Source organism: Lycorma delicatula, chromosome 7 (assembly GCF_047948215.1).
Source record: "Lycorma delicatula isolate Av1 chromosome 7, ASM4794821v1, whole genome shotgun sequence".
NCBI lineage: Eukaryota > Metazoa > Arthropoda > Insecta > Hemiptera > Fulgoridae > Lycorma > Lycorma delicatula.
Window position 1 is genome coordinate 84,380,407 of NC_134461.1, and position 488,838 is coordinate 84,869,244.

At 29.5% G+C, this 488,838-nt stretch overlaps 7 protein-coding genes and 1 long non-coding RNA gene across 15 annotated transcripts in view; 5 read left to right on the forward strand and 3 right to left on the reverse strand.

Annotated features, from left to right (window-relative positions):
- The first annotated feature begins 86,840 nt into the window (after window positions 1–86,840).
- Window positions 86,841–168,085, forward strand: LOC142327683 (protein FAM91A1). 2 transcript variants are annotated; one of them, XM_075370921.1, is made up of 18 exons: window positions 86,841–87,045; window positions 88,988–89,072; window positions 91,742–91,957; window positions 110,926–111,107; window positions 113,925–114,025; window positions 118,666–118,825; window positions 122,938–123,080; window positions 126,660–126,885; window positions 131,205–131,291; window positions 132,120–132,310; window positions 134,543–134,706; window positions 141,141–141,289; window positions 144,485–144,611; window positions 149,870–150,139; window positions 159,813–159,945; window positions 163,859–164,113; window positions 164,639–164,708; window positions 166,395–168,085. In XM_075370921.1, exons 1-18 carry the CDS (start codon window positions 86,974–86,976, stop codon window positions 166,524–166,526), a joined length of 2,763 nt encoding a protein of 920 aa, XP_075227036.1. In that variant the 5' UTR covers window positions 86,841–86,973; the 3' UTR covers window positions 166,527–168,085. The 2 variants fall into 2 exon arrangements, with proteins under 2 accessions (XP_075227036.1, XP_075227037.1); XM_075370922.1 differs by having other exon boundaries at window positions 149,873–150,139.
- A 17,021-nt stretch (window positions 168,086–185,106) lies between these two features.
- Msh6 (DNA mismatch repair protein Msh6) lies at window positions 185,107–253,705 on the forward strand. The gene is made up of 23 exons (XM_075370645.1): window positions 185,107–185,610; window positions 187,610–187,720; window positions 188,032–188,126; window positions 188,315–188,461; window positions 194,865–195,029; window positions 199,822–199,956; window positions 201,694–201,829; window positions 202,852–202,991; window positions 206,424–206,561; window positions 208,629–208,824; window positions 209,654–209,856; window positions 216,425–216,537; window positions 217,467–217,622; window positions 226,967–227,124; window positions 230,126–230,235; window positions 231,963–232,118; window positions 236,803–236,937; window positions 238,717–238,808; window positions 238,965–239,106; window positions 240,103–240,282; window positions 245,181–245,358; window positions 246,874–247,025; window positions 248,500–253,705. The coding sequence occupies exons 1-23, from the start codon at window positions 185,289–185,291 to the stop codon at window positions 248,764–248,766; spliced, it is 3,627 nt and encodes a 1,208-aa protein (XP_075226760.1). The 5' UTR covers window positions 185,107–185,288; the 3' UTR covers window positions 248,767–253,705.
- A 7,523-nt stretch (window positions 253,706–261,228) lies between these two features.
- Vav (Vav guanine nucleotide exchange factor) lies at window positions 261,229–323,862 on the forward strand. Its single transcript, XM_075371294.1, has 18 exons — window positions 261,229–261,600; window positions 266,728–266,903; window positions 272,397–272,462; window positions 282,091–282,229; window positions 294,236–294,409; window positions 294,830–295,033; window positions 296,356–296,475; window positions 298,753–298,869; window positions 299,465–299,580; window positions 300,159–300,207; window positions 305,255–305,457; window positions 307,990–308,107; window positions 310,005–310,181; window positions 310,686–310,753; window positions 311,409–311,540; window positions 315,154–315,303; window positions 318,749–318,917; window positions 323,676–323,862. The coding sequence occupies exons 1-18, from the start codon at window positions 261,391–261,393 to the stop codon at window positions 323,739–323,741; spliced, it is 2,454 nt and encodes an 817-aa protein (XP_075227409.1). The 5' UTR covers window positions 261,229–261,390; the 3' UTR covers window positions 323,742–323,862.
- A 38,430-nt stretch (window positions 323,863–362,292) lies between these two features.
- Window positions 362,293–368,283, reverse strand: Coa8 (Cytochrome c oxidase assembly factor 8). The gene is made up of 3 exons (XM_075370829.1): window positions 368,011–368,283; window positions 365,934–366,149; window positions 362,293–362,630 (listed from the first exon to the last, which is right to left on the reverse strand). The coding sequence occupies exons 1-3, from the start codon at window positions 368,083–368,085 to the stop codon at window positions 362,394–362,396; spliced, it is 528 nt and encodes a 175-aa protein (XP_075226944.1). The 5' UTR covers window positions 368,086–368,283; the 3' UTR covers window positions 362,293–362,393.
- A 2,439-nt stretch (window positions 368,284–370,722) lies between these two features.
- LOC142328421 (uncharacterized) lies at window positions 370,723–408,456 on the reverse strand. Of its 2 annotated transcripts, XM_075372141.1 has the most exons (5): window positions 407,851–408,456; window positions 400,372–400,419; window positions 393,863–393,953; window positions 389,755–389,873; window positions 370,723–383,212 (listed from the first exon to the last, which is right to left on the reverse strand). In XM_075372141.1, exons 1-5 carry the CDS (start codon window positions 407,999–408,001, stop codon window positions 383,076–383,078), a joined length of 546 nt encoding a protein of 181 aa, XP_075228256.1. In that variant the 5' UTR covers window positions 408,002–408,456; the 3' UTR covers window positions 370,723–383,075. The 2 variants fall into 2 exon arrangements, with proteins under 2 accessions (XP_075228256.1, XP_075228257.1); XM_075372142.1 differs by lacking the exon at window positions 400,372–400,419.
- Window positions 408,457–429,927: 21,471 nt separating this feature from the next.
- On the reverse strand, window positions 429,928–468,257 carry LOC142328449 (lymphotoxin beta receptor inhibitor). Of its 6 annotated transcripts, XM_075372232.1 has the most exons (7): window positions 468,130–468,203; window positions 467,591–467,721; window positions 465,258–465,379; window positions 461,930–462,192; window positions 456,586–456,734; window positions 449,408–449,612; window positions 445,825–445,963 (listed from the first exon to the last, which is right to left on the reverse strand). In XM_075372232.1, the coding sequence occupies exons 3-6, from the start codon at window positions 465,366–465,368 to the stop codon at window positions 449,428–449,430; spliced, it is 708 nt and encodes a 235-aa protein (XP_075228347.1). In that variant the 5' UTR covers window positions 465,369–465,379; window positions 467,591–467,721; window positions 468,130–468,203; the 3' UTR covers window positions 445,825–445,963; window positions 449,408–449,427. The 6 variants fall into 6 exon arrangements, with proteins under 6 accessions (XP_075228348.1, XP_075228349.1, XP_075228347.1 ...); XM_075372230.1 differs by lacking the exon at window positions 467,591–467,721 and having other exon boundaries at window positions 468,130–468,257; XM_075372228.1 differs by lacking the exons at window positions 467,591–467,721; window positions 468,130–468,203 and adding an exon at window positions 467,178–467,202.
- A 688-nt stretch (window positions 468,258–468,945) lies between these two features.
- The window catches only part of LOC142327898 (uncharacterized), a 47,967-nt gene continuing 28,074 nt past the window's right edge, over window positions 468,946–488,838 (forward strand). The window contains exon 1 of the long non-coding RNA XR_012757118.1: window positions 468,946–469,276. This is a non-coding gene — a long non-coding RNA (uncharacterized LOC142327898). The remainder of the gene's footprint in view (window positions 469,277–488,838) is intronic.
- On the forward strand, window positions 469,270–471,493 carry Ipk1 (Inositol phosphate kinase 1). The gene has a single exon (XM_075371253.1). It carries the CDS (start codon window positions 469,412–469,414, stop codon window positions 471,269–471,271), a length of 1,860 nt encoding a protein of 619 aa, XP_075227368.1. The 5' UTR covers window positions 469,270–469,411; the 3' UTR covers window positions 471,272–471,493.

Here is a 488,838-nt window from a genome sequence, read left to right on the forward strand (position 1 = left end):
TTGTAAAACTTTCCTGTCACGGGGCTTTTTTTCTGATAAATACGACTACAGCAGCTGTACGTCAATGCTACACTAGCGTTACTTTGATGAGAAGGGGTACTAAATGACGCAGTGTACCCACTTAGCCACTAGTTTATTTAAAGCATTTTTTGTGGTGGGGGGTGCGAGATTTGCAAAAGCTTTTTTATGGAAATATTGTTATTTTTTAATTGTTAACAAATGTTCCTAAGAAAAATAAGATCTTAAGCAGGCGAAATCTCGAGATACTGAGGGTGACGTTGCTCTACAGCCTCAGCCCTTTTAAGTTGAGCTACAACCTTTTAAGTTGAAATTTAATGGCATCAGTGCCCCATATATAGAACTAATCTGACCTAATTTGTTCAAAATCGGTCGAGTAGTTCTGAAGATAAAAGGTGATTTAGACGACGATACCGAACATGCTGGTATGCATGTACATACCAACATCCGGTTTTTGGGTTCCTTAGGTGTCAAGACGTAAAGATCCGATGAAAATCGAAAAATTCCCAGTTTGGACCGATTTCCATACTTTCCCTTCTAAAGCTATAGTTCTGCTATAGCGCTAGTCGGAAAGTAAAGATAAACAAAAGAAATCCACCACTCCGCCGATATCCGTGATTGGGTGGTAGCGTTTTGGCCTTTCATCTGGAGGTCTTGGGTTCGAATCCCGGTCAGTGGCATTTTTCATAAGATCCAAATTTCCATCTTCACATTACCACATAATATAAGCTTCTTTGTAAAATTCTGTGGATTCTTCAGTAAATAAATAATAAAAAATATTAATTTATAAATAAAATATACTTACGAAACACTAATACAAGTACTTTTAATTAGGATTTTAAAAAGTAATACAAAAAAAATAATTATAATTAACTGTTACTGTTCTACAGTAGGTAGTCGTCGAATTAATAGAAATATCGACTGATAGATCTTTTAACTTTTTATTGAAAGGTTGAATACGAAGTGTTATGGAGACGGTTTGGCAGAATCATAAGTCTGCCTACAATGTAACCAGTTAAAGCGGAGCGCCATTTTGTTGATTTGATTTGTAATATTTTGAATGTATTATTAACTATGATCGTCTTGAAAGAAATTCGAGGAGCGGCTGAAATTTAATGCACACAACTTTTTATTGAAAGGTTGAATACGAAGTGTTATGGAGACGGTTTGGCAGAATCATAAGTCTGCCTACAATGTAACCAGTTAAAGCGGAGCGCCATTTTGTTGATTTGATTTGTAATATTTTGAATGTATTATTAACTATGATCGTCTTGAAAGAAATTCGAGGAGCGGCTGAAATTTAATGCACACTGGAAAGTAACGGGAATACGAATTGCCGAACAAAGCGACAGGTGCTGCTACCTTGTTGTTTGATTCGCATATTACTAACATTCTGAAATTCGTTGACCTACCCCTCTCGGTTGTTGTCAGTCGCCTCAACACATTCGGCTAAAACAACGTGCTTTGAATGAATTTTTAACAGCTGAAAAAAATGTACGCTAGTGACATTCATTGTCGAATGAGTAGCTGTTTTTCGATCGTGTAATCTATTTCATTCTGTGTCCCCTTATATTTCTGTTCCAGTAAACAGAATTGTACTTCTTTAGTTTGAAGTACTTACTTTCAAAATAAATATTTACGAAATGAATATGGACAGGTTCGCCTTATTAATAGACATTATAGCTAAGACATTGACTGAGATATAATTTTTTTTTTTTCTATACTAAGATATTAATTTCCATAAAATTAAAAAAATAGACCTTTTTAAAAAAGATGTTATTTTGGTATACATTATAAGATACATGCTGAAAATTGTGAGAGGATAAAAATAAATATACTGTAGGTAAAAGAAGCAATAACTAACGACCAGGAATTTTATTTAGATATCTAATTTATAAATGGTGTACAAATAATTAATGGGACAGAAACTTGCGTAACATCGGCCTACATAGGAAAAAAATTAAATTATGAACAAATTTGGTAAACTCAAAAATTGCGATTGGGCAAGATTGATGGAGAACATCGTAGTACATGGATGAAAAAATCTGAATTTTGAATACAATCAAATTCGTATGTATGTACCTACAAAAGATATATTGTAGATTAATTACGTATATACTTTCTAAATCTTCTAAAATATCAAACTATTTCGAATACATGGCTTACATCAGATATCAGATTACCAGCATATTCTTTATCTCCAAGACTCTGGCAAAAAATAAACAGTCAAGTTGGATTATTGTAGCTGATGTGATTTATAACCCAAATCTGCCAATTTCGAAGTAGAGAGTTCTAAGATTCAAATCTTAGTAAAGGCAGTTACTTTTATACGTATTTTAATACTAGATCGTGGATACCGGTGTTCTTTGGTGGTTGGGTTTCAATTAACCACACATCTCAAGAATGGTCGACCTGAGAAGACACTTCATTTACATTCATACATATCCTCATTCATCCTTTGAAGTAATACCTTACAGTGGTTCCGAAGACTAAACAAAAGAGAGGTATGTGCCAAATTGGTCTGCGCACACCTACAGAAGCTATAACAGTCATCATTCTAGTTGGCATGCTATCTTTCAGTATTCTGTCTGAGAAATGGAGGGGTATGAGAGAATTTGAAATATTATTTAAATGCGGTATTTTCACTACAAAGTCCATGATTCAGATAATTTTGTTCATCCTATTAGGAGTGCGAAACTTAAAGAACTTATTTTTTGAGGCTGCTGCAAAACTTAGGAACAAAAAACAGGGCAATGATAGATTCCTATTTATCAAAATTTACAAGGAGAACTCTTGGTAAAAGCTATCCGACTGTATGAGCAAATTCTACAAGATATAGTGGCGTACATGAGTGGTACGTTAAATTCGACATTAGTAATAGTTCTAACATTTTTGGAGACATTCCAAAAAAGATCCTTAATTTTTTTCTAAATTGATTGTTTCAACTTATTTTCTTTAACGCTGAATAATTTTAAACTTTATTACCTTATTAACCCTTGATATTAAAAATTAATTTTGTAAAATGATCTAAAAAATTACTAGCATTTTGGTGTTTTTTTTTAATATATTATGACAAAAATATCTTAACGCATAACTGATTTTTATGTTGATCTTTTATCGACCGGAATGAAATTCTGTTTTAACTAGTATTTTGGCATTTCTTTTATATAGCAGTTATGGCCCGACGTGTTTTCCTTATTGTAATGAAGTTTATCAATAAAGTTCCTTGCTATTAGATGGAATGACGTATATGTATTGATATTTCATAAAATATAAAATATTCCGTTTCAGAAGAGCAACCAACTTTTGGAAAGAATGTCACCTGTGGTTAAATCACCATCCAGAGGATTATTTTTTACATACTGTTTGTAAATATCGAAAAAATTTTCTACTTTATTAGATTGTTGCGTGTTCGCGGCTCGAACAGCTTATTAAGAGACTAACAACTAAGAATGTTTATATAGATAAATTTATTAGTCAAAGAATAAATAAAATAAAATAAATAATTGACAATAATAATTGTAATAAACAACAACAATAATTATAATAATAATACCAACAGGAGTAACAATAATTTGTTATTTGTTTATATGCTTTGTTTGTGCAACAGAAGAGTTACACAAAACCTTTGTATGTTGCACAATATCACATAAAATCACAAAAGAACAGCTACAAGTCAACAACCCACATATAAATTAAAAATATAATATTCAAAACAATAATAATAATAATAGTAACAATTATACAGTCAAATACAAAAAAATAATAATTAGAACTTTAAAAACGGTAGCTATGGAGTGATAATTAAAGCACATAGATGAAAACATAAAAAACACAACATTACTAATACATTCCAAATAAAACAAGTTATAAGCAATAATCCTTAAAAAAAAACCAATAATTTTAAAATCATGAAAGTGAGCATTACACCAAGGACAATAATCCATCGCAACGTAATCCTCTCAAATTTTTAATGAAGATTGTCTCATCTTCCCAAAAGCTTACCTTGTCCTGGAACTCTACTGCAACACTGGTACACCGCTCAATCGGAGACACGGTGGAACCAACCGGCGTCACAAATTGCCTAAAAGACCTCACTGACCTGGCCTGGTTCCGCAAGACAACATGGTTACGCGTCGGAAGTTTATTGTGCAGAGCTTTATAAAAGAAAACCAAGTCAAAGTACTTTCTTCTATCAGATAACCTGGAAAGGTCTAATCGCCTCAGCCTCAACATATCCTCTCTACTAGCGCCAACAAAACAATCTCCAAACTTAAAACGCATCCAGTTCAAGAACCTATTCTGAACACCCTCAACCAGATCAGAGTCAAAAACTCGTGTACTATTCCACACCACGGTCGAGTACTCCAAGCGACTCCTCACCAAAGATTTGTACAGCAGGTTACAAGTGGAAATATTGTTAAACCGTCCACAAATCCAAAGGACAAGACCAAGGTCCCGGCGTGCTTTATTGACAATCCGAGCAACATATTCGTGAAAATACAACTTCGTGTCAAATAAAATCCCGAGGTCCTCAACCAATGTCTCAGCGACAATAGCGTGCGTACCAATCCAATAGCTGAAAACAGAGCTCGACGACTTACGAGACAAAGTCAAATGTTTGGTCTTACGAAAATTCAAGGGCATACAATTGCGGTCAGCCCACTCAACAACCTTGTTAATATTCAATTGTAGCAACAGGTTATCCATACTATTCCTGATCGGACAATATATTTTGACGTCATCCGCAAACATCTGAAAATTGCACGTCAAAAGATCCCCGATATCATTTATAAAAATAGTAAAAAGAAGGGGACCCAAAACAGAGCCTTGGGGCACTCCAGACTTAGCCAAGAAGGATTCCTCAGATATCTGTCCACCAAAACGCACCGAAAAACGCCTGTCACGTTTATTATTATTATTATTATTATTATTATTATTTATAATAATTATTTATATTATTATTATTTATAATAATAATAGTGAATAAATTACATCCATAATAGTATCTCAAATAAGGTACAATTATTTTTTCAGATTGTTAAATCATAAAAATTAAAACACAGTCCTATTGACTAAAAACATAATGACAGCTAACTAATATTAACACCTAATATTTCATTAACAAGATAAGATTAGATAAGTCTAAAGTTCATACAATAAAACTATCCTACACTTTATGAATGAATTTAATACTGTCATTATCACTACTGTCTACCAAAAACTCACCGAACAACTTCCTGCGTTCCCCACTGTCCACACTGGAATGCTTGCGACATACTCTTCATTCGTTACTACTTGCTTACTGATAACGTCATCACACAATCGCCTCGAACAGGCCTCGCAGCACCCGCTTAACAACTACTCACTGTCCCACTGGTCCCTGTAGTATTTATATCCCCTGGCCTACAGAACCAGCACGCGACTTAACTGTTGAAGCGTGATTATCTCATCGTCCGCGCCCTTATGTTTTCCCATAAATTCCTATTCCGGCCCGGTTACCCTTCTCGTTGAGCAACAGCTGTTGGTGTGCCATTGTCAGTACTTCAAAGAACAGACCGTTAAACGGAACTGTTATTTTGAGAAAATGATCCCTTTTATTTCCTTTCTGGATGATAGTCCCTTTCATTATTATTTTCTCTTACTTTCTTCTTAATTGAAAGGAATCCGTTACCCAGGTTCGTTATACTGGTCCTGTTGCAGTAGTTATAAAGTTAACAAATTTGAAAAAAACAATTTAAATGGGGTATAATTAAAGCACTGTATCTCCTCACAAATATTAGTCAATGATGTCTGGTGTCCCTAGAAATAATCCTTATGTTATTGACACCATACAGCAAGATTAATTTTGGCACTGATTAATTAAACTTTTTGCAGTCAATTATGATCTTCAGTCTCGATTTGCACTTTATTTTAATTTTTACTATTAATTTAATCTCTTTATTGAGCTCTTGTAATTTGCTTTTTGTTTAAATTCAGGACAAAATAGGTGATACGTTTTCTTCACAGATCTACTAGCAAAATTAGTGTAAAAAAAATTTGTGTTTTTCAGAATTACTTTTCTTTTGTCAATCAATCAAGTTCTTAAAGGTGTTCCCTTGCTGAAATAGTGATGCCTCTTTCCGTCACTGGAATCTTGTATGGCGGACAGAAACATGAGCTGCCAAAAAGAGCGATGATTAATGTTAGAAATGATGTTTGGTTTGATGACAGACGGATGGAATAGTCAATTTAGTGTTATTTAAGAGAAAACAAATGAGAAATACAAAGAAGTGTGGTTTGAGAGAGTTAGTCGAGCGTAGTATCACGGCATATATCATAAATTAGTTTAAATTTAGATTTGATCATCTAAATATATATGATTTTTAAACATCAGAAATTTTATTAATACTGTGTTCAGAGCATGAGGTAGGCGCTGCTCTTAGTAGGGAGGCCGAAAGACACGTAGGCTTCCTTTGTAACGCTTAAAAGTACATTTTCTAGGTTCATGTTGGGTTCTCCAAATATTAGGATCTTCTGGTTCGAAGTGAATTAGTAGTTAAGGATATAATTTGTGTATTGAATGGAGAAGACCGGACTTAAATCGGTTAATTATGTCCGCGATGCAACAAAATTTGTAGTTTTGTTGTTATTGAAATTAATATGGAATAGATCAAGCATTTTAACTTCACACACACACAATTCGATTTTTAGGTTGTTGTTTTCTAGTACAGTCTCAGCAATATATCTACCTCTCAAGGAATCCTGTAATAAAAACTTACAAGTGTAGCAATCTCTTTTGGGTTACGTAACTTTTATGAATACATTGTATTAATATGAATCGCTCAAGTTAATCAAATAATTTCTTACAGAATAAAGTATATTTTTGTATGTACATTTCTAAGTTATATGAGGAAAAATAATAATGTTATTTCTTTTTTCTCTTTCCATTTACACCTTGTTTCTACCTCTTTTTCTATTATGTAAGTATAAGTATGCATACATGAATAATGTCTGCTGGACAATCCTTATTGCACGCGTACTCTGAGAGGTTGACCTCTGTTATTAAAAAAAAAAAAATAATGTTTATACAAAACCAGAAAAATAGTTACAATTTCTCTTTTGAGAAATTGTAATTATCAAAATTATTCTCTTGAGTTTTAAACAGATTGTTACTAAAAATAAATACAATTTCTTTTTAAAATCATAAATATAATCTTTCCTTTATTTTACTTTTTACACTCCTACCTATTTACTCATATATAAATCAAGGTTCGCGCGCTCACATGCACCATGATATTAAAAGAGAATTATTTTTAGAGGTGATAATATTTATACATCCTCTGATAATATTTGTACCTCTGTGCATATTAATCGGAATACGTTAAAATTTTAACTTTATAAAATTGCATATTAGTTTTTCGTGTATGCAGTAATTTTAAATTGTAATAACTTTCTACCGAATCTCAATACGGTTATTAAATTTAACCTATACCGACTAGTAAACTTGATATACTCCGAAAGTATTAATGTCGATTATGACATTACATAAACTAAACCAAAACCATTATAATATCCATCTTCCACATTTTATCTTGTTGCACCACATTTTAACGCAGTTCCGCCACTCACCTGTCGTTACCTCAGCGATACAGTTTTCAAGTAAAGCCTTTACATGCACTTATTTATAAGTTTTTTTATTCCGAGCTACAAATCCTTTTACTTGACTCCACACTAATTTATTGGATTCAGATTGCACTGGTATGGTGAAAGCAGTATTAGTGTATTAACATTTGCTTCAACCGTATTATTGATTACATATTTATTAAAGTTTTGCTATTGTTTTTTTTAAATTCTTCAACATTTTAAAATGTAGAATCGAATGGGATATGTTTTTCCCTCAGCCACGATACTATATCCGTTTTTAGCCGTGCTGTATTGGGAGTTTTACTAATTTTACACTACAGTATGTTGCATTAACCATAACAATAATACAATTCGGTGGAATTAATTTCATAATCGTATTAAACCAGTTTGTTAAAAAATTACCACTCATATCTTTGTGTAATCACCCTTTTTATTGGATCCGAAATCTAATATTACACTGCTAACAAATCCATCTGCATTCCCTACCTGACCTACAATCACCCGTTTTCTTTTGTTACTGAAAATTTTATACAGGTACTTAAACTAAACAAGAAAACCTATTTAGGTATCTTAATGAAAGTGTCACAGCAAACTTTATCGACTGAATGACCTTCGTTCAGCCAAGTTTTATACTGATAAAAAATATTGCTTCCCATTTTTCTCAATCCTTTAATTTGTTTCAAATATTTCCTTCGCCAAATTTTACGTCATCTTTATCAATTATAAAACTATAAAACTATTTCTACGTTTTCCTGCAAGTTTGAAACCCATTGATAAAAGAAGTTTATGTAAACTGCCCCGATAAATTTTCGGTAAAACCGGATCACTTTTAACAGCTAAAAGTACTTTATCGAGTGTGGGCGATTCACTTTAAAAAAAGGAACCCGTGGTCTTTGGATCTGACAGCATTTTTATTGAAATCATCAAATTGGCTTACTTTGGATTTTGGACGTTTTATTTTCTTTTTTGGCGTGTTTACTACCCCAGTTCGCGATCTCTCAATACTTGAAATGGATGCACCCGTGAATTCAGATGTAAGCGCTTCTGTACTTTAATTTCTAAATTAGGACATTTTCACGAAATTTATTGATAACATTAAGAATTATCGTCTTTTCCCCTACTTTCCTAATATTTTACCTTTTCTGTGTTTAACTATAAATCTAACCCCGAAGAGGAAGAACCCTTCCTGACAGTTGTGGTTGCCACTCCACCCCCTCCATACCTAGCCAATAGGGGCTTTATCGGGGGTCCTCTTCAAACACTTCAGCAACATCTTCCAGTCTCAATCGCCTCAGTCAGGATGCCAACGATGCGAATGCCACAAATAACATTCCCATCATTGTACTACACTAACGTAATTAAACCTAGCCGATAGTCTTAAGGAAGACCATACCGATTGAGCTGAATTACCCTACCTACCCGAAAACGGTAAAAAGGGACGAGCCCAACTCGCAACACCGATTGACAATTAACAAAAACGAACCCTAATTAAAAACAAAACAAAACATAAAGAAAATAAAATAAAAACTCTAACACTAGACTCTACAACAGACAAACCAAAACCACAGACCAAAAATAAAAATATACATACACCTAAACATAAACAAAATCTAATACAAAAACAAAAGCCAAATACATAAACAAACTGTGAGAAGAACACTAACCAAAAACTAACACACGAAGGGAAATATAGACACTGATGCACCTTGCGTCTCCCATTGTCTCATCTTACGGTCACGGAGGATTTCGTGTATACTTACACAGATTTAAAAGAAGAGACCTCCCAAATTGTGTGTACTGCGGTCAAGAGGACACTCCCTGCCACATCTTTTTTTAATGTGCACGTTGGAAGGATCTAAAAGCAAGATATAACATACAAGAGATTGCCCCGGAAACTACAACAACAAAGTATACGCTGAGAGGTAAAGAGGAATGGCTGACAATAGAGAGATTCGTAGCTGAGATTATACGAGCAAAGGAAATGGATTCAAGAACTGGGAGACGTTACTTTAAGAAAAAAAAACACATAACGACTGAGACCAGGGCCCGGAAACGGCATAGCTGGGCCCGGTGACCCTGGCCATAGCGGTTAGAGGGTAAGTCAAGATGAATATAAGGAAAAGATCCGGAACCGGTGAACCGATTTGCCATGCTGGACGTACTGCCGGTAGGCGGGGAGGCTCATTATAGTCGGAAAGACACTCTCCTGGGCTGAGTAATACTTGATTGTTGAGTCGTCCAGGGGAACAGGAGAACAAACACAAAAAAAATTATATATAAATTTATAAATATTAAAAAAAGGCTGGCGTGGGCCCGCCGCGAAACTATTACATGGTTTATGTTTCATTATAGGTGATTTTATTAAATGTTTTAGCCAATTGTAACTAAATAAAGTTCTTGAATTTAGCGTACTTACAAAAACAAAAACATTTACAACGAAAAGCTTCAAAATCCTGATCATTTTCAGCTGTTTCTTGAGTTGTGATTTTTTAACACAGCTCTAACTACAATGTTTTCCTTTTTTATCTCCAAAACACAAATATAATTTTAGATAAATCGTTCTTATCAAAAGGTATATATAAATCGTTCGAACGAATGAATCGTTCGAGAAGTATAATTCGTTTGAACGAATGAATCGTTCGTCCGATTCGTGTGCTGCGGTCAGCCGCCCGTTGCACCACTATTGGTCTGCTCTGCGCCAGTAGCAGCTAAAAATAATGAATAAAAATATGAGCACATACAATTAACAAACCAGCGCACCATATTGTTTTATTGGAGAGATTTATTCTTAATTACGCTGATAAAATATTAAGATATTGAACATAAAAATATTTTTCTGGTTTAATTAGAGACTCATGAATAATGTTTTTTTTTCACCAGGAATCTCATCTTTCCTTTACTGTTTTACTACATAATGCTGATTCGTAGCTCAGCTGTTTTATTCTGTATACTCTAACTGCATTCCTAACAAAAGAGGTATTACTTTTAAATCTTTAGACACGTTCCAACTATGATTTTTATAATTTCGTTTTTCAGTTCAGTTTCTAATAACACACATTTCTTTCATATTAATTCCATAAGACTCGTACAGAAGGATCCTTATTACTATTGTGAAGCAGAACTTTTAATCTATATTTGGAGAAATTGATGAAAAAACACCACCCTTCAGGTTCACGAACTTGTCCTAATTGTAATATAAGCTTATCAATAATTGTAAGTATACTAAATAATTTTCTTCATCATAATATTGAATGAAATCTTTCTGTCGCTTCGATAGCCTTTTCTTTTTTAAATAACTCAACCTTGCAATCTTGAGCCTAAAAGTTCACTTGGTTTTTTTTTTTAATAAGTTTAAATCTTTTACCTTAGTTATTTAGCTCACCTTGTGATATAAGATCTGGTTCACTGGATTGTAATTCAAAGTCTAAATCATTTCTTCTTTAATATTCGCTTTTTCATCACTGTTTTCACGAAACAAGTTTTCAAGATCCTCGGAAAGCTGAAATGGATTAACTGTAAGGTATAAGCCTGAGTTCAGCTTGCAATGAAAGATAGATTACAGTGAGTTTAGGGTCTTTAGAAATTCCAGACGCATTAGTTAAATAACAATGACGATCGATTAAGTGATCTTTTAGTTCATATCAAAACATAGACAGACCAAATGGCGAGGCCTTTCGTATGGTTTTTAGCCAACCTCCTAAGTTGACCGCAAAGTAACTATCTATTTATTATATGAGGAGCCAATCTTCTTCTTATTCTGATCACCGAGCTTTTAGTCAAAGATCAGTTTATAAGTTTTTTTAAAATGAAAATTGCAATGTTTTTCTTATATGATTTTATTATAGTGAACTCAACATAAACGTATAAAAAACTGTGCGAATCACTCACTTATGAGTTATGAAACTTCACTGTTCACTCACTTAATATAGTTTTCATATTGACTGAAGAGATTATACTGTTGAAAGCAGTAGGCTATCATCAAAGCCAAAAAGCTTTTTGTTGTTTTCAGTTGTACAGACATGATGAATCTTCTAAATGAACGCTTCAGTAGAAAGATATGTCATGATATGTGATGTTTATGTGTGGTACGACTTAAGTTTTTATTTCACGGTTAATAATTGATAAAACAATTTTCAAAATTTAAATTTTGTAATTTTTAAAAACGTAGGGTGTTCTAAAATTCTGACTTCTTTAAAATTATGAATTAAAAAAAAATTGATTTTATGTATGTCATAAATTGTATTTATTAGGGTCATTCCATAATTGAAAAGAAGTAGGCATGCTCTAGAAGCTACTGAAAAGGCAGAGAAGGTAATACGATACATATTCGGGATTCTGCCAAATTGTAGAGGACCAGGTCAACAACGAAGGAAACTACTGACAGGAGTGGCCACGCTCTTGTATGGTGCTGAAGTCTGGGCAGATGTTGTTGTATACGGACCACTAATTGCTGCCGAAAAGAAACTATCAATTTGGATATTATGAAGCAGTTGATAGGGGTGTGGCAGGAGAGATAGATCCACAGTGCGAAAGGCAGGTGGACATATAGATTAATTGGGAACGTTGGTGGATGGGTCCGGAGAATTCATGGTTCGATAAATTTCAATTTAACCCAGCTTCTGTCGGGCCATGAGGGCTTTAGAGCCTATTTGTTTAGATTTGGACTCGATTATACGGATAGTTGCCCTGTTTGTGGAACTGAAGAGACCTTGTCTTTTTCCGGTGTCGCCGTTTTGAACTAGAGCGTGGTGAAATCTTGGACACGTTGGGCAGGAGGGATATGTTCTTACCTGAAGACTTAAGCAGATTATGTTAGCGAAAGAAGAGAACTGGAACGCAGTGGCGAGATTTGCCAAAGTAGTTGTAGACAAACTGTGTGTCGCTGAAGAAGGCCGAAGGGGGGATATGAGCCGAAGGGTTGCTGTGCGGTTCACAGAGCTGCGGTCGAGTGTCTAGGGGGGCCCCGACCTTGTGGGGGGCGACTGGATGCAATGAAGCCATGGTCACTCCGCTGGCACTGACCTGTAGGTAAGTTCCCCTCTTCTGAAGCTTAGACTGTGGACGTCATGGTAAGTTCTGTGTCAGTACGTGGTAAGTAGTGAGAATGTGCATGATGTTGGCTGTGTGTGTGAGCGTAATTGTGTTGTGTTGTGTCTTAGTGTTGCTTATATTTTGTATCTTTGTGTTGAGTATGTGATTGTATTTGTGTTCCTTAATTCCGGTGTCCGATTGTGTGAGCGGGCGATTCCCCCTTCCTGAAATAATGGTGCATAAGTGGTTTCCAGGAGGGGTGGATAGCCAAGGATGGAGGTTTAGTCGGTAGTGCGCAGAACACATACGCACGTAATAATATCTTGCGGAACCTGTTAGCGGGCTTATTTTTTAGATTGTATAATAACTTATCATGAAACTTGGATTTATTATTTTGGGCCGGAATCCAAAGGTCAGAAAATGGAATAAAATCATCCCATTTCGTCCCTCAAGAAAGAAAATTCAAACCTACGCGCCAGTCGATAAAGTGATGCTAACAATGTTTTGGAAGTGTAGAGGCCCATATTTGTTGGAATTATTTAAAAGAACTTATAATCGACAGTGAATAATATAAAAATTTCACTTTCTTTATTTTATATAAAGTTTTCACTTTATTTTCTAATAAAGAAAGTGAAATGTGCAATAAAGAGGAACGTCTCGGTTCTCTCTCAAAAGTAAAATTCTTCTACATGGTAACTCCCGTTCCCATACCGCTCAAAATACGGGAAGATATTCAAAAGGCAGTTTAGGAGGTGTTGCTACACCAGCAAGATCGGTAATTTACAGTACCGACATGCATCAACAGATCTTTTTTGTTTGGTCTTCTCAAAGAGTTATTACGAGGCATAATTTCGGCATTAATGAGCAGATCAAAAGGGCAATTCAAGAATAGCTCAGACTACGAGGTGGATATTTCTTTACTAGTGGAATAAGAAAGCTCAAAGAAAAATGAAACAGTTACCTAAATATAGCCAAAGATTGGTTGAAAAGTAGCGTTAGTTTAATTTTCATAAGTGACAGCTCAGGTATAGGTACTGTGGAACTGCAGCAGCCCCTATTCCACTTGATATTATCAATAACATTTAATATAATGATTCCTTTTTTCTTTAATTCTTTCTTTATACTTGTACAATATATAATCCTTATGCTTTATGTCAGTAGAAATCCTTCAGATTATGAAAAAGATACAAAAAAAGTATGGAACTGTGCAGCGCCCAGTTCCATACAAAGATTTTTGTATCCATACAGCGGCGTGGTTTTTGGCTGTTGTGCGCATGCGAAGATAGAAAGCTGCACACGAGGCTGCGTGGGAGAGACATCACTGTCGCTTCCGCAGTTTCGACCCTGGCGTACTGGTGGAAGGTAGATTTTTTTTTATTCCGCGTCTGTATGGAACGTTGCTAGTTCATCCCCTTTTCTAGTTTAGTCAATAGAAGGAATATGAAAAAGGTTGTTTTTTCAGTAGTCATCAGAATATGAATTTCAGATAAATTATCCCCTTAATTATACTTTTAATACTTCATACATTTTAAGATAAAGTTATTTAATCAAAATTAACCCAAATTTTTTTTACTGAACATTTTGATCTTATTCGTAATTGTACTCTAAATATTTCATAATTATACGACTAATATTTAAAACAGGAGTGTACTCGTAAATTTCCCAGTACCGGAATGTTGGATTTTGTATTACATCGGCCGCAAGAATACGGTCCACAACCACAGGCTACATGATAATGTCATAAAAAATGTACATTCATTTCTATGTCCACATCGATAAGAATCAATCTTTTTCGTGTTAAATTTGTAACTTTTTTGTGAATTGTATTTTTATTGACTTATTTGTCGCTTACTTTCTTTTCCTGTTTAGCCTCCGGAACCACTGTAAGTTATTACTTCAGAGGATGAATGAGAATGATATGTTTGAATGTACATGAAGTGCAGTCTTGCACAGTCTCGGGTCGATCATTCCTGAGGTGTGTAGTTAATTGAAACCCAACCATCAAAGAACACCGGTATCTACGATCTAGTATTCAAATCCGTATAAACGTAACTGCCTTTACTAGGATTTGAACCTTACAACTCTTGACTTCAAAATCAGTTGATTTGCGATGACGAGTTAACCACTAAACTAGCCCGGTGGGCTTTTACTGGTCGCCTACAAATATCCAAAAGCAAAAGACCATTTTCATACGACCTGATTTTTATCATTTGAAGTATATGTTTTGTGTTAAAATAAAACATAGCCAGACTTAAGTTAAAAAAAAAATTATTTGAAAGAACAATTTTTTATTTCTTCTAAAAAGCAGTACTGAAACAGAGTTCCGGCACCAGTGAATTCCTGTTTAAAAACCGTATGGCAGATTTGAAAGAAAAAACTATCAACCCTTTTCCGGTATTTTTCCAAAGCATTCCCAGAAATCGCTATTTCATCAAAACGTTTCATTGTGGAATGAAATTTAAAAAATATAGTTTAAAATTTTTTAAATTGTTGAAAGATGTTTGTTAACAATTTCAGTCACTGATATACAATGAACTATCCATTGTTAATAGAATCTATTATACATAATGAAGATGTTTTTCGTACAATAATTTGAATTTATAAAGCTTTAAATATTAATTGAATAATTTAAATTGAACATTTTCTTAATCCAATCACGATGTTCAAGTTTTACTTGTTTGTATTTCGTTATTTTACGTATACTTTCTCGTGAGTAAGGTATTTTCTCGCGCCGGCCTTCGTGGTGCAAGTGGTAGCGTCCGCCTTTAATCCGAATATTCCAGGTTCGAATCCCGGTTAGGCATGGCATTTTCACACTCGCTACAAATCATTCATCTCATCCTCTGAAACCATACCACCTAATAGTGGTTTCGTAGGTTAAACAAAACAAAACAAAAAATTAATAACTGAAAATGCATATTTATTTTTCATAATTTGTTTAGCATAATTCGATTTTTATTTATCATATTTTTACGCTTATAAAATATTTGTAAAAGTTTTTTAAATGAATTTCTTTTAGTAATTCTACCATCATTTTTTTATTAACGATTTTTTGTTGATTGTCTAAAGCTACTAATTTTGTATTCTTCTTAATAATCGCTAATAGATTTATTTTTGTACATAAAGAATTTTTCTTTAACGGTGTTGTAATTCTAATTTTATCAAGAATTATGATGTATTAATTCCTAAGCACGTGTTAATAAATTTAAAAAAAATTAATTCATATATAAAATTATCTACATAATCATTGTAATAAAATATATTCAGTGTTTTATCATTTGTATATGCAATGGAGTTCATATAAAACATTCTGTCGCAAGTACGTCAAATTTCCGGTTTTAGATAAGAAAGAAAGGATGTTGCACAGCTATAATGATTTTTGAAAATAATATTACTTTCGGTGTGTTTTTTTAAATTTAATTATATTAGAATCATGTGTTCTTTAACAATACTGCAAGGTACAGTGTATTCTTCCAATAAATATAATACTTCCATATTCGTTTTTTTTTGTACCTCCTTTTCATACTTGTTGAACTGTGACTGCATCAACTGCCCAAATTGAAGACAATCTATGTGATGTAGAGTGTACATTAAATGCATTAATTAATAATTGTTTCAGTTCTAAATAATCAGTACTGTCGGTATTCCGTGATATTATCCATGATATTAAATTGATCATTATTAATTATTATTATTATTATTTTTATTTTTATTTTTTTTTATTTATTTATTTTTTTTTTTTTAATATTTTTTTTTATTTTTTATTTTTTTTAAATTTTTTTTTTATTTTTTATTTTTTATTTTTAAAAATTTTTTTTTCATTTTTTATTTTTTAATTTTTTTTTATATTTTTTAAATTTTTATTTAAAAAAAAATTTTTTTTTCAATTTTTTTTTATTTCTCTTCAAATTAATAAGTTATCCAGTTTAGAATTTAATATATCTATTTTGACTTTTAAATCTTTATTGTTTTTCGCCTGGCTTTTATAAAGTTCTGCAATTTTTTTTAATTCAATCAAATCTGCTTCAATATCATCTTCTGACTGGTCGTCAGGAATTTCTTCGTTAGATGTGACATTTGGTTTTTCTAACTTTATGTTAGAAAATATACAAGGAAAACACCTTTTCCACATGATTATAATCAAAGAACAACAAATGTACCTTTATTGTGTAACGTGTATGAAGTTAATAAAATAATAATAGAAAATAAATTCAAACTTAAAATGTTGCTGAGCAACAGCATTTATTTAAAATGTTGCTGAGCAACATTTTAAATTAATAAAAATAAATCTAATTTATTAATTATTAGCAAATTCTTTATACGTAGCTTGTGGATAAATTCATTAAATATATTTTGAAAATTAGTATATATCAGTATTAAAAATATGTTAAAAATATATCAAATATTAAAATATAAAAGTTAACCGATGAAACGCTAATATATTTTTGCTTAATTTCGCAATTATGAAGAAGAATCTGCTACTGACGTAGAAGTATGTACACTCAGTTTGAGGTAATATAAAAATAAAATTACCCATCAAATTTCAAAGAAAACTAGATTACCTTTTAAATTATTTAATGTTGTTAGATGATATTAAATTATTCTCTTTTTCTAATTTTCTAAGTTCATGGTGAAAACGACAAAAGATACCATTTTTTTTTTTTTAGTTTTTATTGTGAACCTTGACTCCATCATTTGTTACTAAAAAACCAATAGACTGATAGCGTTCCAAGTTTTATACAATTAGCTAATTCTCTTATTTTATAACTTATGAAATCTCAGGCGTTTTTGAATTGTTATTCAAACAACGCACTTTGATAGTGTTACTCATAATTTGTGTAATTTTGGAGCCGGCTCAGTTAAAAATATTTTTTTTTGTCTTCAGTCATTTGACTGGTTTGATGCAGCTCTCCAAGATTCCCTATCTAGTGCTAGTCGTTTCATTTCAGTATACCCTCTACATCCTACATCCCTAAAAATTTGTTTTACATATTCCACACGTGGCCTGCCTACACAATTTTTTCCTTCTACCTGTCCTTCCAATATTAAAGCGACTATTCCAGGATGCCTTAGTATGTGGCCTATAAGTCTGTCTCTTCTTTTAACTATATTTTTCCAAATGCTCCTTTCTTCATCTATTTGCCGCAATACCTCTTCATTTGTCACTTTATCCGCCCATCTGATTTTTAACATTCTCCTACAGCACCATATTTCAAAAGCTTCTAATCTTTTCTTCTCAGATACTCTGATCGTCCAAGTTTCACTTCCATATAAAGCGACACTCCAAACATACACTTTCAAAAATCTTTTCCTGACATTTAAATTAATTTTTGATGTAAACAAATTATATTTCTTACTGAAGGCTCGTTTAGCTTGTGCTATTCGGCATTTTATATCGTTCCTGCTTCGTCCATCTTTAGTAATTCTACTTCCCAAATAACAAAATTCTTCTACCTCCATAATATTTTCTCCTCCTATTTTCACATTCAGTGGTCCATCTTTGTTATTTCTACTACATTTCATTAATTTTGTTTTGTTCTTGTTTATTTTCATGCGATTGTTCTTGCGTAGGACTTCATCTATGCCGTTCATTGTTTCTTCTAAATCCTTTTTACTCTCGGCTAGAATTACTATATCATCAGCAAATCGTAGCATCTTTATCTTTTCACCTTGTACTGTTACTCCGAATCTAAATTGTTCTTTAACATCATTAACTGCTAGTTCCATGTAAAGATTAAAAAGTAATGGAGATAGGGAACATCCTTGTCGGACTCCATTTCTTATTACAGCTTCTTTCTTATGTTCTTCAATTATTACTGTTGCTGTTTGGTTCCTGTACATGTTAGCAATTGTTCTTCTATCTCTGTATTTGAACCCTAATTTTTTTAAAATGCTGAACATTTTATTCCAGTCTACGTTATTGAAAGCCTTTTCTAGGTCTATAAACGCTAAGTATGTTTGTTTGTTTTTCTTTAATCTTCCTTCTACTATTAATCTGAGGCCTAAAATTGCTTCCCTTGGCCCTATACTTTTCCTGAAACCAAATTGGTCTTCTCCTAACACTTCTTCGACTCTCCTCTCAATTCTTCTGCATAGAATTCTAGTTAAGATTTTTGATGCATAACTAGTTAAACTAATTTTTCTGTAATCTTCACATTTATCTGCCCCTGCTTTCTTTGGTATCATGACTTTAACACTTTTTTTGAAGTCTGATGGATTGAAGTCTGATGGAAATTCCCCTTTTTCATAAATATTACACACCAGTTTGTATAATCTATCAGTCGCTTCCTCACCTACACTGCGCAGTAATTCTACAGGTATTCTGTCTATTCCAGGAGCCTTTCTGCCATTTAAATCTTTTAATGCTCTCTTAAGTTCAGATCTCAGTATTGTTTCTCCCATTTCATCCTCCTCAATTTCCTCTTCTTCCTCTATAACACCATTTTCTAATTCATTTCCTCCGTATAACTCTTCTATATTCCACCCATCTATCGACTTTACCTAAAATAAATTTTAACTTTTTTAGTTAAAATTTATCCAAAACGATTAAAACTTCAAAACTGATTTTTTGGACACCAATCCCTTCCCTTCATACCAAATCACATATTAGATTATTGCGAAACTAAAGTACTATAGCGAAACTAGCTCGCACCTGGCTCGCGAAAATCTGATTTTGGTATCAAACGTGATATTTTAAATTTGAATTTGAATCATTGCGAAACCAGCTCGTACTTGGCAATAATAGTAAAAATCTAATTTGAGCTACAAACTTGATGTTTTGGACCATTGGAAAATGAGCTCGCAAAAATCCAATTTTGGCTTTCTAACATGTCACGCTTCAAGTTACAACAAAATCGTAACCAAAAGCCTAGTTTTTTGTCTCTAACTCCGGTTCCTGCGAACCGATTCTTTTAAAAATCAATAGAGTTCTATTCCCAATAGGTTTCACATCACCCCACCAAGTTTCGTCAAAATCGTTTAAGATTTGCGTCCGATAGAACGGACGAAATTATCTTACACATATATATACATATTTATATAAACATTGCAGAATCGTGTTCAGGAGGCTCCAAAACGTAAAGAAAAGTTGGTCCCTCCTTCCTCCGACTATCTCTAAGAAAATTTGATCGGGTGCAGTAGCGATTTCTACAAATTCTTTGGAAATCCGTTAGAAGGTTTTTTGTTCATCGGATTTGGACAAAAGTTTCTTTCTTAAATAAAACAAGCGTTTTTCAGTAATTAAGAAGACAAATAACGAACGATTATTTTTCAATGATAATCAGTGGCAGCTCGTAGCTAAAATTAGTGGAAGTGCTGCTCCAGAAAATTTTTTTCTGGGCCTTTTCAAGGTCATGGTTAAAAAATACAATAGTCCAATATGCTTAATTTAGATTTCTATGTACACAGAAATAAATGCATAGTTATTTTTTACCAACTCTCTTTCACCCTTCCAACGTGTTTCTGAATAGAATTGGCATAGTTATTTTTTACCAACTCTCTTTCACCCTTCCAACGTGTTTCTGGATAGAATTGGCAAACAAAGATCCCTTGCTATAGATAATTTATAGATTAAAAAGTGATCGTCAGTCAATTGAAGATGATCCGCAACCAGGAAGGCCTTCGACTTCAACTGATGACATCCACGTTCAGAAAATCAACGATCTGTTACATGCAAATGGCTGACTGATTGCCAGAGAGCTTACAGAAAAAGTTAGCATCTCGATTATACCATTTTGATTGAAAAATTGAATGAACATCGAATTGCAGCAAAGTTTGTTCTCATTTGATGACCGAACAGCATAAAGAACTTCAAGTGGACGTTTGTTGGCAACTCCTTGAATAAGCCAATGACGATGAAACGTTCATAATGAGGCAATAGCTGGGTTTACGGCTACGACATTGAGACAAAAGTTGAATCATCACAATACATTGGCAAAGGATCTTTACATCTCAAGAAAGAACGTCATTCTCGATCCAATGTCGAAGTGATGCCCTCTATTTTTTCGATTTTAATTGAATTACGCATTTTGATTTCTTGCCTCAAGGTGAAACAGTGAACGATGCATATTATCAAGGCTTATTATAACGGGTGAAAAAATCCGCAAAAAGAGACCAGAGTTGCAGGAAGACAACTCATGGTTCCTTCACCACGACAATGCGTTCTCACACTCAGCTTTGTGAATTTGTCAGTTTTGTGCCAAAAATAAGATGACTGCTTTCCCTCAGCCTCCCTAATCGCAAGATCTGGCTCCTTGCGATTTTTGTCTTATTTTCGAAATTTAAATCAGTGATAAAAGGACGCCAATCAATAAGACTATTGAGGACATTAAAGCAAATTCGTCACGAACTTTAAAGGCCATTTCAAATAAAGCCATGCAGGACTACTTCGCGAATTGGAAATACCGCTGGGAAAAGTGTGTGAATAGAGGAGGGGAGTAGTTTGAAAAGGACAAAAACCAGTAGTCTGTAAAATTATTAATAAAAATTAAAAAAATTAAATTAGGTTACTTTCTGAACAGATCTCGTAACTACTGTTGCAGAAACATTAAAAATACTTTTATTTAAGTTGGCTAATGACTGTTATCGTTGATGCGACTATAAACTAACGACGAGAAAAAATTAAAAAGAGAAATATACCTGGTAAAGTTAAAAGTAAAGCAATTAGTGGAAAAATTAATTTTATAAATAAATGATTATAAAATGTTTCTGTGAGTACACCTAACCTAAAATACAACAGCTGTTAAGATGGAGGTCATGGTTTGACTATAACAACAAAGTGCTTTTTGTGCAAATTAGTGAACTGAATTGAACATCTTGTTTTGAAATTTTATATCGTGGTGTATAATAATTTATGAATAATATAAATTCAAAGTAAGTTAAAAAAGTAGTCAAAGGGGGATATTTTATTTGATTTTTTTCTGTAGACTAATTCTGGTAGTGAAATAAAATTGCTTAGGTTAGAGAAAAAAATTCATCCTTGATTTTTTACTGTTTATAAAGTGACAGCTTCAGACGTAACGGTAATGATATATCCATAACCGGTATGATTTATGTGCATTATTTTTTAATATATTAAAAAAAACGATACTACAAATGAGTGAAAACAGTAATTTGCTCTGAAGATTATATACAATGAAAATGTAAATTTTGTTGTTTTTTTTAATGAGAAAAAAGTAGGACAGATTAACATCATTATTCATATATTTATTTTCTGATAGAAAGTAAAATAATGATGATGAGTAAAATAAATGACGAAGTAATTAAGAAATAAAAAGAAAGAAAGGATCTATTTAAAATAAAAATTTACGAAAATTTAAAAACAAATTGTCTTAAAAATTAAAGTAATATAATTGATACATTCAATTAAAATCAATCGTTAGGCAAACGATTTTAATTGAACAAAAAAAAAGTAATAAAGTATAGAAGGATTAAACAGAAAATATTTTAAGCGATTCATCAGACATAAGGTGAAGAAAGTATAGCAAATTAAGGCCGATATTTGTTTTCCGGTAATACTCGTAATCATTAATTTTATACAAACAAAACAAGCATACGCATACAAAAAACTATTTATTGGTTTATATAAAGGAATGTTTGTACAATAATTCATTAGCTTGCCCCTCAAACATAAATTTAAGAAAATTTGATATACAGATAGACATAAAATATTCAGCGCATTTTTGAGGTTAATAAAAAATGGAAAAAAAATATATAGCGAGCGTTGATTTTTTTCAGTTATTATTTGTTTGTACTAGAGTTACTGATGACCTTCAATGAACGCGCCGACACGATGTAACGACAGAGAGGCATCGTCATTTATGTAATGGCTACCGTGCAGGAGAAAGCAATGTGCATACTATGGCTTCATGAAAGCGGATGTGTTATCAGTGTTCGTAGACGTTTCCGTTTAGACTACGGTTGTTATCCTTTCAATGAATACTATTAAAAGTTTGTATCAGCAGTTTAAGGATACGGAAAAGGCAGTACACAAGAACGGACTGCTGGCAGCCACCAGTATCCCAGGAAGTTGTGGATCGAATATTCAGAGAAGCTGGAGTAAATCGACTCATCGTGCAAGTTTTAATCTGGAAATAACGCATTCGACAATCGCGAATGTTCTACACAAGCGCCTAAACCTTAAATGCTTACAAAATTCAGTCGCCGCATGACGATAAATCAACCTGTTAAAATTTTGCCGTGGACATTCTTGATAAAGTGAACAAAGATAATGGGTTTTTAGAAAAAGTAATCTTCTCTGCCAAAGCTGCCTTCCATGTTTCTCGTCACGTTAATCCACATAATTGTCGGATTTGGACTAGAGAGAACCCTTATGCCTTATTCGATAAACACAACGTGATAGCCCGAAAATTAACGTTTGGGGTGCGTTGACTGCTTATAAAGTGACCAATAGTTGGCTAGTTATCTAGATATATTACAGAAGCATGCAGTATCGCAAATTGAGCATTGGCAATCCAACATTTGTTTCCATTAAAATTTACCATCACACTGGAATTTACATGTTTGGACTAGCTACAAGAACAACTTCCTCAGCGTTGGATCGATTGTGGTGGGCCGATTGCGTGGCCACCTCAATCCCCTGACGTTATGCCATTTGATTTTTATCTTTGAGGGTTTGTCAAAGGCAGGGTGTATGCAACGAAGGTTGTCAACATCAGTGAACTAAAGATAAGAATCAAAAGTGAAATTAATGGAATAACTTAGGATACTCTTTATAATGTTGGTGTGAAAATGAATATTGTCTAGAGATTGTACATGCCACAAAAGGTGCTCGTATGGAACTTGTTTGAAGTTAATAAGTGTTGTAAACAAAATTGTTTGAAATACCATGTTTAGAAATGTAAGTACATTGCTATGCTATTTTTTTTATTAACACTTAAAATGTGCTGAATAATTTATAATGACCTTTATATCTATGCATTTTTTTTTTGTCTTCAGTCATTTGACTGTCTTGATAGCTCTCCAAGATTCTCTATCAAGTGCTTGTTGTTTCATTTCAGTATACCCCCTACATCCTAGATCCCTAACAATTTGTTTTACATATTCTAAACATTGCCTGCCTGCACAAATATTTTTTTCCTTCTACCTGTCACTCCAATATTATGGCGACTATTCCAGGATGCCTATAAGTCGGTCTCTTCTTTTAACTATTATTTTTCCAAATGCTTCTTTCTTCATCAATTTGCCACAACATCTCTTCATTTGTCACTTTATCCACCCATCTGATTTTTAACATTTTTCTGTAGCACCACATTTCAAAAGCTTCTAATCTTTTCTTCTCAGGTACTCTGATTGTCCAAGTTTCACTTCCATATAAAGCTACCCTCCAAGCATATACTTTCAAAAATCTTTTCCTGATGTTTAAATTAATTTTTGATGTAAACAAATTATATCTCTGACTGAAGGCTCATTTTGCCTGTGCTATTCTACATTTTATATCGCTCCTGCTTTGTCCTTCTTTAGTAATTATACTTCCCAAATAACAAAATTCTTCTACCTCCATCATCTTTTTTCTTCCCATTTTTACATTCAGTGGTCCATCTTTGTTATCTCTACTAAATTGCCTTACTTTCATTTTGTACTTGTTTACTGTCATGTAGTAGTTCTTGCATAGGACTTCATCCCGTTCATTGTATCTTCTAAATTTTTTTACTCTCAGCTAGAATTAAAATATAATCAGCAAATCATAGCATCTTTATCTTTTCACCTTGTACTGTTACTCCAGATCTTAATTTTTCTTTAAAATCATTAACTGCTAGTTTTATGTAAAGATTAAAAAGTAACGGTGATAGGGAACATCCTTGTCGGACTCCCTTTTTTATTATGGCTTCTTTCTTATGTTCTTCAATTATTAGTGTTGTTTCGTTCCTGTAAATGTCTATCTCTATACTTTAACCCTAATTTTTTTTAAATTCTGAACATTTTATTCCAGTATACGTTATCAAATGCCTTTTCTAGGTTTAAATGAGCCACCGCCATGGTGGGTATTAATGGTTAGGTTAGTATGTTGGTGTGCTTTTCTTTAATCTTCTTTCTACTATTAATCTAAATGCTAAAATTGTTTCCCTTTTCCTGAAACCAAATTGGTCTTCTCCTAACACTTCTTCCACTCTCCTCTCAATTCTTCTGTACAGAATTCTAGTTAAGATTTTTGTTGCATGACCAGTTAAGCTAATTGTTCTGTATTCTTCGCATTTCTCTGCTCCTGCTTTCTTTGGTATCATGACTGTAACACTGTTTTTGAAGTCTGACGGAACTTCCCCTTTTTCGTAAATATTACACACCAGTTTGTATAATCGATCAATTGCTTCCTCACCTGCATTGCGCAGTAATTTTGCTGGTATTCCGTCTATTCCACAAGCCTTTCTACCATTCAAATCTTTTAATGCTCTCTCAAACTCAGATCTCAGTATTGTTTCTTCCCTTTCATCCTCTTTGACTTCCTCTTCTTCCAACACCATTATAACACCATTTTCTAATTCATTTCCTCTGTATATACATTCCACCCACCTATCAACTTTTCCTTTTGTACTATAAATAGGTGTACCATCTTTGTTAAACACATTATTAGATTTTAATTTATGTACCCCAAAATTTTCCTTAACTTTCCTGTATGCTCAGTCTATTTTACCAATGTTCATTTCTCTTTCCACTTCAGAACACTTTTCTTTAACCCACTCTTCTTTCGCTAGTCTGCACTTCCCGTTTATAGTTTTTCTTTACATTTTTCATCACTATCATTCTTATATTTTCTACGATCATCCATGAGCTGCAATATATCCCCTGAAATCCAAGGTTTTCTTCCAGTACTCTTTGTTCTGCCTAAATTCACTTCTGCTGATTTAAGAATTTCCTTTTTAACATTCTCCCATTCTTTTACTACATTTTGTACCTTATCCTGTTTACTCAGACCTCTTGCAATGTCCTTCTCAAAAATCTTCTTTACCTCCTCTTCCTCAAGCTTCTCTAAATTCCACAGATTCATCTGACACCTTTATGGTTGCTATGGTTGCTATCAATTTCTGCTCCAGGATAAGCTTTGCAGTCGATGAGTTGATTTCTAAATCTTTGCTTAACCATGATATAATCTATCTGATACCTTGCAGTATTACCTGGCTGTCCATCGAGACATTTTTTCAACTAATCTTCATTAGATAAACTTTGAAATATTTGTTTTTAAATTTTTCTGTTTTACTGGAAAATTTGAGCGTCATTATTTGCAACACAGCTGTGATATACAATTTTTCTTTTAAATTATAAAAAATGTATGTTTTAAAATACAGTTATCAATCTTATATCAAATGTCTCAGAAAATATTGGGGGAAAAACTGAGAAAAAATTCCAAAAAACAAGTTTTTTGACCCTCTACCGCTTATGACTGCCAATTGTTATTTATCAGTATTATTCTCACAAACATGAGAATAAACAGTGAGACATCCAAGGGATGCAGCCTCCTGGCTAGATAGGAAGGGCTTGCTTTTTTTACCCTGACCAGCTAATATTTCATATAAAACTAGATCTGTAAATATTTTGTTTGTCGATTATTCTTAAATAGAAATTTATTTATTTTTTAATTTATTTAAAACCAGATTAAGATTTTAAATTAAAATTTAAAAATTTTGTAAACTAGTAATGTATTAGTTGGTTTCAAATGTTCTGATAACCTTCAAATTTATTTCTTCAAATTTATTTTTAATTCATTATAAAAATTTCTTGCTGTTAGATATATAAATTTGACTCTAATTACTTCATTCTGAATTATTTTTCCTTTTTCAACCTCCCTAAAAAAAATGCTGGCAAAGTACTGAATGACTTCCTGGCTACGACAGTCATACAAAACCTTGCTTTTTTATTTATTAAAAGAAAAGATTTTTTTTATTTTAAGAAATGGGGTTGATTTTTTGAAATCCTTTTTTTTATTATTTATATATGCATTATAAGTAACAAATTTATTTTAATAAAGTTATTTCTAAAATGCCTATAGAAAGGATCAAAATTGTTTTTTTCATAGCATCCCCCACCCTCTTAACTAATTTTGAAAAGAATTAATATGATCAGTGGCCCTTGTATAGAAATATTTGAGTTAGATTTGAAGAAAATCAGTTATGTCAATCCTGAGATATAAGGCCAAGAGCAATGCGACAAGCACATTTACACATACATACAAATGTGTTTTTTGTTTGTCTTCATGAACTGGTTGGACCCTAAAATATAAGATTTGCAAAAAACCTGATACCTCACTTTTGACATGACCACTATACTTTCCTTAGATATAGTTATTTTGCTATACTTAGATTATTAGCTATTCACAAAAAGTAAAAGAAATGATCTCTAAATTCTAACTGTTCATATATTTTTCTTTTGTATGTTCAAGCTTTAATAAAAGAACTGAACACAAATGTGTTGGGAAGTTTGTTAACTTTCCAACAACCTAATAAACTGCAGATCTTTTGTTGCTTTATTTCTTCTTGTAATTTCATTATTCTTCAGGTGAAATTTTTTTCAGTTCATTCTCTAAAAACCTTGTTATGACCATTGAGTTTTGATAAAAGCGACGCTTATATGAGCAGCGGTTTTTCATTAAAAAAATCATACCGTAAAATAATACTTTTTAAAGTCTTTTAATTTTCTGAGTCAGCAGAAAGTTGAAACGCTTGTAAGGTATTGAAAATTTTTAATTTGAAATCATCTTCTAAAATTCAAAATCTAATATAGTTTTGAAAAAATATTAGTTATGTATTTATGTACGTTGCAACCTGTTTAAGTAGTGAACAATAAGCAGTGGCCCAAGGACCTAGTGTAATGAGGCTATGTGTGACATGTAAATGAGGTGTAGTTTTGTATACTATTCCTGAGATGCGTGGTTAATTGAACCTCAATCATAAAAGTACACTGGTATCCATTACCCAGTATAAAAGCAACTAACTTTTACTATGATTTGAAGTTCGAACCTTTGACTTCATAAATCAACTATTAAACAATTGATTTGTGATGATGAGTTAACTCCTACTAGATCAACTTGGTGGGCACATTATATATATATATATATATATATGAAGCTTACAAAGAAGCTTGTGTGGGAATATGAATATGGAAGAGCTTATAGGGTATGAAAAATGCCATGCCTGACCGTGAACCCAGGACTGTGAATGAAAGATTGAGAGCTACCACTTGTCACAGGGATTGTGTACTAAAATAATAGTTCCCAAATTATTAATAATTTATTGGTAAATTTTTATTTTGATCAGTATATAATATAAAAATAAATAGATCACATCTAGACATGAATAAAAAAGGGAATTGTTCTAGTATTTTCTGGATGGATATCAGAGCAGTGTAATGCAATACATAAATATAAGTAATATATATATAATGCAATACATATATAATATATATTTATTATAAATATAATAAATATAAGTGGTTAGTTAAAATTCCATGTTTATATCACATAATGTATAAACACATGAAATGACAATAAAGTATATAAATGAAGATACAAAATGTATAAAATAACTAAAACTCAGATTCATAAGGAAAGCTATGCATTTTTAGGTTTTAAAGATGTTTTTTTCTAATTCTGATGTAAAGAACTCACTATAATGAATGATCTTACCAATTTATAATTTTAAAGTATTTTCTTTTTTTTTTTTAGAAACAATCTTGTTTTGTCGATGAATAATATTAATTCAAAAATTTTATAAAAATCCAGATTTTTCTGCTTTTTTGTTCAATATGTATATGTAAATAATTTTTTTAATACTTTCTGAATTGTGATTTATTTTGTAGGTCTTCTTTTGCCCTTCACATATTAATCAATACTGCCCATTGTGGCACCATCTCTGTTTTGGCCTTCCATTATCACCCCATTCCCTGGGTAAGACATGAGAACATTCTGGCTAAGACCAGCAAATGTTCTTTTACAGTTTCACATAGCTGAAGTTTATATTTCTTCTTTTTTTTTTCATTGATGGGAAATATCTGAAACTCTAGCCAAACAGTGTACCCCTTTACCGATCAGAGGAATTTCATTTCTGCTATCTGTTTAGGTCATTCATCATTCTTTCTATTCACCCAAGCTTTGCTATCATACATAATAGTCGGAACACCCACTGTTTTATAGAACTGGTATCTTACCCTTACCTTGTTTTATAGCATCCTATGAATTAATCTACAAATTAAATTAAATCTTACACTTTTATTCTTAATATCCAAATTATCTTTACAGGAAATATTGCATCCCAAGTAAGTAACGTTAATAAAACTTTTTCACATTATTTATTATAATTTTTGTTCTTACTGGGTATTTCCTTACCCATGAGTTTTGGTTAATTTTAGCAGTAGATATCATCAAATTATATTCATTCATCTTTGTTACAAGCATAATCATTTCTCTCTATAAATTATCTTCACTATCTTGAAATAAAATCATATCATCCCCATAAAGTATTCCACTTGGGTCTTCCTCTTCACTCAGTCTAATTCGTAAACTTATTTTATTGTTATTTTTTATATTTATGAGTAGTAATTTCGTTTACATGGATATTATTTGATGGGTTTATATTTAAAAGATATATATATATATATATAGGCTTAAATCAAATCTGTTTTAAAATTGTGTAATTTTCTAGGTTGCTCTGACGAAGATTTTTAAGATAGTTTCCAAGAAAATGCAGGGGAAGTTCCTTTTTTTATCCGTGTAGTAGCACCTCAATTCATTCCTGGTATGATCTATAAATGTTTTATTAATTAGTGATAAGAATGAAAGATTAATTTTTTTATTTATTACCAAACAACCTTTTACATCTTCCCAATTATAGCTGCAAATAGTTGATTTATTTCTCCAGAAACAACAGGCTGAAGCCCAACTTTCTTCTTTTGATGGACAAAAACTTTCTTAATGACAGATGAATTTCTTTTAATTGTTTAGGATGCCAAGATTGAAACCCAACACTTTTGAATGAAGGTAAACATGCTACTTCCAGTAAGGAAGGTGAGAAAAATAAATTTGTAATTGTTACAAAACAAAATTTGTTAGTAAACAAAAAAAAACAACAAAATGAAAAGAAAACATTTTTATTTTATTTTCAGAGTAAGATCAGAATAAAAAAAAAGGTGTATTTAATAATGGAAGATTAGAAAATTAACGCACATTTTAAATTAATGAAGAATTTAATCCTATCAAGTCAATCAAATGATTTTGATCATTTTAGATCAGTTGGATCCTTAAAGGATATCTGATAGTCTAAAATTTATAAACCAATCTAATAACAGCCGTTTAGGTAGGCTGCCTTTTTTGATAATTCTGTTTACATATTTTACTTGTATAAACATAGGTAATGTATATTTGTTTTAATAAACATATACGTTAATTTAATGCTTTTTTTTACAAAAAGAAATTATTTTCAAATCCTTTCTTTCCTTTATCATAAAGGACATTCTCAATATTATTGTTTACTTTTCTTTATTCTGATCTTTATCATCCTTAAAGTATTAGCATGCCATACTTCCTTCTAACTCAAAATTAATAACTCAGGTTACTTTAAATTTTGGTCTACCATCCTGGTTCATCTTTTCACAAAATTAAACCAGCAAAACTTTTCTCTTTAAATTTCAAGTATATTTAATATCATTAATATCATTTACAAATTCTTATCAATACAAAATAGTCACACCCTTTCATAAAGAAACAACCCCATCAATACAAAAGTGATAGTGAAGTAATAACTTCTCACAAGCTTTTTACAAACACATAAAGAACACTTAAAATCACTTCACCCTACCACTGAATCCATTTCACAAACAACCATTAGCCACACTTCAACAACATGAAAATTTTGTTTATAAATAACAAATAATACAAAGTTTACATATTTCAGTAACTTGAAATATACTACATAACAAATATACAGACATTGTACTTGAACAAACACAGTTTAGGTCACACATACTCTTCTAATGTATGACAGGCAATAAAGTTCTTTCAAAACCTGATTTGACACCAGTGCCAAATCCAATAATGCGACAACATCCAGCATTCACAGTGGCTGTATCTGAAAAAGGTTAACAGAGTAAAAGTGCTAGATCAGAAAAACTTACTCTGTTTAAATAACTGGCCGTACCAATCAATTATTGATTTTTCTTAAAAACTTTTCTTGCAACCCATCTGTTTTTCAATATTTCCCTGTAATAATACATTTAAAAAAGAAAAAAAGACAAGATATAATACTTTACTGGCATCATTCGTTATTTATTGTTATTTAATGGAAGAATGATACATGAAAAAGTTTATGTAAGATTTCTTTTTTGGGGGTAGGGGTAAATTATGATGAAATTTTATTGTATTTATTATTAAAAGTTTAATTATACCAAAATGCTTTAAAAGATTTTAAAAATTAATATTTTTTAACTCTGATTAGCTCCCTCACCCCAGTCCACCTTTTTTAAGTAAAAAAAAAATTAGGAAGAATCCTACCGATGGCCTGTTTTACACCATAAATACACACAGGTAGAATTTACAAATATTTGGAGTAAAAATGTAAAACTGACAGAACCAGAATGGAGTCACTGAAACATGGATTTAATAAGATTAATTGTTAATTCTATATTGTTTCTAACGATTATCAAAATGCATGTATGTTGGCATATATTGTATGTATAAATATGTATCGTATGTGCACGTTAATGTGTAGACAAAAGGAAATAATTTTTTATAGTCTAGAAGTAATATAGGTTGTTTATGTATGTAGCAGAACCAAGCAAACAGATTGTTATAACATAAAAAAAAATCTATTAAAGAAAATATATGACGTCAGTTGTTTTCAATTTTATGTATCTAAGTAATAAAACAAGTTTTTTATTTATTGTTTTCTTTTTTTTAATTCTTGACAAAATAAAACAATAGATTGCAGTTTACAAGTTTTTTAATTATCCAGTAAAATAACTGTTTGATCTAAAATTGTATTAAAAGAAATAAAAGTACCTTATAATTAATTTTAATAATGAATTTACTAATACATTATTATATTATGATTGTATTATTAAAAAGATATCACTAATCAACATTTTTTTTTTGTGTATCTAAAATTTTACATCGTAATTTAACTACTTATGGGGTGCTGAATTCAAAATTATCAAAATTTGTGTAATATGTCACGTATTTTTAGATACATTCAATCTAGTTAGCAATAAATGCATAATCACTGTGATACCAATATTTTAAAAAATTATTGTTTATGTGTATTCATTTAAAAATTAGGTACCTACATGGAATAGCTTTACATTTATATTGGATTTTAAAATTTATTTTAAAATTTACCAAACTATTTTTAAAAACCCTCCTTGCTATTCCATATCCAAAATCCAAAAAACGTAGATATGTTATATTTTCAAACTGTCCAAAAAGGTCTGTAATGTATTTGAGTGTATGTATGTTTGTTTCACCATAACACCTCAATTACCTAAACAATTTAGATTATTATGCCACGTTGAAATCCTTATGTTACCGGCAGTGTCATAGCCTAAATAAACATTTTTGTATGAATCTAAAATAATAGAACTAAGTTAAATAAAATAATATTAGATAAGTTAAAAAAATTTCTGTTCATTAATAATGGACTTCCCGTGGGACTGCATGTGAGGCTAGAGTGGTGAGTTATGCGAGCATCTTGTGCAAGGCTAGACCAATCATCACTATCAACTGGTAACAAATGGGGTGCCCCTGGGATGCCGTTTTGGGAGGTGCAATGAGGTGCTCTTATAATATCTCTGCAAACAATCGTCTGATTTTTCAAAATTCAAACTGATATTTGTTAGTAGGTTGAAGGCTAACTGTTGTGTGCATCAGGTATACACCCTTGACTTAACAGATCACAGTTATTCAAAAATGTTATATCTTTGAAACCAATCTTCCAATTTTCAAAATTCAAAGGGGGAAGTTTGCTAGTGTAATATAAAATCACAATAGAACCAAACTAGAACAAAATGAGCAATGTTTGTCAGAAATATACTTTTTTCAGCAGTCGTGTTTTTTAATTTTTAATAGTTATCTCTTGTTTAAAATAATATCTAATATTTTACAATCTGCTAGTCAACAAATACTGATTAAGAAATGAGAAAATAATTCTGGAAAATATTTATATGATGTGTTTAACAACAATGTAACATGGATAACAATATAGAAATCCTAAAAGACAAAAACTATACCTTTACTTTCCTGGCATTAAAGCTCTAGAAATATGTTTCCACAAGGAAAGTAAGGTAATCAGTCAAAAAATGAAGTACGAGTTTTCTTGCATTTCTTGACATTTCATGACCCAGGGCCCCAAAGAACAAAAAAAGTGGGAGGTAATACTCATACATAAGTACTTGTGATGGCGTATTTGAAACTTAATAATTTTTTATTAAGTTAATGAATTTTGATCAAATTTTCTGTACTCATATACAAGGGAAAATTTATTGGTAAAATTTTGGAGTCAATATCTCCAAGGGGGTAGTGCAGATAGTGTTTTGGGGTCAGTTTTCTCACATTGTTCCCATTTTAATTACAATGTTTTTTATTTATTTACACATTTAACATTTATTTTTTATTTACCCATGCAATAACATGCATGCATATTTATCTTAACATTAAAAAAAAAATTTTGTCCAAAATTCCCCCTTCAACAAAAAAAAAGCTACCTTTTAATTTATTGCACAACTTTTAAACAATTTTATTTTAAGTTTTCCTGGGCATAGTAATCATGCTAGTAATCCAAAAAAATACTTTGTAGGCAATAATAGGGTGAGGGAGCTAATCAGAGTTAAAAAATATTAATTTTTAAAATCTTTTAAAGCATTTTGGTATAATTAAACTTTTAATAATAAATACAATAAAATTTCATCATAATTTACCCCTACCCCCAAAAAAGAAATCTTACATAAACTTTTTCATGTATCATTCTTCCATTAAATAACAATAAATAACGAATGATGCCAGTAAAGTATTATATCTTGTCTTTTTTTCTTTTTTAAATGTATTATTACAGGGAAATATTGAAAAACAGATGGGTTGCAAGAAAAGTTTTTAAGAAAAATCAATAATTGATTGGTACGGCCAGTTATTTAAACAGAGTAAGTTTTTCTGATCTAGCACTTTTACTCTGTTAACCTTTTTCAGATACAGCCACTGTGAATGCTGGATGTTGTCGCATTATTGGATTTGGCACTGGTGTCAAATCAGGTTTTGAAAGAACTTTATTGCCTGTCATACATTAGAAGAGTATGTGTGACCTAAACTGTGTTTGTTCAAGTACAATGTCTGTATATTTGTTATGTAGTATATTTCAAGTTACTGAAATATGTAAACTTTGTATTATTTGTTATTTATAAACAAAATTTTCATGTTGTTGAAGTGTGGCTAATGGTTGTTTGTGAAATGGATTCAGTGGTAGGGTGAAGTGATTTTAAGTGTTCTTTATGTGTTTGTAAAAAGCTTGTGAGAAGTTATTACTTCACTATCACTTTTGTATTGATGGGGTTGTTTCTTTATGAAAGGGTGTGACTATTTTGTATTGATAAGAATTTGTAAAGGATATTAATGATATTAAATATACTTGAAATTTAAAGAGAAAAGTTTTGCTGGTTTAATTTTGTGAAAAGATGAACCAGGATGGTAGACCAAAATTTAAAGTAACCTGAGTTATTAATTTTGAGTTAGAAGGAAGTATGGCATGCTAATACTTTAAGGATGATAAAGATCAGAATAAAGAAAAGTAAACAATAATATTGAGAATGTCCTTTATGATAAAGGAAAGAAAGGTTTTGAAAATAATTTCTTTTTGTAAAAAAAAGCATTAAATTAACGTATATGTTTATTAAAACAAATATACATTACCTATGTTTATACAAGTAAAATATGTAAACAGAATTATCAAAAAAGGCAGCCTACCTAAACGGCTGTTATTAGATTGGTTTATAAATTTTAGACTATCAGATATCCTTTAAGGATCCAACTGATCTAAAATGATCAAAATCATTTGATTGACTTGATAGGATTAAATTCTTCATTAATTTAAAATGTGCGTTAATTTTCTAATCTTCCATTATTAAATACACCTTTTTTTTTATTCTGATCTTACTCTGAAAATAAAATAAAAATGTTTTCTTTTCATTTTGTTGTTTTTTTTTGTTTACTAACAAATTTTGTTTTGTAACAATTACAAATTTATTTTTCTCACCTTCCTTACTGGAAGTAGCATGTTTACCTTCATTCAAAAGTGTTGGGTTTCAATCTTGGCATCCTAAACAATTAAAAGAAATTCATCTGTCATTAAGAAAGTTTTTGTCCATCAAAAGAAGAAAGTTGGGCTTCAGCCTGTTGTTTCTGGAGAAATAAATCAACTATTTGCAGCTATAATTGGGAAGATGTAAAAGGTTGTTTGGTAATAAATAAAAAAATTAATCTTTCATTCTTATCACTAATTAATAAAACATTTATAGATCATACCAGGAATGAATTGAGGTGCTACTACACGGATAAAAAAAGGAACTTCCCCTGCATTTTCTTGGAAACTATCTTAAAAATCTTCGTCAGAGCAACCTAGAAAATTACACAATTTTAAAACAGATTTGATTTAAGCCTATATATATATATATATATCTTTTAAATATAAACCCATCAAATAATATCCATGTAAACGAAATTACTACTCATAAATATAAAAAATAACAATAAAATAAGTTTACGAATTAGACTGAGTGAAGAGGAAGACCCAAGTGGAATACTTTATGGGGATGATATGATTTTATTTCAAGATAGTGAAGATAATTTATAGAGAGAAATGATTATGCTTGTAACAAAGATGAATGAATATAATTTGATGATATCTACTGCTAAAATTAACCAAAACTCATGGGTAAGGAAATACCCAGTAAGAACAAAAATTATAATAAATAATGTGAAAAAGTTTTATTAACGTTACTTACTTGGGATGCAATATTTCCTGTAAAGATAATTTGGATATTAAGAATAAAAGTGTAAGATTTAATTTAATTTGTAGATTAATTCATAGGATGCTATAAAACAAGGTAAGGGTAAGATACCAGTTCTATAAAACAGTGGGTGTTCCGACTATTATGTATGATAGCAAAGCTTGGGTGAATAGAAAGAATGATGAATGACCTAAACAGATAGCAGAAATGAAATTCCTCTGATCGGTAAAGGGGTACACTGTTTGGCTAGAGTTTCAGATATTTCCCATCAATGAAAAAAAAAAGAAGAAATATAAACTTCAGCTATGTGAAACTGTAAAAGAACATTTGCTGGTCTTAGCCAGAATGTTCTCATGTCTTACCCAGGGAATGGGGTGATAATGGAAGGCCAAAACAGAGATGGTGCCACAATGGGCAGTATTGATTAATATGTGAAGGGCAAAAGAAGACCTACAAAATAAATCACAATTCAGAAAGTATTAAAAAAATTATTTACATATACATATTGAACAAAAAAGCAGAAAAATCTGGATTTTTATAAAATTTTTGAATTAATATTATTCATCGACAAAACAAGATTGTTTCTAAAAAAAAAAAAGAAAATACTTTAAAATTATAAATTGGTAAGATCATTCATTATAGTGAGTTCTTTACATCAGAATTAGAAAAAAACATCTTTAAAACCTAAAAATGCATAGCTTTCCTTATGAATGTGAGTTTTAGTTATTTTATACATTTTGTATCTTCATTTATATACTTTAAATGTATAAATTTATAATAAACACATTTCATGTGTTTATACATTATGTGATATAAACATGGAATTTTAACTAACCACTTATATTTATTATATTTATAATAAATATATATTATATATGTATTGCATTATATATATATTACTTATATTTATGTATTGCATTACACTGCTCTGATATCCATCCAGAAAATACTAGAACAATTCCCTTTTTTATTCATGTCTAGATGTGATCTATTTATTTTTATATTATATACTGATCAAAATAAAAATTTACCAATAAATTATTAATAATTTGGGAACTATTATTTTAGTACACAATCCCTGTGACAAGTGGTAGCTCTCAATCTTTCATTCACAGTCCTGGGTTCACGGTCAGGCATGGCATTTTTCATACCCTATAAGCTCTTCCATATTCATATTCCCACACAAGCTTCTTTGTAAGCTTCATATATATATATATATATATATAATGTGCCCACCAAGTTGATCTAGTAGGAGTTAACTCATCATCACAAATCAATTGTTTAATAGTTGATTTATGAAGTCAAAGGTTCGAACTTCAAATCATAGTAAAAGTTAGTTGCTTTTATACTGGGTAATGGATACCAGTGTACTTTTATGATTGAGGTTCAATTAACCACGCATCTCAGGAATAGTATACAAAACTACACCTCATTTACATGTCACACATAGCCTCATTACACTAGGTCCTTGGGCCACTGCTTATTGTTCACTACTTAAACAGGTTGCAACGTACATAAATACATAACTAATATTTTTTCAAAACTATATTAGATTTTGAATTTTAGAAGATGATTTCAAATTAAAAATTTTCAATACCTTACAAGCGTTTCAACTTTCTGCTGACTCAGAAAATTAAAAGACTTTAAAAAGTATTATTTTACGGTATGATTTTTTTAATGAAAAACCGCTGCTCATATAAGCGTCGCTTTTATCAAAACTCAATGGTCATAACAAGGTTTTTAGAGAATGAACTGAAAAAAATTTCACCTGAAGAATAATGAAATTACAAGAAGAAATAAAGCAACAAAAGATCTGCAGTTTATTAGGTTGTTGGAAAGTTAACAAACTTCCCAACACATTTGTGTTCAGTTCTTTTATTAAAGCTTGAACATACAAAAGAAAAATATATGAACAGTTAGAATTTAGAGATCATTTCTTTTACTTTTTGTGAATAGCTAATAATCTAAGTATAGCAAAATAACTATATCTAAGGAAAGTATAGTGGTCATGTCAAAAGTGAGGTATCAGGTTTTTTGCAAATCTTATATTTTAGGGTCCAACCAGTTCATGAAGACAAACAAAAAACACATTTGTATGTATGTGTAAATGTGCTTGTCGCATTGCTCTTGGCCTTATATCTCAGGATTGACATAACTGATTTTCTTCAAATCTAACTCAAATATTTCTATACAAGGGCCACTGATCATATTAATTCTTTTCAAAATTAGTTAAGAGGGTGGGGGATGCTATGAAAAAAACAATTTTGATCCTTTCTATAGGCATTTTAGAAATAACTTTATTAAAATAAATTTGTTACTTATAATGCATATATAAATAATAAAAAAAAGGATTTCAAAAAATCAACCCCATTTCTTAAAATAAAAAAAATCTTTTCTTTTAATAAATAAAAAAGCAAGGTTTTGTATGACTGTCGTAGCCAGGAAGTCATTCAGTACTTTGCCAGCATTTTTTTTAGGGAGGTTGAAAAAGGAAAAATAATTCAGAATGAAGTAATTAGAGTCAAATTTATATATCTAACAGCAAGAAATTTTTATAATGAATTAAAAATAAATTTGAAGAAATAAATTTGAAGGTTATCAGAACATTTGAAACCAACTAATACATTACTAGTTTACAAAATTTTTAAATTTTAATTTAAAATCTTAATCTGGTTTTAAATAAATTAAAAAATAAATAAATTTCTATTTAAGAATAATCGACAAACAAAATATTTACAGATCTAGTTTTATATGAAATATTAGCTGGTCAGGGTAAAAAAAGCAAGCCCTTCCTATCTAGCCAGGAGGCTGCATCCCTTGGATGTCTCACTGTTTATTCTCATGTTTGTGAGAATAATACTGATAATACAATTGGCAGTCATAAGCGGTAGAGGGTCAAAAAACTTGTTTTTTGGAATTTTTTCTCAGTTTTTCCCCCAATATTTTCTGAGACATTTGATATAAGATTCATAACTGTATTTTAAAACATACATTTTTTATAATTTAAAAGAAAAATTGTATATCACAGCTGTGTTGCAAATAATGACGCTCAAATTTTCCAGTAAAACAGAAAAATTTAAAAACAAATATTTCAAAGTTTATCTAATGAAGATTAGTTGAAAAAATGTCTCGATGGACAGACACAATGATTCTCACAACCACATAATTTGAAACCGGTTGTGAAAAAATATTTTTGTGGGAAAGGAAACACTTGAGTTTGGAGTACATGATGTAGTGTCAACATTTAATAATGGAAACATTAGAAGTTCTGCAGCATCTTGAAATCAATCTGGTTCTTAATTACGTAAAACGTTTAATAAAGATTGATGAGAAATGGGTAACGAAGAGAAGGGTAAATCTCATATAGTGCTTGCTTAGTAGGGTGTATGAGGAGTGAAGTAATTTCCTATTGCCTTTCAATTGAGCTGACTATCTGTGTTGCTTATCAAAATGCTAAGTACACCGAGGTACATGTGATATTCAACTCTATAAGTGAAACTTCTCTTTGTATCATCACTTGTTTATTAATTTTTAAATCCCGTTTTCCTAAAATCACATTTTTCTATATTTATGACTACGAAGATAACAACTTGAATTTTTTTTGTCATTATTCTATATGTATATATCTTTTAATATATGTATATATCCTTCGTACAAGTGACCTAAAAAAATACTAATCTGATCAAAGTTTAAAATTTTTTCATGTATCCTTATTTTTTCTTAATATAAGTACAAATAACTAATGCCAGAAAAATATAACAACTTCATGTTACCTTTTTTTGTGTTTTGTGTTTTTTACATTTAAGGTTTTAGAAAACCTTAAATGTCATAAGTCATTCCTGAAACTTCATCTTAACAAAAAAATCTCATATAGTGCTTGCTTAGTAGGGTGTATGAGGAGTGAAGTAATTTCCTATTGCCTTTCAATTGAGCTGACTATCTGTGTTGCTTATCAAAATGCTAAGTACACCGAGGTACATGTGATATTCAACTCTATAAGTGAAACTTCTCTTTGTATCATCACCAACAATTCCTCTTTTACTTTAAGAACTTTTTAAGCATCATATTTGTTAGAAAACAACTTGGAAGATACTGTAGATGTACTGCTCCCAGTAGAGCTCCCAGCTTTACTGCTCATCTGCTCCCAGCTGATCTACTGCTTTTTGTAGTAGAAAAATGTATTAAATATACTGGTTATGCCGATGGTTTAGGTTGTTCTTGAAAGACAGTGCACTTGTAACAAACCCACCGGTCTAGTGGTGAATTCATCATTACAAATCAGCTGATTTCAAAGTTCTAAGGTTCAAATCTTAGTAAAGGCAACTAGTAAAGTAACTACTTTTATATGGATTTGAATGCTAGATTGTGGAAACCAGTGTTGTTGATCTGAAACTGCACAAGACTACACTTCATTCATACATATCATTTTCATTCATCCTCTGAAGTAATACGTTGTGCTGGTTCCAGAGGCTAAACACAAAAAAGGAGGTTAGAGAGGGTAGGTAAGAAGAATAGTTAAATTCTTCAATGTTATACATCTAACACTACATAGCTAAAGTTAATGAAATTTATTTAATCTGTCTCACTGTAGTACACCTTTTACCATTTTCGGCTCATTTAATAGCATTTAGATTAAATAACTTGTCTGTGAAATTATAATTATAGTCAACTGCTCAAAGATACTGTGTAAGAGATAAGAGAAGGTACAGAAAACATAAAAGCATAAATTTTCCAAGATTTAGAAGGCTTAAGAAATGATGATTTTGTAGGTTGGTATTTCACAAATTTTATATTTATTTTTCTGCCAAAAATAAACGTCAGAGTAAATTAAACTAGAAAATTCATTAGAAGTTTGTGAACTTATTTTTTTAAAATAGAAAACAATTATTTACGTAAAAATTAACATTTAATGTTGATACTTCTCATTCAGTTGAACTTAAAAAAATGACATTTGTCTTTTACATAAGTTTTATTGTTTAATTTGCTTTGGATTAATTGAAAATAATTTTTGCTTTGAATGAGACAGTGGAAACAAATTTTACCCCTGTTATCCCAGTTTAACCTTCAAATTCAAGATAGAGAGTGTAGGCTCATTGAATCTTTAAAAACCAAGAGTCTAAATATTTTTTGTAAAAAAAGGCATCACACTAGAACTTATGATCACACTATTATACTTATAGGAAGTATAATGGTTAGATATTATCAAAATTAGTATATAATTGTTTTAATTTAAATGAATAAAATTTAACAATATGAATTACTTATGTTTTATGATCTAAATCAGAGATCCAGAACATAATAGCTAGTATTAATCGAAAAAATTGCTAGATTTCCAATGGCTTCCCAATAATGTATGTTTTTTTTTTTATTCATTTTATGAGAATATAATGGTGTAAAAAAAACAACATAATTTTAACACTAGTGTGACTATTCTGACATTTTTGTTCTTGACATGCACATAAAGTTCTAACACCAGAGTTCAAATCTGTTATTTAACAGAACAGCTTGTAATGTAAAGTGTGAATATTTTGGAAAAAATATTTGGCTGCCCTTACCAATGTGGATCGTATTTAAATTCACAATATAATCAAATTTAAACGTGTGACAATACCAAAAAAAATTACAATATTTAATATTGTTAATCAGCTATACTGTAAATGGCATGTACATAGCAGTGCAGTTCAATTAGTTACTATAATTAACAGTTAAAATTTTACAGACAGCTTTATTAAATACTCTCCCATTATCGTAGTATTCTTTCCAACTATTCTGATTACAAATTCAGCCAATAGTATATTTTTATGACAGTTTCATCTGCTTGACAGAGGGGAAAAGTCCATAATCATATTTGCTATATCTATTTTGATTTCATTCTAATTACATGAACAAAATATCCAAAATTATTAACATTAATACAAATTAATTGCATTTAATAATAAACCAATAAGTAGAAAATTCATTAGAAGTTTGTGAACTTTCTTTTTTAAGTAGAAAATATAATTATTTATTAAAAATTAACATTTTGCAATTGAACTTAAAAAATAAGCTTTGTCTTGTACATAAGTTTTATTCTTAAATTTGCTGTGGATTAGTAGAAAAATATTTTTGCTTTGAATTTATTGTCTTAGCTTGATCTTAAAATTTTATTCATGGGGACATTGAGTCAGAATTACACTTTCTTCTTGAGCCATACTATAATTAACAATGTTAGAAAATTTAAATATCAAATTATTTTTTTTACAAATGTCAATCCTTTTAATGGGTCGGCAATATCACAGTTCCTGTTTGTTATAAACTCATTCCTAATCTTGAGAACATCAATACTTTTAATAATTGTTCCTTTATTACTTCCATAGGAAATGTTAAGTTTTTTTTTCACTTCAGTCACTTCTCTAAATAATTGTCAAATAATAATTTTTTCCAGCCAACTGCCTGTCTGGATACTGCATATTATAAGAAAATAATATGCATTACAATATTACGTAGGAATAAAAAGTTATTGAACACTTTATTTGATAAAATTAAGAATAACTGATATCATTTTGAGGGGGAAAACATGTAAAGTCCAAATATTCTGATCTTCTGTTGTTACTGCCATCTGGTGGCTTTAACAACGAACAAGCATTAGCAACGAACAACATTTACTATAAAAGCCAGTTGTCTGTGTTTATGTTTCACATAGTGCTTTCAATATCAAACTGTTACACTGTTACCTCTACTTCTATCCAGAGATAGTTTAGAAGAAAGGTTCAGATGCGATTACCTTTTTTGTTAATCATTTCATTCACAATTTTTTACCTGAAAATATTACTGAATTAAAGGTTTTCTGTGATTCCTGTTGCTGGCAAAACAAAAACAACAGTATTGAGGTTACTTCACCACATTGTTCACAATGAACACATTACATATTGAAAAAATTGATGGAGTTCCTGTAAGAGAATATTCATACTAGTATGAAAAAACTGTGGACCAATCAATAGTAATCATGAAACACAGATACCGGATGACCGAATAGATCATGTTTCTTCTTGCAAAATTAAACCTTCATTTAATGTTATTTTGGTTAAGCAACCTCTGAACTGGACAAACATTTTAGATGGATGACACAGGAAGAAGCTTCAATTTCAAGCTTCAGGAAAGTTAGAGTTGTTCAAGTTAGAGAAAATCATACAGCATTATTGGACTACAAGCTTGCCTTCAGCGGACCATGGATTGCACCACCATTCATTATTAAAATAAAAAATTAGAGAGATTTATTTTAGGTACATTGTATTAATTGTAAGAGTAAAGTAAAATTATATAAAAAGAATGAAATTATAAAAAGTTTATAAATAAATTATATATTTATAATTTTGTTTTTTGTTTTTGTTTTTTGTTTTCTAAGACATTTTGAATGCTTTTTGTTTACTAAGTGCCGTTTTTTGTTTTCTAAGACATTTTGAATGCTTAAAAGCATTCATGCTTTTAAGGTCAGGACCTGGTGATAATTCTGAATTTTTATTGCATTGGCGAACAGTTCTCCTTAGATAATGCGAAGGGACACGTTATTTATTTCTCTGTTAGAGATAATGAAGGTAGTCCTTAGACCATCGTTTCCAGATGGATTGGACGAATTTCTGGAGTAAATGCCAACGACCTAGGTGGTTAATTTCTTTGTAATCGGGTTCAGGTAAAGACACAAGTGGACAACCAATAAGAAAATGTCCAGGCGATAGTGGTCTGGGTTCCTGTGATCTGTAGAGACAGTAAAAATGGGATGAGAATTAAAGACAGGCTTCAACCTGTGTATACAGGTAAATAAATAAACCTTAAACCTTAAATAAACCTGCGTATACAATTATTTTCAAGTCGTTCAAAATATTCTTGACAGAACGGAAGTTGGAACCATTATGGAAAAAGATATGGGTAGGAATACCTCTTTGTGAAATAAATCTTGATTTTTGCTATGAATTACTGCAGTCAATTTCTTTCTGCCTTCGTTTGAAACATCTGAGCACTTAAATTAGCCCATTCAGTTTTACAATCAGTAATATTTCTTTCACTAATTCTGCCAATTTTTTTATACTAAAATATAATTCAAATTTTAGTGTTTCTACGTTTTATGTCTGCAAAGAATTTTCGACAACGAGCACAGTCATATAACACCTTCGTTTGACACCTTCAGTTCATGAATTTCTGTTTTTAAATTTTCTAAAACTGTTTTTTCGAAGTTGTTAATTCTGTTGGAGTATTTATTAGTTTCGTCTTCAATGTTTTAGTTTCGAACGCTTTCTAAATAATTTATTTCGAGGGATGACAACATAAATGTTTTCGTGTTTCGTAGCACATCACTTCGGGAAAGGACATTTTTTCACGTATTTTTCTTCATGTTTTTTAAGTTTGCAGCCTGCCGGTTTTTTCCCTCCTTTGGTCCACGTGCTAAATACGTACTGATCAAGTGATCGATCTTTTTCGATTGCGCAATATTTTTTTAAACGTAAGTCTTGTTTACCCTTTTATTTGAATGATAAGGGTTTATGCCAAAATTTTATACTCTTCCAAAGAAAGTAAAAATCGTTTACCTATTGGTTCGAGTACGACTTTTCATCCCTAACCCATGAAGATGTCAAAAGTATGGCCGTACTACAACATCTTGTTCAACAACTACAATCTGCGCTCAACATGCCAAAGTTCACAACCACAAGAACGGCCAGGAAGAAGAAAAATGTGCAGAAAAACTGTGAAGGAACACATTCAGCCCGTTCACTAGATTGCCCAACTTTTAAAAAAAAGAAGGCAATTCTCTAAGTCTGGATGTTTCCGGAGGCTAAACAGAAAAAGAAGAAATGCTACTTTTCAAACATTTTTTTCACTCCTTTACAAATGAGATAGAGCGAAGTTTGTTTTTAACGTCTACTCTTTTGTTTTTTTAAACCATTCTTTGCAGTTGATATTCCTTAAAAAAAATTACTTTTCGTGGAATTCTTTCCAAACCCAGTTTTTCAAACCTTGTTTTTTTGTACTACGTATTTCTTTCTTTCTTATTCACCCATATTCATTTTTTAAAGGATTACTTTCAATTTCCTTGATACATCTTTGATCCTTATACTTAATAATGTAGAGTGATAAAAAAACCATCTATAACTTAGTTTTCGTAACTTTAAGAAAATTACCCATCAATACCCACACTACTAATATTCCATGTTCAAAAGTTCGATATTTATCGCTGAAGTTTTTTAAAATTTTTAACAAAATGTGTCTTACAATTAAAGCCTTTAATAATTTTAGAAGGATTTCGCTCAATTTTTAAATAAAAACATTGATTATAAAGTTTATATAGTTGTGATATTTAAGTTTTAATGATGGTAGATAATAAAACAAGCCGATGATACCTATATGTCTTTAATATCAGTTTCTTTCTAAAATAAATTGGTTAGCATGCTAACCAATATATTTTATAAGAAAATAATAGGTCCTATTTTTTTCGAGTACACCATTAATGCAGAACGATATCAGGATATTTTTATTTCAGTTCATCGCAATCTTGGAAGAGGAAGACAGACACTGCTGGCTACAACAGACGTGCGACATCGCACTACGCAGGTTCAACTTCTGATTTCGTTGAGGAATTCTTTGGTAATCATGTTATCGGTCGAGGCTTGTGGCCACCAAGATCTCCAGATTTGATTGCGGCGGATTTTTTTCTATGGGGTTACCTCAAAGAAAAACCCTACAGCAACAAACCACGAACACTTGAACAATTGAAAGTCAATATTGAACAAGTTGTATTAAATATCAAACTTTGAAAAAAGTTTGCATCTCCCGATCTAGAATACTTAGTAGTGAAAAGAAAAATCGAAAATTGGGCTTTTCCGTAGCCGGCTGTTTGTGGTTTTTTTATAATTGGTTACTATCTGAACCGTAAATTATTATCCACCTAAATTGGATGGATAATTTTCACTCAACAACTTATTAGTTTGTAACACGCCTTCTATTATGGCACTTAATCTGATTCGTGCTCTTTGGTTACATCATCTCCTTTTGTACCTGATTGTTAAATATTAATAAAGGGTTGCTGCATCACTTTGTGTTTCAGAGGTCAAAGAAATTAAATTACTTGTTTTTTTTTAAAGACTGCTCATTCCATAGCTATTTCGCTATGGAATGAGCGAATAAAGTTTTTGCAGCGTATGAAAAATCTGACAACAAAGTTGTTATTCTTTCCTGGCATTTCTTACTTATTATTATATAGTGGAAAAATAATGATTCATGAAAAAAATTTTGAAAATTCAAAAAATTTTCAAATTTCAAAAAATTTGGTTAAAATAGTAAATAAATAAAAATATTTTTAAATTTTTAGGAAAGTGGGAAAATTTGGGGGCAACCTTTTTTTTTAAACAAGATATACAGTGATACAAGATACACTTAAAATTTGTATGTAAAATTAAACTGACCTCAAAGAAACTATTTATAGAAATATTGATTCCAAAATTGTATCCTCAAATTGCTCCATTTATAAGAGTATGTACTCGTAAAAATCATCAAAATAGGTTTATCCAGTCAAAAGTTGTTAAGCATATAACATGCCAATACATACATACAAACATCCCCCATTTTTTTTAGGGGGGGGTCCCTGGGTCAAAAAAAAGAAATACCAAGAAATTTAAAAAAACGCATACCTCATTTTTTGACTGATTATCATTATTTCCTTCTTGCAGCGTACCTCTATGATGCCAGGATAATAAAAATTCCATATCGTATGGATTTTTATAGGATGCCGTCCCTGACCTAGGCTCGAACCCAGAACCTCTGGTTAAAGGCAGAGCTGTTACCACTTCTCCATGGTAATATAGTCTGCTTTTTCTGTTTAGCCTACAGAACGGCCGTTAGGTATTGTGCAATCTCAGGTCGACCATTCCTGAGATGTGTGGTTTATTGATACCCAACCGCCAAAGGACACGATCTAATATTCAGATCCATTTAAAAAACATAGTAATATACTAAAATGAAGTAAATATTTTTGTTGTAAATCTTTGAATCGATATATGGAATTTAAAGTATTATAAAATAAGCTACAATCGAATAAGCTTCATATTTGCTTGAATGCCTAACATGTTAAACAGTATATGCTGTATCATTAGCATCTTATTAACAAATAAGATGCTAATAAGATTCAGCCTAACATGAACGTTTGATCAATAAATTTATTGGACTTAAATTGTTGTATTTATAATTACACATACGGCTCAGTTCTGTTTTCACTTTGAACACATGATTTCTTTGTTAATTTAATTATATACGGTAGGCCCACTCTATTTGTTTTGTTTTTATTAAAAACAAATCTTTTTTGATTAAAATGTTGAACAAATACATGAATTATTTATTTACTTACAGATTGAAAAAATATTTACATTTTCTTCTCAACGATATAATTTTGTTGTTCATCAGGTGTGTAATGACATGCTGTGTATTGTAATTGTTAATTAACTATAATATAGAAATATTTGTTTAATTAAAATATTTTCCCTGTTTATTTTACTGTTAAACGAAATAAATTGATTTAACAAATAAATTGCTTTATTAATTTAGTTTTTACGTTATCTGTTTGACTTAACTCTGTTGGATCTGCCCACACTCTCTAAAGAGAAATTAATTTATACGTAAAAAACTGTATGAATAACCTGCATATAATTTTTATTATGCCCAAATTTCCTAAAATAAGAAATGAACACAGTGAAAGTAATTTCATGGTCTTGTAACTGGTTTGTTTGTGATTAATCTGAATGTAAACAATTTGCCTTTTTTGTAGAAATTGTGTATTCCCTAGATTAATTTTTACATTTAATAGATTTTCATTATATTGAAAAGTTAGTTATTTTTCTGTAATAATTTGAAACTTAAAATAAGTTTTATATATATATTAGCTGGCCTGTCTAGTCAGAACCTGGGCCCTCGAAGCTCAGGTCATTCAGGCGAATCCCGGAGTCAACTCAGGGGCTCCTCGAGGAGACCAAAGGGCCACAAAGAGCTCGGTTCACTCGCCATTCCCAATTTGCCAGGGGGACCGGTGCTCTGGACTTCTGCAGAACTTGCTTCGGTTGTCATTCTGATCTACCCGCTGGACCTTCGTACTTACATTATCCTCATGGCTATGATAATACTAATAAATAGTATGATAATAATACTGATTATAGTATTCAGGTTTTATAGAAACCTGAAAAAGAAACTGAATTATAAAAGACAGAATAATAGTAACTGTGATGATTAAAGTAAACACCTTTGATGATAAAAAGTTCATAACTTATTTCTTTGCTGTGGAGACAGAATTATAATAATGAAGTAAAAGGAATAATCCTTTTTTCATAATATCTTTATTTTATAATATCACCCTCCTTAGGGGTGAAGAAATAATGAATATTTTTATTATCTTAACTTTCTACGGAGCTAGGGCCTCAGTTTGTGGCTTGAAACCTTCTATGGTATAAGAATATATCCTGAAAATTTGAAACCAGTCGATTGGTTTGTTTTTCGAAATGAAATAATCTAAATACCTTCTCAGTTACGTCAAGAAACATGGGCAAAAATATGGTTGCTGAATAAATTTGTTTATCCTGAATAAACAAAAACCTTCTTTGCCTTTACATAATACTACAGATAAATTTAATGTACGTTAAAGATATGCTCCTAGAAAATCTTTTCACAGCTATGATGTGTAATTGCTTTCTTAGATGGCACCACTGCATTTACATTTGATATGTAAATGTAGTGTTAATTGCAAATTTTGCAGTTAAATTTGCATACTTGTTTTCAAAGTGATAGAATATCTTTCTTTCCTAGAAATTCTTTAAATAAATTCATCTCCTTCAATCACATAATTTTAACCCTGCATATTGTCTAGAAAGTATGGTTTCTTGAAATCTTCAGTCAGCACTGAAGAAGTTGCTGATAATAAGCTCAGAAAGATTTGTGGATAAAATGTTCTATTAATTTTAAAGTTATGATTTCATGCTATCAAATTATTTTATGTTTGAATAAAATGTCTTAAGAACTTAAAGGCATATTTTCTTCGTAATATGTCAAAAATAAGTGTGGTATATCTTTTCTTGAGAATTATGTGAAGAGAAAAATAAAGTATTTATTACACATATATGTAGTATGTGTAAGGAAGGATTAAAAAGTGTTATATCATAACCATTTCAGCTTCAGATTGAACCTTCTGTTCAGGTATTGAATAGGAAACAGAATCCATGGACAAGCCCATAGATAGAATTTTTCTTGCTAAATCACACATTTACCAAAAGTTCAGTATCTCAAAAGGACCTTGGATCCCTTAGTTGTATCCAATGAATACTTAGCCTAAAACCACACAACCCCGAGAAAAAGTGATGTAGGATAATGGAAAGAAACATATAGTCAGATCGAAATAGTGTACTCATGCAGGACTATTAGATGAGACTGTTAGAATAAATGCTTGAATTACTGTTAGAATTTGTAAACAACTTTATTAATGTAATCACTAACCATAAGACATTTTATTAACAGTGAAATTATTTATCCTTTTTTTCACTTGTTACATAACATTACCAATTTAACTACAATTTATTAAATATATTACATATGATGAATTTATTACATATTCAACAAAGATAAACAAGCTCACCCAAAAGAATTCTTCATGTAGTAGCCTCATCATATTTCACAGTTGTTAAATTTCATTGTAGAAGATTATTTTTTAACAGTCATAGGGGCCCCTCAATATCAGTCATTACCAAATACCTGACCTTCGTCTATAAGTTGGTAAATTTTGTTACCGTTTTAGATAACTGATATAAACTGGCATGAACTGGTATGAGAATTCAAGTATAATTGAGGATAGAAAAAGTCAGTCTTAATGGATTTCACAAATCGTAGCCAACAGTCAAGAAAACCTGCATTCACAAACAATTGAGTTGATGTTATTGGCAAGTTTTCTGAAAACCTAGAAATTTTTTTTGGTGATTTCTATTACTGTGGATCTAGTTCATGTGGTTTATTCTGATGTATAAAGGCAAAGTATGATATGGAGAGATATTGCACCAGAAAAATGATAGCAATGTAATAATGATACAATATTGTTTATATTATCATTGAAGATAACTGGAATAATTGTAAAATCACAATAATACTGCATGAACCTAATCATTGAGCTCTGCATAACTAGGAAAACTTTTTATATGATAATTTAATTACACTTCATTAGTGGTTAGCATGCTAACTTATAGATCATTTGGTCAGGTACGATTCCCTGTATGAGTCTGACATTTTTCATTCGTCAATGACATCGTTTCATTCGTCATTACATCTTTCTAGTTGAAATAGTATATCCGAGATTGTATAGTAAAAATAAATAAATATAATAAAAAAAAATAAATGGATAAAATACAATCTAGTACTCCTACGCGCTAAATACTTGCCTTCCTAATACTATAACTATATCATATACAAATTTATACATTCTTGTTTAAGATTTTATAAATCCACTATTCGCTTTGAAAAACAAAATTGTAGCATAGATTTTTTTCAATTTTTTAATTTGGCAAGTGTGTGTATATCCTGTGTATATCTGTGTGTATATCCTTACTACTAAATTTAATGGCTGCAGATATTATTTAAACAAATAAAATAATTTTAAAATATTGAATTACTATTTATCATTAAAATATTTTTATTTTTGTATTCAGAGTATGAAATGAGATGTATCGGTTGGCTTTAGACGAACAAATAAAAAAGAAACTCATATGTATGTGATTGCGACCACAAAAAAAACCATATATTTTACAACTCTTGGGTGAAAGTCAACAAAAACGTTTGATTAGAAAGAGAAAGAGAATGAAAAGGAAAGCCGACAACTACAGCAGTGCGTTCGTTATATTTGTACGCCAACAGAAAGAGGATGATACGCAAGTTTAGTGTAATGTAAGATTTTTTTATACGAAAAAATGTCATGTCCAATAACTTTAGCTTTTGCAGTAGTGTTGCTACATTTTTTTTTTTATATAGTGAAACACTGTACTAAGATAAAAATTGTTTGATAGTACTAAGATAAAAATTTATTTATTTTCTAGATTATTAATTATTACTGTTATTTATTTTATAATTAAAAATTAACTTTCGGATTAATGCATACATTTTTTTCTAATTTGCATCAACTTTTAAGCTCATTAGCGATTGCGCTGGTGTTGATTCAATTTATATTTTCCAGACCTTAGCCAAGGTATAGGTGGCGGTTTTTTTAAGTATAAAATGGGCAATTATTATTATTTTTACTTTTTTGACATCACAACTTCAGAGCTGTGCTGCAAGAAGGAAAATAATAATTATGGTAATCAAGCAAAAAATGGGGGAAAGGGTTTTTTCATTTCTTGACTTTCATGACCCAGAATAAATAACCAGTACCAGGAAGGTATACAACTTTGTTATTAGTTTTTTCATTTCACAAATTTTTGATTCAAAAGTAAAAAAATCTCAAAATAAATAATTTAGAATTAAATTATAGAATCCATTTAATGACATTAACTTTAACCTTATTGAACTGTTATTCTTGATCGTAGTTATGCGATTGTTTCTTAATCAAACAGATTTTCTTCCGTTATCGGGAATATTAAAATGTTATCCTTAATATGAAATTCGATGGTTTATAATTACTTTCTTTTATAATAGCTGATACATAACTTTGCTTTATTCATGTTTAGTTTTGTACAGGTGCGGTAGTACGACGTACTTGTTTGCACACGGCAAGAAAGTTAACTAGGAAGAGAATGCAGAATGTACTTTCAGCAATCTACATCGGGAAAGGATGTGACTATATGACCACCAAATGATTATGTCGTAAGTGAACGGTTCGATCGTTGGCGATGTAATAGAAAGACTGGTTTGACTGGTTTCCTATTTAGTGCCATTCGTTTCATTTCGACATACCGCCTACATCCTATATCCCTGACAATTTGTTTTATTTACATATTTCAAACATTGCCTGTCCGCAAAATTGTTCCATCTACCTGTCCCTCCAATATCAAAGCGACTATTCTAGGATGCCGTAATATGTGACCAATGTCTGTCTCTTTTTAAACTATATTTTTCCAAATGCTTCTTTCTTCATCGAGTTGCCACAACACCTCTTTATTTGTCACTTTATCCACCCACCTGATTTTTAACATTCTCCTGTATCACAATATTTCAAAAGCTTCTAATCTTCTCTTCTCAGGTACTGCAATCGTCCAAGTTTAATTTCCATATAAAGCTGCACTCCAAACATATAGTTTCAAAAATGTTTTCCTGACGTTTAAATTAATTTTTGATGTAAGCAAATTATATTTCTGACAACCTACAGAACGGAAACCAGTTTACGTAAGAAGACATGGCTGGAGAATGGTAAGTTACGTTCGATTAGATCGCATTATTTATTTATTATTAGTATAAGGGACACGCCAAAACTAAATAGTGCGTCGATTAACTCAACATAGCCATGGGAAAGATCACAAATTGAAAGATATCTACCGGAGGTTTATGGTTTTTTCTTAATTATTAACCCGATCAGGAACAGTCGGTCTAGATGCAAAGTAGAAATCGTCAATTGGTCGAAATTACCTTACTCAGCGGCTGTTCGGAGTTGTTTGCATATAAATGAGTGAGTGTTTCTTGTTCGCTGTGCCAGATTGGTAACCCACCGGGTTGGTCTAGTGATGAACTCGTCATCACAAATCAGTTGATTACAAAGTCGAGAGTTCAAATCCTAGTAAAGACAGTTACTTTTATACGGATTTGAATACTAGATCGTGGTTACGGGTATTCTTTAGTGGTTGGGTTTCAATTAACATCTCAGGAACGGTGGACCTGAGATTGCACTAGACTACACTTCATTCACTGAAATGAGGTACTTTCACTACAAAGTCAGTTACGGGTGCGTTACTGAAAAGACTTAATTTTTTTTAGGCTGCTGCAAAACTTAGGAACAAAAAAATTTACAGACAACTCTTCACAAATGCTAACCGTCTGTATGAGCAAATTCTACAAGATATAGTGGCGTACATCCCTACTAACTAGTGCCGTACATGAGTGATACGTTGAGTTAGACAAGAAGGTAGGTAGGTATGTATGTATGTAGGTAGGTAGGTAGGTAGTTAATTAGTTAATTGTGGTAATAGTAATAGTTTTAACATTTTTGGGGACATTCCAAAAAAGACCCTTAATTTTTTCTAAACTGATTGTTTCAGCCTATTTTCTTTAACATTGAATAATTTAAACTTTATTACCTTATTAACCCTTGATATAAAAAATTTATTTGTAAAATTATCTAAAAATTACAAGCATTTTAGTGTTGTTTTAAAAATATATTTGACAAAAATATCTTAACGCATAACTGATTTTTATGTTGATCTTTTATCGAGCGAAATGAAATTCTGTTTTAACTAGCATTTTGTCATTTCGTTTACGTAGCAGTTACGACTCGACGTATTAAATTAATCAAATATATGTATCGATATTTCATAAAATACTCCGCTTCAGAAGAGCAATCAGCTTTTGGGAAAGTCAAGTTTGTGGATGTACTGTAGTAACACGTATTGAGCACTGGTCTGCATTCTTGGTTAATTTTGATTGTTTTTTTTTGTTTTTTTTTTTTACTGGTTTGTGTATTACGGAATTGTTGGCGGATTATTACTGGACACGTGTGTGAAAGTTTAAGAATTTTGGTTGACGGATTGATTAGTTATTGTGATTTTTGTCAAAAAGTGTTTTATTCTTACATAAGGAACAGTGTATAAGAGGATACCATAACCTCGTAATTTAGTAAAATTTTTCTAAAATTTTAGTAAATTACCTGTCTCTTCTTGAGGCAGGTCAGTTGTTTGTGACGTCAGTTGTTTACATCTAAAATTGGACTTATAAAATTTCGTGGATTCTGCCTGGTGAGTAGCGAAAAATTTCTAGTCTCTCCCTCTCATGTTCTTGAAGAATTCATTTGTGGAACATCGCCTTGGTTTCTTCCTAACTAATTTTTCTTCATATATATTTATTAAGAATTGATTATGGCACAACAGAGATGCCAAATTAATTTTTTTCTTCTTTGTCCAAACTAGTTTAAAAGAGATATAGTTCTTCTAGAACTTTTAAGTTACATTTTAATACCAACGTAGCTTCTATTCGTTAGTTTTCTCCAGACACGCATTCTGTTGCCTCAAATGTCTCAACTTCTATTTTCCCTAGGTTCCACGTCTCACGCCTGCACGTTAATACACTCTCCAGTTTCCTAACCTCCAAACTTTTATGATTATTCGTTAGTAAATTATTTCTATTTTTGAACTGGGAAAGTTCAGCAATATTACAATTATTTATAAAATACTAAAGTGTAAATTTTAGTAACGTTCATCTGTATTCGTTCTTCGTTTATTTTATACAAAAACTAGCCCAGGTGGACCTTTGCTGTGCTCATGGCGTGAGAATATTACTGATAAATAATGATTAAATCCTGAAAAGCTCTTTTCCTCCAACATTTCCCTCTTTCTTGATTAGAAGCTCTGATACGCACCCGCTGTAGACGAACATATCCCTTTTGATTTCTCTGTCCTTAACCCTAGAATACCCTGTATCTCGGGAACGGGTCATAGTAGACAACTGAAAATTATTTTAAATTATTTTTACGTGGAAAAATTAAATTAAAAACAGTATTAGGTCCAAAAGGAAAAATTCACGACTTCATCCCCCAAGTTGGATAGGGCCTCGGTCTATGGGATAAAACCTTAATTGAGGCAACACAAATGTATCCTGAAAATTTGAAGGCTTTAAATAGGTCGTTGGTTCTCACGTAATTCTGTTGCAAAAGGACACAACCGCATTTATATATTAATATGTCAAACCCTGGTTGTCATTACCTACGGCTTAGTTTTAATTTACAGGTCTAACCGGGATCAATATTTTTTTATTAACTTTTAAATGATATTCATACATAAATCTATATTACTGTAATAATTTATTATGTTTCAGAGTCTAGAATAAGCGGGTTGGTCTAGTAGTGAGTGAACTCGTCATCGCAAATCAGCTGACTTCGAAGTCGAGAGTTCTAAGGTTCAAATCATAGTAAAGTCAGTTATTTTTATACGGATTTGAGTACTAGATCGTGGATACCGGTATTCTTTGATAGTTGGGTTTCAATTAATCACAGATCTCAGAAATGGTCGAACTGAGACTGTACAAGACTACACTTCATTCATACATATCATCTTCATTCATTTTCTGAAGTAGTGCCTTATGCTAAACAGAAAATAAAAGAAGTAACCATATAGTGCAAGCGAAGCTGCGACGAAGAGCTAATTAACATATATATAATTATCTTAATAGTTTTTTCTATATATCACATTTAAAGTGCATTTTTGGCAAATAATGAATGAAAACGAAAACTTTTAACCATATCTCGTAGAATCTTGTGTTTTTAATTTTCAGATATTGGTCCCAGATTTGGATCTTTGAAAATATATTTTTAGTATGTTTTATTTGCTAGGAATGAATTTTACTGAAAATGTTTAATTTACGGAAACAAATTAAGAGCAATATTTTTTATCAACTTTTATGTCAATCTTAATGTTACATAACATCAAGAGGAAAGTTATTTTTTGATTTATAAGTTTTAAAGAAAGTAAAACTGTTAAACTTCTTTATATTGGCAAAATAGAAAACGTTTTCTGTGTCTTTCTAAATTTATGAATGATTGCTTGGTTAAAAGGAGCGGAAAGAGAATTTTAAGAATAATCTGTAAATAATTTTTAGAATAACAAGTAACATTGTCTAAGAAACACCTGTGTACGAGAAGGTCCACCATTCTTGAAAAAGGTACCGTGACGTGAAATGTGCTGCATCCTTCATTTCATGACGAAACGTATAATGACTCTGGCGCACATAATTGTAGCTAAAGCCCACCATTCATTTCTTTTTGTGATAATTTTTCTTTTTAATCCACGTATAAATGGTTTTCGAACAATTTTCCTGTTATGCTTTCCTGCAAATATAATTAACGCATCACTACGACAGATCTGCTACATTTCATTATAATTGACATCAATCAATTTTGTAAATACAAACAAAATATGAGATTCGAAAGGAAGAAATATTGATACCACGATACAAAATTTAGACCCATGTACCCACACATTGGTCTAAATTTTGTATGTACCTACACATATACACGTGTACTGCTTGGATACAAACGGAAGTGACCACTTGATGATTTATGAATAACCTGCCAATATCGTAAAAGTTAGAAATCTGAACCTTGACAGATACGAATAGTATGTTGAATAGTATGAACAATGATAATAAATGGCTTTATTGAATAACATACAGTCACCTCAATGAGATTGCAAAAAATAATGGATTCAAATTGTCACCAGAGAAAACATGCTGTGCACGCTTCTGTAGGAAGAGAAATCCTCATCATAGTCATGTTTTGATCATTGATGACGATTCAATATAAAGATAATGTGCGCTTTTTAAGCCTATTTTTAGATAAATCCTTAATAAGAATGTATCCTGCAAATTTCAAAGTAATCGGTCGGTTGGTTGTCGCGTGATGCGATAACAAACAGACAAACGTTACTGTATATTTATTTCATTTTCTAGAACTGCACATAAAAACTGATGAAATTCTAAATTAGAATTTCTTAATGAAATGCATGCAAAAGTAGAATTAGGCAATGAAATTTATAATTTCAAAATCTAACGTTTTTTTCTAAACAAAAACATTTTATGACTAACAATTTATTAATTTTTTTTTAAGTTAATTTTTTTATTAATTTCTTTACCGTGCAATGTGTATATTATGTTGTGTATATGTATATGTGTATATATTATGTTTCAATGTTACTGTTTTTATATTTATAGTATTTTGAATTGCAAGCTGCTTAACGTATTGTGAATTACTGGTGAAATTTGACAAACTGTTTTCAATATTTAAAAAAAGTCTTCTGGTAGTAGCGGCTTTGTAATTTATTGAGACGATTATTTTGTTTAGAAACAAATAATGAAGAAATAATATGTACAAGCTCAATAAACATGTCAGAAGAAGTAAGTTGTAAACCGACAACAAGTTATGAGGATAACTCCTTTGGTTCTAGTGATGCTGAATTATTAGAATCACAGGAAATGTTAAGTGGTATTGTTAGTGAAGATGAGGAATAAACTTCTGTGCAGAAGTTGCTGTAGCAGAACAATGCGTAGAAAGCTATAAACTTGAATTATCAGAGTACGAAAGAATAAATACTGAGCTAAAAACAGACGTAACATAACGTTTCTAAACGTAAGTCTACCAAATGATGCAAAAAGAGAAGAAATAGAACAACAAATAAATGATTCGAATTTTAAATTCTTAAAATCAATAGAAAATTGTGAAAAACATAAACAAAAAGTAGACATATAACAAATCTGTAAAATTTTATAATTCTTGTGATGAAACCAAAAGAAACAAATTTAATAAAAATTAGTTTCCTACCTGTTAACAAAGGTTTACAAAGTAACATTAAAATACTGGAACAATTTGTAAAAGCTAAAGAAGAAAAGAAGAGTTCGCAAAAACAGCAGCAATGCAAAAAGGTGAATCTGTTATTCAGATTGAAATTCAGTTGGCCAAAATAAGGAAAAATTATGAAAATAAAATAAATAAAGAGGTTGAAAAGCGGCTGGAACAATTGTAAACGAAATAGAAATAAATAAATGTAATAAAATTAAATATCATTCCAAATTCAAAACAAGAAAAAAGAAGGCATGAAATTTTGAATTAATGTACAGGTATAGTAATTATATGGCCATTCTAGGTTTTTATTTTAAATTTAATAATTTTTTTACACAGAGTATTTTATTTTACTTTTTCGTAAAAACTAAATATACTCTGTACTGTTACAGTACGAGTTTTGGTAGCAATCCAGCCTCTTATACGATCCTAGAGGCTTTCTTCTCCGATCGAGTGGATTTGTAGTCGATACCGTATTCAATATTCTAAAGCATATAATTCTTGGAATTTTAATATTTTATTTTATGCTCTTTCAGTACGTTAGGCAAAGTAGTTAATCTACTACAATAGTCTTCCTTTTCATCGAAATTGCAAATACAAATTTAGAAAAGCAATCTTTTAAGAGTACCTTCAAAGTATATAAATACATATACTGTCATTACTCTCAACTGTCGTATGTTTACATATTAGAAAGAATGAAATAATAATATGTCAAATACTTATAATAAAGGGTTACAGCAGGGCTGTAAAACATTTATTACAGTGGCTTTAAGTGTAATTAATATAGTGACACATACAGACTATAAGTCTTTTGTTGCCGCAATAAATAACTGCAACAAATGACAAATGAATAGATCCACTATTCTATTTTATTTTCTAACTATTCAGTTTTTTTGTTTTATCAGTATTTTTTATTTTAACTATTTTATCTTTGTAATATGAATATTTTATAAGACACTTTTAAACCCATCTTCATTTAAACATCACATTGTCGTTATTTTTTTTGTGCCACTGTTTTTAATTTGCTTTTATTGTTTCTTTTACCAATATTTCGAAAATCTGTTTCAATTAATTAAATAAATGTTTTATGGCTTTGATGTTAATAATAACCCGTCGGGGTTATTACCCTTAAAATTTAGTAAAAGATTTAAATTATTATTTATTTGGAATAGTTTTTCTTCCAGTTTTAGTTCACCTTTGACCCTCTCATAATCTCTTTCTCATCTATTAACTTATATATTTTTGTTTTACGTTTGTCTTTTTTCTTATGTACAACGTTTACGCCTCTTTTTCAGCATTTTTATAAAAATAAACGTGGTGTTTCTTACTAGTAATGTACCATTATCGCTCGTGTTTGGGCAACAATAATCATACAGATAATTAACCCATATAAACACCAAAAAATAATTAACACAGTAATAATGTCTGTATCATATATTTATCTGAAAGAAAGCTTATAAATTGGAACTCAGCCTTATTTCACATAACTTTTTTTTTTTTAATTTAGTGTTTATTTTTTAATTTGAGAATTTTTTCATCTGTTGATCATATTTCATTAGTTTTAATTTACAAAAGTTTATACTGTTAAACCTTTACTAAAATTAATCGTTTACCAGACCGGGCCTAATTTTCTATAATTTTGAGTAGTCACAGTTGTCTATAATTTTTAACCAGGATACTGAAGTAAAATTTTGAGAATCATTGATTTAACCTAATCAAGGGTTACACTCGTTTTAAATCTGAGTCGTTCAAGTAATAATAAATTACAACTACATTTAAATTTTTTCGTCAAAATTTATTAATGTTTTTCACATTATTTTTTTTCGCTTTTAGCCGATAATAATCTTTGTGGTTTTTTTATTAAAATAAAATTAATTAAAACATATTCTACTACAATTTACATATTCCAGAAATTATTAATATGCAATTCCAATTTATTTTTACATTATATTTGTTACAACGAAATATGTATATACAAAATTAAATAATTTTTTCTTTTAAAATTAACAGTGGAAATATATAAAAATATATTGTTAATGTATATGCCCAATTTTGGGTCAGTCTATCCTATAACAATACTCTGTCCGCCGTAGGTTTTCAATAAACTTTTGTCGGGAAGGGATAACGTTCTCAATACATATTTAAAATGCTTTGATTTCTAACACTCTTGGTAACTTCAAATAAGCTTAAGGTCTCCCAGTAATGTATTTTAAAAAGCAGATAAAGTTTAAATACTAAAGGGCAGATGAAATAAAAATTCAGTAATACAACTGTCTGCTATACTTATGCAAATAAATATTCTTTTAAGTACATTAATGAATTTTATCATTTTAAGTATAAAACAGCTTAACCATTTACGGCTCACGCACAAAGATGATGGTTCTGAACGTTACTGATGACTATTCTGATGGTTTTAAGTGTTGTTATTGTAACAGAATAGATCTAGAGAATGTTGTATAACGGTTCATATTGTTATAGTTCATCGTTCAGAACCATCATCTTTGTGCGTGAGCCGTAAATGGTTAAGCTGTTTTATACTTAAAATGATAAAATTCATGCAGTTTTAATGTACTTAAAAGAATATTTATTTGCATAAGTATAGCAGACAGTTGTATTACTGAATTTTTATTTCATCTGCCCTTTAGTATTTAAACTTATTTGAAGTTACCAAGAATGTTAGAAATCAAAGCATTTTAAATATATATTGAGAACGTTATCCCTTCCCGACAAAAGTTTATTGAAAACCTACGGCGGACAGAGACATGAAATCGCAAAAAGAGCGGGTGAATATTGTTAGAAGTGATGTTTGATTCGATTACTTGGGCACAGTATCACGGCATATATCATAAATTAGTTTAAATTCAAATTTAATCATCTAAATATATATGATTATTAAAAATCAGAAATTTTTTTATTAATACGCTTTCAGAGCATGAGGTAGGCTGCTGCTCTTAAACAGTTTGCCGAATAGAGCGGTCGAAAGACACGTAGGCTTCCTTTGTAATGCTTAAAAGTACATCTAGATTCGTGTTGGGTTCTCCAAATATTAGGATCTTCTGGTTCGAAATGAATTAGTAGTTTAGGATATAATTTGGAGAAGACCGGACTTAAATCGGTTAAGTATGTCCAGGATACAGCAACATTTGGCGGGCAGTGGGATCGAGAAATTTATAATTTTAATTACGAAAAGCCAATTTTTTTTGTTCTTCCTTTGGTTATTATGTAAAATGAATCTGTATTACTTTTTCCTTGAAGTCAACCGGAGAAACGGATGCGCGGTCATGCCCGAAGGTATTCATTATAATTCTGTTTTATGTCAATAAGCAAACAATTATAATTTATAATTATAATTATAATTTTTTTACGTTACATCATTTTTTTTACAGGAAAATAAAAAATTAAATGAAAAAAGAAAGGTGAGGTGCATCTAATATAATTAGCGTGACAAATGAAAAATCATGATGATAAGAGAGACTATTAGAAAAATAACTCAAAATTAAATTAAAAAAACTTTTTATTTTTTATATATTTTTTTCATTTCTTTTTTTATTATTTACTTATTTTATATTTATTTTTATATATTAAATAAAAATAAAAATGCCAAAATAGTATGTTATTTTAACACCTCAACATTTTTAACACCATTTTAATTTTAACCCCATTTTAATTTTAACCCCTCTACATAAATAATGTACTACGATGAAAAACTTTATGTACTTCAACAGTCAAACCTCCGGCAGATACATACAGTGAGTGTATGATACAATACATGAGTGTTAGAAATTTTGAGAAAATCGAAATATTTGAATTAAACTATGCGAATCATTAAATAATAATATTTAATTATTTTTTGTGGTTACTTTTGTTGCTATTGAAGTAACTTCACTATGCACGCGCGCGCGCACACACACACACACACACACACACACAAAATTTGATTTTTAGATTAATACTTTCAGATAATATAAATAAAAAAATGGGTGATGAGACATCCAAAAACGTGGAGAGATTATAGGCAAGAATAAAAAAATATTTATTTTACAATTCGATAATCGATTCGGCAGTGGATGTATGTAGTACTCTTATTCTATAACCACTAATTTTTCTTTTCAATTTCTATATATTCTTATGCAGTTAATGTTTCTATAAAAATAAACTGGTTCAACCAAACTTCGTCGCGAAATCACGTACCAAAATATCAACACCAACTTTTTGAGGTAAAAATGAAACCTCAAAAATGAAACCATGCTTAATCTCAACAGACAGTCAAAAATTGGAATACGCCTTATAAAATGATAGGTTTGAACTAATTAAGCATTGAGGTCGTCAGTTCGAGTTCTTGCACTTCCTCGTTTTATTGTACTTGACTATTGTAGACTATTGTAGCCTTGTGAACAACACTCACCAAAAGTCAATCTATTGCGAGAGTTTCCGAGTGAGAACGTAGTGACAGATGATTGTAGTACAATCTGTCAATTCTTACGGATGACCACTACGTTACAACGTTTAAGGTCAGCTACATTTCCTGTTAACTAAAAATAGTTGATTTATTATTTGTACTGCATTATGAATTCATTTTGGCACTTGAATAAAACCGAATGATTAAATAATTTTCCACAATAAATCCACCCTTGGATTGCGATAACAGCATGTTTGTTGTACCATTTCGAATCTATTGACATACGTGATCTATATTATTTTACTTTTTTTAGTACAGTCTCAGCAATATATCTATATACCGCTCAAGGAATCCAGTAAAAAAAATACAAGTGTAACATCTCTTTCGGTTGCGTAACTTTTATGAATATGTTGTATTAATATGAATCGCTTCAAGTTAAATTAAAACTCAACTCAATCTTAGAGAATAAAGTATAATTTAATATGTACATTTAAAATTTTTTTTTTGTCTTAGTCATTTGACAGGTTTGATGCAGCTCTCCAAGATTTTATATCTATTGCTAGTCGTTTCATTTCGGTATACCCCCTACATCCTACATCACTAACAATTTGTTTTACATATTCCAAACGTTGCCTGCCTGCACAATTTTTTCCTTCTACCTGTCCCTCCAATATTAAAGCCAGGGTGCCTTAATATGTGGCCTATAAGTCTGTCTCTTCTTTTAGCTATATTTTTCCAAATGCTTCTTTCTTCATCTATTTGCCGCAACACCTCTTCATTTGTCACTTTATCCACCCATATGATTTTTAACATTCTCCTATAGCACCACATTTCAAAAGCTTCTAATCTTTTCTTCTCAGACACTCCGATCGTCCAAGTTTCACATCCATATAAAGCTACCCTTCAAACATATACTTTCAAAAATCTTTTCCTGATGTTTAAATTAATTTTTGATGTAAACAAATTATATCTCTGACTGAAGGCTCATTTTGCCTGTGCTATTCTACATTTTATATCGCTCCTGCTTTGTCCTTCTTTAGTAATTATACTTCCCAAATAACAAAATTCTTCTACCTCTATCATCTTTTTTCTTCCCATTTCTACATTCAGTGGTCCATCTTTGTTATCTCTACTAAATTGCCTTACTTTCATTTTGTACTTGTTTACTGTCATGTGGTAGTTCTTGCATAGGACTTCATGCCGTTCATTGTATCGTCTAAATTTTTTATACTCTCAGCTAGAATTACAATATAATCACCAAATCATAGCATCTTTATCTTTTCACCTTGTACTGTTACTCCGGATCTAAATTTTTCTTTAAAATCATTAACTGCTAGTTTTATGTAAAGATTAAAAAGTAACGGTGATAGGGAACATCCTTGTCGGACTCCCTTTTTTATTATGGCTTCTTTCTTATGTTCTTCAATTATTAGTGTTGTTGTTTGGTTCCTGTAAATGTTAGAGATTGTTCTTCTATCTCTATACTTTAACCCTAATTTTTTTTAAATTCTGAACATTTTATTCCAGTATACGTTATCAAATGCCTTTTCTAGGTTTAAATGAGCCACCGCCATGGTGGGTATTAATGGTTAGGTTACTATGTTGGTGTGCTTTTCTTTAATCTTCTTTCTACTATTAATCTAAATGCTAAAATTGTTTCCCTTTTCCTGAAACCAAATTGGTCTTCTCCTAACACTTCTTCCACTCTCCTCTCAATTCTTCTGTACAGAATTCTAGTTAAGATTTTTGTTGCATGACCAGTTAAGCTAATTGTTCTGTATTCTTCGCATTTCTCTGCTCCTGCTTTCTTTGGTATCATGACTATAACACTCTTTTTGAAGTCTGACGGAACTTCCCCTTTTTCGTAAATATTACACACCAGTTTGTATAATCGATCAATTGCTTCCTCACCTGCATTGCGCAGTAATTTTGCTGGTATTCCATCTATTCCACAAGCCTTTCTACCATTCAAATCTTTTAATGCTCTCTCAAACTCAGATCTCAGTATTGTTTCTTCCCTTTCATCCTCTTTGACTTCCTCTTCTTCCTAACACCATTATAACACCATTTTCTAATTCATTTCCTCTGTATATACATTCCACCCACCTATCAACTTTTCCTTTTGTACTATAAATAGGTGTACCATCTTTATTTAACACATTATTAGATTTTAATTTATGTACCCCAAAATTTTCCTTAACTTTCCTGTATGCTCCATCTATTTTACCAATGTTCATTTCTCTTTCCACTTCAGAACACTTTTCTTTAACCCACTCTTCTTTCGCTAGTCTGCACTTCCCGTTTATAGTTTTTCTTTACATTTTTCATCACTATCATTCTTATATTTTCTACGATCATCCATGAGCTGCAATATATCCCCTGAAATCCAAGGTTTTTTTCCAGTACTCTTTGTTCTGCCTAAATTCACTTCTGCTGATTTAAGAATTTCCTTTTTAACATTCTCCCATTCTTTTACTACATTTTGTACCTTATCGTGTTTACTCAGGCCTCTTGCAATGTCCTCCTCAAAAATCTTCTTTACCTCCTCTTCCTTTCTCTAAATTCCACAGATTCATCTGACACCTTTTCTTCAGTTTTTTAAACCCCAATATACATTTCATTATCACTAAATTATGGTTGCTATCAATTTCTGCTCCAGGATAAGCTTTGCAGTCGATGAGTTGATTTCTAAATCTTTGCTTAACCATGATATAATCTATCTGATACCTTGCAGTATTACCTGGCTTTTTTCATGTGTATATTCTTCTATTATGATTTTTAAACTGGCTGTTAGCAATTACTAAATTATACTTTGTGCAAAACTCTATAAGTCGGTTTCCTCTTTCATTCCATTTGCCCAGCCCATATTCACCCACTATATTTCCTTCCTTGCCTTTTCCAATGCTTGCATTCCAATCTCCAACTATTATTAAATTTTCATCCCCTCTTATGTGTCTAATCGCTTTGTCAATTTTTTTTATACCCACTCATCATTATCATGAACATAGTTTTATATCTGGGAAAAACAAAGGACTATTGCCATTACAGAATATTTCACAGATTAAAGATGGTAGTTGTTTTAATGGTAACAAATGAATTATGTTCCTTGCCAATATTCAACTTTAGTGTGGCCAAACCGTTGCTTAATTTTAATTCAGAAATCACTGCAGTATTTGTAATTAAGTTTTCTATAAAAAAAGCCTACTTTGTTTGTCTTTTTCAAAATCTCTGTACCTTTAAAGTTGCGAAGATGTACAGTGTATATTCCTTTAGAATTGCCCTTTACATTCAAAGGTTTTTTTGATGATAATAAATAAGTCACAAGGACAGATGCTTCAAGTGGCTGAACTCCAGTTGGATAGTCAAGAGTCAATGCATTTCCCTTAGGCAACTGTATGTGGCTTGCTCCAGAGTTTCCTGTGGGAACAATCTGTATATGTGTATGTATATATATATATATTCCCAAGAGAAAAGATGAGAATATTGTATACATTATTAGACTGTAATAAGTTTAATACTAGTATCGTTCTTATCTAAAGGTATATATAAATCGTTCGAACGAATGAATCGTTCAAGAAGTATAATTCTTTTGAACGAATGAATAGTTCGTGCGATTCGTGCGCTGCGGTCAGCCCGTTGCAACACCATTGGTCTGCTCTGCGCCAGTAGCAGCTAAAAATAAAGAAAAAAATATGAGCACATACAATTAACAAACCAACGCACCATCTTGTTTTATTGGAGAGATTTATTCTTAATTACGCTGATAAAATATTAAAATATTGAACATAAAAATATTTTTCTGGTTTAATTAGAGACTCATGAATAATGCTTTTTTTTCACCAGGAATCTCATCTTTCCTTTACTGTTTTACTACATAATGCTGATTCGTAGCTCAGCTGTTTTATTTTGTATACTCTAACTGCATTCCTAACAAAAGAGGTATTACTTTTAAATCTTTAGACACATTCCAACTATGATTTTTATAATTTCGTTTTAATTTCCTCTGAATCATGAGACCTTGCCGTTGGTGAGGGGGCTTGAGTGCTCAGGGATACAGAGTAGCTGGACCGAAGGTGCAACCATATCGGAGAGGTATCTGTTGAGAGCCAGACTAAGGAATGATTCCTGAAAGAGGGCAGCAGCTCTTTCAGTAGTTGTTAGGGGCGTGAGTCAGGACGACTTAAACGGCCGTATCAACATCACTCAGTCCTCTGAGTACTGCGCAGCTGAAAGCAATGGAAAACTATAGCTGCTTTTTTTCCAAGAAAATGTGGCTCTCTGCATTTTCACATAGCAATAATGGAGGCGCCTTCCTTGGTAAAATATTCCGGAGGTAAAATAGTCCCCCGTTCGGATCTCCGGGTGGGGACTACTAAGGAAAGGGTCACCAGAAAATTAAAAAATAACATTCTACGAGTCGGAGCGTGGAATGTTAGAAGCTTGAAAAAGGTTGGTAGGCTAGAAAATTTAAAAAGGGAAATGGGTAGGACAAATGTGGATATAGTAGGAATTAGTGAGGTTCGTTGGGAAGAGGAAGGCGACTTTTGGTCAGGTGATTTTAGAGTAATTAACTCAGCGTCAAATAATGGGCAGGCAGGAGTAGGTTTCGTGATGAACAAGAAGATAGGGAGGAGAGTGGAGTATTTCAAAACGCATAGCGATAGAATCATTGTAATAAGGATAAAATCAAAACCTAAACCGGCAACGATTGTTAACGTCTATATGCCTACAAGCGCCCATGATGATGATGAGGTAGAGTGTGTGTACGAAGAGATTGATGAAGCAATTAAACACGTAAAAGGAGATGAAAATTTAATAATAGTTGGAGATTGGAATGCAAGCATTGGAAAAGGCAAGGAAGGAAATATAGTGGGTGAATTCGGGCTGGGCAAAAGGAATGAAAGAGGGGACCGACTTATAGAATTTTGCACGAAGTATAATTTAGTAATTGCCAACACCCAATTTAAAAATCATAATAGAAGAATATACACTTGGAAAAAGCCAGGCGATACTGGAAGGTATCAGATAGATTATATCATGGTTAAGCAAAGATTTAGAAATCAACTCGTTGACTGCAAAACTTACCCTGGAGCAGACATTGATAGCGACCATAATTTGGTGATAATGAAATGTAGATTGGGGTTTAAAAACCTGAAGGAAAGGTGTCAGATGAATCGGTGGAATTTAGAGAAGCTTGAGGAAGAGGAGGTAAAGAAGATTTTTGAGGAGGACATCGCAAGAGGTCTGAGTAAAAAAGATAAGGTAGAAAATGTAGAAGAAGAATGGGAGAATGTTAAAAAGGAAATTCTTAAATCAGCAGAAGCAAACTTAGGCGGAATAAAGAGAACCGGTAAAACCTTGGGTTTCAGACGATATATTGCAGCTGATGGATGAACGTAGAAAATATAAGAATGCTAGTGATGAAGAAAGTAAAAGGAACTATCGGCAATTAAGAAATGCTATAAACAGGAAGTGCAAACTGGCGAAAGAAGAATGGATTAAAGAAAAGTGTTCAGAAGTGGAAAGAGAAATGAACATTGGTAAAATAGACGGAGCATACAGGAAAGTTAAGGAAAATTTTGGGGTACATAAATTAAAATCTAATAATGTGTTAAACAAAGATGGTACACCAATATATAATACGAAAGGTAAAGTCGATAGATGGGTGGAATATATTGAAGAGTTATACGGAGGAAATGAATTAGAAAATGGTGTTATAGAGGAAGAACAGGAAGTTGAGGAGGATGAAATGAGAGAAACAATACTGAGATCTGAATTTAAGAGAGCATTAAAAGATTTAAATGGCAGAAAGGCTCGTGGAATAGATGGAATACCTGTAGAATTACTGCGCAGTGCAGGTGAGGAAGCGATTGATAGATTATACAAACTGGTGTGTAATATTTATGAAAATGGGGAATTTCCATCAGACTTCAAAAAATGATACCAAAGAAAGCAGGGGCAGATAAATGTGAAGAATACAGAACAATTAGTTTAACTAGTCATGCATCAAAAATCCTAACTAGAATTATATACCGAAGAATTGAGAGGAGAGTGGAAGAAGTGTTAGGAGAAGACCAATTTGGTTTCAGGAAAAATATAGGGACAAGGGAAGCAATTTTAGGCCTCAGATTAATATTAGAAGGAAGATTAAAGAAAAACAAACCAACATACTTGGCGTTTATAAACCTAGAAAAGGCTTTCGATAATGTAGACTGGAATAAAATGTTCAGCATTTTAAAAAAATTAGGGTTCAAATACAGAGATAGAAGAACAATTGCTAACATGTACAGGAACCAAACAGCAACAATAACAATTGAAGAACATAAGAAAGAAGCCCTAATAAGAAAGGGAGTCCGACAAGGATGTTCCCTATCTCCGTTACTTTTTAATCTTTACATGGAACTAGCAGTTAATGATGTTAAAGAACAATTTAGATTCGGAGTAACAGTACAAGGTGAAAAGATAAAGATGCTACGATTTGCTGATATAGTAATTCTAGCCGAGAGTAAAAAGGATTTAGAAGAAACAATGAACGGCATAGATGAAGTCCTACGCAAGAACTATCGAATGAAAATAAACAAGAACAAAACAAAAATAATGAAATGTAGTAGAAATAACAAAGATGGACCGCTGAATTTGAAAATAGGAGGAGTAAAGATTATGGAGGTAGAAGAATTTTGTTATTTGGGAAGTAAAATTACTAAAGATGGACGAAGCAGGAGCGATATAAAATGCCGAATAGCACAAGCTAAACGAGCCTTCAGTAAGAAATATAATTTGTTTACATCATAAATTAATTTAAATGTCAGGAAAAGATTTTTGAAAGTGTATGTTTGGAGTGTCGCTTTATATGGAAGTGAAACTTGGACAATCGGAGTATCTGAGAAGAAAAGATTAGAAGCTTTTGAAATGTGGTGCTATAGGAGAATGTTAAAAATCAGATGGGTGGATAAAGTGACAAATGAAGAGGTAAGAAAGAAGCATTTGGAAAAATATAGTTAAAAGAAGAGACAGACTTATAGGCCACATACTAAGGCATCCTGGAATAGTCGCTTTAATATTGGATGGACAGGTAGAAATTGTGTAGGCAGGCCACGTTTGGAATATGTAAAACAAATTGTTAGGGATGTAGGATGTAGAGGGTATACTGAAATGAAACGACTAGCACAGGGAATCTTGGAGAGCTGCATCAAACCAGTCAAATGACTGAGGACAAAAAAAAATTGTTTAAAATTTTTTAAATTGTTGAAAGATGTTTGTTAACAATTACAGTCACTCATATATAATGAACTATCCATTGTTAATAGAATCTATGATAGATAATGAAAACGTTTTTCGTACAAGCTTTAAATATTAATTGAATAATTTAAATTGAACATTTTCTTAATCCAATCACGATGTTCAAATTTTACTTGTTTGTATTTCGTTACTTATTTTACGTATACTTTCTCGGGAGTAAGGTATTTTCTCGCGCCGGCCTCCGTGGTGCAAGTGGTAGCGTCCGCCTTTAATACGGAGATTCCGGGTTCGAATCCCGGTTAGGCATGGCATTTTCACACTCGCTACAAATCATACATCTCATCCTCTGAAACGATACCACCTAATGGTGGTTTCGTAGGTTAAACAAAACAAACAAAAATTAATTTGTTGTTATTTAGCTATTTCTTTTAGTAATTCTACCATCATTTTTTTATAAACGATTTTTTGTTGATTGTCTAAGTTACTAATTTTTTATTTTTCTTAATAATCGCTAATAGATTTATTTTTGTACATAAAGCTCTTAAGCGACTTTAATGTTAGATGTCTTAAAAATTGTTCTTAAAAATTAGAATTACAACACCGTTAAAGAACAATTTTTAGTACATCTAATTTTATCAAGAATTATGATGTATTAATTCCTAAGCACGTGTATCTACATAATCATTGTAATAAAATACATTCAGTGTTTTATCAATTGTGTTTGCAATGGAGTTCATATAAAACATTGTCGCAAGTACGTCAGAAGAATGAATTTCCGGTTTTAACTAAGAAAGAAAGGATGTTGCACTGCTATAATGATTTTTGAAAATAATATTACTTTCGGTGTTTTTTTTTTTTTTTTATTTATATTAGAATCATCTGTTCTTTAACAATACTGCAAGGTACTGTGTATTGTTCCAATAAATATTATACTTCAGTTAAATATTATACTACAGTTTTATTTTAAATCTTTATTTAAAAATAAAACTGGATATATTAAATTCTAAATTATATATATATATATATATATATATATATATATATATATATAATATATATACGATATTGAATTGGATTTGATTTAGAATATATATATATATATATTTTTTTTTATTAAATTCTAAATTATATATATATATATATATATATATATATATATAATATATAAACGATATTGAATTATATTTGATTTAGAATATATATATATATATATTTTTTTTTAATTTAGAATTTAATATATCCAGTTTTATTTTTAAATAAAGATTTAAAAATAAAATTGTAGTATAATATTTAACTGAAGTATAATATTTATTGGAACAATACACAGTACCTTGCAGTATTGTTAAAGAACACATGATTCTAATATAAATAAAAAAAAAAAAATTCAATATCGTCAGGAAATTGAATTGGATTTGAACTGGTCGTCAGGAATTTCTTATTAACTTCATACGCGTTAATGTATACTGTACACGGTATATAATGCGTATGAAGTTAATAAAATAATAATAGAAAATAAATTCAAACTTAAAATGTTGCTGAGCAACATTTATTTAAACTGTAAAAACTTTTACAGCCTCCATAATCTTTTCTCTTCTTATTTTCACATTCAGTGGTCCATCTTCATTATTTCTACTACATTTCATTACTTTCGTTTTGTTCTTGTTTATTTTCATGCGTTGTTTATTTTAAATTAGGTGGGGAAAATAATGATGTTATTTATTTTCTCTCTTTCCACTTACACCTTGTTTCTATCTTTTTTCTATTATGTAAGTATGCATATATCTGCAATAATATCTGATGGACAAGTCCTGCACGCGTACTCTCTGAGAAATTGACCTCTGTTATTAAAAAAAAATGTTTATACCAAACCAGAAAAATAATTATTTATTTTTTCAAACAGATCGCTGCTAAAGAAAAACACAATTTCTTTTTAAAAAGAAATCCTTTTTTTAATTTTTATAATCCTACGTATTTACTCTGATATAAATCAAGGTTCACGCGCGCCATGTACCTTGATATTAAACTGTAATATCCAATTAAAGTTAAATAAATAATGCGAGTATTATTTTTAGAGGTGATAATATTTGCACATACTTACCTGTGTAGTCGATTTTAATGTAAAGTAGTTTATAATAAAATTGAGATTGCCTTTCAAAATAAGGGACACAAATTATGTTCAGCTTCAGCTTATGTTCAGGTCCCCATTACTACGTTATGAGATTACATAACCTGAACCAAAACCATACTAATATCCATCTTCCACATTCTGTCTTCTTTCAGCACATTTTAACCTCATCGACACAGTTTTCAAGTAAAGCCTTTACATCCACTTAAGTTTTTTTTTATTCCAAACTACAAATCCTTTTACTTGAATTCACACTAGTTTTATTGGATTCAGATTGCAGTGTTATGGTGGAAGCCGTAATAATGTATTTACATTTTCTTCAGCCATATCTTAAATTACATATTTGTTAAATATTTGCTATTTTTTTTAAATTCTTCAACCTTTAAAAATGTAGAATCAAATGAGATTTGTTTTTTTCCCTCAGTCACAATACTATATCCGCTTTTAGCCAAGATGTATTGGGGATTTTTTCTAATTTTACAGAGCAGTATGGTGCATTAAGTATAACAATAACATGCTTTGGCGTAATTAATTTCATAATCGAATTAAACCAGTTTAAAAAAAATTACCACTCATATCTTTGTGTAATCACCCTTTTTGTTGGATTCGATAATTAATACTGCACGGTTAAGAAATCCATCTGCATTCCATACATGACTTACAATCAACCGTTTTCTTTTGTTACTGCCAATTTTATACCGGTACTTAAACTAGACAGAAAAGTCTGTATGGATGTCTTAATGGAAGTGTCACAGCAAACTTTATCGACTGAATGACCTTCGTTCAACCAAGTTTCATACAGATAAAAAATATTGCTTCCCATTTTTCTAAATTCTTTAATTTGTTTCAAATATTTCCTTCACCAAATTTTTACGTCGTCTCTATCAATGGTGAAACTATTTCTACTTTTTCGTGCAAATTTGAAACCCATTGATAAAAGAAGTTTACGCAAAACAACCCCAAACAATTTTCGGTAAATCCGAATCACTTTTAACAGCTAAAAGTACTTTATTGAGTGTAGGCGATTCATTTTTAAGAAAGAAACCCGTGTACTTTGGATCTGACAGCATTTTTATTGAAATCGCTAAATTGGCCTAAAACGGGTTATGAACGTTTTTTTTTCTTTTTTGACGTGTATACTACCCCGGCTCGCGATCTTTCAGTATTTGAAATGGATACACCCGAGAAGCGCTATTACACGTTAAGCGCTATTACAGTTTAATTTCTAAAGTAGGGTATTTTTCACGAAATTTATTTCATTAAGAACTATCGTCTTTTCCGCCACTTCCTAATATATTACATTTTCTGTGTTTAAGTATACATTCTGATCCCGAAGGGAAAGAACCCGCCTTTGTGGTTGCGGTCGCCACTCCACCCCCTCTGTATCTAGGCCTTTAGGGGCTTTAATGGAGGTCCTCTTCAACACTTCAGCAACAGACATCTTCCAGTCTCGATCGCCTCAAGATAACCAAATTATTATATTTACTTAAATAGTCAGCAAATCTTCCATGACCGGAGAGGTGGTGGGAGTTATAATATTCCACCTCCACCACATGCTCTCACCCCAACCATGGACAACACCAGTTTGCGTATCAAGCGGCGCGTCCAGGCGCCTGTCTGCGCAGAGTCCCATATTTCTTGCCATTCTCGGACTAAACGTTGGCCAGCCCCTTCTTTGTCCATTACTTCTTAAATACGCTTTCGTTGAGGGCCAGTAGCTGGATTGGTGCGACCTCCGCTAGGACTCCCACTGCCGTGGTAGAGACCGTCCTATACGCTGTAGTCATTTTCAAGTTGGCTCTTCTTTAGAGTGCGTTTCACTTTCTCACATTTTTCTGACTATTGAAACGAAAAACCACGCGGGGACCGCATAAAGAACCACCGATGTCGCCGCAGACAGCAACAGCCTCCGCTTTGCTGCCAGCGGTCCCCATGTGCCACCCATCAGCCATCCCAGGAAGTTGATTACTTTCTCTCCCTTATCCGAAATTTCCTGAAGGTGCTGCCATACACCTAAGTATTTCACAAATGGCATCATTTCTGCTTGGTGACCCTCTACCAAGAAGTTGAATCGTCAAATTCTGCACCGTCCAACTACTGCAAGCACCTGGGTCTCAAGATGGACGTCAAGTGGACAGAAATGAAGACGGTGATATTACAATAATTTGGATGCTATTTCAAAAAAAAGGAAGAAAAATCAGAAATAAATGGAAAAGTTATATGAAAAAACATAACATAAATCCGAATGCGGTACCAATTTTTACAAGGACATCTACAATACCACTAAATAACAATAAATGCAAGAAGAAAGCATTTTCCACTTGCATCTGCATGTGCAGTTACAATACATAAATCACAAGGAGGCACTTTTGATGAAATTGTTTATGAATATGACAAGAACCATTCTTTAGAATTAGTATGTGTAGCTTTGTCAAGAGTTACCTCTATAGAACGGTTATATATTGTAACAAAAGATAATAACCCAATATTTTATCATGGAAGAAATTCAACAAGAGGAATTCAAAAGGCTTGCATTGAATCCACTAATAACAATCAGTAAAACATTAAGTGATTTCCTTATGCAAAGAAGAGGTTTATCTATATTGTTAATTTACTGTCAAAGTTTATGAGCACATGCACAAGATCTTAATGACTATTGTTCAACAATCAAATGTACTAATATTATCAGAAACTCATATGAATAACGAACAACCTATAGATATTCCTAATTTTAATTGCATTATCAAATTAAAAAGATCACAAGTTTCAGCTGCTGGAGTGACTATTTATCATAATGCACAAGACACTACACATATAATGAGTTCTCATATGGACATTCATCTAAGACAAACATCAAATTTTGGCTTCAATGTATCTGAAATTTGAGAAATATGCGCAGCGCATCGCAAAGATTCCAATGAACAAATAATTTTGATAATAGCCGTATATATTTCACCAAGAAATACTGTTCAACAAATTAAACAATTTTTACATACAAATTTGCTTATATATACTGAAGAAGAATCAAAATTACTAAATAATGTAAATAGAAGAGAAATTAATAATGTAAAATAATATATTGTAAAATAATAATATAATGTAATAACATGTTATAAAAAAATAATACAATTCATTATTAAAATTAAAATGTTTCCAAGATTTATTTAATAAAGAAAATAAATTTAATTTTTATTGTCAAATTATTTAATTAAACATTACTTCATATTATAAAAAACATTTAATAAGGTGTCTAGTATGTCATTCAAAATAAATAACCAAATGCATTGAAATCAGTAATAGAATAAAATATCATTATTAACCAATGATCGGTAATGATTGTTTGAAGTTTTCACTTCTGTCGGCCAGTCCCACAACTGCCACATTTTTTTCATTACTACTTTTTAGTCTCCAAGTTCTGCTGGCAGCAAAACTACTTTTTTTTTTGTTCTTTTTTGAAACTTTTTAATGCTTTTTTTTCAATTTTAAGGTAATTTTGATCTTTGTAATCTACACAGGGAAAATGCGCATTTCTCACTTATGATTGAAGAGGAGTAATACGTTTTATTTACTAGCTCATAAGATTATGAATCAGAGTAATGTTGAATATAACAATTATATGAAATTTGAATTTCCGCCTCAGCCATAGAAAAAAAATACTTTCGTTCAATTTAATCAACTGAAACGACAATATCACAAACATGGATAATTCCATCACTAAGAAAATATGCACGTAAACGAGGTTACATAAGTTCAAGGGGCACTTTTTTTCACTTAGCAATTTATGGTCATCTTAGCAACTTTTGAAAATGTTGCTAAAATGTGTTATCAGGAGCAAACCTGTATGCAAAATTTCAGAGCGAATGGAAAAGCAGAAGCGCTTCAAAATTCAACTGAAAGGTTCTGTACCATGAAGCGAGTTAATATAAGAGTGGTAAAAGTAAATCTGCTTGCTCACCTAAGTAAAAATATTATAATAGTAGACTTATTCCAGATTGCAGTGTTCAAGATTTCCTGTCAACTTTACTTAAATATGTCAACCCACTACTCTATTCTTCTTGATAATAAATTTAAATAAATATTTAAAATATAATTTTTGTATGGTTGCTATGTAAATTAACTTTATAAGTTTTATTGTTACATTAATAATAAATATTCATTTTATTTTACTTTTTTGTTTCTAATTGGGTAAATGTGGAACATTACTTTTTGCTTACTTATAAAGTACAATTTCCATTTATAATATGTACAGTCTCAACATCATTATGAAAAATTTCTGTACTAAAATCATTCATAAAGTTTCTGAATTTCTCTTTTACAGTTTTATTTAAAAGCAAATTTTATTGTAGTAATTTCACAATAAAAGAAAAATTAAACCTTCCGGCAGTTATGTTTCAAGCCACTTCCAGTATTATCATATTCATCTTCTAATAAGGGTTGGTTTTTAGAGGATAGTCACTTAAGTCATCAGACTAATTGTCAATCGCCTCAGGAAATTTAAGTTCCTGAAATCATTTATAGAAACCACTATTTGTCAGATAATAAATACCGTGTTTACACTGAACTTTTACTTTGTGTACGGATTTTTTTTCGTTTTAGTCTTAAACAGCAAAAGTAATTTTTTATAAATAAAACTGTTTCAGAAACGTCAGCACGAAGTAATAAATTTTAACAACAAAACATTTTCGTTCATTATTATTTTCATAGTAATCATTTCACTGACTGCATATTTCATATTATATTGAATATACTTTATAATCAGTGTATATGAAGAAAACAGCAGGTTGTCCTATATCCAGAATTAACTGGCTAAAATTTAGTAAATTTTATTAAAATTTCATCTGATAATCATTTCGTCAAAAAAATTATAAATAAATATATATATATATATATATATATATATATATTTTAACCAAAGGCTATAACTGCAATAATTTCCTCTTATATCAAAATGAGCTAATAAATGATTTATCAAAACTCTTCATTTTTTAATTGATTATTTCATTCATGATTATTTCATTCTGAAAAAAGGGGGAGACTAACCAAAATATGTTGTCTTTAGAACTGACAATAGGAAGTTTATACTTGGTCAGTTTATTTAACTTACAGTGAAGAATACTTTTCTGAATTTTCAGATAATTATGTTCATTATAACTCGTAAAATAGGGGTTGGAGTGAAAAAACAGTTCCCGACAAGAATAAATTTATTTCATGTGTTACTCTAAAGATAAAAACTCAGAAGAAATACCAAAATAAAGAGTCTAATGCCTTGTGTACACAAAAAATACATCTTGTAGAATTTTTGTTACAAATTTTTCAATTTTTAAACAAAAAATCATCCCCATTTTAATTTCAATTTCCTCTCATAATTATGTATACAAAAGGATTATCACATGCATGCACATGCATCTAGACAGATATTTTCTGTACAATGTAAAAAAAAAAAAAAACAATTCATGTAGTTATCTCAGTTACAAATAAAGTTATTATTTTTCTAGTTTTAACGAAACAGAGAAATTAAAGTTTTCAGAAAACAGAGATTAAAGATTGCAATATACCATAGCACCTGCCGATTATATCGCACGGTTTTAGCACTGTCATGAACTTCACAATGGCGTAACATGTAGGACGAAATATTAACTAAATAGAATAGAACACGTGGTTTAAAATGGTAAAATATTCATTTTTCATTCGTGAGATACAAGCTATTGAATTTCGTATTTTACACGGATAAAATACAAAATATTGCCAAGCAAACAGGCTTATATTTTATTTAATTAAAATGTTTGTGATCAACGGAGAAATAAATAATTACACAGCTAAAAAGAGCACATTCCATAGAATAAAAATCACTACAAAAAAAACTCTATAATTTTTTTTTCTGTATCAAAGGTAGACTTCCCCCTGAGAAAATTAAAATTAAACCGCTAAATACGTAGTATATATATGAAGTTATCAGTATTCACTCTACTGGTTTGATGCTATTCATCATTTTTTTCTATTCTTCGCCAATTTTGTAATCCTATAATTGATGGTATAATATTAATGGTATTTTAAGGTATAAGGTATACCTTATACCTTTAATTATATATATTTCATTACATTTCAATGTTTGTTTTGCTCTTCTGAGTTTGGTTTTTGCGTGTTTCTCTTCAACTTAATTAAACTGTGATATCGTATTATATTGCCGTTAAATCTAGCTTGTCTCTTAAGCTGATCCTGCAACAACTTCTCATACGTCTTAAGATTTCTTCATTTTAAATTTTTATCTACCGGTCGGATTTTCACCATCCTTCTGTAATACCAAATTTCATAGCCTTCTATTATTTCCTTGATGTTTGTCCTATTGTCTAGTTTATATTTTTCTCAGGTAGCCTACTACAATCTAAATAAGACTTTTCACGAATCTTACCATACTTGGTTTTGCTTGAAATATCTTATTTCTTTTGCTTTTAATGTTTATTTTATTTCATACATTCTTTGTAATTTTATTACGTAAGTTACAAAACTTAATCGCTTGTTTCTTTGTAAATTGTGTTCCCTATCTTATGAGTAAAATTAACTCCTCATTACACATTACCTTTTATCACTTTCGTTTTGGTTTTATTTGTATTCAAAGTAAATTTCTTAGCGAAAAAATACATTTATTTATTAATTTTTTTTTAATTTTTACAAAAAGAATAATAAATCAGTGAACGATAAAATTTTCTCTTATTGGATATTTACTTCAAATTCCAAAATCTTTTTTCTTCCAAATCTTCTTGATCACAGCACCCGGTCTGAAGTCGGTAGGACGTACCCACCCGGTAGGGTTTCTCTAGCGAAGAGTAACACAACTACATTTTACTTAAAGGAGAAAATTAATTATTTTAACATATATTAGTAAATTTACTTAATTTTAGTGGTTTAAATGTTAAATTTCAATAATCAATGTATTTTTTAATAGCAATTTGTTATTTTAACTAAAAATTTATTGATATTCTAATGAGTTTTAAATCTTAGATTGTACCTTCTCAAATGTTAAGTTAAGTAGTATTTTTTAGGGTTGAACGAAAATGTGTGTTCTTAAGTGACTTCGACAGGATACTTCCGGGTTGGTACAGCCTACCGGGTATGTCCTACCCACCCGGAATTACCTATAAAGACTATTTGTCTTCTGCCCACTTTGGGCAAACTATAAGAGAAATTATTAGCTGAGAGAATCTGGTCCGAATTAAATACGACGGGGGGGGGGGGGTCTTTCGGCAGCCCAATATGGATTTATAAAGGACAGATCCACTGTGATCTAACTTCATCCACTCTCTTCGTAGAGTGGTGAATTGGATAGAGACGAGCAGGGTAGGCACCAGGAGGACCAGAAAGATTCTCTTGATGATCCTCCTGGATACCCGCAATGCTTTTAATAGCACTCCTTGGGAGGTGATGAAAGAATTGCATGACAGAAATATCAGTTCATATCTGAGAGTGACTATAAGAGATTTCCTCTTTGACAGAGAACTACTCGTGATGACTGAGGAGGATGAAGTTAGGATCCAGATGAGAGGGGCGTGCAGCAGGGATCTGTTCCGATATGTGTTGACGATATAGTCGGGTCCGGCTCATCCTCCGCCAACGATTTGAGGCAGGCAAGATGGGGTATTAAATCAAAATGTACAGACCGAGTCCCGGTTCCTGGAGGGGGCCCAGGAACGATATATGGCTAACCTCGCATCTGACGATTAGAGGCAGGCAAATGCGGAACAGAAATAAATTAAGAAGTAAAATATCCAACCGGCGGGCTGATCTGCCGTTCCGGATATTATGCCGGCGGGCAGGAAGTCTCGTTTGAGTTACAAGGACACTCATCTCAGCTGAGTCATGCTTAACTGCAGATCCAACCCAGGCGAGTAGGGGAGAAAAAAAGAATTACCTCCTGTGGACTTAAATTGAGAATTAGCAGCCAGTGTAACAGATTTACACATGACAAATGTTAGACAACGATTTCTTACAACTGAAAAAGCTCATCAGCCAGCTGAAAAGCAATGTGCAAAAAAAGGCTCGTATGGGCCAAAGCTCATACTAACTAAACCAAAGAAAAGAAAAATGTTATGTTTTAAGACCGAGTCATATTTATATGTTCAGGGATAAACGGTTCCATATGTTAAAAAATCATCAAATGAAAATAAATCACTGGCTCATATCCAACAATCAGTTAAAAATTCCCAGAATAGTATTTTGGGGTTGTTTCACATTTGAAGGTCTTATTTTATTACTTCCAGCAAATTGTATGTTGAAAAGTTATGAATATTTCAAGATTCTGAAGGAAATCGTTGGGACACAACTTCAAAACAAATTCCTACAAAGCAATGGAATGTTCCAACATGATTTGGCATCCCACCATACTGCCAAAAATGTGGAAAAATTTCTCAATAAATGAAACATTAAAGCAGCCCGTGGCCAGGCAACTTTCCACAACTAAACCCGATTGAAAATCTTTGGACAATTGTCAAAAACAACTCTCAAAAATGAATTACACTAGATAAATTTACTTATTAAAGCTTGGCTTTATTACAAAATTGACTCCTGGTGGATTCGCTTAATTGCGAATCCGCCTCGGGAGGGGAATTGTTGAGGCAGGATGTTTAGTCGGTAGGACACACGCACACATACGCGCTTCTAATAACATCTTGCGGAACCTGTTAACGAGTCCGACACTTCGACTGTAAATGAGATTCCTCCGACTCTCCAAAACAAAACAAAAAAGTTCTTTATGATGTTAGTTAGTTATACAACTTTCAAAATCATTTATATATCTATTTTATTAAACAGAATTAGGTTGATAATTTATGATCTACAAGTTTTCATGCGACGTAGAAGTAATTGAAAAATTATGAAAGTAAAAGAAAAGTTTAATTAAGCATTAATGTGATAAACAAATTAATTTTAAGGCTAATAATAAATATATCTATTATACATAATCGAATGTTCCATTGTAGAGGTTTGAAACATAAAGAAGAGAATTCCAAAAAATAAGGAAAAATTAGAAGAACTGCTGTACACAGAAGTTGAAAATTTTTGTTCTTAAATGTCACTGCTATCGGGTGGGTACTTCCTATCAAGTACCTCTTTCCGGGTGTTGTGATCAAGAAGACAGCATCCGGGAAGCACGCCCTTGGTCTATTCCATGTGATGAAACTCCCGGCATGCAATTTTTGAGTTTGGGGACGGCGTTACGCGCTGTCCCTGCATATAAAAGCAAACTATAGAAACCTGCATTTATTAACAAGATATAAAAAATCAATCACCTCAAAACACATACACAAAACTGAGAAAAACTAAAAAGAGTTAGAGTTAGCATAAATGAGCGTAAAGTAGTGCCGCTGTCATACGTATCGAATATAACCAATGTTTCAATCTTTAAAAATTAACATTTTCCTCATCCCCAGAAGAATCGTAGCGTCACGTCAGCGTACTAAAATAAAATGTCAATTCTGATTTTTCTCTTAAAATAAAAAGTTCTGTAATTTTACTTATTAATTAACTGAAATTAAACCATCTTTAATTAATTAATATTCCATTACAAGTCATAATGAACGGGCACGAATATAAAGCTACAAGAGATTTTTGATTTTTGATTGAAAAGCGGATAATAAGAAACTATATTTTACGAAAATTTAATAAATTGTGTTGGTGTTTAGGTAGAGAAATTGCAAAGTAGCAGAATAAACAAGTAAACTATTCAAGTAGAAAATAAATTTATTGGTGTATAACCAAATAAAATAATTAGAAAGGAAATTCTTCATATTTGTGTAAACGGTCAGCGCGTTGAGGTAGAAAAACTTACGACTATAAGAAAGCAAAAAGGAAAGAAATAAACGCGGTGTTACAGGACGAAGATGAAAATCCACAAATTATAAAGGATGAAGTTTTAAGAAGTGAAATTTACAGCAGAATCTTGTACAGTTCTATAAGCTCCGTGCCCGAATTAAGACGACCAGTTTTAATTAATTTGATAACAGCATGATGTAGAGAATAAAACCGATAGAGGAAGACTAGTTCGGATAATATAAAATGAATAACTGAGAACGTAGGATGTAGTAAAATATGGAGCGTGTACCAAAAAATATGACTCGATTTCAAATAAACATATTTCATAACAAAAATGTGTTACAATTACAAGACGATTGTGATAGACGAGGGTCTATCACAAACACCAATTTATTCCATTAATTTGAATGTACGGTTTGTCAGGATACATGCATCAAAACTTTACTTTCTTTGAAGTTGAATGAATTTTTGTACTCTAATTTGGTAATTTGATTATATAAGGATATTTAAATTTGATTTTATAAGGATATTTAACAAATTTCCAAACCGGATTTAGGGATGGGGAATATTTAGTATTACTAAACAGTTGGTTATATACATATCCGATCTTTGGGTGGATTTTTAACCTACTCTATCAGTGGTGCAAAGGAGTTTTCTTATTTTTACTTTCCCACCTAGCGCTACAGCAGAGCTATAGTTATAAAAGGGAAAGTATGGTAATCGGTCCAATTTGGGCAAATGCATTTTCAAAGGTTCTTTACGTTTTGATATCTAAGGAATCCAAAAACCCGGATGGAAATTTTCCGGATGTAGGTGTATGTGTTTGATGTCGCAACCTAAATCACCTTATATCTCCAGAACTACTCGACAAATTTTTACCAAAATTGGTTAGATTACTTCTATACGTAGGACATTGATGTCATTAAATTTTCAACTTAAAGGTCAAGGGAATGAGGCAGTAGAGCAAGGGCGGTCTTATTTTTCTTAGGCACATTTGTTAATAATTAAAAAATATTAAAAACATTTTTGCAAAATTGTACCTCCACTTCAAAAATGCTCTAAATAAACTAGTGGCTAAGTGGGTATATTGCGTCATTAGTATCCCCTCTCACCACAAGGTGCGCTAGTGTAGCACTGACGTACAACTGCTATAGTCGTCCGCTATGTTGTGACGTCAGAGGTAACCAGTAGAATTAAATAAATTAATATTTCAAGTGTAAAAAAGTATTTTAAAGTGGCCGGTAAATACCGTTACACCCGCGAAATGAACGATATGTGCGCGCGGTTCAGTTAGAATCATTTAATTAAATAAACAAAAAAATATTATATTTAAATAAAATGACAAATATTTTAAATTTCGTTGTGTGTGTAAACCGTGGATTAGGAAAAAGCCCCGTGGCGGAAAAGTCCTGTTTTACTCTGATGCATATACGTTACGAATATTTAAACTGCATTATGAATAGAGAGATGCTATTCATTTTTCTGGAAGGTTCAAGGGAAACCGTGGTAAAGCCTATTATGAGAGAAAAAGTTTCATATATATATATATATATATATATATGAAACTTTTCTCTTTCTCTCTCTCTCTCTCTCTCTCTATATATATATATATATATATATATATATATACATACATATATATAGTGCAAGTGCGTGTCTGTGTATAGTGAAGTTAGTATGTTCGCATCTATTCTATATTAACTTTAATAACAATAAAACTACATTAGTACAGTTCAAAAAATAACCACAACAATATAAAATTAAATATTATTTAATGATTCACATAATTTAATTTTTACATTTAACACAGTTTAACATTAGTTTATTCAGATATTTCGAGTTGCTCAGAATTTTCTAATACTCATTTTTCACTGTACGAGGCTGTTGACTAGGATCGTGTTACAGGTGATGAAAATTAAATCCACCTAATGTAAGTACTCCAAATGCCAAATGCACATTCAGTGTTGCTTTTTTATTAAATTGAATTAATAAATTTTGAAATATCTGCAGGAGGTTTGACTTTGACTCTTGGCTGTGGTGCCCATGTATTTTAAAAATCAAATTTTTACAAATATATTTTGAAATGTTTGCAGGAGTTGACCGTTGACACTTGGTTGTTGAAGTGTACATACATAAAGAAAGATGTTATAACATTTTTGGATCATGTTGGCTGTTGTCTGTTGATGACTCTTGGCTGTTGGAAGTGTACATGACATTTTTTAATCGTTTTACAAACCATAAATTCCAGATTTCCAATTTTTTTTTTTTTTTACTAATAATTTACGTTGAGGTGTTAAAAATATTGAGGTTTTAAAATGAGAGATTATTTTGACTTTTCTTTGATTTTATTGTTGATCGTTTTTTTTTCTTTAATAAATGTAAATAAATAATAAAAAATAAAATAAATTAAAAAAAATAATTAAAAATAAAGAAAATTTAAAAGAAAAAAAAAATAAAAAATAATAAAAGAAAAAAAATATAAAAAAAAAGATTTTTTTAAAATTAATTTTGTAATAGTCTCATCAATATAATTTCACATTTGTCATGCACATTTTATTAAATGCACCTAACATCTTTCTTTTTATCATTTAATTTTTATTACAATTTCTTACAAGATCTTACAAGGGGAAAGTACATCGGTTCAAATCCGACTTCATTCCCTTTTTTTTAATTTAAATATATTTATTTATTAATAATTATCAACCTGCGATTGAAAAAAATAATGAAAAAAAAATCAGAAGTTATTAGTGAAATAGAATTTTATATACTTTTCATTTTAATTCAAAAATCTTTATAGAGGTTAATAGTTTTTAATAAATCAACATATTTAAATTAAAAAAAAAGTTAAAAAAAAATATATATGTATGTGAAGTATACGTTTATGGAGTCAGATTCAAACTGATGTGTACATGGTTATAGATCCGACATGTTCTCACTTACACCACATAACTATTTGAGTGACATGAAACAAAATTTAATACATAAATAATATAAAGTGCTGACATGGACACCACAAAAAAATGGGGTGCAATGTCCTGTCCACCACAATGCAATTGTGTAACTGTCCAGTTTATTAAAGAATTGGAGAACCATATCTCACTTTCAAATAAAATAAGTTCAAATGAAGTGTAACAAAAAATGTGTATATTTAATTTAACAGGCGTATAAGGAAGTCATGTGGTGTCCACATCAGATTTTTTTTTATCTACTCGATAGGATATTTAATCATACCTACATGAACTATATAATATAGTAGCTGACCTGCAATGGGGACCAGCATTGCCAGATTTGAATATATATATATATATATATATATATATATATAGATTAAATGAATATAAATTAAAGTTTGATAAAATATTAAAAAACTGAACATTACAGAACTTCAAAAAAAATTTAACGTTTCCCTTCTTCTGTCTTCCCTTTTCCCATCTCTTCTTCTCTTTTTCCCTTTCTTCCTATTTTCCTTTTTCCATTTTTTGCAAAAAATATTTCATTTCACATAACTAATGTATATTCTGAATATGAACCAAATCAGACTGTAAATACAAGTTTCCAAATATCTCGACCCCAGCGCCACCTAGCAGGTTCAAACTAGTCCAGAAACTTTCACAGCTGTGCACACAACTCACCAAACTTTCATTGCAACTGGATGAATGATATAGGAACACATAAGGGACAAACAAATATATGTAAGATAAATATATGTATACAATATATATATGTAAGATTTTTACATAGTAAAAATCTTACTTAGTAAAAAATCACAAGGAAATGATGAATAATATATTAAACCTAAAAATCCATTTTTCATTCCAATTAAGAATCACACACTTTGGTTTATGTCATTATTCAAGATGGCACTGTTCATGCTAGCAAATTACCAGTTGCAGCATTGGGAAATTGCATACTGAACTGATGATCATGAGGCAGTAAAACTGGTTAGATGTTATTTTAACGTAATATTGTTCCCTACAACTATGAGAAAGAAAACAACTGTTTTAAATAGGAAACATTCAGTCAGAAAAGAAAAACCTTCCTGGAAGGACTCACAGTAGGACTGATGCAGCAACATCAGCAAGGATTGTGGAAGTGTACACTAACAACCCAAAGAAATCCATTTGTCAAGGTGCACGTGTGCTTGACTTGAGTCAGTCCATTGTGCCTCTTGTTTTGATACATGAAAACTAACATCCTTTCAAAACAGTTTGTGTCCATAAACTAAATGATGAGATTCTGACAGTTGGTTGGAACTGTGTGATTATATTTTAAGAGACTGTGCAAGTAATGAACTTTTGTTTTGTAAATTGCACTTTTCTGAAGGTATGTCCCACATAAATGAAAATGTTTTTCAACAAAATTATCATTATTGTTCTACAGAAAATCCTTGAATTACTGAAGAAACACATTCAAAACACAGATCTGTTACAGTCTGAACAGCGATTGGATAAGAAGAATTGTTAGGAATTCAAATCTTGGTGGAGACTATTAAAGATGATTTGATATACTTCATGAATTTATGTACCAGAGATGCAGAGTAATGAACACAAACATCCTTATTCTAACAGGATGGTGCATCCCCTTGCTATCCCAATGCAGCAAGAAAATTTTGGATTTTAATTGTGTTTGGGAAGGAAAGGAGTAACAGAATAATCAGCCTGATCTCACAGTCTGTGACTATTGGTTGTGGGGTTATTTCAAAGAAAAGGTTTACACCTGAAAACCATGAGATATTGCCATGCGAGGAAAGCAGTTGAAGAAGAAATTTGACATTTCAGAGGTCATGCATCAAAAAGAATGAGTGACTTTTCAAAGCATTGCAGGTTATGCTTGGATGTAAACAGCGAGCAATAAGAGCTAATAAAATGAGTCTGGTTGATATTGTTCTTCAGTTTGAAGAACAATATCAGTTTGAAGAACAAACTATATTACCTTTGTGCTCAATACTATCATTCCACAATGCACTCAAATGTATAGCCATATTTTTGATTAAAAAAATATACTCTATAAAAAATAAATACTAATAAACAAACAACAGATTTAATAAACTATTACCAAAAAAATGTAGCTATATTTATGAAGGAAAACAAAAACCCGAAAACTTAAAAAATTATGCCACTAATGGTTAACAATCCCAGTTGAAAGCAAAACGTTAGCTCACAATTTGGTCTATATCAATTAAGATTTTCATCTGAATTAGGTGGATTTTAACAAACCCACCGGGTTGGTCTAGTGGTGAACGCGTCTTCCCAAATCAGCTGATTTGGAAGTCGAGAGTTCCAGCGTTCAAGTCCTAGTAAAGCCAGCTATTTTTACACGGACTTGAATACTAGATCGTGGATACCGGTGTTCTTTGGTGGTTGGGTTTCAATTAACCACACAACTCAGGAATGGTCGAACTGAGAATGTACAAGACTACACTTCATTTACACTCATACATATCATCCTCATTCATCCTCTGAAGTACTATCTAAACGGTAGTTACCGGAGGCTAAACAGGAAAAAAAAAAAAATAGGTGGATTTTAACAGTCTTTATTGAACCAAATAAGCCTAAATTTGGTTGGCTATAAACAAAACAATCTGGTAAGCTAATATTTTGTTTTCTATTTTTTTTTTCTTAAATACTGGTTTTTCCTGCCGAATATATGTTAATTTATTATTTTTTTTAACCTCCAGGATCATCGTTAGGTATTGCTTCAGAGGATGAGATGAATGATTTCTAGCGTGGTGAAAATGCCATGTCTGACCGGGATTCGAACCCGGGACCTTCGAATGAAAGAGCTAGACGCTACCACTCGCGCCACGGAAGCCGGCCAATTTTGATAGTTTACTGCATTCCAAGAATACTTGTTTGATTAGAAATAAAGTTATAACATTTATTACTTAAACACTTTTAAGTTCTTTGCATAGTTGATTTGAAACAACGAAATGTGAGGGACAAAAACAGTTTTCATAGTTCACTTCCTTGCTTGTGTGTTTGTGAATGAAACATTAGAATTGTCACACTTTAAAAAGTATAACTTAGGCTTACGCATGCGTAATAGATTTTTACCTTGAACTTACAGCTGTTCAAATCTTGTGGTTGTATAGCTGAGTTCGTGTCGCTCTGTATGTTGCAAAGTTGTTTTGTTTAGGTTAGGAACCTGAATGTTTTCTTCTCGGTTTTGTTATTTACTAAAGTTTACAATAATTAATTTGAGCAATTCTTTGTTAATAAAATTGCTGAAATGAATAACGATGTGGAATATCATATTAGACAAAATATACCTTGGTCTAAGTTGCCTACAAATATAAAACAGGTACGATTTTGTTGTTTTTTTTATTGCGAATATTATATTTAAGCAGAATGTAAACTTACTAAATTATGATCGTGAATTTAATGTTTTGAAATTATTATATTTGAGAACATTATTTTAAAAATAACATTTCATCATATTCAATTGAGAAGTAGCAATTTTAAGACTTAATTTATTATTCTTTCCTGTTAAATGTTACTATTGTAAGTTATTTATTTCGTCGAAGAACCGCTTGTAGAAATGTCATTTTCTTCCAAAGTAGTTCTAGATTTTTTTTTTAATATAGATTAAACATATTTAAGTCAAATTTACTGTTAATATTGCTTCTGTGTTTATTACAATAGTCTTAAAATTTTAAAAAGAAAATTGTTTACATATCAAATGAAGTAACATGTACAAATTTAAAACGTGTAACATATCTTACTGTAATCACACCTTATTCTTTGATTATGTACATTATGGTTACATAATAACTTTTTCAGGTTTTTCATGTGATATTATTCATTCTCAATAAATTCCAAAGCATATTATTTATCAATATTTTCTTAATTTTTTTTGTATTTCAGAAGAGTTTAGGACTTTATCTGAGAGGCATTTCAAGTATTAAAAGACTTATTGTGTAGTGGGAGAAAAAATCTCATGATTGGTCTTCCTCATCAGATCACGTAGAGTACACTGATAGTGCTACCCATAGCATGCTTAGCATGTGAACCTAGGAAGGTTTGATGTGCACTTACTTAACCAAACATTGGGTTGGATATGAATAAAGGGATAATGAAATAGAATAGTTTACATGCTGAAAAGCTATAAATAACCCTTAATTTTACCCAAAGGATAAAAAATTGCCCACTCTTCTTCACTTCTTTACCTAGAATGAGATCAGCATTTTACTGGTCCATGATTTCATTTGGTTATCCACAATAAAAATTTGCTTATCCAGTATTTAAAAATTCCATGAATACAGGTACAAAGTTCATAAAGGAACAGTCTTATTGACCTCCAGAATTCTGTGTTTAAAACTAAATTATAAAACATTTAGCCATAATCCCAACTGCAAGGTTTCTTGACAAGTGAAAACATTTTTTTTTGTCAAACTAGCAACCAGCATTTTAATTACTGCTCAGATCGCATTGTATTGCAGTTTACTTAAACATTTTGAAAATATTTGTAATGCTATCTTTTGATTTTTTATTAATATAAAAATTTATACAAGATATTATCCAGTAGGTGTTGGAAATTATTTTTATCATAAAGGGAGAATGACAGGTTTAGAAATAAAATCTGTCAAAACTTCTTCGTGAATAAGTTAGTGAGCTTGTTGTGGGTGTTCTAGTAATGAACAATAATCAGATATTATTCTGAAGGACTAAAGTATTCTTATCATTGTACTGAAAATTCTTCCGAATTACAGAACCACAGTTCACCATAAATTAGGTTTGTGTGTAAAAGAATCTACATTTTGTGTGCATTTGAAGTCCTGAATTTTGTACTGTGATATGGTTTTGATAACTTAACCAGTGAAAATTATATGTTGGTATTGAATTTTTAAACATTTTTTATCTATTTAATTATCTTTTGTACTCATAGATCATGCTAAACTCAGTGCTATAGACAAAAAAATTCAGTATGATTTACAAACTGTGTACCTTGATTCATTTCTAAATTAAAACCAATTCTGGAATATGATGTGAGAGGAAAGCTGCAAGATTAACACTATTTGATAGGGAAAAGAGGTTGTAAGATGTATTTAATTATGACGAGAACATTTTTATATTGAAATTTTTTTAAATATGTTGCAGATATTCATGAACTGTTAATAGAATGAATTGACAGGTAGAATTTTTTTATGTAAAAACTTTATTTAATAAATTTTTTATTTGAAAAGTTGATAAATTATGTTTATTATTTTTCCTCCTTTTAACCTCTTTTATTGTTTTGATTACAGAGCCTTGGTAATTCTCAAAAAGAATATGAAAAAAATATTGTTAGTTTTAGCATAAAAAATCAAGTACGATTTCGTGGTAATATTGGTAAGTACCTTCTTCCTATGATTACAGATTTTGTATTTATATACAGCTCAATTTAATAAGCAGGGATTAAATTTGTTAAACGTTTATCTAATATTAATGTAGTTTGGGGGAGTATTATTATGAACGCAGAAGCTACATGATCTTATGCGTTATTTAATAAAATAAAATAGATTTACTCTTGCCCTCATGATTGTAAATTATCTATGAATTCCGGTGCTATTTTACACTATTTTCTATTTCAAATTACAACTGATCAGTACTGTAGTAAGATATATTTGTCGTCAATACTGGACTGTAAATAGATATTCATAAAATATAATATGTTTATAAAATATAGACATTATATACATATGTTATGTTGTGTGTTATATATATGTTCATAAAATATATAATGTTTAATTTTAATTCTGTGAGTTGGAAGGTATTAAAATGTGATACAATAGAGTTGTGAAGCCTATTGGTAAAAAAAAAATGTGTGTTTGCAGGTAACAAATTCGTAATAATTGTAAGTCATGCGACATGAATTGCATGTCATGCCTAAAAACGACATAGATATTCTTAAGAATAACCAACATTAGCTGGCTGTGGAAAATTAGGCTTGAAATAATTTTACTTGTTTTTTTCACTAAATGGAATTTAATGTTGCGAAACAGTACATTAATCTCAACAAAATTCAAGTTATATTCAGATTTTTAATTGATACTGACATTCTATTCATCAGAGAAACTGGAAAAGAACATTTCTCTTAGAAAAAGTAGCTCTGACTAGTGATATAATTCAATAGAAGCCTTTGTCATTATGAAGTACTTGATGCCATTTATACTTCAAGTGCTTATGTCACAGTCATAAGAAAGATTAAGGCAAGTAATGTAAAACTACAAATTAATATACATCATACCTTTTCTGTTGAGAAATAGTGCATTACTTACTCTATTTCAAGTCAGTAGAGGAAAATGTAAAAATTACAACAGTACAGATGTTTATTAATTTATTGTTTTGCAGTTTGTAAGGTTTCTTGTTATTTGTTTATAGTGAAATACTTAAATTCAGTGTTTTCTCAATTTTACTGTATTACAGTTATTGTTTTATATGATAGGAGTGTTTCTGCCACATTGCTGTAACCATTTGAATTTTTATGGTTCTTAATTATTTTGTTACTTTTCAAAATACATCTTTAAAAGTATATTGAAAGTCATAGTAGGAAAAATATAGCATTATTATTAAACAAAATTTAGAAATTAATATTTTGGGTTGTTTATTCTGAGATAAAAAAAATTACTGCTCTAAACTTATTTATTTTGACCTACATAGCCCCCTGTCCTGATACTTCATAGCTGTGTTTAATCTATTACATTGTAATTGACATAGTGTAAGTTATTGTAATTGTATTTTTTATAAAAAAATTTGAGAACTATTGAAATGACCAATTCTATAGCGAAAATTAGCGCAGTATATAGCTGTGAAATGGCACTTAAGGTGTTACTTTTATTTTAATTGAAAATAATTTTGTATTGTTTAGCTAATGGCTATGATAGTTATCAGAATAATGGTGTATTGCTTGCAGTTCCTACCATAATCAAAACCTCAGGGAAAAAAATTATTTACAGCTCTACAGAATTTGGATATATGTGTATCTTTATCTTTTGTATTAATTTTTTCTTAGATATATCAAATTTATATTGAAGATTGAACTATTATTATATATATTATATTATAACTATAGAATTTACTATTTTATTATGTATTAATAATTAATACTTTTTTAAATCATGTTTTTCTGAAGCACCAGAATTTAAAAGTTTGTTATCATTATGTAAATAATATTATTCTGTAATGAATTTTTAAATAGCTTGTATATAAGTATGTGCTCAAAATAATTTTCAGTAGCACCAACTGGATTGTGAATTATTTTGTAGTAATTTTTTTATATTTAATATATCTACTTTAACATTATTTTGTATGTTTTTATTTAAATAATTAATATGAATTTTAAACATATATCTTTTTTATCTTATAATTTGTTTTTATATTTATAATTTATCTTAGATTGACATGATCTCTATAATGTCCTTATGCACCGATCATAATAAAGATTTATTTACTTATTGTGTAGTTAATAAAAATAAAACAAATTTGGTAAAATTTTAAAAATATTTTTGTGCTTCTTAGTGCTGTATATCAGTAAAACATTTGTAATAGGAAGACATAAAGGAAAAAAGAAGCATTAGTATTAAGATAAGATTGTTTGAAAGGAAGAGAAGTTGAGACTAAAGTTAGTTATATGGAGATGTCTTTGTCAAAATCTTTTTGTTTGGCGAGCCATATATTAAGGCAGTCAGAGTTAGTTAATTTAGTAAGTGTAATTGAAAATAAACTAAAAGAAAGTAAAAAAAATGTAAAATCAAATAATTTATGATCAGGATTTAGGAATTTTGTTGATTTCAATAAAAAAGTAGTCCAGAATATAAACGAGAAGAAAATCCTTCCAACTCAAAAAACCCATTAATTATTGAATCGTAGCAAAGGAATCATTAAGAAGAAACTGAACAAATATAAACATAATAATTATACTGTACTTATAACTTTTCTTAATATGTGTTATTGAGTCATTTATTTATTTTTTGTAAGTTGGTGTATTTATAAATGTATGATCAAATAATTTTTTTCAGTACGTCAAGTAAGAAAGGATACAACAGAACGTCGTTACTATGAAGAGATGTTAAATTATAGTAAAGCAAATTTATTACTTTATCCATATCATCTGAGTGATGTTATCGTAAAAGGTTTACGAGTTACACCTTTCCAATACTATACTAGTATATTGGAATCTATTATGGAGCAAGAACGTAGTTATGATTCACTTCCAAATTTTACTGCCGCTGATTGTAAGTAATTTTTTTTTTTTCATTTATTAAATTCATTATAATAAATGTAATGTATGACTATTTTTGTACATCTACTTTATTAGTGGTTAGGTAACTTAATTTGGTAATTTCCTATGCAGAACTGCCAGTAAAAATATTTCTCAAGAGGGAGATAAGAAGTATTTGTTTTGGATAGGAAAAGATATAATTCAAAATGTAATTGATTTCTATTTTTTTTTATTCTTGTTACATTTTTTTAATTCGTTTGCATGACGATGATGATTATCATTTATTAATAACATTTTGACAATTTATATATATATATATATATATATTTTATTTATGTGTAATTTATAAATTGGTGTATAAAATTAAAAGATTATTAAAAAATTAAAAGTTGCCCAATTGATATGGAACAAAGAGTTTTCTTTCATTTACTTTACTAGATTACAGTGCTACATGTTATTTTTATTTTTATACATTTAATAATATAAAGTTTTATTATTTTAACTGAAACAATTAATGAATTTTAACAAATTCAGATTGACAGGTGAGGAAGGTGATCAACACTCTTATCTCTGGCGCCTGCTTTATAAAGCAGCCTCCAGCTTAGCTTTAGCTTTATAAAGCCTGCCCAGAAAATAACCAAATTTTATTTTTTTAATCTTTATTATTAATTTCACAGATTATTGGTCCTTGTACCCTTCAGAGTACTTATTCACACACTCCCCTATTCACACACTTTTCCCAGTGGTGTTTCAACAGTCCTCGTAGCTGTATTTGAATTGGTCTTTAAGGTCCATGATGAATTTGCTTTAATGTTATCCTTTTATCACTGATTTTAATTTTGAAAATAAAAAAAAATTGCTTGGAGCCAGGTCTTGCAAGTAGGAAGGCTGAGGGAGGATAGTCATCTGATATTTGACACAAAACTGATGAATTTACAAAGCTGAGTATGCAGGCACATTGTTGTGATGAAGGATCCATGTGTTGTCTCACCACAACTCTGGTCTCTTTTTGCAGATTTTTTCACATAACCATTGTAAAACTCCTTGATGTTATGCATGGTTCACGTTTCACCTTGAATTCAAAAAGAATTCAAAATGCATGATTCTATTAAAAAAAAAACAGAGAGCATCACTTTGACATTGGATCAAGACTGACACGCTTTCTTGGGGCATGAAGATCCTTTTTGCAATCCATTGTGATAATTAAACTTTTGTCTTAATGGCATAGCTTTAAACCCAGCTTTGGTCTCCCATTATGATTCTTTGCATGAATGTTTCATTGTCATCAACCTGTTCAAGAAGTTGCCAATAAATGTCCACTTGGGTTCTTTCTGCAATTCAGTCATCAAACGAGGAATAAACTTTGTTACAACACAATGCATATTCAATTTTTCAGGCTAAATGTCATAGCATGATCCATTTGAAATGCAAACCTCTTCTGCAAGTTCTCTGACAGTCAGTCGGCGATTTGCATGCACCAGATCATTGATTTTCTGAACAGAGGTGTCATCAGTTAAATTCGAAGGCCTTTGTGGGCCTCAGAGGGTCATGACGACCTCTTTTAAATCGTGAAAACCATTTGTATTATTGTGTACAACCTAGTGCATCATCTTCCTAAACTTGTTCCAAAATTTGAAACGTTTCTGTGAAAGCTTTCTCAGTTTCATGTAAAATTTTATGTTGTATCATTGCTTCTGAAAATCACACATAAAAATCACTACTAACTTAAACACATTGCTCTCAAATAACTATAACAAGAAAACTAAATGAGATATCAACATTCCAAGAATATGTGATTACAGAGGAGGTTATGTGGAATAGAATGTTACCAACTGCACATCACTAAACATCTCTGTTGGTACTTAATTAAAAATGTTCGGTTATTTTCTGAATAAACCTCTTATTTAGTATATAAAAATTTTCTTCAGGTTACTTTTTAATTTCTATTAACTTATATTAATTCAGAATAATTATAGAAAAACACAACCAGTGTAAAAATCTAGCATTGATTTTCCCCAGTTATTTTTATTGTAATTTTCATTTCTTCATTCAGAATACTATATAAATCCTATAATAAATTTATTTACAGACGAACAAAACTAATTTAGACTGAATTGATGTGTCTGTATTGAATGCCTAATTTTTTAGCTATTGAAATGGTAACAGTTGGTGATTTTTTTTATGTATATTGCATCATTTAGTAAGTTCTGATTAATTTATTTTTTTAAGTTTCAACTTAAACATTGGATTATTATCAAAATTGTTTATACTGATTTGTACTGTTACATATTACATACTTTTTTATAGTTCTTTATTTGTTTTCTGCCCTATGGTTTAAAAATAAAAAATTATTTGAATTCATTTCTAATCTGTTTTATTTTACATCCAACATAAAAGAAACACAAAAAGATGTGATTGTAATTGGGTAAGTTACTGTTATAGAAGAATAAACAAATTACTTGCTCTAAGGGTGACAAAGGAAAAACAGCAAAATAAATGGGTAATTTTAAATATTTCATAATTTGTTTATTTATTTATGCATTTAAAAAAAAAAAACTGAATTGCCAATATAAACTATTGCAAAAATAACTATCTTAAAGCATTCTTATTTCTGAATAGTACATCTGAAGGTGCCTCATTTTAATACTGACATCCTTCAGTCATATTTTTATGTTTCCAATCACAATATTTACTAATCTACAGCAATTGTGGTAAGTTCATACCAAAGACTTTCTTTAAGTTCTTCAATGTTTTTAATACTGGGGTGGCAGTCATTGAGATTGTCTTACTCTTCAAATAGTTCCACAAGAAAAAAATTGCAAGTTATGAGAACTGGCAATTTCACAGTTCAAGGTGTTTCACTTTGTTTGAGAATAACTTGATTTAGGAAAGATCATTTAACTGCGTTCATTAAATTGCCTTGCCGTATGATGTTTCTGAATCAGAATTAATTTCAGGTTTCTTATTATCTGAGTGAGACAAAGCTCTTTAAACAACCAAATATATTATGAACTGGTTATGAACTGGAATCTAAAGCTGTTGTATACCATGTGTGATCTTAATACTGTACAGTGGATCTTCTTGGAGAATTTTATTAAGATTATTTAATGCACAATACTGAAAGTTTTTTATTCATACACCTATATAAATGGAAGTGTAATTCGTTAATTTCATTCACATCACTGTAATGTGGAAATTCATCATCACTCATTAGTTTATTGTGAATTACATCTTCATTAATTTTTATAAGAATCAAAAATTGGCATCAGAATTGTAATGCAATTAATTCAATCAGTGCCATTTAATATCTGCACTATTTGCACTTTATATTGATGCTCATGTAAATCCATAATGAATCCTTTCAACACTGTCTAGGGTTTGACAGCAGTAGTGAAACTGACCGACTATTTGATGCTCAACAGCATTGCAGCTCATATGTCATCTATATTTTCTGGTGAACATATATTCCTTTGTTTACTGGAAGGTATCTTGTTTCTCAAGACAGTTTCTTCAGTATTGTGCAAATAATTTTTATGTCCTGGTCATTTTACTGAAGTGGAATTGAAACAAGCATTATGCAGCTGTAAAACTATCATCATTTTCGTAGAATGCTTTAAACATAAATTCATGCTGTTCACCTGTCCAAAGATCCATCATTATTAATTGGTGTAAAAGGAAGAATCTATTGTTACTAAATGTAACTGGAAAAGTACAATTTCTATAATATGAGGTACATTCATAAAGTAACAGCCGTTCTATCATTACAAAAAAATTAACATGTGAGAAAGGTTTGTACTTACAGTCTTAGTTTACTACATATCTACTTCACTTTTCCACGTAATCACTATTCAGTTCTAAGCTCTTTTCATAACACTGCACCAGTTTCTTTAACCGCTCTGCATAGAAGTTCACCGCCTGGGAATAGAACCAGTTGACAATGGCAGTCTTGAGTTCCTTGTTGTTTTCAAACCGTTGTCCACGAAGTCACTTTTTCAAATGCAAGAAGAGGGAAGTATTCACTAGGTGTAAGGTCAGCACTATTTGGAGGGTGGTCAAAAATTTCTAACAAAAATCTTGAATCTTCTTCTTGGTTAAAGCAGCGGTGTGAAGATGCGCATGTCATGAAGGAGGATTATGCCAGATAACATTTCCCGCATCATTGATTTTGGATCGCACATCTCAGTTTGGTGAGCATTTCGCAGTACACATCAGCTTAATTGTTGATCCACGTTCCATGAAGTCAACCAAAATTACGCCCTTTTCATCCCAAAAAACAGTAAGCAACATTTTTTAACTCAAGGACGGAGATTGCTTAAATTTTTTCGGTTTTGGGGAACTTGAATGGCACCACTGCATTGACTGTTGTTTTGATTCTTCATTGGTGTAAGATATTCACATCTCCTCACTTGTAACAATGTGGGAAAACAAATCATCTCCATCTTGTTGATAGCAGTCCAAAAATGCTCATTCACACATTCTTTGCTCTTTGTGTTGTTTGGTGAGCATTTTTGGTGCCCACCTTGCACACAGTTTGTGATATCAGAGCTTTTCTGTGACAGTCTTGTAGATAGAGGTGCATCCAACATGCAGAAATTCATCAGCCAAGCACTAATCATCAATCGCCGATCACATTGCAGTTTTCGGTTCTCTTGTCAATGGTTTCATTGGTTTGAATACTGGGCCTGCCTCTTTGCTCTTCGTTATACAGATTTGTGCAGCGATTTTTAAAGTCTCAACACCATTGTCAGACCTTTCCTTCACTCATTACTGTAGGTCCATGCACTAGGCACAACTCCCGATGAATTTTAGCAGCTGAAGATCCTTTTGCACACAAAAATTGACTCACAGCGTGCACTTCATAACTGGCAGGAGAAATGATTGTAGTGGACATTGTGATCTGCATTCACTGGCAGGCAAACGACTGTTAAATCAAAACAACAGCAGTGGCTTCATAAATAGCCGATAAGTGGCCCTGCTGTGTGAAACTGTGTTCAGACCCTGTAATATTTAAATATAAGCCACCAGCCCTTACTTTATGAATATGCGTCATAGCTTGTTTCAATAACTTCCCAAGAAAAATATTGGTTCTGTCCGTTAATTGATTAAAAATATTCTATTGACAAAAATTCTTTTTATGTTTAAACATTTAATGACATTTGAGTGTGGAAGTAGAATGGAAAAAAATGGGATGTACCTCTCCCCTGGTATACTTAATAGCATAAGCTTAATAAGAGCCAAGACTAAATGAATCTGAGTAATAAACAAAAAAAAAAAACAGCTGTTCAGTAGGTGATAGCAGCTAACAGGGAGACTCATTTATATATTAGGTGATATTCAAGTAATGAAACAGCTTTATACTGCATACCTAAGAGGTATTTGGAGGCAGAAAGAAATGGATTCTACATAGTTAAAAAATAATCTTCATTACGGTAGTTTTTTTTACCACCATCTTGGATCCGCCATATTGAATCAAACTTATTTTTTTTTTAAATAGGAAGGTGGACATGTGATACATGATTTTGGTTTAAAATTTTACAAGTAAAACAATGGTGAAACCTGTGTTTCTGTTTTCCATTGTCAGTTGTAAGCATTCAAAGTTGTAATGAGGGAAAAATCATTTTAACAATAAAACGAGGTAAAATGCACTGCATGAACAGTTTTATTGCATTTTACATTCATAATGTATATAATAATGAACTTTAAACAGTGTTTAATATTAATAATAATAAATTATAACTATAATTAACAGAACAATAAATTAAATGGCTTTATCAAGTGATATTTACTTTAAATATTACATTATTTATTTAAAAATTTTAAATAAATGTTTTCAGTCATAAATTACTAATGAAATAAATTGTGAAAGCATACCATTCTACAATTAATGTTCCCAAATAATCAAATGAAATTTATTTTTAGTTATTGGTTCTCTATTTGTAAAGTTATTATTAAATAGATTACATACCTCTTGTAAAGGCTGAACTCTGCCGCCGTACCCGTATATCATCAGCAGAGTTATTCTCTTGGTTTCACTTAAAGAAGGCATTGTTATTTGAAGATTTAATCTTTGATAAAACTAAATAAAAACGAGAAAACTAATAATAAAACTTTCACCAAAAAACTAACTAGATCTACCACTTAGTTTATACTAGCACTATCAAATTTTACCATTACAAGTATCTTGAATTAAAAAGATGAAATGAAGAGTTAAGTTGCGTTGTTTGAGTGTAATATAAACTGCATTGTTGTAAATTAACAGTTGATTTACTCAATTAAATTTGTAATATAATTTTTAAGTCTGTATTTCCAGCTGATTTGTTTCATTTACGATTAGTAACAAATATCAGCTAATATTAACACTGGAAGCTATTTTTATTTAGAAAATAATATCAGTTTATATAGCTGTTTAATTTATTGTTGTGTTGTTAATTATTAGTTATTGTTTATTATTATCATCAACATTATAGCGCTGTTTAAAGTTTGTTATTATATACATTATGAATTTAAAATGCAATAAAACTTTTTGTGTAGCTCATTTTATTGCTAACACGATTTTTCTGTCATTGCAAATTTGAATGGTTGTAACTTGATAATGAAGGCATTAACAGAAAAATTGGTTTCACCATTATTTTTCTTGTAAAATTTTAAATTGAAGTCATGTGTCATATGTCCACCTTCCTATTTAGAAAAAATAAATTTGATTTAATAAGGTGGATCCAAGATGGCGGACAAAAATTAAAATTGGTTGTTTCATACTTAAATATCATCCAGTGTAATTAATACAGAGTGATTCAAAGAAACGGGAAATTTTGAAAGTTGTGTTGGTAGCCGTGGGCGATTGGTACCACTTGATAAGTGGTGCCAGCCTCTCTAACCTAACCTGCCATTTAGTTGTCATGGATCCTTGGAGTGGTGTGCAACATGCATTTGTTATCAAAGCGTTTTACAAAAACAATGACAGTGAGCAGGGAGCGCGTAGAGAATTTCACCGTCATTTTAATCTGGGACGGCACGATCGTGTTCCATCAGCACATGCAATTAAAACATGGATATCTAATTTTGAGGAAACTGGTTCGGCAATGAAAAAGAAACCTCCAGGCCGTGAGCGAACCGTCCGTACACCACAAAATGTTCAAGCGTTACAAGATGCTGTCACACGAAGTCCACATCGGTCAATCCGTCGTCTCTCAGCATCTTTACAATTGCATAGTTCAAGTGTTCGAAGAATGTTAGTGAAGGACTTGCAATACCATCCATACAAGTTACAGATCGTCCAGGAACTGAAACCGAACAATGCAGTTGTGCGAGCACAATTCTGTAATGTAATGCTTCAGAAGATAAATCATAACGAAGAGTTTGTTCACGAACTGTGGATGTCAGACGAAGCGCATTTCCACCTCAGTGGATTTGTTAACAAGCAAAATTTCAGATACTGGGCACAAGAAAATCCTACGCAGCTACACCAGCGTCCGTTGCACAGCCAGAAAGTGACCGTGTGGTGTGCTATGTCATCTTACGGTGTTATAGGCCCTTATTTTTTTGAGGATGACAACGGTCTTGCGATTACAGTGACGTCGGCTCGTTACGTAGCTATGCTCGAAACCTTTGTTGTGGAACAACAAAAGAGATTTCCACCGATTCTTAACACTGCCTGGTTTCAACAAAACGGAGCAACGTCACATACTGCACAAATATCGATGGCAGCTGTACGCCGATTGTTTGGACAACGTGTGATTTCACGAAATTGTGACATTAGATGGCCTCCCAGATCGCCTGATCTCTCAGCTTGCGATTACTTTTTGTGGGGTCACCTTAATAGCAAAGTGTTCCACAGTAGACCTGCTACAACGGAAGAACTGAAGGCAAAGATACGAGAAGCAATTGCAGAAATTCCAGTTGAGATGTTACGTCAAACCATGAACAATTTAACGAAGAGATTTCGTGAGTGTTTACGTAGAAGAGGAGGTCACCTGCAAGATGTCATCTTTACAAAATAAACTAAAATGTATGTATCCTAAAATGGGAACATTTGTACAATTACATGAAATAAAATTAATTTTCTAAAAAAATTTTTCATTAACGTTATTTAATTTTAAAAATTTCCCGTTTCTTTGAATCACTCTGTACTTACATTTCTTTATTTTACTTTAAAGTTTACTCTGATAAACTATCTATTTATCAGGTGACTGATTATTTTTATTATGGTATAGTAATAATTATTTTTTATACGTATTTTATTGTTCACTTCCGTAGTGTTATTTTATTATTAAATAAATGATAAATATTTTATTTTGATTATTTTTATGTATTGTTATTTTAAGGATGGCATAAAAAATTAAATTTTTTCAGTTGTTAATTTGGAATTTTCTCTTTTATTATGTTTAAAGAATTATGTAATTATTTTTTATATTGTAGAATTAAGTGAACAAAAAATTATAAGTTACTTATTGGTGAACTTTAAAAAAAGGTTAAAATCTGCTATTATAGTAATAATTACAGAAGTCTTGGCCTGTTGTTTTACAATTATTTTACATAATTGAATCAGTTTAGTTCAAAGATTAATAGTGTTTCTCAAACTATATGTCAACATAATCATCATCATCATCATTATTCTGTCACTATAGCAGGATTTGGCATGTAGTTATCCTACAAGCTAAAAAATAAAAAGTTCATACTTTATATTTCTTGATTCATTTGTGATTTTATTTGATACTTATATTATGTGTCTGTTACTTTCTATATTATTTGTTGACTTGATTACTTTCTCGGTCTTCTCTTTCTTCTATTGTATATCTTATAATGCTACACAGTTAGCATTTCTCTCTCAATATCTTATTTAATTTCTCTTTCCATTGTTGATATTTTTTAATATTTGCATCACATCCCTAATTACTTTTTTGAGCTTCTACATTTTTTAATAGACTTTTGAAGAATCATAATTTAATTTTCTCCATTCTTCTCCATATTACCTTAATCCTTTTTCCTGATTATTATTATTTTTCACTGTGTAGTGCCTTATTCCTAATGAAGCAATTTATCATTTTCTTCCTTAATTTCATTATTTACATGTGTGATTTTTTTATCTTACCTTTACTTTATTAAAATATAAAAACTGATTTATCCTTCTTCTCAGCTACCTAAAATCACTTGTTTATTTTAATAATTTTTTACCTTTGCAATCAATGTGTAAGGCATGCAAAATGCAAAATGTAAAAAATGATTGATTGCAAAGTTTATAAGCCAGAACTCAGCAGGTACACAATATTGAATGAAATGAAATTAAATGGCTTCAGCCATTAGCATTTAATCTTTAATTCACATCTTTTTAATTTTCAAGATGTTACTTTCTGAGATCATCAGGTGTTGCAGAATAATCAGGTTGTGTTTTAGGAAGAATTAATTAAGATAATAGGAAAGCTGTTACTGAAAAATAGTTCCCAATATATAATTAGGATATACAGGGATTGGTTGGCAAAGAAAATTCCCAGACTAGTCCTCGGGCAGCTCATTAAGGTATTTAGCCTAATTCCAATGTAAAAAGCCTATTGATGTCAGAATGAAAGCAGGAGATTGAAGACCAGGGCCTTGCATCTTGCAGGTCAGGTGGGATGAATCCCCCACAGGTCGCTACACGCATGATATATTTCCTATAGTGTCTGATTCATAGTGTGTGATTGGATGGGTCTCCCCCAATCGGTGTATCACATAGTTTCTCTCCGGACATGGTGCCTTTCGGGCGAGTTTAGCTAGATTTCGTTTGGTGGATTCAAGTCAATGCCCGGATTGTGGAACTGATGATACAGTGGACCACGTCCTCTATGCCTGTGTCCAATATGAGGTCAAACATTCATGAGCTGTTACAGAACTTGAGAGAAAACATTCCTTTCTGGATCTCTGTATTAACTGGATGATGCATGAGGAGTGGTCTGTAGTGGTTTGTTTTCTTCACGTCCTTGCAGTGTAGAATCCCAGGGGGGGGGCTAGGATTCCAGTCTAAGCATTGGAATGGTTGGAGGTAGACGCATTGGCTTTGTGCCATGGTTATATTGGTGTTGTTTGTGATTCAATTTGGGGCTCCTGCTGGTGGGGGCAGCCACACTGCCAGGGTATAGTAGCCCGTTCAATTGGCAGCGGTCCTGGATGTGATTTGGAAATGCCGCATGAGACTCCATGATGGGACTGGGTGGGGGTGTGGGCCAGACTCTTGCATGGACCGGAATGAAGTTACGTTCTCCTTGTTAGGTAATCCAAATTGGTCGACTTATTTGGGTGCAGGTCTGAATTTCTATGTTGCGTAAAATATAATTTTGATTGCTATGAGTGTAGCACTGATTTAACTTTAAACTCATTTATTTTCTTAGGCATTCACAGTCACGAATAGTGCTGTCAAATCTGGACTAGGCACGGGGTTCGTGCTTCTGCGTTTTCGGTCACTTAGTTTGAGGATATCATGTGAGGCTGGATGTGAAGATGTCCGTTTGAGGCCTACATGAAGGCGAAATTTGATTTGTATTTTACTGTTGCAAATGTCTGCCGAGGCATTTACATTGGTGGCATCCCGACTGAGGCCTGGCTGGCTGATGACTGTGAGTTTATTAAGGTCCTTATTGCATACAAAGGATACACAAGACACTAAATTTTCCCCATACTCACATGAATGTATCAAGTGAACATAATGTACTACTAAATAAGTAGTTGTAGAGAATTGCACTTTCTAAGTATTTTACTCTTTTATCTCCCACACTGCAGACTCACCAGGGATTCACTGTAAATCACTAAATAATGATAAAGATTTTAGTTATTTTATGTACTACATAAAATAATTTTGTACTCAAAATTTCAACAGTAAAGTTGGCATATTATAAAAATATTCACAAATATTACAAGTTACGTTCTTCCAATGTTGACATGTCTTGAAGGTATTAATTGATATTCTGAGTCAGTAATAGCCTGTTATTTGTGCATACATTTCAAAGAAGTAAACAAAGAAAGTTTCTTTTTTGGGGAAGTTCTTCTATTGGCTGATATAGTTGATTTTTGCATGTTGATCAATGCAAACAATATTTTTTGGCATCAATCCAGTAATTCTTAAAGAAATATTCCACAAGAAATAAAAAGTTTAATAATGCTATTGGATCAAATGATATTTAATTATAATAAAAATATGAGCAGCACAGTTTTAACAGATAAAGTATGTGAACAGCCATATGATTAATATAGAAAGAAACTGATTTACTTGGCTTGTAGATGTTTCATTACAAAATTAGTAGATTTAAAAAAAAATAATAATGAACACAGTTGAAATTTTACATTCTTGATTCAATTTACTAGAAAAAAATAAGACAAACCAGGTCAAACTAGAAAACAACTGATTATCTGCAGATAATTTGATACAATCAAATTGGAAATTTTGTAATCCTTATGCCAGTTAAGTTAAAATAGCAATGTCCTGCAGAAAATCATTTTTCATGAGGTCACTGTATGTACATAATATGTGACATGTTACTCTGTGTTGTATTTTTCTGACAGTATTACTTTAAGTAATTAAAAAATATACAAAATTATCCATGCATTTTGTTTCATAATATAAGCTGACTGTTCCAGAGAAAATATTTTTTACACTTTACATAATTTATTATAATATTTTAAATATTCTAAAAGGGGAAGACAACATGATGTAACAAAAGTAGGAACTTTTTTTTAATTTAGTTAGTTAAATTACAAAGAATGAACATTCAGGTATGAAAGACTGAACAAGCAAGGGTAGCTTTCATACAAAGAAGTTGCTGCTAACATCAGCAGACTTTTTTGCATGAAATCTCAAACTCATAGTCCTATGAGTTAGGAAATTTAAAAAAATATTTCTATAAAATTTTGTGATTAATACTGGTACATCATGTACAATAGGAAAAACAGAAAAGAAAAGAATTGAGACTTTTAAAATGCAATGTTACAGGAGGATGATAAACTTTGGTCTTAGATAAATAAGAGATGAAAGAAATTTGTAGTAGAATCTTATCAGGATGGACTAGGCGGGTGGGCTATATAAAATAGATAATTTAGGACATAGGATTTAGTAAATATACTGAAGTTGAAAAAGATTAGCAGAGAACAGAAAGATATGGAGTATAGGATCAAACCCTTGACTGATGACCATAAATAAAAATTATAATATTGTTCAAAAATTTAAATTATTTTATTAGTTATTTTTAATGCTCTTGATAGTAAACATTTAGCATAAATTTTTAGTTTAGACAAGATACTGATAATTGTTACTATACCATATAAAAAAAATTATCAGTATTTTTCTCAAAAAAGTTTGTTTTTTACCATTTAACATGCTGCAGCAGTAAAAATGAAAACTACTATAAAAAAATTACCAAAAATAATTTTCATTTTACTGGTTAAGAACATCGTAAGAAACATCTCCTTATTCATCTCAAGAATGGAAACTAAGCTTTCTAGGCAGTGTTTTTCAGTCATTACCATTTTATTTTCATTCCACATTTTCGCCTCATTTTAAGAATCTACAGAGAAGTTTCAGATGTTGCAGAACTGTTGGGTTTTAAATGATTATGGAATAAATACAATAATAACTATTCCACATTTATTCTTACTCTGTTTGTATTTTTATTCAATTATTTATTGCATTTTAGACATTCATGTCCACCGAGCTAGTCTAGTGGTTAACTTGTCATTGCAAATCAGTTGTTTAACAGCTGATTTTCAAAGTCAAAGGTTCTGAGGTTCAAATCCTAGTAAATATTAGTTGTTTTTATTTGGATTTGAATACTAAACAGAAGATACCTTTGTACTTTGGTTGTTGGGGCTCAATTAACCAGATGTCTCAGGAATGGCTGGTCTAAGTCTGTACAAGACTACATCTTATTTACATGTCATCCTCATCTAATTGGGTCATGGAGGGTTGCTTATTGCTCACTAGTTAAACAAATTGCAAGGAGCATATTAGGATAAATTTTAGACATTCAATTTTAGACGTTTATATTTATTTTCTATAGTGTTCCTAATTTCTAATGTAAATTGCTCATTCTAATTAATTTGTCTTCATATTAACAACTTCATAGTACCAGTAAATCAGAAGAACATATTTTATCCTTCTACACAATATTATTTAAATTAATGTAACATCTGTTTACTTTTTTGATTAATTTTAATTTACTGAATATATGATTTAGTATTCTATGAGTTTATACAACTTTTTTTTTTATCTTGGAGAGGGGGTAAGCTCTGCCAATAACCGACCGTCTGTTAAAATGGTAGTATTGGGCTTTTGCTTAACACAGCATGTCCCAATGCCCACCTTTTGGCATTACTCAGAGGCATGTTGCACTCACCATTGGACTTCAGGCTAGATCAAGGAGTCCTAGACACCTCTTAACAGTAGTTGACCAACCCTGAGGACACCTAACCACCACCTTTTGTCCAAGCTATCCCCTTGGTCCTCCTACCCAACAGCAGTAACTTTTCCATTTGTAGTCCTTCTCCACACTTTACTATTCTTGCATATTCACTTGTAGGCCTGTTCTGAACCAGTTAGCCCACAATCTCCATCTAATCTTGTTGCATAACGTAAACAACATCACCATCTCCAGGCTGCCATATTCCTCGCCATTCGGCCTATCTGCCAGCCATCTCGGACACACAAAAAATGTATTTCCAACTGTATCTTCGTTTCCATAAAATCTAAATTCAGCTGAGAGCCTTCTTCTCCCATCAAACAGGTGAGTTAACTGTTGAAAGCTCCATGACCCGTAAGCCACTGGGTCATCCAAAAGTCTACCTCTCCAGGACTTATTCTATCCAACTGTTAATGTTTGGAATGAGCAAGTATGCCCATCTGCCAATGGTAGCTCACCGCCACCTGCCTTTCCATCTCCTAAGCAAAATCTTATCTCTAACTTACTCATTCCCTCACTCCTGTCTGATCTTTCCAGGATCAGAAAATTCATTGGTGGAATAACTACTATGACCAATAGAGCTTCTAAGGAAACCGTGTGGTATGCTCCCTTACCACTTGAAGTGCTATCCTTCTCTGTAGCTCTGCCTACAACATAGTATTTCCATCGCCCTCTTCCAGACCAGCACGACTCAAGAAATAGCAGATGCAATTAATTTCCTCTTCAAAGTTGTAGTACCACCCACATTTGCCATCAACCATATTATGGCTAAAGCTGTTCTTTATGCTTTCTCTACAGTTTTGTCCACGTTAACTGTGAATTTCCTATTTCTGACCTGCCATACTCCAAGGTTTTTCCCTTTTTAGGATGGATAGATTTCCAGGTCCACAACCTTAATATTAAACTACGGTAACCTTCTCTACCTGTCATCTGGATTACTACTTTCTGCAGCCCAACTGTAGTTCTTTTCCTAAAAACTTCTCTCTAGCCATCTCAACTGATGCATTCACTTTTGTCACTACCTCCTATATACCTCTTTTTGACATAACCAGGGCTGGATTATCTGCAAATGTGATAGGCTCCACTTCCTCCAACCAATTAAAATTCAGCACTCCATCATACGCCAAATTCTAAGGTATGGATCCCAAAACAGAACCTTGTAGAACACCATGTTCCAGCTACCTCCTCACCCTCTGCACTTGCAAAACGTTGCCTCCTATAAAATATTCCTGCAGCAATCTTATCAAATAAAAACTAACTCTCCTCTTCTCTAATGCTTCTATGATCGTCTTCCAAGATACACTATTAAATATGTTCTTAACATATAAGAGTATCACCACAGGTAACATCTTTCTGTGCCTGGTTCCACTAATGGCTGTATTCACTATGTTTATTAATTTCTTTATCACATCAGTGGTGGGCCTCCCTTCCCTAAATCCAAACTGTTGATTCAAGAGTCCATCACTACACTCAATTTCCCTGTTCATTCTTCTACATAGCATTCTCTCCACAAGAATGTTGATAAGGCAAATTGGCCTGTAATCCAAGGAATCATCAGTCCTTCTTCCTCCTTTTTTTAGTAATACTAATCGAACACCCTTTCATTCTTTAATACATACTTCTAACAAAACAGTATTCATAAAATCCAGTAACATCAGCAGCGCAACTTCAGTAACCAACCTGACCACTCCATTGGTAAGCCATCTGTTCCTGAGCTTTTTCCCCAGCTTCAGTCTTGCCATTGTGTATAGCACCTCCTCCATTGTAAACCTGGATACATTGTCCGCAACTACTTCTCTCCAACTAACAACATTATCATACGGAAAGAGAACCTCAAGAGTTTATAAAATTTACTGTAGTATAACTGTTACACGGACGAAATGATTCCGGAACCGATTTAAACTTTCTCCATACTTAAAATCTCAATTAAAAAAAATCGGTTTGCGCCTCCACGTTGGTTCGTCTGGATAACCAGTTAGAAACTTGGAGATTTCTACTGGTGAACTAAATCGGAATCACCTCTCTGGATCACATCCAGAGTTGTAACTCGGGAATTTATTCCCACCCAAGGCTGACTTGCCTTTGAAAGTCAAATATGGAAGGTCTTTTAAGAAAAAATCCACCGTCTGGTAAATACCAGAGAAGGCTGCACTCGGATCCGGTGGGCAGCTGCTTAAAAGATAACAATGAATCGGAGCGTTTGGAAACACCCAAAAACAACACAACTTCAAAATTGAGGATAAGACACAAGCAAATAAACTACATTGCCACTCACAACATTAATTCTCTAACTCAACCCGGCAAACTAAAAACTCTAACAGACATAATGGACAAACAAAATATCCTAATCGCAGGACTTCAAGAAATGAGAAACACCGATCGAGAGCCGTTTGAATCTCAGGGTTACAGAATTTACAAAGGAATCCCCGGGAAACGTGTGATGAAGAATTGCCCACAGTTCGGAACAGGATTTGCAATCAATCTTAAAATAATTGACTCAGTCGTAGAATTTAAGTCTTACTCCCCCAGGATTTCAACCTTAACCCTAAAATCAGCCAATAAATTCTACACCATAATAAATGTCCATGCTCCCACCAATGACAAAAACAGTCTTAAAAAAGATAGAGAAGAGATGGACAAATTCTGGGAACTTCTTGACCAAACTGCAAACAACATAAATAAGACCCACACGAAGATTTTAATAGGAAACTTTAATGCCCAACTTGGTAAAGAACGAAGATATCGTGATATTATCGGAAAATGGCCTGCCCATTTTAAACTAACAAGAACGGCCAAAGACTTGTCGAATTTTGCAGAAACCATAATATGATCTCAAAATCCACCTATTTTATGAGAAAACCAAACAAATTGAAGACTTGGAAACACCCAGATTGGAAAAAAGGAGAATGGCAACTGGATCATGTTTGCATGGACCGGAATTATCACAAGGAGATTTATAATGTAAAAGTCTTGAGAGGAACAGATACTAGATCGGACCATTACTTAATTAAAGTTAAAATAAAATTCACCCCGCATAAAAAGAAAAAATCCCAACCTAAAAACAAAAGAGCTTATGATCCACATAAATTAATAATTTTTGGTCAGGCTCTTCAAAGATATGAACCACCCACCCTTATGCTGAGAGGAAAAAAAGGAAATATGGCCCACACCAATAAAGAAAATGCTGAAATTTTGGCAGAAACCTTCAATAGACTTCTCAACTGTGACGACCCCCCAGAGCTTTTTGAGATTGACACTGAAACTCCAGTTAAAACTTCACCAGTAAATATCAACCCGCCAACAATTCAAGAAGTTCTCGCAGCCTTAAATGAAATAAAAAACTACAAAGCAAGCGGATTAGACCAGCTTTTCGCAGAACTCTGGAAACACTCCTCAGTTTATTCAGTCAAAACTTCCCTACATCTATGCCTCGTGAAAATATGGAACGAAGAAAAACTTCCAGAACACTGGACCACAGCCCTCATCCATCCATTACATAAAAAAGGGGATAAAACTAATCCTGAAAACTACAGAGGCATATCTCTCCTGGATTGCACATACAAAATCCTGTCGAGAATCATATACAACCGATGCAAAGACCAACTTGAACTGGAACTTGGGGAATACCAAGGGGGATTTAGGCCATGGAGAGGTTGCCCGGAGCAAATAATATCCCTAAAACTTATGATGGACTTATATAAAAGACGGAAAAAACAACTAATAATCACCTTCGTCGACTTTAAAAGGGCCTATGATTGTATACACCGACCATCCATGCTGAATATTCTGAGAAACCTGGGCCTTCACCCTAAACTCGTAAACATGATAAAATTAACTTTAACCAATACCCAGTCCAGAGTGAAATTCAGAGGTGAACTCTCTCAACCCTTCTACATAAAAACTGGATTGAGGCAAGGAGACGGCCTCTCACCACTCCTTTTTAACTGCGCCCTTGAATTTGTCATGAGAAAATGGTATGAAATAAATCCCAAAAATATAAAAATGGGTACTAAGAAAAACTCCATCACACTAAATTGCCTAGGATTTGCAGATGACCTCGCTCTTTTAGCAAATAATATTCAAGAAGCCAAAACACAAATCATGAGCCTTCAAAACCTAGCACAAAAGATAGGGCTTCATATCTCTTTCGAAAAAACTGAACTAATGGCCATAGATCCTCTGGTAATAGAGCACATTACGGTAAACAATCAGAAAATGAAAATAGTAAAACAATTTAAATATCTAGGGGAAATAATAACTTATAATTTAAATGAAAAAGTGACATGGCAAAACAGGTCAAATAAAATGATTAAATCCCAAAAATTAACTTGGTCAACATATAACAAAAAATGCCTTTCTGCTAAAACAAAACTTAAACATTATAAAACTGTAGTACAGCCAGAAGTCACCTACGGAAGCGAGACCCTTTTCAAAATCACTCAGAAAAACCGAATTGAAAAAATTCTGAAAATAGAGAGGAGAATTGTCAGAACGTGTATCAATAAAAAACACCAAAAAGAAGGCCAATGGTGGATTGTGCCAAATGAGGTGGTGTATCGAGAAATAGAGCCTGTTACTGATACTATGCGGAAAAAAAGAATCTCTTTCTTCGGTCATCTCATAAGGACACCGCAAACAAGACTGTCAAGAAATATCATTGAAAAGCTCTGGTTCCAAAAGCTAGAAGTAGGATGGATCAAAGAAATTAGAGAAGATATGAAAGAATTGGGAATTTCCCTGACTGACCTACAGAATAAAACTGGAAAAATTACAAAGCTAAAAGATAAAAGCATTAGATTTAAACAAAAGACAGACAAACGACAAAATACAACGAAGAGGGTGTTTACGGATGAAGAAAAGAAAGCAAGATATGAACGGATGAAGAAATACTGGGCAGCTCGAAAGAGTAAAATAGCACGCTTTTCTCAGAAAAGATCCAACTAAAATTGACTTAAGTGGTCCCATGTTGGCCGTAAAAGCATAATAATAATATAATAACTGTTACACATCCAGAATTCTTTCAAATAAATCTGATACATCAGTAATCATTGTGTTAATACTACAACTTAAATCTTGTAAAATTTATTTTCCTTAACCTGGATATACCTGAATATTGAAATACAGATAGAATACGTGTAACTGAAGCAGCCTTTAGTCAGTAATTAAAAGAAAACAACAAATTTAAATATTATTGCATGTAGATTCTTTGCTTTTGTTGATATTTTTAGTGAATAATGACCACAGCAGTATAAACTACATAAAAGTAAAACAATTGTTGAAATTATAAAAAGCTGTGGAAGATCACTGAATATTTCTAATTGATTTGAATAATGAAGAACTTATTAGACCTTTTTATCGTGTGAAAGATAATATCACTCATAATTCCATCTTTACAATATCCATACTGTCAATGAAACATTGTATTTCCCTACCGTTAAAACATTCAAATAGTGAAGACTGTTTACTAAAGCACCACTAAAGAGTGATGTGTGATTGATGTGTATTTAAAAATGAAATGATTTACTTTTTAAATATACAGAATTGTCTTTTTCTTATTTTACAGGTTTACGATTGTTGGGTATTGGTCGTAATGAATATATTGAGTTGATGAATCAATGTAGATCAAGTCAGAAATTATTTAGACGCAGAAATTTTAAAGATCTTTTGCCAGCTAAACCTGTAAACATTAATATTGATCCATGGTGGATTATAGATGTGGGTTGTATAACTGAAGCTGATATGAAGGTAATTTGTATATTTATCTTTTTGTATTTGATGTTTTTTTATGTTACATAGCTTGTCTGAAATCCATGTATTCTGTAGCATTGATTTGATTCTTTATCAGTTAAATGTTGTCAGTTATTACATAAATAAAGCATATGAACCTCTACAGTTGTATAAGCAGCATAGTGAATTAGGTGACTTATTTCTTTTCTTTTGTTCTAAGTTTTCATGAAGTATTACATAAAGAAGTGAAAGTTTGTTTCTGTTGTATATTTTTAGAGATTAAAAAACAATTTTTGATTATTTAAAAGCACGTCTCTTTCTTAGTGGCTTAGGCTATTTAATAATTATGTCACTCATCTCTTCTCCAGGTTTTACTTCATTGACACCTCTTTCTGATAATATGCTTGTATTAAATAATTTATATATAAACAATTAAAGTCTATTTTTTGGTTTTACTTTACCGTCGTTAGCTGCCTGACATACAGATGTGTCAGCCTGTGGCCATTTTTCTATACCAGTTACTCAGTTGTCTTAATTTTTCTTAATGTGCTTCAGTTTTTCTGGATGTATTTTTTGATTAACATGTTCTACTGTACTATATTAAATTTTCACTTTTTCTTGAAGTTCATACATCATTTTTATGTATTTATTTAGCAGTATCTGACCATTTACTATTTAGATAGTGGAAGTTTTTCCCTTAATCATTACATGCTGATAACAGTTTAGCTTTCAAAAGTTTTGGTTTTAGGGGACATCCTACTCCAACTCCTACATTATTAATTTCCAGTCTAATCTGAGCATAAGCCTGTTTGATGGTACGTGAATGTATTTGCGTCATTTTTTCTTATAAGTTCTTATAACTAGGTTTTTTGAATTACATTTTATTATTATAGCTTTTGTCAATATTTTATTGAAGCTTTTCATAGTCTGAAACAGTTTGGTATTCAGTTACTCATATTTCCCAGGCAGTGATAATCCCTTGGTTGTTGGCGTTAAAAAACTATTGTTGTACATTGTTATTGTCATCTGATGACAATACAACAAATGTTTTGGTTTTGTACCTTTTAATTTTTTTATGCCTTTTTTTAAAAATAAACAATCAGAATGTCTTTGTGTATGTTCATTTAAACTGAACAACCACTGGACTGATCTGAATGAATTTACCAATGTATTTATTGTACTTTGAAGATGGTTTTAAACATAAATTTATTCAAATATCTACAATAGCGAGTAAATTGTAAAGCTTAAACAGAGGTGTGTTTTATTACATCATTTTTCATGCAGTAGTTTGAGTTATTGATAACATTCTGTAAGAAATAGTTATTTGGCTCTTAATAGTGAAATTTATAAAAAAAGATAGAATTTTATTTATTTTTAAATCAAAATCAGGTTAAGTGTTCTCATAGTGTCAGTAATTTAATTAAAAATTTTATTGTTCCATGATTTTCATCAGTAGAGCAAGTAGTTAACTTTTTTCCAAGCACTGTATACTGTACATATGATTAAAGGCACATTGATAAATAATTTTTAAAATTTATATTGTCTTTATATTCCATTTAAAATTAAAGCAAAAGAACTTTTATTTTAATGGCTTTATTTATTTCAGTTTGTGGTCATTATCATAATTTATGTCTAACTGGTAGTATGTGATTACCCATTTTTGGTTTGCTTGGCATTTCTCCCGCCACCACCCCAATCGGTCGCCCTAAAGCATACAACCAAATGTCTGTGCCAGAAACGGCTATTGAGCCTCAAACAGTTTAGCGACCAGTATCCTAAATAGCTCCTAGAGCTTACCTAACAGAGTGAGCGGACTAAGCGCGTTGCCTTATACCACCGGCTTATGTGTCCCAACTGCTCACTTGTCATATATTTGCTAAAATGGTTAGGCGCACCCCATCAACTACTAAAAATATATATGACATTCATAAATTAAAATTTATTTTGTTGGGACAGCAATTCGCTGCCACACCTAGGTCCCTGAATGCCAGCAAGTACCTGTCCACTATATTAAAGCACTTGGACCCATAATTGGCTGGTGGTCAGCCATATAAAAATAAAAGAGACTTAAATGTTGGTAAAAAGACCCGGATGAATTTTGGACAAGTATACACTTAAGACAGTATAAATAACAAATTTGGCTGATGATGCAGTAGGGGACTGCAAAAACATTACTATAAGGTAAAATAGAATTTTTTAAGTTTTGTTAAAAAAGGTGTTTTTGTTCATAGGTAATCCCATTATCAGATAAGAACCCCCACATTTTGTATAAAAAAATATTGTTTGTTAAAAATATTAATATTATTATATTAAAAATATACATAAAATTTGTATTTTTGTTATTTTAGTAATCATTAAGATATTTTGTCAGCCTTATAATTATTTTTGAGAAATCAGCTTTAATTTGCATAAATTGTGTCTACGATTATCATGGTAAAAAAAGTATGTTTAATTTTGCTGTTTTTTAAATTAATTTATGTTTAACATTTTTGAGGGATGATTAGTTCACTACTTTTCTTTAAAGCTTGTAAATTACTATGTAGCATGGACATTTTTAAGTGTGTGAAAAATATCAAGCCTGGCCAGGAACTTTTCAAATAAAAGGCAAGTTTTCCTGTTTCATGAAAGTGAATGTTAGAAGTGGTACTTCCTTTTTTATAGTATTAAAAAAACATGACTTCCTTGTTTTACAAGTTATGTAGAAAACCTACAATTATTTTGATGAAATAAAAGAAAAGAAAATTTTACTCAAAACATATATATAGATATATTTATGATTATAATAAAATATACAATTTTATTACATCTATTTATTGCATATAATTTTTTTATCAGCTTGTTTCAGCTGCTGAAAAGGAAATTATTGATAGAATTATTGATCATGGCCAACAAAAAGCTGGAGATTTGGACTGCAATGTTGTACAGAGCTTATATAAGTATGTTTCGTATGTAATAATTTATTATATATTTAAATCTATAAATCTGATCTTTTTGTGTAAATATAGGAATGTAATAATAATTAGTAGTGTAATAATTTGTCTGCTTTCTGGTTTTTTCTTTTATAACTATTATGTTTAAGGGTGGATATAGTCATGATGCACCTTAGCCTAGAAAGCTTTCTACGGGTGGAAATGTATATACCCACATCTTTATGAATTAATGAATTGTGAGAATTTTTAAGAATTTTCCCAACTACTAAAGTTGAGAAACACTAGAGTTAGCACTTTTATGGTTGAAAAAGATTGCTCAGATAGAAACTTGCAGTCTGGGACTTCTCCAAGTACATTTGTGTCCTATTAGATATTGAATTTTTGCATTCTTGTCTTAAGATTTTTTTTTTTTTTTTGCCACACTGCTAGCATTTGTGACAGTACCATCAATACACGATGCATTCAAATATGATTTCCTGTCTAATGCTGCCTGTGATTTTCACTTTCATTTTATCTCTTGGGAACCAAATATTTCCCTCAGCTATTTGTTCATCTGTGCTGTGATGAGTTTGATACTTTTCACATTTTTCAATTTCTTGGCTAACTCAATCAAAGTAGGATTGTTCTCCACAAAGAGCGTTTGTCTTTTTGATCAAAAAATTGATAATTCTTCAGATAAGAGCACTGTAGACTGATTGCCATCCTTCATATAAAAAGGATTGGTGTTAAAACTGCTTGATATTTAACCCTGCATGGATTCTCACAGTTCATGATCACCTGTATCAGTAAAATTCAAGGGACTAGCCATATTTGTTTGATACATTTACAAACAATCATACTCATCAATAAATTCTTATGTATATGATAAAATTACAAGGGCATGCAAATGCCTTTGTATGCAAATGTAAACAAGACTTTATTTTTCAAAAAGTTTTTATTTGGTGTAATCAAATAGCCATGCATACATAATTTTTCAATGTAATCTTCTTTGGAAATGCATTTTTCTCAGCAGATTTGGAGGTTTTTCATCTCGGCATTGTAAAATGAAGAGGGTTGTGTCAGGAGCCAATTGTGCAAAAAGGCCGCATCATCCCTCCTAGTGCTTCTTTAAGCAGCCCAAAGAGATGAAAATTGCAGGGTGATAGGTGAGGGCTATAGGGAGGATGGTCAAGTGGAGTTCATCTCATTTCCTCTAACTTTCTGCAAGTTAGAGCTGCAGTATGGGGCCAAGCGTTTCATGGAGGAGAATAACATCTCGAATCGGTTGGTCACGTCTTTTGGAACAATAAGCAACCTTTACTTCATTCAAAAACTCACAGTAATAAGCAACATTTATTGTGTGACAATCATGAAAGAGATCAATGTGCAAAACACCTCACCAATCGCAAAACAATTGCAAGCACCTTGTTAGCTGACAGCCAAGTCTTGGCTTTCACAGGGGCTGACTCCCCCTTCCTCCACCACTCCATGCTGGCTTGTTTGGATTCAGGTGTGCAATAATGGACCCAAGTTTAGTTACAGCTGACAATTCAATTCAAAAATCGATTCCCTTCTGAAAACCATGTTGAAAGCTCCTGACAGACTTGCAAACATCTCAGCTTGTGTTCTGCTGTCAAAAGGTGAGAGACCCACCTGGCACACACTTTACGGAACCGTAGGTCTTTTGTCATGATTGTGTTTGACAACTTTCATACTTATTCCATTCTGTGATCCAATTTCGGAAACTGTCAGATGTCGATTGCCCTCAATAAGGTCACAAATCATGCGAATATTCTCCGTAATGCTGCTCCAAGGACAGAGATCATGTTCCACATTTTCAACCTGTTTACATTCTTTCTTGAATTCCTTATGCCAGACAAATACACGAGCCCTTGACACCTGTTGCCCTGACATCGTCAGTGCTACTACCAGACACTGCCTGGTCTTCCCATTCCTGACATCCCCACCAATGCACTCTAGAAGCAGCCGCCTGCTCTCGTCAAACTTACACAGTCAGAATGAAAAATCTTGTTTATATTTGATCCACTCTTATATGATATAGTACCTTACCTATCACAATTTTTTTGCACTGTATTATATTTACTACATTTTTGTCTTACAGCTAAATGATGTTAAATTATTATGTGTGTAATTTATGTTAGTACGAACTAACAAAAATTTTTAACTGCTGATTACATGCAAAAAAAATTGATATATTTATCATGCATTGTCTCTATATAATTTTTTTTTGTAAACATTAATTAGACTTGGTAAGAAGCTGTATTTTGTTTCCTTTTTTTAATTTTAATTCATCTAAACTATTATTTTTTAGCATTAAAACTTTAAAACATTTTTTGTTTTCATTTATTTATTTTTATTTTAAAATCTGAATATCAAAACTAAAAAAAAATTAATTAAGAAATTAATTATGTATAGCTTGTCCAAGCCAAATTAGAATAGATCTGATGAACAGCATAGCTGTATATCTTGCTGCCTAACAAGCACGGGTTTATAATATGATTCGATTAAAGACAGTATGTTTACAGTACAACTATTGTTCATTCCAATCAATAAACAAATTCACATCTTATATTTATTAGTTACTTAATCCTAAGTTTATATATCATTAAATTAATAATTTATTTCTTTATTAGATACTGAAATATGTATGTTGTGAAATATTATGCAGACTAATTGGCTGTTACTGATTAGTGTTTAGACCAAAGTATATTTATTTATAGTTTTATAACTGTATATAATATTCAAGCCAAACAAGCCCAAGATTGATTTCTACTGTTTATGCTACACTCTGCCCTTTGTTCTGGGAGTGGTGAACAACCTTACACTAGCGTAGGCAATGAGTAATACATAATAAAAATTTTTTTGTTCAGGTTTGTGTAAATAATAACCAAATGTGTCATTCTAAACATTCAAATGAAATATTAAATCTCTATTTATTCAAATCATTCCTGATTCATTCAGAGACTAACTTGTTTTTTTAAATGATTCATTCTAATTTATACTGTATTTGCAGTTGCATATGATATATATATATTACAAACAATAATATCAATCACATGATTTTTGGCGGGCAGTTATATTAAGACTCAGGTTTCTCTTTAAAATTGAAATATCTTTAAATAGATTTTCACTTTTTTGTTGCTCTTTATAAATTCTCACTTTTTTGTTACTCTTATTTAATGAATTTTTCTAATGTGGTTGGTCAGTCTAGTACCAGTCATCAGAGACTCAACAAGTATTAAAATTTGTCCAGTTAATTTTGTGTGTCTAGAGAGTAAAGATATTGTCTGATTATAGTGTTCTTTGAGTTTCAGTTCTTGAAAGTAGTTGAAGTCTTAAGTGAAATTTTAAAAGTAATTTATTCACATTAAATTGGTAAATTTTTGTTGGCTCTATTGTTATGGTAATGAAGTGATTTTATTATTTTGCATATTATGTCCAATTTATGTGGAAGAGATATTCATCACCAAGGGAAAGAAATTATACACAACGTTTAATTACATGACTGGAGAAGCTGCAGTTGGAATGTTTGTTAGTGACCCCAAAAAATTTGTAGAACGTGTTGCATGTGCCACAGGGAGTCTCAAAAGAACAACAGTTTATCGAATTACTGGTGAAATAGCTTTGGAAAAAAATTCAGTCTCCTTGCTAAGGAATAAAACACAAAAAGGAAGTTACAGACCCGGACAGTTTTTATCGGAATGATGTATGACAAAGTGTTAAAATTTTACTTAACTGAGGGCTGCTTGCCTTCTCTAAGGAAACTTACCACAAAACTAAAAAGTTATGGGATATTTAATGGGCAAAAGAGTAGTCGACACTCTTGTTAAGCATAGACTTCAAATCTAAGAGAATCAGAAATACCAGGGCAATTCTTTTTGAAAAACATAATTAATATTCACTACAAACGGTTTGTTTATTTGAATAAAGTTGAAAAATATTGAGTTGAAGGAAGACCAATCACCTCGTCAATGAGACTTATATTTTAAGTTCTCATTGCTATCAGAAATGTTGGCAACCTTCAAATGCGTCTTGTTTCTATTAACATTTTGACTTTGAGATTTGTTACATTTATTGCTTGTGTTAACTGCTTGTTTATCTTTATCATATTCTTTCATTTTGGTTTTTATCCATTATGAGATTCCATTGTCAAATTATTAATTTGGATTCTTAATATTTAATTATCAATCTATTTATAATTTTTATTAGATTTTACCTCTGAACTTTTTTTTTCTTAATTGCTTACATATATTCATTTTGTACTTATTTTTGTTATTTTTAATTTATACTTTCAAATCAAATGTAATATTATTATTAAATAGTCCCTGGAATTAAATTGTAAATGATAATATTTTAAGAGCAGAAAACTTCTCTAACATTTTATTTTACTTATATATTTATAAAGTAATATCAGTTGGGCACCCTGTTACAGGTAGCAGTGTTTTGTTTTTTTTTTAATGATGAACATTGTAACAGTGTAAAATTCCAAGCCTGACAAGAATAGATCTTGGAATTGTAAAGTTAGATTTCTATTTAATTAGATTATGAGAAATTATGATTTTGGAATCACAGGTTTTGTTATTTTGTTATTAGAAAGTTTATTATTATTATTATTATATTATATCATATCTTTTACTTACTTTTAGGAAAGGGTTAATATACTTAGAAGTACCTGTTGAAGAAGGCGATCATATAATTGTTCCACCATTGGAGGGATTTGTTATGAATAGAGTTTTAGGTGATTATTTTGAAACCCTACTTTATAAAATATTTGTGTCTATTGATGAGCACACTTCAGTTGGTGAGGTAAGTTTTTTTTTTTTAATCACTTTCAGTTTTTAATGATATGGGACTGAACTCATTTATATTCTATCAATATAATAATTATTTTCTGAATAATAGTATTTATATTTCTTATTAATTATATATAACTATTTTATAGATTTTTGGCTTGATTACATTTTTTTCATACAACCCTATTTTAAGTTATATATTTATGGTTTTGAAATCCGATTCCTCATCCATTTCATATACAATGGTATATTCTGTAAAGTATATGTATGTGATTCCTTGTAAATTCTCTTTGGTAATGGTTTATGGCCCCTTCCAAGCAAAATTTTAGTGACAGGAGAGTCAGACAGTAGATACATATTAAAGCAGCAAAGGTGACACAGACACCCGTGTGTTATAAAACACAATTTTATTAGACCAAAAATTTATTATGTGAAAAAAACATTCTTATGTTTAAATAAAAACTTTGTAAAAATAATGAAATAAATTTTGGTTGGATTCAGCTCATCGCTAAATTCTACTAGATATTAATGAATTATAATGCACTTAAGAAAATTTTATTCAATCTGGAGGAACTTTCAGGAATTGTTCATAAATTTTAACAGTTTTATAGATACATACCAATTTTTTTTGTAATGACCTTTTTTTTTGAATGTACAAAAGCAGTTTAAAAAGAAAATTGTTAACTATTAATGCAAATAAAATTGATTCTTGTATTCTTCTTTCTCTTTGTATAGAATAGCAAAGTATAGAAAAGTGGCCATTATAGTTCCATTTATCGTAATTGTTAATTGGTTTATTAAGAAATTGACATTCCCAAAGCCTGTTCAAAAACCATATCTTTCTCCAATTAGAATCGGAAAAAAAATTAATTTTGAATATTGGTGTAAAATGGGAATTTCTTAATTCTAATTTTTACTATTGAAGTAAGTAGAAAAATATGAATTTTAGATTAATTTTATTGAAATTGGGTTTTTCTGTGTGTTGACAACAAAAAAAACGTTAAATCATGAAATAATGAATTATCTTTATTTATTTAGTATTGTAAATTGTGAGTTTAAAACTATTAATTATTATTGAGAATTTAATTTGACTCTGTATTTGGAAGTAAGTTTAATCTATTTTGAATAAATAAATATTTATATATTTATCAGATTGCATCTTAATAGCAAAATATATAATTATAAATCACTTTTATACTTACTATTTGTTGTTTAATTATGCTTGACATTTGGAGACACATTCATGGTGATCATTACTCCATCATATAATTAAAATATATAACAATAAAAAAGATTATTATTTATTTAGTATTAAATAATAAGAGAGTTGTACATCCACTCTTAGTCGTAATTAAAACTACTGTACTGAATATACTCTTTTGATATTAATGCTGCAATCTGTGCGTCAAATTAAGAATAATTTATTAGATCCATTTCAAAACATATTATTTTTAAATACACTTTAAATGGTCACATTAAGAAAAACATAAATAATTTTCAAATATTGATAATATGTCATGTAATTAAAATTACTCATACACTCAAAAAAACATGTACATAATAAAAAAAAATCAAACTAAGATATTATAAATGGACAATTAAGATTTGACATCAATTGACATTGAAAATCTGCTTAGAAATACATTTATAAAGTTTATTTAAAAACAGTATTTATTGAAATGGATGGTATTAAATTATTAATTCCTAATTTGATTGCAGCATTAATGATAGCTGAATAATCATTACATAAATTTTAATGGAAGGTTGGCACGGCTATCACTTATTGTGTTTAAAAAATAACTTAATTTATTATTATTTTTTAATGTTGTGTATTTTAATTATCATTTGGTTAAATAGTGATCAACAGGAAAGCACTTATGGTGTCAAGATTAATTTAGCAGCAAATAGTGTGATTAGTACTGATTTATACCTGAACTTGCTGGAAGCTTAGCTTATTATCTTCAAACCCATTAACATGAAATATGCAGGTGGCCTAAATTTGGGAAGCAAGCAGTCGGCCTATAGGACTGGGGTAGAAAGTGATTGCTATGCTGCTCTCAAGGCTTAACTGGCAGTGCATGATCTAGTAAATCCTTATGTTGCATCATTTATAATTATTGTGTTATTTTTTTACTGTATTCATGGTATACTTGATGCCCTTGAACATTTTACCTTCTTGGAAATTCTGAATTCTGAAAGAATTTGTACAAGCACTGCATACTACACTATTGAAATATGAATGGTGTTTAATGCCAAATCAGAATTATACAAATTAAACAACAGTTGTCTTAAAACTACATTGGGCAAACTGGATAAAAAAAAAACCACAACAAAGAATATTACGTACTATATCAAAGTCATACTTTGCAAATTATTTTATAGTACTTATTCATTCAGATGTTAACTTCATTTAAATTTTACACATAACACATAAAATTCACAAACCCCCTGATTCACTTGAAAATAAGAAATTTACAACACATTAATTTGAAAAAAATTTTCAAACTAGCTGAAAAGTACAACTCGGATTAAATGTGCTATTTTACCTTTTGAGAGACAGATTTTCTAACCATTAACATCAATATCATCTGCAACAACTCTAAGGAAGAAACTGCATTTTAATTTTGCAAAGATCATCAGGAAGCATAATTGTTATGCTTAAAGTATTTAGAAAGAGTGAGTTTTGTTAAATTTATTATTTTATATAAGTTTAAATCACCTTTTCTTACACTGACTTACTGGACTATAGGAAAAATTAATTTTTATTATTTATTGTTTGTTAAAAAAAACTTAAAATATAAGTTATGTTATTAATTAATTAATTCTGTAAATGCAAAAAATTGAACATGTGGTATTCTATAACTACTGTAAACAAGTATACTCTTTCCAATCTGTTATATTTAGTTGATTATTTTTACAAATTGTTCCTTATGTCATAGTTGCTGATAGTCACAGTGTGCTACTAGCAGGTATTAAGCAAGTACTAATCGAGTGACTTGTTATTTTAACTTTTTGAGTGCAGTATATAGACTTGCCAAAAAGTCAGAATGATTGTTATTCTAACCATTATTGTACAGCGCCTCAGGCAACAGATCTGGAGTCTTTACCACTCCAGATCAACAACTGTAAAAGTGCATGTTTGCACAGACATGACAGTGTGACTAATAAAAAGATCTAGAGTACACAAGAAACCGTAGAAGATGCTTAGTATATAGGAATGCAGCTATTTTGCTGCTTAAAGGTTGGTACTGATAATTCCGGTCATACTTCTGATTCCAGACGCCTTGCAAATCAAAATGGTTGTTTTTAAAATAGTTAACATGTAAAACTTCTGGCCTGGCTTGGCTGTTGACAGCACCAGTAGTGCACTAACCAAATGATTGTTTATGGATGAAAACTTTTAAATTTGATGCCAGCCTACCTCAGCCATTACTGCTGACTGACCCAGCAGCGATAAGTTTACTAAATTTTAAATATTAGTGATCCTGAAAAAAGGCCATTATTATTCAAGGTGCCTCTTGTAAACTCTGACACTTATTTTTACTAATAGTTGTTAAAAGATAATATGCTTCTATTTTATTTGTTAGGGGCTCATTCTTTCTACTTTAAACAGTATAATGTTTAATTATATGTTAGTTAGTAATCATTTATTATATATTTGCCTTTTTATTTTTAGTTATATTGAACTGTGATTATTTAAATTCTTAATTTTTTTAATTAAGTGTTATTTAATTTTATCAGTTTACATATCGGTTGTAAGTTTCATCCATCACTGTCAGCCTGTAGATGGTAATAGTTTTCTAAGATATCTTTCAGTTTCAGTTTAAGATATATTTCAATTTTATAAATTTTACTTGGTGTTAAATAACTTTAGTAATGATGGAATTTATAGTTTATTTTTATAAAGTTACTAGATGGAAATGCAATGAAATTACACCAAGAAAGAAAACTCAGCAGAGATGGAGTTACAGAAAATTTCAACAGGGCAATTAAAATGGCTAATTTTTGTTAGTTTGTAGCCATATAGCTAATTTTTGTTAGCCATACAAATGGCTAATTTGTATCTTAGTTTTAAGGTAAAAAAGTTATGATAAATATACTGAATCGACTTTTATTTGCTTTCAGCTTGCAAATGTTTTAATGACTGACATTCAAGCAGTACAAAATGCTGTATCATTATATTGTAGATTAGGTTTTGCTAAAAAGAAAATTTTAGATTTAGAAAGTCAAATTTGGCATCCGTCTTGGAGTCCAGCAAGAGCCAGAATGTAAGTTATAATTAAATTAGACTTTGTTCCTCAAGAAAATTAAGTACGTGTAAAAATGTATATATTATGAATACTTATAACAACTATTTAGAGTAGTATTTTAGTCCTTTGACCCATCTCACTATTGATTCCCAATCATTGCTGTAGTAAACAACTAAAAAGTAGTACAATTATTAATGCAATAATAATGCCTAATGTAAGAAAAATAAATTTAAAAAAATATAAGAACTGAAGAAAAAAGGGAGAAATAATTGCGTCTGATCATTTCTGTATGTGTTCATATAATGAAAATTTTCAGTATGATTTGACTTCCAGGTTTCAAAATGTAATCTTTGGCTGCAGTGTTTTATTCTACTTCAAAATTGAAGAAGTTGTACACAAATAACACTGTTAGTATTAGATTGATAATTAGAGACCGAATTATATGCAACATAAAATGCTTGAAATATGCATGAAGAATGCTTAAAATATGCATGAAAAGTGTAAAAATATGCAACTTTTAATTATAAAAAAATAGTAATTTTTAGTTTTTTTTATTTCAAAATCAGCATACATTAGTAATTAGTTGAATAACAGATTGATAATTAACAATTATTCAACATCTTGTTACTTTTGTAAATGTAAACAATCTGGTACTGTTCCAAATGTTCTGTAGTAAGATTGTGTCTTCGATCACTCAAAATATTTTTATAAGTGGAAAAGGATCATTCCAGATCCACTGAGGTAACTGGGCAGTATTTGAATTTGGGTGCCGTCCCATTAATAAAACTATCATTTTACACAAAAGTTCAAAGCCTGGGTTATTGTTCAAAATGTTTTCAAATTTTTCTTTAAGTTTACATGGGAATACCTCTGGCAGTGTGAAGTTCATTTGGCGGATTTTGTTCATTAACTGAATAAATTCAGTCAATGCCAAACCTTGAGTTTCAAGCGTTTTAATACTCACAGGTATGTGGAAAAAATGAGTGCTAATCCAGCTATGTTTTTTTTTATACAAGAATCGTTAAATGCTTCCTTGGACTGACAAACTGCCATAGCCTCTGCACTATCAAAGTCGTTTACTACACTTTTGATGGCCTCAAAATGTTTATTGTAAAACAGTACAGCTTCAATCTGTGTTCCCTATTGAGTTACCTCTGGTTCAGGAGGTAAAGACACATTTGGCAGTTTTTCTTTATAGGCCTTATTGCAAGCAGGTTCCTTAAAAAACACTTTATTTGTTGATGAAATCTGTTTATTTACATTCCTAAACATCGATCATACTTCTTGAGCGAATCAATTTACTCCGTAAACAAAGCATGTCAGATGAATCAAATTGGGATAAAATATTTGGGGGGGCTTTGGTTGCCTTGATTATATAGGGAGCAGCATCTGATAGAAATATAAACAAACACTCTTTTCATCTGCAGAAGATTCAGGAAATATTTTTTTAATACATTAATTCACAAATCTGGCGATCATAGAATTTGTCTTTTCAAGGTCTTTGTAGACCACCAGATAGGAAAAAGAGGGCTCTAGTTTTAATGCACCGACAATTAAATTTGCAATGTAATGGCCACAATTGTCAGTAGTTTCATCAGCTGAAATCCAAATAATGCTATCCTTGAGTTCATTGCGTATTTCTTCCAGAACATGTAGGTAAATTGTTGGTATGTAATCTTTACACAATGTTGATTCATCTGCTGGTATATTTTGATTCAAGCCATATTTTTGCAGAAAATCTTTGAAGGTAGGATTTGTAAGTTTGTGAAGAGGAATATTACTTGTAAGGAGTGCTTCACATAAATCCATGCTAAAGTAACTTTTTTGTTTACCTTTGGAAGTGAAACCACTGCTACTTGCCACTTTTATAAGTGTTCTCATGGGCCTTTCTTTTGCAATCCTGAAATATGAAGATGACTTGTTCATCTATGTTGACATGCTCATTTATTTGAAACTTTTTGTGCACAAAATATTTTTCTCATAAACTCGACAATATAAAACATTTCCATCATATGTAAATGTTCCAGGATAGTCAGCTATCTATGAAGAGGCATTTTTTTTTCGGTAAGCATGGTACACATTAAACCTTGCTCAAATAAATAAAAAACTAAACTAATGCAATGAGCACATCAACAATAACTTGCATAATTTAATTTCCTAGGGGGTGGAATGCTTCAGTAGGCGTGCGTGATGCAGAACGGTATTGTCCGTCTTTGTCTTGTGTGAGTCTGTGTTTTATTTGTCCTCATAATAATATTATTCTACCAAAACCATAGACGCACAGCTGCTAAGTGCTCTCTAAGAGCCATGCGGCTAATAGGTTTGGCCGGCTTCAACGTAAGATTTCATTTATTTACCGAAAAATATTGTAAATATAGCAAAAATATGCATATCACTAGAATTTAAGGAAAATATGCAATAACCGGTGAGAATGGGCTTAATATGCAAATGCATATAATCTGGTCTCTATTGATAATGAAAGAAAAAGGAAAAATTTGGGAAATAATTTTTCAAAAACTGTTTAATTTTTATTTATTGGATTCTTAATTTTCAAGTTAACTATGAAAAAAGAGCATAAAATAATTTTTCCTGGAGGGACTGAAAAATTCTGTAATTTAAAATGTTATAATTCAGTTAATTTTTTTATTGAAAACAGCAAAAAGAAAATGTATTTCCTTTAATTAAGCTTTATAAAAAAGGTAATTTGTATCTGAGCACTTTTTTTTATACAAAATGATACATGGAATAATGTAATTAATATTGATAATTGTTATAACGTGTGTTTCAAAAAGGACGCAACCCTAAGATTAAGAAGGTAGAAGTTACGCAAAGGTAAATTTTATTCTCTCTACATGACAGTTGACACTACTGTACTTGAGGTTAGCAGCTTGTAACAGTTGAAATGTCCTCCTTATGCACTAGTGCTATATTGTGTTAACTATGTTGTTTTCCAAGGACAAATGTGTGTTTATTATTAGACCTATTGCACGTATAAATCTTATGAACAAGTGAAAAATGAGTTTCAGATCGCTCAGAAAGTTATATTCACACGCTGGGTTTTCACTATCTACAGATTTCAGGGCTACTAAAAAAATTGAAATTGCATGCTTATCGCATTAGTGTCATTTAAGAACTGAAAGAAGTAGGCCATGGAAAATGTTTGCAGTATTGTGGTTGGTTTCGTACTCTTGTTGATGACAATTGAAATTTTTTGATCGTACATACTGTCAAGTAAAAGAAAAAAAAGAATGTATCATATTTATTTTTGTTAATTTTGTATTGCTATTTGTTATTGTATATTAAATATATCTTTGTCATTGTGAGCAACTGTTTGATGGTTAGCCTTTAAAATTATTTATAAAGAAATTTTTATATTATATAGTATTACTAAAATGAATAAGTATAATTGTAAGAGAATAAAAATATAAATTTCTCCTTTTTTCTTTTTATCGTATAAAAACAAATGATATTAAAACCTTGTCTTTACATTTTTTTTAAAATTATCTCTTTTTCCTGAGTTTTCAATATGGAAAAATTAATGTAAAAGTAATTGCAAGATTTATTCCTGTATAAAATTATGTTTTTGTTTGTTCTAAGGAGCCTTAGTCCTATATCAGATGAACCATTACTACTGGAATTAAATGCTGCTTTAGCCGAAGCAGGAATAACAAGCGATGATCAAAGTATTTCAGCTGCTGTTACAACACCGAGTGAATCTGATGATGTTTCAGATCAGTCAGCTCCATTAACAAAAAATAAACGTATCGCATTCATATTTGATTCTACTTTGACGGCATTTCTAATGATGGGTAATTTATCTCCGGTAAGCTTTTTTTTTTTCCTCAACCTTGTTAAACACCCCCAACATCCCCAGCCTCCGCCGTTAGGCTATGCGCAGGAATGTCGGAGTGTCATGGCAGTCGACTGCCCCCCTGACTTGAATCTCCGGTAAGCTGTAACTACACTCATGTACTCTTTGTCATTAGTAATTTATCTATGCAAAGCTTAGTAAAAATCACATTATATCTTTTCAAAATACCTATTTAATGTATTGTTCAAAATACATTGTGAACAAATGAGCTCCCTCCATTATGTCATTCACTATATTCACACATATACATATCCAGTGAAAACATTTTAATAATACATCTGATATCATAGTTGTCTATAAAGTGAATGCTTTTTTATACTTGTTTATTATTTTCTTTGTTCTATCCCAGTCTTTTAACCACATTTTTCTTTAATTTGTTTTTGGTAAAGCAAATCTCAAGTTTTGAATAAAGAATAAAATCATAAATTAAACAATAAAATCAAGATGAATTCATTAATTGAAAATTAGGATTGTTTTTGATAGTAGACGTTTAAAAGTCAGAAAGTAGGCAAACAAGTAAATTTACCTCAAGCTAATTCTCTGATTCTTCATTGAAGAATTTCATGTAACACTCATTTTTAAAAATACAGTGACACTTAACTGTCTGCATAAAATATGTTATTTGGTGAACATATACATTTAAAATTAACTAAAATATATATTTGTATGAGATGCTAATAATAACATTCTCATGAATGTATACTGTGTGTATTTTTAGTAGTGAGAAATCATTACTTGCCTAAACTCAGCTTCTAAAGCAGATCTCCCATTAATCCTGTGAAACTTTCTTCAAAATGAAATTCATTTATATGTAAACCAGATATATCTCATAAGGAAGATGAAAAAAACCTTCTACGTATGTTGGTGGTTTTAAGTTAGTTTTTGAATCTTTTAGTCTAACAAATATTTCAGTGCTAGAAATATGCATCATTCTTGTAGACAAATTTTAACAACAGATTATTCATAAGAATGTAATTTAGAAATAAAAAAAATGATGATAAAGTAAAATTACTTTACATTCAAAAACAAATATTACTTAAAATCTGATGACCTTCATATAAGTTTTATTAACAGCAGCCTCATATGAAAATAGCTCATATGTTTAAAAGAAATGGTAGGATACACTGTAGCTTTAAGGAACAAAAAATTATTACACATACTATATTCAGCAAAAAAACAAACTTTAGTTGTATGCAAATTAAAAATTGCTTTAAGTCTTAAATTCAGTACCAAGAGATCACAGCTTCAAAAATGCATATAGTGCTCATAAAAGCATTCCATACAATCAGGATTTGCCAGCCCACCTCACAGAAAAAAAATAAAAAATGTACTTATTTTAACAATTATATAGATCATGTCCAGTCACTTGAAACATAATGAAATATTTAAAAAACATGTAACTAAATGCAATCTACTAAATGAATAGACAAAGCTTAAAGAAAATTCAATTTTTAAATACAACATACACCCTTTTTACTACAACTTAAGTATCTCATTCCAAAAAAATTACTTATAATTTCAGTTGAAACAACATTGCTCAACTTCTGTTGTGCAGTAGCCACAAATATGTAGAATCATCAGCAGATTACTTTACTGAAGCAATTTGAGACATTAGTAAAAAAAAAAGAAAATTATCATCTTGGATAATAAAAATACTGTTGGTTTCATTTCATTGATTAACAGTTGTTTATCCTGTAAAGTGTATTTTGGTCATTTTCTTTTATCTAAGTAAATTATTTACAAATAATACTTTTTTATCTTCATTTTTAAAATTGTATATATCAAATGATATACACAGGGTGATATTTAGGTATGGAAACAACTTTATACGGATATCTGAGAGGTATTTGGAGGCAAAAATAAATGGGGTTCTACATAGTTCAAAAATATCTGCATTAGTTTTTGTCCACCATCTTGGATCTGCCACATTGATTCAAACTTTAATTTTTTTTAAATAGGAAGGTGGATATATGACACATGATTTTGATTTAAGATTTTACAAGAAAAACAATTTTGAAACCTGTTTTTCTGTTAATGTCTTCATTATTGAGTTATAAGTATTCAAAGTTGCAATGATGGAAAAATCGTGTTAACAATAAAATGAGGTAAAATGCACTGCATGATCAATTTTATTGCATTTTACATTCACAGTGTATACCATAACAAAATTTAAACAGTGCTACAATATTGATAATAATAATCAATAACTAATAATTAACAACATATTAACTACAAAAAAAAATGGTTATTTCATATTATTTTGTAAATAAAAATTAACTTCCAGTATTAATACCAGCTGATATTTGTTACTTATTGTAAATGAAACAAATCAGCTGGAAATATTTACTTAAAAAATGTATTACAAATTTAGTTGAGTAAATCAGCTGTTAATTTACAACAGTGCATTTTGTATTACGTTGAAACAATTCAACATATTAACTCCTCATTTCATCTTTTTACTTCATCATACTTGTAATGGTAAAATTTGACAGTGCTAGTAAAATTAAGCTGTAGACTTAGTGGTTCTAATTTGTTTATTGATGAAAGTTTTATTATTAGTTTCCTCTTTTATTTATTTAGTTTTATTAAATATTAAATCTTCAAATAACAATACCTTCTTTAAGTGAAACCGAAAGAGTAATTTTGTTGATGATATATGGGTATGGTGACAGATTTCGGCCTTTACAAGAGGTTTGTGATTTATTTAATAGATTTTCAAACAGAGAACCAATAGGTAAATTGACTGTGATCAAAACGTAGAGCTATTGAAGAAACCGATACTGTAAAGAATCATCCTGCCAAGAACTGCCACAAGTGATGCAAAGTCATTAGATGTATTGCAGACATTTCTTGAAGACTCATTCTCATTCTTCAATTTGGAAAGCTGTTGTCCAACATGACATAAGTTATTTTTCAGTTCAAAAAATTCTTAAAACAAATAAAATTCACCCTTATAAGCTACACCTTGTGCAAGAACTTTCAGAAGATGATTTTGACTACAGAGTTATTATTGTGATATTATAATGAAAAAATAGACAGATGCAAATTTCTCTTATTCAATAATATTTACTGATGAAGCGATTTTTCTGTTAAATAGCCATGTGAATAAGCAAAACTGTCAATATTGGAGCAATAATAATCCAAGATGAATGTGGGAAGCTCATATACAGCACCCTCAGAAAGTGAACATTTGGGCACAAATCATTGATTATTGTATTGTAGGGTGTTTTATTTTAGATGATAGTCTTACAGGAGACACTTACTGCAGCTTGTTAGCTGATAGGATTTTACCAAATATCTGAGAAAATGTTGGACAAGAATTAAATAATAACTTATGATTTCATCAAAGGTGGGGCACCACCTCATTATTATCTATGAGCACAACAAATCTTAAATGAACTATTTCCAAATCACCGGATAGGTTGTACAGGAGCATAGAATGACCTGCCAGGTCCCCAGACCTGTCTCCACTGAATTACTTTTTTGGGAGTACCTGATACATAACGTTTACAAAACAAAACCTGCATACATGACAAATTGAGAAGAAGAATAATTGAAAAATCTACTTCTGTATCACCAGACATGATACAAGTTATAAATGAATATTACTTGTGGTTAGCACACTGCCAAGCTATAGAAAGGAAGCATTTTGAATATTTATTGTAGAATACTATGCTTTCAAAATTTATTTCATTAGTAAGTTACAATCAAAAACATTATTTAAAATTTTAAAATATTGTAATGTTTAAAGTAAATAATATCAATTGTTATAGGCGTTTAATTTGTTGCTGTGGTTGTTAATTATTAGTTGTTTATTATTATAAATATTATAGCATTTTTTTAAAGTTTGTTATTGTATGCAATATGCATTATGAATGTAAAATGCAATAAAATTGTTCATGCAGTGCGTTTTACCTCGTTTTATTGTTAACACAATTTTTCCACATTGCAACTTTGAATGATTATAACTCGATTACAAAGGCATCAACAGAAAAACAATGTCACCATTGTATTTCTTTCAAAAGTTTAAATCGAAATCATGTGTCATTCCTTGCTAACAAAAAAATTAAGTTTGATATTCAGTACGGCAGACAAAAATTAAAAACCCACCATAATGAGATTTTTTTGAACTATGTAGAACCCCATTTCTTTCTGCCTCCAAATACCTTTCAGATATGCTGTATAAAGCTGTTTCCATACTTAAATATCACTCTTTATAAATGCACCTGTATAAATTAAAAATTATAAATGTATTTATTTATTTTTCACAGGGGTTAAAAAGCCATGCAGTTACTATGTTTGAAGTTGGTAAATTATCGGATGAACTTATTGATAGCTTCTTATGTGAACTTGAAAAGGTACAATTGTTAATTTTTTATATCTTTATTTTTGTGTCTTAACTGTTAGTGTGTAATAATGTATTACCTCGTCCACTTGTGTATTTTACCTGCTTTCATTTTACTCTTTATACTTTTATTGTGTTGGGTTTACCTTATTTATTATTTATTTTTTGAATTAACTGAACAGTTTTGGAATTGGTGTACAAAGCTATTTAAACCTAATGAGAAATTAATTAAGCACAAGAAATAAGTTGAAAGTTAATTTTAGAAATTGAAAGACCAGATATGTATGTGTTATTGTATGCATAAATATTTTATCAAATATGTTTTATTTTGTTGATGAGGCTAGGATGCCCAATCTTATCCAATAGGATTAGCCTTTAGGCTTATTGTCCAGTCAGCTAGGAAAAAGAGTTCCTGAGTTGATCCTTAGGCAGTCTCCTACCATATCCAAAACTGCATTGGTTCTTCAGGTTCCAGTATCAAGTAAAACATGCAGGAGAACCTAGTAGGGTCTGTCCTTGACCAATATCCACATTACTAATAATGGGAAAGAAGGGATCTCAAGAATAAGGAGAAGAGGTAGATGCTGAAAAAGGGCAGGCTACCATCAGGATAATTTATTTTCTTGTCCTGGACCCTATCAAATATCTTAATTACAGACTGATTGAATGAATGTTAAAAAAAGAATCAGTTAAAATAAAAAGAATTTTTTTTGAGATGTCACATCATCCACCAGCAAAAAAATTATTCTGTTGTAAATAATTTAAAAAAAAGGTATTTAAATAAAAATTGTTATTAAAAATAAAATTATCTCTCGCATTGTTTTTTTTTTTTTTGTTTTAGGTTAGCACAACAAGAGATGATAGTGAAGGTGAAGTTAGACGCTACTTTGAACATGCTTTAATATTACGCTCAACTGTTATGAAGTTAAGATATAATAGTAACAGTAACTGTGGTCTTGATTTGATTAGGTGTGAAAGTCTTCAATCACTTGATAATGACACTTGTACTAGGTTACTGAATAAAAATTATGGGTATGTATATTCATCATCATTCTTATACACTTTTGGCAGCTAAAAGAGTCAGTTTTCCCAATTACAGAAAACTTTTAATAAAAAAACTTAAAATTTTCTTTTTGTTTATTACTTCTTTATTACACATCAGAGAAAGAATTCAATATCTTCTTTTTCTGCTATTAGGTATTCATGACACCATTTAACCACTGAATTACAGAATTTTTCCTGTAAAATTTTTCCCAGTTTATAGAACCATCTGGTTTTTCTATTGGCAGCTTGAGGCAGTTCAAGTCTTTGGATTTGAAGAAGATACAATGTTTTTTGAAAATTTTTCAAAATTGAAAATTGTACAGTGTCAAATCATATGAATTTGGTGGCCTTTCAATATTCCTCACTGTCCTATCTATTCAAAAAAGATTTTGAAAGATAAATGTGGTTTTTCTGGCAGAGGTGAGCTTGAATTTTGTCACTACTTCCTAGATTTTTGATAGGGTGAAATAATACCCATGTTTCATCTCAAGTTATTATAGTCTATAAAAACTTGTCTAAATCTTTTATCACTGCATAGATTGTGACAACAGCCAATCTGTTCTCTTTGTGTTTAGGATACAAAAGACAGGAAATCCACATAGTACTTACTTTGCTGAATTTTAAATAATTTTGTGGTATTTTTTAATACATTCAATAATTTAAAGTTTTTCTGGATTTCCTTTATAAATTTTTATTATTCTTCAATCAGTTTTTAACTTTGATCTGCCTTCTTTGATTGAGATTTTTTTTGCAAGCTTGTGGTTCATTTTCAGCTCTCTCCCAACACTCTTGGAATCACTTTCACTGTTCATATCCTCTAGACTGAAAGACAGTCATCCTCAAACTGATTTTTAAACTCATATAAAGAGAAAGATATCCCCTTCATGTGTCAAAAGTTTAATAAATTATTCACTAAGAAACATAATTGTTCTACCAGTTGCTCAGACATCTTGATTACTGCAGAAGGGAAAGAAAAAGCAGCAAACTCTGCTTATGACAATTTAAATCTTCCTTATATATTTCCTGTTTGTACACGTAATATTTTATTACATTGACCTAAAGCAGTATTAGTAAGTAATGTTTTTAAAATGCGAGAGTCATTCAATAATTAAAGAGACGAATTTAAAAAAAATGATATTTATTCAATGACAGTGATTATAATTTTATTTCTCAACAAAATCTCAACTCCCGCCTTTCTTGTGCTTTTTTATTCCATTAGTAATGATTGTTCTTTGAGAGGACCAAACAAAAAACCTGATTGTGCAAAATTGGGACTGTAGATGGCTGTAACAGTACATCCTAACTCAACTTTTGAATAGCTTCAAACAGAAAAATTATTCTTTTGAGAGAGAACCAGGAAATTTCCTCCTTATTGAAGGTGTGACTTATTTTCTGACACTTTATTTGTCACAATGTTACTTATTGTTGATTGTAACTTACTCTTCCAAGTAATCGCAATAAATTGGTACTTCGTAGTCCCAAAACATTGTTAGCCTCACTTTATCAGCTGATGCGTAGGTTTTGAACTTTTTACTGGTGGACAAACTTGGATGTTCCATGGTGTGATGTTTGGATTTCAGCACAAAATGATGAATCCAAGTTTTATGTGATCTAAAAGTAGCATTCTCTTTCACTAAAAGTTCTTGTTTAAATCTCTTATAAATATGAATTCAGATGTGTGTGTAATTTTGAGTTAATTGTCTTGGAACCCATTTTGCAGTAATTGATATTATCACAGATGATGGAATGAACTGAGCCAATATACTATAAATTTCAGTAAAGTTTTATGCAACTCTCCTTGTGAATAAGATCATTAATGTGATTTTTCAAAGTGTCAATTGAAATTTCTGCAGTCTTTTGCTAAAATACACTTTTCACTGAACTATTTTAATGTTTGCAAGTGACTTTTGGATCACAAATATTTTGATTTTTTAAAGGTTTCACACTCGAAAAATAAAAATCTTATCGCAAGATGGTGTTCTTCTATAGTACATATTTCAAACAGAGCCTACATTTTGAAATAAACAAAAGAGGTTTTTAATGATGAAAATTCTTTTTGAACAATTTTTTTCAATATCCAACTTGAATATCAAACATTTATTCAGATTATTGTATTAAGTAGTTTTCTGCTATTTGTCTGTAATTATTGAACAACCCTCAAAGTAATGGAAAATTGATAGCTTTCTCTTATTTAGTTCTAACACTTTTTTTATCTTTCAGTTTACTGGTAACAATGGCTCCACTCAGTAAAGAAGTAAGATCAATAAAATGTGATTGTTTACCACACCTTGGACCAGCAACACCAGAAGTCAATTCAATTTGGTTTAAATTGTTCCTTTATCATAAGACTGGAAGTGGCCCACCTTCTTTATTACTTACTAGAGGTAAATAAGTATATTTCTTACTCATTATAAGGCAGTCACATTCATCAGTAACCAGTACTGTTTCCTTAGTCCTGAATGAAATGCTGACTCTATGCACCTAAGCTGCTTCCAACATTGTTTATTTTTAGTAATCTAGTATGATTTCAGCAATATAAATATATCACTTTGTTATGACAATACATTTAATTCTCATCTCTAAATAAAAGATTCAGTACTATATCAGATTGGATAGTAATAAAGAAAATACACTCAAATTTATCTAATGATCATTTTATCTTCATGAGCTCAGTTTAGTATGATTAACAAAATTTTTTTAATTGTCAAGTTACCTAATAATGCAATGCATTCAAAATATTTTGTAATAAAAATATATGTCGTCACTTTAGATAAAATTAAATATGAACCATTATTTTACAATTTAAAGATTTGATTATGGCTTGATCACTCAATGACACAGTTCATTTATTGTTGTGTATTAATAACTATTGTTTTATTCATATAAATTTGCAATATTATTATTACTTTTAAAAAAATTTAACCATAAATTTTAGAAATGATGTGTATATTTTAAAGAACATTTCTGTCATTTTGTGAACATTTTTTTTATACCTAATTCAGTTAGCTTATAAAGTTGAAGTAAACAAACTGCACATATGAGTTCAGGCAGCCCATTCATAAGCATCTCCTGTAAATTCATATAAAACTACGCGTTTGTTTAATATTCAGTAACCATGTGCAATTATATATATATATATTGTACATTATATGTACAATATATATATAATTATATATATATTGTATATATAATTGTACATATATTTTAAATTTAAATAGCATTTTTATCTGAGTGTTTTTAAGAGTTATGAAATTGTCAATTGTCCATAAACAGTAAAAGTTCACTAATATCTTAGATTAAATTTCTGTGATAAATAAATAATAAATTTAATTCAGTTTTTGTCACCTGATTGTGAGAAGTCCATAGTGCTGTTAGTATTTAGAAACACAATGAGAGACTCAATTTTGTTTTCTGTTATATTATTCAATTCCCAATAATTTGGTTCAAAATGTTTTATATACAGTTTTTCCATTCCTGCTGGCCCATTTTGTAGATTGCTTTTAAGCATAAATTTTTAACATTTAGATATTTTAAAAGTCATATTTCTGATGCTCTTTAACTTTTGATTTGTCCCCAAATTAACTCAATTGGATTGAGTTTACAATGATAGGAAGGTAATCGAAACACAGTTTTACCCATGGATCTTGCTAACTCATCAATTTTATACACATAAAAATTACTTTTAATGCGCAAAACCGTTTGCGATGATTGGACCTAGGTTCATCCTCTTCAAAAATCACTCCTTTTGAACTAAGCCACATTTTGATAACATTCTTTTTCCAAAACACGGCTGGAATTTTTTCCTTTTTACATGAATGATAAGGGGGAATGATAAGGGTTATTGTCCACGACAATAACTAATCTTCCAGAATAGGTAACACAAACCATTTCTCAAAAAACTTGCTGTTCATCTTATTATGATAGTCTCCTGTAGATTTAGATTTAAAACTCCAGAGACCACCATGTCAAACCCACTATCACTGCTGATATATGTAAGTATGAGACACCTACCTTTATCCAATGGAGCCTTATTACTGGTTGATAAGCCACACTGAAAGGGTTCTTTTGATGAATTTACAGCTTCGTCTTTTACAAACAAAACTTTTTGTTGGCCTTCATTGACCCAAGTTTCATCCATATAATATATTCTATGACCTTCTTGCCTCATTTTCTTTATTTCAGTGAGGTAATGTTTTTGCCATGTAATGATATCATTATTGTAAGTTGAAGCACCTTCCCGGTCCTGTTTTTTTGTATATAAAATTCATAATTGTTAAAAATATATAAAAAGCTATTCTTCGAAAATCTAGTAGACCATTATCATCTTTTACAGCTCATAACACTTTGTCTGTTGTAAGCAGTTTGTTTTGAAATTAAAATTCTTGCCCTTTTTTATGAATCGTGTTTTTATCAAAATCTTCAAATTTTTCTTCAACTGACCTATTAAGTTTTGTTTTATTGGAGAACGTAATTCATTAACAGATTAATACTCACAAATCACTTTTTACACTGAAACAGCACAACTTCCACTTTTGTTAGCAGTTTTATTAATGACATCCAAAATCAATGCCATTGGATTATTCAGTAATTTACTCTTATAAGCATTTAAAATAATGTATTTTTCCTCAGACTGAAGAGCTTTTTTCTTGGCTTTTTATTCAGAGGAATACACTACACTCACGTTCCAATAAACTTATAAAGATTGCATTATACAAGTATTAACTTTAAATAACATTAGAGTAAATAATAACAGAAACATAAATTGAATACAAGAACAAAAGAGTGATCATATGAAAAGATCAAGGGTTTTAATAAAACTGAGAAGACATAATATTGTATAAACCTTTGAGTATATGACTACTATGTGACTAATTATACAGTGACTGGTGTTGTACATAGATATGGCTGCATTGTGAATTGGTACTGATACACAGGACGTGACTCAGCAGAATCATGACTAACTCACACAAGCGCAATGTTTGTTTATTCTTCATTCTTTAAGCTAATTGAATACAGTATTATTATTTATCTATGCAGATAGGTTTATTAATTTCTAAATGAATATCTACTTAAAATGCTAATTTAAAAAATTATTTAACATCAGTTTTCCATAAGAATTTTTTTATCAAATTAGGCCTTAGCCATTGTCATTTACCTTTATTTCACATTACTCAATTTCCCTGATGCTACTTCTGGCATGTACCTGACAGCACCAGGTACATACCAGAATTATATACTGAATTATCAGGTAGTGTACCTAACAACCTGAATTATCAGGTTGTTAGAGGTGCCTGATAGACATCTTCTTATTCAGGACCTGCAAGGATTTATTATAAAATATTACAACTTCAATTAATTTTTATAAATCCTTCTTCATTTTACATGCAAGTAAAAGTGTTTAAAATATTCTTATATAAGATCTGTGATATTAATTTGTAGTTTATCTACATGATTGTTTGAAACAATCAGAATAAATGTCTTTAAAAAAATTTAACAGCAACTTTCATTGGTTTTGAAATTAGTTACAATATAGTTAAAACATTTAGTCAGGTTAGATTCATTTAAAAACTACTTCCCTGATTCAATATTTAACTACAAAAAGTATATAATATATTAGATTCTGTTACAGAAGTTTATAAAGCTGAAAAAATAAAAAATTTTCTATGTTAAAATTTGTAAGTTGCTAACAAATATACATTATTATTTAAAAATATTTCTGATTTTTAAGGATTTCCTGTTTTTATAGTTTAAAAATATATTACACACTATGAAACTGCAGGTAGGTATTGGTATTAGTTATTTAAAAAGTGTATTTTTTATGTTTAAAACATCTTCTGATTTATTGGTATATAGCTTCTTTATTTTTCCTTCTTTTTTAGGTAGATTTCATAAGAAAGCTACCTATTGTAATGAGTACCATGATTCGACTTCTGGGAAATTTTGACATATCTTCGCGTTTCACATTCCCCAGATCCCAAAACCACAGTCAGCTCAAAAGTTTATATATATATTTTTTTTTTCACTTTCTTGTGGATACGATAACTGCCGTAATTTTGCACCAATCACTTTCAAATTGTTCCTTAAAGATAATTCGTCCCAAAATCTCAGTCTCGAGTTCATTAACAGCCAAAATTGGATCGTGGGGCTGTAAATGGGGGGTTTCTTGAAAAAAAACAGAATATTGCTTTAACTTTCTTATTAAGTAAAATATCAAATTTGTTTAAGTTCCTATTATTCTTTGGAAAAGGGCCTAAAACTTATCTTAGTAAAGGTTTTTGATATCACCGACCATTGGCCCAGGGGGTGAAAATGTGGGGTTTTGAATACAAAAAAAATCATGCTTCCCTTAATAAGTACAGTATCGAATTGGTTTAAAGTGGTCGTTAGTCCTCTAAACATTACCTAAAACGTTTGAAACAATTTTTAATATGACCAATCCTTATGGCAGGAATGACCAAAATATTGCTGGAATTGTAAGAAGATGGGACTTGTCATATGCTAAATTTATGAAACTTTTTTTCACTTGTAACCATTGTCGTATTGAGTAAATTTGATGTTTTTCTTAACTCTAAGGTTGAAATCTTTTTTATCCCCCACTTAGCACCGGCGAAATCTACCTCCACCTTGTGGCATGCTGAAAAGGATTTTTTTTTTTTAAATTTAAAAATCTTTTAATTACTAAAAAATTGTTCTTATTGTATTATTTACTTCCAGAATTAATAGAAAAAATTATTTTTAACAATTTTTTTAAAGTTCAATTTATTCAAAGATTAAATTTGTTTTACTTACATTAATGTAGATGAAATAGTTTGAAATCTTAAAATAATTCAAATTTTTGGCAAAAAATGTCTCTCTGCTCTTTACTTTTTAATTTCATTCTTTAACTAAAGTAATTTGTATGAAGCAGAGGATAGGAGCCTTTGAAAATCTGATAGAATATAATTTGAAAAGAGTAGGTTTTAAAATCATAATTTTTGTTCTCACAAAATATATGAATGGCACCTTAGAACTATAAACTATAACTATTTAAAACTTTATTTTATTTATATTATATGTCATTTCATGATATAATATTATTTTTTATTATTATTATTATTATTATTATTATTATTATTATTATTATTATTATTATTATTATTATTATTATTATTATTATTATTATCTATTATTTATTTAATTTCATTTTATTATATAATTTTTGTGTTATATTATATACTTATTTTATTTGTATATCCTTTTTTATTGACAGCCTTTCATTTTTTCATTGAATTGAGAAGTAGATTGATTAGACAGAATATTTAATTAGCTTCATGTTGTATATTTCACATTTTAGCATAATTTTTTTTTAATAAAAATATTGTAATGTAATTAATTACAGTTTTTCTTTTATTTGTTGTGAAGAATTGAATCTCTAAATGTTTGATGGCACTTTTTATTCCTGAAGGTGGCTTTCACTTTGTTTAAGAGCTAGTAGTGAAACCATTTACAGTGCAAGCTTTGAATTGTTTCATGGAGAAAATCAAAATGAAAAACATTTTCACAGAGAAAATCAATGAGCAATATCTTTTCAGTCCCAGTAGGCTGGTTGTGAGGACTTATCCAGTTGATGGATGCATTTTCACCTTTACAGGGCAAGGCTCTTCACTCCTATGCCACTTCACACCCGCCAATTTCAACTCAGAAGTATAATGATGTACGTATGTCTCATCACATGTTACTATATGATGCAAAAAATTATTCTCTTGTCACTGAATTTGATTTTCCTGTCGGAGCTGTCTGTAATTTTATTTCTGATCTTGGAACCCACCTGGCATAGATTTTGTGGAAATTAGATTCTTTTTTACAATGGAATAAGCATTTCCATGACCAATATCCACTTCCAAAGCATTTCATCAATCATAAGCTGCTGTTCATATTCAGTCTGGTCACAAATTGTTTAGATTTTATCATCTATTACACTTGAATGTCTACTATGACTAATTTTTTACAGCTTCATGCCCTATTTTAATTTTCTGGCCCAGTTGTAAATTTAGGCATATGACATTGTCATAACCCCAAACTCTGTTCCGCAGTTAAATCAAAATTTCTGAGAGTTTGATGCCCTCATTCATGAGAAACTTCATGGTAACAGTATGCAACCGACAGTGGAATCTATTGCTCTTACATGATGCTACTGAACAGAGAGAAATTAATTTTGAGGAGGTGGAGCTTCTATTCTCTTCTCATACCTCCACTCTTCAGCAGCCCACTTTAGTTCATACATGAGTCATAAAGGTAAAAGTCCAGTTTGTATTTGACTGACTCTCATAGTTTGCATTTAATTAAGTTTAAGTTTAGTAAGGAAAGGCTGTCAGTAGACTCTATGAAGCTCTGAACCTTGGTTGTTTTTATATAAATCTGTGAGAATGTTGCTTGTTTTGTATATTTCAGGTTGAAAATGAAAATTTAATATTTTTTATGTAACAGAATACAAATGTAATTTGTTGTACATTATTGAAATTATATCTCATATGATGTTTATTGACATGAGAATAGATAAGTTACAAGAGAGAAGGTAAATGAACTAAATGATGATTCAGCTTTGTTATACTTAGACATGGCAATTATTGTTCTTACTTTGCATCCTTCAATTTAATTAACTTCTGCTTTTGAAATATCCTTTTATAGACCATTTAGTTTTATGGGGATGCCATCTTGATAAAAAATTGAAGACTATGATGATTTTACACCAAACACACCTGTTTGTGTAAATAGTTGTGTAAATTGGACAGTTGACTGTATTATGTTCACTAAATAGATTTTATTTTGTTATTTACAGGTACTCGTGTTCGAAAGCTTCCAAGAATATTAAGGTCATGTGATAAAGTACTTGTTACGTTATGGGGACATGACCCTACTGTCATTCCTTTATCTAATCTTATATTCGCTCTTAATGATGCATTGGTTCATTCTCCTGTTTTAGCTCAGGTAAATTGTTATTCTGCATCATTTTTGTAGTATATCTTTATACACTATTACATAATAGTAATTTACAAATATATCATGCCATAGATTAATATATTTATTGTTTCTTTGTTGTGTAAATATAGTATCATCCAGAGTACTAAACTAATTACCTTGGGTATAGTTGTTGGTATATTTCTCTGATGAGTTATCGTATGCTTCCAGTTTTGGTAAGATAAGATACCTGTTATTTATTTTTAGAAAATTAAAATCTGTATTAAAACTGGAACATTTAATGTTACAACTTAATGTGTTTTTTTCTGCTTAACTACTTTTTATATAATAATACAGTGTAATCATTTTATTATGCACAACATGGTACTATACACTATAATTCCACTATGGGCTATAACACAGAGATGCTTACATTTGATTTGATTCATGGAATGTAGTTGTGCACAACTGGTAATGTCTTACAGCAAGTGTTGGAAATGTCCACCATTTTCATGGAAGGCAGGTCCAAATCCTTTGCAACATATTTTTTGACACCCTTCGTAGGACATCAGGGCTAATGGAATTCATCTCTGCATCAATGGCTCGCTCCAGGTCTTGTATAATACATGGATTTGCTTGATATACATATTCTTTTAAAAAACCCCAGAGAAAGAAGTCTGGTGACAATAAGTCAGGAAAACAAGGGGGCCATAGACCTTTTAAGATCATGCAATCAGCAAACATTTCTTCCAAAAATTCCATGGTGTTTTTGGATGTATGGCACGTTGTCCCATCTTGTTGCAGGTAACAGTAGCATTCAGGCTGGAGAATAGCTATTCTCCAGTCTGATGAACAAACAGATTGCATAATTATATCCTGGTATGTCAAACTGTCAAGGGTTTTGTAAAAAAATTATGCCTACTGTTGGTCATCAAGAAATTACACACCAAACTCCTACCTTTTGTAAGTATAGTGACAGTTCATGTAAGATGTGTGGATTTTGTGTTGACCAGTATCTTCTGTTGTTCTGACTATTGATCACTAAAAACACATCATCCAGTATGCCCATTCCATTATTTTCCACCTGGTTGATAAACCATTGGTAGTACCTTATTCTTTTAATAGTATATAGGGGTTTCAGTTCCTGTACCAAATGTATTCAGTGTGTATGTAAACTTAATTTCTTTATGGCCTTTTGTGCACTCTCATACGATATTCCTGTCAGCGATTATACTATATGCTAACTTTTCCTTGGAAACTTTTAGGTAATGCACATAATGCTCTTGCACGGTAATTTTCTTCCATTTTCTTTTTCAATTCTATCAATACTAAAGCATGCCTATTCTTCTTATTGTGAGCAACACTCCCAGTCTCTCAAATGCAACTGATCTTTCATGTTACTGTTAATTTGTTTGATACAAGTGCACCTGGAAACCTAACATGAAATTACTCTTTAACTTGGTCATATGACTTGCTTCTGAAGTACATCTTGACAATAAACACCCACTGTTCTATTGAAAATGACATGATTATTCACAAGGAACATGCCACACCACACCACACCACACATTCTGTTATCACAAAGACTATGTGCTCCATATGCACAAAAACAATTATTACACGCTGATGCCACCTATACCATTAGGTTAGCTAACTATGTAGACAGCACCTAGACAAACATCAACTAACTTTCAGAAATTGCTAAAACGTGGTTACTCAATGTCATTGTGCTCAAGACAAATGATGTGCACTATAAAATGATCGCACTGTAGTTAGGAAGGGTCTTATGACAATCTAAAGAAATCTTTAGGTCACTTCAACGAAACTGTTAAAAAATATATTTTTGTGTAAAAGATTTCATTAAATTAAAGGGAAATACAAGGGTGAATCAAATATAAACAGTAATTTTTTTTATAACTTTATTGATTAATAATATACACAGTTCATACCTTCATCATTTCTCTATATAGTCTCCTGCATGATCTACACACTTTTGCCAACAATTTGGAAGCTTGAACATTCCTTTTTCATGGAGTTTTTTTAAGTTTTATTTGAAAAAATGAATATATCAAGGAGTGTGTGTGCTTCTTGATGTCTTCATTATTTTGAATCTTCCCCTCCAAGCAATTCTTTCAAGGGTACAAACAAAAAATAGTCACAGGGGGACAAGTGTGGACTATTGGGCATACTCCGTCTTTTGTTTCGGTAGGTGGTTTTTGTTGACTTAGCAGCTGCCAATTGTAAGCCGCATTCACTGTTCGTTGATTGTGGAGAAAATCAATGAGTAAAACTCCCCTTGAGTAAAAAAAAATTGTTGCAACAGCTTTTCCGCCTGACAAACGGGTTTTGACCCTCATTGGGTACCCCTCATCCTTCCTTCGCCACTCCTTATTTGCCATTTTTGACCCCAGAGTATAATGATGGACCCATATCTCATCATGTGTTACGATGCGCCTCAAAAAAAATTCCCTTCTTGCTGAAATCAATTCAGAAGTCTCTCACAGATCTCCAATCTGACCTGTTTTTGATTTTCATTCAACAACTTCGAAACCCATCGAGCACTAATTTTTTTTAAACCCAAGATCAGTGATAAAGGATTGAGCACTACCACAGCTGATATCCTCTTCTGACACAACTTCTTCAACAGTGAACTGTCAATCACCTTCGATAAGTTCTTGGTGGGCTGACCAGGCCTGCTGCTCTGACAAGGATGTTGGCATCCATCAGGAGGTCCCATGTTGAGTTGGCCAGGGAACTTCTTTTTTCTTCTTCCATTTTTTCTTCTGCTTCTTCTCCAGGCAGTGACAAATTAAAAATCATTCTGGTGTTTGCTCTTTATTGGAGCCTGTGAGTGGTGGGGCCACAACGCCACTGTGGTGGAAGAGCTGCTGCACAGCTACTAGTTGGAGTGATGCTTATGCAGGCACATTTGTATACTATACTCCTGCTGACATCTGAGCTACTAGCATTGCATTCACCAATATGAAGCTCAGCATGTATATGGCAACAATATATATATAGACATCATTATATCATTGCAATATATTTGTTCATATGTTAGATAATGAATTCAGTTACTTTTAAACATGTTAATTGTTAAACTGATTTATAAAGAACCTTGAATTTATTCCATGTAATATTTCTTTTCACAATTGTACATTTGAAAGTGTGCATTCAGTTTTTTAAACATGTTAAGATACTAATATACTGTTACATTTATTTCAGGCATATGGTGTTAATAAAGGTGCTGATAGTAAATTAGTTACATTCCCTTTTACCTCTTTAAATATTGCCAACAATGATCATATCAATGATAGTGATAGTAAATCAACTATTACATCTTTATCTCAAGGTAAATATATTTTTTGTTTATGGTGATTTTGAAAATATTTTATCTTAAAGGATGAATGAATTATTATGGTTATTTATTCTGCTGCATAGAAAACTTAGCTTAATATTGTTTTTAAGCTTGCTCTTCTTTATTTGATGAAATATTTTTCTTCATATTTCCTATTTTACTAGATACATTTTAAAAAGTATTGACATTTAGAAACCAAGAATATGAGTTACCAGCTTACTCACTAACAATGCATACAATCACAGGGAATGAGTCAGCAAACCTATTGCTCTGCCTTTTATACTGATGGTGTTTTTTTTTGCCTGAGCAGATGTTGCATGGTTCATGGATAGTGAAAGAGAACTCTATATATGTGTTCTCATACACTTTGTGATGACCTCTTGAATTATCATCCTGGTAACAACCTTTATATCTACCAACATTGACTAATGTCTTTCTATCTCCTCAGTGTTCAGTCACAAAAATCAGTAATCTTTTTAAAATAGCAGAGTATAGTTTTAATAAATAAAAGTTCAGGTATTTCGTAGTTAAGTCTTTTTTGGATTACAGTATGATATAACTTAAAATATTGCTGCAGTAGAAAGTTGCAAATTATTGTACTTGACTTTCCCAAGTTTCTGTGACAGTTATAATTAACCTCTATATGGGCATCTTTATCTAGACATTATTCAATATCAAATAGCTTGCAAAAAAACGAGTACCATTGATTAGAGATTTCTAGCAATAGTAGCAGGAATTCTGACCTTGAATGTATCAATAATTGTCACTAAAAATGCATACACAGTATTTTTTTATAGCTCAAAAAGGAGAAATTTATAGTTTGGCAACTTTTTAAAAAATCCTTGAGCACATTAGTTTCAGTTACATGAGGTCTCACATTTTTCCTAGGTGGTATTCAACCACCCTATTTTTTCTGTTTTATATATATATATATATAACATATGTAAATAAATTATGAATGTCTATTTTATGGTGTAAAGATGTGCATTTACAACCATCCATGTATCTACATCATAACATATGTTAAATATATTATTTCTGATGCACAAGTTTTCGTCATTTTTATCGTTACCATTCATTTAGATATAAATGATACAGATTAGATGGTCTTTTCCAACAAGAAGGTCATAAAAAACAAGATGTAGGTGCAAATACAAATGTAGATACATCATGATAAAAAAAAATGAAAAAAAAACAGTATGCTATTCATAATAGGACATCACTTAAAGTCAACAAAACTTTATATGTGTGAAATCTATCTTTATGAACAATAATTAAATGTGACCTGATGTTTGCAATCTAAACAACATAAAAATAAAAGAAGGGCAAAAAAGGGCAGTAGGAAAAGACTACTTATTCATTTTAATAGACAACTTTGTTATGGCATATACAGTATGTTTGTAAAGTAACTGTACACCTGTCAGACACTAGTATGACAATTGACAACAATGACTTTCCTTATGTTAGTAGTTCGAAATAATCCCCATGAACATTCATGTGTATCTGCACATCTTTCTTCTTGTTCTTGGAGATTAACAGGTTGTTCATGTGGAATGTTCTTGGTAAAATCACGAATATCAGTTGAGAAGTTCCTGAAGGTGTGGGGGTTTTCTCAGTTTATATTACTATTTGCATTACCCAAGAAATAAAAACCCAGCAGTGTTGAATCCAAACATTATTAATTTCATCTCGGTTTGCTCTTCCATGAACTGGTAAATGATTTACAATAACGAGCTGAATTTATTGTTTTTATTAAGAATATTGGGCCAACTATTCTTCTCCGGGACATTACAGTCCACCACACCTTCTGGTCATAGAGGAATTTCATGTATGACATGCAGGTTGCTGGCAGACCATAAATGTGATTTCTTTGCGTATAAATACCCTGATAATTGGAACCATGCCTTAACAGTGCATAAAATATTGTCAGAATTGTCCACTAGAAACTGTTGAAACCATTCATATTCTTGAATTCACTTTCTACAGCCTGTGGCCGATAACTTTTAAACTATTTTCACTTTATATCAGATGAGATTGAGCTACTTATAAACTGCCTAGTGTGCAGTTGCAGCACCGATGTTTTTCTGTCATGCCAACTTTTACATGGACTTGTTGAGTACTGATGTCTACCACTTCACTCACACCAATCACATCTCTCTAAATTTCTTGATTAGAACTCGCACACTATATTGATTAGTACTGGTTACTTGGAAATCTAATAGAAAATTGGTCTTCCACTGTCTGTGTGCACTCACCTTGTTCATGGAAGATATATTGAACAAAAATTATTCATTGTTCTAAAGTTAACACTTGCGAGTGCATATGTAAAAGTATGATCTTAATCATTCAGGGCCAACACACACACAATAAACAATAAAAACCAGCCACACCTTCTTGTCTCAAGGTCACCAGCCTGACTTGTGGACACAATCCACACACAATACAAGATTATCAACCTTTGCAGAAAACATTACTTGCAGCGCACAGAATATAATCTCTCAATATATAATCACTTTTATATAGATATACTATTATTTTTCAAATGTACTATTATTGCTGTGTAATGACTACTTTCAAAAACATAATTAGGGTCGTTGAAAACAATTATTAATAAGATTTGATAATTGGTTTTGATTACCATTTTATAAACAGTCTGATCTTGTGTCTGTACATTATAACAAGTTTCTAGTAAAGACAAAAATTAGTTCTTAATCTTAATAAATCATGCAGCCATTTATTAAACTGATAAATGTTCAGTTATTTATTTTTATGCGAAATAATTACAGAGAGATTTTTTTGAAGAAATGTGTTAAAGTGATAACTCCTTTATTATTACAGATGTAAGCTTTGCTTAATTATAAATTTATTAATATAAAAGCCTATGTATGTATTACAGCCTGTTATTGAGCAATTTACAACTGTTTATTAATTCTGTACATTACCTAGAGCTCATCTATTTTTTTTTTTATTCATTCAATTTTAACAATCTTTACTTCCTTCCTCAGATACGGTTTTTCATTACTCAGAGCAGTTTCCTTTATTTTTCTGTCCATTACTGTTGTTCATAACCACTGTTTTTTAATTGATAATGTGGTGCAAGGTACAATTATAATTGCAAAAATGAAATGATGGTTAACTGTTCAAAATAAATATAATATGTATAAGCTTATATATATTTAGTCGATCTAAACAGTGATGTGACAAAATACTAAATGATCCCCTCTCTTCTTTCATTCCCTCCATTGATAAATAATCTATGCGTGATACTAACATGGGGATCACAGTCTCCAAGCATTTGTAGAGATCAAGGATTTTTTGTAAGACAATCTGTTCTAATGAAAGTATGTCATCTAACCTTTGTGCTAGTAAGCATTCAACGAGGTAATTCAGACATCCTTCTTCAGAGCAGTGAAGCTATATTATACTGAAAGTCACTTCTGTGTAATAATGTTCCTAATAAAGAACTACATCAATTGCAGTGTATTTAGATACACAGATTTTGTGACATTACAATTAGCAAAGAAGAATAGCCCAATGATTTTGTTATACCATATGTTTACCTTTGTGTTAACCCTCACATCCTCAAAACAATCCTAGTATCCAGAATGGACTTGCCTTAATTAATCATTATCCTTATCAGTTTGGGTCAAAATCTCTACTGTAAAGTCATAATGTTAGATATCACCTGATACATTGACTGTACAATTTCTACCTTGCATTAATATAATGACAACAGTCTAATTAAAATTTGTGGTCTGTTATACAGAATATTTATAAATCATACGTAAAGGAACAAATAGATTACTTTGGATTGTTGAGCAAATGTGGCCTGCATTTTTCACTAAATAATTGTGGACAATTTGCATTCCTGCCTCTTGAATTTATTTGCTAATTGTTTGCTTTTTACGAGGGATATCTCTAAAGTAAAGACTGCTGGGAAATTTCTCTCCTTAAGGTTGGCGAACCTGAGTCATTCATAGACATGCTAGTAATGCAGTCACTGTATTATTCTCTATAAGTTGTCACATTGTAGTTTCTTTGATTATGTGTGAGTTATTACGTTATAAAATGAACAGGAAAATTGATGTTGTTGTCAACTGTGAAATATGTTAGTCATCTGTTTTTTAAACCATCAAAACGTTAAGCTGGCTGAAATTCATAGCCAGTTCGTTGCTGTATATGGTGATAATGTAATGAATGAAATAAATGTGTGAAAGATCAGAAATAACAGAAATAATTAATTTGCATGATGAAGAATGTTTGGGGAGGCTCTCAGTAATCACCGAAGACTTGTTGAAATATGTTGATGAAATCAGAAAAGGTCATCGCTCAACGATTTCCTGATGTTTCAAGAGCTGTTATTGATCGCATTGTTCATGACCATTTAGGCTTGAGAAAGGTTTGTGCAAGTTGGGTGCCGCACGACTTAACAGAACATCACAAAAAAATCCGAATGGGATCTGCTTCGGAATTTTTGATGCACTATACATAAAAAGGTGATGAGTTGCTAAATTCAGTTGTTACTGGCAATGAAACATGGATTTTGTATTACACACCAGAAAGACAGCAGTCAAGTGAATAGTGCCATCCTCAATCACCAACAAAGGTCAAGCTAAAGCCCTTTGCAAAGCATGTCATATGACAGAACAGACAAATTTTTCTGAATTTGAAAAGATTATGGTTGAATGCAACACTTCTCTTTCATATTAGCTCTGTGCTCTGCTCAAAATATAAATTAACTATACATGCAGTTTATGTAGAAAAGAAAATTAAAAACTGAACAGAAAAATGTTTTAATCAGTAATAAAAAGGTATAATATTTCCATCTTACTTTAAGACAGACCACAATAAATCAGAGGACAGGTAATAATGCAATAATTCATTGATTGCAAGAATCATAGCAATTAATGTTGTCTTTCCACAATATAAAGCTGCATATCAGCAAATTCTGCCTTACCACATTTCATTTCTCAATTTACGTAAGTTAGGGCCACTGTAATCAAAGGGTGCTGCATTATGTAATTTGATATATTCATACTTTGATATTGTATCCATCTGTTTTGTGTTCCAATCTTGGTTCTGATTTAATAATAATAACATTTAATTTTTATTATAAGACATACCAGAATTTGGAAGAGCATAATGTAAAAAAAATATTGTGCACTTATTTTTAAAAAAGTAGTTTTACATTTTTGTTTTTGATTTTTTTTTTAACTAATGAAGATATTTAAAGTTACTGCTGAATGTTGCAGAAGAATTAGCATGGAATTCTCATTCAGCTATTAAGAGATTAGGTGAAGTAGTGGATTTAAAACATAATTGTGGATATGTCACTATGGTAAGATTAAAGAAAACATTACTATCAACTATACGTCCTGGTGTTGTGGAACCTTTATGGTCAACTGATCAGCAGCCACCCACTACTACAAGTGTTGATAAAGTTAAACAATTCCTCGATGGGTCGTCTTCCATTTCAATAATTAATACTGAGAGTAATAGTAACAATACATCATGGACACAAGGTAATTAATTTATATATTTTATTTACTCTTTAAAAAACTTTACTGTGGAAACCCCGTTTCAGGTGTAATTCAGTGGGTAATTGCCTGTTTCAGGGGGTTTAGAGGGGTAGTTGACTGGATGTTGTTAATTTGTGTATAGTAAATGAGATTATCTTACAGCCTAAATAGAAAGTTTAAACATTGTTTAGAGTAATTTATTTCAACAAAAATAAAAGGAAAACCGGATTGCAAATATATTACTGTAAATGTTAAAATTAATCTATTATTGAATGATCAACACAAATGAAATAATGTTATGTACAGCTAATCTTATTTAATAGGGCTATAACAATATTGATAGTAATGTCTGCAATATATACGAGGTGTGATAAAAAATACGATGAATGAATTTTTATAGCGGCAACTGCCGACGCTACATCCATATCCTGTAATTTGTCCAATAGCGTGATCAACTGAGGCAGGCAGGGACAAGTTGTAACACGTTCGAGCTTGCCAGTCAGCTGCCAGAGCCGCTAGAGTGAGGTTGTGTTTATCGTGTCTGTCGCGCAACATGGATTTTGAAAATCATGTATCAATTTGCACGGAGTTGAAGGGTCGTCTTCATGGCCAAAATTGTAACTAGAGATGAAAGTTGGGTCTATGGCTATGACCCTGATACCAAAATGCAGAGTTTCCAATGGAAAGCCTGTTCATCTCCTTGCCCTAAAAAGGCACGTCAGTCCAAATCCAACATCAAAGTCATGCTCATTGTTTTTTTTTGATAGTGAGGGCATAGTGCGATCAGAGTTCGTTCCAAGGGGAACAACTGTAAACTCTGAATTTTATAAGGGTGTACTGTAACGTTTGCGAAACGACGTACGAAGAAAGCGACCAGAAAAATGGACCAATGGCGTCCTTCGACAACGCGCCGTGTCACACCTCACTTCTCATTCGCGAGTTTTTGGCTGAAAAAAGTGTTCCTATCTGTCCACATCCACCATACTCACCGGATTTAGCACCATGCGACTTTTGGCCCTGCCCAAAAATTAAAACTGTGCTTAAAGGAAAACGTTTTGACACCATTGCTGACATTGAGAGGGCCACGACCGAGCAGCTGAAAGCCCTTCCAAAAGACGCCTTCCAGAAATGCCTCCAGTCCTGGAGTCAACGTTGGGATAAGTGCATTGCTAGCCAAGGACAGTACTTGAAGGAGATTAAATCGAATTCTATGTAACCTTATTACTTTTTTTAATAAAAAATTATTCACCGTATTTTTTGATCACACCTCATATATATATATATATATATATATATATATATATATATTTATTTATTTATTTATTTATTGTGTTTGTGCGAAAAACGTTAGAATTAAAAACAAATTTCAGACTAATTATGAAATGGCGATATCCAATGTCATTCCTCAAATTCCTTGATATAGACCCAGCTAATGTTTGTAGAAAACGTTCAGTTTTGAATCATTTTTCCCCCTCTGCAATACCCAGATTCTACTCAATATTGCTCATATAAGGATAAAATCAAAACCTAAACCGGCAACGATTGTTAACGTCTATATGCCTACAAGCGCCCATGATGATGATGAGGTAGAATGTGTATATGAAGAGATTGATCAAGCAATTAAACACGTAAAAGGAGATGAAAATTTAATAATAGTTGGAGATTGGAATGCAAGCATTGGAAAAGGCAAGGAAGGAAATATAGTGGGTGAATACGGACTGGGCAAAAGGAATGAAAGAGGGGACCGACTTATAGAGTTTTGCACGAAGTATAATTTAGTAATTGCCAACACCCAATTTAAAAATCATAATAGAAGAATATACACTTGGAAAAAGCCAGGCGATACTGCAAGGTATCAGATAGATTATATCATGGTTAAGCAAAGATTTAGAAATCAACTCGTTGACTGCAAAACTTACCCTGGAGCAGACATTGATAGCGACCATAATTTGGTGATAATGAAATGTAGATTGGGGTTTAAAAACCTGAAGAAAAGGTGTCAGATGAATCAGTGGAATTTAGAGAAGCTTGAGGAAGAGGAGGTAAAGAAGATTTTTGAGGAGGACATCGCAAGAGGTCTGAGTAAAAAAGATAACGTAGAAAATGTAGAAGAAGAATGGGAGAATGTTAAAAAGGAAATTCTTAAATCAGCAGAAGTAAACTTAGGCGAAATAAAGAGAACTGGTAGAAAACCTTGGGTTTCAGACGATATATTGCAGCTAATGGATGAACGTATAAAATATAAGAATGCTAGTGATGAAGAAAGTAAAAGGAACTATCGGCAATTAAGAAATGCTATAAACAGGAAGTGCAAACTGGCGAAAGAAGAGTGGATTAAAGAAAAGTGTTCAGAAGTGGAAACTGAAATGAACATTGGTAAAATAGACGGAGCATACAGGAAAGTTAAGGAAAATTTTGGGGTACATAAATTAAAATCTAATAATGTGTTAAACAAAGATGGTACACCAATATATGATACGAAAGGTAAAGTTGATAGATGGGTGGAATATATTGAAGAGTTATACGGAGGAAATGAATTAGAAAATGGTGTTATAGAGGAAGAATAGGAAGTTGAGGAGGATGAAAAGGGAGAAACAATACTGAGATCTGAATTTAAGAGAGCATTAAAAGATTTAAGTGGCAGAAAGGCTCCTGGAATAGAGGGAATACCTGTAGAATTACTGCACAGTGCAGGTGAGGAAGCGATTGACAGATTATACAAACTGGTGTGTAATATTTATGAAAAAGGGGAATTTCCGTCAGACTTCAAAAAAAGTGATAGTAATGATACCAAAGAAAGCAGGGGCAGATAAATGTGAAGAATACAGAACAATTAGTTTAACTAGTCATGCATCAAAAATCTTAACTAGAATTCTATACATTCTATAATAATTCTATAAAAGAATTGAGAGGAGAGTGGAGGAAGTGTTAGGAGAAGACCAATTTGGTTTCAGGAAAAGTATAGGGACAAAGGAAGCAATTTCAGGCCTCAGATTAATAGTAGAAGGAAGATTAAAGAAAAACAAACCAACATACTTGGAGTTTATAGACCTAGAAAAGGCATTCGATAACGTAGACTGGAATAAAATGTTCAGCATTTTAAAAAAATTAGGGTTCAAATACAGAGATAGAAGAACAATTGCTAACATGTACAGGAACCAAACAGCAACAGTAATAATTGAAGAACATAAGAAAGAAGCCAAGAAAGGGAGTCCGACAAGGATGTTCCCTATCTCCGTTACTTTTTAATCTTTACATGGAACTAGCAGTTAATGATGTTAAAGAACAATTTAGATTCGGAGTAACAGTACAAGGTGAAAAGATAAAGATGCTATGATTTGCTGATGATATAGTAATTCTAGCCGAAATTAAAAAGGATTTAGAAGAAACAATGAACGGCATAGATGAAGTCCTACGCAAGAACAATCGCATGAAAATAAACAAGAACAAAACAAAAGTAATGAAATGTAGTAGAAATAACAAAGATGGACCACTGAATGTGAAAATAGGAGGAGAAAAGATTATGGTTATGGAGGTAGAAGAATTTTGTTATTTGGGAAGTAGAATTACTAAAGATGGACGAAGCAGGAACGATATAAAATGCCGAATAGCACAAGCGAAACGAGCCTTCAGTAAGAAATATAATTTGTTTACATCAAAAATTAATTTAAATGTCAGAAAAAGATTTTTGAAAGTATATGTTTGGAGTGTCGCTTTATATGGAAGTGAAACTTGGATGATCGGAGTATCTGAGAAGAAAAGATTAGAAGCTTTTAAAATGTGGTGCTATAGGAGAATGTTAAAAATCAGATGGGTGGATAAAGTGACAAATGAAGAGGTATTGTGGCAAATAGATGAAGAAAGGAGCATTTGGAAAAATATAGTTAAAAGAAGAGAGACTTATAGGCCACATACTAAGGCATCCTGGAATAGTCGCTTTAATATTGGAAGGACGGTTAGAAGGAAAAAATTGTGTAGGCAGGCCACATGTGGAATATGTAAAACAAATTGTTAGGGATATAGGATGTAGAGGGTATACTGAAATGAAACGACTAGCACTAGATAGGGAATCTTGGAGAGCTGCATCAAACCAGTCAAATGACTGAAGACAAAAAAAAAAAAATTTTTAACTGAGCCGGCTCCAAAATTACACAAATTATGAGTAACACTATCAAAGTGCGTTGTTCGAATAACAATTCAAAAACGCCTGAGATTTCATAAGTTATAAAATAAGAGAATTAGCTAATTGTATAAAACTTGGAACGCTATCAGTCTATTGGTTTTTTAGTAACAAATGATCAAGTCAAGGTTCACAATAAAAACTAAAAAAAAAAAATGGTATCTTTTGTCGTTTTCACCATGAACTTAGAAAATTAGAAAAAGAGAATAATTTAATATCATCTAACAACATTAAATAATTTAAAAGGTAATCTAGTTTTCTTTGAAATTTGATGGGTAATTTTATTTTTATATTACCTCAAACTGAGTGTACATACTTCTACGTCAGTAGCAGATTCTTCATAATTGCGAAATTAAGCAAAAATATATTAGCGTTTCATCGGTTAACTTTACATATTTTTAATATTGATATATACTAATTTTCAAAATATATTTAATGAATTTATCCACAAGCTACGTATAAAGAATTTGCTAATAATTAATAAATTAGATTTATTTTTATTAATTTAAAATGTTGCTCAGCAACATTTTAAATAAATGTTGTTGCTCAGCAACATTTTAAGTTTGAATTTATTTTCTATTATTATTTTATTAACTTCATACACGTTACACAATAAAGGTACATTTGTTGTTCTTTGATTATAATCATGTGGAAAAGGTGTTTTCCTTGTATATTTTCTAGCATAAAGTTAGAAAAACCAAATGTCACATCTAACGAAGAAATTCCTGACGACCAGTCAGAAGATGATATTGAAGCAGATTTGATTGAATTAAAAAAAATTGCAGAACTTTATAAAAGCCAGGCGAAAAACAATAAAGATTTAAAAGTCAAAATAGATATATTAAATTCTAAACTGGATAACTTATTAATTTGAAGAGAAATAAAAAAAATTATTGAAAAAAAAAATTTTTTTTAAATAAAAATTTAAAAAATATAAAAAAAAATTAAAAAATAAAAAATGAAAAAAAAATTTTAAAAAATAAAAAATAAAAAAAAATTTAAAAAAATAAAAAATAAAAAAAAATTTTAAAAAATAAAAAATAAAAAAAAATATTAAAAAAAAAATAAATAAAAAAAAAAAAAATAAAAATAAAAATAATAATAATAATAATTAATAATGATCAATTTAATATCATGGATAATATCACGGAATACCGACAGTACTGATTATTTAGAACTGAAACAATTATTAATTAATGCATTTAATGTACACTCTACATCACATAGATTGTCTTCAATTTGGGCAGTTGATGCAGTCACAGTTCAACAAGTATGAAAAGGAGGTACAAAAAAAACGAATATGGAAGTATTATATTTATTGGAAGAATACACTGTACCTTGCAGTATTGTTAAAGAACACATGATTCTAATATAATTAAATTTAAAAAAACACACCGAAAGTAATATTTTCAAAAATCATTATAGCTGTGAAACATCCTTTCTTATCTAAAACCGGAAATTTGACGTACTTGCGACAGAATGTTTTATATGAACTCCATTGCATACACAAATGATAAAACACTGAATATATTTTATTACAATGATTATGTAGATAATTTTATATATGAATTAATTTTTTTTAAATTTATTAACACGTGCTTAGGAATTAATACATCATAATTCTTGATAAAATTAGAATTACAACACCGTTAAAGAAAAATGTTTAAGACATCTAACATTAAAGTTGCTTAAAGTCTTTATGTACAAAAATAAATCTATTAGCGATTATTAAGAAAAATACAAAATTAGTAACTTTAGACAATCAACAAAAAATCGTTAATAAAAAAATGATGGTAGAATTACTAAAAGAGATTTATTTAAAAAACATTTACAAATATTTTATAAGCGTAAAAATATGATAAATAAAAATCAAATTATGATAAACAAATTATGAAAAATAAATATCCATTTTCAGTTATTAATTTTTTGTTTTGTTTTGTTTAACCTACGAAACCACTATTAGGTGGTATCGTTTCAGAGGATGAGATGAATGATTTGTAGCGAGTGTGAAAATGCGATGCCTAACCGGGATTCGAACCCGGAATCTCCGGATTAAAGGCGGACGCTACCACTTGCACCACGAAAGCCGGCGCGAGAAAATACCTTACTCTCGAGAAACTATACATAAAATAACGAAATACAAACAAGTAAAATTTGAACATCGTGATTGGATTAAGAAAATGTTCAATTTAAATTATTCAATTAATATTTAAAGCTTTTTATAAATTCAAATTATTGTACGAAAAACATTTTCATTATCTATCATAATACTATTCTATTAACAATGGATAGTTCATTGTATATCAGTGACTGAAATTGTTAACAAACATCTTTCAACAATTTAAAAAATTTTAAACTATATTTTTTTAAATTTCATTCCACAATGAAACGTTTTGATGAAATAGCGATTTCTGGGAATGCTTTGGAAAAATACCGGAAAAGGGTTGATAGTTTTTTATTTCAAATCTGCCATACGGTTTTTAAACAGGAATTAGTTAAAAGATGAGACAGACTTATAGGCCACATACTAAGGCATCCTGGAATAGTCGCTTTAATATTGGAAGGACAGGTAGAAGGGAAAAATTGTGTAGGCAGGCCACGTTTGGAATATGTAAAACAAATTGTTGGGGATGTAGGATGTAGAGGGTATACTGAAATGAAACGACTAGCACTAGATAGGAAATCTTGGAGAGCTGCATCAAACCAGTCAAATGACTGAAGACAAAAAAAAAAATTGCTGATGTAGTCAATTAAGAATCATATCTATTTGATATTTCATTAACAAAAAATGTCTGTGGTGACACTAATTTAAAAAGCAGTTATTATGAAGTCTTTTATCATAAAAATTGACAATCAAATGCTACAAATATCAGGTGCATTTTGGAGGGAAAACGCTGCAAGATCTCTCACAACCTTCAACCTGCAGAAACACATTGGAAAATAGTCTTAAGTGTACCATTTTATTTTCTCTTGCCCCTTTTGCCTATAATCAAGAATAAATGACAGAGATGATTAATAATAGAGAAGATTCAAAAAATGCGAAAAGTCACTTGGCATTGGTAGAATCACTAGGATTGATATTTAGATCAGTCAACTAAGCATAAAGTTGAAGAAAAGGAAGAGCAGAAAACACTACCACAACTAATGTTAAGTGCACTTGCAATCTCTCTAATTTTAATGCACCGGTTACTCAAGATCATTTCATTCACGCGTTCTGCGTTACCCATCATGTTTGCAGTTGAAAGACGCCCACACGCAGTTTGTCACCCACATTTGTTCTTCTATTTCTGAACATTTGGCACCATTTTGTGATCATGAGGCATAACATTGCATTCTAACCATACATTAACAATTTGGCAATGAATTTCACAACAATTGTAATTTTTTGCCCACAAAAATCGGATTACTGAACGTACTTCTACGCTGGATGAAACCTCTAGAAGACATGCCATATTGACAACAACAATACACATGTACTGAATGTCATACAGAATTGCTGTTGGTGCTGGGAGAGCATGAAGACAATAACACAACCAGTGCTGTCACCACAAGACATTAATGTATCCCTTTCAGTTAAAGAACACGGCAAGAGTGTAGCTTATTTTTTTATCCATCTATCTGTGTGTGTGTGTGTGTGTGTGTGTGTGTGTGTGTGTGTATATATATATATATATATGTTGTTTTACTCTCAGCTTGTATAAAAAGTCTCCAGATGTCATTTGAGAGAGTCCTGTATGCTTAAGAAATCTACTGTACAGTCCTACTCTACAAGGCCACTTCATTTGCATTCATACATATCAACCTCATTCATACTTTAAAGTAATACTGTACAGTGGTTCCAGAGGCTAAACAGAAAAAGAGAAAAGAGAAAAAAGAGCCCTGTATGCTTCCTCTGTAGCATTTGGAATTAAATTCAATTAAATTTGTTTGCATTGTGAACTTCCAAGTGAGATGCCATACAATCTTGTGAAACTATATTAATCATAAATCAGCAAGGTAATTTTTTTAGTATTGGTTGGAGAAAGTTGTTCAGTATAGTAGCAGTATACTTATATGTTACTGTTGCTGTTCTGCCTTTGTTGTCTTCAAAAAAAAAATCCCATTGATCTGATTGTCATGAAACTTGGTAAGTTGTGAGCACGCTCATGAAGATTTCTTAATTAATTTCAACCCGCTAGGTGATGCTGGGGTTGAAATATTTAGAAAAATTGTGTTTATGGACTGAATTGGCTCATATTAAGAATATATATTAGTTAAATGAAAAGAAAAATTTTTGCAAAATCTATACCAGTAGATGGCGCCAGTGTCGAAATATTTACAAAACAAACAAACAAATATACAAACAGACTTTCTTCTTCTATATGTATATATATATAAAAGGCAATGTTCGTATGTGTGCCCGCTATAGACTAAAAAACTACTGGACTGATTTACGTGTGGGAAAAAGGGGATATAGAAAAAAGAAAAAGGGAAAAGTGAAAGGTTAAATTTTGTGAAGTTCCATAATGTTCAGTTTTTAATGGTTTATCAAACTTTCAATTATGTTCATTTAGTATATATATTTATATATATATATACTCAAATCTAGTAATAGCGAAGCATTGCCGAGTCTGCTAGTATCATATAAATGAATGAAAATGCAAATCATTGTGTAACATCCAACTGATACTCCTATCTAATGTGTATAACATTATCTATCAGAACACTGTGGGCTGTGCTGTACAATCACTCACTTTTTCCACATTCCTTGATGTGCAGACCGATCGCAGCAGCCAGGATTCTCTGACAACACACAAGCAGTTCATCTAAACATGTTTACCCAATTTAAATACATATTGTTACATTAGCTGCATCACCATTTAAAAAAAAACACTGGCAAATACACAATGCTCACTTGACCAATACACAATGGTGAGTAAATGCTTGGATTACTACTATATGAACCAAAAGAGATAACAACACGTCATCCATCCATTGGTATTTGTTTTCATCACCAGTTTTAAATCATTTAATTAATTAGCCATCTATTATGTCCTCACAAAATGTAGATCATTTACTTTAACAATGGTTGAATGTCTACTCTGGATGTCCAATGTAGTGGACAGATTAAAGAATTAATTTTAAATTTTGCTTAAATATTCATCTTTTGATTAATTAAAAATGGATGTTCATTTTTACTTCTTGAAATACACGTACTGAGAATTAAATCGGATATGCTATATGCTATCTGTAGTGTGCTGTAACATCAATACAACATATATTTACAGAAGGAAAAAGTTGTACACTTGGCCAAACATCATTTATGATCATATTACTTCAGCTGAGCAATCTCTGTGTAGACCAGAAAAATAGACAACAGAAAAGATTATATTTTGATTTTTTTTTCACATTAATGCTACAGAAAAGAGAACTTATATATTGTATTGATAGAATCACCAACATTTTTTAGCATCAGTGATTTCTGTTTATCATTTTTTTCTTTTTTTTCATTTGTAGGTATTGAAAGCCCTGTTAATGGAATTACAAACCAGGAGAGTGCTGAAATATTGGAACAGGAGTTAGATTGTTTAACAGAAACTGTACCTCATGTACATAGTGAAGATAATGTCAATGATAATTCACCAATTAGGTATCATTTTATTATTCTGATTTATTGGAGGTTTTTATTAGTTATAAAAATCATTAGTTTAAAATTAGTTATCCAAAATTTTACAAAATAATTTAAAAAGAAATTCCCTATTAAAGAACATACATACCTGTATTGGAATATACACAGACTCCGATATATCAGTTACTGTGAAAGTTCTGATTATTTCTTTCATTATAAAAATTTACAATAAAGGTCCTGATTACTTCTTTCATTATGCATATTTTTGATTTTAATTTTTTTTTATTGATAGAAATAGAAATAACATTGAAAATTATATTATTCTGTAAGTAATAAGCAATTATAGACTACCCTAACTCACAAAAGTTTTACTTTTATGAATCTTTATAAATTTTGCTTTTTAATAAAATAAATTACTTAAAATATTTTAAAATTATTGTTATTACTTATCGATAAGATGTTATCATAGTGTTCACATATCATCACATTCACATCATCAACTGTTCACAATCCTTATCAGTGGTTTGTGATTGTGGCACAGAACTTCAAACAATGGTTCACATTACATAGAAAAAATGGCACCCATTTCATAAATATTGTTTGGCATTATAGATTTTCTCATTTTAAATATAACATAAATTTATTTGCTAACAAACCTCCTATTGATGTAACTGTCTTTTATTTAGTTGTAATTAATGTATTTTATTTAATATTGATATTTCAATTCATAATTATTGATTTTGGCATTTATAGAGTACAGATGGCATGTACAAGAAAGTGTTTAAAAGATAACCATATCCCAAAAATAGGATTTGTTTAATTAAGCAAATAGGATATTTACTTAATTATTTATTCTTCAAACCTATTTCTGCATTTGAGATTTTTTTCTCTAAACATGGTGCCATGGCAGCAGTATAATGGAGAATCATTTAATTGATGATGGTTGATTATTTTTAAAAACTGTAAATTTGTTTAAATATAAGTGTTTCTCTGATTTTTCTGAACGAATATTTGTTACAACAGGAAATTAATTTTTAAAGTTTTAAAAATTACTTTATTTTTTTTAAGTTTTTTGTGACTATAATGTAGAATTAAGTGTTGTGAGGTGTGGTTGATTTTTTTTCAATTTTTAACTTTTTTGTAATCATTCTAGAACATTATGTTCATTATTATACAGAATGATTCAGGAGGAAAGAAAATAATTTGGGAACTGATTCTAGAATTTGAAATAAAGAAACACATGTCTGAAAATGCTTTATTATTGAGTTAGGCTGGTGAAAAATCTTGCCTGGATTTCAGTTCTCCTAGTGAAATGAAGTCAAATTGAAAGTTTTATATAAAGGGTATGGTTTATTATGTTTTTGACATGAATAATCAAATAAAAATATCTCAGCTGTATCTCCTGTAGTTCTCATGATATCCAGCATAAAATAAAAAATTTGATGATGAAAAATATGTTTTTTTTTTGAGGTTGAACTACAACTTTATTAAATGACTAATTAATGTATAAATATTATCAAAACTGGTAGAAAGTCTAATTCTGAGAAAACTGATGTAATGAATTATATGAAAAACAAAAAAAAAAATCATCTTTTATATAAAAAAAAATACTCATGTTTATACTGTATTAATTTATAAAACGTTCAGAAATTCCACCATTGACATCAATGCAATTTTCAACTGATTTCCTTACATTTTCTATCACCAACATAATGATATATTTGTGTTCCTTATTGGGAGTGCAGAATTTAGAATGCAACCAATCAGTTCATCATATGTGTCTCCCTCGCATTTCATCCATCCTCATAAATAGTAATCTAAGGGAGTAAGTTCTGGTGATCTAGATGGCCAATTTACCCAGCCCTCTACATCCAATCCATTTACCAGTAAATTTTCCATCTAAGAATTTTCTTACTTCATTCATGAGATTTGTTGGTGCTCGATTAAGTTGATATTACATTTCAGTTCATTTCATCCGTGAGGAATTTACAAGTACTGTAAGATATTCATTGTTTAAAAGTTCCACATAATGTTTCCCTGTGACATGTTCTAGTATGAAAGAGCCTAGTAACTGGTTGATCATACCTCTCCAAACATTCACAAGAAATTATTGTTAGAAATTTGATTCAACTATAACATGTGGGTTTTCTTCAGACCACTGATGTGTATTCCGTGTGTTGTTTATGCCATTACAGCTAAAAGTAGCTTCATCAAAAAGCATTATGACCAGAATTAAGTGGTAATTGCTCTGACTGCAGAACCCAATGACAAAATTGCAGTCGTCTGGCATGGTCAGTAATCTGGAGGTATTGAAATATTGAATATTCTGAACATTATAAGTACACAGTCTGTGAGCATGCAACATGCTCCATACTGTACTTTGTGAAATGTTGAGTCTTGTAGAAATTCTTCGCTTGCTCGTAATAGTACTAAGCTGTACCAGCTAAAGAATGTTTTCCTTTCATCACCAAGTATCGGTTGACATTCAGATGAAACTAAGTGCTGGGAAGTTTACCATTCTCACAAAAATGATAAAAATTCTACAAGATACTTTACGATTTAGAACTACTCATCTAGGATACCTAATGTCTGTATTCTTCCATAATTGGAATGCTTCTGTTACAAATGTCATGTCATATACAAAAATCATATCAGCATACTCTGCATGAGTGGAAGAGACATTTTTCAAAATGGACTTTAATTTTTTTAATTTAAATTTAATGGAAAAATGTTGGTACAGTTTAGAGAATAACAAACACAAAAACTTTACATAACTTAATTCTCAAAAATAATTAAAGAAATCAAAATTGTCTCAACATCAAGTAAACCACTTAACATTTATTATTAATTTATAATAATTTTATGACAGCAATGAGTAATATTCAAATTAATTAGATGAAAAGTTTACAGGTAAATGGATTGAATGTATAGGGCAATAAATTGAGCACCTAAATCACCGGACCTTTCTCCCTTAGATTACTCTTTATGGGGATTGATGAAATGCAAGGCATACGAGCAAAAAGTAGACACACATGATGATCACTTGAATTTTCAATGCTGCTGTCCTCATGAAAAATGTGAAGATATCATTAAGTCAGCAACTGAAAATGTAAGGAAACCAGTTGAAAAGTACACTGATGTCAATGGTGGAATTTTCGAACAGTTAATATAAATTAATACAGTATAAACCAGAATGAGTATTATTTTTTAAAGAAGATTGAAAGTGTTTCAATTTTTCAAAGGTCTAAATTTATTGTACTAAAAACAGCTATTTTTAATTTTTACAAATTCATAACATTTTTTCTATTAAGTCTTGCTCTGTTTTGTTTTTAATAATAAAAGCTGTTTTTTTTTGTTTTTCATATACTTTATTACATCATTTTTTCATAATTAAATTCTCTACAAGTTCTGATATAAAACTTATGTATTCATCAGTCATTTAACAAAGTTATTGTATCTAAAACCCAAAAAAATAATGTTTTTCATCACCAAATATTTTTGTTTTACATTGGATATCATGCAAACAACAGGAGATGCAGTTCTGGGATCTGTTTTATTTGGTTTTTCAGGTGAAAAACATATTATACCATCAAGTTTACCTCTTATGTAACGCCTTAAAAGTTTCATTCTGACCTCATTTCACTGGGGGAACTGAAATCCTGGGAAAATTTTTCACCAGCCATAACATGATAACATAATGAATATAACATATGAATATATGTTTGTATGAACCTTTTTCTTATTTCAAAGCTCTAGAATCATTTCTCAAATTATTTCCCTTTCCTCCTGAAAAAAAAAAGTAAATATATATATTTTTTTTCTTCGTGAACTAATTTGTACTTATTTTTTACTTTTAAAGGTTAAAAAAAGCAAATAGAACCATTCACATAGTAGAAGTGTTTGGTCTTTTTTAACTTAGTTTTTATTTTTACAGAGAACAAAATGAAGAATGGATGAAACAGTCATCTGATGCAGCAACTGATGTCGAAAATTCACACATACCTTTATCAAATAATAAAAATGTTAGCGATGAAAAAGAAAGAGAAGCTAATTTTAGAATGTTGTTAGATGTAAATAATTTATCAGATTGGGTGCTATTAGACTGTTCTTTTGGTTTACCATTATTTGATGCTGATGTTAATGGTAGAATATGTGATACTATTGTCAATCAACTTGCTAATAAGAATAGGTATGTAATTTTCTTGTATATTGTACGAGTATTAAAATTTTTACTACTGCAATGTTTTATTCTATTGCATATGAATGAATAGAGCTTTTGCTTCAAAGGTTAAAAAATAGGTTGATATTAATTCATAAACATGAATTGTGTGTGTGTGTGTGTGTGTGTGTGTGTGTGTGTGTGTGTGTGTGTGTGTGTGTGTGTGTGTGTGTGTGTGTGTGTGTGTGTGTGTGTGTGTGTGTGTGTGTGTGTGTGTGTGTGTGTGTGTGTGTGTGTGTGTGTGTGTGTGTGTGTGTGTGTGTGTGTGTGTGTGTGTGTGTGTGTGTGTGTGTGTGTGTGTGTGTGTGTGTGTGTGTGTGTGTGTGTGTGTGTGTGTGTGTGCGTGTGCGTGTGTGCGTGCGTGCGTGTGTGTGTGTGTGTGTGTGTGCGCGCGTGAATGTCCATGGCATTCTTGAATGCACACAGTGAGTTTTCTTAAAGATTATTTATTTAATAATATTTACTAAATAAGCTTTCTACTATTCTTTATTTCAGCTTGGAACAGTTGACAATTTCAAATCAAAATCTGGGAGAAAACTTAGAAGAGTTCATAGATAATTATCAGGTATTTCTATAGTTAATATTTATTTTCATTAATAATTTTTGTTTTGAGTATCTATTAATTAATTTTTCAAGTAGCTCATTAATTTTGCTCAGGTGCTCCTCATAATTGTATAATGCTCTTGAATTATTATTCCATGAAAAACCTTTATAGGATTCTAGATTATTTTTGTTATGTCTTGGTAGGATATCCATCAGTTCATTTTTTTTTTTTTTAGTTATATCAAATTTTACATGCCCTAATTTTGTTCATTACAATTTTTTTTTTTTTTTGTTACAGAAAGCTCTTTAGTTCCAAAGAGTACTTTGGAAATTTTTCCTTTTAGAAAATTGTAAGGTCTTGCTAAAGTTTTTATAGATTTTGTAGACTTTTAACCCTCTTAGAACTTCATCCACATAGGTGTGGTTGTCTCTTGCTATAGCCCTTAATATCTAAGTTGCATCTATATAATTTCCTTTTCACTATTTCAAATGCAGTGTCTTTCTGACAGATGCCCACTATAGTACGTAAGTTAGTATTTTTCTTGGTCAAATTTATTTTCAAAGTCCTACTATTTATTTAATCAATATGATACAGTTGTAATTACTTATTTCTTAGATAGTGTAATTTTTTATTTTCCTGTTCATGTTGATGGGAGTATAATTTATTTTTATTACAAATTTATCTTTAAAAAATATTAGTGTATCTTTGCTTGTTTTAAAAATCTGTAGGCTGTATAAATAATTTTTTATTGTGATTTATAAGTCAGAGCAAAATAATAATAAAAAATGAAATTACTTTTTTTACATGAGTTCATAACTAAAGCAGTTTAGTAATGAATAATAAAAAGTTATTGTATATTTCTATGTATGAGACTATCCTTTATTTTTACCCAATAAAAATTACTGTATTCAGCTACAGTAGAAGGTAGAAGGTTGTTATAATGTGTAATGTATACACTGTCAAAAGTTGGATTATGTATTTGTTGAATTATATTTCAATGTTATAAAATTATTCTTTACAATACTTAATGTATAATTAATTATAAATCTTATAAAGATAGATGATAGGTAATTTTTTCATTATGTGTTTTATGGCAAGTACATAATATACAATATATAAATTCATCCAATAATTAAATTAAGCTTTTTCAGCCAAACTTATCAAACATCAAAGTTCTGCACATAGTATTATTTATTAAACTTTAGAAAATGCATAGTATTTTTAATTTTTTTGGATGAAAATTGCAGGGTTTTAAATTTATTCATATAAGTTCAGTTATTTATGATTCACTACTAAATGTTCTAAATTGTTGCTTCTGGTAAAATTCCTTTTATACGCACAGAGACACTTCCTGTTACACAGAAACTCAGCATGGTGTTGAACAGTTAAGTTTCGTTGGCTTATTTTAATGTATACAGAGCAAGAAAACATTTAGGGAAAAAAACTGTTCTTTCTCTATAATGAATTTTTTTAATTTTCAGGAATATTTGTTATAAAAACTGACTAAAGTAATAATTTTCTGCTTTAATCAATCAAACCATCTTCTCAGAAATGTTAATGTAACATTTTTTTTTTTTTTAATTTTATAAATATAAGAAGTCTCATTTAATAAATTTTTATTTTGAAAGTTGTATGTTACTTTGAATTAATATTCATAAATTATTATTTATGAATTAGTCATTATGTATGAATATTATCTGATTACAGGATTTGAACAAACGGTATGTAGTTAGATCATCATCGTTTCTATCTTCACCCTCACAACAAAGAATAGTAGCATGGCCAGCTACAAATTTAATGTTTGTTGATGGTCAGCTTAAAGAATGGAATAAAAAATGATGATAAAAATAAAATATATTTTGTACTTCATTTTGTGGCTATATTACATATGTCGATTAATTCACTTTCATTGCTCTACACAATCAATTATAGTACATATTTATGTAAAATATGTAATAAAAAAATGAAATGTTTGAAACCTGATCTTGGACAATTAGCTATGGTAACCATTTATTTTCAATGAAGAATGAAGAAAGTATGTTACATCCATGGTGGTACCATTTTTAGATGGTCGTATAGCATTACATTGTTTAGCCAGTCTCCCATCTATTGCAGGTGAAGGCTGAAATTGAAAGTTATGATATTAATTTGTTTGCTGTTGTTATATCATTCAATGATTTTCAAAGTAATAATGGAATAGTACGTTTACATTATACTCTATATCTAGATACATCCTACAATACTTATCAAATACATTCATCAAATGTTTTTTTTAACAATTCCATGATCAGATATTGTCGTTTCAGTAACATATATTGTTGAAGACTGGTAGAATATTGGTTGATAACAATCATTTAGAGTTGCAGACATTCAGTACTTTATCTTTGAAAATTTATGTCAAAAAATTCACTATGTGTCATACATTTCCTCAGTATGATTAGCCCTGATGGTTGAGAACTTATCCTTGTAATCTTATTGGTAAGAAAAGATTGAAAAGTATAAAATCCACTGAAATTTTTCAGTCTTAGAATGCTCACTTTTTTAGTATTTTCTTTATACTTTTTTTTATATTTATTCATAATATTACTTACTCATTATAAAATCAGCTTGAAAATAACTGGATTATACATTTATGATTGCAGATGAATTAACATCAGTCTAGCTGTGAATTATTCAACATTCCAGTGCTAGTTTTATCAACATTGTTTTTTCTATTTCAAATGGTTTAGATTTTATTCATTTTATTTTATATACCACAAAATATATGTTCAAAGAATATTTTCTTGCAAAATTTTAATGTAATAGATGAAATTAAAATTCAGATAGCCATTTATACCTCATTTATAGCATCAGTTGAAATCTTCCAAGAATGCATAGACAAATACACATCTGATTTTTTGAGTAGAAAAATATTAAAATTGAATTAAGAATACTTTTATTCTACTTAACTATTTTCTAATTTCACACTTTCTTTTTGCCCACCTCATGTTCAAAAGACGTCTTTGAATTCATAACTTGTTCCCCCCAACAAAGGGCAAAATCTGGTTATGATACCAAAGAAAACAAGTTAAACATTGATTTAAATGAGCTTAAATGAATTAATTGACTTTCCTTAATACCAAAAACATTCTTGTTGCCATAGTTACAGGTTTAAGATTAAGCTTCTTGCACATTATTATATGTACTAAACACTTAATTTGATGCACTTAATATTTATAAATAATATTAACTATATTATTATTTTATAACAAAACGTATTTATATAGTTATAATAATATTAATAATTGTGGTAGTAAATATATTATGTAAAGTAAGAATTGTATATATACACATTGATAAATGAATATATACATAGACTTATTTGTAGATTAAATTGTTACTAATATTTTATTATAAAATAAATATTATTTACATGTACATATGTATAAATATTTATATGTCATAATGGATTTAACTATTAGAATAATTCTAAAGAAAAATATATAATAGTATTATTATTCCTATTGTCTTGTCAATTCTGTTTTTAAATATTGTTTTTGAAAGATTTGAATTGAAAATTTAAGTATTTTTATGATTTTTTTTTAATGTTATTAAACATTTAGAAACATGTAGAATATTTTGATAAATAGACCTTTGTAAAAGTTGGGTTTTCATACAAACATATTGTTTTCTTTATTTTCATGTTAAATACAATTTAAGTAGTAGACTTCTGGGGAATACAAATCATAAATATTTTTTCACCGATTTATTAATTATGTTTAATTACAATTAGTTTTATGTTATGTATTTGTTGAAAATATCTGTTTTAATTTTATCTTTGAAAGAATAATTACTTAAAAAATTTCAGATACTCTTCTACTTGAGAGAATTGAGATTAAATAGTAGATTCACTTTTCTCTGCCTTTTACCATAGTCTACACTGTTACTGTATGTTTCTCTCTAGCTGTTTTTTTATTGATCTGGGTAACCCCCTTTACCTTACTCTTGGCCCCTTTCCTTCTTTTAATTTCAAATACTTGTCCGGTATCTTCCAGTTGCAGATTTTTATATATCAAAACATTGTAGGAAATTACTAAAATTTAACTCTGAATATAATCTAACCAGTGATTTCTGCTATCTGAATTTTGTCTGGAATTCTTATCCAGTTATTTTTCTTTTTTTTCCTTTTAAGTTGTTCTTATATCATTATTTAAAATCTGGGGTCGTGTTTTTGTGCTAATTATTGATCATAAAAATTAGTCTTGCTTTATTTAACTTGAAATTTATTTAAGTTGAAACTTTAATCGAAAGAATTAAATTTTTACATGTGCCAGTAATAAATTGATATTTAATACCAATTGTACTGGTTTGGTTATAATGTATCCAACCCAATTTTCATTTGATGCTTTTTTTTTGACATGAAACATGTTTAAAATCATATCGAAACATATGGGTACCAGAACAGAAATTTGTAGCATAACGAAAATATTGTCCTGCCATAATAACTCCTTAACTATTAGTTTCAAAGGCATAAATGTAGAGTCATTTCATAACTTATATGGTCAGCTTGCCAATATGACTTTGAGTTTGTATCACTAGTGAGCGGATTAGTATGGAGGAGGCACTGCAGGTCAGCCAAAACTGGCTCTCTCACTCATTTCCATTCAGTGTAGGTCATGATTTAGATGTGATAGTGCAGCGATTTGTGTGTTCGTGAGTTTGTCAAGATAGATCGATTTAAGTAATAGTAAGTGTATTTTGGACAATATTTATATGTAAAAAATTAAAGTAAACATGTAAAAAAGTATAAAAATTCAATATGTCAGCCTCAGATCGTGCAAAAGCCAGACGGAAATATAAATTATGCATATCGTTGGAAAGGGAGAGCTTATGGGTCACACATAGGTACTCCAGTGTCCAGTGCCAAGCGAGCAAGACTGTTTCGATGGATCGCAAAGCTGGCATGGCACTAGCGATGTGAGCACCTCTACCGTTGCTAATGGACATAACGAGTGAAGATAACACCCATACATCTGTCAAAGACATCCCCAGGCTGATGGATATCAGCATCAGCCGAATTGCGATGCAGGACCATTGGCGTGCAGCGGACAAATGCTTCAAAACGGTATTTGAAAACAGTACGATTGGTCTATCTTGCAGCGTTTGTGATCAACTTTGGTTCGACATAGATTTAAAGCAGGTGAAAGCAAACAAAACGCTCCAAGTCTGTAATGTTTCACATTAAACCAACAGCCGTGAGCCCCAAGAGTCCCACCCGATTTTTTACTGAGATGGATCATGTGATAAGATGCTATCAGGTGTGTCAAAACTGTCTATAGACATTTCATGCACATAAAAACTTTGAAATTTTAGTATAAAATTGCTCAACACTTCTGAGGAAACGGACATACAAATCCTGAATCACTTTCAATTTTAAATTTTAAATTCTTTAGTGTGTGCATGTGCATGCATATGTGCTTATACATGTGGGTGTGTGCCAGTGTGATTATTGAACTCTTTAGACATACACACTTACTTACCTTTAGTCCAGATACGTCAAATACATGAATGACCAAACTTGGTACAAAAAAAAATCCACTCATTTATTGTTATTATTCAGCTCTTAAAAATGATTTATTAGTTCTCTTTGTTTATTTCAGTTACCAGCACAATCGTAACAGATTTTACTGAAATGAACAACAAAATAATTGCTTTAGTTGAGATTATTAAGGTTCAGATTGATGTATTTACAATTTTGTGTTTTGAAATTTTATGTTTTCTGCAACATTAATTTCTAATATTATTGTTAGTATTTGTTATTAATTATAAATTGTCTTGTTATTGTTAGACTTTCATCAGTGATATTCATTCATTTTCATTGTACGAGAAGTTATCTCTAAAGTAAAGACCATTTCATTGTAAAAATATTTACACTGAAAACTTTGTAAATATTTTTTTATTTCTCTTAAACTACTTATGCTACTTCTTGCAATTTTTTATATAATCACCACATGAATTAATACATTTATCATACATAGCAATATACCAGTTTCAATATAACCTCCCCATAATCTTCTGTTGCCAATCCATTTAGCCACTGATTAACAGTATTTTTAAGTTCATCGTCACCCGCAAATTACTTTCCGCTCAAAAATTCTTTCAATTTCCCAAACAAATTGTAATCAAAAGGAGCTAAATCCGGACTATATGGTGGATGATTGTAAATTTCCCATCCAAATGTTCTCGATAAATCATGTGTCAGACCTGTAACATGTGGAAGCATGCATTATCATGCAGCAGGACGATGCCATCGGTCAGCCGCCCCAGTCGTTGGAATGGCACGCCGTTACTTACATAGAGTTTTGCAGTAGGCTTGTGCATTTATAGTCATTCCATGTGGCATGAAATCAATCAGCAGTATGTCAAACCAATCCTAAAAGACTGTGGCCATCTTTTGCATCCAAATGGTTGTGGTTTGACCTTTGTTGGTCTGGTTGGTGATTCAGGATGACGCCATTGACTTGACTGCCATTTTCTCTCTAGCGTGTAATGAAAAATCCATGTTTCATCGCCAGTAACAATAAAATTAAGGAACTCTGTCTAGGACCCCCTAGACAGAGTTACCTAGTCATTAAGGAACTCTTTTTCTGGTAGGACCTTCCCAAATGTTCATCACACACATTAATTCTGTTATTTCTAAACCTTTCACACCATTTTCATTTGTTTCTTTCATTCATTACATTATTACCGTACACAGCAACCAACTACCTCTGAATTTCAGCCAGCTTAATATTTTGATGGTTTAAAAATGTATGACTCCACGTACTTCACAATCGGCGGCAACATTAATTTTCCTATTCATTTTATAATGTAATAACTCGCACATAATCAAAGATACTACAATTCGACAACTTACAGAAAACAGTCCAATGTGTACATTACTAGCCTGGCCATGAATGACACAGGTTTGCTAACCTTAAGGAGAGAAATTTCCAGCGGTCTTTACTTTAGAGATATCCCTCTTATATAATGGCAGTTATCAGCATGCATGGTTAAACATAAACACACTCCCAAATTCACATATGTTCTATCTATATATTCCATTGTAAATGTTAATTTTTTCTTTTAGCTATTAGCACAATATCTGAAAAAGAAAAGAATTGTTCAAATGATGAATAACTTATTGAACAGTAGTTTCTTAGGTCACTCTATCATGACTTTTTAACACTGTGGGAATGAGAAGTAACTAAACATTTATGTTTCAATGTTTATTGTTGTTTATTTTATTTAAAATAGTTATTGAATTTCACATCCTGCCTTATAATTTTATTATATTCATTGAGATATATTGCATACTCTTTGCAAGATTCATGCAGCATATTTCTTTACATTTGATAGTACATAAATAAAATGTTTATTTCATATCATATTTGTAATTTCTTACCACAATTGAGTATGTTTAATATAGAAAAACATTAAAAAAAATGAGTGATATTTATGCATGAACTTGGTGACAACTTTTTTTTTATTTTAGGTGAATTATGTTGTTTCTAATAATTTTAATTAATCTTTGTAATTAAAAGAAAGTTTTCATTGTGTGGAAACATGTGATATGTATCATTAAAACAAAACTGTTCACTCGGCAAAATGGAACTAATTCACAGCTTGTTTGTAATTTAACCTTTCTCATGAAGACTCTTTACTTTGTCATTTAGTTCATCGTTATTAGTTTCCAATGCTCTAACACAGATTCTTAGCTTGTTTACGTGTAGGTGATGGTACTCCAGATGATTCAAGTGACATGAATTATTCATACATGCTCTGTTTTAATTTCTGAAATAATTCAGTACACTTGATTTAATTTCTCCAATATGTAAGTTTTTATTTTAATTCATTTATCATGAATTTTGAAGAAGAGAAGTTTACTCAGGAAAATCTTAACTGGCACATTTTTCAATTCCCTATTATTTTAAGTTTTCTTTGTCCTAAAATATTTCAGTGGTAATGATAAACGCAATTAGTTTTCTTTAGCAGTTTGTTTGTTTTTTAGTTCACCTGGAAGTGTCAGTCTTCTCAAGAAATCACACTTCATTAAGTTTTTATATTGATCATATCCATAATAAACTTATATCCGTTAATTTGAAAAAGATATACATTTGAATTTTCTGCAGACTGTAGTTTTCAATATGACTGACTGTAATTGTATTATCATAATTGTTCAGCATCTATTTTTTTACTGATAAATAAAAGAAAGCAAATACAATTCAGTCAGCATCCATCGCAGAATTATTTTTTCACTTTTTTATTATATTTTAGTTATTATTTTTATTATGTATGTATTTTAAGAAATGAAATTCTACTTCGTAACTAATACATTCCAGTTTTTATCAATATTTTCTGATATTTACTTGTAGAATAAAATGCATTTTGACTGATTTTAACTAATTTGACTATTATTGTATATTATTTTATTCAAATATATCTTATTTATTTGTTTATATATTTATTTATTATTCTCGTAAATTCAGTCTCCAGTTACAGTTACTATCCCAATTTTTTTATGGTAAAATAGATTTATGTTATTTTAGTCCAATATCTTATTAACAGAAGAAATAAAAGTTCACTAAAGGTGTCAGTCTTTTTCCATTAATATTCAATATATATGCAGCAAGCTAAAAGTCAATTTCCCCTACACGTACATTTAAATTACATAACAGGTGAGAAATTCTGGTTTTGCTGACTATGATAATCAACTGGTATGATTCCAATTAAAATGTTATTATGTTAATTTCTATGTGGTTTGAAAAAATGAGGCTTAAATACGTATAGCAAGAAAAAATTTGTATATATAATGGATAAATTTTTATCCATGTTTCTTGTATAACTAAGAATTTATTTCATCTTGAAAAAATAATGTTAAAAAGATAATGCTTCAATGTGTGCATATGTAGTAGGCTCTTCACTGGGTGGTGAACATGTAGTGCTTCAGGCAACAACTAAATTCAGTCGACTTAATCACAAGAGCATTGCTGCCGATACCTGTTAATTATTGAATATTAAACAATTTTAATTCATTCTTTGATATACATATAGTAGTTAGGTTAATGTAGTTGTATTTGATTTATCTGGTAATATGATATATTGGTTTTGTGATAGGCGATCAATATTTTATTATTCAAATCTATTTATCTATCTATTCTGGCGGTATTTGTTGAGTTCTTTTACTAAAATCATGCTGAAATGAAGAGAAATAATATTGGTAGAAAATCTACAGATGTGAGGTGAATGTCTACATCGCATTTACATGAGATTATGGAAGAATGTGAGGCTTGATTTTCTCAAATGAGATCATCTATGTCTTCACAACATGCTTTTGACATTACACCAAATGAACAATTACGATTAATTCAACAAAGCAAAATTTTTTTTTCTAACAATGTACGTCTAGTTATACAATATAGGAAAGCCACTTTAAAATTCAGATCTGCATTTGAATATGATACTCGTTTGGATTATATTAAAAGTAAGATTTACAAATTGTTGCAATGGTTAAAATATGTAATCATTCTTTTGCGAAAAAATAGAAAGATGAAACACCGTTCTGATGGGAAAGTTTCACTTCCTGCATTAATGAGCTGCCAGAACCTCTCAAGAGTTTAGTTTTAGAATCTTATCCTTAGTCAAAAAATGTTCTCAATAATGTTAGACAATACAACACTTTATTTCAGATGACTTGTTTCGGTACTAAACAAATTATAGAGGGAATTTTATGCATACATTTAAAATTCAAGGTCAAGTTTACCATCGCATAAGAAGTTTATTCCCAGCACCTGGTGTCGATCACAAATTTTTACAAATTTACTTCCTTTCTGATGCTGCTCAAACTGCTCTTCATACTAATAATACCACTTAGGAACTAATAATACCACTTCAGCAAGTTTTGCTGGAACATATTAATTTGATCAGAGAGTTTAAATGCAATCTTGACAGCAAACCTTTAGGTAATGTAGAAGATTTTAAATTAATAATTCACGCTGATCATTTACCTTTTAATCAGTATAGGGGTCACTATAATGTTCCAACTAATGAAGTTTCTGTTTTAATGGTCAATGAAGATAAAGGACCTAGAAATACAATCTTACATTGTCGTGATGGTCAAATGTAACGTGTGTCTGAGCTTCATCGCCCTTATGATCCTTTACAACTTCCCCTTATGTTTTCAAAGGGTGAAGAAAGTTATTATGTAATTATACCGCTAAATAATAATGAACAAAATAAAACAGTTTTCTGCTTTTCATTTTATGCTTGTCAACTTATGGCTCAAGATAACTGACAATTTTTTATATTATTACAGAAACTTATTTAATCACTATTGTGTTGACATGGTGGCCAAAATTATCACTGAAAGAAGCCTTTACTTGTAATAACCAAAAAAAATTACTTGCTGATGATTACATTCATCTTTGAGATGCTGTGCAACAAGACACCAATGTTAATGCTAATAACTGGGTCAAAGTGTCATACTTCCCTCATCTTTAACTGGTTTATCAAACTGTATGCATGATAAATCTGAAAATGCTATTACATACATGCGTAAACATGGGCGTTTAGATTCATTTATAACTTTTATATAACTCTGAATAGCCAGAAATAAAAAACTAATTATTCAAAAATCTACTGATAGATGCAATATTATATCCAGAGTTTTTCATTTGAAAATGAAAAAACTCGTAGACCTTATTAACAAAAAAAAATATTTTTTACAATCGGCTACACGCTAAATGTCAAGAGGCAAAAACGAGGCTTACCTCATTGTCAGATATTAGTATGGTTGTTAATTAAAATATGACCTGATGAAATTGATCTTAACATACCTGCTGAATTCCTTGATAGAAATGTTGACCCATTACTATATGACATCGTTTATAAACTTATGTGTCATGAACCATGTGGTAATGTAAATAGGTCATCACCATGCATGATTAATGTTCAAAAAAGGATCCTCGAATTTACATTTGCAACACCCAAACTGCAGATGAAGGTTACCTGACTTATCACAGTAGAAGTCCAGAGCACGAAGGTCATACAACAACTTTAAACATGCAAGATAAAATAATTGATATTGATAATAAATGGGTTGTCCCACATTGTCCACTATTGTCATGTTGCTTAAATGCCCACATAAATGTTGAATTTTGCAACTCCATGCAAGCGATTTGATATATTACCAAAGGTTCATATCAAGCAAGGTTTTTGGTTCAAAATGAAAGATGAATTGAATCAGTACATTATTGGCAGGTATGTACATACATCTGAGGTCAATTGGCGATTTTTTGTTTCCAATACAACTACGTTATCCCACTATTGTTCACTTAGCGGTTCACTTAGAAAACTATCAATTTATTTATTTCACTGAACAAAATCTCCAACGAGTCTTTGAAAGTCCACAGAAGACCCACTCTTATTACTTTTTTTGAGCTTTGTCAGTCCGATGACTTCGCTAAGACACTATTATATCCTGAAGTTCCTAGATACTGTACCTATAATAATAACAACTTTAGCAGAAGAAAGCACGAAACTAACATCGAAGGATTCCTGGAATCAAAAAGGATGCTGCTCTGAGTAGAGTATATACAATTCACCCAAACCAAAGTGAATCCTTTCATCTGCATATGTTCAATAACATACGCAGATGAAATGATGTGTTACCAATGCTAACACATCATAAGCTATTAATGCTTGTGATACAGTGTTAAGACTTTCTTTCGACATCGATGAACAGAAAGAATTTGTAAGTATTAATCTTTCTAAATCAGTATCAGATCAATGTCAAGTGTTTGATGATATTAATGACAGTATTGCTAGCAACAACCCTAAGATTTTTTTTCTTAGATGCTCCTGGAGGCATTGGGAAAACTTTCTTATTCAAACCGCTTCTCACTCAACTAATAATGTTGCAATTGGTATAGCATCATCAGGAGTAGCTGCTACAATTATAAATGGTGGGAGAACTATACATTCCACTTTTAAGTTACCGTTAAATGTTGCATGTGGGCAAGAATCTGTTTGTTCTATTCATAAAAATGGTTCATTTGGACAAGTTTTGCAAGATACTTAACTTAAAGAGTGGGATAAATGCACAATGATTCATCAAGCTCATATTGAAGCCATTGATTGACTCCTTTGAGATTTTAAATCGTGCAGTAAATTAAAGGGTGTTATAACTTTCATGTTTGCTGGAGACATGTTCTCTGGTAAAAATTGCCTGTCATGAGAGGAACTACAGCTGATGTTGTTCAGGCATGCCTTAAATCATCACCCGTATGGAAATTTGTTCATGTTATTAACTTATGAACTAATATGAGAGTTCATCTTGGGGTGGCAATGCTAACTTTCCCTTACAACCACTAAACACTGGAAATGGAACTCTTCCTCACAATGATGTTTACATTTCTATCAATGGAAACATCGTTATTGTTGTATATAATGGATGATCTTATTTTCACTTTTTATCGAGAAATTAGTAAGCTTTAATAAAACCATACGAGTGACTTAGCAAAAAATCTATCATAACTCCTCAAAATATTTCTGCATTTTAAATTAATAATATGATTTTAGAAAAAGTTGAAGGGCAGAGCAAGGAGTATCAATCTGTAGATTCTGTAATCAATACTGAAAATGCAGTCCTATATCCTCCAACATTTTTTAATTCTCTATTCCTGCAGGTTTTCCAGCTCATAGTCTCAGTCTTAAAATAAGAGTTACAATTATTTTACTATGAAACCTTAACCCTCCCTCCAAGGTTAAGTAATGGCATGAGGTTACAGATAAAAACTATGCAAAATCACATCATTGAGGCTACTATTTTGAGAGGTCCAGCTGCAAGAGAGCTTGTTTGTGTTCTTATACCCCACATCACAATGATCCCAACAGACTTACCATTTTGATTCAAGAGGCTGCACTTCTCTATAAAACTTTAGTTTGCTAAAACACTTAATAAAGCACAAGGTCAGACATTCAAACACATTGGTATTGATTTATGATCAGACTGTTTTTCTCATGGACAGTTATGTTGAACTTTCCAGAACTGGTAATTCGGAAGGTCAATACATTCTGCTACCAGAAAATTAAAACTTCACAAAAAGATATCTTATATCTGGAATTTAATACTGTTAGAAAATGAGTTGGCTGCATTATAATCTCGGGTGAAACCAAGAAGGGATATATATATATATATATATATATATATATATGTTTTTTAAAGTAATAATTTTAATAACTACTCCTCTGTATCAGTACAAATTAATTTATATTTAATAGATCAACCCTAAGTATAGAACAATTGAAATAGAATGACTTACCTTATTTCATTATACAAAAAACACTTTCACGAATTTGATTCACGTCATCAGCTACATACATTATATATATATATATATATTACAAAACCATCAAAAACTTGTAATCCATGACAACATACAGTCCATTCAATTATAATTTTATGTTAAAAATATTTTTAAATCTAATTAAATTTAACTTATACTTTAAAACCATACAAAAATTTTAAATTATAATCCCAGCAAGAGATAAAAAAAAAGTATAAAATTTTAAAAATATATAAAAAATTGTTTAAAATTACAAAGATCAATTAATTAAAATTAAACAAGTCAAAATTAATTGTAAAAATGTAATTAAAACAAAGTAAAAATGCATAATTAAAAATAAATAAAACAAAAACTTAAGCAAAACACATGAAATAGCTAGCACATGACTTTACTTTGCTTAAGTTTTTGTTTTATTTTAAAATTTTTAATAATATATTTTTATCTTTTTTTAATTTTAATTAATTGATCTTTGTAATTTTTAAAAATTTTTTATATTTTTAAATTTTATGTTTTTTATCTCTTGTTGGGATATAATTTTAAATTTTTAATTTAAATAAAAGGTTTAAAATTTTTGTATGGTTTTAAACTATAAGTTAAATTAAATTTAAAAACTAAAAAAAAATTTAATAAGTTTTAAAAATATTATTGAATGGGAAGAGTATATTGTCACGGATTACAAGTTTTTGATGGTTTTAATATATATATATATATATATATATATATATATATATATATATATATATAAAAATCAACACCCAGCAAAAACTACTGAAGATAAATTTATGAAAATTTGTGTAAATTTTCTACTTATGATGTAAGTGCATATGAAGAAAATCCAGTATGAAATTTTAAGTTTAATGGGTTAAAATGGAGAACAATGAAATTTTTTTTTTTTAATTTCTCGGTAACAAACATAGATATCTCCTTAATTTTTGGTGTGTATAATGTTCGTATGAAAATCTAAAAACTGATTTCTACATTTTTTGAAGTTCAGAGATTAAATGGATTGATTTTTTTAAACCCAACAATTTTTTTTTTTTTTTAATTGCTTGGTAACAAATGAAGATATCAACTTGATTTTTGGTGTGAGTCATTTTTATGTGAATATCTAAAGACAAGTTTTTAGATTTTTGGAAATTGGACTGAAAGGAGTGAAGAAAGGTAAAAGAATTTTGAACAATTATTACAAAATTTCCCCATACCCGACTATACTAAACAAGACATTCAGTTGATTTGGACTTGCAAATATTTTTTAGATAATTACCTAAAAACCATTTTTGGTTTTTTTCTATTTTCAATTTTTTAAGGAATGAGATTGTGCAGTGTGGTGTTTTAACCAACACAGCCACTGCTACTGTTATTGTATGTGTAATGCAACTGGCTGTACCTGCCTACTTGACTAAAAAACATAAATTTAAAAATAATTGACCGTGATGGGAAACCCACGTAACCATATGGAGCAGGTGAAGTGGCGACAGGAAGCTAGTAACAATTTATCTTATCCTGATGATATACTTCTACTGACAGACCATTTAAAAGATTTACAGTATCCATTTGAACACTTGAAATAGTAGTAAATGTGTTTCAGACTAAATCTCAAAAAGAGAAAATTAATGATGCCAAAAATTACAAACATTGACACTATTTCAAGAGTTTTTCAGCTCATAAATTGAGAGCCAGGTTATACAGATATTTATATATGGATTACTGTAATTGGTGATTAAAAGGATCTGAACTTTTTACAAACCATAAAAAGTAATCTTTACAGCTTTGACTCATCTCACTGCTTCTTTCAAAGAACTTTATTACCGTGCAGTAGAACTGACTTTCATGTGTGTGCATTATTTGCCTTGTTTGTATTTTTCTTAGTGACAGGATTTACTAAAAGCCACTCATTAAGGAATATACAGAATTTCCCTTCTGTGTAATTTCACCTGTTGCTAATTGTTTAAGAACCATTTGGTAAAACGGATGCCAGATATAAATACAGTCAAAATGAGCTAACCATTCTATTATGCTTCAAAATGAATCAGCACATTAAATAGACAGCTACTGTACTGTGATTGTGTTTAAAGCTTGTTGTTAGGTAGTGTATCATTGATAAATAAATATTAGCATTCATACTAAACTGATGATAGATACAAAATTTGCCAATAAATTGTAGTAATGTAAAAGCATTGGTAATGTAAAAGCTCTGGAGCAAGTTAGCTTTTGGTCAGTGTCAGATTTACATATAAGCTGCACAAGCTATAGCTAGGGCCTCCACAAAAAATTGTCCAAGTGAGTAAGTGTCATATATACTTAAATGTACTACAGCATTATTTGTCTCTATGCCACACATCTGGGACATCCTGCACTCTTCACCCAATTTTTTTTTAGCATTATATGCATTTTACATGTATCATTTTATATGTAACTAATAAAAATTTTGAATTCTTAAAAATGTCATGCATTATATTATTTTTAAGGGTATGATTATAGTTACATTAAATATTCTGCCCACAGTTGCAAGATGTCAACCACAAGTTATAAAAGTGGAGTTCAAAAGAGGAAGAAGAAGCAAAGAGCTAAAGAAGAGCTTAGCAAGTTAACAAAATTAGAAAGTTTCTTAACAAAGATAGATAAGACACCTTATGGTCCCAAAGCCTCTGCCATAGTGAGTCGGTCACGGGAGGATATTCATTCTATTCCTGATACAGAACCTGGTACATCTGGTTGTATAGAATCTTTTTCAACAAATGAAGCAATAAATATTAATATTTACAAACTAGAGAGTAGTACAAGTACAGAAGATTCAGCGCATCAAAGAACAAACAGAATGATATTGAGTTATGGGGTGATTTAAGTAAATATGACATTTTATACTGGGTAGAAAAAGGTTTGGCAGTGTCAACACTCAAATGACTCATTTGAAAAATCAAAAAAGCTTTTTGCAAACCAAAACAATTATTACTCAAAAAGCTTGTTCTATCCCAAATGAGCTAAGGGTGTGAAAAATATTGCAAAGAATGGTTAGTATATTCACCAGCAACTGGTCGTGTATACTGTTTCGTGTTTAAACTCTTTTCAAATTTTTCTACATCATTATTATCATCAGATAGATTTTGTGATTGGTGAGACACCTATTTAGAAAACTCTGTAGATCATAAACCAGCTTCACTAACATATTTTATAAAAAAATGTGGCTCAACAACTGACTGCCAACTAACAGAACAGATAAATAATAAATGGCAAAAATGGAATAATAAACTGGAAAAATGTTCTTGAACAATTTGTGGCAGTCATAATTACTATGGCAGAGCATGGTTTACCTTTCAGAGGAGATGAGGAAGCATTTGGTTCTCCTCACAATGGCAAAGTGTCACATCTTATCCTTCTAAACCATGTGATGAATTTATCAAAATTATGGCATATAAAGTAAGAGAATCAATCTTGGATGATTTAAGAACTGCAGGGTATTTAAGTGTATCTGTAGGTTTCACTCCAGACCAGTCCCATATTGATCAACTCACTGTTATTATGAGGTATGTTTCACCACCTCACAAATGAATGCAAAATAGATTTTACTAAGTGTCAAGACCAATCAAATAATGGTGCTGCCAATTTGTCTGGCAAATACAAGGGTATGCAAGAAATAATATTGAAGATTAATAAGTATGATTAATAACTATGTATATTCCACGTGCTGTTCATTCCTTGAATCTTGTTGGTAGAGCAGCAGTTGACTGTTGCTCAGATGCAGTAAACTTTTTTGGAATTGTACAATAAATGTGTAATTTCTTTTTATCATCTACATATAGATGAGCAGTACTGTTGTTACTCTTCAAAAGTTCCAAAGTCTTTGTTAAAGACTAGATGGTAATCACATTCAATGGCCACAAGTGGAAATAATACTTGTTAATTATGATGGAATAATTTCTGCATTGCATCAGCTACATATTGATACTGCAGAGAAAGGCAAAACAAGAAATCAAGCCATAAACATTTTGAATAAAATGGAGGAGTTTGAATTAATGGTAATGTTTTATTTAAGGAGTTACTTACTGGATGAATTTCACAAGACTAGTCAATCACTACAGACCCCCAAATTAGTCTAGATGTATGTAAGAAATTGTATGCTTCACTTTTGGATTATTTTAAAGGTTCCAGGGACATTTTTGATCATTTTGAAGAACAAGCAAAGGAAAAATTGCCTGATGATTTCAAGAAAAGCAGATCTAGAAGGCATATCAATAATGATGAAGATGATGCTTTAGAGAACCTTGAGTCAAGAGACAAGTTCAGAATCAAAACATTTGTACCTGTGATGGATGCATTAGAGTCAAGTCTGGCACAGAGGGTCTCAGTATACAATGATCCTGCAAAAAATTTTCAATGTTGACAAAATATTAGAAGCTACAGAAGAAGAGATTATGGAGTTAGTGCTTTGTGCCAAACATATCCTGAAGATTGGACATGAATATTGTAGAACAAGCATTTTCTTCAATATGTTAGAAACAGTCAAGTCCATGGTTCACTGGAACATGATAATCTGACATATCAGAATAGGGTAGTATTTAGCAATCGTGTCCAATCAGCATTTCCTAATGTAGAAGCAATTTTGAGATTGTTTCTTAGTATGATGGTTGCAAATTGCTCTGGAGAAAGATCTTTTTCTCAGCAGAAGACAGAAAATGAATTTAGAACAACTCATGATAAATTATGTTTCCACATCTGTATAGAAAGTGATAAACTATGCAGTTTATCATTTGATGATGTCATCCCTGACATTGCTCTGGCAAAGGCAAGAAAGAAAATATTTAGTTTAATATAATTCCTTAATCCTTTTAACATGTCTAAAGAGATTAGATAATAAATGTTTGTAATTTGTATTCTTTAAAAGAACGTTTTTTCTTTTTACCAAAGTTTGCATTATTAAGTTTGTTATGAATAAAAATGATTTTGAGTTAAAGATCTTTATTTTACTAGCAATATACATCTTAATTGTATTTCAATTTAACCCTCTAGATATCTGAAAATCATATTTGTCCAGACATATCTGGACTTATGAAGGGCCCCATATCTCAAATAGTTTACAGCCTCATCAAGTCTAAATCCGGCCCTGTCCTTGGTAAGGATTTTTAAAAAAACTGTAGTTAGGATCATGGTTCATCTATATTTCTTAATTGAATGTTAGATGATGCTGAGAAACTAAGATTTACTATTGAGATTGACTGTAATCACAACTAGCCCAGCATTACCGCTGACAACATTGCTAAATCAATTTTGCATGTGCGATCATTACAGTTTAGGGGCATGTATAGACACACATGGCCTATCATTGTGGGAAAGATTGAGTGATAGAAATATTACAATATACAAAATAGTAACTACATTTCAAGTAAAGATCAGCCCTTTCTTTCTTTCAGAATTCAACTCTGAAATATATAGTTCCAATAGCTCAACTTTTTCAAACTAGCAAACGCCAAATCACAGTAGCTCTGAAAGAGTTACTATCAACATTTGGAAATCTTCAATTTCAACATGAATAACATAGTTGTACAAATGATTTCTGCAAGTAGCAACTAATTATTTTAAGTTGTGTAGAAAACTGTAAACAAATTCAGTATTTTTCCAGGTCTACTGAACCGATCGGAATTTCTAGTAAATGGGCTTTGTAGTAAATATGTGGTTGGTATTTGATATACCGACCACATCGGTTTATTAAATTATTACTTTTTACTGAAATACTGTAAAATAGATCATTACTTGCGTAAAAAAAATTGTACATGCTTATTTCTTTAAGTTTGGCATCCCTCATCGATATTTGATGGTTCGCGCAGTTTCCGTAATGGAATGTTTTTAGCTTACAATAATAACCTTTTTCATAAGTTAATTAATTCATGATAAGTTATTCTATCATGATAAAGTAATTTAATTAAACTATTACCTATTAAAATTTTCTGAGGATACATTTTGTTTAATTTAATTCTATTGTTATTGTATTATTTTTAAACTCTATTTTACTATTAAAATGTAAATAAGCGTTTCAAGATATTGATTTTATTTTAAGGTTTCATTTTTTAAGAAAAACTGAATATAAATATTGCAATAATTTATTGAATTATCAAATAAGTATAACATAAGTAGAAAAGTATATAACAAGCATTGAAAAAATAAAACTAGTGATAAAAGAGAATTTATCTAGAACAGCAAAGGAAAAGTCGAGTACGATAAGTAATGACAGCTTTATTATTAGAAGAAAGAAACGAACTTGTAAGATTTATCTATTTAACATTTTATTAATGATCGAATAATGAATAGCTCCGAGGCCAATCGTGTAATGGAATGGAATGCAAAAGTGGCGGGAGTTTCACAAATTCTCCCTTCGAATTGCAGAACCTGGACAGTGTCCCTTGCTGCTGTATGATTCTGTATTCGGGCGTTTTTAAGGGTTTATTTTAATGACGGGTCTAAGTTTCAAGTTTTGTTATATTTTACGGACGGATTTATGATTAGCATTCCATATTCGTTTGGACCACCGCCAATCGTGAATTACTTTCAAGAATATACCTTTAAAAGGAGTAAAATATCCCAACACTATAATTGAGCAAGACGGTATAATTTTCAATGCCCATTATTATTTTGGTCATGTGGTGCATTTTCCTCGTTAACTTTTCAATCTGTTGTTGCTAATGAAAAATGCAAATAATAATTCAAGAAGACTTTTATTTTACAAAATATTGATAAATATTTGTTTTAATTGTTTAATGTTTTATTGTAACAAATTTCTATTAAAATTCAAATATAGATTTTAAAAAAACTCGTAATAATCTTTATTTAAAATAAGAAACTTAATTTTTTCATTTTATATTTTTATGATTATATAATTATAAATAAATAAATCGATATATTTATTATTTGTTTTAATTTTTAAAAATATTAATTTTTAATATTGAAATATTTTATATCTAATAAGAATTTTTAGATAACTGTTTTTCTTTAGCATTTCTTTCTGAATTGGCGGTTTGGCGGGAGGGTGAAAGCGCTCGCGTACATTGGAAATGTCGTTTTGAGGTTGTGTCTTTGTGTCTGCTAAGTTTGTTAAGAGATTAGTTTTGATGTTTCTTATCCTTACGGTTATTTCTTGTGAATGACAGTTATTTTATTATCTATTTATTTGTATGATATATAATCTTTAACATAAATACTTCTGTTTAAACATTTTTATTTTGTCATAATTTGTTAATATATCGAAATGTCCAACACACTTCTTAATTATTTTACTAAATCACCTAGTGTTAATAGTAATAAAAATTCAATTAGTGAACCAAAAACTCCTAAAGGAAATTCTAAATCTGCTTCAAAGTCAAGTGCAAAGAAACAAAAGGATTTAGACAGTTCTACTCCTAAAGCGAAAAAACCTAAAACAGACGAGACTCCTAAAGCGAAAAAACCTAAAACAGACGAGACTCCTAAAGCGAAAAAACCTAAAATAGACGAGACGCCTAAAAGTAGCAAAAAGAAAGACAGTAAAGAAAATGAAACTCCAAATGGAATGGAAGACAGCCCTGACAGAGGTAGTATCCTTCATTTTTAGCTGATAGTAATATCGTGTGAAATCATTTTAAATTAAGAGAATAAATGATTTATGTATTCATTGAACAGCATGATTAAACTTGATAATACATTGAACATTTTTATGTGATTTCCTTTCTTGTGAGTGTCCCGTTCAGTCGTTTAACAATTAGATTTTACTAAAATCGTGTGATTTTAGTAAAATCACTGACAACAGAAAAAATACATTACTGTAACATTTCACCTGATTTAATTCTAGTTTGCTAGTATTTTTAGTAAAAGAGGTTACTGTATATTTTTGAAATTATAATGAAATATAAACTTTTCAACTCTAGAATATACAAATAAAGTGAACGTCCATGCTATGTACTATATTAGACACATTCACATATTGGCAAGTTCAAAAAGAGACCATACCAAGAATCAGAACTGATGTATCAGATTGCCTTATGGCAGCAGGAAGAATGTTTAAAAACAGACTTCAAACATTAAAATTACAGTAAACACCAAATTATAAACAAATTCTTATTTTTATGTGATGCAAAATCCAAGAACTCAACATATTTGAACAGTTTAAATTGTGAACACCAAGTTTCACAAACAGGTTTTGAATAAAAAAGAAAACCTGTACCAATTATATTGCTCCCCTACTTAAAAGTAGGGATTCTTTATCTTTTTAAACTTGCTGTCATTAGCAACTCTGCCTTTGGTAACTACTGGCTTTACCTGATAACCATGTAAACTATAAAAATTATTGGGCTACCACCAGAAAGAAAATGGAGTCAGAGTTGACTCCTTTACCAGATTACACCATGAGTCTCTGAAGATACTTTCTGTTCTCTGAGTCTGTAAAGGCCCAGAGACTTTATAGTCCCTGAAGTTTCTATTACAAAAATGAAGGACCTAACAAGGTCTATAGAAAGAGGAAAGAGTGATGAGTAAGAAAATACATCCTTGTTGGATCTGTGATATAAAACAACTTGAAGGAAAACACTCTTCTTGAAATCCTTTCTCAAAGAAAACAAATCCTCTTTCTGGGAGCAGGTGTTCTCATTCCACCCACAATCCTCAGATCACCCCAATCTCCCTTTTACCCGATAATAGCAGAGAGCAAGTCATTCTGATTAATGGTTTTGCATTGACCAGCTTAAATAAATATTATCAAAATCTGTTTAAAGAAATAGTAACACAAAGTTTCTTTTCCCCCAGGAATTAAAGAGTTACCCAGCTTTGAGATAACATCTAAATATAAGAAAAATAATGCTTTTATGGCTTATGTTCACCCAAAACTTTAATAGATCTGTAAAGTAATTTACCATATACTATAGTTTTTATATTTATACAATCATAGTTTTAAAAATTAATTGGATCTCTAATGTAGCATCTTGAATGTAATGATTCAGCAGTTGATGTGAAGTAGGTACTCAAATATTAGTCTACAGTCAGGTCTGAGTAATAGTGGTAATCTAGGTAAAGATGTTCAAATCACATGTTCACATTTTTCACAGTTTATTAGTATTTTGGATAATAATGAAATAGATCTAACCGAAATAACCGAACAGTAGAATAAAATTTTGTTTATGCATGTAAAAATGGAATGATTTTAAATGAAGATAAAATTTTTATTAAATTTAAAATAAACATAATATATTGTATAATTTTTTAATTAATTTGTTTACTTGAGTGACGAACAATAAAAATGTTTTTAATGAATATGTTGTAAGATTGTGCTGCATACTAAGCTTACATGAAGCACTTTATACTTGTTCTGATGTATGGTTGAGATTATTGCCTGTTTTAATTGAAATTCTTTTTTACATTGTAAGAAAAAGTTAATATTTTCCTTTTGTGGTGTATTTTTACTTTTCGTATTAACACAAGAATTTGTATCCTGTCTGCTAGAAATTTTTAAATTTACTTCTAAAAGTAAAATGAAGTTAAATCATAGAAATAATGAATCAAATTTTATATACAGGTTATTTTTATTTTTGTTTATTTTAGATCAGTCAGTTGATGATTATGAATCAGATCCAGATGGCTCTGGAAAGAAAAGAAAAAGAGTTTTAATTTTGGAAAGTGATGGCTCAGAAGATGAATATATTCCAGAATCAGGTATAATAAATTATAAAGAAATTAAGCTCTTAAAAACTATTTTAAAGGGATTATCAGTGAACATTTTGTATACAGTGGTTTCTTCTATACTGACATTATTCTTCAACTGTTTACAATGTCATGAAATGCATATGCATTTTTTATTATAATACTGACTGTTTTGTATGCATAAATTATGTAATTTTAAACATGAGATTTTGATGCTTTAAAATACAATTTAATTTTATTATTCCAATTACAAGCTAAATATTGAACTTTTAAAGAAACATTTGTTCAACAAAAAACTTTTTAGATTATTTTTACAATTTCAGATCAAGGTGAGAGTTCAGAAAGTGAAGAAAGTGTTGTTGAGAGTACAGAACCTGAAAGCAATATGGATACTGAGGATGAGCCTACACCAAAGAAGGTTTGTTTTGTCTTTCTTCCTAACCATCTTTATTAAAATATATACACGTCTTTTAATGTATTTAAAATTTAAAAAATGTGTTATTTTTTATAGTCATTAGCAATTGAGATTTTCATTTGTAGTTTGTAAATAAATGACTTTTTTTTACATTTTTACTATTGTATTTTAATTATTTGTTATTGTTGTAGGATAGAAATAGAAAGACTAGTTCAAATTCTAAAATGTCATCATCTAGAAATACAAAGAAAGTTGCAAAGAAACTGGAAGGTAGTTTTGCTATTCCAGCCAAACCTAAAATACAGTCTTCACAAGAATCTAATGTAATTGGGACTGAGGTAAGAAATGTTTTATTATTTTTATCACATTTCTTTTAAGGTTTCAGCTGGCAAAGTAAGTCATCAAAATACGTCAGCTGAATAGAAACTTCATCTGCTTTTGCTTAACATATAATATACAGGAAATGGTTTATGTTGTTTAAACATAGATTGTATTTTCTCCCTACTTTCTGTTGTTAATTTTTAAAATACTATTGCTTGAGACATCCATGTTTTATTTATAATTATTTAGCAGCAACAAGTTATTAATTATGTATAGATTATAGTTACTAATTAATGTGAACAGCATGTAGTGAAACTGCATCCACCATTATGTTAAATTTATGCAGTGTGTGGGAAAATGATTTATTTTTAATGTGCTTTATGTGTAGGTATTGTATCCTTATTTCACAACCTTAGTTCCAGTTATGCAACTCACAGATTTTCCAGGTGTCTAGATGTTGCTGGCCTTCATGGCACTAGTGGTAGTGTCTCGGCCTTTCATAGGGTTCGAATCCCAGTCAGGCATGGCATTTTTGCACATGTACAAATTATTCATGAAGCAGTACCTAATGGAGGTTAAACAAAAAAAAGTGTTACTTAACCGTCAGGTTGTCAGGGATACAGTTTATTATCTTTTTAAGGAATTTTTATTACAAAAAAATAGTACTATTTTAAACCGTATTGAATACCTGCTGTGCTCATTAGTCATTAAAAGATGCCAACAAGGTGCAGTGAACTGTCCAGAACAGCATTGTAGTGATCTAACAGAATCTTTATATTGAATGTATTTTTGGCCACTGGACCATTGTCTGCTTGGGATGCTACTACCTAAGATGATCCAGGTTTTGTGGATCCAGTTTATAATTTTTTATCCAAATATAAGAGTGAGCCTTAGGTATTCAGGACCAACTAGATTAATCTTCTCAGTTAATATTTTTATTTCAAAAATATATTAAAAAATGTGCAATAAAAATTTCTTGATCCTACTTTTGATTAGGTTATTAGTTAAGATGAATATTAAAGCTAACCTTGATTTTTCATGCCCATGGCGGACTGTCCAATTGGATATCAGCACTTGATAACCATAAATCATGTGGCTTTTTGTACATCTGAACCTATAGTTTGAAGGTTTTGCTCATTCAAAACGTAGTAGATAGAGAAACTAATTTATAAGAAACAGCTTTTAAGCCGAACGAAGGTTTATTTCAACTTATGGTTTCCTTGATGTGGAACATATCATATTTAAATTCCAAATACCTGTCACACACCATGCTAAAATTTCCTTACCTGCATTCAGTTGCCATAATTATTTGTTAAAATCCTACTTTTCTATGGCTTTGGTATTTGAATTAATAATTACATCAATAATTTTAGTTTGATTTTTGATTTAATAAAATGCATTTGTGGTCAATTCAGTCCTTGTAGTTCTGCCCACTAGTCTAGTGGTTAACTTGTCAACACAAGTCAGCTGATTTTGAAGTCGAAAGTTCAAAGGTTCAAATCCTAGTAAAGGCAGTTACTTTTATATAGATTTGAATACTACATCATGGATATCGGTGTTCTTTGGTGGTTGGGTTTCGATTAACTATATATTTCAGGAATGATCGACTTGAGACTGTACAAGATTACACATACATTTACATTCATACACATCATAACAGATGTTATAATGTATTTTAAAAATAACACGTCATTAGCAGTTGAGATTTTCATTTCTAGTTTTGTAAGTAAATGGCTTTCTTAATTTTTTTAGTAGGGCATTTTAATTACTATTTTATTTTGTAGGATAGGAAAAGAAAGTCTAGTCAGTTTTGTTACCTAACCTCTAATTGTTTTTTTTTGTAGTTAATATTATTGAAATATTTATAAGCTTTCATTTTATTTTGAACAAAATGACACCTCATTTGTAAAAATCCATTGACAAAAACAGTTGAGTTATCACAGACAATTAACTTGGCAGTATGCTTGCGCACCATAATACAAAGCTGATAATTTTTTGACTGCTAAATGTAATAAAAATTATTAATAATAAATAATATAGTAAAAAATTGATCAGCTTGCATTACGGTTTTACTTTATTTTGTTCAAAATAAAATGCTTAATAAATTTTATAATAAGTAAAAATGTGATAGAACAAATAATTACAAAGATATTGAAGATTAAAAAATTTAGGTGGCTGCCATTTTGAAGGTGATCTCAAAATTGTTTAATTTGTAAAAGACACTAGTCTTAGATTTGCCAAATTTAATTGAAGTAGGTTTATCCGTTCTTGAAAAACAATTGTTTTTGTTGAAAATCAAAATGGTGTCCAGAAGGAAAACAAAGCAAAATAGTACTTATGTTAATATGAAATTTTTGCTTATTTTGGTGACCTGAAGTTTGAGGAATATGTTCTGAAACATTTCATTTATGAGTTATAATTTTTAACAGTAATTTACAAGTAAGTGTGATAATATTTGTTAAAAAATTTGTTGATGGATTGTTAAATGTCTTGTTATTTCAATAGTTTGATGAAGAAATAAATGAAGAATAGTTTGATGTATATTCATTTCTTCCTAATGTGTACATTGCAACTAGTGAACAATAAGAAACCGCTCCCCGTGGCCCAATTAAATGAGGATGTATGGCCTGTAAATGAGGTGTAATCTTGTATGGACCCAACCCAACCATTCATGAGATATGTGATTAATTAAACCCCAGCCACCAAAGTACATGGGTATCCATTGCCTAGTATTCAGATCCATATAAAAGCAACTAATTTTTACTAGAATTTGAACCTTAGAACCTTCAACGTTAGAAATCAACTGTTAAACTACTGATTTTTGGTGATAAGTTAACCACTTGACCAGCCTGGCGGGCTAGTTTTTAATGAATTTTTTTTTCTTAATTTTTACCTTTGTGGCAGTTGTAGGTTTTGCACATACTGTAGGTTTCCCTTGCTTGTACTTGAAAATCAATTCTCACAAATTTCTAAATCTGTTTTGCTTTTTTGCCCTAATCTGTATCCTATTTTAATACAGTGCACCCTCAATTTACATGTAATTTTTTTTATCTGATTTTGGTTATACGTGTTTGAATAACTTAGGAAAATTATTTCTGAATACACAATAGGTTTCACTTATATGCGATAACATGATTATTATCATACTTTGTAAAACAATTTAAAATACTGCAGTACAGTTCATATTCCGATTACCAGATTAAGTATCCACACATTTATCAGTACAATTTATCCTGTACTAACAGGAAATGCCTATGAGTCATTGTAATGACTCAGTGTAATGAACACTGCTTTCACAATCATTGTTCATTCACAGTTTATGTTAGCCTGCATGTGTCTGAGTACAAAAACAATGCGTTAAATACATCTCATTACTGTTATTGAGTTTTAGTGTGTTTTGCAGCCACGTTCATAGGACTATTTTTTTTTTTGTACCTGTTCCTTTATGTACTGTGATCAAAAATAAGTACTGTGTTAAAACCTCAGAAACAATAAAAAAGGTTTTATTCTTATTAGAAAAGAATAAAATTCTAAATTGCCTAGATAATAAATATATTGTGGCGTATGTAGGTAGAAAGTTTAACTTAAATGAATCATCTGTGTGTACAATATGGCTTAATAAAGTCAAATTCACCAAAGTATCGCAGCCAGTGTACCGGTCTGTGCCTAGGTTGTTTTGTACATGTGAAATCCAATATTGGAGAAAGTTGAAAAATTGTTAGTTACATGGATTGAAGACCAAACTCAAAAGCTTACACCATTAAGTTCAGCTTTAATTTGAGAAAAGACTATGCGGCTTTATCGCAGAATGTTCAGTGAAACAGGTAATAAGTATGAAATTTTGACCAATAGTTCATCCAGTTTCATTTTTAACGCTAGTAAGGGCTGATTCGAGAGATTTAAAAAATACACCATTTGCACAATGTGAAACTTCAAGGTGAAGAAGCTTCTACAGATTTCAAAGCTGCTGAACAATACCCCACAATTTTTAAACATCATAAAGGAGAAAGGCTATATACTGGAACAGGTTTTCAATGCAGGTGTATATTGAAAAAAATGCCAAAGCGTACATTTCTTTTTAAAGAACAGAAAACCGCATCGAGTAATAAAGCAGCACAGGATCTTTTTACGTTGTTGTTGTGCTTGAATGCGCCTGGAAACTGCTTGATGAAGCCATTGTTAGTTATAAATCCTTGAATCCTCGTGTATTAAAAAACACAAAAATAACTTTCTGGTTTTCTGGCGAGCTAATAAATATGCTTGGGTGACTGCTGATATTTATTTGGATTGGTTTAATAACTGTTTTAAACCAGAGGTTAAAATTTACTTAGCCTCCAAAAATCTTGCATAAAAAGTTTTGCTTGTTCTAGATAACTGCACTAGTTCTAGCTCACCAGAGGTACTACTGAAAGAAGCTGATGAAAATATCCAAGTTGAGTTTCTCCTGTCCAACAGCACACCCTTGTAACCCCTTGACGGGTGTGTAAATGCAGCTTTCAAGCACTACGTTCATCAAACATTTAAAAAATCTTTTGATGACATGGAATAGGATAAATCTTTAACTTTGAGCAAATGCTGGAAAAATACACAATTACTAATTACATTGCAAACATAAAAAAATCTTTAGACAGGTTATAACAGAAAACATTAAACACCTGCTGAAGAAGCTTTGGCCTAAAGCAGTAAAGGTCTGGTTGAAGAGAGGATGTAATGAAGCCATAGATGATAGAGACAAAATAAATAAAGATGTAGAGGATACTTGTAACGAAATAGTCAACATTGCCAGACAGTTACCAGGAGAAGGATTTTTAGACATACAGGAACAAGATATAAATGAACTTATACAGAATGAAGAATTAAGTGATTCAAAACTTATGGTAATGATAGAAAATGAAATCATACAAGTGATGAAAATGAAGAAGAGAAAATTTTAATAAAAAATAAACAGTTGACTTTAACAAATTTAGACAAATTTGTAAAAAGATGGAGGAATTATAAGATTTTATAATTGCCGAAGATCCAGTTGTGGAGCATAGTTTGCGGTTTCAGTGGAAACTAGGAAATATAGTTGCACCAAACAAGGAAGAACAGACTCTTACTGAACAGTCCACCAATACTAGCTTTTTAATGTTAAGTGAAAATAAAACTAAATGATAAATGATAATAAATGTTAAATGATGTTAGTGGAAATAATCTACATACAGTACCTATTTTTTCTTTTGAAGTACATTGTACTGTAATATCATCAAAGTAATACAATGATACTGTAATAATAAAGTAGTAAAATAAAGAACAGTTCTTTTGAGTACAGTAATTTACATATATCATTTACTGTATAACTTAAAAAGAACCTGACCTATATTTCTGCATTAAATGTGAGTCTCAATATATGTGATTTCATTTTACGCAGAAATTTTCCAGAACGTAACACCTGTGTAAATTGAGGGTGCACTATACTTTTATCATATTTGTTATCATTATTCCAATTTACTAATTATTTTTATTGCTTTGTTTATTCATTTTGTAGATATTCGTAATAAGTAAATTGTTTTACAGTATGAAAGGGTAGGAAATATAATTTTATTTAAATTTTGATTGTCCAAATGATAGATTCATTTATCTTTTTAATGAAATAATATATTTATATACAAAAACATAAAATTGCTATCCAGAATTCATTTCTGACTCACTACTGATGAACTGATGTATTTGTGAATAATTTATATGTTGTATAACAACGTGTTTTGAAAATGTCGTAATTTTTAAAAGACATGCTTGATAGAGCTTGTAATAATAATAAGACAGATTGGAGAAGAGAAGTTATGGTATATTGAGAAGCAATGATGGAAGTTTTTAAAAAACTATGTTGATTGCTGAGGTTTATATTACAACAGCGGCTACAATTAAGAGCAGTGTTAATTTTATACTCTATTGAGGATAACAACTGCAGAAAAAAACCAGTATTAGGTAAAAAAAGCATGTATTTAAGGATGTAAGATATAATAAATATTGTGCTATTTCATCTCTTCCTATTTCCAGGCTTTTCTGGTTTTAAGTTGATTACCATATATCAATCTTCTCAAAAAAACATATTTTTTCTTTTACTATTACTTTTAAAGACCTTTCTTATAACTTCTGTCATTATCATTCTCTTCAAATTCTAAGTCATTATCTTTCCTAAATCTGTTAAGTATTCTATTCACACCCATCTGCCCTGTTTTTTCAATTTGATTCTGACTTGTTTTCCTCTTTGTACTTGAGAAATTTAATTTCTGTTGCCTGCAGTTTACTTTATTCCTGTTACTTTATCTTCCAGCTTCCAGTGCACATGTAAAAGTATTAGTGATATGTATTTGTAAAATTTTTGCATGTTTAAAATTTATCTCTGTTTTATCTATTTAAAATTTTTTTTTACTACAGGCACAGGGAATACAAGAAAGTCGAACTGATAGCTGGCCCCATTTAAAATTTGATTTTCTGAAGCCAGATAAAATTCGTGATATTAAAAATAGAAAGCAAAATGACCCTGATTATGATCCTAGGACTTTAAGAATACCTGAAGATTTTAAAAAGAATCTCACTCCTGTAAGTGTTATTTTTTTTAATAATATTTTACAATTAGGTGTATCATTTTTTATTTTTGCTGATGCAGCAGTAATGGATTCCTGTAAATAAATTCTTAAAATGAATATGTTAACTATACTTTAATAATAATAATGTCTCCCATTTGTTTGTATGATGATAAAATAAGCCAGATTTGATAATTGTTAATGGGTCTTGAAAGATTTGTGTCTAAGGTATTGAATATCTTCTACTTCATTTAAATTTGGGGGAAGCAGATTAACATTGTTATTATAGTGATCTAACTATCGAATGACAAACTGTGCATACACTGTACTTCTGACTAATGATTATTTCTTAATCTGTGAACATTATTATACTATTGCCAACATGACAGGAATTAATTGAGAGTCTCAGTATATATTGATTGAAGTGCAAGGAAAGTTTGTAGTTAAAAATGTTTTATCATCGACAAATAAAGCATTATGGTTTGTTGACAGTGTTTTACAGTTCTAAAAAGGTAATATAATAATATACAAAATAGAATTAATTAATTATATTTGCGTAATACTTAGTAATATAAATGTTGTTTTTACTAAAAACAAAAAAATTGATAAAGAATCTTGTCCAGATGCTACATTTTGAATTTTTGTGACTGATGATGGTTTTTGGTGATATTCCATTGCTACCATTTTCCTTGGGAAGTGATATTGTTGTTTCTGATCATTAGTTACAATTGAAAAGAAATTTATCTCCTTTCTGATAACAATTCAAAGGTAGTTGCTAACATACAGCTTTTTGATTTTTGTTTCCTGGACAAGTTTTTCACCAACCACCAAACTAATTTTTCATTAACCAGGTCAATTATTAATATGATCATCCTTTCTTCTGATGTTCTGATCTTAACTGCAATATGTTTTCAGTAATACAAACATCTTATTTAATCGATTGACTAATAAGAATTTTGTATTTTGAATCTGTTATGGAAATTAGTCTTCCCTGCAAGATTTGTCTGATATTTCTGTTTGATCAAGTTCACATTAATGAATTCTCATTATTCATTGACATTATACATTTTGTCAACAGCTCCTTTGCTATAAAAACTTGAGAAAAGTAATGAATTTCAATTGAAGTAATATTTTCAACCCTAAAAGTTTTGAGTACTGCACATTTTAATTTTGTTGGTATGGTGTAGGTACTCTGCCCCATTTCAAAGCTTATTGTTATTCATGAACAAAAGACAGTCTCATATGTTTATTACAAAGGAATATAATTATGTAGAGACATTTGGATTAATCTTATTTGTGGGGGTTTCATTACATTTCATTCTACCCTTATATGATAAATAAGTGGAAGTTAAAAGAAATGTTTAAAACTATCACATAGAAAAAATAATTAAAAACTTATTCATACTATCAAATCAGAAATCTACTGTGATATAAAGTATAATAAATTGTAATGTAGAAGCTGCTAATATTTAATTTTTTAATATGAAATTTGTTTATGCATCATTTTGGTACTGGTTTTACAAATTAAAATTTCCACCTATGATATAAAGAACATTAAACAGCCATGAGATATGATATATTGAATCAAATTAATTATAAAAATCACATAAAGAAAGAATCTAATAAATGTGAGACAATTGAAAATATGAAATTTAAAATCAGTGATTTTAAATCAGTATAATATAGGGAAGATATTCTTCCCTTTTTATCTCAATTTTTGCTTTTATTTAATAAGAACATGTTTTCAGAGTTATCTTCATAAGTTCCTTACTTTGTAACAAAGTATATTTATTAAAAAATTACAATAACATTAAAATTGAAATATGTGATAATATTTGATAACTAGAAATTATCAAATACATGTGTATCACAGTTTCGTATAAGAATCAAATCATTTTACCAGTTAAATTTAAGATATCATGATAAAGACTGCATGCTTACTTTAATAAAACTGTCTTCCTTACTTTGAAAGTTTGAATTAATTGTTTTTAATTATACTGGCTGAAATTGATGGTTTTAAAATTAAAACATTTTGTGCAGAAGGTTAATCTTCTGAAAATCGTTTTAATGGTAAGCATAAAATACTTTAGCAGTGTGCGGTTAGAAATACTTCTTACTTTTATTTTTTTACCTTGGCCAATCAACAGGCCACATGGATGTGTTTTTTTTTTCATATTTCTATATTTGTAAAGCATTGTTTTGAAACTATTTTTTAATGACATAAGAAAAGGAGGAGATTCCCAATTCTACCAGTTTGTATTTTATTTAACCTTTTCAAGACTGGCTTCGCACTTCTGCAATTGCAATAAACTGTCTGCAAAGACTACGGTCGTGTAAACTTGTTTTAGAAGTTTATCATTTGAGTACTATCTTCGTGTTAATGTGACTGATACAGTTCTTTTACCTGCAAGTGCTGCACTTTATTGGCTTTAAAATAAACTTTTGTACTATCTGTTCACTAAACAGTGCACTAAATAAACTGTGCACTATCTGGTTGCAGCTAAGAGCTGGAAATAGAAAGAATAAAATCGTGTTACCAGTGTTCTAAAACTAGGTTGTGTAAGTTTTGTTAAACTCTATTAGTAAACAGCTGATTGTCACATTTGTGTCCAGGATTTAATATTTCTTCTCATTAAAACTTTAATAATGCCTGAAATTACTGAACATATAGTGAATGAAAAAAACACACGTTAAACCCATGCGTCTGAATAAACTAGTCTTGTTCATTCAAATTTACAATGTTGGAAACTAACCGACATCAATGAACTGTATACATTTTTTAGTTTGACCATGATGCTTTTGTTAAGAAATAAGATAAATTCTATAAGTGTTCTGGTCAGCATACAGGTTATAACATTTCCCAATGTTTTCCAAAACTGTCTAGAGACAAATATTTGAATACTCTTAGTATGCTTCATTTTGCCAGTAATAAAGATCAACCACCTGGCTTCTGACTTTTCAAAATTCAAGAATTATTAGATAAATTAAAAAAAACATTTCTCAGATATGTTTTATCCTTTTAGTCCTTAGTTTTATTCAAAGGAAAACTTAATTTTGTTTATATTTATAATAAAAATTGTGTTTTAAAAATTCTTAATAAAAAAAGTTATAAATGAATTAAAGAAACCTTCATTCCTAGTGATTGTGAAGTGATAATCATACAGAGAATGACTACATAAGGATGAGTAACTTCAATAAAATAACCTAGTCTGAGCATGAACTAGGATTTACAGTATGTTAGTTCTGAAAAGATTTAAAAAAATGTATATTGCCTTGCTGAATGGATCAATTTGGATTACTCTTTTTGTATTTTGTAGAGAAAGTTCTCTTGGTAGTTTTGCTGTAAGTTGTTTCATTTGACACTTCCATATACAATATGAAGGAATTTTTTTATGTTTCCTTAAGATAAGATTTTTTAATAAATTAATATGAGAGAATTACTTGTAAAAATAAGATTACAAAATTGGTACACATTCTCACTTTTCAGGAGACTTAGCTTATCTGACTGCCTGCTATTGGTAGTAGTTTCCTTGTTTTACACTTCTCTGTATTAATTTTCTTATTTTTATCAAGATTTCACATGAAATTCATCAGATTAAACTATTTTCATCTTGTATATCTTGTGAATAACTTCTTTTTCTGTAAGAAGCATTTGTCTATAAAAATTAAGTTAATACATAATTTAAATAAAAATTAAAAATAAAGTAAATAATACTAACTTTGAAGAAAAAAAGTATAGAAAACACTGCTCAGAGATTAAAAAAAATAACACTTTTTAAATTTTCTAAATTTAAGCTTGTTAAGTTACTTCCAAACTAAGAGTTGTAAGTGATAATTAATCTGTTGTCTGCTTTAAAAGTAAAATTCTACCAAAAAAAAAATTTAGTTTATTATTTCATTTAGAATGAAATGTTTTATTGTTTAATGATTAGTTAAAAAGTAGAATAACAACTATTTTCCTTTTGAAATGCTTGTTTATATAAATTCAATTATGCAAAATAATATGTTTCTATTGTTGATTACAGTTGAAAATAAAAAGTGTTATTTGTGTTTTTTAATTGGAAATATTTATATTTTAATAATGATTAATATAACCTAAACAAAAGCGATAATGATAGTGTTTTTGTATGTATATAAAACTAATTCAGTCTATAAACCCAATTTAGTAATTGTTTATTACTAAATGAAATGTAATGTGTGCAACATGTAATTTTTATTGAATTCAGTTTTTTATAACTTTGTTAGTATTCATCAGAATTTTATTCAGTCATATCAGATTACTCACTTAACTGTTTTCTTTAAATTTGTTTATGCAACTTAAAAATAAACCAGAAGAAAGTGTTTACATTATAAGTTACGTGGCTTGTATGTTGTGTATGAGAAAATATTTGTCATGGTAGTTGATTGGTTTTATCTGAAAAGTCAAGCATTCATTCTAAATTTTTTGACACACTTAACACCCATTTATAAAGGACAATAGATTGTTCAAATTTTTTGAATGAAAACTGGTGGAGAGGTATGCATCTGTTTAACCAACATCATACAAATTTATTGAATGGCTTTTGATCTACAGCACAGTATACAACCTTTATTGTGTACAAATTGTTGTAGTAGGGTTAATTAATGGAAAATAATAAGATGGGTTGTAAAGATTTCTTCATTTACAAACAAATCTCATATGTGACTCAGGAGACTTCACTTTAACAATAATGTATGATTAATAATAAATTTGTAATCTATTACTTAGTGTTTCTCCATAATCTTTTTTTTTTCTTTATTCTGAATATTGAATTTATTTATTATTTCAGGCACATAAACAATGGTGGGATATGAAAGCAACATATTTTGATTGTGTTTTATTTTTTAAAGTTGGTAAATTTTATGAATTATTCCACATGGATGCAGTAATTGGTGTTAATGAGTTAAATCTCACATATATGAAGGTAATCTATTGGTTAATTCTTTTCAATTTATGTACAAGAAACTTTCTTTTTTTTAATATTTATTTATGTATTATATAGTTTTTTTTTAAATTCCATTTTATATTACTAATTAAGTTTTATAATTTAGAGGCAGCATGAGGAAAAAAGATTCATCTGATTCCAAAAAATTGTATTTTTTAAGGAAATGAACAGTGAATGTCCTTGCAGTAAATTGTAAAATACATGTTTGAATGCAAAATTTTATTTACAATTTTCATAAATGCTCAGTATGGCACTCTCCAAATGCATAAATCTATGCGATAGTTAAACTCGTCCTATACTTGAGTGATCATGTTGGGTGTTACTACAGCCTCTGCTGTTGTTGAGTGGTTTTGGAGTTCATCCACATGTGCTGGAAGAGGATTATTGTAAATAGAGTCCTTCACAAACCCCCACAAAAAAAATCACAGACAGCGAGACTGGTGACCATAGTGGCCAGTGATGAAATACCAAATCAGCAAGCATCTTATGGCTGATCCATTGTTGTGGAAATTCCTTGTTTCCTTGTTAAGAAACGTTTGAACTTGCAGATGACAGTGTAGGATGTTCCATCCTTCTAGAAAATGAAATTCATCACAATCTGCTTGTAACTGCTGGAAAAGACAATCTTGCAATATTTCCACATATGGTATTCTCCTAAAACTGTTCTCTAAAAAAAAATTGCAAGGACCATAAACCTTTACTTGGAAAATTGCACAGAAAACATTGATAATCTTTCAAGCTTGACTGTTGTATGCAGCAGTTCTGATCCCCATATCCTCATGTTGTGGTAGTTCACCTTTTCAGTTAGATAAAACATGGCCCTCTAAGATTGAATATTAAGCGCAGTAGAAAAGCATAATATTCCTTCTTGACAAGGATGAGTTCGCAAAACTACATATTGTTTATCACCTCTATGGAGGTCTTAACACCAGTTGAATCAGTTGTACGGTTTGAGTAGCAAACGTCACTGCAAAATACATCAGGTAGTCGTATAAGGAATGATTAGCTTTTGGCTGGCATGATGAGATAACTTTCCTGATTTACATGCAAAACTTTCACATGCACTCAACATTTTTATCCAACTTACAGGGGTGACCTGCAGATTTCTATTTACACAAACATTATGTTTCTTGAAACTGTAAGGTTCCAATGTAAAATGTTCTAAGCAGCTGGAGGTGGAATAACGGGATACTGTCGAAAATCAGAACAGCTGTGCAGTGCACAGCTGTTCTGGACTCATAATTGTTGAAGTGGAGAACACAGAGCACTTTCTGTTGCAGGGTCGCTATTTTGGCACAGGTTGAAGAGAGCATTCACGAGGGAAGTAGTTGGTGGCAACCAAGTAAAACTCTAGAATTCCCTTATATGTTATAGATTTGTTAGGTAGTGGTGAACAGATGAGTTAAAGCCTTTTGAAATTAGATGAATATTTTTAACACTGTATAATTAACACTGTATGTTTAACCAAGGTAAGAAGAAGCTTTCAGTTCATGTGTGTTTGTGTGTTATTTTCACTTCTGATTTATCTTAAGCAACGAATTGTTTTAGTTGAAGAATATTACTAATTTTTTTTTTTTTAGTCATTGAAAGCTTATGTAAAAGAAATATTGTACTTAATTAATTTATGTTAACTCACTTTAAATAGACATTTACCATGTTAATCGACTATAATTAATGCTTTGTGAGAATTTTATTTTTTATGATAAATTGTTACAGGGGGATTTTGCACACTCTGGTTTTCCAGAAATTGCTTATGGTAGATTTGCAACAACTTTAGTAGAGAAAGGTTATAAAGTAGCTCGCATTGAACAAACTGAAACTCCAGATATGATGGAAAAACGGTGTAAAACAAGTAATATATTTATTTTCTTTGTTTTATTAATGGGTAGATTATCATTATACTACATTTTACCTATATGTTACTAGTGACTGAGTTGAGTCTAAATAATTTCAAATGTTACAACTTTAATTCATAGGTAATTATGTTAAGAAGAAATATTTTTCCAGGGAATAGCAAGCTCAGTGAAAAATTAATTACTAGTTATGTAGCTATATTTTTTATTCAGATAACTGAATATGTTTTACACTGCCTTTTGTCATTATTCTCTTCCATATCATCTGTGATACATCAGCAATCTATTCTCCTTTGTTCCTTCACAGTACCACATTTTCTTTCTGTAATCTCCTAGCACTACTTCCTGGTTACTTGCGTTACTGTCATTCATATTCTATTCTAGTAGTTTATTTTTTAAGGATTAAATTTTATTATACTGGTTAGAACCGGTCAGGTGGAGATTTTGATTATTAAAAGCCATGTCATATGCTAGCTAAGCTTTGGCTTTCCACTTAGACTCCTTACCGTGAAGTTCAGTCTGAAATAAGATGTGCTACGAGCTAAGTTAGGTATTATGTACTGAAGTAGTATAAAGATTATTTAAGTATGCAAAGATCATCTTCAGTACAATATAATGGATTGTTTGAGTGGTTTAGCATGAACTACATATTCTCAAAAAAGTGGTACTTTTTAAGCTAATATCTTTGATGACACAGCTTTCTTTTTAAGTATTTCAGAGATTTTTCATCATGTTGTAATCTAAAACCTACATTCTTATTACAAATATTTGTTTAGGATTAATAAAAATGTTGGTCAAAGAAATATATTTCAGAGTATGAAGTTTATGGGAACTTTATATTACGGTACTGCTAAAAGTACTACTGCTACGGTACTGCTAAAAGGTGTCATTAAGTATTTCTTAATGACACCTTTTTACGGAATAATAATTCTATAAATTGATTATATTTCAAAATATAGCTTATCACTTTATATTTTTATTACATATTAATATGTGTAACTAAATTATTTTATTATTTCAGTGGGGAAGGTGACAAAGTTTGATAAAGTGGTAAAAAGGGAGATTTGTCAAATTACGAGTAAAGGTACAAGAATATACAGTGTGGTTGATGGTGGAAATAGCCAAGCCGAAGCCCAGTTTCTTCTTGCTATCTGCGAAAAAGTTTGTATTTATATTTATCTTTCATTGATTTTAATTAGAAGAGACTAATTCTTTTACTGATAGAAATCTTTCCTCCCTCTGCATAAAAATTGTCAGGAGTTTTCAAAGCAAATTTACACAAAAAAGAATTTGCTGTTTACATACGAGTTAGTTACCACAGTGAATTTATTTGAAAGTAATGTTGGTAATAAGTTATATTAAATTAAATTTTCATTTAAAATATAAAAAAAATCATAGATCAGCGAAAACTGATCAGTGATTTTGTACTTTCTCATTAGTAATCTAAAAAAATAAGGTTAAGTAAATAAAGAAAAAAAGGTTAAAGGTAAAATAAGGTTTAAGTAAAAAAAGAAATTCATTGGGCCTTAGGAAATGAAATTGAGTTTACACATCCTTTAAAACATAAGTCTTAAGTAAAATAAGGTTAATAAGTCTTAAGTAATAAGGTTTAAGTAAAAAAAGAAATTCATTGGGCCTTAGGAAATGAAATTGAATTTACATATCCTTTAAAACATAAGTCTTTTCCACGTACTGTAAGAATAAATGAGTGTTCTAAAACAAAAAATTTATTAGCTCTTTTGGGGTATTCCACATCAATATTACAACGATAGAGAGATATCTATGTATTTATATATACTGATAAGTTGATGCCCAATTGTAGTTATTAATTGTAAAAGTTCATAAAGCTTAGTTGATGAACACACATATACAATTGTGAATGCATGTACAGTATGCTTGTGAATGTATGTAATGCATGTGCAGTTCGTTTCCCTTTATTATCTATCAACGATATTTTTATTTTTATATATTTTTTGTAGTTTACTTTGATTTCTTTATTATAACAAAAAGGAAAATTAGGAAGAAAGGGTTTTTTTTTTAATGTAATGTTCTGTCCCAACCTTATCATCTTTTCACTGTCTGATAACCAAGCTTCATTGGCACTATGGTCGTCACTGGTTTTGCTACATTGTTAGCTACTGCAAACATTCCAGTTTTCATGTCAACATTGTGTTTGTAGCATTGCTTCCAATATTTAGCCGGCAGCTCAGACAATTTTATCTGTTATTTTTTTTATTATCTCTTACTAATATAAACATTTTCTAATTCAATCCGTCATATTTTCACCTAAATCAGCTCAGTTGGGTTGAATTCAGGATCATATGGTGCCAGTTTTAATACATTGTCATCAAAATTCTCCAATATTCTGTTGAAGTAGTACTCTTCATAGTAGGAATTATTTAATTGCTCTATTTTATATAGTTAACTTATCGCATTATACCATAACATACCTGCTCAGGATAGAATTCTCTGCTTTGGAATCATTCTGGCAATTCTTGATTTCTGCCACTGAATTTGATGGCTTCTGTAATTGTAAGTTATGATAGTGAGTATTGTCAATTATCTAAGCTGAATGAGGTAAAAGGATTTTTATTAAATTGCCATCCATTTTTCTCAGCATTCATGTTGTGGTTTCTTGCTTTTGACCTAATTTAAAAATCAAAAGTTTATTTGGATTTCTCCTGTAGCACTGCTTGTGTTAACCAACATCAGCTTTGATCATTTGGATATGGGATTTTTATAGCCATTAATAGTGTCCAATCATTATTTTTTATGTTTGTTGAGTAATGTATGACTTGTCTGAAAAAATAATTGATATTCTTTCTTGTCTGTAAATTTTCATTTGTTTTAAATAATTTACTTTTTTAAAACATATTGTGTTTCTCCCAACATTTTTGTATTTTCCATCTTCCACCTAAAACTCATGTTCCTCAAAATTTCCCATAAAATTTCTTGGATGCAATTTGCATGTGTTCTATTTTTAAAAGCAATAATAACTTCTTTAATGTTGGTAATGTTTTATGCTATATATAAATGTTGTATACAATATTTCTTAATGAAATTTTTTTTTAAGTTTCAATTTTTTAACTTTCTTCTTCAGAAATAAAGATTATTTTAAAAGGTTATTTAGTTGTACTGAAATGTTCATTTTCTCCAAGTTTACTTGATTGTGTTATAACTTCACACACACTGTATGGGTAGACATGGTGCTAAGGTCAGGTATACTAGTTTGAATTTCAAAACAAACAATTCTGGATTTTCTTCAGTTATTTTGTTGTAAATGCTTATTATTACACATTTGTTTTGATTTTTTAAAGTCATTTCTCATCCTAATGTGAAATTAGATGTTTGCTGAGGCATTGCGAAGGTAAATGTGATGAGAAGATAGTATAAAACAAAAAATGGTTAGTGATGAATATTGAAAAATACTGCACATAAAATGTGGAAATGAAGAATGAGTTCTGAAAAGCACTGGTTATAAAACTTGAAAATGCTGTTTGTAAAACCTGTGGAAACAAAGAATGCAATATGAATACAGTATAAATGACTGGCTTCTTGTTACCACTATATCCTGTTGTGATTCATTATCCCTTATACTGTACTATTTCATTATTTCTGGTAGAACTATTGCACATCTGTATTCATGCCTTCTAAACTTTGATGAGCAGTGCTTATGATAGATGAGAAATGAATTTTGTAGTGGGTGAAAAATGTAAGCCTGATTTGGATTTGAATCCTGAATTTTAAATGAAGTTTTAGAGGTTAGAAGAGTGGTATTTTGGACTTTTCTATAGCAAACGGTTTAGTGTATTTTTTAATTTTTTTTATGAAATTCTCCATATCTGCAGTTAATCATATACTTATATTTATGGAAGTAAGATTAAGAAGCATTACAATTATTGCAAGTAATATTATTTTTATAAATTCCAAGAAATTACTTATTAAAAATTTGGTATTTAATAATACTTTGTTTTTATAACATTGATTTTTTCCATTTTATGCTTTGTTTCTTTCACATTTAGTTTTTTGATAGAGATATATACTTCTTCAGATTGTTTATTTAGAATTAAATTGAAAACATTACTTAAGGAGTTAAAATTATAGAGGGATATGTTTACCATTACAGTCACTAATATAAAATTTTATATTATACCTCTTTAATTTGGATGTATTAAATGTTTTGGTTTTAATTCTATGTCAAACTTTCTGATAAAGCAAAACTGTGAAAATACTAAGGGATGGAAGAAGAAACAAAGCAGTAAATGGAAAAATACATTTTTTATATAATTATTATATTTTTCAGCTTGGATTTATTATTAAATTACTTATTAAAATAAAATTACCAGTTCAACATTGAATTTAGTCTGATGTTAAAAGCCACAGTACCAGCAGGAAAAGTATTCAGTCAATTATATTGAAATAGTTCCTTGTACTTTTCTACATTATTTTAGTAGTAAGGTATTTGGTTTTTACAATAATAGTAATTGTTTTGTATGATTGGAGATTTATTAGAATGTTGCTCTGAACACTGTTGACTGTATAATGTATTTTATTTTAGACATATTGCACTTTATTTATTTTTTGTGATCACAGAAATTTGATAATGGAAGTTCAGCATATGGTGTTTGCTTTATCGATACAAGTATTGGAATTTTTCATGTGGGTCAGTTCATTGATGATAAACAATGTTCAAGATTACGTACTTTGGTTGCTCATTATCCTCCAGCTCAGGTAAATAAATATTATAAAAAATCTTATATGGACACCATACGGCTTCTTTGTGTGCCTATTAAATTACATATTCACATTTTTTTTAAATGTAAAGTACACAAAATTTTATTTCATTAATAACTTAAATCAATATATTTAAATTAAAAAAAAAAGACGATGAAGTCTAATTTGAATAATGTGCCTTCCCCTTGTAAGATCCAAATATTTCATTAATTAAAATTTTGTTTGGCTATAACTCTGGAACCAATGAAAATAAGTACCACTTATGATATATCGTTAAAAAGCTCTCATGATGGCTTATTACTGCAGTTAAGAAAGAGTCCAAAAATCAATTTTTTTTTGGATTTTGTGCTTTTTTTGGACACTTTTGATAGCAGTCAAAAGGGGTGGTGCAGAATTAGATGTTACAACAGTCCTAAATCCAAAATTTCAACATCCTATGGCTAATTGTTTTTGAGTTGTGTGAGATAAGTATGTATGTACAGACGTCATGCTGAAACTAGTCAAAATGGGTACGGAGAAAAATGGATATTTTCATTGAAATATGAAAACCAAAGTTTTTTACGACCACAATACTTCCTTTATTTCGTACAAGGAAGTAAAATTACTACATCTCAGTGTAACAACTGTTGAGAAATTTGTCAAAATTACAATTACTATTGTAAATTATTTAAATTGTTAAATATTAAACTGCTGACTTTCTAATTAATGGAACTTTTTTATACAAAGCATTTATGGAACTAATAATTGGCTTTTGTGGAGTTTCCACTACTACTGTTATCAACAATGTCCTGTCTTAAAAACCAGAAAACCCTGTAAGTATGCAATCAAACAAATCATTTCTTCTGTGCTGTGTTTGTTCATCTAACTGATTTCTTTTAAATTTTGTGAATTTGTGAATGCTAACTAAGATAATTCAGAATGCTAATAAAACGCACACTGATAATTCAGCAACCTAGGTGTGCACCTAATCAGACTGCAGTGATAGCACAAAAAATAACATTGGACAGACTGCATTATATTTAGGCCACAGGTAGGAAGAATACTTACAGATACTATACGTAACAGATTTATGCAAATCATCTCATGAAGACAGGATATTTATACAAAGAAATTGGCCACGTTATACCAAATTTGATGCATAGCATGTAAAAAACAAGATTATAACACACTTGAATAATGCCATTTACAAGTACAAAAAATTTAATAAAAATATCATATTAAATGAACAAACAAAACATAGGTAAAATGTATTATACAATTACATAATTAAGAGGTCTTTCGTAATATTTTTAACATGGACCTCTAAAAAATAGTAAACTAGTTTATGCTTATTGTCTGGGAATTTCTTTGAAAAATAAAGTTGACTGAATATCTCACTACTACATAGAGAAGTGTTTTCATATGTTTTCAATAACTGGAAAAACTACTGATCCAATCATTATGAAATTTTAACTGTTTTCTTTTGTATGACTCCCAGAATGTTTACCAGAGTAAAAACCTTACAAGTATGTCTACTATATAATTCATAAAAAAATAGTACAAATAACCTAGAACTTCTTTTATCTCATTGTGTGTATCAATAAACATTGTCTATCAGTTGTCATTGAGTGTAAAAAATCCATTTGTATGATTATCATAATATACATAACAACAAATTAGTTTGATAATAAAATTAAAGGGAAGTTCAATGGACAACTATTCAAATATTTAACAACTGAAAAATTGCTAGTCATCCAAATTAATCTATTTTGACCAGTAAGTTGCAACTTGTAAGTTTAACTTTGAGTACAACATCCCACACATAATTAGTAAAAAATTATGTGAACTTTAAAAAGATTTTAAAGTTCTACACGCATGCATTGCAGATGAAGCCACAACATGGGATGCCAGTAGTAAATATAATTAATTAAATTTAATTATAATCTGACTTTAAGTATATTAAATGAAGTTAAAAGCAGTTTAGTGTTTTGAAAGCTAATTATTTAATAATTTTAAATAATTGCAGGTTTTATTGTTTATTTTTTTGTCTGACATCTCTTTGTATTTTGGATTTTTATGTTTCAGATATTATATGAAAGAGGTCAGATATCAAAGAAAACTCAACAAGTATTAAATGTAACATTATCAGCTGTATTAAAAGATGCTTTAATACCAGATACAGAGTTTTGGGGATCAAGTAAAACATTATTACAATTAGTAGAAAACACTTACTTTGATAAAGATTCAATGCCTGAACCACTTAAAATATTTCTTGGTGAAGGTATTTATGTTTAAATTTCATTATTTTGTTAACGTTTAGACACTATTTTTTATCAATTAATTATGTTATTTTTTTATTTAGTTAGTTTTAATAGGAACTGCAAGATCATAGAAGACCCAAAAGTCAATTTAATTTAAGTTCTTTGTTTAAAATAAAATACATCTCTTTTACAATTTGGATTTTCCCAGAGTTGCAAATAGTAGAATGTATGGATTCCTCTAGATCTTTTATTAAAAGAGTTTTCTTTATGAAAATTTGTATTGTTGACATATCCCTCCTATTCTGAGTTTTTGTTAAACCCAATTCCCAGTGTTTTAATGGCATCCCTTATCTTCTCATTCTTAATGTTACATTTAATATTCTCATCTCACTTCATTTTCTTGGGCTCCTGTTTTACTGTATCATCAAAATTAATTACCAGTAGTTATCAGATAATTGAAATTTAATATGACATACAATGATTTACTTTATACTGTTAGATTTTAACAATAAATTATCACATTACTGTATTTAAAAAAAAAAATTCATAGACTGTCTTTAATTTTATTCCATAACGCATATTTAATGTAATATTTTGATTTCACCGAAGTTGTTGGCATGCTTAGTTATCAGAATTTTACTGCACTTAAGTAATAAGTCAAATTTTAACTTGTTTCACATATTAGATTGTGTCTGTACCTATGCTCTTTCTGAAACTGCCCGGTCATAAGTGTATTTTCCAATTCACATTTTATTTTTATCTTAACTGTCATAGAAAGTTTTCAGTTCATTTATTTAATTTACTTTAATATTACTTATGTATTGTTTACATTTGTTAATTTTTTTAAAGGTGATTCTTTGGGATTAACGGCTAATGAAGATGGTGAACTTGCTGTTAGATCTTTAGGTGCTGTAACTTGGTATTTAAAAAGATGCCAATTGGACCATCAGTTATTGTCTATGAAAAAATTCTCTGTTTATTTACCGGTCGATAGCGAAGGAAATAAAATTGATCATACCACAGTAAAATCAGCAGTAACTGCTAGGCATATGGTGAGTACAAAGATATTGTGAAACAATGAAAATTAGTGCAAGTACTTTCATCTATGTAATACTACATGTATAATGAAAAGAGAGATATAGATTATTCTTAAAAAATGAAAAACTTGATTGTTTACATGTTGTATCGCGTGGTGGTAGTTATTTTGCTAAAATCATGTTATTTCACTGGAATACTCTTTATAAATGTTTCAGTAAACAACTGAGTAGTTCCATAATTTAAGTAAACAAAAATTTATTGTTAGTACTACACCAGGTGATAAAAATTTTAATTTAAGTAAACAAAGTAGCAGTTGTGTTTAATCTGGAAAATAACAAAACATTATAACCCATATTTCCCCTGTTATTATAGACAATATTGCTTTTTTTTTTCAGCATACAGGATGTATTTAATTTATTGCTTTACTCTCTCTGTGTCAGGCTTTCTCATGGCTATGATGCATATAAAACACCTGAGATATAACAGGCACCAATCAAAGTTACTTTTACTTAGAGTAATGATGCTCTATGAAGCCCTCCCCAAGCTGATTAAAGTGAAGATTACAGTACTAAATTTGGCATACTGATTTGCAAGATTATGTTTGGCTTATGTGATGAAGACAACTGAAATTCAGTTCACTCTTTACTTTGCTTAGTAAGCCTGGCATGTGGTGCTTGTTATCTTGAGAACAGTTATGTCAGATTAAAGAGTGATTTATATTTCTTGTTAGATTGCTTATATGTTTATTGCACCATTAAATAACTTAGTATTTGTTAAAAATTTATCCAAACTCAATTTTAATGATTTAAATTAATTACTTTAAAGAGACTGAAAATGACTATAATTAAACAAAAAAATAATAAAATGAAGAGTGAAAAGTGAAAAGTAACAGCAATGTAGCCACAAACAACTAAAATTTCTAAGTTTAAATTAATACACCTCAAAATCAGTAAATTATCTAATGAGATAATTGTTTATATCAATAGAGTGAAAAATCCTATAAAAGTTTAACTCAAAGAACTGCTTATTCCATTACAAACAGTATAGTGAAACAGTGTTTCAACCAATGACAATGGTATACATAGATAACAAAGCATGAATCGTGTCAAACCATTTTAAAGGGAATACAATTTTTTTCTTTTTTTTATTGCTTATTGCAAAATATTAAATTTTTTATCATATTTCCCTTAAAAATAGGAAATTGTTGGTATGATAATTCTCTGTTTTTTGTGTTTTTTTTTTTTACTCAACTTAATTTTTAGTACCTAGCTATTATGAATTTTTTAGAATAGGAAAGAAATTCTTTTTATTTTTCACAACTCAGTCCTAAATTAAATTGAAAGGAGCAAATCCATTGACCAAAATCTATTACATTACTATTTCAAGAGAAGGTGACACAAGATAAGACTATTAAATAATCGAATGAATCTTTTTATTAATAAATTCATTGGTGTTTTTACTAAGCAAAGAAATCAATAAACATTATAAATGGTTAAACACTGGATGAATGTTTAATGAACCATTCATCTCTTTCAATATTGATCTAATGAACCTGAAAGGCTAATAATTTTAAGTGTTTTTGATATGTATTTTTTTTATTTTAAATTACCTCAACTGATGTTAAAAGCTATTCTGTATATTGTCAAAATGCAAGAGGGATTAAGACAAAGTAAATGATTTTTTGTTTAATTTATTTCTACTAATTGTGGTTGTTTTGTTTTAATAGAGATGTGATTGGAAGAAGTATTTTTAGTAATGGTAATGTTAGTGTATTTAGATGTGATCATTGTTATACTGTCTCACTAATGAGTTGTGGTGGTAGGCTATTGATAGCATGTAATCCAGAGTTATCAAAGCAGTTAGTGTAGTTTAGATCTGTTTTAAGATATGAGCTATAAAAGTTAAAATAAAATTTACCTGTAACTTTAGTTTCTACGTCACTGTAGTACACATACCTCCAATTGCAAGCTTAAATGATTACTGGAAATTTCTGATGATGTTAATGTTATTTCTTCTGATAATCTAATTTTGGGTGAATTTAATTTAAATGAAGTTAACAGTATTAACTTAAATTTTGTTCACTAAGATTCCATTCCAAATGCGGACTAATATACTAGTAAAAACTGAACATGAATTATTTCTTGAAGTTAGTTATCATCTTTTGCTACTATAGTTGAACTCAAGTTAATAATAATGAATTCACTTTAAAAATTGTACCAGATAATCATATCTTAATTTTAAGTAGGTTAATTTTTATTTGCTAGATTATATATTAAGGAGTACATATTGGAGTAGTTTGTACAATTATACAGATTCTGATGATGCATTTAATTGTTACTGTATATTGTACTGACCACTTGTGGTTGTATACCATTATTAAAGCCAAGTACCCACTTTTATTTAGTTGGAGCAATTATACAAAACATTAAATAGAAAATTAAAGCTGCTTGAAAAAAACATGATTCTTGGTATTATTTGAAAACATTTAGGGACATAAGGTCTGTTCTTAAGTATAATGTTATATTTCCATGCATGATTTGTAGCAGGATGTTCATAGTAATGTAAAACAGTTTGGAATTTTGTTAACAGCAAAAATAATTCTAAAACTGAATAATCTGAGTTTTGAAAAAAGTACAAGATTCCTAGTAGTCTTTTCCAAGGATTTTAAAATGATTATTTTTCTGCCATGTTGATTTCCATTCCTGATGCAAATCATGACTTTGATAGTACAAAGAAAAATCTACATTGTCCAGCAGATTCAGATTTAGAATAACATTGTAACTAGAGATGATATTAAGAGTGGTGGTTAGATCCTTAAAATCTAAGGAATCAATTGTGACCTCATTATTAAAGGATATATGGAATTCTTGTTGGATTATCTTCTGTTTTAATTAAATCTACTGCTGAAAGTATAAATATTTCCTTCAAAATGGAAAAAAATTGTGGTTAATCAAAGTATCTAAGTTAGGAAAATTGAGAGAGATTTGAAACTATGTGTCCATTTCATTAACTAATTATTCAAACGTGTGATTTATAGAATGATTTTAATAGTTTTAAGTGCCTTTGTGCTCCTTTCTTCCATGGATTTTTGCTCGATCATTCCTCTGTAACAAATCTTCATCTTTTTAGGTGTGATGTGTTATATGAATGGACAGTAATTCTTTTACAAATACTGCCTTTCTTGATTTTAAAAAGCACTTGACAGGAATATCACAATGCCCTGCTAAAAAAGGTTATAATTGGTTGGGTTTTCAGACATAACTTTCAAAAGTTATTTGAAAGGGCGCATCTTATGTCTTTAAAAAATGGATTATTTAAACCATTTATTAGCAGTTTGGGAGTTTTGAAGAAGAGAAACTTCGATCCTCTACTTTTTTGATATTTATTAACGATAAACACTCAAAATTAACTCAGTGTCAAATAATGGGCAGGCAGGAGTAGGTTTCATAACCCACCGGGTTGGTCTAGTGGTTAACGCGTCTTCCCAAATCAGCTGATTTGGAAGTCGAGAGTTACAGCGTTCAAGTCCTAGTAAAGCCAGTTCTTTTTACATGGATTTGAATACTAGATCGTGTATACCGGTGTTCTTTTGTGGTTGGGTTTCAATTAACCACACATCTCAGGAATGGTCGAACTGAGAATGTACAAGACTACACTTCACTTACACTCATACACTCATTCATCCTCTGAAGAATTATCTAAACGGCAGTTACCGGAGGCTAAACAGAAAAAGAAAGAAAGGAGTAGGTTTCATGATGAACAAGAAGATAGGGAGGAGAGTGGAGTATTTCAAGATGCATAGCGATAGAATCATTGTAATAAGGATAAAATCAAAACCTAAACCGACAACGATTGTTAACGTCTATATGCCTACAAGCACCCATGATGATGATGAGGTAGAGTGTGTATACGAAGAGATTGATGAAGCAATTAAACACGTAAAAGGAGATGAAAATTTAATAATAATTTGAGATTGGAATGCAAGCATTGGAAAAGGCAAGGAAGGAAATATAGTGGGTGAATACGGGCTGGGCAAAAGGAATGAAAGAGGGGACCGACTTATAGAGTTTTGCACGAAGTATAATTTAGTAATTGCCAACACCCAATTTAAAAATCATAATAGAAGAATATACACTTGGAAAAAGCCAGGCGATACTGCAAGGTATCAGATAGATTATATCATGGTTAAGCAAAGATTTAGAAATCAACTCGTTGACTGCAAAACTTACCCTTGAGCAGACATTGATAGCGACCATAATTTGGTGATAATGAAATGTAGATTGGGGTTTAAAAACCTGAAGGAAAGGTGTCAGATGAATCGGTGGAATTTAGAGAAGCTTGAGGAAGAGGAGGTAAAGAAGATTTTTGAGGAGGACATCGCAAGAGGTCTGAGTAAAAAAGATAACGTAGAAAATGTAGAAGAAGAATGGGAGAATGTTAAAAAGGAAATTCTTAAATCAGCAGAAGCAAACTTAGGCGGAATAAAGAGAACTGGTAGAAAACCTTGGGTTTCAGACGATATATTGCAGCTGATGGATGAACGTAGAAAATATAAGAATGCTAGTGATGAAGAAAGTAAAAGGAACTATCGGCAATTAAGAAATGCTATAAACAGGAAGTGCAAACTGGCGAAAGAAGAGTGGATTAAAGGAAAGTGTTCAGAAGTGGAAAGAGAAATGAACATTGGTAAAATAGACGGAGCATACAGGAAAGTTAAGGAAAATTTTGGGGTACATAAATTAAAATCTAATAATGTGTTAAACAAAGATGGTACACCAATATATAATACGAAAGGTAAAGTCGATAGATGGGTGGAATATATTGAAGAGTTATACGGAGGAAATGAATTAGTAAACGGTGTTATAGAGGAAGAAGAGGAAGTTGAGGAGGATGAAATGGGAGAAACAATACTGAGATCTGAATTTAAGAGAGCATTAAAAGATTTAAATGGCAGAAAGGCTCCTGGAATAGACGGAATACCTGTAGAATTACTGCGCAGTGCAGGTGAGGAAGCGATTGAGAGGTTATACAAACTGATGTGTAATATTTATGAAAAAGGGGAATTTCCGTCAGACTTCAAAAAAAGTGTTATAGTCATGATACCAAAGAAAGCAGGGGCAGATAAATGTGAAGAATACAGAACAAGTAGTTTAACTAGTCATGCATCAAAAATCTTAATTAGAATTCTATACAGAAGAATTGAGAGGAGAGTGGAAGAAGTGTTAGTAGAAGACCAATTTTGTTTCAGGAAAAGTATAGGGACAAGGGAAGCAATTTTAGGCCTCAGATTGATAGTGGAAGGAGGATTAAAGAAAAACAAACCAACATAGTTGGAGTTTATAGACCTAGAAAAGGCATTCGATAACGTAGACTGGAATAAAATGTTCAGCATTTTTAAAAAATTAGGGTTCAAATACAGAGGTAGAAGAACAATTGCTAACATGTACAGGAATCAAACAGCAATAGTAACAATTGACGAACATAAGAAAGAAGCCGTAATAAGAAAGGGAGTCCGACAACGATGTTCCCTATCTCTGTTACTTTTTAATCTTTACATGAAACTAGCAGTTAATGATGTTAAAGAACAATTTAGATTCGGAGTAACAGTACAAGGTGAAAAGATAAAGATGCTACGATTTGTTGATGATATAGTAATTCTAGCCGAGAGTAAAAAGGATTTAGAAGAAACAATGAACGGCATAGATGAAGTCTTACGCAAGAACTATCGCATGAAAATAAACAAGAACAAAACAAAAGAAATAACAAAGAAGGACCACTGAATGTGAAAATAGGAGGAGAAAAGATTATGGAGGTAGAAGAATTTTGTTATTTGGGAAGTAGAATTACTGAAGATGGACGAAGCAGGAACGATATAAAATGCCGAATAGCACAAACTAAACGAGCCTTCAGTAAGAAATATAATTTGTTTACATCAAAAATTAATTTAAATGTCAGGAAAAGATTTTTGAAAGTGTATGTTTGGAGTGTCGCTTTATATGGAAGTGAAACTTGGACAATCGGAGTATCTGAGAAGAAAAGATTAGAAGCTTTTGAAATGTGGTGCTGTAGGAGAATGTTAAAAATCAGATGGGTGGATAAAGTAACAAATGAAGAGGTATTGCGGCAAATAGATGAAGAAAGAAGCATTTGGAAAAATATAGTTAAAAGAAGAGACAGACTTATAGGCCACATACTAAGGCATCCTGGAATAGTTGCTTTAATATTGGAAGGACAGGTAGAAGGGAAAAATTGTGTAGGCAGGCCACGTTTGGAATATGAAAAACAAATTGTTAGGGATGTAGGATGTAGAGGGTATACTGAAATGAAACGACTAGCACTAGATAGGGAATCTTGGAGAGCTGCATCAAACCAGTCAAATGACTGAGGACAAAAAAAAACCCTCATATGTTAATGTTTATTTCCCAAAAATATCTAAAATGTTCTAAAAATATCAAAATATCTAAATGTTTATTTCCCATTAATTTTATTTTCTCCATTGTTTTACTGGTATAATGAAATCAGATTTGCATTTCATTGGTAGTATTATTACATGCCCTGATTTAATTTCATTAATATTTACAGGTATTGGATGCTGTTACATTAAGGAATCTTCATGTTCTTGAAAATTCATCAGGTGGTGTTGAAGGCACTTTATTGCATAAACTTGATAACTGCTGTACTGCATTTGGAAAGAGGTAAATATTAAATACATCCATTTAATAAATATGCAGTGATTCACAAAAAATATAATAAACTTTCAGGGCATGTTCTACTGGTGTAAATAAAGAAGAAAGTTCAAGTAACCATTTGGAAACTATTTGTTAGTAAGTGTTGGCTGTGAAAGATTTCAGCCTGTCTTCTGTGATAAAATTAAGCCATATTGTAATTCTTGGAACCCAAATTAACAGGTGCATATAAGGGAAGTATATAAGGGGTTTTTACATAAAATATGACCTGAAAAATTGAGAAAAAATAGGTCTCAGGAATAAATTCAGTATTAAAAATGTTTCTTGAAAGTGAAGAACATAATTTGTCTAGGTTATGAAAATATATCATCAGATAAAAGAGATAAAGAACTGAGACGGAAAAATTTCAGTCTCCATAGTAGAGCAGTAGTGTCTCAGTTTTATATCTGGAAGGTCCTGGGTTCAAATTGTGAACAGGCATGGCATGTCTCATGTGTTACAAATTTTCCATTCCACATTCCCACGTACAAGTTCAAGCTTATATGGTGAATCTATTAAAAATAAAAAAAAACTGTTTGGTGGAAAAAAGAATCTTTAATATTGACAATGCATACAACTAATATTAATTTTTTATAATTTCTTGATAAAATGTTCTTTACCTAGTTTTTACTGTATTTCAGTGGTTTTCATTTAAATAATATTCGAAGCAGTTTTGTTCTCTTGTATGTTGTTACATTTTTTTTGTCATATTTTAGAATTATTTTATATATAGTTTTGACTATGTACATTCAGTAAAAAAAAAATTAGTATTTTGCTCTAATGTAATTTGTGTTTCTTAAAATGTATTAAATCATTTGTTATAAAAATTAACTAAACTTTTTTGTTATTATTGTATGTTTAGTAACTTTATATTATATATAACTATTTTTGTTATACAGGTTATTATATCAGTGGATGTGTAGCCCATTATATAATGTTAAAAGTATAATTAGTCGTCAGGAAGTTGTATCAACTTTAATTCAGAATTCACATGTAGTTGATGAAGTAAAACCATTATTAACACAGTTGCCTGATTTAGAAAGACTGTTATCAAGGTTGGTGAAATAATTTTTTTTTCAAGTTTTTGTGGTAAAACATTATTATAATACTACTAAAGAGACTATTTGAAATTTGTAAAATAAATGGAACTGCATGTACCAGAGTTAGCTGAAGTAAGATCCTTATTTTCGTCCGTTTAAATATTATAGTAAACATAAAAGTTTTATAAAGTACTAGATTTTGTATTAAATTAACATAATAAAATAATTTAATGTTTTATTAAATTTCTAAGCATTAAATAGAATTATGGGGAAATGAATATCTTAGTCATTTTGTTAGAAAAAATGTTTATTTAGATTACATGTACTCAGTTATAAATTTCAACTTCAAATTGTAAATTTTTATTTGTTTTGAGTCAGGTATCATGTTTAATGGTTTGACTCCATTTTTATTATTATAATATTCTTTGTTCATTTGCTGGCACTTAGCCAGAATGTTAAGTTCAAGTTACATTATATAAACACAGAACATAAACAGGTATTACATTTTTGACATCAGATACAGGTTGCAAATAAATATGAAACCTTAAAACAATTAAATATTGCTTAAAATATAAATTCAGTCAGCAGTCTGACATGAGCTGTAAGCACTCATAAAATGAGTAAAAGCTATTATTTTATAAGCCAGTTATATTTTGTTTTAAACTTATCAAACTTGAGCTAAGCAAGTTAAAAAAAATTATTCCATTTCCAATTATTTTTTCCTACATAGAGGAAATTAAGTGATGGATGAACTGCACACTTGAATCTTGAGTTAAGGGTGTAGATGTTCAGAAGGGATATTTTCCTGACTTGCTTTTTTGTAAAATGGAGTATATATACAAGATCTTTCTTTTCTGTTTAGCCTTCGGAACCCCCCCCCCCCCTTAAGGTATTACTTCAGAGAATGATATGTATGAATGAAGTGTAGTCTTGCACACTTTCAGGTCAACTATTTTTTAAATGTGTGGTTAATTGAAACCCAGCTACCAAAGAACACCATTATCCACGATATATACAAGATCTATACAAAACTTATTGACCTTTTTATTTTAAAATAAAAATATCTTGCTTGTTCAATTCAATTTTTAGCTATTACCTCCTTCCAAGTGTGATTCTCATGATGTAGTACACTAAACCCTGCACTTATCCCACTGTTAAAAATTTATGGAGGTATTGTTTTAGTGATTTTCAGCTTTGTCATTTCATCTTTTTAAATTTCCTTTTGCCTCATAAAGACATTTATGTGGTATTTTCAGTTCGAGGAAATATCATAATTCACATTGGGAAGAAATAAAGAAGATATGCGACTAACAAACTTGGAGGGTCTGTATGTGTGTGGTTAAAAAAAAAGATTTTGCACTAGATATAAGGAATGATCCGGGGTATTTCATGATGGAGTGTCTAATTGTCATTTATTACCATAGATCTGGTGTTTTGCTTCCAACAGAATCACTAAGTGGATAAAAACCTTGTTTATAATAGTATTTATTAATGTTTAACCTTCTGGATATTCATAATGTACAAGTCTTCTATATTTATTTATTATGCTTTTACGGCCAACATGGGACCACTTAAGTCAATTTTAGTTGGATCTTTTCTGAGAAAAGCGTGTTATTTTACTCTTCCGAGCTGCCCAGTATTTCTTCATCCGTTCAGATCTTGCTTTCTTTTCTTCATCCGTAAACACCCTCTTCGTTGTATTTTGTCGTTTGTCTGTCTTTTGTTTAAATCTAATGCTTTTATCTTTTAGCTTTGTAATTTTTCCAGTTTTATTCTGTAGGTCAGTCAGGGAAATTCCCAATTCTTTCATATCTTCTCTAATTTCTTTGATCCATCCTACTTCTAGCTTTTGGAACCAGAGCTTTTCAATGATATTTCTTGACAGTCTTGTTTGCGGTGTCCTTATGAGATGACCAAAGAAAGAGATTCTTTTTTTCCGCATAGTATCAGTAACAGGCTCTATTTCTCGATACACCACCTCATTTGGCACAATCCACCATTGGCCTTCTTTTTGGTGTTTTTTATTGATACACGTTCTGACAATTCTCCTCTCTATTTTCAGAATTTTTTCAATTCGGTTTTTCTGAGTGATTTTGAAAAGGGTCTCGCTTCCGTAGGTGACTTCTGGCTGTACTACAGTTTTATAATGTTTAAGTTTTGTTTTAGCAGAAAGGCATTTTTTGTTATATGTTGACCAAGTTAATTTTTGGGATTTAATCATTTTATTTGTCTTGTTTTGCCATGTCACTTTTTCATTTAAATTATAAGTTATTATTTCCCCTAGATATTTAAATTGTTTTACTATTTTCATTTTCTGATTGTTTACCGTAATGTGCTCTATTACCAGAGGATCTATGGCCATTAGTTCAGTTTTTTCGAAAGAGATATATGAAGCCCTATCTTTTGTGCTAGGTTTTGAAGGCTCATGATTTGTGTTTTGGCTTCTTGAATATTATTTGCTAAAAGAGCGAGGTCATCTGCAAATCCTAGGCAATTTAGTGTGATGGAGTTTTTCTTAGTACCCATTTTTATATTTTTGGGATTTATTTCATACCATTTTCTCATGACAAATTCAAGGGCGCAGTTAAAAAGGAGTGGTGAGAGGCCGTCTCCTTGCCTCAATCCAGTTTTTATGTAGAAGGGTTGAGAGAGTTCAGCTCTGAATTTCACTCTGGACTGGGTATTGGTTGAAGTTAATTTTATCACGTTTACGAGTTTAGGGTGAAGGCCCAGGTTTTTCAGAATATTCAGCATGGATGGTCGGTGTATACAATCATAGGCCCTTTTAAAGTCGATGAAGGTGATTATTAGTTGTTTTTTCCGTCTTTTATATAAGTCCATCATAAGTGTTAGGGATATTATTTGCTCCGGGCAACCTCTCCATGGCCTAAATCCCCCTTGGTATTCCCCAAGTTCCAGTTCAAGTTGGTCTTTGCATCGGTTGTATATGATTCTCGACAGGATTTTGTATGTGCAATCCAGAAGAGATATGCCTCTGTAGTTTTCCGGATTAGTTTTATCCCCTTTTTTATGTAATGGATGAATGAGGGCTGTGGTCCAGTGTTCTGGAAGTTTTTCTTCGTTCCATATTTTCACGAGGCATAGATGTAGGGAAGTTTTGACTGAATAAACTGATGAGTGTTTCCAGAGTTCTGCGAAAAGCTGGTCTTCTCCGCTTGCTTTGTAGTTTTTTATTTCATTTAAGGCTGCGAGAACTTCTTGAATTGTTAGCGGGTTGATATTTACTGGTGAAGTTTTAACTGGAGTTTCAGTGTCAATCTCAAAAAGCTCTGGGGGGTCGTCACAGTTGAGGAGTCTATTGAAGGTTTCTGCCAAAATTTCAGCATTTTCTTTATTGGTGTGGGCCATATTTCCTTTTTTTCCTCTCAGCATAAGGGTGGGTGGTTCATATCTTTGAAGAGCCTGACCAAAAATTTTATAATAGTCTCGGAAGTTAGTTTTCTTGGAACTTTCTTCTATTTGCTGAATCAAGTTTTTGTGGGCTTGTCGTTTGGTTCCTCTTATAATTTTCTGAGTTATTTTCCTTTGTTTGGTGAATTCATGGTTAGATTCTTCAGTTTTCTGGGTTTGGTGGTTGATCCAAGCCCGGTGTCGGTCTTTGACTGCTTTGTCACATTCTTCATTCCACCATTGGTGTTTTTTTCTTGGGTTTATAGGGGCTAGTTCTTCAGCTATTTCTTTCAGTTGGGATGTCAGTTCTTTTAAATTATTAGTTAATTTGATTTTTTTTGTTGTTTCTTCAAAGATGGCATTGTTTATTAATTTATGTGGATCATAAGCTCTTTTGTTTTTAGGTTGGGATTTTTTCTTTTTATGCGGGGTGAATTTTATTTTAACTTTAATTAAGTAATGGTCCGATCCAGTATCTGTTCCTCTCAAGACTTTTACATTATAAATCTCCTTGTGATAATTCCGGTCCATGCAAACATGATTGAGTTGCCATTCCCCTTTTTTCCAATCTGGGTGTTTCCAAGTCTTCAATTTGTTTGGTTTTCTCATAAAATAGGTGGATTTTGAGATCATATTATGGTTTCTGCAAAATTCTACAAGTCTTTGGCCGTTCTTGTTAGTTTTCTTTTGGGCAGGCCATTTTCCGATAATATCACGATATCTTCGTTTTTACCAAGTTGGGCATTAAAGTCCCCTATTAAAATCTTGGTGTGGGTCTTATTTATGTTGTTTGCAGTTTGGTCAAGAAGTTCCCAGAATTTGTCCATCTCTTCTCTATCTTTTTTAAGATTGTTTTTATCATTGGTGGGAGCATGGACATTTATTATGGTGTAGAATTTATTGACTGATTTTAGGGTTAAGGTTGAAATCCTGGGGGAGTAAGACTTAAATTCTACGACTGAATCAATTATTTTAAGATTGATTGCAAATCCTGTTCCAAACTGTGGGCAATTCTTCATCACACGTTTCCCGGGGATTCCTTTGTAAATTCTGTAACCCTGAGATTCAAACGGCTCTCGATCGGTGTTTCTCATTTCTTGAAGTCCTGCGATTAGGATATTTTGTTTGTCCATTATGTCTGTTAGAGTTTTTAATTTGCCGGGTTGAGTTAGAGAATTAATGTTGTAAGTGGCAATGTTGTTTATTTGCTTGTGTCTTATCCTCAATTTTGAAGTTGTGTTGTTTTTGGGTGTTTCCAAATGCTCCGATTCATTGTTATCTTTTAAGCAGCTGCCCACCGGATCCGAGTGCAGCCTTCTCTGGTATTTACCAGACGGTGGATTTTTTCTTAAAAGACCTTCCATATTTGACTTTCAAAGGCAAGTCAGCCTTGGGTGGGAATAAATTCCCGAGTTACAACTCTGGATGTGATCCAGAGAAGTGTTCAAGTCTTCTATAATAATAATAAAATCATCAGTTTTAATCCACTCTTAAGCTTTTTGTTTTCTTTACCTTAGGAAAGTTTGATGATATCCATTGGGATGTCTGAGCCTTAATCTATGGTCATAACCCTCATATGTAAGTTTCATCACCAATTTTTATGTTCTTAAGAAAGTAAGATTGGCTATTGTCACAGTCTAACACACCCTATCCAGTATAGTGTGAAGCTCTTTTATCTCAGTTGAGAGCAGCAAGTTGTAGGATTCAACTTGCATAAACTCAATTCTCATGTTAAAATAACACTAGTTGAATTTTTGCCGATATATCATCATCAGCAACTTCATAGATAGTCAACTGATATTTTTTCATGATAAGATTATAAATATTTCAGTAATTTCAACATCTTATTTTGGTAAATGTTTAATGATTTTTTACATCTCTAACTCCTTTAATATCATCACTGAAAGGTTATTCTATTTTACCTATTGTTTCAGCTATTTTATGAGCTGTTGTCAAAACTTGATATATCGTTCAGCATGTTTTATTATGAAGGAAGTTATAAAACGTGAAGATAAAATTATATATAAAGATATAAAAACAATGAAGAAAAAATTTAACGAGTGTGTCGGTACATAGACATACTACAGAAGCAAATTTTTTACGCAATATTATGTGAATTATTAATGGTGCAAAATAATGTATATGCAAATACACAAATTATAATTTTTTTTTTTTTAATAAATATAAACTAATAATGAAATACACATGTAAAAAATATTTATATACATAAAATGTAGAAAAATTGTAATGTAGAATTGAATGTTAATCATCGGATTCTGTCACAGTAATTATTGGTTTGTGGTAACTGATTGATACAGATTTTGAGACTATTTTAAGTATCTTGAAAAAAACAGCATGAAAGTTTATGCCATGTTTTGTTGTAGCTTGCACCTATTGACTATTTGTCGATAAATTAAATATTTAAAAAACTGTTTTAGGTGCTTTTGATTTTTTGTTAACAAGATTGACATTGAAGTCACCAGACAAAATAAATGGTAATTCGTGATATTTGTACCCCATCCATTGAACAATTCATTCGTTATACTCTGCTAGTACTCTCTTAAGGAACATATTTATTATTTCATCACTTTTTTTAATTTAGTTAAATGCATACAATTACCATAACCAATTTAATGCCGTTTTCCAATTGGCATGTAGCTGAACAAAAATCTCCAATATTAGAAGTTTTTAGAACTTATTTCACTTGTAATTGTCTTTGTCTGTAATCAAATTTTGAGATTATCACATTTGTAATGTCATTTTTGTTTTTTATATAATGCAACTCCTGCAGCATGATTTTATTCTCTTTTAAATTTAGCAATGCAATTGAAATGTGTCTAGATGCAATAGTATCTATACATAACACGTGGTAGGCATATTGAGGGAATCAGCCAGCGCATGATGCTCATTTTTCCTCAGTTGACTCCCCATGTTGAATACTGCGTTAAGAAGCTTCACTTCATAAATATAAAATTTATGAAAATTTACAAATTTTATGGAATTTATGAAAGATTGCAGAACAATGACTGACTTTCCTGACATGGAAAAAAAATTTTCATGTACAAAAAGTTCAACTAAAAGGAACTTACCTCATGACCACAGCTTCTTCAGAAGAAAAAAGTTGAATAATTTTTTGAAAGACCTTATATGAATCAACACAATTAATTTATTAAATTAGGATGTAAAGTTTCCTTTACTCCTTGTTCAATATAATTCTGTGTTATTTTGTACATTAAAATATTTTGCATGGGGTGACTTTCATAGAATGTATATTACATAAATTAGATAGATAATGAAATGAATATTATAATAAAACGATAATTCATGGTCAAAGGAATGATAAAATGGGAAAAATGACAAATTACAGAATTATTAACTTTGTATATACATCCAATTATTGTAATAAAAAAGGTAATGGTAATACATCCTAATTAAAATCTTCCAGAAATCAAAATTTGCTGCAATTATTTTTACACTAATGTAGTAGACAGTGTGTGTTTCATAACCTTTTTCTATCTGATGAATACCAAGTCTGCGCAATAAATTAAAAAAATTTAAACCTGTTGCAAAAAAATTAAAAAGAACGAAACCATAATGCATTTAACACAATAACAAAAAAGAAAAAAGAATTGTTCATAGATTTATGTTTAGGTTTACATATTTTTTATTCATCCGTTTTTGTTTATTAGAGAAGACAATTATTCTTTATCTGAAAAGATTCTTTTCCTTTTCTGTAAAAAGGACATAAATTTGTTACATTACTATTTTTACCATTTTGGCTTCTTTTTTCCTGTATATATTCAATTCATCTTGTTTACATTATTTCCTAATCAAAATTTTTTTTCCGTTATGAGGGTGGGCTAAGAAGTTACTGGCTTGACATAAAGATGGCATCAGCAGGTTTAATTTCTTATTGGTATTCTGTCGTATCAGCCTTCACTAGGTTTTATACCAAATTTCAGGTTAGTAGCTCTATTAGTCTAGGTCTACAGCCTTTTGAAAAAGATGCCTTTGTTATTTTCATGAAAATGGAGGAATTGGAAAAACATGTGATTATAAAATACTTCTATATGAATGGTTTAATGCACAAGAAATATATTCAACACTAAAACTTTCTTCATCATATTCAGTGATAAAACAGTGGGTTTCTGAATTCAAATAAGGTCACAAAAGTACTGATGATGACCCATACTCCAGGTGCTCTTATCATTTCAGGTCACAACTCCTGAAATGATAGAGAAAATCCATATAAACGTGCTGGGTGACAGCAGATTAAAAGCACGTGAGATAGTTGAGATTGATAAAATGTCAAATGAATGTGTAGGCAATATTTTATATTATTATTTGGGCATGGAGAAGCTCTACACAAGGTGAATGCCATGTTTACTAACGCTTGAGCAAAAGTTGCAATGGAAAATTGTTTCAACTGAAAATTTGGTATTGTACAAGTAGAACCCCAGTGAATTATTGTGTCGATTCATAACTGTGGATGAGCGTTGGGTCCACCACTACATTTCTGAAAGTAAACAATCAAAACAATGGACAGAACCAGGTGAACCAACCCCAAAGAAGGCAAAAACAGCTTTGTCAGCCAATAAGGTTATGGCGACTGTTTACTGGGATAAAAATTATCTTTATTGATTACCCTGAAAAGGGTAAAACAATGACAATGCATCAGGTCATTCGTCAATCATCAGAATGGCTAAAATCAGTGAACTGAAGTTTCAGTTACTTTCCCTACTAACTTATTCACCAGATTTAGCATCCAATGATTATCACCTATTTACTAACCTCAAAAATTAACTTGGTGGATAACAATTTAAGCTCAACGATGAAGTCATTGATGCTATAAAGGTTGCTTTGAGGAGCTCAATGAATTGTATTATAAAGTTGGTTTAACTACATTAGAGCACTATTATTAAAAGTGTATTAGTCTTGTGGAGATTATTTTGAAAAATAAAAGCAAAAAATCCAAAAAACTGTTGTTTTCTTTGTCATGTCAGAAACTTTTCAGCCGAATGTAGTTTCTTCAAAAAATAAGACTATTTTATACATAAGTAAGTAATGATTTGTTCTTTACTCAAAAATTTCTTTTCAACTTATGTATTGTTTCTCTCCTCCATTCTATTGAGTTTTTGTCTGACTTGTTTTCAATCCCAGAATAATCTGATGTGAAACAATTGTTTCCATAAACCTACATGTGTTTAAAAACAGATAAGATAATTTTATCAAATGTTGTGTTAGAACATTACTTTGTTATGTAATGTCTGTTATTGGTGAAATAGCTGGTGTTATTGGTGAATGGTATAATTGCAAAGAAATTATGTACAAAAACTCATTAATCAGCTGGAATTAGCTTCTTTTTTCATTTTTATGTACAGGTATGGTTAAAAAAAATTCAGATGGGTGGGTGACAGTTAACAAGTGATAAATTAGAGAGGTCTTACTGTATTTGAAATGCATCATTGAAATTTAACTATAATAATAAGTAAATACTACGGAATTTATTGGTTTTTACTTAAAAATAAAATCTCAACATTTCTCGTTTTTGAGTTGATTGAATGTTGAAATTCACCATAGTTATTTAAAAAGTACTTGAAAAACTACAATACAACAGTTTTTAGAAGTTTTTGAGTAAGTAGCAGAGAATTCATTTTATTTTTCAAGGACTTTTGTACTAAACATGTACAAAGAAAACTTCTTTTAAATATTGAGCTTTACATACTAATAGTTTGTGATCTTCCTATACTCTAAAAGCCAATTGGTCAACACAGCTTTTATTGGAAGATTCCAAATCACAGAAATGTGCTCCTAGTCATACTCTTTTAAAAATAAGCCTGTAATGTCTTGTTTTTTTAAAATAACAGTATTAATAGGAGGTAAGTTCTTAAACTTTTTGACTATTATTTATATATCTTTCTAACATAATATATATTGGTTAATTTCAGAATTTATGCCCAGAGCACATTTGGTTTAGAACCATCACATCCTGAAAATAGAGCAATTATGTTTGAAGAAAAAACTTATTCTAAAAAACGTATTGTTGAATTTACTAATGTACTAAGTGGTTATCAGAATGCTCAAAAAATTGCTGAAATTTTGCAAGGTATTTTGTTTTAATTCTTCATTATTAATTAATTTCTATGATGTTATTAAAGAAATAAGTATTTATTTTGCCTGCTGTTATTGTCAGAGATTATATTTTATGATATTAATGTGCATAAATAAGGAACTGTTTATTTCATTTTTTTTTATGTAAAATTCATTAAGCAAAATATTTTTGAATTATTTTTCAGTTACTACTTTTATAAAGACGATTAATTATTTTTCCCAATTTTTTCTATATAGTGTTATAATAATCTTAACCTTTTAACATATTAGATTTTATTTTGTTAAATATATGTTATAGTGAATTGAAAAGTATACTAAACTTCTTGATATTTTTCATTTATTTAAAAATATTTTTAAAATTAAATGGAAAATTCTACCCAAATTTGTAATTGAAGCTACTACAATTTATTTTTGTAACTTCAATGTCGTTAATATTTTTATCTTGCACTAATATATGAGGGATATCTCTAAAGTAAAGACCACTGGGAAATTTCTCTCCTTAAGGTGGACAAACCTGTGTTGTCATACATGGCCATGTTAGTATTGTACACACTGCATTGTTGTTTGTAAGTTGTCGCATTGCAGTATCTTTGATTGCGTGTGAGTTATGTTATAGAATGAATAGGAAAATCGATGTTGACACCGACTGTGAAATACATGGAGTCATCCATTTTTTAAACCATCGTTAAGCTGGCTGAAATTCATAGGCAGTTACTTGCTGTGTCTGGTTATAATGTAATGAATTAAAGAAATTCTGAAAATGGTGTGAAAGGTTTATAAATGACAGAATTAATGTGCATGATGAAGAAAGTTCGGGGAGGCTCTCGATAATCACTGAGGGACTTGTTGAAATGCATCAATGAAATCAGAAAAGATCATCACTCAACAATTTCTGACCTGGCCCTTCTTTTTCCAGATATTTCAAGAGCTGTTATTGGTTGCATTGTTCATGACCATTTAGACTTCAGAAAGGTTTGTGCATGTTGGGTGCCGCATGTCTTTAATGGAACGTCACAAAAAAATTCAAATAGGATCTGCTTTGGAATTTTTGATGTGCTACACAGAAAAAGGTGATGAATTCCTTAATTCAATTGTTAATGCCAGTGAAACATAGATTTTGTATTACATGTCAGAGAGAAAATGGCAGTCAAGTGAATGGTGTCATCTTCAGTCACCGACCAGACCAACAAAGGTCAAGCCACCACAGCCATTTGGATGCAGACAGATGGCCACAGTCTTTTGGGATTGGTTTGACATACTGCTAATTGATTTCATGCCATGTGGAATGACTATAAATACAGAAGTCTACTGCAAAATTGTATGTAAGTTATGGTGCGGCATTCAAAATGGTGATGTGGGCAGCTGACCAACGGCATCGTCCTGCTGCATGATAATGCACATCCACATGTTGTGGATCCGACACGTGATTTACTGAGAATATTTGGATGGGAAATTTATGAACACCCACCATATAGTCCAGACATAGCTCCTGATTACCATTTGTTTGGAAAATTAAAAGAATTCCTGAGTGGTAAGCAATTTGTGGGTGACGATGAACTTAAAAACGCTGTTAATTGGTGGTTAAATGGACTGGCGGCAGAAGAATACGATGAGGGTATATTGAAGCTGCTGTATCACTATGATAAATATCTTAATTCATGTGATAATTATATAGAGCAGTAGTATAATGTATGTAGTTAAAGAGAAATAAAAAATATTTATAAAGTTTTCAGAATAAATTTTTTTACCATGAAATGGTTTTTACTTTAGATATAACCTCTCGTTAAATGTTCACATACATAACCTGTTTTATTGAAATTAGATTCATTGTTTGTAATAAGGAAGATTTTTATATAATGCCTCAAAAAAACCTTCTGTGTTTTCTATTAATTCTTTTTCTAATAACTGTGTTGTTTAGAATTGATAGTAAGATCTGTTGATAGCAGGTTACACTAATTGTGGTTTACTTTCTGAACTTAAAGTACACTTAATAAAGCAAAAAATAATTATAAATATATGAGCATATTATAATCATAGGTCATTGCTGCTAAGTTGTATATAGTATACGAGTACCCTGGACATTAGGATTAAATTAAAGTCTTAATAATAATATTTGAAGATGTAAATGTAAAGATATAATTTATTATATTTAAAGTTTTGATTCAACTTTTAACCTCTTGTAGCTTATATATTATTTGATGATGTAATTGTTAAAAATATCTTAATTTATTTACCAATAATATAATATAAATTATGTTTTAATTTACTAATAGTTAAGAAGTTATTGTTTAATCTTGTTATTTAATGATAATGATGAGGATTTATTTTAGTTATTTGTTGTTTGATGGAAGTTTTATTTAATGGTTTGAATTTATTACTTTTATCACAGTAATTATCTTTCTTAGAAGGAAAAGGAACTTGCTACAACCTAATAACTCTTAATCATATTCTAATGCAGACTAGCTTTTCTGTTAATAGTTGATAATAGCACTGATTAGTTCAAATCTATCTTTAACAACTCCTTTTTGTGTCCAAGATGTATTTGAAAATATATCAAGAATTGCCATAAGTTGATAAGATTTGCTCTGCTTGTTATGTATGACATTATGAATCACTAATTTCTTTGGCATTCCTTGAAGTGTATTTTCCAGTACAGGTAAAAAATTAACGAAGATACAGTATAAAGATTAACCAGTTTTGCCTATTTATTTTACTATTATGACTGACTTGTTTCTATACATATTAAACAAGGAAGATTAGCCTAATCAAATGCCAGACACTTATCAACAGTCAAACTGAAGATTGATTTATCACTGCGCTAACTGACTATTTTTTTAATTGTTTATTTTCAACATACTTCTGGTTAAATTTCTTTCTACTCTACAACAGCCTATCAATGTAGAAGATTGTTTTTATAGTGTAGTAGACCATAAGGAAGTTAAAAGTTACTATTTTTAACTGTAAGGTAGTATAAAAGAAAAACCTTTTTTTTCCAGATTCTGGAATTTGCAATGAATGTGATCTTTTACGTCAATGTTGTCACTTTCCTGATAGTTCTAATCCTGGACAGTTCCCTGATTTAAGTAGTCATTTAACATTTTTTAAGGTAAAGTAACTGTTTATTTATTTTTACATATATAGTTTTCATGTAATTGAGTGCGCCAAGATAAAACTTTACTGATAAGTAATTTAACTGGGTTATAATGTAATTATAAATTAATTTTTCAACATATTTCTGTTATATTTATCTAATTTTTTATTTAATAAATTTAAGCCTAACTGCTTGGTCCACATACATTTCTAAAAATCTGAAAAAGTTTTTACTTTTTTTTTAAATCAGAGAATTTATTTTGTTTTGAATTTTAAAATTTATACTTCTCTTAAAAGAGCACAAAATATAGTTTATTTAATGAATTTTTATAGTTATTGATATAACAATAAAATAATCTTCTACTTTAATGATTTCATATAATGAGTATTCATTTTTCCCCCACACTAATGCTATAAAAGCATCTTAGGTAAGATTGTAAACTGTGATAGAGGGGTCTTGCCATTGGTGATGCTCTCGTAAATGTTTTGTGGAATACCAGTCTGGTATTTCATGCTGGAAAGGGGGAAAGCTCACACAGTTCTTAGCCAGGTGCACAGTGCTGTCTTCTTTTGGCTATGCTGCAGGTACAGGACCATCTTAGGTGATACTACCAATGTAGTGGCTGGACTTGCACCCCTCCACCTCTTCATTTAGGGGAGAGAGGCTACATACAAACTGATCGCAGGCCTTACAGATAGTTGGAATGCAAGGAATTGGGGTACGAGTTGACTCAGTTCTTGACAAGTTACAGTTTCTTCAAAATATATCTGTGCATGTGGGCATTGAGATCCTCCGAGTGATTACTGTGGAGGGAAGGACACTGCAGAACATGTGGTGTTCAAGTGCAACCAGTTCTTGCAGCAATGGGAAACGTGCCAAAGGGTATGGCACATGGTGTCAAAGATATTGTCTGAATTATTTGCACAAAGATAGAAGTACAGGAGTGAAAATTCCCCCCTGTTTTTTCTTTGGATTTGTGTTGTTTGTATTCAAAGCAGGTCTAGTCCCAAGACATAAAAATTAAAAGAAAAAAGTCTCAAGAAAGAATACCATCCTGGAAATTGAAGAATGTGAAGTAAGGATGAAATACTAACAGCCAAGGCCACACTTAGCAACTAGTTCCCATTGATCACCTGCGTTAAAAAAATACTGGGTGTCATTCATATTGTTGCCATTTTTAGAGGCTAATAACCATAGCAGTCAAAACACTATTAGTAATATTAGAAACTTATAGAAAAATAGAAAATTGCAATATAAATGCAGTAAACTCAACCTGAGTATATAATGTCAATTTCTACAGCCTTTTTTTTTTTTTTTTAATGAAAATATCTTCTTTATATATAAATGGGAAAATGCCTGTATGATTGTATTTTCTGCTTCAAAGTCAGGAACTGCTTGGAGAATCTGAATAATCTTTCAATATTGTATTTATTTAATTTTGAGGAATTTTAAAATAAATTCAACATACTGGGATGAACATCAACATCACATCTATTTCTGAATGAATACAGTAATTAAAAAACATTACTTTTGTTTATTTGTATTGTAAACAATGATTTAATTAATGTGCTTGTTGTTTTATGATAACAATTATCCTATATGATTTCTGTAATCACTTTAGTTTTGAAAACATTATTTAATGAGAGGAAGTAAATTATTACAAATTTAAAAAAGTTTAGTTCTATTATTCTTGTGATGTGAGTTTTGATTTAAAAAAAATTATATTAAACACTTTTTTCTAGAATGCATTTGATCATGATGAGGCCCTTAAAGAAGGTCGTATTATACCTAGTGCTGGTGTTGATGCAGAATATGACTGTGCTGTTGAAGCACTCAAAGAAATTGAAGTCGAATTGAAAAAATATCTTCAGGAGCAGTGCACTTATTTTTGTGCAAAGGTAATAGTGATATTACTCTGATATTTTACTAGTTTTTATAGTAAAATAGTACTATTGATGTTAGTTATTATTAGTAGTTAATTATTTGTGCTTAATTTTGAACATCTTTGTATGTAATTTAATATTAAAGTAAGTAATTGTGAAATTTGTGTATGAATGTACAACTATGGGAGTCAGCTCCTATTTATGAGTTACAGTTTCTTGGTATCTTTTAATCAAAATCTTTTAATCTTCCGTTGTAAAATAAAACTTGTCAAAATTATACTTTTGGCAAATCATGTCATTCTTTCCGTCATTCTCAATTCTTGGAGATTGGCTGTAAAAACTTAATTTGGAATTTTTCAAGTGACTAATTGATTTTAACCATTTTTATAATTTAATTAGATTATTTTCTCTTTTAAATTTATTTCCTCTTCATCATATTGTAGTTGTAGAGATCTGTCTAGTTCTTTTAGAGAGTATGTAAACATTTTAGATCAAAATTTTTCATGTAAGGAAATTTTGACACTGATGAAATTTTTTAAAGTCTTAGCTATCCAGTGTCGATAAATGAGTTTAGAAAAATATCAGATATCATTTTGGTTTTAATTTCATCAAAATCAGATTTTCTGTTTTCTAGATTTGGAATGTTCCATCATTTCTTTTGAAAAAAGAACTCTTGTGTATTTATTGTTCTCTAAATAGTTTAAACTTATTAAAATTCTATAGACTATCAATTTGACGGATCTCTTTTTATTAAAATTTTAGTCTTAACTAACATTACTTTGCACGAAATACAGTAATGTTAGTTAAAATTAAATTTTGGCCAACAACCAAAAATATCGCTGAGTGGAAATTTGCCAGGACATTTTGGAAATGTGTAAAAACGATCCTCAATTTTTGGACAGTGTTGTCACGGGTGATGAAACATGGATGTTCCAGTACAATTCCGAAATGAAGAGGCAAAGTGCCAATTGGCACACCTCTGCATCCCCTTACCGCAAGAAGGCTTGAATGAGCAAATCAAAGATCAAGACCATGCTCATTGTGTTTTTTGGCATCAGGGGATCATCCACCATGAGTTTGTATCTCCCAGCATAACTGTTAACTCTAAATTTTTACATAGAAGTGCCCAAGAGACTGAGAGCAAGGATCTGGTGTGTCAGACCAGACATCAGCGGCGATTGAAAACTTCACCGCCAGCCCATGCTGCCTTTCCCATGACCTGGCCAAATCCCCGTTTGAAGTTCCTCCTGAAAGGTCATCATTACAGAACAATTGTCGGCATAAAAGCAGCTTGTGAAATAGCTTTAAACGCACTTCCTGAACAGGCCTTCCAGGATGCCTTTGCAGAGTGGAAATCCTGTTAGCATCGTCAAGATGTATCTATGCAGGAGGACTATATTTTGAAAAATCTTAATGTATTATGTAAATAAATGTTTTTTTATCATACTTGTAGACTTGGTGACATTACTTTCTGGACAGACCTTGTATATGGTTAACTTGAAAAATCGACTGTCCTTATATCACCATTATTGAATTTGTATGTATAATTGATTTAGATTTAAGTCATTTAAGCTTTTTTTATATTTCTTTATTGTGATATTAATATGAAAAACGTGTTCATGAAAACAAAATTTATTAACTTTGTGTTCAGTTTTATGTTACACTATTAGAAAAAGAGAAGAAAATGGAATTAAAAGATCATTATACTACTTTTTCATTCAGATTTCAGAAAGGAGACCATTCTCTTTTGGAAGTAGTGTGTCAAATCTTTTTTTAAAAAAAGGACAATCCTAATAGTATCAATAATACGATGCATAAAGAAAATTTCTCTGAAAATCACCTATGAAAACTTTTCAGACATACAAATGAAACTTTTAACATGCATTTTTATTCTCTAAATATGAGGTGTGTTTTTACCTTAAGATCCATTATAAAATTAAAAAAATATGAGCAGACTTTATTATTTATGCATAAAGCTTCATCTTATTTACTACTTTTCTAAACGGCTGCCTTTAACATCATTGTCAAATTTTATGATGCAAGCCACTGTTTAAGGTGAAGAAAAAAATAATAATTGTTAGGAGCTAAGTCAGGGCTGTAAGAAAGGTGATTGAAGATTTTACTACAAAATCTTTCCAAATACCTCACTATCTGACTGCTGTGTGTGGCTGGGTATTGTTATGTAAAAACAAAATCTTGCAGGATAGCATCCCACATTGTTTATTTGTTTTTTTTTATAGCTTTTCAGAGATTTTTTAATGTTTTGCAATATATATGATTTCATAGTAGTTCACTACTATGATCTATGATCACTAAATTTATCATGCAGACATCCTTTTTATCCCAAAAAATAGTACTCCGAAAAATATAAGTTTCTTTACCGAACGGTCTTCTTTGAACTTCTTCATTTTGTACGATGAGTGTTGCTTTCACATCGACTGCTGCTTTGTCCCGACGCTTGAATAAGAAATCTAGCTTTCATTCCCAATAGCAGTGTGATTAAATAATTCATCACCTTAATTTTTGTAACACCACAAAAGTTTGTGTGCAGCAGCAAGACATTTTTCCTTGTGTGTGTTTGTTAACATCTTCAGCACCCATCTCTGCCATACAATTTTTTATATCCAAATTTTTCATTCAGAACTTTATAAGTCAATGGTCGTGAAACATCAAAGACAATTCTGACAGTGAAGCACCAGTTTTTTTTAAATTTTTTGTCAACTTTTTCACTCAAGTCATCCCGTTATCACTGATGGCTGGCTGCTACATTCTTCATAATATTTTTTTTTCTTTTCACAAAATGAATGGAAAACTGTCTTATTTAAGTGATATTTATACTATTCAGCCTGTAAATGTCACAATTTTTTGGGCTTCTCATCATACTTCACACTTGACAGGATCACGAATTGTAGCATTCATTATAAATAGATGAATATAAACAACTAAAAAATTATTAAACTGTTGTTGCTAACAGCTGCCTATTGATTGAAATAATTGAGTTACACAAAAACCATCTGTTTATATTATGTTCATAGGCAGCAAATTCAAAACAGACCTTCCTTTAAAAACACACCTCATAAATATGCATACGGTTTCCTTCCACCCATGAACTAATGGGTTTCCAGTTCATCTGTTAGTAAAGCTTCCTCTTCCTCCATCCTTTACTTTTAATTTTTTTCCCCTGAATTTGTACTATGGAAATTAGTTCAACTGTATGCATATGGCACTGTATACTCTGCTGGGAAAGCTGTGTTGAATCAGCTGATTGCTTGATATAGTGGTGAATATTAGGCTTGTCCAGGGAATGCAATTTCTATCTGAGTTGCATGAAAAGTCCAACTAATGGCATTGTGCATTTCCGGTTACATGAGGTCTCATATTCCTGCAATTAAAGATAATAAACTTTTGCCTTGCCTATAATAGAATTGTGCAGATGTGTGTTGCTACTTCAAGATAAACTTCCCAAGTATAACTGGGTTTACAACCTGTTTTGAAGTGACATAGTCTGAAATAGTATCTGACTTGTAATGATATTAAACATTTACCCAATCAGTCATAAAAATTAATATAGATTATTAGTATGGATGGTTTTTAAAGAAACATCCCCCCCCCGCGCACGTGCGATTACATTGATAATCATTGAATATGATTATCTATAGATACTGATGTACTTGGGTTGTATATTTCATTTACCCTATCAGTAAAGGTAGAATAATTACTTATGAAGTGCTGTAAACGGGAAGAAATAAAAAAAAATTGGTTTTCTTTTGTTAAATTGTTATCATTAACATATGTGACGTTTACTGGTTTTGAATACTCACCACCATCCCTCCAAAAAGAAAGAATACTTGTAAAGGTTTGATAATGTGGTAGGCAAAAATAATGATTAATTTCAATTTCTTTCCAAAAAAAAAAACTTAAAATATTTTTATTAAAATTTTGAAAGGGGAGTTTTTATCTGAAGTGGTAATTTTTTAATATTTTTCTAAAGCAACAGAGTATTAAAATAAAAAAAAATCTGTAATAGAATAACCACAAATAACTATCTACAATAATACATTTTATATCATCAGAAATCCAATTCTGTTAAGGAAAAAGTTTTTCTTAGTAAAATAAATAAGCCATGACTTTTCAAGAAGACATTTCTTTAGGATGCTGGTACAGATTTACAAATTTTACTTAAAATGGGTTAATTCCAGCTATATGTAGGTGGTTGTTAATGTTGTAAGTTAGAAATACTTAGCTTAAGATCAACTTTACCCACCGGGTTGGTGTAGTAGTGAACGCATCTTCCCAAATCAGTTGATTTGGAAGTCGAGAGTTCCAGCGTACAAGTCCTAGTAAAGTCAGATATCTTTACACAGATTTGAATACTAGATCGTGGATACGGGTGTTCTTTGGTGTTTGGGTTTCAATTAACCACACGTCTCAGGAATGGTCGAACTGAGACTGTACAAGATTACACTTCATTTACACTCATACATATCATCCTCACTCATCATCTGAAGTATTATCTGAATGGTAATTACCAGAGGCTAAACAGGAAAAAGAAAGCTTAAGATCAACTATGACAGGGCTTTCAGGCTGTTGTAATTTATAATCTTGAAATTTGAAGTGAAAAAATAATTATTAAAATTTTTATATTATGCCGGTTAATTAAAAAAAATATTTCTTTATCTTGCTTATTTCTGTTATACAGGTTACTTTTGTGGGTACTGATAAGAAACGCTACCAATTAGAGGTACCTGATTCAGCATGTAAAAGGGCTGGTAGTGAATATGAAATTCAAGGACAAAGGAAAGGTTATAAGCGATTTTGGACTCCCAAATGCAAAGTAATATTAATTATTGTTATTTTCTCACTTTATATTATGATAATTTTCCAATAAAAATTTTGAAGCTTGTTCATTACAATTTTATACAATATATTTACTTAAAACATTTTGTTAGTGAACTGGTTAATAATCATGGCTCAACAAGGCTATCATTAGTTTCTTAATGGCATTAAATTAAAAAAAAGGAAACATTTTCTACATATTGTTTATTTATTACTTGTAAGATTTATTTACTTGTATTACTGTAAGAATTTATAATTTTTTTTATCTATATTTTTATGTTTGATGGTTACTGACAGCTGCATATCTATAAATAATGAAAGTAATAATAAATATTATTATGATAGCTCTGTTGTTATTATTATTATTATTAATTTTTATTATAAAATTGTGAAGTTAAAAACAAAACTACTCATCAATAAATTATTAAAAATTTAAAAAAAATCTATCAGAATTAATTAAATGATTCTAATGTATAATTTAATCATAGGCTTATTAATCTGTGACCATAGTATTCAACCCACCAATCATGAAATCAGATGTAATTCATTTTTGAATGATAGGAGTGTGCAGTGTAAAATAGATTGGCAAGTATGTGAAGTACATAGTGAAAGATTAATCAGTAATAGCATGACTAGGAAATGGGTCTGATCTTTAATGAAGGATGAATGCCCACCAACCTGAAAGTTGTCATCTTTGTTGAATAATGATTTAAAGTGTAATCAGCAAAAAATGTTTGCATGACATGTTTTCCAATTACTGTGCTATGGAGAAAGCGGGTGCACATTATTGCCAAGAATACTTATAGATTGTAAAATCTCATCATGTTATTTGGATGAAATCTAATTACTTTCAATATTCCATTATAATTATTTTATTTGATGCTTTGACTTGTCATCTAGAAACTTGAACCTGCTATACCTTACACCTTAAGAAGTTCTTCAGTGGTCAGTATTTTGATGATGATGATAAAATGCAAAATTAATTTAGAGAGTGGCTAATGATGAAGACTGATATCTATTTCTATAACAGTCAAGCTTGCGCTTTACTTTAATAATGATAGAGAATGTGGAAGAGTAGTTAAATATGGTAGTACTTCATGAACAAAAAAAAATGCTTAGTTAAATTACAGATTTTTATGTTTTTTTTGTTTTTTTTTATACAATAGTTCATGAAAGCTTACTTTCTTGACAGCTCGCTTATTTTTTTTGGGAATTTAATGATATATTCAAGTACATTGAGTTTTTGTTATAATGTATGATCTCTCTCTTGATTGTTATATTGTTTCTCTGGTATACTGGCTGTAGTAGTAAGGCTCAAATGAATTTTGTAATTGTTTAAAACCCGTTTTGACTATTGAAATGATTCCAAGGAAATTGATCTGCATTTATTACATTTCTAATTCCGAGAATTTCTTTAAAAATGCACAAACTTTTTTTGCCACAACAGGTTTGTACTTATAGAAGGAACTCCTGTTGATTTGTCAAATTGCTGCTATCTATATGCTTTCCTATACATCCTACTGACAGAAATCAATAGAAGGACTGCATATTGATATTCTAAGAATATTTTCATTTGCTTTTCAAAGAAGAGATTATTTGTTCATAGTTATTATTATTTGTCAATTAAAATTTTTGTAAGAGTGCACAATACGGATATTCTTTAATGAATTATTGTCACTTCATATGTAATGTAACAGGTAATATAAGTTATTTTAATGTCCACATATTCTGTATGTGTTTTACTAATTTTTGTTTTAAAATTTGTATTTTATTTCAGGATTTATTAGAAAGACAAATTGCAGCTGAGGATTTGAAAACTAGTGTATTACAAGATTTAAGACGAAGAATATTTTCACGTTTTAGCGAAAGGTAATTGTGGCTTTTTGTTATTTATACTGTACATAGAATATTGATTAAAAAGGCGTTAGATGTTGCATAAAACTAATACTTACCAATTTAATTTTTTCATATGTTGATAAAATCAAGTTTATTTGAATTTTATTTATTTTTTATTATATATTTCAGGACGGATGATTGGCGTGCAGCTGTACAATGTTTATCTGTAATTGACGTTTTAATAAGTATGTCTGATTATTCGAAAAGTCAAGATGGTGATACTTGTGTTCCTAAATTTGAATATCTTGATGATAATAATGAGAATGTTTTGGTAAGTTATCCAGTTTAGTTTTCAGTCAGGATTGTTTTTCAAGATGATCTTAAAATAATATCTGTTACATCAATAATTGCAGTTTCTAAATTAAAAGTATCTTAAAGTAATTTTTTTTACTTCTGGGACCACCATTAGTTATTGCTTCAGAGGATGAGATTGAAATGAAAATTTTTGTAGCATGTAAAAATACCATGCCTGATCGGGATTATTTTTTCAGTACTTGATTATTTAGCCATCAGGCTTGTGAATTTTTTCTTATCAATCACATATTTAACATGTACTACATTCATGTACTATTATTTAAATTTCTAACCGCATCAGAACCATTTTTTTATAAAGTTTAAACATGACTAATTGATTTTTAACTCATGTTGAATTAAAACTTTATTGTTCAAGCATGTTAGAATTACAAACTAAGAATTAAGAAAAAGAGCTTTAGAAGTGAATCATATGTACAGTCAAAACACTATGTAAACAAAAGTTTATAAAAGAAAATCAATTTATCACTAGATGACTGTCTGTTCGAGAGTTGCACTGTGTATAATATCCAGATTATCATCACAAGAACAGTTTTACTTCAATGGATATTTGTACTGACTAATATACAGAAAGGTTAGAATATATTACTAGGAAGGTTAATATATGTATTTTAAAATTTTACCTGTGTTATAATCACATTTCTAAATTTTTTTAATGGTTTTTTATATAAATAAATCATAAGATCTTTTTATTATATGTGAATTTTTTTGTCAAAATAATCTTTGTCAAAAAATTAGAACTGAGACGTTTTTATAATAAAAAATGAATAATAAACAAGAAATATGTTCTGCATAAGTTGTCACTAGTTGACTCGCTTCATAATTAAACATGAATGTCCTTACATTAAAAGAAGTAATGACATCGTTCACTAAAGTTTTAATTTTTTTTTATAACATTTATGTTGTTTGTACATTTTACTGTTTGACTAATAAGTATTTTTTTATTTGATTAAAGGCTGTTGTCAGTGTAGAATCAGGGAGATATCCTTGTTCAACTGGTGATGAAGTGTTTATTCCAAATGATACAGTAATTGGTGCGGAAGATTCTAGTTTAGTATTAGTAACTGGACCTAATATGGGTGGTAAATCAACTTTAATGCGACAGCTGGGATTAATTGTTATTTTAGCTCAAATGGTAAATTTCTTTATCTAACTTTTATCAGTCTTTCTTTTTTGTTAGCAGTCTGTCACTCGTGTGGTTTTCTTTCACACATTTGTCTTATTATTGCTTTGATGAAATTTTTTAACATTACTTACAAGAAATATACCTTTTATATATAGCCTATATATATATATAATTGTAACCAGAGGCCAGTGATTGGTGGATTTGAAGAAACTCCCCTGGATCTAGGCCTCTAGTCGCCAGGTGAGGGAAACGCCAGGCACAACTAGGCCGTTCCCAGCTTCCATCACCCAGCAATCAGGACTCGGTCCTTTGTACTTTGCCTCTAACGGGGACACCCCTGGAGGGATGGCCCTGCTGGGACTCAGTCTTTTAGTTCAGGGGCTCGAGAGTCTCCGCACTTCATCACCACCGTCCACCCACTTTTGTATTATTTAACAAAAAAGAATATTTTGTATTCTTAATAACAGAATAAAGTTTTGAAGAATACTGATTTGTTAAAATGCTACTGATCAGAAATCCATTTTTGTGATGTTGTAAAAATAAATTTACACCAGAAACTTTTTTCTCACAAAGATATATTAACAAAACTAGGTTTTGTTATTTTAATTTAACTTAGGCACGTTCTGTAATTAATCAGTCTGATAACAAACATTCAGTTAAATATGATATCTTAAATGTTACTGTCAAATTAGGTGAAAAGAAAACTATAAAATTATTTAATCTGATGTACCAAATAGAAAAATTCTAGAACATTTTGTTCATTTACTAAAAATGTTGAATTGTTATATCATTTTACTTGATTATTTTCTTATTCTTATTTTTAGATACCCATTTTATTTCTTTGTAAATTTCACTTAACCCTTGCCGGTTTTTGATGAGATAATCTGTCATTTAGTTCATATGTTGAAGTTGATGATTCAGTATTTATAAAATAGCTTTTTTTAAATTATTAGTGATAAGTCGTAATTTAATGATAACTTAACCAGCTACCTAATACAATTTTGATTTAAAAATCCTTATAAAACTCACCCAAACTGAGATTTCAATGAGTAGCCTACATCTTTTTTCAAGAATTCATTTTTATTTTGGTTTATTTTAAACACTATCGAAGAAAAAATAAATTGTAGCAAAATTTTAATTATTCTTCAGTGAAACAGCCTTTTTTTGTACCAGTGAAAGTAAGTTTATTATTTTTCAGATACCTTATTTATTTTAAATTTTAATGCCAATGACCTTTGATATCTATGCTTCATTTTTTCAATTTTGATGGAGGTAATGTACCCAAAATGCTACAAGTAGCATCCAATTCAATATTGTTATGTGAGACAATTTGTTGCTCTTGGTCTTTGCATTTATATGGGTTTTTGTCCTGCTGAGAAAAAATACTTTTGATACAGTTAACACAAAGATACTTTCCAAGAACTAAATCTAAATTTGGAAAAATTTGTTCCTAAAGAGCTTGCTCTAATGTTATTTGTCTTAAGTTTTTCTTAACTGTATTTTTATGAATTCTCAAAGGGTCACAACAGAACTGTCCCATACAGTTAACTGAATTTTGACAAAAACTCTTTTTCATGATATTTACAAACAACTCTAGTGGCGTCAGAATTAATGCATAAAAAAATAAGTTGGTGTTCATCACTAAATTCACAAATTTTAATGGGTTCTTTTGGCACTGTACCATAAACGTTTTATGACACTCTTCATTCACATAAATTCTTATAGAACATTGTACTTCCATTGTTTTATGTGAAATTACTTGAAAATAATGTAAAAATTTAAGTAATTTTAAAATTTGCAAATATAATATTATTAAGTTAAACTTATTTATTTAATAAATACTTCCAAACACAGGATGAAGTTTGAGACATTCGGTAAAGATGTGAATAGGTCACTGACTAATATCACATTGACCATCTGTAAATGCAACACTAAATGATACAACAAGCATAAATGAGCATGTTGCAACATGAATTTTCCTGACGACTGGAAATTATTTCAAGCGCCTGTTTAGTGTTAATTACATTAACGCTGCAGTTTAGTGGCTCAAAAAAGTCTATTTCAACTATAGTAATAAGTATAAAAATATTAAAGTGCCAAGAAGACAAAGTGATTTTTGAGAAGTTATAACTTTTTATTAGTACAATACCCAAGAAACCTTTTTGCTTGTCATAAACATCTCCAAAAACACTGTAAGTCGTGCACATTTGAGATTTTTATCACCAGCCCCATCATAAAAGATTCATAAACATTTAGGGGTAAGTATATCACCATTAATGTTACTTATGGTAAAACTACTAACATATACCTACATATAAAAAAATAATTCAAACTGTGTATGCCATCCCTGCCTCTTGAAAAAAGTTACCAAAAGTGAAATTTTTTACAGTTTTTCATGTTCAACTTTATTGGTAATTTTCTCATAGTAAGAAGAGAGATAGGTAAATAAATCACAGGACCAATCTTTTACCTTGAGAAAATATGAATAAATTGCTTTTTGTTTCATCCTTCTAGGACCAATAATTTTTTAGTTCTGATTTTCTCTGTAAACCCTTATAATCACAAAACCAGGTGTGCACACCATAACAAAAATGGCCGCCACAGGTAAACTGCTTAAATAAAAAATTAAAAGAAAAATAGATAGTTTTATGGTCCTGAGACATGTAGGAAACAAGTTGGTAAGTTTCAGTTTTCTTTGAATTGGTCAAGCAAAACTACCATTGGTCACTTCAAATGGATTGACCCATATATGTTAACTGATTTTTAAAAATTTTATTTACATCTAATAGTTAATTGTATTTTTTAAAACCAACCCATCTAAATTCATCACAGCCTTTTTGGTAGTTTTTTGTATTCCAATGTCAAGGTAAGTATTTTACCTTGTCAAAAGGTAATTATTTTTAAGCATTGCTTTGTTAGGCCTTTATATAACCAAATTCTACTAAAACAACCATTTACCATAATTTTTATTACATTAAAAGTATTGGATCCAATTGAATTATATTTTTAATACAAAGAAACTATTATTCAGTAACTGAATATAAGACTTGTCAGAATTTGCAATTTTTAATGAAATTATTTAATACAGAAATTTAGTTAATAAGCATTATTAATTAAATTTAATTAATTATTTTATAAATGAATTGGCAGTCCAAAAAAAAAAGAAAAGAAAAAAGTAATAAACTTATAATTCTGTGGACTTAAGAGAATCCAGGAAAATAGCAAATCAATCATTATCTCATTTATTAAATTACAGATATTTTTAAGAGTTTTGCCTGTCTATCAATTGAAAATCAATCTCTGATTGAAAGCAAATTCGGATTTTTTTTTAGATAATTTTATTTTGTTTAATTTTAATTGCTTATAATACAAATATATAAGCCTTTCAGTAGCAAGAAAATTAATTGTATGAGTTCTTATACTTAGTTCTTAAATACTGTTTTTTGTCCTGAAATAGTCTGCCATAAGAGAGAATAGGGTTTAGTTATCATGCATGCTAAATTTATTTTCATTGAATAAATCAGTACAGTGGGGGCAGGAGCTAAATGGCAAAGGAGAAGACCATAATTCACCACCTTTTATAAATTTTGAGTTTCTAGGTCATGCAATCAGATATTCCTGAGTAAAAGTAGTAAAGATAATGTTTTCATATATTAACATCTATATGAAATTCAACAAGAACTTACTTATCTGGCACTATACCAGAATGTGATAAGGGCAATTGCCACATTTATGGCTAGAGTTTGCATCATCCACATTGTTACTGGCCAGAACCTCCTCCGATTTCACTTAAAGGATTCCTTGGGTTGTGGAGGCTACAGCAAGGATGAATCACTAGAGCACATTCTGTTCAGGTGTTTTGCAGCTAACAGTCCACAAGAAGCTCTTGAAATCCACATTACAGAGTGGATTTAAATCCACTTAACAAAATTCTGAAAAATAATTGTGAATACTCGCAGCTGCAATATGTGATGGAATTTGAGCCATCAGTGATAATTGATTCTGGATGTTCACTTAGAAGTTTTAAGTGTAAAATATTAAGGTGTCATGTTATTTCAATCTGTTGTTTTCTTATTTTTATGTACCTGCCTTATTATTATATAAGCCTTACTAAAAAATATTATGTATGTAGTTTCAAAAGCTATGTAGACATTTTATTTTTTCTGAATTTACATGAGTGTTTTCAGTTAAACTAAATTGCTTCTAACATTAAACAAAAATTGATACAGAAAAAGCCTTTTTCAAATTAGAATTGATTGTTAGATAGTTTGCTAAACCAAAAAATATATTTCATCAATCTACAGAGTAAACATACACTGTACAAGATTCATATTTCTCTTGCTACCGATTGTTATCAGACAAGATTCTATTTAGTTTAAATTAATGTGAGTGTGCAAGCCATAATGAAATTCGTCATGATCATCTGAATTGAGATAGGTCTCGTGGACCCATTTCTTCTCTGTTCCCAACTAAACTTTTAATTCTTGATAGCTTTCACATAAAAAAATTAAAAGTTATAAACAAATTATATCATTGATTTCTTCCTTTTTTTTAATGTATATTTTTATGAAAAAAAGTATGTGTATATAAAACATTAAAATTGTTAACTGACTTAAAAATGTGAGTTTTAACTTTGCTTTTATAAAGTTTTGGAAGCATCTTCCTGACATACTTTTGAATGCACATATTGTTACATTTTTTTTACAACTTGTTTAGTGATGTGGTAAGTATGTTGGCATTAAGTCAATTGGTCTGAGTTTTTAATTTCCAGCATATGTAACTATTTTCATATCAACTATGTATTTTACATGTTTTGTAATTAATTTTTATAAAACATAGTTTACATTGCTTTGATTGTTTCAAAATATTGTTGATTAATTGGGTATTAATATGTTAATTTTTTTTAGGGTTGCCATGTTCCTGCTACTTCTGTATTTCTTAATCCAGTAGATAGAATATTCACAAGATTAGGTGCTAATGATGATATAATGTCTGGTGAAAGTACATTCTTTATGGAATTATCTGAAACATCAGCTATATTGAAACACGCTACTAAACATTCACTTGTTTTAATTGATGAACTTGGTAAAGTACTACTGCATTTTAATACAGAATGTTTATAAAAGAACTTCTTGGTTTCAAGTATTATCTAAACACCAATTTATTTAAAATATTACTTACATGAGTATATATTCTGAAAGGGTAAATTTTGAAGTTTTTTCTGGTATTTAATACACTTTGATATGTGCGCTTTTCGTTACCCTGCACAAGTCCAGATGGTAATCCAGGTCTTCCCACATACTCGCCACCATGTTGGTGTAATGGTTGCTACTGCTGCAATAATCCTCTTCCATATGTGGTTGATGTCACAGATTTTTTCTGAATAAGCAATGTTTTTCTCTTGCCCCTACAAAAAGAAATCTGATGGGGTCATGTCTGAGCTCCTTGGTGGCCGTGTGATCGGCCTTCCTCTTCTAATCCACCGGTTTCGAAACTGAATGTTTAATGCAATATAAACACGGTTGCTGTAATGTGGCCGAGTGCTGTCTAACTATAGAAAATTAATTATTTTTCTTAGTATTGTCAATCTGTGGAAAGATGTAAAGTTTGATTATATCACAGAAAAATCTCCATTAATTGTGCTTTCTACAAAAATGAACATGCCCCCAATACGGTCATTCATCAGTTCATACCTAACATTGACTTTGGGATAGTCACGCTGATGTTTGATAATTTCATGCAGTGGCTCTGATCCCCAAATCCTGTTTATTAATGTGAAATATCGCCTCGTTTGAAAACTTGACATTTTTCAAGTAGTCCTCATTTTTATCAGTGTTATTAAGCATTAAAGCTGCAAACTCCATTCTTTACACTATGTTGTTGGGTTTGATTTTATGAAAAATTTGTACCTTATATGCACATAGTTTAAGCCCCTTATGTACATAATTTACTTTTATACACTGTAGATATAGGTATTCCTAATTCTAAACTATGCCTTGTTAATGATTTTTCAGGCTATACATACAAGAGCTAGGATCTGTTCCATATTCTGTTTAGATATGGACTCCTGCCTGGTGACTTCTGTAATACACTGCCTATTTCCTTAAACTGATTAAACCACTGGAGTATTGTTTTATTCGTAGGTGTGGCACTGCCATATTCACATCAATAATTATGCTGAACTGTGATAACTGATCTTGTTTCAATGAATCTAATCATGCACTGAACTTTCTGCTGCAGCATCTTCATGACTGAGACAGATTTCTGATTGCATCTGCAGTGAAGGTCACACAGTGGTGTCAACTGTGATGAAAAACTTAATAACATAACGAACATAAATATGAAAACTGGATGCTTTTAACCAATTCCATTATTTGATTACAATTTTTTGGAAACAAGGAGTTCTTTTATAAACACCCAGTATATATAAAAATTGTTTTATTAAAAATAAAAAAACGTTATAAATTGATTTATTTTTTAGTTATCAACATTTTTCTGTTTTAAGTTTTTTAAATGCTTTTTTGTATTGTGATTATGTTGAGAATGAATACTTTTAAACGAATATGTTTAAAAATGAAAATTTTGTTTTTATGATTTCAGGTCGTGGAACTTCAACATATGATGGAACTGCTATTGCAGCATCAGTTTTGAGAGAATTAACTACTATGAAATGTAGAACATTATTCTCAACTCATTATCATTCCTTGGTTGAAGATTTTAAACATTTTAAAGCTGTTAAACTTGGACATATGGTAAGCAGTACTTTTTATTTTTATATTTTGTTTTTTTTAACAGAAAAAGAGATTTTATATTCATTTTCTTACTAAAATTTAACTCTTTGCAGCATAATTAACTACTTTTAAACAGAGATTTATAAATAGTAAACCAACTATTAGTAACCTAGCTTACAAATATGAGTAGTAACTTATGGGAAGAAATAGTCTTAAAATTATGTAGTTGTAATTGCAATTTGAGTATAATATTTTTAATTTTGAAAGTGTTAAATAAATACACATCTACTTTTAATTGTTCAATGATTTTAATATTTATATATTACTCAACTGTTAAAGCAAACAAACAGATAAACCTGTAAGCATTTTGATTGCTGAGTAGATAGTTTGTTATTGTTCAATTTTTATCAGTATTAGCCCATCACAGTTGACATAATATAATCCTGTTCAAGCCAATCATGTACACATTTCTGGGCTGCTAGCAGTCCCAAATTTTCTTATATAATGAAAAAATAATTTCAGTTGTTAAATTTTTCATGGAAATGCTGTCTGTTTCGTGATATAAAAATATTTCAAAAATATTTTACTTATTTTATAAGTAATATATCATACCAGATTTTATAAAAAAAAATTTTTGATTATCTTATTGAAGCAAAAAAAATCTCTTGTCAGTAACCCATTCCCTCGCACCCTTTTGTCTGTATCAAAGTCAGACCAATATTGTACATCCACATGTTGCGGGTCCAACATGTGATTTACTGAGGACATTTGTATGGGAAATTTACGATCACCCAGCATATAGTCCAACTTAGCTTCTTCTCATTACCATTGTTTGGGAAATTGAAAGAATTTTTGAGTGGTAAGCAATTCGCAGGTGAAAATGAACTTAAAAATGCTGTTAATCAGTGGCTGTAAATGGACTGGTGGCAGAAGAATACGATGAGGGTATATTGAAGCTGGTGTGTCACTACGATAAATGTGGTGATTATACAGAGAAGTAGTATAAGGTATGTAGTTTAAGAGAAATAAAAAATATTTATAAAGTTTTCAGAATAATTTTTTTTTACAATGAAATGATCTTTACTTTAGAGATAATCTCCTCATTATAGAGTGAAATATAGTTTGTCATTTTTATATTTATAAATATTTTAAATAAAAACAAAACAATTTTAAAATGCACACCAAGAAGTGTAAAATAATGTTTCTCAATTCTTTTAATTTTGTTTTTTGAGGCTACAATAAATTGAATACCCAAAATTTTTCACAAAACTCACTATTTTTAAGGCAATATTTATAAACAAATTGATCAAACAAAAAAAGTTCTGCATTTCTAATTGCAGAAATGGTAGCGATTATCGTGTGGGTTTGTTTTTTTTATTTATTTATTTTTTGTTTATACTGATGTGAAATTAAATAATGAAAGAATTAATTGCCTCTTTATTAATTGTTTTCTTTCTTTTCATTTTTTATTTATTTATGTATATTTTTGTTTCAGTCATGTATGGCTGAAACTGATGAAGAAGTCGAAGGTAATAATCAAGAAATGGTCACATTTCTGTATAAATTTGCAGAAGGTGCATGTCCAAAATCATATGGATTTAACGCAGCTCGTCTTGCTGGTGTACCAAATAACATAATAAAACTTGGACAACAGCGTGCCAAACAACTTGAACATGAATCTCACCAGCGTAAATTGTTTAAACTATTATTTGGTCAACAACAGCAATTGAAATTACGGGAAAAACTGGTTGAAATTTTATAAATAATAATTAGTATATTATTCAGTTCCTCTTATTTCACACTATTGTTATTACTTATGTATTAGCATCGCAGTTGCTTTCAGCTGTTTGTACCTGATTTTATAAAATGGTTTCATTAAGTTTTAATGATTATAATTACCATATATGCTTGTAAGATATTCTCATATTTCTATACCCTATGTTTTATTGTTATTCTGAGTTATTGTCATTTTACATTAGTTTTGTTTTAGTATTAAATGAATGTACATTCATAGTAACAAAATTAAATAAATGAATATATGTAATGTATGAGTCTTATATTAACTGATGTTAAATAAGACTGAACAAGCTTTACTCATATTGCTGAAAGTTATAAATAATCTCATGTACGTTTAACATAAAATAGACATTTGTGTATTTCAACTCTTTAACTTTCAAAGTTGGTGCACTTGTTTTCAGTGAAAAGTGATGACAGATCGTATGAGGATTAACTTAATTGTATTTTTTAATCACATTTTGCCAAACCAATTATTCTCATTATATATAGTGGAAGTTTAAATAGCTGTCAACTTCATGTTGCGTATTGTGTTTTGCAACTATGATACAATAGTTGAAAATATTATTTTTTTACATTGATGAAGTTCACTAGTTGGTTGATGTATGTAAACAGTAGACATGGTATCATAAATTATTATAGATATTTAATTGCTTTTGTTAAATTTTAATTCAGAATTATAAATATAAAACAATAAAATAAGATTTTTTCTTGCTAATTGCAATCATAGTGTTAACGATTCAGAATATAAATGCATTGTTAAATGACTACTTGCAACACAGTGAAAGAGGGTTAGGGAAATAAATCGATCAGCTCCAGCTAAAAGTAAGTTAATCATTATTAATTTTGAAACATAACTTTGTATAAAGAATAACAAAAAAGATTAAAATTATCATTAAAGCATTTGATGATTAACGTTCCAGAAAAATCCAATCCTGGAGAGTAACAAAAGGATGTAAAACTTGGCACTATCAGTTGTATGAAAGAACTCTTACTTCTTTTCACTGTGCATATATAAAAGTTTAAAGTTTCATAATAGTTTACAAAGTTTTACTGATTTTGTAATTCTCTATGTCAAGCAAAATGAGGACAAAAAATAATAATACATTAAAACTAGGCAAATTCATAAGGATGCAATTTTGATGAAAAGTAAGTCATTCTTTATTAAGTCAAAAAAAATGCATTGAGCAACAATATTGCATAGCTTTTAACCCTGCGGTACACACGTTTGTCCGTGTTACATAAGTAATTGAGTTTTAAGTAGAAGAGTATTTACTTACTACTTACTTAGAGAATTTTAAGTCTTAAGTTACTGCCAGTTTATCAATTTGTTCACGCTATTTTCCAGTTTGTAAAATGTAACAACCGGAGTAAACATAAAAATCTGTTCAAACTCATCACAGCATGAAGTAAAATCATGCTGCTACCCAGCCCACAGTTCATGAACATCAGCACACTGGATTTTGTTGTTGAAATTAAGAAAAGGGCTCCTAATAAAGCACTATCAGTAAACTTGCAATCTCTTTCTCGTCTATAAGCCTCAGTGTTGATGGCCTTTATCTGAGTGTATTTATTTGTATATTCAACAGTTTTGTCAATATATTCAGGAGAAATAAATTTCAAAAATGTAGCCTTTTTTAGTTTTTAACATTTCTGCTATTTCGAGTAGGCCCAGGAAATACCTTAACGACATTTTTATTTTCTGTTTTTGATGGAAGAGCCACGTGATTATTTACTCATATAGTTTCTAGATCTTTACCTAAAAATAACTGGAAATTTTGCTTACTCTCCTCTTTAGGAGGTTGATTATTTTCCTCTTCTACCAGTAATTGCTCAGTGTTGCTATTATAATTGTGTTCTTCAATCACTTGCAGTAGCAGAGTCGGGATCATTTCTGTCATCAAAAACTTCTTGCTTTTCTTCATCTAACTCATTCAGAATGCGATTGATATCATAATCTGTGCAATAACGATGATCTTGATTCTGTTAAAAAGAATGGAAGTAAATAACAATCTTGAAAAAAGGATTAGAATGAAAACAAGAAGGAATAAAAACAACACAGGAATAATAAATCAACAGAAAAAACTCTCGAACAAGTAAAATTCACAGCCATAATGAAGGAATAGAGAATAATATTTAAAGAAATGAAACTATTAAATTTTAGAGATAGATAGGAATTAACAAATTAATATAAGAAAATAAGGAAAGAGAATGTAGGCACTAGGTAAAAACAAGATGGAATTTTATTTACATGACTGCTTGTTTAGTTGTGTAAACACTGCTGGTCAGGAGTGCATAGATCACATTCACTTACTTCGCTTCCGTCTTGACAATTTCATTCCTCACAGCTTGTGTTCTAGTCCATTATGATGGCTAATCACATAACTAATGAATAACATAGGTCCAAAAGACAAGTGCATAAAACCTAAAACCTATTTATATCATTTTAACTAATATGTGGTGTAAATACCGCGTACGCATGCACTGCAGGATTAAACAAGATGTAACTTTATGTCAATACAGGCAATACATAAAATTATATTTCATGTTTCTGTGTTTAGCTTTTTTTATTTCTTGAAGAGTGAGATGCTCCGTGTAGTGGACAGCTTTAGTCGTACCTCAGCCATCCCTGCCAGTATTTAGCCTATTGCCATAACAGTAGTCATATTTTTTGTTAGAACTTTTTAAATTTTAATCTGTATAGAATCTTTTTAAATAGCTCCTTTGGCCTATAACCAAATTTATCCCTGAAATTAACCAAATATAAGAAAAATAAGTATTTATCGTGTATGGGTATTAACAGTATTTCAAATTAATAATCACAACAGTTGATTCAGAAGTCACATTTAAAAATGTTTCTTTCTTATTAAATACTTTTCCTGTTTAAAGGTTTAAAAAAGATACAAATGTTAATTAGTAGCCAAAATTTAATATCTTCTGCTATATTAACTTTATTTTGGTAGTCTATCTATTAAACTTTCTACCTGAAAAAAAAGTAAAAGTCGTGTAATGGAAACAAAATTTCTAATTTACACAAAACTACAAAAAATTATTAGTTAATATTTTAGGAGAGATAAGGAGGTTTAGTTTTATTCCTTCGGGGTACTAGGATGCTGCTGTCTCCAATATTATGTATGGTCCTCCATATCACACCAAGAATGTGTTGGCTGTAAAGTTTACAGCCTACATTGTAGAACTGAAAATAGGGAAGAAAAGCTCAATGTATTTAAAAAGATGTGGATAGTGAGAGCAGACAATTTACCCTGAGAGAAATGCGGTATGAGATGAACAACCTCTCCCAGAGGAGAACTTTGAATTAGGGGTTTTCTCTCTAGAGTGCCTACTCTACTGCCGTAATCTCTTAATGAGAATGATTTTTGCCCAGATGGGAATAGCATGTTGTTGATCAACAATTTTGCATCACTGAATTTGCTTAGGACGTGGAATTATGCAAATAAAATGTGAGTTATCTGTTAGATTTTTTTCACTGAAGGTTTATTTAGTAATAAAAAATCTCAATTTTATTTACCTATCCATTCTGTCCATCCATCAAGTCCTGTATTTAAAAAAGAGATATTTTAATTATTTATTATTTTTGTATATTAACCACACCTTACTTTTTATTGTAGCTAGTAAATTTGTTATTCTATAATTATCTAATAATTAATTGAATGAATGGATCTCTCTGAAATGATTATAACTTTCCAACATAGATTCATCCAAATGGACCTAAGAAGAGCCTATCACATTTATGATTCAATTCTGTAATTTAGCAGATTTGTTTATATAACTGCATTACCAAGTTCTAAATTACATTCGGTGAAAACTTTAACTATAGAAATAGTACATTTTTGAATAGATGTATATTTAAGATAAAAATAAAAAACACCGTGATTGGTATAGAATTGATAAATTGTAATATAATTTAATCGGTTTTTCTTTCTTTTTTTGAAGGGAGAGACAAATAACCACCACTTAATATTTTTACCTGATTAGCCAAAAAAAAGAGCATGTTAACTATTTTCTCATAATTGTTTTCTTATTGAAATTCAAAAATGTATGTAATCAAATTTTGAGACAGAACTTATTCATCCTCTGAAGTAATACCTTACGGTGGTTCCATAGGCTTAACAGAAAAAAGAAGACTATTAAAAACATTTAATAACAAAAAATGGAAGTAAAGCAGAGAGAATAAAATAATAATAAAACACATTTTAGAAAGAAATAGATGTAAAAAATTGATATTAACCATTTGAAGCGGGAATGTTGAGAGTTCTGTCTTATTCTTTAGACATACAAGGAAAGTTGTAAGATTTAATTTGCCAAGTTATGAAAATGCAGAAGATAGTGATTTGTTAATTTTCAAGTAGAAACAAAACTTTAAGTGGCATTCAGATAGTGAAAGTACAAATTTTTATTACTAAGATATTTTTGTAAACCTTAAATGCAGTCAATATGAAAAATAAATATTATATCTTTATAAATCATAATGAACATTTAAAGTATTTTATTTTCTGTTTGCTGTTATGTAGAGTTTGTTTTTCCAGATGTTTGTATATTTACTAATGCAGTATTACATGTTTACTCCTGAGAATACTACTTTTGTTAAAAGGAAACATAAAAAAAATTATACAAATATTTGTTGATTGTTGCATTAATTGATGTTTTTAGATCAGTTGATTTTTTTTTACTTTGTGTTAAAATTATGGACTTAAAAAAATATATTTTTATGAATCACATTATTGAATGTTACATATAAGACATAGGCAAGTAGTAGACATCCTAAATATTAACAGAAATTATGAACAACTGTATTTTTAAACAAAATTATGACAAATAATAATAAAGGGGTATTTTAAATAAATAAGAAATTTTATTTAGTTATTAAGTTACAGTTGTATACATTCATTTAATTATTGTTTATAAAGATTTTGAGTTTTTAAATTTTTTTTCATATTTATTTAAACTTCTATTCACCATTGTTCTATACGGAATTATAGCAATATCAGAATCAATCTTTAGCATTCAAATTGTATGCAAAAAGTAACTAATTGACTATTAACAGAAAAAAAAAATTAAAAATGTTTATTTTATCAGCCATACCTTTAACTTCTTAGACAGTTTTCATTTTTATAGACACATTTATCATAACAATATTCCATTTTCATAGAATATAGCCACCTTGGAAAGGAAGCTCTTCAAATGAAAAGCAGATAAAAATCACTAAGAACTAAATTGTAGATCCATTTGTTCCCAGTAAGATATGAGTTATTAGGTTTGTGCAGCATCCAAGCACTATTATAAAGCAATGCAATGCCACAAATAAAGATGCTCTCTGTAGTTCTAAATCACTTAACACAGAAAATTTTCAGAAAAGACCACCAGGCAAGGGACAAAATCATGAGCCATTTGTTCTGAAGTTTTGAGTTCTGGTCAATGCATGTACCAAATCATCATTGATCAAGGATTATATAATCTATGCGATTACATTTTTATCCTGAAAGTTGCCATTAAAGTTTGATGAAGCACGATAAGATCTCTCATATTTTCATTTAATGTTGTACATCATCTAATCTAATTTACTTTTTACATTGAATATGGTGAAAATTATTTTAAAAAATAATCTCTGCTAATGAATTAATCTGTTTAGATTTACAATGGATATCGAACTTAAAATTTCTTGTCTATTAATATCAGTTTAAGCAGCTCAGGAAATTCTGATTTTCTCATATGTTTAAACCATGATTGAATTAAATTTTGTGTTTTGATAAATCTATTTTTCTCTGGCTGTTTATCTAAAAATAAACTTAGCTTTTACAATAATTAATATATTTTGCTTTTTTTATTATTGCCCAGGTGACTTTTTTTTTAATACATTTGCCCTATCTCCAGTAAGGATATATCTCACTTTATGTTTATGTTCATTATTGGCATCACCTGTGTGCATATGTGTCATTGATGGTTTAAGCATTAGTTTTCCATGCAGAAGATTGATAGTGCACGATTCAGCTGAACCAGTTATAGTTTAACACTAATAACTAACCAGCCACCATTTTTTTTTGGGGTTCATCTAGATATCATAATTCATTTATTTTCAAGTTTCAGGTATACTAAAATTACACGAGCAAGGGATGCGGTGTTTACAGACTCTGAATCAAATTTGCACAAGATGTCTGGAGATTTCCAGTGTCACAAATTTATAAAAAAAAAAAATAATAATCACTAACTTTTACTTTGTTAGGTTTTATTTGTTTAACTTATAAACTTATCCAGAATACCATAAGTTATTAACTCTTTTAATCAACAGTCCTTCTTAATGGGGGTTCTTTCTTATAAGTCAGCGTATTGCACAGAAATAATTATAAAATTGTTTTAATAATTGTAAAATTGTTGAGGGAATAAAATTGTTTTTTATACAAAAAGGTTAGAATTTGATTATCTATTGCTCATTTTTGAGGGAGAGATACTGAGACCCAGTTTTACCAAAATGGTACTTAGTCTATTAGGTTTATGTACAACTATTAGTCAGGAATCGGAGTCCTCAAGATGATCTTTTTTTTTTTAAAGCAGCCATCATACTAGTTAAAACTGTTATCCTGGCTTTATCTTAATCAGGCTTTTATACATATTTCAATAAAATGAAAAAAATGTCTAATCTTTATTAGATAGTTGGTTATGTTATTCAGATTTTATTAGTAGATTTCATAAGAAAGCTACCTATTGTAATGGGCACCATGATTTAACTTCCGAAAAATTTTGACATATCTTCGTGTTTCATATCTCCCAGACCCTAAAATCACTGTCAGCTCAAAAGTTTACATATGTATATTTATATATTTTACTTTCGTGGACATAATAACCACCATAATTTTGTACCAATCACTTTCAAATTTTTCCCTAAAAATAACTCCACCCAAAATCTCAGTTGAGTTTGTTAACAACCAAAATCGGAACATGGGAACATATAAAAAGTTGTAAAACATTGTCATGAAATAATTCATCTTATTAGTCATTTTTTATGTTTGCTAATGTACACATTGCAATCGGTTAAACTAGTGAACAATAAGAGACTGCCGCATGACCGGATGAGATGAGGATGATATGTATGACATGTCAACGAGTTGTAGTCTTGTACATACTCTGACTGACCATTCCTGAGATATGTGGTTAATTGAACCCCCAACCACTGAATTAGACTGATATCCACTGTCTAGTATTCAATCCATATAAAAGCAATTAGCTTTTATTAGGATTCGACTTTGAAAATCAGCTGCTAAGCAACTGATTGTAACGACGTATTTTATTTAGGAAATTGGAGAAAATAAAGCAAAAAATTATTGAAAAAGCAGGGATCAGAGGCATTAAGAAAATTGAAAGAGAATATGAAGAAACAGTTAAGGAAAGCATTGGATGAAAATGAAAAATCTGTAACAAGAAAATCAATTTTAAACTTGCATGGAATTTTCATTTGAGTATCGAGAGATTACAAGAAAGTATATAATGTTAACTATTCATCAGTTTTATATATATTTGATAATTAAAACTTAAAATATCTCGCACTAAAGATTCTAACTCGTGGACATATGAAGGGATGAATTTGTAGACATCCTTTTTCATACAGTGGCGTCCAAGGGGACAGTGTGGCACCTTTCGTGCCTGACCAGCTTTAACTTTAAATTATACTTAGGATGCCTCTGGATCTACTTGTTGAATTAAAAATGTTCATGGGTTTGAGCTGGAATAGAGACAGCTATCACAGGATTAGAAATGTATAACTGTAGCACTGAACTATATTGGCATTTTGACTACACACAGTCTAACTGCTCTTCATGAATGCATTTTTTGTGTTCAATAATCTGTAATGTTAATTTTTTGGACTTTGTGACAACAATTTAAATAATAAAAAATGTAAATTTATTACCCATTTAAAAAAAATTCATATAAGCATTATCAAAAAATTATGTTATTGATTCTTTTATTATTTCATATACGCATTATCAAAAAATTATGTTATTGATTCTTTTATTATTTGGCACTGTATACATTTGTTATTATAATTCTAACTTTAAGGTTCACTCTGTGTTGACAGTTGTGGAGTATGCTTGAGATAGTTTCTTTTCTATCGCTTTTGGAGGATGTCATTGTTACTTATTTGGCATGAAATACATTATCAAGTTAAAAATATCCTTAATAGTATTTCAAACTCTTTACCATTTTTAATCCTTTATCTTAAGTTAAAGATTATATATAATTCAGCTATCATTTGTGTATCTTTTGAAAAAAATTAAAAATCTAAATCTTTTGAAAATATTACACTTAAAATTTAGTATGCTTGGACAGTTCTGAGTGCAATAATAATTATGAGACAGAAAACAACTAAAATGTGAAACTATGTAGCCTTCAAAACAAAAGCTAAATCATTCAAAATCACCAAACATCATAGTTTTTTGCCAAGATCGGCAAAAAGAGTGAATTTTTCAAAACCTGTGGAATCACATTTCTGATTTCAGATGCAGCAGAATTCCCAAAAAATACATAACATAATTTGTTACGGTCAATTGTGCATTCAAGAGATCTACATCCAGAAGTACATGGATATGATAGAGTGTTGTCTTGTGGAACCTTTTTCAGTTCACTGACTTTTAACATATAAGACTGTAGAGCTATTGCTCTCAACTCAACTAAAACTGATGAGAGGTCTGAGTTGATATTTTCGATGATTTCTGTTGTTTGAAGGATTTTTAATACCATTAGAATTGGAATATCGAGGACTTGCAGTCTCGACTGACTATTATAGCTGATATGAGTGGGCATTTCAAATGCCTAATCGACATGTAGATCATTAAATAACGTGGTTGAAGCTAGACAACAACATTTAAAACTATTGAACTTGGGCAAAGATAGGCAGAATTATGAATTTCAGAGATTTTAAAATTAATTTTTTTACAATTTAAACAAATTTTAATACAGGTTTTCTGCAGAAAATGAAAATAAGAATATAATACAATCATTCTGGGTGATGGTCATATGTTCATTTTTCTAGTGCAAAAAGGAAATTTTTAGGAAACGCTAAAGTATATTAAATAAAGAATTAAAAGATATAACCTGAAAAAAATAGCTAGAATTAAAGTTATTAGCCAAGATATTGACAGATAGCTGTTAAAATTACAATAGCAATTAGCTGGTTTTACAACTCTACTACAAATCTCTAAATGTAGGTAAACTAAACTTATCAGCGTACAATTTTTTTTCATTTAAATTTAATTATAAAATAATGTAATGATATTCTATTATTTTATAAGTTTTGTGGTTATATTACTTCCCTGAAGATTATTCAGATGCTTTAGATACTCAAGAGTAATATCTTGTATAATATCAATTGTAAATTCTACATTGAAATAAAAATATTAAAGATGTTGGGAGTTCAAGTTGCCCATCAACTTGAAATATTATGAATACTTGACAATTAACCCATAAGGTATCTAGGTCTTCACTGAATTCAGTTGTAGGCGCTGTCAGTTGGTACTCTGTGCTTTAATATTCTAGCTGAACACAGGTCTGTTCTAATAAATCCTCTAAATGTGTACTTTCAGTGCATTATACATCTGGACAGGGATCTGAGTTGTGCTGCTAGTGAGGCACACATGTGAATCTATTCTCTCTACTGTCTGTCCTATAAAGTAGTTGTGAAGGGCCAATATTTTATCTGGTTTAAGGTGAGAACAGTATCACTTCTATTTGAGGTCCTCAGCAAAATGGCATTATTCTGCTGTGCTGTTGGTGACTCTGCTGGCATTCCACAAAAGCATTTTCAGCATCTCCCTAATTGTAACATGTGAATGAGAAGAGGCTTGCTTTCCAAGTTGTCAAAAGAAACTCTGTCATTTGTTTGCCATGTGAAAAAAGAATGATTTTCTTACTACTCATTATTTTACTGTAAGCGAACTTATAAACTTTTCATTCTCTCAATTTAAACACTTGTAAAACTACTATTGTCTTACAAAGACAAAAATAATAAACTTATTGATTATCATAACAATTATTTGTTCCTCTTAGACAAAAATGATAATCTTTTTAGGGAAGATTACAAGGAAAATCTAAAAATGATTGAGGTATGGTGAGTCACTTACCAAATAAAATTCTAGTTTTTACACAATTTTGGATTATGAATTTCAACTTGATCCAGGTTTACTCTTTTATTTATAGTTCAAAGAGAAAACTTTTGGTATTTTGTAGAATGTTGCAATTTTTGTGAAAGATTTTATTTGTATCCTTCAATTCAAATTATATTTAGCCCTCAGGAGTTTGTAATTAAAAACAATTTCCTTCCCTTGATATTCTTTTGGAAATGTCAAATTTCACCTTCTAGAAATTCAGAAGAGAATTTGTTATAAATGAATCAATTAAAACTTTCTGTAGATTTATTGTGCACCTTTAGTGCAACATTTTAGAAGTGAGTGAAAAAATTATTTTATTACAGTACTAGTACTTGCCCACTGGGCTGTCTAGTAGTAAACTTATCATTGCAAATAACTCACTTGTTTAACAGCTGATTTTTAAAGCAAAGGTTTTCAGCTTCAAATCCTAGTAAGGTTAGTTGCTTTTATATGGATTTGAATACTAGACAATAGACAGGTAAGCTTTGGTGGTTGGGGTTTAATTAACCATAATCTCGGATGGTTGACTTTTCTTTTTCTGTTTAGCCTACAGAACCACTATTAGGAATTACTTCAGAGAATGAAATGTATGATTGTAAATGAAGTCTAGTCTCGGGTTGACTGTTCCTGAGATGTGTGGTTAATTGAAACCCAACCACCAAAGAACACCAGTATTCATGATCTAGTATTCAAATTCGTATAAAAGTAAACTTTTACTAGGATTTGAACCTTAGAACTCTCAATTTCAAAATCAGCTGATTTGCAATGATGAGTTCACAACTAGACCAACCCAGTGGGTTAGGAATAGTTGACCCGAGTCTGTTCAAGACTACACTTAATTTACATCATATTCATCTCATTGGGTGGGAGAGGAATTGTTTATTGTTCACTAGTTGAACATGTTGCAACATACATATTAGGAAAAAAAAATTACACTACCTTATTTCATAAAGTAAACATAACTGCTTGATTTTGAATTCCCAACACTTGGTCTCTGCAAGGGACCATTTCTATTTATTTTAGTAAATGAACCATTTAGAGGTAGTAAATCAGAATAATATTGTTTTACTTTTTCTATTTATTATGTCTGGCATAACTCTTTAAACATGACACAAATGTTTAAATATATATATTCCATTATTATTTCTTTATTTTTAATTTGTACATAAAATTTTAGTTGATGCCTTATCAATTTTTTCACATAGACAAAGTTACATCTATGATTTAATACAATCTTATCTTTAAGGAACTATAGGCCCTATTTCAGCCGCTGAGAGATGAATTTTTGTAGTTTGTGAAAAATACCGAGCCTGCCTGACGGATTTGAAATCTGGGATAAAATAATTACAATTTTTTAATAGTTATACGATTTATATTTTTTTATACATTAACGTTGTAATTTTTTTATGGTTTTCTTGATAATTTCCAGAAAAATGTTGCAGAATATTTTTATTTAATTAAGCGTGCGGTAGTACACGTAACTTCGCTAAGATGTGATGTATAGTGTATAATTACGCAAAGATCTAAATGAATTTTTTATTATAATGTAATTTCACATTTAGTCATAACTGTACTTAGCTATTTGGAAACCTTGTAATGAGTAACTTTTCCTTTAAATAAGATACATTTTTTTAATACTCGAGTTATCACCAACGTTTTAGTTTTATTATTAAAGCTATGACCAAGGTAAAAGTTATAATTCATTTAATGTCAAAAATTGTTAATTTTTATTATCATACATATAATTCTATTAATGATACATAATGCCAATATTAAAAACGACGATAATAAGCCCTAAACTGAACGAAAGCTTACAACGTGTAGTATCAGAAAATGTAAAGTAGTTTTAATAGTTCATTTGAAATTGTGTAATACCAACATTGCGTTAACGAAAACAACGCCTAATTTTTATGAAATGGTAAACCCCAAAGATATATTTATTCAGTATTTTAATGATCTTATTTTATTAAAAATGAATAATATTATTTCTGTTGGTTATAATCTTACATTTAATAACAAGACTAAATTACATTCTTTGTAATTATATTTTTTAAATATAATTTTAAGCTTAATTAACCGGATGAGTTTTTTTTGTACTTTGGCATTATTCGATATATGATTTATATAAAAACCTTTATTTTAGTATTTTTTATTATGTTTTGAAAATTAATGCCTTTATTTAGGTTTTTGCAATACAGTTTGTATTTCATTCATTTGTTCCATTCATTTATTTCATTCATTCCGCTAACATCAGTAGTAAGGATTATTAAAAAGGCAGTGGAAGGTCTTTGATGAGATTGTGAAGTAGTGAGGTTCTGTTGCATTTAGTAGCGCTAATGTAAACTCATTAATGACTTTATTTATGATTTCAAATTAGAAGTTTTGTGTGAACGAGTATTGTAATAGATGTTAACTTTTAATATTAACTAAAAAATATGGCGAACGAGCTTTGGAAGGAGTGCGTTGCTTGGTTAACAAGGTGCAATGTTCTGAGACCTGATCACACAGCGAACTGGCCTGAAGCGACAATATCTGATTTAGCTTATACTTTGAGAGATGGTGTTCTTTTATGTAATTTATTAAATACACTGGATCCAGGCTCTATTGACATGAAGGATGTGAATCAAAAACCCCAAATGGCACAAGTACGTTGTAATTATTTGTATTATTTTTGTTAAACATTTATTTGTTTTAGTTAGTTTGTAACTTTGCATTTGTAGTGTGACGACGAAACACTTATTTTACTTTGTCATTATTCATGGGTTGAATTGGAGTTAATTTTGGGTTTTATGATTTATTTTTGAAGATGGTTTACTAAACAGAGATTTTGAGTGATTTAATGTTTACATGTTTAAACGATGATTATATTTTCCCATGACAGTCTTTTGACGTTAAATTATAAATTTCCCTTAAAATTATGTAGTAAACGACATTAAATTGAAAAAATGGGCTTTAAATTAGACTTAAATTGCTTATTATTAGCAATTTTTCTTTGATTCAATATTTTGATTTAAAATTTTTTGTATTAACATTGTTATAAATTTATTTACTGGTTGCCTTACCATTACTACATTACAGTTCTGTTGTAAATGTTACATTTTATTAAATTTGTGTGTACTTTAATGAGTATTGAATGAAGTAACCGCTTAATAATAGTTATGTCGACATGATTCAAAATATAAAAGCTTATGATGACTTAACTTGTGAAATATGTAAGACTAAAAAAGTTGAGGCTATAATCATGTTATCATGTAGATTAAAAAATGTTTTCTCTTGTAGCTGTATCTAATCACAAGGTCCGAAAAGTACAAATCAAATGACAAGTCTGGTTTTGAGTATACATGCTATGTTTGACTGAAAATAGGTTGTGACTCTATGAAGGTTATCCTGTGATTTGCAAAGAAGTTATGCAAACAATGAAAATTTTTATATTTTTTTTAAGGATTCTGATTACTGAGATAATGTTTTTTTTCTACTTGAAAGAGGATGATTGGTTGTTAAACACCTTACTTCCAAACTTTTTCTCTTGCCAAAAAGAATTCCATTTCTTCTTAGCTAAGTTGTTTGTGGTAAATTTAAAACAGATTGTACAAATTTCCACGAAGTATATTAGAGGAAAAACCTTTTGCTGTAAAAATAATTTCCTTTATAGAGTATAAAAAAATTGTTAAAATCGAAATGCAGTTCATATTTTAAAGCTTTTTGCAATACTAAAGTATTATTAAAATCGTTACTTTATAGGACCAAAAGATTGTCACAACTAACATTATATTGAAGCAGATTAAATCTGTCAAAAAGTATAGATTATCAGTACTCTAAAATTTTACATGGTCAACATGTGTAGTACATAAGTTATTTCTCCCCTGTTTTTTTAGTAGATTGCTGCTTTGTATAGGCTGTTATTTCTCCAGGTGGATAATCTCATTTATTTTTAAGTATGGAAGTTTACTTGATGTTTATTACTCTTCTTTGATTATTATACTTTTAAATCTGTTATTTGTGAAAGTTTCATTAATTTTATTTGGCAGATGAACCACAGCTGACATAAAATAGCTTAAAGTTAAATAACTTTTTAATATTTTCCATAAAAGTAACCTATAACACCACTTGTAATTTACAAATTTCCAGTTTAATTTTGTACAGATACATAACATTTTTAACTCTGCTTTTCTAATTGTGTGAAAAAAATTTCTTGTCATAATTACAATTTTTGTATATTTTAATTTTATCAATTCCATAATCAGTGGAGTTGATGGTTTATAGTACATGTTAATATGGTGTTCTATATTTATTAATTTTGCCATTGCATTAAAGATCAGAATAAATCACAAGTATGATTCATTTACATTGTAGATTCAGTTCCTATTTTATTTTATATGTATGTACATTTTTTGTTTACTCCAAATTTTACTTATTTGATTGTATGAGTGTAAGACAAAAAATATGAAATTCAGTTTTTACAAGAGTATAGTATTTTGCAAAAGAGTGTGGTAGTTTTATTTTCAAAACCCCTGAAGATATGCCTGTGATTGTGATATTGTCAACTGATTTACAAGATTGATGGATGTGCAGTAAAGGTGGATGCTATGAATTCAAAAAGTTATGGGAACATATATATATATTTCTCGCTGATTTAAAATTGCCATTTCAGAATATTTTTTTGATGTTTTATTATAGGCTAAAGGACTGAGTCTACATTAAAATTGCAAAGAAGGAATAAGAAATCAACAATTACATGAGGGCCCAATTGCAACTGATGCAAAAAAGTTTGCTTGTACAAAATTGGCCATACCTTACTACAGTTTTTAGTATTCGGAATACTAAAAACCTATTTTTTAATACAAGTACCATTTTAAAATGAGCTTCAGAGTTCTGTGGATACGTGCTGATTTCTTTCATACATCATCAGCTTAACTTATTACAGCTACCATTATGAAAGAAGCAGTTTTTATTTTATACTAATTTAATGTTTAAAACATTTGAAAGATCTACTAACTGTGAAATGTAGTCAGATATATGCTTTTTTTAAATGAAGAAATGTAAAATCAACATTAATTAATTGGCAGATTTTTGTAGTATGAGTGTGAACAATGAACGATGATAATTGTGGAAAATGAGGCTACAATGAGTGGCCGTTTATCATTAATAAGATTTGCTACAGCAACTTTGCGAACTAACAATTTATTGTTTTGCCATTTTCTTGTCACATTCCACAACTGTTCATGAATTTCAACTGTTCTTTATGAAACTGTGACATCACTAAAGTATCAGAAGAATGTTTACAGTAATACTGAGCCATACATTGTTGTCCAACCCTCTAGAGCCTAACATTTGAATAGGAATAAATGGATCATCCTCCTTTAGCCCAGTTATACTTGGTTCCAAGTGACTTTAGTTTGTTCTTGTATTTGAAATGATTCCTTTTGCTGATTATGCTGTGAGTATGATGGGTACTCACTGCTCACTCACTGCTGTGAGTATGATGGGTAATGTGTCAAAAATGTTACTATGCAATATCTTCATTTTCTAATAGGCAGCATTCTTTGTGAAAACACAATTAGAAATTAGTTCTTTATTACAATAAATGCCACAGTATTGGTGGAGATTTAAATTGACAAGTAGTTTTAGGTTTCTCTTGCAATAATAGAATTGTTTAATAATAAATTATCTGTATTTTTTGTTTAATCATCTAATGGTACATACTTTTTGAAGATACCTTATTTGTTAGACGTATAGTTACATAAAATGAAGAAAAGTGTTTTTTAAAAATACATTACCTTCTTTTATGTTTCAGTCAGACTGTCCTTGAATAAGGTAATTAAAGAGTAGAAATTTATTTAAAATTGTTTTATATATTTAAAGTAATATGAAGTGTATAAGAATTTGTAAACCTCTGCTATCATTTTATAAATAGGTTTCAGTGGTTTAGTTGCTTTTAAATTGAAAGAAACAACAGGCTATAACTTATTTATAGTTAGATGTTTAAATTTTGATATTGTTAGATACTTAAATTTTATGGTATGTTAAAGGATGGCAAGCCTTATTGAGATTCAAACCCAGAACCTAGGTGAAACATTTATTTATACAATTTCCTCAACATCTAATGATTATGATTGTTTAACAATTAGAATTGCTGTCTAGTTCAAATTTTTAAGTAAAATGGTTTTTGACAATGTTCTTACTTTATAATAATGATTACAATCTTTTTTTTTTACTCATATAAAAATGTTCATACGTATCTTATGTAACAAACTGTATTTACTGTAATAAAAGTTGTATCTTTTATGTCAACTGAAGTTGCTGCATTATAATGTATTATTTTTACACAATAATTAGTAATAATTCAAAGTAATTGATGCTATTAATAATTACAGACTGTTAAAAGAAACATCCATACTTTATTCATTTTTATAGTATCAGCTTGACCTAGTGAGTGTTATCATTAGTTACTAATTACATGGAAACCATAGATAGAAATCCTTAGCTTGAGTGATAAGGTAGTTGTCATTTCCTTTCTGTCATCAAAACCAAAAGTGCTTGTAGTATAGTTTAATTGTTCCGTAAACCAAACAAGGACATGTGCTATAGTATCTACTGTTAGTTGCAGTCTTAAGTGTTGAATTACAGTGTATTTGAATAAAATTTTGTTGTTCAAATAGAAAAAAAATTATGGCCTTTCAGTTTACAAAAATAATCATAAAAAAAGTAGTATTTATTGACCACTAACATATTAAGAACAAGTGGTATCGGTTTTAATAAAGTGATAAATTACCTAATAGTATAGTATTACCATTAATCAAGCTTGTATTACCCAAAGATGTTACAAGAATTCTTGACCACGCTTTATGCCTGGAAATTTTTCTTCAGGGTATTTGGATTAAATCCAATTACCAAAATCGTATTTTATGAAAATACCCTGATTATTCCCGGTGTTTAAAATTACATTTTTGGTTTAGTATGGTTATAACATTTTTTAAAATGATTGTGTTGATAATGTAATTCTTTTCGTAGTAAAATGTCTGTTGGCTTTTGCTTATATGGGATGTGTCTCAGGGGCCCAACTTGCTGGTAGTCTTTATTCTCACCACAAAGGTTACAGTCCCTTTTATATAAAAAATAGATGTCTTCATATTTGTTATTATACACTACAACACAAACACAGTTAATACATAACAATAAATACTTTATTTGCACACATGTCCTCATGGTGTGATGACATGTAAAAACTGTAATGCAAGGTATGTTTGTGATATTGATGGTTAGCTAGTTGTGTATAGTGAGTTGTACGATATTATTTAGAACTTGAGTGTACTAATTTGTAAGCCAGTTGTATACTTACCATATACCTGTGGTGCTGAAATATTTATTTCATTGATGTTCAGAACGAAGTTTTTGTTCAAAATATTACACTTTGGTAATTGTTAGTCCATACAGAACTACTGATGATGTGTGAAAAGACCTTATTCATACTTGCATTTTAATGGTGATAGGTAGAAAATATTGTGATTGTTGTATAGTTTTTCAGTGTAGAAAAGTGCAAGAAGGACGATTCTTAATAAAAATATGTTGCCATTTATAAGGTTATTGAAGCAGCTGTAGAACTCTTTTAAGGTCATCAAGAAAAAATAGTGTCTGTTGACTATTATGAATTCAACAAATGACTCCTTGATGAGGTTTGGGCTTTGGAAAATCTCTGTAATTTTGTAGATTTAAACAATTTATTTTATTATGGTTAGGTATTTATATAATATTCTGCTGTTTTTCTTTTTCAGTTTTTGTGTCTTAGAAATATTAAAACGTTTCTTCAAGCATGTCATGAGGTTTATGGTCTAAAAGAAAGTGATTTATTTGAACCTTCCATGTTGTTTGATTTATCTGATTTTTATAGAGTTTTATATACATTATCAAAATTATCAAATTGTTTTAAAGTACAAGCAAAAAATATTATGTAAGTAATCTTATGTTCTTTTTTAATTTAACTCTCTCTACCTCTCTTTGTGGTGTGTGTTTGTGTGTGAAATATTACACAATCAATTACTACTGAAGGTAGCTTTTCAGTACATTTAAGGTGTATTTCTAAAAGTTAACTACAAATACAACTGCACTATTAAGTCTATTGGCTTGATTTTAAATAATTGTGCTCGAAAGAAATCATAATTATAGTTAATAATGTATATATATATATATATACACACACACACACACACATACTACATAGTGTGTGAGTTTGTGTATGTGCATGCATTGCAAGGTCATGTGTGTAATTTATTATTGTATTTCTATTCCTTTTTTATTTTTTTCTTTGTCAGTTAAAATTAATTAACGCTGGTTAATATATAATGTGGATTTTTATTACATAACATTATTGTTTGCATTTATGAAAGTATATATATTTCTTAATCTGGAGTATTATATAATTATTACAGCGATTTTATTATGATAAAATTTATGTTTTTACTTTTGATAGATTATTACAGAAGATTTTAAATCAGTAAAAAATTTATGTTTTTTTTTTATCATTAAGGTTCCTAGATCATGTAACAGTATGTAGCAGTAATTTTATATAGTCAGTTTTCAGTGTAACTGTTTTATTGTAATTTATACTTGTATGTATTTTATCTTGGGATAGTAATTTCCCAGATGAACTGTAGTTTGGCTATTGATCTTGTCTACTCTCAGTGATCTGCCATTAATTTTAAACATTAACCTTTGGTATTGCTGTGGTTATTATATCTATTATTTTTGTGTTTATCTAGGAATGGTAGTTATTAGGATTTTTAGTAATTAAAATTCAATTATTAGAAACTTGCAATAAAAGCTGTGGTATTAAGATTGTATTGCACATTTGAAAAGCAGTAAAATATATTTAACAGTACAGTAGTCTCCCTGTTAACCGACATATTTTGGACCAACAGGTAGTAGGTTAAGTCAAAAAGTCTGTTAAACCAAAGAATTTTTTTTTATGAATAAGAGATAGTATAGGTGGTACTTGTTGTACAGTAATTCTGTAACAATAGCATGGCATTTTTCATACACTACAAAAATCTCATCTCCATATCCCACGGACAAACTTCAAGCTTATGTGGTGAGATCATCAAGGAAAAAAATGAAGGCCCTATATCAGATATACTTTTGCATATAATTAACCCTATTAAAACGAAAAGATAAAGTATGATGGATACCTACCCCTTGATCCATAGGTTGGATCAAGGGTGTTACATCAGGTGCTAGAAACTGACCCCTAATTTTGTTTTCTGCAAGCTCGTTGAAAGAAGGATGATGCGAAGCATTGTCTAGGAATAGCATAAATTTTTTTCAGGTAAATTTAATTTTTTTAGTAGTCATTTTGTTTTAGGAATGAATTCATGATGAAACCATTCTTTAAATAAGAAAGCACTCATCCGTGCATTTTTTTGTGCTATATAATACACCGGTAACATCTTTTCATTAGTGGTTTTCAGCGCTCTTGGATTTTCAGACTTTCCTACTCAATTTCTGTTTAGCCTCTGGAACCATCATAAGATATTACTTCAGAGGATGATATGTAAGTACAAATGAATTGTGCAGTCTCAGGTTGACCATTGCAGAGGTGTATGGTTAATTGAAGCGCAACCACCAAAGATTGTGGATACTATCCACAATCTAGAATTAAAATCCATATAAAAGTAACTGCCTTTATTGAGATTTGAACCTTAGAACTCAACTTGAAATCAGCTGATTTACGATGACAGGTTTACCATTAGACCAACTTGGTGAGTTAGACTTTCCTACTAGAAAAAGTGGAAGTTTATGAGTCCCACTTGCATTACAACAGACAGCAGCTATTGATATTCAGTCTTTTGATTTTTTATGTCCTGGAGCTGCGTGTTCATCCCAAACAGCCATCGTTTTATTTGGCAGCAACTTATATACAAGCCTTGTCTCATCAACATTAAAACTAAGTTTTTTCATCGATGATTTTTTTTTTATGAAGTTGTTAAATATTTCCACTGCTGCGTGGTCAGCAAATAATTTTTCGCCAGATATACTTAAGATATGGGCTCCACAGAGCTTTTTCCAATGATGTAACCATCCTTCACTTGATGTAAAAGAGTCGCTAATTATGCTGCTGCCAGAACCGTTTGCTAAGTGATTTTTCCATTCAGAATAATGGCTTTTTCTTTTAACAGAGGTCCACTGATAGTTATTCTCTTTCTTTAAGGTACCACATCCACAGTGCCTTGTCTAGTAAATCTAACAGGATTTTTTAAGGTACTCCACGACTGAATCACCTGGCTGCCTTGCTGCATACAATGTATTTTAATCTTTGAAATTTTTTCCAGTCTTTAACTGTTATTTCACCAACACCTAAATCTAATGCCACTGATTTTACCGATTGACCTTTATCTAATTGTTCTAATGCCTTCAGTTCAGTTTTGATCAAAACTACCACACTTTTTTTTTGTGACTCACAATGTAAGTACAGGTAAAAAGTAAACTATAAGGAATTTTAAAGGTTACCCAAAACTAAAAAATTTGCTACTATCTGTACATAAGAAACTCATTACACTATAATGAATAGATGAAAATAAAAAGGAATTTTACAAATTGTTGTACTGTACTGAATTTAAACTAAAATTTAAAGCATATGAATAAAATTCTCTATGTCGGTTACTTAAAAGGCTATTATTTTTTTGAATGCTGTAATATGTACGTATATGCTATATAAAATAATTTTTCACTCTATAGATGCCACTGTATATCACACCATTCAAAACATACCAATGTGATGATTTTATGAGTCTTCACTTCGATATTATAACGCAGTTATGATATAATATTGAAATTGTTTTTAAATAAAACCGCTTGATGTATCAATGTTGTGAAATTAATGCAACCTCTTGCATTAATTTCACAAAATTAATTAATTATAAAATTAACAGCGTTAATTGTTTGTTTATGTTTAGCCTAGCTGAGGAAATGTACCAGTCAACATGGTGTCATACAGTAGTGTATAAGTCTACTGTACATGTGCACTGTTTTCTACATTTCATAAAAATCTTTCCTTTGTATGCGGGCCTAATTATTATTGCATGTAACTAATATAGTACTTTACTGTGTAGGGCCTAATTACATTAACATATAAACTAAATTATAAAAAAATAAGTTGAAAAATTAATTATTTTATAAAAAAAAAAATTAGTCATTTATCCCGAAGAGTTGGTTAAACGATAACAGGGGGGGGACTACTGTATATCACAAAAAAAATTGCAAATTGTACAGTAGCATGCAAATTAATCAGAACACAGGGAATTTTTTTGTTCATATCTATGTTGTGGCTACATTGCTTGACCATACCCATTTTTTATGTTGTCTGTGTAATGTGAGGTAATTGGTCTTAGGTTATTTTGCAATTTTCATGTTATGTTTTGTGAAAATTTATTTAAGTTTTTATTACAAAATTATATCTTTATAATTTTTGTTCTGTATGTCTTGAATATGTAATAAAAGGTATAACTCCAAGAAAATGTTCAAAAATTGTTTTTGTCATGCTGAACATACCAGTATGACACAACGACAAATAAATTTTGAGTGTGGTGTTGGACTAAGGAGAGGAAATGCTATTATAAAATAATTTAAAGAAACTAATTCCTTTTTACCTCAAAGGAAAAGCAAATGTGGTCGTAAAAAAACAACAAAGGATCGGTTATTAGTAAAAAAAAGTAAACTTGATCCAAAATTATCTGCTGTGGACTTAAATTGAGAATTAGCAGTCAGTGGTACAGATTTACATGACAACTGAAGAGTCACATTTTTTATATTCAGAGGTAAATGGTTCCATATATTAGAAAAGCATCAGAAGAAAGTACATCACTGACTCTTATCCAACAATCAGTTAAATATCCTCCAAAAAAATGTTTTGGGGTTGTTTTTACATTTGAAGGCTCTTGTTCATTACTTCCATGGTATGATGGTATGTTGAAAAGAGATGGATATAAATATTAAGGCTCTGATTGAAAGGATTGTGACACGACTTCAAAACAAATTCCCACATGGTGACCGAGTGTTCCAACAAGATTTGACACCATGCCACACTGCCAAAAAAGTAGAAAATTTTTTCAAAGAACGAAACTAAAGTGTTTCTGTGGCTAGGCAACTCCCCACACTTAAACCCAATTGAAAATCTGTGGGCAATAGTCTAAGAACAACTTAAAAATGAATTGTACTACAAAGATTGACCTCATTAAAGCAAAAATATTGGTACGGTTCTATAATGAAGAAGTAAAAAAAAGTTGTATACTTGTTGAATCAATGCTTAATCATATACGTAAAGTGATTAAGAATAAAAGAGAACATATTAATTAATAACATCTGTGTTCAGATTAATTAGCACTCTTCTGTATATAGGTATTTGAATTTTGTAAAAATTGTTTACTATGATTTGATTATTACTTATGGTTGGTATGACATAATGAGTCGTGAGTTTTAATAATTTTACTATATTATTTATTTTAAATATACAGTCAACATCCAATTATCTATGAAAATAACCTGGAAGAGGATCATGGATAATCCAAAATCATAGCAAAATCACAGTTGAACCAAAAATAATATTTAACAGAGCAATATGTGTTAAAATGACCTAATACTGTACTGCAATACAGTATTTACATGCAGTTTTATATTAAGGTATAAACAATAAGTAATAAAATAAAATGTAGTTCACTACACTATTATGTACTTTGTAAAAGTAATATCCAGAAGTTTATTCAAAATACATATTAACATTACAAATGTTCACTATCACTAATATATTTGTAAATAAATTGTACATATAGTAGTGTAAGTAGTACATAACACATTAGTAAACACTTATTAAAAATTACAGTAATTAATGAGAAAAAAATACATAGATATTAAAAAAAAAAATTAATATATTGTGTAGTTTACTCTTTTTTTTTAAATAAGGTGATTGAGTGTTGTTTTAGTGATTAAAACATTTTCTTTTTATTGAACTTCATGGTTATGCATAGCATAATAATATTGCACAATGAACTGTAGTTCAGCATTATCATATTCAAAACAAGCACACATTCAAGTTACAAATGAGTGAAGGAGTAAAAACCTATCACAGAATGATGAGAAAACTTGAAATTTTTAACTTTATAAGTTTTTAAAACTTTTTTTTCATAGAGACGTTGTGGTTAAGCTGGTGCAGTTAAACCGTTTGCGGATAATCAGGAGTTGACTGTATGTGATAAGTTATTTAACTTTCTTCTTTCATTATGAAAGAATAATTGTGTATTCTAAGAGTATTGGGGCAAATAAGTCAGTGTTGGTTTTGTAAGGCTTGTTCATTAAATTTATATAGAAGAAATAAGTTTATGTTTAACATTTGGTAGAATGTAATTTCTATTACCTTTTTTTTTTTTTTGTGATTAATTAGTTTTTCTTTTAACAGGGGGTTTTCAGTCTTAAAACCAAGAACATTATCTCAAGAGGATATTTATAAAAATTTAAATTCAAGGTAAATTTTTATATATTTACCAACATTTCTTTACAATTTAGTTATGCAATTTAGAATGTGGCTGTAAATTTGTTATTTCATTTATAGTAAAACAGAATGTGTTAAAGTATGAAAAATATATATACAAAATTGTATTAACACAGTAATTTATTTATACTACTTTTATTTATTTATATACAATTGATTAGTATTAAATTTTTCATTATTACCAACAGTTTATCCCTCTAGGTAATATTATAATGTACATAAATACATGACAAAACTGTTGCCCTTTAAAAAAGGGAAATGAAATAATCTTAAAGGTTCACAGTTGATAGTAAGTCAGGAATTAGCTCTAAAAAACCTTTTGGTCGGAGCTTCTGATATTGATGACATCAACAAGGGGTTACCCGGAAGTGAGTCTTAACCTGAAAGTTTTTCTTGAAAGAACCGTTTTGGGTTACCATTAGGTGACTGTTGTTAAGACTGACTTGAGTGACCAGTTTCAGTTTTCTAGTGGTTCTAAAAAAAATTGGTTTGGCTTGGCAGCAGGTGATAAAAACATTTATATTGGAGCCACTTAATCAACTTGTATATCTATTATCTTTATGTGATATCTTCTGGGTCTCCCTGTTGATGGTGCTCTGACCTGATCGTGCAGTATGCTTTTTGTAGCTGCCATACTGAGTAATGAAAGACTTTCTGATCGACTGAGTTGACATTGTATCAACTCAGTCAAAAACAATCTTTCTGACTTGTTGCTGTGGCTTGATCCATCACGTACTATTTGTCAAAATTATAAGTCTCTTAATTCACACTAGCTGGTAAGGCTATAATTCAATATTATCAATAGCCAATGGAGAACTTTCAGTAGAACTTTTATCGTAACATTTGTAGTCAAAATAAGGATTTTTAATTTTTTAAATTGGTATCATTGGATTTTTGAAAGATAATCATATTTTAGATTAATTAGTTGTTGATAATTAAAACAAAAGCATTTACAAAAAATGTTAAAATTGTTAATTTTTAGTGCATTGTTTTTGTGCAGAGTTGGTAATAACAGAGTTCATTTAGTAATTATTGTAACATTAATACTGTTGTTACTTCTATGACATGTGATAATTACACTTGATCTCAGTTAAGTTTAGTCCATACATAATACTAAATGAAATAATACATAATGAACCAGAATTCAGTCTCGCTGACAAAAGACATTAACATGACTGCTAGTCTTAACACTTAATCTCTAATCTTGTATTAACAACAATAATACAATAGATAACACAAGTATAAAGAAGTTATTTTACTGCAAATACCTTTGCTCTTCACAAATAAAACTACCCTAACAATTTATAAATGAAATTTGGTACATTATCTCTTTCACTTGTAGTCTTAGAGTAACTCACTGAACCATTTCTTTTTTTTGTGTACTAGAGTTACTTGTAACGTCACCTTAATTGCGTTGAATGTAATTCACACTAGAAATTCGCCTTCTCACAGAATACTCTTGCTAAGTACTTTCCTTGCAGACTCACATCATAACATCTCGCGTAGACTCATTTTGCACTTCTGATTTCAACTATTCTTCCCCGGAGTATTTATACTCCTATCATCTTTACCTGCTGGACCAGACCCCAGTTAAGCGTGAGAACAATCGACCGAGCCCTTTCATTCCCATGCATTCCTAACCTGGGTCCAGTAACTCTTCTCGTGGAAGAATTCATGTTTATTGTGTGTCAGTCAACAATATTACAAAAGATGATTGTTAAACGGCCTGTTACCTTTACTAAAAAGGTTCCTTTCTACTCCTTTCTGAATTTTCCCGGTATATTACTTTCTAATACTTTCTTCTTAATTGGTAGGAATCTGTTACTCGGTCCGCTATACCGGTCTTGTTACAGTATGTACCATTTGAAAATAGACTCTGGTCCATATTTTACCTCTAAGAACCATGAAACAACTGTTTTGTCAGTTGTGATTATGTATGTAAAATAATTTTAAAAACTAAATAAATGAGAATTTTAGTGGTGTATTTCTGTAGAATACTTGATTTATTGTAATTATTTATGTTCTGCTTATTTAACAGGAAAGAAATTGAAATGTGTTAATAGAAGTTGATTTTATTCTTTAAAACAATAAACTTTTTTGTGAATGGTTGTTTGTATAACATTAATATTATATATTAGTTATTAGTGTATTAAGTGAACTGTGCAATATGTGTGTGTTTATTAATTCCAATCATTTGATGATCTTTTTAATGAAAGAGGATCATGTGGATCATATGGACAATTGAGATCAAGGCCTTTTTTGTTTATTGACTACATTCATTAGTCATTTGGTGTCTGTTTTATATTATTAGATATTGTGTACAATTTCTAATATTGTTATTTTATAAGATGCTTTTACTAACTTTATTTTAAATTTTACTAGTTATTTGTTATTTTTATTTATATATTTTATTTAAAAAATTTGTATTTATCAAAAGATTTTCTGTTTAATGAGTTTTTTGTTAATTTAATTGTTTTAATTATATATGCATTTTAAGATGCTTAATGTATAGTTTTCTTATTTTTTTATAGTTTAGAAATTCGTTTATAAATACTATTCTAATTTATACTGTTTTTACACAAATTAAATTGAGTCTGTTATTTTGAAAGATATTTTGGTGTTTTCTATGTTTGTTATAATCAGCTTTTCAGTTGCTGTCTAATCTACTTAAAAAATAGATCGTTTTAATGTTTGTTTAAACATAGTTTTTAGCATTGTTAAATGGAATTTATTGTTCACTTAAAAAACAGATGCTTAATTTTTGATTAGATTACAATAAAAAAAAAATCATTAACTTTTTTAATGAACATCTAATTCTAATTAAAATCTGAAACAATATTCATATTTAATACTGGTCATTGTGTCATTTTAAATAAGTAAAGTTTAATACTACACTGTCCTGTTGTAATAATAATTTTATCATTATTTCTCTCAAAAGTTGATGTGATAGTATGAACTGCAAGTACAGATTACTTTGCAATTTGTACAATAAGTAAAATTTTCCTTTTTGTAAAATGTTTTAATTGTTAACAATCAGCATGTGTGCTTGTTGTTTACAAAAGCTAATTTACAATATTCATTACACATGCTAATTATACTAGCATTTTATGAATAATAGAGATCTTGTTGATTGTAAACTAAAAGTAGGAAATTGAGCTTTTGAGTTAAATTAAATTATTTAAATGAAAATTAAGAAGAAATTGATAATTGTATTTGATTCTGTAAGATTAAGCAGTGCCAAATATAATCTCACTACTTTTGCAACATTATAAGTCCTTTCTCTGGAACAGTGGTATATCACTGTTTATCAGTTGTGCAAAGGAGACTATAACCCCTGTATATTAAATTTTTTTTTTAAACTGCAGTATGTACAATAAATATATAAAGTTAATGTTTACAAGACACTAAGACCTAACAGTTAAGATGGAGAATACATTCACATCAGCGGGGATCAGGCAAATGAGAGAAAGTTGGCTGCTTTTAACTAACAGGCTTCAAGTAGAAAAAAATTCAATTACCAGAAATCTGTGCTAATTCTTCAATACCGCTTTCTGTACCATTACTAATTGCCATCTGAATCATAATCATCATTAAAGTTACTGTCATTTTCTTTCTTCACTAACCACTTCTGACAATCCATCTGTTGACTCCCAATATTAATTTACGTTTTGCACATGCATATATCTTTGATCCTAGACTTTCTTATTTATGAAAATTAGTATTTCTTCTTACTATAAAGTGATAGTCATATGATTTAAGTAATATTTTTGTTATCAACATCATTTGCATTCTCCCAGATCATCTCAATAGGGTTTGGGTCAGGGTGAAGACAGACACCATAATATATCATAACCCTGTTTGGAAAGTAAGCCTCCATTTTCTTTATTATAAAACAATTTGTTGAGAAAAATTAATCTGTAAAGTTTTAATTGTAACATGTTTTCGTTAAACTGCATTTTATATTCAGTAAGCTGTTTAATTCATTTCACTTTTTTTGTGTTGATTTTGGTACAGTTTTCAACTGATATATGATATATGGTCCTAAATGAAACTGAATTTGTTAATTAGAAATTAGTTTGTTTTTAACAAGTCTTCATCATTTATAGTTCATGGAATTGTGGTAATTGCCAGATTTTAGTTTGGATTTATAATCATACTAAACCTTTTTCACCAACAGTATGAAAAATAATTTCTCTCTGACAATTAGCAAGTAACCTGTCTCTTTCCTGTGAATTGCTCATTCAAGAACTTTTGTTGAATGGATGTAAATTTTGCCTGTATGTGTGTAGTACGCCTATTACTTTTTCTTTTGTACTTCAATATTCTAATCATTTTTCATAAATGTCACTTTTTTTTAATCAAAACGTTTTATTCATAACGTAATTTTTTCTATTTATACTCTAGTTTTATTATGACTACATAGCTCACTTTTTGTTAAAATTGTTTGGTAAAATCAGTTATGTTTTTTAAAACACATTAAGCTTCATATTGTAAGAATTGGTCTATAAGAAATTTGCTTATTGTCTGCCTAATAATGCATTTAATAGCCAATTTTTATTTCTGTTTATTTTTTAAATGGTAACACTCATGTGTTACCATTTCCACTGTAGTATATACAAAGAGTACCCATCCTGTGCTCCTCTTTACCACATGTTGTGTTTCACTTGGATGAGGTTTTTCACATGCTACCAAATTCATTTATTAAAAAAATGAGTAGGATTACTGAAATTGGACATAGGCCTGGGGAGAGAATAAATAAATTGCCTGCTACTAAATAGATGCAAAGTAATAATAAGTGTATAGTATTACCAACAGAAATAATTACATAATTTGTTGCTTTACACTATCTGTTGCAATCTTTCTTATGACTATATCACTTGTAAAACGTGTGAAGTGTAAGAGGCACCAAATCAGTATTGTTTTCTCTAGTAGTAATGATGTTTATTATACAACCAGCCTCTGTAATGAATAGAATGAAGTTGTTTTGCACAATTAAAAAAAAATACTGCTGGATTTGATGATTTCATGCACATGACATTAAATTCTTAGAATATTGTAGACATAGCCATGGTAATAATAATATATTAATAATTTACATCATACTTTCTTAAAGCTGTTTTTATAAAAAGAGAATGGAAATAAGCAAACAATGAAAAAATGATTCCATCCAGAGAATAGCTCAAGGTTTCATTCAAGCAAGGTTATCCACCTGTGCAGAATCCCTTGTGAGACTTTTACCTTGATAGGGAGCAGCACATACTGATCAACAGTTCTGTATTAAACAGTTAAATATATGCTGTAACAAAAATGAGATAATCTTTAGAATTAACTAACAGTCTCTAAAATCTTTTAAATTAGATAACAGTCTGTTAGAGGTTATTAAACCTTTTGGATTTAGAATTATTATATTAATTTAGAATCGTGTTTGAAGATTTTCAGAAATTCTAAAGAGAAGACATTCAGATTATGTAAAAAAACAAACTTGTCCATTTTGTTATTTTTGCCCTATGGAAGTGTCTAACTGAACTATAAACCAGTCCGAATTGTAGGCTTCCATCATCAGTTTAATCAAAAGAGTATACTGAAATCCAAACTACTAAACTGATTATGACAACTTTTTTTATTGTTATGTATGTAATGTTGTGGGTTTTGTTTTTGGAGAATATGTTATTATTGTAACTGAAAAATTTCCTTACTTTCATATTTTAAATTGTTTTTTTTTTATTAGTTAATTTTTCTATATTACAAAAATATTGTTGAAATATATATCTGGTAAATTTTTTTGACAGGCATTATTAGGTTTCTTATGTTGGTATGATGATTATTTTTATTGCATAGTTCATATTTATTATATTGTAATCATTTTTGTTGTAGTTATATTTCTGTTATATAAATTCATTACACTATATATTATTTATATAGTCCAAGCTGTGGAAGTATTAGTGAAACAGCATCATGGCCTTCATCTTTAACAATTAACAATCACCATCATACAGGTGTGCCAACTTTGTACACACCAACTAGAAATTACCAGGATAATGACGCTGATATTTATGAAGACTTATGTTATGTCACATTCTCATCAGAGGTACCCGACCTCAAAAAACTAAACAAAAATATAAATTTTAATTTCATTTGTTTTTGATATTTTTCTTTTTTTTAATGGCTTGTATGTCTGTTTGTATGTATGTATTTTTTTTTTTTTTTTTTATTAAATGTCTGTGAATTTTCATTTTTATGCTGTTTTCTTTTAATTTCTTTAGATTTTTAACTATTCTTATAAATTTGTATGTTTAAATTTTAAATTCCAATTTTTAAGCTTTAACATTTTTTTTTTTGATTAATTTGTGCACTTATTGATTGTTTGTCATTTTCCTTTCACATTTTATGTGCATGCATGTACACAAATAGGTTTTAATTATTATTTAAATTGTTGAAAGCTTGTTTGCTTCACAAGTCAACTTTTTTAAGCAATTTTTCAAATGTGTAACTAGTTATCATTTTGCTAGTTGTGTTGAATTACGGAAAAATAAAGATTAGTGATATTAAGCATCCCACAAAAGAAATTGAAAGTAGAAGTTTTTAAAGCCTTTACTTGTAAGTTTTCATATCACCATTTAAAATCTTTAAATCTATTCAGTATTAAACAGAATTATAATCTGCTTAATCAGCAGATTAAAAAGGATTGAATATCCTTTTATATCTGAATATCTTCTACCAGATGAATTCACTTAAGTAAGTCTATGACTAATAGTAGTATAAGGTTTGAGGTTTCAAGATTGTTCTATATTCTGATTTTTTAATTTAATAAATTAGTAAGTGCTTAATGATATTAATCTTTAAATAACTTTTATAATTTAAAGACCAGAATACCAGAAATTATTTTTTGATTGGCTGTAAATTGTCAGGTTTTATTTATAAAGGGTGTGTACTATCGCATACTTATCTCCTCATTGCTTTAAAAAATTTTTTAACATTTGCATTTGATCATTATACATTTTCACAGTTTGACAAGAAACATTTCATTTACTTTACTTTTCTCTATTTGGCTCCGTCCACCCCCATGATATTTAAATGGTTTTTCTAAACTTATCTCTTCTTTTTGTTTATGTCTACCTCTATGAGGGCTATCCAGAGAGTAAGAATGTTTTTCAATACGACTTGAACCATCACGGATGATACAAAGTCAGTTGGTTCTCTGCTGTATTATCTCGCTCTGAGCCATGAGTTCAGTTCGTATAAATATATTATTACTACATATTTTCCTAAGAGCAAATATGGGAAAAAAAACTATCAGATGTGAAATTCAAAGTGAGATCTACTTTTAAGTGAAAAATAGTATATCATGTAATTATTGACTAGTAAACATGCGACATTTATGGTGATAGTTTGTGAGAGAATAAAGTGTGAGAAAATAGTATGTCTATATTCAGTGATGGGAGAACGACTGTTATTTGATGAAGACTATTTCTTTTGATTATTGAAAAACTAACAATAAAGTTCACAGTTTGCTGTTAACAAATTATAAGTTCATCTACTCAAATTTCAAGGTCTCAGGCCTTTCTTCTTTACATTGTATATAGTTCATGTAACAGGACAATCAATTTTTTAATCATATTGTTATTGATCATGAAGCAATGGGTCTGTTTAAAACTAATCAAAGTAAGTATTAGTTGAGTGCCATCTTTCAGGAACTTTACCCTTCAAACTAATTCCCTCCATCAGGAACTTCTTTCTTCAAATCTAATGAAAATCAAACTGAGCACATAGAAAGGATTGATGATTTTGTGTGACTGGAAAGGCCTTCTTGTACTCTGACTTTATGTCAACAGGAGCAGCTGTAAATTCACTAGCTTATTGTAAAATACTTAACAGATTCCAATGTGCTATACAAAACAAACGATGTACTATAATCAACAGGTACAGTTTTGTTTTATTATAAGCTTAATAGCACTAACTACTACAACTCAGGAATGCTCAAAATATTTTAGCATCCAGCATACAGTTTTGATCTGATCATCAGTGGATTCCATTTTTTCCTTTCTTAAAAGAATTTTAATCAGAAGTGATGTTAAGATCAAAAAAAGGTTATTTTTGCTGACTGGCTGACATAACTAATGGTGAGTTTCTATATAATGATGGAGTAGCTAGAGCTTGTTTCATGATGTAACTATGTTTAAATTTAAATTGAGTCCATTTAGAAAAAAAAACAGTTTTGTACAAAATAAATAATTTGTAATTATTATTTTAAATCTATTGCAACCAAATGTTTACTTTCTAGATGATTCTCATACATATATTTGTTTAGAAGAATCTTCAGGTTATTTTGCTTTATACTTAATAACAGAAAATTATCAGCTTTATAACTTAAATATATATATATATATATATATTTTGTTTGATTTCATGCTTATTGTGCCAAGATTTTTTTAGCAATTTATCACTATTTGCTATACCAATTCAGTAGTTCACTAAGCACTTGAATCATAAAAATGTTTGTTACTTAGTGTATTTTTGTTTGTCTATCATCTGTTTTTATTTTTGTGTTTTTTTCTTTTTATTCCTTATAAAGCTTGTTTTTGTGTCATTTTATATTTCTCTGTACATGATAATTAATATACTGCATTTTTTTTGACAAAATCTGATTGTGACTTTTATTCTTCTGGTCTGTGGCTTCTGTTTTAAACAGATTGTAGTTAAAATTATGATCAGAGTTGAAGTTTAAAAAATTTTCGTATTAAGTTCAAAATTATATATATTATTTTTTTGTCCTTTAGGCAATCTTTTCTCATCAGTCTTGGACTGGTTTGATGCATTCTTTTCTATCCTTTGCCAATCCTTTAATCTCAGTATATTTATTTCCTTATTTCTTCAAGTATTTTGCTTATATTTTAAGTTTTCTTTGTATAATTTCTACTCCCTGCATTCCTTTTTCTTTTTACTAATAATTGTTACTAACCCTGTTTGTCTTAATATGAGCCATTGACTAATTCTTTGATTTAAACAGTTTTATAAGTTATGGTGAATTTTTCTCTAATTTATCTTGAAATGTCTTCATTTCATTATCATACATTATAAAATTTCTTTCTTTAATTTTTTTCTCTTTGGAGGCTAAGAAAAAAATTTTTTATGTACTTTTTTATGGGAAGGGATTGATTCCAATTATTATAGCGCAAATTGTGAATTAAGTTTAATTAGTGATCCTTTCTGTGCTTGTACACGGTGAATTTATCTGTTTTTCTTGTTATGTGTACATTTACGTGATTTATAGCTAAATAATACTTAGTTTTAAATTGTTGATAATTTTCAGCAAATTGTTATTTGTTAATTTATTTTGACTTTTTAATTAAGTATTATAAGAAATATCACAAACAAATTAATCAAGTATAATGTTAGTGAAATAAAATATTTTTGAAAATTCATTGATATTTAACATACTTTTATTTTAAAAATACATATAATAGTTATGGTTGATCTTGTTTGGTGTTGCAAAATGAGATTAAAATTTTTTATATTTTATTAGCATGCATGTGTTGTTTCTTTCTTTTTTTTCTTTGATTTTGCCAGCGTGTTGTTGCATGGCTTTTTTTGTGTTATTTAGTGAAGAAGTTCGGCCACAATTTACTCTTGGAGTTGCTGGTGGAGGTGATATTGCTTACTCACATTATGATACGCATATCCGCAATGAGGAAATATATCAGGATTTGTGTTCTATTGATAAGAAGTTTTCAGTAGCACAGGTAATATGTTTAATCTGTATCCTTTTTTAACAGTTTATTTCTTATTTTTAGTAGGTATGATTTGTTATTTTTATTACAATAATTTTTATCTTCCATCCATCATTTTAATTTATGAGAGGTTAATTTGTTTGCCACAGGGTATTTTTTTTAAATATACACGTATGATTTATGAAAATATAAGAAATGAAACAATATTTTCATTTTGCTTATTTCTCATCTGTTGAACCTCAGGAACCTTCACTTGAAATGATTTTACCACTCAAGGTGAAACTGAAAATGCTTCTTTTGGTGAAAAGAAGCGTTTTAGACTAAAATGCTTCTTAGATAGTATTTTAGTCTTAAGAATGCTGTCTAAAGCATTCTTTAGACAGAATTCTGTCTAAAGAATGCTGTCTTTTTGGTGATAAAATGTTTATTTACAAAGATACCATTTTAGTCATTTTACATTCATAATCTTTTGTATCAAGCTTCACTGAAATGATATTGCTAAGCCATTATAAAAATATAGAATTTTAAAATTTAAAACAACCTAAACCAAATTCTATAACTAGAATGTTTTTAATATTTTATTTTAAAATGTTTTAACTTGTTAGGCACTGAAGAGTGTTTAACTTGAAAACATTTTCAAGAACGTTTTTAAAAACACATTACAAAGTTTGGTCAATTGGTTTATTTTAAAAGTAATAATTTTAATTATTAACAATCATGGACAAAAATAATATAATGTACATATTATTTAGAGGTCTATCACAAAGTTCTCCCAGGACTTTTATAACTTATTCTATTTGTAAAAATATTAGAAAAAGTTTATATAAACATATTATGTCCTAAAATGTTTCATTTTTGAGTTATGTCTAGTGAAAGTTTTGCTCAGATTTCAGCTATCCCAGTGAAATGAGGAGGTTGTACTGAAGTTCTTTGGATGTCAATTAGGGGCAGAATTAGTGATTTCTTTTGACTTTTAACCTGAAAAATTGAATAAAATAGATTCCAGAACCATTTCTACAATAGTTTTTGAGAAATCTGAGGTGAAAACCAATAAATTAGCATAAAACCCTGTTTTTTATGTTTGACGTACAATAATTTTGGTAAATGGGTAATAAATACATAAAACTTTAGAAAACAAAACTTGTAGAAAATTTAATTTTGAACAAAATGATGTAAGATAAGTTATTAAAACAAAGAAAAGTTATAAAAATTTGTTGTAAATTTTATTTAGAAACAGTACATCACTACATTTGTCAGAGAAGTACTTATTTATTATAAACAAAAACCAAATTTTTTTTTGGCAGTATGAAAAATGTCTAAAAACAAATTATGCTAAAAAATGAAAAAAATAAATTAAATTGTGTAACAAATGTAAAATAAATTTAAATAAAATAAAAATTATTTAGATAATAGTTTTTTAATTTATAACAGAAGTACAATAAATTATTTGAAAAATTATTATTTCAAAGTTGGCAATAAATTAACAGCTGATCAACAGTGCACAATACTTAGGCTTACCATTTTTTTTTTGGTCCAACCCAGGAAATATTTTTGAAATTACTTAAAAGTTTTAACAGTTTATTGAAATATTAAACTTCATTTATTCAGTTATATTTTTCACTAGATATGACTTTTTTCATAAATGGTTTGTTTGTTTGTCTTAATTATATCATAAAATTTACAACAAGAAAGTTGTGAATTAATTTTAACATTTAGCAGATGTTTAACCGAAAGTCTACCCCTTTCTGCAGACCAAATATTCCCTGTAATTGAAAAAAACTCAACTGGAGAAGATGTCTCAGGCAAAGACATCGCAACTGAACCATTTTAGAAATATTGCATCATGAAATATCAGCCTTTAGAAACACCTTAAAAATTGCTTTCCAGTTCTCTTCAATATTATCTGGTACTTTTCAGAACTTGAACCACAACCTACCCTTTGGTTTTGTCCTGGTTCAACAATGTACGTTCATCAAATAGGTCATCAGTATTTATGGAATCTTTTATAATTTCATTAACAACTAGTGCACTCTCTTCTAAATCAGACCAGGTAATTTCAGTTCGTAAATTTATCCACTGAAACTTATTAACTTTATCAAAACTGGTTCTCTACAACTCTTAAGTACCGGAGACTAGATTATAAAAATTGTCTATATTTGAGACGAATTTTTGTTCCTGAACATCTTTATTTTTTTTTTAGATTGTATAGCAATTCTTTGGCAGAAGATGGTAAAATTTGTGGGTTTTTCTTTCCTGAAGTTGACAAATAAATTCAGAATATGTCTGAAATCCTTCTGTTGCTGTTGAAAATATTTATAACATATATTTTCTGTGTTATGTTTTATGGTTTTATAACGTATATTATTTTTCTGTGTCCTGGGGTAGAGAATCACATGCCGTTTGTACTGAATTGTATACAATGTGGGCTGAATAACCAGTTCGTAAAATAGGTCTATCTAAATCACTTTGAACTTTTCTGAACACATTTTCATTCCCCTTTCTCTTCACACCATCAAAATTACTGTTAGTGTTATCAGCACTATAACAAACAAACCTTTCTTCAAGTTTGTATTTTTTCACACACTATAAAAGATACAGAGTCAAAATATGAGCAGTTTCACCTGACACTTCATCAAAATTTAAAAGTTTAACTTGAATTCCCTCCTCCAGACTGAAATATCTTAAAACGATTGGAACAAGTTTTACTTCACTTCTGTTAGCTGTTGAGCTATCCATTGTTACTGTTACTTAATTAATGTTTTCAAAAGAATGCAACACATTATCAAATATAAATATCAAAATAATGTTAACAGTAATTGCTTCGGTTTTGGTTATAGCAGATGAAAATTTTGGATCATATAATTTTTTAACCAGTTTAGATAGATGTGCAGTCTGATGTTTTGAAACTGAATTCGTGTCTAGCAGTGTAGTATGAAAATGTAGCTTTTTTAGCAGCACACTCCAGATCACTGTTATTGTTTTCTCATCTTTGGTTTTAAAAAAATCTCTTAGATTTGCTGAAGCAGTAGCATTAATAGCACTCTTATGTTCAGCTGTTTTCATGTGGTCTTCAATATCACCCTTTCCTTTATGTGTAACAAAAAATTCTTCAGTACATAGTAAGCAATAAACACATTTATTGTTACTGTCATTACGCAATTTCAAAAATTTGTATTCCTGTTGCAGGTTAACATTAAATACATATTTTCTTTTCCCCATTGCTAAACAATGAGACAAAAAATGAATAGAGATAAAATTATCAAAAACATGTAGATGGGTTATATCACACACAAAAACAACATGAACACATTGTCCCTGTTGTATTGCCAAATGACTAAGTAAAAAGTTGTGGTGAGACCGGTAGCCACGCTTCTGTCAAAATTGTCATTAGCACTTGTTCCAAGGTTGGCTGAGAGATGCACACACGTAAGAGAATGTTTAAAAATGTGATGTCGAACATATAGGACTAAAATTAAAAAAACTCCTTGCCAGTCATAAAATTCTCAAACCCCGGACATTTTTGCAACCTTGGACAGCACTAAAAAACCAGGACTGTCCGGGCTAATCCTGGACGTATGGTAAGCCTAACAATACTGCATTAGTGTTTAAATTGTTCTGCTGGGAATATTAAGTATATTAGATTCCGTCAATTGTACTGTCGTTAGCAAAGCTGTGAATTTTAGTTTGAACATGATCGGTTTGTCATTAAAAGTTATGCCATACTTTTACAACAGTTGAATATGCTGATGTGATATTCATTTTGTGTGTGTAATTGTAATGCTGTAGCTGCTGCAGTGGCATATGAAATAGGTTTTTCAAATTGCAGAATTCCAGATCCCAAAAGGATGTTAAGGGGCAGAATTAATGATTTCTTATGGTTTTTAACCTGAAAAGTTGAATAAAATAGGTTCCAGAACCATATTTGCAGTAGTTTATGAAAAATCAGGTGTGAAAATCAATAAATATGGGTAAAAACCCCTGTTTTATAAATAAAACAGAAAAACCTGTAAAGAATTTAATTCTGAATGAAATGGTGTAAGATAAGTAATAAAACAAAGAATAAAAATAGAAAAATTTGTTTTTTATTTAGAAACAGTGCACTAGACCAAAGTACATTTTAGCTACTGGTTTATAATAAATGTTCAAAAATGAGCCTGCCATTTTCAACCCCATTTCTTGGCACGCTTCTTTACTGCATTTGTTCCTCTTTTTATTCTTTAGGGCTTTCCTTAAGTTACTCAGCCACATCCATAATGCAGACAGTTAAATTTTCATCATAACATATATTTGTTTTGTACACAATATAAAAATATTGTATACAAAACAATATTTTTGTATGTGGATATTTTATATGTGAAGAAGGCCGCACCGTGCATTGATGCAAAATCAATGTTGAAAATGCTTTCCACTGTTTCATGAGGATTCATTTCTTTGCTAAATCCTATTTAAGCAGCTAAGTAATATGAACAGTCCAAACAAGTGATTGTGAAGAAGGCCACATCATGCATTGACGCAAAATCAATGTTGAAAATGCCCTCCACTGTTTCATGAGGATTCATTTCTTTGCTAAATCTTATTTCCTAGATCGGATTACTGTAGGGCTTCTTTTTATTAGATGAGCTGAAATCTGGGCCAAATCTTTTGCTAGGTGTAACTTGAAAAGAAAGCGTTTCCTTTTATGAAAGAAAGCGAGACCTTTGTTTATATGAACTTTTTTCATTATTTTCACCAGTAGAAGATGTCCTGAAAGTTTCTCTGTTCCTTTGTGGGATGTGCATGCACGCAGATGTGTAAAATAAATAGAACAAATTTAGAAAAGACTTGGGTAACAAAAGAGATTGTATGTTTAATGTGTAAACATAGAAAGCAACTATGTTAAGAAGGTGCTTTGTTTTTAACAAAGAGCAATTTTTTAGGAAGAAGATCATTTTGCTTCAAAGTAAAATATATACATGTATGTATCCTTATATATAATATATATATATATAAAATTATTTTAGTGGTAAAAATAAAAAAAAATTAAAAATTAAAAAAAAGCAAAACAATCTTTTTAACCTTCTATGTATATACATAAAACATATGAGTATTATTTATAAATTACCGATTTCCTTCCTATCTGTAAGATTCTGGCTTTAAATCCTGTTGAAGCTTTTCCTTTTCATGCTTCACAGAATGTTCTTATCATATTCCTAAGTATAATACGATGAGGGTGGTGTGAAAAGTTCCAGGCCTCGTCCAGAAATCGGGTTAATATGCTTTATTTCTTGATGGTGTTTCATGATTCCATTCTTCATTAGTTTTCTATAAAAATTTCTTCAAGTCGCTGCATCATGCAGTATATTAAAGTGGAGAATTAGGGTGTTTTTGGAAAATGGAAAACTGTGGTTAAATAATGTGCAGTGGTTAAATACTTTTTCTGAAAGGCTTAAGTGCAAAGGAAAAAGAAGAGCTTGATATGACATTGAGAGATTTCCCAATTGTAGACTTTCATCAAATACAACACCTAAACAGAGTGTTTCAGAGTTTAAAAAACACACTAGCGATGAACTGTGCAGTGGTATACCCTTCTGAAGTGACTACTCCAGAAATGATAGAAAAATGTGTAAAATTGTTTTGGCAGATTGGAGTGCTAGTGAATAAGTTGTTAGCAGAATCTGTAGGCATGTCAATAGAATATGAGTGCAATATCTTACATGAAAATTTGAACATGAACAAGCTGTATGCTAAATGGGTCTGTGTTTGCTTACACCCAACCAAAAATAGTGCTGAGCTTTTTCAGTGCAATCCAGAGAAATTTCTATGTCAATTTGTGACAGTTGATGAGACTGATCTGACTCCCAGTGACTATCACTTGTTTCCTAACCTAGAAAATAGCTTGGAGGTTAGAGATTTTCGACCAGTAATAAGTTATTGCTGCTTGTAGATGGTTATTTTAAGGATTAAATTTACATACCGAATTAGCATAAGCATTCTTGTGGAACATAGGGGGGGGGGGCTAAGCGTATAGACCTTAATGGTGACTATGTTGTAAAATAAATCAAAATGTACCTAAATAAAAGTTGTTTTCTTATCCAACCTCAGAACTTTTCACCCCACCCTCATATGTATCAGCTTATTTGGTAGATTGCTGTACTGTATTGGATCTCTGGGATAGACATTACTTGGTTTTTCTTAGATAGAGGAGTTTAGGTTGGTATATTGAGTTTTTGAGTATTGGTCTAGGTTTTTACTGAAACTGTTTATTTCATATTTACTTTTTAGTTTCTATAGTTGGTTCTCTCTAGACTTACTGAAATTTAAAAAAAAAATTGCTGTGTTTTTGAGAAGGTAAATGGTGATTTTTTTATATAATTTTATATACTTTATTCTTAATATCTTGCAATTTATTTAAGGATGAATCCTTATATAAATATCGAATATTTATATGCGATGAATCTTTCATTTCCTTCATTAACCCATTGCACTCTTTTGTTGAATACAGTTCGACATCATAATTTATCGGTACTGCTCCTATGTAGAGTGTAACTATACAATGAAATTTACACGTAGCACTTTGTTGAGTATGGATCGATATTTTTTTAAACTAACTTTGGATATTATTTTAAGCTAACCTCTGCGGCTATGCACAGAGATTAAAAAATGAACTGACATTGCTTGTTAGATCATAAACCCACGTAATATCGATATCAATATTGATATAATTGAAGATAGATTGTTTTAAGCTTAATTACATTTTCGAAGTGAGGTTGTGTATTCTGTAAGTCGGCATGGCAACTACAAGTCATAGTAGTTTTTAAACTGATTCTGATATTGAAAACGAATTAAACGATAATAGTGATGGTAATCCTGATTATAATTTTAAAGAACGTGATCAAGAAAATACTATTTTGGACAATTATTGTGAAAGTGAAGGTAGTGATGGTGAAATAGTTGAATCTCAACATAGGCCAATCCTAATGTTCCAGAAACCTGCGTTTACACCCAGAAAATTATTTCAGGAAATATCACACTGAAACAAATTATCTTAATTGATATATAAGGCCTATTTTGTGATTAAATGAAGGTTTTTGTTAACAAATCTTAATTTTCTTTTATATAAACCATTTTATCATATATATATATATATATATATGGCAACCAACCATAATTTAATTAATAGCTGACAGGGAACTAAGTGATCAAAAAATTGGAGACCCATTGGCAGTACTTGATTTCATAATTGGAGGGTAAAGGGTTAATTTCTCAAAAAATGATTGTAGGACTCCTTTTTTGTATTCTGATGTAAAACATTTTTTGCATTTTTTTTCAGTTAATTACAGTCTTTCATTGTTAAAAGATTTATTTAGGTTGGCATTATTAAAATTTGTTAATGCCATTTTTTAGTAGAATTTAATTCTTATGACTAAATGTGCTTTTGTCAAATGTCACCTGAAGGGAGTTTGGCAGAGTGAATGGATGATAGATAGCTACAACAATAAGCTGCATCATATTACATCAAGTGTTTTGCCTTGGAAGTTATCATGATGGAAGTTATCATGATTTGCCTTGGAAGTTGTCATTTATCATCTGCATTTGGGGCATATTAGATTAATGCATGGATTCCTGTGTCACCTGGTGATGTTCCAATACATCCCTTTGATAATTGCCGTGAGACTTTGTTTAACATTTTACCTGATTGTGTAGGTTAATGTAATAGCATTTTCTTGTTTGGTGGCAATGTGGCCAAAACAGAAATGTTTTCCAAATTCATAGTCATTAAACTTTTATTTAATTGAGTATGAGAGAGTATATAAATAATAAATAATTTACATTCATATAAGAATCTTTTTTTAAGTTGTTTACATATATATTAATCCTATATAATTTATTTTATTTGAGGTGCAATTTTAGCTTCCAAAAATTGACCTGTTACAAGTGACTATTTTCTATATTATATAAAAGTACCTTAATGTGTCTTGTTCATTATTGCTTATGTATTTAAAAATTGTGCTCTTTGTGAATACAAAAACAGCACAATTCTTTAAATGTTTTAACAGTTTGAAGATTTGTTTTGTTATTTGTGTTCTTTATAGAACACATATATAACATTACTTTCCTCAAAACTCTATTAAAATTTTTCATAATTAGAAGCAATTCATATATTGCTTGTATATCTTAGATGATTATATACAGTTGTTAGCTGTAAAAAAATATTGTTAATTGCATTATGAAGAAAGCACCAGCTGATTTTAACAAGACTTATATAAAATACACTTCAACTTTGAGTTATGTTTGTATTTGAAATACTTAAAGAGGGAACCTCTTCTTTCTTGAAGATAAAGAGAATAGTCTTGTGGCATTTGTGTTTCACAAGAAAGATTATTATTAGAAAAATTAATTTGTTTAAAATTTCTATTAAGAAATTAATGGATGCTTTGACCTTCCCGAGATGATGTTTATGATCATATGCTTGTTTGTTATGCAGGTTAATAAGCATTATGAACTGATAAAAGTGAAATGAAATAATATTTTTTTGTAGAATTTATATTCAGAGATTTTGAATTATGTATTGCAGTAATATGAAAGTCAATTTTAAAAAAATAATCAAGATTATATAAAATTATATTAAAAATCAATTTTAAATAATTTTTGGAGGAAATATTTTACATAATTTTGTTGTGAGGTTACCTTTCCTAATAAAGAATAACAGTTATGTAGTTAATTCACTAATGAGGGTTAATTTACAAAAACAACTCGTGATCTTAACTTCTGTATGTGCATTCTGAACCAATTTGTAGACTAATATATGTGGGGTTATTAGACATGACTTGTTTGTATAATTCTTTGATGTGTCATATTACTCATTAAAAGTTGCTTTTCTTAATTTATATGCTAATTTTGATACAATATGTTTTTGTTTATGTTACATGCATATGTTATGTGTGGTATTGAAAATTTTGGTATCTTAATTTATAAATTCATTGTTTAATTGAAGGATTCTATGTTGATGGTAGATAACAAATATTAGCTGTTAATTTTATTATGATTTGTTTATTTGTGAGTAGTCTAGTAGTTTTCTTTTTCTTTTTTATTTATTACAAGTAATTCATTTAATGATTGTATGTTATCTGATATTTCATTATAATAACATGATTTATTTAAATGTTTTCCTTATCTTATAATTAATTATTTTCTGATAATGAAATTATGTGTTATATTTTGTGATTGTTTTGATTGAGGTATTTTAACATGTATTTACTGAGTTAAGAGAATTGCTTAGGGTATGAAACCTCACAAACCCGTGTCATATTAGAATATTTTCTGAAGTAAAATAAGAACATGAATTTATTTTGTAAACTTTTTAAGCAGCTATTGCTGCTAATCTTCATATACAGCAGGCTTAACTTACAAATTGATATACAGATTTATTGTTAAAAAAAAATAGTTGGGGTTTTTTTTATAGTAGAAAGCACTAATTTGAACTGTCAATTTTCTTGTTTTATAATTATTTTAATAAAAAATTCAGCACACTGTTAGAAAAAAGTGCAAAACCATGGATTATTCTACATAGATGACAACAAACATAAATCCAATAATAGATTTAATTAAATAATTTAATGCTTTTTAAGAATGACTGCATAAAAAGCAGTAATTCTTGTAAACCTTGTGCTTTTGCATAAGGTGGATATAGCCCTATACAAACACTATATTTTAAGATAATGTTTCAGAATGATTGTGCATTGAAAATTAGTGGAGTCTTATTTTACTAAAAAAAATTGTTAAACTTTTATCTGAAAGGTTTTATATTCATTCCAGTTCAAGTTAGTAGGAACATGCCTGTTTATATGCATGTATACGGCAAAATGGTAAATTAATTTCCATAATGTAGTAGTTTAACTAAAATGAAAGCATTACTTATACTATATAAACAGGGTTTGGTATAAAACCTGACTGTTTTTGAAAAGAAACAATAGTTTTGTTATTGAACACATTTTAAAATTTATTTTTCCTATATAATGTGGTATACGTGCCATTTATCAGTTATATAAAAGATATAAAAAAAAAAACAAAATTATGTTTTAAAAAATATCATCTAAATGCTAGGTTAGGTAGGGGTTAGTTTCTACTGCTTGCCTAACATGTTTTGATACTCTTTGGTGCCTGTCTGACCTTGGTCTTCCTTTTAAAACTGAACTTGTAGCATAAAGTGGTGTAATGAAATGGAATACAACTTCTTTGATTCGCATTGAAGTGTTGGTAATGGGATGTAATGCAAATTATGTTTTTTTTAAAAATGACTATGATAAACATGTGAACTCTCACCCAACTACATTTCCATTGCTACTAATGTAGTGTCTTATGAGCGGTCAGCCCCACATACTGCCTGTTCTGTCAACTGTGTGCTAATGAAAACCATCAGGTTTTTATGCTGCATTCTGTGTAGCTAATTATTTTAGCTTATATTAAATAAATTGAATACAAATGTTGACTTATGTCGTGGGCATGCACTTCATGAGGTCATTTACAAATTTGTTCATTCAATATTCATTTATGCCCTTACTGTTCAACTACTTACACAAATAATTAAATATTTTTAAAAACCAAAACCGAATATAAAGTCATTTTAGACAAAAGTCACTAACCTTTTTTATATATTGCTAAATAAAATTTGGGTTTCAGTTTTAAAAAGATTAATGAACATTTATTTGAAGAAATGCTCTCCAAGTAGAATTTAATATAATACTTTCTTACTATTTAAACCAGTCAAATTTTGTTTGTAATATTTTCTTTAATTATCCCTGTGATCTTTAAATTGTATGTATATGTTAATTCTATTTTTTTTTTAATATTTGGAGAGCCTAATATACATAAATAATTATTTGGTTTTGCTTGTATGATTTCATTATGAATGTTCTGTTATTTGTTTTTTCTCCTCTTATTTAATCATAAACATAATATTTGCTTATTATTTTGTTGAGTAATGTAAATTATATATGTAGGTTACTTTAAAATAAATTAATTACCTAGGGATAGTCTGTCCAGTCAACACTTTTTTTTTTTTTACAAATGTATCTTGTGACTGGTCTTACCTGTAACTACTATTATGTAGGTGAGCCGTAATCAGTGTCCAAACCATTTTATAAAAACTGATAGTGAGGTTTATACCTTTGGCCTCACAACAGCAGGTTTATACATTATAAATTTGATGTGATTCATAATTAAAAAATATAGCCCTCTGAAGTTCATTATTAAGAAAAAAGGTTATTCACAGCCATAGTTCTTGTGTCCATAGTACTTATGACATTTCTTTATGTTATACGTTAAAAAAATAATTTTTATCAAAAAGTTGGATGAATATTTTTCTGTTCTATCTTTAATTATATGTTGAATGAATTCGACATGTCACAATTATTGTATTTTTTTTATTTTGAGTTATCATTTTGCTTCATTTATTGTTGTAAAGTTTGTCATAACGTTTACCTAAAATTTGATAAATGAAAGTCCAGTGGATCAGAATTAATTCTATTGGATTAAAATAGAATAATATAAAACACTTTTTTCAGCTTTTGTACATCTTACACTTATGAAATAGATTTTTAACTTAATAGATGTTATTACAGTTCACAACTGTTATTCCAGAATTATCTTGGCTGGATTTATGAAAATTCAAACAAATATATGTTATAATGTCGGTAAATAAGTTTACATTTTTTGAAAAAGACTCATTTATTTATATGTACACATTTTGCAGCTGTTCAAGATCAGATTGATCTAGAGAAAAAAAAGTTCTTAAAATTTAGTTTAAAAAAAAAACTAATAGTGAGTTTTAGAGTTAGACTAATATTTTGAATAAAATGTAAATCTAAATAGAAACTGGGAAATTAAAACTAACTTTTCATTAATCGAGCAGTTGTCAGATACCTGATAATCCATCAAGGATTATCCATTTTAATAGATACAGCAGGTGTCTGCTGTATTATAACATTTTCAGGTTTTATTGTAATAACTTTCTTAATTATTTACTGTTTTGTGTTTCAGTTGCCAACTGCCATCACTCACAGTCTTGAAAAAAGGGATTATGTCGTTAATGAATTAGTTGAGACTGAAAAAAATTATGTTGATGTGTTAAATACCTTGCAAAAATGTTTTTTAAGACCGCTTTCTAATGTATTAAAAGATGAAGATTTTAAAGTTATTTTTAGTGGCATTAAGGTAAATTCTTTCTTATAAGTTACATTTTTTATAATGTATAAGGATGTTTGAAAATATAAATGTGATTTCTGTTCCCTTCCTGCATGTTTGAACTTGTAGATCGTATTGATCCAAGCCTTTTCCTGATTTCCAGTCGGCCATCATTTCAGCTTTCTTGGACAGTCCTAAAGTCACACAGTGTCTAAATAAGTAATGAAAATGTGTTTACCATTTACCTCTTGAAGAGCTATAATCTTAAGTTGTGTCTGTGAATATTTTTGAATTATCTGTAATTTTTTTAACCTTATTTTTATGTCTGTCTTCAGTTCTTCAATGATATGACATGATCAGTTCTTCAGTGATTTGAGATCTGAAGATTTGGGGGGGCTGCTGACTTTGATGGTCATTAAAATTTTATAGATTGCTTTTGTTTGGTTTTAGGAATTGTGTGAAATTCATGCTGGTTTCCATAGTCAGCTAAGAAAGGCAGTTATTCCAGGCAGCTCGATCAGACTCAGTGAAGTATTTCTGAATTGGAGGGAAAAGTTTCTCATTTATGGTGACTATTGTGCTAATTTAACCACTGCACAAGCTCGTATACATGAAGTTTGTACACATAATGACAATGTCAACCAGGAAATTATAGTACGTTGAATATATTGTTGAATTATTTTTTAATTTTATATATTAATTTTTTCTATAATCACTACATTGACTAAAGGCTACTGAACAGGCTGCACAGTCAGAAGCAGTTTTGCCGTCACGCTGGTTTAGATAATCCTCAATAGGGTAACAGTTTTAAAATTGGGATTTTAAGATTTTTAATTATTACCCATTAAAGATTACTAATTAAAAATTATAGATTGTACTCCTATCAGCTAGATGTATGTGTTAACATATCAATGAAAGTTGTTGTAGGAACAATAGTTCATACAAATTATCTCTCATTAAATGCTGTCAATAAGGATAGCATTGTAGACTGTTCCTGTTGTTTTAGATCTATTTTCTTTGAAATCATTCTTATTGTATGTAAATCTGAATTTATTATTAATATCTATGTTTTAGAGAAGAATAGTTTAAAATAAGGTTCTATACTTTTCATTTAACCATTAATTAATCATTTCTTGTTAATTTTTCAAGTACTATTATGATTGTATTGGTTTATATGAGACTGCTCAATTATACAGTCCTTTATTCGTCTGAACTACACCTAGTCCCAACTAGTGTGGCTTAATTAGTATACTATAATTAAAACTTTCCTTTGTTATTGTTTTTGGTTTTAATTTATTTAAGAAAACCAGGAAAATTATGTATAAAGATTACTCTATTTTTAAGTTGTTTCCCATTACTGCATGCTAATATTCCATTACTTCAAGAGGAAAGGTAAAAAATTAGTGTTTTTCAGAATAGTTTTAAATAATTTTTTTTTTATTGTTTTAATATATGTAAGTTATTTTAGAAAAATTATGAACAAATGAAGATATTCTATTAAAACTCTTAAATCTTAGCTCTCTTTTAGAAAAAGAGTAGTCTATATATATGTGTAGAATATAGTGTACTATATAATATCTGTCATTATAGCTGTTTCACTTTGTTTCAATGTGAAGTAAACACAGAATTCCTCTGATCGACATGTGGAAGATTCGTTTTTGAAAGAAAGCTTGATTATTTTTTATAGTATCATTACAAATAAAAGTGAGTGTAAGAAATTATGAAACTGATAATAAAGAAATGATATTGAAAATAATTGTTTAAAAAAATAATAGCAAAGAATCCAACTAAGGAGTAATTCCTCTTGTACTCACTCGTTCTTTATTAAAGAATTATTGATTAGCAGTAATTAATATTTCATGATCATTTTTCCCTTATTAGAGTGGTTCTATCATGAAGTTGGTTTGATGAAATTGATTGATTTTAATATTCAGACAGTAATGTTATTTTTATATTCACATTTTCTTTTTCTGCAGAGATGTCAACAGGAAGCTAACAATGGGAAATTTAAGTTACGTGATATATTATCTGTTCCTATGCAGAGGATATTAAAATATCATTTATTGCTGGATAAATTAATCAGTGAGACGCAACCTGTAAGTAATTGTAGTTTATTTTATCTTTGCTATATATTATGTAAAAGTTTAGCTTAATTTAACAAAATAAAAATTTTTTATATGGCTGAGATAAGAATAATGTCCTTATTTCATATGTCAAGAAGGAACATGTTTGGGAATAGGTTCAGCATTATAAAAAATTATTTTAACATGTTAAAAGTATTCATCCAGAATGGTTGTATAAGGTAGATAATAGGGAAGATAAATTCTACATCAGACTGATGATACACATGTCAGTGATCGAAGAGTATATACATGCAATGGCTGTTTGGCATCACTTTGGCTGTAAAACTACTATATGTCTGCACCTGGACTGGCTTTTGATGCCATGCTTTACAAAATTGTACAGGTCGAGCGAGAGCTGCTAAGTGATGTTAAGATGTACATATTATAGAGTCAGCCACCAGTGGTAGAATAACTAGTTATGTTCAGAAACACAATGTGAGCAACCACCAAGAGAGCTACGATCTGAATAAGCCACACATCACCAATATTAGTGCAAACAACTTGTAAGCAGGGTCATGAGTTGCTGCTTTCCGCAATCTGATTTTAAGTGGAATTAAGCAAATATTGCTGAAGCAACCATATATCAAGAAGACTTGGTAGGTCCTAGTAAAAGTTAGTTTGTTGCTTTTATACGGATTGGAATACTAGACGGTGGATACCAGTGTTCATTGATGGTTGGGTTTCAATTAACCACATGTCTCAGGAATGGTAGGCCTGAGTCTGTACAAGACTACACATTATGTACATGTAATCCTCATCTCATTGGGCTGTGGGGGATTTGCTATTGTTCATTAGTTTGAACAGATTGCAATATACATATTAGGAAAATAATAAATTTAATTGTAACTAATATTTCATTAGATTGTCATGTGAAACAAAAAATTTCAAACAAAATTGATTAAACTATTGTTCAGTCTAAATTAAGACAAACTAAATTTTGATGTATTATGATCATTTAACTAACTGTTCTCCGGAGATTTGTTATTAAACTTGGGTATACCTAAATATGAGATTTTTTCTTTATAATTAACCACATTATTCATTGACCATTAAATTTTTTAACTTGAATTTATTGGCCTCCAGTGATCAAGTTTTGTTTGTTTTTAAAAACGAGTCTATATGTTTAAAGAAATACATATTCTACCGTTTATGTGATGTAAAATAATTTATTTTGGGTCTTATAAGGGAAGATGTATATAAATAAGTACCGAGTTAAGTTGGACCTCACTTCCATGTATGATTCCATTTCTGAGCAAATTAATAAATTACACATTTTATCACATTTTTTTATTATAAACTTAATAAGTATTATAAAGCTGTTTAAGATTAATAGTATTTATTTTATGACAAATAATCATAAATTATGGAAAAAATTAGTGTTAGAAAACCAAGTGTAAATTATAGAAAAAATTAGTGTTGTTACTTTTGTATATTAGTATGAAAAAAAAGTCTATCTTATTAATTAGGCAATATAATTGAATTTGTTAATAGTGATGAATTTTTTTAGATTTGAAAATTGCAGAAATTTGGAAAAGAAATAGAAATTGTTTTAATCAAATATTTTTCTTTTATTCAGAATATTCACCTTTTTTTATTCAAAATATTCACTTCTGTAATATGACTACAGTAAGCCAAAGGTATGACCTTGCCAGCAGTTTATCTCTGAAATATCCCACACCTGAATAGTCTTGAAATAGCTGTTGTAATGTGTCTTTTATTTATATTGTAATGAAATGAATGATTATTAAGTTTTATTTTCTTGGATTTATTGTTTATTATAATTGAAAAGAAATGTTAAGTAGGAAAAGAATTATAAAAAATACAAACTGTAGGTACTATATGACAAACAGTGGCAAAATAAAGGCCACATTTAAATAACTTGTTAGTAATTGGTGCCCACAGATTTATATGTTGTATAAAGATGAATGTCTTGCTAAACACTGAGGAGCATGGTGGATTTTGTTGGCTAGGCTAGAAAAGTGATTGTGCTAGTACAGCATAAGTGATATACATATTATATGAAAAATATTTTTTGTACTTTTATTATTACTTGAACTAAGCTACATTTTGTCCAAATACACCTGTATATGACTTAAATCTACTGTATGTTTTGTTTTTTTTTTTAAACAAGATACTCATAACAAAGTATATTATGATCATATTGAAAATAAGTAGAAGTATGGTTGTATTTATTTATTGAATTATATTTATAAGTAGTACATAATATGCAAATTTTTATGTTGTTATTAGAATCATGAAGATTATAGAGGCTTAGAGAGGGCTAAAGAAGCTATGGTTGATGTTGCTCAGTATATAAATGAAGTTAAAAGAGACAGCGATACTTTACAGATTATGAGAGATATTCAGGTAATACATCTCGTGTTATCATATTAAAATTTAATATTATTTATAAGTTAATGAAATTTTTAGCTTTTATTTTTGCAGTAGACATGTTTATTTTTTAAATCAAACCTAAGTACTGATCAAGCAATCATAACTTTTTTAAATTTACTGTGTAGGGATCTGAAACATTTAAAGTGTATTAATTATTGATTATTTAATAAGTTTTCTGCAAGACAATTGGATAATGACAAAAGTACACTGTATTTCTTGCAATTACTTAATTTTTGAATGCACCTGTTAGTGAAAATAATCGAACATTGATTATTAGAATAAAGAAGTAATTCATGAAAGTAATCTCACATTCAGGCAAAAGACACAATGAAATAAATTTAAAAATATGTGTTGTTATTCTGATTTGTGCTATCTGTTGAGTTAAATGAACTAGTGAGAATTAAAATAAAAGAAAACATAAACCAGAAAGAGCAGAGGTAAATGAACTGTGTTAATAAAATGTTATGTTTTAAACCCAAGAACGACAACATTTCAGTATTATTTTATTTTTCTGTAAAGCAGTTTTAGACAGTGAACAGTTTTCTGAATTTTTATTTGTTTTTTATAGGACAGTATATCAGACTGGGATATGCCTGAAAATACAGAGCTGAAAGATTACGGTCGTCTGTTGAAAGATGGTGAACTTAGAATAAAAGCTCATAATGATCAAAAAGTAAAAGTTAGGTAAGTTTCTTGTTTAAAAAAGTATATAAATTTAATATATATATATATATATATATATGTTATGTCTGTGTTTTATGCTAGTTGAAAATGATCTGTTGGCAGAGTTTGTGTTTTGATTTATCAATTTTAATATATTATTGTGTAGTAAAATTTACTTTTATATTAACAATTGAAATAACTATTTAGAGAATGAATGTTGGATGATAAACATTACTTACTATTATACGTAAAGCCTAAACAGTAATGGCCAAAATATTTCATAAATTTTAATGAAAGTATTAAGACAATATTATTTAGTACTGTATGGAATTAAAGTTTATTTCTTAAAAGAAAAAGATTTTGTTATTGTTAAATCACTATTTTAAGGTATTAACAATGTACACTCATGATTTTTAGGATGACACTGAATGTGTTATGTGATTTTTAACTGCTTTATTCAACCGATATTTGATTATATTAAAAAGAGTATGTATTACTATTTTAAAAAGAAATAAGTTTCCATGTATTTTATAGTAGTGATATTATTAGATGTGTGGCATTCTATCTTATATTTTGCTTACTTTTTTTTTTTGTTCCAGATATATTTTTGTGTTTGACCAAGTGATGCTAATGTGTAAAGCGTTAAGGGTGAGTGTTATAAGATTCTAAGTTAATACTTTTTAAAATATTCCATTTATTTTATTTGAATGTGTTAGAGGTTTTGTGTTAAATTTTAAGGAGTCAAGATCTTATTTTTTATTTTGTACTAAAAGTTATTTATATCATTAATATCAGGTTTTTATTTTTGAATTTGATAGCATTCTACAGGATTGTGCACGAAATGATCTAACATTTGTTTTGGCAATAATTGTTTAGGTTAATTAATGTGTTTTATGTTGGCAGAAGTGACAGCAGTTTATGAATATTAGTTTCTTTTTTTCTGAGTGCGCTGTTTGTGTATTGATCCAAGATGGCTAACAAAGGAAGTCTGACTGTTGAAGACTGCGTAAAGACTGTTTCGTGCACATTTTCAAACTTGTTGGTTGCCCTCATTTAAAGCAATATGTAGAGTTTACAAAAAATTTAACAGTGATCTTTCAGTATTTGAGAGTAAGTGTGAACAGCTTGCTAATGTTCATTCTCCACAGAATGTTGAAGCTGTCAGTGCAGCGTTGCTGACGAGCCTGGCCAAATCAACAAGAAAAGCAGCAGCACAACTTGGGATTTCTAGGCAATGTGTGCATAAAACTGATTTGCATTTTTTATCCATACAAATTAACAGTATTGCCTAAATTAACAGGTGACAATAAACATCAAAGAATAGCATTCACTGAATGGCCTCTGAGCCAAGATGTAGTGTTGAACAATGTTTGGTTTTCAGATGAGGCACATGTTCACCTAGATCGGGTTGCTAATAAACAAAATGTGCATTTTCCCCCCAAGAATAACGGTATGGGCCGCTATCTCAAGTCATGGGGTAATAGGGCCATTCTTTGTTCTTTTTTAACAGACAATGAACAGTGAACATTATCTAAATGTGCTGCGTAATAATTTTGTTTCTCACCTTCTTAAAAAGGGTTTTAAGTAGAAAACAAGTGGTTCATGCAGGAAGGAGCCAGACCACACACAGCTAATGTTGTTTTAGACTTTCTTATCGAAACTATTAATGCAAATGTCATTTCAAACTGATTTCCAAATAATTTTGCGTTAGGACAGAACTGACCCCCAAACAGTCCTAATTTGAATTCGTACGATTATTTTCTTTGGGGATTTCTAAAGGATAAGATTTTCCCTGAACATCCTCGTACAGTGATTGAACTGCAAGCGCTGATCATTGAGGCATGTAACGATGTAACTGAGAATATGCATTGTCGAGTTGTTAACAACATATGAATTCTTATTGAAGAAGTTGCTAGACATGATAATAGTCATGTTGAACATATGATAAGCAGAACATAATCTCCAAGTACATAATAAACATGTATTTTACTTTTCTGTATTGCGATTCAAATAAATATTTTTTAAGAAAACAAAATGTTGAATCATTTCGCGTGCCACCCAGAATTTTCATTTCAGTAATAATTATTATTGATAATTAGTAATAATTTGATTGATAATAGATAAGAATAAAATGACAAACTGTTAATATGATAATTGCTGTAATATTTTGCATTTGGATGAAATTACACCTTCTATGTTAAACAGTTTAATTTTCTGGTTGTGTGTGTGTATGTATATGAATGATTAATAATAATCAGACTATTGTTCAGTCTAATTTAGCATTTTGTATGTTCAATAACAGTGTCTCCCAAGCCATACTATCCCTATCCAACTTTTTTAAGAAAAGTATGATTTTATGTTATCATACATATTTGTATTTTTTACAAGGGCGGTCCAGAAAGTAACTTACGTTTGTGCCTAATGTGGAGATTGGTGGGGATAGAGCTGCCATCTCGGTGTCAAAACGTTTCTACACTCAGTACGCATTGAGCTGTGGTAGCGAGTAGAGTGTGATTTTTCTACTTTGATTGTTGTGAATTATTGAAATGTGTGCTTCAATAGAAAATCCTGCAAGTTGTGAGGTGCGTTCAGTGATTAGGTTTTTACTGGCAAAAAACCTCAAACCAGTTGAAATTCATCAGCAACTTTGTGAGGTGTTTGGAGATGGAATAATGAGTGAAGGTGGGGAGTGAGGCAATGGTGCAGTCAGTTTAAATATGTCCTCACCAATGTTCCTGATGTTGACTGCAGTAGTTGGCTACCCGTGTGACATGAACTGATCATGAAAATCAATGATAAAATTTGTGAAAATCACCACATTACGATTACAGAACTCTTGCTTCATTTCCCCCAAATTTCACAAAGTTTACTGCATGAAATTTTATCAGGGAAGTTTTGTGCAAGATGGGTGCCAAAAATCTAAGGTGACAGATTTTTGCAGAGAAGGAATTGAAAAGCTTGTGCTTCATTGTTATAAGTGCCTTAATTTAAATGGCGATTAAGTAGAAAAATAGTTTAAGATTGTCCCTTTCAAATGTATATAATAAAATTTATTTTATTTTTATTTGGTTGGTTTTTTATTTCAAAACGTAACGTACTTTCTGGAAAAATAACACGTCTTATCATTACATTGAGAGATTGTACAGTATTTTTTCCCATCGCACCACCTTGCATAAAGGTTGATTATCAGCCAGTTGTAGTCAAAGGTATAATTTCATAAAAACATAAGCTTTGTATGTAAGTGTTAATTAAAATTAACTGGGTCACAAATATTTTATTTGTAAGTAAATGCTGTTATTTAAATATTTTTCTTGAGAATAAGTGGTAAAAGTCGATATTTTTTTTTTTTTTATATTTGTTGGGGAGTGGTAACTGTCTTTTGTTAAAATGCTTTCTGAGATCTTTTTAATTGCTTTGCATTTTACCAAAAAATTGCATAAAATATTAAAAATCATGACTCCCTTTTTGAATATCTGGAAGGATTGCTTCTTGAAAATATTTTCTGTGGTATTGTAGATGGTTCTGCTAAATTTGATGCTTGTTTTAGAGTGGATTAGAAAACTGTTTTTTAAATGTCAAGAAGTATCTGCTTTATTCATGATGTATGTTATTTTTTATCTTTAAAAGATCTGGAAGCATATTTTCAAGTAACTTTTGTCTGGGTGTAGTGGCAGCACTGTAAAATTTCTGTGTGTGTACTTTTACCACTCAAACAGCCATGTACCAACAATCATGGAGATTCCACTTGCTCCTACCACTGATTGTGAAATTCGTGCTGTTATTCGTTTTTTTACAGCAAAAAATAAAAATGCAACTGAAATTCATTGTGAGTTGTGCACTGTGTACGATGAAGATATTATGTGAAGGCCAATGGCTTCTCAGCATCAATCATTCATTGAAGGGAGAACAACATTACATCATGAACAACGAAGTGGCCGACCCTCCACTTCCTCTGCTTCGAATGTTGTCAACAAGGTCTGAAGGGTCATGGTCACCAATTGGCGCCTTAGGATTGATGGAATTCTTTCTCAACTTTATCCGAATATTGAAATAAACCATGCAAAACTTCACAGGATCATTTCTGAGGATCTGTGTCTATCAAAAGTGTGTGCAAGATGGATTCCACACCTGCTTTCAGAACAACACAAAAAGCAGAGTTGACATGGTATTGCAATTTTTTAATTTTTTTAGGATTAGGGAAATTGTTTTTTGGACCAAATAGTGACTGGGGATGAGACATGGATTCATCACTGGTTACTGGAATCCAAAAGATAGAGTATGGTGTGGAAAGGAAAGGACAAGCCAACACCAAAAAAGGTGAAAGTTGTGGAACCCTCTGGCAAGGTCATGGCAACGGTCTTTTGGGATTCCAAGGTAGTGTTGTTGTTGGCCCTGTGGGACCACAGTCACAGTTTCTTGCTATTGTGAGTTGTTGAGAAACCTCAGAAGGACGATTTAAAACAAAAGGAGGGGAAAGTTGAGCAAAACAGTTTTTATGTTACAAGATAATGCTCACCTGCATGCTGCTCTTGAGACTTAAGCCCTGCTTCAGCAGTTTCGATGAGATATTTTTGGTCATCCACATTGCACCGAGTGACTTCGACCTTTTTCCGCAGCTGAAGCAACATCTCAGGGAAAGATGTTTCGCAAATGAGAATGAATTAAAACAAGAAGTGGAAAGATGGCTAGCCAGTTTTGTAGAAGAGTGATTTGACACTGGGTTAAAAAAGCTGTTATCACGGTACCAAGAATGTATTGAGATTCAAGGAGATTATGCAAAAAAATAACTATTAAATATATTTTTCAAAATATATCATTTTTTAAATTTTTGAATGTCTTGATTTTTTTTAAAAAATAGTGTAACTTAGTTTTGAGGACACCCTTTTATAAAAAAAATCATATGAAAAAACTAAGGTGCATATAATTTCAATTAATTACTCTTGAAACACTTTTTTTTAAATCTTGGCCTGTGCCCTCTTTTGCTGACTTCCAGTAAAAAATGATTTTCTACCATTTTTCCAACTTTGCGCTGAATGTAAGGTTTACTGGAAGAAAAATTACAGCATATGCAGTTTAAAAGAATTTATGTTGGTATGATTTTTTAAAACCTTAGAACAGGAATTTATTTCTCTTATAAATTTCTTTTCTGTTACTTTGCATGACAAATATTATAGCTCATCCCTTAAAAAAAATTTATTTTATTTACTTATTTATATTTAAAAAAAACAAGAATTTTAATATTTATCAAACAGGATGAATTATTCATTTATATGGAAATTGTCTTCTTCAAAGTAGTACCTCAAAGTTGTACATATAATCTATATTTTGAAGGGTTCCCCCTTCAAATTAACCATTGGTTCAATTTTATTCAGTTACAACCACTATATGCAGAGAAAATATAGATTTTGGGAATAACAAAATGGAGATATAAAAACTTAGTGAAACTGCTAGGCAACACATAGAATCACATTTAGCAAAGTTCACATGAGATTGATTACTAAGAAACAAAAACCAGTTTGAAGCAACTAAAACTGCAATTCATGATTTTTAGCTTCAGTAGAATCATATGTAATATCTTCATTTAACATTTTTTATACACAAAATGATTTACTTCGGATGAGTGTAGAATAAATATATTTTTTAAAAATTAAATTATGATATGAAAGAATATAAAGAATTAATTATGTGTTTTCAGGGAGATCAATATAGTTATAAGGAATCATTAATGTTAAGAGAATTTAAGGTCGATGATTCTTCAAGTCGAAGATCAATACATAAAGATTCTCGTTGGAGCTATCACTGGTTTCTTGTGCGCAAGACAGAATGTACTGCTTATACAATGTATGCCCGTACTGAAGATCTCAAGAGGAAATGGATCAAAGCTATTCAGGATGCTTTGTAAGTTCTTTTTCTCTCTCTTTCTCTAATTCATTCTTTCACTATATTATTCACTTGCAATGTGACTGAGTATTTTATTTCTTAATAGGGTTCTTTAAAAACTCTCCAATATCATTATTATCTTTCATGGTGATAACACTGGTTCTTTGTATTAAATTAGCTTCTGGTGTAATACGTGTGTTATCAATGCAGATTACAATTGATTAATTTTTTTTTATAAAGCCACTTAAATGTTAGTTCTCTGTTTATTTGTTTGCATTCTGGTAAAGCTGAAAGTTATGGTGCATTCTTTACATTTAGGTACTTAAGCTGCTGAAATCGATTTTAAGAAATGAAATTAATATAATTACCTTAGTGAATTGTTGGATGGTAAAGGCAAAAATTGTTCAAACAACATAAAACAGTTGAATGAGTGGCAATGTTCAGTTTAAATGAAGAAAATATTCTGATCATTCATTAAAATAGTTGTAAATATATTATATTGGTATTTTGTATAACACCATGACTATTCATGATGTATTCTTGTCATCTTAATTTAGTATTACCGTGCGTTCATATTTCGTAGTCAATGATACTGTTTAGTGGAATATTCTTATTTGACCTTGCTGGGTAATATTGAACCTTTGACCTTGCTGGGCAATCATCAGTAATATCTGCATCACAAGCACCTGACCACGCATAACTTCTATAGAATAGTTGTTTTAACTTTATTAGTGTACTGTTTGTAGTTTGTACCTTAATTGAGTTACATTTTTTAAATGATTTATGTTTTTACTTCTCAATGTTATTTTAGTTACGTTTTTTAAATGATTCATGGTTTTATTTTCATGCACTTTCTACTGTTATTGACTAAAAATTAAGGTAAAATTTGATTAGCTATTTCTTTGCTGCCTAACAAGTTCCACCCCCTACCACGCCAACATATCTGCCAGTCAGAGAAGATCATGTTGACTTTTGGCTTATGTACCCATGCTTTAGCCATCGCTTAATTTAAACACTGATTTTTATTTATGTTGAATTATAACTAAATGGCACATTACACACTCATATTTTAAATTATTATCAGTTTATGATTTCTTTTGAGAAATTGGTTGGTCAGGAAAGGAAAGCATACAACCTTAAAAGCTGTACTGGTTCAATTTACCTAACACTAGAAAAAATTGAGTAAAATAAATAAGTATTAAAAAAAAAAATTAATTGCAAATGAATGAGTGCAAACCCTAAACTATAAGGTTTAATTAAGAATCAAACTTTTGTTGATTCAGTTGATTATTAACTCTACCACAGAAATCTTTAAATAGGGCCATTAGTTAGAGTTATGTGTTAATTACCATCCTAAGTTGACAATTTGTTTTCCTACTTTTTTTTACTGTGTACAACCTAAATTACTTATATCAAACAGTGCCAGAGATAATTGTGATAAACAAAAAATTTACTTAGATGCTTGGATAATCTTATTTTTAACGATTTAAAATATATACATAATGTGAGTGACTATTTTTTTTTTCTTTTATATACAGGAAAACCTACCTATAGTTCTGGATAAGAAGAGTCTTTATATGAATGTGTATGTATCAGGAAACCCTCCCATAGGAATCTTGCTAGTTTGTTTAGTATAGTGGAATACTTTCAAAAACAAAAATTCTGAGATGGGCAATAGATTTTATTAAGAAATGTTGATACTAAATTCTCAGTGTTGGGTCAGAGAAAAATTAATTTATTGTAATATATATTTAAGCTGCAAAACTTTTGATCAGTATGTGCTGCTTTCATCCTGGTTTAAAGATTCCTTGATCTTCTTGATTGCCACTCTGTTTAGGCAGCTTATTTGGGATGCATTTTTTGTCTCATTTTATTGTCCCTCTCGGAATAGATTATCCTGTTACCACCATCCACCCACTTCTTCCCTTATCCTTGATCCTTTTCTCCCTGGTGGTGGTTTTTTACAAGATATCATTGAATCTGTTTTAAAATGTCAGGACCATAAAACAGACTTATAGGGACTCTGAATCACTACATCCTCAAATTTTATATGGTTCGCTAGGGAAGGTCATTCACATAACACATAAGTGCGTGCTATTTACATGGTTTTAAGCTCATTCCTGTCTCTTAAAACTGAATACTAGACTTCCTTTTGCTTATATGAGGTTGTCAAGTTTAGTATTATGTCAAGTTTATTATTATTTCTTTATGGAAAATTTTCCCATTAATATTATTTATTGACATTTTATTATTCTATTATAATATTTTTAGTTTGAGTTTACATTCTAAAAATTGCATTATAAATTACTTAATTAGTTGTTCCTGTAACACCCCTTGAATTGCAGGCGTAAAACCAATAAATTTTTATTAACATTAACAAGTTTTAGATCTGGAATTAAATAATCTCAAAATTATAAAATTCGCTCTTCATGTTCCTCATTAGATCACATGTAATCCATATATTAATAGTACAAAATTTGTTAATTAAATTTAAGACATAATAATAAGACAACTATATTTGTTTTTTTTTTATTTATTTTTTTATTGCAGAGATAATATAGAACCAGCTGGTTGCCGTAACACAGATCATAAATTTGTTATGTATACATTTGAAAAACCAGTCACTTGTCATCATTGTAGTAAATTTCTTAAAGGAAGAATATTTCAGGTAGCTAATTTTTTATTTTTAAATTTAATTTAATTTTACACAGCAGATTGTGAATTCTACTGAAATAGAACATGAGTCCATGAGACAAAAAAAAATTTCCATTATGAATTAATTGTATGTTACTGAAAAATGAATTGTTGGATTTGCTATTTAAAAAAAAAAATAAAATAAGTACATTTACTGGCCGTATTCCAATTTAAGTAGTTGATCTTAAATGTAAAGCCAAATCAGAGTTTTATCATAAAGCCAAATCAGAAATTTAGTTATATGTTTATAAGAAAACAAGATTTAAAAAGATGTGACTAAACGCTGAAAAATTCAATGAAATAAAAGATTGGGTGCATCAATAACTATCCATCCAGACTGATTTGATAGCATACTTTAAAATTAAATTACAGAAAATCAAAAACATGCCATATGATAAAAAATATATGAACATTAATGTTTATCAGTTGACATTAATACAAAATTTCCTTAATTTTCAGGAAAGGTTACTGTATCGCTTTCAAAGCTATAAACAAGGTACACAAGATTGTACAGCAAATAAGAAGATGTGTACATAAACACATTTGTACATGTGTACATAAACACATTTGTACACTCATTTGAGTGTACAAATTAAACAGCGGTAGTTATATTACATCAGACAAACAGGGTGCACATTATCCCAAGATACAAAGAACACATACAAGCACTGTGTAAAACAGAATCAACATTTGCAAACCTCCTTACAGTACTTAAACAAGACACGATCATAATTCGCAAATTTTACATGTAGCGTACAGAATCCAAGATTATAATACTTAACTTGATTTATTTCCGTATTTCTTTATTTTTGTTTTCAACATAGGGACCTTCATGTAGTAGCATCAGCTGGTGCATATTCTCTGACTGCCATTTCAAACAACTTCATGAATTATTCTTTTAAAATGACTGTTCTTTTCTGTTATATGTGACCTGCCTCTTCTGCTTGTGCCTTTAGGATTCCATTCTAAATTCTTTTTTAATGAATGTTAATCCATCATGCATTATCTAGACTTCAGACTTTTATCCTTTGCTATTTCAAAAATTCTGGTACTTGTCCAAGTTATCCTCATTCTTTCATAGCGTACAAGAACACTTTTGACTCCTACCAAAAATTATCAATGTACAATTTCATCTGCATTCTAAACTTTATGTAACTGAACATATGACTGACTTGTTTTCTTATTTTCACTGTATCTGCTCCCTATTTTTTGCTGTAATACTTCCCAGGTAAAGGAATCATTTAACATCCTCCATGTCCTGTTCCTTCATTTCTTACATTCACGTAATGTACACAAGTGAAGGAATATTTACTCGTGTAAATCTTCATATGAATGAAGATTTAATCTACACATGAATTCTCTTCTATAATTCTTAGCCCTACTGTCTGGGATCTCTCTTACAGATTGATTATTTTTTCTCTTATCAAAAATATTACCTGACAGAGAAGTTATATCATCAGCAATGTTTATGTCGTTAAGTCCATAGAAAAAATTTCACTAAATACTTCTAATTTTATCTTCAGTTTTTTATCTCTGTATACCAGCAATTACCAAAAAGACTAAATGACAGTGTAGCGAGTAGATTCTGACCTGACAATGCATGCATGAAAAATATTTGAACTTATTATTCAGCATCATAGTAAAGGAATTACCTAATTGCTACTGGCAACTCCAATTAAGAAGAAACTTTGTAATCAGTTCCAGATTATCTTATGGAAGAACAGTTTTCATGTACTCTAGAAATGAATTGTTTTTAATGTTTAGTAATTTTATGCCAGTTTTTTTAATTTTTTATAACTTAATATATAGTTTATATATTTTTCTATATTTTGTATGTTGTGTCTAATTATCTGTGATTTGCTTTGAATCAGGGTTACCGTTGCGATAAGTGTTTCATACCCATGCATAAACATTGCATTCCATTCTCTGGAAGATGTGGTTCTAAACAGCCTCCAGAATTGCCACCACGACCACCACTGCCAGGTGCACCTCAACAGCCACATCATAGGCACAGTCAACATGATCCTGAACATTATGTTGTGACACAGGTCTGTTGATTAATTATTATAAACAGCATTGAAAAAAACTGATATTTTGAAAGCATATGATGTAGGTATAATAAACCTGCATTATTTCTATTGGTATATCTCTAACTGAAAATTTTATTAATAAAATTAGCATGAGCATTAGGCATCTATGAAATCAGAATCAAAAATATAAAAAAATAATTGAAAGTATTTCAAGCAAAATATCTATATAGGTTATAGATATTTATAATAATTGTATTGTAAGATAATTGAAAGTATTCAGTAATAGATTCTTAGAATAAAATTATTTTTTTAACCTTGACAATTTTTGTGAGCACTGCAAGAGAATTAGACTGCCATTAAGTGACCAGTTAGTTTTTCTGTAATGTTTGTATTATTTGATTTGATGTATTTTACTTGAGGCAAATTGTTTCTTTTATGTACATTATCAATTGATATTATATTTTTTTAATGCATTCTCATCAAATTCTCAGAAAGATTTTAATTTTTTTATTTTAATTTTAGGCTCATCCTGGTCCTGGAGATTGGGCTCGCAATTGGCCAGATCATGAAACATTAGCTGAATATCTTTGGTAATAATATAATTCTTTTAATATAAATTTTTGATTTAAAATAATTATTTATTCCTGATGTATAAGAAAAAAATGTTTTAAATTTTTTTTTCAACAGCAAAAAATTTAATGTTAAAAAAAATTACTCAAGTAATTTTTTTAACAATTTAGGATGCATGTTCCAAAATTAATCAGCCTCTGTTTTTGTTTCTCTCCTTTCGATATATTTTAGTAATTCATCATGTTTATGTATATTAGTTATTTTTATTCATACACACGTATAACATTATCCTTTGATGTATGCATTTGGGTTATAATATTTATCTAAATTGTAATGTGCTGAATAAAAATTCCATGTATAATACCTGGATTTGATTGATAACTTAATTTCCATTACTGGAGAAAACTTGGCTGTTAAGTAACTGGTTAGCATCATTGTCATCAGTAGTTACATGATGCTGTTGTTGGGTTAGGTTATAATTGATTTTTATATATGATTACTTTTAATTAGCTATCCCACGTTACAGGTTTATTTCAGTTGTTGGGTTCAAACAATGGGCTTTATGTTAAGTTTTCCAAGCAGTAGATCGTGAAGAAAAATGTTAGTTACTGTTTATTATTTTCTATTGGTAGTATTTTCTATTTTTTTGTTTTTTAATGTTGTATTATTTTTTAGGTTTGTTGGTGAAATGGGCAGAGATCGTGCAACCAGCTTATTAGAAAGACAGATGGATGGTACATATCTATTACGTATACGTCCACAGGGACCTACAAATCCAAATGAGACAATCTATGCGCTTAGCCTAAAGTATGACTATATTTACATCTAGTATATGATGTTAGCTCGTTTTATCTTTTTTTTATTAACAGGCTAAAAGCCCTTTACTTTGTAAAGTTATAGTTAAGATGTAGCAATAGAAACCCTGAGATGCTTTTATAGTTGTGTGAATAGGTACCTCACAAACACAAAAATATAAATTTGTAACAGTTAAAAATTATATTGTATGAGGTTTGATAAAAAAATACTCAAAATATTAGTTTTTCTCAAAAAATTTTTATTCATTAATATTGATTTTGTCACCTTAAAAGTACTCTTCCTTAATACATTTATGCTAGCACTTTTTCCAATATTTGAAGCACCGTTGGAATGCAATTTTTGGTATGTCATTTAGCTCCTTCAGTGATTCTGTGTTTATCTCTTCAGTGTTGGCAAAACATTGCCCTTTCATGACTTTTAAGCTTGGGGAACAGGAAGAAGTCACAGGGGGCCATGTCTGGTGAATACATAGGCTGTGGCATCATAATGGTGTTGTTTTTGGCTAAAAATTCACAAACAAGCAGTGAAGTGTGAGTAGTTGCATTATTGTGGTGCAGTTGCCATGAATTGTTTACCACAAGTCTGGGCATTTTCTTCGGATTGCTTCATGAAAATGGTGTAGAACTTTCAGGTTGCACTCCTGATTGACTGTACGACCTGGTGGCAAGAACTCATGATACATGACGCCATTTAAATCGAAGAATGTAGTGTTCAGAACCTTCACATTCAATCAAATTTGATAAGCTTTATTCGGTCTCAACTCTTCAGGAAGCTTCCATTGGGATGATTGGGTCTTGCTTTCGACATCTCACGCATACATCCATGTTTCATCACCAGTTATGACCCATTTGAACCGTTCTGGATCATTGTTCACTTCATTCAGCAATTCCTGAGCAATTTTCATTTGGCACTACTTTGAAAAAAATTAACAATTTTGGAACAAATTTTGCTTCCACACGTTTCATGCTCAAAAAATCCGAAAAAATTGCTTGAAATGAGCCAAATGATATGCTAAAATCATCAGCAACTTCTCTGTTAGTGATTCAGCGGTTGTCCATAATCATTTTCTTCACTTTTTCAACATTTTCATCTGTTGTTGATGTACTGGAATGTCCAGGGCACTCATCAACTTCAACGTATTCATGGTCCTCTTTGAAACACTTGTACCACTTGCAAATGTTTGTTTTATTCATAGAAGAATTGCCAAAAGCAACATTCAACATTTCCAATGCGGAGCTGCACTTATTCCATTCTTAACAAAAAAAATTAATTCAAATTCCTTGTTCCATTTTTTCATAAATTAAAATTCATCAACCATACCAAAACACATTTAAGTTTTTCGACAACCAACAATAAATTAAGCATCCAATATGGCTATCAATGTAAATATATGTTAGGTACAATTAAACCAACACAACAAAAGAAAATTGTGACAATTGGAAGTACACAGCCTTAGAAATTTATAAATTCTGCCTTTTTTTTTTTACTAAACCTTGCACATGTAGCAATATTACATGATATTGATATGTACATTGTAGTTGAAAATACTTTTTAAAAATCTCTAATGTATTTTAGAATTTGATGTAATTCTGGAATTGACCGTTAGATTTATTTCAGACTGCAGATAATTAAAAGCCTTTTTCAGTTGTTGAAATAGCAATTACATTACAAATCATAGTAACAAACTGTTCAATTAGTTTTAATTATAAACATCTATCACAAGACATGAACGATATAAGATTGATAGTATATGATTTGGTTGGGAGAAGAAGTTTCTTTGTATTGTCTTGGTAGCTTGTTTTAGGCTCACAGAACTGTGGTAATACTAATAAAGTCTGGCAACACTTGTATTTCTTTTGAAAGGTGATATTTTAGAGGTGTATTTTTAGAAAGTATATTAGTTGATTTAAAAAGTATTGCATCTTGAAAATGAGCCAAATTAAAGAAGGGATTGATCAATTTTGAAATTTTATTGCAAAAAAGGAAGATTGCAACTCAGGCTACTTAAAAAAACAACCTATGTTTTTTACGGACATGATGCAGTATCAGTATATATGGACAAAAGCTGGTTCAAGTGTTTTCACTCCAGAAATTTTATCAATGTTTCACCTCACCTGTCAACCAGTGACTGAAAAAGACTATGAAATCATGGAAAAAATTGAGCAAAATTGGTACATTAGCAGTCACAATATTATTAATGAACTAAACATCAACCACAAAAACAGTTTTAAACTGTTTGAAGAAGACTGGATATAACTAAAACTCGATGTCTGGTTACTACATGATTTAACAATGAAAGATTTAATGGATAGAATTTCCATTTGCCAATTGTTGCTAAAATGGAATTAAATCAAACATTTTTTGAAATGGCTCATTATGGGTGATGAAAAATGGATCATGTAAGGCAATAATGTATGGAAAAGATCATGGTCAGAGGCAAGGTAAAGCTCTACAAGTGGTGGTAAAATCAGGATTGATATCAAGAAAAAAGATGTATGTTTGCGTTTGAGATTGAAAAGGAATTGTTCATTGTGAGCTGCTGCCACCTGGTCAAATAACTGATACTAACCTCTACTGTCAACAACTGGAAAAATTATGCCTAGCGATCAACATAAAGCGGCCAGAGTTGATTAATCAGAAAGGTCTTATCTTCCATAATGACAATGCCAGACCCCACACATTATTGGTATGGGGTCCACATCAAAGATATAATCACTCACTCTTCATATATCAAAGATATATGATATAGGATATCAAAGATATCCTCACTCTTCAAACATTAAGTGAGCATAGCTGGTAAGTTTTGACCATCCATTGTATACTCCTGACTTGCATCATCAGACTATGTATGTTTTGGTCTCTACAGAACTCTGTTAACAATATAAAGTTTGCTTCAAAAGAGTGAAAATCACATGTAGTTTTCATCCAGAAAACACAGAAGTTTTACAGTAATGAGATTATGATTTTTGCTTCAAAACTGGCAAAAGGTGGTTGATCACAACAGCACATATTTGGTTTTTTATAAACATCATTTGAAATATAAAAAAAACTTGTTTTACTTTTGCTAGCAAATAAAAAAAAAAGATCAAATGGCAAGGGACTTTGGCGTAATGGATGATACCTCCATTCCAGGATCAGGAATTCGTCACAAGATTTGAACTTTTTCTTTTGCTATTAAAATATGAAGAAACTTTTCCCAACCCATTATACTCACATTTTGTTTTATTGTTTCAATGAGTTGTTGCTATATAATGTACTGCTAGTAAAAGTAAGAACACATTAAGGATATGTTTCTGTGGTGATAAATTCCTGATTCCTGGAATTGAGGTCTCCATTATGCAAGGTCCCTTAACTCTTTTTTTCAAGATAAATCTTTATAAGATTAGGCTTATTCTGCTGCCCTTGAACTCAAAAATAATATAATTTGTGCTATTCTGGAATATTATCTCAATATGTAATTATTTCCAACTTATGTTTTTCTGTATTTAAAAAAATTATAATGTAATATTAATTTATGTGTAATGTAAATAAAGATAATATGTGTAAAAGTTATTTATATTGCATGTTTATTTTACCTTTTTTTGGTTTTTTGCCCATTTTCAAGGACTGATGATAAGGTTAAACATATGAAAGTGTATGAAAAGGAAACGGATGGAGTACCGCAGTTTTACCTTTCTGAAACAAGATTCTTCCGCAGTTTAGTTGATCTAGTTGCCTGCTATGAACATACTAGCTTAGGAGAAAACTTTATCGGGTAAATTTTTTTATTGAATAATTATTTTTTTGGAATCAAGTCGGTTGACTGATTTTAAACTGTTCTCCATTACTTTTTGTTATGCGTTAATCCTTTAACCTTAATATATTTACTTCAGTGTACATTCTCAATTAGTTGTTTTATATGTTCCAATCTTTATCTTCCTCTGTAATCTTAACCTTCTACCCATCTATCCATCATCAAATTAACTAAACCTGGATATGTTAGTACATGGTTCATCATAATGTTTTCTATACAAAATTTCTGCCGTAAATTTCTCTCTTACTCATCTTAAAGAATTCTTTTGTTTCTTATTTTATCAATCAAATTTTTAAACCCTTCTTGTAACCCCATATTTCAAGGACATTACTTTTCTCCCCCCTTTTTTTATATTTCAGTAGCACAAAGTGTTCCACTCCTCAAATATCTTCAAAGATTTCTTTGTAATTCTATATTATATTTGTAGATCTATATTTGATACTAGTAACTGACTTTCCTGGATAAAAGTTCCCTTGCTTTTTCAAGTCTGCTAATATTTAATAAGAATTAAATTTACCCTTGAATCTGTCTCTGCTTTAAATTTGGGAGGTTTCATGTATAAATCCCAGTCAGCCTAGGTGCTTCTCATACCCTACAAAAATGATTTCTCATCAAAAAAGATATAACTGTAATTGGCCATTCAATCTGAAGTTACTTCATAATTAAATGAATAAATAAGTAAATAAATATTTTTGTATTTGATAAAATTGTTTGATGTTCAGTTATTCAATAAGTTTTTGGTAGATTTGTTTTGATATTATAGCTGTTCTTTTGTAGTAATAAAATTTAAATGTATATTTACGGGTTTTCTTTTATAATTGTATATTGGTCTGTACAGTTTTTAGGGCTTGATCTCTTTTATTTTTCTTGATTGTTACTCTATGTATTAAGAACCATCCATCTAGTTTTACCTGAACAATTGGAAAGCTTGTTATCAGAAGGAATAGTAGGCTATACAGCATCTTAAAAATTAGCCTGCCAAGCAATTCAAGTACATTATCCTACCATGTTATTTAGTATTTTTTATTCTGTCAATACATTTATGAAATAAAACATTTTAACTATAAAATGACTATATAAAGATGCATTCTTAAAAATCTTTCTTATAACATTACAAGTCCAAACTCTGCACTACCCTCTTAAACTTTTCCCTACCTCATAGCATCATGTAATTTATATATATATATATATATATATATATATATATATATATATATATATATATACATATAAGTATGTATATGGTGTGTGTGTATATATGTATAATTATATGGTAGATTTGTATGGTCCATACATTTCTTCATGGACATTTAGAAATTTTTTATTAAGGATGGAGTGAATAAAAAGTAGAAAAGTAAAAAAGTAGAAAAAGTATACTTATACTTAAAAGTGATTTAAGATTAAAAGTGCTTTAGATTGATCTGAATTAAAGTAATAAGTAGATGTTTGACCAAACTTTCATTTTAATATTTAAATACAAGAGGACAGGACGTAGGTATTTAATTTTCTGTATATATAAAAAAGTCTATACTTTTAATGCCTAGGTTAATGCTTCTAAATCCACTGAGTTTGGTTAATTTCAGACTTCACTGCATCAATTGTAATTGTAAATTAAAAAAAAAAAAATGGCTGAATTAATAAAATTCATTATGCATAAAGTTTATTTTGTGCATAGAGGTGTGAACAAGCAGGATTGTAAATTTCTACATCTGTTTAATACAACTGATATTGTGGATTACTATATTTATTGGGCAAAAATTTAGACAGCCATGGAACATTGTTAATGAATGTATAGAAAGTATGATTATTTTTTTCTTAGAAGTATCTGTCACTGTGGTTTTAAAATTGGTGTTTTTGAAAATATCGGTTTACTAATTAACAGTTTTAAAAGTAATTCAAGTATTATTTGTAAATTTTAGAAAACTCATCCTACCAGGTCTGTTTTGTATAACAAATAATTTAATGAAAAATGAAAAAAAAACTATAGTAAAGTACTTATTCCCATATACATGCTTAGCTGTTGATTACACATATTATCCAATTCTTAAACCGACAATCCGTTAGGTAAGTATATAAACAGAAAATTATTTTCTGACATAAGTATGTCAGCAATGTGTGATTCAAATTGAAATTTCCACCAACACTGATGCATCATGGTCGGGTTCTGTTAATGATGCAAGAATCTAGCAATTTAGAGATTGTGGTGGTGATGTAAAACACAGTTAAGCAATTCTTCTTTTTAGGGAGTGAATAGTTTTAGAGTAGCACTGTGGTTAATGACACTGTTCAGAAACCTGGTACAGTAGAAGAAATGACCCTAATAATATTCAACATAGAACAGAGCAACAGTAATTGAACAAAATTTTGGTCACTTAAAACACTTGATTCCAAATCTTGGAACAGAGTAAGAATTGCAACTGAAAAAATATTAACAATTAGCAGCTTGTTATATTCTAAAAAACAGGTGTTTTTTGAGATTTAAAATAGTAAAATTTTGTTTTTGTTTTATGTAATTTCAGCTTTTAATTAATCAATTAAAGAATAATTTCCTGATAAATCCCCAGTTACGTAGAAAATTTAATGCTAATCACATTTTTGGGTGTATATTCTGAATTCAAAATCAGATTTTTTTTATCTGTTCATGTTCCATTTTCAAATTTTAGCACGGAAAGGATAAATCATCGGTAACACTGTTTAGATAGTACTAGGGGTACTTTTTTCAAATCAACTAATAGTATTTTGAATAAATTTATAGACAGTTACATACTGTCTTTAATTTGACATTTAGTAACAACTACAATTGTTTCATTCATTTTAAAACTTGTGTGAAAATGACTGTAAAAGGATGTGGCAACAAGTAAATTATAGCAAACTGTTCAGCTTGAGACTTGACTCACTTGAAACTTGTCTCGGCTTGAGACATATTTTCCTTTTATCCTAAGAGAGATTACTGATTATTAAGTTTTCTTATATTAATTTTTGATATTTTATCAAAATTTCATTTTCATAATTTCTTTGTTCCTCATTGTAAAGTTGCAAAGTAATTTGAATTTTTTCATGTAGTTCCTTGCATTTACTTCTAAAACAATCTTCTTTGTTAAACACTTATAAATTTTAATGTGCATAGAGGTGTGAACAATCACAAACACTTTCTCCTTCACACACTCATTCATTATTGTAATTCTTGTATTGTATTTAATCAAGATCTTTTACTTCAATCATTCTTAGAGATGTCTTTATCATATTCTTCCTTCCTTGAAAGTCTGTGAACCTCTTTTTTGCGCACTGTTCATTTTTTACTCTTTTCAATTGTAATTTAATCTTTCAGTAAAAATTAATCACAATTGTATTAACTATACTATTTTTATATGAACAAGTTTAACTAAAAAAAAAAATTCATTTCTAGGCTTAACGTGAGGTTACAATGGCCATTTAGAAGAATAGTAGCTGTTGCTGAATTTGATTTCAATCCCCATGAAGCAAATCAACTACCACTAAAACAAGGATGTCAAGTTATTGTGCTTAGTAAAGAAGGTGATCATAAGGGATGGTGGAAAGGAAAAATTCAAGATAGGGTAAGTTAATGAAATTTTCATATTCGTAAAGAATAATATTGTAAATGTTAACAGAATATTTTATTATTTACATTGAAGTGATCAAGACTAATAGTCTGTTTCATCCACTTATTTACAATTAAGCCATTAAATAATAAATAATATGAAAATTATGCAAACATTTTGCTATATTTACACGTGCAGTATAGTTTCCTTTTTTCCATTGAGAACCAGAATTATTTGCCTTCGTTTGTACTGCTTTTGTTCTTTTGTAACATATTACTTGCTCTGTACTATTATTATATGAACAGGTTTAGTTAAAAAAACAGACTTTATTTCCAGGCTTAATGTGAGGTTACAAGAATAGGTTAGAAGAATAGTAGCTTTGTTTAGTTAAACAATAAATATCTATCTTATTTAAGTAAATATCTCTATCTGTCCTATTTCTTAAGAATTATGTTTGATATAATTTTTTCTGCTAATAATAAAAAGTGTGAGGTAGAAATTATGTACAACATGCATCATGATTTTGTGATTTGAAATCCATTTTTTTTTTCAGTCAGTTAACATGATACAAGGTTAACTTCGGTCTGTAGGAATTAAATTTTTGTTTTTAATTAAAATAATTTACTAAATGGGAAATTGAAAATCAGGTTATGAAATGCAGGAGAATATTTCTTTTTTGTTGAGAGAGGAGAGAATTTAAAGGAAAGGTAAATGAAGTAACCATGAATGAGGTTCAATATTTAAGGAGGAATTTATCATTCCATGAAAAATCTAAATTAGGAAGTTAAAAAGAGAGTAGCCGGAAACATTTTATTTAATGTGAGAGGGTATAGATTTGGAACTTCTTCAGTTTGTACTCTTATATACCTATTTTATTTTGTAATTTTTTCACTACATGTACTTTTCAATATTTGTCAGTATTTAAATGCCTTTATTTTTCCCCTCTGATTTTTTGCTATTGCCCATGGTTCATTGACAATAATTGTTACATTCTGTACATATATAAAGAAAGAGACCTGCTTAATGGTTATTGAAATAGATTGGAAAAAACAGAATTATTCAGAAACTGTTTACAAAAAATAAATCTAAAACTGGTTGGCCGTTTGATTATTAAACAATCATCTGTAGATAGATAATAAGGAAATATATTTGAAAAATTAAAATAAATAAATGAAAGAGCGATAATAAAGAAATAATTACAATTAATCTTTAATTAATTGATGATTACAATTAATCTTTAGGGGGAAAAATTGCCATCAGTATTAATAAGAAGTGTTGTTCATGCGATCCCATTTAAAAGTGTATAAAGATAGCTTAAAAAAATGTAAACAGTTGAAATCTCTAATTCAGATTGCTCACCGTGATCTAATACACACTCCAGGGTTAAATAAAATAATATTTATGTCAAGAAAAATAGAGATAGCATGAATAGTAATAAATCAGTAAGAAATATATACTCTCTTCTGTGAACAAAATTTATGGGAGGAGATAACAGATAATTTGGATACAAAGATTTTTTTATAATTAAACATTCCTAAAAGCTGTTAAATGTTGATTTCCTAGTTTTTCAACAATTAAAATTTTGCATCATTGCTGATGAAGTAAGAATTCCAACAAATTTCTTTCTATTATGGACAATTGTTTACAAACTAACGTTGTCATTATTTTCCAGGCAATTATTTCAGAGTTTATTTTAATTCGTCTATGTATCTTAAGTTATAATTAATGTCTTTCAAAAGTAATTTATAAATGTCTACTCTTTTGATGATTTAATTTTATTTTTAGTATTACTAAGGAGAGAGACCATTTTACTAGACAAAGCCTGAAAACATTAAAGTTATGCTTTCTCAAAGTTTGTTTACTGTGCTGTTACATGGAGACATATGCAATTTTTGTCCAAGCTTAATTTAGTAAAACAAGAAAGAGAAGCATCAAACACACAGCTGCTGAGATCAGTTGGAAATTGTTTTGATGTCAGAAGTTGCTTAAGAGTGGAAGGAAGATCATGTTTGCAGCCTGTGGTAATAATGTTTATCAGTGGAAAATTAACCTTCTCATTCACTCCTGACTAAAAGTACAGTTTGCGAGAGATGAGATATGAGCTACATGAACTGTTAAGTGTCTTGATCCAGTAACAGAGAGAGTTTCAGTCTGCAGACAGGAATACAGAGAGCAAACCTTCTTCATTTACAACCATAGTTAAGAACACTTTGCTCCATAATTTTGCCTTCACCTAAGTTCCTTATGTCCCTAATATGTTACACTTAAGTAGATAATCATAAATCTTCTTCAGTAAAACAAAGATTGTCTTTGATCTTATCTTAACTATCCATAGTTTTTACATTTAGCTAGATGATCGTGGATGATGACTGACATTAATTCATGATTATTTTTATTTCTAAAAATCATTACCACATGTCCAACGCACACAACTCGCAACACTGTATGTAAATCAAACATATTAAACAAAACATACACTTTAAATGATCACATAAATCTTAATTTAATGTCAATAGAATTTAATTTGTCAGCAAAATAACAAAAAAAAAAATTATTACAAAATATTGTGATCATGATAATGATAGTAATGTAAAATTACAAATTATCACATTAACTGTAATTCCAAAATTAATCACATTATAATATACCATTTCCAAATTGGTTCCATAAATAATTTTTACTAGACTCACTAAATTTAACATATTAACCTATTATACAACATATTTAATTTCTTTCCACGTTACACTATTTTTTTAACTCCACTCAGTACGTCCTCTTCTTCGTCATCACTGTCATCCATAGAAGTGTCAGAACTGAAATCAGTTTTTTGTAATTTTACAATAAAACACTCAGAAATTTTGTCAAACATCAGTTCAAGTTTTAAATAATCTGTCTTACAATTTTGCTAACTGTCTTCCAGAAGTTTACATTTATTTCTGTAGATTTTTATTTCGCCAGTTCTATTGCGTCTTGTAGATTGTATGTTATACATTCTTTTGGACAATCTAATTTTTAACACATGCCCAGACATTCTCAATAGCATTTAAGTCGGGATGATTAGGTGGTAATCCGACCATAGTACGTCCTTTTTCAGCAAACAGAGAATCCATTTTGTGCACTTTAAATGACAGTTTATTTAGTTTTATCAGTGTACACAATTAAGGTTTGAACATTTCATGTGAAAATAGTATCTTATTATTAATGAACTAGTCGATCATGTTTTAAATTCAAATTAGGGGCTGGAATTATTTGAGTATTGTGATACGGTGCGTTATCCATGATCATTACAGATCTCGGCAACAGATTTGTAGCAATTGAGACACAGCCCATTTTTGAAAATGATTAAAATTCATTCATCATGGTAGTTGCTTGTATTCTGACCTGACTTAAATATTAGGAGAGTGTTTTTTATAAAAACCATCTTCTCCTGGACTAACTGTTATTGCTCAACATTCTCTAGAAACGGAGCTTTCAGCCCTTCTGAAGAATCATTGGTCCATGCTTGACCCTTTGTGTGGGTAGAATGTTATATAGGTTTCATATACGTATATAATTCTCCTTCTCTTCTCTGTAATGCATTGTGGAGCACAGATAATGCAACCTTTCACTTAGTATATCATCATTCAGTGATATATGAAACACTAAAAAGCTTTGTGTTTATTTGCTCTTTTACTAATGCTAAAGTTTCCTCAGAGAGGAGCATTCTCCATGCCGTCAGTGAAACTTATTCACCGTCCTCCGAATAAAACTTTGTTGTCCAGGTCAGTTTTGATCTTCTTTCTTGGCCATTTTTTACAAGGAGTACTGAATTCACTTCCACTAGTCTTGTATTGGTTTTTTTTTTAAATCTACTGAAGGGATCCAACAGATATACTGGTTGCTTTAGAAACATGATTCTGAATTTATTTAAAATATTTTGCTCGTCCTTGTTTGGCTTCTTTCTTCATAAAATTATAAATATTGAGAATAACTGCTCAAGTCTTACTTTAGATAATTTTCTTCCCTCAATTTTACCGGTTTTTACCCACATTATGAGTGGGTTTATGTTTACACTACAATAAATTAAATCAGTACAAATAAAGTTAACTAAAAAATGACTTTTCTTTAACCCTAACACTATTAATAATTAACATATTAACAAATAACAGAGGCAAACAAAGGTCAATTGTGTAAGTATTAAATCCAGTTATTGATTATAAAAAAAACATTAATAATGTTTTCAGAAAATGATGTAAACATAATGTTTTATGCTCAGAGGTCTGATCTAAACTGACAAATTGTTTGTCCCCACCACAAACTATTGCTGCAATGCTACGGCGCATCTAATTTCTATCTGCCACCACCGAACAAACTTGCTGTAACTGCTAACATTATGAAATGGAAAAATTTATCTTACTTATATGTCTGTGACTAATACATGGAACCTTGACTGCAAGGTTCATCAACACTAGAAAATGTATCTGACAATAAATACATCAGAAATAGATGAACTTTCAGTTTAATCAGGATATCACTCGATCAATTAGATTAGGAATTAGTTTTTCTGTAAATCATTGATTAATTTGCTTCTTTGGGTATGTTGACCAAACTTGTAATGAATATGAATGAGGAGGTAATGTATTGTCTTTGAACAAATTTATATAAAAATTTGATCAGTTTCAGAAATAATATACTATCACTTGGTTTTTTTATTCCTCTTGCTATTTTTATAAAATATGTTAGATAATTCTTATAGTAATTTATTAATTTTTCTGTTGTATTTTTTTTTTACAGGTTGGATTTTTTCCGAAAGTTTATGTCAGAGAAGTATCAGATACGTTTAATAACGTTGTTGGTTGAACTATTTATCACATTTACACATTGAGTTGCTGATTTGGACTGGAATTAATTAGTTGGATGGATATATGACTTTGTTAATGTTTCATAATAGTACATTTTTATTTCTCGCTCTCTCTCTCTCTCTCTCTCTCTCTATATATATATATATAAACTTCTTGCATGTTCTGTGTTATACTTTATATTATTTATATATATATATATATATATATATATGTTTCTGTATGTGCGTATGTGTTGAATGCGCGTTGTCAAAGTTTTATGTGTAATGGTAATCATAATGTTATGCTATATGGTACAATTAGTATAGTAGTAGATTATATTTTAATTTAACTGAACCTTGTCTCATGAAACTGTGCAGCAAACCAAAACAGTATGATGATTCTAATTTAATCCATCTTAGAAAAACACTTATCTTTACTTATAACATAAAAATGAAGTAAAAAATTACTTGTAATACAAAGATGATAAAATTATATATTTACCTTTAAAATAAGAATTTTAATAAATTATGTTACTGCTGTATTAAATTTTCATCAAGTAAAACAGAAAAAATATTTGTTACGTTACGATATTTTTTTCAATACCTGACAAGCTGCTGTTGAACTATTGTCATCGTTTCCAAAATTTATCACAATGTTTTAACACAAACTGTCTGCTTGCCAAGCTATTTTTCCTCTTTAATTACATGTTGAGTAACATTTTTCCAAGCAATTGCATCTTTTATCACCTGTCAATAAATTTTTTACGTCACTTAACTTAAATGTGTTATTACTCCCATTGTTAGCCTTTGACTTGTTCTATATCAATCTGGTTTAAATTTCAATGATAAGGAGGAAGATGAAACATGAGACAATTTTGTGATTTCATCTACTTGATAATGAATATATGTATATTTGTTTGACTGATTTACTATTTTTAAAAGTTCTATTATTAACATATATTTGGTGTACACAACTTTCTTTGATTTTAATCATTCGGCAAGTTCAGATTTTCAGGTCGAAGTGTTTGGAATTTTTTAAGTTTCCAGTCAATAGTACAACTATTATTATGACTTAAATAGTACATCTATTACTATGACTGGATCCTTCAGCTAATTTCATAATTTGTTTAAACTGCTGCTTAAAATTATCACCATTCATTTTATCTTAATGCTTTTGGGATGGTCTGGATTCAAATACCCATAAACCACCATTCAAAAACCCATTTTCATGTCATTCCTGCATTACTATTAATTGTTTACCTTTTTCAGCTGAACAACTGGGGTGAAACCCCAGTTGTTCAGACTTTATATCATTTCTTTCTTATTATTTTATAAACAAGGAAACTTCTTCTTATTGATGTAAGTGTATAAGTTGTTACAATTCAGTTGGCCTTGTTAACAGCTGATATTTTATATTAATAATATTATACAAATTAAATTAAAATGTGAAACGTACAATGATCATTATAACTTATGAAAATATAGTCTTAATATATACTTTATATTATAAAATAATATTATTGTACATATGACATTAATATATTGTAATATAAAATTATTGTATATAGCGAACAATGTATTTTATTTCCTAATAAATGTGAATAAGCAAGGTTAGTAGACAGAATAAATACACCTAACCAAGGTATGGCACCAAGGCAGTGTTTATTTGAACATATTTTTTGGCCCTCCGACTGCGATTATTGAAGGTTCTGCAATTCAATACTTTAATTTATGATTAATATCAGAGAAAGGAATTATTGGAGATTCAGACATTATTCAACATAGGAATTGGGTTTGCAGTAATTCATATTATATCATTTTAATATATTAGTATTATTATCATCAAAGACCAATTGCTCTACAGAAAGGTACTTTCATTAACTTAATTTAATTTTGAAATAAGTAAAGAAGGATGCTGTTAAACTTAACATTATTTCAACTATTTTATTCAAGTGTTTTTCAGTTATTGTAGAAATAATATTAATCAACTAGTTTATAACAATACAGACCAAATACTACCATCAAAGTGATATTTTTAACTAACCATCCTTTCTACAGTAGTAACTTATGCCATCATAATTATTGTCATGTCAGATATGGTAAAACAGAAACAAATATTTCTTGTTATAATCACAGTAAACAGTGATTCAAAACAAACTAATAGTAACTTATGAGAGAGGTTTCCTTGCGTGAAACAGAAAAGAGCTCACATCAAAATGAAACCAGGTGTAATGAAAATGGACCTAATACAAAGTCCTCGGATATTATTTACAAAGTTTTCTTCAAACAAGTTCACTTCCTTCAAATATTCTGTGTTATAATCCTACAGCTATTCCAGAATTAAAAACAGGATTCAATCATGGTTTAAATAAAGAAAATAATCTTTTACCTGCTTTAAAATTTAATTTAAAGCATAACAAGTTTATGCTACGAAAGATTTATGATTGATATGAGTGGCAGAAGTATCAGTATATGTCTGCTTATTTATTTAGATAACAATAAAGAAAAAAACATTTTTTTGGATATTCAGTATAGACAAAAGAAAACAGTTATAATGAATTAACAAAAAGGTCAACAATTAATGATAAATTACCATTAAGGTTAGAAATGGATCTGAACAGGTATAATCCTGATCTAGAAATAACATTTATGTATGGTTTGAGTGAAAATTATCATTTGTAGACTGGTATGCCAGATAATCATTTGTTAAAATCTGAATTATCACATTCATTGTATGGGTTAAAGATCACTGACTTAACAACTAATATACTAATGATTACTACAAGAATTTGTCAGTTTATTTCAGTATTCAACAGAGATTTGTACTAGTTTTATTGAAACTATTTCAAACGACTATGAAAAAGTAAAAGAGATGTTCACATCAATGTAAGATTTAAAATTTGAAATAGGTACTGTGTTTGAAGACACATTGTTCAAACACACCTTGAATTGCAATTTAATGATTTTCAGGAAAAATATTGAACTTTAAATCAATCCCAAATGGGAGTTTAAATGAGTTAAATATGAAAACAACAACTCCAAAACCAATGCTTTATTTTGAAACAAATAACAATTAGATGAAAAATGGATGAAGTTAAAACAAACATAGCAGTTTTTTTTAATAATACCAATAAAAATAAACAAAATAATAGATTTAAATTTATAAAGAATATTTGTTCGTCCATTAAGCAGGTAAATTTAATACCGTTTCAGAAATTGAGAATAATAAAGGTTATGATTTTGGAGCTGGCAATAATATAGTTGATTATAGAAAACCTGAAATTATTTTAAATCAAAAAAAAAAATGGTAATTTTATAAAAAGTTATTCTATTTCAAATACCAGTAAAAATATAAATCCAAATGCATCATTAGTTATCAGAGATGAGAATTTTGGTCACCTAATTTGACAATCATATTTAATTGGGGTAGATCATATTTAATTAATAACAAGAAAAAAAGTTATTCAGTTATGTATGATAATAAAAAAAGAAAACTTGTGAAATGAATTAAACAGTATCTCTTTGGGAGAATTTTATGGTACCTCTGACAATAATAGCAATGAAAAAGATAAGTTGAATTACAAAAATAATATAGTAGAAACATCAAGTTGGATTTTATATATTAATCATTTATACTATATTTTTTAATGTTAATACTCAATTAGATTCGTCAATAGCATAAGCAGGGCAAATCAATATTTTTATTGGTTTAAAAACCAAAAACTGGTCACTACATCAATCAGTTTACACTGTTCGGACCAGATGTAATAGAATTAATTACTGATTATGTCCGATTGCAGTTTGATGAACATAAACAGTTTCTTAATGCTACATCATTTGCTGTTATTGGCAACTATGATGCAATTGAAAGCCATCCTATTGCAATAAATGCTCTCAAAGGATTGTCACCAGTTGTTTGTTCATTAAAATATCATTGATATCTATAAATAACATAAAAGAAGGATCAGTTTTTCAAATATCATCACATTTCACTTTTGTTCAGTTCACTCAAGAGTTGCCTACATGATTGTCAATTCATTTGGTGTTTGTAAAACATATACAGCAGATGAATACAAAAAACAAGTATGATTGATGGTGATCATGTAATTGACTATATTAACAGGACATCATATAATTTTAGGCTTTAGATTAGAGTTAATGATTGATGGTAAACAATTAAATTGTCAAAAATCATCAAAGAATCTTTAATAGTATGTAGAGATAGCAATAATTTTATAATAAAATTGTTACTATAATCTGTCATTATAAATATTATTATATTTCAATATAAATTACAATATGATTCTGATGTGTAAAATTAAATTGAATGGTTAGTATTTTGGTAAAACTGGAGGTTTACTAGGTACTTACAATAATGAAGTTATTGATGATTTCTCATTTATAAATAATAGTACTGTGATTCAGTCTGTTCAACTGTGATTCGCCATGGTGGGCAGAGGTCTGGAACCCAGGTTCAACAACTTGATCAGCTACTCAACATTTTTTTCTTGTGCAGTAGACCATGGAGACTCAATTATAATTTGACATGGTATGCAGAGATCTAAACCTTGAGTAAGGCTTATCTTGCGCGTTATATGTCTTGCTAACAAATCTATTCATATGGAATTAGTATTTGACTTGATTTCAGTCATTTATCGCAACTTTTAAAGATTCATAACAGTTAGGGGTATACCTACTCAAGTCTTTTCAAACAATGGTTCCAACTTCCATTGCGACAAAAACATTGTTAATAATATATTCAACTTTTAAGTTGAGTACCTCTGTTACCGGGACACTGTTTCATGGAATGTTCTTTCACGTCTTTACTTGAATCCAGTTACCAGAAAATTCCAATTAACTGCTTAGGCCATTTGCAACTCCTTAAAAATATCATTCAATCGATTTCCAGCAATGCCATTTATCACATAACCTTTCTGTTGGACATTTAATGTTGATCACAAACGAGAATACTCCACCATTTATTGGAAGCAACCTGTACTTACACATTGTGCAAATTATCTACAGCTACAGTTATCCTATCAAGTTATCCACATAGTGCAAGTAACACATTTTTCAGTTTCTGACAACCTAGTAGGGTTGTTGATTTACAAACTTTAATGGTCAATTTAGAAGACGTGTGCATAAATTGTTTACTATCAGTCTCTAATGATTGAATTTATTATTTGTATACTTTATTTTTATTACAATTTCATTTAATTTGTATCTCTTAATATGATTATTGATGTGTTCATAAATATTTTATTATTGTTTATAACTTAAGTTGCATATTCATATTAACTAATTGTAGTATCATGTTCATATTACTCTTACACCTTAGACTGTCTAAATAGTAGTTAATAAAGTATATTCATGCACACATGCATACAACATATGCACAACATTGTATATATAAATATTATTTACACATAGTTTATCAGTGGCATATCAGCTACTGGATACACCTTCGCTCTGATGGAGCCCCACCAACAACACACTAGAAGAAATCCTATAGGTACAAAAGATTATTTACACATAGTTCGTCAATGGCATGAGTCACATGCTGGCCACTGGCTACACCTTCACTCCATTGTACTCATGAACAACACATTAAAAAAATCCTAAATCTATATGATTCTAGGTACAATTAATGTACACGTAATCATTCAGTGGCATGAGTTACATGCCGGTCACTGGATACACCTTCATCCCAATGGGCCCATGAACAATACACTAGAAGAAATCTTAGATCTATATGATTATAGGTACAAGATATTATTTATACATTTATTCTAGATGCACTACAACACTAGAGATTATTCATTCATTTATTTTCAACATACAATACATTATCTAGGTGTGATACAACATTAGAGATTATTTATTCAGTTATTCAATATATTGATTGAAATTTTTTGCACATTAAGAACGTGACTACATTATATAATACATTCATTTACAATTGTATTGTTATATAACATATTGAGATTACAAGTCAAGTATTATTACTATTACATTTCATTGTAATATCAAAAAAATCATCATATGATTTTTGGTGGGCAGTATGTTCAGACTCAAGTATCATTTCCTTCTCATTATTTTATAAATAAGGAAATTTATAAATTATATAAATAAGGACTTCTTATTCATGTAGAGTATATAAGTTGTTATAATTCAGTTGGCCTTGTTAACCGCTGATATTTTATATTAATAATGTAACAATGTATCTAATACTAATATTGTTTTGTCCAGATTTATACATCATACAGTTAACATGTACATACAGTAAGTTACATACATTTTTCAATAGTGTAATGCAAATTAAATTAAAATGTGAAATGTACAATGATCATTATAACTTATGAAAATATATTCTTTAAATATAACCAACAGTGCATTTTATTTACTAATAAACGTGAACCAGCATGGTTAGTAGACATAATAAATACATCTAACCAAGGTGTGGCACCAAGGCAATTTTTATTCAAACACCAGTTAACAAACCTTTCATAAAAGTGTTCTTTATTGCACTTTCTTTTGTGCTCTTTATTTCTTTATCCATCTATACCTCTTCCTGTTCATATCCCAGATTAACCAAAGTTTCATCTAGGTAATAAATTTTCTTCACAAAATCACTTAATTTCTCTTAAATGTTCCCTATTATCTTTGTGTGCAATCAATAATGAATTATTTTTCTGGATGTGAAACGAAAATTCATTGATTTAAAAAAAAAACACTATGTAATGTGTTTTTTCTTTCAGAAAAATTTGGCAATTCAAAATCTGTTTTCACAGCATTTAATATTTTTTTCAAGTTAGGAACTCATTATTGAAATAAAAAATGAACTTTCTTTCTGATAGCAATTTTAGTAAAATCGTCTCAACTTTTCAATCGTTTTAATATGCTTTTAAGTCTTTTTGGGGCTAACATGTTTATCACAACTTTGTGTTTCTTTATTATATTAATAATTGTTCTTTTGCTAGTGCCAGTTGCTTTACTTGCTTTCTGAGCAATGTCTCTTGATTGCAGTTTTAGAGTTTTTTAAAATCCTAAAACTGCATTGTGTAGAGTTTTTTAAAATCCTAAAACTGCATTGTGTATCATATCATTTATTCATTGACTATATTATATATTATATAATATTGTGATATGATATTACTATTTATCATCAGCATACCATGGTACCAGATAAGTGATAGCTTACAATACATTATTATACATAAAAAGTAATTGCACTTGCACATGGGGGGTGACAGAATGACAGCTTAAACTACTGAGGTATAACTCATACATGCTGAATTCATATTTATATATGCTGCACAGTTTTGTGAGACAAGGTTTAGCATCTTATATTTTTGTTATGAAATATAATAATAATAATAATATTGCACCAGGGCTTTTTTATTTTTTATAGAAATGAATAAGAAATCCTGGAATCTATAAAATAGATTTTAATTACTGTATTTTGTAATCACTCAAATATATTAATACAAGCACAGATATATATTACTTTTTTATATATAGATTAATGTATTACTTAAATATATATATATATATATTATACACATATAATTTATTTATTATATTACCAGGTATTTTGCCATAGTCTGTGATAATATTATTTTATGTATATTATAAATATATTTATGTATATTTGGATTAGGTAATGAATGTATTTTATTATTGTTGTGTTTATATATTGTTAATTAAAAAGTTGTAGCTGCATATTTTAGCTAGTCTTGTTTATGATATTATTATTAAGTAGTTTATTATTAAGCATAAATAAATAATTGCTTTCTTTTTTAATCCATTTTTGCCTTTGACTGATGTTTTTTTTTTTATTTTTATTGCAATCATTGTATGGTATTTTGTTTATTAATACATTTTTTGACTGAGTTTTTTAATTTTATCTTTGACAGATCTAAAAATTAAAGAGATAGATCAATGAAAAGATAGCACAAAGTTAATAATAATGTTATACTAGATCCAAAATATTGCATAAGAATGATTTGGTAGTAGACTATCTTAGAAATGGTGAGGACATTAAACTTGTGTATCACCATTTTAAAATAAGGTTTATGCGTGAAATTGTATTATATTTTATTGACATAATATTTTTGTGATTACAAAGGTTAAATGATAGGTTTTCCATGTTTATTTTTTAATAAGTGTATTAGCATACATAATATTCGTTTAAATCCTTTAATGCATTTAATAAGTGAATTGAGTTATTGTTATGTTTTCAAAACTGGAATGTCTGTAGAATATCATTAGTACAGTTTGTAGTGGTGGGGTATGCATCCTGAGTTTCAGCTTCACAGCTTTAGTATGTGGTCTCATGCAGTGGGTTTGTTTTTATTATTGAACAATAATACAAAGTAGTATTGTTAAACAAAGGTAGCTATGTTTATTGTTAAAGTGTTAAATAACGGCAGCTATATACAGCAATATTATATATATATATACCCATACACAATAAGACATTTTAGTAATTTGAAAATGAAATAATGTTACTCAGGAAGAAGATAAATAACACTAAACAAAAGCACTATAATCTGTAGCAATGGTTGGACTTGCTCATTTTAGAAGACAGCTCCCAACTGTATCCCAGTCGCCTCAATTATACCTAGCCTACTGACCAGATAATTTTGACTTAAAAAATAAAAAAATAAAACCTATTATTGAAACCAACTCAACAACTACTAAAATAAATTTATAAATAGACAATGCTCAGAAAAGTTTTTAAAAAGATTTAAACTTTAATGGAGATTTTAATTGTTAAATAATCATCTGGCTAGTCTGACCAATCAGACTAATCTGTCTATGTACACGTGCGCACACACACACACACATACACACAACAAAACTATACACCATTGCAACATGAACATTACTGCAACTAAAACATGCACTACTGTGTGCATGTACAGTAGTAGAAAGAACCTTTTCCTCATATAATGTTCCCCCAGCTGATAGGCTGCCAATACAAATTCTAACCAATTCTATTCATTTAAACCAGTGATACTGTTTATAATGTTAATACAACAAGGAGTTTCTCATTTTTGACAAAACCTATGTATTGGTTTGAAACACATGGTCCACGAAGAGATTTATTTATGTATAAAATTGATACACATAGGTTCACAAAAAAAAAAAAAAAAAAAAACAATAACAGTGGGGGTAGAGGTTGTTTAACTTAGTTTCCAGGTCTGGCACTCTAAATTAAATTTGTGTTCTTGATCTAGTTTCTTCCTTTTTTTTGTGAATGGTTTTGACTATTCTATTTATGAATTTATTTTATTTTTGAAATGATCATTATTTTAAATGATCATAATCATTTTGTAATTTTCTTTTACTGTGCAATCAAATTTTAGTTCTTTATTTTCAGCCTTGATTACAATGATAATGTGATTTTCTATTTAATTTTTCATTTTATAGACTTTTTTGTTCTAGAATCTTTTACTTAACATAAAATATTATTGTTGGATATACCTAAAAAATAATTAAATAAATAAATATTTATCTTATTAAGGATCTTTTGTAGAATCATTGGTCAAAGAGTCTCATCACATTGTAATTTTTTTTAAACTTTCATATATATTTGTAAGTAAGTTATGTTTATTGTTAACAATGTAGAATTATATTGGAGGAAAATACTATAATAACTTAAAAATTAAATCAAATTGTTAAAAAATTTAAATAGTGCTGTCGGTGTTAAATGCTATTATTTGTTAATATTTTCTATTATATGTGATAGGTAGAAAAATGGCATTTAAAAATGGCCGAATAATTGTACAAAGGAGAAAGTATTATAAATAAACTATATTCAAGCTGTTTATTCTATTGATTAATTAATTATCTGTATAAATGTTATTATTTGTTACAAAAAAGATTGGATTAGATATTTAAAATTGTAATGCATAAAGTATATAGTTTTAATGATATGTCTTAAGCATAGATAAGTGTTGAAATTTTTTATGAATGCCAAACAAATTTTAAATTGTAAATTGTAGTGACTTGCAAAAAATCTATATAATTTTGATGGTAGTTAATACAATTAAAATATTCCTTAGTTACATTTTTTTGATATTTAAAATTAGGTATATTAACATGGATATGGCTATCTAGTTTTTTAGTAAAAATCATGAAAAATATAAAAGTATCATTGTCATTTTTTTTTTATTAATTTTATTTTTTTTTGTTATTTTAATTAATTTATTTTTACTAGTGGCAGCTTGTATTTTAAATCCGTAGATATTCTGAATTATTTAGTTTAATAATTTTAATGAAATTTATAGTTATTTCCAAATTAATAAAGTTTTCACTTGAAATATAACATTAAAAAATGTATATTGTCTAACTACTGTGATAGAAATCACAATAGTTAACAAAAAAAAAAATGTTGAAAAAATCATTGAATAAAATTTATATCATTTCTGTATGATTAGTTCTAGATGTCTTTACAATCTCATTTGAAAGAAATGTTTTAATATTTTTCGTTTCCTTAATTTACAAGTAAATGATAATCAGAATTTACATTCCAGGATTTCAGAACTTCATGATGAAGAACTTTCATATGAAAAATAGTTTGTTATGGTATCCTACAATCTATCTATCCTCTTTCCATTAAACAACTGCTATGTAAATGTTTTGCAAGCTGCCGCCAATTTAATTTATTCTGTAGCACTTCAGTATCCTTAGTATATTACCTGCTAAATGTTACAAATCTATGAAACACCAAATTTTAATTAAGGTCCTCTCAAAAAAAAACAAAAAAATTCTAAAATAGAATTAATTTAAACCAGTAATTTGCCAATGAAAACTTATTGTGTATTTTGTTCTGAATTTTAATTACGTATGTTTAGTAGAGTTACTAGTTACAAAAGTTAAGTATCAATATTTTATGAATAGGCTTAAAAATAGTTATGTCTAGTATGAAAACAATTCATCCAATTTTTATGATTAGAATGTATCAATGTTTCAAAATGTTCTTATTCTGACCCAAGGGAGATGAATACCACTTTGTACTCAAAGGTTTCTTTGTATACTTAGTTTTTTCTTTTAACAATCCTTCCTTTATTTTCACTATTAAAATTTCAGCGAATAGGTTTAGTATTTATTTATTTGTTTTTCTAATGTGATAGTCATTTGGTGAAAAATGAACAAAATGTAGGTTCCTTCAGTGATTCATGAAAATTTTGTGCAGACACTAGAGAAAGGTTCCACATAATGTTTTACATTATTGAAGTGAAATGCAGATTTTTTTTATGTGGAAGTGCATTTTCTAAAGATTCTTAACCAACTTTGCTAGTGGAGGATAGAGGAGGCAGTGTTCTTATACAATACACCACTACCACTTAAAGTATGTTACTTGGTACTGCTGAATCAGTCTCATGTGAGCAATTTTATATAAGACAATTTATGCTCTGAGCTCACAATTAAACAGTGGTAAACGGCACCCTGGGGATGATTGTATTAATTTCAGTTGAAAAACTGTAAATACTTTTTGCGTAATGGATTGATTCATGACTTTGATTCTGTGCATAGGCATTCTGATTCACCATAACCAAGATATGATGATAAACTGAAGAAAAGGTAGAATTTGAACTTTTTGAATTACCATTAAGTGAATAATAACACTTTCATAATAATTAGTTGCTTAAATATATTTTTAAGCAGTTACATGTTATGGCAGTGTTATATTCACCCGTTGAAGTATAATATTTTAGGATTGGAAAGCCTACAATAGATTATTTTAAACTTTTTGTTAGATATTACATCATATTAACTTAAATATCTAGAAGCTTTGCTTTTATTGCTGCTTTTACATGATTTATGTGTTCAGATGCTGAAAATTAGTCTAATTTAGTAGAAAAAGTGTTTTAATGCTCAAAAAAGGAAATTATTATAAATGCCGTCCTCTTTAATTATTTTCTTAGATTGTTTGTGTAAGTTATGTATTTGGGTGTTCTAATTCAAATTTGTATATCAGTTATTTACTAACAGGTAATTTTTTGTCTCTAAAATTATATTGAACAATTTAGTTTTCTGTATATTTTTTAGTAGTGCAATTAATATGCACCACAGAGAAAGAAATATTTTTCAGCACAATTGTTTTTTTACATTGTTCAACATGTTAACTGTGAGTTTAGTAAAGGAATAATTATGAGGTTAGTAAAGGAATACAGTCAAAAGTGATCTGTTTTTGCTAGTCTTCAATAGACCTTGTGCAATTTAGTCTGTTTAGATTAGCTATTTTCAGAAACTTTACTTTTAAAATGTCAGACAGTAGGCAGTAAATTAATCATATATTTGTACATAAATGCCTTATAATATAAATGTTAAAGTAGATATGTATACATGTTTTAAAATACATAATGTCAATTAAAATATATATTATGCAAGTTTGTCTCAAGAATAGCTGTACTGATTTTGTAAATTTAAATATATGTTGTACTTGCTTGAAATTACAAATTATCCCCTTCAAACTGCGAACTTTGGGAAGCTTATGTAGTTGTTTCAACATTCTTTCACTGATAGTAAAAATACATTGTCATTGTAGCAGTGGCCATTATAAAAATATGGAAAACCAAATTTTTATAATTTCTTTTTATAAGTGTTCTTAACCTGTGGTTTTCAATTTATTTTATTTTTTTTGCAGCCCCAAAATGGTGACCATCCAACTTCAGTTTGAAGTTAGAAAAGGAAGTTCTACTTCAACTAGATATTTACATTCTAAGAGGTGCACTTAGCCAGATCTTAGCAGTAGTAATGTTGAAGTTTGGTAATGTTTTTCTTTACTAGAAAACCTTGAAAGCATAGTGTGAGCTAACATATTATCTTATGATATTGTGTACTCAGTTGTCTAAAGTGTCCATTTAGACTTGTTAGACATGTTTTCAAACTTGTTTAAAGACATTTTTACAAAACATGATGCTTTGATGATATAAATTTTTTTTCACAATGCCATTACAGTCTTAAAAAAAAATATGATTGATCATTGTTTACAATTCTAGCAATGCTTTCTTTGAACTGAAGATGTTTTGTTTCCCTTTTGACTCACAAACATACTTGTTATAATTTTAACCAAAATATTTGTCTTAATTTTGAACCTTTACACCAAATTAATTTACTGATTAATTTTCAGTCAGTTTTTTGCTCCACAGACATTAAGTTTCTAATTTTGCAGAAATTCTTAACATGGCAAATTCTGTTAGAATTCTGTGAACTATATTCTTAATCAAGCATGTTATTTCCACAATCACCTGAGAGGGAATCTGTAGTCTTTTGTCATTGCCTCACATTCTTTCCATATTTTATAATTTGTAGATCAACCTTCCAAAATGACATTTGTCATTTTATCACCTCCCTTAGAAAGCTTTATGCTGATTAAAAATCAGTAGTTCTATTGAGAGTGGCAACCATAAACTAATTAAATGTCTGGCAGATTTGAGTTTCACACTATTTGATGGCATCCGTCGTTCAATATTTTCCTACAAAGCAAATGTAATTTGGTTATAAAACATGGTTATATATGAAGTAGTAATTACTTATGATTGACCCGACCAGTCTAGCTAACAAAAGTATGGACATGTAGTCAAGGTGGTCATTACACTGATTTTGATATTCATCTCAGTGCTATACTGCCAAATCATATTTAAGAAGCGAATACATTTGTATTTGGGACAAACTTTCATGTGTTGAGATTTTTGTAGGTTATTTGGTTAAAATAATAAATTTGGTCAACATAAAATTTCTTTATTAGCCTCATGACTGAAGATTTTTTGTTTTAAGTTTTTCATATTTAAATAGAATACAGAAAAAATAGTAAATCCACTGCCCTAAGATGTAATATTACTTTTAAGTTAATTTATTTTATTTTCATTGAACTATTTAAAATTAGGTTATGACAAATTTTTGGAGAGGTATTATATACGTCAGCCTAATAGTGGCCTATGTTAGCCATTTTCTCTTGTATTATATGTTAGTCTGTTGACTTTGTTAGTGGTCGTATATTATTAATTATATGTGGACATACTATTAAATAATGAAGAATATACTTTTTGTTCATAGATACATATCGCTACTGTCACACTATTCCTGTTCATTTGTGTAAAACATTAGATTCCGTTACTGGCATTAATAGGACTAAACACTGACTGACCCAGATAGAATAATTACCACCAGATTTCTTAACAAAACATAATCTAATAAAATTATTAAAAATAAAAATTATTTTTTCTTGTAATTTTTTTTAGTATTTCTGTAAACAAAGGCCTCAGGTGTACTTTGGTTTCCCTCCAGGTCTCAGTTGTATTAATATTTAATTGTTATTAAATTCTTGCATATATTTTTTTCTTACTATGTAAAGTAAACACGTGATTGTTAGCTACACTAAAATAGTCTAAAAATACAGTAGGAAGTATTTCAGTGAAAATTAGATTATTCAAAGCATCAGTCTACACAAAATATCACTTAACATCTCAAACTGATGTTTGTAATAGAAAGCGTGAAAGTTTTACATGGAACAAAATTGATTATAAATCTAACTATCCATAATAAGAGTAAATTTTGTTGGTTTTTAGTTGGTAGAATATGTTATTATGGGTATTAATGTTTGTATCTGCTATTCTTTCTCGGTAGCCATTTTTTTTCTTCAGTTTCATTAAGTGAATATTTGCTTTTTGATGAGACCTATCAATGGTGGTTTTACTATTATCTATCAGAGTTGCAAAAATTGTTGCAAGTTAACAACTTAGAAAAATGCTGATAAATTTGGTAATTGAAAATATTCTTTGAAACTTCACCATTGGTATGCTTGTGTGCAGTGTGCCTTATTCATTGATATTTAAATGCTAACTCGAAAAGGTAAATGTTTGACCATTAATGAAGTACAGCAATTCATTAAAATTAAAATAGTACTTAGTTATATAAAACACAGGACAACAGACTTTTATTTTATTTTTTTTTGTGCAAGCACATAATTTTTAATTCATTATTTTACTATACACTACAGTTTAAGAACTATTTACTACGTTAACACTAAATTAAGGTAGTATGAAAAATGTAACTGGTTCCTGTCATTTTGCATTAAATTTTTTAAATATTGCCAGTGATAGAGGTCATTATGGTGTACTAAGATGCATATATTTGTTTTTATTTCTTCTTGATAATAAATGATTGATTTATGTATAGTTAATCTGATGTTAATGTTTAATTTTCTCATATTAAATTTCCAGTTTCCAAAACGGGATTATTATATCCCCTAGAAGTGTATACTAGTACATTCAAGGTACACCATAAAAATTGAGTTGAGAAGAAAAGAGCAGATTAGCGATGTGATATTCAACAAATTAATTTAATTTGGTGTTTGGCCGAACAGTGGTGTAGTATTTCTACTTTTGATACGGAACATATTCAGCTCCTGCTTCAGACTTAGTATACTTCTATTTGTTACAAATATTCTATACCGTAATTTCATGTTCAAGATACATATATGTAGTGAAAAATGATTTATATTAATGAATGATTATGTTATTATTATATGATATAAATTACAATTATGTTATATATTACAGTGATATATTTTGTATATAAAAGCATTGATTTTAAAAATCTATATAACTATACACTATATTTAATCATGAACATTTTGCTTTTATAAAAGTTATATTTACATAAATTTTCTGCCAAGTGAAAAAAATAAAGGCTTGGAACTGTTGCAGATGAGTATAAATGTTTAGATTAAGTCCTAATTAGTTAGAGGGAACCTTCCATAATTTATTACTGGTAGAGAAGGAAACAGTTTATGTTTTATGGCATTTTAATTTTTATTGATATTTTAAATTTTATAGCAAATAAAAATAGTATAAATGCTCATGCTATAATAAAATATTAAATTTATTTTTAATTAATTGTATCAACACCATTTTATTATATTACACAAATAAATAAAAGTATATATTTTTATGTAAATATTTATTTAATATATACGTTTAATAAAAAATAATATGTATTTAGTGTTAGAATCAGCGATATTGTACACTATAGTTGTTACTTGTATATTCTATGATATCTTAATTATGTATATACTTTATATATATATTTAAATGTAATGTTTTATGTAGTTTTACATTAAAATTAATAATAAACTATTAGTTTCACAAAAATAAATATTAATTTTTCTACAAAGGGTTTTTTTGCTCTGATTATATTATATAATTTATGTACAAATAATTAAGTTTATTTATATTTAGGAAATTAAAACCAGTGTTTATTGCTCTATATGTAGGTTTATATTTAATACATTCATATTTTTTATATCTAGAACTGTTAATATTTATTATTTTAGAAACTGTTTATTGCATTTTTAGCTGCTTTTAAAGCTGTTTATCTTTTTTTAGCTGTTTGTAACTTTTCTTTTATTAGTATCTATTATCTTATTATAATATAATTTATAATTTGGTTTTCTTATTTAATTTAGTACAAATCTTATTTTTGGAGAGGAGGATTGTATTAAGACAAACTCATCATAATGTATGTAGAAGTTGAATTCAGATGAACTTTTATTTTTGTAGAGGATTAGTTATCTATAATTATACCATTAACTATATAAATAGTGTTGCCATGTTAGAAAAATTTTATAATTCTTTTAGATTGAGGGTCTGGTATGGCTCGCTTTGTATATTTATAGTTCCAAATTCTATTTATCTACTTTCTTATTCCAAAATTGTGGCAACGTGGCCGTATGTCTTAACGGTTCCATTTCTACTTACAGTTTTTCTAAGTATTTTAAATGTTGTTATCTGTTGTGTTATGTCACAGTCAGGTTGTGTTATATACATATAGTTCTCATTTTATTAGAAATTTTTTTTTAACTAACATATTTCTTAACATATGAGAAAGTAGGCTCCAAGATTTAAAGATTCACCGTTAAATTCAGGGTAACGTAATATGAAATTCAGTTTCATGTTTAACCGTTATCAAATAGAACTTGTTTAACAAAATTTCAAAAGAATTATGATCAGTGAATAAGAATTAATATCATGTAGAGTTTGAGAAGTCATTACTTGGTCTACATTGCATATCATTGGACCAGTTGACTATTAAAACAAAATTGAACATTTTTATTATACTACATTTTTAACACAAATTATTATAATTTTAAAATAATAACAACATTGTAGTTCTTATGAATTTTAAAATGAAAATGTTCTGTAAGATTGAAAAAGTGCAGAATTATTTAAAAATCAGTGTGTTAGTAGTTGATGAATAAAGTAGAGTAATAAATAAATAGGTATGTACTATTATTATTGTCGTAACACTGGTTAAAATCCTAAATTTATCTGATATAAAAAATATATTCCACTGGCAGAACAATAAAGTGGTTGGAGATTCTGCAGTTTGTTAAAACATGATACAGAACTAGGGGTCCTTCTCTTTCTCTTTTAATTTTGTTTTTTATATCCTCTAACACTTTTGACTTTTATTGTTAGGCTGATACGATATTATATCAGCCCATTCAACAATCTATATCAACTTCAACTGTGTTATCAATGTATATCTTTCTTCTATCATAAATTTAAATTCATCACAAATATGTCAAATGTCAGATTGAAGTTTTCCAAAAAATAAAGGTAGTTTTTAATATTAATATTCATTAGTATTGGCCTGCATACAATTCTTTAGTTTATTTTGTTAAATATGTCTGATTCATATTTTACTAGGCACAATATGTGTGCATTTTCTTAATAGAAAGCTCTGGGGACAGAAACTTAATTTCGACAAGCATTCCTTGAATAATGTATTTCCTAGTCTGGAAAGGTTTTATGTGATCTTTCATTACATGACTGCCCAAAAAGGAGTGTAATGTATTTAGGGTGTATGTATGTTTGTTCTACCGTAGCAGCTCAACTGCTGAACCGATTTATATGTATGAACCCGCATTGGAATTCTTACATTACTGGGAGTGTTGTAGGCTTTATAAATATGTATATATATATATATATGTTTAAATAAATTAAAAAAATTATACTTTGTAGTCACCTGTACGCTCTTTAATTATCCTATATTAAAGAGCAATGTTTTTTTGGCAGTCATGTTTGTTTTTAATATTTATTTTATAAACAATTTCTTTTGGATTTTTATTCACTTTCTAATCTACAGATTTTTCTAAGGAAACATTCCCACACAACATATATGTTATATGGTTATGTTTGTAGGAATCTTGTCAGTTGTCTATCGAATCATTAAAATTCTTTATTGATGGTAAACACTTTGAGTATATCTATTTTGATGACATTGATTACATTCTAGAATAAGTTTTCCTTTCTTTGAAATATATGCTTTGCCAGTTTTTAGGTTTTACATCCTAACTTATTTTTCTAACTGTTTTCAGTTTCTGCTTTTTCATTTTCAATTAAAATTTAAATCGATGTCTGAACCATTCATCATATTTTATTAGGCTGTTGATGAACACAACATGCTTAGAGATTATGTACATTGTAATGAGCTTGCATTCATTAATATGAGAGATTGAAAAGCAGATGTATCAGTTAGTGCTAATCATTTTTATATTTTTGTGCCTAACAAATCTATACCAACTACAGGAAAACACATGTATTAGGAGATTCACAGCAGAAATTAATAAAATGGTTCTTTCTGATTTTCAACCTATTCAGCTTAGGTGATTGTAGGTATTCAGAAAGCATTAATAATCTTTCATAAATTTGGTCTTTACTTAATTTTTATTCTTAGGTCTTCAGTTATAGCAGTAGTATCACTTTTATAAAATATTTCTAAGTCATCATTCTTTGATTATCATGGTGTGAAAAAAGTAACTCAAAATAATTAAAAATCAATCAGAATTATCTACATTGTTACTGAAACAATTATAATATTGTCAGCCTGTTATGATGAAATTATTTTTCATTATACCAATTTTACTTAATACCGATGTTTGCTTAATTGATACTCTAACATTTTGTCAAATCAATAAGAAGAGTAGGAATGCATTAATTTTTAATGGGGTAAAATTTATTAGCCAATTAAATTCTATTAACTAATTTTTATTTAAAATTATTTTTTGTATTTATCTTATTACTAGTAATATTATTTATGATAGATTATTATGAGATGTAGATTATATTTAATTACAGAATGGTACGCAAAAGTAGTCCAGGCGCATAGCATATGTGGATACACATATAAAATAGAGGACCTAATAATTAAAGAACCATTATTACTGTACTGTAAGAATCGTTGGTATGGTTATTCGGTTATCTACTTCAATTAGAATGATTTTTTTCTGGGGTAATTATTTTTGATTCAAATTCTATTTGATATTTTTGTTAGGTTTGTTTGAATTCATTTGGTTAATGAAGTTGATATTTTTTTTTTAGTGTATTTATCATTATTATGTTAATCAGTTTTTTGATGCTATTGGTAATTAGTGTGTCCTTTTATTTTATATATTTGCTGTGACAACTTTCATGTTGAATTCTTTAGACTTTTGTAATGCTTCAGTAAACATCCTCAATAACAAGCAGCATACATTTGTAGGAAGATAATGTTTTGGAACATTAGGCACAGAGCCTATATGTTACATTTCATAATTAATTATATGGTATTATCTAGAAATTGTTCTAAAATGGGTTTCTTTAACAGAACCTGCCCCTTTGATAATTGCAGTTCTTTTTCTCTCAAGTGTACTTTACATATCTCTGGACAGTGCTGTTAGCTCAATATATTATTCAAATGTGTAATGATGATAGCAAACTGTCAAATTGATATAAATACAGCAAAGAAAGATGCAAGTGATGGTCAGGCTGCTTTTAGTGTTCCATCTTGTACTATTTAAAAAAAAAGTATATATATATATATATATACCAGTAATGAATTATTTCTTAGTGTAATTTATGATAAGGATTTAGCTTAAATAATTATGGTCAGTTAGCAGTACATTATTTCATACTGTAAATATGTAATTAAAGTTAGTAGTAATTGTATACTATTCGTATGTTGTTTAAAATATCTAAATTAATTACTCCCAAACTTGCAAAAATTTTATTTATATTTTTCACACATTTATTTTTTCATGTATGTTATAAACATCTCTTGTTTAAAAATACTTTTATTCATTTTTTCAACCGCCATAGTAATTTGTATAGAGGTTTTCCAAAAATAATATAATACCAAATGGGAGGTGGTTTGATAATTTTGTTAAAAAGTATGAGGAGTTAACTGGCAATTTAATATTCTGGAGATAACTGTTAACATTTTCATTAAAATTTCTGAACATCAGAATCCCTAATAACATAAAATTATAATTAAAGTTATGAATTTAAAATGTAATTGCTATTGTGAAATAGAAGGAATGTTTATAAGTGTTACATTTCTTAGAAAAACCACTTATTTTAATTGTCAATTCATATTTTCCAGATACTAAATTAAAAATAATTATATGTTTGTGAGTATTAAATGCTAATCAGTTTTAATTTTGTGCATGTGGAGATGTTTTATCACGAATATTTATTATTCCATTACAGGTTTGCTTTCAATAGTTCAAGAAAAGTTGCAAATTGTTTATGGTGTTAGAATTTTTAGACTACATCTGTTCTCAATAACTAGTTAAAAAAAATTTTAATCTCTTTAAAGATTTTATTATTTAAATCAAGATTGTGGGACTTGGATGTCATGTGACTATGAAGAATTACGACTCATTCAGCTTTACAAGTGTGTAAGGCTCATAGAATATGTATAAAGAAATACAAGTTTTCTCATAAATTGGATTAACATGGAAAAATAATCGTAAATAAAAAGATGTGTTGTCAGAATTACAATTTCTGGTTCCCTGCATCGGGCTTCAACAACATTCATTATTTCTCTGCTCTCAGATTTTAATGATCAGTAACAACTTACAGAAAATTAATGATTTTTTAATTCATTGTTACTTCTTGGATTTGATATCAGTTCTTTAAAATTTATACAGTTCTTCATGTATAATACAATTTGAAATAAAAATTTACAGGGTTAATAATAGTTAACTAATTTGAAAAAATCAGCTGTTTTTCTTTAGTTTGGGTTAATTGACATTCATAATAACATACTAAACATGGGGAGATAAGGTATTGGATAAAAAGATATTTATTTTGGCCTAGTAATTCGTGTAAAATTTTTAATCTTCAACCATTAAAAAATTAAAGGAGATTAAAGATTTTCTTTTAGTATGAATCATTAAAATTATTGATCAATCTAGTCTTGGATTTGATTACTTGCTAGGATGTGATATTTTTTTCTCCAATCATTTCATCCATATCAACTTCCTTGTTAAAATAAATGTTTAGCATATTCGAACTTGTAATAAAATAAAACTTGAAAAATTACTACTTTTTACACAATATTGCAGCCTAAGAAAAAATTTACTGCTGAAAGTAAATTTGTTTGCATCATTGAAAACTTACAAAATTGAGATTAGAAAAAAGTTTTAATTTTGAACGTTTTTGTAATGAATGTTTTAATCTAACAACGTACAAGGTGTGTTCAAAAAGTAATGAGAATTTTAGTTTTTTGGAAAGAATTTTATTTACTCATCTACATTAATGTTTTCCCCTTCGAAATAGTCCCCATTAGATTATATAATTATGCCAGCGCCTTTTCTAATCCCCAAAACATTTCTGGAACTCGACTTTGGAATAGTGTTCAGCGATTCACTTTTAATCTCATCTATGCTTGTAAAATGACAGTAAACGCCTAATCCAGAACAGCAAAAAAATAATAAACCATAAATAAACCCGAACACAAGGTTCTCTTTATTTTTGAAAAAAAGTCACACGGGGCCATATCTGGCAAATGGGATATCATTACAGTGTTGTTTTTGGCTAAAAATTGACAAACAAGCAATGAAGTGTGAGCAGGCGCATTATGATGGTGCAAAAGCTATGAATTGTTTTGTCACAAATCTAGGTGTTTTTTTGGATTACTTCATGCAAACTGCGTTGAACTTGTAGGTAATACTCCTTATTGATCGTTTGACCTTGTGGCAAGAACTCATGATGCACTATGCCGTTAAAATCAAAGAACATGGTGAACATAACCTTGACATTCGACAATACTTGTCAAGTTTTTTCAGTTTTGGTGATCCAGACTGCCTCCACTGGGATGATTGAGCCATAGTTTTGACATCATATCCATAAACCCATGTTTCATCACTTGTTATGACACATTTCAGTAGTTCTGCATTGTTGTTGACTTCATTTAGTGACTCCTGAGCAACTTCCATTCACCACTGTTTTTGTTCGAAATTCAACAATTTCGGAACTAATTTTGCTGTCACATGTTTCATACCCAAAACATTCAAAAAAATTTCATGGCATGAACCAGTTGATATCCCAACATCATCAGCAACTTCTCTGATTGTGATTCGTCGATCATTCATAATCATTTCTTTTACTTTTTCCATGTTTTCATCGGTTGTTGATGTGTTGGGGCATCCGGGGAGAGCTCATCATCTTCAACGTGTTCACGACCTTCTTTGAAATGCTTATACCACTCATAAACTGTTGCTTTACTCACCGCAGACTTGCCAAAAGCCGATATTTAACATTTTTAAAACATTACATATTTTATTGCATTCTTATAGCAAAATTTAATATAAATTCTCTGATCCATTATTTATACAAATAAAAAATGCTGATCGTACCAAAACACATGTTATCCTTTTGACAGCTGACAACAGAGTAAACATCCAATATTACTAAAAATGTAGATACTTTTCAGACATGTTTACTAATACAACCCACAAAATTTCAAAATTCTCATTACTTTTTGAACATACCTTGTAAATAGAGCTACCAGGGTTCTCTCGCTTGCTCATCTATTTTATTCATTAATAAGATTCTAGAAATTGTATGGAATAATTTATCATTAGGAAGAGATGTTGCTTTATAAGAATAAGGGTTCTAACTTTAGTCAATGATCAAATAAAATAAATTCACTGGATCCATTTAAAATTTTAAGAAAGCTTAGGGTAAAACAAAACTATATTAACAACATTGGTTGACAACAGTCAGTTAGAATAAAACTGATTAATAATAGACAAACAAAGGCCAAAATAAATGATTATTAAAACATATTTTACTTAATATTACTGAAACTACAGTTGTGCGTTAAATTTTAAATATATGAGAAGAAATTAAAAATTTTTTTGTGGAAGGCCATTAGAAATAAATATAAAGTGAGCTATATTAATCTTGTAGTTTAATTGATTTTATCTGGACATTTACACAAAATATTTTCAGTATTTTATTGGAATATCCCTGTGGGTTAAAAGAAATTATTTTTGTAGTTAAAAAAACTCATTTCTATTGATTTGAAATCGTATTTACATACCGTTAAAATTGTTCAACTAATGTTCATAAAGGAAAAAATTTGTAGGAATATGTTTTGATGTTTCTAAGAAATAAAAAAAATTTGTTTTTTCAGCAAAAGAAAACTATATAACTTTATATTTCAGTTAGAAACCATCATGTCTTGATTCACTTAATAATGTATTAACAGGTAAACTTTTATCAGTACAGCAAAATTACTTATAAATTTAATTAATTTACGTTGTGATTACTATGTGTTTTACAAAATATTATTAAATTATGAATAGAATAATTGCTGTAATTAAGTTTTTCATTGTAAACTTGTTTACCTAGCTTGCTGAAAATTGTACTGAGTATAAAACAGGAGGAGCTCTTTGAGAGACCATTTTCATGGTGCCACCATAAAAATCCTTATTAAAAATAAAATGTATATATATATATATATATATATATATATATATACACATATAAATAATATAATATGCAGAATTAAATCTTTATTGTTTTCAATTGAATACTTTTCTTCATGTAGTTAACAAAGTAAGTTATATTCTGCTCCTGGTGTACAATTAACCAATATAACGGAAATTCTCTAGTCCAGTTTTACTTTCACATTTTTAATGCAGTTGTTTAAATTTCATCTAAATATCAGAAAATTTTCTCATTTTATAGGTATTCCATAATAATGATTTTTTATTAAGTTCAGAATGTTTATTCTGAAACTAAGTTGTATATTTGTACAAATAAACTCAAATAAAAATATATATTTACACAGTTAAAACTGATGGAGTGTTAAATAATGGAAGAAAATAGGTATTTGGCTTACTTCATTTGTTAAAATATTAGTACAAGTTTAAAATTTTTTGGTTAATGCTCTTTAAAACCATATATTGTAAATTTCAGAGTAAATTTATTGGGAAGTTTACTTTCACATTTTTGCTTGACATATTTAAGTAGTCATCCCTAATAAACTAATAATTTGGTAATCGTTCATCAATTGAATAAGTATTATCACTGATTTTGTGAGTACAATAAATTATTTTTTGTCACTTAACTTTTTCTTCTGTTTTAGAAATAAAGAGCCTTACATATTCATATATGTTCTTTTTTATCAGTATATCTTACGTTATTTAAAAGTTATAAAACACTTCATTCGCTATTTTAATATATTCTGATGAAGTTTTCTACAAAGATTTTTATGAAAAGTTGGTTTAGTTGCAGACCAATCAATCATTGTCAACTTTAATTAAATAACATCCAGAGACCTTTTAAGTTATTCAACAAGAATCATACATTTTCATATTTTAATTGACTAGTGTAAGAAGCAAAGTTCTTTGATAAATAATTTTAAAATCACTGGATCCAATGATCAGATTAATGTAATCACATTTTGAGGTAGATTCTTTCATTTTTAGAGTTTATATGTTGTTATTGGGGTGGGGATTTCTAATTTCAAGTCTTCATTAGGCAAGGCATTATCAGATGTAAATAACTCATTTGTAATTAAAAAAAAAAAAAATTGGATGTCGACCAGTTAATATAAGATAGATTGATAAATTTTGAAATACTAAGAATAATTCATGTATTTTAGAATTGTTAATCATCTCTCAGTTGATCCAAACTGCTTTATTCTGATTATGATTAGTGAGTCAATCCATATGCCAGTTTGCTAAAACTGGTGGTGCCAGTGTCACACAGTTCAATAAAAATTTGACGTATAAGCATTATTGGAACAACAATTTTATAAGACAGATTACCTTAAATAATTTTAAGGTATTCTTGAAAACACATTTTTGTATTTTAAAGTATGTGATGATTGCAGGTGAATTTTTTGCAATTGATAATGAGTTGACAAATCCTGTCCCACATCTTAAATTGTGTTAAATCTATCAAACGAAGTTCTTGTTGCAACTTAATTGGTTGTAGACATATTTAACTCTAAGTACACAATTACCCCTTGAAATTTGATTTAGTTCAACCTGTTAATTTGGATAAAGCATTCACTTTTTCTTGTCAAGATCTTTGTAAATGGATATTTTCTTTGTTTTCAGCTTAATATATTTTATCATCATTCATTTATCAAATTATTGTTTAGAATTTATTGCTATTTGATACCAAAATTTATGTTATTTATTAATGATTTCACTTTACATGATGTTATATACGTATTTAAATTAAAACCTTTTAAATGCCGACTAATCAACATTACTTAGTATTAGTAGTTGCATTATAAACAGATAATTTTGGTTTTTGTGTTGAGTCAGTATAACACATTCCAAGACATAAAATGAATTTCCAGATCATCACTAACAAATATGAACATGTCTACTATGTTAGATTTAAAAAGAGTAAAGAATATATGTTTCTTTATATTAAAACATATATATTCTGTTTACTTAATATACACTGTTTTAATTTTCCTTATAATATTAACATTTTAATACCACTGATTTATTAAATAATTTTAACAATTTGCATCCTGGCAGTTAAATGTAGTGTATTTATTTAAAAACTTTATCGCTTAACTGCTTTTTTTGTTTTGTCATTATCTTATGCTGAGAATCTCTGCTTCTTCAGAATTGATTTTTTTAATATGACAAATCAATAAACATAATTAAATTTTTAAATTATATATAGGAGTTTACTTTCTCTCAGTCATTGAAGTCAGATTTCAGTTTTGATTATCTAGCTCTACAATTTAAATTATTCCTTTATTTGTTAAATTAAAAAAAAAGTGAGGTCAGAAGAGTAAAGTGGTCTGTGAAAGTACTTGGCACGAATAAAAGTAAAAAAAACAGTAAGCAATAACATTTTTTAATCAATTACCGTCTACTGCATTATTAAATTATAGTTAACTGCAGCTGTAATTATTTTTGTACGGTCTTATATTTAACTATAAATTATGTCTTCCCCTAAACAGAAATAAATGTTGTTTATATTTTGAGTTACAATTAAAAAAAAAAGGATTTTCAATCTCCAGGATAAAAAATTACCATGCTGATAATATATATTCAGTTTTATAGAAATTTGGTATATTTATTGTTGTATTGTATGTACTAATACAGTGTGCTCATAAATAAAATTTTCATGAGTTTATTTTGAGCTTAAATTCTGAAGATAAAAGCAATTTAATAGAAAATGTATTATAATTTTTATGTTACATAATGTTACAATGAAACCATCTACCTCTACCCTTGGATGCAAACCTAGTCAGAAAAATCTTCCAGTATTTATCCTAATAAGTTGGCAGGTATGCATATTTGGGTTACATTATAATGTTTTTAATTTTCATTGTAATATTATTTTTATATTTATATCCTATATATTTAGTTATAATTACGTACATTAGTACATGTTGTATTGATATTATTTCGGATATACTTCAATGGTGCTCTGTTGTAAAATCTGATATAAATTCTAAAGATATGTTAAAAATTATACAACTAGTGCTGTATATTTTACATGAGGTAAAATTAAACTGAAATTGTGTTTATTATTATTGATATTAGCAATTTTATTAGTAAATGATTTAATATAAATAACGCACAAAATTTTTAAAAAGTACTAGATATTTTGTTTAATAATGATTGTTCAGTGTATAATTAAAGAAAATAAAATTTTTTACAAATGACTTATGTGTTATATTTACATCATTGTTTTCTATAGTCCTAAATTAATTGGTAAAGTATTATATTTATGTAATATTTGGCAGTGTAAGTTATCATACAAACATTTTCTTTATGTAAACTGATTGTTATGTTACAAATGATTGCTGTAATAAATTTGTAGAAAATAAATGTTTTTCTGTAGCATAAAGAATTCTAATTATTGTATTGACATTATTTGGTCTCTGTACTATAGTGGAAACAATACTGCATCGGCCTAGCTCTCACTGTCTACCCTTCTGGATAACAAGTCTGAAATTTTTAACAAGATTTATTTGTTATCAATGAATTTCCATAAATATATCAATAATAAATATGATAAATATAATATATCGTGAAATATGCCTCTTCATCGGTACTAAATGATGCACTATGGCTAATTATTAGATTGCGTTACAGTCCAGCTGTAATAAATAATTACAGTTTCAGTAATCATTACCGATTTCAGTGCATCATCCTTTGCTACTAAAAAAACCAGTAAATCACATATTTATATAAACTACTGTAGAATATATACGAGGTGTGATCAAAAAATACGGTGAATGAATTTTTATAGCGGCAATTGCCGACGCTACATCCATATGCTGTAATTTGTCCAATAGCATGATCAACTGAGACGGGCAGGGACAAGTTGTAACACGTTCGAGCTTGCCAGTCAGCTGCTAGAGTGAGGTTGTGTTTATCGTGTCTGTCGTGCAACATGGATTTTGAAAATCATGTGTCAATTTGCACGGAGTTGAAGGGTCGTCTTCATGCAGATCTGGACTTCATGGCCAAAATTGTAACTAGAGATGAAAGTTGGGTCTATGGCTATGACCCTGAGACCAAAATGCAGAGTTCCCAATGGAAAACCTGTTCATCTCCTTGCCCTAAAAAGGCACGTCAGTCAAAATCCAACATCAAGGTCATGCTCATTGTTTTTTTTTGATAGTGCGATCAGAGTTCGTTCCAAGGGGAACAACTGTAAACTCTGAATTTTATAAGGGTGTACTGCAACGTTTGCGAAACGACGTACGAAGAAAGCGACCAGAAAAATGGACCAATGACTTCCTTCTTCACGACGACAACGCGCCGAGTCAGACCTCACTTCTCATTCGCGAGTTTTTGGCCGAAAAAAGTGTTCCTATCTATACACATCCGCCATACTCACCAGATTTACCACCATGCGACTTTTGGCTTAAAATTAAAAACTGCCCAAAAATTAAAACTGTGCTTAAAGGAAAACGTTTTGACACCATTGCTGACATTGAGAGGGCCACGACCGAGCAGCTGAAAGCCCTTCCAGAAATGCCTCCAGTCATGGAGTCAACGTTGGGACAAGTGCATTGCTACTACCCAAGGACAGTACTTTGAAGGAAATTAAATCGAATTCTATGTAACCTTATTACTTTTTTTAATAAAAAATTATTCACCGTATTTTTTTATCACACCTCGTATATATACTGCAGTTTTTCTTTGTCTTCAAAGATACATTTTGATCTCTTTAAGGGTTGGATATAACGAAATATTTTTAAAAAAAGATTTATTTGGTAATTTAAATATTATTTTAGCTTATATACCTTCAAAAATACTTCATACTGTTAGTGCACTGATCTCAATATTTTATTTTCTGTTTGTAATCTTGGTGGAATTCTGTTAGTGTGAAAGAGTATGATCCCGTAGCAAATTGTCTTTGTTCTCTTCAGTTATTTTAAAACATTTCAAATTAATTATAATTTTGTAAAAAAAACTTCATGAGCAAATTTTAGAAAGAAGGTTTAAGAACAATAATTGCAGGTATTTTGACCAACACTTACTTACTGATGGAGGTGGCACATCATGAAGTTACTGATTTATGGGTGAAGCACCCATGAATTATTGACACATGTCTTTGATTACATATTTCTTACTTCTCTCTTATATTACATTATTGTTAAACAAAATTCTTTGTTTTCTACTGTGCTTGAAAATTTCTGAACAGGAAAATAAAGAGAATCAACCTTTATGTTATTCAGTTACTAGTTATTAAACTGATAATTCTACAGTTAAAATTTTTTTTAAATATAAGAAACGAAGTACGGTCACCTTCTAGTGATGCTTGTCGGATAACGCTAAGAACCGCGCAAAATACTTTTTTACTCGTACAAGGATGGGTAGTCAATTATAACTAATATTTTTAAGATAGAGGGTTACTGTTTTGAAATCTGCATTCTTCAGAATACTCAGTTTTGGGTCTGTACTGCCAAAACTGCTGCTCTGAAGAAATTACAATACAATGATATTTTTTATAAATTGAATAATCTTTCATTTTTATTTGTCATTATTATTCTCACTATCGTGAGTTTAATGAACTCAGAGGGGTCCTGGCTAGACAAGAAAGTTGAATGAAGTGAGCCCTGACCTGTTAAATATCACCTGACCGCGAAGGAAAACTCTAGTAACCATATAGTGCGGTTGAAGCCGAGACGCTGATGCTAATATATTTATATATAAGCAGGTAATTCACGAAGAATGTAATTAACTTCCTACTACTGAAAATAAAGAAAAAAAATCATATAAACCTAAGTTCGGAAACGCTTCGTTAGTGAGTGTCGGATAGCAAAGATTTCGCCCTGACTTCTGCACCTACGATAAAATTGAAACTAACCGTAATTCTTGGGAACCAAATGAAGGGGTAAATTTATCGATTCTTATATGAAATCTGATCTGTAAAACTGAAAAAAGATGTCCCAGAACTTTTAGTACTTTTTGAGAAATTTGGGGTAAAACAAAAGATTGGAATCGAAAAACACATTAATTTATTTTTGTGTATGATAATTTTGTAACTGATAATAAAAATGTCATTTTTAAAAAAAACTTGTAGAGAATTTGATTTTGATTAAAATGGTACGAATAAAGTCCACTTATATAAAAAAATAAAGTGCACTTACGTACTTATAGTTATCTTGTTATGTTACGCCAAAAATCAGTTCAAACATTCATAACTGATAGCGGTCAAATAGACAGCAAAATAGAAAATATAAGTTAACAAACAAAACGGGCTAATTATGTTTCAAATTTATACAAAATAGAAAATTTATTGTGCACAATACAAAAACAAAACTTCAGTTATAAAAACAGCGGAAAACATTTAACGCGAAGGGAAGAAATTACGGTTACCAGTTATTTTTTTGTGTTGAAAAAAATTCTCATACCAAATGTTGGTTTTCTATTAAATGGAATATGAATGAAAATAGATTGTTTCTCATTATGTGTTGTGTGCAGTATTTTGTTGTATTTGTACCCATCCTAAAATTTTTGAACTTCAAACTATTTCATTTGAACTTTAGCCTTTTGTTTTATAATCATTATGTATGAGGAATTTTTGATTTCCAGTTTTAAAAAAATTGATATTCTCATGTGCAATCACTCATACTTTATCATATCTATCTTTATCATATCTTATATATTACCCACCTTATAGAATAGTTAACATATCTTCAAAATTTCGGATGCTGTACTGACCAAATTGTTGCTCTGAAGAAATTACAAAAGACTTACATTTTTTTATAAATTGAACAGGCTTTAAAATTTTTGTTTATCATTATTCTCACAAGCAAGAGTTTAATGAACACTGGCGCGTCAAGCGGCAGTTGGGTCCCCACTACACAGCGAGGCAGTGGTGGCCCCCAGAGCTCCGCAGTATCGGATCGGCGCCGGTCGTCCTTCGCCAGCGCGGCCGAGGCGGTTCTCCGCCTCGGCCGGCGGATGTTGGCATCCGCCGGGAGTCGTCCAGGGAACTTCTTTTTCATCAGGTGGTGGTCGACGTTGAATTGCCAATTCAGTCGTGCACGCTCTTTTATTGGAGCCTGAGAGTGGTGAGGCTGCAGCGCTGCTATGGTGGGAGAACTGCGCGGCGGGAGTGATGCTTGTATCCGCGCGTCCGTATTCTGTGCGCCCTCTCACATCGTTGCTGCCGTTATCGCCTGCCGATATTAAATTAGATATGTGGTAACAATACTTAATGTAACTTGTGCTGCAGTAGTTTATTCATGTGAAACAAAATTTATACATGTAAATTTTTTATTCCTTTATTAATATTATGTTTCAGAAGAAAAGGTGTTCAATTAAAAGATGAATGATTAATATGACCAAACAATCGTTTTTTGGTCATTTAGCGTTCTTTGCTATGTAAAAGCAAAGAACAAAATTCACAAATAGTAACACTGAAACCACACAACTAAGTATTCGTTTTTTTTTTTTTTCTAACCTCCGAAACCACCGTTTTGCATTGCTTCAGATGATGATATGAATGATTTATAGCGTATGAAAATGCCGTGCCTGACCGGGATTCCAACTCGAAACCCCCGGATTAAAGTCCGAGACGTTACCACTCGCGCCACGGAGGCCGGCAAACATATTCGTTAGGGGCCGAATAAAAACACGACTTACCAATATGGCGTTGTGTGTCAAACCAATTTTATACGGACTATAATTACTTTTAATACGCGAAACCCTTTGCAATGATTGAACATTAACTTACACCTCTTCAAAAATTATTCCTTTTGAACTAAGCCACAGTTTGATATCATTGTTTTTCTATAACACGGCTGGAATTCTTTTCGTTTAATGATAAGCAGCGTTGTCGAAGACAATAACCGAATTCTCTTCCAAAGAAAATAATACACCGCTAAACTATTTCTAAATAATTCAAATTCGTGTAATTTTTTTACGAATCGCGTTTTTATCAAAATCTCACCTTTTTCTCAATTGACCTGCGGGGTTTTGTTTTCTTTGGAGACCGTAATTCATTACTAGATTCATACTCGAGAATCACGTTGTACACTGAAGCAACACAACTTCTACTTACGTTAACAGTTTATTAACATCTGAAATCAACGCCGTTTGATTATTCTGTAATTTGTAAGCATTACTCTGCTTTTGTAAGCATTTAAAATGATGTGTTTTTTCGCACGACTTAAGGGCTTTTTTTAAATCTTTATATATAAAAATTTTAAGTTCGTTTGTGTACGCTTCAAAAACTCAAAATGTTCTGCACCGATTGAGCTCACATTTTAGCATGATATATAACCCGCATCAAAAATTGTTTTTATCTATTTTTCGCATCAGTCACATACCCCGCGACCGCGAGAAAACAGTTTTTTTAACGGTCAGCTGTGTACCAGTGACCGCGCCATCTGCCGGAAGCGAGGGGAACACTCGCAATACTAGCTAACGACAACCGCAGTCACATGTGAAACAATACCGGTTCCCAATTACATTGTTTATTAACAAAAATAAAAAATAAAAAATAACGTATCCACTTGCATCTGACACAGATTATTATACAATCTGAATTAAATATTCACTTTAATCGAGGTACTTTTATGTGATCGTGTCGTGATTGAGCTGCGCCTTTCACCAAGCTCTGAATTTATTAGAAAACGACCAACAATGGGATATATGTATTAATGACGCGTGCGACACTGCACATCCAAACCAAATTCGCGCATTATTCGCAATTATATTGACCGCTTGCTTCCCTTCATCTCCCACAGAGTTATGGGAAAGATATCGATCGCATATGGCTGAGGATATTTTGCATGGATTACGCCTAGAAAATACCAATATGACCATGGAATTTACAGAAGGCATTTACAACGAAGCATTGATAAATATTGAAGACAAGTGCTAAGCTATTGCAAATAAAGCTCTTAGTCAATTGGGAATGCCTGCACCCACCCGAGCTGCGATTGCTTCATTTAATGTGGATTTACGCCGTGAACAGAGTTACAACATTGGTGATCTTCAGCCATACATTCAATCAAACATTCCCAAATTAACGCGTGAACAGAAAGGCATTTATGATCGCATAATGCAAATGATAAATGACGGACCTTCTTGGAGGTCCCTTCTTGGGGGGACCTTCTTCTTGGATGCGCCAGGAGGAACTGGGAAAACATTTCTCATTAGATTGATTCTAGCAACGGTTCGATCAAAAAATGGCAATTATCCTGTTGCGGAATATTAATCAGCCAAAACTCTGCAACGGCACGCGACTTGCAGTTAGGAAATTGATGAATAACGTAGTGGAAGCAACGATTTTAACGGAGCCTTTCAAAGGTGAAGATGTCCTCATTCCTCATAATCCCGACCGATACACTATTTTAATTTAAAAGATTGCAATTCCCAATTCGATTGGCATTTGCAATCACAATCAATAAAGCTCAAGGTCAATCTAAAGAATTGTGTGGTTTAGATTAGATGCGGATTGCTTCTCACATGGGCAACTGTATGTTGCGTGTTCCCGAGTCGGCAAACCAGAGATAGCCTTTATATCTACGCAGACAGTGGAAAAAAAAAAATATTGTATATCCACAAGTATTGCAAAATTAAACTTCTATGAAACATATGCTTTGTTTTGTTTCTCATTTCTCATCCATGCAACCACAATGTGCCACAGCGAAGCGTGGCGGGTAGAGCTCGTTATTTATAATAACTGAAAATATGGGCAATTTATTACCTTGATTTTCAGTATTTTTAATTAAAATTAACAAATTATTGAATAATATTACTTAAGTTTAACGATCTAAAATTAGAATAAACCTTTAAAAAGTTGGCATTTGTTTTCAGAATAGGAAAACTGTGGTATCTATTGAGGAAGACTTAGGGAAATTATATGAAATGTATACAACAAATAAGGTAGCCTTACTGAGAAGCTCTGACAGTATTTAATTGCTAGATCAAAAAAGGTTAAATTTATAAACAATCATATTTTACATGTTATAGCAAGTTTTACATTAAGTATTTATAAATTAATGAAAAATACAAGATTTATTTACCTGAGCAAATATCAGCAACCACACCTTCCAAAAATACAGCAGTATATTATTTTCCATAGAATTAAATAGTGAATCCTTAGACTTCCATTTATCTGATCTCCTTTTGAGTAGTAGAATTATCGCTTTTATATATGCCACTGTGCTTATACTTAATTATATTTTTTAATTTATTGCTGAATGCCAAGATATTTAAATTTTTTGACAGATTCAGTTCATCAATTAAATAAAACTTTGTTTCCCTAGAGTAATTTTACGAAAGGTAGGATTTTGGTTTTAGGTAAATTAGCTAGTAACACGATATTTGCTAAGTTACTTAACAAATTTGATATCACTCCAGGAATTACCCAATATTATTATTTGAATATATAATCATATCATTTTTTTCATTCTTACTGATATATATTGCATCATGATCTCAAAAGACATTATGTCAGAATTATACAAGTTAAGCAACAGCTTAGCACACGTTCATCCACTTCAATGAAGTTACTTTGTATTCATAGTGCAACAAGACTGGTATAATGGACCTGAGTAACGGATTCCTGCCAATTAAGAAGAAAGTAGTAGAAAATATAATAATGGGAGAAATCCAGAAAGGGGCTAAAAGAAACCCTTGAAGTAAAGCTAACAGGTCCGTTTATAATAATTGTCCTTTCTAATACTGCTCTAATACAAGACGAGTCATTTCACGGTTGCAGCCATGTTATACTAAGAACCACGGTGAGGTCGCGTTCTTCCTGTTCCAGATGTTATCAGGTGATGGAGTGTTTAATTCATATCTCCATAGATTTAAAAGGGATTTCCCCCTTTGCGTGTATTGTGGCGACTTGGACACATGCAAACACACATTCTATGTATGCCCACGGTGGTTGAGCATAAAGCAACAATCTGGGCTTACAAGAATTGCACCAGATAATACTATTAACATCATGCTCCGTGGGAAAGAAGAATGGACTGCAGTTCTGCAGTTTGCCTACTGAATTATTAAAAAGAAGGAAGCTGAGCTCCGAGAGTGGAATGCAGACTAATATGGAATAATGTAAAGGATTGACGAGTCATGATGACTGTTTACTTGTCAAAAAACCTCTAACATAGTGGTGAAGAAATTGACCGATGGGCGAGGGGCGCCTTTTCTAGTTTCCTTTTCTGGTAAGGGCTAGTTTCAACCTAATTCCTGGTAGTAATCTTCTTTTCCACATTCATTTTAGTCATCACAAATTCTTTATTACAATAAAAGCATAATAATAAAGATATAATATATTACTATTTGCGTTTATTACTGGTTATATCTAAGAAATTTGCGTCTGTTCTCAGAAACTCTAAAAATAAATCAGTCGAAAGAGTGAGCATTTATAAATTGATTTGCAAAGACTAAATGGTTTAATTTAGTAATATGTAGGTCAAACTAAAAGAAAATAACATTTGGCTAACTATAATTAAAGAACCCCTGAGAAGCTTAGCCCAGAAACGGGTCATAAAATTAGTATATTAGAAAAGATACTCTTTAAAAATATCAATAATGTACAAGGACTAGAGTTAAATTTCTTACTTTTCAAAGAGATGCAGAAACTTTGCAGTTGAACAATGGGATATATCATAGAACTAATGTGTATAACCTTTATAAATGTATCATAGCCTTTCTGAATTTTAAATTGATTAAAAATTGTTTTGTGAACATTTTCGATCAAAAAAACAAAAAGTTATCCCTTCCTGCAAATTTTATTAATGAGTAGGGATACCTATTGGATTGGTTAAGGTTCATACTATATTTGGCCTTTCTTTACAAAAGCTTAATTACTTTTTGATTTTAAGTATTTATAAGAAGTTTTAAAATGTAATGTTTTCTTTTTTGGGGAGATGATATAATGACACTGGCTGCTAAACCCATTAACTATATTTGACCCTCATATAATCAACACCACATCTGTGCCTAAAAGGCCAAAGATGTACATAGACAACACTAACCAAAGCCTTAATTACAATTCTGAACAGAAAAATATATCTGAAAAAAGTGTCTACTACATTTCTTTCAGTTGCCTCTTATGATTGGCAAGAAAACACCAGGGAGAGTATTCTAACAACTGCTACCCCATGGCATGAGCATAATCTTATTTTCAAACTTATATTGTTTAATCAGTAACTACCATTCAATCCATTTTTATTATAATTACTGGTTAAAGTACATAATTTAATCACTCCTGTCCAACTGATAGTCACAGAGTAGAATTACAAATTAGACTTAAGTTATTATAAAAAAAAGGAATAACTGTAGGAGAAATCCACAGAAAAATAAGATCTTAAGTTTATTAAAACTAGAGACAAAAAAGTAATTATAAAGATAAGAACCAAAAATTATCTTAAAAAATTAACAAAAACTAAAAAAAAAGAATAACAAAAAACAAATTAATTTAAAAAAATTATTAATTAGAATAATAAACATAACTGAAAATGAGAGGTGGGTCCCCATCTCAATTACTTTTTTCTTCTTGACATAAACTTTTTAAATTATTGTAAAAATTTTTTTGTGTTAATTTACTGATGTATTTGTGTAAAAAAATAAGAATTAAATGATCCATAAAAAAATTTTGATGAAAATCCATAAAAAATTAAAAGGGTCTATAATTTTGATTTTTAGAAGTTTGCATCAAAATAAATTTTGGTATTAAAATTAACATTATGTAAACGATTATAAAATATAATTACCACAATTTGCAATGTAACATTTAAATACATTTTTCATCATTATTACATCATACCACTATATAGTGATGATTATGTATTGAATATATCAAATTATTCTTGATCATAAAATATTCCATAAGTGGCAACCATTTAGTAAGGGTTTGCCTAAATTCATGTTGATTTCTTATTTTATAGAAAAATAATTTTTTTTTTTTGATTCGATAATTGGATGCCAATTTAAAATTGTTGTTTTAAGGTTGCAGAGGTACACAACAATATATTTAAATCTACTATACCAAGATTAAATTTTAGTCTTAAATGATTTAAAAAATGTCTTCTCTCACTTACTTCCAGCAGCTTTAACAGAAACTTACAGTTAATTTTCAAAGGATCTCCATTCACAGACACCAAAAGGGCTAGTTTCTAGAAGCCCTAAAATGAATGAAAATGAAATAAAAAAAATTATAATCTTTACTGACTTTATCTACAATGCTAGGAGAATGTTAAAACTGATCTTATATACTTTGGCAACTAGTAACATTTTGTGGAAGATCGCTAAGTGAAATGTCTGGATCAACCGCTACTATGAGTTCATTGGCTAATCTATGAAATAGGACAACGACTTCGTCCAAGTTTAAATAACTGAACTGGGATGTAATTCCCTTATGGAAGATGCTTATCAAGAAAGACTGATTTCTGAGTAAGACTATCAAGCATAGTAGATTAATATGGATGTCCAAAATTGGAACTGAATGAGACTGCAACTTCAATCTCATGGCTGTCATGTTTATTTGCCCTCGTGTTCTACAGAGAACACAAGGGCAAATTCTGAATCAGAGGTTTGAATAGTCAAACCTCTGATGCAGAAAAAGGGAGCATATACTGCCCCACACACAGTGTCTGAAACCGTACTAATCTGAGCGCGCGTGTGATTAACACCACCATTTCATTATGCATTTTCATTGGATGTGTTAAATTTTTAATGATTTTTTAAAATATTTTTGCCTGTTACACAATAAGAGTAAGGTTTGAAAAATACTGTGTTTGGTGAATGAGAAATCACTAATATAATGCCGTACTGTAATGCTAAAGGTGGCTTTATACAAGACGTAAGTTACACATGGAAATATCTTAGGATTCTCAAAAGTTTCATGCATCCTGTGTTAAGGTATTAGGAAAAGTGAGGAGTAAATTGGGTTTCGACAGTCATCTTCATTGAATTGAATAAACTACAGCAAATTAAGTATATTAAAATTCAGGCACTATTAAGTCCTGCAAAATAAACATTTGTTCATCAGGAAGACTTTTTGTAAAATGTTTCATTCATCATTACTTTCAGAGATAACAACTCATATTAGAGTTGTTATGTTGTTTATGAAATATGACTGAGTCATATTTCAAAAAGAAATTTTGATATGCTTATACAACAAGGAAACAAATACAAGGAAATATCCTTCTACAAGGAAACAATAAAAATGATAATCGACAGGCTTATTTATTGCAAAAATCATTCAAATTCATAAAATGTTTTGGCATGAAAATTAATAAACATTAATAGTATTGTTAAAAGTTTAAATTAAAGCCAATTATACAGTATCTTATATTAGAAACTAACAAAAAGTAAACCATTAAAATCATACATAAAAATTTAGTATATGTAAAAATTAATACAAAAAAAAAATTAATACACGAAAAAACTTTTTTTATACTAATGCCCTACTGAATAATCAAAAACTTAGAATCAAATCTCTAAAAGGTATACAGTAAATAATTATAACTCGCATTTATATGAAATTTACTTGCAGCATACTATTTTTATAGCAGAACTCACAATCTCTTGCTTTTTTGAAAGCTTTAAAAAAAAATATTACATTTAAAATTGTACTACTATTAAAGGTGACACAAGAACAAACAGGGAAACCTTGAATGAAGTGTATAATTTCTGTCATTCTAGCAAGTTAGACTTTAGTACCACACTACTGAATCACATTTTTTCTTCCAGATACAAATATTTCTGAAACCTAGCAAAAATTGGGAAGTAGAAAGAAAAACAGTGATAAATAAAGTTATCGATAACATTTTATTTAAAAAAAATAAATACAATTTAAATTAATTAAAACAATTTACTATTTTCTAAAACAATATAACAACTATTACATTTATCAATCATTGTTATTTCTGTAAGTTAATCGTTTTAAGCGATTAACTTTTACACGTAAACCTAATAATATAAGTGTCGCATTCTTTTTATACCATTCATAATTGTAAACAAGATGAGTTTTCCAATTGTTATCTAAAAATCTTTTATAGAACACAGATAATTTATCAGCAGATATTGGTTCCTTAATACCATCAACTGTAGTTTCTTTCTCATGTAAAGCTATGAATTCTTTACGTTCCTGGGGAAAAACAAGAAAGTACTATTAATTTTTATTTTTACACAGAAACATTTTTCATGGAAAAGAAAAAAAAAATATTTAAAATTATACTTCTTATCCACAAGAAAACTAGATTAATTAAAACAAAAAATGTGTTTCTATAAAGTTTCTAATGGTATCTGAAATGTTTTCATGGGTTTACCAAGATCAAAGGCATTATTTGAAAGTAAAATATAAAAGAGAATGGTGTTTCTCTTTAGCTAGATAAAAGTCAAAATTTATCAATTTTAATTCATTTTCTGGTACAGCCAGGTAAAAGGTTTTTACATTTAACCTACCTTATTAAAGAGAAACAATAATCTCCTTTATAATTTTTAACTTCTGATATGCATTTGAATCTATGCTTCTGATGATAGATCCTGAAAAACATGTTAAGGAACTGTTAGTATTTAATATCAGCAACTTCAATACTTTAGCTATAATATTTTTTTTAATGCATGTTATTTTCTTATTTAAAGAATACCAACTGATTGGTATTCATGTTTTCACTGGTGCATTACAACACCCATATCTTGCACGCTTTTGCCTCAATTTTATATTTAAAAGGTGTGATACCAGTCATCCAGGTCTGGTAAAAATCTAATCCTTCTAACATCAGAATCTAATTTTTAGAATTACTCAGTGACATAAAAATATAAATAAGCAGGATAGATGAAAAATACACCTACTGCACAGAACAGAAAGAATAGGATCAAGGAAAGAATAGGACATCCACTGAAAATGCTTGTACAGAACATACCGGTGGTACCACAGCCAATGTGTTATAAAGGTATTTATTGTTAACTTTATTTTAATTAATCTAGAGCAACACAACCAGTAATAAAATGTTAAGCCAAATGTTAAATCCAATGACTTTGGCCTCTAATGTAAGTTATTTAATCGTTATACTGTACAGCAGATATCTCAAACTTAGAATTGGAGTAGAGTAACCCTACTGGAAAATGAGATAAATTTTAGGATAAAGGTTACTGGTCCTGCTAATATTCTACCTTAAAAAACTTCCCTCATAAAATAAATGCTCATCTTTTTTAAATTTAATTCTTTTGTTATAACTTTTTAAAATATTCTTATTTTTAATATTCAACTTCATCCTATTCTTTCTGTTCTGTGCAGTAGGTGTATTTTTCATCTATCCTGCTTATTCTTATTATTAATTAAATATTAATTATTATTCTTATTAGATAATAATTTAAAAAAAGCTGAATGTGGTTACAAAACTTCACAGGTTGTGTTTTAACCTTCTCACATAACACTTTTAAAATTGTAATAGTATGATCGACAATAATGTGAGAATTTTTTTTTACTGTTAATAAGTTTTGAGAAAGTTACTATCAAATATCCTCCTTGTAGAAATAGTAAAAATCAATTCCACAAATACCAACCCATTCTTTTCTCCAACTTTCACAAAATAATGTTCATTTAAAGTATTAAAATTAAAAAAGATTGTTTCTCCACTGGACCCAAAAGAGAGTGATTGCCCTATTTTTGGTTAAGAAATAGAAATAATTTAAAACAATTATTGGACTTTTTACAATAAATATAATTGCATTCTAGAATACTTAGAAAAGCACCTTAAACTAATAAAAAATGGTTAATCCTACAAATTTAATTATTCAATAAAATTTTTTGAATAACCACATCGTTAAGATTTCATAACAGATATTGATGTAATCTTTTAAGTGTAAGATGCAGTCTTATTTTTTCTAATACCCCCTACATAATGTTACGGTGTATTTATCTACATTTTACAATATCTTCCATTTTATATCTCGGAATTTCAATATCTTGTTAAAATTTGCTAATTTTTATAAATGCTTACAGTTTTAACAATTGTAGAATATTTCTTAATTATATTTTTATTCTGAAAAGAAAATAACAAATAAATGCATAAAAAAAATTGAGGGTCACAAGAATAACAATTATTTTAACATTACCACTGGGTTAGAAAATTTTAAACTTTATCCAAATGCTTAGAAAGTTTTACAATATTATTGCCAGGTTTTTAAACAAATTACATTAATAAATGAATGGAAAAGTGAAAAATGTGACTTTTCATAACAAGAGATTTTTTTCAGCATAAATATAAATTAAATTAAAAAAATAATAATAATAAAATAAATTATTTAAAACAATTTTAATTGTTTTAACAATAGCAATTTTTATTTATTTTTAAATTATTTTTTTTTTATTTTAAAATAAATTAATTAAATAAGTTAAATTAAGAAGAGTGACATCTGGGAATGAATAAAGCAAATCTTTTCTTGGGGCAGGTGATTCAAAATATAAAATGAATAAATTATACTCCTCAACTGTAATACTATTAATTACGGAAAAATAATAATACAAATTTAAAACAATAAAAAATACATTAAAGCAGAATCAGTCTCAAACTTAACCAATTGTTTACTTTGATGAGCAATAGTTGAGTAAATTCACACAGCCCTGTGCTGAAGGAATTCTTGCTTGCCACTGCAATGCGTGCATCTACTAAGTCAAATTCAAATATCAATGCATTATTGTAATTTAAGATAATTCCAAATATTATCACTAGCTAGCAGATGAAGATGCAAATAAAATATTCTATCAGAATTCTTCATGTTCTGTAATCATACTGATTTAATGTTGTGCAAAATTTGACAACTACTAAACTCTTTAAACATTATAGTAATATGTTTTGATCATTAATACATTTGAAGATTTAAGAAATTCAATTTAAAAAATATTTCATATGATTAGCTACTTTGTTTCATTACAGCATATGTTAGTTAAATCATTGGTAGTACAAGACACATTTTCTTACTGTTTGCTTAGTAGTGCTTTGTGTATTTTTCAATGTGTTACTTTACTGTTAATTTTACAAACTTTAACCTTTCAATTACGAATTGATTACTATTAGAAAATAAATTGACTAAACCTTTATTATTACAGCCGGTGAAAAAAAAAAAAATATTTTACGTAATTTCTTCAGAAGAGGATGATATGAATAAATCAACTGGTTCAAATTATTTCATGAATTAGGTATTCAGTTACTGGCTAAATAAGACTGCACCAAATACCCTGTTAACAATGACTTCATCATTCAACCTGCTCAATCAATTATTAAATAACACATATATGTTTAATAAATGTCTACTCAATACTCAAAGTAGTTTTGTTTTTCTGTTACAACAATGTACAAACATTGTTTAAAAATAAAATAATATTTAAATTATAAAAAACAATTTTATTCTGAAAAATTAATAAATAAATAAAACAGGTGTGTACCTTAACAAAATTTGTATTATGTTTTGTCCAAAATTCTTGATTCCATTTCTGAACTTCCTCTCTTTTTAACCTAAATTGTCTTTCAATTTCATTTTCGTTATCCGGTACATGAAACTTTATAGTTCTTAAATTTGATACTGGATTAGGCTGTCCAATTAAATCATACTTCATCTTATCTTTACTTTTATTTGAGGATGAAGATTTCCTAGCTATAACCTATAATAAAATGAAAAATGTCACTTGTTAAAAACCTAATTGATATTAGTATTAAATGCACACTCAGCATATAAGATGAATGTATGTAAGTAAAGGTTACCTTACACAAAACAGATAATTTCTGTACAGAAACATTAGGTGACTCAGTTATGTATTCTATTCAAATGACAAAAAACCAAGATAATTCAATTTTATTTTATTTGTATTTTATAGTAATAGTGTAACTGAAGTATAACATAATCTGAACTTTTTAAAATGCCATAATCATAAATGAATATTTGTTTTTTTCTATAAACTGAAAAAAAGTATGTAGTAAATTCAAACAGTGTGTTTATTATAGTCACAAAATACAGATGTAAATAAAACAACTGCATTTCATTGATCTCACAACTTTTGATTCAGCAATTTATTTTTTATTATTATACATTCAAGATTTCTTTAAAAGGACTGTTTTGAAAGTTCTTGGGCAGGCAAAGAAAACAAGATTTTTCAGAAATTTATTATATTTTTAACATAGCAACCTTGCAATTCAATACATTTCAATCAACTACTCTAACTTTTTAATGCCTAGAGTATAATGGATTCTGTCCAACTCGCAAAATAAGCAGTTCTAAGCTTTAATCTAAACATTTCAAGTGAATCTTTGTCAATTTCTTCAAGTTTGGGAAGAGAAAGTAAACAGTATGAATCAAATCCTGCACATGTGTTATTACTTCAAAGCATAGGTCATGGAGTTTTGTAGCAACAATCCGAGAAGTATGTGCACATGCATTATTGTGAAAGAGAACTTACTTTTTGGCTAGATGTGGATATCTGGCCAGAACAGCATCCTCCACGGTTCAGTAGCTAAGCGTAATACTCTCCAGAGATGATCCTGTCTTTTTCTTGGTAGTCTTTAAGTACCAGACTACAAGAATAAAAAATACTGTAGCCATGACTTTCAGCAGATGCAACATTTGGCGCATTTTCATCTTCACCTACCCACTGTTTGGTCTTTGATGTTTAATGTGTAGATCCACATTTTATCTACAGTTATACAATGTTGAACAAACTCAGTGAAACCACAAATAAATAAGTCTAAATTCCCTTGAGAAAAGTTCAGTCAACTGTTAACAAACGTGGCATCCATTGGGCGGAAAAGTTTTTCATACCCAAAATATAGTGTAAAATGTAGTGAATATGACCTATGAAGGTGTTTGCATTGTCAGCATGCAGATGTACCTTCAGTCAGTGATAATTTCATATGGCATTATATCTTTTTTTGTAATTTCATTGGTCGTAGCAGTTTTGGCTATTGAGCAATGCTAAAAAATTATATATAAGCAACGGTAAATGCTGATATAGACTAGTTTTATGACTGATCCTTTGATAAGGAAGGGAAGTACAAACACATGGGGCCTGATAAAGCAATATGTAGACAATGAAGTAATGAACAGTGTAATTTAATTTTTAAGTTTTATTTGTAAACAAATATTAAATAAACTAACTAAAAACTGTTCATATTTAATTCTTTATACAGAAAGGGACTTTGTGGCCACAGTGGAAGTGGTAAGTATTTGTTTAGGGAATTCTGTTGCTAAAACAGGTACTAAAATGTTACAAATTTGATCAAGACATTAGTAACCATGGGCCAATGACTGTGTGTACATATAATGTATGTGAATCTTACTATTTACAAGTTAATAACATATCGACTGCTAATAAAATTAACTCGTAGGTGCTTATCGAGGATCGTTTAACATGGTATGAAAACTATTGCAAACAAGCTTTTTAAGTTATATAGTTCATGCATTACAGGATAAAATTAAAAAATATTTAAACAATAACGTAAATGAAATGACTAAAAGAATTACATACTAACCAAATAATAGTTAACTGATTTTACGTGTTGTGTAATACGACATAATGAACAATTCTTAAGAATTCCTACTGCCATGTCAAACGGCTAAAAAACCACTCTAAACTTAAATGAATAAGTGACAAAAATAATCTCAAAAAATAAAATAAACAGTAACATTGTAACGGTATCGCAAAGTTCGTTCTTTAACCCACTGCATGATAACCTCCTAAGCTATTTTCACACGCGAAAGGCCTTTTGAAGCTCCATTCCATCAGCTGTTGTTACTGCTGCTTTCCGAGTTGCTGTAAAGAAGTGCGAAATTGGCGCTATGTTTAAACATAAAGATAAAATATATTTTATACCTGTCAATTCTAGAAAAAAGTGGTTTAATTACCGAACGACTACAGATATTAATTAGACATACAGTATTCTGCATTATATGTAATAGGCGTGACTTATTAGGAAAATCGCCATTCAATTGAAAAAAAATTAATATTTATTATTTTAAATAATAAAAATTTCTGTCCTCTATCTCAATTGAAACTTAATGTAATCCTTATTATAGATATCGAGTAATTACGCTTGAATCCTTTAACATATACCTAATTATAAATTACATTTTACATAATCTAGTTTATAAATATTGAACAGAGTGTTAAGTAAAATTCATCATTTATTACAATACAGTTTGGAATTTATTTTTAATCTACTTGTAATTTATTTACTGTATGATGCTGCCAATGACTTATTTTATAATCATTGATACTGAAACAAAATCACAACTTAGAATCAATTCTATGTATTGTATAATTAAATATTAATGCAAAAAGTGGAAAATCAACAAGCTGGCATAAAAATAGGTGAATGTCTTATTTAAAGGATGTAATTGCTTACAGGCACAATTAAAAAATATAAATATTCCTTGTATGTGACTTTTTTTTTCTTGTTGCAAGTGGAAGAATCCTGGTTCATATATATATATATATATATATATATTGTAACAAGACTGCTATTATGGGCCTGAATAACAGATTCTTATCAGTCAATTATTATAAAAGCAATAGAAAATGTAATTAATTGAAGAATCCAGAAAGGAACAAGAAGAACCCTTTTTGAAAAGAATAGGTCCGTTTTACAATTGTCCTTTGTTATACTACCCCTTAACACACAATGAACACCTGTTGTACAGTCAGAAGAGACCAGGCTTGGAATTTATGGGAACAAAGTCTTGGTTGACTCTTCTCACACTTCGACTTGGTTCCGATCCTACAGGTAAAGAGGCTAACAGTATAAATAGCCCAGTAAGACCAGCTAAAAGTTCAGTTCGTCGGAAATCCATGAACCAGTCTGCGAGGTATTATGACGTTGGTCCTGCAAGGAGAAGCTGTGAGTTGTGCGAGTTCAGGGAACCAGTCTGTGAGACGTATGATGAGAGTATCCAGTTCGATATGATTAAGGTAATGCCACGAGTAATTCAGTAACCAAGAAAGTACTATCAGTGAGTTACAGTAAAACTATAAGTGTATATCTTAAATAAATAATGCAATAGACTTCATTCATAAAATGTTAAGATAGACAACAAAAGGGATTTGCAAGTGAATTTTATAAGATTGTTTGTTAATGTTAAGACTAGTGGTTAAGAAGAGTTAAAACTAGCGGTTTCTTTTGTTAATGGGTATGAATACTACTTTTCTATTTATATGTCTGGAATAAATTCCAAACATTTATTTATTTTAAACTTTCTCCTGTGTAACCTGTACTTATTTACTAATGACATTTATCACTATTTGATGTATAATACCTTGATTGTTATTCTTTGTTGATTATGCTATGTATTTTTGTCTGCTTTTATGTAATGCTTACTTTTATGATTATGTTTTGTTTGATGTCATGTAATTATCATTTACCACTATTATCCTGACTATTATTGTGGTTGTAATTATTATATTAATATTTATGTTCACTGACTTTTATTATTGTAACTTATTATTATTACTATCAATATCCTGATCGAGCACGCGAAACACACACCACACCCACGTTACAATATATATATATATATATATATCAATATCCTGATCAAGCTATGCGAAACACACACCACACCCACGTTACAATATATATATATGCACAATGGGGTGAAAGGGAGTTTGGTGTGTACAAACATAATTTATGAATGAATATTTGTCAGTACGTTTCCCTATGCTGCCTGCATGTGTTTTTTTAAACATAAAGAGGATATTTGATTATTAAACATCTTGAAAGGGAATTCTATGATCTTAGTTTAAACTTTGGCTAAGTTTCATAAGAGTTATTTGATGAAGATAAATCTTCTTTATGGAGATCTAGTGAAGCCAGGCAGGTGTATAGCAAGTGTTTAATAAAATTTCTTCATTGATGTTACAAAAAATACTGTTCTACTTCAGTCTGCTTACTGATACATTTTTTCCATTAAGAATAATTTATAACTGCAAAGCGAGAGGAATTGTATAAATAATTTTGTCATCATTTCAATTCTAAATGAAGTAAATTAAAAAAGTAACAGCTGCATGGCAAACCTCTAATATCACACAAGATCTTATGTCAAATTGGAATTAGGTCATAGTCAGCCACTATAATTAGTTGCTTTTTTAAATAAAAAATTAATGTACAATTATAGAATATGTATTCACAAGCACAAAGTTTGTCAGTTTTTTGGAATGATGTAGGTAATAAAAAAACAGAACACACAGGTTCAAGATATATTTTAAGTTGTATATCATTTAATTGTAAAAGAAAAAAACATAATTCACTTAACATAACTATATTATTTTTATTAATATCAGTTTTGTTTAACAAAGAATGAAAATTATAACAATAAATACAGTACAAATGTAATTATGTTATCACAGTTCTTTCTTTGAAATTAAATATAATTTTACTGCAAATCTTATTTTGTAATAAATCTTATTTTTTAATTGTTTTATTTTCTTTTTAATATTACTTGACAACTAAACATTGATCTTTTTAAATTCATTGTGACAGTAACCAAAATGTTAGCTGAACAACATAATAATTAAAATAAAATTTTGGGTCTGATCCACTGAAAAACTATGTCGCTTCAATCAAATGATCAGATCAGGCTAAAAGTACCTCCTACCCACCATATATATTAACCTATTAAATACTGTTATGACAAACAGTAATTTTTTTCAAAATCTGTTATAATTAAATTTGCAAAATAACATTTTTAATTAAGTGAAAGAATTTGATTTGAAATGATAGAAAATTAATAATGATTTACTTTTTAATAGAAAATTGTTTTCCCAAAGGACCTTTTAGAACTAATTAAATACAGGTTAGACAACTGAATAAAAAATGTACTTCTTTATATATCTTCTTATTTGAATAATGTGCCAATAATTAGTTTCAAGCAGTCCTTGTTCTTCGAGAACAAGGTGAAAATTTGTTGAAATTGTTCTTTAAGAACAATTTCCAAGTAATTTGAAAGAGTCATATATATTTTTAATAATTTTAAAATGCTATCATGTTTCATCATGCTGTTCAATGAATACTTAGTTTTAATCATTTAAGAGTACAATAAGTCAATTAATTCAATACAATAATACAATAAGTCAATATTAATTCATTAAGTAATAATATAAAAGCAGTATAACAAACATAAATGGCAATTCACTAACTCCTACCACTTTCGTCACTGTACATGTTTTAAGATCATCAGTAATAATCATACTACCTTTATTAGTGTACATTTATGGAATAGCATGACAAAAAGTGATAAAGTTACAACAAATTGAAAATTTGTCATTAATAATTTAATTATAGTAATGTGTTCTTATTGGCGATGACATTGCCTCAGTGCAAGTTCTTTTAAATTTTGTTTAGTTACACATTATTAATTTATAGTTTCAACAGTTACATGTTATCAAAATGAAAACTGCTGTAATAAAATTCTGAAAAAATATTTTAAATAATATAAAAAATAAATAGATAAAACAACATAATAAATATTTTAACACTTTTTCCTTTTCTAAACATAATTATTTATATTTAAGTGTTAGTCAATACAGAAGATTACTCAACAAATTTCATTATCATTACAGGTTTGGTGTTTTTCATCATTCATTCAATAATTATTGCACAAAGAAAATGCTGCATTGGGAACAAACTGGAAAGGATATTCATAAATGATATAAAGCCTATGATTTCTTAGAAAATAATCATCAATATAAATATTATCACAAGGGATTTAAAGATAGAAAATACTAAACATTTTTTTCTCTTTCATCAGACATTAAATTTAATTTTCCATATACTTTTACTTTGTACTGATCTTATATACTATATCCTCAATTAGTTGTTTCTTAAACTGTAATTTTTATTTTTATTTACTTATTTATCTTCTAACTTCTAGAATCAAACTCACAACCCTGGCAAACCAGATTTTTTTTTTACAAGATTCTATCACAAACTTCTTTCTTTCACAGTTCATATTAAAACTTCATTCAATATTCTATCAACTATCTAATTTTCAACATTTAATGGTAACACCGTATTTCCAAAGCTTCTATTCCTTGTTTTTCTTACTTCTCTGCAAATTTTACTAAACATTCTGCATTCTACATTAATTATTTTTAATGAATAAATCTGTGTTTTGGATAAAAGCTTTTCTGCCTTGCACAAGTCTTTATCTGATATGTTCTTTTCTGTCCATCCTGTGTTTGAATTCCATTCAAGCTGCTAATTTTTATGCATAAAAATTCAACTCAAATACAAAAAAGAAATTAATTTTAAGTTGGTGTTAAGTCTGTTATCGCAAATATGAATACATAAAAAATAGATCAAGTTGGTCTAGTGCAATAATAAATCAGCTGATTTTGAAGTTGAGAATTCTAAGGTTTATACCCTAGTAAAGATAGTTGCTTTTATGCAGATTTGGATGTTAGATTGTGGATACCAATGTTCTTTGATGGTTGGGGTTCAATTAACCACGTTTCTCAGGAGTGGTTGGCCTGAGTCTGTACAAGACTATACATTTAGCAGTATATTTATATTTACATGCCAGACTGAGTACAGATGCCTTGCCATCTCTGCAGAGTACTGTTGATATCATATGACTGTCGCTGTGTTACTCTGTAACCTGGTATTACATAAATAAATGAGTAGAAAAATTCTTTAAGTCTAAGGTTTTTCATCTTTTGAGGATTTAAATTCTCATGTTGCTGTTAATGTTTTTACATCTGTAGCAATGAACTGTAGTTTCACTGAATTGGAAAAAGTTAGTAAAAGAGAATTCAGTGGTGGCGTGAAGTGCTTGATATAACAGCAATTCAAAATATAAAAAAAAAACATAATAACATTCTAAAACATAATCATACATCTGTTTCAATTACATCGTAAACAGTAAAGATCTTTAAAAATTCAATTCAATCACAACTCTCAGTACTCCAGCAACAGTCTCTTAAGAAGCTTAACATAGACTGAATACTAGTTCAGATGCAAGAAAAGCTTTACCTACAATTTTTACCCTTAAAAAAGGCACTGTAATCAAATTTAGAAAGTTTTAACATTTAAATCAGTTTTTGCTTTCTTTAGTATGTAAATATATTTTTTTTTTCTGATGTGTACAACCTTTTCAGTTTTACCTTTCCCAGATAACAAAATAGTGTAATATTAGTTCTTACAGCTTTATTCTTGTTTAAATCTTTCAGAGTTCTGTCAAATTTAGATTGTAACTTTTAATTATCCACAACATTTTCCCCTCTATATAATCATTCTACCGAATCTACTGAATGTCTTGGCTTTATTTTCCCAAAATTCTTTTCTTATTTTTCTCTCTTTAATTTTATTTGTTTACTTTACCAAATTTTTACTTTATCTAGTCTTCATTGGTACTTTATACTTTCTATTAATTTAATTTTTTGTGTTAAAATCATTTTCTGCATTCCTCTTTCATGTTTTTCTCATTATCCAAGGTTTTCTACCAATATTTACTTTTCAACTTAAGTCTCTTTTCTTGTATTAATTAAAATTTTCAAACTTATAAATCTGTTTTCTGCTAAATGTATTTTTGAGTTACCTTTTAGGTCTAAAGCTAATTTAAACTTAAATTCATTATAAATTAAATTGTGATTCAAATGGAACCTTCTTCTGAATCCATTTTACAATCTGTAAAATCGCTTAGAAACCACTGGTACCGACAAAAACAATTATTTAAAAAAAATTTCTAGAATTTCTACATTTTTTCATCTAGAAAAAGAAAAAAAGAATTTTTCTAGAATTCTTTTGATGAGTCACAACAGAAATCTGGAAACATTTTTAATAAAACTTATAAAGACATTAGTGGGCATTACGCCTTTTAGAATACATTTTTTCTGTAATTTTGCAAGTTAAAAATTACTTTTCAAAATCCACAAAAATGTAAAAGAACTTGCAAATTACACACACACACATACATTTAAAAAACATTTTGCAACTTTATCAGAGTAAACTTCAACTTATACAGTTGAGATTTTTTTGAGATTGACTCAAAATAGGCTTTATGCTCAATTAAAATCAAAAAGGTACATGGGTAATGAAGGCACTTAACAAATAAACAATGACAGAAAACTGAATAAAACCATTATATGAATTAATTGTTTCTTGGCCTCTATCTACACAACTAATGAAAATTAAAAAAAACGTTTATCTTAGAAATATCATTACTAATGACAATTATTATTAACTAAATTTTTCAAGTACAATAAATAAATTTAATTAATAGTTTTTTCTTACATTTTACATAATAACCTAATTATTAAATAACAATATATTGAGACTTTTAAGTAATATAAGTCAGGTTTTTCTATAATTATAATATGCTATAAGGCAAAAAAGGTATCAAAAGATTTAAAATACATATTTATTTATTCAATTAATAATAGATATTATTATAAGTATTTTTGGTAAAAAATATATTAAGTCCTTGACTTAGAAACATCCTGAGAACTTAACAAAATTTCAACAGCATGAAACAGTGTTATTTATACCTAGATAATGTTGACTAATGCAATCTTCTCACAATAAAAAAAAAAAAATAGCTCATGTATGAAGCATAAACTTTCATAGATCTTTAAAAAATATTTTAACTGAAAGAAGATAGATATATAAAACATATATTTCAATTTTAAGAGGTGGAGGTTGATTTTTTGAATTTTTTTTAGATTATTTATAAATGCATTGTATGTAAGAAATTTACTTTAATAAAGTTTTCTCTAAAATGTCTATGAAGAAAATTGAAATTTTTCATGACAACCCTACACCCTAAACAGATTAATATGATCAATGCCTCATACAAAGAAGCATTTGAGCCACATCTGAAGAAAATTGGTTCAGTCAATCCTGAGATATAAGACCAAAAGGATTGTGACAAACATATGTACATAAATAGTACAAACATTTTTTGGGCTAGAATGATTACATGAACTAGTTGGATTCTAAAACAAAGATTTGCAAAAAAACCCAATACCCATTTTTGACATAATCACCATTTTCCCCTTTAATATAGCTGCTATATTAGTGAAGTAATTAATTAAGATTTACAATTTGACAGTTTTAAGCTATGCACATTGTGGCATCTGCATGAGAACTGTAGGCACAGGAAAAACGTATATACTCCGGGTAAGTGAAGTTAACTTATTGTAATTTAATATTACAATAGAGGAAATTACGTACGCTGGCAAATCTGAATGTGACAAATGCTTCACATTCATTCTACAATTGACATGGTGGAAAGAAAGAATGAGAATTACGCCATGATTACAACTGAAAAAACAAAGCCACTAAACTGAAGAGTGATGCTATAGATGAGTGACCACTACAAAAAAATTTTAATCTCTTAACTCATTTTCTATATTAAATTTTTATAAGGACAACTGTACTATTACCTATACAAAAGAATCTATAATTACTTTATTTGTCATTGGAGATGGCTATTTTATTAGGAATACTTATATACAATATGTAAGTGCGAGTTCAATAGAAATGGTACCAAATATGTATATAGTACTGCCTAAATGATTTTCTGTTATTTAAAAAATGTTATCAATTTATTTAATTCAGTTCTTAATTTTAACTATGATCATGTTCAAACAGAAATAGATAGAGGCTTTTAAAATCTGGTGGTAGAGGAAGGCACAGCAACTATTATATTGAACAGATTCAGGAATCTAATCAAGCCTACTTCAAAAAACCCAGCATGAGGCCCTTCAGCCTCATGCTGGGTTTTTTGGATGGTCACTACATAGGAAATACTTTTGGATAGTTTTAGAAGTTTTCTTATTAAAGAATAAGAAAGGATCATATATATACTTCATGTAAGCAACTACAGAGATTGACAAACAAGATAGGTCCCTTACCCAAAGGACTAACCTTTAAGCCACGTTGTGTATTCATCCCACCCACATCCTTTGAGAGGTAAAAGGTAACTTTATTCAGAATTGGATCAGCACATTACCAAGTGATGTTTCTGCATAGACAGATCAAAAATACACTGTGAAAAATTGTTTTTTTTGTTGTGAATGTAAAGAGCTTTTTGAGGCTAGGTCAAGCTTCTTAAAGAAAAATTGTAAACAATTCAGGCAGGTCCCAACAGAGGCTCATAAAAAGAATTAGAAAATTCTTCCTATTTACTTTTTATGTTACAATTTGAAATCAGATTTTTCAACTAATAAATATAATGTTAATGTTGATACGTCAAGGACTTAATCTTTTTTTTTTATAATCTTTTAAAAACTAATAATTCTAGCTAACTACAGGGTAATTGATTTCTATAACAGTAATGTATTGTAAAACGGCAGGATTAAAATATCTATCTACATACTTATCTATTTATTAAAAAAATCCTAAAAATTATTTAATCACAATAATAATATTTTCGTAGCAGTGGCTATAAAATATCAGTAATATTATTTTTTTAATTGCCATACTCAACAAACTAAAAATTTTTCATTTTAACTGTACATAAAATTGAGTATTTTTAAGTAATATTTTGATACGTATATATAATTGAAGCATAAATATTAAAAAACTTATTTATTCATATCTGGTTTTTACATATACAGAAATAAACTAAATTAAAATAGAATCCCTATCTATTTTTGGTCATCAAATTTGAATTCTATCCAACACTTGTTCCACCCACTTATTCACTCATGTACACATACATACACCTCATACACGAATATTATTTAATCATTTTGTTACAATGTTATACCTGTTACAAATAAAACTATATTTTTTAAATATTTTTACACTAACAATATTAATGAGTGATATGATTAACATTACAAATGTTAAGTGAAAAAAAAATCATAATAATTCTGTGGAACAGTGTTGGACTGTACATGATGATTACTAATTCCTAAAATCCGAGTAATTTTAAAAGCCTTCTACAAAAAGGAAATAACATCAAATGTAAAATTCCTGACACACTTTAATATTTCACGTCAGTAATTAAATTCAGCATTTCTGATATTAAATTCCAATAAGTGTGGTTTATATATTAAGTCAATTATGTTAAAAAAATAAAAAATAAATGAATAAAAACACAAATATGCATTTTATTATAAGGTAGTTTTTTATAAACTTAAAAAGAGTTTAAATCATTTTGAAAAAGTTTGCTGGTATATATTTATATAGGGTGCCAAACAAAAATACCAATAAAGAGTTGTATAACTTTCCCAGAGAAGCCATGAAATTTATGCACCTCTGACCAATGACAGTCTTGCCCTCAGAGACTACTATTTAGAAGGAAAATTATTAATAAGCTTAATACCTTCATGGATTTGCTTCAGTATATTTCTGACTAATTTTATTACATATTCTTGCTTATGAAATCTTATTATGCACTGATTTTCTTACAAAGAATGTTAGTTGATGTTGATAACTCAACATAGGTAGTATTTTTTTTTTTGGGGACAACAAATTTTCTACAGATTAAGATCTAGGCTTTGTGGCTGCCAATTGAAAATATTGAGTAAGACCATAAACCACGAGGAAGTATCTTATTTACCTAAGGGGCATTAAAGAGTTTGAAAATATTTACCTATTCTTTGAATAAAATTTTGAAATACAGAATCCATATTTCCTTTTCCCCTTGAACAATTGTACCAAAATTAAATGCAACAATACCTCACATACAGAAATCATTATATTAAATTTTAACCAGATTGCTACACCTGTCTGGAGATACTAAACTAGTCACAGTAAAATCTGTTAATTTCCTACAGAAAAAAATTCAACAAAATTTTCTAGGAAAACATGTTTATCACTCCTTTTAACTCATCTTTATTATTTCATCCTACTATAAGTTAAGGGAATTAATCTCTATGAGAAAGGCAAGTTTAGATTGTAAATAGAAAGAACAAAGTTCATGGATCTGCCACACTGTACTTTAACCACTATATCCAGTGTATTATAAATTGCAAACTGACATTAGGTTCTTAGAAAGAAACTTGACAACTTATCAAAGATAAACTAACATTTCTACTCCAAGATAAATTCCTTATATCATGTCTGTCTCCATTCTCCTATATTTTAAGTAACCTTCTGAATTCTTAAAGCTTACATTTTCTATTAATATCATATATAATTACCATCATTTCTTCTTTCTATTTTTCTGATGCTTCTAGCAATATTTAAATTAACCCTTTTTAATAATATGGCTGGCTAGATTAATTTCCTACTGAATTTTCCTAATTAAGCTTCTATTTTTTTTCACTCTTTTCCTTACTTTTATATTTTTCACTTGTACAACTTTATTTTCCCCCTCCAAACTTTCTTTGTTCATTTTCCTTAATGTCTATATTTGACATCTGCACAGAAGTATACATCAAACAAAACAAGATGTTTCAAGTCTAACTCAATCTTTCTGTAGAACAAGTGATGTCTTTTACATAAAAGATCACTTGTACAAGGTGTGGCGATTAAATAACGAGACTAATACTGTAAAATATTTTATTTTAAGTTTATACACATTTGGTTATTATCCCCTTCAATATACACCCCTCCTCTATTCCTACAACACTCCATGCGAGTTTTCCATTGTTCGAAACAGTGCTGGGAGTCTTCTTCTATGAGCTCTTTCATGATGCGTCCTGATTTTTCTTTCAGAGCTTCAGTGGTCTGAAATCTTGTTTCTTTTAATGCAGATTTGACCTTGGGAAATGAATAAAAGTCACTTCGTGCCAGGTCAGGGAAATAAGGCAGATGGTCTAACACTGGGATGTTATACTTGGCTAGAAACATCTTCATGGAAAATGCAGTGTGAGCCGGTGCATTGTTCTGATGAAGAACCTATGACTTGTTCTTCCACAGTTCGGGTCGTTTTTTTCTTATTTTTTCATGGAGTTGAACAAGGATCTCAAGATAGTAATGTTGAATAATAGTTTGACCTTCAGGAATCCAGTGAAGGTACACAATCCTATGAATATTGAAAAAACAATCATCATCACTTTAAATTTTGATCATCTTGAACATCTTCTCAGCCATCTTGGAAATGCTTAAACTACTTAAAAACCTGCACACATGATAAACATTCATTGCCATATACTTTTTTTAATAAAAGATAAGTTTCAGTAGCGGTTTTTCCAAGTTTTACATGAAATTTCATGACAATTCTTTGCACTAATAAAACATTTATCATTATTTTTGGCAAAACAAAAAACAGATGTTATCCATACGAAGGTCATGGCTAGACTAAGTCTACAGAAACTGGAGTGGGAACAATCGAAAGAGCTTCACAATATATTATTATAATATTCTATAAAATTTTCACTAGTAACATCAAGAAGGTAAAAGTTTAAATTTCCAATTTTAATCTCTTTATATAAAAAAAAACTGAATTTTCTTATAAATTTTATTTAGGATTTCATCAAAACAAAATTATCACTCCTTTTAACTCTAATCTTTATCATTTCATCCTATAACAAGGTAAGGGAAATAAGCATTTTTGAAGAATTTTCCCCACAATAAAAATTGTTTTAGATCATAAATAATAATATAATTTATCTTAAGTATGATTTTTATTTCATTTTTTAATTGAGTAGGACAAATTCCTACAAGCTTTCAGTTTACTAACTTTATCCTTTGTATGGTGTAATGCAGTCTAAACTGTAATTCATGTATCAACTACTCCCAACTGGACCTGGATCCATATTGTAAAACTATATTTTAACCCAGATAAAAACCCAAATTTTTGAGCAAGGATATAATTTTGTGACTTTCATAATAACTGCTCCAATTTTTTGATTTTTATTACTCTATGTTAATATTTCTTATCTCTCTAAATGTAAGCAACTTAAATCAGTCTTTTTATACTAATATCGACATAATAAGCTATACTAACTATTAATGAAATAAAATAAAAAAAGAAATAATCCAAGAACCTTAAAAATGTTTATATAACTAAATATGCATTTCAATCATTAAACCGTAATAATCAGTAAATATAAAGGAATGAAATAAACATAAAAATCCTGTATAAGTAAAATTACTAATAAAATAAAGTATAAAAAAATAAAATTGAGTCATAAAATTATACATAAATAATACAAATAAATAAATAAATAAACAAGTAACTTATGTAGTTCTACAAAAAAGAATCATTTTATAAAATAAACAAAAAGCTACAATTTAATACAACCTCACTGTAAACAATCCAAGATACAAGCAAAAGGTTAGCTTACAGTATAATCTATACCATTTGAACTCTTGACATACTAACCATACTAACTACAGTATGGTTATGATATGCACTAACAATATGTGCTTTCTGATGGAGAAAGGAACAGTTATGTAAATCATATCTAGATTTAGTTCATCTTTCAAGTCCTATCAAGATTTTATACATTCAACTATCAGCTAATACATAAAGGCCAAACAGAAGTAGAAAGATATTCTACATTCTACCAGTGTTACGGAATTTGATCTCTTCCTATACAAAAACATGCATTATTGACTAATGATTGCTGTATTGCAGATAAAATTGTATGTTATATAGTAAATATACCTTTAGTGTATTATGGCCAATAACCATTAATTGTTCAGATTTAGCAGATTGAGATGTATAATTATTTATTATAGAAGATAAAACATCAGATGGAGGACGGCAACAGTAATATTCAATTAGGTAGGGTACACTTACATTAAGCTGATTAATACAATTAAGGTTACTTTCTAGAAATAAGTGATATGAAAATTATTAAAAGATAAAATCTACCACCTTGGAAATCCTGGTAGGATGTGACTGGAAATATTTGTATATTTAAATATTCATTCACCAATGAACTACACTCATAACCTTTATAAAGTAACTGGTTTAAATTACAGCTGAACCAGCATGATTTACATCTAATTAAACCAACAATGAAATCTGCTGTAGCTATAATAATTTATTTTTTTAAATATTCAAAGTTTCATGAATATCATTATTGCTTTATAAATATAATCATTATGACTATTTGTTTTTATTATCAATAACAACAAAAACTCTACTGTTAAAAAATGACATCTAACATCTCAAATATAAAACACAAATTATTTAAACATAAGAAAACATGAAATTTAAACAGAATCAGTTGGTTCAATAATCAGTATGCTGGCTTCTGAAACAATTAGTTTGTTTCAATTCCTGGCAATAATGTGCTTTTTCTTCTTAACTTACATCATTAATTACATTTCCTGTTAAAATATGGATAAGTGGATTACCAAGGTTTCATCTGCACAGAGATAAATAGCAAACTGAAAAAGAAAATTTTGTCATTTTGTTTCATGTGAATATAACTTGTCAAAATAAAATTATGAACCAACTGTTATTAGTTTATAGTATTACTTTTTTACCAGTCAATTATATAATTTTTATAATTATAAAGTTCATTTACTACATATTTTCTGATTAAATTATTTTGATAATTACATATTAAACAAAATTAACATTTTCCGACAAACTGTTATTACATTATAATGAAAGAGTAGCTCATTTTTGAATATAGATGGTGTTGATTTTTACAATCATTAAATGACATCGGTATGGTATGAAACCATACCATAGTTTTGTTTAATTTTTATGATATACAGGAAATTATGATTAAATTCACATTTAATAGAAAGATGATTTATTAAATCTACCTTTATCTGGTACTTCACACTTTTAATTTCCAGAAAGCTATTTCCAAAGATGTTCCTGGCGATTCAAAATAATCAAGTTATAAGGAGTACATTATACTGGACCAAATGATTCTTATTTAAAACCTTTTACAAATATGAAATTTTAAATATCTTCCAGAGACCGATTTTAGTACAGATTGATCAGAATAATTACTTATAAGGGTATAGCCAGACTTTTCTACTAGGGGATGAATATGTATTAATGAGTTACTTCTCTTGTGCAACAAACAAAACTCATACCATTAACAAATTCTGAGAGGGTTTATTATACTGACATTCTTTATCCTTCCTCAAATTTTACGCAAAAAGAAAAACTTTAACAGTTAATGAAAGAATCAAATTACATTAGTAGCAAAAAAAATTAAAACAACAAAGAATTTGAATAGCATTTCATAAAAATTATATTGATCTGTGCATCTAATGAGTAATAAAAAAGAATCTTCTATTAGACTGTAGGGCTCAATATAATGTTCAGTTTCACTTTTTATAACAGAAACTGTATATTTTCATTTATTAAATAAATGTTATGTAAAGATAATGAATCTCTATAGATTTACTTTTCAAATATTTTATTTATTATGAACTAGAAAAATGTTCATTAGGCTGCATTCATTCAGATAAATTCAAATATAGAAGTCAGTCATTAATGAACTTTTCTTTTTTTTTCCGTTTAACCTCCGAGTCCACAGTTAAGCATTACTTCAGAGGATGAAGTCATTAATGAACTATATAAATTAAATGTTACTGTAATTCGAAGAGTTCATGTTATTTAATTCCATTACATATTTTTCTATTCATTTTTTAAATTCCTGAAGTTAATAAGATAAAACTGTTAACGATCTCTTGTAAATTGTTTGCAAACTAAACAACTGCTGGTGAGTTTAGTTGGCTTTTTTTGGCGCTTTTCTTCTTCGAAATGCAGTTGCTTGACGTAAAAGTTCTGCGTTTTCATCTTCAACTACTGATGGTGCTTCTAAAAGTCTTTTAGGTAGAATTAATAAGCCTATTAACGTTAAACCTGTAAAAAATAAAATATTTTTAGTGATAGTAATTATTATTTCCTGAAGAAAAAACTCTAATTATTGCAAATGCCACAAAGTAAATTTTATTATAAAACTATTCTATAAAAAATTGTCTTTACATAAAATTACCTCTGATGTTCTTTGAAATTTTATTTAAAGTAATCTTTTATAAATTTTACAGATGAACTTTTGAGTTCCAGAAATTTTTAAATGACAAAAAAAATAAAGATTAAATATATCTAAATGCAGACATTTTTTAGTAACATTTAAGAATTAAAATAAAAAACAGATAAATCTACAGAGCCAATTTAATTTGGCAGTCATTTAAAAATAAATCACTTTCTTGGCTTTAATCAGAAACAAGAATTTTTATTTTTTGCAATAAATCATATAACATTAAACAAAATCTCCACAATCTAAATTATTAATCAGAAAATAAACAGAGCACAACAGAGAATAGAATTTCTATTTAAGACTATTTTATGACAGTTATAATGTTTAATAAGTTTACAGTGCATATTTACACTGTATGTGTATACACCTTTTCCAATATACTTGGAAGTAAATACCAACTTTATTTTTTATTTTTTGTAAATAAGATATCACAGAAATATTATTGTAATAAACCAATGTAAGATTTGCAATGTAATGTAAGATAATGTACTGAAAAAGGCATGATCATGTACAGCTGAAGTAGGTCTTTAAACAGACATTACACTTAAAAAGATAAAGTTAATTAAAGACTAACAGAAATATCTTGAATTTAGAGGTAAATTTCTAATATGTTTAACATTTGGATACAAATTTTTGTATTCAATTAAATATAAAAACTGAATTTCATGTTGTGAAATTTTTTGGATATGAGATGTTTATAAAAACTATAACTATCATCGAAAGAAACACATAATCTTTCATCCTTTAGCTTTTTTTTTAGGAAAAAAGTTATTTTTCCCAAAAAATTACAATGAGGATAAAAAATTTATTTATTTATTTAATTTATTATATTAATTAACGAAAATTCTATTAAAATGTAATGCTGTTTATGTCATTTACAGATACTCATATGTACAGGTACGTGTCCCACAAAAAGATATATGCTTTTGATTTAGTATCACTTGCCCATTCCCCCACCGATTCTATTGAAACTTTACAGACCTTTATACAAATGTTCTATGAAAATTTCAACCTTCTAGGATTTATAGAAACAAAATGGAGGCTTTCAAATAAAAAAATCAATTTCAGATAAACCTCATTTTTATTCATTATAAATGAATTAATAGCTGGTAAAAATGATTAAAAATGGATGATGTATTGTTAAACAGCTATTCAAATTGAATAATACAAGTTAATAATTAGTCATAAACATGACTAATTTATCTAACTTTTAAATTATACTAGTTCTAATTATTATCTTTTAATCACTTTTACCAGCTATTTTGTAATGAATAAAAAATGTGATTTATCTGGAATTGATATTTTTTATTTAAAAGCCACCATTTTGTTTCTATAAATCCTAGAAGGTTGGAATTTTCACAGAACATTTTTAGGACCTTTGTTAAAAGGTCTGTAAAGTTTCAATAGAATGTGTGGGGGGCAAGTGATGCTTAATCAAAAGCGTATGCATTTTCATGACACATTGTACTTTAAACAATATGATTAAAATGAAAATATTTTTAGATAAATTTTTTCTAGATAATTGAGTATTAACAGGTCAAACAATTTTTCATTTATATAAACAAAATTCACACCAAAATGTATATTATCCATCTACGGACTGATCATTCCTTCCTCTATTTCAACATCTTCCATATCTTTGGTTCTTCCTTGAATAAAAAATATTGTGAGGATTTTTTTCAACTACTATCCTGGTTCCAGTGTGGCTGCTGGCTCACTTCTTTTTGTTGAAGGCTCAATTGGAATGGCTACTCTACCTATTGGAACTTAATTCTCTGACTGGGTGTTACACAAAAAATGAAACTGGCGATTCAGGATGCCTATAGGTGAAGTCGGGTTTCCCACTTCTGAGATGTGAACTTAAAATGTCAAATTTTTATAGTTATTCTTATTCTTTTATATAAAGTTAAACATATTGATTTGAAAAAAAAATATTTTTTAAGGTTTAAAAATGTAATCTAATTTTTAAGTCTTATAAAACATTCCATTATTTTATTATTATAAAAAAATTAAATAATATGTTACATTTTCTTGTAATGAATTAAATTCAGACTAATTTGACATAAATTTAGAATTTTTGTGGTTTTTTGATTAAAACAAAAGCAGAGTAAAGCAACCAACTAAAAGTTAACTCACCACTAGTGAAATGTAATAATAAAATTGCATAAAAAATAAATTAAAAGTACAAACTATTAAGTTTTATATACTGGTTATTTATTCATTTTTAAACATTAGTTGATGTAAAGAAATGGCAAAAGATTATAAGATAAATACATCGATTTTATATACTTTATTAGGAGGAATATTATAATTTAAGAGGGTTAATCAATTCTCAGTTTGATAAAATAAAAACATTTTATTATTGATAAAACATTATTATTTAATAAAACATAATTATTTTTAGTTTCTTTTTGATAAAATAGTTAAAACATAAAATTTTCTTAAAAGTTGTTTTTTTGTTTTTAAAGTACTTGTATTGAATGTATATTACAAACCTAAATGCCAAAAAAAGGGTACACATGTTTTCTGTCAGACACATAAATAAACAGCCGCGATATAAATTTGTATTTACTGCTCCCATTTAGTGTTTTTACTTGTTTAAAAAGGAAAATATAATAACTATACCACTAGTGTTCATATGATCAAACATTTCGGCTCGCTAAGAGTTTTTATTATTCAACAAATAAACATAATGGTATGAAAAAAGTAAAAATTTTCATATTATGATATTTTTTTAAACAGACTGTACATTTACATTACTAAAGAGTTAAAACTGTTTAGTGTTACAACAGTAGTTCTAATTGCTGCACCTTTTAACACACATAATTTTTTTAAAAACAAAACTTAAAGACATCAAAGAAACAAACAAAAAACAAAATAACATATAACTGGCAAGCAGTCAAATAAATATTGTACATGTTAAAATTTTGTGAGAAAAAGCTCTTACAGGAAACATTAACAAGCAAAAATTTCTTCAACGGTCATTTAAATGAATTCAAATATTTTTGAATTGTTTACACTGTTTGGATTTTATGAAAGTCTGTCACTTGTCTTCATTTTATAGGCTTTAATACAACTTCTTGTGAATATCAGTCCATTTCTTATAAAATGAACTGGATATTTAACCTTTTTTTTAAGACAAGAGATATTATGTAAAAGTTATAATGCATGTAGAGTATTTCAGTCTTCAAAACATTTAGCATTTTTATTTGTTATTTGGTCAACATTTATAATATGTAAAAGACTGAAGAGAACTGATTGTAGCATTCTGTAACTTCAGCAGTCCAAGGAAATACGTTTATTAAAGATGACTTTGTCAATGTTTATTCAATCTTCATACCTTTCAATTTTAAGAATGGAAATGCATTCTTATTCAACAACAATACATTCTTATTCAACAACAATAGTATTTTTCTTAGTTCATGCTAAATAAATAATATAGATATATGGAATAATGTATTTTTTTTTTAGAACTAGAGAGGAAGATATATTTTTAACTGTTATATTAACTAGACTAGAAAAGTTCTAATTTTAAAAACTGTAGGTTTCCTTTTCCACATTGTGTTTTAACATTTTAATAAATATATAGGTTAGTTATTAGCATAGATAATTATAAAGCAAGTTACCAAAAATATATTGTAACAGAACCAGCATAACAGACCAGGGTTCTTCCAATTAAGAAGAAATAAAAGGAAATAATAATAAAAAGAAGAATTCAGAAGAAACTAAGAGAGATTTTTTTCTTAGAATAATGGATTCATTTAGAATTGGATTTCATTATAGAAAAACGTAAGAGCACAGACTATGAAAATTATTACCCTTCAACAACTAAAGAGATGAGGCAGGTACTGGTTCTGCAGGCCAAGGTCTAGCAGAGAGAGTCAGTTGTTCTGCAAGGGCATGTTCAGCACAGTCATGATAACAAGCGATAACAGTGAGCAGTTTTGCAAGCCTGGGTTCAATGCTAGTTGTTTGGCAACAAGTGAAGAGTGCATCAAGAGAGTATTCTAGCGTGGACAGTGGGTGAATGCTGGAAATTGTTCAACGAGTTATTGGTAAACAGTAGTGAAAATGACAATATTCTACTCATTCATAAAGTGATGGTGTAGTTCTACTGTAAACAGTAAAAGTAGTGATACTTGCAGGTAGTGAATGGTGTTAACTTTAGACTTTTTTATTGCTACCTTGTTGTTAATGCACTGTCAGTTTTTATTAGTCATTATAATGTTTTTAGTAACATGGACTCTATTTTGGTATTTATTAATTTGAATGTCATTAAATTACCCTTGTCTTTTTATTTGAATCTATATGTATTATTATTTAATTATTTTTATTTTTTATTTTGTTTATATGTTTTTAAGGTAATAAACTGTAAGAAATTTTTACATTTGTTAGTCTCTCAATATCCTTGTTGAACTGTGAACACGCAACAATACAATAAAAAATAATAAAATAAAAATGCATTAAACAAAAAATTTCTTCAAAAAATGAGTTCAAGCCAACCATGAAATTAAAACTACTATCTTTGTTTTTTAAGAAACATTTCATAAAAGATTAATTGATTGATTAATTGATAAAACAAAGAATACAGAGACAAACAAAACATTCTGTAAATATACGATGCATTTATAATTGTTAATTTCTTATTTATTTATAGAAATATGGTCAGAAAATTCATGAGACAAAAATATTAAAACAGAAAAAAATGTTGAACATGTCAAAAAAATATAAACTTAGGTATTTCCGAGAGATTATTTATAAAGATAAAATTTCACATTATTATAAAAATTCATACAAAATAAAAATAACATAATAGTTATTCATACAAATAGCCTTAGTTATTACTATAATAGTCAGAAGGCTATTGAGTCAGCTCAAAAATAAAAAATTGCTACATTATATATAGGCGTTTCCTTCTTTCATTTATTTATTTGTTCTCAACATTGAATGATTTTATTAAACCACACAAAATATTTGGATTTAATCTACTTATACTCCATTTAGCATAAGAGAAAAAATAGAAGTGCATGAGAGGGAGATGGAGATTGAAAGAGAAAGAGAGAGGGAATTATATCTGGACAAGCCTAAACTTTAACACAGTTAATGAATATAATGAAGACAAATAACAAAAAACACAACTTAATTTTGACTTGCTTATGCATGCTATAAATTGAATCCCAGAATTATCATGCTCTGAACAGAAAACTTGGATTAGAAGTTAATAGCTGTAGTGAAAATAAACAATTCTATAACAAAAGAAGGTAGCACATTTGCCCCAAAATAGAAAAATAATTCAATGTCATAATCAACCATTATACCTGTAGACATTTTGATTTAATTAACAAATTAAACTTTTACATTAATCTTCAAATTTTATTTAAGCACAGGTACCAAATGTTTTATACCAGTTAAAATAAAACAAAAAAAAGGATCACTAGCAAAGTAAGAATTGAATACATGAGGATTCATACAACTGTATCTCTACTAGCAAAAGTAACAGGATGCTCAGTTGTCTCCTGTAAAGGGAAACTCTCAATGAAATTATCCCACTACCTTCTCATACTCAGTGGGTATTTATAAATAGATTTATTTTGCACAGCAAATATAATTAATTATTAATTATTTTGTAGAATAATTTTTTAACTGCTGAATAAACATTTTTAATTATTTTTTAAACAGTATAGCTACTGATAATGTCATAAGCTAATTAGTTGGGGATAGCAACAGAATTATTTCTACCTTCTGGTTTATTACATTTATTTTTAAATTCAATATTATTGAAAATTAGCCCACATCTATTAAAAAATTAATGGGCTCTCTCTTTTTTCTGTTTAGCCTCCGGAACTACCATAAGGTATTACTTCAGAGGATGAAGGAGGATGATATGTATGAATGTAAATGAAGTGTAGTCATGTACAGTCCTAGGTCGACCATTCCTGAGATGTTTGGTTAATTGAAACCCAACCACTAAAGAACTACGGTATCCAGAGTCTAGCATTGAAATCCATGTAAAAGCAACTGCCTTTACAAGGACTCAAACCATAAAACTCTCAACTTCAAAAAATGGACTGACCATAATAATACATTTTTTTGTTATTTAGCTTTATTTTTGTCGAAAAATAATTTAAATTGTTCTATTCACAATATTCAAGGCCATAATACCACAAAAGAATTTTTTGTAAACATTTTCCAACCCTGTTATCAATATCACCATATTGATAACAGGGTCATTATTGTCACCACAATATATAACAAGAGTATAAAATGGCCATCCAAACATTAATCCAACCGACTATGACTTAAATATTACTGACAAGTCTCCTGGTAACAACACAATAAACTATTTATTTTATTTTATGCTTACCATTTAAGACGCATGGGAATATAACATAGAAATTTAACGTTGTTGAATGATAATATAATGCCTCTGTAAAATACATTATAATTGTTAATAAAAGTGAACATATTCCCATACTGATCACACTGCAACAAACGAAAATGTTAATTTATAAATTAAATTTTACAACTTTATGTACTATAGCAGTTATTACATTACATTTAAGCAAACAGCTTATTATATTTTATTTACATTAATAGCGATTTATTTTAAAATTATTAGCATAATAATATGGTGTGATTTATTATTACTATAAGCAGCTACTTATGGTAATAATAAATCTGCTGGGATCAAATACCCAATTAGAAATTAGTCCCAACAAGAAATGAGACTTTTAAAATGTCAGTGAATGTAGTAAATGTTACTAATTAGTGAATCAATCAAATACAACACGATGAGTTTTTAAAATGAATTAGCATCATAATAATATTCAGGACTGATTAATCTAATACTAGAAATAAATATAAAAAATAGAAACTATATAGAAAACAAAGATTATATTATATGAAACAGATAACAGAGTCTGTAGCAGTATTAAATATTTTGGTAATGAAAACTTATACAACATAGAAAATAATGAAAAATTGAATTTAACCAATTAAGTACTATAACTGGTCACAAAAACAATTTCTAATATTAATGAATGCTATCCAAAATAATTAATCATTTCTGTTTGTTCATAAATCCAAACATATTCATTAAACTAAACCACAATGATTTCCCATACTTTTTTATTTAATGTTATAATCTAAATTCATACTAAAAAAAAAACATAAAGCTCAAATTATTAGAAAACCAAGTATCTAAGTAAAGCAGTACTAATTATTTTGTAATGGATGATTCAACAGGAAAGAAAGAGCTGATCACTTAACCTATGTATGTATGTATTATGTGAGATTATGAGACCTGACCTTAAGAAATGAAAACCTCAGCCTCAGATCAGGATTTTCTGTATATAAAACAAATAGAGTACAGAGCCCCCAGATAGTTTAATACACAGAGCTGCTTTTTTTTTTTACTAAATAACACAAATACCAAGGACTGAGTAATGACATGTGCAACATACATCCAAAACTCTAAGGAAAAAACGTAAAGGATAACAGAAAAAAATTAGTAGTAAAAAAAAAAAGAATAATCTATCAGCAGTGTAACTGGAAAATGAAAAATATAAAGTGAAGAAGAATAACTAAGGAATGCTTTAATCATTAGCTACAAATGGGTACATCTTAGAACACTCAACATCAAAAACAGCCATTCACTACTTTGAGGATTTTCAAAGGAAAACCCTCACCCATCCACAGATTTAAGCAACATGTGAAAATATTCAAATGAACTAAAAACAAGCCAAATTGAACCAATTATAAACCATCAATCTAGATCCCCATTGGAAGGTTCTAACCCAATTCTTCATATAGAAATTCAGTGTTGTATAGGGCAATTAAAATGGCTGATGTTGAATCTGCAGAGACTACTCTTTAGGCTGATGACCACGGATATACAAAAACAAAAAACAATTGTTAGGAAATAAACTAAAAAAAGAAAAAAATTTAACTGTTTAAAAAAATGAGTTTGAAAACTTAGAAATGATGATAACATAATAGAAAAAAAAATTGAGAATAAAGTAAAAAAAGTTGTTAAAATAAGTAATATACAAGACACATATTCATTTTGTTTAAAAATAGATGGATGCCCTAACATGTTTTAGCTTCTCTGTGAAAGGAATTAATGAGGATTAATTAAGCCAATTTCCCTAGTGGAGTGGTAGTGTCTTGGCCTTTTATCTAGGGGTGCTGGTTTCGAACCTGGTCAGGCATGACATTTTTCATATGCTAAAAATTTCATTTCCATATTCCCACAGAGAAGCTTTAAAAGCTTCTCTAGTAAGTTAATGGATTAGTTCATTATTATAAAAAATAAAAATAAAAAACAATGTAAAAATGTTTTGCTGGTTCAATTAAATGAGATCAAAGTGAGATACAAAAAAAGATTATAAGATGAGTAAGGAATACAGGAGAAAATTATATAATGTATGAGTAGTAAAACACCTCTAGAGGCCAAAATTAGATCAAGTTCAGTATGTTTTAAAGGTAATCAATGTTTCAAGATGACAAGTGATAACCATAGATTAAACCTCTTGAGATTTGAGAGTGGAAATGTTCAGTGCAAATTTAGTGATCCAAAATAAAAAATTCCCAATTACACAGACTGGGTTTTTTAATTTCTAGGGCACATATATCAACAATATGTTTTAGAAATGTGAAGTAAAAATAATATTCTTTGGTATTAAACTGTCATAATACCTGAAGCACACACGAATGCAATTCTTTTATTCTGCATATGCCTTTTACAGAAACTTATTAAGAAACAGTAAACCCCAATATCATCCATAATATTACAACCTATCATGAGAAATCACATCCTTTTTTTGTCTATCTCTATGGCGGAGTGATAATCCTGATCAGGCATTTTTTATGTACTAAAAAATTTCAATTCTGCATTCCCATAAGCAAGCTTCAAGCTTAGGTAACGATCAACCCAAAAAATTTCCTTTTTATCATATATTTTCCCAATTCCTTAATTATATACTTTTTTCTTTAAATACAAATTATTATTTGATTAAGGTAAGTAAAATTAAACCTCGCAAAATTATAATCGCTAGTAATATAAAATAAATATAACGTTGAAGAAAGCGTTAATATGAAAAATGTTTTTTTCATAACACATTCAAGAAAGTTATGCTATTAGGGTCAGTTTACTAGACATCTGTAAAACTGATAAGCTAAACTAAAAAGTTTCAGTTTATGTTTGCAGATTACACAAAAGCCATTGGTTTTTGTGTAATCATACTTAAGTATACAATTAACGAACATAAATATGAGTATAAGCAAAGTAAATTTTCTGCATTCACTAAGCTGAATAATTTGAGCCTCTGATTGGAGACAAAAATCTGTACCACAAGGTTTAATTTTGGGATCTCCTTTGTTTGTTTGGATCTTCTGAATTTTTTAAATTCAAATAAATTCTTTCTGAATGCAATTGATTCAACAATTGTACTTTCCATGAAACTGCAGTCGAATTTAATACAGGAAAGCATTAAACTGTTTTACAAAACTAATGGAAAATTTTTCAGCTAATATGCTATTAATTGATAATTCCAATAGTAACAATGAATTAAGACTAAGTAACTGACGTACTCAATATTGATGAACATAATATTCAACTATAACATACACTTTCCAGAAATTAATAATGAAAGGTACAAAATGTTAATTTTAATAATTTTTTAAGCATTTCTATGCCTACAACTTAGTTATATCTAAATTTTAAACGGTATATTAATCACCAAAATAGAGTTCAGCATGTTACTTCTTCAATAGTATGAAGCAGTATCTTGAAAAATAAGTGTTTGAAATGATTTATCACAGCCATAATCATTCTGCTTTCGTCTGGAACTATTCTCTGGGAGATATTAAAGGATTAATAGTAAATATAAATTAATTAATAGTACGGAATTACACAGATTAAAGGAATAATATTTAAAACTAAAAAAAAAATATTTTTTCAGTAATTTTGCTGAAAATTACTTTTATGTGTTCCAACATGTGACATACTCTCCCTATCTTCCTTATGCTTCTGTATAGCAATTAGGGTTTTAAAAAAGATAGTACATTCTTTAATGTACAAAAACAATGAGTTTCAAATATTTATAAACCATTTTTGAATGTCATTTTCAATTCCATTTTATTATTAATATAATTTAAATTTTCTACACGATTATTATTAATATTTTATCATGTATTGATTTATTTTAAAATAAATCTGATAATTTATTTAGCGACAACCTATTTCTGTTCAATATGCACTAATTGTAGAAAGTAAAATAAATGTAAACTTTCTGTGCACTTGAAAAGTGTCATTTGTTTAATAAAACAACAGAATTGAATTTCTGTTCACTTTAAAAGCCATGAATTGCTAAGTGAAAAATGTTTTCAATCAAACCATAATCAATTTTTAGCATTCACAATAAATCAAGTCGTAAAATTTAATTTAAAATACTTCATAAGTTAATACTTACGGTTTGTAATGAATGAATACTGTACAATGTATTAATGCAATAGCTTTTAATATTGAGTACATCCCAAGCACTCTAGGCAGTGTTGGATCATCTAAAAACAAAACAGAACAAAAATGATAATTTATCTTACTTTATTTATTTTTTGTAATTACACTGCAATTTGTAACATAAATAAAACTGTTAAGTTGGTAATATCAATACAATACTAAATACTATTATCAACTGATACACAATACCTTTATTATTTTTGTTAAAGTATACCATTTTAGAATTATATTACCACAATCAATTCCTGTGTCAATATGTATTCATTATTATACATTTGTTAATAATATATATTCACATTATAAATAATTAGCAGGAAAATTACCAAGCCCTTCTCTTTTCCAAATACTTCTTATTGTAATAATATATATCTTTGTATATACTTCAAGTGTACTTCTTTTATTGCAGATAAAAGAAGAAAGCCTTTAGGTTCCTTCTGGTGTCATAATGGTTGGTTTTTACAGTTAGATAGGACCAACCTCCCAATCTTAAGGATCAGGGATCCATCTGTTGGAGATGCTCTACCATACCCAAATTTTCTCAGCTTTACATCTGTAAGAATTTAGCTTTTCATTCACTTCCACCTGGCTACATAACAAAGCCCACATGCTGCTATTAATTGCCCAGAGGTCTCGTAGAAGCAGGCTTTGCTGGTAAATCTGACAAACTACAACTGTAGAATCTTATGAAGAAACAGTAGATATTTAGAGATAAAACCTATTTGACATCAACATAATTTACTAGTTTTTGAACAGAACCAAAACTGTTCCTTTGTAGATTCCTGGATCGACAATGGAGTATATATGTGTTAACAATATAAATGCTGTTGTTCATACATTTTTTTTTGTATGCCTAAATATACTGTGTTTTTTTTTCTACAGGAAGTAGTAGGTTTAAATTTGTTTACTTGTAATTATTCAGTTAGATATTCATGAAGATATTAAACAATTATACAAAGAAAATTTACCCACTTTGTGCGCCATGATGCTTTTGTTCTAAAGTCATTAACAAACATGGAAAAAATATTGAATATTTTTCTGTGGAGACTGCAGTTGGAATGTCATGGCGTGCTTATGTTGATGAATGAATGAACCTCAAAGCCTCCTTCCAATATTTTATTATCAAATAATTACTTTTTTAATTATTGAACTTTAAAACTCTAATTTACAGTTTTCAATTTTTTTGAAGCAAAGACGATTTAACCTAGCATGATCCTTCTGTCATGCAAAATTTTTGGATTAATTCTATTATTTCTATAAAACAAGAAATGTCTTATTAGAAACAAACAGAAAAAGGACTTTTCTGTTCATCTTTGATTTTGTATAAATTTATAGAAGAAATATAGTATATAAAAGATAACATATTTTTTAAAATCTTTTGTAAGGATCAGTTTTTTACTGAACTGTATGAACATTTAATGGGTATTTCATATCTATTATGTTTATTAATAAGTATTGTTACATCTATGTGTTAACTATAAGATTATTTATTAATTCATACAAATAATAATTGAAATAGCTAAGAGGATGGTTAAAAAATTTAATAAAGTATAAGCCAAAAACTAAGAAGCATTTCAACTTTTTGTAATTACAAAGTAATTAGAACAGAATTAGGAAAAATAAATGTAAATTCAAAAAAAAAATTGTTTTATGTACATGAAAAAAACGAATTTAAAAAAATTTAAATTTAAAAAATCTAAGTTAAACTAAAATACAACCTTTATACTTACTGACCTTCTCTCTGCCCAAATTGGCTATAATCTACTTGTTATTAATACATTTACCTAAATTAAATTTTAATAAACAGATTTAAAATGTTAAAAAATTCAGATAAATTCTTGACATTAACTTTGGTTAAAGTTTTATAATCTTTAAATTTTTTTCATTAAATGATAAAATTACAGAAGTTGGGCTGATTTCAAATACAACAATTGTGATGAGGGATTTATTTATTAATAAATTCTATAATTAGATTTTCATTTAAACAATAATTGGAATTTTTAATATTTTATTTAAAAAAAAGGCTGACAACAAAGTTGTTTTCTTTTACTTTTCTGGCACTGGTTATTTACTCTTATGTAGTTGAAAAATAATATTACATGAAAAAGATTAAAAAATTGATATTTTTTAAACAATTTTTAAACCCCAAAGTATTTTTTTTTGGGTAAAAAGATAACTAAAAAGATGAACTTGATAAATAAAAAGATAACTTTTTGATTTTCTTGTGGAAGGGGGAATTTTGGGGCATTTTTAAAAAAATGGTAAAATAAGAATGCACACATGCAGTGGATTAATATAAAGTGGGGTTACATTTGTAAAATTTTGAGAAAATTTATCCAAAACACTACCTAAGCTACTTACTGGAGATATTGATCCCAAAACTGAACCAAGAAATTGTCAAATATATACAAGTCTCTGAACAAAATTTCATCAAAAGTATTAAGCTTATATATATCAGTCAAAAGTTATTAAGCTTCAAACACGCCAACACACATACATTACCCCTGGCTTTTTTTAGTTTTCGGGGGTCCCTGAGTCGTGAAACGTCGAGATGCAAGAAACCTCTAACCCATATTTTGACTGATTACCATACTGTCCTTCTTCCAGCATAGCTCTTGAGCTAACATGTCAAGCAAAATAAAATGAAATAAACTGAAATACGTTTATCAAAAGCAATATTAATTTTTTTTTTAATACACAAGCATTGTTTTCAAGAACTGTTCGAAAAGCGTTGACATTTTACAATTTAAGTGCAACGTACACAGCCGGCCTCCGTGGCGCGCGTCTCGGCCTTTCATCCGGAGATCCCGGGTTCGAATCCCGGTCAAGCATGGCATTTTCACATGCTACTTATCATTCATCTCATTCTCTGAAGCAATATGTAACGGTGGTCCAGGAGATTAAAAAAAAATAAAAAAGTGCCATTATATAAAATCAATATTTTCAAACCATAATTGTAACAATAAAGAGTTTAACAGTCTACAATGTTTTGTTGTTTCCATTTCAAACCAATAAGAACAGTTTTTATTCCATACAAACTTTTGTTTTGTGATAATTTTCGGAATTAAGAATCTATTACAAGTAAAATAAAAACTAAATAATTATGACACTATTCGGAATTTTTTAGATAATAAAAAAACTTAACTATAATAAAAGATTTAATATTTCTTTTTTAATTCTTTTCAATAAGGTGAAATTATCATAATATTTTAAATACGGTGGCTACATGCAGGTTAGGAAAACCCCAAAATTGCATTTTTTATCCTACATCAAAAATTTACTTACCGAAGGTTTTTCGCTTAGAAAACGGCAAAATGACTTTTTTGAGGGTGAAAAAAATATCCTACTCTATCTAACTAGAAAAACCGGTTTAAAGGCTTAATGTTTAGGAGTGATCCAGAACCACGTATATTTTCAATACGGTTTTTTTAATTATACAGACTGATTAAAAAAAACGGGAAATTTAAAAAATTAAATAACGTTAATGAAAAATTTTTTTTAGAAAATGAATTTTATTTCATGTAATTGTACAAATGTTGCCATTTTAGGATTCATACATTTTAGTTTATTTTTTAAAGATGACATCTTGCAGGTGACCTCCTCTTCTACGTAAACACTCACGAAGTCTCTTCGTTAAATTGTTCATGGTTTGACGTAACATCTCAACTGGAATTTCCGCAATTGCTTCTCGGATCTTTGCCTTCATTTCTTCCGTTATAGCAGGTCTACTGTGGAACACTTTGCTATTAAGGTGACCCCACAAAAAGTAATTGCAAGCTGAGAGATCAGGCGATCTGGGAGGCCATCTAATGTCACAATTTCGTGAAATCACACGTTGTCCAAACAATCGGCGTACAGCTGCCATCGATATTTGTGCAGTATGTGACGTTGCTCCGTTTTGTTGAAACCAGGCAGTGTTAAGAATCGGTGGAAATCTCTTTTGTTGTTCCACAACAAAGGTTTCAAGCATAACTACGTAACGAGCCGACGTCACTGTAATCGCAAGACCGTTGTCATCCTCAAAAAAATAAGTGCCTATAACACCGTAAGATGTTATAGGCTGTGCACTAAAGGCTGTAAAGCACTTTCTGGCTGTGCATTTGACGCTCGTGTAGCTGCGTAGGATTTTCTTGTGCCCAGTATCTGAAATTTTGCTTTTAACAAATCCACTGAGGTGGAAATGCGCTTCGTCTGACACCCACAGTTCGTGAACAAACTCTTCGTTATCATTTATCTTCTGAAGCATTACATTATAGAATTGTGCTCGCACAACTGCATCGTTCGGTTTCAGTTCCTGGACGATCTGCATGCAACTTGTATGGATGGAATTGCAAGTCCTTCCCTTACCTTCTTCGAACACTTGAACTATGCAATTGTAAAGATTCTGAGAGACGACGGATTGACCGACGTGGACTTCGTGTGACAGCATCTTGTAAAGCTTGAACATTCTGTGGTGTACGGACAGTTCGCTCACGGCCTGGAGGTTTCTTTTTCATTGCCGAACCAGTTTCCTCAAAATTAGATATCCATGTTTTAATTGCATGTGCTGATGGAACACGGTCGTGCCGTCCCAAAATAAAATGATGGCGAAATTCTCTACGCGCTCCCTCCACCCTGTCATTGTTTTTGTAAAACACTTTGATAGCAAATGCACGTTGCGCACCACTCCAAGGATCCATGCCAACTAAATGGCAGGTTAGATTAGAGAGGCTGACGCCACTTATCAAGTGGGACCAATCCCCCATGGCTACCAACACAACTTTCAAAATTTCCTGTTTCTTTGAATCACCCTGTAATTTTTTATGAGCGAATAATCACGGCGTTTATATAGCCAAAAAACCATGAGCAGAAGATACTACGTGCTATTAAAAAAAAAAAATTACTTAATGTACCTAAACGCTTGAAAATAAACCGAAATTTAAAAAGTTCTTTAAACTGAATTTTGTAGCCAGTACAGCAAATAAATGAAAAAAAAATTAGAGGGATTGAAGAGAACCCAAAACAAAGAACGAAGCCATAAAATTAAAATAGATATGCAAATCTATCAATCGGAAAATAACAAAACAATGTAAAAATAAAAATAAGAAAATAATGCAGTGTAATAAATTAGTAAGACGCAGTAAGCAAAACATGCAGTTGGGGTAGGAATATAAACGGCTCCCATCAAAAGGTAAACACAAAGTGGAAATTGATTAAAATTCAAAAAAGATCAAACATGTTTAAAAATTTTATACGTTTATCAATTTCCCATTGCTTTTTGTCTAAAAAAAAAATTCATACTGTAATATTTCATTTGGTGTTATTTAACTGGCCCTATATAACTACTTGTGATGGAAAAAACAATTGGGATTGGTTGGGATATTGTGATTTGAGTACATACTCAAACTGAAGTTAGATATAGGAAGTTTTTGTGTGAAATCTTCAGTGTTAGCACAAGCGCTAGGTTGTACTTCAGTGAATCATTTAATTTGATAATTCAGGGTTGTACATAGTCACGGTTGGAAGAGGCCATACAAAGGTGATAACAGATTGTATAAATACACTGATGTAAATGTCTGCCGAGGCATTTGCATTGATGGCAACCTGACTGAATTGTGTTATTAAGTTTAGAGAGTCTAAAAAGCAACCTCCGGTAAAGTCCATCAGGGCTAGGAATGGAGGTGGTGGTGTGGCAACTGGGATCGTCACAGGCCAGGTGTCTGTCCCTGTAGGGGGTCAGGATGCGCTTCATCAAAACAATTCTTTATTACAATTGGTCGATACCTTTTTCTGGTGCCTTCTTTTATTTAGTAAAATAAATTTGCTACCGTGATAGGTGACATATATTCTGGTGGGTTGGATTCAAAACTGTGATTCATTAGAATTCCTATTGGAACTGATGAAAATTTTGTCAATGCTGATGATATTTTAGTTAACGAATGAAAACAACTGAAATTCAGCTGTTTTAATTTTATTACCAATACTTAATTAAAACATCATATGTATGTAAAACCAGTTGTGTTTTATGTTATCATATTAAGAACATTTAAACAACAAGAAACACATCATTTGCCTTTAAAGAAAAAGAAGGAAAACACACATTTTATGTCCATTTTATTATTTGCAATTTTAGAGCTCCACAGCTTTGATAAAATTATCAAACATATTTAAAAAAATAAAATGTTATTTTTATTCTCATAAAAGTATTGATCATTATGAGAACGATTTGGATGGAGGTTTTTAAAAATAATTATACCTCCCTCCATCTTTGGTTACCATATTAAAATAACTTTTTAACATATAATTTTATGAAAACAATTAAAAAATGTCACTACCATTTATAAAATTATGAGGATGTTATAAAACGAGTGGATGAAAAGGAGGAATGGAATAACAATGAAATTTATACATACATATATATATATATATATATATATATGTGTAAAAGCCCTCATTAACTTATTTATCACTAATTCTTCAACTTACCGATAGATGGAAAGCTGAAATTTGGAACTGTTACTCCCAAGAGGGTATCTAGAAAAAGCAAGGAAATATTATTTTCACAACCCCTTAGGGGTTAAAAAAAGTGTACAGGGCTGGAAGCAGTGGAACTTGAAACAGAGCATGTATGTTTACCTAATTATATTAATAAATTATCTTAGTACATTTAAGTTACCGCTATAAAGGAATTTTTCCCACTTTATAGATAATAGAGAAAAAGAGTATAAAGCTGATATATATATATATATTAGATATTATGATGACAATATAGATATATATATATTTATATATATATATAAACAATAAAAGCATTATCTCTAAATCATTCGCAAACAATTCGGCTTTTTTTAAACATCTACAGAGCTAAAATATGGCATATTTATTCAAAAGGGGTCCTCAGGAAAGTGAGAAATGTTATTAAATATTTTTATTAATAACCTCTAAGAGTTAAAATTAATAATGGGATGAAACAGGGTAATGAGACAAAGATAATTAGTACCTTGAAACCTAGCCATCTTAATCAGTCTATCCAGTCTGAAGATATCAAGCAATAAAAACAGTCCAACAGACGTGCATTTTAATTAGAGATGTCATGAAGTGTCAAGATCTGGAAAACTCCCCAGCATCAAAAATTTAATCTGATTAATATACTTTTTTTTTACATAGAACAGTATAACTATACAGCTAGGGAAAATAAAAATCATATGAAAATAGATTACATGATTTTCTGTCATCAAGAGGATGAAACTGGAATAAGTAATCTCATAATTTCATTTCATCTTTCAAAAAAATAGATATATTTAAAAAAATATCATCTGAGGTAAAAAATTTTAATATATAACTCATTCATTAATTTTGCCTACATACTGAATTTCAAATTGATTTGACTATACAAAGTTTTATTGAACTCAAGAGGACAAATAAACATAAAACTGATAAATAAAAAAAATTCAATGTATTTGTCAAAGAAAAGGTACATCAGTTTTTTTTTATGCTGATACATATATATATATATATATATATATATGGATTCAGGGATGCCAAAGATGTATGGAAAACTACCTTTCACTCATAACAGTTTCTTTTTAAGTCATGAGCATGATCATTAGAGGAGTACTACCTTGAGAAATTTGAGAAAAAGATGAAATACCAGGTGCAAAAATTGTTTCTAAAGAGATATATAACACAGATCAAAAAAACTGGACAAAGTAACACCCAACTACTATTTTAATCTTTTGGCTGCTAATCACAGGAAAGTATTTAAAATTAATAAACCCCAGAGATAATCTATATTACTGTGATTTGGACTTTGCGATAAACACAGGGAAGGTATAAGAGTACATAATAGTTGAAAAATATTATTAATGTTGTCTATAAAAAAAATAAATTGTACACAATAAAATTTGAAAATTTAAGAGATTTTTATAACCCAAAACCAGTAATTGCATTTACCTGTACACACTCCCAGACCCAGCAGTAGCTGGAAAACTGGTTGGAGAAAAATACATACATAATTTTTTTTCTAAGTACAATTTAACATTTGGATCGATGATATTGACTCAATGCAGTTGCTAAGGCCATTAGCGATTATGTTGGGATTAAATGAATATAAATTTTCCAGACTCTACACTGGAATCAAATCTGGGACTTTTATTGTAACAGTTAAACATTATATATCTGTTTACAGAAGTTATAAATTTCTAATTATAAATAAATATTTATAGTAGACACTAATAACAGTTTCAAGAAAATATCTAACCGATGTAAAGTATGGTAACAATAACAGATAAAACAGGTAATAAAAGATTAAAAAACTAAATCTAGTATTTGTAACAAAGCAAATTTTTATAAAATGAAATGTATAGGTACTACTAACAGACAATTTAAAAATATTATTAGGGTAAATTACTAGCATATTATGACGAACAAAGAAACATTCAATTATATAGATCATATTAAAAAACACAAACAGTCTTTTTCAGAACCAGATGATATATTGATATTATAAGTTAATAATAACAAATTTAAATGTCACACCTTAAAAAGTTACAAATACAAAAGTAAAAAAAAATAATGTAATTTAATAATGAAAACCAGATCAAAGAAATTATACAGTTTATTATAAGTTTAAGGAATAGATAATTACATCACCAAAAGTAACAGTTCTAATGCAACTGTTAACAGTAAAAACAACAGATAATTAGTACTATAAAATAACTAAAAGACAGATATCTCTTTATTATAGATTAAAAATAATTATTATTTAATGTTTTTAATAAGTATTCAATTCATCTGGTGAAGTACAACTCCCACAAAAGTGCTCATGGATGAAAATTAAAAATGCAGAAAGATGGTAAATCATCACCAAAATTATTTAAAATTAAAATAACAATATTTTTAATTTTAAATAATATATATAAAGTATGTTTACAATGTTAAAATAAAAATAATTTTGCTACTTAACAATATGAAAATAATTAGATCAGATGAAAATATTAAAAAGGTGCTTGCTTTACTGGCGCTGGAATTAATTAGGGACTGTTGTCTTTACAGGGTTTACTTAAATAGAAGCTTCATTAATTAGGAACTACAAAATATGAGTACTGTTGTTATATGGTGTTGTCTGCCCAGTGTAAAGAATGTTATTAATTAATTTTAAGTGCTGAGTTGGTAAAACATAGTTAGTTGTTAATGTATCAAGTGCCTACAAAAAATTATATATATACTATGTGTATACATATGTATATAAAATTAGAGAGATAAATGAATGTCTTTCTAGTGAAGAGTATGTAACTTAAACCTCTTAACAGAGGTCTTAAACCTCTATATGTAACAGTTTACACGACTATAAATAAATGTGTTTCTGTTATAAAAGGAAAGATTTAAAATTTACCATAACACATAAATCTTTATGATTTAAGAAAGAATTTCAAAAAGTTTATTACAAGAACTTAGATCAATTCTATTTAATTTTCCTATTTTAATGTTGGATAAAATTACAACAGAAAATATTTAAGAAAAAAAATTTATTATTTAAAACTTAGTTCAAAGGAAGATTATAGTTTATAATTTACAATAACTTATTGTCAATAATTTGTTTACAAGATGCCAAATCTGTTGAATATTTTACGTTTATTGCTCATTATTATTAATTAACATCTTTCTTCATTAAAAGCTTAAACACTTCAATTTTTTGTTTTACACTAGTTGCTCTGCATTTCTTGGTAATTAGAGTGTTTGAAAGTAATGATGTTCACTGCACAAAAACTAAATTAAAACTAGTTGAATATTCCAGCATTAAGGTAGATTTTTAGTAAGGTAGATTTTTAAGGTAGATTTTAGCAACAGACCATGGAATGTGATCTATGAAAATTGTTAACCCAATTTTTAAGCAAAACAAGCAATCCATACCAGACAGGAAAGAACAAAATAATTTCCTACTCTCTTTTTCAATGAGCTGAATATACTCATAATGTTAGACATCAGTGTGCCACACAAACTACATTTGACGATTACTCTACATATTAAACTCATTCTAATCATTATAAGTACTCACTATGTAGTTGATCATCATCATCATCATCATCACTACTATTCTGATTAGTGCTCTTATAACTCAAAAGCTTTGCTTTCATTGCAGCAAAGAAACATCAGGCCAAATCTGCTAGTACAATAAATTAATATAACTCTATTGAGAAACAATGCGTTATGTGTACAATATAGGAAATTCTAAACAACACAGTTATAAAACCAGAAGCCACTTATGCAGCAGAAACACTCTTCCAACTGAATGAACAATCAAAGATGGACAGACTCAGAAAATCAAAAGAAGAATTGGAAGAACCTAAATCAATAAAAAGTACCAGAAAGACAGGCATTGGTGGTCTGTACCCAACAAAGTCGTATAAAAAGTTACAAACCATCACTGATACCTTGCATAGGAGGAGACTAGGATTCTTTGGACATATCATGAGGATGCAAGACTCAAGACTTCTGAAAGAGGTAGTACAATTCAATCTCGACTTGAAAAACACCAAGACAGGATCAGAGAAATAAGAGCAGATCTGAAGGAAATTGGTCTTACACCAGAGAACACCATAGATAAGATAAAATTAAGCAAGAAAATTAAGAACAAAAACACTCACTGGGATGTATTATTTATACAAAAATTACTTGACCAGTCCAAAAAAATGGGTGATGTAATTAGAATGTATTATTAACTGTGATACACAAAACTATAGAATTCTATGTGAAACATAGTGCATTTTTGTTTATTTTACTATTATGACCTTTAACATGCTTCTACATATGTTTTAATAGGGAAGATTAGATGGATAAAAGTGAAAAAAATGAGACAGATCCTTTATCAGGAATCAAACCCTGGACAAGCATCCATGTTAACCGTTACAACTGACCAGTACTGTAATGTAAAAATATAATTCATTAAATGTGTGGTTACCTTAAGAAAAATAAAGACGATTTTAATAATAATTATCTGGCATTTAATTATATTAAAAACTGTTATTTTTTACTACTACAACCACTAAAAATAAATTGCTCAACTTAAGAAAAAAATATCACATACCATGTTAAGAATCAAAATGCAGTTTAAGTTTGCAGTACAAGTATGCTGTAGAAATATTACTTATACAGAACAGTAAGACAACTTGTTCACAGCTTTTCAATGGCTTTGAGCCAGGAAATCAATTGGATTTCAGCACAAGCGCCACTACAAATAATTGCCGATTTAAACTGATAAACTTTTATAAACAAGTAACTTTCACTAATCAAAATCTTTCATTATAATGAAAATATTTCTTAGTTACTTTTTTAAATTAATTTAATTAAAAATAAACTTCCCCTGAAAGCCACAGACTCTATTTTTTTATTTTATACCAGCTTACACTGAAACTGTAGTTATAAACAATGAATTTATTATAAATTGAAATACAAATTACACAATTAAAATTTACAGATCCTGATTACTGTATACAGAGCAGCAAAGCAGTCAACCAAAAAAAAAGTTAAAATACCTCTGTGGGAAGAGAATTTTGATTTTCTGGCAAACATTTTTAATACATTACCACTGGATATTTGCAATTAAGTTTTTGGAGTAGAACTATGCAAATTTAAATTTAAATTGAAGCAGTTTTCTACTGACTTAAGTTTTGGCACAATTACTCATTCACACTTCTTTTCTTAGCTAATGTGTTTTGTATTTTATATAACACTACAATTACATATTAAACTATAAATATAATAGATTTGTAGAAAAAGGAATATTCAATTTAATTATTAATAAGAGCTTTTAAATTATTAATTTTTATTTCATTTACAATTTTTTCTCAATTAGAAAAAAAAGAAGTTAAGTTCACCATCATCATTTTAATCGCACAGACCTTTCTTTAGCCAGGAGAGTAAATTGTATAAAAACTAATTTTTGTAAATATACATATAAATAATTTTATCTTATTGTGTTGATGTTCTTAATAATTACATCACACATGTTCCAAGAGTTGAATGAAATAGTTGAATTGAAATTTAATTAAGTTTGTAATTGGTCTTCCTTACAATTAGTCTTCATACTACTATAATAGTACTATTTATTACAACAGAATTACACTTTGGTAGATACTCTAGTAAATACGCAGGTTTAGAAGCCCTTAAGTAATACCCTTAATTGAACCCATGCTAAATGAGAGAACAGTCTCTCTAGTGCTGCCAGGGTTAAATACATTTCAATTTAAAGCTGAAGACAAGCAGCTTTTATAAAATTAATTTTATTCAAAAACTTACATTAGATATTTATCAAACAAGAATTACAATTAAAGAACCAGTTTTGCAGAAATGAGGCCTTAGGAAGTCTGTTACATCAGCCATATATTTTATTTTTCCTAAATACGGATCAGTTGCTCCACATAATAAAATATTATAAATGAAAAATTATATGAAACTTGGCTAGTATTTTTTTATTTACATAGGATCACAAAAATTTATATTTTTTGAAGTTTATTTTTATTGTATAAATACTTTATTTTTATAAAAATATTAATGATAAAGAATCAACTAATTTGAATAATCATTTTATAATAATTTTGGTAATGCATTAGGTTAATTGCCAATGTAAGCAAAGTGAAGGAAAACTACTGTACTGTTAAAAAAAATTGATTGTGAGAGCCCTAGAATCCATCCCTACTTTACATTCTTTTACATATCAATATACTACTTCCATGTGCTAAAAAATATTTCATGTAAGCTTATGAAGTTTAGATGTATTCAAGAACACATGAGTTTACTTAATAATTGTATAAAATTTTTCAACGAGATTTTGAGAGTTCTAAAGAAAGGGTCCTTTATAACCCACATTGTTTTAGAAAAAAAGCAACTTAAGCCAGCCAATATTCTTGAAAATTTCAAATGTGCCTAATATTCTCTAGGACCATGAAGAAACAAACAATACTATTTCTGTTTGTTCTGTTTAGTGAATAAGTATACATAAATGTTTTTGGTAAATTATTTTAAATGGTCATTAATATCAGATGTTTATATCTGTAATCTGGCCACATTACTATACCATTTTCTATACTAACCAATTGAAAGTAAAATTAGGTATGATTAGTTAATACCGTAGATAATGATCATTCACTTGCATCATGTGCTGCTGGCATCCTCTGGTTGGTTGCTGTCACGAAGGGCAGTTGGCCAAAACTTTCTGCCAAATCCCTTCCACCTATGCTAACAAAAACGTGGGGAAAAGGAAGTAAAAAAAATCAAATCAATTCATATTTTCAACATAATTCATACAGCCATTTCTTTCTGTAGACACTTTCCTCAGCATGAATCATTTTCCTAAAAGATTTACAATATACGTACATAAATTTAATAAAGGCAATATTTACTAACACAAAAAGATTATAGGGAGTTTTTTAATTTATAAAAAACAATTATAAACTTATAAATTTTGTAAAACAGGATACTTCTATCATTTTCTTACATTGCATGGAAATCAATTTCATTGATTTCCAAAAGCTAGTGTTAATTTCAGAACACAAATAATTTAAATGTGATGTTTATGAGGTAATGAAAACTTATTTTGTGTTACTTCTCTGAAACATACGATTCCTCCAATATTTTTATTTATTTTTTAATTTATTAGACAAAGTCAAATATGCTTTTTGTTTTTACCAGATGAATTAATTCACAACACATGCTTGTATGTGGGAATATGGAAATGGATATTTTGTAGCGTATGGAAAAAGTATGCCTGATCGGAATTTGAATGCGGGCCTCCAGATAAGAAGCCGAGACGCAATCACTCCACCACGGAGAAAAGCTTTTATAAAGGAGGATAAAATTAATGACAACAGGGTAGATAACCAGGACATGGACTACATTAAAATTATACAATTTCTAATCTAAACTTAATCAAAATAATTAAATATATTTATTTGTAAATTTACTCACTCTGTGCAATTAACTGATCGCTCTCAGTATAAGAATACTCTCCCAAAAAACACCGTTTTTCAATAAAAGAACGAACTGCAACGCCTAAATCCATAAACGCTACAAATGCAATCCATCCACGAAATGCGTACATTAATTTTTGGTCTATCATTATTTAATTTTATTATTACTAACCAAAAATACTGTAATACTTGTAGGTTATAAATCTTGTATTATATCATTATCACAGTGATAACATCGTTGTATATTACTGTTACTCTTATAATAAATATTATATCATTACCTATCGATAAATAGCATATTTATTAACGTAATTTTTCGTTTTCTTGTTTATTTACTTTAGATTTTTATACTACACTTTTACCGGCAAGCCTGTGATAGTAAAACTGTGGTTGATAAACACAAGTAAATACTATCATATAAGTAAATGAAAAAAAAATCATATAAGGCACATTGAATATAATGAAACCGATTTGCATAAATAAATGATAAATGCAGTATTAACTTTTTAACACCACATGTACTACACACACCAAAGTTATTTATCTCATTACTATACATACAAGAAGCTTGAATGAAAAGTTATTTTGGTTATCTCCTATACCGTTGAACTGCTGAAGGAAGAACAATTTAACCTTAACGAAGTACGCATGCGCAATTTTAAAGTTAACCCCCACCGTTTTACCATTACCACAATAATGCAGCCAAGCTTCCCCTTGAATAAACTCGCACGCGTGTGTGTATTGTAGGAGGCTATGAAAGATCAATATAAATAGTGTATACGGCAGTATTCTATACTGTAATTCATATATTATGTAAAATATATATTGCATCTGAATAAATTCCGTTAAATTAGCATTTGTCTTTAATATTTTATTCAAAAGGCAAGAAACGGGAAAAATTAAACCTCAAGCTTATAGAAATTGAACTGATTTTTTTTTACACTACATACTTGATTCATAATTAAGAAAATTAAGACGTAAAGACTAATCGCCATCGCAGAATATACAATAGTAATTTTTATATCTTAACTGAGATCCATATTACCTACTCTGATCCACATTACCAATATGGATCAGAATAAAACATTTATCAATTAACTGTAATGTTCTTTATTGTGCTACCATACGAATGTAGAAAACAACAAATTCGTAGAATTAACTATAAAACAATAATGTGTTTCTATTATTATAGATACCGAACAGAAATCACTACATAATCAGAGCCACTAAGTGAATGATATTGATAAGGAAAATTATTACAGTTTCTAACTGAAAAACAAATTGCTGTATATCTTCTGCAAAACTTTTCAGTGAAACACAGATCAAGTAGTACAGACAAACTATCAAACATCTCAGCAAAAAAGAAACAAATGAAAATTAAATTTCAGTCTATGAGATTACTCTATTGATAAAAGATACACCTACTTAGAAAAAAACATTATTTTGAATAACAAGGTCCTGGTTTATTAACAAATTTATTACGTAAAAAAAAAAATACAAACATTTTTTTAAATTTCACTCAAATATACATTTTTTTAACTTAAAATATTTTATTTCCTAGAAAGAAATAAAGTTTTCTCTTTATTCTATTGTGTAACCTAACTTTCTAGTTGTATAACTAATCTAAAACTTGACTACATATATTTTATTAATATATAATTATTAAAATAATTTAATAAATAAAACAGTAATTCGAGGTCAAAGTAAATTTAACAACATAAGATACGGGTAAAGAAGGAAATTTAAAAAAATAAAAAATAAAGGACTGACATTTTAATGGACGGTCCCAATGAACTGCTCTCCATTAAAACGGTTTATTTCTATACCAGATGAAGATAAATACAATTTTTTTGATTCAATTTAATTTTACATACTACTCTAACAAAAAAAACGAGATTTGTAAGGATGTAACTTGGATGTTTAAAGAATTATACTAGAACAACATTTCTCAAGCTTGGGGTCGCGAACGCGAAATTAGCCTATAACTTTAGGTGTAAACAGTAATGACATAATTGTATGAGAAAAAATCATTATTGTAACATTTTCTTATATTTATAAGTACACAAGTAAAGAAAATAAATTAATGAGATGGTTGTGTTCGTTTTTCATTTAAAAGTTTCTCCATACGTGGATGCATGTTAGAAACACACTAAAACAAATTGTTTTCAAATGATAAAAGACGATTCCTATATATTTAGTTTTAAGCGCAACCATAGACGAAAAACCCCTTTATAGATCTACGACATGGTAAAAGGGGTCAATATTTTTAATGTTTCTGTCATTAAATTTCCAAATTCACTTCAACGAACAAGCCAAAACGTATATAAATCAACAGATGTGAATTGTAGTTGTAATGTTTTATGACAGACATTTCAATTAGCTAATCGGAAGTGAGTGGAAACATTCAAAATCTTTACTTTGAAGACGAATAATCCCAATATCGAGCTTCTTAATGAAAGCATGAACTTTATTTGTTATTAATAAAATTAATTTACTAAGCATTTGGCACCGTTGGTATTAATGCAACTGTATAAATTAAAATTCCACTTACCAACAATTTTCAAAATATATTTCAAAGTACTTTCGGAGCCGTTACTTCATCATCAGGGATTCCTTATAACATGTTAATTAACAATTCAAATGTATAACTATATTTAAATTAAAAATTGTTACGTTCATAAAAGTCGGTCATCAAGAAATAAAAATAATTTTTACGTCAATAAGACTGATGTGAAGTTTTCTGTGACTGTATGGGGTTTTCACAATTTAGCTACTCTTAATGTTACGAGATAAGATGCTTTAAGATACTTTATCAGTATGGCTTGATTTATAAGTAGAAGCATGCTGATTTCTCAAAGTATGTAATTTTCTTTCGAAAAATTCCAAGGGTTTGCTTTTATGATTCGGTTGTTTAGTTTACTAATGTTGAATTAATTTTGATGGCTTTATGCTTTCATCGGAGAGGACTTGAAAGCAAACAACACACTGTGGCTTTCTATCCAAAAACGATATGCATGATCGAACATGACGCTCTCACAGTGAATATTATGCAAGCAGACCAAATTACAAGAAGTACGTACACATCAAGTTGGAACCTGTAAATTTCTTATGTTTGCACACATCATACATGATCTTCATACCCCTCTTTATCGAAACCTAGTTAAAAAACTAGGTTTCATTAGCTGGGGATTGGGGGTTACGAAATATTCATTATATATATTTTTTACTTTTTGGGGGTTATGGAGCAAAAAAGGTTGAGGATCATTGTACCAGAATGATGAATCATCAAAGGTCTAATTACTGAACAGAAATTGACTGCTGATAATTTTTTTATGTTAAAATAATTACACATTAGTTTTTAATCTGTTTTCGGGTATTTCATAGGCGAAAGATAAAGAAAGGTTATTATCGGTCTGAACGCAAACTATTCCCACTTAGGATTAACTATTATTTTGTAAAAACATTGAAAAGAACACAAAAAATACAAAGAAAAAATTAACTGTAAAAATCCATCATACAGAAAAATAATATCAGGTAAAGTAATCATAAAAGTGTTTTTACACATTCTCTCTCACACACACACACACACACACAGAGAGAGAGAGAGAGAGAGAGAGAGAGAGAGAGAGAGAGAGACATAAATAAATGTATGTATATGTCTGAAAGCCCGTACTGACTAATTCTTCTTCTTCCTGGATAGCCAGAAAAGTGAAATTTGATATAGTCATTCCCAAGAGGTGTCTAAGAAACTTTACTTTGATTAACAACCTCTAAGGGGTTAAATTAAACAAAGATTGAAAAAGGGCACAACATAAAAGTACAGAACTCTTGGAACCTGATATTAAGTTTATCTTAGAATATAAGGCCCTTTTTCTACTGCCGTAGCCGAACTGCAACGAAACTAAAAAGCATCGTATTTGAGTAATGTTTAGATAGCGTATCAATTGGCCCCCTACCATTAAAAGCAAAGTTTTTCCATCGAAGCAACTGCAATGCTAGTAGTTCCAACTGTTTTGTGACGACTGTCGCGCAACTGACCCAACCAATCTGCAAATAATTGTGATAAGATATAGTTGTGTGTTGTGCTGTTTCTTTTTTTGTTTTAATGTAAAGTGTTTGTTGGATTTTACGTAGTGACCAATTACATACAATAATACATAAAAAACTTTATAAAATTATTAAAAATATAAATTATAAAACTTTTTAAATAATTCGGTTCGAAAATATATTTACTTTTAAAACTTTTTTTGACACTATTATTAAGTTATAATAAATAAAATTCCTTAATGTAATCAATAATCTTTTTTTAGCAGATATTGCTATTCGCAAAGTTGGTATCCTTTTTGTAATGTAAGGTGAAGTTCTTCCACCGGCTCAATAAAAAGTTTTCTAAAGTTTTGTACAGATATTAAAATTTTTCCTTGGCTATTTCATGTTTTTTTGGCTGTCACAAATGTGTTTAATTTATCGTTGGTATTTACCACAAGATGGATCCAATATATTTTTTTTTTTTACTTGCTTTTCTTTAACTCACAATGTTTTTTTTCATGTTTGTCCTCAAATCTTGCATCCTTAATTTAACATACTTCCTAACATTGCCGATTAATGAAATTTTACACAAAGATTGGGTGACAATACAATATTCCACCATTATTTTTGTAAACATCGCCCCATACAGGGGTAAATTAAGGGTGCGGGTTTAAAAAGTTTAAAAATCTGTAAAACAACTATCCGGGATTTTTGGAGTAGCAGATGACAAATCCGATAGCTGTTTGAAAAAAAATTGTGGTTTCGAATTGGACAACATTTCAACATCACTCGTGTGTATATATACATATACACACACACACACACACACACACACACACACAGAGAGAGAGAGAGAGAGAGAGAGAGATGATTTTTTTTGGCGGGCAGTATGTGAGACACAGCTCCTGAGGATTCACTCGGCTCCGCATGATTCACTATGCAAAACCGTCACTATTTCGTAACTTTGTACAGTAAATATTTGGTTGAAAATTTGTTTGATATTTTATAAATATATTAGAAATTTCGATATGTGATGTTAATCTTTTGAAATCCAAATTAACCTACTAATTAAACTCGTGCAATGTATGACAATTTAATTAAAGTATGACTAAAAAGCATAAAGCAAGTTTTTAAAAACTTTGTAATATTATTTTAACTTCTTACAAAGTGCCACAGTACAAAGGACGGATCATGATCCGTCCTTTACACTGTGGCAGTAGATGAAGGATCTAACATTACTGTGAAGAGATTTTTCCGCTCACTCTTAACGGGGTGAAAATGATCTGTAATGCACAAAATATCAATACTGTTCCGTTCCATGCTCCCCTGGGCCGGACCGACTTGTTGGTATTACGCCACCCAGAAGAGTGTCTTTATACTCAAATAGGCCTTCCCGCCTACCAGCTATAAACTGGCATGGCAGGTCGGCCTACCGGTAGATCTTTTTGAGAGTAATCTTTTATTTTATATGCCCCTTTCAGACACCACGCCATATCTGGAGTGTCGTGACGTGGTGTCGAGGTCTTTTCTCTATATCTTGTGTTTTATTATTCTATTATTCCCTAAACTATATCCCCAGCGGCTCATTGGAACCGACACACCTCGGCATGCCGGCCCTCCCCGCTGAGGCTGTCCTCCCTTCCCTAACCTAAATCAAAAACCCAGTCTCCTTTCGTCGATGTTTTTCTGCGATAAGATCTGTCTGGTGTAACACGCTATTTTCTTCCAGTTGGATTCCCGACTAGTCATAAAAGGTACTATAGCTTCGGGAGTCATCCCGTCGATCGCCATGTCAAATCTGAGGGCGGCCCATCTTTCACGTATGAAGAAAGTATCTTCTGCATCGTCAATCTCTTCGCAATACATCCAGATTAACTTCATCTTTGGCCTCTTGATCTGCTCTACCCTTCGATCTTTCGACTCTATATCTCGCGATGAGGTGTATCGGCAGTACTCCGGCGAGAACACAAAGGGCTTCATAGGACACTGTCCTATACGCGGCCACCACACCTAGGAGCCCTCTCCTATGCACCCTCGCTAACTTCTCCTTGTTACGCCTGATATCTATAGCGTGACTCCATGCGGGAACAGCATACATAAACGAGGATACTATCGTTGACACCAACAATCTGCGTTTTGATGCTCTAGGGCTATTCTGCGTTGCCATTATAATGTTAAGACTCTTTACCATTGCTTCAGCCTTCCTACATATGTTACTTATATGGTCAGTGTATCTACAATTCCCCTGGAAGGTAACTCCTAAGTATTTCAAACTATGCACCTCTTCTATAACTTTACCATTGATGAAAATGGTAATAGATATCATTGATGAAAATAGTAATACATATCATCCTCTGAAGCATTATCTGAACGGTCGTTACCGGAGGCTAAACAGGAAAAAAAAGAAATTCTAAAGTGACTAACAGGTCTAATGTGACCATAAAGTGCCGAATCCCGCTCAGTGCGGTCATGATTGTTTAGTCTAAAGTGACTAACGGGTCTAAGGTGACCATTCGAGAGTCGGATCCCGCTTGGAACAGTCATGATTTGTTAAATGTAACATTTCATCCTAGTGCAGAATAGTTTTATTTTGTAGTCTAAAGTCTAATGTGGCTTATAGTATTTATTGATAATGTTCAACTGTATCATTTTGACTAATGTGTCATTTATTCATCATTCTAATGTGACTTGTATTTTCGATATTCATAAAATGTCTAATGTGACAAATTAAAATTTAATGATTCAAGAAGAATATGTTTTAGTTCATTCATCATCTCAACCATCATTTCAAAATACAGTCCATATTCGCTTTACAACTTAACAAATACTAAAAGAGAAATTATTCATAACTAATACTCTCTTTTCCTAAATACAGTGATTAAAAAAAACGGGAAATTTAAAAAATTAAATAACGTTAATGAAAATTTTTTTTTAGAAAATGAATTTTATTTCATGTAATTGTACAAATGTTGCCATTTTAGGATTCATACATTTTAGTTTATTTTTTAAAGATGACATCTTGCAGGTGACCTCCTCTTCTACGTAAACACTCACGAAGTCTCTTCGTTAAATTGTTCATGGTTTGACGTAACATCTCAACTGGAATTTCCGCAATTGCTTCTCGGATCTTTGCCTTCAGTTCTTCCGTTGTAGCAGGTCTACTGTAGAACACTTTGCTTTTAAGGTGACCCCACAAAAAGTAATCGCAAGCTGAGAGATCAGGCGATCTGGGAGGCCATCTAATGTCACAATTTCGTGAAATGACATGTTGTCCAAACAATCGGGCTGTGTTAAGAATTGGTGGAAATTTCTTTTGTTGTTCCACAACAAAGGTTTCAAGCATAACTACGTAACGAGCCGACGTCACTGTAATCGCAAGACCGTTGTCATCCTCAAAAAAATAAGTGCCTATAACACCGTAAGATGTTATAGGCTGTGCACTAAAGGCTGTAAAGCACTTTCTGGCTGTGCATTTGACGCTCGTGTAGCTGCGTAGGATTTTCTTGTGCCCAGTATCTGAAATTTTGCTTTTAATAAATCCACTGAGGTGGAAATGCGCTTCGTCTGACACCCACAGTTCGTGAACAAACTCTTCGTTATCATTTATCTTCTGAAGCATTACATTATAGAATTGTGCTCGCACAACTGCATCGTTCGGTTTCAGTTCCTGGACGATCTGCATGCAACTTGTATGGATGGAATTGCAAGTCCTTCCCTTACCTTCTTCGAACACTTGAACTATGCAATTGTAAAGATGATGAGAGACGACGGATTGACTGATGTGGACTTCGTGTGACAGCATCTTGTAAAGCTTGAACATTCTGTGGTGTACGGACTGTTCGCTCACGGCGTGGAGGTTTCTTTTTCATTGCCGAACCAGTTTCCTCAAAATTAGATATCCATGTTTTAATTGCATGTGCTGATGGAACACGGTCGTGCCGTCCCAGATTAAAATGACGGCGAAATTCTCTACGCGTTCCCTCCACACTGTCATTGCTTTTGTAAAACGCTTTGATAGCAAATGCACGTTGCGCACCACTCCAAGGATCCATGACAACTAAATAAATGGCAGGTTAGATTAGAGAGGCTGGCGCCACTTATCAAGTGGTACCAATCGCCCACGGCTACCAACACAACTTTAAAAATTTCCCGTTTCTTTGGATCACTCTGTACTTGAAATTTGGTATTTTTATTCAAAAAATACCAAAGAATTATTGTTCTCAGAAAAATAATAATTACTTTGATTAAAGATCTCTAAGGAGCTAAATTAAAAATGGTGCACCAAATCCTGAAGAGCTATAAATCTGACAACTCCTCCAAATATTTCCTTTCTTGTTAGATAATAAATTACTGCTGAGAAGAAGTTTTCCTCATTTGCCCTCTATCATTTTCTTTTAAAATGACAGAAGAAAATATAACATGGCAGAAACTTAGAATTTTGGCACATGATTAGTCCAATTTTGAATGATATTTAGGTTTCCTCACTGAACAATCTCTAAAAGGACAAACTTGGATTAAGAGTAGGTTTCTTAGTTTATCTATATTTTACAAACCTGATAAAACTAGACCCAGCTTTGAAAGTAACTCCAACAATGACTGTAAAAACTTTTGAGATTCCCTTCTAATCAAGTTCTAAGCATAACAAATGCTTATTACAATAATTAATAAGTTTATTTATTTTGTTTTTGAAGAGCCACACAATTTATTAATAGATTGATTGGTAAAAACTTAAAAAATAATTTTACATAAGAGTCAAAATTAAGATAAAGGAGAAAGTAATTTTGAGTTAAGGGTGAAAAACTGTGTCTTCTGATGACTTGTAACTGAATGTGAAGTAAATAAAAGTGCAGAAAATACTAATGAATAAATTCTACAACGAGATCTTATATCAGAAAAAGCAGCATAAAAATAAAACAAAAAATATATACAATTACAATAAACAAGTATGGCCAGCATACAAAATATCAGATTAATGACTGAGCTTGAACAGGAATACATGAAATCTAAGTAAGAAAGGTGTCTTATATGAAGATAACATTGATGTGTCCTGAACTGAACAGCCGCAAAGAACATGTACATTGTAGAAAGAAGCCATATACAATGGTTACATCAACTTGTTTATTTCTAGATTCCTATGTGGTCAAGTCCTACTGCAAAAACTCCTCCCTTCCCAAGCAAAATGGAGATCAATAAGGAAAAAAAGAAGTGCATGTAAAAACAATATTTTTGATTTTTTAGTACCTATGGTTGACAAAGCACAAAGTTTTAAATTAAACAGTGGGAAATGAGGATCAATGAAGGAAGTTTGGACAAAAGCATATGATTAACGGTTGTGCAGAAATGAAACAAAATGGTACACAGAAAAATAAGCAGAAAAAGTTATGAGTAATTGATTTTTTATGAAGTGTTCTAAACCAAAAGATGAACATAACACGTCAACGATATGTAAATTGTTATATAATAAAATTTAGCATTTGTTACCAACTTTTTTTAAAGAAATACAAATTACATTCAATCAATTACTAAAGTATTAATTCCAATTTTTGCATTTGTAGTACTTTAAAAACAGTACTACGACTTTTAAACATAAAAGTAGTACAACTTTAAAAAAAGTTTTAAAGTAGTACTTTAAAAAGTTTTCTATAATAAATTTAATGAAACGAAAACTGAACTTTGTATCTACAATTAACAGTTACAGGTAATATGTATTTAGCTATTTTTCTGTGATAAAGTGAAAAAATCACTGTTATGAAAATTAAACATTTCCTGATAGCTAACAAGAAATTTTTAAGAAAGCTACTTTCTTTATATTATAACTGTTTCTGTAAATAGTTGATTTGAGACTTGCTTGATAAAATAAAATATTTATTAATAATATTCAAATGATTGTTAAAATAGTGTTGAAATCTGTTATGTTTTTACCCATAATGTATTGCAATACAATTTATTTAAAGTATAAACATTTGTAAAATAAACTGAACCAAATTTGATAAATAATACAACATTTTTAATGACTTCAAAACATTTGTAGTCACTCTTGCCACCATTTTCAGAGATTGATGTTGATGTTCTTGTTCTGTTCATTTTGAGCAGAATATGATGATCTAAATCATAAATACATTAACATCAACCACAATCTTGAAGTAGTAGTACATTAAAAAAACTAAACACTATACTAAATGAATAGACAAAATTTAAAGATAACAAATTTTTTAATCATATTCTAAATACACGTTGGCCTAATTAAAAAATAACATCAAATATCAGTGTGAGAACAGCAGCACAAGTCACTGAAGATGTTTTCGAGAATAATTGAAAACATTTTGAAGTAAGTTAAAACATTATTTATAAAATTTTTGTTTGTTTTGCCATTTCAAACTTTTGTAAATAATTTTTATTGCTAAATGTCAAAGTAAAAGATGTGATAAATTCCACTGTTTCAGTTTTAATCCATTTATTATTATTAACTGGTCAGATATTCTTGTACTAATTTATGCAAGTGTAGTAACTAGCAGAGGTAAAATTTAATAAATTTGTACCTGCATACAATATTGCACTTATATATCTAAACCTTAAATAAGATCCAAAGGTTAGTAATAATATTCAAATTTATCACAGTAAGAAGGATTAAATCTCTACATTAATACCAGGAAAGGTGAGCAACATTGTTGCCAAACATTTTTAGAAGTTATTACAATATTATTCCTTATGAAGCAGAGACTGAGAGATATAATTTATCAACAGAACAGGTGCATTGATTTGTTTCTTAAGACTGTCTGTCTCAGTCTTCCATATGAATATGAAGTATGTAAAACATTCGAGGTATATAAGAAACTAGTCAAAAATCTTTCTTTGAGAATAATGGTATTAACAATACAGCCAGCTCCTGTGGTAAGTATTGTTAAGGAGTCACAGAGGTGAAAATCTTCTGCAAATTGATGAGCTAGTGTGCAACAATATATTAAGCTCACTGATGAGGGAAGTGGGACTTTACTACTCTTCATTTTCACTAGCCAGCCTAACGTAGAATGCCTATGATTTTTGAAAATATCTGCACAATTTTTTTGGAGTGGTTGGGTTTTCGGTTTATCATCAAAAATATTTTAGTTATAGGACTTAAAAGGTTCCTTGATTAAAATTCTATTCTAAAAAAAAACTCCAACACTTTTTGCAAAAACATAAAAAAGTATTATAATTATCATTGTTATTTAATAGGTAAAATAAAATTTTTAATTTTTATTTTACCATAAATTTTCTCTTGAGATTAATTTTGTATTATAATTTCTTAATCTCAAACTACTAATGTTTAAATTGCTTTATAAGATATAAGTACAACATATTAATTAATTTGTTACTGATACAATTTTTTTTTGTAACATAATAATGCAGTTTACTTCTATAGTAGTAATTAATTAATTAAATAAGGGTTGGTATAAATCTTGAAATTCCAAATAATCTTAAATTTGAATTATAACATTTATTATTTCCTTCTCATAAAATTTAAAAAACAAATTCCAGCAGAAAAGTAGGTAAAACCATCATTAATATTATTCAGGTTTTAATATATCAATACCTTGATAATGGTTTGTTAATAGATATCCTTTGTGTTCCTATGTTTTTTATTAATTTTACAGCATAAACAAGCAAATCCAATAAATAAATCAGATTCATTAAATAAGTATCTGTGCATAAATTTCCGCTACTCATAATTTTTAACAGATTAATTTTAAGTACCTCTAAGGGCAATCACAATTTTTTATCTTCACTTTCCTTTCCTCAGACATTAAAAACATTTTTTTTTACATTATACAAGATTTCAAAATAACTTTCACTTGACCAAAGTTTAAAACTTCAACATCTCATTTCTTAATTTGTTAATTAAACAAAAGCTTTTAATTCATCAGTTAATTGTATTCCCTCCTTGACATAATATGAAGGTCATTTAGAAAATAAAGAACATTTGCATATAGCACTGATGCAAGTCAAGCAAAATCTAAGGATATGCAAAGGGATACCGAACATTTTCAAAGAACATAAAGAATTTTATTTTTAGATTTCATCCAAAGTGGACCAACAATAAATTATCAAATTTAATTTGAAACACTTAACCAGTTCTATCATGCAATACAAATTCACAATATGGCCTATTATCATATGGTATAATTCCATGGTAATTTCTTCAGTACAATGCTTTTTTGAAAATTTGAGAAAGAAATATTTAATTACCCATCATAAATAAGTTTTTGATGAGCAGACTAACAACTATTTAAACAGTTTAACTTCTTTGCTGAATTTCAGTCAGGTTTTAAGAAGAGTAATAGTGCTGGTACAACATAATTGATTATTAAGGATAATCTATAATTATAACTGTTTTGCTTGATTTTACTGAGGTACTTGACTATACATTTCCTATTAGGTTTTAAATAAATTTAATATTCAGTGTAACTTTCTCAATTCTCTTCTTCTTGATTCACAACTTACCCAAATGGTCATCAGCTGACAACTTGGGAAAGTGATGACTGAAAATGATAATTCTGAGAGATTAACTAAAGGATTCCTATATCAACAGATATATTGCAAGTTCCATTCTAGGTCTACTTTTATTTTCTTTATACATTAATAATATTAATTTAATATTAGAACACTTCATGCACCCTTCTGTATACCAATAATTTGTAAATCTATACACACTTCAATTATGACAAAATTAATAATGGGTTACAGAATTTGGGCATCAAAGCATCAACTTTCAGTCAGAGGCACATTTACTTAATTTAAATCCATCCTTGTTATTTGCTGATAATTAATTAATCAAATTAACTTATTAAACTCTTGTAGTTTCTCTCTGGTTCCCTCTTGGCTCATCCCTCTGTAGATTGAACATTAATCTAGCATGAACAGGATATTAGTAAGGGGGCATCAACAGATGGGATATATAAGCAAAATAACAATTCAAGAGATTGTAGTAGTTGAGCAATGCAAATAGATCTGATAGGAACAAGATTTTTATTATTACTTTGTCATGTTTAATGATATCTTAACTGAAAAGGATAATAGTCTGGCAAGAGCATTCAATTATGCTCTTGGATGAGGTGAGATTAGTGTGTTCAAATCTGAAGAGGGATGAACATAATTCTCTCATTGTGAATAATTAAGTTGATTAAAATTAAACAGCAGAAAGGTGTATTCTTCTTTTGTTGTTACCTATAAAATATTGCTTAAGTTTGTTGGCCAGAATTTCTCTGCTAATCGCACTTGGTTACCAGAGATGCATAGCTACCCAATCACTTGAGTCTGTCTTAATACCAATTCATTGAACAGGAATATTCAACTCAGTTTTTGCAGTACTTATGTCTGTAAGTTAGAATTTGCAGGCTGATAAGTTGGTGTTTGCCTAATCTACTGGTTTATTAAAATTCAAACCTTATGTTATCCATTAAGTGATAATATTCATTAAGGTGCATAGTGATAAACCTCTGCAAAATCTGACATCCAGTAAAGTTTGTTTGTTTTGGGAGTTGATGTATTAAAGACTACAATGGTTTGGGTGAGATGAATAAGTTATCAAATTTTTCTATTAATAGCTTTCGGTGGTATAATTTTTTTTGTCTTCAGTCATTTGACTGGTTTGATGCAGCTCTCCAAGACTCCCTATCTAATGCCAGTTGTTTCAATTTAGTATACCCCCTACATCCTACATCCCTAACAATTTGTTTTACATATTCCAAATGTTGCCTACCTACACAATTTTTCCCATCTACATGTCCCTTCAATATTAAAGCAACTATTCCAGGATGCCTTAATATGTGGGCTATAAGTCTGTCTCTTCTTTTAACTATATTTCTCCAAATGCTTCTCTCTTCATCAATTTGCCACAACACCTCTTCATTTGTAACTTTATCCATCCATCTGATTTTTATCATTCTCCTATAGCACCACATTTCAAAAGCTTCTAATCTTTTCTTCTCAGGTACTTCGATCGTCCAAGTTTCACTTCCATACAAAGCTACACTCCAAACATATACTTTCAAAAATGTTTTCCTGGCATTTAAATTAATTTTTGATGTAAGCAAATTATATTTTTGATTGAAAGCTCATTTTGACTGTGCTATTCGGCATTTTATATCATTCCTGCTTTGTCCATCTTTAGTAATTCTACTTCCCAAATAACAAAATTCTTCTGCCGCTGTAATCTTTTCTCTTCCTATTTTTATATTCAGTGGTCTATCTACATTATTTCTACTACATTTGTTTCGTCCTTGTTTATTTTCATGCGGTAGTTCTTGCATATGACTTCATCCATGCCATTCACTGTTTCTTCTTAATCTATTTTAGTCTTGGCAAGAATTACTGTATCATCAGCAAATCGTAACATCTTTATCTCTTTACCTTGTACTGTTACTCCGGTTCTAAATCTTGTTCTTTAAAATCATTAACTGCTAGTTCTATGTAAAGATTAAAAAGTAATGGGAATAGGGAACATCCTTGTCAGACTCCCTTTTTTATTACGGCTTATTTCTTATCTTTTACAATTATTACTGTTGCAGTTTTGTTCCTGTAAATGTTAGCAATTGTTCTTCTATCTCTATACTTCAAAATTTTTTAAAATGCTGAATATCTTATTCCAGTCTACATTATCAATTGCCTTTTCTAAGTTTATAAGTGCCAAATATGTTGGTTTGTTTTTCTTTAATTTTCCCTCTACTATTAAGATTAATAAACTATTAATTTTAGCACTCAAATAGCTTCTCTTGTTCCTATATTTTTCCTGAAACCAAATTGGTCTTCTCCTAATACTTCCACTCTCCTCTCAATTCTTCTGTACAGAATTCTATTAAGATTTTTTATGCATGAGTAGTTAAGCTAATTGTTCTGTATTCTTCACATTTATCTGCTCCTGCTTTCTTTAGTATCATAACAATAACACTCTTTTTGAAGTCTGATGGAGCTTCCCCTTTTTCATAAATATTACACACCAGTTTGTATAATCTATCAATCGCTTCCTCACCTGCACTGCACAGTAATTCTACAGGTATCCCATCTATCCCAGGAGCCTTCTGCCATTCAAATCTTTTAATGCTTTCTTAAATTCAGATCTCAGTATTGCATTTCCCTTTTCATCATCTGTGTTCTCTGTCTATTTTACCAATGATCATTTCTCTTTCCACTTCTTAATACTTTTCTTTAATCCACTCTTCTTTCACTAATTTGCACTTCCTGTTTATAGTATTTTAATTGTTGATAGTTCTTCCTACCTTCTTCATCACTAGCATTCTTATACTTTCTATGTTCATCCATCAGCTCCAATATATCCTTTGATATCCAAGGTTTTCTACAGTTCTCTTTGTTCCATCTAAGTTTGCTTCTGCTGATTTAAGAATTTCCTTTTTAACATTCTTCCATTCTTCTTCTACATTTTCTTTTTTACTCAGACCTCTTGCAATGTCCTCCTCAAAAATCTTCTTTACCTCCTTTTCCTCAAGCTTCTCTAAATTCCACCGATTCATCTGACACCTTTTCTTCAGGTTTTTAAACCCCAATCTACACTTCATTATCACGTCGCTATCAATGTCTGCTCCAGGGTAAGTTTTGCAGTCAATGAGTTGATTTCTAAATATTTGCTTAACCATGATATAATCTATCTTATACCTTGCATTATCGCCTGGCTTTTTCCAAGTGTATATTCTTCTATTATGATTTTTAAACTGGGTGTTGGCAATTACTAAATTATACTTCGTGCAAAACTCAATAAGTCGGTCCCCTCTTTCATTACTTTTGTCCAGCCCGTATTCTTCACCCACTATATTTCCTTCCTTGCCTTTTCCAATGCTTGCATTCCAATCTCCAACTATTATTAAATTTTCATCTCCTTTTATGTGTTTAATTGCTTGTCAATTTCTTCGTATACACACTCTATTTCATTATCATCATGGGCACTTGTTGCATATAGACGAACACTCATTGTTGGCTTAGGTTTTGTTTTTTTGTATATAATGATTCTATGCTAAGCATTTTGAAATACTCTACTCTCTTCCCTATCTTCTTGTTCATTAAGAAACCTACTCCTGCCTGCCCTTTATTTGAAGCTGAGTTAATTATTTTAAAATCACCTGGCCAAAAGTTGTTTTCCTCTTCCCACTGAACCTCGCTAATTCCTACTACAACTACATTTAACCTATCTATTTCCCTCTTAAATTTTCTAACCTACCAACCTTTTTTAGACTTCTAACATCCCACGCTCCGATTTCTGAATGAATTTCTGAATTTCCGATCATAATAGAATGTTATTTTTTAATTTTCTGGTGACCCCCTTCCTTAGTAGTTTGCACCTGGAGATTCGAACGGGGGAATAGTTTACCTCCAGAAAATTTTACCAAGGAAGGCACCTCCAACACTCTTACATGAAAATGCAGAGAGCTACATTTTCTTGGAAAAATACAGCTGTAGTTTTCCATTTCTGAGTACTGGGCAGCTGAACACAGTACTCAGATGATTAAGTGATGGTGTGGCCGTTTAAGTCGTCCTGACCTACGCCCTAAACAACTACTGAAAGAGCTGCTGCCCTCTTTCAGGAATCATTCCTTAGTCTGGCTCTCAAAGATTCCTCTCCAATATGGTTACACCTTTGGTCCAGCTACTCTGTATCACTGAGCAATCAAGCCCCCTCACCATCAACAAGGTCTCATGATTCAGAGGTATAAATAAAAAGGTCTAAATTATTTTATGATATAATATGGATAGGTTAAATATTATTATAAATTAAAATTAACATCATTTATTATTTTTTACATTTATATTGAATATTTTTGATCTATAATTAAAGGAACATAGGTACTACAGATTGTTGAAAAATTATTTATTGACAAAAATTGTTTTTACATAATCTACAACATAAGTATATACAAAATTTCTTTTTCTTTATTATAAAAAAAAAAAAAATAGTTTTTAGTTTTGGTGTCTTTTTTGTAAATCTGATGATCCATATTCTTTTTTTTTTAGTTATCTTTATATTTGATTAACTATTTATTTGTTCTTTTAATGTTAATAGAAACATTGGATTTATAATCCCTTTACAAAGCCAAATTTAGCTTTTGAGTAGTAAATATCAATATTCTAAATGTATCACTAATAATTATTTAATATTGTTACTGTAACAGTATAAATCATTTTTTAGATTATTATTAGAAATTTAATTTAAGCTTTACTTAATAAATAGAAAATTTAGAGTTGCTGGTTTATATTTATTGTATTTATATTAATCATTATTTGTTTATTTTATTTTTTAATATTTGTTCTTTCTCTGCAATATGTCTGGAGACCTACAGGTAATAAATATAAATATCATCACATCTGCCATCCACCCCATAAACATCTTAATTTGTTTTCTAAAATTAAAAAAAATTCAACCAGCAGTCATTATTGAAATAGTGATGAGACCAAAAAAGGCTGTCACTCATTGGCTCACAAAACTAGAAATGGATTTGTGTAATGATAGAATAGAAAAAACTATTTTAATGATATATTTTATGATAAGGATACAGATTAAAAATACTGAAAGTACAGCAAATAAAGAAATATTTTTATATGTAAAAATGAAATGTTTTTTTTTTTTTTTTTTTGTTATTATTGCATTTAAACTAAACATTCCTGACTAGTTAGGTGACCACCATATTATTTCATTACGAAATACTTGAAATCCTTTCCTACCAAATTACGAATAATCACGTAATGTTACATATGACATACGATATATAAAATTTTTAACAATATAAAATACAATATTACACAAATATAAATAGATTATAAAAATTTAATTTTTAATGTTTAAAACACAAAGTCATTTTTTATCTAATTATTTAATTAATTTACTTTATCTTCACTAACGATAATAACGCTACATTGTTCATATTCAATATTAAATTTCAAAACAGCATATATAAATTAATACAAATGCTAGATTAATTAATAATCAATCAACCATCACTTAATTCTAATTTAACAACAAACCATTAACATAAATGAATAAACAGAGTTTTTAGTCAAAAGTAATTTTTAGTCATGCCATATTTTTTGTCATGTAAAAATAAATAAATGTCTTTTTCTTTTTTTTAAATAAATTTTGTTTGTCATTTCTTCACAAATTAAATGAAAATGATTATGGTTACTATGATTTACTTGATATATAGTGTTTATATTGTACTAATATGACCACTGAAAACTTTTTTCTTTTTTTTTTTGTTACTTTAACCACTTTTCTTGCTGGGATTTGGCAGATTATTATGAAAGGTGCTCTTTCTGAGACCGATCTATTTGATGGAATAAAGTATTGAACATTGTACAATGCCATCTGGAAAATGCCATGCCTGACTGGGATTTAAATACTGTACTGTTTGGATTGCTACCACTCTGTCAAAGAAGTCAGCAACCACTAAAATTAAACAAATGAAATTTCCCCCTTAACAATTTGATTATACTGTAACACATGTAAAACTATCCAGCAAATTGAATGATGGGAAGTTAAAGACCTAATGACAATGGTAAAAAAATAGTGTTTACTGAACTACTTTCTATAGATCACAAATAATTAAATAACATTTAGGGTGCAATTTCCATTTGGTTCGATAACTACAGTCAGTGTTCTTTAAAAAAATTAATAAAAAATAAGGACAGTGAGGAACACAAATTTTAATCAGTTTAATAATAATAAAAAAAAAACAATTAAAATATTTTTGGAATAGTAAACAAAAAAAAAGAATGTAAAGGAAGTGGTAGACCTCATTTAAAATGAATTACAATGATTTGAAATTTGAAGTTGCTTTATATTCCTTTAGTTCTTTCATAAGACAACTTTTTAACATCTGAAGCCATTTAAATTTTTTGTATTTAGACACAGACTTATATTCTCACCACATACACTTTAACCTGTATTAATAAATTATCATTCTTAATTAAGGCTATTTTGAAACTTACAATAAGTTATCATCAATTGTAATCTACACCATTTTAATTTTCAGTAACAGTTGGTGAATCCTTATTCATATGTATTCTCTTAAAAAACAAAACAACTCAATTACTTGTTGAAGAATGTTATTGTTTTTAATGTTATTGTTAATGTAATTTTATTTTGTTATAAAACATACAAAACAGAAGTTAAAGCGCAATTAAGAAAGACAGACTGTATTTATACAAGTGCTGATTAAATATTAATAAAACAGGGAGTAAATAACAAAAAAACTATCAAGCTGTTACATTACACAACAGTAAAATCACTGAAAATTAAAGTGATGTAGACAATTTCAAGATGCTTGGGCAGTATAAAGTGTAACTTCATTAGCTTAAAAAAATTACACACAAAACATTAATTTTGTTCTAATATAGGTAGAATAAAACTACAAGAATTTATTTAAATTAAAAAAAGTTCAAGAAGTAGAAAAAAATAAAAAAAACCTTATTTATAACTCACAATTATTAAAAATTGAATAACAGAATAAAAAGATAAAAATATTTATCTAAATCAAAGAAAATGTTTCTAACAAACTTTCATTCAAATAAAGATAAACATTTTTTTCTTACAAATTCTTTGATTTAAAAATATCAATGCATGTTAAATGTGATAAGATGTACACTTTTTTTTTAATTTAAAAATATCATTGTATCTTAAATATGATAATATTTTTTAATCCTCACTTTTCCAAATATTTTAATTTTTTCAGAATGTAAGAAAACTGTACTCATCACTACTACCCTCATAAAATGTCTTGTCATATGAATGCTATATGTATTTATTCCTTTCATTCCTTTTCCCAGTGCTACATCACAAACCATTTATTATTTAAAACCCTTACTATCATAAACAATTGTATACCTAAAACTAGGCTTACCATACGTCTGGGATTAGCCTTGACAGTCCTGGTTTTTTTTTGTGCTGTTTGGGTTGCACAAATGTCTGGGGTTTGAGAACTTTATGACTGGATAGGATTTTTTTTTAAATTTTGGACCTATATTTTCAACATCATGCATTTAAACATTTTCTTATAGCAAGCAGTGCATCTGTCAGCCTACCTTGGTGCAAGCGCTGAAGTTGATTTTGATGGAGGCATGGCTACCGGTCTTACTACAACCTTTTATTTAGTCATTTAGCAACACAGCAGGGGGCAATGTACTTATGTTATTTTCATGTAATGATGGATAGCTGAAACAGAAGTGAAGTAAAACTTACTCAGATTGTTGTAAGATATTTCAATCTGGAGGAGGGAATTCAAGTTAAACTTTTAAATTTCAATTAAGTGTCAGGTGAAACTACACAAATTTTGACTCGGTATCTTTTGCAGTGTATGAAAAAAAAAATACAAACTTGAAGAAAAGTTGGTTTGTTATACTGCTGATAACACTATTAGTAATTTTGGTGGTGTGAAGAGAAAGGGGAATGAAAATGTGTTCAGAAAATTTCAAAGTGATTTAGATAAGACCTATTCTAGGAACTGGTTATTCAGCCCACATTTTACACAATTCAGTAAAAACAGCATGTGATTCTCTACCCCTGGACATAGAAGTTATTGTTATAAAAATTTATAAATATTTTCACATATATACAGTAAGAGTAACAAAACTTTTAAAGAGTTCTGTGAATTTGAGGAAACAGATTACAAAAAAGTATTATCTCATAACAGCACAAGGTTCCTTAGTTTGTTACCTGCAATAGAAAGAATTCTTTCCATTTTTTATGGCCTAAAATCATACTTCTTATCTTGTGACAAATGCCCAAAAATTATTATTTGATTTTTTGAAAATCTAGAAAGTGAACTGTTTTTGAAATTTTTATATGGTACTCTACAGTTATTTAATAATGCAGTTCTGAAATTGTAGTTTGGAAATTGGTAATTCTGTCATAGCAATAGGAACATTTCTGACATATTCTGAATTAATTTGTCAACTTCACGAAGGAAAAACCTGCAAATTTATACCATCTTCTGCCAAAGAATTACTATACACTCTAAATGATGTTCAGGAACAAAAATTCTTTTCAAGCTAGACAATTTTTATAATTCTAGTATCCAGTACTTAAGAGTTGTGAAGAACCAGTTTTGATAAAGTTAGTAAGTTTCAGTGGATAAATATACAAACAGAAACTGCCTGGTCTGATTTAGAAGACAGTGTACAAGTTGTTAATGAAATTATAAAAGATTCCATAAATATTGATGACCTATTTGATGAATGTACATTGTTGAACCAGGTACCTCGAAACCAAAGGGTAGGTTGTGGTTCAAGTTCTGAAAAAGTACCAGATACTATTGAAGAGAAGTGGAAAGCAATTTTTAAGGTGTTTCAAAAGACTGATATTTCATGTTGCAATACTTCTAAAATGGTTGAGCTTGTGATGTCTGCTTCAGTTGAGAGTTTTTTCAATTACGGGGAACATCTGGTCTGCAGAAATTGGTAGACTTTCAGTATCTACTCTTAAACATCTGCTAAATGTTAAAATTAATTCACAACTTTCTTGTTGTGAATTTTATGATGTAATTAAAACAAACAAACCATTTCTGAAAAAAGTCATGTCTAGTGAAAAATACAACTGAATAAATAAAGTTTAATTTTTCAGTAAACTGTTAAGACTTTTAAGCAATTTCAAAAATATGTCCTGGGTTGGACCCAAAAAAATATGATAAGCCTACCTAAAAAATGGGGTAATTCATAATTTGATTTAATCAGTAACAGACATAAATATTACGTATAAATAAATTTTATGAAAACGTATTTATAAATACATTTCATGATCATCAATAAATTGATGACTGCTTCTTAAATTTAATAAATCACAATTTATGTTTTTGGTAGCTTATATATTAAAAGAGACGTCAATTAAAGTTAACTTAAACATCTTTCAAATTAGATAAATGCAAACTTTAAATGAGTAAAAATAGGTATTTTGTTTTTATAGATTAAAAACATACTTAAATTTTACATACTTTTAATTTTTAATTTTTTACTTAAATTTCATATAAAAGTTTGCCAAACTTTTATTGACATGGTAAGAAATATGTCATTGAGAAGCTTCATAAATTATTGAAAAAGTGAACATTTACCAATACAAAAACTACTTCTTGTTTATCCTTTTAAATGCAATAATCATAAGAAATTAAAAACAAATGTCAAAACTAATAAAAATGGACTTATTGTCCAGTAACTAACTGGTTACTGTTTTCTTTTAAGATTACTTAATTATAGTATTAAAAAAAAAGGTAAGAGACTTTCCCTGGAAAAGAAAACTGGAAACATATAAAAATGTCAATACATTATCATGTCTTCATAAAAAATTCATCCAAGCGCAAAAATGAATAAAATGATTGAATTAATTAAATTATTATAATTATATATTACAACATTAACTTTGTTGGTTTTCTGTAGCAGATCTCTGTATTTCAAAAATATACTCTTCCCAAGTTATATAACCATCACCATTTTGATCTGCTTTAAAAAATGTTGCATCTACTATTTGGATTAACTCTTCGTCAGTGAATATTTTTGCCTCTTTTTGTTCAGCTGTAATAAAAAAAAAATCAATAAATTCTTATTATAAAATTGGCAATTTAAGAAAGAAAATTTTCATTTTTTTTTGTCCAGTGTGTGTGTGTCCATAAACCCATCAGGACTAAGAAAGCAGGATATGGTGACTGGAATCGCTACACGGCAGATATCGTCTTTCTAGGGTATCAGGAAGATCAGAGTCTGTCAGTAAAATGATGACACCATTTTTTCAACTATTAAAAAAATTTATCATCAATATATCTGTTACAATGAGGTGTATCAGCCCTCAATCGCTTCCTTAACAAAAGGCAATCTTTTAGGAAAAAAGAATGTAAGATAATAAAAACGTTTACAGATGCGAGTTGTTTTGTATGGATGTTTTGAAAATAACACCTGTCATCAGAGGCTCAACAGCATCTTTCAGAATGGCCATATTGGCTAGCAACAGTAAGATTGAGAATTTAGTAGGTCATTCAAGATTTCCAAAAAAGTCAATATAATTGTTCTGCAACACTTCTTGGTTGCATACCCTTAACTTCATGGGCCTTTTTTTGGGGAGAAACAAACTTTTTTTTAAACTGTTACCAATACTGATATATTAAAAAGTGCAATTAGTTTTTTTTGAAAACCAAGATTAGTTAAACATTTGCCAATCCTTTTTGATAATCTGTTACTCAATTTCTCTGTAAAAAAGTGAATGTTCTAATGCAATCTGGTCTCTTATAAATTTCCTGGTAATGTTCAATGTCAACAATATTGTTCACAGAAAATGCCTGAATTATCTTTTTTTTTGGTTTGTCTTTGAACTGTCCATATAAAGAATGCATCACTGCCGCTTAATTTTTTTAATGCTAATTCATTAGTTTTGGTAATATGCATGGAAGGGCTGCAAACTTGTTTGAAGGCAGAACTTTCTAAAAATTTGAGCACAATCTGCTTCTAGATTTCTTTAAAATCTCAATGGTAACACTCCAACTATTCTGATGCTTATAACACCTACTTTACTTTTTTTTGACAATTTAATCATCCATCCTTTACAGAATTCAGAATCTAGCTGTTTTCGTCAATCTTTTGGCCAGCATTTGATAACCGACTGATCAGTTTTCCAGCGATCCATATGACTGATAAATATTGCTCTAGCTTCTATTGGTTTATGAAATTCATTTCCTCATATTCCATCAGTGAATTTATTACCTTCATCTTTATTATATATCCTTACTTTCATTCAATAAATTTGCAATGGTCTAACTGCTGATAAAAAAGATTATACTAATCCAGAATAATTTCAAAATGATGGATTAATCTTCAAAAACTTCTTTTATCTAGAACTCTAAATAAAGGTTATGGATGATAATGATGATGATGATGACGACATGCACATTTGGATATATAGTAATAAAATTGAAAAGTTTATCCAGTGAAAGACAACAGTTTTCTGTACTTAAAAAAAGCTAATTCTTAATTTTTTTAATTATACAACTACAAAAATATTACAAGCTGTAAATACTATCTTCAAGTAATATGGAAATTGTTTTTTCAAAAGGGGTTTTGGAGTTAACTATATAGCTCCTTTTCAATGGTATCATCAGTGGACACCTCTGATAAGAGTACGTGTTACACTACATAATTAGCTTGAAAAAGCCCTCTGGGAAAAAATATTTCCCCTTAAATTTGAAAAGGAGTTGTGATTATTTCTAATAGTTTTAAGTGTAATCTCAATTCAACCATGAAATGTAGATAACAGACTCCATGCTAAAATTTAAATAAGTTTTAATTTTTCTTGCAAAGTTACAGAATTTAAAGTTGTATCCTTTAAATATTTGTCCACATCAGTGAGATGGTACCTAAAATCTTAACTAATAAGATCAATAAATTCCAATTTAAATACATAATCAAAAGAATGACTAATACCTTATTAGAGATTAAAGATATAAAAAAATAATATTTTGGATCCAGATTTATGGGTAAAATCTTTAAAAAAACTTTTTTTTTAAAGGAAGTTTCTAATTTAATTTAATTATAAAATTAAAATTCATTAAATTATTTCAGTTTTGTAAACAGATTTTTTGCTACTGCATTATAATAAAGTTCACCCCACTGCACCAAATTTTAAACCCTTTCAAACACTTTTAACATTTTGTGACCTTTCCAAAAAGAAAATACATGAAACAAAACAATGTGAAGAAAACTTACACAATTTACAACTATTATTACTGTGCAGTGGTAATTGATGTAAAAACATCAATTTTTTCACCAAACTTTTTGCAGAATCAAGCTGATTTTTTTATATAGCAGTTTAAAAAAAAATATTTTCACTAGTAAAACAACATAAAATCCCCAAAAAATTCTTAAAATAACACTCATTCCACAAAAAATTAAATAAAAGAACATTTCTTATTCTAAAAGAATATCTAAAAATTTTTTTCATCAAGCCAAATATTGTCTTCTACCAAGTTGTTATAAAAGATAACATTATGACACACAAACATAAACTTTGAAAAACTTTCCAAGCCAGAAATGTTTTTAAATTTAAATCTAAAACCCCAAATAAACAATTCAAATGTCTTAAGCAATGAAGCGATGATTTAAGCAAACAAACTGACTTTATTAGTATTTTTCAACAAAATTTTTTGATCGTAAACACCTCTTTTTATTGAATAAAAAAACATTACAATTTACAACAAACTAAAAATTTTCTTTATATTGCTAAAAATTGTAAAAACAAATTTAACCATTTACCTAAAAATACATAAAATAGAGTAAAAGATTAAATTTGAAGTTTTATTAAAAACCTTTATATCAAAGTTATGTGTACCTAAAAACTTATTTATAATTAAATGTATTAATACACATTTAAAGTAGTTATTTAATGTAGCTGCCACTTTGTTGAATCCAGTATTTAAACTTTGCCACTTTGTTGAATCTATACTTCTTGAACGTGCCTTACAGCATCAGAACTATTCTTAATAGTAACAGCAGTTTCTATGATGTGATTTCTTAGTAATCCTTGTTTGCTGATAAGAAATTATAAAGTTTTTTCACATTTCAATAGCTAAAACTTCCATTAACTTTCGATTATTTTCTCTTGACTTCATTTACATCAATTTTCTAGAATTAAACCTTTACAAATTTTTTTAGGAGCTTATTTGTTTATAAATAATTCAACAAGTTAATTTATGACAAACCTAAAGAAATGTTCTTTTTGTACTCCCTATTTTTTAGACTTTGTAAACAATATTTTCAGAAATTACTACAGCACAAAGCTGACTAGTTTCATTCAATTTTTCAAGTAAAAAAAAAATCATATTTGGGCTTCAAGTATTGCAGTATAGCTTCATTTTGCTCTTAAAGCGAAAAATATTCCATTAGCCATTATTTTAAAAATAAAACTTTTCTGGATATATGCTTATAATGTCCCAAACCAACTCCCAGAGTATTTTGGGCACAATTTTTAACCCTGGAGTAGTCGCGCGGTTGACAGTTGTCACCCACCTGCCATTATTTAAGGGTTATTCCCTATCCATAACCCCCACCATTCTGTCCCTTCCAGTATCTTTCAAGAAGACCCTATTGTTAGAATCTACAGTGTCGTCGTTCAGTTTACCCTTCAACTAAGAAAGGTATTTCACCTCAAACTAGTTTGGTTGACAAGTGTCCCCCACGCGACCTTTTAAGTTATTTTCCCGGTAAGTAATTTTTTCTTTAATAATTTGTTTTATGAGATAGATATTTATCAATTTGTTATTTTTCATCTATTTAGTTTTTTTCCTTCCAATAGAAATAATACCTAAACCCTATTTTATTTTTATTTTTACATAGATCATGTCACAAACTAACAAAAGAAAAGTTGAGTACTCATCAGATCCCAAAATTTGGCAGCAGTGGCTCAAAGAATTATCTGATGAAGAGGAAGAAAGGGATCCCGAAGAATCGGATTCAAGCGAGATAGATCATCTAAGTGAGAGTGATCACAATACGAATTCCGAGCAGTCAGCTGATGAAGACAATGATTACGAGGGTGAGTCACAAAATTCATTTTACCTCGGAAAAGATGGCAAAACAAAATGGTTGAAGTGTTTACCTAAAAAAAACGTCAAAACCCGCTCAGAAAATATCATAACGCACCTCCCTGGCCCAAAAGGTTGTGTTTTTTAATCTCTTAAATATTTCAGCGATCAATGCACTTTGTATTTACAAATCGAATTCAAAAAATAAAGTGAGCAGAAGTATATTTTTACAAAATTTGGCATGGGAAATGGTTAAACCACAAATTCAATATAGGTCTACAATATTGCAACTACCTATTAAATTAAGGCGCCGGGCATGTATCCTTCTTGGTACTTCAATGCAAGAGCCAGCATCAACAAAAGGAAGAGAAGGTGCTAGAGGACGTTGCCATGACTGTGGGCGACAAAGAGATAAAACCACAAGGAAATGGTGTGATAAATGTGAAAAGTGGATGTGCAATGATCATTTAAAAAGTGTTTGCCAAAATTGTTTTTAAAATATTTGTATTTTGTATTAAATTTATGATATTCATAACAGTTAAAAATGTGTTTGCTTTTATAATAGAATCTACTTACAGTAAATTTGTGACTTTTACTTGTACTTAAAAATGCTTTTGTTTGCTTTTACAATATATTTTTCAAGTTATTTTTTGATTGTTTTTATTTATAAACCCTTTCTAACATTAAAGTAAGGCATAAAGATTAATAATTAAGAAAGTAATTAAATTATAGGATACCAAAAACAAAATCATTCTGTGGGTGACACTGGTCAATCATGCGACCATTCATGTAACTGTTAACCGCACGACTACTCCAGGGTTAATCAACCTGAATATATATCGTGCCTTACCACATTTATTATTTGAAAAAAATATAATCCTTTAAAAATCTTATCTACATTAAATTTACCCAAATTAACTGGCCATATTCTATGTACCAAAACATTACTTTATTGAACTGAACACTAAAGTTCTTTAAGTTTTACATAAGCCTATACTTATTCTGGTAAATAATATTAAAGAATCTCTTACCTAAATTCAACTTCAAAACATAGATATAGAATAGTGTGTTGTTAAAAGTATGAAATAACTTTAATGGTTGTAAATTTATTTAGTGAAAATACACCATTCTCAAAAAAATATCTACAACATTAAAAATTTAACCTTAAAATATTTTAACTTATTATATAATCAATCTGATTATAGAATCAATCTTATTATATATATCACTAGCAATTAAAAAATTACCAAACAAAAACCCTGAACCTAAGATGTGGTAAGCAAAGTTATACAGTGTTAACTGACTGGACAAAGTAAATAAGTACATGCTTTCATTTAAACTTGAATTGTTTTATTTATATACTTTATAAGAACGCTAACAAATAATAAAGAGGCACTTCTATTACAATATAATCAATTATTGTTGTTATACACATAACAAACTAAAATTGCTTATATAAAGTTGAAGATAGATAATAAAATGTATAATACTCATTAGCAGAGGATTTGAAAGCCATAAAGAGCTTTTTCATTACAGTGATGATATTATTATTTTAACAACTTCAATAAAAAAAAAAGTTTTCAGTTGAACCTGGTAATAAACAAGTGTACATATTTTTCATGTTTGTTCAAGCCTTACTACAATGGGCAAATTTTGAATTTTTTTTTAGTTCCTCTTGTGGTCCGTTCTCAGGTTTTTTCATATGTATTAAGAGGAATACTTTATAAACAAAAAATTAAGTTATCTTCATAAGTTGATTGAAAATGTCTTTCAATGCTCAATATGTATTTTTACAGAGTACATACAAAAATAGTTATTCTGATGTTGAAAGTGATCTAATTTAGTTGCAAAACAACATATAAAAAAAATTAATTCCCACCCTCAAGAGTCTTCGCTAACATCAGTTTCAGTCTCTATATGTTCTTCTTCAACATTCCTTTTATTTTTATCTAAGTTTTTAATTTCAAATCTCTTAAGAACTGTCTTTTTTTCTTCAACTAATTTCATTATTCTTCCTTATGGAATCTTGTTATTCACCAGTTTTCTTAAAGAGAATGTTAATCAATGTTATTGAATCCACATAATTTTCATTTTTTTTTTTAATAAGACCTAAATTTTTATGAGATTAAGATCTGGGTTTTGTGGTTGGCAATCTAATTTTGTCTAACCCTTTTAATTTAGGGTATGATGGGATATAAGATGAATCAAAGGTGAATAAACCTCCTAAGAGATGTTGAATTATGTAAAAAAATTTTCTATTCTGTAAGTAAAATTTTGATCCCCATGGTGACTCTCCTAACCAATTTTAACTAAAATTAAATGGCATCAATGATCGATATTCATAACTCATTGTAGAAACTTTAATAAATAATGGTTAATCCAGTATGAAGATAACAAACAAAATTATAACTGATGAAAAAACCCCCAAAAATTAGGCTTATTTCCCACCCCAGAATAAAACTGCCCAAAGTGACACTAATGTAATCGAATCAGCAAATTAGTACAAGAATGTGACTTTGAATCCATAAAAGACAAAAGGTTTTTTTCACTCATCCCTTTACATGGGTTTGAATAAGACCAAACACAATTAGTATCTTAACTACTACCTAAGTGGTATTAAATTATGCGAAAAAAATTTATCTACCTTCTTGCAAAATTTTGAAATATCTATGAGATATTCCATTAACCAAAATTAAACATCATCAATGCCCCACATTCAAAAATCATGTCGAATCGACTGGTACATCCATTAAGGTAATATCAAGCAAAAAACAAACGTGCATACAAATATATTAACAAATTTTTTTAATGTTACAAACAACTTAATATACTGCAGTTATATCTGTATAATATAACTACACAGCCATGAAAATAAAAACTAAATTAAAAAATACAACTTTCTCAATTCTTTTAATTTTAACTTTTCAAACGCTTTCTGTTAAAATCAGGGATAATTAAGTAGCTGATAGCTTTTTAAACAATTCAGTATAGACTTTTTTGTGTTTGATTATTTTTAAATGCATTTGGTAAATTCTTTTGGTACTATATGTGTAACATGTTACATTGCCTGAGTTAACAGTCTTGATGAATTCTACATCCCATCTTTTGTTTGAATGATATAAAAATCCAAGAAAATTCCTATACATAAAATTCAAACATTTTATTTAGACAATTAATCTTTATCCAATGAGAATTTAAAGTTGGCAATTAGACTTAAAATTCACTGATATTTTGGCGATATTATGTTTAGCTGTAAAACAAATAGTATATATTTTATTTTGAATAACTAATATTAAACCACTATAAACTTAACAAAAAATGCTAAAATTCAGTTATTCAAAATTGTGATTAGGATTTCTGAAATGTTTTTGCAATTGAAAATCTGAAAAAAATTACTTAAGTTTTCATAATTTGTATGACTGATATCAATCATAAATATACAAGATGACAAATATATTTCAATTTAGAATTATATTTCTCTCTCTATACACACAAATATGTGTATTTGTTATTAAAACATTTTTAAGTTAAATTTTATGTACGGGTGTGTTTTATCTAGAAATATAAGCGATGAGAGATGTTCAATAATTAAAGAGAAACTGATGTGGAGAAAAAACAGTTCATTCAATGAACTGTTTACACTTTCTGAGGCTCAAGTTGGTAACTTTGGGAACATGTTTAATCAGCTGTTTGAACATAATCTAAACACAACCACTTTTGTTGATTTCAGAATGTCAGCTCCGCTTGAAACAGAATAACAACGCATTTTGCCAGAATAACAACGTTCAGTGATAAGATTTTTGCTATCAGAAGGTGTGAAACTGGTAGAAATTTACTCAAGAATGTTGAAACAGTATGGTAAAAAGAGTTTAAACCACAGTAATGTGTATAAGTGGGTGTAACAGTTTAATTCAAGCAGAACAAATGTGACTGATCTCTCCATCACTCTGGAAGACCAGTTGAAGTTTCAACGACTGTGCTGTAGAATCGCATGAATGGTTTGTAAAAACAAGTGTACTGTGAACAGTGAGTACTATTCTAACATGCTCAAACAGAAAGTGAGACCTGCAATAAGGCAAAAACATCAAGGCACTCTCTTAAAAGGTGTGCACGACAATGCAAACCCCCACATCACTCAGAGAATGGGAAAAACACTTCAGAAGTTGGGTTGTGAAGTTTTGCAACATCCTCCTTACAGCCCCAACTTTGCCCTGTCCGATTTTCATTTGTTTGGCTCGCTCACAGGCTTTTTACATGGCAAGAAGTTTGACGACAACAAAGTGATCAAACATGGTTCAAACAACAAGGTAAGGACTTCTACTTTGCAGGAATCAGAAACCTCACAGAGTGGTGGAATAAGTATCTAAATGTTGCTGGAGACTACGTTGAAAAGTAGTGTTAAGTTTCTTTGTCACTGAATAAATCTTTTTTCTCTAGATCAATTTATCTCAATTATTATTGAACAGACATTAACATTTATAATATAAATTAATCATTAAAAATAACAAATCATTTATTATAACATTTATGTGGTTTATTAAGACACACTATAACAACTGAATAATTGTGGAACACAATGTAGTTGTATTAAAAGATTAAATAAAATGTGTAAAACTTAACTGCCTACTTTAAATATACTATAAATACTTTTAGATAAATACAAGTGAACACACTAATGCAAAGAAATTCTACAAGTGAACACACTAATGCAAGAAATTCTATCACAACAATGGGTGGCCAGGAGTAAGGCAAAACGTGTAACTACTAATTTGTAATTGTTGGTGACATTGAAAGAGTTCAACTATTTAAACATTTAATGAAATATATAAGCACAAACAAAAATTTGATACAAGTAATAATTATATATTTCTTCAACAACACAAAATAGTATACTTTCTTTTGTAGTATCTACTATAAAAATAAAAAAAACCAAAGCTGTCAAGCAGTAAACATTTATTTTCAAACATTTTTCCAAATTAGATAAAATTAAATAAAACAAACTTATAAAAAATGTAAATTTACATACCTGCATATGCAACTATCAGTGTTATAAGGACAGACTTTGTTGTTCTCAAACGCTACATTTCGTATTACTGTTTTAGTTTACTAAATAATGAATTTAATTTTAGTTATTACAAATCATTATGATAGTATACCTGGGATGAGAGCTAATGGCCTGCTTTATCTACCAACTAAATTAGTTTCACCTCATTGCTTGCTCCAGTACATTTATAATTATTTTTTATAAGTTAAAAAAGAAAACACTTACCACCCTAGTCTAGCAAATTAGAAGGAAACAAGATCCATCATATGTCAATTTTTAATCCTTCAGCAATTTGTATTTACAAATTTAAAAGTACTTATAATTTTAATGGACAGTTGATCCTTTAACCCTACTTAAACTTAGCTTGGGGTAGACAACAGTTCCTTTCTTACACATTACCAAATAAAGATGTAATAATTTATAATAGCTATTATATGCTGTATACATATATAAAAAAAAAAAACATTCAAGCAGAATTAATATATACCAATAAGTACTGACAAATACTTATTAGCCACATTAGCATAACTAGAAGAAGGCAAAAAATCAACTCTGAATATAATATTACTTTTCCACCCTAAAGACCGATTTAGCATTTATATTACTACCTTAAAAAGCTGTGTGCATCCAGGCAGAATTAAAAATGTATTTTTAACCAAGAATTATGGGGTAATGGCTTTTCCATTTCTCCAGAAAGCTACATTCATTTACTAATAATTGGTGTATTAATTAGATAAAAGGTTTGCACAGAAAAAAAATTAATATAAAAACCCTTCACCATGTTCTTATAAAAAAAAAGGAAATTAGTCAATCAGCATCAAATCCAAAAGGAATATCAAAAACCATCACCAGAATATAAAAAGGGAATTTAAGAAAACAAATAATAAATAAATACAACATATAAAAAATGATTATTAAACATTATTTATTTATTGAAAAATTAGTCAGATAAAACTACTTTATTAATTTTGACAAATTACCTCTTTAATAAAGATAATTTATCAAAATATACCACACTACATAAAAATACAATATACCACCATTTAAATCAAATATAGAAAAAAAAACAAAATCTATAATATTTTAATAAACAGCATAAATTAAAAGTAAAAAAATAATTTTATAATAATAATAATAATAATAAATAAAATAATTATAATAAATTAAAAATACTGGATTATGCATTTTTTGTATACAACAGTTTGTTCTTAAAGTTTTTTCTACTGACAAAAATAACTAACTAGCTTATTTTTTCTTTAAGCAATCTTAAATAAAAAATATTTAATTATAATTGTTAAACAATAATTTAAAATAGTGATCATGTGGCCGTAAAATTTAGTTAGAAAACTGTATGTGACTTAGAAATATCAGTAAAGTGTAATAATAAAAATCAGCAGAATCAAAATCATTGTTTTAAAAATATTATCCCTGCCTACAATTTGATTATAATTTGTTTTTATTGTAATTTCTAAAAGTCATAAATTTTACCTTTGTAGTATCCATTATTAATTTAATCTTGTTACTTGTAAGAATATTTTATAAAATCTGTACACAAAGCCATGAATATGTTTCGTGTTGTAACTTTGATCAGTCTGTTACTTTCATTAGACTTAAGTTTAATAATTTATGTTTTTAAATATTTTGCTATCAATCCACAGCAAAATTATCATAGTACTATCTGTGTGACATTTATTTTTTATTACTGATCTGCACTGTTTAAGGCCTTTTACAAATTACACTGTGATATCTTTAACTAGTCTGTAAGTTTAAAAAACTGTTTGAAGTTGTGTGTACATATGTATGATACATGTGTTTGCATGTAGAATGTGTGCATATTTTATAAGGAAAATTAAAAAAGATTAATTTTTTGACTTATTACAACACTGAGTAATGGCCATAGTAGCTGATACCATAAATATATTAAAAAGTTTTGCTGTTTATAATAAAAGTAAACTAAATTTAAATTGATTAAAAATTAATATAAAAAAAGTTCAAATTAGACATTTAATTTTAGAAAGATTACACTGGTAATTTAATTACATGCTAAAGTTAGGTAAAAGAGATACAATATAAAATTTCCGGTAAATAAAAAAAAAAAATTGGTTATTATTAACATCAGGATGCCTTTCGAACATAGAACTTAAACATTATTATAGTAAAGCTTAGTTTTATTAATCTGGTGACACAAGTTCATTAATATTTACCTCTTAAAAAACTTTCAGGAAATATTATTTTTCTTTATTTATTTAAATTTTACTAAGTTGCAGAAGACGGAAGCAGGCAATATACTTAATTTTAATATTCAAGTTACACTAAAAAAGTATAGTTTACAAATTCATATCAACATACAAAAAATAAAATTTTCTTTTCTTTAGATAATGACAATATTAGAGTAGATGTACTTCATTTATATCTCAGACAGATCTTATAGTATAGTATTTGTAAACTGTAATAAACAAATTTGTACTTAACCAAAAAAAAATTAAGAACCAAACAAACCAATACAAATAACTGAAGTGTATTTTACAATGAAAGGTAAGTCCACGGGAAAAACCATTCAGCTCAAACAATTCAATAAAGTTTTCTAATTCCAGTAATAAACATAAAAATGTTATACTATTATTTGATATATATATATATATAATTGTAAGCAGTGTCATGGAAGCTATGTTACCACAGCTATAATAATCTTATAATTTTTTTTGTACTTTATATTGAATAAACAAATTAATAAATTTTGTAAATGTTTGGGAGAAGGACAACCTCTTCTGCCAAACACAATTTAAATCAGTAGTGCTGATTGATGACCATTTGATATTAGTTCAGTAGATTTAATAATAAAATATATTCTAATACACTATAGGAAGAAATAAGTTCACAACCATACAATGTAAATATATGCACATATCCACACAGACACTGGGGAAGAAAGATCTAACTATTATTAACTAATAATTACACATATTACTTAAATATGTTACCCATATACTTGTTTATATAAAAAGATGTGTGCAATTAGTGCAAGTGTAGTGTGTTAATGTTTTAATGTCATAATTGATCGTTTTATCACAGCCATACCTTTCTTCAGTTCATAAACTTTTGTTCATAATAATAATAATAACTTTAATATTTAAATTTTACTTAACCTAAAAAGGACAACTATAGCAAAACAAAATAACAAACGTTTTAAGCTGAAAAAGAACTAAAATTAAAAAGAAGGGAGTACACATTTATAAATACATTATGCAAACTAAAAAAGTAAAGGGATATTTTTGTTTTCATGATAACAGGAGGCTGGCAACACTGAATTCACCATTATCAGTAATCTCACAACATATGACAACTTGTACAACATGTGAGGTTATACAAGCTTGTATAACCTCACAAGCATGCTCAAAGTAGAATTAATCATTACATTTTCAACTAGTTATACCAGTGATTCTAAACTTTACAAGATACATCTTTCTTTATCGTCCTGCAAAACCTACCTACATATGTATATACACAACATGCATATATGCATAATCATAAAGTAATAATTAAAAAATTTAAGTGAATAAAAAAATATTTCTCTATTACCTGTTAATTATGAATTGCTTGAAGTTGGAGTGTTAAGGTATTTATATAAAATGCCTGAATCTTCTGGGAAGTTTCAGATAACGAACAACAAGGATAATTCTAGAACAACCAAAGGGATACAATTGATCGCCAATACACAACCTTGAGCCAGGTATTCTTGAGTAGGTAATGAAGTGTTTCAGAAAATGAAAATATCTACACCATGCTTAATTTAATAAGTAGTAATAAAACTAAATTAATAACATAACATAGTGTCTATCTTGTTTACTGCTATTAATTAAAATGTTCATTGTAATACTGTTAATCAAGGATAAAACCATAATCAAAATATGAAATTAAAATTGATCGAACACTATCAATCCTGGACCAAATAAGACTAACAGTGACTATTTATGCTGGTGTACAAAAAAAATTAAAGATGTCAGTGCAACTCTATTAAGGTAATGTTAATCTCAAGTGACTATGGCATCCCTAAGTTACACAAAGTCAATTTAAAATCAGTTTTCTTTTTCTGTGCTAAAAAAGAAATTTAAGCAATGATAAATTTACTTATTGATTCACAGAGTGAAACTCCCCAGACAATTAATTTAACATACAGCAGTATATTATTTTTTCATATAAAGTAAGATCTATAAGTAGACAAATCACTATTTAAAAAGGCTGGATTACTGTCTGTAACAACATCTAAGTAGGCCTTCCACTTCAACATTAACATCATTACAAAGTTGTTGACAAAATGAGATATAATATGTGACAGTTCATTCTGATCAGTGAATCAAAAGTGATAAAACTTGAAAGGTGGTTTAATATGTTGAGCTCTACATTTTAAATCAGTTAAGAACAATAAAATAAATATAATCATATGGACATTTCAAAAGAGCAGTTAATTAATATATGAAGACGAAGAATGCAGATTTTTGATAATAACAATAATAACTGTTAAGAAGCAGCAAGTTCATCATTTTGAACTTGAAAATAAGAGACAGAGAGCAGTGGTCTTTGAATAAATAAAAGCTATCAGTTTTCATTTCTTCCTTGATGGCGACAGACAACTGTGGATCACTTCATAAATTAACTTTATATCATAACAGAAAGCTAAACAATGAATTACTACTTTGACTACACATTATGAGTTACAGATAATAAAGAGAAGTTAGTGTTACAGTGTCCGACCTATGAAAACAAAAATGTTCCTTTACATTTTGATTTTCTTTCCTAATTAGTAAAACAAAACAAAAACACCTTTGCTTTTATTTACTTAATTTTTTTAAAACAAACTTTTAAGGGTTACAGATAAATACGTTCCACTGGACCTCAATTTCCCTCATAAAAAATGAATGGAATGAAAAAGAATGATCCAACAGCAATTAAAAAATGATTAATTCAACCCCCCCCCCCTAAAAAATTATACATATGTAAAATAACAAGATGAATATAAGAAATCATGATTAATCATTAATATTTTTTTTTTCTATTAAAACTAAACTAATATATGTTAAGTATAATATATATATTTAAGTATAAAATTTAATTGTGCACTTGTGCACACATGTACATTATCTATCTATATAATATATATATATATATATATTATATATTAATATAAATATTATAATATATATAAATAGGCATATCTATTAAAGGTTACTCATATAAATATATCATACACACTACCCATGTAATATATCATAAATATATAATACAAATAAAAACAAACCTTTTTACATTAAAAAATCCCTTTCAAAAAAAAAGAAGAAAAAACCAATTAACCCCATTCTTAAATTAAATTTAAATAACATTTATAAATAATTTTTGTAGAGAAAATATCTCTATGCATGCACCACACATATAGAAACATACATTTATTTATCAAATTAATCAAAGTACAAACATACAGTGGAAGAACACTAACCAAAATGATATAAAAAGTTTTGAAGCGTTACTCAAACTTCAAATTATAAAAAGGCACACATACAAAGCTGTGTATTAAAAATTCCTTTTTCTATAGTGGTAAATGTAAAATACCATGACTAATACCAAATAACAATAGAATCCAAGAAGGGTAAAAGAAGATTATATATAAACATATTAATACAAGACAACTTTAACATTGATAGAAGCAGATAGCTTTATATGTGAATTTTTATTATGTGATCTTGCTTTTGTTTTTACTTTATTGTTTTTTAAAAAAAGTAAAGAAAATCTGAGAGCAACATTTTTAATTTTCAATTATTATATCAGTAATTTTCTAGTCAGTATACGTCAATTCCAGACAAATATTACTAACCATATTTTTACAGAATATTACATTTATAAATTAATTACAGTAAAAAGAAAATTACTCAAATGATAATTGTAAAAATGATTAATTTGTTTTACTACATTATCTAAACAACATAACACTTTTATTTAATGGATATACAGAAAGACTAGTATTTTGAAACATCAAAATCATATTAAACACAGGACCAGTGAATAAAAATGATAAAAGAAATAATTTTCAACATCATCTACAACACAAATCCTGTGAAACAAATAATATATGTACACATGTTGTCATGCTGTTCAGATAAAGCAGTATTTGAATGAAAAAATATGTGTACACTGTATTGAATGAAATAAATTTTAGTTTCTTTTTTCTTTTTAGTGCACTGATACATAGATTAAATTTTATACATTATTTGTACATAAAACTTGATCCATTGTTCCAACAATTTATTATTTTTACAGTTTTCGTAAAATTTCTAATAGAAAAAACATCTCTATATAAAAGTAAACAGATCAAAACATTTTGTTTTTGTATTCAGAATAATCAATGAAACCATCATAATTAGCATCCAGTGATATCAATAAAGGGTCAACAGTCGACTGAAGTTCATCATCTGATTGAGGATTGGTCATCTGTACTTCATTTTTGGTGTTCTCATCTGAATACCCAACAAATAAACAATGTAAATTTATATTTAAAAATACATCCATCCATCCATCTTACACATGCATATAATATTATTCTCAACAACACAGTAATCTATTTTTTAATGCTATATGGTTAGGTGATGCGACAGGTTTATGTTATTATTTATTTTGGTACAGATGGATTCAGAAGGAATATGAATGACCATTCAAATTCAGATGATAACATAACTGAAAGAAAATACAACACTAACTGCTGAAACTAACTGAAAGAAAATATTATAAGACAGGATGGTGCTGTTGATTTAACAGTTAAAAACACTCTCCTGCACCCTACTTTTCTCTTTATAACTATCTAGATCCAACTGGTACATAGACTATGTTTAATTTGAAATATTTTATAAAGAATAATAAAAAAATTCCAAGGAAAAAATTATTATAAATTTGGGCACCATAATATTTGAAGTAATCTCATTGCACAGTGATACTTATTTCTAGTACTTCTACACTTAGAATATCCTTGGAAGTAATTTTTAAGCATGCCATCCATGTGAAAGCCAAATTTCATGTTGTAGAGATAGCATACCTGCATCTTAGAGGTTCTGGGTTGAATGTTGTTTTACAGTGAATTTAATAAAAAATCAGCAATTTGCATTGAATTTCTCAAAGTATCAAAATTGGGGATCTTTATTTGACATTTTTATCAGTGGGAGGGGAACAATGCTCACTACTCACTTTACTGTTCCAGTATATTTGTATGTTTTGATCACGCAGTGTATGGGAAAACTAGCTGCCTCATTTCAATTCATTATGCCAAAATTATTATAATATTTCCTAAGACACCTAAAAACATTCAGTATTGACAACCTAATGTTTAGAAACAAATCAGAGTGCATTTAGAAATAACCTCAGGAATTATGATAAAAAGACGAGAATAGGGTTGTTCTGATTTCTTTAATAAAATCTTACTAAAGTCTAAAAATTATTCAAAACTTTAACTCATTGCTTCATAACTGAAGACCAGTTAACATGTTTTAAGCATCTCAATAGCTGATTTCTTGAATTTGATAATCAATTTCTACTTAAGTTTAAGGATCCATAATGATCTTAAAGTTAGAATGTTGTTATAAAAATAGAAGTAAAGCAAGTGTCAATACAACATAATGCTTCTTACTGTACAAACTAAAAATGATAAAACTCCATCATTGAGATTATTCATAACAGTTGGTCTCAAAAAATTCTGGTTATACCTTAGGAGTTGAATTAAGATCAACATATAATAATCAGAAGTAGAAATAAAATAATTTTAGTAACAAATTATTAATAAACATGCATATTATAAATACTGAGAAGCCTTAAACTGTACAACAAAAAATACCTAAAATATCAAATCATCACATGTCATTAAACATTTTAATTGCCATTAAAATTTAACAAAGTAAATTAAATTAAAATTAAGTACTTTAATTTAGTGACAAAGAATGTCCAGGAAAAAAGTTATAAAGAACTTAGATTATGAAAATCAGATTTAAGAAGAATAACAGAAATTAGAATTTTGAATAAAAATGTGGGTATTGTAGAAGAAACAGAGAATTAACTGAAGAAATTTCAGTCAAGACGAGAGGATCCTAGGAAAAAGTGAAGAAGAAAGCCATTTATTACTGGACATAAAAAGAACGGACAGGAAATGAAAGACATAATTTAAGATAAGAATGTTTGTTAATTGATGTCTAGGAGAGATTACTGAAGAGTAAGATGGAGAAGGAAAAAGGAGGGTAACACATTAACAACTTTACTTTTGTACTGAAATTAAGAAACTGATACAAATCAGAGTTCTGAAGAAAGGAAAACTAATTTTTAGACAAATCTAAAAAATATACTAATATGAGGTATATACAAAAAGTATGTTATGTTGCTACTGCAGTGCTACAATCATAATTTTATGCATGCATACTAAGTTGCCTGATATATTAGGAAGAGATTATAATGCCATTCTTATTCAGGTGTCTAATGCGAATGCTTAGCAAATATTTTCTAATATTTAGAAAAAATTAAGACAACCACTATGTGTGAAATTCACAGTCCAATTTGCAATGTTTATGGAAAAAAGTAAGGAATGATTTCATGGTATGGGTCCAATTATTTAATGAAGTACACGATAATGTGCAGGATGATGAATGAAGTGGTGACCATCATTGATTACTAATATTTTGGTGTATGCAATAAATGATAAGAATAAAGAGAGCAAAAATGATTCATAATCATATCTCTTTCTGTGCTTTTTTTCAGAAATTTCATGATTGCTTCTACATGAAATTGTGTGCGAGAAATTGAATTATCAGTCAGAAATTGTGTGTACACTGGGGTCTAAGATGCTTACAGAAAATCACAAAATTAAATGGTCAGGCAGTGTGTTGTAATTTTTGAATTTGTAAAGAAAACAATACAATAATTTCTTGAGCCATACAGTCACCAAAGAAGAGGCATGGGTGTCGCAGATAATCCCTAAAACAAAACAACTGCGAAATGACACACTTCGTTGCTCAGAAATAGAAACTGCAAACTGATATTTTACACTCAGAAGATCATGTGCAGATTGTTTTAGAACAAAAAGGAGTTTTTTTTGACTTCTTGCCTACAGACTGTACAATCAATTGTGATACACGGCTACCACAACTTAACCTCATCACAACCTTCAGCAGGGAACAGCTTGATCATTCCTCCCCATACAGCCTGGATCTAGCATCAAGTAACTTTCACCTGTTTTTGGGTCTTAAAGCCTTCCTTGCTAGCTTCCAGTTCCATGATGGCAGTTACTATGTGGCTTGTGTCTCAGGCTGCATCATTTTATAATAAAGGGATCAACTTCTGTTGCCCTGCTATGTTAAGTACCCCATCAATGGTGAGAAATCTGTATAAAATTAGAGTAAAACATGTGCTTCAAAAAGCAATAAAAATGTACGTTGGTGTGTTCTTGATTTTTCTAATAGCCCTTCAGAACTTACTATCTGAATAACCTTTGATGATGACTATGTAAAAAGGAAAAGTAACTGAAGATAAAAATTATGAACACATGCAAAAGCACATAAAAGAAAAAAGTAAAAAAGAGTGAAATTATGTATAAGATATCTTTTTAACACCAAAAGATAGGTTTAATAAAAATAAATAAATAAAGTTTTCAAAGATAATGAAGAACAAAAGGAGGATGTAAGATATTTACTGCAGAAAGAATGAAGAAATAAAGAAAAAAGTAAACATCACTGATTTTTTACAAGTGATGAAAGAAGTTATTGGGATGGAGAATGAATTAACTGGAAATACAGTATATACTTTTTCCAAACTGAAAAGTGTTGCAGATATTATATTTTAAATTTCTCTTACAACAATAAATAGTAATAAAATGAATAAATAAAGACTTTAAACAAAACAATTATACTACATGAATAACAATTACCTACTTCATACAGTTATTTTATTTTCACGATGATCTTTTAACAGCTTTCTGTTGTGCGCGTACAAATTCAGGGTAATCAATGAAACCATCTCCATTAGTGTCATCCATATTTAAAATTGGATCAATCAGTTGTACCAACTCATCATCTTTAAAAAGCTTTTCTTGTGGTTGTACAGTCTGACCAGTTGCTGGATCCTTATGACCTTGTTCTAAATATTATATTAGCAATGTTACAAACAAACAAAAGCAAGCAAACATACAGACAAAAACACAAAAAACCAAAACACACCATCAATAAAGAAACAATTAAACCCCAAAAACTAACAAAATGCAATAAAAAAATGAAAGCAAGCAAAAAATCAATATAACTCTCAAATTAATAAAATGAAATCAAAACTGATAATTTTAAAATAATTTAAAAAATCCTGCATTATCTATTTAATATGAGACTGATTGAGATCAAAGCATAACTTTTTTAATACTGATTTCATGGTAAAATATTTTCTTTTTCATTGTTAAACAAAAAAATAAAACATAAATTAAAATTGCAATACGGATTAAATGAATTACAATCAATGAATCCTGATAAATCAAGACTCCCTCTTATGGGAGTTAAGTGAATCTCTGCCAAAATACAAGAAAAGAAAACAACAAAACTACAAATGAAAGTTATTTACAGTAATGGTTAAGCGTCTGATGAAAGGTCATGACTTTTTGTTCACTAAAAAAAAAATACACAATTACATGATAACCGGTAAATATTGCTTCATTATGCATTTTTCTTTATATGAAAATTATTTTCAGTATTAAATATTCATTAATTGACACATTTTTACTCTTTTCCAATCATGCAAAATGAAACTGTCATTTTTATTCTTCTCAGACAGCAAGCAAACATATGCTTCATCTATATTCATCAGATGATGCAGGCAACAATCACGTTTTACTCATCAAGAAAAATGAAATTGCCATTTTTCCATCTATATTTCATCACATGGAGCAAGCTATCAGGGTTCAGAAAATACTATGATATATATATTAAAAGGTTATTATGAAAAAACTGTTTAATAAAATACATATAAATATAGTACAGTAGAATGTAATATAGTATTGATAATGAATAATTATTAACAAAAATAATTAAGGTAAATTACATTTTTAATAATAAGGTTATTTCCAGATAAATGGAAATAAAACACATGATATATATAGTTATTATTATTAAATAACTATAAAAATTAATAAATAATACACATATACGAAATAAATGTTTTTCCTGAGAAAACAGTGTTTTCGCATTTGAAGACAGTGGTTTTGTTGATATTGGTAGACAATGACAACAATTGTGGCTGGGAGGTTAAGAAAATCGAAAATTACAATCTAACGGTAATTTTTATGTATTGTATTGATAATTTTATTAAACTGATCTGAAAACATTGTTTTTAAAGAGATGCCTACATATGTTTCTTAAAGAAAAAGAAATTATCAATACACACTTTAACAAAATATAATAAAAACAGCTTATATCTCACATCACAAAAAAAAAAAAACAATTTCATTGTAAAAATTTTAGTGAATCTCCTCCATATTACAAAAACAGAATGATGTAAAAAAAATGGTGAGCAATACAAAAAAAAACCTGAAAAACACTTATAATGTGAAGGTATGGTATCCCTTAAAAAATAACTGTTTGCCCCAGATCCAAAAAAATTGATATACAAAGAAAGTGAATACTATTATATTCTTTAAAACACAATTCTTTCCTTTAAATGCAGAGAAATTCCAGTTTGGTATTTTAAGGTGATCTCATAAAAATAAAATTATGCTTTTGTCCTTAAAATATGCATTGGTTTATTTGAAGACAATGATGATGATGGCAATAACAATACATGCAATAATCCACATCATAAATCAAGAAATTTAGATTTTAATTCTTATTTGGAAACCCCTTGTTTTCCAAATAAGAAAGTTTTACTGTAATATAAATATATAACTGTAGTATTAATTACATAACATTTGTTAAATGATAAAAGAAAAACAAAAACTTTTAAAAAAATATTTGTAACAATCAGAGCATAGTATAAAAGAGATTCAAACTCATATATATAAAAAAAAAGTTTATACGTGCATTCCCCAAATCTAATTACAATTTGACATTAATTATTCCATCTACCTAACTCATAATGAATTTTAATTTCAAACATGGATGCAGTGCGATTAAAATTATAATTATGTAAAAGGTGTGAAATTTTATTAAAAATTTTTTTTATTTAAAGAAAAAACAAAAACAATCTACGAATGCACTTACAAGTAGAATCTTATTAAATAGCCAATTCATTACGAAAAACTGAGCAATCTTGAAAAGGAAACTGAGTTCCTGGATAAGTCCTGAATGTTAAGGAATTTCCACAATGTTTTTGTGAGAAGAGAAATCAAAGCTACAGAAAAAGAGATGAGTAATGAGAAAAGTCTGTCAACTCACAATCGAATACTAATGAAAACTCCACAAACCAGAAGTTTGAATTTTTTATAATTTTCTCTCAAGCAGCAGATGAAAATCTTATTCCTAACTGTTCATTCATTCATTGGAGATTGGAATATTTAGAAACAAAACAATGTTTGCTATACATTGTTGGAAAATTATTAACGAATCAACGAGATTATAAACATGATACATAATCTTGAATTTTTTTAAAAAAACAGAAGTTAAACAGAATAGAGGAGGTAGAATAAACCATAGTTTCTGGCCAAGACACATGGCACACCTACCATTATTAAATAATAATAGAATAAATAAAATAAAGTAAGAGAATAGAGGACTGAAGACCTTTTTTTCTATCACATGTCCATTACACATGGAAGTCTTCTTTCTTTTCAGAAAAATCACCAATGGAAATGAGAATTTATGAATTACAGAGAATATAAAAGAACAGAAGCTTGGTTGCTCTATCAGAGATTTATATCACTAGTGTGAAATTACTTTTAGTTTGTTACAGACTCTATAGGATTTTAAAATAAATGCATCAACTTGTATTGTCAGTACCCAATTATTATTTTAAAGAGACAAATTATGTTTACAGTTACAATAACTAAATTTCTATTTTAAAATATGCAATGAGATTTACCCCAATGCTGAGATGAATTTAGAAAAATCAATAGTTCAAATTTTCAACAAATATTACCAAAAATTAGATAAATAATGAAATAAATGGATAAATAATGGAAGAAGATTTAATATAATGGAAGACTTCAGTTATAGAAATTAAAAGTTATTTTAAATGATATGGCTTAAATAGAAATAATTAAATTATGATTTACAAGACTACAACAGAATTAAATGAAAACATTTTAGAATTAATGGAGGAACTGTAACAGCTGAAATTTAAAAAACCAAATAAAAGTAAAGTTTGCTGTAAAAAAATTAACTTTTTTAAAACATTTAACATTGTTTCTTGGGAGTATGAGACATTATGATTCATATGCTGTCTTATTCTATATTTTTGCCTATTGATATATACAATGTAGTAGACAGAACATAGTAATTTTAAAAGAATAAGCCCAAAGTGAATTTATTTTGTTAGTAAATAATTTCCATCTACACTGGGATAGAAAACAAGACATCAGTAATCGTATCCGCACCCATGCTATGCTAAATAACAACACTAATGGATAATAATCCAAACTCAATGACTAAAATTTGGGATAAAAAAGACAGAAATTACCTCTAGCTGAACAAATAGACAAAAATGAAAACATTTAATAGAGACATTCTATGTTTATAAGTTAAGAATTTTTATATTTCTATTTACCCAAAGATTGGTTTGATCCTTTCAGACTTCAAACCTCTGGGACCACTGTTAGGTATTGCTTCAGAGATTGAGATGATTGACAATTTTAGTAGCATGTGAAAATGCCATGCCTGACTGGGATTTGAACCCAGGACCTCCGGATGAAAGGCCGAGATGCTACCACTCGCGCCACAGAGGCTGGCTTACCAATGCCACCATCCAGCAGCAAAGGTGTGATGTGATACAAAAAGAGTTATGGGGCAGTTTTCCAACACGAAAGTATATAAAACCAAAGTAATTGAATCAGATGTAGAATAGCAGGCATAACAAAATTTGCTATCTTTAGCCAGACATACTTTGCAGAATTTATTTGTTTTTTTTTCAATTTTTTTTTCCCAATAGTATTATTTATTTCATTAACAGATTTATAGTGATAAAACATTTTCTTGATGTGATTAAACAATAAATAATTTAAAAAAAAAAAATAAGAAAAAATTAAATAACTGCTTTTTCTTTAAGATTTTATATAAAAAACCATTTTTTATCAATAACATCAATTTAGTATCTTTTTTGAACTCGCTAAAAAAAAGATATATATGTTCAAATTTTTACTTTAATATAAATCTTAATAAAAAATAAAAAATCAAGCGGATACTTTTTATCAAAATCAATTTTTTGCAATTCAGTTAACATCAGAATTTTATTTCAATTACATCAAATTACTGACTGAAATTTTTTGTTTATACTTATATATAAAAGAGTTAAAAATAGATCAAATAGAAATGTTTTGTTTATGATATTCAGCAAGTATGAAATACAATAAACATAAGTTTACAAAATTTTGGATGAAAACTAATAAAGGCAAACAAATACTAAATCCATCTAAATTTATTAAAATGTTTCTTGTATATGCAGGATGTCATCAGTATATAAGCTGATGAAAGTGCTAATAATATACTTACCTTATAAAAGAGTAATCATTTTTGATAACTAATGGGAAGGAACTGATGATTACTCTAAAGCTCTTGGCCTAATATACTTCTCTTGGGTTTTGTAAGCTTTGCATAGCAGTAACAATGTAGATATTTAAACTAGACCTCGGGAAAATTTCAACACATGCATAATTATACATTAAGATTAGAATAAAAAATTCATGAAAAGAAATAAAGAAACAAAAAAAAAAAACAAAGTTAATATCATTTATCAGAATTATTAAAAATTAGTGTTAAGACTATTAAAAATACATAATGAAATATAATAAAATAAATATGATAAGATTTGTAATAAAACATCAAAAATTAGTTTTAAATACAGTAATTTTTTATTTTTGTTAGTGACAATAAATTACATGTTGAAAATGTTTTAGAGTAATGTTCTGAAAGTATGACTAATTGTTCCTGCAGCTGAGTTTATTTAACAAAACCAACATACAGCATTCTTTTATTACTGATAATGATTCATTGTTTTAACACGGATGTAACATTAGATTAAGAAACTCTTCTTAATTTATCAGAAACACACATACACTTGCATGCATGCATACATGCAAGAAACAGTTTTAAGTCAGTTTTGAAATTAAAAAAAAGAAAAGTTATACACATTTAATAATTTTTAAGTTTAATAAAAGAGAACTCAAAATATAGAATATAGATGACCTAGTGTTTGAATTAAGCAATTTTAGGCTAACCATAATTTAGGTATGCACTTTTGGATCTATTTTTTTTGAGAATGAACAACCAGACAGTACATTAGTATTTAAAAAAAAAATTGAAATATTATAAAGGTTAGGTCCTCAAAGAGTTTAACTTATAAAATGAAAAATATAAATATAAAAAAAAAGAAATAATACACACATATTGTAGAGATCAATATTAGGTTTGTTCAAATATGGTTCCATCATACAATCAGCAAAATACTGTAATATTTTTATATATTTCTTTAATACAGATAAGGTAATAGTTTATCAAGTAGCATATATACAAAACAAGAAGGAAAGTCTAACTGAAAAATATACTGGCTATAACTCATTATAATAGAACGTTAAAAATACAGAAACAAAAGAGAAAATGTAGAAAGAATTAATATAAAAACAGCAGAACAGATTTTATCTGGTAATGAAGAGTACTCTATATTACCTGGTCTCACATGATATAAAAATATCACAGGCATTGTAGATGCCAGAACCTTCTGGCATTTTTCTTATCTGTAATCTCATCTTTCTTGTTATAATATGGATGTAAATTCATGGGCGTGTACAATATTACAATGTTGTAATTATAAAAACAATACAGAAGAAAAAAAGAGGGAATTTTGATAAAAAAAATAATGCTTTTAGTTTAAAAAAGAAGTGATAAGATACATATAACAATGTTAGATAAAAATTATGAATAAGAGGTACATATACCACTTATTGTGGTAATTTTCTCCACTTACCAGTGGAAAAAACAATAAAATATAAGTTTATCGAAAACCAATGTCAGATTAAATATCTGATAATATAATTAGAAAGATACAATGCAGTACACTAAATAGGATAATGACTGGAGAGACCTGTGTTAGGTTAAAAGATGATAAAAAGCAAGAAACCATGAAGTATACAATATGTAGCTTGTAGTTTGTCATGAAATATATTGAGACTGGAAGTAGTGTGAGACCAGAGTGAAGGGGAGGCTACCCCATTATTCGATCTATAGTGGCAGTGGCTTTGTGTCAGAAACTTCCTTCCATTTAAATCATATAAATGAATGTTTGGAAAGCTGATGTACATGTGATTCTTCTGATTTTGAAAAATTTTTTTAAGCTAAAATAAAAAACAAAAATGATTCTGACATATTACAATTAGAAATGCTTAACTAATTGGAATAACTGTTAACAATGTACATTAAATGTGATTAACTGGGAATAACAGTCATGCAGAAAAGGTCACAAACGCCTTCCAGCAATGTGCTGAAGGGTTAACAGAAAAAGGGAGAAACAAAGTTAATTCTGAATAAAAGATTTTTTATCTGTATATCAAATCACTACAGGGACTTCATAAACATTTAATACTAAACGAGTAGGAAAAAATTTTCAAAATGCTATTTGAAGATTGTAAAAAAAAATTTGATACCTTATTTATGAAAACCAGAACAACTGTTTTAGAATTAAAGTGACAAAAAAATAAATATACATATTTAAAAGATTGCCTCAAATATCCACTATTTTTAATCAAGTAATAAACAAATTGCAACTTACAAACTTCAGTTCATAATAAGACTTTACCAATAGAAGAAAACGTTTTTTTTAAGCTGCATAAATGAATTGCTAACCAAGATGAAAAAATTACATGATACTTAGATTAAGAATAATAAATTAAAATAAAATTATATTTAAAAGTATAATAAATCATACAAACCATGCCAGTGGATAAGTGACTTAATTAACTCACAACCATCCAATTTATTATTATTATCGGCGTCATGCATTTTAAAATAATGAAACTGCAATTCTTGTTCAGACATTTTGCTTGTGTCAATAGGTACGTGTAAATGCTCCTTTATATGTCTGTTAAAAAGCAAAAACAAAATAAAATTCTAAAAAAATGAAGTAGAATCACAAAACATAAACAGATATACAAAAATATAAACAGACAACACAAAAAGCTTTTTTCAGTGCTGCAAGATCAACAGAATTGGAAGACTTGTCAAGAATCTTCAGCTTAAAATAAAATGCAAAAGTAGAAGTTAAATTTTGTTCCAAGTAACTAAGTACATTATATCAGTGACAAAATTGTTTTCAAAGAAATTCAGGCCAAGAAAGTGACAGAGCTAAGATTTTGAATTTTTTAGGTAGGGTTTATGAGCAACAATTTGTGATCTTGCTGAGTGTGAAGAAAGGGGCTAATTAGATTCTGATTGCAAAAAATAATTCTGTAGCTGAAATTCAGAGGAAAATTTGTGACAGTGGCTTTGTGTCAGAAATTTCCTTCCATTTAAATCATATAAATGAATGTTTGGAGAGCTGATGTAAATGTAATTCTTCTGATTTTGAGAAATTTTTTTAAGCTAAAATTAAAAATAAAAATGATTCTGACATATTACAGATTAGAAACGCTTAACTAATTGGAATAACTGTTAACAATGTACATTAAATGTGATTATCTGGGAATAACAGTCATGTAGTAAAGGTCACAACCGCCTTCCAGCAATGTGCCGGTTAATAGAAAAGTGACTTAATTAACCTAAAGGGACAAAATTAATTAATTTATCATTCATAATGCTGAACATCATGAATGATGCATAAGCAAAGCAGTTCATAACAACTACCATCTATGATAGTCTTTTGAGATAGCATTAAAAATATGACTTATACAGCATTTAAGTAGAGCATTTAATGAAAAAAAAAAATTAATTACTTTTATAAGTCCTTCATCAATGACTGTCATTGAAAACGCTTTAAAAAAAAGAATTTCCATTAATTAACTTATCTACCAATCTATCTACAAATAAGTTAATAAAAATGTTCACATTTAGATTAACTGTTCATCAGGGTTTTTAAATCTTTTTTAATCCTCACGCCAATATGTGTAATAGCTTGAGGAATGCAATTCAGTACCAACAACATTTTAATAGAATATAAGTGTTCATTTACAGGCCTATATTGTCATCCTAAGGAAAAATGATATGTCTCAACATACACTACTTTTAAGTACATTACAAAAAATTTTCTGAATTTTTTTACAGCATTTTGTTTATGTGATTGTATTTCTTGGGTAACAATTTATAAATAGTTACACCATTTATTTAAAAATTATGTTGCTAAAAGTTTTATTTAAGAAGAAAACTGAAATACACCCATTTGTTTAAGAAATTCTTAAACCATTGTGTATTAATTAAAATCAGTTTTCTGGTGTTTACTACTGTAGTATATTACAAATTCAAGAAATAATCAATGAAATTAAATACAATTATCAAGCACTGTATATTTTAATTATTTCACATTTATTTTATAAATGTACAAGAATGAGGGTCATTCCATAATTAAACAGACAAACATTTTTAGTGAAGGAACACATAGTGCAGGCAATTGAAACTTTTGTAAATGTTAGTTGGCAACCTTGCGAATAGTGTAAGTCAGCTATTCGATTAATATTAGCGTAAACATAACCTCTAAAGCCTTAGTTGCGATGGCGTGTCAGCTCGAAGAAAGTACTTTTGAAGAACAGCATTCTGTGATCAGATTTTTACTTTCGATAAATATACAACAGTCAGAAATATTCTCTTGGATGAACAAACAATATGGCAGAAGCTGCATGAACCGTGGGAGTTTTTATGCTTGGGTGTAAAAGTTTAAAGTGGCTGCAAAAGCATGACTGACAAGCACTGCCCTGAGAGTCCAGTAACATTGTTGACCTCGTTGTTAGATTCTCATATTGATTCACTTATTCAAGAAGACCGACGACTTACAGTTGAACAAATTGCTGAAAAATGTTGTGTAAGTGTTGGCACAACCCATTCCATCATTCAAAACAAACTGAACTACTGTAAGACTTGTGCAAGGTGGGTTCCCAGAGAACTTACCGTTCTTCACAAAGCCGAGAGATTTTGCATTTGCAATGAACTCAAATATAGTTTCAATAACGAAGGTGATGCATTTTTGGAAAGGATTTTAACTTGTGATGAAACCTAGATACATCATTTTGAGCTAGTGTCCAAGCGTCAAAGCATACAGTGGAATTGCAAAACGCAACATGGAAATTCAAAAGGCAACCATCGGCTAAGGTCACGTTAACCATTTTTTGGAGTGCATCTGTTTGGTCCAATGAAAGAAGTTTTGCGTGGGATCACGTCAAGGACAATGAAGAGGTAAAGAAAAAAGTACAAAACTGGCTTCGAGATAAAGGTAAAGAATTCTTCATTGAGGGGATAAGAAGACTTGTAAAAAGATAAGACAAGTGTAAAAACGTTGGTGAGGATTATGTGGAAAAGTAGACAAAAAAAATTGTATTTATATAATAAATCATTTTTGCTGTACAGCTATTTGTTTAATTATTGAATGACCCTCATAAAAAAATAAACTATTTTTTTTTTTTAAGTCTACAAGCCACAAATACACCTTTAAGCAGGCTGCAGGTTTAAGATTTGTGCATTACATCATTTAATTCTTTATTATTTATCTTTATTATAATGAAAAATGTTCATATAAACATAGGTAAAAAGTTTGTTTTCGAGTTAGGGTAGCGAAAGATTTTGTCCAAATTTCAATTCTTCTAATAAAAAGAAGCTCTGCTGAAATTTTTGGGACCAAATTAAGTTGCTGGTTTCTTGTTATTTGACCTGAAAATAGGATAAAACAGGTCCCAACAACTGTAACTCCAGCAGTTTTAAAGATATTCAATGTAAAACACAACATTTGGGGTCGAAAAACAAGTTTTATTTAGGGTTTAGTACAATAGCTTTGTTGAATGACTAATGCAGAAGATTTAGTAACAAAACTTGAAGAGAATTTAATTCTCAGAGAATTAATATAAATACAGCCAATAAAAACTTTTAAAAATTGGTTTTTTATTGAAGCAAAACTAACGAAAAATAGACAGAAAAGCGTATTATTCATAATAAAATTCAGTTTTATTTACTGATGAAGCCATCACTTTTATGAAAAATAGTCTTCAATTCTAAAAATAGTTATTTATGGAGCGAAGACAATCCATATGGTACTGTGGAAACTAGTTTCCAACATAGATTTCACATTAACGTTTGGTGTGGCATTATTAATGACAAAATTCTGGGACAATTTGTTTTCAATGAAAACCTAACAGGAGATACATATCTTCATTTCTTGAAAAATAATTTGCTGGCTCTTTTGTTGGATGTATAGCTAATAAAGAATTTTCATATTCAATTTTAGTAAAAAGTTTAATATTTTTATTGCTTTAAAATTCATATTTGTCGACATGTTAAATTTTACAAAAACAAGTACTCCTACCGCAGTAGCTTAATACTACTGCAAAATAACCCACATTGGATTTGAACTCAAATCACATTGACATTCTATGAAATGACATTCTAAGCTATCTTTTTATATATTATTATATACATACATATCATACTAATATTCTTAGTACTATATATATTTTTATTAATAACTTTCTGGCATATAAACCAAAATGAAATAAAAAATACAGTATTACAACATATTCATCAAATTAGTATGAAAAATCCATCAAAAATAATTATAAGACAGAATATTGTTAACAACAAACTTTCATTCTATTTTACCATGCAGCCAACTCAATAAACTATCATCTTGGGAGTGGTTGATCCAATACCAATCATCAATAAATGTTTAACTATAATGAGCTTATATTCTAGAATGGAAAATATAATTTTAAAAGAGAATAAAATAAATGGGTAAATAAAACTGAAAACCTAATAACCACAAAATAAAATAATTTACCTTATGGAGAAAAACCTTTTAGTATAAACCTAGTAATTCCTCCTATTTAAAATTACTTTGCAAATCGAAGGAGATGGTTAGACTTGATACAATTATTCAAAAAGTATAATCACATAAACAATTCACATACACAAATCAAATGAAATTTAAATTTAAGAAGTTGATAATGTGAGTGAGATATGTAACTGTTTTATTAGTTTGAAATTTAAACCTTACAAGAAAAAAACAGGACATGCTTGAAATGTGAATATAAAGACATGTGGAGAAAAAAAAATAAATACTATAAAAGTAACTGATGATAAGATTTTCCAGGAAGAGGAGAAAAAACTGATATGATTCTAATGTAAACAGTTTGCTTGGATAAGAGAGTTTAAAGGTAAATACTACTGGAAGAATCACTAATTTTTTTTGTTTTTCATCTTCCTTTCATTTTTTGTTTCCTTAATAATTAAGTAGAACAAAAATCTATAGAAATTGAAATAAAGAGCTAACTGCTAGATAATAATGGTAGGTCACCTGAAGGGAATTGAATTTCAATAAAGTATAACCATCTATATAGAGTTAAATACAAAATGTTTAATAAATTCATTAAATTTATTATCAATGTAACTTGTTATATGACAAACAAGTTTTATGCTTATTAGATAATGACATTAAACCTACCGGGTTGGTCTAGTGGTCAATGCGTCTTACCAAATCAGCTGATTTGGAAGTCAAGAGTTCCAGCATTCAAGTCCTGGTAAGGTCAGTTATTTTTACATGGATTTGAATACTAGATTGTGGATACCAGTGTTCTCTGGTGGTTGGGCTTCAATTAATCACACAGCTCAGGAAGAGTCAAACTGAGACTGTACAAGACTACACATCATTTACACTCATACATATCAGACGATGAATACATCCTCTGAAGTATTATCTGAAAGGTAAAATTACCAGAGGCTAAACAGGAAAAAAAAGACAACGCCATTAAATTTACTAAATCACATCTTATTGGAGTGAAAATGAAGAAAAGCAATATAAAATATTCATAAATGCCTAACCATCTAAGCCATGTATGTTAAATACAAAATGTATTCAATGGATACAATTCAATTAAATTCCATTAATCAATTTAAAATGAATTCAACTAATTAATTCATAAAATTTTTTTATCTGAATTACTGAGCACTGGAAGACTGTATGAAATCACTACAGTGACCACTGCTATCTAGAACCTATCTTAAAACAGGTAATCATAAAATTCCAAAATCTGATTTGACTAGATTAGCATTTAAATCAATAAAAAATAATAATAAACTTCTTACTCTTTTTCATGTTCAATATTGGCAGCATTTAACAACTGTTGTGGTTGTCCATGTTCATGTGGATGAGGCTGCTGCTGTGGTATTCCTTGTTGTTGTACTGGAGCATGTTGTTGTTGCTGTTGCTGTTGTTGTTGCTGTTGCTGTGGAGGTGGTGGCGGCCTCTGTTGATATTGTTGTGGTGGTGGCTGCTGCTGGTACTGCTGCTGTTGTTGGTGCTGCTGATACTGTTGTGGAGGTTGTTGGTGCTGATGTGGCTGCTGCTGCTATAAAAAAAAAGAAAAAGTAAATATAGAAATAACAAGTGTTTAAAGAAAATTATAAGCAGTCAACATAAAAATGCCAAAAATTATACTTTTTTTCTAATTAGTTTGTTAAGGTGTTAACATGAAGCTTATCTTAATAGTTTTATCCTGTGACAATGAAATCAACAAAGGATGAAACAACCACAAAATTGAATATAACCATAATATTCTGAATGCATGTTAAATGAGAAAACATAACAATTATTACTGGAGTGTACCAAATAAGATTACAATGAGCTTAAACCTGTTTAGTTTTCATTTGTTATTACTGAATGTATACACTTACTGTCCAAAATAAAATTCTACTTGTTTTTTTATTTCTTTTAAGCATCTAATTCAACAATCCAACACAAGGAAAAGAAAAAGATCCAACAATCATGACAGACAGACAGGAGGATCATTTAAAAAATTAAATATTTTAATGTTAAATAAAAAATTGTTAAACTTAATAACAATTAAAGGCTTTATTTGATCAGAACTTGAGCCAGTTTAGTCTTTGAAGAGCCACTAATTAGTTTTTTGATGGGAAATTAGATCAGTGATCTAATCACTGAAGGTTGTCAAATCAAATCAGTGAAGGCTGTGTTCTGTCATAGGTAATCCAGAAGTAATTGATCCAGACCCAAAGAACCTAAGAAGGAAAGAAGAGATCAGCAATAGAGAAAAGATATAAATGTTGAAAAGGAGCAACCTGTAGGAAAAACATATCTTCATAGATGCATGCTTTACGGTTGCATCCCATTCACAAACTCTCAAATCAGGACATTTTAAAAGCTTTATCGCAGAAACAGAAAAACAAATTCAAGCTCTTCATAATGAGCATACCTACAAATCCAGGAATGTTGAGGGATGTGATTGCTACAAAAATATGAGCTGTTGCCCATAACTCCCTCTTACCACCAAAGTAAATTATGTCCACTCCCTGGAAATTTCAGTCTCAGAAAAAAGTAGAGTAAAAAACATTCATACTGATAAAATTAAAAAGCAATCTGAGTAATTTCCTGTGTGGTCCTGGCATTTATTATTGCGAAAATGTCATACTACAATCACAGCATGACTAGTAGCTATAACTCTAATGCCACCTAAAAAATAATTAATAATTATATTGTAGTAGTACCTTAGTAAAAGACTGGTTCTGATTTAATTGGAAGCAATAGTATTGAATCCTGATGTGACAATATTTATTACATAAATATCTTCTATATATAAGTAGACAAAAGACAAAAATTGCGAAACAGCAATGAAAAAGATTATCTGAATTTTTGACAACAATTACATGAACACAAGATGATATTCTAAACTGGACTGTAAACTATGTGAAAAAGTAGGTAAATTAAAATATTTTACAGAAAATACATGTTAATGTATTTTGTTCAAAATGCCGCATGATCTTTAAAAAATATTTTTAAAAAATTTATTTTATCAATAAATATTTAAAAATTACTTACTGTCCGTTATTTACTGTTGTTTTAACCCTCCCACAACTGTTACTCATATAAAACACAGTCGGATAAATCAAAATGATTGAAAATTGATTTTTAGTAAACATAATTAACCTAGAGATCTAGAGATCAATCCATTTAATATAATTCAAGGAATTTTGTAATTTGTGGCCACACAGTAATATATTTCTGGCTGTACTTTTCCACTAAGGGATATAATTCTCCCCTCGACAACACTTGACAGCTAATCATCAAACTCTCTTCTCTCATCCTCTAGTTCTTACTATAACTGATAGTGCATATGAATCTTTTTATCAATATGTGAATAAGTTCCAACACTTACACATACACTGCAATTTTCCACAATTTTACAAGGCATGTTTTTAAAGTAAAGTTGGTTTTGAAATTGCTGCCTATGTACATGCTGTAAACAGATGACACTTGCGTAGGTAAGTTATTTCAATCGATAATCAGTGTTAGCAAAAATAGTTTAGTCATTTTGTTCTTAGTTATTTAAGATTATCCATTTATAAGTGCTGCAATTCTTGATCCAATAAGGTGTGAAGCATGAGGAGTAATCAGATTATAATGGCAAAAAACAATTCGGTGGCTGAAACCCACAGGCAAATTTGTGACATTTATTGGGCTAAATATTAAGAGTAACACTAAAGTAAGACGGTAGTACCGTTCCATTTTGAGAAGGGTGGGTGAACAAATATTTATGTTAAAAGAACATAGCAGCCAAATGTTAGTGATAATGATCAATTTGACTGAAAAGGTTGATGAAAAAATTAGAGAAAACTTGCACTTCACCATATCACAAATGTCTTTTATGTTTACTGATGTTTCACGATCTTTGATTAAGAAAGTTTTGAAAATTTGGGGTATAAAAAATTACATGCCGGTTGGGTGCTGAAGATGTTAAATGACACACACAAGAAAAAAATCTTGCTGCAGCTCATGAATTTCTACGATGAAACAAAAATGAAGGTGATAATTGTTTGATCACTTTGTTTCTGCAGATGAAACCTGGATTTTTTACTCAAACATTGAGAAAAATCAGCAATCAACGTAATGGTAGGATATTCATAATCTCCTAGTTGAAGAAGTTCAAACAAGAATGTTTGGAAAAGATGCTTATAACTACCGTTTTTTGGAACAAAAAAGGTATCTTTGTCGAATTTAATGATCGTGGAACTACTGTAAAAGATAAAACATATTACAAAACAAAAAACAAATGTCATGGGATGCTATATAAACAATATTGGAAGCCCTGACTTAGCAGACAGTGATTTTTTTCTTTAACCAGATGAGAGCAATCTTGAAAGCATATTGACTCATTATTATTGGTTAGTGGATCAGGTTAAATACATGTTGCATCGGAAATATATTTTTTCTAAAAATTGAAGTTATCCAATAGCATGTATAGCAGCAATCATGAAGAAACAATTTCACCCACTTTAGAACTGCATGGTATGTTAAAGAATCCAAAGGAACTATAAAATGCTTAGCAAGACCCTTGATAAAAGTTTAAATTTCTTTACACATCTATTTTAAAAGACCTCATAAAAAACATTAACTTACCTGAAATTGATTGGGAGGAACACCTGGAGGAAACCTTTGGGCATCATGACAATAAATTGTAGATAAAAATTCTACTATAATAAATGCTACCAGACTCCATATGCCACTCATTATGAATAAATCTGCAAATGAAAAAATTCATGCAATAACTATAATGATTGTAAAAACTATGATAAAAAAATGATTGTTATTTGGTATATCCGAACTTGGTTCATAAAAACAAAAATACTTAATTTGTTAAATGTCTTCACCAAGTTTCAAACAAAATTTAATTTAATGAATGGGTTGAGCAGATAAACCTGTTGTTATTGTTAATGGTAACGAAAACACAACAAGCACTACTCACACGTTTCACTTTATGGCTGCTAAGCAGCGACTGGCTGCAATGGCAGAAAACGAATGAATCATACATAATCATGTATGTGAAAGTTTGTTTTGTAAAGCAGGCATGTGTAAGTGACGTGCCTGCTTTACCACCAATTTCTGGCCTGCAAGAATTGCTGAATAAAATTATAAAAATCAATTTTTATATCTTGATTCTTTAAGACCAGAGGGAAGTCCCAAAATATAATATATTTAGTTAATATTATGCAAACGCATAATTAATATTTAATAAAAGCTTAGCGAGAGATTGTTTTGAAATAAAACAAACTAATATTATTTGGTTGCAATGAAATCAATTCAAAAAATTGAGGATGAAATAAATTCATACCCAAAAAGACTTCCCAACACAATCCTGAACAATCACATAGATCTTCATTCTGTGTAGAACAATCTTCAAAGAAACGTAAAATGTTGAGAAATAAGAATTAATCTCTAGTTTTTTTTTTGACCTGTTAATGGAATAATTGGATTATAATCTGTTTGTTAAAGTACATATTTTTTTTATTGTATTAAAGACAGAAGAAGGGTTAATTTAATATTACACAGTAATTCTCTTACTACCATACACCAGATAGATATGCCAGATTGCTTGTCTACATTGCAAAATAGATATAACAAATACATAGTCTATATGTTTGGAAGATTAATGAAAATTTACCATCTTGCTCCATACTGGATGATCTTAATTAAAAACAGATTTTTTTAATAGCAATGCTACATTATAAAAACCTGATTTAGTATTTATGATAATAAGCACAATAATATTATTGCTCTTATAAATATTTTTATGATGACACTATAAATAAAAAATTAGTCATATAAGGCTTACTTTATTTAGGAAAGATTTGGTTTTGCATTACATAAACAAAAACTGTACAACATAGTTATATGACAAATATTTCTATTACTACCTGCAGATTTTATTTTATAACTGATTTTAAGTAACACAAGCAGGTGAGCTTTGCTCATTCTAAACATACATATACTTATTTCTCTTCGAGTTTTCACTGCTTTATTATGTTCTGCTTTCCCTTCTTTAAATTTATTCTTTTTAATGTTATTAAAAATATATAACCAAAAGCCAAACATTTAAATTAAGTTAATATCAACAATAGCCAAAATAACCCAACCCAATTTTTCAATATTTTTTTACAAGTTATCAAAGACTTTTAACTAAATACTGATACTTGGGTATTATAATGGCGCCACTATCATTGGGAGGTAATAACTAGTGCAACTGGTGGTGAGTTAAATAACTACGTTCTACTTACAAATAAAATCTAACCAAACTTATCCTACGCTCGCTAGTGAATGTTAGCAAGCAAAGCGAGCATAGGTTAATAGGTTAATTTTGGTTAGATTATGTTTATCATTTTACATCCTACTTCGGTATTCTGATATCAACTTTATCTTTAGTAGCTAAGCAATAGAAATAGACTTTCAGTGGCACTATCTAACAACTAACAACAGAGGTGTCATTATAATACTTAAGTACCTAAATATTTAATATTTACTTATGTTACTTTTACTACTTACTAACTTTCATTAGTAGTTACTATTTAGTAACTTTCTTACATTAACCAGGAAGTTAATTTTGACAAAAAAGATTAATTTCATTGATGGGATAAGATTTTTTTTTGGTTTCCTGTACTTCAGATTTTTATTTGTAAAAAATTATTCTAATAGAATTTTTTTTTGAGAAGACAAAAAAATTGCAGCTACTTTTCTGTAGCAATTTTTGGCCAAAAATTAACAAATAATTTCACTATTTTTTTTTTCTTCTGTAAAACACTAAGAAGATTTATAAAGTTCTTAAATGGAAATATTTCTTGAATGAAAATTGTAGGTACAGAAAATCCTAAAACCAGTTAATTCTACAGAAGCAAATAACGAACAAGCAGTATGGATCATAAAAAAAATCATAAAAGGATAAGTAGAAGTTAGCATACATAATGGCAATTAACCGATTATAAGTAATAGTTTTTCCTAGTCATAACTGACTAGCAGCTAAGAACAGGGTCAATTAGGATCAGCATGTTACAACAGCTTCTCCAAAATGCCAATGTTGCTCCATGAGAACCTGCACACCAAATTAAAAATAAAGGCATTAATAAACGAAAAATAAGTAAAACAACAGTTATTTACAACTGTTCAAAAATATATTACTAAATATTTGTATACCTATTAACATAAATTACTACCAGATGGTTTCTTATCGTCCAACATTAACGGTAAAGAAAGCCGTACATTTAATGAAATTCATAACCAGCCGGAGTAAACATAACAACAAAGAAAATAGAATAAAAATAACTGTCAAGTAATATCTCTAAAATCAACAGCAGAGTAAAAATAATTTAACAGAAATAAAAATATTTGGTTATACCGGTAAACATTTAAAATACCGTTGTAGATTATAAACGTCAAATAACATTTACAATAAAATAGAATATGAATAAAACAATTTACAAGGAAATAAACGAAAACTCACCCATAAATAAATAAAGTAGCAATAAAATAAATTATGTTCACAACAAAAGGGAACAAAACATTTCATTGACTGGTAACGTAATAAATACCTTACACATAACCTTGCTAATTAAAATCCACGTGTACACAATAACAGTGATGACAAAAATTTTGTTCTTTAAAAAATATTAACTTTTGTATTTGTTTAAATACAAATGTAATTGAAAAACATTATTTTCGAGAAAAAATGTTTAAATTCCAATAAATTTTTCGGTAATCTGATAAAAGCTGTAACAACTGTTTAGATTTCATAAAAAATAAAAAAAGATAAATTTTATAAAAATGAATATGTATTCTATAAAAGAACCGTTTCATAATTACATTTCAAACTCATTTCCAAAATTATATATACCTTTAGCTAGATTAATAACTGAAATAGTTAAAAAAAGAAGTCTAAGAAAAAGATATCATAAAATAATTCTAGAATTGGTCAACAGAAAAAAAAAATTAAATAGGGAAACATAATCTCTGCATTAATGGTCTATTTACAACATATTATTTTCGAATAACATTCTGCGCTTTTGGTCTGGAATCTGGCATAATCTGTAATTTGATCAAGGTGGCAAATTGTAAACAAAAGAATTTTGCACCCTGAATTAATAGAAAATTAAATAATAAAGTTCTTAATTATACACACATGAAATATAGAATGGCTTAAATAAACGAATAATTGAATAATGTTATTTTCGTATTGTTATTTCTTCCGTCTTTGTTGGTTTGCTAATTTGTACCTTAAAACCTGCCAAGGTCTAGCAGTCTAACCTATAAGGACAGCTTCACAGCTGCCTTAGCAGTAGACACGTACTTAGCCAATTTTTTCAGTATTACTACTTATAACAGTGAGAGTTCATTCTGTTTGGCAGTTAGTGACGGCACTGTTGATATAGGAACTGTCTTCTGGATTTACTCGTAAGATCGTTTGTTTGAACTTTAGTTCTTTAATATTAATTCGTAATTTTGACATATAACATTTTATCGTATCCTGACAGTGCAAGGTGAACAGCCTATAAACAATTACGGTATTTTTAATCGAATTTTGTTAATTAAGTGTTTTAAGCATTATTTTTGCTATTTACTCCTACGACAAATACAGTTCCTTTGGAATTTTGGTAGGTTATGTTTTTGTTTTATCAACTTCAAAACTTTCTGTAAGATCTGATTGCATAATATTTTATTTTTCTGCTATAAGTAAGGTGTGGTTGTGATTAACTGTAGTTCCTAACCTTCATGGCATCAGTTTTAAGATGAGAGAAGAGGTCATTATTAATAAGGAAAAAGTGGAGGAAAAATCTGTGTTATCATTAAGTCTTAAAGGAAAACTATGGAAATATCGTGGGGAAGGTAATGCTAATCTTGTCATTGCTTTACCTCAAGAAAGATTAATACTCAGACTCCATAAATGGGAAAGGGATAAAGAAATAACCCCACAAATAGAATGTGATGAGGAAGACAGGATATGGAGAGAAGTTTTATTTTGTAGGTCGGTTATGGTGCCACTGTTAGGTAATGCCTATATTCAGCCCCCAAGACCAGCTTGTTTAGATAATCAAGATTTGGTTGAGTTAGATAAAGCTTTACAACCTTTAAGACCAGTTTATCGTACACATAAAGGAATTAAATTTAGATATGGTACAATATATCCTGATTATGCATTACTTCCATCCGGTTTGAAGTCTAATAAAAATGATTTAATTTATAATAGCCATAAAATGCTGCCATTAAAAAGTATTGAAAATCAAAGCCATAATTTTGATGACTTGTCTTTAAAAGCCATGAAGAATGTTTTATATATACAAAGAAGAAACTGCTGTAAATATTTTGAAGAAGTTAGTGATGATGATGATGATGACTGTGATGATGATGATGATGGTGGTGGTGGTGGTGGTGATGATGATATATTTATAGAAAATAGTAAACATTTTAATAACGGTCTTGAAATACCATCAATAATTTGTGGTAAAACTGAAAAATCTTATCAGTATCTCTCACCATTTCATTTTTGTAGTAAAACAAGAGGTTCAAGAAGATTTAGTACTGGTAGTGATTTTAATTCTGTTTTATCATTTACCTCAAATCCATATGAAATATCAACTTCTGCACCTGTTTGTTCACAAACAATATTTGAACTAGATAATAGAAAAAATTCAGTATTCTGTGTAGAAATAAAACCAAAACAAGGATGGATTCCATTCATGGATCGATATAATCCAAAATGTACATTCTGTCTAAATCAGTATCTTAAATTATCAAAAGGATCAGTTGAAAAAATTAGTCAATATTGTCCATTAGATTTATTTTCTGGAAATGAATCTCGAATGAAAAGTGCTATAAAAAATTTATTAGCTACGCCTCAGAATAATTTAAAATTATTTAAAGATGGTGTTTTAGTTTATAGTGATGATATAAAAACAGATTTATTTCTTATTTTAAAAGAATTTTTCAAGACTTCTAAACACTTTACAGCTGATGATAATTTAGAAAAGCTTACTGATAAATTCTGCCATCTAGTATTTAATGCTTTGACAACAGATTTGACTGATAGTGAAAAATTACCTATAATTGAAGATGTATCTATTACATTTAAAGAAAAAGATATTAAACCTCGAGAAATTCCATCAAGTCCCATAATTACCTTTTCTACTCCAATTCTTGACTGGCATTCATGTGATTGGACATCACAGTTGTTACCATCTGACTGTATTTTAGATAGAATACTTAAAATACAACAACTTGAAAATTCTGGAGCAGATGCAGTTTATCGATTATACAAAACAAATTATCCACAAGAAACTGATTATGAATATGTTAGTAAACTCTGTGATCACCCAGAAGGAATTCTTAAATTAGATCCAGTACAGCGTTACCTTTTAGCAACAACTGCTAAAGATTGTTCAATATTAATAGCGTTTCAAAGAATTAGTAGTGATAATTGTAATATAATTCGGCGAACACATATAATGAAAGATGTGGATGGAATTAATTATGCATGGAATATTGGTATTTCAGATCTTGATCCGAAGCCACTTTCATGTATAAAAAAACATAGAATTCGAGATGCTGAGGTTATGTCATCATATATAAACTATTATAAAAATATAAAATAATGCTTTACATTTATAGACGACTGAAATATATATGTTATTTATTGTTTTAAAAATAATTTGTTGATATTGTATAGTCTGAAATGTGATGCTTAATGTATTATAATCTAAATTTTGATATTGTAATTACAATTGCAGTAGACTTTTATTGACAGATTTTATTAGCACTGATGATGTCACTTTATCAAGTATAATGATTATTAAGACTTGTCAGATTTAGAGAATAATTATTATTAATAGAATAATAGCACTATTTACTAAATAAGTACAAATAATAGTTCAATTGTATGTATAGGTTTTATTTTTTTCTTGTGCAGTGTAAAACCATGTCATTTTGTGATGGTGAATTTGTTGTATTATTTTGTGAATCATGAATTTTTTTCTTAAATTTAGATGTCTATGATTAAATGGAGACATAATTAATAACATTAATTCATTTTTATAAAACTATAACATCAGTGTTAGTAATGGTTTTTTTTAAGACTTATGGCTCAGTTCAATACTGTAAATTATTACTGAATTTTATTCTAATAAAAAACAATACTAGCGAGAAGGAACTGGCTATTAGATAACTCTTGGCCAAAGACGCTGTTTAATGCTGGTTAACTCTGTATTGTACAGGTCACACCAACCTTCATGGAGATGACCATGCATTGATAAAATTGTGCAAAACAGTGATCGCATAATTAAGTCATTTACACAATGACAAAGTAATTTTATTTAGTAAACAATAAAAGGAAGTCTGTTAAATGTAAGTCTACTGTATAAGCCCTTGAAAACAGAGTAATGTTGTGTTGTATTTGTTTTAAATTAATATTTTAATGAAAAATGATACCCTTAAAATTATTTTTTGTAGTTTTTTTAAATCTATTTTTATGTAAAGAAAAGAGACAACTTCCTTATTTATATTAAATAAGTATGTTCAGTTTTATTATTATTATTATTTTGTATATTAGTGCTTTTTAGATGACATCCAAAGATAACAAAAATATATTTATTGGAGGAATACATTTAATGATTGAGTTTTACAAAATAAAATAAGAAAAAGTGAGTAACTGTATAAAAGTACATGACACTTTGGTATTATCGTTAAAGACCTTTTTTTTTAGTAATTACAAAATTTTATCAGGGTATTCATTTTAAAAACGTTTTGATTATTCTCAGAAAATACAAGTTATCATTTACTCATCATTTCGTAATTCTAGAATTTTCTAGAAATCTCAAAATTTTATTAAATAATATGAAAACAGATTTATATATTATAAATTTTGTTCACTAGCTCTTAAAATAATGCCTCATTATACATTAAATTAATTTTTTTTCTATAACTTTTTTCACCGTATCACTTTTTCATAGTACTACAATTTTTTTGCCGGTTTTACTGCATTACATAACTAGTAATAATATAATTTATGTATTTTAAGATAGGGCATGATGGTTTAATCAGTACCTGATATTTTGAGAAATTTCCTATTTTATAACAAAACAAAAAATTTAACTTATAACTTAATTGTATAATATTAATGAAAAAATAAATAAAATGTGTTAAAAATTTAAAAATAATAAAATACACTTAATTTTCAGTCAGATATTATATTTTAATAAAACTAGGGTTCATTGCATTTCATTGAAAGAATGCATAAATATTTAATTACATTTTACTACAGAATAATTTTTAAGATTATTATTAATTATGCTTGAAAAAATTATTGTTTGAAATAATACAAAAGTTCCAGATTTATTTATTTTTATTATATCTTGTTATGTATTTCTATTGAGAAAATAATCAAACATTTAACAGAATTTATTATTGAAAACTGTTTAAATCAGGCTGGAAAACAGAAAAAAAAAGTTTTAAATAAATTCATGAGTATAATTTATACATAGCTGTTGATGATCACTCTTTAAATAAAAAATACAGTATTTGCTTAGGTATATGATTATTAGAATAGAATAAATCTGATAATGCTTAAATATTTATATTAAAATAAAAAGCCAGCAGTTAAATTATATAATTTTCTAACAATTAAAAAAGAAAACATGCAGTTACCCCTTTTTTAGTTTTTATTTAATGTAAATGATTATTGAGCATATTTTTGTGGTTATTAATTTACGATTATTGAAATTTAAAAAACTTCATAGAATAAATTTTTTATCCATGAATCTGACTGACTAATATTATGTGGTGGAAGAATATTGTAGAGTGCACAATTTTTTTTCTTTTTATTTAGCTCACTTAATGAACCAAACATTGTTTATGGTTGTTTTTGAGATAGTAAGGAAGTGTTCATTACCCTGTAACTGTTAATAGAGAATATCTCTTTAAAACCACCTATGCTTTGTTTAAGAGCTGATAGTGGTATTATTTATATCAAACCAATCTATGAGTGAGAGACTAAAAATCTATGTAAATAAAATATTTAAATCAAATGTAATTAAAGCATATAATGTATTGTGTTAAATCTGAAGTTGTAGAATTAGAATGAAAATATAATTACAATGTTGCCAATCACAGATTTTTTAATGCTTGTATTTTATAATGAAATATTACTAAATGTAATTCTTTTAATAATAAATGCAGTGCACTATATAACTGTACTAAACACAATGATTTTCACTATGTGATCTACAAATAAATTCTTAATTTGTGTTAGAGCATGACCTATGCTAAATAGTAAATCATAAGTAAAAATTAATTTGAATTAATCTATTAAAAGTTTAGGACTGTTAGTTGTTTACCTGATCAGACTAAGGAAAACAGCTTTTTTTGTTCACAGAGGTGGAGGAGTACCATTTACATACTAAGTGTCGACAAGTTAGACAAGATATTATTTATGCATATTTATTTATTTATTTATTTGTGATATTATTTGTGCCTGCGCCCTACCAACTAAACCTCTACCCCTGGATTCTCTCTCCCTCTTCTGGAACTGCTTATATGGCATTACTTCTGAAGGGGGATGATGTCATCAGGCACAGTATCCAGAGTGCCCATGGCTTCATTGCACAAGATAATCCCCATGTGTTCGGTGGACCCTCCAGGCACTCGGCTGTGACCCTGTCCGGTTGCACACCCTCCGATGTCTCCTTCCCCTATGGGATTCTTCTTCTGCTTTCAGTTTCGCCTTCAACTTCCTAGCAAAATTTTCCACGGCTTCCCAGCCATCCACTCCATTAATCAGGATCCACTGGGTGTCTTTGGGCTGGAACAAGGTCTCTCATCCAAGTGCATTAAGCATTACCATGCGATCTTCTATAAATCGTGTACACTAGAAAAATACGTGCGTAGGAGTATGTACTCCTATGTGTATTATCCTATACGTGTACACTGGATAGAGGAAAACTATCCCGCACTTATCAGCTGTCAGTGCAATGCAAATTAAATCAGAAAAGATAAGATCTAAAGCCCCCCATGGCCTGCCAAGAACTGTGTAAAGCTGTATCCCAGTGAGCCATGGAGCCTCCCACACCATGCTCTTACATCTCTGATGGGCCGGTGTGTCCGCCGGCCCTTTGTGCACCAGTCCCATCTTTCATGCCATTCTATCATAAGCTCGTCCTTGATTTCCTGGGTTTTTGTTTTCTTGTCAGGTGGTGGCAAAGTCCTCTGTTCCCTAAGTTTCTTCTGTATAAGTATCTGCAGATCTATCGGCATGCCCCCAACCAGTCCTTCTGCAGCTTCCCTGGATACTGTTCGATATGCCAATATCATTCTCAAACAGCATCTTCGGTGAATAGACTCCAGCTTGCGTCTATATATTCCATATTTCATTACTCCAACACAGAGTTTCACACCGTACAATAATGTGGAGTATGCAGCTCCCACAAGCAATCTCCTGCGCTGCTGAGCTGGTCCGCCAGTGTTTGGAAGGAGTAAAGAAAACGAGTTGTATTTAAAAGTAAAAAGCAGTATTCACTTAAAAAAAATCTTACATTGTGGAAAATCACTATTATTTTTTTACCAGTTAAAAAGTAATATAAAGATTTGTTTCCTGAAGGAGTGTTGCTTTAACAGTAATGTTTGATATTTTTTTTTTGTCAACAGGTAAATCAAGATATTAATTTATTTGTACGCTAATGTTAGAAAAGATTGATTTAATTTGAGAATGAAATTATTAATGGGGAAAATGTAGTGGAAGTAAAAAATTGAAGTATAAAATAATAAAATTATACAATAAAGTGTGATTATTTTTATAGAAAAATATAATTAGTTAATTCAATACCAGCCCAGAAATGAACTCTACTATTAATTTGTTATATATTTTTTTCAAATCAAATTGATATGAAAATATGTTAACAAAATCTAACTCAATCTGAAAACATTAAAATAGAATTGATGTGCTATATTTTAAATCAGTTATTGTAATGATTTAAAATTGATTCCCAATGACATTTTGCTAAGAAAAAACTTGTTCTAACTGTAGAATTTATAATATTTATAATTTACTGGTATAATTTAATATAAATCATTTTATTTTTATTTCCCTTTCATACCAGTTTGTTATTTTTTTAAATTACAAGTTAGACCTTGAAAAAAGTGTAATTTAAACAAAATGATTTGTTTGATTATAAGCATATTAATGGTTTTTTTTTTATTTAATTTTTTTTACAGTTAAATTTTGTATTATACTGTGTCTTTAACTGTTAATTTTAATTTATATCAATTTTGTATAAAAGGGTTTGTTATATTTGTGTGTTCATTTTTAAATATGTTATATAATTTATTGTGCTTTTAATTTGATTCCAAGCCAGTATGATTTTTACCTTAAAATATTTTTGTAATTATTGGATATTTACAACATAAAGTAATTGTATGTATTAAAAATCTTTTGTAGACCTATTGTCAGTTATTTGAAAGAATTACATAATTTTTTTTCATGACCACAGTTCATGTATACCTGATTATTATAAAACATCATGTGCAGCTTTTCCACAACTTTGTTTTTGTATAGCAACTGATTTTGTATATATTTTTGTATTTTACAATATCATATACAATTATGTTTGGTTTGGTCAGCTCTTCTCATCACTAATAATAATAAAAATAAAAATGTCATTATTTTTACAAAAACTTCATTTTGTTGTATCTTAACTGGACAAACGAAAAGAATTTTTACTGAATTGTAATTCATTGAATTACTGTTTGTGGATGAATATGTTTAATTTCGTTTAGTCTGTCTTTTAGTATTCAACCATCAGTTTGCCAGTTTAAATTCTCCTGGTTTTGATTAACCAAAAGATTTAGAATCTGATATAATTCTAATTATTATAAAAAGCATTTTATAATAATTAAACGTTAATGTTATGTATTTTTTAATAATAATATATAATCCTAAGAATTTAGGATCATATGACTTTTGAGAATAAAATAATTATTTTAATTTATTTGTTAAATTAACAAATAACTAATAATCCTTAGATGTAATTATAACTTTCTTTGTCCCTCTTTAATTTTCACTAAAACGAGTGAAACAAACAGTAATTTTTTTTTTAAACCAAAAGTAGCAGTTTTTAATCTGTTTTATTTTGTGACCAGAAGGTTAAAATTTAACTTAAAAGTTTGCTTTGACATATTTAAATTAAATTAAATTTGATTACAAATTTGTGTGTATATTTTTTTGCTGTTTTTATGAACACAATTTTTTTATTCCATAACCAGAGAGTGCCATAACCATCTCAATTAGATTAGAAATGTTGACAACTCCTAATAATAATAATAATAATAATAATAATAATAAAAAACCAGACCTGTGGAGATATAGAGACTCCTATTCAAGAATACTACATTCCTAAGAATTATGTGTTTTGCAGTCTTAGAGACTGATTATAGATCAAACATTAGATATCACCTTAGAGCAGACTTTTCTCAAATAGCTTGACTCAACCAGTTGTCCATTTGGTACTTGTATAATGTTTTTCCCAGACTGTTTTGATTAATTATGATAATTACTGTTATTAATATTGTAACTAATCTAAGAACTGATATTCTTATTACATTAAAGCGAATTGCTCATACAGGTTGAGAGCTTACAAATGAATGAAATACTCCTTTCAAAGTGTAAGCCCTATTAATTCTCTTATTGCCTTACATGCTTTGATATCCCGTCGTCATTCAATGCAACTATGATTTATCATGGGCAAGGAGAGTATGCAAAGGTTGATAGTATTACTATACCAGTTAAGAAATAAACCAATCTTACCTAAGTGCTTCATGCATGATTGATGATTGAGGGTTTTGTGATTAATAAGGGAAATATTTATTAAGTACCAAAATTGTATTTATTTTTCAACATTATTTTCCAACATACTTTGATCAAAAATATTCTAAAGGCATTGTACCAATTGATTTCTCTTAAGGTATGTGAAATATTCAATTATAGTAGTATGTAATACTTAATTATTATCAAAATTTATTTTTCATCTGTCATTGTAGCCTTTTTTTTTTAGTGGGGAATAGATGATATCTTTCATGTAGATATTGATTTGATTTTAATTTCAGTTTACCATTGGATTTAAGTCTTGAAATTTTAGATTATTGATGTGGGGAAAATGGATTTCCTTTTTAACAAGATGAGATTGTATTTTGTGCATCAGAATACTATGCTCATAATTTTTCTTGCAAATTGTGCTAATTTTCTCTTCTTTAAAGCAGGTTCTGTCTTTCTTATTTATCATTTTAAATGCTCTTTCATCTTAGAGATACAATGATGGAACCAGGGCTTACAAACAGTTGTATTCTATTGTATTGAGTTGAATTAGGAAGATTGTCTTTACCGATGAGCACCTCAGTTTCAGTCATTTTGTGTAACATAACTAAAACGTAATAATTTTTACTTGCATAAATTAACTATGATGAAAATAATTAACATGCATAATTTTTTCATATGCACAATTTATTTTGTATAACCAAGTAGTTATGATTTCTACACTGAAATTCTGTTATATAACATTGCACCGATCTCCATGGTAGAGTGGTAGGATCTCTGCCTGTCATGTGGAGGTTCTGTGTTCAGTTCCAAGTAAGGTATGGCCTTTTTCATCTGCTAAAAAATGTATAATTATCTGTCAGTAATTGCTATTGGGCATCAACCTTTTGTTGTTGTGTAAAATAAATAAATAATTTATAATATCAGATTGAATTCCAATAGCCTATCAGAATATTAATGATAGAAATATTCGTTCACATAATTTATAAAGTTGCATAGGCAAATGTATAGATTTTATACATGCTATTTTTTTTTTTTAAATTAGTTTTCTTTTTTTGAAATAGGCTAAAAATTATAAATCTTGAAAAGCAAGATTATTTCTGCTGGTTTTTCTGAATAATTTTTTTTTTTGTGACTGATCATGATTACATTAATACGGATTTTATATATGTATTTATATAACTATTTTATTTTTTTGGTTTTATATTCAACAAAGAAAACATGGTACCAATATATTTTTTGAAGTGACAGATGTGATTTATCAAGTAATTTTTTATTATTTTTGAGCCGGATCAACTGTTAAGGTTGTTAGTGACTAAGTTGACGTTGAATTATTGTCAGTTTTACAAATCCTAGCTGGGGATTGAACCTGCACTCTTCAATGTAGCATGTAAGCATGTTAGCACTTGGGCCATTGAGATGGCTTTAAATAATACTATTTGTTGAATTTGTTTTGTTGAACTGTAAATATTTAAATAATAACACTGTTATATGAATGATGTAGTTAGATCCATAATAATGTTTTTAAATAAAATAAAATTTTTAAATTTGTTAATGTTGAATGAAAGAAAATAAATTAATTTTTACGGATCAAAAATATAAATTGAATTAAAATAGTCATAATTCATAAACCATAAATTGGAAACAATGGAATTAACATCTGTTTTCCTGTCTGTGGCAGATTAAATTCCATCTGTGTAGATACAAATAAAAATGTAGTTTGTCTGTTGATAGAATTTAATTAAAAATATTGCTTTCCATTCTGGTTAGTAATGACATTTTTTTTTAAAATTATTACTTAAATATCATAAATGAAATTTGAAATATTAAAGTTATTTACAGCATTTTTAATTATCTGGTGGTTGTTATCATTAACCAGATGTGTTGTTGCTTTTTCATTGTGATTCCAAATTAAGTTGGAAACATACTTAAATTTTGGTCTAAATTTGACAGGCACATTAGATCTGATACCCCTTGGCCACATCATAAATATATGTTTTCTAACATATTTGAGAAACTGCCAGATATAAGTTTTGTTAAAACTGCACTATAGTAACAACAGCCCTACTACCTTCATATGAAAAAAACTGTGTAAAATTTAGTTATTTTCTTCTCCAAATTGATTTTACAAAACTTTATTTTTTTTGAACTGTTGAAGAATTTGAATAACATATTTGAAAAAAGAGTTATACAAGTAAATAAATAAATAAAAATTCTATTTAGATCCTCTAAATTTTCAAATGTTACTTAATTGATTCTGTCAGGAATGGACAGGTACGAGGGTCATTCAGTAATTAAACAGCAAATAGCTGTACAGCAAAAATGGTTTATTAAATAAATACAATTTTTTTGTGTAACTTTTCCTTGTAATCCACATCAACTTCTGTGTACTTGTCTCAACTTTTTACAAGTCTTCTTATTCCCTCAGCGATAAATTCTTTACCTTGGTCTTGAAATCAGTTTTGTACATTTTTCTTTACGTCTCTGTTGTTGTTGAACTTTATGCCACGCAAAGCTTCTTTCATCGGACCAAACAGATAAAAATCTGAAGGGGCAAGGTCAGGACTGTAAGGAGAATGAGGTAGGAGCTCCCAACCCACTTTCAATAGTTTCCAGCATCAGTTGTGCTGTATAAGGTTGAGTGTTGGCTTTAAGAAAAAGCTCGCCTTTCCTCTGCCATTTCAGACATTTCTTCTTCAATGCGGGCTTGACTTTGTTCTGAATCATAGCTGAATGGCATAGGCTTTTGTTAGTGCATTACTCCTTCAAATAATCACAGAAAATCAGACCATGGGCACTGCAAAAGATGGTTACCATGGCCTTACCAACTGATGGTTGGGTTTTGAATTTCTTACAGACAGGTGATTCAGGGTGTTTCCACTGCATGCTCTGACACTTGGGCTCTGGCTCAAAAAGATGTATCCAAGTTTCATCACAGTTAAAATCCTATCCAAAAATGCCTCACTTTTGTTATTGAAACGATTTGTGAGTTATTTGCAAATGTGAAATCTCTCGGCTTTGTAATGAACAGTAAATTCTCTGGGAACTCACCTTGCACAAGTCTTAACGGTAGTTCAGTTTGTTTTGAGTGATGGAATGAATTGTGCCAACACTTACTCAACTTTTTTCAGCAATTTTTTCAACTGTAAGTCGTTGGCCTTCTTGGATAAAGGAATCGATATGAGAATCTTTTGAGTCGAGGTCGACACTGTTACTGGCCGCCTGGAGCGATGCTCATCGGTTACACTTTTATGGCCACTTTTAAACTTTTCCACCCACGTGTAAAAACTCTCACGGTTCATGCAACTACTGCTGTATTGTTTGATCATCAGAGAAAGTACTTCAAAAGTACTTTCTTCAAGTGGACACGCCATCATAACTAAGACTTTAAGGATTATGTTTACATAAATATTAATCAAACGGCTGACTAACACTCTTCGCAAGGTTGCCAACTAACACACAAAAATTTAATTTGTCTGCATTAAGCGTTTCCTTCACCAAAAATGTTGGTCTGTTTAATTATTGAATGACCCTTGTATAAAAAAAAACAAAAGGTATAATCCAGCATTTGCTTAGAATGGTTAATGAAAACAATAAACAGAGCAGTATCATAGTATAAAATAATTATTATTAATTTAAAAAAAAAATTAATAACATAATAATAATTATTTTATAAAATAATAATGCAACAATTTTATGATAACTAATTAACAATTAATTAAAATCAGTGCTAAATAAAACTAAAAGTTAAAAAGTTAGAAAGTTTGAAGACATTTGAAAAATATTCAGTTCCCTAAATCTTTAAGAGCACTTGGAGGCCCAAATATACTTGATAGGCAGCTCAACAATTTGACTTAATACATATTAGTACATTAACATAAAAGATAGGAAGGTTGACTGTAACATAGATTTGTTTGTTAATTTTAAACAGCCTATTTATTTAATTGTAGCTATTATGAAATTCCATAAAATGTTAAAAATTAAGTAAATGTCTTCTTGAATATTACATTTTTTAATTATTTAGATTTAAGTGCATATATTATTACAATCTTTTAATACAAATCTAATAGTTTGTTTTGTGTTTATTACATTTATGAAGTATGCAAACTTTTGTACATCTGTGAAACAGTTTGCTACCAGTCTAAAGAATTTTTTTTGACTTAATAATAAGTTAAGATCAGTAGTTTATCTTTGTCTTATTTTATTGCATGTTAGATAGAGAATTTTTTTGGGGATCCCATATTATTTTTGCATTATACATGTAGGAACTAAATTATTTGTAAAGGTATAAAATATTCTAACCAGTGGCTTGTAGCAAATTATTGAAAAATAAAAACCATATTATATTTGATCTTTAAACTACAGCCGTTCATAGATTTAAAGTGTAAATAATTTGTACATCCCATAACAATAATAATTGTTAGCAATCTTACATGAGTCTCTCCTGAAAATGACAGAGATATTCTCAGTATTAACAAACATTCCATATCAGACATACTAAAAGAAAATGAGGACTGATGTGATACCTTGTCACTTAGCTCAACATACCGGCATGTATGTAACCTGTCAAAATGTATATGATATTCAGCTCTGAAAAATGATACTTTCACTCTTTTATATTTGAAAGATAGGTATAGTTCACAGGGGTTGGGTGTAAACAATATCATTACTCTTAGAGAAAAAAGTCTGACTATTGCTACTTCTATCTGTGTTGTTTTATGTCCATCTTAGCTAAAAGAAAGATTGAAGATATTGTTAACCAACAGATTAATGTATATTTCTCTGGAAATAATTATGTACATTGAGTGACTGTTCTTATTTTGGAAAGTATTTAAGCTTTTAATCAATTTTATGAAATTTATAACTAAATATTTAGATTTTACAAGTAAAAGGAAGAAGAAATGCAGTATCTGATTGCAGGATTCTTCAGCTCTTAATGGCATATGAGTTTCACAACTACTAAATAATATTTTTGTTAAAATTTTTTTAGTTTACTTTGTCACTTAAAAATAGTTTGATGAAAAGTTTGAAAAATACCTTTTTCATGAAAATTAAAAAATGTGTTAATCTTTATTAATATTCAAACAATATTTATAATTTAATTTCTATTACAGATTTTTTTCTTTTACTTTTTCATTTTCAAACTATTTTAATAAGTAATTAAATTTAAATTTGTTAAGTTTTTATAATTTCATTACTATTTTTAATTATCTTAAATATTTTCTTACATTATGCTGTTATGAAACCCTGTTATATAATTGTGTACATATATTATTTAACCCACAACATCTAACTTGAGTTTCATATAATTTTCGATTATTCAGATTAGATAAAATAACAGCCTACCATCATATTAATGTTACTGTTTTCAAATTGTCATATATCCATTATTGTTTACATATTTGAAATAAATTGTTTTGTCTCTGGTATATTTGAGTAAGAAAAAAGAATTATCATTCTATAGTATGATTTTTTTACCATAAAATACGACATGGAAAAATATATTAGATTTTCATTAATTCACATTTGGTATAAACTGTAAGCCTCATATTTTTTGAATTATTTGAGTTGATTATTGGTTTTTTTTTAAGTAGATGTAAAAATTGTATGTAAATCACTGAATTTAATTGTTGGAAAGAGTGAATCAGTAACATTCAAAAAATTGTAAAATTAGTAGTAACTTATCCAATGGAAAGACCAGGAAGGAATTTAATTTTTTCCTTGATATAATTGTGTAATATATATATATATATATATATATATATATATATACAAATAAATGCATGTAGTGTAGTATTTATGTTAGTCTAATAATATATAGAAAATTTTAATTGTAATGATTGTACTTTATCATCAGCACTATTTATTCATAATAATTTTTTTGTAATAAAATATTCATTAAAAAATAAGTTGAAATACAAGTAGTTTTAATATACAAATAAAATAATAAATTTTGTAGCAGAAATTAGATACTGTTGAATTAAAAATAAATAGTTAATTTGATGAATAGTACAAAGACAAAAAGACTGTGATGATTTTATGTTTTATGACAGAAATATAAATTATGTTATTTTTTCTTTTTTTTATACTGTTAATAATTAATTTGTTGACTGACGTCTTTTGAACTTACTTTATCGTCATCAGCATTTTTTTTTTTCTCGTTAAATTTAAAAAACATTATTATGTATTATGACTGTAATTTATTTCCTTTTGTCCTTGTTTTTCTGAAGTCAATGATTGTTACGTATTTTACATGGTTATATATATATACTGCAGTTATTTATTAAATGATTAATTTGCTGTTTTAACATATTAGTTGCTTACTCGTACACATATTTTTGTTTTAATTTATTTTATTAAAGATCGTAAGAATTAAAAATAATGAAAAAAAAAACTTGAATCTTTTTATCTGTTAATATGGGCACCATTATCTTAAGATAGTGGCGTCTTAATTATCTATTATGTCCTTTCAGTTAAGTTATCTATTTAACGAAACAAGCTGAATATTGTCTCATATGTATGTTTTCAATCTGCAGATAAACTAAAAAAAAAATTGCACTATTTTAATTATTTTCTCAGTTTTGATGTATTTAATTATATTATACATGTAATGTAATAATACACACAGATGTTTTAAAATTATATTTCTAAAGATGCTAATCAAAATTCTTCTTTTTTTTTTTGTCTTCAGTCATTTGACTGGTTTGATGCAGCTCTCCAAGATTCCCTATCTAGTGCTAGTTGTTTCATTTCGGTATACCTCCTACATTCTACATCCCTAATAGTTTGTTTTTCATATTCCAAACGTGGCCTGCCTACACAATTTTTTCCTTCTACCGTCCTTCCAATATTAAAGCGACTATTCCAGGATGCCTTAGTATGTGGCCTATAAGTCCGTCTCTTCTTTTAACTATATTTTTCCAAATGCTTCTTTCTTCATCTATTTGCCACAACGCCTCTTCATTTGTCACTTTATCCACCCATCTGATTTTTAACATTCTCCTATAGCACCACATTTCAAAAGCTTCTAATCTTTTCTTCTCAGATACTCCGATCGTCCAAGTTTCACTTCCATATAAAGCGACACTTTATATGGAACGTATATGGAGTATGGAAGTATATGGAAGACACATATACTTTCAAAAATCTTTTCCTGACGTTTAAATTAATTTTTGATATAAACAAATTATATTTCTGACTGAAGGCTCGTTTCGCTTGTGCTATTCAGCATTTTATATTGCTCCTGCTTCGTCCATCTTTAATAATTCTACTTCCCAAATAACAAAATTCTTCCACCTCCATAATCTTTTCTCCTCCTATCTTCACATTCAGTGGTCCTTCTTTGTTATTTCTACTACATTTCATTACTTTTGTTTTGTTCTTGTTTATTTTCATGCGATAGTTCTTGCGTAGGACTTCATCTATGCCATTCATTGTTTCTTCTAAATGCTCTTTACTCTCAGCTAGAATTACTATATCATCAGCAAATCGTAGCATCTTTATCTTTTCACCTTGTACTGTTACTCCGAATCTAAATTGTTCTTTAACATCATTAACTGCTTCCATGTAAAGATTAAAAAGTAACTGTGATAGGGAACATCCTTGTCGGACTCCCTTTCTTATTACGGCTTCTTTCTTATGTTCTTCAATTATTACTGTTGCTGTTTGGTTCCTATAAATGTTAGCAATTGATCTTCTATCTCTGTATTTAACCCTAATTTTTTTTAAATGCTGAACATTTTATTCCAGTCTACGTTATCGAATGCCTTTTCTAGGTCTATAGTTACAACGACCTACCAAAAATAGAAAAAAAAACCTGTCTTCTTTTATTAGCTTATTTTTACAATGAATCATTTCTTTCTTTTTCTGTTTAGTGTCAGGAACCACTGTAAGGTATTTTTTCAGAGGATGATATGTTTGAATGTAAATGAAGTATAGTCTTGTACAATCTCAGGTCATTGTAAATGACAATGAGCCATTTACTGCGCCTATTTCTTTTTACCATATCATAAAAAAATGAGTACAACTTTTAATTTTGTTACCTTAAAAGATTGATATGAACACTGCTTATAGAACACTTTTCAGATTATTCATCCGTGACGGTACTGACACTATCGCCTTATAAAATTTCACTTCAGTCTGTTACACGTTTCATTTCAGATGGCCACAGTCACAACTAGGATCTCTTCCAAATCCCTGTTTTATCATGCTGTCCTTCACATTTGGTGCATATCCAGTTCAAGTAAACTCATTCCTTGTAGCACATATCAAAATTTCAAATTTATAATGTTCTAATTTCATATTATCAGTGTACATTTTCAAATCAAGCCAAATTTTACATCATCAAAACCTGAATTCTACTCTAAAATATTGTTTGGTCAATTTAAAAAAAAAATTAATCAGTATATTTTTGTAGTAAATACTATATTTTTATCCCCTGTGTGAATTTTCTTATTCTAAATATAAAAAAACAGTATTTTACAAGGGGCACTCAAAAGATTATCTACCTTAGAAAGAATGGTGGTGGAGAAGTAATGTCATTTTTATTTTTCAATCTAGGTCCCTTACACTTCCACACACTTGCTCCATTTAGGCTGCTCAGAGGTTATACCAAAGTAAAAAAAAAATTATAAAAAATATAATATTTAAATATAAGATAAAATTTTTATCTTGCTCCTCAAATTACTTTGAAACGGCTGCTTTCAATTCATCATCGTTGTGAAAATGTCTGCCTCGAAGGTTTTTCTTGAGGTATCTGAACAGGAAAAAATCTCAGGGCCAGGTTCAGACTGTAGGGAGAGTGAGGAAGTTCTTGAAATCCACACTCCCTCAAAGTTTGCTTTGCAATGTGTGATGAGTGAACTGGAGCACTGACATGCAAAAGCAAGACACCTTTGGTTAGCTTCCCTCGCCGTTTTTCCTTTATTGCTGCCCTTAGCGTCTCAAGATACTCAGCATAAACATTACCAGTGATAGTCTGCTTGTGCTCTATGTATTCAGTCAACAAAATTCCCTCACTATCCCAAAAAAAATTGTGGCCATGATCTTTCCAGCCAATGGCTGGGTCTAGAATTTTTTGGGTGTTGGGGATTCTTTGTGTTTCCACTGCATGGATGTTTGTTTGGTCTCAGGATCCCAGTAGTGAACCCATGTTTCATCACCAGTCCTGCTGAAAACAGGTTTTGATGTATTGATAAACCTGTTGAAAAATCCGTAAGATTCCTTTCACACAGCTACAAGTTCTCTGTACTTAACTGCGCACAATATTGCTTCTGATGTGGTGTAAGGTTTCGTGGGACCGATCGGGAATTGACTTTTATCATGTGTAAATGGTTATGAAGTATTGTTATAATGGTTCCTTCAGACACCTCACATTCTGTAGCAAGTATTGCAATCCTAACACGCCTGTCTTCCATAACCAATCTGTTCACTTTCTGTCAGATGTCGGGTGTGGTTGCTTCCACAAATCTTCTGCTGCGGGGATCATCTTCAATTAATTCCCTGTACCACTTAAATTGTTTGATCCAGAATGTCACTTGGTATTGTAAAGGCGCATTATTTCTCCAAATCTATTGCCAAAGCCATAAGGTTACTAACTTCAGAGGACTACTGCATCAACACTTGTAAAAGAAATTCAATCACAATTACATCATAGTACACACATTCTGTGAACTGCATATAGGTATCAAACGTATTGCAATATGTAACTCACAACACCCCTAGGCAGTTAAGAGTGCTCCTCATATATCAGATAAACTACTGCAGTACTAGTGATTTATACATATCTCTCAATTATCTGGAAGCAATTTCTGACAATTATGTAATAAAAATTGCTGAATTTCTAAAATTGAGTTATATGAGTTTGATAAAATTATGTATTATTTATTTATGTTTAGAAACAATTTAAAAAAAGTATACAAATTGTTTGTAATTTTTATTTAGGATGAATAGGAATATGAGGTATTAAAGTTTGATATCAAAATTTAGGGCAGACCAGGTATGATATATTGAGTAAATATTATTGATAATTCTGTGAACAGTAGACCTTTCTCATTTTGTATTGAACATAATGAACTATACTGCGAATTGCTAAACTGAGAATTAAAATGAAGCACTAAATAGAGTTGTAAATTGTAATTGGTTGTGCAAGATTTAACCAGTGCCAAAAATTAGCTGTATCATAAACTCTGCTTTTAGTGACACCAGACAACACCAACTAATGATTGTGAAGGAGGTACTTCCACTATGTGCCCTTAGTTTTTTATTTTTTGCAACTTATATGTTTATGTATATACTTATATACATAATATTAATTTTTTGTAACTTATATACACTCCTGAGAGGAGAACTATAAAAAATAAAGATAATTGAAAACCAATGTAAGTTAAGTATTTGATAATGCTTTGAAAAAGGTTCATCCTGCCATACCATACAGTGTATAAAAAATATTTTACCTTTAATAGTAGGAGAACAGTCTTGGAGGCAAATATTTCACTTAAAAATTGAGTAAAATGTAATTGGTGAAGTATATAACATATAGCTGATATGAGACAAGCTGGAATCTGTGCCCAGCTCTAATATCAGGAATAAGTCATGTAGTTGGCTAGAAATGAAAACTTCTCCTCTTCTGTATCTTTTCATTTTCCTTGCCTGAGAAAAATATTAGTCACCATTTTAAAATGGAACATTCCTTGAGAAGCAGTTAAAAAAAGTATATACTTTGGTTGGTCAGTGAAGGAATAGAAAAAAAAATTTGAAGCTATTTAACTTAATTACAAAAAAAAAAATTATCATTAAATCTTGTAAAACTTTAAACAGATTCAACTACTGCAGTCTAGAATTTATAAATGTTATATTTAAAAGTCTAAAATCTAAATTTTATTTTCATTTGTATAATTGTAAAGGGATTTTTTTTTGTTTACAGCTACATTGGTCAAATTTCATTATAATGACATAATTGCAGACAAGTTTTAGGCATTGCAAAATGGTAATTTTAAAAATATTCAAGTTCATTAGTGATTATAAAATATATATATATATATATATATATATATATTGCCTTAATGTATTAACAAAGGATAAACATTGTTTGCTTGACTATCCATCATTTTCTTTCAACTTTTCATTGTCAATTATTATATGTATTTTGAAAGGAATTACTGCATGGGTAATATCTAGAAAAGCAGTTCCCTTACTAGTAATATAATTTAACTCGAAAAAACGTTTTTTATAAGTACTTTTTATTCTAAAAAGAAAAGTCATTGATCTCCATCCAAGTAGTGGTGTGTTTTTAAACACAGGCAGTGTTTTCACATAATTGGATTGCGATTAATGTGTTAAATCTGTTTTTAACAAATTTACTCC

Excerpts from the sequence above, each read along its gene's own strand:
- LOC142327683 (XM_075370921.1), top strand. The coding sequence starts at position 86,974 with ATGAATAACGATGTGGAATATCATATTAGACAAAATATACCTTGGTCT. Across the intron at positions 111,108-113,924 it reads TAACTGAAGCTGATATGAAG|CTTGTTTCAGCTGCTGAAAA; the intron begins GTAATTTGTATA and ends TTTTTTTATCAG. Across the intron at positions 134,707-141,140 it reads TTCTTTATTACTTACTAGAG|GTACTCGTGTTCGAAAGCTT; the intron begins GTAAATAAGTAT and ends TGTTATTTACAG.
- Msh6 (XM_075370645.1), top strand. The coding sequence starts at position 185,289 with ATGTCCAACACACTTCTTAATTATTTTACTAAATCACCTAGTGTTAAT. Across the intron at positions 216,538-217,466 it reads TGTACTGCATTTGGAAAGAG|GTTATTATATCAGTGGATGT; the intron begins GTAAATATTAAA and ends TTTGTTATACAG. Across the intron at positions 245,359-246,873 it reads TGTTTTAATTGATGAACTTG|GTCGTGGAACTTCAACATAT; the intron begins GTAAAGTACTAC and ends TTATGATTTCAG.
- Vav (XM_075371294.1), top strand. The coding sequence starts at position 261,391 with ATGGCGAACGAGCTTTGGAAGGAGTGCGTTGCTTGGTTAACAAGGTGC. Across the intron at positions 295,034-296,355 it reads ATGTCAACCAGGAAATTATA|AGATGTCAACAGGAAGCTAA; the intron begins GTACGTTGAATA and ends CTTTTTCTGCAG. Across the intron at positions 310,754-311,408 it reads ACATTAGCTGAATATCTTTG|GTTTGTTGGTGAAATGGGCA; the intron begins GTAATAATATAA and ends ATTATTTTTTAG.
- Coa8 (XM_075370829.1), bottom strand. The coding sequence starts at position 368,085 with ATGGCAGTAGGAATTCTTAAGAATTGTTCATTATGTCGTATTACACAA. Across the intron at positions 366,150-368,010 it reads AATCAGTTAACTATTATTTG|GTTATAGCTAGGAAATCTTC; the intron begins GTTAGTATGTAA and ends ATTTTATTATAG. Across the intron at positions 362,631-365,933 it reads ATAATACAAATTTTGTTAAG|GAACGTAAAGAATTCATAGC; the intron begins GTACACACCTGT and ends GTTTTTCCCCAG.
- LOC142328421 (XM_075372141.1), bottom strand. The coding sequence starts at position 408,001 with ATGATAGACCAAAAATTAATGTACGCATTTCGTGGATGGATTGCATTT. Across the intron at positions 389,874-393,862 it reads GTATTCATTCATTACAAACC|TGTGATCAGTATGGGAATAT; the intron begins GTAAGTATTAAC and ends CGTTTGTTGCAG. Across the intron at positions 383,213-389,754 it reads ATTCCCATGCGTCTTAAATG|GTTTAACGTTAATAGGCTTA; the intron begins GTAAGCATAAAA and ends TATTTTTTACAG.
- LOC142328449 (XM_075372228.1), bottom strand. Across the intron at positions 456,735-461,929 it reads AATATTGAACATGAAAAAGA|ACATATAAAGGAGCATTTAC; the intron begins GTAAGAAGTTTA and ends GCTTTTTAACAG. Across the intron at positions 449,613-456,585 it reads GTCACTTATCCACTGGCATG|AACAAGGTCATAAGGATCCA; the intron begins GTTTGTATGATT and ends TATAATATTTAG.
- Ipk1 (XM_075371253.1), top strand. The coding sequence starts at position 469,412 with ATGAGAGAAGAGGTCATTATTAATAAGGAAAAAGTGGAGGAAAAATCT.